The sequence below is a fragment of the Channa argus genome, chromosome 6, assembly GCF_033026475.1.
Source record: "Channa argus isolate prfri chromosome 6, Channa argus male v1.0, whole genome shotgun sequence".
Classification (NCBI taxonomy): Eukaryota; Metazoa; Chordata; class Actinopteri; order Anabantiformes; family Channidae; genus Channa; species Channa argus.
This window is the reverse complement of record NC_090202.1, coordinates 8,644,691-9,088,544: the sequence shown is the minus strand read 5'-3', so window position 1 is coordinate 9,088,544 and position 443,854 is coordinate 8,644,691. Positions and strand designations below refer to the sequence as shown.

General features: G+C 39.8%; 21 protein-coding genes and 2 long non-coding RNA genes across 43 annotated transcripts in view; 12 read left to right on the top strand and 11 right to left on the bottom strand.

Moving 5' to 3' along the window:
• Window positions 1-2,129: 2,129 nt before the first annotated feature.
• Window positions 2,130-7,556, top strand: LOC137128340 (uncharacterized). The gene is made up of 3 exons (XR_010914550.1): window positions 2,130-4,541; window positions 4,977-5,062; window positions 6,027-7,556. It is a non-coding gene; the product is annotated as an uncharacterized lncRNA (long non-coding RNA).
• Window positions 7,557-11,318: 3,762 nt separating this feature from the next.
• On the top strand, window positions 11,319-31,996 carry LOC137128856 (SH2B adapter protein 2). 2 transcript variants are annotated; one of them, XM_067507479.1, is made up of 9 exons: window positions 11,319-11,541; window positions 19,527-20,451; window positions 24,466-24,567; window positions 24,773-24,864; window positions 25,231-25,331; window positions 25,437-25,598; window positions 25,707-25,909; window positions 26,454-26,628; window positions 29,428-31,996. In XM_067507479.1, exons 2-9 carry the CDS (start codon window positions 19,558-19,560, stop codon window positions 29,760-29,762), a joined length of 2,064 nt encoding a protein of 687 aa, XP_067363580.1. In that variant the 5' UTR covers window positions 11,319-11,541; window positions 19,527-19,557; the 3' UTR covers window positions 29,763-31,996. The 2 variants fall into 2 exon arrangements, with proteins under 2 accessions (XP_067363580.1, XP_067363581.1); XM_067507480.1 differs by lacking the exon at window positions 11,319-11,541 and adding an exon at window positions 14,679-14,791.
• A 221-nt stretch (window positions 31,997-32,217) lies between these two features.
• Window positions 32,218-36,305, bottom strand: LOC137128857 (dnaJ homolog subfamily C member 30, mitochondrial-like). Its single transcript, XM_067507481.1, has one exon. It carries the CDS (start codon window positions 35,937-35,939, stop codon window positions 35,136-35,138), a length of 804 nt encoding a protein of 267 aa, XP_067363582.1. The 5' UTR covers window positions 35,940-36,305; the 3' UTR covers window positions 32,218-35,135.
• A 1,070-nt stretch (window positions 36,306-37,375) lies between these two features.
• Window positions 37,376-42,868, top strand: bud23 (BUD23 rRNA methyltransferase and ribosome maturation factor). The gene is made up of 12 exons (XM_067507433.1): window positions 37,376-37,557; window positions 37,852-37,889; window positions 38,161-38,256; window positions 38,689-38,771; window positions 39,348-39,444; window positions 39,551-39,647; window positions 39,752-39,802; window positions 39,887-39,972; window positions 40,191-40,236; window positions 40,826-40,887; window positions 41,848-41,937; window positions 42,075-42,868. The coding sequence occupies exons 1-12, from the start codon at window positions 37,510-37,512 to the stop codon at window positions 42,127-42,129; spliced, it is 849 nt and encodes a 282-aa protein (XP_067363534.1). The 5' UTR covers window positions 37,376-37,509; the 3' UTR covers window positions 42,130-42,868.
• Window positions 42,869-43,052: 184 nt separating this feature from the next.
• On the top strand, window positions 43,053-101,156 carry stx1a (syntaxin 1A (brain)). Of its 8 annotated transcripts, XM_067507432.1 has the most exons (11): window positions 43,063-43,508; window positions 59,483-59,560; window positions 68,810-68,909; window positions 82,506-82,580; window positions 86,692-86,765; window positions 87,116-87,224; window positions 95,431-95,504; window positions 95,603-95,737; window positions 97,473-97,583; window positions 97,808-97,918; window positions 99,828-101,156. In XM_067507432.1, the coding sequence occupies exons 1-11, from the start codon at window positions 43,479-43,481 to the stop codon at window positions 99,903-99,905; spliced, it is 975 nt and encodes a 324-aa protein (XP_067363533.1). In that variant the 5' UTR covers window positions 43,063-43,478; the 3' UTR covers window positions 99,906-101,156. The 8 variants fall into 8 exon arrangements, with proteins under 8 accessions (XP_067363532.1, XP_067363527.1, XP_067363528.1 ...); XM_067507429.1 differs by lacking the exon at window positions 97,808-97,918 and having other exon boundaries at window positions 43,062-43,508; window positions 99,099-101,156; XM_067507430.1 differs by lacking the exon at window positions 97,808-97,918.
• A 1,605-nt stretch (window positions 101,157-102,761) lies between these two features.
• On the bottom strand, window positions 102,762-106,056 carry LOC137128596 (caspase a-like). The gene is made up of 8 exons (XM_067506876.1): window positions 105,575-106,056; window positions 105,164-105,439; window positions 104,751-104,815; window positions 104,307-104,483; window positions 103,970-104,210; window positions 103,691-103,849; window positions 103,431-103,540; window positions 102,762-103,285 (listed from the first exon to the last, which is right to left on the bottom strand). Exons 1-8 carry the CDS (start codon window positions 105,579-105,581, stop codon window positions 103,184-103,186), a joined length of 1,137 nt encoding a protein of 378 aa, XP_067362977.1. The 5' UTR covers window positions 105,582-106,056; the 3' UTR covers window positions 102,762-103,183.
• A 2,374-nt stretch (window positions 106,057-108,430) lies between these two features.
• Window positions 108,431-112,380, bottom strand: LOC137128595 (caspase a-like). Of its 2 annotated transcripts, none has more exons than XM_067506874.1 (8): window positions 112,215-112,380; window positions 110,369-110,653; window positions 110,170-110,246; window positions 109,845-110,021; window positions 109,513-109,753; window positions 109,235-109,399; window positions 109,003-109,112; window positions 108,431-108,915 (listed from the first exon to the last, which is right to left on the bottom strand). In XM_067506874.1, the coding sequence occupies exons 1-8, from the start codon at window positions 112,219-112,221 to the stop codon at window positions 108,871-108,873; spliced, it is 1,107 nt and encodes a 368-aa protein (XP_067362975.1). In that variant the 5' UTR covers window positions 112,222-112,380; the 3' UTR covers window positions 108,431-108,870. The 2 variants fall into 2 exon arrangements, with proteins under 2 accessions (XP_067362975.1, XP_067362974.1); XM_067506873.1 differs by having other exon boundaries at window positions 108,431-108,901; window positions 112,215-112,379.
• Window positions 112,381-114,915: 2,535 nt separating this feature from the next.
• Window positions 114,916-118,884, bottom strand: LOC137128597 (uncharacterized). The gene is made up of 3 exons (XR_010914599.1): window positions 118,797-118,884; window positions 118,468-118,664; window positions 114,916-115,028 (listed from the first exon to the last, which is right to left on the bottom strand). It is a non-coding gene; the product is annotated as an uncharacterized lncRNA (long non-coding RNA).
• On the top strand, window positions 118,558-125,047 carry LOC137128593 (rab5 GDP/GTP exchange factor-like). 2 transcript variants are annotated; one of them, XM_067506870.1, is made up of 8 exons: window positions 118,558-118,730; window positions 118,876-119,048; window positions 119,310-119,488; window positions 120,248-120,329; window positions 120,440-120,572; window positions 120,724-120,815; window positions 120,922-121,178; window positions 122,079-125,047. In XM_067506870.1, the coding sequence occupies exons 1-8, from the start codon at window positions 118,558-118,560 to the stop codon at window positions 122,508-122,510; spliced, it is 1,521 nt and encodes a 506-aa protein (XP_067362971.1). In that variant the 3' UTR covers window positions 122,511-125,047. The 2 variants fall into 2 exon arrangements, with proteins under 2 accessions (XP_067362971.1, XP_067362972.1); XM_067506871.1 differs by lacking the exon at window positions 119,310-119,488 and having other exon boundaries at window positions 118,597-118,730.
• A 1,045-nt stretch (window positions 125,048-126,092) lies between these two features.
• On the top strand, window positions 126,093-129,801 carry LOC137128594 (high affinity immunoglobulin gamma Fc receptor I-like). The gene is made up of 6 exons (XM_067506872.1): window positions 126,093-126,185; window positions 126,282-126,317; window positions 126,542-126,835; window positions 127,061-127,333; window positions 127,787-128,056; window positions 128,149-129,801. The coding sequence occupies exons 1-6, from the start codon at window positions 126,119-126,121 to the stop codon at window positions 128,475-128,477; spliced, it is 1,269 nt and encodes a 422-aa protein (XP_067362973.1). The 5' UTR covers window positions 126,093-126,118; the 3' UTR covers window positions 128,478-129,801.
• A 2,923-nt stretch (window positions 129,802-132,724) lies between these two features.
• Window positions 132,725-135,946, bottom strand: otol1b (otolin 1b). The gene is made up of 5 exons (XM_067508846.1): window positions 135,747-135,946; window positions 134,855-135,270; window positions 134,651-134,740; window positions 133,851-133,922; window positions 132,725-133,773 (listed from the first exon to the last, which is right to left on the bottom strand). The coding sequence occupies exons 2-5, from the start codon at window positions 135,255-135,257 to the stop codon at window positions 132,875-132,877; spliced, it is 1,464 nt and encodes a 487-aa protein (XP_067364947.1). The 5' UTR covers window positions 135,258-135,270; window positions 135,747-135,946; the 3' UTR covers window positions 132,725-132,874.
• A 7,518-nt stretch (window positions 135,947-143,464) lies between these two features.
• Window positions 143,465-147,499, bottom strand: sptssb (serine palmitoyltransferase, small subunit B). Of its 2 annotated transcripts, XM_067508686.1 has the most exons (3): window positions 146,990-147,498; window positions 146,798-146,893; window positions 143,465-145,354 (listed from the first exon to the last, which is right to left on the bottom strand). In XM_067508686.1, exon 3 carries the CDS (start codon window positions 145,311-145,313, stop codon window positions 145,071-145,073), a length of 243 nt encoding a protein of 80 aa, XP_067364787.1. In that variant the 5' UTR covers window positions 145,314-145,354; window positions 146,798-146,893; window positions 146,990-147,498; the 3' UTR covers window positions 143,465-145,070. The 2 variants fall into 2 exon arrangements, with proteins under 2 accessions (XP_067364787.1, XP_067364788.1); XM_067508687.1 differs by lacking the exon at window positions 146,798-146,893 and having other exon boundaries at window positions 146,990-147,499.
• A 2,141-nt stretch (window positions 147,500-149,640) lies between these two features.
• Window positions 149,641-158,757, bottom strand: nmd3 (NMD3 ribosome export adaptor). Of its 2 annotated transcripts, none has more exons than XM_067507265.1 (16): window positions 158,614-158,757; window positions 158,139-158,240; window positions 157,650-157,784; window positions 157,413-157,509; window positions 156,567-156,647; window positions 155,984-156,112; window positions 155,560-155,650; window positions 154,765-154,843; window positions 154,305-154,401; window positions 153,752-153,869; window positions 152,213-152,358; window positions 151,789-151,901; window positions 151,620-151,692; window positions 150,934-151,037; window positions 150,088-150,158; window positions 149,641-149,908 (listed from the first exon to the last, which is right to left on the bottom strand). In XM_067507265.1, exons 2-16 carry the CDS (start codon window positions 158,180-158,182, stop codon window positions 149,775-149,777), a joined length of 1,512 nt encoding a protein of 503 aa, XP_067363366.1. In that variant the 5' UTR covers window positions 158,183-158,240; window positions 158,614-158,757; the 3' UTR covers window positions 149,641-149,774. The 2 variants fall into 2 exon arrangements, with proteins under 2 accessions (XP_067363366.1, XP_067363367.1); XM_067507266.1 differs by lacking the exon at window positions 158,614-158,757 and adding an exon at window positions 158,374-158,509.
• Window positions 158,758-160,257: 1,500 nt separating this feature from the next.
• On the top strand, window positions 160,258-199,273 carry ppm1lb (protein phosphatase, Mg2+/Mn2+ dependent, 1Lb). Its single transcript, XM_067507268.1, has 4 exons — window positions 160,258-161,217; window positions 189,293-189,503; window positions 195,360-195,521; window positions 196,931-199,273. The coding sequence occupies exons 1-4, from the start codon at window positions 160,819-160,821 to the stop codon at window positions 197,269-197,271; spliced, it is 1,113 nt and encodes a 370-aa protein (XP_067363369.1). The 5' UTR covers window positions 160,258-160,818; the 3' UTR covers window positions 197,272-199,273.
• Window positions 199,274-201,142: 1,869 nt separating this feature from the next.
• LOC137128765 (ADP-ribosylation factor-like protein 14) lies at window positions 201,143-203,396 on the top strand. The gene is made up of 2 exons (XM_067507269.1): window positions 201,143-201,724; window positions 202,800-203,396. The coding sequence occupies exons 1-2, from the start codon at window positions 201,410-201,412 to the stop codon at window positions 203,106-203,108; spliced, it is 624 nt and encodes a 207-aa protein (XP_067363370.1). The 5' UTR covers window positions 201,143-201,409; the 3' UTR covers window positions 203,109-203,396.
• A 5,150-nt stretch (window positions 203,397-208,546) lies between these two features.
• On the top strand, window positions 208,547-222,488 carry kpna4 (karyopherin alpha 4 (importin alpha 3)). The gene is made up of 17 exons (XM_067507846.1): window positions 208,547-208,771; window positions 210,233-210,277; window positions 210,443-210,532; window positions 212,419-212,448; window positions 212,644-212,696; window positions 213,726-213,821; window positions 214,098-214,183; window positions 215,808-215,894; window positions 215,994-216,163; window positions 216,811-216,855; window positions 216,992-217,123; window positions 217,271-217,399; window positions 218,015-218,119; window positions 218,202-218,273; window positions 219,568-219,730; window positions 219,854-219,948; window positions 220,172-222,488. The coding sequence occupies exons 1-17, from the start codon at window positions 208,703-208,705 to the stop codon at window positions 220,265-220,267; spliced, it is 1,563 nt and encodes a 520-aa protein (XP_067363947.1). The 5' UTR covers window positions 208,547-208,702; the 3' UTR covers window positions 220,268-222,488.
• A 190-nt stretch (window positions 222,489-222,678) lies between these two features.
• trim59 (tripartite motif containing 59) lies at window positions 222,679-227,990 on the top strand. 3 transcript variants are annotated; one of them, XM_067507849.1, is made up of 5 exons: window positions 222,679-223,066; window positions 225,297-225,602; window positions 225,746-225,967; window positions 226,108-226,317; window positions 226,941-227,990. In XM_067507849.1, the coding sequence occupies exons 2-5, from the start codon at window positions 225,348-225,350 to the stop codon at window positions 227,550-227,552; spliced, it is 1,299 nt and encodes a 432-aa protein (XP_067363950.1). In that variant the 5' UTR covers window positions 222,679-223,066; window positions 225,297-225,347; the 3' UTR covers window positions 227,553-227,990. The 3 variants fall into 3 exon arrangements, with proteins under 3 accessions (XP_067363950.1, XP_067363949.1, XP_067363948.1); XM_067507848.1 differs by having other exon boundaries at window positions 225,256-225,602; XM_067507847.1 differs by having other exon boundaries at window positions 222,679-225,602.
• A 928-nt stretch (window positions 227,991-228,918) lies between these two features.
• On the bottom strand, window positions 228,919-249,747 carry smc4 (structural maintenance of chromosomes 4). 2 transcript variants are annotated; one of them, XM_067507843.1, is made up of 24 exons: window positions 249,549-249,747; window positions 247,985-248,142; window positions 246,814-247,004; window positions 246,059-246,250; window positions 244,930-245,106; window positions 242,985-243,149; window positions 242,279-242,406; window positions 241,864-242,004; window positions 241,326-241,476; window positions 239,644-239,808; window positions 239,292-239,525; window positions 238,933-239,118; window positions 237,630-237,791; window positions 237,203-237,428; window positions 236,994-237,070; window positions 235,443-235,595; window positions 235,140-235,266; window positions 234,754-234,943; window positions 233,542-233,686; window positions 231,584-231,757; window positions 230,749-230,931; window positions 229,960-230,192; window positions 229,667-229,850; window positions 228,919-229,203 (listed from the first exon to the last, which is right to left on the bottom strand). In XM_067507843.1, the coding sequence occupies exons 2-24, from the start codon at window positions 248,130-248,132 to the stop codon at window positions 229,039-229,041; spliced, it is 3,897 nt and encodes a 1,298-aa protein (XP_067363944.1). In that variant the 5' UTR covers window positions 248,133-248,142; window positions 249,549-249,747; the 3' UTR covers window positions 228,919-229,038. The 2 variants fall into 2 exon arrangements, with proteins under 2 accessions (XP_067363944.1, XP_067363945.1); XM_067507844.1 differs by lacking the exons at window positions 247,985-248,142; window positions 249,549-249,747 and adding an exon at window positions 247,723-247,917.
• Window positions 249,748-250,188: 441 nt separating this feature from the next.
• ift80 (intraflagellar transport 80 homolog (Chlamydomonas)) lies at window positions 250,189-286,994 on the top strand. The gene is made up of 20 exons (XM_067507845.1): window positions 250,189-250,475; window positions 250,670-250,733; window positions 250,999-251,217; window positions 253,175-253,285; window positions 253,415-253,483; window positions 256,349-256,458; window positions 259,475-259,564; window positions 259,658-259,795; window positions 275,110-275,289; window positions 277,220-277,338; window positions 277,924-277,998; window positions 278,540-278,703; window positions 278,798-278,862; window positions 281,282-281,417; window positions 281,528-281,675; window positions 282,783-282,954; window positions 284,152-284,241; window positions 284,430-284,602; window positions 284,792-284,915; window positions 286,239-286,994. The coding sequence occupies exons 2-20, from the start codon at window positions 250,694-250,696 to the stop codon at window positions 286,341-286,343; spliced, it is 2,328 nt and encodes a 775-aa protein (XP_067363946.1). The 5' UTR covers window positions 250,189-250,475; window positions 250,670-250,693; the 3' UTR covers window positions 286,344-286,994.
• Window positions 286,995-289,823: 2,829 nt separating this feature from the next.
• On the bottom strand, window positions 289,824-291,784 carry LOC137129049 (uncharacterized membrane protein C3orf80). Its single transcript, XM_067507852.1, has one exon. It carries the CDS (start codon window positions 291,284-291,286, stop codon window positions 290,639-290,641), a length of 648 nt encoding a protein of 215 aa, XP_067363953.1. The 5' UTR covers window positions 291,287-291,784; the 3' UTR covers window positions 289,824-290,638.
• A 10,909-nt stretch (window positions 291,785-302,693) lies between these two features.
• Window positions 302,694-317,067, top strand: si:dkeyp-97b10.3 (uncharacterized). 3 transcript variants are annotated; one of them, XM_067507838.1, is made up of 17 exons: window positions 302,694-303,122; window positions 305,465-305,496; window positions 309,096-309,128; window positions 309,345-309,404; window positions 309,906-309,938; window positions 310,057-310,089; window positions 310,460-310,501; window positions 310,585-310,634; window positions 310,852-310,904; window positions 310,990-311,216; window positions 311,581-311,834; window positions 313,300-313,425; window positions 313,550-313,685; window positions 313,932-313,979; window positions 314,077-314,148; window positions 314,287-314,577; window positions 315,836-317,067. In XM_067507838.1, exons 1-17 carry the CDS (start codon window positions 303,073-303,075, stop codon window positions 315,859-315,861), a joined length of 1,566 nt encoding a protein of 521 aa, XP_067363939.1. In that variant the 5' UTR covers window positions 302,694-303,072; the 3' UTR covers window positions 315,862-317,067. The 3 variants fall into 3 exon arrangements, with proteins under 3 accessions (XP_067363939.1, XP_067363938.1, XP_067363940.1); XM_067507837.1 differs by having other exon boundaries at window positions 302,695-303,122; window positions 309,903-309,938; XM_067507839.1 differs by lacking the exon at window positions 302,694-303,122 and adding an exon at window positions 303,136-303,484 and having other exon boundaries at window positions 309,903-309,938.
• On the bottom strand, window positions 316,793-319,370 carry il12a (interleukin 12a). Its single transcript, XM_067507840.1, has 7 exons — window positions 319,169-319,370; window positions 318,900-319,051; window positions 318,681-318,761; window positions 318,370-318,411; window positions 318,056-318,199; window positions 317,890-317,928; window positions 316,793-317,738 (listed from the first exon to the last, which is right to left on the bottom strand). Exons 1-7 carry the CDS (start codon window positions 319,185-319,187, stop codon window positions 317,598-317,600), a joined length of 618 nt encoding a protein of 205 aa, XP_067363941.1. The 5' UTR covers window positions 319,188-319,370; the 3' UTR covers window positions 316,793-317,597.
• Window positions 319,371-322,174: 2,804 nt separating this feature from the next.
• The window catches only part of schip1 (schwannomin interacting protein 1), a 199,827-nt gene continuing 78,147 nt past the window's right edge, over window positions 322,175-443,854 (bottom strand). The window contains exons 1-8 of one of the 4 annotated variants that reach the window (XM_067506911.1): window positions 361,453-361,970; window positions 357,850-358,635; window positions 333,018-333,136; window positions 331,612-331,729; window positions 330,765-330,962; window positions 326,070-326,193; window positions 325,446-325,539; window positions 322,175-323,091 (exon numbers count right to left, since the gene is read on the bottom strand). In XM_067506911.1, the coding sequence (XP_067363012.1) occupies window positions 323,040-323,091; window positions 325,446-325,539; window positions 326,070-326,193; window positions 330,765-330,962; window positions 331,612-331,729; window positions 333,018-333,136; window positions 357,850-358,635; window positions 361,453-361,461 (1,500 nt within the window). In that variant the 5' untranslated portion in view covers window positions 361,462-361,970 and the 3' untranslated portion in view covers window positions 322,175-323,039. Of the gene's footprint in view, window positions 323,092-325,445; window positions 325,540-326,069; window positions 326,194-330,764; window positions 330,963-331,611; window positions 331,730-333,017; window positions 333,137-345,085; window positions 345,522-357,849; window positions 358,636-360,383; window positions 361,076-361,452; window positions 361,971-443,854 lie in introns of those variants that run through there. The other 3 variants (XM_067506910.1, XM_067506909.1, XM_067506913.1) reach the window with 3 other exon arrangements.

Genomic DNA, 443,854 nt, shown 5'->3' with positions numbered 1-443,854 from the left:
TTTCTGCCCTTTAAACCAGTTTTTCATTAATATTGTTTATTCTGATATGAAGATGTCATTTCTTCCCCAAGTGTCAGCTAGCTCCAGTTGGGGAACCTGCAGCCACATCTACCATAATATTGTTACGACATTTGAATTATATTATGTTATATTATACCCACTTTGACCTCAATAATAAACACATGGTAGAATTATCACCTTTCTGGCAGTTTCAACCTTAAAACAGAGAAATTATATCCTTGTAAAAGTAGAATTCACGGCAGAGCCACTGTGTTGGATTTCATTAAATTTCACAAGTGGTCACAGTGTTAAAGCCAATCGGTGTATATGCCTGGTTGCTGAAAGTTACGGCCTTCATTGTTGTCCAAAAACACAGGTACACATACATTAAGCGATTAAACATGCACATGAATACTGCTGTTTATTTTGATCCAATCCCAAACACTCTGTGCTGCTGAAAATAGATTCACAACAGTCCCCTATAAACCTACTGTTTATTGCTCTGTGAGTAATGTTAGTAATTGTTAGAAACTACAGTACTCAGATTTTCTAGGATATTAAAGATGAAAGTAGATCATATTTTTAGTACTTTTTTTAAGTTTTATGAATCGATGGGCTTAGTGCGGACTAAGACAGACACACAGATTGTGTCTGAGTCATAGTTAAAGTACTGTTCATTTTGTCTTTTCACCCAAGTTCTGATGCGAGGTGATAGTGCACACTCTGTTTAACAGCTGACCCAAAAAGAAGACTGGCTGATGTGTGCGCTGAAACACACACAGTGATGAAGAGAATGAATGTGAGTGATTCAGGTCTCAGCACGTCCCACTGATAGCTCCTTGCATCTGAGTGTGACTCAATTTAGATTACATTATTTATGAGAAGTCTCCTCTCAAAGAGCACCTCAGCTCACTGTCATTAAAGACTAACAACACACACACACCTCGTTCACCGCCACCTTTCCCTTTATCTTAAGCTCCTTTTTGCTTATCAATCAGAGCAGAGCCTGAGCCATCTCAGCATGGTTAAAGCCTTATTGTGCCCTTCAAAGCGCCATTCACCTTTAACCCGAAGCTTGCCCTCCTTTTACTTCTCTGCTCTTGTCACCATTTTCCATGTCTACATCTTTTTTTCAAGTCCTTCATCTCAGCTTCTGCAGCAGCCTATCGAGGGCTCCATGAATATTAACAATGTCCGTCTGTGGAATAACAAAGGTCTTAAGTTAAGCCTAATGGCCTAGTGATGTTTTTAGTCCTGTGGACATTTCACATCGAGCTTTGGTTGGAGAGCTTCCTTTAATGACCACACACTGATGGGTCAACATTTAACTTTTTTTTTTTTTTTAGACTGCCAGGTAGCAGATCTTACAATGAGAACACTCTAGGTGGGCAAAAAAGAAGAATGTTAGATTATTTAATCTGTCTCTCTGTCCAGATTTTTATTTTCAACATGGGTTCAACAGAGGGCAGTAAAGTTATGTTTTACTATGGATATGAATTATTTAGCTGACTCTTCTGACTGTAGTTGATCTTGTCTTTATTTTATTGCAGTTTCTTCCTACATCTGTTTCCCCACTATGTCCTCTTAATGCTCTTAATGGGTCATTTGTGAAAACATAATGTTTTCTGTCTTCCTCTGACATCGACTGTGAAACCAATGACCCCAGTGGCGTTACTGATAGTGCAGGAAGGATGACGGTGGCGGTGCAGGCTAGGGAGGAGTGATCCAAAGGCCTTACTCAGCCTGAAAAAAGGAGGACAGGAGTTGGGATACTGAGCTTTAATTCTCAGAGAGATTATGGGGAACTAATTCACAAAATTCTTTTTAATAATTTGGCTTTGTGTTATTGATATGGCAAAAAGATGATGGTGATGGTCTGGGGTAGAGGGAGGAGTAGTACAAGTGCCTTTTTGTAAGCATGCAACAAAGTTTGTCAATTGAGTTATTGTTCTTATCTCCAATCTAAACCCGTGTCCTATGTCCAATTTTCCTCATGCATCAAGGTGAAAGTTCTTGTTTTGTATGGAGTCACTTCACAATCATCATGACCCCAAAGACAGAGAAACACATCTCATAATTGAAAGACTGGAACTAGATCCAGTTTGGCATTTAACATTTCTAAACAGCCTTAGTTTTTGGTTAATTTCCTATCAATCTGTGATTTATATTGTAATGGCAGCTTGTTTAGGTTAAACCTTTGTGTGCTGTATGTCTGAACACTTGCTGTACACATTTGATTTCATGGCCTAATGAACACTGCACAGTCCAGCTGAGGGTTTTATGAGCTTATCTTCGCTCTGATATTGTGTCTTGAATGAATGAAGTGTTCTCAGTTTCCAGGGCAGATCAGCCTTGGTGAGAGAAGAATTATGTAAACGCTCCTCATGACTCCTTCTTTTGCTTGGCAGGTAAGATTGTTTTCCTCCCAGACGTGCTTCCCATTCAGCAGCCTCACCATTCATTTCCCTGTGGCTGTGAAAATCTCATTCCATGCATTCAATGAACTAACACACCATTCAGGATTTTTCTCCTGTGTGCCACTAAGTAGCTCAGACCATAAACTGCCGAAGACTGTTGCATGGAAACAAAGAGTGTGTGGGAGTGTGTGTATGAAGAACAAGGATTGCTAAGGGAGGTTGGTGCCTGTTTGTGTGTGTTTGGGAAGTGTCATTCATTGTATTTTGCATAAATCATTCAGTAACATTTCAGTCTTGTATAATCCCCTTTGGAAATGTCTCTGCCCCCTTTTATGCTTTCTTCCTTTTCCTCTGTTTGCATGCAGTCAGTTTACCCCCCGTATCACACCTCCCTCCCCTGCCCTTCTACCCCTTGGGTGTTTCCATGGTAACAGACCTCCTCTGTCAGGTGGCTCCCCCTGCGCTCTGATTTGCTCTGACATTGTCTGGCTGAATCACCCGGCCACGTGATCCTGGATCAGCCAGTCCACTTGCTGAATATCGAGTTGGCCTCTACTATGACCCCGAGGCCCCACCTCCGCATTCCCCTCCCCACACGGTCATCCTCTCACCTCAGATGAGGAAGGGACAGATGGATTTAGATCATGTTCACCAAAATATACTCTGCCGGGCAAAAAAGTCACCACCAAGTTACCAAACAGGTAGGAGCCTGTTATTCAGTATTCAATCCTAGCGGATGCAATGAGTAGCTTCACATATTTTGATCAGAAAACATCCCTAGGAAAAAGATGTAATTCTGTATCATAGCAATCAAACTGTGGGGCTAAATCAAGCAAAGAAAACCACCAAATTTATAAACTGTGTTTAAAATTGACAGTAACATTACTTCTTCATGCACAATGAGAAGAGAACTCAAGGGACTGAAGAAGAACCAGTATTGTCATTGAGCACATATTGCACATACATGTTAGAATGAAATTGCTAGCATTGAGTGGTAGGCTGGGATTTGATCCCACAACTTTTACCCATCCTTCTGCTTTAAGAAAACCACTTATCAGCGAGGTTAATTGGTGTTAATTTCTTAGGGATCATAAAAATTCGACTCTATGAAAGAAGGTCATATGGTCTGATGAGTCCAGAGCTACCCTGTTCCAGAGCACATCAATCAGGGTAAGAAGAGATGCAGATGTAGTGATACACTCATAATGCATGCATATGGTCTGGTGTTGCTTCAGTTGTAGGATCCTAAAAACTTAGGTCAGCTGACTAGCTGAATATACTGAATGATTTTTTTTGTCCTTTCCTGATGGCACAGGCATATTTCAAGATGGCAATGCCGGGATTCATCTAGCTCAAATTGTGAAAGAGTGGTTCGGTGAGCATGAGACATAATTTTCATAAATGGATTGGCCACCTAAACCCCACTGAGAATCTTTGGGATTTGCTGAAGAAGACTTAATGCTGTGGTTTGAATCTCCCATCATCAGTACAAGATTATCAATACATAAGCTCTGGACAGAAGTAAATATTGTGACAAAGTGTGTGACTTTTGTTTTGGCCAAGCAGTGATATAAGTTTGAGAAGCGCACATATGAGCAGGAATTGGTCTTTAATTTAGCAGCTGGATACAACTTCCACAGGTTTGATGTGGAATCTTGAATCCTTCAGTGAACACAGAGAGAACTGACTTTGAAATGAAATATGGAAACTTCTTTCCAGCAGTTAAATGTTTGGAGGGAATTTATTAGTATAAATTGACAGAGTCTGGATTTTTCAATGAAGGTGAAGGTGTTCAAAGCAGAAAACACTTGTCTTCCTTCAATGTCCAAACGGAAATCTTCACATCTTGTCTGAAAAAAATTTCATTATCAGTGGTAGAGGACATATTTGGATTCTCTACTTAAGTAAATGTTTGGTATTGTAGTATGATGGTGCACCACAGCAGAACATGTTCCACACATTTATTTGACATGACTTTTTATGCCGAATGGCCTTCCTGTGGCTGGGCGGGGCCACACTTGTTGGGGTGAACCCGCAGCCTTCTGCATTCCAACCCAATGCTCTACCACTGACCCACCAGGCCTGCGGTGCATTATCCATCTATTTTAACAGAGTGTACTTAAAGTATGAAAAGTAAAAGTACTCATGCAAATGCAGGAAGAAGTGACTTATAGCTGCTTTAGGTATATATAGACAAATACTCATGTAGTAATGTGTAAACTGCATTTAAATGATGGTGGACCTGAATGTAAAAACCTTCTCTACTGTTTACTGTGGTAAATCTATAATAATGCATTTAGATGCAGTTTGTCATCATGTTTACATTGTTGTTTTATATAAAAACCTTATTAGTAAGTGACAAATTAGAAAACAAAATTCCTGTGAATAATACATTTCCTGCTTTCCACCATTGTACATCATGAATCCTGGAGCAAGTTTGATTAAGGTAAACAGCAAGACTTTCCAGCACCTGACTAACAAACATGCTGACGCTCCTGGCATTGTTTTCTTGTGTTGTTGACAGTGTCACTGATTGTATGGTTTACTGTGCTATCTTAGGCTGAGCTCCAGAATGGCTCAGATGACATCACTGCACACATCATGCATCATCTCCTGCCAGCGCAGCAGGAGAGATGCAAGCTCAGGTACAGGGTGACACAGTAAATACACACACACCTACGTTTTCCCAGCAGGTTATCTGAGGATCAGTGCTGCTAATTTCTTACAGTTGCAAATTGAATTTGGTGTGACTCAGCTATGTGACTGTCACTTCTCACACTCTGAGATGAGATGTGACACCAGTCAGTACCTCACACATATAGAGGAAAGACATGATGTTATTCACTTAGAAATTTTTTTTTGTCCAGCTTCTGCACTAAACCATGACAGACTTACACAGACTGAGATGCTTTACTGATTAGTTTTGACCCATTACTGATAACACTTGGTGGGTCAGGTTGCAGAAAAGTTTAAAGGTATATGATTTCTAAATGTTTTCCACAAGTTGTTTTTTATGAATAGCTTATAAATGATCTAAAAAGTAAATATGGTGTAGCTTATTAACCCTTTATAGTGTTACCATATTATAGTAAAGTTCAGCTTTGGACAAATATAAGAATTTGGGCAAGATTGAAAACCGAACAAAGAGCAGCAACAGATGAAAGAGATGCATTTTATTTGCTGGTATCAATCAGTCAAGAAAGTAGAATCTGGCTGTGTTTAGTTTACAATCCAGTCTGTGAGAAATACAAACTATTGCCTAGCGTTTTCACATCTGGTAACTCTTCAAATGCTTTAATCTCTAATTAAAATTTTCAAACAGATCACTAAAGTTGTTTTAAACAGGGCAGAGTTCTGCCTGAGTCACTATCTTCAGAAATAGAGTATGAGATAGATATATAGATAAATAGATAGACAGAGAACAGTGTGTTGAATATACTTCATTTTGTTGTTTAGGACACAGAGAGGAACAGTTTCTTATTAAAGCTTGCTGACATATTGATCACATTGAAACAGCCCCAGGAGGCCAATCTCTATCTAAACCACTTTAGATGCTTTCACAGGAAATCTAATCAAAAGCATCTTTCTTCTTTCCCTTTTGTTTTTCAGATCCCCCACCCACCTCTGCCTCGCCCCTCTGAAGTCTAAATGTGGTATGTATTTGAACTCTTGATCAATGATGCCCACTGAGGAGGCAGTGCTGTTGGTGTGGGTTCCTGGGCCATTGAACTGTACTGTATGTTTGAGCAGAGAAATAAATGAATAAGTTTGTCTAAAGGACTGAAAACAGTGGCCGTTTGTGGGGGGAGGGGAGAGATGAAGAAGAAATATGATGAGTTTAAGGACATAAGATCTGAGGCGTGGAAAAAAGGAATAAAACACAGATAAGTGAGAGACATTAACTGGTCCGAGGATGAGGAGGAGGTTGATGGGTCCCCTGCCCCCTTGCAGCTCCCGTCGATTCATCCTTCCGGCAGGAAGTGTGTGAGGATCAATAAGAACCGAGGGTCTCTGGAGAGAGAGAGACAGAGCCTCTCCCACCTCAGGTCTTTTTGTTTCATTAGGCGGCTCCCTGTTCTATTCTGGGTTTAAATTGAAGATTTCTCTGTCGTCATCACTGTCATCAGCCATTATAAAAACAAAGATGGTGACTCCTCCTTAGATATTTTTGACCTTCCTGTTCAAATAGAACGTTTTTGAGATGTAATCCTCATATTCAATTACTATTATTTTATGAGTTTAAAAGTATGAAATGACATGTAATTTGTATCACACAGGTTTGTGTTAGTTTAAGTTTCCTATCCACCCATTTATTATGTTTAATTCCATATCCTGTTTCTGGCCGCGGGGCACTGGAGCCTATGCCAGCTGTAATAGGATGAGAGGTGGGTACACCCTGGACAGGTCACCAGTCTATACTAAGGCCAACACAGACAGAGATACTCAGACAGACAACCATTCACACATCTATGGGCAATTTAACCTAACATGCATGTCTTTGGACTGTGAGAGACAACCAGATTACCCGGAGGAAACCCACAGAACAAGCAAACTCTACACAGAAAGGCCGTAGGTGGCTGATGATTCAAACCGGGTAAATTTTAGCTGCGAGGCAGCAGCGCTAACCGCCGTACCACCATACTGCCCCTGTTTGAAGTCTTCCTCAATTCAAAAATCTTTCTCTTCCTTCACTTTCAGAGGCTTTCTTACCACTGAAAGAAACACATAATGACTATAGAGAGATGCAAGCCAACTACAGAGACTGAAAATGACTAAAAATAGAGTGAAAGCAGAATGTAGTATTGTGTATGCACAGTAGTTTATAATCCCCAGTAGTCCAAAAAACACCACGTACTGTTTAGAAGGTCATCAGAGAGGCTACCAGGAAAAAAGTTAATAACAGGAAGTAAAAGTTAATCATTGTAAATGATTTATGATTTTACGAGAGTATGCTAATAATCTATCAATTCTATCAGCCTAAATCTTCTAAATCCTCAAATTGCTGTGACTGGGAAGCTGTTTATCACGTTTTTCATTGTGCGCAGTTGACCACAGTACAAGGAAGTGCCATTTCCAAGCATGTGGGATGTTTGCAACGTTTATTAAAAAATACTTTATTTACCCACAACTTTTTGAATGAAGAACATATGACACAGAAAACCAAACTAATCCAGGCAGCAGGTTGACAAGCAACCAAAAATGAATCAACTGATAGTAATATCGTCAGATTTTCAGCTGTATGTCTGGGTAAAGTAAAAAGCAGATCTGTCCATTCCTTACCACCTGGTGGTGAGTTGGATCAGATGGCAGGGAAGACTGCTGGATAAACCTGGCAGAGCCAAGTATGTACTAAGGGTGAACTGGGTATGTCTGGCTCAGAGCCTCGTTCGTTGTTGTTACATGTTCTGTAACACCTGCCTCTGGAAGACTTTCTCCTGCATTCTCAGGGAGGCTGGAGACATAGAATCTAAATGGATCATGTCCAAAACCTCCACTTTTGAAGCAACTTCTTCGAGTTATGGTTGCTGAGACCTCTCATGGCAGAATCTGAGAACCTGCTAATAGACACCGGTAGTGAAGGAAGCTGTCAAGCTCTAGAAGCAGCAGAGGGGTACCATAAGGCCAAAAGAGCTTCTTGTCAGGGTTTTGGTTGAGGATTCAGACAGAGTCTGAAGACTCAGGGGAAACATTATTTATTTCTCTGCCAGATGTCTCTGAGCTAGCTCCTCTGTGGGAAGGTGCCAGGTGTGGATAGAGTCACCCTTTTGGCTGCCAAAAGTCACCACATTGCTGGGCTTCTTGGTTGACATGGATCTTAAATGTTGAATGGAGGATGGGGACAGTACCTGTGGACTGGCAGACTTAGGTGGTGGTTCCTATATATTTTAAAAAGTTATCACAGTAGTCATCCTCCCTGGGAAAGATAATGCCATGGTGCTAGAAAAAAAAAGTTCAGGCTGCCTGTGGAACCTTGGATTTAGAAGAAACAATGTAGATTCCATCCAGATTCCACACACAGACTACTGGAGAGGTCGTGGGAGTCTACATGTGTTCTGTGGAACTGGATAAGGCTTATCACTGTGTCGCTCGGGATGACTTGTGTGAAGTACTGTGGGAGTATGGGGTGCTGGGACCAGTGGACCATCTGGTCTCTGTATAACCAGAGTGAGAGTTGTGTGTACATGCTTGGCAACAAGGAAACACTTTCTAAGTTTGTATTGGCCTCCAACAGGTTTGAGGATGTCAGGATTGCTTCTCTGCTTTTTGCAGATGATGTGGTGTTGCTAGCTTCATAGGACCAAAACCTGACTCCAAAACTGAGTCAGCATCTCTTAATCTGAGGCCATTGAGGGTAAAATGGAGCATGAGACTAACAGGCAGATTGGTGCAGCATCAGCAGTAATGCAAATGTACCAAACCAGTTTAGAGAACAGGAAGCTGAGCAAAAAAGGAAAGGTCTCAATTTACGAGTCAGTCTAAGCTGTAACCCTCATCTACGGTCACAAGCTTTGGGTAGTGACCAGAAGAAGCCTGCTGCCACCTTGACCCAACTTCGATTAAGCGGTAGAAAATGATGACAATGATGATGATGCATGGTGATTTTTGACAATGTAATTCATTTAGACAATGGCATAATTTTTTAAGCTTAAATACAAACCTACAATCGTCACTTATGTGCTCAGTGGTGGTTTAATCATTTGTATCCTGCTCATTAATGGATGTATTCTTAGAGTTGTGAGTTGTGAGAATAAGATTACAGGCTGATCTCTCATCAAGGGCATACTACAGGCAGAGCGGGCCCCTGCTTGTAACTGACTAGGTACAGTATAATCATCATCATCATCATGATGACTACTTTATATGTAACATCGCAGAGCATCAGTACTATCCCGCATTATTCTGCTGAGTAATGAAGAAAGGGAGCATTTGAACCAGTTCTGCATGACAGAATCTGACTCACATGGATGGTAGGAAATGTCAGTTTTTTTCCCTTTAGTCAGCTTAGGCAGGTATAAGTCAAATCCCTGATATAATTACTGATGAAATGTTTTATAGGGTTAAAAGCTGGCAAATAAAAGGGCCACAAAAAAAGACATGTTGTGTTTTTATATGTGCTGTGTATTGTGAAAGGGTTTACATTTCTATCATATTCTCCAAATTAAAAGTGGAATTCGTTTTTTGTTAGTATATGTAGATGGAATTATGTTCCCATGGAAGACCACCATCTTTCTATTATCTGGAACTGCTTATCCTGTTAAGGTCACCGGGGGCTGGAGACTATCCTAGCTGTCATTGGGAAAGAGGCAAGATACAGCCTGGACATTTCTTCAGTCTGTCTCGGGGCCAACACAGACAGACTCACATTAAAAACTCACATTAACACCAACAGGCAATTTACCAATTACATGCTCTTGCCACACAAGCATGGGGATAACATGCAAACTACACACAAAATGGCTGCAGCCAGCAGGTGGATTTGAACCAGGGATCTTTGTGAGGCTGTGGGGCAGCAATGCTAACCACTTCACTAGTGTGCTTCTTACACATGGAAGTCTGCCCAATAAAGATTTTTTGGCATATACAAAGTGCATATAGTTTCTGTGTAGTTTTTTTTCCATGGTGCCATGTCCACCTTTTTTATATCATTTTTTTATCAAGTCCTGTGTTGATTTTACTGTTTTTGTCCTCAGAGGAGCCTCATTAGGACACCCGTGTGTTCAATATGTTGGCATGATTATAAGGTTATGCCAACCCTTCATCAGTCAGACACCATGTGTTGGATCAGAAATCAGAAATCCATTGAAATTTCTCCAGCCTGACTGTCTGAAAGAACAATATTAATGTGAAAACACAAGAAATGGAGTCACAATGGTTGATTCATTCAGTCAGTGCAGTGAAATGTCCCCTTTTTGTAGTGTAATTGATTCCTTCAAACACACACACATACACACACACACACACACACAGGACCTATTGCATTGTGTCAGTGGGGTGTTTTAGCAACAATAACAGGGCGTGGCTACTTTAAGGGCAGTCATGGTTAGCTGTTGAATAGATCAGTGAAACCCCCACCCCCGATTTGCACCCCCCACTCCAAGAGGCAGTCAATTAACCCAAAACCACACAGAATATATCAGTACTTGAATTTACTTTCAAATTAAAAGTGTTTAGAGCCTAATTAAAAGTGTGTGCATATATGTTTGGGGCAACATATTTTTTTTTTTTTATCTGAACCCACAAACTCAGTCCTCAATTCAGTATATCCACATGGGCTTGAGATGATTTCAAATGCTAATTTCAAAAGCTCTACACAGTTTTTGGCTTTTTGTCACATTCTGACATTAAATTAGAACAGGTCAATCTGCTTGTTCAGAGTTGATATAAATATTCCCATAGCATATTCAAACAAGTGATCAATAACTGCTGTTTTTCTTGGCCACTGTGTCCTGTGTGTCCGAACTTAACTTCAGAAATATGAGCAGTAAAACGTGTTTTTCAGTTGAGTATGTCCATTAAATCAAATTAAAATCAAGTACATATTCATTGCGTCTACACAATATTTTTTCTGAAATCAGTATTGAATGACTCTCTTTAAAAGAGCCTTTCTAAAATTTATGTTTTATGTCTTATCATTTGCTTTTTAATGACATTATGGGGAACTGTGGGACCAGCAGCCTTTTTAAAAATAATCCACAAAAGCAACAAAAACCAAAAGTCTTGTGTGTTGCATAATTATTGCTAAAAATATATTTCTAAATAACCAGAAACTGCAGTCATAATACCAACCCTCTTATCATACAATGATGTAATCCAGTGTCGGTGGGATTGATTAGCGCCATAAGCTTGACTTTATTCTGAAGGTATCAGGCGGAAGTGTGACGCCATGTGAGTCTTTCCGACTTGTCAGCGGTCTGTGGACAGCAGAGCCAAAGGTGCAGCAGCACAGTGCGTCGAACAGAGAGATGGAGGGAGAGTCGACGGGCTGAGCTTGTTTAGACCGGAGAGGAGCGCACCAGATGATGAGGGAATAAACCATGTTTGACTCCTGAAACGTGAACCTCTTCCCGGCTAAATCAGAATCGTCTGACAGACACCAGCGCCATGAGACCAGTCCTGTATTGAGGTGAGAGCCGCTGCTGCGTTTTAGTTCTTATTTAGCACGTCCGGACCACGCTGACGTTTATGATTAGACATTTTTATGTGATGGGGATATGAAGAGAAATGCATCAGCTTCGGTGTGTTGTTGTTGTTGTTGTTGTTGGTGGTGGTGGTGGTAATGATTATAACTAGAAACCTCCAGATGCTGAGGAGGTTTCGGTGTTAAACCTGTTTCATCCCCAATCAGTTTTCGAGATGAATCCTGCGTTAGGAGTCGGGTTTGATGGCAGAGAACAAGTGCAGTCGCTCTTTGATTGCGGCTTGTTGTAGGCGCTGAACACAGACTGGAGGAGGCTTCCTTCACTGGAGGGGTCGCTGTGCAAAGGGGCTTTTCCCTTAATCCATTTAATAGCCACGGGGGGGGGGGGGGGGGGGGGGAGTAGAGTCTGGTCAGTCACAGGACGGCTTATCGGCCCGATGTGATGTGTTGGGATGCGTGGATGTATGAGGCGGCTCGAGATGATCCAAAACCAGTGCATCAACTCGTGATTCCGCACGCAGGATCCCATTCACCGCCTTCTTTCTGGACTTGGATCTGTGAGCCATTCAGCAAAAGGCTGCTGCCGAGTCCCATTCATGAAGTCCAGTTCGCATCCTGGCTCTCTGGGCCTGCAGTAGGCCTGCTTTGGGCCTGCTATTGACTTTGTCTCATGTGTCTTTTTCTTGGCTACACGAGACAGTCGGTTAATATGAAGCTTAATAAGCCAGATTTTAACAGGCCTTCAGGAATACAGGCCTTTACATCACTGTGATGCTCTGGTAATACTCCCATGTGTCCCTGATCCTGTTTTGTGGTTTTATGGTTACTTCATAGAGGAAATATTTCTCTTCCCACTGTATGTGTGAGTTTTATATTAATCCAATGGCACTGTTATGTTGTTGTTGTTGTTTTGTTGTATGATTGAAGCAGAATCCCTCTGAAATTAAAGTTTGCTGCAGAAGCAAAAATGTAAATATTATTTTACTAAGAAAGAACCAATGTGAGCTCATATAAGTAAATAGGGCTGGACAAATAACAACACCTGCAGTCTAATGAAATCTAATGCATCACCTCAAACATATACTATATATTAAATAGCCTGTAGGTCTTTACATCACTGTAATATGCTGATAATACTATACTTTTGTTGTGTTTTTTGTACTGTTGAAATCTCTTTTGGCTCTTGGAAATTGTAGCAAACATTCTTCACAATTTTGAGCTTTTCAACTACTGCACTTACTTTGCCCAAAGGCAATTTTTTGTATCAAACATATCGGTAGACTGAATATTTAAGTTAATCAACAGACAATCAACTACACTAATAATTCATAATAAAAGCATCTGAAATGAGTTTCCAGGGATTTTGGCTAATGCAAACTACAGTAACACAAGTTTCAAAATGTTATTAACTGAGAAAAATTGAAAAGGTCTGTTCACACCTGAATAAAAGCGCACAATTGGAATAAAGTTGTAAAAAATCTTCTACAAATTGTCTAGATACAACAATTGACCAAATAATGATAGAATTAATAAGAAACATTGATTTTGCAGCCCTACGATGAAGCGAAGCATACACGATGTTGTGTTCAGCCTCTGTTTACCAGACTGATATTTTTATATCACTTTTACTCTGAAACCAAATTAAAAACCCATCTCTTCCTGTAAGGGACACATTTGCTGCTCACACAGGTTGTATCATTTTTCTCCTCTCGTGTACATCTCTGTGAGAAACCTGTGGTCATCTGTGAAATTAGTTAGAGCTTGTGGGTGAGAGACAGGAAATGGAAGTCAGTGGCGGTATGCGCATCTCCCACGCGCTCCGTTCTTTATTGCTGGCTGCCATATGGATGCCTGAGCTCACTCAATATTTACATTGTCACTACTTGCCAGAGAAACCATGAGAGCAAGAGGGAGAGAGCGAGGAGAACCTGCTGGTCGAGGATGCGCTAATTAACGTGTTTAATATCTGTGCGATGCAGCCCTGCTACCTACACCATCTCACACACCAGTCGGGTTGGGTGCAGTTACAGCTTGGTGATCAGGAATGCCCATCCTCTATCTTCACACCGTGTCTGGTTTCTTATGACTGCTTCCATCTGTTTATGTCTGCACAGAGAGCTCTTTGCAGCTGGTTGTATCAGTGTCTGGATCAGGACTGTTTTCATAATGTCTGTTGGTGTGCACACCACCCCCAGTCTCAAAACTGATATAGACGTTCTCTTATCTGGTGGTGCCTTGTCATGTTGGGTTTGACAGAAACTCTCCAGACAACATTCATTCACATCAGAGAGAGATGAGGTTATCAGTGCACAGGTTAAAGGTCACTGTGTTGCTGCTCTGAAGTGGACAGATCTTAAAACAGGTCGGGGGGGTCTATTACTTTTGACCCCTATTTCAGCTCTCTCTCATAGTACAATAACCAAATCCTCCTTCCCTCAGCCTACCTCTCTATCTCGGAACTCTCCCTCGTGGGGTTTTTAATCTTGTGTCTACATCTTCTCTGCTTCTCTTCTCTTTATTTTTATTCATTGATAAAGCTGGTTTACATAGTTTACATTCTCTTGCCTTCACATACACCTACACACACCTGGATGTCTAATGTAATAATGTTTTTTTTTTTTACCTGTTCATGCGAGTCAGTTTTTATCAGGGTGACTTCTCTCCTGTGTCAGCTACTGCTTTTGTTTTAGTCCTCCATCAGCAGAGAAACCAAACAAAAAAGACATTGTGTTAATGGTGAAATCTGCATCACTGTCACTTACATCTGTGCTGCAAGTAAGCATCCTTTTTTTGGTTAGAGTGTTTGTAATTAATTAGAGACAATCTTGATTTCTGGCATGATATAACTAAAAGATTTCTGGCAGTTTTAATACTTATGTTTAATGGGTAAAACTCAATTAACAAATCATCATATCTGACTAATTGTTTCAGCTGTAGTAACAGTTTAAATTAAAATGTGTAAATTCATGGACAGTATGTACAAACAGTTGTATCCAATACTTTGAGTAATTTGTGGGGGAAAAAAATCCATATTTTGTTTATTGTTAAAACTTGTTTAAATAAAAACATCTGGCAAATAACTAATTGTAAATGTTAGGGCTTGCTAGATGACTAATAATTGTTATTTTCAGCAAAAGTCAGTGACGGAGGCTTGTAAAGCAACATCTGGATAATCCAGGGTCATTCTGGAAACAAGAGCTGAAGAAAGATGAAGTTGAAATCGATTGATCCTAAGGTGCGTTTGGAGATGAATGGAGCCGCATTGAATAAAAAGCCAGATTTTTCGTCATGGGGGTTAAAATAGTTATATATGCTTTAGGGTTGTGTTGCAGCAAGCGACATTAGAAACACTGCAGAGAGGTTGAAGAATGGATTTCATTCAATTCAGGGTCAACAAAGGGTTGACAGGCTTTTGTACATCCAACAGTTAATTAAAGTTTTTAATTTTACTGCATTCATAAAGTAAAATAACTGGTGCACACACACATATATATACATAAAGTTGCCCATACAGTTGGAATAATTTTGTTTTCAGACAAATTCTGCAAACCTCACTAAACTGCACCAAGTATATCTTGTATAGGAAGACATAATGATAATGATTTCAGGTAGAGTGGTATTGCATATGTGTAGCTCTGTTCCACACTCTCAGTTTGCTGCCAGCTTGTGCTGGGCTGGGCTGTGGGGCAGACTAATCATAGAAAACATGGCTGGGCTTAACCTCCCTGGGATGGGAGCACAACATCACCAATCGTACTCATCAGTCAATCACTGAGGGTGTGCTGCTGGCATGAAACCGCTCACAGCAGCGTGTGTGTTTGGATATCGGAGTCTGTTAAACTACATGTACTGTGTTTATCTTCGTATACGGAGGTATGTGTACACACAGCTTTAAACACACAAGTCCTTGAACATCCGTTATGCTTGGCTAGAATATAATTTCCTCAGCAGCTCTATGTTACTACTCACAACACCCCAGTAATAATCAGGCATATGTAATTTCTTGGCTCTGCTGAGTTCAGTCCTGCAGGGCTCCGCAGAGGACATGAAGTGAACGGATCCTGTCCGATGTGTTTTGCAGACTGTAGTTAATCACTACACAGTAATGTCTCTTTCTTCTCCTCCCCACTCAGTTTACTGTTACAGACAGAACTTCCAACCATCTGACAGAGATATCAGCCCTGTTCCCCTGGGCAAAGAAGCAGCAGGAGAGGGGCGGGGGGCACAGCAGTGTTAGATTTTTACAACAGATAGGGAAGAAATACAGGAAGGAAAAAGGCTTCTGAGAGTTGAAGATGGTGGTTAACATTTTTAGATTTTCCTCGACTCCTTTCCTTTTTTTTTTATAATAGAGCCCTGGGGATGTGAAAATCTACATGGTCCCGCTGTTTCCCCTTGTCCTGAACCATGTCTGCCTGTCTTTATGCTCCTCTTGTCTCCTCCACCTCCACACACTCACTGATTGTTTTAGCAGCTGGCCCATGAAGTAAAAACATGCCCCCCCCTCCAGTGGTGGATAAAGTACTCAGACCCTTACCTCAGTAAAAGTACCTGGAACAATGTAAATAAGGCCCATTTTAAATGCCTTCATTCAAAATCTTCTTTTTACTAATATTCATAGCTGCAGGTGTTTGGGCTTAGTAGACTCTGCGTTCATAAATCAAAATAAGTAACTCAAGCTTTTTTGTATTTTATTGACTTGGAACTGATTTATTGTATAAATCTTAACAACAGTTAAAAAACAGACAGTATAGTTACAGTATTGCATTTGTAAATATTACCTATTACTAAAACTTTGCTGTTGCAGATCACTTAATGTAGAGTTCAACAAGACACATCTCATTTAATCCTTAACTGTGTGTGCGTTTAATAAGCTAGATTTTTCTTAAGATCAACGCCTTTCGGCTCATCCCTTCAGGGTTCGCCACACCAGAGAGTGTTCTGCACCTGGTGGGGTGGGATATATTCCCAACCCGATGCTTTACCCATTGAGCCACCAGGCCCCTTAAGCTAATTAGATATTTTTAATCTCAAAAATGAGATGTTTGTATAAAATTTTAAACTTAAGAGTAGCTACCAATGAAAGTAGTCAAGCAATCTGAATTCTTATACAAGTACTAAACTACTACTTCTTTAGTGCTTTGAGTAAAGGTACTTAGTTACTTTGCACCACTTCCCCTCTCTATTCTTCCATGATGTATCACCGTCCTCCTCCACCGTCTCTTTTGTCACTTTCTCTTTCATTCTTAACGTTTGTCTTCTTTGTCATATGTGCTTTGTAGCAACATGTGGTCAGCTTCTCTCCGCCTGAGGCTGAGAAAACCATGACACTGTGCCTTTCAGGCTCACATGGCTTAATTTTGACTCATGGAATGAGTGTCTATGTGTGCATGTGCGCACGTGTGTGTGTGTCGCAGCATACAGTGCTTGAAAGAGGCACGTTGTCATCTTTGCAGCAGGGCAGCAGTTTGAGAAATGCATCTCACTGTGTGTTGTTGTTTCTCTGCTGAATGAGTGCAAAGTTGGCCTAGTGCAGATTCTTAAATAGCTGAATGGGTATTGACTTTCTTGTAGCCAGCAGCACACATACCTTTACTTAGTCACACACACATGCACACACACACACAAACACAGGAGGCACACCAGTCGTTGGCGATTAACGGTTTAGATTGTAATTCTTGTCTGGCTTAAAGGAATAAATGGAAAGATGTTTGGATGAATGAAGTGATGGATTCATTAATGAAAATGGCTGCTGTAATTTGACCTTTAGTTCTATTCATGAATCCAGTCAGTACCACTTTTTAATATGGCACCATTTCTAAAAGTTTCCTACATTGACTGACAGCTTTTTTATGGCTATTAATTGTTTTATTTTAAGACATTATAAGTCAAAAGGGTTTTTCTTTTTGTTTGATAATCAAGTAGTTATTAACTTGTTAAGCCATTTGTGAAAGTTTTATAGTGTTTTATACACTATAAGTGTTTTATACAACAAAGGGTTCTTTTTTCATTTTTGTTAATTTAGTCTTTTATTATAAATGCTCACCAGTTATTAGTAAATGGCTCTACATGCTCCCCTCTCCAGAAGTAAGTGGTTTATGGAAGCCAAAATTTGCCATAACAATTTTATTTCCTAAGCAGCTAATTGTGTCATTTAACATACACTGATTATTAAGTGTAGCATGCATTTGTACGAAATGTTGTACTTGTACTCGACACAATTTTTACCTGAAAAATATGAAACCACATAAATTCTGATCAAAGGCTTCTTTCTTTTTTCTTTTTTTCCCTACCTTCATCATCAAATCAGACCTCCCTGTCCCCTTTCTGTGCTGTTTGTGTTAAGTTGTATTTTTTGTCACTTGGTGACACGTTACGAAAAAGCTCCCATCTCAGGAACTTTGCTTGTGATTAGACAATGGGAGGAAACAATGACAGAACAGAGCTGCTCTTTCACATTCCTCCAGTCTTCAGCTAATTTCAGCGGAGACATTCTCAGAAACATCACGTCTTCAATCAAAACAGCTTAATTTGAGCTCCTCGATCATCCATATCTCCACTGCACTGAAGTAAAGGAGTAATAAAGAAACTGCAATTACTGCAATATTGGCACTTGTGAATCCTCTTTGAAATCTACACAGACAAGGCAGACATTTCCTGTAATTCTTTTATTTACTTATTATTCTCTCTTTTCTTTAGTTTGCAGTGTCTTTATCATCACATTTTTCTGAAAGTTTGACATCAAGCCTCAGCATTTAAGAGTTTCTCTGCTTGATGAGCTAACAGATGATCCTTCAAAGAGCTGGCACTCCTCTGTGCTTTCTGTTATCGCAGCCTCTGTCTGATCTGATTTATTGTTTGTTTTAGATCTATGGGATCTGTGGGAGCTTTTTTTTGTTTGTTTTTTTTGCACTAATCTTTCAAGATAAGACAACCCATCCCGATGCCTTTTGAAAATGACAGGAATTCCAGTAAGGTCTGTAGAGCAACTGCATGAATGATTTGGTTTAGCAGTGTAATTTTCAGAAAGCAAACATTTCAGTGCATATTGTGAGTGAACTGCCAAGCGAAGCCCAGCAGTACTGAGAATAAGCTTTCACAGCTTGGGGGGGGGGGGGGGGATGGATTGGCTGTCCATGTGCATATGCTGCTCAGCCTGCCCACTTTGACGATATCTTCTTATCTGCATGATTTACAGATCAATCAAACCAGAATGTGTTTCATTGTTCAATGTTATTCAGTGACTCTGTATAAATGATGGGCAAATAGAGAGGCGAGGAGAAGAGAGGGTTATAAACTGTCTTTGGATGATGCTACTGACACAACGGTGGTATGTGTTAGATCCCCACCACAGACCAGACTGTAAAGAGTTTTATCAGTGATGTGATGTGGGTTGGCACTGCTCCCCCTCTGCAAGAGAGGGAGAGCAGCGTGAAGGACTGAATCATCCAAACACACTCATGATGGGGAGGCGAGGAATATAAGGATGAGTGAACACGAGCATCTGTGGTCTTAAAAATACTCAAAATAATCATAATTTAGAGAAATACAAATGAGTGAGATAGACAGGACGTAAAGAGGAGCTATATAAGTAATATGTGTGGAATCCAAGTTGCTCTGATGGAGCACACATTTAGACAGTCCAGATAAATAAGGTGCAGAAATCTTAAATGTGGAAGTGATGGAGACCTTAGCTTTCTGGATGATCTGTCTGATGTGCGGTCACATTGAATCTGTTTATAAGTTATTGTCTAACTATGCATAATCATGTCTGTCATAGCCTATGGACTGGACTGAACAAACCCCAACAACATGACTGTGACATTTTAAATGATGGAGATGGGCGTTTCAGTGCAAAACACACATTTTATTTATTGCACCATCACAATTACAAGTATTTGTAGTTACACACAAGATATTGTAGTTGTTTTGTTGCACTGACCAACACTCTCCTCCTCTCTCTTCTGCAGCCTCTCCTCTGTGGGTTGGCATGGCCCAGTGATGAACGGAGCGGTGGTGCCTGGTAGCCCGGAGCTCTCCTCTTCGTGCCCACTGCCCGACTGGCGAGAGTTCTGTGAGCTCCATGCTCGAGCCTCCGCTGCAGACTTTGCTGACAAGTTCCAGCGCTTCCTGTCAGAAAACCCATGCTACGACTCGCCTGGTGCTGATGCCAGTTTCTCACAGCACTTTGCCCACCACTTCCTAGAGTGTTTTTCTGCAGCTCTGACCCAGGCCCGGGAGAGCCAGGCGTCCTTATCGGGGGAGGACGGCTCCAACACAGCCCCCAAGTACAGCATTGTTCCTTTCCTGGGAATCCAGGGCTGCCCACTTTCCTACGGTCACGACTTCTATCAGAGACGCAAGGACGCCGGAGCTTCAAGTGAATCCCTGGACAGTATGGACAGTGGAGGGGGAGGGATAGATGGCACCACCTCGTCCCGAGGCCCCCAGCCGGCCCACAAGGTGTCTGCTCTGGGACAGTCCCGCAGCTCAGAAGATGTGTCAGTCAGTCACCCAAAGGCTCGATTTAAGAAGGGCTTCTCTCTTAGGAACATGAGTCTTTGTGTGGTGGATGGGGTGAAGGAGATGTGGCACCGGCGGGCCTCTCCAGAGCCTGACGCACCCTCCGGAACCAGAAAGGCAAACGGGGGAGGAGGAGGGGATGCTGCAGGGGGGGAGAAATGGTCCCAAAAGCTACGGCTTCCCAGGGGTTCCCAGGGTCACAAGGCTGAGCTGCTGGAAATCCAAAGAGAGGGAGCGCTGAGGTACATGGTGGCAGATGACACAAACTGTATGGGTGCTGCACAGTGGCAGAAATGTCGACTGCTGCTGAGAAAGCAGAAGAGGGACGAAGGAGGGGAGAAATTCCTGCTGGAGTTTTACGTACCACCCAAGGTACATAAACATACACAGACGCATGAGACATTTAGACAAAGCAACATGAATAAACTTCTCAATGGGCCATTTATTTTCGCTTTTGTCTATAACAGACTAAAGTGAAAATGCACACTTTAATACCTTAGATCACAGGGATTCCAAATTCAGAGTGCTTAAAGAAAATGATTTAAGATGAAGGAAAGCAGTTTATTATATATAGACTGACAAAAAGTCTCTTTATTTGATTTAATTAAATGTACAGCATCATTAAGTGTGATAAAAAGTGAACGGGGGTCGCTTTTTTCAAGCGGCTGTAAATTTTACATGTTTTTTTTTCTTTTGTCTAGCCACTGTTTAACACAAGTTAATTTCCATTTGCTCAAGACAAGTCTAATTAAAGATTATGCTGATTAGTTGAGAAAACAATTGGCAAATTAATTAATATTGAAAAAAATCATTAGCAGCAGTTGGTCATGAATCAGATAAATTTACACTGATAATCCAGCCCCTCTAGGTACATAGTGATGTCAAGCTTTACTCACATCACTTTTGTCTACACAGAATTTCCAGATCAGTGTGACTGTGCAGCTGAGTGTGTGTTAATCTGCTACTGTCGTATGAATACGGCTAATGTAAGTGTGTGGACAAGGTTGCAGAGAAGGGAACAAGGGTAAGGACAGGTGGGAGGCAGGTGCGGGAGGGGGTGAAGGAGCTGGTAGAGAGACTGAGAAACACATTGTCACATTGATTTCTTTATAGGTAAGGAATAGGAAAGTTTCCCTTTTACTAAAAAATATTTGGCAATATTTGGCTTCTCATCTCTGACAAACTAGCTGCAACAAACTTTTTCGTTAGTCACTTGGAAAATCTTGCAAACCCAATGAAATTCACAAGGGGAACACGTAAAATGAAACTTTATAATTGCTCTTCAGCAGTTTCATTTGTTATGTTCACATGTGGGAAAACTAGTATTAGCCATAAACTAGGCTGAGATGAAGACAAGCTTTAGAGAAGTGGTTACAGCATTGACGACACCTTAATTAAACACACACATCTCGGGCCCGCCCCGAAGAATCAATCTGAGTAATTTTATTACTGGAAACCTACTCAGGTCTTACAAATAATAACAAATATATAAGTGCAGAGTCAACAATGTCAGAAAGATAAACTGACTCAAAGAATTTCACTTCTGCCTGCTGCTGGCTGTCTGGCTCCGTCCCTGTGAGGCCCAACAATATGCCGGCTGCTCCATGTTGTGGAGACAGCACATTGCAGATCACTAACTGCCTGTATAAGGACACAGCAACAGGCCCTGAGATGACCTCTAATGACACATCAGAGGATTGCTTGTTATCCTAACATAAGCCATAGTTTACCCTGAATTAATATATATATGAGTAGAAAGACACCAGGTTAATGATTTCTGTCCCAGCCCACACTCACTTCATGAATGTTGTTACTTTATTGAGCCATTCAGAAATTTTTTTTCCAGTTTGTCTTTTTAAAATTGGCCTAGTCACTTGGTTAGTTGCTGGCTTTATTTATTAAGGGTTAGATTTGCCCAAATGGCAAAGATCAATTTTTCTTGCTTACATCTAGTGGTAGCTAATAGGTTTGGATTTACGTGCTGAAGCTTTGTGGTGACACTGGATATGTGCTTCCTACAGTAGGGAGGTACAGGAAATGGTCAAATGGTTCAAAACAGGAAGTGAAGTTTGACATCTGATCCAGAGAGAAACACTGTGGGCGTGGAAGGAAGGCTGCTGCACAGGCAGATCAAGATGAGAGCAGTGTTACTCCAGACAGACGAGCTGATAAGCGTCTGCCAGACCATCACTCAGTCTATCACTCTCCTCAGGTGCACAAACAGAGTCGTATGATCTGTCACAATTATTGTGTGGATCAAACTCTGACAAGGGTAAACTGAGGCCAGGCGGTTTTCTGTGATCATCCTCTTGTAAATTAAATAAAGTTTGTTGTTAAGTCAGCAGAAATAACAGAAATAAGAGACTGCATAAACTGGAGCTGTGTAATAGTTTTTAAAAACTGTTTAATCTCAGGAAAGAAGGAGATTAAATGTAATTTATGTTAGTGCCATACCAACTGTCAAAATGTAAATAAAAATGCAATGATTTGCAAATCTCATCAGCGCATATTTTAATCACAATAGAACGTAAACAACTTATCAGATGTTGAAACTCATATTGAATTTGATGGCAGCAACTTAAAAAAGTTGAAAGAAGGGCAAGAAAAGGCTGGAAAAGTAATTGCCACAAATCAAAAACAAATGGAGGAGATTTGAGAACTAATTAGGTTCATTGGCAACAGGTCAGTAACATTACTGGGCATAAAAGGAGCATTTCAAAGAGATAGAGCCTATGGAACGTAAAGATGGACAGAGGTTCACCAATCTGTGACAACGTGCACCAAAATATTGTGGAACAGTTTCAGAAAAATTTTCCTCCACATAAAATTGCGATGACTTTGAAGATCTCAACATTTACAGTATATAATATCATAAGATTCAGAGAATCAGGAGGAATCTCTGTGCACAAGGGACAAGGCCAAAGGTCAAGACAGGATGCATGTGAGCTTTGGGCCTTCAGGCGGCACTCCATTAAAAACAGGCACGATTCTTTACTGGACATCACTGCATGGGCTCAGGAACACTTCCAGAAATCACTGTCTGTGAACACAGTTCACTGTGAAATCCACAAATGTTAGTTAAAGCTGTATTATGCAAAGAAAAAGAAGCCATATGTGAACACAAACCAGAAACGCAGCCATGTTCTCTGGGCCAAAGCTCATTTAAATGGTCTGTGGTCAGATAAATCAAAATTAAAAATTCTTTGTAGAACCATGGATGTCGTGTCCTGTAGACTAAGGAGGAGATGGACACTCCAGCTTGTAATCAGAGAACAGTTCAAAAGCCTGCATCTCTGATAGTATGTGGGTGCGTTAGTGCATTTGGTGTGGGCAGCTTACACATCTGGAAACATCAGCACTTACCATCAGTGCTGAAAAGTACATAGAGGTTTTAGAGCAACGTATGCTCCCATCCAGACAACATCTGTTTCAGGGAAGGTCCCATCCAGACCTTACATATTTCAGCAAGACAATGCTAAACCACATATTGCATCCATCACAACCGCATGGCTTCACAGGAGAAGAGTCCAGGTGCTGAACTGGACTGTCTGCAGTCCAGATCTTCACCAATACTGTAGAAAACATTTTTTAAAAATACAAGCAACAAAATTTAAAAAATCCAGCAAACAAAACCCCAGGACTGTTGAGCAGTTAGAATCCGGCATCAGACAAGAATAGAACAACATTCCTCTCCTAAACTCCACCATCTGCTCTCCTTACTTCCCAGAAATTTACAGACAGTTAAAGAGGGGATGCTACACAATGGTAAACATCGCCCTTTTCCAACTTTTTGAGATGTGTTTCTGCCATCGAATTCAAAATGAAATAATTTTTCTGAAATGCTAACATTTCTCAGTTTCGACATCTGTTATATGGTTTATGTTCTATTGTGAATAAAATATGTGTTGATGAGATTTGCAAATCATTGAATTCTGATTTTTTTTTTTTTTTTTACAGTTTTTCACACAGTCCCAACTATTTTTGAATTAGAGTTGTAATTATCATTGGTGAAGGAGACAGTGAAGCATTGGGGGAAGTTGGGTGTTGCTCCGCACTTATTTCAAGCTCAGTATAGTGCTTTATCATTGTAAAATGTAAGCTATTTTTACAAGGATTGCAGTTGCTTCCTGAAGGATTTTATTTAATTTTGAACACATCAAAATAGCTTAGTCTGCTATTGTGGTGATAGAAAATAGGCAAAGAAGTGTACTGCCAGACAGAGGGTGATGCTTTTTGGTTTTCTAGAGCAGAAATGATTAAGAATCTGCAGCAGGCACTAATTAATTTGTTTCCCACCCTGGTAATAACCTTGTGACAGTCCACAAAGTTGAAGAAAAACAAATTATGAGCTTTTACTGTATATGTGTGTTTGTATTTTGGTTCTAGTCGTCAAAGCCTAAAGTGAGCATCCCTCTGTCAGCCATTGTGGAGGTGAGGACCACCATGCCACTGGAGATGCCTGACAAGGACAACACATTTGTTCTTAAGGTAGGACAAGAAGACACTTACAACTACATTCACACAATCACAAACAGCCCCACTTTATTTGAGTTTAGTGAAAAAAGAGGTTGTCAGGAAATGAGGCAGCCCATGCCCTTTCTGAGTTTACACTGGATGTGCACTGTTCTTTACCCTGAAGCTCTGCTTCGAACAGAGCTTAGTGTGTGATCATGGTGTTTGGCTGCTTCTACAGGTGGAAAACGGGGGAGAGTACATCCTGGAAACCATTGACTCGCTGCAGAAAAACTCGTGGGTTGCTGACATCCAGGACTGCATAGACCCCGGGTAAACCAACAGATAAATATTTGCTGCTTGCTGAAGATGGAGAGAAGAGAGGAGCGGAGGGATGGAGAGAGGACTGTAGGGTGGATGGGAGCGGGAAAGGAGGAGTAACCCACAAAGTCATTAATCATCAAATTAGTGGAGTTTTTGACAGGTTGCTTGTGCACAAACACGGGCGAGCTTGCATTCCTCCTCAGTTTCCTGGGTTGGTGGATGTTAGTCAGTGCAGTCCAGGATGTAAACAGAAGATGTATTTGTGTTCCATGTTTGTAGGATGAGTGTGTGGAGGACTCTGTGATGTTTGTTTGCATGTGTCTGTGCATTTGTATACATTCTTGCGGTTCTCCTGACCTACCTGCTTGTGTACAGTGACAGTGGCGATGACATCGAGCTGGCGTCATGTCCACATGGTCAGGCCTCCAAAGACTGCTCCATGGTGGCCTCTTGCAGCTGTGAGCTGCTGTCTGAAGGTGAGACAAGATTCTTTCTGTCTTTTTTTTTTTTTTTTTTGCATGAGCCACTGTTGCAAATCTTTTGATCCATACAAATGTGGTAATATATAAAAACATGTTTAGGAGTGTATCGCGCACCAGAGAGGGCGTGTCCTGCAGCAGCAGAGCATTATAGCGCCCCCTCGGTCCGTTGCAGAGAACCCCCTTTCACACAGCACCCATCCCACATGCCTTTAGAGCGCTTCCTCCAGTCCCCAGAGGCCCAGGGCTCCAACTCTTCTTCAGGTAATAACACATATAGTGGCTGTCCTCTCGAGATAATAAATATCGAAACACAAAAGGAGTTAGATAATAAATGAAAATAAATCTGGAGTTGTGTGTGATTGTGCGCAGGTGGCAGTGAAGGAGCAAAGGATTCAGATGGCGATGCCAGCCTTGCAGGTTACCCATGGTTCCATGGTACGCTATCTCGCGTCCGGGCAGCTCAGCTGGTGCTTGCAGGCGGAGCCAGGAGCCACGGGCTCTTTGTAATACGTCAGAGTGAGACGCGGCCCGGCGAGTACGTGCTCACCTTCAACTTTCAGGGCAAAGCCAAGGTAAGATCATTTTCAACTTTCTGCTTAAGGCTGATATGAAATAAAAGGAGGATGTCCTGACAACCAAGAATCTAGTTTTGTGTGATTACAGACTTAAAGCAATTAATCACTACTGTCAATGGTCACTGATTACTTTGTTGTTTCTACATTCGAATACATTAATCGTTAATCATTAGAATGCCTTGTTCTGCAGCAGTGTTAAATTCACTCCAGCTCCTTCTCTTGACACAGCAAACAAACCGGGCCCTGGAAAAGATGCAGAAATGTCATAATTTCGTGTTTTCTTACGTAACATGATCCTTGCACATAACATCCTGCCAGCCAGCAGTGATGGGGAAGTGTCAACTACTGTCTCTTCCTCTGGTGTCAGCTGTAGCCCTCTGCTGTCAGTGAGAAGCCTCTTAGATTATGTCCTGACCTCTGTCTTGGTCTGTCTGATGTGCCTCACTCAGCAATTCTCTGTCCTTCTACATGTGTGTCTTTTTCTTTCCTTACCTTCTCTCTCCACTTCATTTTTCCACTTTTCCTGTCTTTTTCCTCTCAGCATTTACGTTTGTCGGTGAATGAGAGTGGTCAGTGCCACGTCCACCACTTGTGGTTCCACACCGTGTCGGACATGTTGAGACACTTCCACGCCCACCCCATCCCCCTCGAATCCGGAGGCTCAGCTGACATCACATTACGCTCCTATGTGCAAGTGCAGCGAAGCTCCACCACAGGTACAGACCCTAAAACTTTTCAGACAAAGTTAACTCTCCCACCCACAGGTGATAAATAACTACTTGTACTTGTACTTTACTGAAGTATTTCTCATTTAGGTAACATTTACTTTTACTCCACTACCATTCATAGGAAAGTTATGTAATTTTATTGAACAACATCTATTTAAACATTTAGTTACTAATCACTTTTTACAAGAAGACTCTTAATATAAAATCGTTCCATTCATCCATTTTAACATTATTTTAAAAGCTTATCCTGTTTAGGTTCATTCCAATACATAATCGAATTAACTAAAAATGACGATGTATTATTTTGAATTAATCGCCTGTTATACTTAAAATCAATTTAAATATTACCACCTGTGCTGACTTGTTTCTAAACCAATTTGGAAAGTAACAGTGGCCCTTATTTTGTGTTATTCATACAGTAATTGTTACCAAAATGCATAATTGATACCTCGGTGTTGTATAACCTCAGGTGACTCTGTTTAAACCTATTCCTTATGAGTCCAGTTTGAGCCTTAAAAATGTACTGTTGAACATAAACACATTTTTATTGGGGAAGTCTGTAGCTCAAACTTGTCAATGATCTCTGATGAAGTTATATAATGGAGACAATGTTGCTAAATCAAGGTATTCACAGACACATCATGGTAGCGGTGAGATAATGTAGGCTGATATATCTCTGTCAGCCCCTTTTCACAACATTTGAAAGAAGAATAAACCCTTCTACAAAATGATGAATTCATTAGATATAAAACATACAATGGTTTTGGTGTAGCAGCCATGTTAATGTATGTTAGTACTGAGAAATTCAGTGGAATCTCACTATGTGAAAAAACTTAAGCAATGGGTCAGCGGTTTAACTGCTGCAACCCTTACTTGGTCTGGTGGCTAGTGATTGCACACTTAAGACTTAAGCGTGATATTATTGGCTCTGTTATACATTATTATTATGCTGTATAGCTTTTCCTGTTATTGTGAAACTGCCTCAGTTAACTTTATTAGGTAACTCTACAACCCCCCCACCCCCCGAACAAAGCTAAGTGGGTGCTGACTTGCAACTCTTAAAAAAGGTTTGCAAGTGATAAAATTAAAAGTCTTGACTTGACAAGTGCTCCCATTACCAAATAATAATGGAGGGGGATTAGAATGAGACATGTTGATGGATAGTAGAAGTTTGGATAGCAAAGGGAGCAAAGCTAAAACTCACTGACCTTGCTCTCCACCTCCCCTTCTGCTCCATATTCACTGTGCTCCTGCCCTCCACTCTCCTGGCATTGGATGAATGCCCTCCTGTACAGGAGAGTGAGGGGGTGATTATACCGCAGAGGTTTTGCATGCAGGCCGAGACTTCAGCCCCAACCCACCGGAGTGGCCACAAAGAGAGCCTCTGTTTCTCCAAATGCTGGACCCACATATACTCATGGACTCACTCACACGGACACAGAGTGAGGGTTTGATTCAGGGCGTAAAAGGCTTTATTGATACACTGGTCAGGCGTGTCTTTGGCAGCAGTGTTGTTGGTTTGATTGCCCACCAAGAAAAAGAATAATAAAGGAGGCCCACACTCCCTGTGTTTACATGCTGCTCTATGAAGGATCCTTTTGCTAGCACATCTCTTTTAAGCAAAAGAAAAATTATAATCCGCAACACAGATTAATCTGTTTGTTTATTTTTACCACATTTAGTCCCACTTTTGCTCAAACCGCTTTTAAGCTGCTCTTGTTCAACCACTTTTAGCTAAGGTTTAAAAATGGTGATCTTTATTGCTTACTATGGCAAATCATGACACTGTAACTGTACTATAACTTTATTTTTTTATCTTTTATTGCTTTCTTTGTATATGTTTGGCACTTTGAATGCCTCTGGGCTTAATATTTACTATATAAATAAAGCTGGCTTGTCTTGCTTTTTTTTTCTGAGCCCATCTTATACACACTGTACAACACAATCAGTTCCCGTTTTTAAACTGATGATACTCATATCTCTAAAATGTGAACCTGCAAATATTATTAACCTTCATAACTGCCTTCAAGACATATTAATAAGTGAATGTCACAAAATGTCCTTCATCTAAATGCTGAAATGGTAACCATTAGTGGAAATACCCAAATTATTAAAACAGCTATAATTGTCCCTCACAGTAACTCAGCACTGCAGGAAGCTTGGTGTCACAATTTGACCTTAGCTTTGATAGAAATCGTAAATCAAATTGTGCTTTCTATAGTTTCTAAGATGTTTAAATTATTAAATTATTTCTGTCTTTTTAAAATCTGGAAATAATCATCCACACATCAATAAAAATATATATTACTCCTGCTTACGGCTCATCCAAAACTTTGCTCCCAGGGTCACAACTTTTGCAAATAAACATTGCGTGTTCCCGATTATCTCCCACCTGTTGCTCTGTGAATTCACTACAGAATTCTCACTACTACCTTTTAAAGACCACTGAGAACTGGCTGCAGGGTATATTTCTGACATTTTGTTGTCATATTATTCTCCCCCAGATGCCTCTCTTTTCATTGTTGCAAGGTCTAGACTTATTTCTGATGGAGCACGATTTATAATCTCTATCTATTGAAAAACTCAAAAAATCTATTGAAAAACATCTGTAGAGTTCTTTTTCTGAATTATTTCTTAATGTGTTAATGTATTCAGTTGGGTTTATGTTTATGTTGTTTGTATTTTTATCTCTATTTGTATTATTTAAAACGTTGATTATTATTATAGTATCATTACAATGTGTATTTTTTATTAAAATGACTTTTTTCTTTACAAATTTTGACACAGACATAACTGTGCCTCCAGTCCTCACCCCACCCAGGGACACTGGCTGCCGGACAGATTCAGCCCAGCCAGCACTCCACCCTCCTGGCATCACGGTGCCCACAGGGCCCAGTCCTGATATGCCACTCTCCTCAAGCACCACCTCCTCACCCACTGCTCGTCCTTCCCTCTCCCGCAGTGACCCGGGGACTGGAGGAGGAGTAGGAGGAGGGTTACAGAGCCGGAGCAACAGCTCTGAACGCCTGCTGGAGGCCTCCACCGGTTCATCTGAGGACTATCACGATGCTGATGGGACCCGCAGGGCCCGAGCTGTAGAAAACCAGTACTCTTTCTACTAAATGACCAAGTGCAGGGTTCAGTTATGTATTCTCTGGACTAGATGAGAAGCAGAATGTTGACGTTGACACTCTAATCTGTCCAGGTCCCTGGATCACCCATTATTCTTAGTTTTTGCAGGAGAAATATAGATACAGCAGGAGATTAAACCTAGACTTGGTGGAGAAAGCAAGAGCAGTCATGTGGCTTTTATTCAACTCTTCTGACCACATCCTGTTCACCCTTACTCACAGTTCCCTGATAGCAAAGCCTGTTCCACCAACCTGCTGAAGTACTAAGAGTTTGAAATGACCCTGAAGAAACAGTCCCTCCCCTCACTGCCCCTCAGCCCTCGAGAGCATCCTGTTAATGTTTGTGAAGCTGCTTTGAGTCTGTCCCAGATATCCCCACTGTCCCTGAAGGGTTCTCTCTACAAAGTCCAGCTCTGGTTCTCTGCTCAACACTAACATCAGTACAGCAGTCACGGGCCTGTTGCTGTAGTGTTAGCTTTGAAATGTTTTTCTTAAAAGTGTACAGCCTAAAGGGTCTTAGTGCCTGTCAGTTACCTTGGACTTTTACCGCCTGTTGCTCATTGAGATGAGGGCGATGATGTTCACATTTTGCATAATTACAACAGCCCAAAAATGAAATCCAGGTGATGATTTTACTGCTTAAAACAAACTGAATCTTTGCATACTGAAATACGTTTGTTTTTATAGTTTTATTGATGGCTGCAACGTGCACGCAGGTGGTCTAATGTTGTGTTACAAATCCGTTTCAAAATGTTGCGGTAAAAGATAAACAACTCAAGTTCAGCCCGTTCTATTACAGCAGTGTGGCTCCCATTTTGCTGTCATCCTGGGTTGTTTGTATAAGTGTGGTGGTGGTGAACTAAAGAATTCAAATATTTTTCAACAACTGGTGTGCTACGTAAGTAACGAGGTCCCTCCGTCTGGTGCTGGTTCTGTACTCCACCTTATCATACTGATAACCTATAGATTAGACGTTCTGTTAATATGTAGGAGTTTACTTTAAATTATTGCCTTGAAGATATTATTAGACCAAATCCAGCATTTCTCGGAGGGACTTGGGAATTGTTTTTTTAAAATGATGGCAGTATTGTGTACGGTTTTTTTGTGACCTGGGGGGCGTAACTTGTTAGTGTGATCTTGAGTGGTCCAGTTAGTAAAATAAAGTGGCTAGATGGCTATGCTTGAATGGAAAGATGTGATGTTGTTGCCTTACTTTATCTGAATACGGTAGTGGGCTTCTGCTTTTAATGGTATTAGTCAAACAAACAGCTGAAAATAACACTACAAAACATTTTTATTACATTACGAATTGATGCCTTAACATTTATTGTAATGGAAAATATCCCTTTGACAGCTTAGGAAATGTGGTTATTTGTTGAAATGGGAAAACTGATACCAAAAACAAAGCTATACAATAAAGCTAAGCACTGTAACTCAAATTAGCATAAAGACTGGAAACCGGTATAAGCTTACCTGGCCTGTCCATATGTAACTACCTTCCAGCACCTCTTAAACTCACTGAGACATATTTTGTTAGTTTAAAAACCACATATAGTGTAAACTACTGAATAAGATCGAATGTGTGCTAGACCAGTGGCCTGACAAACAGTGTAGACTTCAGTCTGCTCACAAAACCCCCTCCTCAAGATTTGTTATATTAAAGCAACACCTGAAAACACCTTTGAAATCATTCCAATTTGCCAGCAAGCAGCTAAGCTAACTACTGTATTGCCTATAATGATACATTTACAGCATATGCAACACTTTTGTTCAGCTGGAATAAACATATCAACATTCATCATCATCTGTTTTTTGTTTTTTGTTTTTCTCAAGCATGGCCATTTAGCTTCAAGGATGAAATTTGGATTTCAGTCGATGAGTGGACGGAGGAGTTCATGTGCCAATTTGAATCCTATTTTTGAAACATATTTATTCATCAGCCATTGTAAATTACATTTTTCCTATTAAGTCTTATTTATGTACAACCAATTGATTCTCCTTGATGAACCATCCTCAGTGCAGCCTGCCTGTTGAGACAGTCCTTCTCACATATCACAGATTGCTTGTCTTTTATTTTAACACTTCTTAAAGCTGTTTTTTTTTTGTTGTTTTTTGTTTTTTTGTCTGACTGAGTTTTGAAGAGTCTGTGCAATTTTGTACAAAGTGATGTACTTGACATACTACTTTATATTTCTGTGAATAAAATGTGAACAAATGCACATTTACTGCAGTTCCTCACAAATGTCACATGTCTGGGGTGTTTAGAATGAAATGTTGGAGATTAAAGGCTCAGAAAAGTCAAAAGCTTCAGGGTAACAAACATAATCTGATAAAGTATTTAAAGTGATGGGGAATCACTCTCTGGACAAAATTGTTTCCTCTATTCATTCATATGTATTAACAATAGAAGGGGAACCATGTGGTTTTCTTTTGTTTCGTTTTATATGAAATGAACCACAGTTGACCTGTGCACCAGTGCAATGCAGCTTGATGTGTATGGGGCTGTGTAACTGCAGACCAGCCAGAGTTCCCATGCTGACCCGTCCAGCACAACATTTACACCAACAGTTTGTATTAATGTTGTGACTGATGAGTTTTACGTTCAGTCCTGGTCGTGCATTTAAATTAGAGCTAGTGAACAAGATTCAAAGCTCACATTTGAAAGTGTTTGATGATTTATTGTGTAGTGGTTTTAGGGAAACTGGGCAAAATGAACAGACATACTGACAAGAGCAGCAGTAGCAGCAGCAGCAGCAGGAGCAGCTTTGTACAGCCTAAGACCTTCACAACATGCATCCTCCCACACAGTTCAAACTCGCTGAGGCCAGCAAGCCTCCAGCTGCAAACCAGAGATTGTTTTGATGTATTCAGATACCCTCTAGAGGTCAAAGCTTACGGCATATCAGGGACATAAACAAAAATGCAGGATAGTTGCAGCTGCGTATTTAACCATTCATAAACGGAATTTGCTTAAAACAAAACAAACTGTTAAAATGTTAACAGTTTTAATATATTTGCTAAAATACAGTTCACAGAAAAAAATATTTTTTGATTCAAAATTAATTGAATAAAAATGCATTCAGAAAGTTTTTAGATCCCCTTCACTTTTTCCAGTTTTGTTGTGTTGCTGCCTGATACTAGTTGTAAAAAAACAGAATTTGAGAAATTTTTGCACATGTATGAAAAAGGAAAAAAGTAAATATATAAGTAATATACTTATATTACTTATATATTTTTTTCATTCAGACCCTTTGCAACAAGAATTGAAATTTAGCTCAGGTGACTCCCATTTCTCTTGATCGTCGCTGAGATGATGAGACCAAGATTAAACGTTTTGGTCTCAATTCCAATTCCAAACATTATGTCTGGAGGAAACCAAGCCCTGATCATCATCTGCCCAATACCATCCATACAGTGAAGCTTGTGGCAGCATCATGCTGTGTGGGTGTTTTTCAGCATATTCAACTAAAGTATAGATATATACTCAATGAAAACCTGTTCCACATTGCTCAGGACCTCAGGCTGGGCTTGAAGGTTCAGTTCACCTTCCAACATGACAGCAATACTAAGCACACAGCCAAGACAACACAGGAGGGGCCTAGGGACAATGCTGTGAATGTCCTAGAGTGGCTCACACAGTAGAGCTGTGACTTGAACCCTACTGAAGATCTCTGGAAAGACTTAAAATGTCTGTCCACCAATGGTTCGCATTCAACCTGACTGAGCTTGAGAGGATGTGCACAGAAGAATGGCAAAAAAAAAAAAAACCCAGTCCACATGTGCAAAGCTTGACGCGTCACACCCAAAAAGACTCTCAGTTGTAACTGCTGCCAAAGGTGCTTCAACAAAGTACTGAGCAACGGGTCTGAAAACTTAGGCCAATGTCATATTTCAGTTTTTTTTTTTCCTTTGTTATAAATTTCTAAGATTATTTTCACTTTGTCATTTTAAGGTACTGAGTGGCGAATAATTAAAAATAAAAAGATTAATTTAAACAGCTGTAATATCAGGTTGCAACATAACAAATTTGACTTCACTTTTTGCAAATTTCAAATATACTATATATTGTAGCATTCTGTTTGTAGCCTCTAGTAGAGGAATTGTCCAGTGTTCAGCATGAAACAACCTGCACAGTATACAAGGCCCACATTGGTTGTCTGGCTTCGGGCTTTTTTTCAATAAACTCTTTAAATTACTGTGTTTACACAGAAACGTTGCAGCTAGTTGAACAACAGTTGATGTTCTGCATGTACACTTTACACCACATTCTTTCAGATTCTTAGGAACAAACCTGGTCTAAAGTAACGTCTGATGGATAGATTGCTTACTTGGTGCTTGGTGAGATTCTGTTCTGCTCGAAGGGATTGTTCTTGTACCAATGCCCAATTTCTAGGTAAGTGTATGTGTCTTTAGTGCAATTAAGCCTTTTAGATCAAACACTCGAAATTAAGTTCATGTAAGTTCAGTGGCAGGTATGATTCCTAATTTTTCTGTCCTGTCTTAAAACATGACCTGTGCTGTAGCTTTGCTTAATGTAATCGTTCAACTCTTATACCACAGCCCTGCTTCTATTCAAAACCATATTACAAAGTTTTTATGAAATTTCTACGAGTTAAAAGTTACAGGCTGTGTTGAATAAAATTCTCCTAAACTCTTTCTGCTGCTCCAGTGCAGTGTTTGCATGTTGTACAACAGTAGAGAGAAGGATTTATTAACACCAACACTGAAAAAGCAAGAAGATGAATCTATTTAAAACCAGCATAACAGCCCATTCCCCTCCCCAGCTCTGCATTGGCGGTCCAAGCCCGGTAGAAATTGGGGTGGGTTGCATCAGGAAGGGCATCCGGCCTAAAAACTGTGCCAAATCAACATGCGGACAATGATCTGCTGTGGTGACCCTGAACTCAAGGGATAAGCCAAAAGGACAAAACAAATAAATAATAAAAATGTACCATTAAACCATGCATGACCTGTTTTAATGTTGATGAAGGCACCTGGCTATTGTTTTTATGAAAAAGAGACTTGAAATTTTCAAGACCATCCTTTATTATAAGCAGCTTGCAAGATAATACAATTTGAGAATTAAAAAGTGCTGCTAAATTTATTGCTGCAACACAATATAAATAATAAATGAAACTTTGCAACACTCTTGATATAGTGTTTACTGTACCAGCTAGTCTGAGGCATTACCCCCCTCCCTCCCCCAAACATAATATAAATAATCAATGGTAAATGTCAGCAACTGTGCAACACTCTTGATACAGTGTTTACTGTACCAACTAGGGAGAACCCTGCCCCCCCACCACCACCTGAGAGTCATAGCATGCAACCCTGGAAAGGATGCGTCTATTTGCTGCATCTATTTCAAGACTTGCTGATATTGATAAAAAGCAGCCCTGCAATGGCCAGCAGCATCACCGCAGTCACCTCTATCATTTTCCTTTTCTTCCACCTGGCCAGCTTGTGCTTCTGCTGCTCCTGCATGTGCTCCTTCATGGCTCTCTTTTGGCTCTCCCTCCGCAGCTGCTCCCCATAGTGACCCTGGTAAAAGGCATCAAAATCAAACATTGACTTCCCTCCAGCTTGGGAGAATTGCCTGGCTCTCTGCTGCTGCTGTGGGGTGCCTGTGTTTGTGCTTGGGGTCTCTTTGGAGGATGGTCTCTCTGCATTTTGTATGTCAAGCTGATTCAGAATGCCTCGGTCATACTTCCTCCTCAGGTTGATGTTGCCCAAGATGGTGTATGCCTCATTGATGTCACAAAAACGCCACATGGCTTCCTTGTTCCCTGGGTTCCTGTCAGGGTGGTAAATAAGGGACTGCTTATAGTAGGCCATCTTGATCTGGGACGGTGTGGCACTGGGGGAGACTTTGAGGATGTCATAATATGTTGTCCTGTTTTTGTAGAAGAGAGGAGGATTTTCTGAGCTGTCGTCCCCCCTCCAGCTGTAGTTTTTAAATGTGGTAGATGAATCAAGATGTATATTCAGACACTTCAGTCTCTGTCCAAAACTTGGTCTCTTTGACCGAAGATCTGCAAGAATTAGGATGCAGAATGCTCGGGGCTGTTGAGCGGAACTGAAGGTGATGGCTGCTTTAGTCCAGGGTGTCATTCGATAGGGCAGCAGCTTCTTCTGCTGGAGGTAGAAAGTTGCTTTATGGGTTGCCATTGTTACAACAAACCCAACAAAATGTGATGAATTCAGCTCCAGAGATGTGGCACAAAACAAAGTCCAATCTTCCTGTTGATTGTTAGTTTTTCTTACTCTGCACCGTTTCACTGATTTGAATTGTATTGCTCTGCTTTTTGGGACTTGCTGAACTTCACGTGGATCCGGTGCGGATTCCTCTTTAACCCGTCTTTCACTGAGGTGCAATTTTCCGGCAGATATCCGGAGCTTTCTCCGCTACCCACCTATCGACTTTAGCTGTTCCTGATGACGAACAGTCGACAAACTCCACTCTGAAGCTTCCAGCTGAAGTGTGCCATTTTAACGAGGACGGTTCAGTAACTGGCCCGGAAAACAACAGCCACTTCCTGCTGTGTCACACAACGAAGAACCAATGGGACCTACTGTTTATAGGACGTATGTCAATCCGACCAATCATTTTGCAGGAGTGCACTTGCAGGATTACTTTCTTGGATAACAAACATTAAAATTGCTCATTATATTGACAAAGATGGCAATACGTTAAAACATCGAGTTAAAAAAATCAAATTCCATATAAAGATATATAATATCTATATATATAAATCTATATAAAGAAATGCACCATCAAATTCCTTAAAAATATTTTGTCAATCATCTGCTACCCAAATCCTATCAAAACAAAACCTATACTGAAGGAAATAGAATTTTCTGAAACTTCAGAAAATAAAGAAACACTATATTTTATTTCCTCCTCCACTCAAGGTAAAAGATCAAAATCTTAAATGAAATTGAAATCTTAACCGAACAAATACACTTTTTAAGAATGAAATGTAATTTTTATTTAAATCATTGTATTTTCTGTGAAAGCGACAGGCCTATTGAAGATTTAGATCATTTGTTTTTCCACTGTGAATCGGTGAATTCCTTTTTGGAGAGACATGCTAGACATCAGAGCTGGCTGCAGATGAATGGGATTAATATACTATTCCTTAGTTTGGAAATAGTGAAGTTTGGTGATAAAAACTCGAACATTGTTATTAATAACTTATTGTTACTGGGTAAATTCTTTACATAAATGTAGATACCTTAATTTAAAGCCCTTAAACCACTTTGAACTTGTACAAGTCATTGGAATATATAGTACCAAAAAAGTACTGAGATCGTTGTCCTTGCAAAATGACTTATGTTTGATTCTTGGAATGTGCCTTATATGTTGTATCTATTTTTCAATAGAGCCTAAAAAAGCATTAAAATGTATATTTACGCTTATATTACTTATTATCAATTTTCATGACATAATCTTAATGATATATACAGGTCCAAAAGTGGAGTCTGTAACATCTTTTAAATCAAAACGTTTTAATTATCCTAAAAATATTTTTTTAATCAAAGTAAGACATTCCAGTAGATGGCGACAAAGGTTTTTAAAACTCGGCGAAGAAGAACCTTCGCTGTCACCGATGAATGACGTCACTTGGGTCCGCATGTGGTTTATCAGCTCTTGCTTACTTCATCTTTTAGCTGGTTTATGAACTGAAATTGCAGACTAGTTGTTTGTTTTTAGATACCGACAGAGCCAGAGAGAACCATGACCTCCAGCTGTCGACGGCCTGAACACACAGCTCCTCCAGATGTGGTCAGCGACTTGGTTTATTCTGTTGGTTTAGCCGCTAAGCTAACATACGCTTGGCTTCAGCTGCAGGAGTTTGGATCTTTAAAGATCTTTTTAATGGCTTTCAGTTGAAATGTATGCTCATATTATATAATCGCTATTTGGGTGTTTACTGAATATTTAACTAACAAGTTAATTTTTATTTTATCACAGAAATGAATACCAGTGTATATAAGTTACATACTACAAGTCAGCTACATGGTAGCTTTGTTATTATTGTGCGCTGTATTGAGGTGCTAATCTGATTTATCTCCCCAGTTCTACAACGAAGACGAAGCAAAGAAATACTCTCAGAAGTGAGTCTGTTATCTGTGTGTTTTGACCTGTTTACCGTGTGTGTGTTTGTGTGTGTGTGTTCTTAAGCATGACTTCAAGACTTAAAATATCCACTTCTTCAAATGGAGCAGTATCATATATTGATTCAATGAATGAAATTTCACATCAAAATATATCTGACAAACATTACAAAGTACTCATTATTCGAGTAGCCGTTTAAGGTTGAGGTTGTTTTGTTTTAGAAAGTATCTCCATCACCACTAGTCTCACATTACGTTTTCTCCTTCACAGCTCTCGAATGATTGAGATCCAGACGCAGATGTCGGAGAGAGCTGTAGAGCTTCTGAACCTGCCTGAGGGAGAACCCTGCTTCCTCCTAGATGTAGGGTGAGTCAGTTTATGTCAGAGCTAGGAATTGAGCAACTTTGTGGTTAAATTTAATATTAATAAAATAATGTCTTGTATATAAGGTTTTTTTAACAGTGGCTGCATCATTAATGAGGAAGGTCTAGCTAATGGACTAGTTTGTTTTTAAATGTATTATCTTTAATAACATCTCTATATATAATGGTTTTGCACCCAACATAAACCTAACCCACTGCAGCAAAATGACAGGAACACAGAATTTGAATAATGACACTATGGGGAGACAGTGGTTTTTGTGTTGTTTAAGTTGTTTATGAAACACCTATGTTTGAAGTGAGTATAGTACATGTCAGGCAATGTTTGCAAATCACATCAGCTGAATGTCATCTAGGACATTTTTAACATTGTGTCCTTGGGATGCAAAATAATCAGTGACTGTCTTCTGTCTCTCAGGTGTGGCTCTGGTCTCAGTGGAGACTACTTGTCAGAGGAGGGACACTACTGGGTTGGAATCGACATCAGCACTGCAATGCTGGGTAAGTCTGACAATGTTACATTTAAACAAGATGCTAAGGTTGGATGATTTACCAAAATAAAATATATTATTCTAAATACCATTTGGAGTTAAATCAAATCAGTTTTAAAATTGGATAGACTGAGAGATAAGGATTTCTCACAATCCTTCATGTGAACATTACAGTAGCAAACTATTGTACTGGAACTAGAGAGTATTTGCAGAGTGCCAAAGCTGCTCAGTGAACACATACTTTTAAGAGGCAGAAAACTGCATACTCATACAAACATGTGCATTTTCTCTCTCTAAGTGTTTGCATATGTGTGGCAGCATAAAGGTGTTTATCATTTTATTGTTTATGAAGGTGGCAGGCTTTGGTTACCTTTTATATAATCTAATAAGTCATGTGACATACATATATATCTGTGTATCTATGATATTTTTGCTTGTAAAACCCTAAATTAGAGGTATCTGTCATATTTGCGAGTGACATTTTAATTAAATAACTTTAAAATTTCATATTTCTGGGGTTTGTTCATTTAAATATACCTTCAGTTTAAATAATGTAAAAAAAGATGTTCCTGACATTCTGTGACAGATGTGGCACTGGACAGAGAAGTAGGGGGAGACCTTTTACATGGGGACATGGGCCAGGGGATGCCTTTCCGACCCGGCACCTTTGACGGTTGCATTAGGTGAAAAACAATACATGCTTTTGTTGAAAACAAATGATTTTATTTCTGGCTTAATCACAAATTATGTTTCTGTTTCTCATTTAAGTTATGCTTTATTCCCTGTCAGTATATCTGCCTTGCAGTGGCTCTGTAATGCTGACAAAAGGACACATAGTCCCCCAAAGAGACTCTATACCTTCTTTAGTACTCTGTATTCTTCTTTGGTAAGTTTTACTGTTTATTAACTTCTTCGACAACAATACAAATATCCAGATACCATATTTTGTGATGACAAAATTATTGACTTATCCTTGCTCTTATCTTTCAGTCTAGAGGCTCACGAGCAGTTTTTCAGCTTTATCCAGAGAACTCAGAACAGGTAAAAAATAAACACTGTGCATCATGGATGTAACATTTTTCCTCAATTTCCTTTTTCACCTTTAGTTTCCTTCCCGCTATAAAGGTTGAGCTCATAACGACACAGGCCATGAGGGCAGGTTTCAGTGGAGGAATGGTTGTGGATTACCCCAACAGCAGCAAGGCAAAAAAGTCAGTATCCCTACGCACCGGGGCTTTTATTTTGACATTTTTTAGTTGCAATTGATTCTTTAACAGCCTGTTAAATGAGTTACCTGTGTAATCGCAACACAACACTAATGAGAGCTGGTCACATCCATATTTTCTCGCTAATCTCATGATGAACCATTACACATTAAAACGATTTGTCTGATTAACCTTTTCTCGCACACATACACGTTTGTTTCCAGGTTCTTCCTGTGTCTGTTTGCTGGAGTAACAGGAGTCCTTCCCAAAGTAAGAAAAACATGCCTTTACTGTGGAGGCTGTGGGTTGTTTGATTTAGCTTTGCTACATTATAATGAAGTCATGAAGTTCGTACCCCTTATTTTGAAATGGCAATAATTATTTATATTTAATGCACATTTATGTATTACAAATATTTCTTCATCAGAAATTAAAGTCAATGGGGGGGAACAAAATTAAAGTATTTTACTAATACTTTTTTATATACACCCGTTGACCATTTTTGTTACTTCTACTTCAAAGAACATTTTTACCAGCTGAATGTAAATGTGCAAAGTTTGCAACCCTTACACTAAAACTGCATGTAGGGGGATACAAACTTAACCCTTAACCTATTACAATACCAATGTATATTCAGTTAGTACAAATGTTCATCATCACAAGTAACAAAAATGATCAAGGATTATATGTTAAGAAGTTATAGTAAAATAATACAACTAGATTAGTGCAAAAGTTTGCATCCCCCTTGATAAAAATTTATTTTAATTAATTTCAGATGAAGAAACATTTGAAACATCTCTGTTTTATTCTTTGCCGTTATAAAAATCATAAATCATAGTAACTTTTCTTTTTTGTTCAGGGGTTAGGATCAGAAACTGCAGACCAAAGTGTTGCAAACCAGGTCCAGTTCTCAGGACAAAGGTAAGGATGGTCACACAAAGGGAACAACATCCCATTGCAGTATAAGCCTATAACCAGGTTACTTCAAGTGAACAGATTGTTCTGATAGTATAAATATTCTGTTTACCTGTGTAGTAAAATTCACTAAAATGTTTGAGTGTGTGCCCAGATGAGATGTGTTTCTGATAAACTAGTGATAACTATAGCATGTCCTTCATTGCAGTTTGGTATAATGGGCTGGTGTGTGAACAAATAATTATGTACATTCTGTAATCTATCTTATCTGTAGAGTCTGTGTTCTTTATCCAGAAAATTAATACTCTCAACTAAGGCATTTCAGACTGACTTACCAGTATTTTTCTTTTTTAAATCACCATTGTTGGAAATAATACAGTGTGATTCAGTCATTCAGTTTGTTGCTGTATTTTATTCTGAAAGATGCAGTGTATTGAAAAGCAGTATAGAGCCATTGGAGATTATATATATTTTTACTTTCGTGATTTCATATTTTGCTTTTCACAGTGCTTACATCTGACTACAAATTACTAAACCCCCATTGGACAATTGGGTGTTTTGGCAAAGTGGACAAACCGAAAATAACGGGCTCTGTGCTGCTTCCCTCTCTGATTACAATAATCTTTCGGTTAAACAAGCTTATTTCCTGACATTAAGACAGAAAGGTCATGGTGTTGTTTAGTGCAGGCACACTCATACCTGTATTAATGAAGCCAAATGACCAAGAGCAATCTAACCAAAGGTTGTCGTCCTGCCTGGCTTAAAACTTTGTCAGGCAGGTTTTCCACCCTTTCACATCATGATGTTCAAGATGCTTTTTCTAGTTAACAAAAAGTTTGGGTTTGTGAAACATTGTGAGCCAGAGCCTGAATTTAGGGTTGTGTTTGCTAAACAAGGAACAAATAAGCGTATTTTAATAAGTGTATTTTAAATAAGCTAATCCTCTGCACCTTGTCTTTGTAAAAGATCCCGTTTCAAAAACATGAAGGGAAAATCCGTGAAGAAGGGACGGGACTGGATCTTGGAGAAGAAGGAGAGAAGGAGACGACAGGGACGGTATGTACATGATGAGTTTTCACAATCTGAGAACCGCAAAATGCTTAAGTTTAGATTTAACTTAATCACAGCTGTTTAGATGTGTTTTGTATTTCTTACCGATGCCTCCTCTCTGTGTTGTGTTTGGTGGCCTGCAGGGAGGTTCGAGCCGACACAAAATACACCGGACGTCAGAGAAGGCCTCATTTCTAGCTCGGACTCATGCAGCTGTGCCTTCATTAGGTCTTATTTGTACCACCCTGAACCTCTAGAGCTGCAGACTGTTTGGACTTGTGTCTCTACACTGTGTCTTAAGTGGATGACATGCAACAGCGAGATGCTCTTACGGTCGATTGCTTTTATATTTCAGTGGTTGTCAATTTGCTTTACACAAATGGTGGTAAGATTACACCCTCAAGGCTCATGTTGGCTGTGAGAGTAGGCTTGCACTGTCCACTGATGACATAAACACAGTGAGGATGGAGTTGGCTGTGATGACACCAACAGTGTCCCAGAATTTAAAGTAATTTTGTAAAATGATACACTATTTGCAGTATTATCTCAGTTAAAACTAAACCCACGTTATCTTTCAAATCTGCAGTTTTTTAACATATAGAAGAAATTGAGCAATTTACATGTATTTCTGAAAACATTCGTAAGTTCCTAAAACTGGCATGTAAAGAAGAGATTTAAAATAACAGCACATAGTATATGAAAATATTTCTGACGTCTTTGAAGGTCCTTGCACCTAAGGGGAAAAATGGAACAAAGGAAAATTAAATAAAACAACACATTGCTGCAGCTGTTTCTAACCCATTTCTGGAAATGTACTTTTTGTTCTATTCAGTGGTTTATGTAGAGGATTCTCATGAATAAAACAATACATAAAACATCAATGATATAATAAAACTGATAACTATTGTTTTAGGTTCTCAATAAAAATGTAACCTTTTCTGCCTTTGCTTTTATTAATTAATTCACACTGATTTAAAATCCAGATGTAGCTCTCGATTTCGGATTAATTTCGAGGACTTTTCCTATAGCACGCTGCACCCACGCTTTCCGACAGAGGTCGCTGTTCGCTTCGGCATAATACGAACTATGGGCGTTATCTCGGAACCTGGTCAATCGATAGCCAAATGTAGATTCACTCGGGTAATAACTCTGGCATTGTCACTTCTGGGTTAAACCACCCAGTCAATCTGATAGACTACTAATAACGGATTTAAAAAAAAAAACTAAACTTAGAAATTAGGCTCGTGTTCATAAAAAGGTCAATTAGTGCGGATTGAGGACGAAGTTGTGGGTGCGTAATGGGTTAACGGCGGAAGGCCTCGCCTCACCTTTTGTGCGCGTCACCCGGCTCTGTGGTCCCACCACCATCCCAGCATCCAAACCTAAAGGGTCAAATCAACGCCTCCCTTCGCCGCCAGACGCGCCTTCTCGCCTCGGTCCGTCTCGCATCATCCTGTCGGTCTCCGCCCCTCCGCTCCATCTCCACACAGCCAGAACGCAACGGGAGCTGAGGGAATAAGAGTGATTTACCGGCACATCAGGGAGCCATGAAGGACCGAATGCAAGAACTTAGACATGTAAGATACAGTTTGATTCCTTCAAATGGTCAATGTCCACTTCTATTCAATAATGCTTTGTAAAGTCGTGTATTGATTATATAAAATATTGGAAAAGCGCAGCTCCTCGGGTCAGGGTGCGCGGATGGAGCAACAGTTGTGACTCTCGGGGGTCTGACGGAGGCTGAAATGTTGTTTTATTGCTGACAACAGGCTCAAATAGACACCAAGCTTTACAGAGTGTGTAAAGCTGGATACACATCGTGATTTCAGATGGAAATTCAAAGTACAAGTCATTTCCTCATTGTAAATCCCATTTGATTTTTTTCCACTTATGTTCTTTAACCAGTTTGTCTATTACACGTTGCTCATAAGTTACAATAATTAATTGTCGATAGGATCGTTCTTTTAATATTCAGTGTTAAATTGTTGCCATTTTTAAAATATCTTAATAACAGAGAAAGACGCGTTGCTGTCTTTGAATTACGGAGCTGCCAGGAATAGTAGAAATCTCACGAGAGACCCAGGGACCACATAAAGTAACATGATTCCAAGTTTGAGGGGTCTTAAAAAACTGACATTTAGAATTTTATGCACAAAAGTCAAAGGGTCTAATTGTAGTGTCCGGATGTCCACAAATTAGGCCCCATACTGTTTGCACGCAACTGTGACCTGGTCAGTGCACCTGACTTTATCTTCTGTCAATAATGCGTGTGACGTGATTGGTCTGGGCATGTGCCTTTTTTAAAGTGTATCATGACCCCTGGCTTGTTTATGACTTTGTGCGCCTGTGCGTAAATGTTATGTGCAGTTGATGTCAGACTGGCAAAGAGCAGATTGCTGGAGCGCACATCCTTCAGCCGCCATTCTTGTTATTTCAAGAGACAAGCTCCAAAGCCATAGTATAGTTCTAGCATTGTATGTGTGTGTGTGGTTGTATCGATCTAACCAACTGTGATTGGGGTGGGAAATTGGTCCCAGCTCGCCATTTCACCCGTCAAATCTCGGCCCCCGTTACGTCACAGTCGGCCTCATCCAAAAACATTTTCCCACCCACATTAAGCACAATGTTTTGTCCATTTGTTTTCCATTGTCCTGGTGCTCCCTGCACGTGGAGAGAGAAGTCATTTTGACAAACTGATCAAAATGAGAGAAATCGTTTTGACAAACTGATCAAAATGAGAGACATTGTTTTGACAAACTGATCATAGTTTTAGTTTCCGCATCTTGTGCTGAGAAGGGAACCACAGACCACAGGAGCTTTTATCTTTATGTTATGTCCTTAAAATGTTTCTTGGCAAACTGCAAACAGGTTGTGGCTTTGGTCTAACCACTTTACTACAAAGCTCCAATTGATAGAAGTGTTATAGATACAGTATGTTTGGCCTCCTATTACATTCTCCCATCTCTCCAGAAAACGTTGGAAGCTCTGTATGAGTGACTGCTGGGGTTTTGGTCATCTACCTGACCAAGGTCCTTATTGTCTTATTGTAAGTTTGGCCAAATGGCCAACTTTAGGAAGAGTCCTACGGGTTCCAGACTTCTTCTATTTCACAATTGAGGACGGTGTCATAGAGTCTTACAACTGGATTTTTGCCCCTCCCCTTTTCAATTCCTCAATACTAAATGTTAATGTGGAGGTCTACAGAGAGCTCTTTGGACTTCATGGCTTGGTTTATATCCTAGCATCCACTATGTGGGACCTTATACAATATATAGAAAGACACACACCTGGTGTGTCTTTCCAAAATACGTCCAGTGAGTTCCTTTGCCTCAGGTGGACTCAATCAAGTCAAACAAAAAGGATGCACCAGACAAGATTTTGGACTATTACAGCAAAAGGGCTTGTAAATAGTTTTGTAAATGAGAGAATTCTGTTTTTTAATTTTTTAATTACTATTTTTAATCAATACATTTTCATTTTGCCCTAATAATGTTTATATAGATGAGTCAAAATGCTTTGTGAAGTCACTGTAGGCTATTGTGTGTATGTGTGCAAGAGAGAGTGTGAGACTGTGTGTTTGGTACTATAGTGGCCATGGATGGATCTGGCTAATTAGCAGTTATGCTGAGGAGAGAGGAGGGAGGAAACAATTTAAGGCTCCTCAGTTTTCTCTGAAGAAGTAGTTATGAATTGGCCTGCAGGGAGATGACCCAGCCCTGCCCAATGTGTGTCTGTGTGTGTGTGTGTGTGTGTGTGTGAGTGTTGAAGAGAGGCGTGTCTCCAGCCTGCCATGCTGCCTTCTCACTATGCTCGTTGGATGCAGTTTTACAGTCCAGAGAGACAGAGAAATACCTAAAGTTTTACTCTTCAGCTTCAGTAAAAAAATTTCAAGCAATATTCAGCCCAACTGTTTAAGATTCACAGAAATGATGCATCATCTGCTGATTTCATTTGGTTTTATTATTCTGATCATATTGTTCATGTCTGAGATGTAGCAGCTGGAGCAACTATAGACAAACCAATTTCAGCCAATTCGAACCAAATAAAATTGGACCAAATTGAAAGTCACAGGCTGTTATTTTCCATCAGCACTATATTAATATTGTTTTCCATTTACAGCCTACAGTTAATGCCCTTGTTTAAATCCCAGTTGTCTGTGCAGTACAAAGCATGACATCAGCACAGTGAAGGATATAGTATACAAACCCCCCCCAAAGGTATTAAATAAGAAAACCTCATTCATATGTTGTTGCCGTACACTGAACACATTTATATTTAGGATGAAATTGCATAATTTGGGCTTTTATTTGATGTATTTACATCTCAGTTTTTACACCTCAGAACATTTGACCCAAATGTTATTTTTTCTAAATGTTCCAAAACTGCATCAAGCCTCTGACTCTGTGTCATCCAACATCAGCTCCTTCTGATTAGTTTTAATGAAAAATGTTTTTACACACCTCTGAATTCAACATGACCTATATCATAAGTAAAGATCCGTGAAACTGTTCCAGAAGGAGCTATGCAGCCACAAACCATGACACTTCTTCCACTGGGTGTCACAGAGGAGCTTGTATGGTTTGGATAATGAGCAGATAATTTCTTTTTCCACACTTTGGCCTCTACATCAGTTTGGTAGAGGTTAATTTTAGTCCATAGAACTTTGTTCCAGAACATTTTGTGACTTAACTCCAGCCTGGCTTTCTGATTCTTCCGGTTGAGGGTTTTGTTTTTACACCAGTGTGGTCTCTTTAATTCTGCTGATTAAGTTTTCTTCAAATGGTGGATTGTGATCCCTTCACCCCTGAGGAGAGATGATGGTATTGGTGATACTCTTGGTTTTTCTTCACAGCTCTCACAAACCTTCTGTCATCAGCTGTTGTTTTCATTTGCTCACCTGTTCTGTGTATGTTGCTCTGTACACCAGTGGTTTCTTTCTTTTTCAGGACATTTCAAATTGGTGTATTGGTTATATCCAATGTTTGTGAATTTGTCTCTGCCTTCAAAATGACTTGCTTTTCAACTATAGATAGCTCCATAAAGGTTCCTATAAAAACCCTATTTAGTTTGAACAATAATTGACACAGAACATCATTTACATGTTTCAATACTTTGCATTCTTAAAATTCACTTCATCTAACACAAAATGTGCTATATTGATGTGTAATCAGGTAAGGGCATGGAGGGGTTTGTGTGTTTCTGTGATGTTGGGAGCTGTGTTGTCAGGGGCAACAGCTCCTGGAAGGGTCTCCCACAGCAAAGTGGTCCCAGAGGCGGGGCCAGACTAAGTGCAATTCACAGATTCCCTGATGTGGTACCTTACCCAGTATAGGGAGAACAGGGCACTCTTCTGGAGCCAGACCTAGGAGGAGAGCTTGTCGGCGATTGTCTGGTGGTTGGAACTTTTTCGATGTGGCCAGGTCGGGCACAGTTGAATAAGCAACATGGAGCCCAAGTTGCTGAGGGGAAGGCTGCAGCTGTTGTTTGTGCTTATGCACCAAACACCTTTACAGAATATTCAGCTATTTTAGAGACCTTGGGTGGGCCCCTTGAGAATATACCACTTGGGAACTCCATAGTTGTGTCAGGTGGTCAGAGAGATTGCCAACAGACCTGGTAAACCCAAAAGGTTGAGGCTCCTATCCGTCAGATACTCACTACCACCTCCGGAAGAATTTCTGCCACATTCCGGGGGAATGGATGGAATCCAAGTGGACCATACTTAACTCGTTGCCCTTTGCAACACAATTGGAGGGAATATGCCCATCCAGTCTGTGGACTTACAGAAGGCTTGACCATGTTCCTCAGGGGGTTTGTGGGTGGTCCTTTTATACTAGAGTGAGAGTTGTGTCTGTATTTTCTGTAAGAAGCCAAACACATTCCCAGTATATAGGCATAGCCAGGTTGACCAGAGTGTCTGGTTTTGGGAACTCAGAATCTCTTTTCTGCTTTTTGCTTATGATGTGTTTATGTCAACTTCATCACATCGTGACCTTCAGCACACACTGGGACAGTTTACAGCTGTGTAGTGGCTGGGATGCAGGTCAGGAAGACTGAGGCCGTGGTTCCAGAAATGGTGGATTGCCCCCTTCAGTTGAGGAATGAGTCACTGCCTCAAGCATAGGAATATGTTTCGGTTTTGTTCACAAGTGAACGGGGAAAAGACAGTAATGAGTAATGCGTTGGGACGTTGTACCCAACCATTGTGGTGAAAAGGGAGCTAATCCACAAGGCAATGCTCTCAATTTACCATTCTATTAATGTACTGTATGTTCCAACCCCTCACCTATGGTCATGAACCCTGCATAATGGCTGAAAGAATAAGATTGTGAATACAAATAGCTGAAATGTGTTTTCATACCTAGCATGGCCGAGTTATGCCTTAGAGACAGGGTGCGAAGCATAGACATCCAAAGGGAGCTTAGAGCAGAGCTGCTGCTCCTTCACGATGAAAAGGGCCAGTTGAGGTGCTTCGAGCATCTAATAAAAATGCCGCCTGGTCATGCTGAGTCTTTAGGTCTCTATGACTAGATGAATAAGATTGATAGTAGTAATTGATCACAGAGCACTGAAATCTACGATACTAACTTTTTGTGAATCCTGATACAAAAGCTTAAATTGTGTTTTCTAGACGTACCCTGGTCAATGTTGTATTTGTCTTTTTGGACTCGTAAAATGTTTTTTTGCTCCACTTAGCTATTTAAAAAAGATTGGCATAATATTTCAACTACAATCAACAAAGTGCAAACCTTTTCATGCACATCACACATGAAATAACTGAGCTTTAGAGATTATGATGCTCTATTTATTTATTACATTTTCTGGAGGAGTCATGCTGCAAGTTTACTCACCCATGTGCTTGCGTGTCATTTTGGCAGGAAATTGAGTTTTGCTCATATTTGTGTGAGGGTGCAAGTTCTGCTCCAGCATCGCCCGTATGCACATAAAGCTACTTTATGAGCTGAACACCTGCCTACGATCCTGCTCTTCCAATAGCTTGTTAGCCTGCTGCCTATAGCTGCCAGTCTCAATAACTAAAACGGCCGTACAGCCTCTCTCTTCAGCTCACTTCTTCCCATGGCACCCAGGTGGCCCTGCAGTGATTTAGTGACAGATGGCACAGATATGATGTATTTGTCAGCCTTATTTGAGCTCTGAAACCTAAGGGGAAACACGCTGATGAGGGTATCGTGGATTGCACACACCACAGGGACTGTTATCAATCAAATGTGATTGTTTATCATTTTGAAACTATGAGTTATTTATTTAGCCTGCACCTGTAACAGGTCATTTTGCCTTCATATCTCCTCATATTCTCCTGACATTTTATCAGCTCCATCTTTTTCATCTGTTGAATCATTTGATTGCCCATATCTGCCTCTTTTCTCATCTCCCTGTCCTAAACAATGATCCTTTGTTTTCTTTGATCCTCTCATCCTCACAGTGAGTTCCTTCATCGTTGCTGTTTGATCTTTTGCTATCATTGATTTATCAAATGGCTTCCTTTCCTCCTTTTTCCTGTCTTTTCTCCCTCCCCTCTTCTCCATGAAGCCTTGTTAGTCAGTGTCAGTGCTAGTATTGGTTTAAGCAGCTCTTTGTGTGTGTGTCTGGGTTGCTCACTGTCACTGCCTGTTTGGTGTTAGAGTGACACATTAACTAATAGGATGGATGTGGAGCACCATCAGAGGCTCTGCATGTCTTTTTGACTTTCTTGTTTTTCCCTTTTTTTAAGCATCCTTTCTCTTTTTTTTCCCTCTGTTCACATCAATCTTCCCTTTATTCCACACCTTTTTCATTTGTCCTTGCTCCAATCTTGCCTTCAGTGATATAATCAACTGTGGGAAAAACAGACTGACTACCTTTTGAATTGAACCTTGATCCGAGAGCGTCACAGGTTTTATTTGTCATTGCTCAAGGCTTCAGGCCTCTGTAAACTCTCACAATAATGTGGCAATAAAATGCAATGTCATTGTTCTATATTAACCATGAGAAGGGCACACATGTTCACACTCACAAACGCAGTATTCATCAACACATAGAGGCTGCATAATTCCATTAATGAGCCATGAAATGAGTGTGACCGATCTGGCATTTCACCAGGGACTTGTCTGTCTTTCTAATGAGGTGACACTTGCAATGATATCCAATATTTGTTGGCTGCTAATAGTTATTTTTTAATGTGTGAATCGGCAGTCTATTGAACCGTACACTAGACCATCCTTATCCACACCAGAAAAGCATGAAATAAAAACTGATATTCATGAGAGATGGATTTGTTCGAAATGCTTTATACCTGTGTGCTTATTCCAAATCAGTGTCTTGTTGGGACATCAATGTAGTTTTTATGATGTACTGATTGGGTTTGTAGTGTTTGTGGTTGTGTGTTCTCATACACTCATATCATTTATAATTTGCCCACCTTCCCTCATCATAATTATCTCATAATCAACGGCAGCAGAGAGGTTCTATAGCAGTACAGGTAATTCCTATTAGCACATATACTTGATGGAGATTAAGGCCTTTAAACATAATTTACCACCATGTGAATGGTTGTTAGCCTCATTTGGACATAAGAAGCTCTGTCTTCAGTTTGATGTCCTGATGACCCATTCATTGACCTCTAATGTTTAATGTTCTTCATAAATTGAAAATTTAAAAAGGATGTAAACTAAAATTACACCCTTTAGGATGTAAATGTACATTAATACTTTCAAACGTCCCTCTGACTTCCCTAGATTAAAATATTTCTCTACTACTAGCTGAAAAGTTCCTCCAGATGACATCACCCGGAGTTTGTCATCATAAGGAGTTTAGATGATGTCATCTGGAGGAGCTCTGGAAAAGCAAGATGAACATAATTACAAACCTCTATACTGTGTGTGACAAGATGACATAATCTGAAGTGAAGGTTCCTCCAAGTGATGTCATCTAGAGGCGTTTTTCAGCTAGTAGTAGTGAGATATTTTAATATAGGGAAGTCACAGGGAAGTTTAATGGTATTCATTTACATGTACTACTCAAACTAAAACCATAAGAAGCAATATCAATATCAATGAAGGCATCTTTTAAGTTCCATCTGGAGAGAATAACAGAAAGTGATTGTTTAAACAAATACAGAGACATTGGTGGCATTGGTTAAAGGGTGAAGATCTGAATGGATGTGAGTCGGAGCAGGACTTGTGGTGACAGCAGCAGGGAAAGGACCACAAAGATACTGTATTTGTCTGAGAGAGGCCATGAAAATCTGATCTGAAACCAAAAGAGAGCCAAGTTGGCACACTGAGTAGAACTGAGAAGGAGAGAAAGAAAATAAAGTCTTAATTTCTCTTCTCTGAAAAGACTTGTGATGTGAATCACTACAAAGATTCTGGGGCTGAAACAATCAGTTGATTGATTGATGAACTGAATGACCTACATTTATCTACAGTTTTCACAGTGTCTAGCTTCTCAAGAGCAAGGACATGTCTGCTTCACTTTTTCTTATACAACATATATCTTTGTGTTTGTGCCAACAGAAAACAAGCAATTTGAAAACATCACTTTGCACTTAAAAAGGATATTTTCCTTTACAATTTTCTTATGGTCGTAAGACTAAAAATTAATAAAAATATCTTGGAAATAGACCCAGATTTATTTATTTTTTGTCCTTTTGTCTTATCCCGTGAGTTCAGGGTCGCCACAGCGGAGCATTGCCCCCATGTTGATTTGGCACAGTTTTTACGCCGGATGCCCTTCCTGACACAACCCTCCCCAATTTCTACTGGGGAGAGACACTGCACAGCTTGGGATCGGAAAGGGCTGTTGGGGGTTCAGTGTCTTGCCCAGAGTCACTTCGACATATAGCCAGGACCGGGGATCGAGCCACTAACCCTGCGGTCCGTGGACGACTGCCTTACCAACTGAGCTACAGCTGCCCCAACAAATAGACCCAGATAATACAGTACGGAAAATTCTCTTTAGTATGATCGACTACATTTTCTGCCACTTTCCACCTTTATTTTTTCTTTGACATACTTTCTCATCTTTTCCCTGCACATCCAGTCCTGCACCTCTTTCATCTCTTGTTCATGCTGCAGTGATTATTTACCTACACAACTATGCCATTCAATGACATCCCCCTTTCTGTTACATTATCCCCATATCTACAACATAATTGTGTTAATGCCGCGTTGGTGCTGTCACAGTCCTTGATGGTCAGTGAATTCCAATATGTTCCACAGGGAAGAAGGAGTAGGCACTGGGGATGGGAACAACCATGGTGTAAGCGAAGACAGTAGATCTTTTTCCGTGCCTGTGATCTGTCGTTAAAGTTCACTTGAAGCGCTATGACATTTTCTCACCCACCCCTGCATTGCTGAACACTGGTCGACAACCCGCAGCTGCCTACACACATGTCCAGGGCAGACGAGTTCATGTATGAGCATCTGCAACAGCATGTCATTTGTAGATTCATAGCCACATATCCATCAGCCAGTCAAATGCTAACAAGCCAAAATGGAAGAAAGCATTCACTATTTAGCCTAAAAGGGTCATCTCATCTGAGTAGCATGCAGCAGAGAGTGTTATCTCTTGGCAGCTGCAGACATTTGGATTCCAGGACTGAAATAGCTTAACATTGATTTCTGGAAAAACATAAAATGATTGCATTATATGTTATTATTTAACACGTTATTGTGTAATTTGTATTTAGGTGTGCTGTTTAAATAACATCACTTCGGTGATTACTCTGTTAAAGGTCAGAAAGATGTGAGGGAGGCAGAGGGGAGAGGGGGATGAAAGCCTGAAAGGGTGGGGGACATGCACGACGAACACTGAAATCAAGTTGAAGCTATTTTTTTTTTCCAACCATGAAAAAATACACCTAGAGTGACATGTTTTTTATAAGACAGCCAAAATAATGTTTTTTGCTTATTTTGATAAATGAAGGCTGCGATAGGGAGATGGCTTAAAAAAGAAATGACAAACACAAAGTAAAGGTGTAAAATGGAGAGAACGACAAAGGTAACAGGGTCCATGTTGTGTGGGCCAGCTGCTGCCATGTTACTGTAGTGAAGCTGAAATCTAGAGGAAGAAGAGTGAGAGAGAAGGAGGCGAGAGAATGATGGACAGGGAGACTGAGAAAGAGAACGGAGGATGATTAAAGGGGGAGGACATTGAGGAGGATTGTTAGGAAAAGGAAATTGTTGCACGGGAACACTTTGACTCTGTGGCGCTTTGACGGCAGTCCTTCATCTCTTCTTCTCCTACCTACGTGATTCTTCATTATATACTTGCTGAACCATGCTCTCTGCAGGAAGAGCTTATAAAACCATCTTGTTAACCTTGGTCAGATCCACTTTTCCACTGGAATGCAACGCATGTGCACATGACATACTACTGAAGACACATTTATTTTGACAAAATAAAATACAAAATACCATTTACAAAAATTATAACGGGTACAAATACAGGGGAACATGTTACAGCAGATGTGGCCAATGCAGTCATAGAGAATTATTACTGTACGTAACCCCCACAGAGTAATGACTTTAGGATTCTCAGGAGCAGAATAACTTGAGGCAGTCATGCCATTATCTGTGAAAACCGTTGTTCTGTTTTCCTTGGACACTAGCAATTATCTACGGGTGGACAATATAATGTCATCAGTCTTAAAGACATCCAGCTGGCTCACACAACATGGACCCGTTATCTGTGTCTTGTTTGCAAGCTTCACACCACCCAGTCAGCAATGGAGCAAATAGGTTAACACAAAAAGCTGATTGTTACAACATTGATACAGTTGTGTTGTATCAACCTAAGGCATGTTTACTGAAACATTAACACTCATATTCACACCTAGAGGCAATTTAGGGAAGGAAGCAGTGAGACCCACTCAAGAACATAAACAGGCAAACTCCACAAAGTTGTGAGGCAGTGGTACTAATTACTCTCAGTTTTGCTGTACTCCAGGACATAAATATGTACACACAACAGTAAAGCTTGTCTAGAAAGTACTACGGCACATACATATGTTAGATTCAAATACTGATCTGTTTTGGCATTAGTATGTTATCATCACGTTTCCGACTGCTTCTGCTGTTGCTGCCAGGGAAGAGAGAGGAAAGACATCTGAAAAGAACTGAATGAATTTTGGCTTGGTGTCTTTTGGCTTCCTGTGTCCTCTCATCACCCACACTGATCCCTGATTGTGTAATTATCCTGTCTCAATGGCCCTACACTGTGTCCTCCTCTTCCATTCACTGTGACAGTCATTCAGGCAGCCAGTTGACCAGCAGGGCAATCAGTCAGTGACGTTGGTTTTTTAGGTTTTGCTGTGTCAGCATCACCATGTTGCTTTTGTCAGGTTTTTCTGACAGACAGAATCGATGAAGAATGAATTTTTTATTATTATTCTACTGTGTAATCAACATCGTAATTTGTACTCTTAGTACGTGTTCTGCTTGTTCTGATGACCTTTAAATTCAACCCCTGTAAATTCACTGTGTGTGAGTCTCCACCTTATGCTCAAAGTTTAAGTGAAAATGAGTTTCCCTGTGTGATTTGACTGTTGGCTGTTTCCTGCTTGCTAGACTGCAGGTGTGTGGGTGGTGAACGTCCTAGGGGCTTGAGCATGGGAGCAGGTGAAAGAATGGCCATGGCTATTTTTATTAGTGAGTTTGTATGTGTCTGTGTGTGGTATAGTGTGCGGTTTTATATATACTTTATTGATCCCCAATGGAGAAATTGTTGTTGGACAGCTGCACATGTTTGATGGCATTACTACAGGGGTCTCAGTTTCTTGGTCAAGTACACGTGGATGTATGTCCAAGAGTAGCAGGAATTTAACCCCCAACCCTGGGGTTCATAGACAGCAGCTCTACCAACTAAGCCACTTTTAGCCCTAGTGTGAAAACAGGGATGTTGATGGGTGCACTGCACCTCTATTCACCATCACTATATTGTTGAAAGTGTGTGCACCTGCGATTTTCAATGAAGGCTACTTACATCAACAAGGTTAATGTGTGAACAGCCCAACTTTCGAAATTGTAGGCTTTGTTTAGCTCGTTCTCAGTCCCGAGGTGTCAAAAAGCGCTGCTTTGTCCAGCCCCTTTGCATTACATGCTGTCAACATTTGACGGCTAAAGCAATGAACAATAGTCGTAATTAAAGTGATAAAATCTCGAATGTAGTTAGACGGGTGGGGGGGGGTCTAATGCAACGTGGCACCACACGGTGAGGGATTGTCTGACCAGCCACCAAGTTAAACAGGTTAACAAGCACTTTCCCAGGCATGGGCCTAAGTAGCTAAATGCTGTTTATGTCTGTACTGGTGTTATGCTGGACCCATCTGAAACAACCGTGAGCTGTGATGCACTGTTTAAGGGTCTTAGATCTTGTGAGAATTAAAAACAATGCAGCTAAATTTTAGTGCCGTCGTGTGAGAAAACTTGTCAAGACATGTGGTTTACACATGTCTTACAAAATAACTTTTACCTAATAACTTTACTATATGCTTTGTATTAGTGTACATTTACATAGTTTTTAAGTGTATGCACTAAAATGTAGGCGCATGTTGCAGGGTTAAGTTAGAAATATAAGTGTTCAATACAAATATGACATTGATATTAATGTTAATGTTATTTACACGTTGGAAAATGGTAATTACTGTAATTACTGAAAATGTTAACGTGGGATAATAATGTGATCAGATGTTAGGGCTACTAAATGCATTACATCAGCATAAGTACACACTCTAAACCTGAGTGAATACTGGGCCTATGACCTGAGCTTGACTTCACAGTCCTCTCTTCATCAAACCCAGAACTATAAGCAAATATCCGTATTGTAACATAAATAAATAATCCAAGATATATGAGCGCTTGTGTGAGAGTGAACACACATCCATAATGAATCTTACCTTAGCTGCATTATGATGATAAATCTGGTTATGTGCTCAGTGTTTCTCTGTGCAGCTGACACAGTTTTTATGAGTCATTTCTAATGGGACTGCAGGAAGCTGCTCGAATTGGCTGTAATACAAAGATGTGGGAAACAGATCTGCTGTAATATGGAAAAACAAAAGGACAATAAAGTACTGCCCACGTGGGTTTTCATCCCAACTTGAACTGTCTGTCACTGCTCGTCTCACCTGCATTCTCACGTAAAACATTGAAAAGGGTCTGAGTGTGCACAGACCTGCAAAGTATGTTTTATACCGTCCATCTCCATTGAACCTGACTGCTTATAGATCAACACACGCACACACACAGTTTGCATCCCCTTTTTGCTCTGCTGTTACACTTTGGCAGCTTTTATTAATTGTTGAGTTGCACTGTTTCTCCTCTGCTGTTTGTGTCAGCAGCCTGCTCACTAAATCTCTGGTTTATCTCTCGCTCCCTCTCTCTTGGACTGTACTTCCTCTTCCTCCTGTTTACAGTGTATGTGCATGCGCTGCCTTTTGTCTAAACGGAGTGACTCCCTGCTGGCATGGTGCCGAGAACAACTCTCTAATCTAATACTAAGCCATAATAAGGCCACTACTCCTGCTGGGGTCTTTCACCCGGGTGTGAGCCCCAGAGGCAGAGCACATCGAAGGGTTATGGTCTGATGGGGACCAGCTTGTGCAGGTCTTGCTCTCTCTCTCTCTCTGTGTTTCCCATCTGTTGTACAGTATACTGTTTTATCAGCTCTTGTGTGCATGTGTGTTTGCATGTGTGACCCTGCAACCCCCTCCCCCCCAGTCTTTTTGTACCTCAGCAGGAGCTTCAGATCATGATGGCAGTAGGAGCACCACTCAGTGATCTCACCTTCTGGACACTCAAAGTAACTAAAAGCAAAACCTCTCTCTGCAGGAGATTCAGTATCTCTGAGCTGAACTGGTTCTCATTCTGATGCTGGGCTTCTCCTCCTCCTCCTCTGCCTCCTGTTGCTGCTGCCTTTCTTAGTGTAGAGCTCCTCAGCTGCCCCTTATTCCCATACCAACACCAAACTTGTATTAATAAGGCCGTGTGAGGCGTTTTGTTCCAAAATAAGACACCCACCATGTTGACTGTTTTCATGACACTTGAACACATTAAATGAAACCTCTCAAATTAGGAATTTGTTGATGAGGACATCATTATTCGACTTTTGCAAGTATTTGAAGAATTGTATTTTTTTAGAAATTTTAGTAGTTTAAAATAGGATTAAAGTAGGAATAAATATAAATTGAGTGGGTTCAGATAATATTAGCGTGATCATAGCATCTTTGCATTCCTCTCGCTTAGATTTGTGCCAGTTGCCTTGCAGTGTGTCCTCTCAGACAGTTTTTTCTCAAGAACTGGTTTCTCTCCCACTGTTCTTCTTCCCCCCATTTTGGTACATCTCCTCCCTGCCACCCACACTGTATCAGCGCATCACAGTTTAACTCTTCACAGAATGACTTAGTGCCTGAGAAAACAGCAACATCTTCAATAGCTTTGTTTGTTAAATACCAGACAATAATCCCAAACAACCGAAAAACGAGACATTCTGCAAGATTCAGAGTTTTTTCTACAGTCAGGTCCATTAATATTTCAACAGTGACACAGTTTTCACAATTCACTCTCGTTCCAACACCAAAAGTAATTTGAAACCATTAGGCTGTGGTCAAAGTGCAGACTGTCAGCTTATTTCTCAATGAACATTGTAGGTAGCACACAGATTATGTATACTATATTTAAGCGGCTCAAAAGTAATTGGCCAAACTAACAAAAGTTATTCATGTCTTTTTTAGCCTTGGATACTTTGCAGAGATATCACCAGGTTTTTCCATTGGTAATGCTCTCTGCCAGACCTCATGTACTGTATATTGCAGATGTCTTAATTTCCTGCTTGTTCTTCCTTGTAATTGTTCCATATCTCTTTGACTATGTGTGTCGCTCCTGTGCATGAGCACTTAGAAAAGATTTTACATGTCATGATCGTGGATATACAATCAAACTATGGAACCACCATTGATGGATTACATAGTTGAAGAGGAATTTAAACATGGCGGCCAATGACCATTGCTCACCTGTTTTTCCTGCTCCCTGGCTCCTGGGGCTTGGTGCCTATAATGAAGGCACATTGGTGTCTCTGTTTGGATGATGTTGGTGGACTGCCTGTACATAAGGATGGAAATAATACCTTGATACAAGTCTTATTTTATTGGACCTAATGGTTGGTGGAGTTGTTTTAACATATGCGGGCCACTCAGGAAAGTGTCTTCTTATTTCTAAAAAATTCCTTCTGCAAATATTGTATTTTTTATTTTTCATGAATTTAGGATAAGCTGGATATTTGAGACACCAGCTCCCTGTTCAGAAGAATCATATACAAATCATAAAATGTATGTATTAAAATCTCTTGTGTATATGACTTAAAAATCCTTGATGTTGGGAAATCTTAACAAACTATTTTAGTCAGGAAACTACAGCTTCTTTTCACAGGGTTGTTAAGCAAATGGATCTCATAGACCACTAATGGGGAATTGAATTAGTTTGACACTGGCGAGACGGATGAGATGAGGCCACATGAGATCCCTGCTAGGGAAGTGCAATGACTCATAGGTGATTAGAAGTGTAAATGTATTTCATAAGCATTCACTGGTAAGTTTGATCTTTTTAGGTTTTTAAACTTTATTTTGGGGCTTTTGATATCAAACAACTAATTAGTATTTTGGTACTGCAGCAGCAGTAATCAACTGCAAACCGCTTTTTTAGTTTAGTGCTGCTTTTAGCACTTAGGCTTGAGCTACCCTTTTATTTGCTTGCCATAGCGTGCTTTTAAAGCAACAAGAACAATTTCATATGTGCTCCCCTCGCTTTTTTGTTGAAAGTTAGATGAGACGATTGACCACTTTTGTAGCTCAGTGGTATCAGGCTGAGATGCAGACGTCTGCAGGATCAAATCTGCGAAACTGCAATTTAGCCTACACTTTTAAAAGCATTTAACAAACAAGACAAACACTGATATGATCATTGGAGAACAATATGTAGGTACATTACAAGTGCCAACTTGTCCTTTTCTCTGGGTTTTCAGTCTTAATACTAAGCTAAGCTGCTGCTGGCTGTAACATATTTACCATACCAACCAGAGAGTGATATTGATCTGGTAAACTACTACATTTGTCTGTCTGCAGGAAAGCACATAAGTGTGTTTCCCAAATTTATTGAACTATTTATTCAAGCTGAAGTGTTTACATGCATCTTGTGTGTGTTTGGAGGCAGAAGTCAGTAAAAATGTGTCTCCAACTCAAGGTTTTCTCTGCCAACAAGTCCTAATTCAATAATAACTTGCTAATCAGTTAACATGTGTTTCTAATTACAAATGTCATTAAATGCTCCTTGTTTCTAATCAGCTGATGGGTGAAGAGGTGGAGAGTGTGTTAAAACTGGTCCATTTTTTAACCTTTAATTAAGCAAAAAAAAAAACAACCTTACAAACCCCAATCTAGTTGTGACCAATGTCATCAAAATGCATACATTTTACACTTCATATTCAGTGAGTTTTCTTTAATCTTTTAGCTGTTTCACATTACTTCCTATTGTTTGTTTGTGTGTGTGTTGTCCAGGGGAAGGAGACGACAGAGGAGGAGGATGAAGTCGCTGTGGGAATGGAGAAAGGATTTATGGATGAATTCTTTGAACAGGTTTGTTTCGCTCACAGCCCTGATTTTTCTATCTCTGTCAGTCACTATTACTCCCATTCACCGATTAAGAGATTATTAATTTGCCATCTTGAATTAAAGTAAATACAGTGATCTTCCTGGGCATCCTGTCTCTCTTAATACTGAATCTACTGTAATTGTGTTGTTTGTTTCAGAGCCCTTTAATCAATTTCACAACACTTCTCTTCTCTGGGGAACATTGATATGATTTATAGCTGTTGATGTTGCTGTTGGTGTGTTGTTTTTGATTTATTGATACAAAAAACACAATGCTCATCTTTAGATAAGAGCTTATTTCTTTCCATTCTTTCAGCTCATTGTCTGACAGATAACATGCTCCAAGCCTGTGTAAAACAGTATCTGTGCATTTTGGGAGTGTATTTTGCTGTGCACATGTGCCCGGTACAGAAACTGAACATGGAGTCCGTCTCTCAGCATAGCAGCAGTTGACGTCTCCTCCCCAGAGAGATGGAGACCTGCTGTAATTCATCAGTCATATGGAGCCAGGCTGACTTTACTCTGTGACATCTTTCTTTCTGAGAAAGAGGCCCCTGTAATGCCTTTTTAATGGCCCTGCTACACACTCCCACAGTGAGTAGTTTAGTAAAAAGCAGGATCATTCAGCTCAAATAAAAAGAAGGCTGAGGGAAACTGTATATCTTTAAATCACTAGTCCATATTTGTCTTTTTTCATGTCTGTCAAAGTCTGTCATTACTACTGTATTATCCTTCATTTTGTGAGGCAGCCCCTTCTCAACCCCAACCCCAGATTGTATCAATTCTCTGGTCAAGCGGATTGAGAATGCGTTTTAACTTTGAAGTATTTAAATTATAATTGCAAATGTTGCGACAAACGTGGGTCTTCTGAGGTTGAATGTCATATGACAATGTTAGTGAGTTATAAAAGAGGTCTGAGGACAATCAGCACTTTGATATACGAGTATTTAAAGCTACATGAGACAACAAACACATCACCAAAGGTGGTTAAATCATCTGTGTCCAAGCTGCAGGTGGATAAAGACAAAAGCCTGTAAAGACATTTAATGTATCGACACAATGTGGACGTTATGTGGAAAAAACAGACAAACAATATCAACATTGAGAATCGGGCATCATTTTATGTTGGGAATACTGTATATTCAATAACACAGAAGTTTGACAGTCACCGCTTGATGGAACTACAGTAAATGGCAGCTGAGGCAGTTTCAATCAAATATAACCATGACCACTTATTTGAGCGTGTGAGCAGCACATAAATAGAAGTGGCACTCACTCATTCTGCTCAGCGCTGCTTTCATGCCGCTGTAACCGTTGCCTACTTCTCAGCAGCTCGGCCCCCTTCACCACCACCCCACCTCCTTCCACATTAGCATTTAGATTTCTCCGTTCTGTATGAGTTCATGTAAATTTAACTGTTGTGTATTTCACAATGTGGCCTGTGTTTGTGAGCTTAGAGATGAGTCTGTGTTACACCTGTGCAGATATCCTTTGGAGCATCACGGTAGCAGAGCCATGCACCACTAAACCAGCAGCCAAATCATGTGCCAAATAGTGGTAATAAACATTACAATGATTTGTAATAAATAGTGCAACTTAATACAGCCCCTTTTATAGACACATCTTGTCCATGTATCCATCCATTTACAAGTCACTTCCCACTTGATTACCTGGATCAGGTGTGTTCAGTCAGCCAGTAGCTGAAGGGTTCAAGTTGATATGAATTTGGTGTGAGTCAAGGATATTTCGAAAACAAGAAGGGCAGTGGCTGTCGAGCACCTTAGTTAGCTACTCCTGGTATACAGTGCGCTCAGTCCACCTGTGAATGTTCTCCCAGTTAGTTTCGTCTTTAAAGGTCCACACAAAGATAACCAGGAAGCATTGTTAGTAGATGCACAAAGTGTCTGAACTGTAGCTTGATACAGGAAGCATGAGTAGATAGAAAGAGTTAAAAAAACAAAACAGATAAAGCACATCAAATATTTTCAACTGGAAACTAAAAAGTTACCAAGACGTATCCAGTGACTATTGGTAAAACAGGTGTCTAGGGACACTTGTGTCTTTAACACATCTGCCTTTTGACTGGCTGCAGTTATTTCTTTGCCATAAACTAGAATACAGCATTTAGCAGTACCAGAACAAGGAAGTGGAAAGACTTGATTTTTGAGATTTTCCTCACCTGGAAGAAGTATAATTTAATGACTTTTGTGACTTGATTGTCAAAAGAGAGGTCACCAGTGTTTTTTTTTTTTTTTTGTTTTTTTTTTATACGCCTCAATATATGAATACAGCTTAAAATCTGCTGTAAAACGCTCAAAACCTGAGAAGGAAAATATTTAATTTCTCAAAAAATGGTTAAAGCACTAATTGTTGTTGTCAGATGAACAGTGCTGGCTTCGTCATACATGAGAGGCCGAAGTCTCACGATCTAAGCTCTAAAAGGAGAACTTGTCTAACAGGTTTGTTTTTCTGCCCATAGGACTAAATCTCCTGAACTTGGGGTTGGACAATGAACACATGTATAATATAGAATATAACTGCAAAGATACAACTAAATTACTATAATTACAGGATGATTTAGTTTTGAGGGAAGAGTTGCTGCCTGCAGTCAAATGTCTTAACATTTGTCTCCTCTCATATTGGTTCTGCTGTTGCTTCTCGGCTCTGACAATCTGTCTGTATCCATTGTAGATATCAAAGTATCTCTTTATGTCTGGAATTTCAGTCTGGCACATCCGTCTCCAGTGTGAATGTAAAGAAAGAGATAGTTTGAGTGAATTATAGAGACTGAGAGAGAACAGTTTGAGATGGAGCTAGAAGCTGGTGGGATAGTGAGAGAGACAGATTTTGAATTGAGCATAATGTGGAGGAAGACAGCGAGACAAGGGAGGAGGCTCGGGTAATAACTTGTCACAGAGGGAGATGTAGATAGTGAGGGGAGCAGATTAAGGGAGCAGAGGGAGAAAAAGGCGTAATCAGACTCTCACCCTGACTGGGTGCATTAATTAAGCTTTCAGTGGGGATCTGGAGGGGGATAGCAGGCAGACCACCACAGCCCGCACTCCTTCTCTCGCAACATAACCACGTCCCTCACAATGTGGATATTGATTTTATATTGTGCCTGTGGCATTTTCCTGATCGTGTACATGGCTCTGTCTGTCTGAGTTTTTGCTGCTTGTTTCCAGTGTGTCTGTGCATGTGTTTATGTGTATGGAATTGCTTATGTAGTGTGCGAATGAGACTGCATTTCGTTCAAAGGTTGCATAAAAAAACCCGACACCAACAGGTTCAGGTTCCCACACATAAGCTTGATATACAGCTGGGGGGGGCGAACCAATCCAGCATGAAAAGCCAAAGAAAAGCCACCCCATGCTACTGCACAGAACTACACAACACATGCCCACATACAAACAGCGACTGTGACTTATAGGCTTAATAACATTATACATATCCAACAGTTCTTCATCTCTTGTTTTCCACAATGCTGCCTGGCAGCTCCAACCTCAGCATCCTTCTACCAATATACTCACATTCTCTCCTGTGCAGACCACCTCAATCTGGCCTCTTTAATTTCTTTATTTCCAAAACATCTAACATGAGCTGTCCCTTTTATGTCCTCATTCCTGATCCCATCCAACCTCAACATCTTAAGCTCTGCTACCTCCAGCTCTGCCTCCTGTCTTTTCTTCAGTGGCACTGTCTCTAAGCCGAACAACATCTCTGGTCTCACCACCGTCTTGAACACCTTTCCTTTCATTCTCGCTGATACTCTTTTATCTAACAACACACCTGACACTTTTCTCCACCCGTTCCAACCTGCTTGCACTCGCGTCTTCACCTCTTTTACACACTCTCCGTTGCTCTGAACTGTTGACCCTAAGTACTTAAAGTCCTGCACCTTCTTCACCTCTGCTCCCTGTAACCTCACCGTTCCCCCTGGGTCCCTCTCATTGACACTCATGTATTCTGTCTTGCTGTGGCTAAGCTTCATTCCTCTGATTTCCAGAGCAGACCTCCACCTCTCTAGATTTTCCTCCACCTGCTCTATGCTCTCACTACAAATCACAATATCATCTGCAAACACCTCCACCTTGAACTCCTCTGTCACAACTACAGCACACCTCACCACGGTCTTACAGCTCTCATACATGTCCTGCATCACTCTAACATACTTCTCTGCCACTGCAGACGTCCTCATACAATACCACCTCCTGAAGACCAAACCTGCCCATCACATTACCTTCACTTACATGCTCTGAATCACTTCATCTAACTAACTTACAGAGTTTATCCTTCTCTTCTAACTCACATCCTACCTGTGGGGCATAACCACTAACAACATTGAAGATCACTCCTTTAATTTCCAGTTTTCCGACTCATCAACCTGTCTGATACTCTTTTCACCTCCAGAACATTCCTCACAATCTCCTCTTTCAGGATAACTCCTACTCTTATTTCTTTTCCTAGCTGGTAGAACAACTTGAACCCTGCTCCTAAGCTTCTAGCCTTGCTGCCTTTCCACCTGGTCTCCGGGACACACAGTATATCCACCTTCCTTCTCTGAATCACATCAACCAACTCTCTATCCTTCTCTGTCATAGTCCCAACATTCAAAGTCCCTACCTTCAGTCATACCATCTTGGTTTTCCTCTTCTCTCTCTGCCTACGAGGCAGTCGTAGTTAACCCGGGCACTGACTGATCCAGTAGGGAAGTAATATTCGGTGAGGAAGTCATGATTCGCATGTTTAATTTGGCATATTTTTTACGCCAGATGCCCTTCCTGACACAACCCTCTTCATTTATCCAGAATTGGGAATTGCTCAAGAAGACACTGGCTTGTGCCCCCTTGTGGTTGCACTGAATTCCATGTGATATCCAACAAGGGGTTTCATAATTATTTTGCCTTCCAACTCATGAACCTGGGAATATTTGTAAGTTTAGTACAATAATTTAAAAACCATCTTTATAAAACACACTTCATCATCCATTATCTGTAAGCGCTTATCCTGTTTATGGTTACGGGGTGGCTGGAGAATATCCCAGTTTTCTAAGGGCTTCAGAGTCAAATTCACACCTACAGGCAATTGAGAGTCACCAATTAACCTAACATGCATTTCATTGAACTGTGGGAGGAAATCAGAGTTCTTTGAAGTAAATGTACACAAGCACAGAGAGAACATGTATCTTCACAAAGAAAGGCCACAGATGTCTGGGGATGCAAACCCACAACCCTCTGGCTGTGAGGCAGCAGCACTAACCACTTCACCACTGTGCTGCCCACACTTTAACATTTAGGTGACATTTTCTGCACAATGGAAATGACTATAGTAGTTATGTATCACTTGCAATACCAGCGTGGAATCCAGACAATGGACATAATGATAAATTTGCATGATTCTTTAAAAGGTTTGTCCTAAATCAGGCCTGGTAAATCAAAGCCTGTATATTGCAAAAGATGTGCAAAAGACAGATTATGAATTTTCTGTACAAACAGTACATAACTACAAAATATTATTATTATTAGTAGTAGTAGTAGTTGAACAGTTGAAGGTGCTATTAAGACAGACATCACCCATAAAACAAAGTAAAAATGTTTTTTTTTGCCTTACCTTTATATATTTATCACACTTTAAGATGCATGTAAGCATCCCTACGATTGTCAGTATTCATCTTACATCATGTACCAAGGCTCATTTTATGCTCCCAAAATTCTTCAACTAATGATGCAAGAATGAAGTGAGCAAAAGCAAGACAGACTCACTGTGGCCTCAAGCCTTTAATCATTGTCGTTACTAGATTAAAAAAATGGCTTTTATACAAGAATAACTAAAATTAGATGAAAAAGTAGGAAAACAGCTAACATCTGATTTTAGTGGTTAACAGGAAGCACCAACAAATGACATGGTCTCCTCAGGCATCTCAAGTTCATAAGGAGACGTTTGTGAAGTTATAAAATTGGTGAAGTGGTAATAAGCGTGTGTGTGGGTGTGGTTATTTATCTGTGCATGAATGTGAGCTTTTCAGCACACAAGTGTCTGATATTGTTATTTCTCCTATACCAGTACAATTTGCCTGATGTCTTATGAGATGTGGGATGTGCTCTGGTCTCTAAACTGAGTCAGCGCTGTCTTCTGCTCACTTTCCATCTTGTTCTCCCTCTCTTACTTCTTTGTGAGCTCTCTCCGCATGTCTGTCATACATTTATTACCTCTGCACTCACCTGAGTTGCATTCTGTAGTGCCTGGTCTATCCCTAGTGGTTTTTAAGTCACTTATGCTGTTATTAAAAAACAGATCCAATCTGCAGCTAATTAAAGAGATAATGGGAGAATAATGACCCAAGATGAGAGAAGGGACACTCAGGCACTAAAGATGGAAAAATGAGTGGAGATTATAGCTGTGGGATGTGATATAAACTGTGCAATGTGGATGTGTGCAAATGGAAAAGTCAAACAGGGATAATAGACATATTGAAGAGAAGAATGGATGGAGATGGAGGCTGGACTGTAGCACAGGAGGTGTAGAGAAAGTGATCAGTAGTGGATGACAGACTTAGATGAAAGTAGAGTCTGATAAAGTCACTGACAGATGTGACCTGCTACTCTTCCAGCTGTTAGTTGAGCCAGAGGCAGCACAGCTGGTGACACGACAGCAGGGAGGAGGAGGGAGGTGATTGGTTAGAATGTCAAACTTAGATGTTGGTGGAAGATGATGCTGTGAAACACAGCTTTCAAAAGAGCGTACGCATGTGCTGCACTTCCAGGGTCATTATATTGAATATAATGATGTGCTTAAATGGATTGTGCTTTTTTTTTTTTTTTAATTGCAAATGTGATATCTAAATTGATAGATAGGAACCTCCAGTCAGCTGCCATTTAGTGTAGATTACTGTATCTTAGCTTAGCTTAGCTTTTAGTTAGGTTCTATTAACATACAGTGCATTCAGAAAGGTTTCAGACCCCATTCACTTCAATCAAGAGAAATGGGAGAAGCCTGAACTAAAATTTAACTGTCAGGTGTCAAAGGGTCTGAATACTTATGCAAATGTGATATTTTAGTTTTTAATTTTCATTCATTTGCAAACATTTCTAAAATTCGGTTTTCACTTTGCCATTAAGGGCTACTATGCAAAGATGAATGAGAACATATATCAAATTATATGATTGTACATAACAAAAATGCGAAAAGTGAGGGGGGGTCTGAATAACCTCTAATCCTAAAGCACACAGTCCCTCTTGTTTCAGTATGTTGGTTTGCGTCTAGTGGGGAAAATCTTGCCCTGCAAAGCCGTGATCTCAAACTCAATCAGCACGTTTGGGAGTTCCTGCTGTTAGACTTTTGTGGAAAGCATTTTTAAAAAGTGGAGACCGTCACAACAGCAACTTGTGGTTTTGTAATGAGATATTCAACAATTACAGCCCAGGCTATATGTCGAAGTGTCTCTGGGCAAGATACTGAACCCCTAACAGCCCATTCCCCTCCCCAGCTGTGCAGTGCCGGTCCAAGACCAAGTAGAAATTGGGGAGGGTTGCGTCAGGAAGGGCATCCGGCGTAAAAACTGTGCCAAATCATCACGCGGACAATGATCCATAGTGAACTCACGGGATAAGCCGAATGGACAAAACAAAAAAAAAGAATGAGGCCATTTTGTATGTGGCCCTCGTGTGTTTTGGTAAGGTTTGGACCACACAACAGAGAACTATAGTGTCATATGTGAAGGTGCAAACCACCCCAGTGTGTGCGGAAGGTCAGAGTCTGATCAAGCCAGCACAACCACATCATGACCCAAAGGCAGAGAAATGATTCTGTGGTCCCACCCGGCTTAAGAGAATCACAAACAGGTTCAGTGACATAGGACGACGCCTTGAGTTCTTGTGCATAATCTGTTAATACAACGACCACATGCCTCATGTACCTCATGACCACATGTAAAAAACATGGTTTCTGTGGGTCCTAAAAAAGTCTGAATTTTAGGCCTTAAAATGTTTTCAAGATAATGTTGTTATTCCATAGAATTTACTGACTATATATTTAGGTTAAATAGATTTTTTTTTAAATTTATGTTACCTAATAGTGCATCAACTTAACCTAAGTCATGCTTTTTTCACTCGTGTGTTTTACTCTCAACAACATTGTGCTGCCTAGAGCGCTGGTCAATGGTTTGCACTTCCAGATCATTTTTCTACTCTACCACACAAAGATTTACAATGTGGCTTTTCATTTACACACACACACACACTCACAAACCAATGAAGCTGAGCTGTCATGCATGGGCCAGCCTAACTCACCAATCCAAAAGGGATTTTTATAAATATTCAACATAATTGTTAAATTCTAATTTTTCTTCACTTTATCACTTTTTTTCCAGTGTAAAATCGGTACTAATTTTTTCTTGTAGTCTTAGAAAGTGTTTGTATAGATTTGTATCCCCCAAGGGATCCTGTCCTATATAAGACATGTACACTCTGGTCTGCAAGATTTTATAATTGGTCAGATCATCGTAGTCTGCAAAAAGCTTTTGCAGGTAAGATGAGTATTGTCACACCCAACAATGGGACCACACGCTCAGGTCCCCCTGTTTATCCTTCTAGAGTTCAAGCTGCTTAACTACCTCAGAGACCTCAGTCCCAGTGATTATTAATTAGGTTTCCCCAATATTTTAGACTCTGCCTCCTCCGCAGGCGACCTGTTAGCTGAGTCTAGAGGTTCCTCAAAATAATCCTTTCACCACTTGACGATATGCTCAGTCAGAATGAGCAGTTTTCCTCTCCTGCTAACACCACCTGCTTTCTCTCTTTGAGTCATCTGGCACCAACAGCCTTCTGAGCATAACTCAGAATTTAGGATTTGAACATGGTCCATTCAGATGCCCAATCCCCAACCCTCCCCTGAGACACCGATTCTTGGTATTTTAATGTATTTTAGTCTGAATAGAGCTCTGTGTGCTGCGAATTTAGTCCCCACATAACACACATTAATAAGAGATTGCTCTGGTGTTGTAACGTGACAGAAATGATAAGTAAGGCGTTAAACATGAAACATGTTTTATATCTGTGTTCTTCCAGATAATCCAGCTTCAATCTGCCTCTAATATGATAATGACAACTTGAGTTCCGTTTCTATAAAACATCAGTCAGGTTAATCACTGATGCCTCCTGCCTCATCAGACTGAACAGATCAAAACCTCCTTTTGTCTCACTCTCTTTCCCTTTCTCCCTTTCTTTCTCATGATAGGTGGAAGAGATCCGGGGTTATATCGAATCTCTGGGAGAGAAAGTTGAAGAGGTGAAGAGGAAGCACAGCGCCATCCTCGCTTCACCTAACCCCGATGAGAGTAAGGCTGTTTTGTCTTTTATGTATTATTCTCTTGGGATTAAAAGTTCAACACAACTGAATCTTCACAACTCTTGCTGCTCTAAAAAGATTGTGTTTTCATTACGACTAATCTTGAGTGTCTGAGGAAGTTGGTGCAATTTATCACTGGTTCAGGTAGAGTTTGCTATAATAAAAGACTCATCTGATTGTTTAGTTTGGAGACAGGTGCTCCAGTTCCTAGTGCCCATTTATACCTCTGCATTTGGTCTCTGTTACATCTAGCGGAAACAGTAGAGTTGTGCCAATGCGCCAATGTGTGGCGCCTGCTGGCCAGACAAACCTAATGAAGATAAAACACACTTTTCTTTTAATTTGTCAATCATATATATTTCCCAAATAGGTGACTCGTCATTAATTGATACGGTGAATCAGCCAGAGGTTATTGGGTTGTCCAAACCAGAAGTGACCTTTTTGCGCACAGTAATATTCTATTGCTCTTTAATGAGAACATTAATACTGCAAATGACTCGGTAATGAGTCAGAGAAGCTGTTAAGGAAGGAAGAAAGAGAATAAAGCCAAAAGTCGCTGTTTTATATGCCGTTTAAAGCACGATGACAGCCAAAAGCCTGATAATGGTGGCTGATACCCCTGAAAAAACGCAAAATAAATGGCTTCCTCTCTAAAAGGAAATTAAGGAAATTAAGAACAATTTGTCAGAAGAGCAAAATGTGTGCCAGTTGACAGAGACTGTGGTAAAAATGGTGGAACCTTGAAGGTATTCGGAGCTGTCCCCTCTATCAATCAGTAGTTTCTGTCCTTTTGAGCATTTATGCTATCACAGTGAAATATCTTACACTCTTGTTTTTTCTCCACTTTTCTGTTCCCCTTCCATTACTTTTTAATCCTGTCTTTACCTCTTCACCAGCTGATAACACTGTCTGACTCTTACCTTCACCCATTGTAGACACTCTGGTCTTTGCTTTTGTTCAGTCTGTACTGGATACTATAATCCGTCTCCTCTCACTTTACTCCACCCTCGCTGTATTCTTGCACCTCTTATGTCAGGGCATTGATCTAGGCTGCTGCTCTCCTAAGGTCTTACTCAAACTAGTAACACCTCCCAATCCATTTTCTCCTCCCTAACTCCCTACATCCTAGCTACCTGAAAATGAAAGTGAGTCCTTTAACCAGCCAGGGTGTGCAGATTTCCCAGATTGGAGCAATGAGGCGAGGGTGTTGCATTTAAGATATGGTTTTTACTTTATGACAGAAACCAATGTTGTATGTGTGTGTGTGTGTGTGTGTGTGTGTGTGCGTGTGTGTGTGCGTGAATGCGTGTGTGGCTGATAAATGCATCGGACCTAATGTTAGGGTGATCCATTACATGGAGGTCAGTGCGTTCTTCGCTGTCAGTCTGTAGCATTGTGGGGTCTGATGGGGGCTTGAATCTAATAAATGCTGTTCTCCAGGAAGCTGCTCTTTATCCTGAGCAGCTTTTTGTAGCAGCCTGTGTGTCTGTGCAATTCTTCCTCCTGTGAATCAAATTCACACACAAGTAATTTGCTTTGACTGGTGCATTTACTTTGAAAGCACAACGCTGCCCAGTTTTATCAAAACAACCACAAAACAAGCAGTAAAGTAGAGAAGTAGCACATTGTGAATTTGGACTTCTGAACTTTAAGAAAGATGTTTTTTAAAAAGCACAACAGTAAAATATCACATATTAAACATGTAAATGTCAGCATCCGTATTTCTCATTGCTATTCGTGACAACATCCACTCCTGATGATGTGATTTTGTGATTCAGTTTAGGCAACTCAAAGCACTTGGGTACAGCTCGTAAGACACTTTGACTTTGTTTAAATAATTTGTGCCATGTTCATGCCAGCACCACGACTGTAGGGATAGAAGTGTCACCTGGTCACACAGTCCACAAGCAATATTTCTCGAGTACTCGACATGTTCCCATGAAACTTTCCCCTGACGTTTCTTCTTGCTTCACCATGAGGTTTTCATGTGACTTGTCTCAGAGATCATTGGATAAACTGCCATGAAAATTGGTGAAAATATCCATCTCATCCTTTTTTGGTCTTCATGTGTCAGCATTATGATGTTAAAATCTAAACTTTTGACTTTCTTTCAATAAATACCTGCAAAACTAATTGTAGCCACAGCTATACTTAATCTTCTGTGTGAGCTCACAGTGCATGTATTAAAAACACTGACAATACCTGAAATAAATATTGAATGAAATAAAAATAATGCAGTGGAAACACATTTTCACTCCCATTCCAGTGAAGTTATAAATTATCTCTAATGGAACAACAGTCAAAGTAAAGGACTTTGTATGTCGAACAAAGACGAAGCCTTTGATTTTGGTCCACTGTAAGAACAACACGCTCCTTTGAATAGAATGAAACCTTGCTACTAAATATAAATTACTAATGCTTCCTACATAATTTCTGAGAGTTGTTTTTATATGTGGAAATAATTTGGAGAAAATAGAGATGTGTTGATTACACATGTGTGTTTGGTGATGGTCTGTGGTGAAGTGTATCATCAAAACTAATTGCACAATGACGTTTTAATGAGAAATGTAATGCACAGTACTTTTAGATCTATACTGATACGCTACTGTTGCATTGAAAGTATTGCAGACATGAAAGGCCAGTTTGGTCTTTAATAATTTATACACATATTTGCTTTTATAGATTTCTTCCTTGCTCATATTCTGTCATATAGATTTCAATTGTTAGTGAAGCACAAAGTCTGTACTGGCTTTTATTTTCTCCCCGTAGACTCTGTTCTGCGTATGTTATAACTTCGGAGCCTTTTCCTCCTCGCAAATCAAACCTCATCTCCTTCCTGACGAGAATTACAGTTTCATCTTCTCTCCCTGAAGTATTTTTTCACAGTACTTACTTATATAAATCAATCACTCTTCACTTTTTCTGTTCCCGGCATAAAAACTGGTATCATGGATTTTACTGAAATAGGCGCTGAGTGAGATATTGTGAGATCAGGTGATCACAGAACAATTTATTTCCATTTATTTTTCCTCCCATCTGCTGATAAACAGGATAATGGAAGAGAAGTAGGGAATGACACGCACACACAATTTGTGTTTTTTTATGTATGTATTTATTTTTAGTGATGGACTTTCACAACAACAAAGTGTGACATTGTCAGGTGTTTTTGCTACAGTTTAATACTTTCATAATCACATAACATCTCCCTAGCCAACACCCACCTGACCATCTTCACAGCACGACTCCCTGTCCCACCCCCTCTTTACCTTCTACTTGGGGACACTACTGACACACAGAGAATCTATGTGTTATACTACCATCGCCCTTGGATTATCCCTTATCCTGCATCACACCCACTCCCCCTATATGATATAGAACCACTTTCCACTAGGGAATTGTTTGTGTGGAGGGTTGTCTATTTATTTTTTTTATTTATTTTGTTTGATTTTAAGGCTCTTAGTTTTGTGTGGGATGTGCTCAACAGCACCCTACAGTACAATATTAGGTTCAAAAATGATGATGGATTAGATAATAGCATCAGATCATAATGAGTATTGAACATGAGCACATTCCTCTAATGCAGGAAGGGTACGCACAAATGTGTTCTATATTTAGAAACATGATTGAATTCCCATTTTCCAAGGCATTTTTTGTTTTATTTTGCAGCATTGCTTGTTGTCCTTGTGCAGCAGTGCTTCTCAATATTTTGATTGATGAGAGCGTAGTTGTTGGATTATATAACGAAAAGCAAAAGTCTGTAAAGTTCTGTCATTTGTCTTCTCGCAGAGTGCGAGAATGATATAAAATAAAGCTTAGTGAATGTTTGTGAAAATTTGTTGTTTTCTCATTTTTCAATTTTTTTCTCTGCTGCCCTCTTTACCTCAGTGACTGATGAGGTGTATCAGATATTAGCTTTCAGAGATAAGACCATTTACAGTGTTAGAACTCTGTCTTTCTGTTGTCTGGTAACTGTTTTAGCTACGGGTTATCTCTTCCAAACTGTGGTTTCCCCTGTCTTTAGGTATAGGTCAGATAGCTATCATCATAGCTCTTACTGGTGGAAATGATTGGAATCTGTTTTGTAGCACTGCATTACCTTCGGCTGTGATAGCTGGACGCTCTAATGATGGTGATCTGGACTTAAAAGCACCGAGCGGTCATAAAGGATGACAGGTCAGAGTGTTACTTCGAAAGTCCAAGGACATTATATTCCGGTGTCCATTTTATTAGTATCTTCAGGTTAAGCTTTCGTTGAAAATATCTACATATGAGTTTGATTTATCTCTGTTTTTGTTGAGGAGTTTTATATTGTTTTATTGTGGTTTGCTATGATTTGACACATACTGTATGCATACAGAACTTTTCTTCTCTCCTGCCTCAAAATTTATTGTGAGTGTAGTTTCTTGTATACCCATGTGAGCTGGAGGTATTTTTTTTTAGGATCTACTTGATAAAAATATCAGGGAGTAAAAAATAATGTATACAGTTTAAATAAGTTAAAAAATGTTACATTAATTATCTTAAATTAATGATTTGAGTGTAAAGAATAACTGGAAGAATGTGTCTGAAACTGACATGACAACACCACTTATCAAGCTCTCATCAGTCCACTCAGACACTCTGCCGCCAGACACTTCATTAACCAACAATTTCCTCACAGAATTAATGTTTATTAAGAAAGCTGAAACCCTGTTTGTCAGTTTCACCATTAAATGCAACTTCACAACTGGTTAAAAATGAGAAGCATCTAGCTGAATATTTCCCAAACTGACCTTTGTGAAATATGCTCTTCATCATTCTGCTGTTCCAGTTTGAACAAAAGCAGGCCACCAGCAGAGATGGATTCAGGGATGTCACACACTCAGAGGATTCATTTGCCCAAATTCCTGCCAATAAAACTGAATACAGATTGGAAGTGGGGTCCATTCCTGAACGGTATCTGACACATATTATATATATGTGTATTATATATAGTCAACAATTCACACTTACAGTCACGTCTACATGCAGTTTTAAAGTATCCAATTCTGGACTGTAGAAAGGAAACTTCAGCAGTGACTGTGCACTGGGATCATAAAAGATTGATCCCAGTCGACTTAATATGTCTTCCTGCCCTGTTTATAAAACCATTTGAAAGAAGCAGCCTGGGGTGATACATTGTAGTCTACTTAGCGGATGTAAAATTTGACATTTAACTAACAGAAAACAAGTAGAGGGGCTTTAAATGTGTGTTTTCTCTCAGCACTTCTGGCAACAGAATATTACGCCAGTCGTATCGCCAAACTCCACCCGCTGCCGCCTGCCAGAAACTTAGTCTGCAGATAAACATAAACAGACTAAGCCCATCTGGGTGTGTCACGCTGGAAGACTTGAAATTAAATGTTCAATTCCTTTTGTTTGTGCATTCAAACCGGACAAACTTTTGTGACTTGGTTTAAACTTAAACTGGCACTCTGGTCTTGTAGAGACTACTTTTTGAGAAAAAGCATGAGACCCATGTACAGAGGGTCTCTTGTAGGTGGACCAGCTGCCACCCATTGGTCAGGAGCATGTGACTGGTCTGGGCTTTCTAAAACAGTTAGTGACCAGATACACAGAGGGGGCACACAAGAAGACCATTCAGGAAGTGTCACCAAATCACAAAAACTGGAGGAAATGCTAACATGGTGAAATCAAATGTGAGTAGTGCAGTCAGTCACACTTCAGAATTATTTGGAATTATAAAATCCTCAGTTTTCATTTTGTTGGACTACCACCATGCCACTGTGGAATGTATTTAGATGTTTGGTTAATTACATGCAGAGACTCTGCTCCTTAACACTGATACTTGAGAGTGTATTTAACAACATTTCTCAGTCTGTTTTTGCAACCACTTAATGTTTTCACTCCCTGACATCTCAGCTTCCAGTTTCCAAAGAGCATCTTTCCTGTGACTCTTAAAAGTCCTCAGCTCACAGCTCTGGCGATGCTTGTTTTAATTGCAGCCTCTGAGTGTTACTATTTCTAGTGTCAGTTTTTGGCTGAGTGCGCTTCCACCCTCAGAGTGCTGTTTGCCAATGCTCCTCCACCCTCAACCAAAATTTGCAAGTGTTGTGTAAGTTTCCCAGCTCTGTATTCTCTTTGTTCTTCCCCGACAATCTTTTTTCTTTGTGTCTCTCTGCTTTATCTCCCTCTACTTCCTTTTCTCTTACATCTCCCTAATAATGTCTGAGCTAATTTAGTGTTACAACCGTTGAATACGGGGCTTTATACTGTGGAATAATGATATCCATCTTAAAGTGAAGTTAATATGATGTGGATGGGCATGTCCAAGGATAAGGACACACACACACACACACACACACATACACACATACACTTATGCATCCAATGGAGGTCAACGCCAGCAAGATAACCGAGGAATACATTTGTTTAACTGCCCTCTGTCCTCTCGGCAGTGTGGCCGCTCCGATCGAGATTGAAATGTCAAATCCTGGGAGGCACGGGGAGCTTTGAAAGTGACAGCAATACCGCTGTGTGTTAACTCACAGCGACCCTATTATTCTGTGTTAGAAGATGTTGCAGGACAACAAAAAGGAGAGGTTTGTAAATTGTTACTGATTCAGGTACTGTAGTTCTCATGTCTATCTCAGGGCCAACAGTGAGAGACATACACAGACAGAAAACCGTTTACACTCACATTCACACCTACGGGCAATTTTAGAGTCACCAATTAACCTAACATGCATGTCTTTGGACTGTGGGGGGAAACCTGCAAACTCCACATAGAAAGATCATAGCTGGCAGCTGAAATAAAAAAATTTAAATTTTTATTTCAAATATCTGCCAGGACCATCAAACACAAGGTTCTGTAGTGGTCTGAAACACATTTATCAGACTTCTTCGCTTTCTGTGGAGCTGAAAGTAACGTGCTTAACCTTCACGGATGCTCTTTTTTTGAAATCTGTAAAAACAAACACACACATTTGCGTGACAGTGTCCCAAGATTGTGTACTGTGTACTTTATGTGGATCAAGGTTGTCATGGTTTTGACAATAAGAGAAAGTGATTAGTTATTTAATATAATATAATTAATGCAAGGTCTTTTACATGGTGCATTCAGGTGCTCAATCAAGAAAAAGTCTATAACTAGGATTTAAAATAGCAATACTTTATATTTATCAAAATTAAATCTGTGCACATACTGAAACAAGGGAAAGGTAAAAAACGACGCTCTTGAGTATCTACAGTAAATACATGTCTGTTTGGTACAATATAGGAGACTTCACCTGTCAGTTTGTTATTACCTTAGTAATGTTTGGGGGATGAGGTCACCTGGACTCTAGACAATCAATAAGCTGAGCAAACACACAAAAGACCGGCAACGTACTGTATTTACACAGAGAGAGCAAAGGGAGCATGAGAGAGAGAGGTGGAGAAAATGATAAATGGATGCAAAGTCAGAGGCTGGAATGGCAGCAAATGACTTTGAAAGGAGGAAAGAATATCTGACAGGTGTCCGAATCGTGGTGCACGTGCTTTGTGTTGATACAATAACAGACCCTGTTTGTAGAGGGCAGATTGTGACGGTCGAGAAGAAACAGAAGGTGGTTTTTTTTTAAGTGGAAAAAACAGGGAGCATTGCACTGTGGGATTGTTGCCATGCATACTACTTTTAGTGTTGCATTGTGGGATGCTCTGAGTCCACTATGGAGCAGATAGATTTGCACACTCAACATTCAGACACTACTACAAAATGCTGAACACACTAGGTAGTGACTACATAGTGAGTGGGAGATTATTTTAGTCATGGCCTTTGTCTTGTTGTCTTTATTTCACACTAGGTGGTAAAATCAAAAAGGCCACACATATAATCAATTAGAAAAAGACTTTTTTCATTTTCATAAACTGTATTTCGACTTTAGCATTTACCTTATCATCTGTGCTTTACTTCCTCTTGCCTTTTCTCTATCTCCCATATTTCCTCAATTTTTTCCTGCCTCTTGGTGTTTCTCTGGCTCTCCCTATCTCTCTTTCAAACAATCTGAAGCTGGCGAGAAGACCGACTGCACACATCTCCATAGCAACACACTCTTAATGATGGCAACAAGCGTGACCTAAAGATTCCATTTGAGAGCGTCTGGGAGAGGGATGGAGTGTGAAGCCACAGCTCAATTGACTCCTCAGTTTTGCCCTCTAATTTGCTTCCCTCACACTTCTCCCTCTACTTATTCATCAGTGTCTGCACTCTTCCTCTTTTTAGACAGGCATTAATGAGGCTGAATAGACACTTGATCGAGCAGGTTGGCCTCCTCTGTTTGGTAACCACAAGGGGAAAATCTAATCTAACTCCTTAACACACACACACTCCAGACACACACTCCATACCCAGTTTTGTATCCACCGATACCAGTGAAGATGACCTCATACAACAGGCTACCAGAAGTTGCTATGGTTACGCAGACATGAGAGAGTTACTTGTCCGTAACATTAGAGATCTCAAGAGTTTCTGAAGTTGTGAAAACGTGCACAAGTGGACAAAAAGGCATAGAAGAGGAAAAAATCGAGAATGTGAGTGATCAGATTAGCTTACCTGCATTTTTTGATTCTTAATTAATTCAAATTATGTACCAACCTTTGCTCTGCACACACAGAAAACATACACCACAGAATCTGTTTATTCATTTTCCCTTTAGGGTCTCAGTCCACCAGCTCAATACAGTCTCTGACCCTGACAAACTTACATTTTTCCATTGGTAGCAAAATTAGTAACAAAAGATACATTTTATTCAAATGTGTATGCTAATGTGCCCGTGTTTTGATTTTAGAATAAGTTGCAGGAAATTATATTTTGCATATTAAATTTTTTCCTCAGAATATTACCGTGTTTCTGTACTTGATTTAATTATTGTTCAATCCCTCAGTACTTACTCAGATGAGATTGGCTTCTCTGTAAATCCTCCACAAGCCTGGTGTCATTTTACCATAATAATTAATTTCTAACCCTTATGCTTGTCGTCAACCACCTCTCTTTTCTAGGTATTTATGGTAATTTATGTTTGTCTGTGATGATTCCTATTCAGTCAATAGTAAATATGTAGCTAATGCATGTGTATCAAACTCCTAAGAACCCTTTGGTGTTTATTATAAAGTTATCTTTACTTTCGCTCCTTCACATCGAAAAGCTTTGTGTATATCCTTGAAGTCCAACGAATGTGTTAAATGGCTTTCCCTCCTGATGCAATATTTGTAAAGCTGCTTTCTGTTTAGTATTTTAAATTGGGCATTGCCAGCCTCCATGTTTGTTGGCTCACAGTCTGCTACCTTTATTTGCATGTTGCAAGCACCAACTGTCAATAAGCAAATAATGTGGAACCTTTGGCAGAAACCCATCACATTTCCTGCATGCATACACAGGGATTTACGCATAAAAAGCAAAGATCCAAAGCTCCTCAGGGCGCCACTAAGAACACCTGCATGGGTGGATGGATTACCCAACAGGCACAGGCCCAGGGGCCCAGTGTATTGAGTGTTAACATTTGTTGTTTGCAATTTGCAGGGCTCAGTTGAAGACACCAAATGTGACCAAACATCCCCAAATGTCTCTCTTTCATTCAGGGTGGTCCTATGCATAGAAGGCCTTTTATCTGTCTCTGCCTAGAGGCCCATTTCTCATTCTCCATCCAAAAAAAATAAAAAAACACCTAGTGTGCAGTACACTTTAGCCATATTTCTCACAATGGACCCGTTGTTTTCATTTGGATCCAACACAGTGTGTCTCAGTCTAGTTATAAGTGCTATGTATGTCCACTGCGTTGTCCCACTGAGCTGTATGTACCACAGTCTGATGTCTGCTGATATTGGAAAACATCTGTAAAGCAGATTACCAGCTTGTAGTGCTTTGTTGATTAGTGGATAATAGGTTCACCATCTCCTCGGAGCTGGTGTAGTTTTATGTTTTGAGACAGGTTGGTTTTTAGGATTTATGCTACAGTCAGCGTTTGTGTCAATAAGATGCTGACTAGTATTCATAGAACATAAAGTATAATATTGAGTGTGAATAAAATCATTGCATATCATCATTGTGGTGGGCCCTTGACATTTCATTGTTTAGGAGTTTTCATCACACTGGGCTAGTGTGATATCTCAAACTGTCATGTGAAGCATTCATATAGTGTGTAATGTAGATTTACTATGCAGCTGTAGAGATGGAGATTTTATAATAATGTAATAATCATTTTTTGGCTTCTTTCTTATCACAAAATCAATGCAAATGTTATGCTTTAATAATTGAACATCTAGTAGTTATTGAATCACTGTGTAATCAAAATATGCACTGAATCTGTAGCTGGGTGCAGATTTTCTATGGTTTTTCAGTCTGATTCATCTTTGTGATTTACATGTAGCTTTAAAAAAGCAGGTAGCATGCAAAAACAAAGTTATTAGAGAAAAGTCCTGCAGGCAATTTGGTTTGATGGAATAGTTTGGTCTTAAGGACTATCTTTTATGTCGGCTGGCTTCCTGGGGCTTGTTAACATATGGAGATTTGGTTCTCTTATGTCATTAAGATGATAAATGTCTTTCTCAGTTCTTTGCAATGTGCTAAAAATGGCGATTAATGCTCCAGGGAGAATGAGAGAATCTGTGTGAAAATCATTCTCCTTTTCCCTCCTGTTTATTCTCTATTTTCAGCCTCTCATTTATTTCTCTCTGAAAATTAAACAAGTAGAAAACACATTTTACCATTTAAACAAATTATAAACATTTAATTCATGCTTTATTACAGCAATATAACCATAAGCACATTTTCATTTATTAATAGTGTATTTGCCAGAAACTGTAACTTCTCCATAATGTGGGTGGTTAAACAGATAATGAATAAAAATATTGTAGAACACCATTGCAATAATATAAAACATGTTTTCCTTGTTGATGCCAATGTGCTTATACTGTATGTGATTAGAATAGCATTTGAAAGCATTTATTAACCATTATTAACTATTATAAATGCATAATAGGGCTAGTTAAAGTACAACATTAACAGATGTGCAAAAATGTAACAGGTAAATCTGTCATCATAAAGAGTGAGCAGTAGTATGTCTGTCTGGCTGTTTTTGTTTTCTAATAGTATTTTCCTTTACAATAACACTGGGATATTAGGTATTACATCTTCTTCCGGATGTAGCTCAGTTGGTAAGGCAGTCGTCTACGGACCACAGTGGTTAATGGTTTGATACCCAGCTACGGCTCTATGTCAAAGGGTCTCGGGGCAAGACACTGTACCCCCAACAGCCCATTGCCCTCCCCAGCTGTGCAGTGCCGGTCCAAGCCTGGTAGAAATTGTGGAGTGTTGCGTCAGGAAGAGCATCCAGCGTAAAAACTGTGACAAATCCTCATGCGGACAATGATCCACTGTGGCGACCCTGAACTCACAGGTCTGCAAATTATGAATACAGTTTTAACAAGCTAACACAAAAATGTTAGTTTTGTTATTAATGTGTGCTCATATGGTAAAAAACTGTTTGTTCATCTTTAGTAATGCATTTTGCTGCGGGCATTACATCTGCTCTGCTACACTCTAATCTCTGCTACTCTTCATCACACTCTGTTCAGCCATTCAGGTATCAGTCACTATCAAAATATAATAAATAAGAACGCTACAAAATCATGGACAGCACCTCTCCACATTAAGATACATTTGGAACATACTCGATCAAACAAAATATTAAAACATTTTCATCAAAGGTAAAGACAGGCAAACTACTATAGCTGGTTCCATGCACCTTCTTTTTAAGAAAAGCTGGATATGTTAGAGTAATATACAGATTTTTGAGTTCCAATTTTGACTAAAATTACTCATGAAAATATTATTTGACCAGATTAATCAAATAAACAGTTTAAATGCAAATAATCCCCCATTATCTCTCACAAACTCTGTCTATTTAAAATGACACCATTATCATGATAACCTGACCTACCACGTTGGACAAAATGTTTTCAGACAGTAGTCAGTGTCTGTAAAACGTGGTTATCAAACTGGCGTTGTGATTATAGCTTTAAAGAGTGACACAAAAAAGAAAAGATTAAAATGAAAGATCGATTCTTCTTCCGGATGACATGACGATCACTGCAGCATCCTTCAGTGCTACTGCCTTTTGGAGTTTGCATGGATGAGTAACACTCATATTTTTCTGTTTCGCTACTAATGCAAATAGAATAATGTGTTTTTCTCTTGATCAGTGACAAAAAATAACCCGTGTGTATGTGACCACCTGATACGTCTCTTTTTTTACTCTACTTCTGGAAACAACATGCTTTTTTCAGCAGCACAGCAAAGAAGCTAAATCACGGAGCAGAAGTTTCTAATTAAATAAAGTGCACATCGAAACAAATCCTCCTCCTCCACACCTTTGACCAAAAATGTCACTGTTTCTGAAATCAACAATACGAAGCACCTCACACCCACTTAGTGCAATGATGGTGCAGCTACTTCTTTCATTCTTTACACAATATGTGACTCCTACACCATAACTCCCTTTGTTATTCTTCTTTTTGTGCTGCTCCCTGTAAAACAAATTGCCCCTTGGGGATAATAAAGTTACCTTGACCTTTGTGTGGAATCTATAAACATAGGATTTGCATTATTCATGAGCACCTTCTCTGATTATCTGGAGGTGTGGCCTCCATGTTCTCCCACAGCCAATAGCAACGTGACCCACTGAATAATGCATTTTCTCTTACCCTGTGGCCGATAAACTGGACAATGATCTCAGTTCTAAACTAAGATTTCAACAGGAGGTTTTAGAGCAGTGGAACTATGTCTAAGATTCCTTTTGACAAGTAGCTTAGCGTTAGCAGAGATTCCACTTTGTGTTCCTCTTGCTGAGTAACAGAAATCCTCCCGTATCCCTGGTGTGATGTCCCAGTGGGAGCCACTTTTACTTAATTTGCTCTTTGGCAGAAGATTGAAATTTTTTAATAACTTAAAACATTAGAGATAGAGTTCAGTACTTTGCCAGCACAGCAGGGTCCCCACCATCACCTTATTAATTTTTATGCCTATAGTGTTTGTAAACAGCTCTAACCACTTGTGTATTGAGACATGTTTGGATGACACAATATGCTGTCTAGTTTGTTGCAAACCCTGGTTATAATTCATTCATCCTGTTGTAGACTAGATTGTGTTGCATTCCAATGTGATTTTGCATGTTCCTGTGGTCACCCAAATAGCTTAGCTATCCACACCCACATGTACTCATCTACCCACATGAGGTTCAGCTTTCTGTCTCTACAGACACAATAGAATGTATGTTTGCAGGTATAAGCCAGAATAGAAAGAGGACAGTAGGACTACAGAAAGATGGGAAGGGTGCTGGTACAAAAGACAAAGCATGAAGAGGGACGGTTTGTGCTGCTACACACTGAAACAGATGAATTGTTTCTCCTTTCTGGGACTGACACTTAGAGGGGTTTCTTGTATGTCAGTATTGATTCTGTCAGGTTTCTGTGGGTGAGTTAGTATATACAAGTGTGTTGTTTCACATAAGCCCACTAATCTCTCCTCCTGGCCTCCTCTACTCTCCTCTTCTCGCTTCTCCTTCTTCAGAAACTAAGGATGAACTAGAGGATCTCATGGCAGACATCAAAAAGTTGGCCAACAAAGTGCGCTCCAAATTGAAGAGTGAGTACACGTCTTGTCTTATCTCCTGCTAGAGCTGCTACTTATGATCATTTTTGGTAACAGTTTAACCTTTTGGCTGTTTTTATTCAACTTGTGTTCAGATAAATACCTGTTACATTGCAAATGTTAGATGCTTTATTTCTTTTTTAGTCTGATCAGCAGACAAGTAATATTATCAGTTTTAGGATACCTAACGCAAGAAACTCTTTGTCTTTAAAGTAGCAGCTCAAAAAAGGTTGGTATTTATATCTAATTATGGTCCAAAACAATAAATCACTTTATTCTCTGTTGGCTCCAGTATGAAGGATTTTCTCCGCAACCATAAGCAGAAATGATCAGTCAAGCAAAGCAAGCAGAAATACAAAATATGTGAAGGTTCCAGCTTATCAGTTGTGAGGCTTTGCTACTTTTCTTTGTCTTACAAGACAGTGAACTAAATAATTGAGGAGCTCTGGGCACACAAAACAATTTGAAGATGTTATCTTGGAATCTGCCCTGAGATAGTTTGGCAGCCTGTCCAGAGTGTACCCTGCTGTATGGCCAATAACAGCTGGGATTGGCTCCAGCACCCCCAGGACCCCTAACAGGATCAGTGGTTAAGATAATGGATGATTGGAGGGAATCCATCAATGAAAAATGAATAGTATATGCAATCATTAGTCGCTCCTAAAACCTGTGTTGCAATATTGAAACTATATCCCTAATCAGTGTGTGCAGCTTTTCATATTTAGCCTGTAGAGAGGAGAACAACTGAGATCTAATGAGACAATGAACTGTGGAACATTTGGCAGCTAACAGACAACTCAGTTTACACATGGAATCTGTGCTGCAGTGAGCAGAGTGATTAGTGTCACTCACAGCACACACTGAGTTTTACTCGTGATTGTGCACACAAACTGACTAATGTCATAGTAACATACTGTGTGCGGGCACAATCTATGTGAAGCTGCTCCTGGATCACACCCTCAGCATCTATTAAGAGTCTTTATTGGAGAGAGAGAGAGAGTGTGTGTGTGTGTGTGTGTGTGTGTGTGTGTGTGTGTGTGTGTGTGTGTGTGTGTGTGTGTGTGTGTGTGTGTGTGTGTGTGTCCGTGCGTGTGCGTGCACGCGTGCACGTGTGTGTGTTTGAGACACCTAAAATTTTCTTAATCTGTAGTTTCACTGTTTATTTTTATTTTCCTTTAACGTCTACAACATTTTTGCCCTTCCTGAAATCCTGTGCTGTGAAAACAAACAGTATATAAAGTTCTGTATGTCTCCCTGCAAGGCTCAGCTGTCGAAGAATAGAGGTTACAGATAAAAAATCCATGTAGAGTGTCTTTCAGAAAAGAGAAAAGTAGAACACAACTTCTGTTCAGAGAGCTAGAAGAACACTCCTTTGTGTTTTTGCAGCCTACACACTCACACATAAATGCAGAATTGTGTCCACATACATGTACTGTACAGTACAGTGACACACACACTTGACACAAGTACAAATAATAGAATAGGCTCTGCATCCCATGTTTCTTATTGTGTCTAGTCTATTAAGTTGTTGCCATAGGATACCTTTGTGTTCCTCCTGGCTGTGTGTGTGTGTGTGTATATGTGTGGTTATGTGTGTGTGTGTGTGTGTGTGTGTCTGCGTGGTGTTGATAATGCAGTCTGACTAATAAGATAAATTAAAGGATGTTTCTTTAGGAAGAAACATTGTTTGTTCCAGTTGACTGATTGATTCTCTGATTGATTCTCAATCAGTCAAATGGAAGAAGATGGATGACACACAAGTGATCTTGGTAGATTTCTGAATCTGTTTTTAGCAGCTACTGGAATTTTTTGAGAGAAACACTTGCCAATAAAAGACACTTGTAAATTGCAAGATAAAATTGTGGTATTCATGGAAAAACATTTTTATAATTAAGCCTCTTTCTATAAGACATTTATGTGTTTCTCCGTACTGTATTTAAAGAGTCGTACAGCTGAGAAAACAAATCGTTAGTACACTGTTGCCCATAAAGATGGAATACATTTTTTTTCCTCTTCTCAGGAAATTATTTTACATTTCCAAACATATCACGATGAAAATTTAAATACAATTGACCTTTGCTAAAAATAGGAATGTGTCTGAAAACAAAATGATTCCAACTTCATGGGCAGCAGTGTATAATCCACACTGTAGACAAAATGTTTTTCTACTTAATTTGTGACAGCATTTCAATCACAAATAAAAAAATCTTAAGCCAAGATTTTTTTACTTCTGGACAGAGACAAGTTTTAGTTTTTGTACAAAAAAAAAAAAATAACCTAACAAAAAAATTGGTAATTGCAACCAATTTTCTTAACAAACATGTGTCAGTTCAGGTTCCTGACTAATTTTATGCTCAGTGGATGTTAAACACATTTAGGTTGTCAGCAAAGAAGCCTTAATCAGGAATGACACAGATTAAGCAAAACCCAAGCGGTGCATGTAATCATCTGCACAAAAGTTTTGCAATCATGACCACATTATCTTAGAATTATTAATATTACAGAATACATTAAAGCCAATTCAAACCATTCCTATTTGGAACTTAAGTATAATGTCTGCTTTGAAAAAAGGATAATTATTGCGGAAGACAAAGTCTAGACTGTAGCTATATTGGGGGTGGCCCTTGGCTTTTGTGTGTCATTCAAACAATACTCAGTTGTTGCTGAAGAGCTAAAGAAATGGGTGCTGAAAATCACCTCCGTGAAACAGTTGCGTGCCTAAACTGATGTTAGTGTTTCAGAGTTTTCAGAAGTTTTAACATGTACATGTTCATCAACATGTTCATTGTTTGCCTGACTCATCAGCTGGGATGTTCTATTGTACAGTAGCATAGCTAGTTTACTCATATTAAGCTGTGTGTGTGTACAGTCTGTGCTGTACATTATATACAGTACGGGCAGGTACAGGTGTAGACATGTTACACAGTGGTGCTAAACGTGCAGGAGCTGAGCCAAAGAGCTGGCATAGCCGTGTCATCTACGTTTAAATGACAGACAAATGGGAATGTAAGTGAGCAGGTTCCTACATGTCTGTGTAATTCAGTAATTGATTGATACTTTACATGGCGTCACACTTGACAATCACTTTCATTTACGTTATTATGCTTGGCAGTCACTCCTTTACAATGACTTGCTGAGGTTTGACTGTGAAGACAGAGTCAGGAAAGTGCTTATTACACAAAATCCTCTAAAGGAGAGAGAAGAGCAGTCAACCCAGCCATTTGTAAATTGTCATGTCATTACCACATTTCCTGTACTTGCCTTTCCAGCTTAGTGACTGATTTGAGGTGTGATTCTTTAAAATTTGTGTCGTGCACATATATACTGTCGCTGTGATATTTAAAACTATCTAAACATATTATGTACCATTTATATGATAATATTATTACCCACTTTGTGTGCAAATGTAGTTTTGTGCTGTATATAGCTCTGTGGTTGACCCTGTTGCTACAGTGTTTGTTAGAGGTGACTCTTGTGTGAATGTACAATAAAATGTGCATCACTACACAGGAGTTTGACATATTGTACCCGGCAATTAAGTGATGGTCATAAAATCAGCATTTAATGATTTGCACCGCATGCTCTGAATTACTATTACTTTCTACAGCAATGTAGAGTTTCAGAGCATTTGGGGGAATTGTTTTTTTTTTTTTTTTTAAATATCTTGGGTATGCGTTTTGCAATAAAGAAACATCTCACCGGTGGTGTGTGGCTGATATTAATAGCTTTTGGACAACAATAGAGGTCAAGAGGACAGTCAAATAAGTTAAACCAGACTGCAGACTGACCCGTGAGTAGAAACAATTTATTGTTGGGTTTATTTGCAGGCATTGCAGACAAAAACTTTAATTTAGAAAATGTGTTGTTTTGTAAATACAGCCCAAATTCCACTTTATTGCACTTTATTGCAGGTGAAATTCATTTAGTTTTTAATCTCTAAGGGTGATATTTCTTTGTGCCTGCAATCCAATAACATTTTTATTTTGTGTTTTTGTTTTTTTGTTTCTGTTTTTTTGTATGGGGGGGGGGGGTAGGATTTTTGAGAGGAGCACTCCCTCAGGGATTAAATCTTTATTCTTTACTGCACATGTGTTTATCTGTCCAGGTATCCAGCAAACCATTGAACAAGAAGAAGGACAGAACAGGTCATCAGCTGACCTGAGGATACGTAAAACACAGGTAGATATCAGTTGAGAAAGCAGCTGTGTCCCACTTGCATACTGCATAGTGGGACAATGTTGTCCATCAACAGCATCCTCAAATATATTTATTTAGTATGTGTACTAATATCCTTTGAATGATGTTGCTGATGTTGTTACAGATTGAAGAGTCTATATAGTCAATACTTGCTTAGAATTAGTGTGTAATACATATATATATATATATATATATATATATATGTATATTTAAAAATATGTTGTATGTTTTGCAGTTCAGTTGGATTTTAGCATTCTTAATATCAATTTGGTGTCTATTGCAGGCATGAAGCAGTTGTAAGTGAAATCTGTTGTTATTCCTTATATCTCCAGCACTCCACATTGTCCCGTAAGTTTGTTGAGGTGATGTCAGAATACAACACCACCCAGTCGGACTACAGGGAACGGTGCAAGGGACGCATTCAGAGGCAGCTGGAGATCAGTGAGTAATCCCCACACCACCCTCGTACAAACTGCACGGACAGTGGGTATAGACAAAAAACCTTTATCTTTTGTTCCAGGTGAAAATATAAATGTAAAGGATCAAACAACTTTTGAAAATGAATACAAAAAAATATATAAAATAGAATTACTTGAATAGAAAAACTGGATTTTGGAACGATAGCCCCCCTGTGGAAGCTTGTGGGACGGACCCACAAGTCCAGTTGAGTACTTGAGTACCAACCAAACACATTTCCAATAGCAATCAAGTCTGGACTCTGACTAGGCCATGTGAGGACATTCACTTTTTCTGCTTCAGCCACTGCATGCTTATTGTGGCTGTGTGCTTCTGGTCACAGCCACATTGAAGAGTGAACCTTCTTCTTTCCACATTTTCCTCAAGAATTTGACAGCACTTTTTCCATCCATTTTCTTTTCTATCCTGACATGTGTTCCAGCTGAGGAGAAACATGTCCACAAAAGGACGCTTCTATGGAGCTATGGTGTTTTCTGGATGGTGACTTGTGTTGTCTTTGGCCAGATGTACCATTTGGCATTAAGACGGAAGAGTTCAAATTTAGTCTATGAATCTGGTCTCGAATCATTTTATTATTTGGCCTCCGAATCTGTCAGATAATCTTTGTCAAAGCTCAAACGAGACTTTCCTGATGAGTTTTGTTTTTTTCTTGCAACCCTTTCTAAGAGCCAGACTTTTGCACTTGAGAAAAAGTGAGACTGCAGCAAAACACACTTTTTTCCTCAGGTTCCAGGAGTGTAGAGCACTTGTGATGTTGTGGTCAAGTGCGCAAAGTGACCACTCTTTGCCATCAAGTCTCTTGGTAGCCTCTCTCACTGGTTTGATCCTCACTGTGTCTGACCCGGGCAGAGTCATGGAAGTACTAAACTTAACTGTGCTTCTGGATGGATTGAAATTCTCTTGTACCAGTCAGTACCAGGCTTGTGCCTTTTCGCCACTTAGTCCCTGAGATCTTTTAAAAGTGCCTGTCAATCATAGTGTGTGCAGGGATCCTGGTCCAAATCAAGGTATTTGCTTTTTTATTAATTTTCAGAGTTGGTAGTATTTTTTCTTTCACTTGAATGTTGTAACCTGCTTTGAGTTTGTTTTCATTTCAAGCTGGAAAACAACAAAAAGTGACTGTTTTAAACTGGGTTATTTTTTCTATGCCAGCTGTATGTTAATGTATCTAAAAGTCACATGTTTTTTTTACATTTGCAAAGACTTTTGAACATTGGCTTTGCATTGATAACCATGAGCACATTTGCTCAGATTGCAGGAGCTAATGCTAAAAACAGTGTATTTTTACTTTATTAGGAAAAAACAAGAGAGTGTAAAAGATTGAGACACCGTCAAAGTTACATTCATTATTCATTAAAAATGGTCTTTAACTTGGGAATAACATAAAAGCTAGAGTACATCAAACCAATATCCTCCCACCCAAATCACAACAACAAAAGCAAACTGTTCTTTATTTGTTTTGTTTAGAGAGAAATTTCAGTTCATCTCATCCATATTTTATTTTGAATTTGTCTGCTGTAGTGTACCAAAACAACCACTCTCACACTTTCCAAAACACATACATCACCAACACCCACACCCATATGCATGCACATGCCAGGGTTCTGCAGCTTCGATCTGAGCTCCTCTTGCTCGTGTCAGACTGTGTGCATGATTTGATTGGACAGGTATTAGCTGCGGGCCCCAGGCTGCTGGACCAGGCAGCTGACATGGCCTCTGCCTCGCTATCCTGGCAGGCCTCGCCATGCCAGCTGCCCCTAAACGTCATTGAGTCACATTATACACAAAGACACCCAAGCATGCATAAAGAAAAGAATGATTCATGTAGTGGTAATGGCAGAGGAGAGCAGGGGCAGTTATGTCGCAGGGCACTTGGATTATGTGTGATTTCCTCTGTACATCTGACAGTTTAGAGAGACCACATGCAGTCAGGTCAGTCGTGTAGTGTATGTGTGAGGTGCACTCGGTACATCTACACTAAACACAGTCAGATCAAAAGACCTCCAGTGACAACACACCCTACTTTCTTGGGGGTTATTGAAAGACTAGCAGAGCCTCTTCGTGGAGTTTGAACACACTTCCTGATCCATTTGGATTTGATTTGTCAGCTGATGGAGTCACAGGAGGCGTTTTCTGATCTGAGTTATCAAGGAAGTAATCAGACACACCGAGCACAGATAAGCAATGTGAGCACAAAGAAGATGACACATTATTAGATTTAGGCAAAAAAGAAACGCAGTTTTTGGTTTTGATAAAAACAGGTTTTCTGTCATTTTCAGTAAAGCTTCTCCCTTCTGTTACCATTTGCTCTATATTTCGATGTAACATAATTTGTTCATTCAGGGTTATACAGTAAGTGAGCTGTACTTGAGTTTTGTCAAGTCCTTTGATTTGGCTTGTGTCTAAATCAATAAATGTGCCACACACAACAGGAAAACCAGTCTGGTCTGTCAGATTGAGTATCGATGTTTCTGTTGCGTTCCTCTCTTGTTTGCCTCCGTTTAGACCTGCAGAAGAGTAACGGTAAGACATGTCAGTGCAAACACAACAGCATCTTTGATCCTATTTTTTTGACCAACATTGCCTCCAAATCCAACCTGTTGGCGTCAATCGCCAAAGCTTTTTACATATAGTTGTTCTGTTTAATTCTGATTGAAATGGTTGCACTAGTTCCAAGCAGTTTGCACGATGCTACTGCTATTTCTGATCTGACTCTATTTCTGCAGTATTCACCCATTATTTAGCAGGTTTGCTAACTTTAAGGTGTGCAAAAAAAAGAAACAACATTACAGACTAACATCTATGCAGACATTCCGTTTGGCTCAAGCCAAATGATAACTTCAGACTACAAGCTCCAATGTTTCAAGTACTAACATACCCTGGAGTCCATTTTGACATCACTGCAATGAGGTCAGAGCTGAAATCGTTGACAGTCAACTTTCAGCTGCTGTAACATTGCTCTTTATAAATAAGTAAATGTAGTCCAGAGGCAGCATGACACTGTTAACCTCTTCTGTTTCTAAAAAAAACAGCTTTTTTATACTGCCATTATTAAACTGACCAGTGTTAATGTTTTTTGAATATAACAGCGTTGATTGAGCTCGGAATAAAATCTATTCACTGCACATTTTTCTATTAAAGTGTAACTGTGGATATTAGAACAGTTCACTGCATTTGAACATGTGCTATCACGATAACCACTGTAAATAAAAAAATATCTGGGTGAAGCTGAAATCATGTAAGACTGAAATAATTCGATTTTTTTTTTAAGCAGTGACCTGCGATTAGTCACACTGTTGGAACATTTCTATAATAGTTATAGTCATCATATTGGAAATGATGACTGGAAAGTATGACTGAGAATGATTATGGTGAGGCTGAACTTTTAGTATTAAAAAATGAATTAACCACGAGACTCCTGCATTGTCACCTACTTGTTTTACACTGCATCATGAAGCTGCTGCTGTTCAGATTCACCTCTGTTTCTCTTCCCTTATGAGCTGTCTGCAGATACTGTCAGCCTATAATGGAACTTGACTGAATCTGAAGCCAACTTTAAGTTAGTCTCTGTGAATGTAATAGTCTTTGAATGCTTTTGAACAATATTATTAAATGTCTAAAATGTTCTATCACTTTTAAAGCCAGAATCCAGGTCTGCTATAAATTGAATGAATGGACATATATGGCATCAAATGTAACAGTGTTGATTTATTGACTTATTTCTCTGACTTTCACTGCTGCAGGTGGGTTTTAAAGATAAATCTGCATTTATATCACACATTAACCTTTCTGTCTCCACTGGAATAACATCGAGGCTCTGCTCATTATTTACCCGTTGCCATGGTGAATCGTAGTTTCTTAGTGCGACTGATGATGGATTTTTACAGTCATCATTGCTCAGAGTGAACAAACTCAGAATTGGTTAAATTAACCTCAATCTGCTTTTCTGGGAGTGAAAATGTAAGAGTTTCCAATCTCTGGTTAATCTCAAAGTTCAGGGTTAAGTTCATAGTTTGTCAAAGCGGCTTTCTGGAATACCGCCGAGTTAGGCGAATTTTGTTTGTTTGGTCTTTGAACAGAACATGGACAACTGTTTCCTCATGCTTTCACTATATGTGCTAAGCTAAGCTAACTTAACTACGCCGTCTCTTACTTTATGGAGATTAACCTTCCCACTGTATCTAGGAAAGTAAGTCATCTTTAGAAGTCACACAGGGTCTATATTTAATTGAAACACAATAACACTGTTGTACTTTAAGCCAGTCTAATGGCAATCCCTTTTTCTTTATCTTTTATTTAATTTTTGGTCCTTTCTGCTTATCCCGTGAGTTCAGGGTCGCCACAGCAAATCCTCTGTTGGCATGTTGATTTGGCACAGTGTTTTACTCCAGATTATTTGACACTTTGACACGTGGTCGGGAGGAGCGGGGCACGAACCTCCGACCCTATGGTCAGCAACTCTACCAACTGAGCTGACCCCCAACTGAGCCGCTGCCGACCCTAATGGCAATCCTGTACCATTCATCTCTGTTATTAATTGAGAATGCATGTTATCACACATTTAATTGCTGAATGCAGGATGAAGAGGATGTTGGTCACTGCTTTCACACATCACATTTGATTATCATGATTTATCGTTTTCTCCTATGCCTTTCAGAGAAACACTTAAAATACCAGGAAAAGGACAGATCTGTACACTAACACGTATTACAAACCTCTCGACATACTGTGTGTGCCGATAACATACATGCTTTTGTCATTTCTGTGCAGGTGAAATTGCAGTAAACTGAGGCATGAAAATTACTTGCTTCTTTTCACTCTGCGTGCGTGAAAATTTGTGTGGTTTGCCTTTCACTCTGTTCCTTGGGGGTCTCACTTCATTTGTGTTACATAACAATGGAAATGACATAATACTGTTACTGGTAGCAACATAGTATGAATGATTTAATAGTCCATAAACACAACGGGTGAAGTGAGACTCCTTGGCTTTATATTAGGTTTCTCAGGGTTTGGGTCTCTATGGCAACAAATAAGAGCCTCCCTCGTATCCTGTCAGGGCTCTAAAAAAGCCAACGAGGTGTGTATGTGTATGTGTTGTGGTGGTGGTGGGGGGGGGGTGTAGAGGGGTAGGGGGTGGGGGTGTGATAAATGGGGTAGGGTAGACCAGTGCCATTTTTTTTTCACAGTTATTCATGACTCATTGTGGCCTCTGTCCTTCAACTCCAACTCTGACCCTCTTTAATGTTGTAGTTTTAGCCTTAATGATAGAGACATGATTTTCTGAGAGGCTGGGCGAATAGGGAATTGATTACAGTGATGTGGTGAATGTGGTTACTCACTCCTATTCATGTGCTGACGTCACTCTCTTATTCGTCATTCGTGGAATTGAACAGCATTTTTATTCATAAGTGGCATGTAACCGCAAACACAATTAAGCACAACTAAAATCATAGTTGATGTGGATATAAAGTTTGGATTAGACAGAATATGCCAAATGTATTATCAGAGAAAGGTGCACCCTGAAACACACATGAACACGTGTTCATGCACTGGTAAATGTGGGAGCGAAGCTTCATCAGTGTTGTATTCATGAAAGGGCAATCATTAGCTGTGACTCCTGACCTACATCACTCACCATCGAATCACCTGATCTGCTACCAGTGGTCCTCACACATACACATATGCACACACACAAACACACACACTGATTAGGTTAGGAATAGATGTTTGGTTCTTGCCTCTATGGGTTTTATCTGGCAGAGGTATCTGTGTAAATCAATTCAATTAAATTACATGATGAAAACTTATAAGCTTGTGTATTTTAACGAATGCTTTGACATTTTGTGAAATATTTAGATAATCTGTATCTTTAGAGTGAATATGAAGCTACAAACAGCAACAGTACAGCTGCAAATACAAGTTTTATTTATTTTATTTATTTAGTTTTATTTATTTACTTTCTGATTTTTTTTTTATTGATTTCTGATTTCTTAAACCCCCTTACACCTTTAAAATGTTTTAACTGAAACAATCTGTGGTATAAAATTACTGTACTCTTGGCTATACTGCACTGAAGTGTGAATCCTAGGTTCTTGTACTAAAGTTTTCATACAGTATTTCCACAGGGTACATTAACTTTACATAATTCAATTGCATTTTGCTGACAGAGACTGTGTTTAGATACAGTTAACTAATATCAGTTACTATCAACTTTCTCATGTAAACTGATTTCTTGACCGACACATAAACGAGAAATGTAGGTACTGTAATCGTGATAGGGGACTGAATAAACCTAATTTCCCCATGTAGATTTCTCCAGGGAAAGTAGGAGCTGTATAAAAAGAGAGAGACCATCATTAAAACAATCTGCTCTACTTTTCCATTGGTACAAAATCTAAATAATTCTTTCCTGCCATAACAATCCATATTCCATCTGAGGTTCTTTATGATCCCAAACCAATAAGGTTGGTATCTGGAGGTTAAGATATGCTCACATGCAAGTAACATTCTTTCAAGTATTGAAACACAAAGATCAAATGTAAAATGTGACAATGTTGTGATCTCTGAACTCTCCTGTAGAATATTTAATTTTTGCTGGTTGGACTTGTTGTTTGTGACTTGTTGCAGTGACCCCTGGTCTTTAATATGTGAACTAGAAGATTTTTTTTGAAGTTTTTGTATTGTTCTGGCTGTAATTACAATATGTCCACAAGGTCATGTGTTTATTATTAATATAACATGACAAATAACAGCTGATAGAAGTGATGCCAATAGCTCGGCTGGCTCTGTACGCCAGGTAACTGTTCCTGGGAAGGCAGGGTGTTATTGTGTGGAAGAGATGTACAAACTGCATATATCTAGCTCCACAGAGAATTTAAGATGTGCAAATGAAAGACTGGATGTGATGCTGCCTGAGTGACTGTGGGTTACTGTATCAGGGAGGCAGAAATGGAGCCCAAGAGAAGCAGCTCTGCAGGCAATCTTCATACGCAGGGATGTTGATGTAGGTGTAGGGGAATGTTGTGAAATAGGACAAGCCTGTTGGGGAAAATAGAGATTGATGAGGAGCAAAGAGCAAGAACACATGATATCAGCAGGATGACATGATATCGTACAGGCAGGGTCAGTAGATAGAGAGCTAGAAAGTTTGCTATAAGTAGCTGTGGGGATTTGAAGAAAATGTATTAAGGTACTGAATAAGTAGGTGAAGACTGAAGCTTTCCTTTGGTCTTTACATTCAAAATGAAACTACACACCTTAGATTTGTGAGGCTTGTTTAGTCAAGCTTTGCTGAGATGGAATGGAAATGTCAAAGGATTATCTGCAAGTATGAAACTCCGTTTTCCACAGTGTTCTGATATTATCAGAACATGACGGATATGTCCATGTCCTTTCCTTCTGAAAGGGCAAGACAGCGAACTCTTAGGTTTTTCAGACTTGAGAAGCAGAGATCGGAAGTGTTCTAAATAACTTCTAAACGTGTAAAGCATGTAGTTCTTTCTTCTAATCGTAATCTAGAAGACTATGTTTGAGTAGGAAAAGAAGGAAAGTTGCAATGTGCCTGACCGTCCTGAAAATATGATATGATGAAAAAGATACAATAAGATCACAAAGTACGGCTTAGAAGGCTTTTTCTGGTTAATGTATATTTAGTAGAAAATAAACTGTAGGTCTACAGGTGTGAACAGGCAACATTCAGATCAGCTGAGATGGATGCTGCTTCTGTCTCTCTTTCTTTCTTTATTTGTAGATATTTACCATTATCAATGGCTGCTCTATAATCCCTGCATTAGATGGCACAAATTATTTTTCCATTCCGTCCACTGTTGTTCACAGACGAAGCGTAGAGTTAAACTCGCAGTATACACAGTCGAGGCAGATGGATAGAAAAGAAAATTACCCTGTGGAAAAGAGGGACGCACCGCTTTCATTTTAATTACCCCTCAGACAGACGCAAAGAAGGAATTGGGATGACTGTTATTATCTAGGGAATTTTCCCAATGCAAGTCCTCATCCACTGTAGTGTTGAGAACCCTTCAAATCCAATATCACTGCACATACACGTGTTAATTCCTGGGCTTAAGACACTGTGTAAATTTCTAACCACCCACGCCATGGTCATACTCTCCTGTGTGTGTGTGTGTGTGTGTGTGTGTGTGTCTTGTTTTAGCTGGGAGAAACACAACAAATGAGGAGCTAGAAAGCATGTTGGAGAGTGACAATCCAGCTATCTTTACCTCTGGGGTAAGCGAAAAAGCAAATGCAATGTGAATGCATGCAAAGCCTGTTTCGAATCTAGCCCTTCACCTCCCTAACCATTTCCTTCAATTATACCATCTTAGATCATTATGGACAACATCACCCAGCAAGCCATGAATGAGATCGAGACGCGGCACAATGAGATTATCAAGCTGGAGAACAGTATCAGAGAGCTTCACGATATGTTCATGGACATGGCCATGCTGGTGGAGAGCCAGGTGAAAACAGCGATCCCTTCTCACTCTCTTAGTACCTACAGCTTGGTTTGATTTTGGCAAACAAACCTGCTAATGCTGCAAAAAAAAAAAAAAAAACACAGCAGTGCCTAATGCCTAGTTTCTAGAGTCAGAGTTGTGGTTAGATAGGGCGGTTGGCTAATACAGCAGTTCGGTAACACACTCCCTTCCCAACTGTAAAATCATTAACCAAGCTAGCCCACTGCAGCAGCTGCTGCTTCTGCCTGTCATGAAAATAACTCCACTTCACTGTGGCAGAAACTGGCAATCTTTTAATTTACATGCAAGTTGTCGAGTGTACTAGTATAAATGTAGGTCTGATGATGCCAGCAGAGTTAGAAGGGGGTTATGTTTTCAGCTCCATCTGGACGTTTATTTACACACTATCTCAGTAAATTCAGACAGAATTTTGGGGAGGATCACTTCGCTAGAATATGGGGATTTCCTGTGTTTGTGATTTCAGCCATCAAACCATTTATGGTAACTATCATTAATGAGCTGAAAGGAAGATGTGGAACTTCCGAATTGGCAACTAACAGTGTTCCTGTTTTGTCAGAGCAATAAATTATATACAACAACTAAATATTATAGGGACTTTGGCTTTGTAAACTGAGAATTGTTTAGAATTTATGTCAGTTAATGTTATCAGCTCCATGTGCTAAAAATGTTATTCATTCACAGAAAACTTCTGTCATCCAAGGAGCAGCAAACATGTTAGCATGTACAAATTTGCAGATTATTCTCAGTATGTGTGTGGGGACCGAGCCCCCACAGAGATGAACTCAGACTGACTTATGCAAAAGCAAAATTGAGTGAGATGACACATGAATAGGAAAATGTGCTCAGTGACAAAAATGAGAGTAAATTGTTGCATGTAGCAGGAATTGTCCTCATGATTTGGGTGTGGGAGTAATACAGTAATTGTTTCTAAGAATCTAGTAATTCAGTAATATTGTGCATGATTGTTTTACTCACTTGTCATGTGTATGAATGCTCTAAATGTAAATATTTAATTCAACTAACACTTCTTTTATAAACTGGGGACGGCATCATTTAAGATTATTCTTGAGTCTGTTTGTTTTTCTCTTTCTCAGCTTTGCTCTCTCTTCTCCCCAACTCTCTCTCTCTTTTTTGTCTTTGTCTTTTTTCCTTTACAACACCTTACTGTCATCACAACAATGACTCTAAGCCCTAGTGAACAGAGAACAGCACTCGCCTTCTAATACCACAAGGTAATTTACCCGTGATTTCTCAGCTTTTCTCTTACTGTGTTGTTGCAGTGCATACATGAAGAGCTCTACATTAGATTACCTCCATATTCACTCAAATGCAAAAGGACTGCTTTTGTAACAATCCTGGATCAATGCTAAATGTGCCACTAGAGGCATTCTTTGGTGATGAAGGATGATTTAAACATTGCCAATGGCTCTTGCTGCTCGGTTTTATCTGTTCGTATCTTTTCCAAAGCCTTCACATTACACCAGTCTCCTCTTCACAACACGATTCTCATGTAATGTGTTAGGTATCTACAGTAGTATAGTCATCATTGGAAAAACATAAAAGAGCACTGAAGCTAAAGAAACTGGATCAGATTTGTGTTACTAATTAAAACCCTTAAACACACAGAGGAGGTCTGATTAGAGGTGGTACAGAATATGAGTTCAGGCAGATTTCTACTCTCAACACCGTAACAATGACATTTCTTTTTTCTGTGCAGGGCGAGCTGGTGAACAATATTGAGCGGAGTGTTCTGCAGGCTCAGGAGTATGTGGAGCAGGCAAAGGAGAGCATACCAAAATGCAAAAAGTTCAAAAAGACCGGCAGACGGGTGAGATCCAAAATATTCACAGTCTACAAACTGACTCTCACGTCATTTTTTTTTTCTTTCCCTCTATCCTTTCTCCTTTCCATCCTCTTCTCATTCACCCATTGTTCCACCCCTACATCCACTCCTCCTCCTATTTCTCCTCCTCCTGCCTACACATCTACCTCCCTCTTTCTTCTTCCTGTCTACATGCCTTCTACATCTCCTCTGTAACTAACATCTCCCAGGGGGAAATGATAGACCGCATAGAGTACAATGTGGACCATTCAGTAGACTATGTGGAGAGAGCAGTATCAGACACTAAGAAGGCGGTTAAATACCAGAGTAAAGCACGGAGGGTGAGTCACACATACAAAAAAAACTAAAAAAAAACAATGCATGTGAACAAACATGCTATCTTAAAAAAATTTGGGATCAGAAGCCTTGCATGTAGTGGTACCTAATGTAGTGCAGTGCTTGTCATCGGTGTATGTGCATGCTCGTGTGTCATGTACTCTGCATGTGCCGTGAGTGTATTTGACATATTGTACAGCAATTATTCTAGATGTACATGTACTTCTAGAGTTACTTCTGCAGTCGATGTCCTTTAGTGTACCCACTGACACAATAATCAATAGAACCCCATCAATATATGATGGGTGGACTGCACAGGACGCCAGCGTGAGTCAATTCTAACACCTGACCACCACCTGAGACTGTGAAATCCAGTTAGCAAGTGAGCTGAGAAGTTGAACTTCACCCAACAACTAAAAGATAAAATAAGAAATGGTGGAAATGTTTAACAAATTTATTTATTAAACCAGTCTGAAAACAACCTTTCTCCAGTGCAATACACTTTATTAACCATACGTTTCAGGGCCTCATCAGGGTCAACAACCCCTCGTGGTTTTGTTTCAATTTTGAAAATGCAAACTTCTGCATACTTGTTTACTGAGAAAAGCAAAACGAAAAACATGACCAGCACATATAAGGAGTAATTCCAATGCAATCACATCTGTAAAAGCACTATAGTATCAATACCCAGTTCATGAGCTCAGTTGCGTTAACCAACATGCACTTTAAATGTCATCCAGTAGATCACATGTGGGATGTGATGGCTGTAGTGTTTGTGTGGTTACATAAGACAAAATCCACTGGAAACAGCTGGCTGACAGTTCACAAAGAGGGTGATTTAATGGTGTACCTCCACTTAAGAAACATTTTATTATTGATCATGTCTTTTCTATGATTATCAACGTCCACCATAGTGGAACAACACTGCCACCTCTTGGTTAATGTCTATACTGACACTCGGAGGTAGAGGGTTTTAAAACGTCACACACCAATGAATAAGTCACCACAAGGATCATCTATGTGATTATTTCCCCACAAAAAAATCAAAGTGTGGAATTGTGCAACAATTACTTTTCTTTTATCTTCCCCTTTTTCCTTTTGATTTTCTTTCTAATTTATTCTCTCCTATTCACACTGAATCATTATCTGATACTTTGTCTCTCCTCCCGTTTCCCCCCTGTCCAGAAGGTGATGCTGACAGGAGGTTGTATTGCAGTATGTCTCACCATCCTCATTATTTCCCTTGCAATTGGACTCAGTTAGGACCCTATGAAATCCCCACAGAGCTGAGCATGGTGCCTACAACTAGGAGTGGCAAAAGGGGAAAAGTACTGCTTAGTGAGCGCTGTAACGGTCCATCACTAACTGCCCGTGAACTGGGAACCAGCTTATGGTACTGGTCTAAAAGCAGTTAAATCTACCTACATTTTGCATACTACATGTTCCCACAGAACAAACAAAGCAAATTCAGTGGACCTCTTGCTTTCAGCTTATTTCAGGAAGGACCCATGTACACTGCTGTCTGTTTTATTATCTTCTTTGATAATACCACTAGATGGCACCAGAATGAGTGATTCCTCCCATGTGAACAAAGTGGCTTTAAACATGAAAGTGATTGTGGCATGTGCTGTATTTTGTTTAATGTGGAATGAACAAAATTCAGGAAAGACGTATGCAGTTAAAAAATGTAGAATGTGGAAATGCAACATTCTCACTCCAAGAGCATGAACACATGAACAAAACAAACTGCACTGCATCTTCATGCTTTTCTTTAAAACTGTATGTTGTTTTGATTACTCTAAATACTGTAATATGTGTCAGGCAAAGTACAAGTCACATTTCTAACACATTTTCCTCTTCTCCCCATCTGCTGCTTTGGATGACTGCTTATATGTTCTTGTTGACACCATGCAGAAGAAAATAATGATTCTTATATGCTGTGTGGTTCTGGGAATTGTCATTGCTTCCATTGTTGGGGGAACGCTGGCCTAAACCTCAGGCAGCCACAGTGGCACTAAAAACACACAAACACATATTTTCAGTCCCTGCTTTAATGAATGCAATCTATTACATTTAGCACAAGGTGAGTTACATACTGTACCGTAACATTTACACATGTACACACAGTGTACAGGGCCAGAAGTGTTTTCGCATGAGTTACTGTTTTGTAAATGTGTGGTGCTGCAAAATGTTTATCTGAGTGTTGAGTGTTGTCAAAGATATGATGCTCCCAAAAGTGAATTCTTGAATGAAAAGATTACTAAATGGTAACACTATACTACTACATTCCAATTTCCAACTTATGACAATTATTCAGTTGTAATGTCTATTTTGTGTTGTACAGGCAAAGTAAACAGGCCACTTACCTGCAGTGGTTGGAGAGCAACCTTATCTCTGTTGTGTAAATGTTTAGTTACTTTATATTTACTGGTCTTTTTGCTTATTTCCCACTGTCTGATTCCCTCTACTTCCCTCCAATAGCCCTGCATGGTTTAGTTTACTGTAAAGTGGTGTTTTCTATACTCTTGCATAAAGGAAAGAAGACAGCTGTTCTGATGTGTGGGATATTTTGCCTGTCAAACTTTTTTCTAATGCCATCTCATGTAGTTCACCTGTAATTTCATCTGGCCTTACCAGTTGTGCAGCATTTTTGATCGTGGCTCCAGTGTTTCTGTCTGAGTGAGTGCATGCATGCATGAAGTACAGTTGCCAGAGGATGTGTGCGTGTTCATTTGTAGCTACATGTATGAACTTGGTGAGTACGAGTGATAAAATGAGTGCTCATTCCTAGCCACCCGTGTCTTTGTTTTTTATGAATTGTAAACTGATATAAAGCTCTATAACACTGCCAGTATGTTCAAATAAGCTGTTAAAATTGGGCCTAGTCTGGTTGGATTTCATTTTTTCTGGTCTTTAAGTGACAAACTTTTTTTGTTTGATGCCATTTTATAAAATCCAAGCTTTAAACAGAACATATTCTTCTGTCAAGCTACATATGTGTTTATTTTTGTTAGTGAAGTTGACAGTAAAAGTGTCAGCATGAATTTGAAGTAGCCCCATAAAAGACTCTAATATCTGTTTTCTGGCGACACATCAGACATGCACAAACTGCAACCATGTTACCATGTTGCCTACTCAACTTGTTGCCTTTGTGTTGTATCGTGATGATATTGTTTTGTTTGTTTGTTTGGTTTTTTTGGGAGGGGGGGTTTTTTGCAAGTAAAGTTTGTCTGCTAAATCACACAGAGTTTGTGCTGTTCTTTTCACACATGCATTCACAAAGGCAGGATATGTGTGTTTTTAAACCTTCTGTTAGTCTTGCTCTTATGATTTTGGCAGTTTTGATAATGTTCATTTTGCGCTCGCCTCCACTGCTGTAGAGATGCCGCATGGCAGATCAAAATGACCTGTACAGACATTTACAGTTTTAAAGTGGCAAAGTATGTGCAAAGATTAGATTAATCTTCTGTGGCATTAATTTATAATATGATAGCCTTTTGCTGACAGAAATTTTTATTTATAATAATTTCTAATTAAATTTTTTTCAAATCTTGTCCATCTGATGAACTCAGTGTTTTAAAGTCATCTTTAAATAACACTCTTGCTTTCTGCATGTATCAAAGGGATTTACTTCCCAGTTTTACAGGGCACCTTTGTCCTTTTGGAAACTTTTTCAACTTTCATCTGAACTCTGAAGTTCCCTTTTCCCTAAAGTTACTAAAGATCAAACACCATTTGCTTCCTAATTTAGACTCGAGCCTACTAGAAACAGCCATCACAAGTAAATAAATATATTCATACACAGCATTTGTAAAGAACCCTTTTAGGGTTACAGCACACAGCATGAACAGATCTACTCCTATCAAAGGTATCTGGAAGCACCACTTCCAGGTAAGTTGTAAACTAGTAAAACCAGTAACGACATGCACATGTGGCATGTGGCAAAAAACAAGAAGACCACTGCACACCAAATAATCTTGTGATTTCTGCTCCTGGTGCTACAGGATGTCTCTTTTTGAGGTGACCTTGAGTCAGAAACATAACCTGCTTCATAGCCCTCATGAATCGGTCTAATGAGGCTCACAGCTTTTCTGCAGCAGACCTGAGTCAGTGTCTGAGTCTCAACTTGTCAAAAAGAAAAAAAAAGGAACGGGGTATAGGTTGAAAAACAGAACTCAGATACACATGGAATTTTGACGGTTGACAGTCTCTGCTGAAAGAAAAAAGCAACACAACCACACTGACCTGTACTATTGTGAATTAGACATATAATTTTTATAATATATATAGGCTAAATAAAACAAAAGCATTTTACTATAATACAGTACAACAACAGCACAAATTAAGTTATCATACAGCTGAAACTAACTATTGGCATCCATTTATTTCTTTATTTATAACATTAAACTGATTTGACTGCATTAGTTTTAACTAGGTATATCCAAGTATACAGGATGTACCAGGATGAATAGAAATTAACATCTGAATAGGTCAATTTTCTCATATGAATGTTTTTATTTTGTTTTGGCTTGCTTTATATTTAAGAGTTTGAATATCCTTCATAATTGTCGGCTCTAGATCATTATAAATACATTTTCATATTGTCAGTCTGTACAGACTAGTGGCCTCTGAGAGGAGGCTACTGAGTGCAATTTGATTCTCCTGTGTACTTAAAATATAAATGGCCTCTACATATCTTTGTTTTACACCTCTTTGATACAAAAGATATGAGCCCATATTAGTTTTACATAAGATTCTACAGTGTATTTAATAAACGGAAACACCCATAACAACATGCATTAAATGCTAAAATACACTGTTATACCGAAGAAATTAAAAAAAAAGAGAAACACATAAAGTACTTTATTTTCTTACAATCGTAAACTAAACAAATGAAAAATCTCTCCAAAACTGAAAATATTAAATTTGGGGGTTCAACAATTAAAATGGACCAAAGAAAAACAGTCATAATAAAGACTCAAACATTACTCATAATTCATACCAACTAATCACCATTGTTCTTACTTTAAGAAAGTGTTAATCGTCTTACCAACATGAATATATATTGATTATTTCATGTAAATGCACTTAACTTTCGACTAAACAAAAGCTCATCAGCTATCAAAACTAGTGACTGTAGTAAACGGCTAGAATATAGATATTCAGAACCATAAAAAGATGAAGTTGGGGTGTATGGATTTGTCAACAAAGCACATGTACATGTTGTGTTACAAAGTTTAATGCTAGAGCTTTAGCCACTTGGTCCTGTCTCATTGACTTGGAAAGAGGTAGAAGTGTTTTGTTAAAGTGCATCGGTCTTTGGTTGGCATCTGTCTTACATTGTTGGAAAACTCTTCAAAGCGTTGCATGACCTGGGTGGTTGAAACAAACGGTACAGCAAGCATCGGTAAGACAAATGTGAGAAAGCATCATTACCAAACATTCAAGCTATTCCAACAATAAGCATTCAGTTATTAGACATTCACACCAAAAGACAAAAAAGTCAACAAAACATACTTTTCTGAATAGTTCTTCAATGTCGTCCTGTCGAGAGGAACTGTTGAATACGTCAACAATAAACTGGATGAGAAAAGATCCGTGTTCCTTATGTCTGTAAGCGACAGTATCTGGAGGGACATTATAAAAAGATAATATATTCATTATTCATTATTATAAGGTCATTATTGATAGCTGTTTAAATGCTAGAGGTGTAATGGAGTTTTCTTCACAACGTTCTCTTGATGTTGTGAAGAAAATGCTAATGTCGTTAGACTAACCAGGGGTGCTAGAAAGAAGTGAAATGAAGTCTTTTTCTTTGTGCACACTTCGCACCATGTCATCCTCTATGTCCAGTTCACTAGCAGACGGGACTGGTTGTGGTGGTCGAACATCGTCCGTGACCACCGAGTCGCTAACCAACACAGATCCGTCCTCCTCTGAAACGTGTTCATCAGAACATCATTTAGTTAAATCTAGCAAACAGGAAATTCATTCAGCAGGCGTCTAATGAATCTGAATTATGTGCGGTATAAAGTCAAGGCTCAGATGGGAATCACCTCCTCTGCAGGCCTGGATGATGATGATCTTGGGTTTGTTCAGCAGTGCTGGACATTTCTGGGAACCTAAGTGTGTGTAAATGTTGTTGACGGGGAACTCATCTGGTTTCTCATCGCCATCTTTCCAGTTGATACCAAGGACAGCTCCCAGTTTACCATGGGACATGATAACCACAAACACACTGTCTGTCCCTTTGAGTTTAGGGTGTTGGGAGAATTTCATTAGTGCATCATTGATTTCCTGCGAGAACACAACAAGTCAGGTGTTATTTATGGTTGTAACTCAACTCTTCTGATTTAACTAAACTGAAATGCTATTTTCCTCTTTTACAAGTACCTCTGCTGTAAGGTTTTCATATTTCACCACCTCGTATCCCAGAGTTGTGAGCTGCTTCTCCATGTTCACCTCATCTTTTTCAGCTCCACTCCTGTTTAATTTCTCATTAGTAAATACTTTGTTACATATTAGCAGGGCCACACGGTTCCTGAAGGATATATCTGTCACGGGATAAATCTAAAAAACAAAACAGTAAAAATTATTTTCTCAACAGACATACTAACTTCTTATTAGCATAAAACATATTTATGACACATTGTAGATTTTCATTTGAAATCAAGGTAAATAAAGAGGGATTTTTACTTTCCCCTGATAAACAATTTCACTGAGGTAAGAAGAATCATATTTGTACTTTTTGGTTAAATATTTTAACAATGTGTAAACCTGACAGTTAGACAAACGGACAAGACACATTTAAATAATGACTATTTATGAATGACTAACGCTGTTCTCGTTCCGTTTCACTCTGGGTGGGGATGACTTGCTCTCCTTTGAGGGCTCGGCAAAATCTGCAGCAAAACACAACATCACTGTCACATATCATTCAAAGTGTCATTAAACTTCTCTTTGAATTCCCTATATTAAAATATTTCTCTACTTCTAGCTGAAAAATGCCTCCAGATAACATAACTTGGAGGAACCTTCATCTTCCAATCTTGTTCCTCACACTATTAAACAACTGAAAGATAGTATATAAAAAGTACGATCCTACATACTGTATATTAATAAATATAATCTCAGTTTCAGTGTATCATTAATATAATTATATCACACTTAGTTAATAAATTAATAAAGTATGAGGTTTTTTTGTCAATGCTCACACGCTTATACGACCATAAATAGGCCAATCAGCTCACCTGGAAGAACAGGCTGATTGGTAAACAGCTCCGAATGAAGTTCAGCATCTCTGCGTTTAATGTGAGTGATCATCTTCGTGCTGGCTCTGTCCCCTTTCTTCTTTATGATGTCGAGGAGGCAGCGTGCCCTGTCTGCTCTGCTGCTGTTGTCCTCCAGTACAGAGTCCTTCTCCCCATCATTCAAAACACCATCCTCTAAAAGATCGTCCAGGAGCTGTTTGACTACTTCTTTGGAAACCCGATCCACAAACTTAGTCCTTGCTTTGTTAAGCTCACCTAGAAATAGAAATAGGAAGCATTTGGGAAATTTCAGAAGGAAGCTTTAAAAATGAATACGCCCATTTTAAACCAATACAAACTATGTCTACATACTTGTGAAGTGTATTTTAATCAAAAACGATTAAATCTCACCTGCCATTTCTCATAACACTTGTCTCACCGAGTAAAGGTAATATTGGATCTGAGAAGTTTTGTCCTCACATTTAATCTTCCCAACTCGCAAGGCAAAGTGTGCACACTTAATGTATGAGGTGAAGCTGTTTCCTAGGAATTTACTCCCCTGTTCCATGTAAGCTGCAATCACATGCAGGGTGTGGCACAAACTTTAACACCACTGAACACAATCGAAAGAAAGTTTCAACTTTTCAGTTCCATCAGAACAACCTGCAATGGGTACAGAAACTTGTTTCTCCTGTCACCCCTGTCCTTTTATACCCTGCTCTCCGCACTGTTCTCTGCCAGTTCGTTGTGTATTCTGTACCCTGTGTTCAGCATTGTGCATCCCGTATCCTGCCAGATCCCTGTTTTGGTTTTGCTCTGTGGTTTGATTAATCCTTGTTACCTTTTGCATTAGTTTATCCTCTGCCTGTTTGTTTTATCCTGCTCCTTGTGTTAATTTCTCCTATTTAGGTCTGTTCTTTTGTCCCTGTTAATTTATCCCTTTACCAGTGTGGTAACGTTAGTTACGGTCTTGCCTGGTCCCTTAGTTTACCTTACATTGGTTCTGTCTTGTCTGGATTCTGTCTGTCCTGTATGTGTACACCCAGGACAGCTATTGTTTGAATAGCTGTCCTGTGTGTCATATACCCTGTACGTGTATAGTCCGTTGTTTTTACTTTTAGTTCTGTAAGTTTATTACCCTCCTCGTGGAGTGATTTTCAGTTGTGTTAACCCCTCAAGTTTCTTTATAAATAAATACCCCTTTTCTTTGTAGCTCCTTGCCGTCTCCTTACTTGGGTCCCTGCTAAGTTACTTTACTAGCCGTAACAGCAGTGTACTGTAACTCATCATAACTTCCATTCTGCAGCAACAGACCTACAGATGTGACGGACGTTCAGCTTGTCAAAGGTACAAGCTCAAATTTAGTCACAAATCAAATACATTTCTCATTTCTCAGGATAGGTTGAACTTCTACACTCACAGAAAATGATATTAGGCTTTTGCAGTTACTAAGACCCTCCTCTTAATCCACTTAAGGCAGACACAAGTAACAACAATTTGTAAAAAAAAAAAAAAAAAAAAAAAAGATAAAGTACATTACAAGATAATTAAATATTTGAGAAATACATAACATAAGCTGTCTTTACAATTACATTACAAGTACTCATTTGTGTGATTTTATTCATAGCAAAATATAAGTAAGGTATGAAGCAACAAAAGATCTAAGCCAGGAAGAAAACCTCAAACCAAAGTGTGATGCCGTGCATAACCCATTTCTAAATGTTTCTGGAACAAACTGACTGATACCTGAGCTTTTTTTGGCATCTTGTGGTGGTCTTGTTTTGCTGTGTGGGGAATCAACAACTAGACACTGCACGCTGGTTTTCTTCTTACTAATGTCCCTTGGGTTGCATGGTAGCTAACCAGCAGTAACCTCCACAGAGTGGCTCTGACACCCTGGAATGAGAAGTGAAAGACACCATTGTGGATTTGAATGCAGAAAGGACACGTCAGTGAAACAGAGAAATACAACCACTTTTCATCCACAAAACACACTTAACCCACAGACATACAACATATTTAAAGTCTGCTTGTGCAGCGAATAATCACCTTTAATGTTTAAAAAACTGTACTGTGAAATAGGAAGTCATCATTAGTAATATTTAATTATTGAATTAATATTTAATGCACATAAAACCTTTATACTAACTCCGCAGATTGGAGTTTGCTTCAGGGAATAGAATCTTATAAAATGCAACAACATGGTTAAAAGAACTTAGATTGTGTGTACTCTGAACTATCATTGAATTATCTCCATTCAGACAGAGTCGAGGTGGCCTGAATAATCTGCAATCACTAATTTCACTAACTTCTCACCTTTTTTATGAGAGAATTATTCACATTGCCTCAGCTGACTCACAAATATGAGAATCACCTCCTCTGCAGGTCTCAATGATGATCTGGGGTTTGTTAAACAGAGTTTGTTGTTTGCCTCTTTAAGTTAAGGATGTTTGGAAAAATATAGAGTAAAAAAAATGTACTTCAACTACATAGAAAGTTAGGTGTCATTTATAGTGGGTAATAAATTTATCAGATTTAATAAGAATTGCACTTTTACAACTATTCTGGTTTGTGTGTTTCACCACCTTGTATCCCAGAGATATGAGCTGCTTCACCATGTTCTTCTCCCCTTTGTCAGCTCCTGTTTCCCATTAGTAAAAAACCTTTTTAGATATTAAATAAAGGGTTTAGATTCGGAGACTTGTAGCTATGACAACTGCAGTTTTTTTTTTATATAATCAAGAATCAAATCATTAACAACATAATATGGATAACCTGGTTATCTGTGTATGAAGGATGGGGCCCAGAAACAATTTGTCCACAACATCAAAGACCATTCATACAATTCATACAAGTAAAAACCCTCCCAATCAGAGTTTCTGTAGGTAAATAATGGCGCTGATTTCTGACTTCTGATGTAAAACAAAATAGTTTTATAACACAACATGACACGTGTGAGATGCACTGCAGAAGGTTTCAGTGATGTTGGTAAAACACGTGGAAACTAAAAAACTTCATCAGATACAATAAAAGAAAATGTCTTAATGCTGCTATTTTTGCTTTTGCTTCTAAAATATATGCTTTTATTTTAACATGTACTGCACAGGTCAGCGTTGAGGAACTATTTCTAATATGTTTTCCTCTATGGTGCCATTTACATCTGTGATTCTTGTTTATGCAATGTGAGTATGACCCTTAACAAGAAAATGTAAAAAGGAAACCAGAGACGTAACACACTTCAGGCATCAACTGCTGAGCTAGTCTCTCTTAACATGCATTACATTTATTGGGTTTAAATCTTTGTCGTATACAAAATATGAATACAATACATAGATGTAATAAGAATCTTATATTGAGCATAATGATCGTTTGTTAGTTCAATTGTTTAAAATGTTACCACCCAACTAAATGGCCATTGTCGGTTGTTAACATGTCCATAATGTTGCTTCAGCAGGGTCAAACTGCGAAGTCGAGGTTGGATGATATAACATAGAGTCAGACACAACCAACACACTTTTACACTCCCGATAACAATCAGATAATGTAATGTAACCATTTAATAGGGTGAAATCATTGAAAATGTCATTATAAATGCGGTTACAAAGTCTGTGTTAAACTACACTAAGTCTCTTCTCAAAGACCTGGAAAGAAGTAGAAGCGTTTGGGTAGTGTGCATCTATCCTTGGTTGGCATCTGTCGTCTGTTGCTCACTGAAAAATCTTCAAAGCGTTGCATGACCTGTATAGGTTAAACTGGGGTGTGAAGTTAAGCAAGTCCAATAAAACAAGAGTATCATCTTTACACTATATGGTTGTAATGAGGCTCAATTAAAAACTTACTTTTCTAAAAAGCTCCTCGATATCATCCTTATAAGCAAAACTGTTGAAAACCTCAACAATATACTGGATAAGAAACGACCCACGATCCCGTCTTCTATATGAGACAGTGTCTGCAGGATCAAATACAGAAACAAAACATCGATTTGGGTTTTACTATGTGTAACAAATTATGTGAAGATTGATGTTTATCTCCTTTTGTTGGCATTAAGTGATGACATATGAGTTAACTGACCAGGGGTGCAGGAAAGAAGAGAAATAAAATCCTTTTCTTTGTGCACACATTGCAGAGTATCGTTCTCTATGTCATCCTCATCAGCAGATGCAGATGCACCTGGCTGTGGTGCTTCATCACAGGCGACAGCACTGTCTGTGCTAACCAGCACAGATCCTCTCTCCTCTGAAACGTAAAAAAATGTAAATACATTTCGTGAGAGTCACGCTCACTTAAAGACAGCAAGAAAGACATTTCTAAATATTTCAGACTGAATCCTAATGTAGGGATGGAATCACCTCCTCTGCAGGCCTGGATGATGATGATCTTGGGTTTGTTCAGCAGCGCTGGACATTTCTGGGAACCTAAGTATTTGTAAATGTTGTTGATGGGGAACTCATCGGGTTTCTCATCGCCATGTTTCCAGTTAACACCAAGGACAGCTCCCAGTTTACCATGAGACATAATAATAACCAGCACACTGTCTGTCTCTGTTAGCTTACGGTGTTTGGAGAAATCAATAAGAGCTTGATCAATTTGCTAGAGGAAAAAAAAAAGGTCAGACGTCAGATACTGCGTCATTATAACAACAATAGAAAAAATATGTTTTTCTGTCATTTTTCACATGTACCTCTGCTGTGAGGTTTGTATGTTCCACCACCTCATATCCCAGATCAGTGAGAAGTTTCTCCATGTTCTCCTTATCTTTCTCGGCTCCACTTCTGTTTAGTTCCTCATTGGTGAACTTTATATTAGTGATCAGCAACGCCACACGACTCCTCATATTGTTTTTGGTCACTGTGTAAATCTAAAAAATTTAAACTTCTAACATATCTTATCATGATTATAAACAACATTACAGAGTAATGATAAATGTAGTTAAGCTCAAAGAAAACATGCTGCATGATGAACAGCACCACATCCCATCTTCAGTTTGAAGTTTATTCATGACTTACACTTTTATCATTTTCTTTCTCCCTCCAAAACGCCTCAGTGGTAGGGATGAGGGTGGCTGACCAATCCGGGGGATTTTCTAGAAATTACAAAACATTACAACTCAGAATAAAGTATATCCAGTTATGAATACATGTGCGGTCATTGCAGTGTAAAAGTATAAAATCAATTATAATAAAAACTTGGTGACATTTATCTCACCTGGTGGTGCAGGCTGAACGGAAGCCAGACCCAGTGCACTGAAAAGGGTTTGATCTCTCTTTTGAAGGTGAGCGATCATCTTCCTGGAGGCTTCATTTCCTTTCCTCTTCGTGATGTCGATGAGACAGCGTGCCCTGTCTGATTTAGTAGGATTATCCTCAAGTACGGAGTCTTTCTCCCCATCATTCAAAACACCATCTTCTAGAAGGTCATCCAGGAGCTGTTTGAGAACCGCTAGAGAAACCGCATCCACAAATTTGCCCCTTATCCTGGCAAGCTCTTTGTCTGTAAAGAAAAAATAGGAGCCATTGGAAATACACTGCTTTCTTAGCTCAGGTTAGGAAAGTATACTAGTGCCCCCATACTAGTGCAAACTCAATAAAGTTGTGCATTGCTGTTCTCTGCTGATATCAGGTGTCCTTTAGATTGTTTCACCCCTGCCCATAAACATCCATAGTCCACTACTGATAATAATGATTTTTAAATGTTTTTTTTTTTTTTTTTTTACAGTGATTTATACTTAATTTTATCTGAACATTTAAACACCATTAATTTTGGACACATGGTAAACAATAAAAAACATGTTAGAAAAGTTACACTTGAAAAAAATCATATGAACTCTATTTGGGATTCAGGTCAACAGAAGCACAAACTACGGCCACAAACACCTGTAACTGAGTCAGCGCATCTCTAAAACTGTTCATGTAGAAACTAAACAGCATCATCTTCATGTAAATAAGAGAAAGCTTTGTTTTATATTTTATACATAAATCACTGTGTCTGTTTTGGTTAAATGTACGCGATCAACTGGCAATTGAGTGTAAAGATTGTGGATAAAAACCCATTGAAGCAGGTCACACAAATAAATGTAAATGAAGCAACTGTTAGTTAAACCATTGACTGATGATGCATTAAGCATTGAATAATAATCTGATATATCCCATTTAAGCTTATGTGTACACCGTTATTGTAAAGTTTTTATTATATTTGGAGATTTTGTAGTATATGCGTATAGTTTCTATTTGAGGATATAATAGCAAATTAAAGGCTATTCTTCAAATCCTAAAACTCAAATAATAATGTTTCACTTATGAGTATACGGTATATGCCTTTTCCTTTAATGCGGGGGTTGGTTGATTGATAGACTGACACAGAGGATCGATACAGCAAACTAGAAGCTTCCTCCCCTGCTGTTAAAGAAAGTACATTACATTACATTTAACAGGCAGAACGGCTATAAGCGAGGTCCAGAGCAAGCGCAAATATGCTAATGACGACTTTAAAAACAATTTTCAGTATTTTGAGACGTACAGCCAGACAAAAGAAAATGATGATAATAAGAAGAATGAATATAATATATATAATAAGCTGGAACTTCGGTCAGGTTTTCATAGCCAGAGTTTGGTAGCTCGTCACATAGTCATGAAACCTCCTCCGCTGTGTCGGTTGTTTTCTCATGGTTACTTGAGCTGCTGAAAGTTTCCCATCCAAGTACAAATGATCTGCATCGAACAGATGCTTCCATTTCAATCAATCGATCGCATTTGGAACATTTTCGCTGCACAAACTCGCGTTTATTGTTGAACTTATACTCCGAACAAACAAGTTTAAGTAACAACCACTGATTTGGCCATAAACATAATGATAAACATTGTGTATCGTAAGATGTTGTTTTAATCAAGTTTTATCCGATACAAAAAGTTTATAAAGCAAAATGAACAACTTAAAAAAGCTGTTGTCTATCATTTCCCTCAGTCGAAGCCCGTAGTGGAAGTGAAAGTAGACGCCATTCACCGGAAAATTCACCAAAAAAAAAGTCTTGGTTCTCTGCCAAACGCATACTTGCCTGACATCCCTTAAATGTCGTCCCACGTCAGTTTGAACAGAAAGCCTGCACGTTTTGTCTGAAAACGTCCAAATCGTGTCGAAGGGCGGGTGCGTAACGCTCGCTGGTCGGGATGTTTTCTCCGTCTTTACGCGCGGCAACTCGATTACTAGTGCAGCGGTTACTGTACATCCCATCTATCATTAAACCAGGACCTTATGAATAATTAATATGGGCTACAGTGATAGATGGCTTCTGGTAGACAGGCTTAATCAGACAAATAACATTAACTTACGACAGAAATGTTATCGCAAAGGGGTTGTAAAAGAAAGAAAAGAATGCACGCGAATAAAAACAGAATAAACAAGTTTAATAAACTATGTCACACAATGCTTTTACTACAAGTGGCTTTATTTGATATAAAAGTTAGTAATAGTGCAGAATCCATTATGCGTATAAAATTCCAGCTGACAATAACCTTTAGAGTAACTCACATACAAGCCTTACATTATTTAACGTAGAATGCTGCCTAATATTATAAAATAACGCTTAAAACCTGTTAAATATAAACATGTCAGTATTAGATAAAACGTGTCCCACGAGGAAGCCATGCTCCCCCAGGCCTGCAGCACTGCTTGTTTTCCAGCCATCCCTACCCGAGCCAGAAGCTGGAGGAGAAACTCATACATCAGGGACGATTGGAAAACAAGCAGGGCTGAGGCCATCAAGGACCCTGGGTTCCTGAACTAGTGATACATTTATAGTCTTATTAGAAACTAAGTTAAGGTTTAAATGGCAAAATGAGGGGAAAAATGCCAGATGCACTGATTAAGATCGGGAACAAGTCCCAACTTTCCCTGTTTTTTCCAGTTTTTCTCTTTCATATAATATTCCTACCACTAACATATCAGCAAATGATTAAGTGCAAATGTAGTTTGAACAGATATCAACTATATGCGTTTCTTTTATCAAAACAGATTTGTTGCTTCTTGGTCATACACTCCAAAACATCCAAGAATTACACCATTCACCTCATCCCATGCAAAATAGTTCAGGGAACTGTCAAAACATGCCAAGCTATCTACTGTCAACACATGCATAAATACAGTATCTTCAGGCAGTATCCACACCACACGTGAATTATGTGGGACCATGCACTCTGATGTCATCGGGCAACGGTTTGGTGCCCACCCAAAGATGCTGAGAGGACGTATACCACCATACAGCCCAGTGTTGAATTTGTTTCTGCATGAAAGTAAAAGATTGGTGCACACCATCTGAGTAAATGACATTCCTTGATGCCACGAATGGCAGGACACAGAGGATGGATACAGTACACTACACAGTTCTTAATAAAAGCAAAAATAAAAACAAAGTCCTATTACAGACTTAAAGCCAGATAGAAATAAACAAATGAGAAAAAATAATAATAATTTGGAAGCTGCACATGAGTTTGGTCTTCAACACTTTTTTTGCTCTGTGGCATCAGGACCACCGGACTGCATTCATTGACAGACCACAGTGAGCTAGAACCAGGCTGAGCGTCTTCAGGTAAGAAGGTCTGATGTCACATATCCGATGGGTTGTGGATGAAGATCTGTGGCCAAACAAACAAGAACAACACGACGTTCTGATTATTTAACACTTTAATTTTGTATAGTGTGATTTTGTTGTTTTTGTTGTTGTTGGTATAATATAATTTTCTATTTAATGTATATATTTTGTTTCCACAGTACATACTTATTTTTACTTTGTTGAATTTACATGGGGGCCTGGTGAATTACAATTACAATTACAAAACGTGGTATGTGGTGATATTGTAGCATTATTTTGTCATCTGAACCTGATCCAATCCAGGTAAACACAGTATATGGTCGCCCGTAATCTCGACCTGTGTTAATCAGTCATATTAATTTCTGAAGAGAACAGAAACCTCTCTCCCATGCTTCTCAGCGCAGCAACACGAAGAACTTGCTTTCCGCAGCTTTTTCACTCCCTCTCTCTGCCCGCATGGCACACAGGAAAGGACAGCGAGGTCATTATCAGCATCAGAAAGCTTTTGGAGCCCTGCTTTTAATATTATTTGGTCGTGGCACAGATCATTTCAAGGGGAATTAAATGATCCCCCTTTAATGCCACATTTTACCACGAATTCCCCAGGCTTTGTGTCTGAAAATAGACCATTACTCCGGGGGGGGGTTCGCTTTGGCTATGTGAGCTCCTGCCAGCCCCCTGTGAGATGTGTCGGTTCTGCAATGAGGAACATTTTGCGTAACGGTCCACTTTCTCACTGATAATATGTCTTTTAATTCGGACAATGGAAGGAAATGCCAACAGCTGCGCCTGGTTTAGTGAAGTAATTCCTTTACTCGCTAATCATTCGTTTTCATAACAATGTGAGTGAAACGTATTTGGACTCGGTTACTTTCTACCACCGACTGAAGAAAACCTACACACTCACGGGGACGCAGAATAACACTAAAATAGAAAAAAACTCAAAGTCCAATTAAGGGTTATCTCACTGTCAGGATTAAATGTCTCCCTGACTCAGCTCACCTGTTTAAATGGCTGAAGACAAACCCAGTTCAGAAAACAAAGTTGGATCTCTGTCTTGCAGGTGAGTGATCATGTTCCTGCTGGCTCTGTCCCCTTTCTTCCTCAAAGTGTCAATGAGCTGGCGAGCCTTGTCTGCTCTGTTGTTGTTTTCCTCAAGTATTGAGTCCTTCTCCCCATCATTCAAGACACCGTCCTCTAAAAGGTCATCCAGGAGCTGTTTGAGAACTACTAGAGAAGTCTTTTCAACGAACCTGCCCCTTATCCTCCCAAGCTCCGAGTCTGTAGAGAAAAAGTAGGAACACAGGAAATACACAGCTTGTTTGAATGTAGGTTTTTCAAGGGGAGAGAGTAAATTGACAGCCTAAAAATAATATGCACAACCCACAGTTTGACTTCTTGGGGTAATTTAGGGTCCTTGAGATGATTTCATAGCACATTCCATGGCCTATACAAAGGTTCTGCGTTAGGAAGACTACACAGTTTCTGGGCTTTTACTGTAAGGAAATTATTTTCTATGAATTCCAGTTCAACATCACGGAAAACTACAACCCCAGTAATAATAGTTAGCGTAATACCTCTTTGACTGTGAAACTCGTAACTGAACTGACATAGACTTAGACTGGACTTTACACACAGTGTATATAATAAAGAGGTGTATAATTTACAAAAAAAAAAAAAACATCTGAATGTAAAACTTAAATTCATAACTACAGGAAGCTTACTAGTATTCAAAGTAAAGACCGTTATGCAGAACACACTTTTTCGGAGTTATTACTATGACATCAGAGCGAATAAAGTGTTGCATGGTTATAAACCACTTCCTGTTTTGCAAATAAAACCCATATGTTCTAAACTCTCTGAACTCTGGGTTTTTTTTTTATTTCAGTACGGAGACATAACACAATAAAACCCTGCTTCATTTAACCTGTAACTATATAGCCTAACTTTTAACCTGTGTTCGATATTAATTATCTTTCGATATGCTTGTTCGGCTGATTTAACGACGCCATTCAATATTCTGAACAGTTTATTTCCTGGTCGTTGAGTTTTGACGCTGCCAGCTGCCCTGAGCCCCGCGCAACGTGGCTTTCTGTTCAGCAACCACATCCCAAGAGTTTGACAGTAAGCACACCCACTGATGACTTTCCCAAAACTCGAAACTTGTTGCTTAATAACTGCATTTAGATCACTCTTACCTGCCATAGCTCACAAACCTCGTGTCACCGAAACGTGTAACATCCAAAGAGTTTCACATTCAAAGCAGCAGTGTGGAAAACTGCACTAATTGATGATAAGCTGCCAGTTTGTAAGTTATTGTTATAGGATGCAAATAAACCGATTCAAACGAAACGTAAACCTCTGAGATGTGTGGCCATATGACACTAAGATGAGTACGTGGAGTCGATGCCTAGCGTTTCTGTACCATGATTTTTCCCCTTCCTTCTTTTTTTGCAGAGCCGGGAGGGGTCAGCGAGGAGACAAAAAAAAAATGTCGTGCTAGGAAATATTTCATTCTCTCGATTTATCGTCTTCTGTTTTTTAGCGCCAGACAGGAGCTTTCGGGCCTTGTATCTCTCCCTCCCTTGCAGCACAATGCCACTACTTAAATAACAGTAAACTGCTGCTTCAACACACACGACGGCGTCTGAACGTCAGCCTTTTTTGCCCCAACTCCATTACTCCATCTCGAGATCAGTGCACAAACATCAGCTTTCTGTGAGCGTAAACGTCACAATCAGTGTGCTATGGCTCAGATCTCACCCAATGTATGTAGACCTCAGTCTATTTAGCGTTGCTGATCTATAGGTTTAGGCCTACGGAACAATCCATTTAGTTTTAAAATAAAATCTCTTCAGCCATCATGCAGCATGTATAAGGTTTGTTTTATGATTAGGCTATTAATTATGGAATGTATTGGTAAATTACAATAATTGTCAATTTGTCTTATCTCTGAATCGAGTATGAGCAAACAAAACGTCAGGGATGTGTGCACAGTCAGTGAGTGCGCGGCGCACATGCTGCGTACATGCACACATTTGTCTGGATGGTTTTAAGTCAAGAAGGATTGGATGATAAAGTTTCATGCTTAGCAGGCTATAAAATCTTCTGAGTGTAATTTAGTTTTTTTTTATTATTTAATTTAATATTCCCAGTGAAGTTCTTCTGCTACCAGCTTGTGCTGGGTCTAGTAGATCTTTAAATACGTTAGGAAGAGTACACAGTTTCTGTGCTTTTACTGTATGGAAATACTTTTCTATGAATTCCAGGCAAACTACAACCCCAGTAATAATAGTTACAGTAATACCTCGTTGACTGAGACACTCTAACTGAATTGACATAGACTTAGATTTGACTTTACAAGTGTATATAATAAAGAGGCCGCTTTGTGTATAATTTAGAAAAAAAAATAAAACATTTGAATGTAAAACTTCATAAAAAACTTCATGAAAAAATTCATAATATTAAAGTAACATAAAGCGACATAAATGTATTATGTCGGGATATTGAGTGGATCCTTCTATTAGATACTGACCAAATTTTCCCCACGACAGGAACGGATTTGGTTCCTCATGCTGTGTGATGGTTAAAGGGTTTAATAGTAATAAAAAAATGATTCTGTGACACGTGAAGATGGATTCAGAAAAATGAAAGAGGCTAAATTCTACATATATGAATGTGTGATCTGTAATAATCTATTACCAAAACCACAATAACGAAGATTTCTACGCTTTCTGTAAACTTTACGAACTGATGTCGAGATGGAGTCGGGGGTTAAAGCCTGACGTTCAGACCTCGTCCAGTGTGTTGAAGCAGCATTACATTTACAAGGCTATATTTTTACTTAGCTTTTACTTTGTTTGAGTGTCAAGAGATGGTAAGACAGAGCTATTTGTTGCACCCCGGCCTTGTTTCTCCTCTCTGATCCTTCCCGAGCTTCGTAGCGTCTGAACGAAACTGATGCAGTGTGAAAACGACAACCACCAGGTGGCGATAGACCATCGCAGCCTCTGCTAAAGACTTGAGAGAAGAAGACAAATAGAGAAAATGGCTGTGGGACGAGGGTAGCTGGCTGGCTAATGTAAACATCCACCAACATTAAATTGGAACTGGAGCGACGACAGCGTTGTTTAATAGTATTTTGACACTGCGAATGAAAGTGTATGTTGACACAAATCCACAATGTAGATCAGCTTCAACAACATAATGTTATAATGGCGAGTTAGCGCAGCTCTCTTTGTTAGCTCAATAATTAGCCTAGGTAGTTTAACACTGATAGCTAGCTTAGCAGTATAGTAACGTTAGCAGTTTGATTTTGCGTTTTGAGTTTGAGAAGTTTCATAATACACAACTTCAGTAACTAATTGAGCTAAGTGATAACACTGTTTTGAGAGTATATTCTTATTTAGCGTTATCCTTCATCCATGTAAGTTGAGGTCGGTGAGAAGTAGCTGCTGGCTTTTAGCTAGATTATGCTAACATGTTGACAGGTCAAAGCTGGAGACATTTATTTGGTCTTATTGCCCCGAAAAATAAACGTTGTTAGTGCCACCGTGGCTTTGCATCGATCAGTGTATAATAAACTAGTCGCTTTAAGACAAATTAGCAAAGTCTGATCACATAGATGTGGCGCGATTTAGACTAAGATAGGAGATAAAAATAGCAATCTGATTTATTTGATCGAACACGAAACGTGACAATGTTTTCTGTTTGTATTTACTGCGTTGCTTTATGTGCTGGCTGACGTGGTTTCAAAGTTTTCTGTTTGCTCCTATGGCCATCCTAGCAGATTCCCTGACTTTGTTCGAGAATGATGAGCCAGCGGCGTGGGATCCATCTGGACCAATCAGAGCTGCTTTGCAGTAAAGGATGTGGTTTTTATGGCAACACTGCTTGGCAGGGCCTGTGCTCGAAATGCTGGCGAGAGGAAAATCAGCGTGAAAAGCAAAAACAGATTCAAGAAGACTGGGCACTTGCTGAAAGGTTTGTTTATTTATATCGTGCCCTTTTTTTCCTAAATGGCAACAGCTGTGTTATTTGTTTTCTTACCTCCTCACTTTGTAGGCTTGATCCCCTGTCTGCTGGTCCATTGGACAACAACTGAAGTTGTATTTTCTTTTCCCCTCAGGCTGCAGAGAGAGGAAGAGGAAGCTTATGCAAGCAGACACCAGAGGGCCCAATCACAACCTACCATCACACCCTTTAGCAAATTCGAAGAAAGAAAAACCAAGGAGAAGTCCAGCAAAGTTAACACCGTCACAAAGTTTTTCACTCCTTCCACAAAAACACCACCAAAAAAAGGTAAACAATTGAATCTGCTGGAAATGCAAATTATTAAATGAACATTTCTTTTTAAAGTAATTACAGTTAAGCTTAAATGCCAGCTCAATAAAATGTTATATTTTTCAGTTTAGAGATTTCCTTAAATGTCGAGTATGACAAAATATTCAGAACTAAATTAAACTAAGACCAAGACAGCCACACATAACATAACTACTGTCATATTCAGAGAAAATGCTTTAGATAACTTTTATCACAGCAACATTATGTGTCATGCCCCAGATGCTACCAATGTTGAAGTGCAGTCCAGCTCAAGCCCCAGCTCCTCAACAAGTCGACATTCCTCTTTGGACAGCGACCACGCAACGCGAGAGTTCATTGATTTTCTCAGGCCTCTAAAGCCTGGCAAGGAGATTTTTAAGCAGTGTCGGGCCTTCACTGAGGGCATGGTGTATAAGAGGGTGAGAACCAGTAGATTACTCTTTATGTTTTTGTAGGTAAAATGAGTTTGTAGTAACAGCAATGTTGTTCGGCTTAGAGACAGTGGCACTGAAGAAAAGACAGGAGGCAGAGCTCATGTTAGATGTGTTGGAGATAAAGTCAGAGAGGCCAGATTGAGGTGGTTTGGACATGTGTAGAGGAGAGACTGTGTTTCGGTAGAAGGATGCTGAGGTCTAGAGGAAGAACAAAGAGAAGATTTATGGATAAAGTGAGAGAGGACATGAAGTTAGTTGGTGTGAGAGAAGAGGATGCAGAGGACAGGGTTAGATGGAGGCAGATGATTCGCTGTGACGACCCCTGAAAACTGAGTTTTAATTTCATGGTGTTTTATTACCTAACCTCTTAATTTATTACTGAACAATTCTCGGTTTCTAGTATTGCAGTCACTGAATTAAATGATCTTGGAAACATCTTTAACTTAAATGCTACAAAAACACCAAGCCTTATTTTTTATGGCAAAGATTTGTTTACCAGCTTGTGAATTCTTGACTGTTCGGATACAAATTTTTTTAATAACTTTTTTTGTTAGGAATTAAAGCACAGTCATTGCAGAAGCTTTTAGAAACTGTTCGTTATTCATACATTTTAAATTGTTTTGTAATTTGTAATAGCCACAGATGATTTGTAAATCATACGTTGATTTGATTTACACATCAGTTCCTAAATGATGTTTTCAGGCAGAAATTGATTTAAATTGTTAATCTTTATTCATTGAGCAGGATATGAGTGCCGATGAGCTGTCAGAGTGTGTGCAGGACTTCTACCAGAACCTCTCAGAACGCCTGCATTCCCAGTTCAAAGGTACTGGTTAGCCCTTTTCATTAAAGTTACGTTGTAACACTTTCTGTAGCTGATTCTCCTTCTTAATCCTCATTGCCTTTCCCTGTAAATATCTGTGCTACTGATCTTAGGTTCGACAGATCATGTAGAGAGCATCATGGATGAAGTAGAGAAGTACATGATGACTCACCTCTACAAGGAAGTTTTCTGTCCTGAAACTACAGATGATGAGAAGAAAGACTTGACCATTCAGAAGAGAATCAGGTTAGCAAGCACAAACTGTGGTAATGCATAAATTAGCTATTCTTGTAGCCGTAGACTTCCTTGCATTCTTTGTGTGCACAAAGAAACACCATTGGTGATCAAATGATGAAGTGAAGGAAACTTGACATCAATTTTATCTTTTTTGTTACAGAGCATTGCACTGGGTCACCATTGAGATGCTCTGTGTTCCTGTAGATGAGGAGATCCCTGAAGTATCAGACAGTGTAGTCAAAGCCATCACAGGTAAGTAACACTGGTAGAATGGTAGAAAATTTACCTCATTATCTTAATAGTAGATTTATAATGAAGTTCAGATTAACAATCTTCTCAACTCTCTGCATCAATCCAGATGTGATTGAAATGGATTCTAAGCGCGTTCCCAAGGAAAAGCTGGCATGCATCACTCGTTGCAGTAAACACATCTTCAATGCTATCAAAGTCAGCAAGAAAGAGGCTGCGTCCGCTGACGACTTCCTCCCAACACTCATCTACATCGTGCTAAAAGCAAACCCCCCACGACTGCAGTCCAACATTCAGTACATCACTCGTTTCTGCAACCCCAGCAGACTCATGACCGGAGAGGATGGTTATTACTTCACTAATCTGGTGAGAAGACAACTAAATCCTATTTAGACAAGTTACGGTGGCGTTTAATTTTTGATGACATACCTGTCTCTATGTATCATTGAACAAAAATACAAAATTATCACCACCATAAAGGAAGAATTAACAGCTAAATTAGACTACACCTAATAGACTTTAGTTACGTGTCTGCATGGTATCAAGTTAGCCAAGTTACAAGTCTGGAGTCTTAATGTGGTAAATAAGCCACAGGTTGTGTTACAATTTTATGCAATATATTGCAGTTTCATTTTACAACCCCTTGCTTCACTCTATGCTGGTGTGGTAAGGTGGAAAAAGGCAGAGTTAGAGTTAAAAGTCACTGATTACATCCTGGAACATCAAAGTCAATAGAAAAGTCATAAACAAGGTTAAAATGATCTTGTGTATAGTCACATTATTTTTGGAACTTCTTTCCTGCAAAGCAGCTTTTGGTTCTTTTATTCCTGTATTGCGACATGATAAAGTGGTGACATGGGGTTGGAAATACGGGAACTAAGAGGCAGCATTGGGTTTACAGAAATATGAAGGTTCGGAGTCAGCGCCTTAATCCAAAGCATCCGGCTAGTGTTCATCTTATAAAATCTTTTTTCAACTTTTTTTGCTCGCTGTTTCCTGTCTTCTGATTTCACTTTCATATTTTGGGGATGTTCAACACTCTAGTCAGCTTTAAAAGGTTAAATCTTATTGAATGTAGGTCATCCTGATGATTGAGTGCTTAAACTAAATATGTCATATCAAGTCGCTCTCCTTGGTTTGAGTTTGTCCATTAATAATTAACAAAATGGGAACATTTTTTAAATAAGTAAACTTTAATATTTTTAGTAAAGTAACATCCAGATATGAGGCTATTTTTAATAATATCCTCTAAATCCCTTTTTCCAGTGCTGTGCAGTAGCCTTTATTGAGAAGCTGGATGGTCAGTCTCTGAACCTGAGCTCCGAAGAGTTTGAGCTCTACATGTCGGGCCAGGTGTCCCCACAGTGGCCACAGGCCACTGGAGCCTTCTCCTGTTCCTCAAGCAGCACAGCTCTCAGTCAAGTGCACAAACGGCTGGACCTGCTAACAGGGCTTGGGGAGAGGCAGGAGCGAGTCATGGAGAAGGCTCGCAAGCTGGAGAGTGACCTCATTGACTGGACCGATGAAGTAGAGCAGAAGGTGCAGAGCGTTTTGGAAAGTTTTCCAGCAGAGAACCAAAGCCCAACTGCAGGAACAGCTAGTGGGACAGCATCTGCAGCAGCATCAGCAATCGACTCTGATAACGTGGAGAATGAGCTCCTGCCCCCACCCCTGCAACCACAAGTGTTTGCTGGTTGATGTGAACTTTTCTGGTCTTAAAGAAACCTCTAGAGGCTTTACTCCAACCTCACCCTTTTCCCTGCGGCCAAACCTTGCTGTCGATATGATCATAGAGCTCTCGTCTGGTATGGATCCCATTTTCATTCCAGCAATTTCTATTTTGTCCATCCATTGCCCTACTGAAAAGTAAGGGAACTGTTGATCTAAAGGAATAGTTTTTCATTGTTTGGCGCACACTCTACCGTCTTTTAATAAGTCACTTAGATGACAATTGCATATACATTGTTACATAAGAACCTGTGGTTGGTTAGTTTAGTTCAGTTTAGCATAAAGACTGGAAACAGCTAGCCTGGTTCTGCTCAACAGTGAACCAGCACCAGCGCCTCCAAATCTCAGTTACTAACATATTATATCCAGATTGTTTAGTATGTACCCAAATTGAAGCCAGATTTGCTCTTTGCTTTTTATACAGATCCATGAGTTTAAGAGGTGCTGTCAGGCAGGCAACATGAGGTAGAATCTCCTAGACCAAGTACACTCCGAGCGTTTTGTCCCAGTTGCAGACATCTGTGGTAAAAGTCCAGATAATCTGCTGCTATTGCAGTTTCAGAATAAGCTGACTTGTACTGGTATCCTTGGACCAGACTTGACCTTTTGTGTTCCAAAGCTATTTTGGCAATATAGCTCCCCCATCCCACCATCCTCTGACTTCCATTGAGTGACATCCAGGAGGCACTCTGTCCTTTTTAATACAGAGGAGCAGACCACTCAAGCTCTTCCCAAACATCTCAGTTGTTCACCTACAATGGACCCTTCCGCATCTCAGTAGATCTTCATCCTTGTTATTGTTGTTACGTTTGATTTTTAAAAGCTTCTGTTATTATTCACAACTTTTCTAAAAAGTTGTTAATAATGTCGTGCTTTTTAGTGATACTTCTAGGTGTGTTTCGAAAGTGGGGGCTCACATTAACATGTAGAGCCTTGCTCTCCAAAAAACATCTAATATTTTATATCAAACGTGTTTGGGGGAAAGGATATAAAATGTAAATGTTACTTGCCCTTCCTAAGATAACACTCTCGGTATGCTTGTTATTTCTGCTATATTAACTGTATTACCTAATCCTGAGAAAAAACTCCAGAAAGTGGCTGTTGAGCATGCAGAAATGTGTGCGTGGCAGTGTTTGTTGCATTAAGGTGTCGACGAATCATCAAGTCCCCCGGCTGTGTGTAGCTGTGCATATGAAGTTATTATCAGTAGTCCAATTTTCATGCCAGACCTCTCACTTCAGACATAAGCGTGATGTACAGAAGTGATTTTATTTTTCTATATAGAGGCAGTTATCAGTTCTCCTGGATGCAATAGGAGACAGTAATCCTGTAATATTTACAGTAGTACTATCATTAAAGAAATTCAGCTTGAAGATGTTACATGATTTGTAATGGTCAAATAGTTTTCATTTATTCATTTGTCTTGTCAAGAGTGTGTAATAAGCATGTCCTATCAAAAACAGATTGCGGGTTGATTGATTTAATTCCTGTTGGATTATACACTGATCAGCCACAACATTAATACTGGTGGGCGACACGGCCAATTTTATGCAGGCTGCAAGTACACGGCAAAATGTGATATACTGTGTTCAGAGGTGGTAGACGTACACAAACTCAATACTCAAATAAAAGTCCTAGTTTTGGCCCATAAATATTCTCCCCTACAAGTACTTTTTCAAATCTTTCACTCAAGTACTAATTGTAATCTAAATATAATCATTCTCAACAATTTTCCTAAAGTTAAGAAGAAACAGTACTAATTACCAGTAAACCATAGTGATTAAGGTAATTATGGCAAAACATACAGCAATTAATAAAAAAGAAGGGTCAAAGGTCACTGCTGCTAAAGACGGAGCTGATTTATTTAACCACCCGTCAGGTTAACCCATAATGATACACCAGATGGTATTTATGTTGTGGCTGATTGGTGTAGGTATAAGTCATAGATGTTGATGATGTTCACTTGTAAAACCAGATGATTTACTAGTGTAGAAAAATAAACATAAGAAGAACCAGTGTAATTTACAGTATTTTTTAAATCCTTCTGTTTGTTATCAAGGCTCTTAATTCATAAGCAGATTTATTAAAGGAAGTAAGTGCTATTTTGAGTTGAAGTGATAACTAGTAAAAACAGCATTGTGGTCTGTGAGAGACCTATTTCCACCCAAGATTTCACAATCTTGGGTGGAATTGCACTTTTTTTTCCTCCTTTATGTTGTTGAATTTGAAAGTGTTGTGAAATTTATATTTCCAACAACATAGCCAGTGTGAGGTTTCTTTCCCTCTACGTTTTTAATGCAAAGAACAGCTTACATAAGGTCATATTACACTGTATGCAAAAGCCATGTATCAGGTATTTTGGGGATTTGTTATTGTGTCACATGTGTGGGAAGTAACCTAATACTGTCTTTTATTTAAAAGTAACTTATTGGGGCAGTGTTGGTATATTTACATCGATGGATGTGTGGTCATGATGATGACGATGATTAATAAAAATTGGAAATGCATGTGTGCTAGTGTGTAGTTCCTATGAAGCTAGGATTAAATAAAGAGTTTACACAAAGACATTTCCCATTTAGATTTGTCTGTATTCTAATGGAGAAATGAAAATAATGGTTACAAACATTTCTGAGAATGTATTATCTGTGGAATTCATTAACCTTTTTCTTCAGTCTGCTTATATTGTAGTAGGCTCTAGACTCAGAGCCCTGAAAATGTATTGTATCATTTCAGATTGGCTTTGTATTTAGGAATGAAAAATAAATACAATGGGGCTGTTAAAAGGAAATTCAAATGTTACATCAGCACAAGCACAATAAAAATGTAGGAAACAACAAAACAAATAAAACAACAACAATCTAAAGCAAGGCAATAAGAAGCTTTGTACTTAGGTACAGTGTAGTGGAGGCCATGTATATGTTTGCTTATATGTGCAAAAATGATTATTAGACATAGAAGTCTGACTCCAAAACTCTTTCAGCCATACAAAGCATAAATATTGCATAGAATATATTGTGAAAATAATAATAATAATGTTTTACTGGTTGCTTTTGAATTAAGTATTAATGCTGAAAGTAAAAAAAATGCTTCAAACTCAAGTGATACATCCTTTGTTCTGTACTTAAAATTTGATGATTGAGATGATTCAACAACGAAAAAATTCCAACTTTAGGGGGAAATTTAAACTAGGCTTTCGGTTCATCTTTTCTACACTGTAAAAATTTTATTTTCCATTATTCTTAGCATATTTCTCTCTTGGTGGGTGTTGGCATGTTTCAACTGCATCCTGAATTCGGAAAAAAAGGCATGCTACCTTTAGTTCCCCTTTCTTTTTCACTGCATTCAGAAATGTTAGTTTTAATAATGAGTAACGGGGCTGCTTGTTAATGGTCATTTTCCTGTCACAAGTAGAAATCCCTATCAAAGTTCATGGTAAAAAGAAAACTTTGAATAAGACAGCATTTTCGGAAAAGAGGATATGTGTGTGTGTGGGGGTGTGTGTGGGTGTGTGTGTAAGAGAGAGAGTGAGATGTGTTAATTCTTAAAAAAAATGTTACTTCCCTCCTCATAAGATATAAATGAAACCTCCTCCTTGTTTCTTACAAACTGTATCAGTCACGATGGACATGTTGATTTCCTTTCTTGGTGAGTCTTTCCTCAGTTCGTTTGAAAATTTTATTTGGAACTTTTAAAAATATTCTTACCTACTGTAACTAATCCTGACTTATCTTCTATTTCTAGGGCTTTTAACACTACCACAGCTTGTAGTGCCTCAGGGTATGTATCAAAAAAATCCTGATTTATTTCTATGTCACCTAAACATATACTGTATAAAATTAAACTGTCACCTGAATTGTTTTAATTTCATATTTCTGCTGAAGAAATGATATGTCATTTTAAGTACATTGAAGTTGAACAATAACATTTATAATTACATGTATTTTGATTAGTTTGGGATATTCTTCCATTATTAAATCCCTTACGTTTTTGTCTCCATACAGTAGTTCCTTATTTGACTACATTACAGGCTGAGGTGGAGATTGTATCAGGGGAATCAAGGATCTTCACTGGAGAGAGTGTCCATCTGAGATGTAGCATAACTGATAAGCACAGATCCACCTGGAGATACCTGTGGTTCAAGGGATCTGAGGAGTTAAATACATCTGGGGAGAACTATAGATTGGAGAGGGCCAGAGTTAAGGACAGTGGGAAATTCTATTGCCAGGGAGTGAGGGACTCTTTGGTAGGAGACATACACACCAGCAAAAGTCTGCCTGTGGAGATCACCGTTGATGGTAAAATGGGGTTTATTACTATCACAATCAGATGAATTCACTTTTTTTGCCCACTTCCTTTTTGCTTAAAAAATTGGGAAACACTGAAGTCTTGATCCTTTAAATGTTGTCTAAGCATGTTACTGTTGTGCCGTTTCCTGTGTGTTCTACTTTGTACTTCGGATCTTACAACATATCTAAGAACATGCCTGTTGAATTGCTTTTGTTCGCTGTAATCCTTTTTAGGAGGGTGGGCTATTCTGCAAATCCCAAATCATCCCACTCTTGTTGGAAATAACTTGAATGTCAGGTGTCATGTCCGTGGCAACCCCGCCCTCCATGAAGTGGTTCTGTACAAAGATGGTGTGGAAGTCATGACACAAACGGTCCGCAAACCAGACTTGTACCTGACCAACTTGTCTGTTGAAGATCAAGGAATGTATTCTTGCAGGGCTTCCTGGGACATAGAAAGACGTACACGCTCTGTAATTTCAGCTGAAGTTCCAGTGCAGGTCTTAGGTAAGTTTATATACAGACGTGTGCATGTTGAGTTTGGTTCTGATGTAAGAGAATAGTAGTGATTTTGGAAGGCGCATGTTCTTAATTTCTTAAGAAAAAATGGTTCCTTATAATTTAACTGCCTGTAAAAACAGAAATTGTTGGTTTTAAAATTACAGTGTAGCAAATCCTCTGCTACCACTCAGTTAGCTTTGTTGCTTTTTGAAGGTTTGTATTGCGCATAGACAGGAGAGTGATGAACTGTAGAGATATAGATATAAATGTACTGTACTTTACATCTCACTCTCATCTCACAAGTGCATTTCTCAAAATGGTAAATTAGTAGGTTTTAGTTCAGTTGTTGTTAAGCTAACTGATTATCAGAATTTACAATAGGGAATATTTTGTTCTCCAGACATTTATTTCAAGTATTCTAATGTCAGCACTATTTTCTCTTCTGTGGGTCTATGCCAGAGGTTCTATCGAAGCCAATTCTGGAGATAGCTACCAGCATAAATCTTCTTAACAAAATGAAACTCATCTGCCACGTCCAATACAACGCTCCTGCCCCTGCCCATCCAATAAACTACTACTTCTACAAGAATAACATTCGACTGGGAGTAGCAACCTCTGAGAACCATGATCTGGTCAATCAGATTCCAGGCCAGTACAGCTGCAAGGCCAAGGTGCCTATGTTGAATCTCTCCAGGTCGAGTGAGCCCAAAAGCTTTGGAATAGTGAAAGGTACTTAAGTAAACATTTAAACCTTAATTGTCTTTGTCAAAAGTGTAAAGCAGAGCGCAGCTTGTGAGGTCACATTGTCTTTGACCCAACAGGAGGACAACGTCAAGATTCCAGATTCCTATGGACTCCTCCAGTCTCATCCCCAGACCTGTCTCCACCTGCTGCAACTGAACCCACTGCAGCCCAACACTCCCCTGACCAATCCATGGCAGCTCCTTCTTTTATTCAGTCTACAGAAGTGAGCATACAGCCTTCCGATCCTTTCCTGAATCCTTCAAAGCCAGAACCAAGCCCTTTGTTATCTACTGTCCTGTCTCACAACCAAATTTCAATCAATGTACCTCAGGAATCTGGTGATATGTCTGGTGATATGTCTAGTGATTTGGCCTTCACTGAGCAGTCTGTTGGCACCTCAGAGTAATATCCAGCCACTGTCTGATATTGAGACCTTATCATAAAATACACACCACTGAAGATTTGTGCTATACATTATGTTGGCAATGACATGTTACTTTCACATCTTTAGTAATCACACACAAATAATTCTGAGTCATTTAACTGTTAATATGCAGTTCACTGTGTAATATTCATTTTAAACATTACAAAGTACTGTGTCAACGTGATGATTTATTCTGTAGAGAACTAACTGGATTAGTAATGTTTGCTTGAACTTGTTGAAGCAAATAAAGCAAATAAACTGCTGGACTTTATTTTGGTGTACACACTGTCTTTACACAAGACTAATGTACAGCAATACTGATTACATATGAAAAGTATTGGTATAACATGACAGTGGTTATTTTGAAATAATGGTAAAGCTATAGGTCACAGTGACATTCTCTGTATACCCAACACATACATATTTATGTGTCTAAAAGGAAAGCACTGGTCAAAGCATGAGAAAGGCTGATGAAACTGATGAAAACAGGAAAAGCTTCAACAGAACAGTGACATAAAATAACTTTTCTGGTGTAAGAAAATGACTTCGTCTTATTGTCAGTAGTTCAAATATCAGATGATAAAACTGAGAAACTTCTTTGTTTTATGACTGTTTTATGAAATATATATGCTCATTTTGACTTTATTGCAATATGTTTCAAAAAAAAGTTGGCACAAGGCCATCATTACCTGGGTTACATGGCTTCTTTTTTTAATAACATGCTGAGGAGACCAATGGCTTGATTCATTTTTTTATATAGGGTTTCAGGAGCTCAACATTTTGGGGCCTACTTTGTTGTATTCTTTGCTCAAAATGCACCAAACTGTTTTAAAGAGTGACAGGTTTGGGCTGTAGGACCATAGGACCTGAGCTCTCTATATAGATCTCAGTATTTTTGCTCCAAAATATGTATATTATATGGTTTAGCATTAATGGAGCACAAAAATGTGCAAGTTACACATGCCATGTGCAGTAATGCTCCCCCACATCATTTCTTTTGAACGGTGAGCTTGCAACAAGTCAGATGGTCTCTCTCCTCTTTAGCATGCAGAACATAGCGTTCCAGATTTCCAAAAAAGAATTTAGCATTTTCATCATCGGCCCACAGGACAGTTTTCCACTTCACCTGAGCCCATTTTAAATCAGTGTGGCTCAGAGAAGATAACGTTGTTTGTAGATCTTGTTTATATATATGTTTTTTCTTTCCACGGCAGTTTAATTTGATTTAATTTAAATGTAAATTTAATGAGTCCTGATTTGCATTTGTGGACGCAACAATAAACATAGACGGTGGCTTTAAGAGGTGGTCTGGTCTTCCTGTCATGTCTGTTTTTATTGCAGTACTCCTTGAGTGCCCAAAGTTCGCAACCTTTCAGTATTGGTTTTTGGCTTTTTCCACACGGCAAAAAAATATTCCTTCGATAAATCAAAAAATAAATAATACCAGAAAGCTAAGTTCAGAAAATGTTGTTGTTATTATTTAAGTTAGCAATAAGACATTTCACATCCAAAGAAATAAAATCAAACACACGATTGTAGAGGTGGAAATTGGGCTACTGTTGGTCGAAGAAGAAGAGGAGGAACGCGTGTTCTTAGGCAGAGGGAGAAGAGAAAAGCCAGGAATCCATGACTGACAGTAGGGACTTTGAATGATGGCAGGGAAGGCTAGAGAGTTGGTAGACAAGATGCTGAGAAGGAAGGTGGATATACTTCCTTTCTGCTCTTTCTTGCACTTGCATCTTCTGAAATATAAACACTTTTCTGATAGGACTTTGACGTTTTCTCCTTGACTTGGATTTTTGCTTGCCTTGTACCTCACTTGTAGTTCGCTCTGGATAAAAGCATCTGCTAAATGACTAAATGTAAATGTAATGTAAAGTAAATGTAGTAGGATCAGGAAGACGGGAGGGTCCTCGGTGTATCATCGGGAAAGAGGAAAAGGATACTTGGTGGTAGAACAAGGAAGTTCAGGACTGTATACAGGGCAACAGGTTAGTTAAAAAGAAGAGGGACACTGAGAGAACTGAAGAGAGTAGACCGGAGTACAAGGAGATGCAGCGTAAGGTGCTACTGTTCTGCCATCTGCAAGATTTGTGCGTAAAGCGATTTGTCTGTATTACAAAGTTTTCCTTGCCCCCAGCTCAGGCTCCCAGGCTCACCCTTAAAGGCCAAGTACGGTTCAGCTCACATTGTGCCTTACAGTCCACGCTCAGGCAGCAGTGAAAAAGACTGAAGCTCCGAGGCCGGTCAGTAAAGCCAGTCCTGGACGGAGGAGCGCAGAGCCGCTGCTACAGTCCCTCAGGTGAGTCTCACCTTTACCTGTCTTTGAGTTGGCCGTTTTGCTCTTGACTTTCTCCTGCTCAGCCAAACAGTGTTTCTAGTGTTTCTGTTCCCGACAGCAGAGCTAACTGTTAGCTACAGCAGATAACGTTAGCCGATATCTGCTAACTGTACTGTGTGTCTTCTAACCTGTTGCCAGTTTTATCCTGGTTGGTTATCACTAGTTTATGAGGTGCAGTTGTGCGCAGCATTAGTAATTCATCATCCACTATGATGATGTCAGGGTGAGCAAGTTTTTGCATCAGCTCTCCCACGATGGAAACGCCTACAAACAGGACACAAATCACTTGTTACATAAACATTTATTTTGGTGAACAATCTGCTCCACAACAGCTGTTGAGAACTGAAATGATCAACACTTTTGCTTTGTTTTTTGCCGTTTCCACAAACTTTACTGATATAAACTCGCTAAATGAGCAGAGTTTTACTGTTTGCCTCTGTTTTACAATATCTGTCACTTATTTTATAGTTGGTTCCATGTCAGCCTGCAACCTGTAGTTTTTACTCTGAAATCTGAAAAGTCTCTGTTTTAATCGACGTTATATGACAGAGCATGAAGCAGCAGCAGTCACTTTTGTTACCGGAACGCTCATAGACTGTATCACAACAAGCTAGTTTTAGCTTTAGCCATTAGCTAACACAATTAACACGCCAAAGCTAAGCTAAAGTTGCTAGCATGCTCACGCATAATTAGCATTATAGCCGTCAAATGCTGCAAGGAATTAGTTCGATAATAAAATTCGATAATACTTACAATACTACAATACTTACACCTGGGAAGTAGAGGATAATTCCCTGAAGACTCCAGTAAATCTGGCCTCAGCAAAGAAACTGGTTGTCTAAGAGCTTCTTTCTAAACCAAGTGACCAAGTTTTTATTGAGATTTGTAAACTCACCTTCTTGGCAAGTTTCACAAATACAATTTTAACAAAGAGAAATATTGCATAAATATAGATTCCTGGTAATGTCAATAAATAAATAAAAATATTTTGTCATATTACATATGACATATTAAATGCAAGTAGTACGTGCTTCACCAATGAAGGGCTTTTTGCAATGCCTACATATATTTCTCCAGATTTAATGAATATTTAATAATATAATTTTCAAATTTTGGGATCATGCATATTTAATGGTATCATATAAAATTCAAACTTAGAAAATATTTCAGTTTCAAATATTTCATATTTCAGTCAAACTAAACTTTTTTATCTGTAACCCTTGCAATCTCATTTTACAGAATAACATTTTTAATTTTTTTTTAGATAATGTCCCAATTTCCCTTGGATTTTAAAATGCTTCAGAGATGTTGACTGGAAAGAGGACAGTCTAAACACCTATACTGTGTAGGAGAACGTAATGCACATAAAAAAAAAAAACTCTCTTGTTTAGTGTTGGTATATTTATTATAAACACTTCAATCTACAAATATGTATAAACAAAAGCATCACAATAGGTTCACAAATGTGTGCTGATGTTTAAATTATCCAATACCCATCATAGTGTATAATCAATTGTTTCAATTTTTACTTAAATACAGCACTATTGTTTTCACTGTTTGTCTTTTTTCTTTAGTTTTTATTCTTTCAATTTGTTGCCCATAGTGAGCTTTACTAAACACATACATTGAGGCTGTTATGTGTGTATTTAGTAAAGCTCTGTGTTTGACTTTGCATTTATGTTGAATATTGGCAATTTTTCCCTCAATCACATTTTTTAATGCCTTCTCATCATATCTATGTGACATTGTGTGTTTTTGTGTGCACATTGCTGAAGGCCATTACAAAATACTGTAAATACGTATACCAGCAGTAAGCAATTTTAGCAGGTATGAAAAGAAGATATTGCTAAGGTGATAAAGCTAGGAACTTAATCTTGTTACTGCCAGTCCTCAGACATTCAGCGGAGTGTACAGTACAGCTTTGGAGCAGTTTATAACTGATGAGTATTGTGGGATAGCACCAACAGTATTTGGCCTTTTCTTGGATATGATCAAGTTAAAACAGTACAGTAGAAGAAGTCTGTAGCACAAGTGAGTATCAGGCATTATCTGAGTAAAGCAGAAAACCAGAGAAGATGCTGTCATCCTCACTGCTGGCATAAGCCCCATTCCAGTCTCTAAGTGTCTCCATCCACACCTGGTCACCTACTGCCAGACGAAGCACCACCAGACTGGACGCCTGGTCGATTTCTTGACCGTACAGAGAGTCACGTGTCCTTACCCGTCGTGACCCGTTGACCACCAATGTGGCTCGCAGTGGCTGATTGCGTACGGTGATGTGGAAGGAGAAGATGTAAACCCCAGCGTGGACACAAGTAAAACTGTTGGAAGTGACATTGAAGTGATTCTCTTCGTTGTAGAAGACTTTGTCGAAGCGGATTGGGAAGCCAGAAGGAGGGAAGGACTTTCTTGGAGAGATGCCTACACTGAAGGCTGAGCGTTTCTGGGGGACCCCTGTTCCCTTAGCTCCTTTTAATCCACGAATGCCCCTTTCTCCTCTCATCCCATGGTACCCTCTGTCCCCTTTTGGCCCAGGCATCCCTCTAATGCCTTGTGGTCCCTGAGGCCCACTCACACCTTGTTCTCCTCGTGTTCCAGGATGTCCTGGATCCCCTCTGGCACCTACAGGACCTGGGGATCCATGCTTACCATTTATTCCTGGAATGCCCATGCCTCCTGGGGTGCCAGGAGGCCCAGGATCCCCTCTGTCACCTTTCGGTCCTCTCTCCCCGAACAGACCACATTCACCTTTATCCCCTTTATCACCCTTAGGACCTAGCTCAAGAACTGGTCCTGGAGGTCCAGCGGGTCCCTCTTTTCCAGGTTCTCCCTTCTCACCAACAGTCCCATTCAGGCCAGGTTCACCTTTCTCCCCTTTCTCACCCTTGGTACCTTGCAACCCTACTTCACCTTTCTCCCCTTTTGAGCCAACATCACCTGTAAAAGTACAAGAAGCTGTTTCAGAACAACTGAAGTCTGACGACAAAATAAAAAAAAACTAAACAAGTTTGTACCTTTTTGTCCAGGTTTCCCTGTTATTCCCGGTGGCCCAGTAGTCCCACTCTTTCCTGTATCACCTTTATCCCCTAAGGTATTGACAAAAATAAAGCTTTTTAACAATGTCAATTGTAAGAACATACATTTCTTTAACAGTGAAACTGTAGTGAAGAAAAATATTTAGCAGCACTTTCAGGGCACTGAAAGTCACAAAAATAATTTTATAAAAATATAAGGCTTTGCTAAAAGATTATTCTCTTTTTCTCAAAAATACGAACTAAATACCATTGCTCTGGGTCTGTTTTCATAGAACATATTAATTGAAGGAGGTTAATATGCAAAGTATCTAGGACAAAGATGCTAGTGTGGTGTTGGCTGTTGTCATCTCAGTGTAGATGAAAGCACCTCTTGAGTAGACTCAAGTCTATACAAGGTGCCCCACACTAATGGATAACTGGAAGGGCTGACCTTTTCTGATTGATTTGAAGGGTGGGCCTCACTCAAAAGGTAAGAAATTATCTCAGCATTGTGTTGGTAAGAGGCTTGACCTGCTCCACAATAAGATGGCGCATAGCTTCAAAGTTAAGTAAAGTGGTAAAAAGGTTTCATATATATAGATTGAAATCTGCATTGCATTTAGCTTTGTCCATGTTCTGCTGGGTCAATGATTTTAATACTGGTTCCTCATAGCCACATGCTGAAGTGTCCTTGAACAAGACACACAATTCCGAACCCTGAATGCCTTAAATGTAGCAGTCTGTCCACATCAATTTCTCCTTGGGAATGAATTAAAATCAAAAAGAAAAATTGCACTCACCCTTGTTTCCTTTTAACCCCATAGGACCACTCACACCAGGTGGTCCCGGTAAACCAGCGGCTCCTGCCAGGCCTCTTTCCCCCAGTGGACCTAGTTAAATATACATAATACAATATATCATAACATTGATTTTTGCAAACAAACACATAAACAAATTCATACATGAATACGATTGAACATTTGTTTTATCAGTGAGTTTTATACCTTCCATGCCTCTGTCTCCCTTTGGTCCCATGGGGCCTCTTTCAGGTGGACAGCACTCACAGAAATTGAAGTAGCACTCATTGTAATCCAAGGTGTAGTTTTCAGGGCCAACACCAGGGGGCTCTGTGCTCTCAGTGTAGTGCTGAGGATAGACATGGCTTGGATAGGTTGTCCTCTCTGTTGGGGGCAGTGGACGGAGCTCCACAGGCTTTGCAGTTAGCACTACCTTGAGAGTCTTGGGTGGGCTTGTGGTCACAGGGCTGAGCACGGTGATCTGAGGGACAGGCTTCTTGGTGTACTGGTACTTTGGCTTCTGCGTAGTCTTAGCTTCAGCGTAGGACATCACAGTGAGTGTAACTGCAACTACAGCTACGAGGGTCAACTGACAGGAGATAATCCTCATGGTTGACTGGGATCTGAGAACAGATGAATTCAATACATTTTTCTTCCCCTTATTCATTTTCCATCTGCTTTAGTTTCAAACAACAATAAGTTTCAAAATAAACATCAGAGTGATGATCTTTTTGCTCCCAACATTTTTGTCATTTATATATCTATGTTTTCTAGATTTACAGTTTATTATTTTTTATACTTAGATCTTTTCTGTGATGTCAATCTCAGGTTGGAGCTACATTGTTTCTCAGTTGCATTTTTTAATTCTGCAGTCTGCCCTTTAATCAAAACTGACTGCATAGGTCATTTTCTCCTAGTAGTTTAACAGTAAACTGAGCAGCTCAAGTATGTAACTAGAATCAAAACCTGCAGCTTCACATAGTTAAAGTCAATCATTTATATGACAATTACACATAAACAAGTAGTTTTACCAGGGAATTAGTCATGCTGATGTGCAACTTTCTGAGAATATGTGTTCAGCAAAGCGCATGAGACTCACCCAGTTTTGCATAAGTAGTATGGTCATTTATTCTCTCTAGCGATGTCTTGAAGGCAGCACCAGGAGCTCTAGGTCTCTCTGTTATCTCTGCCAGGCTTGGGTAAAAGAACATCCCCACCAATGGGGGTGTTTGCTGGAGGCACAGGGGGAGGTCTGAAATCCAACTAATGCAGACTGGAGCTGACCCAAGGAGAACCACTGTGCTGTGGCCCATTCTCTGTACCCCTGTTGTGTAGAAAGGTGCTTTTGTGACACGGGATACAGCATCCACCAGGAGCATTCCCTCGCTGCGAGCTAGGTGAGGAGCAAAGGCCGTGGGGCAATGGGTCACCTGATATGGGAGGCATTCCTCCAACTTCTAACCTACTACTCAGGCTCTTAAGGTGGGACAAAGCCAAGCAAAGAGGGTTCTGTGACAGAGGCCAGGGCACTACAACAGGCTTTTTTTCAAGTGTATGTTTGGACAACACTCTGCATGTAGCTGGAAGCAGAAAGATGCAAAGCATTTTTATTTGAGGTTTTTTATTTTATGGTCCTATGCAAAACCTTGTAAGCTGACTTAGATGACAATATTTGTAACAGGTAATTTAAAATGGCTCACTACTTGATCTGCAAATTGGCACTTAGCACACAGAGCTCTGTTTTACAACCTATTGGCTTTTGGTGAACATCCAGTAGAAAGCTTTAGCCTTAAGAGCACCGATAATCTCCTCACTCAACAGTTGCTAAATTTGAGCTCTTTGTCAAAGGAACCAGCTTATCTCCCGTAAATCATTACAGTTGCAATGCTTGCCTGATCACTGTGGCCAACTTACTGCACAAAAGCCCCACAGACTGTTGGCAGCTACATTTGCTAACTATGATTCATACTGTGGGGCTGGACAATGATTCATTCTTAGGTTGTAACAAGATAGCATCTGGTTTTTGTAGAAAAGTAACTTTCTAGTAGCTGTCTGGTCGAAACTCTCCACTTGCCATTGACAATGAATGTTTGAGCCGGGGACACGCCTCAGTTGTCAAAGACCTCATGTCCTTTAGAGGGATCTATAGCAGGAATAAGGGAAATGAATTTTGGGAAACAGAGAGGGGTGATGGTGAGAAAGAGCTACTGAAGTTTATCTAAACAATCCTACATACAGTTTTCTTTGTCTCCTCACCCCCATTTACATACTCATGTTCTTCCTTCTTCCAAGCAGCTCATATGAAATGTCCTTACCTGCCCCTCCATAAAAACAAATAGATGGAGTATAAAGATATGTAGCTGATTCCTGGGAAGGAAAGCGGTTCCTCTGGGGTTCTCCAAGCTTGACCTCAGCCCCATCGCCACTCAGCTCCATTCAGACCTACATATAAGAGCAGCGGTCAGCTTACAGTGCCCAACTCGCCACAGAGGACCCGGGTACCGCTTACCTGTCCATTCATTCATACACTAGTAGTATCCTTGCCCACAGCTCCCCTTCACACACAAACACACTATAGAGGTAAGGGGTAAGGAAGAGTTAACTTACACAGTGTGTGCAGCCGAGCAGAAAGAGAACCAAAGATGACTTGGATGGATGGAGCTGTATTGCTTTACATTTACCCCATTCGTGTAGAGTTGTTTGGTTTCCAACACAGCAACCACATATGTTCTGTATGATTATGTATGATCACAGGTGAAAATTAAAACATTTTTTTTTTTGTTCTGAAAATCTAGATCCTGTAGAATTAGCTGTTATTGAGTTTGGCAAGAGTTCTGCTGGTGATAAAGACACATCTCAAGTAGTCAGAGTACAAAAACACTTTCTCCTGCCACGCTTTCTCTAACAAACGTCTGATGGCAGGGATTTGTTTCGAATGCACTCAAAAGTGGTCATGCAAACATGGTGGCAGCTTGTTGATAATAACAGCTGCATTTCCAGTCTTTACTATTTGTTATTTGGAGCTTTCATACTCCCAGCTCAACCGTTATCACTAACAGAAACAGATTGATGTATTTTTGGAAGATGTAAAGATGTGAACTGATGTAATGGTGTTTGTTGTTTGTTTTTTATTAATGAAAGAAAATGTGCCAGTAGACATCATCTGTTTGAAGGAAATCAGTGGAAATAACTTTCTCATTGAAAGCCATTGTTAGTACTGTTTGAGCTGCTCACAGGCAGCTTAAACAGAGTCATTCTAGCTGTTGTTTGTCACTACCCTCTCATCCAACACATAGCAGCATCTCTAGCATCCATGTGGCAGCAGGTATGTGTTGAAATGAGAACTTCCTGTAAATTATTGTTGCCTTGTTTCCACTCTCTATGCTAAGCTGGCTGTAACCTTTAAAGGGCATTCGAACTCCAGCTGAAAATACAGTTTTTGCTTGCTTCCATTATTTTAACTTAAACTTTGTAACAAGGCAGACTTCTGTCAAGTAGCAGAGGATGATCTGAGCTCAAACTTCCAAAGAAAGAAGGGCAGCAAACACATTTGCTCCTGGTAGTAAAATTTACCAGTAGTAGTAATTCTTAAATACCAATATAAAAAATTAGGTTGCAATAAGTTTAAAGCTTCCTTTTTCTGTAAACATGCACAGGGGACTGACTATCGGCGCATTGGTTCACTTTGTTGAAAGAAGAATTTATCGGAAAAAAGTCTTGGCCGAGTTAAAGAATATGTGGGTAACATTAAATGTCCTGCACTAATGGTTGACTCACCCTCCTGTTAGCCCCCTTCTTCTTCATTTATCTTAACTTGTGCTTTAACTTCAAAGAACTATAATACTTATACTGTGTACCATCACACTGCAGCCTCTTTGTGGGTTTCTTAGTTTATTCCTAACAAAGGTCCCATAGACAGCACATGAAACTCCTTTCTATGCTCTTTTATCACCAAATGCCACCAAAAGGACATATTAAAAAACGAACTAATTTTCTTTTACCTCCATACCACTCAGTTTCGATCAACTGCCTCCATGACCCTGTGAACATAGGACAGGTTTGGTATCCACTGAAAAGCCAAATTACAAAACTCTGTTTCCCTCCCTCCCTTGTGTGTTTCACACCAAAATTCTTGGTACACCATCAAACATTCCTTCACAGCCCCTTGCACATGGTGGGAAACATTTCCATGAATGTACTACAACTTACTTTGACATATGCAAGAAGAAGAATCAGAGGTAGTACTACTATATTGTTTTCAGTTTTTTTTTTTTTGCAAAGAATTAAGTGATTGTTGATGTACCTTCTTCACTGAGCAAAAGATTATTTCTCTTTTTAGCCACTTGGTGGCAAACTTGTATTTTAGGTCACAGATAATTTAGTAAATCCCTGAATTAAAGATCCCTGAAAAGACCCAAATACAAATGCATGTATTCAAAATCATGTACTGATAATACATAGTTTGCAGAAACTTTCATACTGAAAAAAATGGGAAAGTCTAAGAGTAGTACTGCATGTATAACTGTCAGCTATAAAGTTTTTCACAGTGTTGTTTACAAACTAAAACTTAAACCTGAAACATCTCTAAACCAGGTCTGTAAAACTGCAAGCACAAATTCTGCTTCGTACTCACTTTTCAATTCACACATTGCAAAGGTTTCTTTACCAATGAGGAACACCCACTCCTCACAGGTATCAACAATAGTTGCTTGGTTGATCATTTAGAAATTAGAGCTTTGGAGTTGTAGCCATAGACAAGCGTTTCTGTTTCAGACAACAAAGGAAAAGCAAGAGCAACAGATCAGAGAGTGAAATTAAGATGAGGAGGAGGGACAGATATTGGCCACTGTGCCATTGTGACTGTCCGTGGATAGTGTAGAGGGAAAATCAAGATGTGTTCAGCCATTAGCCGACAACACTTCCTTCATCACGACTCCTCATTTATATAGGGCAGTGGTGACCTAAAGGTTAGAAATGTGAGGCTTTTTGTATTTAAAAAGGTTTTTTAAAATATGCTGCTTTTATTTGAATTGTTATATATATTTTTTAGTTTTTCTGAAAAACCCTTTATGTTATTGAATGTTTTGGGTATAAAATAACTTGCTTAAAACAAGTATTTTGATTAAAATAAAGATAATTTTTATAGGAAAATGGATGTGAATCAGAAATGGCTCACATCTGGTTTAGATTGATGGCTCTTATGTTTATCCACCTGTCAGCACATAAGGTGGTTAAAATCAGCTGCAGCTTTTATTTATTACTGTACATATTTTATCATAATTTCCACAATCAATACTGTTTATATTGTTTTCTTAGTTTCTTAGTTTGCTTTTGCACTTTAAGTAAAACGTAAATAATTTTCTTACTACTTCTAATTGATTGAAATATTTAATGTGGTGAAAAATCTTTAATACGTGACCTTTAACCTGTGTATTGAGGTTGTGTGCTTCAAACACCTCTGCACACAGTGTATTACATTTTGCTGTGTATAGGGCTGTGTAGCTGCAGACTGATCAGAGTGACTATGCTGACCCTTGGCCTCCTTGACTTTATTAAGACCAGTATTAATGTTGTGGCTGATTGGTTTACAATGATGTGTACCTTTTAAAATCATTCAATTCTGCAATTAACAGACACAAAAGAATAAACTCAATATAGTTTTTAATATTTTTATCACATTTAAGTCGTCTTTAACAGAAAACACTCTATTTCATGTTGACATTTTTCATGAGTTCCAATAGGTAGAAAAGCATTTACCATTTCCATGGCTACTACTATGATAAAACAACAGGAGCACATGGCCATGTCCCTTCCTGTCCAGACAATAAACAGCAGCTGCGACTCTGGCTGCAAGTGACGCTAAACGTGAGCTAAGTTCATAAATAAGCAGCAATACTACATTGATTCAAAGACTGTGGTTTTTGTGCTGGTGCTTTGGTTGGAAGACCAGGAGAGAAGTTTGGAGGTGCGCTGCCCAGCACCACTGTACATCTACACCAGTTCATAGGTAGAAAACAACTCAGAATATTAGAATATTAGTTTTTAACTTTACTGCACCACTGCGTCTCCCCTGCCCATCAATTCAAGGATTTAATATATGTGGTTTTTTTTGTGTGTGTATGTGTGTGTGCTTGCATGTGTGTGTGTGTGTAGAGACAGCAAGAGATACTGTACTTATTAAGTCTTTTTTTTTCCATTTTACAATATTGTTTCTCATCCACCCATTCAAACACACACTCACAGACCAATGATGTGCAAGGTGTTCACCGGACTGCCTGAACCCACCAGAAGAAACTTGGGGTTCTGTGTCTCATCCAAGGACACTTCAATACCTAGCCAAGAGGGACCAGGAGTGAAACCACTGACCCTGCGGTCTGTGGACGACTGCCTTACCGACTAATCTACAGCAGTTCCTGTGTGATGCTGCTCTCTCAAGTATTCTGTATTTATAAGCACAAACTATGCTGCTTTTTTACCTACTATGACCCTAAACAGAGCACAGCATGTCCTCAGTTGTGGTGAAAGCTCAACCAGGGTCAGTGACAGGGTTGGCTGCAGCTGGGGCATCACACCCTGCCGGGCTCAGGCTTTTATCAGACCAGCCACACCTAGATTTATATTGACTGATTCAGTGTTCAGATATAATGTAGAGCTAGGAGATGCGTCATTAGGTGAATTCCTTCCCAATCTATGATCAACAAAGAATGGCTATAATTTCACAATCATACTGTATGACCCTGCATAAACCTTAATGGTAGAGATAACAGTCTAAAAGGATGCTGGTGCTGACAGACTTGAATTTATGCATAAACCAAAATAATGAGATCCCGTACGTGTTCCTGATCTCTGTATTGGATATGATTGTATTACCAAATCATGTTACCGCACTAACCCTTGTTTTTAATCAGAAACAATATAGAATATGCCTTTTATTTACTCTGCTGAGCCTTTGTTTTTCTCAGTGTATGAAAGAATTTAAGTTCAAACAAGAAACATTTACTGTAAATAATGAAACATTATGGCAGAAAATGTTTAAGTATAGACTCTGGCTGGTTAACAAACTTTTCCTGGAGTTTGGTTGAAAAAGTAAAGTGACATTTATTCACAAAAACATCAGTAACAGTGACACTTTTTTACCTAAGAAAATATACAGTGAAAAGTGTGTTTAACCTGGAGAATTTAGTAACACAGGCGCACACACCTAGCAGAGCAAACAGTGTCCCATCAAAATAAGCCTGTTAAATGACTCTATAACATATCGTTAGGGCATTGTTCTGTACTTTTATGTGTTTGTGTGGGTTTGTGTGTGTGTCTGTAAAGTAGTTATTTTCTGTTTCACTATGAATCAGACTGACAAACTTACAAAAAGTTAAGTGGTAATGGTTAATATTCAACAATAAAAGATTCAGTGACATTGACATTCACAGATTTTTTAAATGATATATATTAGTATGACGAGTACAGGAAAATTGAGACCAATTGGATTTTAAAGCAGTTTATGTTGAAAGAACAAAGATATTCAGAGAATCTTCACAGACATGCTTTGTTTTTAGTTTTCAAAAGAGAGTGTTAAGTATTGTAACCAGTCATCTCTATAAAGGTAATTTAACTTGCAAGCAAGCTATAATACCATGTCTGTTTCTGTTCATGTGTGACAACTCAGAGATTGTGCCTTAACAGTAGATTATTACCACGGGGACCGGTAGGAGATGCAGTAGGTGTTATTGCCACAGGCTATGTAGTTGCAGCATGTGTGTGTCTGAGGCTGTAAGACTTGAACCAAAGTGGAAGATGTTATCAAATGCTGGCAATGATGTTATCTGGGCTTTTCTTGTAAACCAAAGCCAGGTGAGAGTGCTAGTGTGCACACGTCTGTTTTTTTCTGTGTCATGTACCTGTCTGTCTGTGGACCCAGCCGTTGCTATGAGGTCCACTTGATTTAATGGAGAGTAACTGTCACAAGTGACATGAGCAAGAGTCTGCATAAAAGTTTGTTTGCAGCATGTCATCATGGAGATAACCTCTAGCTACTTTCATCATTGGATACAGAATCACATGGAAGTGCAAACAGAAGTGAGCTCTTTAAAGAGCCCGAGGCAAACATTTAAAAAGAACGAGCGTTATTTTGGATGTTTGACTAAATGTGGCAAGAGACAAGAAGAAGTCATACACATAAAAGATGAGGGATAATGAAATAAAGTGAAAGGGGAGAAAAGGTGCACCACAAACAAGTAGAAGAGATAATATGAAGATAGTAATAGGAAAGAAGATAGGAGGGTGAGATAAAGGGGAGAATAGAAGAGGGAGTGTTCATGTTGGACTAAAAAAACAAAATGGAGTTTAAGTTACAAAGCATTAACGTACTGTAGAGACCTGGCCAGTAGCTGCACCTATGCTAGCAACCAAAGATGTTCCATGCTCCCTCATTCACCATCTGCAACGAACAAGCAGCACATTTGGGCTGATCCTACTTCTCACAATAAGCCTTTAAAAACAGGTGCAGTCATTATCCTTCACACTGGTGTCAACTGTGACTATTCCAACAATGGATGGACGCTGTTCTCTTCAGGTCAACAGACCATTGTAGGCATGGACAAGTTACCTAGTGTCTACATAGGGGTGATGGAAGCAAAGCCCCAGTGCTTTCATTTTTGGCAGGCTAGGTAGAACTGGTTTGGTGGCTCTGCCCCTCATTGTTTAAATTCACTTTATGTGGTACAGTCTCTTGTGTCCGGATTGTCCTACCTTAATGCTTTTGTTTTGCTTGCTCTTCCATTTCAAAGACACTGAAGAAAAAACAGACTAGGATGAGAACAGTTGGCCAAGCATCTTCAGATCTTTATTTTCTGAATATTGCAGTGATCAGTTACTATCATATATAAATAAAACATTCGTTTGGTGAAAGGTGAAAACAGCTTCTCAGAGAGCTCTACATTCTTGAGACTATTGCAAACCTTCGATAAAACTGAAATAAACAATACAGAATCACAAACAGGTGAAAATACACAGTAAAGAAATTATATAAATAAAAAACTTGGTATTTGACATTGTAACCAGCCAAGCATTTACCAGTGTGTATAAATATAAATCTGCATACAAATAAATCAACATAAAGTTCATGTTTAGACTTTAATTAGAAAGCCCTTGACCTCGAGCACAAACAATGAAAGATGATCTTGGGCACTAAACTAAATGCGATGCCCATCACTAATGCCAACACACAATGAATCATTTTCTCTTCGGCTCATTCTCAGTAAGGAAGACTGTTTCTGATCAGACAGACAAGCTTTGCTTTTTGTTCAGGCAAATCTGACTGTATTTTGCATTTTAAAGCAAACAGTTCATAGGCTGCTGATTGAGAAAAGCTACAGCATTAACAAAGCCAAGCCTAAAACACAAAGGTGCGTTTTATCAATATTTGTTCATGCTCATTACTGAACATGCCTTCCTGACAAAGCTGCAGTGAAAAACACAGAGCGAAGGCTTGGTACACATCTAAGCCGGTATTTCATTTTAGCATTCGTTTTTGACCAATAAATTAGTAAATGTGGGCTTGGGCCAAAGCATACAAGGGTGCAACACGTCCCTGATCATTGCTCTTTTAGATTCATTGCATAGCTTGGGCTTTTCGGTTTGTGTCCTGCCAGTTAGAATTACACTGCACGGAGTAAACAGTGAGTTCACATCAAAACATTTTAAGATGAGTTCCATTAGTGAGCTGTGAGCACAAAGGACATCATCATTGTCTGATGTCCTCTGTGGCTATGAAGGGAGCTCTAGGAAAACCTTTTTAAGTTGTTTTATAGAAGATGTAAGGCCGAGTGGTTTGAGTTTGACTTGAGACTGCTCAGCATGTCTTGATTTCTGCTGCTTTCATTATAGTTACTCTGTTTGACTCTATCTCTAACAAGTCAACAAATATTTTGCGAGTTTCAGACTTAAACACTGTAATGCCCATTTTATGACGGGGGCTTAGAAGTCCTGGCGGAAAAAGAGGGTGTTGCGGTGATTTGTAGTGAGAAAAGCATGCAAATCTAATACTAATGTATGGCCCTATCATGCAAAACCCAGAGGTGGTATGCACTCACACAGGACATGATGTATTTTGTTAAGAAAAATAGAAACAAATAGGACAAACAACATTTAACAAGATGTTTAACAGCAAGGGTGTGAAAATAATGTAAAGTCTTGTGTTTAATGCCATGAGGTAAGGCCAGAGGACTTGCAATGTAAAGATTAAAGTAAGGCCCTCGCTTTCAGATTGTTCCATTAAGAGCACTGTGTTTTAAGTCATTCTTAGCTGATAAAGGTGGAGTTAAGAGGGGTTCAAGGTGCTCCAGGGAGTGGAGTTGTATGAAATGATTTGGAGACTCATTCTAATCCACTCAGTCTCTGCCTCTTTCCCCCATATTCTCTCCTCCTTTTAGTTTATTAGTGTCATGGTGCTCTCGGGCTGGCCACCAAAGATCCCAAAGAAAAACTCCAGCGCCAAGCGCACATGGATGGGCACAAACACATATGAGGTGTAGATCACCATGGCGATCGCAGAGAAGAGGATGGAGTTGAAGATGGACTTTTCCCAGGGCTCCAGGACATAGATGCCAGTGATGAGCAGGTACTGGTAGTACAGCCAGGCAAGGTAGTCCCTGAAGTTTTTGAAGTTCATCCTACAGGCTGGATGACGAGAAAAGGAGGTGGAGCTTCAAGCTGTAAGAAATGAGGAAAATGAGGAAGTGGGCAGAGAAGGGAAAGATTTAAAGGGTATATTGCATAACAAAAAAACAACAACACATGTTTATGATCATACAGAGGACTCAGGAGCAGTATATCAAAGTGAAAACACACCACTACCACTACCACTAAGTCCTGCATTCAAAAGTTTACTTTAGGAGCAGTACAGAAGAACAAACAGACAAATGTACTCAAAATATTAGAAATACTTATAAGAACAGCCTGTGTCGGAATTATTTTTATTGTATGTCATTACTGTATTTAATGTTTTATAGATACTTTATTTAATGTAAAACAATGCACATGACACTGATTGTCAAAGAAACTAAAACTGGCAAATAAATAGTAAAGAAAAAAATATTTAAATAAAAATAATATTCTGTTGAACTACACGGGAAAGCAGTATAACATAGTATTAATCACAGAACTTCAAAGTTGTACACCCATACAGTACTTTGGTAAATCATGTTACTTTCTACAACTTCACTTCTTAGACACAAGATTTTAACAAACACTTGGAGCAAGATCACTTTACACTCTGTTAGAAGAAATAACTGTACAACTGTACAACAGTGTAATTTTGTAATACTCCAATTAATGCATCATTACTTGCTAATAATAGAGATCAATCAATCATTACTGCTAAAACATGTGTTCTGCTCTGTGTTCAACTATATCCTGGGGACAATTGTGCGACCACAATGGAAAAATTATCTTGGAATAGTCTTGCAACTGTGTTTACTAATTAGAGGGTGTTCAGGGGAATTAACATCCCCTCTAATCCATAGCAGTGCCCCGAGGGAGCAATCAAGCACAGCGCATTGGAGCTATAATATAATACTTGTGTATTATCTTGGTAAACTTAATTACAGATACACATACACGTGTTATAGTTGATGCTATGTGAGGATCGTAGCTTAATCAGCAACGGGTTTCAACCACCACCATGAAAACATACAGCACAGATTAAACATGAAGACTCAGCAGGCTAGTTTTAAAAGCCTTTTTTTAATTTCTAAATAATGACTGTCGTTTAAAAGGGTATAGCACACGTGCTTATTTCAAGTAAGGTAAATATTTTTTGCAGAGGCGGGGCCGATATGTGTATAGGTATTCACCTGCCTTTGTGTAATATGATTTAATTAGTGAGGTGAGGAGTACACATCTGCCGATCAAATGCTACAGTTGGACTGAAGTATCTCAATTAATAACACATTTCTAACACACACAAAAAAAAAAACGAAAAACTGCACAATAACTCCGGCTAAAGTTCTAATTGCAGTACATGGTATTATGATTAGCACGCGGAGCAATTTCAAAGTTCATCGCTATTCCTCAGTTTAAGCTTTCAACACACAAATTAAAGAGCATCTTTCTGTTGGGCGCCTGATGCAGCCGCCACTGTGCACGTGTACTCACCGTAGCAGCCGACGTAAGACCCCCTGGATACCCACTAATGGCTAATACAGGACAAGCCGCAGACAGCAGTTGGCGTCCCGGTGCTGCTCCGCTGCCCTAAGTAAACCAAAGCTGCCTTAACTGTTTGCCTTTGGCATATATGTTGTACTCCTAGATTAGGAGAACGACACCACGCCCTCTGCTCATGCTCACCTGGCTCCCGAATCATCCAGGTGAAGTGACCGTGGACTTAAACGAACAGGCCGGTGCGTGTTTACGCAGCCAAAAGAAAATAGTCCCAACATCACAGGCACAAATAAGGCGAAATCTTGGTGACGGCTCTATTTCAGCCGTGCAAAGTAGCCTGCGTTGTGTAGCATCTTTAAACTTTCTTCAGCCCGTGTCGCATCCTTGTGGGCATTTGCCCCACCATGCTGCAGCCCGACGCTGCGCTGCAGTACCACCTCTGACGTAGACAGCAGCAGGATGGAAAAAACAAGCCGAGACAGCAAAAGCATCACGCTGAGATGCACCTGCAACGCAGTCTCGGTATGTTGGGGGTGTGAGAGCAAATATTAACATACACGAGTCACACACTTTACTAGAAACAATTTCAGACATGCTCTGAATATTCATCTGCAGTCTCTGCACGGTCCATTAGTGTGATGCGTAGCAGCAAACATCCAGGAACACTCCTGCTTCTCGTTATCCATCCCCCCGTAACAGAAATAGTTCCACACTGCAACAGCTGGACTGAATGTTTTGCAGGTGTTCATAACATGCCGTGCATCTTTTTTTTTGAAGACTACCAATAGAAAAGAAGAATATTGTTCTTATAAATTTTAGGGGTTAAGGGCTTGACATATTGGTAGCGATTACATAAAACGATAATGATTAATGATGGTTCTACACTAAATATGGAAATTTGAAGCAATGACATGTCAGGTGTGAGACTGACATGTCCACCAAAGGCCAACAATGCACACTCAGATTCAACAGTATTTATAAAATCATTCAACTTTTTATTTCATGTGAACTGAAAAAATATCGAATATGAATTATATTTTTTTTAAAGCAAGTGGAAAAAAAAAAAAAAAAGGTTCCATCTTTCCAGTTTCTGCTGACTGAGCTCAGTTACACTGATGACATTGATGTGTAAACACGGGCAGCACAGGTCACGCACGGGTCACGCACGGATACACTGCGATTTTGAAAGAATCATAAAAATGCCAGACACTTAGTGTGAGTGAATACATTTTCACCATGCTCATACTGCACAGCGCTGTAGATATTAATTGGCCCAGCCAGTTCTTTATGAGACCTGTCCTGAACTGCACAGCTACAGCTTTGGAAACCATTATTTAAATCAGAGGATTAGCCTAATTATCCTTTAATAGCTCTGGACAACATGTCATTGGTTTACTGATATCTGAAAAGTGATTCTGTCATGTTAGCCATCACAGTCAAAAGTATTTGGGCGAAGGCTCAGATTGTGCACATGCGAAAGTGATGAGAAAATCCTTTCAGCAGAGGGGTGATCATTGAAAAAGGTGAACCCCCTCACTGCACAAACACACACCCAGAGGGATCCACTTCATTCACTTTCCCAAGTAGATCTGATTACTATTAACCAGCTCAGCATTATGAGAAACAAGACTGGTCCTCCTCCTGCATGTCACCGACTAATTCACTCTGTGATAAAACACATTCCTCTGGTGTCTTAGATTACACAAGGCTTTACAGAAGATCTGCCATCAACAAAGCTGGCGACAAAAACAAGTTCAGTTATGGTTTGGAGTAATGCTGATGAAAAGGTTTTCACCACATTTCATCAAGGATAAGGAAAGTTTTTAACATTTTGATGAAACTTTTACAGTCTCACATAATACACCTCCCACTTTATTTGACATCTTCCTTCCTGTAAAGTTGATCCATTTAACTGCAGCCCTTTGCCTACAGGCACACACATCAGATGCACAAGTGCCTATATTAGCTGCCTCCTGTAGAAATTGAGATAAACAAAAAAGCTAACAAACTGATATTTTTCAATTACTAAAGACATTTACAGGCTTACAACATTTGAAAGCATTGTTTTGTTTTTCTCTTTCAATAAGCACAAACTATCAAAGAGCTAAGGTGACAGACTACCTGAATATCAGATTACATAAAATCTATAAACACTAATGTAACAACCTGCTTGTGAGGTTGTTCATCTCTTGAACTGCATTTCTGGGTGCAAAATCTTTAATGTAAACATGTCAAGAGTCATTTTGCAAATAGAGTGGAATCTATAGCGCTGACTAAGCATATGCATGTGTATACTTATCCTCTGCAGAAATGGAAACCGGTTGGAGAACTGTTTCTACACAACCTGAGCTCCTAATCTGCAGTCCCAGTTTTAACATTTCTACATATTCTGCCCACATCTGATTACAAACACCTCTGTCTGGTAAATATTTGAATATTTCACACATCAGCCAAATGATGGAAATGATGGAAGTCTGGCCTGATTTGCTTCATGTGTGGCTATTTAAAAGCATTACTTTCTTTCTTTCAAGCCCAAAGCTCCCTCTGGTGGACAAAAAGCCTACACAAAGCCAAGCATAAAATGCAAACATGAAAACTCTGCATGAGGACAAATATTAGTTTTTGATGCAGTTTTATTAACTCCATTACCACATCACCTAGAACATTTTAAATGTGGCTGTAGGCCAAAGTGGGGATAGAAATCCACTGAAAAACAAGGGATAAAGTGATCAATCGCACACCTTCCTTGGTGGCATCCTTACAGCCACCATTTATGGGTTTTAGGTGCAATTACTAATCACACCACAGTCAGAGAAATTCAAGATAAGAAGAATACATAATTTTCAAATGGTTTAATAAGTCCTCATTCTCCCATTAGTTCAAATCAGATCTGTAACTGTATCGCTGTATCAGCAATACAGCAGCCATGATAGTTAAGCAGTCGACACCACACGGGAAGGACAGCGACTGATTAGTCTGTCATCATGTCAGCACCCTCTGCTCCTGTGGCATCTGTTAGGCTGAGGTCCTCCAACATCTCCATCAAGGAGATACGTGGTGCGCCGTCATCGTCAGTGTCGCTTTCCACCGGGATCTTTGATGCATCTTAAAGGAGAAGTTTCAAAAATATATATCAAAATTCAGACTGTTTATTTTTTTTATCTTATAATAAAGTCAGTGACGTCACTTCTGCCAGTAGGTGAAAAAACTAAAGTAAGTAAATGAACCCGACAGCTACATAATATATTTAAAAAAAGAGGGGCAGCAGTGTCTAAGTTGCTCACCTCTGTAGATGTTGACATTCTTCCTCAGAGCTTCGTCCTCCTCCAGGTCCTCTAGGAAGTCCTGGTATTGTCTGAAGACCAAAAAGCAAGTTAAAGGAAAAGTCATGTGGCACAGCAATAAAGGGGAAAAAAATATAATAAAAATATATCAACAGGATACCTGGCACTATTCACCAACAAAACCGAAACAATGTCAGATATTTAGTGGCTGTTTCTGGTTGCTTAAATGTGTTTCCATATGCAGAAAGCAAAATTTCCCATAACCTCAAAATGCACTTCAGGATAGAACTTTCGTTTGAAAGGTACCTTATAAAAGATTGATTTTCTAACTGTATTTACCAGACATTTCAGAACAGCTATGAAAGAAAATATTTAATATGCTACATGCAGCTACATCCAGGAAACCTTCAAGCACTTTTACATGAAAGGAATCACCTGCTGATATTCTGTGTTATTGTGTAGCCAAAGTTTTACTTATTCCTCTGTGCCATGGAGCTCCATTGCTCCAAAAGCTATTAAAAACCAATCACCAATGTTTCAATGGCTTCCACATACTGTATATCAATATATTACTAATACTTACTGGAGAAGCAAATGCTTATTAATCCTCGACTTAAACCAGTACCTGACAGAAGCATTATTTACTCCTAACTGGTTAGTTAGTGCTTTTGGAAAGATATCAGTAGAGAAAAAAAGTTGGGTGGCGGGACAGCAGGAACAGAGAAGTGCTTCATCAAATACCAAAGATGGATGTTTATACAATGCTTTAGAAAATGACAGGATGTGAATCAGATGAAACATATGTGGAGCTTTTTTTTTGTCGGGTCTAGAAAATTATTGTGTTACCTCTCATCATCTGTGTCCACGTCACGATCTTTGGCCATTTCCTGCAGCTTCCAGTTTCTGCGCTTCGCCCTCCTGTTGCGGTCGTAGCTTTTTTTGATCAGCACCTTACAGGTTTCACAGATTATAACACTTAAAACAGACTGTTTGTGTTTCTATACAGCAATGTGGTATTTCTCTCAAGAATGTTACCAAATCCACAACGTTAAAAGATGTGTTCAATGCTTTTGAACTTGCTTCTATTGGGTCTAGTTTGGGTAGTACGTGTACATAAATGCCATTAAACTTCCCCTTAACTTCTCTATATCAACATATCTCTCTACTACTAGCTGAAAAAGGCCTCCAGATGACATCACTTGGTGAACTTTCAGTTCAGATCATGTTATCTTGTTGCTCATACAATGGAGTTTGTAATCATGGTCAACCTGCTTTTCCAGATCCTCCCCTAGATGACATCATTTGAACTCCTATTTATATAGAAAACACTCCACAGGGTGATGTCACCTGAGTTTTTCAGCTAGTGACAGAGAAATATCTTAATATAGTGAAGTCAGAGGAAAATTTAAAAGCATTAATGTACATTTAGACCCTAAACTAAAGCCATAGAAAGCAAGTTGAAAATCAGTGAAGTCCCCCTTTAAACCAACAAGAAATACTAAGGCCTTATCTGACACCTATTTGAGTCTTACCACATCAGGGACATGGTGAGGGTTCATCTTATTCAGGTGCTCATCATTGATGTTTGAATTGGCAAAGTCAAACCTGTGAGTGAGAAGTAAATGTGCCATCAAGCGTAAAGATCACAGTCGATCAGTGTTTTCCCAACATCAGAACTGTTTGTCAATCCATTATACTCACCCCAGTACCAGGTCTCCAATGTTGAGCAGGTGGCCCAGGAAAGTACGGCAGTGGTACTGCTGACTGGTGTCCATCTCTGATGTCTTCTGAACCCACACTTCAGCCAGGGTGTGCTAAAATATACACGCACACACCGAGGGTAGATTTAAATGTACTTTTTAGCCCGTTAAACAACTCTAATCTCATTCTTTAGCTCCGATTTGGTCCAACTGTTGCATCGATAATAATCCAACATTTAAGCCATGTTCCTACAAATCTCATTCCCTGTGCCATCACAACAAACACTTTTGTGTACTGCTGTTGTGTTGGCTCAAATCCTACATACAGGTTCAGGAGACAATGTAATGGTTCCCAATTGATTTAGCATCCAACAGAAAAGCAATGTTCCCCCATAATGCAATCTCTTCTGCACACAAACACTTACCTTATTGGACCTCAAGCCAGCTCCAGCACCCAGTTTCTGGTCTCTGATGATGTCAATGTCCATAACGATGAACTCCTCCAGTTGCCGTGGGTTACACAGACTGTTGAAGGGGTTACGCCAGTATGTGTTCCCATCCACCTCAGCAACTAGTGTGTAATTTATATATTTATTAGTGACCACTAACATTAGACATTGGATCAGGCAGCTTAAATATGATGAGAAAATTATATCATGAGTTCTTGTTTTTACTTGGCATTTGAAGTAACATGACAAACTGCCAGGTTTCAAAAGGGCTGTGATATTCCCAGTTGTTTTAGATATTTGTCAGAACTACACTTTAACATATTCTAAGTTCTTTTATCTAGAAGCCACGTGGGTACAACAAATAATACAAAGTTGATTTGTCTGCCAATGTGAGTTTTCTAACTGTACATATTTCAAACAACCCAGACATAAACGATGTGCAAAAAAGTGAACAAACAAAGACAAGCACATATTTCTTACTACAGCCTAAATCTGTTCCAGAGCTCTGACTCCACACTGCTATTCAGCCTGTTCTAAAACTTTCTGCGGCAAAAATAGCCTGCACTTTCAAAAGTAATTGGAAACTTGTGTGCTGCTTCCACAGTGTCTGAATTATGTAAAGATGTGTCTTAGCCTCTCACATAATGAATGATTGCACCAGATACTGAGGAAATGCATCATCACTAATTGTCACCATACTTGAACTAATTATGAATCCAGCTGAATGAGCTGACTTGGCTTTGACAACAGAATATAATGTCTTGTGCTGTGTATTTACTGGGAGCAGAGGGGAGCCGCTGCGTGAACATGTGGTCAGCTTAGTTAGAAATGATAAAGAAAATGCTGACAAAGACAAACAAGACTTAAGGGCATAGGTATGCTAAATCTGTAGCAGTAATTGGTCAAAAGGTAGTAGTATACCCTATGGAGAAATAAATAAATCAACTTACCACATTAGAGAAGCGTGAACCAAAGAGTGATGCACATAATAATTCCTACATATCAAATCTTAACTGGAATTTATTTTTCCTTGTAAGAAACAGCAATATTTTGTGTTTAGGAGCACTATACACTACACAAACATGAATTTCTACTGCCCCCAGTGTCCTAAATCAAAATCTAAAACTTTATCAATGTACTAAATCATGGGCTAGAGTATGGAAACTACTGGGAACTTTTGACCAAAATACTTTTGAGCAGATCTCAAGACTCCAGGACAACCTGGCCCTAGGACATAAGGCTGGCTAATCTCCTTTTAAAGACAACTTTATAGAATGAGAACGTTTCTAATTTTAAATGGACTTGATTTTATCCTAACTGTCTCTTCATTTCTCCAATGTTGTATTAATTAGGTTTCTCTGCTCTATCTTGGTCTTTTACAAATCTATACAAAGAATTATTTTAAAATCACACTGACTAACTTCTCCAGACTGCAGTTAAATTTAACTACAAAAGGGTAAATTATTGTTAAACTGCCTTATGTGTTTTGAGAATTGGGGCAGCTAACATACTCACTCTGCAGGGTGTTAGGATCGATGAGGTGGATGGAGCTGGTGACACGGATGCACACACACACTTGACCCATGTTCCCCAGGCTCTGAGCCAGACGAGGTGAAAGACACACTACGTTGTCCTGGAAACCAGACACAACATAGGGGTCAAACGGTTACAGGTAGAGTAAAACACTTAAGACTCACTACAGATGTGTACAACAGCTGGTTTCCCAAGCTTCATGTTAACTACTGGAAACGTCAAAGTCCTGCCCAGAATCTTCATCTCTACCTTTGTTTTAATGTTAAACGATATTCATTTTCTCTAACTGCAGAAAAAGTTTTAGTTATCATCATAGTCATTTTTATAAATAGACAATATTGCTGCAGGTTTCAATCTCAATATCAGAAAACATCTGACAGCTTTCTAGAACAAGTTCATACTAAACTAACTTCAGAGTTGACGTGTAAAGAAAAATGACAGTTTTTGCCTAAAGCACTAAGCAGATGCGTGTGACTCAGCTCCAATAGAGGATCAACGAAAAATGAAAAGCAAATAAAAACCTATTACTGTATACCTTACAGACAGGTACAATCTCCACAGAGAAGGTGCTTTTGTAGTTATAGGTGTTTGAATGGATGTCGTGAGAGATAAGACGCTGGGATGTCTTTGACCTTAAAAAAACAAAAAAAAAAAGGTTTATTACAATCGTCATGTGGGGTGGGAATCACTTATCTCATCATACAATCACGATATTTTGTCCAAGATATTGATATATCATATCACCAGTGATTTTGTGAGATAAAATGTATGACAAGAAAATCATTAATTATTATATATTATAACCTTATATTATATTATAATCAAGATATCTGTAGATATGAGAGAGAGAGAGAGAGAGAGAGCTCGCGCTACCAAATCAGCTCCAGATTTGCCACATTAGGGTTGTGTTCAACATGCCAAAATGTGTATATAAATGTGACTGTGGTCTAAACACTGAGCATCATTGGGTTAATGTTTTCAGACTCACTGCTCACCTGCAGGGGGAGGTGCACTGGAGGAATTCAACCATCTTCTGAGCATGCTGCTTGGAGCCATAGTAGAAATCAATCCCCTCTGATGGAGAATAGAAATACAATTATATGAGCCAGCTCTAAATTTATCACACTTTGAGGGTCGTCACTGTTGCAGAGCAAAAATGCAAGCAAGCAAAAAAAACACACACACACACACACACACACACACACAAAGTGAGCAGATGGGGTTGAAAGAGAATGTGGCAGCCACATGTTGTGACCTTCATAAAGCTTTTAAGTTCGAGACACGGAGATGAGCTGTAGTTCAGTCCTGTCCAACAGCACAGAGCTATTCCTGAGCTGTCGGTGCATAGCATGTGTGCCCCGTTTATGAGTGCATCCAGAGTGTTAGTTAACATCTCTAAACAGGGTAAGCTTGCATCACAGGAATCTGGTAAAAAAAAATTACTGCCCTCAATACAGCACACCAATTACTGTAGATGCACAATGCTTGCCCGTCCAAGGCCCACACAAGTACGACTGTATGAAGTGATGGCGCCAGTGATATCCATGCATGACTTGCTGTCTGGTACAGGAAGAGGTAATTAACACTCATTCCATCATTATGCATTATCTGCTTAGTTCTGATTCATATTAGCTACCCTGGTGACAAATGAGGCAAGGTTCCCCCTTTTCAGTCTAATTCAGTAAGAGGAAAAATAATAGGCAACTCCCTTAAAACACAAATTAAATAAAAAATTAGGAAAACGAGGATATAATAAATACATAAAATGAAATACAGAGCCTTTGACCTACCATGTATGTCCTTGATGTTGAGGGCATTCTGGTGGAGTTTGTGCTTGAGGATCAACTGTTCTAGATAGTAGAATGTCTTCTTATGAACAGTCTGTAGTTAAAAAAAGAAAAGTCTTGATTTTTGATGTGATCTTCAAGTTTTAAATCATACTGTCTGGCATACCTGCACATAAGGTTCAAACTCATTTTCTTATACCTTAAGTCCTTCTGTCTCACTGCTGCACAATCAATCTATATAATTACCAATGTGGACCACTACTGATGCTTCAACTAATAAAAAAATACTTCATTAAGTTAAGCACTGCAAAGCACACGTATATATTAAAGTATTTTAATGAAGTGAAATTATGAGTTTAGTTTTGGTTAAAGAAAGAGAAGTAAATAAAAAAAATAGAATGTTTATGAATATTTAGATTACACCAACCTTCTGCCTAACTTGAACCACAGCCTTCCAGAAGTCCTTGGCTTCCACACGGTGGCAGTCGTCACACATCTGGGACTGGATGACAAACTCAACCACGAACACCTGCTGTAGGATCGCACCATTCATCACCTGGAGAGGCAAACACAGTAACAAGTTACACCATTTGCTAAAGTGCATGGCAAACAAAACCAAAAACTCTTCACTTCATTACATTTAAAAAAAAAAACAACACATTTTCTTTTCGTCTTTCTTTCTGGCCTCTTTGCATATGTCAGTGTGATATTGAGTAGCCATTACACAGACTTTCCAATAACAAAAAGAAAAGAACTGGCCCTAAGTACAGGGCTCATGTTCTCATTAAAGGTCAAAGAGATGAGATGACAGCCACTGGCAACAATCACTAGTCTCAAACACAAACACACTATTTGAAACACACTCCATTTGAAGAGTTTATCTATGCAAGTCTGCTATGTAAGTGATTAAACCAATGTCAAAGAATGTCATAATTGGTTTGTGGGTTACCCCTCAACCTTCAGATGAAAACATGTTTATCTCAGGTTTTACTTCTCTTTTGTTCTCTTACCTCTTTCTGAATGGTTAGTTTAATTTTAATCCTTTTAGAATGTGGCTCTGTCCACAGGAAGCCAGCATCAATAAGACGAACCTGTGACGAGAAAGGAACTTTTGTGAATATAGTGCAAATTATTTTGATGAGTCAGATACATGCAGGGTTTTATAAATAGCTTTTTATAAATAACTCAATTAAATATGAGACCAAACTGACCATGTACACCAACTTTTTTTGGCGTACATGGACGCCGGACGCCATTCCTGACGCATCCCACCCAAATTTCTACTAGGCTTGGACTGGCACTGCACAGCTGGGGAGGGGAATGGGCTGTTAGGGGTTCAGTGTCTTGCCCAGAGACACTTCGACATACAGCCACTGACCCTGTGGTCCGTGGATGACTGCCTTTGTGAAAATATTCTTTTTCCACATTTGAACTTTGATTTCAGTTCAAAATGAACAGTAAACAAGTAGTTTTATGTGTGATTTCACCACTGTGGTCCCATTAGTCTCAGACATAAATGCACTTTTGCTTTGCAAGCATTTCCAAGCACAGGCTTTACCCATGCTAAGCTATTTTATGAATCAATTAATCAAAATAACCAACAGCCTCCTATTCCAACTCCTCCAATCATGATGATTTTCTACTTTTTTTTTTTTTTTTTTAATCATCGTACATTGAAAATCATTCAGTTGTGGACTGCTGGTTCAATAAAAAAAAAAAAAAACCTAATAATCAGTTGCAGCTCTAGGTTATTTTTGAGGGCAGAATTACTTACATTGTATTACTTCTATTAATTGTATTATCGGAGTGCAAACACGCTAGTGTCGTTTAGGAAGTTTAGTATGAATGATACTCACTTTGGTCATTGAGCTCTTAAGTTTTTTCAAGCAAAGTGCCAGCAGCTCCCTGGACTCCAGGGCACACTGCATCCAGGTGGCTGGAGGCTGCAAGTACCTGCATGAAAGAGAAAGATGTAAATTCAAACATCAACTTTCCCAATAAATATTCAAAAAAACATTATAGAACTGTAAATGCTTTCCATGGCAAAATAACTTAACATTGTGTGTACCAAATTTTCACTGCTTTTAACAAACCTTTCACACTGCTTGCAGAAATGCACTGTGACTTGCTTGGGGATTCCTGCTGAGATGTCCACTTTAGTACGCAGGCAGGCTACACACATGTTAGCTGGGTTGGGAGGAATAGGAGTGCCACAGGTACAGCACAGGCTAGATCGGAAAGATGTACAGGTAAAACATATTTAAATACAAAAAACAAAATGAAATTTTATAGATCAGATTTGCTAAAAATAATACAGTTCTGGATTTAGATTATTTTATAATTATACAATGCTGATAATCTCCTACAGCATTTTGAAGGCTCTCTGAATCGTAGTAAAAGCTTCCCTCAGCAGCAAGATCAAACCGTTAACAGGGAACATTTGGTGCAATTTAGAGAAAATATTGCTTCAGTTTGTTAGTGCACTGCTGTCTAGCAATGATGTGTGAAAATGCATTTCTTGAAATTGTAATCATAACACAAAACAGACTGGAGAACATTAAAACACTTTTTTTTCCACTTACATATTTCCCTGGCTGCTTGTGGCAGGAGCTTGCATGTACTCCATTCTCGTCTATTTGACAGGTCTGAGTATGTCTGTGGATCTGTGTGTAGCCCAACAATGTCTGAGAATAGAAACATGACACATTTATTTCCCTCTGTCGAAGCTAAACAACGTTGACAGCATACTGGAACAGACTGGAATACAGCTAATAAAAACTAACCTTTTTAAAAACGGCAGGCAAATAAATTACTTACCCTTATTTCTGACTGTAAACTCAGAAACCTTCAAATATAAAGAATGAAAATATGCAGTGTGTGACACTGAAGTTAACGTTAACTCTGCTAGCTGATGCTCTCCAGACAGTTAGCATTCATGGCTAAATTGCAAGTTAAGATGAGTGATTCTAAGAGATATTCGCAAAGAAACAAGCACAGAATGCCAGTCAAAATTAATCTATTACTAAAACTCAGCAAAACACCGATGACAAAACTTACTTAAGTTAATCTAATGTGAAATCCACCACACTCTTCAAATTAAAGTCCACCACGTTTTCCCAATCGAGGACAGAGGGAGGCTGGGTGACGTCACGCATGCCTAAAGGACCCCGATGCTCTCTTTGTTTGCCTGAATAAAATTTCTTTGACCAAACTCAGATTACATTGAAAGTGCAAAATACGACACTTCTGGTAATTATTCATTCTTGAATAAGCTAATCAACAGCTCAGAGTAACAGAACAGGTTGTATTTGTATATATTTTGCATATATCAAAACTGTTCAATACAAATGAAGTAGAATTCTGCCTATTTTTTTGTTTCTGAACCTAACTGCATATAATGTTAGCAATAAATAACAATAATAAGGACACTCTTGCATTTATTTTAATAAAGTAGGTAAATGAGGAAGTGTTGTTAGTATTATAATTGTTCTTCAGTATAGACCCTTATTTGATCTAATCCTTCCCCTCAAATCAAATCCAGGTTAATTTGTTCCAGGGCCTTGGGTAAAAGTAGCTGCTGGCAGGATGTTAAGACTTTATTTTTGCACAAATATCTTCAAGACAAGGTCTCAAGGTAATAATGCAGTCACCTCCTTAATTTTCTTTACGTGTCATCTAATACTGGGGTTTAGTCGGACAGATTCCTATACAGTATATCTTATCATGATCAGTATTAGTTTTACCCAACACACTGGGCTTGTGGGACCCCTGCATGTCTATATTCCCAGGGCAGCTGAACATGTTGTACAGGGCCGTTAATAAGACAGGTCTCAATTGTGGGGTTATTTATCCGATTTCGCCAGTTGTTAAAATTAAATTGTCAAAGTTAGGCGCCTGGAGTTTATAATTTCAAATCTTGCGCACCTGTGGCGTTCCAACTCGATATGCATTCACGTGCCGTCGGAAACATCTAAAGTCAGAAGGACTTCACATGTAAAAGTAGCTTAGTTAATTCGCTGATCCAGGGAAGATGGGTTTGCTACTTTGTGGTAGATGGAACTTTATGGGAAGAATTGGCGGGGAATTCAATGTTATTGTTCATTAAATTTCTGTAGAAACAGGCAAAAACATTTTTGAATATTATTCATGCATTGCAGGCATACCATTTATTTTTGTATTTCTCATTTCTGTGTGCTTTTTAACTGCATTTCTAACACAGTCTGCAAATCATTTTGTGTTAGTTTAAAGGTGCTATTTAATCTAGTGAAACTAAAGAATGTGTTACTGCCAGAATATTTTCAGTTGCTCTACTTTAAAACTCTTATTTATCTCATGACCCAGTATTTAAGTGACGGTAGATGAAGCACTATACTTATTACATAACTGTAAAAATTGCCTTGTTCAAAATAGTACAGCAGCTAAATGCTGCTTATTCATTGATGCATTTGTATTAACAATGTGGCAGATAGGCATTTTGCCCCAAATCAGTAGCCTATCTTTACTTTGCTACTTTAAGTGGTCTATTTAATTGCACTTTTATGTGCTACTTTGCTTCCTAAATTAAGTAGTTTTCACTGCAGGACTTTCACTTACTTTGGAATATATGTATGTACTGACATGCTACTTTTACCTACGCAAACGGTTTTATTACTTTTTCCGTCACTTTAATTACCCAGCAGCCTCCTGTGCTCAGCACACTGACTCGTAGGAGGGACAATGCCAGCTGCACCTGAAGGCAGCAGCAGCAGCAGCGGCGGAGGAGGCGGCGGCTCGCAGCTAATGTGGCAGCTGGGAATGTGAGCGTTTCAACACAGACCGCTATTTTGAGGACTGGGGACAGTAGAAGGGCTGACCAAGGAGAGACTCTGGCCACAGCTTGGCTGCAGCTAACACTTTGGCTTTGAAGTCGCAGCGGTAGACCTGCGCTGTCTGTCCGGCGGTTTCGGTGCCGTCGGACCGCATCAGATGAGCGGACAGCCGTTGGTGGCTCACTGCGGGGCTGCTTGCTAGAGTGAAGAAGCCGGAGCAACCCTGTCTGTTTCCCCCGGTGTGTGTACGTATGCCAGCACCTTACTTCTGGTTCTAAGTGAAGTGTCCCCGGCTGAATCAGAATAATCTTAATGTTCCCCCGTGTGAAAGGTTCGGTTAAATGCGTCTCTTTAGCAGCTGCCAAACCACTCAAGCCGACGACGATGGAATGAAATCTGCGGCGGGGGCGACCGACACACAACCTGCCGCGGTTTCCTGCGAGTAAATAAATAAATGATAGAGGATACAATGACCCTGCTGTCTCTGCTAGGTCGGATCATGCGTTACTTTCTGCTCAGACCCGAGACCTTGTTCCTGCTGTGCCTCAGCCTGGCTCTGTGGAGTTACTTCTTCCATACGGACGAAGTGAAGACCATCGTGAAGTCCAGCCGGGATGCGGTTAAGATGGTCAAGGGGAAAGTGGCGGAGATGATGCAGAACGAGCGGTTCGGCGGGCTGGACGTCCTGGACGCGGAATTCTCCAAGACCTGGGAGTTCAAGAGCAACAACGTGGCCGTGTACTCCATCCAAGGCCGGCGAGACCACATGGAGGATAGGTTCGAGGTGCTCACAGACATCGTCAACAAGACTCATCCGTCTATATTTGGGATTTTTGACGGCCACGGAGGAGAGGTGAGAAGTACAGGGAAGGCATTTCTTGTTAGGTATTTGTGTACTAAAACCACTTTTAGTCCACACATACCCTCTGATTCCAACTCAAGTAACCCAAAAGGAGCTTTTAATGAATTGCAAGTGAACATTTATCAGTTAGTTACTAATATATTCTGTGTGGTCTGGCTGAAATGTCACAGCAGCAGTCAGATGTTTATTAAAAACATGAGTGAGGATATAAGTTTGGCTGCAGATCCTAAGTTGACCTCTCTAGGCTTTTAGCGGGGAAACTTACTATGAAGACATCTTTATTAGGACAGCAAACGACTGTTATTTTGTTTTAGATGATAAGATGAATAATTGAATTTATCCCTGCCTAGTATATGAATGCACATTTTAAATTTTTTCATTAAATTCGAAAAAACTGGTGACACATAATGAGCGTGGTGCTATCAGGGCCCCTGAAGCAGTTGGTAATCCACCCATTCGCAATTATCACGGATTACTGGTGGATATGGAGCCTATAATTTCTTGCAGCAGCCGTGCTTGCGCACACACACTCCACACAAACACTTGCTCGTCCACGCAAACCTTTTACTTCCAAGTGGCAAGGGCACTGCATCTTGTCTACAGTATTTTAATCCTTAAAATTATGCCAAAAATATAAATATCCATCTTTCACTGTTACACATTTGGGATGCAGACTAGCAAGATCAAAGATGAAAGGAAGAGGATGAACTCAGATTGGTGTGCCTCCGAGGTGTACATGTAACCAGATGAGCTCAATAGCATGAGCAAAGCTTTACTGAAGTGGGTCATTGATCACTGATCTTCTCATCACCAGCCACCATCCAACCTGAGTTGATACTGTCTTGTTGGCAAGTTCTTGGTGCTAACTAATGTTGTTGTTCGTGATTATGGTAGCGGCAGCAACTCACCAGGTGCCCCTTGAAGAAGTTGTCGGTTAGAGCATTTGAGATGACCCCATGGTAAGATAATGATAATAACAAATATTTCTTATGAAGTTATGGCATGCTTGAACCTTCAACAGTGACCTCAGCTGACAGTACACTACTGATGCAACAACATTCTTCCTCCTCATTATTTCCCTGCTCTCATCTTCTTCTGCATTAAACATTAGTTACCTCTTGATCGTCTAGTTGTCATAGCTGAGAAGCTTCATGCTGTTTTGAGCCTGACAGCAACTGTCTTTATTTTGAATTTGACTCCGATTGAGACTGAATGATAACATGCTAAAAATAGGCAGCTAAAGGCATAGAGAATAGCTGCTCTTTTGGGGGAAATGTAATTCTGGGCAGCCGCGCTCACTGCGGCAGCTTTTGACCAAAAGTGGTCATTGGATTGTTTTTCTTTGCAGACTGTCTCTCCCCTGTTCTTCTTCCCTCTGTGGAGTTCCTTTTTTGAGACCAGTGACCTAACCCTTGGGCCCTGCTGCAATATATCTACCACACATGTGTTTAAGAGACTTAGATATACTGTATGTGGCAGGAAAAATGAGAAAATAAGTGGGAGAGCATCAGTGGTGAGAGCAAGAAGAGAAGCTTCAGATTTACCCACATGAGGACGAGTCTGTTTTATCACTGCATGTCCATGGGCAACAATTTTGGTCTGTTTTCAATCCCACGTTCTCTTTTGAAGTGTGTGAAATGCTTGCCAGACAGAAGCATTGAGAAACAACTTCCCTGGTTTAGAGAATTTAGATTTTTTTTTTTTTTTATTTGCCAGAGGGCACTGAATAAAAAAGAGGGATGCTATGTGGCCCAAGGCGACACCAGGAATACTGGCTGTCTCAGCTAGCTGCTTGGTGAGATGTCAATCACTTTCATTTGTTTTCCCACACTCTGCTCATCCAAACCACATGTCATACAGTCCTTTAAAGCAATTTGGGTCTTGTGTCAACATCTACAGCTATCCAGCATGCAAGTCATTGTACTAATATGAGCAGGTTGTGAACGCTTATGATGCCTATAATGAATAGAAATGTAAAATACATTTTCACTGTGGTGTGAATGTGTTTGCTAATTAGAGCTGTGATTCAACATAAGCAGTAGCTTATCTAAATGCAATTAGAACTGCAACTATTTCTGACCAAAAGTCTCAAATCTAAAAATATCCGTGTTGCAAAGGCAAAGAAAAATGATAAATTCTGATAGATGGGAGGCTGGGAATAGGGAATGTTTGCTATTGTTTTTTTACTTTTAAAAATTACTTGATTAATAATCAACGTCTTTAAAAGTGTAGCTGTTAACCAACACAATAACATTTTTCACCTTTTTATAATATGGATCACCACCTTCTGTCATTGAAGGAGGCTGTAAATTGAGCTTTTAGAAGCTAGAAACCACAACATCTAATGACATAATCACTGTACCTCTGTTACCGAGCAGCAAAGCAATCAAAGCCATGAGTTTGATGTAAGTATTGGATACTTTTTTGGATACTATGTGATGCATTACCGGCATTTTATACATCTTTAATATGAAATAATAGGTTAGGGACAATTTTACATATAGACATTCAAGAAATAATGCTATTTGCTTTCTTGCCAAGAAACAGATGAAAATATGGATATCAATTTCCTGTCTGGGAAGTAACAACAGAGCTGGCAGTTAGGTAATCCATGGAAACATGCACAGGTAGTCTGGCTGTCAACAATAGTTTATATGTTCTCGGTTTATTGTTTACAAAAATACTTAAACAACAGTTTGCAGTTCTGGAGATTGTTTAATAGTGTAACTGTTGTTTTTTTTTTATTTCCACATACAACAGTTTAATGTGCAGCACCTCTACACTGTTTAGTGACCTAACAGTAGTGACAAGGCTCTGTTGCAAAGTTTTTAGAAGTTAGACAGAGATGGTTGTCAAACAGTCATTTTTTTTTTTCATTTCTGTTTGTCTACAGATTAAACAAACAAATGAGTCAACTGTACACTGTTGAGTTCTCCTTCTCCCTGCTCCGCTATGCTTTGCACAATTACAACAAATAACACATGTCAAAACCAGTCAAGCAGAAATAATTTGACTTCTCTGGGTGGTTAGAAGAGCGGGCCCCTCTGAAAATCATTTAGATCTGCACTGCTCCCAGTGGTGTTGAATGAGACTCGGTTACAGCACCTCTCCACATCACGAAAAGGTTTGAAGCATAATTTTTCAAACCAAAATGGAAAACATTGGATATTGAAGCTTTAACTAGCAAGTAGTAGGTTTAAATGTTTTCTATGTTTTGTATAACTATGGCAGACGAGCAATTTCTACCTTCAATCGTTAAGCTCATCTCTACCTGGCTATAGCTACATACTTGGTGTAAGTGTTAAAACCTTTTGGGCAATTCCCACGTATATGATCCCAGAATGTGACTCCAGTAAGTTACAGGATGGAAAATCCTGAAAATAATATAGTCCTTCAGTAATTTTGATTTCTACCACCTCAGTGGATCCAATTAATTTACTAGCAAAGAAATCATTAGTCAGTGCTACACGACACCTGTAAACGTTTCCTCTTCTCTCTGCAACACTCACACACCACACACATTCAGTGTACAGAGTGTGGAAAACCAGTGTTTAATGAACATATCCATCGGTATTCTCAGTCATATTAGATGTTGCCTCAGTTATGGGGTTTATCTGTTAAATGGATATTGATTTTTAGCTGACACATGGCAATCAGCTGCAGCAGAGTGATAGCCCCTGGGCTCTTCATCCATATAATGGCAACATGAGCCAGTTGTTCCTTCCTAGCTACATGTAGGTAGTGGTCATACTCTGCTTCTCCCTGCCTCTCAGTCAGGTTGTGGCTTCAGGTCTTACAAAATTACCTTGGTTGTAGGGTGCAGAGAAGATGTTCACTTTGAGTCTGTTTAAGTCGAGTTCAAGGGCTCCCTTCTGTTTTGCTGTCGTTTTAGCTTTTTGTTCTGCTCACAGAATGAGGTTTTCTATCAGCTCTCACTCTGATGTAGTTTTGATCAGTGGCATTTGTTTATGAGTGGGTTGGTAATAGAAATGGTATCTGAACTGTTAAAGGGAAAAGTAAAAAAAGGGAGCAAAAAAACCACCACAGTGACACTGACCATTGTCTAATGATCCTCTCTGTCTTTATCCAACTCTTAACATGCTCCTTTCGTTTCAGATTCCAGCTGAACATTTATTACATTTTCCTATTCATCATGTATTCTTTGAATTGCAGAGCAGAGAGGACTTTCGATAGTGCTTGAAGCCGGCATGTGGCATAGTTCCTATTTAAAAAAAAAAAAAAAATATATATATATAAATATATATAAATATATATATATATATATATATATATATATATATATATATATATATATATATATATATATATATATATATATATATATATATATATATAAAAAATCAGAAAGGCAGGAGTTTAATGTGATTGTCTGCATGTTTGTGGGGGGATGGGGGTGCTAGTTTAAATACCAAGCAGTTTGAATTCCTCCTGTGCTTGCTCTCACTGGAAAGATGAAAGAAAGAGCTGGCATGTGACTAATTGCTCTGTTGGCATTACAGGATTAGAGAGAGAGCAAATGAAGAGAGGGAGTGTGGGAAGACCAAGGACAGCGGTGTGTGTGTGTGTGTGTGTGTGTGTGTGTGTGTGTGTGTGTGTGTGTGTGTGTGTGTGTGTGTGTGTGTGTGTGTCGCAGTCCTGCACAAAAAGGTACACTGCTTCTCCTTTTATGGAGGTTGTGGATTCGTGTGGCAATGACAGAGGCAGGGATACACGTCTTTATTGTGAGAGACTGAAGCACCAAAGACCAGACACCTGTTACATACGGTTTAACATCACATCTTAAATCAGTGCCCTCAGGTTGGTGAAATGGACATACATTTGAACTAATTTTGCTAGAAATTAAGTATCTGAATAAATGAAGTATTGAAAATAATTAATTATAACCAATAATTAATAATAACCAATACATTATTGACTCAGAGAATGATCAGTCATTACCAGGTCTTTGCCTTGTACATGAAACCATGTACAGGGCAAAGAGAAGAATTAATCTGATGGATATTAGTAAAATTCATTAGTCACTTCTGTCACAAATGGCAAAAGCCAACTTTAATATTTTAACCTTTTCTTGTAGCAGTCATGTTCAGCTGGAAAATAAGCAGAAAAAAGACCAGAGACCTGGAGGGCTCTGCTGAAAGGTCTTCTGACCTTGTAGTAGTTTGTCCCTGGTGGTGACAGACTGTCACCACCAGGCACAAAATCCCCTCACTCCTTGTAGTTAAAGGACTGTCAAAGGGAGCCTGAGGTGGGACAAACATAGTGGAATAAATGAGGTTTTAGCCTTGCAACCTACATGTTTAGCCATGGAGTAAACATTTTTAATAATTTTCTTGTCATAAAACAAATGTGAGACTTCCCTAACTGTAATAATGTGATAATGTGTCTTAACATGTTAAAAGTCTCCGGGGGCGACAGTGGCTGTAGGATTGATTAAGGAAAGACATCTGGAGTAAATAATTTGCCAAATCAACATGTGGACGAATGATGCGCTGTGGTGACCCTGAACTTACGGGATAATATTAAAGACGGAAAAAGTAAAAGTCTGCCCTCTGTAAAAGCTAAGAACATTTGGTAAATTTAATAAGAATGTGCACTTTTCTCATTTGGTGTGTGTGTGTGTGACCCTGTGACAGGATTGTGTGAGAGTTTGCCAACAGCATGTAGCAACAGATAAGAGTGCCTTCTTCAGCCTTAGTGTGCCATTCCTCCCTGCTTGCAGTAGTAATTTAACAGGTGCCTCGATGCATAGAGCATGCGTACAGAAGGCCACAGGATCAAATCCCACCCCACCAGTTGTGGCCCCGTCCAGCCACCAAGGGCAACCATGGTGCTTGTACCGAGCCTGGATGCAGCCAGTGTAAAAACTTAAGCCAAATCAATGTGTGGAACGTGTTCCGCTCTGCCGACCCCTGAAGGGAAGCCATTGATCTGTCAAACTCTAATGTTAAAACTCCCCGACTATGTATAAACCCACCTTCAAGCAGGACGAAACCACAAGGTCATTGTTCTCTCTCTCTCTCACACACACAGAGTCTTGGAAGGAACTCTCCATTGACGTATGTTAATTTCCTTAAACGTACCGTAACCTAAGCCTAACTTTTAACCAAATCATTAACCCAAATTCTAATGATTTACATGGTGGGGACAGGCATTTGAGGCAAGTCCTCACAAGTGAGAGTGCAAACAGATGTTGGGCTCCACCATCGCATAACACTGTATATGTGGACTTTAGCTGGAGGAGGTCTTGTCTTAAAAGTGGTTTGCGGAGATGGACCTTGGTGGCATTTAGCTTTATTCTGCCTCCTACAATTCAGCTACTCTGAGCTGACATGGGGGCTGAGGTTGGCCTTGGTAATGGGGCTGTTGCCTTTGACTGCCAATCCCCCCCACACACTCCAGTAGCTCTGTTTGTCACCCTCCTCTCCCTGTTTTCCCTTTTCATCTATTTTTCTATCCTCCCCCCAGCTCACCCATTCTCTTAGAGGGCTTGGCAGTATATAAATGGGCCACGAAAACTCCCATCTCCAAGGCCATGTCAACCTGATGCCCATGTAATATAGCATCCGCTGCTTGCCACACAAAGTTACTTCATGTGGTGCAACACACTTCCTCATGTGATGTGTTTTGTATTTTAACGGAAAACAGTAAATTGCCGATTGTGTTGAAAATGTAGGTTTAAAATCCAATACTAGCTTTTGCAAAGCTACAATAGTTAGTGGTTGCCTACTGCATTAGTACATTTGTTTAACGTCAATTGTAAAATCCTACGGGGGTGGTGTTTTTTTGGGGGGTGGCTCTGTAGCTGATTAACAGCCTCTAAATCTAATCACATGGCTGGAATTTACTGGGCTGCTCAGTCCAATCTACACTTTGTTTTGCCATTTCATGTGACATGTCGGTCATAAAATGCTGAAATGAAATAATACTCTTCCATTAAAATCCAGCTACAGAATTCTAAGTCAGTGCCTGCTCCACAATTGTTTGTTTGTCTGCGAGTGATTGAGAAAATGGATGAGTCAGTTGGAGTTTGCCTGCTCGCTGACTTGGCATTGCAGGACTGCGGGAGAAGAATGTTGGCTGAGAGAAGGGTAGCAAGTCGCAGCTGTTCAGAGTTAGTGACATTGGTGTGATTGTCTGAGCAAAGAGAGTCGGCCGTGATTTTTGTAACATTTGCAGTTGTGGCTCTTCCTCTTTTCGCACAGTCCAGATGGGCCTGTGGCTACAGGGCAGGTGCATTCTTGTAAATAGAAACAGTCTCCCTGGTTGTGTTGCTGCACCTGTCTGTTATCAGCTTATACGACCAGAAGCTGGATGTGCTCATGTAAAAAAAAAAAAATAAATAAATAAAAAAAATTTAATGGCTTATTTTTCAAATTGTAGAAAGTTTTCAATCTATAACTTTGCACATGTGTGTCTGGTTCATGCCTTTCTGCTGCACACGTGCTTAGCAGTCTTTCATACATTGATCCAGATAGGAAGAATGCGTTTGATACAAATGTTCAATATTTGCACATGGTTCTATTTACTGGAAGAGCTGTAAGTAATAATACTTCAAATGCACTCTGCTGTGAACCAGCGCTGAACTAGGTTGTCTTTAATTTACCCTGTAACAAAGGCTCATGGGATAAACAAGAGGATCAGACTCTACTGTGTGTCCAATAAGTTGTGCTTGTGATTAAAATTGGAAGGAAAAGGGATCGTGTGCATTCTCAGGCAGAGTATGTGTGATGGTTTGTATAGCAGGGTCATGCTGGATCTTAGCCATGTACTTTTGATTATGGCCTTTTGAGATTTATTAGTCTGGGGTTTGCCCTCTTGTTTTCTTCTGTGGTTGCCTTGTTTTTGTTTTTTGTTCAAGCCACTTACAGAGAAGGCTGGTACAGGGGCTTTCTAACACTAGTGAGCCTTTCTGATGAATCTTCTCCTGTGTAAGGGCTAGAAGAAGGTGTTAATCCTAAGGATAAAATGTATGAGATTAAAGAAAACAATAGAAAGAAATGAATGGAATTTTAGGAAATGAAGTTATTTTCATGCAAAATAAATAGAGAGCCCATGTTCACCAGAGTAGCAGCAATAAAGAAAGTAAATCTTCCAATGGGATTTAAAATTGTGTCTAATCTGAATCTCTCAGAACTTTTGTTTGTAATGCTGAAGCAGGTCAACAATGGCTAAAGGCCACAAAGCAAGCGGAGTATAAACCCTTCACTTATCCATGTTCCAGTCAGTGAGAGAGGCAGTCTACTTGCTGCCAGCGTTTCAGGTTTCAGGCCTCCGGAGGTATTGTTGGCCTTGTTCAGAAAATCAGAAATGGGCTTGCTCTGACTCCAGTGACACAAGTGCTCTTGCACACATTATTCCTGTTCACATCCAAGCTTTTTCACCCCAATCCAATTATCACGTTTAGAAGATAATTTTATTCTGTCACAGTTCATACCTGTATGTAATGCTAAAATTAAGTTAGAACATACTGTAGAGTACATACAGTATACACAGCACAAGAGATTAGAACAATATGTACTTTAAAATTTTTTATTTTTTATTTCACAACATGACATTTTTAACACAGTAATTAGAAAATTAAATATTACATTAAACACAGGGTTCTCTAGTAATCATACTAAAAGAGTCCATACAGTATATTCCTTATGATGAAGGAATTCGGTCAGCATTGTATCTGATATTAGGACTGTTGCTAAAGATGATTTTCATAACTGAATCTGCCAATATATTTTTTTAATAATTTACCTGTTTTAATAATTTACCTGTTTGCTTATAAAATGTCTGATATTGAAAAATGCCAGTACAAAGGTGGAATCCACAACAGTCCATAACCTGAAAATAAAAATTTTAATAAAACAGAGAAAAACAGCACATCCTGATTCTAGGAGAGTTTCAGCATGTTTAGGGTTTCAGTTAATAGTAAACTGATTATCATACATCTAAATTTATGTTTTTCTCATATTGCAGTGACAGTTTATTGGATTATGGTTATTGGAATAATGCCAACTAAACTAAGTGGATGTGAATATTGTATAAACAAAGGAAAAAAGATACACAGGCAGATTAGAAGTAGGTAAATGCAAGTAAAAGTACAGGTAACTGACTAGACAAAACACACCACTACTCCATAAAGTACCACTTTATATTATTTACTGTAGTTGAACAACTTCAAATGCTTTAATTATAGTACCAAATTACTTACATTTACTTAAAGTACCAAAGTAGAACAATACTAAATTTGACTTTCAGAAATAAAATCTGTAATCTGGAACAAAAACCGGTGAGGTGGGTGGAACAGAGTTGTTGACCTATAATAATATTATATTATACGAGTTGATTATATTTTTAGGAATCGTGTGTGTGTGTGTGTCTGTCTGTCTCGCATGCAGTCAGAGGAGGTTGTGGCTCAGAGTGGATGCTAAGAGAAGTAATTGATTAGCGTGGTGTAGAGGAAGTTCACATTGATATGAGCTACTGCTAACAGCTCAGGGCTCTTAGGATCCCTGCTCTCTTCCTGAGAGCATTTCTAACCCCATGCTAAAAGGGGAAGAAGCACTGGGGCAGATTAGATTTACACTAATCCCACTGGGGGGGATTGGGACTATACGTTTTCTCCATGGAGTCAATTTTTTTTTCCATCATCCCTTTCTTACTTTTACTTTTCTTTACTTTTTTTTTGGTCCCAATGGACTTTTTGTTTACACAGTCAGTACCTGCATGTGTTTGATTCTCTTCCTGAGTTGTTTTTAATGAGCTTATCCATTTAACAGAACTGGCAAGTATACTTATTAACAATGCTCAGAGAAGGAGAAAGGCTTCTTTGAGGTTGATGGCAGAGAAAAATGATGGCAGATGAAAAGTGCCCTTGGTTGGGACAGTAGCAAAGAGGACATGGGGAGAAATGAGAAGAGGAGAGGAAATGACAAGGCAACTGAGAAATAAAAATTCTACAAGCTTACAGAAATAATGGTGAAGAAAATGGAAGAGACGGCTAAAAGCTGATGTCTGGAGGCAGGGAACGGGTGGGGAAGAAGTTATTCCTTTAAGAGGAGAGGAGGTTAAAAACATGGATGCTGAGATGCAATAGCTTGCTCATAGCCTGCAGATTTTCCAGGCCTGCAGTAAAACTCCTTCTAGTCAGAAAGCACTATTTTAAAGAGTCTTAAAGGTTTAAAGAGTTTTTGTGAAGAGCTGACGGATACAAGAAGCTAATCACACTGTAACTGCACAACACACTAGTGAGTTGGTGTAAAAAGTGCCAGTGGAGCTTATTTTTTCATCTTTTGATCATAAGTCTGTCAAACTGAAGGCCATGGCACCATGGGGCAGCAGGACGAGAAAACGTGACATACTTTTCAACCTCTGCTTTTCATGTTTTCTTCTCTTCTCTCACACTTGCTCTCTGTCTCTATTGACCTTTTCCCACGCTAAATGTCTCTGTTTTCTCTCCCTCTCTTCTCCTCCCTCCATCTCCTTCACTTCCTCCCCTGCCCTTCTTCTCTTACCTACTCATCTCCTCTTTCTTTATTCTGGTCTTCAGTGTTTTCAGGTTCGTATCATAGAGGTGGTACAGTTGGAGGTGGGTGTGTAAAGACGTAAGTGCTGTGAAGGACAGCGATTCCTCCTTTGGAGCAGATCTAATTGGTTTATTGAGCTACACTGTTTTTATAGGTTTTAGGTTGTTGTTTGACATTTCTGGCTCTTCCTAGCAGGGTCAAATGTTTATAGTAAGATTACTATCCACATAAACCACAGCAGATGTTCTCTTTTTTTTTTTTTTTCTACAGGTGAATTTGGCTGTAGTGCCTTTTTTATAGTGTGGGAAGGCTTTTCTGTTTTCCCTCTTTCCTTTCTTTATGTCTTCTGTGACCTTTTGCTCTCTTATTACTTTTATATATATCTTCACCTTGCTATATCCATTTCCCATTTCTCCTTTTTTGCCCATCTCCCTCCGCTTCCCCCTACCTCCACTTCCTCACCCACACCCACAGAGTCACCTTATCTCTCTGCAGTCTGTCTGACTTATTTATCACTGCTCTGAAATATTAAAGAGTCTGTTGCCTCTGGTCCTGAGGGAAGTTCACAACTTTTACTTACAGCACACACACGCATGCCAACACGTACATGTACAGCCTAAATCAAAATATGTTCTGAAGATGCCACACACTAGGCAGTGTTCAGTACTACACTGTGCACAAACTACCCACCTTTTGTATAGTCTCTTCCTGGCTTTGAGACTGAAGGATAAATAAATTCTGCTGGGATACACGTTCACCATAAGGATGACTGTTGACATATATACCTGAGTGATGGTCAGTATGTCAGTTAACAGTACTTGATCTTACTAGGGGCCTTTTCAGGGAATTGGTGCTGGAACTGTGGCTATCTGTATCTTACATATCTTGCATACAACTTGATCTTGGTGTTTTTTGCCACCTTCTGATCCATAAATTCAACCTATTTCCAAAGATGAGTTATTTAGATTTAAGTCCAACCCCCACCATGGTTGTTGCTGAATTGTTTGCCATTTCAGCTGGATTTGCATTTCATTTCAATTAGTAAAAGTGACATTTGTGACTTCTGTCAATGCCGTACATTCAATGCAATGAACACATTTAAATATTAATATTCACAATGATCTTAAATTGTCAATTTCACTCCTAGGTCTTAGCGTTGAGTGAGAATTGATTTATGGAATAGGTCATGATTAAAAAAAAAAATCTAAATTACTAGTTTTTGAATTTTTTTTGTTCAAAAACTTGCATACCAAAGAGTGAGTGACTATATTTGACATGTTAAAATGTGAGATTGCTTCTTTTTAAACTGTATTTAATTGTATATTTTAACATTTTTCTGTGTATTTAATTTTTTGTTTGTTTTTAACTTTGAGATTGCTGGCTCCAAACTACAGGAACAATATTGCAGAACTGTAAAGTTAGCTGTAAGGTTCAGATCTATCATTACTTCAGAAATGTATGAATGATGTCATAGTTGCTGCAGTCCAGACCTTATACAGGTTATGGTACACACACACAGAGCCTGATGGGTGTGCGTTGTTTGTACACTCCCACAAACTTTTACTTAAGAAGCACCAAGGTTTTATTCTTAGCAAGCAGTACTTTGCTGGGGGAGTGGTGTCTAAGGCTGGAAATGGTGAGCAGGAGGGGTCTGCTCTATGATGGTAGTGCACCTGCTGTGGAAAGTGGGCTGCCTGGGAGTCTCATGGCCTCATGCCTGCTGGCTCTGCCCTCCGTCACCACCCATGCACGTCGGAAAATGTACAAGCTGTCAGGAGCTTGCAAACCAAAAGTGAACAAAAATGATTAGAAGCATTTTTAATACAAGCTTATTCAGCATATAAGCTTTGATTCAATTCATTATCAGGACCATACTGAACAGAGAGTTGTTGGACGCTTTCCACTGAAAGTTATTGAAAGTTCAGATGCCCACAATGTAGTTTTGGTCTGTAGTGGACAGCGTTGGGATTGTTTTGGAAAGTGGGCACAGGGTTTGGTCTTTGGGTATACATGCTGTCATTATGTTGTATGGGAACTTGGCTCTACTGGTTTTGAGCCATCGTGGAGCAGCATGTGTCATCAACACTTCTTCTGCTGCTGTTTTTCACTTAAATCAATTGGATCAGAGACAAAAATGTGAAGTTTAGGGGATACATAAAGGAAAATTAACATCAGTACTGTCAATTTGTCAGTATGAATTTTATTGTTTCTTTCAGACAGTAACTAAGTTACGTTTTGTCAGTTTCTTATTTTCCTTAGAAGACCCAAGATGTGTACACAGTGATCCTGGATCAGCTTTTTATTTCCTTTAGACATCCTTTATTTTCAGCCAGTACCTCCTGCGCCAGAGTGTGGGAAAGGATGGCTCAATCTCCCTCTGTGCCTGTCACACACACTGATGAGATGTGGGATCTCTGTCCATGTAACTTGCATGACTCACATGCTGAAGGTAGCTACTTCTCTTTAGTTTACTCATACCTTCCAATTCTAGTCTTTTTCCTGTTTTTGTATTTTCATCAAGTAAAGCATTGTCCTCACATTTCTCTTCATATCCAGCCCATTGAATGTAGTCAATCTTCTGACTCAGAGATCTCTACAGCCCACAAAATGTCTCTGTCTCTCTCTCTCGTGTGTGTGCGTATATGTATTAATTTTTAGTAATATTGCTTCTGCTTTGTATTTTCAGAGTCAGCGAGCTTTCAGGATGCCATTGTTTAAAGTAGTCAAGGAAAGTTTGTTTTGGTTTTTTTCAGCATTGCATATCACTAAATTATCGGGAGGGCAGGACTGGTGATGAACAACCATAAAGCTCTTGGTGCTGATATTTTTCTCTCTTTGATTGTACACAGCCCCCCCACCCCGCCCCAAATCTTACTAACAGATGAGAGAGCAAGAAAAGGCAGGCACTTTATAATAAATGTGATAAATGTAGCATCTGCCTTCACAGTGACAGCGAAAGAAAATCTGTGAAGAGCAATATATAGATGGTACCACTCAAATGATCAGTCAATGGGTGCGGTTGTGTGTGGCATGAGGGGGGTGTTCATGACCAAACATGAGAGAGAGACGATAAAGGAAAGAAGGTAGTTGTGTTACTGTTACAGAAGAACTATGTAAAGGTGTGAGAAGGAGGGAGTAATCCTCTACCAGCAGAATGCGGCATTATTAAATGAAATGTTATCAATTTATGCATACATGCATCTCCTGCACAACAAATCAGCAGAAATCCAGCCTCTGTTCCTTATTTATGGGTGTCCCAATTACAAGTCTGCCGCTCGCTGCTGCTCAACACACCGCATGTGCATATGGAAATTAGGTGCATGTGAAATATGGAATGGTTACTATTCGCCATATGCCCACTGTTGGCTTATTTTTCATGTGTGCAATGTTGTTGAATTGTAAACGTTGTTGTGCAAAGGAAGGCAGCTGTATGGAGATGAGGGTGATCATGAATGGATGGACACAGGAAGGGATGAATGGAGTCCAGGAAGCTGTTGACTGGGGATGACAAAAGCAGCACTTGGCACCAGTAGCATACCGTGATTTGCCTTGTGATGCAAAAAGTCTTTCAGAATGAAGACTGTGACACATCTGCATCTCAGTATCATCAAGTGAAGTTATAAGATGATTTGCCAGTTGGTTCATATACAGAAAATTATTTGGAAACACTTAATGTTATAAGCCTGCAATATTGGGATGTTATATATTTTGTTTATATTTTCTTATTAAACTAAAACTGATTGGGCCTGGTTTTAATGCCCAAATTGGTCTAGGCCATAAATACAATCACAATGCATTCACACTAGCCTGGAACAGTCATTGGAAATACAACAAAGTCACTCAGTACACACTGCTGTGTGAGACAGACATGCTGTAAGGACCCCAGCAAGGCGGCAGTAAAAAGTTCAGCAAAACTTAATCTAATGCAAATATGATGAGTTCAGTGACAGCAGGGATGCAGGCAATCATGGCTGTCTTGATTCTAGCAGAAACGGAGACAGTTTACCACATAATTGATTCTTAATGTGAACCGAGGGAAAGCTGATTTGTAAGGTCTCAGTTTATTGATTTATTGTAACTACAGGGGTTTAACCTGTAACGCTTGATACCAGGAAATTGTAGGTGTGTTTGCTGGTGGCTGATGCATCAAAAACATTGTTTTTTTGCATTATAAGAAGAAGTGGTTCTAATGTTGTGGCCAGCCCAATAAAATTAATGAGGGGGGCAAAACATTAGAACCACCTCTTCTTATAATGCACTCCAGTACACTTTGGCTTCGATAATAAATGGAGAGTAGAATTATTACCTTTCTGACAGCTTAAACCTAAAACCTGAGAAATTATAACCTTAAAAGTAGAATTCATGGCAGAGCCACTTCATTGGATTTCATTAAATTGCTAAGGTGGTCATAAAGTTGTGTCTGACCGCTGTAAGGACATAGGTAACGAAACAGGCTACTTTATTAACATCTGTCTGCCCAGCTTGATGTCAAAGTTGTATGTTGTATGACAGTTCACTTTTTCATGTCCAGAAGAAGTAATAGCAGTGAAAGGAGGAACATGGAGAAATTTTGACCAGTGTATGTTTCTGCTTTTTGTAAACGGCTCCATTCTTCCTTTCTACCTTGTTGTTTCCCTGTTGTCCACAGTGGAGAAACTGTTGTGTGCTTAAAATACTCACACAACACGGGTGTTAATCGGTAAACAAAAAAACTTGCCTTGGCTTTTATCTAAAACTGCAACACCAAAATTATATTTTGGTGTTGGTGTTTATATTATACCAAAGAAAAGTCTTATTTCTCTCTCCTTTCATCTCTAAATCTTGCTCTTTCCTCTGTATATAACTGGAAGTGTAAGATTTGTTCTCGGTCTGTATTTATTTCACTTTCATTTTCTTGCCATGACTACATCGCCTTTCTTGCTCCGATAAGAACATGTACCCACAGACAGAGGTGGGGAGGCTGAGAGTTTTAAGTTGATATTCTGCTGGGTTGTTTTGGCCACATGCAGTAAAAAATCACCACTTCAATCGAAGCTGAAGAAAGTGTGAAAGGGAAGAACAAGGACAAGTGCCATTGGGAGTGAGTGATGCTGCTGCATTTATGTGCATTGTGCTTTTTATGAAGAGACATACAAATTTATATTTCAGATTAGAAAAGCTGCTGTAACATACAGTATGTGGGAAAGGAGAGATGCAAAGTACAAGAGCAATGAGCCGTGAAGACCCAGGAAAAAAGTTGGCGAACAGAGATGATGAATGCACAAAGAAATGCTTGTGTTGGAGAATTGTCTCTACCGCCAGCACCTTAATATCTTTCTAACAAGAGTGAGGGAGATGCGTTGTCCTACTATAATGAAGTTGACAACATCAACATCCAACCAAATCCAAGTCCACTAGTGTGGGGTCTTCTAAATTATATAATGATTTCTTAATGGAGTTTTCTTTAGATGCTAATGTCTGTATATAATGGCTGAACTAGGACATCTAAGGACTGACTGTGTGTGTGTGTGTGTGTCTGTGTGTGTGTGTGTGTGACGATGCTCAAATATAAAGATGTTTAGACAGATGTGATTAATACCACCAGGAGAGATCCGCTGTACCGACTAATCAACCAGGAAATGATTGATAAGTGGCTTCAATCACAGCAGGAAAGAGACTGAAATGCACTTCTCAGACAACTATCGTGTGTGTGTGTGTGCGTGGGATGACAAACACACATTTACATTGTTTGTTAGCCTGTGATAAAAAGCCCTGTTATGGTAGCTCTCTCTCTGTGGTTCCCACTGTATGTGCATGTGGAAGGTTAGTAGTGTTTATGAATGCATCACTGTAATTTGAGTGAGGGGTGTTTGTGTGTGTACATATGTGTGCAATCATGAGAAGCGATGGAGCTAGTAGAGCTTGCCACCCTGACTAGCTTATTAATATTCATGCAATTGATGTATCAGTGTCTGCCAGGGAACGCAGGCTCCAAATTGCAGGAATACAAATAACAACACTTGCCGATAGTGTGTGTGTGTGTGTGTATCTGTGTGGGCACAGAGGGAGAATATAGGCCCCGAAGTGCTTGAGCAATTGGGAGGGAGTAAGCTTGAGATAGAGGTGTGTGTGTGTGTGTGTGTGTTAGTGAAAGAGAATGAGAAAGCCATAGCTGACATTTACTTAACTCTTCTCCTCTAGGCCTTCTCTGCCCCACATTCAAAAGAGGGGGAGGAACATGCATTCATGTTATTGAAACTTTTGTCTGCTGTGTTTACAACTCCATCTCTGTTAACTGCTGCTTTTTGTGACAAGCAGATGGATAAAGCTTAGCGTGTGATGGTAAAGTAAAAAAAACACGTAGTAAAACATCACCTATGTGATAACATATGAACCAGCTGTTCAGTGAAGGGACAAAGCCCAACACATTGGCCTGATCATGTCAGTGCCATCAATAAGAATCGTGTGATTTGAATGAGACTCACATGCACAATACTAACAAGTACATACACTGAAAGAACCAGTTGTTCTCTATAAATCATTTCAAGGTGCCCAATGGAAGACATGAATACAGTCATTTTTCATAAAAAATTACTTCGACAGTTTAGCTGAAGCAAAACGAGGATTCAGCAGTGAGTCAGACACGTCAAATAGTTCCCCTCTCTCTCTCTGTAAGGAAACAAACAAAAAAACTATAAATTTGGCGGATACCTACTTAATTTGAGTAATTGTAGTTGCTAAAGTCTCATTTAACCTTAATATATCATATTATATATCATTACCGTAATATAAATAAACTCCTCCCGGTTTTCATATCGTGCAAAGCAAAAGGTAGTCTGAAGCCGTGTGAACGTCAGCAGTATACAGTATCCACACACACACAAATTATGCCGGGGTGTGTGTGTTTATAAATAGACCAGAGGTAGGTGTTGGGGTCTGAAGGACAAGTGAAATTCTAATAGATGCCAAAGGACAAGCCCACAGAGATGCCAAGCATCTATATTTGATTAGCTCCTCTCTTCTCCTCTCTTCAACAGCGATTTCTTACATTGTATTATAGACATAAGAAGTAAATGTGTAGCCCTAAGAAGTCTGTATGAACCTTTTGTAAAAATGTATTTCAGAAACTTTTCATACTGCCTCTGTCCTTATTGCAAGGACATCTGTGAGCTGATAAATATCTGGGAAGTACTCATCCAAACCCTCTGTGTCCTGTATCTAGGAGTCATCATTCTATCTTTACATCTATTCATTTCAGAAAATTGCAAATGCCCATAAATTTAAGTGGGGTTCCTGTTATAATCCTGTCTGAAGACCATCAAACTAAACTGTCTTTTGTGCTATTTAATGTTCAAAGTCCAAACTATTTAAAATGGCAAATACATTTTTTTTTTTACAAACTAGACCCAGCAGTGTAACTATTGAATATTTGGAATATTGATTTGTCTAATCATTATTTTCTTGGTGTATGAAATGTCAGTAAACTGTGAACAATTATCTTAATAATTTTATAAACCCAAGTCAAAAAAGTCATCAGAATTGATCAACTGGAATTTTTTTTGTCGTTTTTATAGATGACTTGCCTTCTGAAGACCAACTAATCAATTACTTGAATATTTCAACACAAATGTTATAATTGTAACAAATTTAAAAAAAACAACAACATTTTGCTGAATTTTTTTTTTTCATGTCAACCATGAAAACAGCAAAGTAGCATTTTGTAAGAGCTACACCATCTGATCAGCATTTTGTAAAACAATTACTTGATTGTGAAAATATCTGATTTGTTTTCTGTTAACTGACTCATCAGTTAACAGACTCATATTGTCAGCTCTACACCAATCAATAAACAAATGTCACATAATGCAATCAGAACCATTCTCTTGTATTAGTATGAGAGATTGGACCATCACTCTTTATATATAACATCTTAGCTTGAGCTAAATAATCAATAATGCATTTTCCCTACCTGTGAGACAGAGGCTCATCTATGCAATGTTCACTCTGCAATTTTTTTGACATTGTTTTTGCAACCACCTTCTTCCCTTTTCCACTGAATATGATCAAAGTTTGTCATTTTCTATGGGGAATTGTGTGGAGCCCTCTTTGCTCAGTAATAGAATAGGAAATATTTAATATTTATCCAGAATTATTATTTGATTTCTTGCAGCAGTAGTAAAGACGTGGGATTATGCACTGTTGTTGTTAATAATAGACTTACTGTAGGCATAGGATGAAAAAAGACTTACAGCAGTGTTACTGCTGAGAGTGCTGAAAACTTTGGTCTCACAGTAATAGCATTTGTGTTTTTTTTGTTCTTTCGGCTTATCCTGTGAGTGCAGGGTCGCCACAGCGGATCATTTGGCACAGTTTTTACGCCGGATGCCCTGCACAGCTGGGGATGGGAATGGGCTGTTAAGGGAATGGGGTGTTCAGTGTCTTGCCCAGAGACACTTCAACCTATAGTCTGGACCGAAGATCAAACCACTGACTCAGTGGTCTGTGGACAACTGCCTTACCAACTGAGCTACACGGTAACTCTCTACTCTGTCACGGTAACAGCATGTAGCCTAATCGTGGCTGAAGTGGACCTTCAAGAAGGAGCCATCCAAAGTAACACTTGGGGGAAAAAAATTAGGTTGTAGTCCTCCCAAAAGCTTTACAAAATCCCCAGTGCTTTTTGTTTCTGTAACCATTATCAGTTCCAACAAAATCGAAGTAATGAAAGGAAAAAATTCATTCCACACAAAGCACACAGATACATGAAGCTTACAGAATAAGCTTGAAGGCACCAGTAAGGGTAATCAGCGCGTGTGCATGTTTTTAATCAGTCCCTGTCCCACCTGCATGAAATTTGGAAGCAGATCTGAGGTGGAAGTGATTATTTATTCACATTCTTTCTGTCTCTCATTTTTTTTCTTCCCATTTCATTCATTTTCTGACTTTAGTGCAAACCCAAAATGATTTTATCACCGTGCTCTTTACCTCTGCCCTCTTCATTTCAGTTTTTTACTTCCATCACACTTTCTCCTTTTACTCTGGTGTTTATGGCCGATTCTGATTTATGCCAGCTGGAGTTATTCGAATTTGTGAGACGAGCATGTGACATGTGCAGCACCATGGCCAAAAGTAATAACAGTTTGTGTCTCTCTGTCTGTGACATACATAAGTATTGGCACATGCACACACAGCATAGAGCTGTGCCCCTAAAAATGCTGCTGCTTAGCACTTAGATTCATGATTCAGATTGTTCCACAAAAAATTACAGGGCTGTAGTGCTTAACAGCTTAACATTTATGTGTATGTGTGTGCGCGAGCAAGCAATCTGAACAATATTTGTCACGATGAAGATGTGAGCATCAGCAATTCTGCACATTTCTACTTAACATTTGTACTGATCCCTATTTTTCATAATAACGAAGAAAGAAAGACATCCTGGCTGATTGTAGTTAATCACGGGTGTATTTAAATATACAGCACAAAGTTAATGTTTGTTTAAGATAATTAGGAAAAAAGCCTTGCCGTACATGTTTTGTCCAAATATAATCACTGTTGTTGGCAGCACATCCATTTACGTAAGCTGGCCCAAGATCTAACAGCCAAAGGTAGAAATGACGGTGTTGAGTGACTGTGGCTTTTAAGTGCTCATTTTATGGTAAGGTGCTCATTTGCTTATAAGATGTATTTATTGTACAACAAGAGCTGACAAACATTTAAATGAATGAAAGAAAAGATGACATGCAACAAAGTTCTTCAGCTGGATAAATTGACAGTCGACATTTGTTACCTAGTGACTAGAAAGTAAATGAACAAGCATCATAAACATTCACACAATTGTCAATATACCACTGCAAAATGTTTTGTTGACAAAATGTGAGAGTGGTCATCAGAGTTAAATCCAGCATTTATGAAGTTCTTTAGAGGTAATTTCATAATATCGGAATACATTGTGTGTCGCGGTAAAGCCTGAAAACATAGGCCATATGGGCCAGTTCTACCGTTGAGTGAAAAAGCTAAAGTAGACCTTGACTAATGATAAATTTAAACACCTGCTTCTCAGTGGGGAAATTGCCGGTTCTTCCAACATTTAAAGCTAATCTACAGAACCACTGCTAAATTCCTAAGCTTTTTAAGGGATTTCTCAAAACGAATCAAACTTTTATTCAGTAAATGTATACTACATGTCTCACTCATCACCCACTTCAAGTATCCAATATAGGACAGGCTGTAACAACTCAGATCCTTGCAAACTTCAGCAGTTATATCAATCATGTCCTGCGATTACTGAGCCGTAGAGGTGATGCCGAGCCTCCTTGCAGTCTATTATTGAGTCTGTGTCCAGACACTGATGGGGTGTTCTTACTTCAAGCTTAGGCTATAGGAAGCTATGGATCAACCAGACAGCCTGCTTCTAACAGACTGTTTAGGTTTAATATGAGTTCTCACCTCTTCTAATGGACCCGGCTGTCTCAGGAAGGACACACGGTCAGATCTTACTTCAAGTAAGAGACGCAGACTGATGGCTGGGAGTCTGCTCCCTGCCTGACTGCAAATCAACTCTGTAATAGCTACCTTCACTTTATGAGTAAAGAGCAAGATGTGGCTCTGTTTGTGAGACTGAGTGTGAGTGTGTACTTTGTCTGTATATGTGTAAGTGCTAGATTTAGATTTGCTAGACGGTCACCTTTGCGGTAAAATCTGTTTTATTGACAACTGAATTAGCCGACAACCCGTGGTCTGCTGTCCTCCGGGGCAGCCCTTTGTGTATTAAGTTATGAGATGTCTGATGAGGTGGTACAGATGTTGTGCCATTTGGATGCTTTGGCAGGGTAGGTATGGTTACCAGAAACTCTTATCAAACGAGTTTCACAACTCCTCATTCTTTTACAGTCAGAGAGAGAAAAGAAGGGGGGGGGGGGCGCTGGCTCTGTTTAGCCAAAAGATAGTATTTCATGTTGAGTTCTCTCTCTATTGCTCTCTTTCTCTGAAGTCTGAAGGCACTGAAGCATTTCCTGGTACATTTAATGGACTTCTATTCAACTTTCGAGTCCTGATCCACTTTTTATAGCTCTGCCTCTAGCTTCTGACTTTACTTTCACAAGATATTTCTGTCTTCTTTACACTGTAAGCCATGCAGCACAGTGTTGGCCATACTCTCTGAGATATGACTGGTTTTTGAATATTTATGTTTACGCTCAGAGTGGTTTATTAAAAAAAAATCCTGAGCTGATGTAATGATGAAGTATATTGAACATTTTATATGTGTGACTTCTGGTGCTCATAATGATAGAAGACATAATGTTCACAGTAGTAGTACCTCCACTACCACGCTGCCCCAGTCCTCCATCTCTGAGCCCATCTGTTCTTAGACTGTTTGTTGTGGTTTTGAGTGAGATTAAATTGCTAGTCGAGTGAAACTGTTTTTGGATATCCTGGTAAAATCTGTGTGTTCAAAGCAGAGGAGTGTTTTCGAGGCCACGTAAACAGCTCTAATCTGATTCCAGTCTTATGCAGCACAGAAAGCAGAATGTTAAAGGACACCTTCACTGATTTTTGAACTGGTTTCTTTGGTTTCTAGCTTGGCAGTACATGTACCTAAATGCCATTAAACACACCTTCATTTCGCTAAAATAAAATATCTCTTCTACTCAAATTTGAACAATTTGAAACAACTTCTAGGCAAACGAAACAAAAGGCACGCATCTAACCTATAGTAACCCCTGGTAGCAGACACAGGTAAATATAGCATGTGCTTCAAAAGATAACACCTGCAACTCTCAACAAACAGCACAGCGTGAAATGTCTTCACGTTCTCTAGAATAAAATCAAAAAAATCTTAATTAGGGAACTGGACTGAAAAAGCTTAACTCAAGTTTCACATACAGGGTTTTTCCTGTGTTCATGTGCAAGTAAGTCTGCTCAGCTTTGTATTATAATTTTGGTTGATCATGTTTTAGATTATCATTCATACAAAAAAAAGTCATAAATCATCACTGTAATTGGCCCCGGTTAGCTTTCACGCTTTTTTTTTTTTTTTACCATTACTGTTTTTTTCTAGTATGGGAAAATGTTTGGTCCAAAGCTGCTGAAATTATTTGGCAAAAAAAAAAAAAATAGTTTAGTTACAGTAGAATTTAGCTAGAGCAAACTATAGACAGAGATACTTCCACGACTGTGTTAAATCTGAATGAAGAGCAAACTCTACATTATTGTTTAGATTTTATTAGCTCCAAGGTCAAAACCTTTCTTTCATGCTTCATGCATATTAAAGTGCAGACTACATTTTGGTTTATTTCTTCCTCAGCAGATTGTGTTTATCTGGTTGTCCCTTAAATATAAATGTTCACATTTACGTTTTTCTGAGTACTTCAAGGACTCTGTTGACTTAGCTGCTGCATGACCTTGGGGTGAAATTGTTTTGCTCAGTCTCAAACCTTTTTCAAATGATAACAGTGTGTGCTTGCATGTTGTATATACTTGACCTCAGCGCTGTTTTTCTGCATTCCACATTCCTCGTAAGTATAAGTGAGAGGTCTTTTATTTATGATGGTGACAACATCCTACCAACCTAACACACAGTCCTATTCACAGTCTGTACTTATCATAGCCTTGACACATACAAAGCCTATGTGTAAGATAATGGAATTTGGGCTCTATGTCCTATGGACAGATTGAGCTGCAATGTCATTCTGAGGATAAACATATTACATGCCTACAGTTGAACGTGTGTGTGTTTGTGTATGATATACATTAAAAGCTCTCTACTCTTCCTCTGTTTACATGTTTCCTGGTTAATTTATATTAAAGATGAGCAGTATCTTTTCTGCTGCTTTTAGAATTAAGCACAGAGCATTTTCTTTGCATGCTATACTTGGATTGAAAACTGGCAAATGTAGTTTCCCAGTGGATTTTCTAATTTAAAACTTGGAATTGGGAATCAAAAGAACAGAGGGTATATTTTAAAATGCTGCAGCAGTAGCAATGCTCTTCCTCTCCTTCTCCATGCTTGCTTTCTGTCACTTATCTACTTATCTCAGGCTCTGTCTTTAAACTGGATTCCCTCTTTTGCAATCTTTCTTTAATGATGTGCTTGAGTGATGCTAATGAATGGTTCTTACACTCTTCCTCAGTCTCTCCCTCTTTATTCCTTTTTTTACTCAGTCTCTCTATCTGCCTGCTTGATCTGTCAGAGAGGCCGCAGAGAGAGATTTTTCTGCTTCGGTTATGAAACTCCCTCAGGATGATTCTAAAGGAAAACTCGGATGACTTTCCTCATTTCTGCCGGCTTGGCGATGTGATGGATGGAAATGTTTAAAAGGCCTGACTATTTCTGTTGGACTGTGCGTCTGAGTGGCTCACAGTGAGCAGTCAGGAGGGAGTGTTTGTGTAACAGGGTAGATGAGGCTAGGGTGTGTGTGTGTGTGTGTGTGTGTGTGTGTGTGTGTGTGTGTGTGTGTGAATCTGTTTTTGTATGTGTGTGTGTGTGTATATTAGCCATTATGCTTGCATGTGTGGTGCAAGTGAAGTCTGGTGTGAAGGAGAACAACAGTAAATGTAAATATGTCCCTGCTCTCCTGTTTGGTGATTGGGAGTCATACTAATAATTTTACCCCTGCAAACTGTTTTTTATAAGCTCTGAAACTATTAAGACATTGATGAAGATTTGGATATTTAGATATTGAAGTCGTTAGAAAAGTATAAATATGACTGTCTTGTTCTTGTTTTAGATTCTTTTTTTTGTTGTTTGTTTTAGGTTTTGGAATATTAGACTAACAAAACTGGCGATGTGTAGAGTTTTATTATTTTCACAGTTTACCAACATTACAAACTAAACCAATAGTTATAAGATTACTCTAATAAATGAATACATTTGGGAGAATTAAAAATAACTTGCAGGACTATCAGGATGCATTAATCAGTCCTTCCAGGAAGTCACAATCACAACAATTAATTTAACCAATCTACCAAGAATTCTGCATGACCTTGCATTTTAAAATATAACAAAATTAAGTTATTTACAAGTTATTTTTCATTTTCTGAGCTTTACAGGGCATTTTAGCGTTGTTCAGCACATTGTTTTGGATTTGCCATCCAATGGCAGGTTTCGCAAGATTGATGTTACAGTCTGACTACCAGTAGATTAAGACATAAAACATTTGGTAATCAAAGGGATTTAAAACTGATCTCTACCAGCACTATACAGCTATATTTTTAGAATTCATTGTTGTTTGTCCCAGGTGTGTCCAAAGATGCAGATTCAGGTGTGTGGGCAGCTCTAACAACAACAAAAATTGAATGCCATAATACCTTTTTGTTTTTTAGTGCAAAAAGAATTGTATTAGAGTATTTTTCAGTGACTTTTCTGTCCAGACGTACATGACTTATAAAAGCAAGAAAGTATTCAGGTATACTTATGCTACCTGCCTAACTAGTGAGCAGCTACCTAGCATGCCATACTGCAGTAAAATTAAAAAACTTACAGCTATTGCTTTTACCGTTTTTTTATGTGGCACAAATTGTTGTGTGCCATGTTGTTTTGCCATGTTCAAGTAAATAAGCTGTAGGTAGTTGTGTTATAAACTTAAGAGTTATAAATTCATACAATCATGAGTGAGAAGGACAGGCAACTCAATAATTTTCTCCTCTCCACACAAGTTTATCAGGACTCTAAAACACCTCTAGTAGTGAATAACATAATGCAATTTGTTACAGAATCATTACAAATGTTTGTTTGATTTATGTAATGGTATGTGGCAGTATATGAAAAATGTGTCTATAGAATTACAACCAGTATACAGATGATCCATTATGCCCACCAGCTCCACAGTTTATCTTTAACCCTGCCTTATTGCGCATTATCTGAACTTTTCTTTCTCAAACAGACCTTCATACGTTTTCCACAGAAATGTTTCTCTTTCCTTTCCCCAATATAGACATTCTCTTAATCACCTATGCATCTCAGTTTCAGCACATTTTTACTTTCTCTCCTGCTATGTGTTGAACAGTATAGAGTTTTTGTTCTTTGCCCCTGATGCTTATACTCCTCTCTTTGTCAGCTTGAATACCTCTCCCATTTAAAACCGGCCTCTGTACTTTACTTATTCTGATTCCACCTGCCTGCTTGCCTGCCTTCTCATCATCTTTCTTCGAATGTTCCTAAATTTTGCTCACATGGAAACCACTAATCTCAATTTCTGTTTCGTTCCATCTTGCATTACCATCCTTTATTTTTGTCATCTTGTCTTCATCCCGAAACCATCTCAGCTATCCCTCCCTCGTCCTCCCCTCCCTTCATACATTCTGTTAGCTGGTGCAGCTGCTGCAGCAAGGTGTTCCATGTGTCAGTCTGTTTAGCTAGCTAGTTAGGTCAGATAATCAAGATCCTACTTGTATCCTCCACTTCCCATTATGTCAAGGCTGTCTCCTGTTCTAAGCTTGGACACACATGCGCCATGCTGTCAGAATGATACTGATACAATCGTAGATACTCATGCATTTACAGACAAGTAGTTAGAAGAAATTTGGCTGGTAAAAGTGCTTTAAAGGGCCAACAAGTGGATAACATAAGAGCTTGGCAATTGGCATAGTGCAACCCAAGCAGACAAAACCTCCCGTTCTATTTTTGACCTTTAAACTTAGTCTATGACACCTGATGTCCTCACAGTAACCACAGGATAATGGTGTGTCAGTAATGATTCCCTTCATACATGAGACAGTGTCAGTGTTCTTTTTGGAAGCAGAGACACAGGACTGTGGGATATGGGGAAAAGAAAGGATAATACATAACAATACTCTGTTTTTCTAATATGGTTATCAGTGTATATGATAAAGGAAGATTGATTGAGGTTGCAGAGGAAGGCTTAAACAACTCTAACGAAATACAACAAGAGGAGTAAATTAAATGTTTGCATGTGTTAGGAGAATAAGCAGAGGGGACAGGGTCATCTGACTCCTTGAAAGCAATTTCCCAGAACAGAATGACAGAGAGCTGGAGAGAAAAGAAGAGGGAGGTATAGATAGGAGAGCACGGAATGGGATGACGGTGTATGTGCACTTGAGACACAGGGTTCATCTATAAGTCTGTCATATGACCTCTAATCATTACACCCAGTGTCTGGAAATTGCAAACTTTTGTTTCTCCTGCATCCTTAAATGTCTCATGGTGCTTTCTTAATCTACTGCTTTTTAATAATTATGTTTGACTCTCAGTGAAAATCTTTATATGAATCCAGGACGCTGGGGATCGGACATGTCAGTAATACTTTATCTGATGTTAGTACTTGGAACTTTTTGAACTTCTTGACCTTGGGCTGGCTTGTCTTCCCAACTTGGCACTAAGCCAGAGCAGGAAGGCATTATTTGCTCTGAAGCAGCAGTGGGTGTGTGTGAGGAAAAGTTTAGTTGATGTTATCCTTGGCGTAAAATGGATAGAGGTGAGGATACAGTTTCTCTAGCTCAGCTCTTTCCCACAGCGGGGTGCTTGTGTGAGTTTGATTGGTGATGCATTTTTTCTTTCGCTATCTCTGTCTGTTTATCGGCTTCAGCAGGGCAGAAAGGACAAGTAAAGGTACTGCCACTGTAACCCTCTGTATCTGCCACTTGCCAAAGACTGCATGTGTGCATTATAGATCAATGGCTTTTGGCTTGTCCCTTCAGGGGTGGCCACAGTGGAACATGTTCTTTTATATTTTATTTTTTTTATTTAATCCAGGCTCCGGACCACCCTGACCATAGCCATAGCCGGATCGAGTATAATGTCAGTTTGTCGTTCTGTACATCCTATACTTGTGAATGTGATTCCTCAGAAATGCCTTGAGGGAACTGTTTCAAGTTTTAGCAGAGACATCTACTTGGATTCTTGGAAAAACTGATTAGATTTTAATAAGCAAAGATCAAGTGATCAAGATCAATATCATTACATCTGGCACAAAGGTCCAATTGACCTTATGGATGTACTTGGGAGTTTGCATTTATGTAAACTGCAACTTGACTGGCTCATGCTGGCATACAGCTATAAGGCAGTAATTCTGGTTTAACTAAAAAAAAGGCCAGGTTAGCTTTTCTCACCTTGATTCTGGTATTTTTCCTAAGCCTAGCTACCTGCCTGCTTATCTAACCCACTGCAAGAAGAGTATTTCCTCTATGGCAAATTTTTTGTAAATGTGTGAGATATTGAAAAATACCTTTTTTAAAGTTACGTAAAAGCTAAGATGTAGGCTTCAGATGTCTCGCTTTCAGCCCCAAATTTAAAGGCCTGATGTTTGCAGTGTTGTGAATTCACAATTGAAAAGCTGTAATCACGAATGGTTGGACACTTTTTATCTAAAAACAATTTCAAGTAATCAAATGTCAAACAATGTACATACATTTTCTGTAAATTGGGTAATAAATTGATCAACTAATATTTTTGGTCCTACTTCACAAAATGTATTGTTTCAGTATTTAGAAGGAGTCTGAGCATATTGTTTCTAATGGTGTTTTGGAGCAGACGCATTTATACCTGCAGTCATGTAATTCTTCTTTTGTGTCCCTCCACTCTCCATTATCAGGCTGCTGCTGACTTTGCCAAGGCCCACCTGCCCAAGGCTCTCCGCCAGCAGCTACTGGCCTATGAGCGGGAGAAAGAGCGAGAAAAAGACAAGGAGAAAGATGAAAAAAGGGAGAAGGGTGGCCTCGCCTATCCTTCCATCTTGGAACAGCAGATCCTGACACTGGACAGAGAGATGCTGGACAAGTTGTCTGCCACTTACAATGAAGCAGGTTTGTGTGTGTTGTTAATTAAAACCCTCAGTCTCCAAGAAAGTAGCCACTGTCAAAACACGGAACCGTGTGTTCATGCTAAATTGTATGTGTGCTTGCATGCTTGGCCATTGCCAATGCCTTAATTAGCAATGATCTAAATGTGTGTATGCAGTATATTAGGTGGACTGTATGACCACAAAACTAGACAACAAAGGCCACATCAGCTTTCACCCATGGATATTGCTAATTATTGGAACCACAATAAGAAATCGTTTGTTTGTTTGTGGCAGCATTTTTAACTGACCCTTGTAAAGCTGCCTGCAAACTATTATTTTCTACTTCACTGTTTCCCGTGACTTTTGTTGAATAGTGACTGTCAGCAGCCCCAGGCCTTGCCTATTCAGCTGTTTAAATACAAGCTGATCTTCACAGGGCTTGTAGTAATTATCTCTGGAAGAAGGCAGGGAGGGAGGGGTAATGCAAGAGAAAGTGATGGATTGAAAGAGGTAGGCGAGGGGTCATAGGGAAGGATTCATGAGGACATTTTTCCAGTAGGTGCTATACAGTAGAGAGGAACAGGAGGCCTGCACAACTGACAAAATTAGGATAGAACAGCAAAACAGAAGGGCTGAGAGAACGGGGGTAGGAAACGCAAGAAAGGGACACAGAGCAGCACATTCTAAGGATTAGAAGAGTGAGAACATGAATACAAAGGGTGATTAAAAAGGCCGGTCTGCATGAACCAAAACAAAGGGTGATGAGAGACGGCAAAGGGACAAATCTTGAGAGAGAGAGAGACACACAGAGAGAGAGAGAGAGAGAGAGAGAAGAGAACAAAGAGTCCCATGAGAGAACATACGGGTTTCATTCACAAACCTGTTTGACTTTGTTCTAGATTCTATCGCAACCTTGTTTTTACGATTATGACCTGGGTATGTTTATTATGGGCTCTGTAGATTTCAGATAGGCAGTAACTCTAAAGCAGTGGTGCAGCAAGTAATGAGCTTCATATCGTTTTTCGTCCACCTATGTTAATTCAACAACTACGCCATAGGGATAAAATGCAGCATAATGCTCATTTTGAATGTTAGCGGCTGTAACTCAGTTGGTAAAGGCAGTGGTTCGATCCCCGCTCCCAGCTATATGTCGAAGTGTCTTTGGGTAAGACACTGAACCCCCAACAGCCCCTTCCCCTCCCCAGCTGAGCAGTGCCGGTCCAGGCCCAGTAGAAATTGGGGAGGGTTGCGTCATGAAGGGGCATCTGGTTTAAAAACTGTGCCAAATCAACATGCGGACAATGACGTAATCGCTGTAGCGACCCTGAACTCACGGGATAAGCCGAAAGTATTGACCATGTCTACATCGCTAAATGCACTGAGGTATTACCATGTCATTGTCTGACTAGATATTTGCCGTAAGGAGCAGTCAAACAGGTATACTTAATAAATGGGCCAATGAGTGGAAGTTTGAAAAGTGTGCAGCCTGAAATAAAAATCTGCACAGACAGCTGACATGTGACCCACATATAAACCCGTCAGAGGATCGCTGGTATAAATGGGCTATTTAGAAGGTCTCACATGCTCATGGGACTGAAGTGGCATAAGATACATCGATTGTCAGGAATAAGAATTCTGCAGACTTGGAGGACCCAGTCTGGTGGAGACAGAGGATTGTTACGTCTTGGAGAAAGTTGATCTGTGGCAGTATTCTTACATTCTGTTACACTCACCTGACATTGACTCCTGCCCCCTCCGTTATCTTTATCCTTTTCTCCTTTGCCGCTTTCCCAGTTGCATGCAAACTTTAGTTTTCTGGTCAGTGTTGCTCTCAAAACAGCTGCCAAGTTATCTCCCCTGGTGATCCCTCTGTCTGCTTCTAAACTTAAGCTGCATCCAGGCCCCAAAGACTCCATCACCATCCCTCCATAAGTCTTATCACTTTATCATCATCTTTAATTAAGACAGCAGATCTTATAGATAAACTTACAGTCAAGCTCCATTGTAATGATAAAGCTGTTGTTGCCCAGTCCTCTGCATTAGACAGTCTAGGATGAATTTTCTGCAGTGTTTGTTCCAGCTTTCTAATCAGCGTCTCAGGGGGGATCTTCTGATCAAGTATTTCCTGTGCATTGTTGTCTCTGTATCAGATTCAGCAATCACATCATTTAGGGTGCACAGCTCCCTGCTTTCTTCTGTAATCTGGGCCTAAATTGAGCTGGGAAGAAAGAGAAAATAGAAAGAAATTGAGAGATGCACTCTCAATTGAGTCCATGGAAACAATCAGCATATCAGATGTATCCCTCTGCTCTGCTTATCAATGAACAAAAGCACTTGTAGGAAAGATAGGAGAGATGCACAGGAGCTTAGAGACTGTTATGGAAATACACTCTTAATGTGGCACAGTTTTCTGCTTGTTTTGACCTCAGAGTAGCTGTGTGACATGTCTTTTCACACATGCTTGCACCCATGCAAGGATACAAACGTGTCCAGTAGCCAATTAAGTCATTTTTTTCAAGTAGCAATAGAGAGACCAAGAGAAGAGTTATGTCTTACCAACGGTCAGATATGATTAGTATAGGACACTTTTGGGATAAGCTCTTTTCCAGAAGTTAAAATATACTTTTCTTTTTCTTTTTTTTCTTTTTTTTTTCTTTTACAAAGTAGAAATTTTGTTTACAGAATTGTTACACGCATGGCATCATTTGAATGTCAAACTGGTTAAAGGATGACTTGCCAGAACTTTGTGTTTTAGTAATCACATATATGCAGGAAGAAATAAAATATTCTGCCACAGTAATGCAGTAAAATAATTTTATTACCAGTGCCAGACTATTGATGTTGTCCAGCAGGAACATTTCTCAATATATAATAAGCATATCACTATAGCTAGTTCATCTCACTTTCCTGAACAACCAGAGACAATATCAATATTCTAATAACACAATATATTCAGATTTCATCCGGGGCATTTCTGAAGTCTTGTGAATCGACAAAACACAACTTCCTCTGTCTCTAAAGTGATGGTGAATTTAGTGATACAGTGACTTTTTCCGTACCCTAAAGTGGATCCACTTGCTGTCAGTGTGGATTTTCATAAACTAAAGCCGATGACTGTTTGTTTATTTTTGAATGTCACTCTCTGGTTAATAATTAGGTTCCAATAAGCTATTTTAGGCAGCTAGTGTACCCAGCTGTCAAATAAAGAAAGTGAGTGTATAGCAGTTGTTTTTGATCATACTGATACTAATCCTCACATCAGACCAGGGCATAGTATATTTTAGGTCCTTGGCAAGACCTAAACAAACTGTGAATCTACAGATACAACATTAAATGTATCTGCAGGATCCAAAAAATGTAAAATGCCTCCTGCAATTAGGCTCAGTTACATTAATCAAAAGATTAAAATAATACAATTTAATATAAATGTATTAATTTAGTATAGATAATGGTGGACTGGGAAATTTGCAGCAGGAGTTTGTATTATCTAAGCTCCACATGAAAAATTGAATGATGGTCAAGATATGTGTCTTTAACAATGCTGAGCTGCATAAAGACTGTCTGAACTGAGGTTTTTGTTTGGCTGCCGCAGTTGATTGTGTGAAAACCAAGGACACTGGGTGAAATTATTTATTAGTCAAATAATGTGCTTTGCCCAGATATGACCAGAATGTCACTACTTTTATGATAAATGATTACCTGTGCTCGAATTTTGCATATTAAAAATGAAAACCAGGATCAAGTAACACCCTGGAGAATGGATTGAGTGGTTAAAATATACAATAGAGCTCCAAGCAAAATCTTATTTAGGGCTGCAAAAAGGTGGGAGCTTTCCCCGTATCAGCTAGTTATTTAGAATGAAAACTGAATGTTTGGAATAAACACTTTTTTTTTTATTATTATGGAAAGCAATGGTTGTTCAAAGCTTTGTAGAGACATAGCATTGCCAACTGTGACATGCACAGACTTTATAAAACAGTTGAAAATTACAAACATGCTAAAAATAATATCACTGTAATTGTGAAGAGTCCAATGAAGGCCAGTAAGAGAGGATGGCAGCATTTAGGCAGGAAACAGAAAATCAACATTGTGGGTGGACTAATAAGCAGGTAGTGTTTCTTAGGAAAAGTTTGAAGCAGACAATGAGCTGGGATGAGCTGTGTGGTGACAGTTCTGCCCTCACATTGTTCACCTAAATGCCAAGAAGCTCGGTTAAGAACATACATACATTACTCTTATGTGGCGCTATATGAACACTGTTACTCCACAATTATGTTCCTCGTCCCAGAGTTAGACTCTGGGAGAGGCAATCAGAAGAATTACCTGAATGGGCTTAAGATGTATATCTTATTGGAGTGTTGTTAGGCCAATTCAACGATTAGCATAAGCAAAAGATGCATGCAGACTGAGAGGCCACTTTTATAGGGAATGCTGAACATGCACATGGCATGGCTGGGCTAATTGGGGAAGGGTGTGCTAGCAAGACACCTCAGTCCATTATCTCAATCTCCAAGGGGACTCGGTAGGGATAATTAGCTGGAAAGCATGGCACAGTGCAGCAGCAGCTACAATCTAGGCGTGAGATGCAGGGCTGCAAAAATGATGAAACTAATGAAAATTGATTTTATTTTTATTTTTTTTTAACAAATTTTCTAAAAGATTTAGTAAGTCATTAAGAATTAGCTGCATTAATGTTCACTCCATTTATCTTAGTCCTCCTTCCCCTTGGCACTCTTGCTCATAGTTATTTCTTTAACCTGTTTTCTGGCATTTTCTGTTTATCGCTTTACTCACTCAAAGCTATAAAAGAGAATAATAAAATCAATGTCTTGCTGAGAGGTAATCTTTTTCTTTCTTTTCAAATGTCTTTCCCCTTCCACCCCCTCCTGTACTTTCACTCCTTCACTCCTTTTATCTGCATTCATTGCCGTCTGTGTTACCTCACTCTCCCATTTCATCAATCACATGCTCACTGTGAACAACACTCTGAACTAAATGGAAGGACACATCATTGGGAGATGGATTTATTTCATTCAGCTCACTACCAAACACATGTGGAACTTTCAAGGAGAGTCTCAAAAGTTAGTATGTCATCCACATTCTTACAATGGCATTTTAACTGGCTTTGTTTTAGTCTTTGCCTCATGGAGCATCTTTATGTCAAAGTCCGGAGTTTATCTACTGTATTGTACTGTCTACTTTATGTCCCTTTTTCCTGTCTCCCTTTCTGTTCTATCCAGTCTTCCTCTGTCTGGGTGGCCCAAGCCAGTAGGACCCCCCCAACTTTTTTTTCCTAATTATTCTCAGTTCCCCTCTCTCCAGTTTTGTCTCTGCTCTGTATGAACAGATGGTCAAACAGATAGATCTGTTCTTTCTTCACAGGGCTTTGGATCTCACACAATAGGTCTCAGAACAGAATCTGGACTCTTTTTCTGAGGCCTGTTGGCTGAGAGGCTAAACAAAGAGAGGAAAGGGAAGAAGACGTGAAGAAGGGACTTCAATGTGATAACACCAAGAGAATCTACTTCAAACAGTTTTGTGCTGTTTGCACACAGCTTCATGTGTTTAACTTTGGGGCGGGGGGGGGGGGGGGTCTTGGAGGAAGTGTGCCTTTACTCAGGTTGTGCATCATAAAACAAATATTTTTCTGAATAATCTTGCTATGATTTTAGGGTTGGGGGAAATTACATTACAAAGCGTTATATTAAATAAATTTGTCATCTTTCATATAGTTATTCTGCAGGCAACACTAGATTTTTGCACAACATGCTAGGACTGTGCTGCTGTGGATGGAAATAAGTGGGTCCACAACTTTGGTTCAGATTAAAATTAAACACACAGCCTTTTATCCAGTTATGATTATCTTCCTCTTTTTCAGGTACTACATGTCTGGTGGCCCTCCTGTCTGATAAGGAGTTGACAGTTGCCAATGTTGGAGACTCGCGTGGAGTTCTTTGTGATAAAGATGGCAATGCCATTCCTCTATCGCATGACCATAAACCTTACCAGCTCAAAGAACGCAAGAGAATCAAGAAAGCCGGTGAGAAAAAAGCTACAGTCCAGACCTTTAGACTTTTCTCAGCTGCTTGTGAATGACAGAAGAAGGCTTTAAAACTTAAGGGAACATCAGAACAGAGATTGTTGTCATGAAAGTATAAAATAATTCCTCTTATGATGAAAGCTAAGTATCATTATCCTTTCTTCTCGGCATCTGTGTGTGCGTGTGCACACGCACTCAGGCTGACATCAAAACCAAGGGACTGATAACAGTCTCTTTCTAAAGCATTATGTTATCAAATGCAGCCAGACAGAGCACATTATTTAAGGTGTATTTGTAGGCCCAATTCCTCCATATCTGCGTACTCTCTTTGCTGAGGGGAGTTTGGTGGCTGGTTGCCAGATTAATCAGTCAGTGTGGCCACTGTCAAGATAGCCCACCATCTCCATCTAATGGTCTGAGTGGGTAGTAAACAGCTTACACATTTAGTTTGCGTTATTGTTGCTGTTGAATTCCTATTCATGCAACATGTCGAAGTGACACCTCACGTTTGAATTATCATATACATATATAAGAGACAATGTTTGTGTAATGTCAGAGGAAGCCTCATGCATTTGTAGTTCGATACCTTTTGATTGGTTGTTGCAGCATGTGGCTCGAGCATAAAGTTAGATTTTGAATAAACAAAACTGGTAGTGTATTAAAAAAGAAACTCATGAATACTGTAATAAAATGTTGCAACTGGTTGTGTCTAATAAGATCAAGGCAGATATTTTTGCAAATTATCAGTCTAATTAATTCCCCCAGCAGCTAGCTTCCTCATTAGTTGTCATTACATTTTATATAAAATGTTTTCCTGCCTATTTTGTCAAAGTACTTAGTTAAACTGGCTGTAGCTGCTAAAGTAGTTGTTGTTGATGCCATGAAGGTCACATCCTCTGCTTGAATGTGTGGGAGTTTAACAACCTAAGTGCAGTTTCCAATTAAACATTTTTTGACATAATGGGATTTATTTTGGGGTTGACAGCCATATTTAATAGCCGTCTGACCTCTCAACATCAGTGTTTTTTTAAATACTAGGAACTCAGAAGGCGTCCTGACTTGTAGTATGGAAGTATTAACAGCTGTACTTACAGGGTGGAACATGAACCGAAAATGTGTCAAAAATAAACCACTTGTTTTATGAGCATGAGCAGTGAGTGAAAACATGTTATTGATCCATGTTGTTTGCATTTTAATGTAAACACAACAATGTCGTAGTGGACAGAAAGAGTGGACATAGAGGGATAAAAACATAATGTTTCACTCACGTATTATTATAAATAACACAACATACATTTGTTTCTCTTATCCTCTACTCAATTTTGTCATTCTCTCTCCTTTTTGTCCTTCTCATTTTTTCATTGCACACCCTCAATTTTCAACCATTTTCCCCCTGGCTTTCTTCTTAGGTGGTTTTATCAGTTTCAATGGCTCATGGCGTGTTCAGGGCATCTTGGCCATGTCTCGTTCTCTGGGCGATTACCCTCTGAAGAACCTCAATGTGGTTATTCCTGATCCCGATATCATGTCCTTTGACCTGAACAAGCTGCAGCCAGAGTTCATGATCCTGGCATCTGATGGCCTGTGGGACACCTTTAGCAACGAGGAGGCTGTTCGCTTTATCAGGGAACGTCTGGATGAGCCTCATTTTGGGGCCAAGAGTATCGTCCTCCAGTCCTTCTATCGTGGTTGTCCTGACAACATCACGGTCATGGTGGTCAAGTTTAAAGCCAAGACCAGTGAGCAGTAGGCAACCTGTGTACAACAAACAGTATCTAGATTATGTTTGAAGATAAGTAACAATAGGCTTAAGGTGAAAGGTTTAACACCCGAGCCTGCCACTGTCTGAGTGAGAACTATTAATGCATCAAACCACACCTCGTCCCTCCTCCTTTGCTTTTACTTCTGTAAAACTGATACTTGTAAGAAAATGTCTTTCATTAATGCTTAGCCATGTCACTGCAAGGTGGGTCGCTGTTATGCAAAGAAACAGATTTAGCAGCTGTGGGTACAACCTGAAGAGTGTGTGTGTGTGTGTGTGTGTGTGTGTGTACGTGTACTTGAAAGAAGAAACAGTTGTAGATGTTTGTCTGTTTCATACACTTACACATAAGTAAGTGCATGGACATGAATAACATGGACATGGATAACATGGACAATCAGTTCGTTGTCTAGCCAGTAGTGACAAATTAAGACATACATAATAGCATGGCTTGTCTTTTTAACATTATTTCAAACCTGATGTCTTTCACTCTGTGACCACTAATTCTATATTTGTCGCTTCACCACTATGATTCCACAGTCTAATTGTATTGACGTCTACCAAGTGACTGCGCTGACAATTCGTTGGCAGGTTCCTTTATTCCAGGATCAAACACATCACTGGTGCAAATCATCATAATGACTTTATTCCCTTTAACCATGAACAACACCACTGATTATGTGTCTATGCTTGTTCAAATATTGCCAACTCTATTGCACAAGCAACACAACTGATTACACTTGCTGAATGTGAGCGTTCCTGCTGAATGAAGGTTTTGTCTTGAGTTGCCCCATTTGATCAGTTTATAGTTGCTTATAGCCTCCGTTCCTTGCTGTTAGTTTCTGTGATGAGAAAGTTCCATGTCTGTTTGATTTTTGACAATGTTTAAGACATTTTAAAATAGACACTGAGATTCTGTTTTGAACTTTTCTGTTCCAGTTTGGCCCAAACGTACGCGCTTACTAACATACTAGTAACTAGTGATAATGTAAATACCTGTTGGATAATTTTGTAGCTTGTCAAAATATAATGAAATGTCACTTCAAATGGGCATGAAATATGATACGATCATTAATGCACTGACTTTCCTCATAATGTATTGACTTTCTTGTAAAATTACATGACACAAACTGGTAATTTAGTTTTTTGATTGTATATAATAACATTGACTGTTGTAAAATATCATTAAATTATATAAGAAGTAATCTACATTAATTATAATTTTATTAGTACATTAGATTATACATTGGCAGGTTTGCAGCCCTTTGAAGTAGACTTTAATATATTGCCATGCTATTCTGTTATTTGACTTTTCTTACATTATCATTTATTACAGTCCATGTCAGAGAAATATATACTGTATTTAACAAATTACTGTTAATGTCCTGTATTAATGCCTGATCCAGATCATTACTGATTTATTTCCCTTTTACTGAACCATAAGGAACAAGCGTTTGAATGAAACACATTATCGTTGCCTTATTTTTTTAAACTTTATTTCCCGTTATGATGCCTGCTGCCAAAACTACTTCCTGTTTTTTAGTGAAACAGCAGTCCATCATACCATGCACACTACACATTCTTAGTGTCCTACTTTGTTAATTACCAAATGTACAATAGCATAATTGAAAGAATGTTTCCAAGAGACATCAAATTGTAAGATGAATGTACATACTATCCTCACGTTAGTACCACCCCTGCCCTGTTTATACATCCATGAAAAAAAGCAATGCGTCTGCCATATACAGCGATCAGCCCCAACATTAGAACCACCTGCTCTTTTATTTTTGGGGCCGATTGGCATATGGACATGAGATAAAGCTAATTGTTTGTGCTTTTTTTGGTTTACATATTTCCTTGATAATGTATGTTACTGAATGTTTATGTGGCATTTGTACTTTTTTCTTTTGACTTTACTAAGCTGTAAAAATAAAGAAATTTTAAGATGTAAATCAAAATGGTAACATTAAAACGAAAACTGATCATATCATTTTCTGTTGTTTTTCTTACAAATCCACATAAGAGAAAAAGCATTCAGAACATGAATATAATTATAATGAGCGCTCTTTCAAAAAGAGCTCTTTTATAGTTTTGTTTTCATAGGAGACTACAGCGAAAGACATTAAAAACCTTCATTTCACAGGAGGGTAAAATAACGGATATTAAAAAGGTGGGAACAAAGGGAAAGTTTAATATCTCAGACAAAGTCTGTGAAAGGCTTTGTAAATCACAATGTAAAATGAGCTCATCACCAGAGTTTTGCTGGAAAACCCTTAAATTCTTAATAAATCTCTATCGCTTGATGCACAACAAACACACCTAGCTAGAAGTCCAGGTTGACAGAGAAAATGTGCCAGTCAGGTACCTGAATAATCTCATCTGTTTTGGGAGCGCCCGTTGATTAAGAAAGTCGCTGTGAAATACAAAAAGTAGCTGAACTAAAAAAAAAATCCTATTCAAGTGGAACATACTGTATGTGGGAGCAACACGGTACCTTCAAAAAGCATGAGCTGAATTTCGTTAGGCTTTTTCAGGAATCTCATTTCTGTTGCCAAGCAAGAGATTACTAGAACGTGGTTGAGATGTGATATTTGTATAATGAAAAGGATAACTTTCTCCAGGAGACTATGGCCTCTGAGACAAACTAGCAAAATGGGATTAACATTTATTCTGTTTTATTTGAAGATTATCCAGTTTTTCAAGTCTTATTTCCCTAACTTTTTAATATCTCAACATTCAAGAAAACACCATGTTCCTTTACCAATTATGGTTCTGTTTTGAAAATTTACAGTAAATGTGCCTTTTTTCTTTCCTCCTTCATAACTTTTTTTTATTACTAAACATGTTGTCTGAATGTGGAGTCGATGATTGTATAGGATATAGACATTCTTTAATAAAATAAGTATGTTTTAAATTAAATTACATTTAAAAATGTAAACACCATGTGATTCGAAATGGTAAAAGTAAATTGTTTACACACTGCATAGAAGCAGAAATTTTAAAAATCATTTCAAAAGTTAAATTTTATTTGTCTGTGCTGCCTGTTGGGTGATTTAAAGAACTTCATTAAAGCAGTCCACATTCACTTTAATGTTTGATCTGTGCTAAACTGAAGTCTTTTGCCACTAACATATTGATTATCTGATCCAGTTTAATTCATTTTATTTAATAAAATGCTAAACCATGTCACACTAGTTGATAAAATAAATGATCTGAATGGCATACAATTAAACTGAGACATGGTGGTTAGTTTTATATAAATTTAAATGAGCGATCAGCCCACAGTCCAGTCAAAACATGTACTACGAACTGTACACAATGCGCCCATTTGATACTCTAAATACTCTGACTGCACAAGTCTTACTAAACTTATTTACATTTTTAAAAAGACCTTATATTTTTTTATTTTAATTAATGCGTTTTTTGCCTTATTCCCTTAAGTTGTGGAGATGCTGGAATTTATGCATTTCCCATTGGTATGACTACCTACCTGCCTCCCTCTGGTTTAACTTGATCATATAGGACCTACTGTGGCAAACAAATGAGTAGCAATGCTTATATGCCCATTCATTTGATATAAATAGCAAAAGTTGTTTCTGGGGAGGTTAAGAGGTTTCTGGAAGCCTCACCTTCAGCCTACTTATTGGTCTAAAATCTAAAGACTTCATACAGCCATGGCCATCTAACTCTCTATTGATATCATTGTTTGGGACATCCAGCAAGAAAGAAACACAATCTCGCTATTAAACCATACATGGACTTCCTAGTTGCTGGTGCGTGTGATGATCTGAGGCAGGTGTGATGTGACTCGTAACTGTGCTGTGGTAACCAGAGAACTGCATTTCGCCGTCACTTATTGGAACAGTCATGTTAGATATAAATAGCTTTACTGAAAGCTGTGCAGGAACTGAAGGAATCTCATCTCAACAGCAGGGAGGGATCAGTCTGCCTTTGTGTGCCTAAAGTGCACTGATTGCAGACCGTCTCCACAGAAGACCGGACACATTAAGCCCGCAGATCGACTGCCCAGAGAGAGCCATTGGATAGAGACAGCGTAGTATACCCAGTTAAACTAGGAGAATGAGTTGTATCTTTTAAATATAAACACAAGCTACACTTTTAGGATATGGGTATAATTGCATCCAAGCCTGGGAAACAAGCACAGGTCCTGCTTCTGGGTCTAGACGGATCAGGAAAGACCACCTTGTTGTACAAACTAAAGTACAATGAGAGCGTGGTAACTGTGCCAACTGTGGGCTTCAACGTGGAGATGCTGGAGACGGACAGGAGCAGCCCAAACCTGACAGTGTGGGATGTGGGGGGGCAGAAGAGGATGAGGCCTCACTGGAGGCATTACTATGCTGATACAGCTGGACTGGTGTTTGTGGTGGACAGCTGGGATCAGAAGAGGCTAGATGAGGCCCGCAGGGAACTTCATCGGGTAATTAAGTCAAATAATTCTGTATAAAAGACTCTTTAATTTTTTATCAGGATATAAACATTTACAGTCTGCTTTAATGCATAAATATGTTATTTAGTTATTGTCACCTCAGTTTTATTTTTACTGCAGAATAATGTATGTGAAGTCTGCAGTGTGTTTGGGATAAAGCGAATTGAGACTAGAAGACATCTTTTCACTCATTATTTGGCTACACAATCATGGTACAGTGAATGTTGTACTGCATATGCAACCACTAAGATCTATAAAGTAAATGTCCCATTTTTGCACTCATCTTTCATCCAGTTTAGCATTATGTAGCCACTGCCGTGCTCCTGGCTTCTTTTCATGTTCTTTGCCAAAAGGTACATTTGTAGCTTTGTGCAGTTGAGTAATGATGGCATCTTCATGGATGCCAGCTGGAGTTTGACTTCATGCAATGTCCTTCACAGTATGTGGTCATCGACTTTAACACAAATTTACATATTAGATAGATATATAAAGCAAATACCCTGTTTAATTCAAAGTGGGGTACATTTTGAGTAGCTACTGCTGGAGCTTTTGTAATTGGAAGTATAGTTCATTCTATGCCTCCCCCTACGTGACATATTTAGAGTAGCCTACTGATGCTTTTCTCTAATCTCTATTATTTTGAAACCGGTCCTTACATATTATTTTGAAATTTTTTTGTCTGGTTTCTTACTTGTTCAAACAATTCCTAACCATGTTGCATTAGACTCAAAGGCCAAAACTGAGAAAACGGTGATGTCCGTTTTATAACCTTGTCTGGACAATTAAGAAATCTAATTGGCAGTCATCTTTGTTGTTGTTGTACTTTGGGTCGTGTATTTTCAATGTAGGCTATGTAACCTGTTTGCATTTAATTACAACATAATACATTTGTTGTAAGAGGATTATGATTCAGATGAGCACATCATTTTTATTGATATTACATTTTAGCAATTTTGCAAAGGAATGCACTTAGGTTTGTTGTGGTCTTTATTTTAATCTTCACACTACCAACAGTTTCACAATATAGTGATTACATTTTACTTCTGTGCTTTTCATCATTTACTAGGTCCTGAGGTACAAGAGTCTCAAAGAAGTTCCTCTTGTGGTATTTGCCAACAAACAGGACCTTCCTGGAGCTGTAGGCCCAGACACTCTTTCTCTAAGACTTAACTTGGAAAGAATGTGTGAGGGCAGAGCCTGGTTCATCCAGCCCTGTTCAGCCACCACGGGGATGGGACTAGAGGAAGGTTTCAGGAGGATAGTCTATCTGATGAAGACTCCACTAAAACAGGCTCAAGAAGACATTAAGGTTAAAATGAGGTCAAAGTGCTTCAGTTTCACAGCAGTGAAACAAGTCTTACCCTGCAGCAGATGATGGAAGATCCTTTTTGAAGTTTCCATTAACATTTATAAGACATAAGCCATACAATTGTATTACTTATCAGCATATGAAATACAAAATACAAATACAAAAAATACAAAAAAGAAGCAATTAGAAGCATGATATTAACACAATGGTTATTGTTAATATGGGTGAAAGAATCAGCTTTTGCTTAATTATGAAGACAAGAAAGTAATCTTGGATGGTTTTGAGAAACAGTAAAAATTAAATCTTATGCATTTTTTATTAAGTGTATCACATTATTAAAATGTTTCAAACATATTATTTTATACATGATTTATTTATTATTTGGACATGACACTGGTGGTGTTAACTAACAATATGTGAAATAACCTATATACCTATATTTTGCATCTAATTTATGTTTGTGTCATTTAAGGGAGACAAACATACCATGATTCATGTGCTGAATACTTTATTATGGTTAATTCTAATTATAGCTCCAAGAAAAAAAGGCAAATATAACTTTTTTTCTAATTTTGTCATTTTATTTATTTATTTATTTATTTATTTATTTATTTATTTATTTATTTATTTATTTGGAGAAATCATAAAGATGCCTAGAAATCTTTCTGTATTGGTTGCTTTGACACAACATATTACTTATGTTGTTATGTATATTACTTAATAGTTTATAAAAACAGTAATGCCATATTAAGCATTAAGTATCTCTCAATAAATGGATCTTGTTAAAATCTTTTCAAATTAAGGTCCTTAGTTACATTAGTAAATGCTTGATGTTTATTAACATGTATGTAATCAACTTCACAGCTAAGCTAGTTTTTTAAGGGTAATGAATATCAACTTATTTGACCAGCTCCAAACAAAAGGTTTAGATTAATGGACGCACTTTATGTACAGGTTTTGTTTTTTCATGTATCTTCATGTAGCCTTAGCAATACGTTATTGTGAATGTTATACTCAATAAGCATTTATTAATCCTCTTTATGACCCTGCTTGCAAAAATGTATTCCCTAAATAGTTATAAATAAATAAGTACTACTTAACCATTTTTTTTTTTTTTTGTCCTTTCGGCTTATCCTGTGAGTTCAGGGTTGGCACAGCGGATCATTGTCCGCATGTTGATTTGGCACAGTTTTTACGCCGGATGCCCTTCCTGACGCATCCCTCCCCAATTTCTACTGGGCTCAGACTGGCACTGCACAGCTGGGGAGGGGAAGGGGCTGAAGGGGGTGAAGGGGGTTCAGTGTCTTGCCCAGAGACACTTCGACATAGAGCTGGGACCGGGGGTCGAATAGTTAACCATTTATTAATTTTTTTATTTATTTGTGGCCATTAGTGTAAAGTTGAAATCATGTGTTCATTAAATAACACTTTCTAAATGCATAAGGACAATAAAGACACATTTTGATTAACCTTGTAAATGACCCCACACATATTATAATGTTGACTAATGGTTCACAAACTGTACATTAAAACAGTACAAAACATATTTAGTGTCTGTCATTCCTAATAAAACACTGTAAATAGTAGGCTAATAAATTCCTTTGTATACAGTTCAAAATACACCTTGTAAAATGTTTTGTTTTCCTGTTTTTTACACAATCATCATTGACACATTATATTTACCATGTTAATTAAGACACAAACGAATTTATGGATTTACCTCTAATCCTTTTATATAAACAGTGGTAAGGGTTTTGTAATGATGAGCAGATGGGACATCAGCTGACTCAGGAATAGACTGAGTGTCAGCTCAGACACAGACATGGTGCCAGCTTAATTTAAGGATATGTGGACCGACCCATGAACACTCGACCGACTTGAGCGACCACAGCTGACGTGGCCAACTAAGGACAAACCTAGCCAACTCAGGAAAATGTGGCTGGTTAAAAAAACAGATGGCCAAATTGAGAACAGTTAGCTTGTTGACTTCCCTTAGAACAGTAGTAGTCAGTCAACTCAAAGGGCAGATGTAGTGTTGGCATTACCTGACGAAGGAACAGGTGTCATTCAACTCAAGATTTGGTTGCTCTCTCAAGAACACCTGACGTTTTGGCTGAAGTCGGCCAATCCAAGAACAGATAGGATGTCAGCAGAATGAGGACCAGACAGCTTATCCACTGAGTCAGAAACACGCAGGCAATTCAGGAAAAATGTCTGAGTCAGGGGCACATGGCGGACTCGGGAACACATAGCAAACCCATTAACACCTTTCCAATTCAGACACAAAGGGACATGCGGCAGACTTATGAACATTCGGCTAGCTCAGGTGGCTGAACCAGCAACACATGGGGGCGACTCAGGAAAAGGCAGCTGACTCAACAAGTGGATAACTCAGGTACAAGTGGTCTACGTAAGAACAGGTGTTGGCTGACTCAGGAACAGCCTCGGAAGAATACAGAAACAGCAAACGACAGGGTGTCGACTGACTGACAGGAAATGACAGCAACAGAGAAGCCAATGATCGATGGGGCCGCCATTACCTGTCTAAGGAACAGGTGTCTCTGGACAACACGAGACAGACCAGCCCACTCACTCAGGATCACATGGCCAACTCAAGGACACACATCTGACTCAGGAACACCTGGTCAACTCCGTTAGTTAAGTCAGGAAAACCCAGTCAACTCAGAAACTCAAGGACAGGTATTTATTGAGCTAACAACATACTCAAGACAAGACAGAAACAGGACGTTACGGGTCTGAAACGAAACAAGGTGTTGGCTATTGCTGATTCAGGAACAGGAATAGATAGGTGTCGATAAACTCAGGAGCAGATGGATTGTAAGCCAAATGACAGAGGACTCATATGACACAGGACCAACTACGTCAGCCTACTTTCAGCTAGAAACAGCTTATAAAGGACATTATTGCTTGTATATGGCTTTTTAAATATCTTTTATACTGATGACATCAATGACATCATATCATTGCCTTTGAAGGTTTTAAGGTTCACTGACTATGAATTTGCCTAACTAGTATATAAGGAAGTGAAGTCTTAATTTGTCATAGAAACTTCATTCAACTTCCTAAGCGTAGGCCACTTTTAGGAGATGGCCGCTATTATTTTTTACTTTAGTAACATTGATCTATTTTACTTTTTGTCACATTTTTCTCCCCATGTAAGTCAATGACAGACACGTGAAATTTACCTTCAACTTGCTTCTTTTGATCAGTTGCGTGTATCATCATACTTTTGCGTAGAAACTTCATTTGAGTCTAAACACTTTCAACTTTTTGTCTGTCGATCAGCTTCTTTGTATCTTTTATACTTTTTGAATAATCGCAGTTTTAATTCGAGGTACTTTTTGGTGATTTTAAAACTTCTTTAGTGTGTATTGCAGAATGTTGGCCCAGGTAGATTGAGTGACATCACACGTACTCTAATTTCTCAGCTTCCACTTTTATCAACTCTTTTCCTCCTTTCCTTCTTTTCTTCAGTCAACTCTCATCTTTCATTAAGTATTTTTGTCTTCTTTTGGGAAATGTAACTCTCATAGTGACAGGACTTGTGGTTCTTTCTGCAAGTGGAGACAGTGCCGTCTGACACTCACAAACTCGATTCAGAAACTGAGTCATCAAAACTTGATGACATCACATAATTGCCTCTGAAGTTTTTAAGGCTAACTGGCTTTGATGTTTGATTAACCAGTATATAAGGAAGCAACATTTTCTTTCAGCTATTTCAGCAAAAACAGTTCAGCTTTTTCCAGTTTTCCTTGGAAAATCCTTTCAGTGCCAAAGCATTCACGGAGCGTTTTCTTTTGGAAATCCTTTTTCTAGTTTAGTTAAGGTTTTCAAAGCAATCAGGATTTCAGAGCCTACTTGGGACCACCCAGTTCTCCAGTTTGGGACTACTGGTCCTTCTTTTTTGTTCATATGTTGTAGTTTGATGATTTTCATTTTAACCCTAATGTAAGCAATCGCATTTGGAATACAATTACGTATCATCTGCAATAAATATAATGAGTCAGAATGCATTTTCAGGTTACAAAATGTGAGACATCTTAAGAAACACGTTAGTGGGGTAGTTATTTTATTGTTGGTGTGCATTTGAAAGAGATGGCGAAGTCTTTGGGTCAAGATTCCTTCCTACCAGTGAGCCAATCACCAACTAGCACATGTTCACTATCATGACACAGAGTTTCCTGAAATGACAAGACACATGCCAGGCCCACAAGGGCCCTTGTGCAGGCTACAGTAAAGTAATTGTAGAGCTCCTTTTGTAACTCCTTCTGTAGCGAGAATGAATTTGACTTAAAGCTGAAGTAGCCTAGTATTTGTGCAGTATATTTGTAAATGTTAGTGGTAAAATACCAGATCTCAACTAGGCACACAGATCTTTTAATTTGTAATAAATTATGGCCAACATAATTTCAGCAACATGATTTCGGCATCGTATTGTGTGTACATAAATGCATGTTTCGCTGAAATGTGTTAATGACTGTCTATCATGAGCATGCTTGAGGTTTGTCAGCAAAAATCCCAGTGCTTCAAACATCAACTCTGTTTACACCCTGAATATGTATTCAAATTTAGACTCTGTCCCAAAGTTTTCAGACTCTAAGGATCCCTCTGTTCCTCACTTTGGAAAACTAGTATACAAGATTTATAGTATACAATGTTTATCAGACATTGTTGTCTGGCAATGTCTCTAAATTTCTCTCCCAATTTTGTTTAAGTTAATTTTTGTAATAGGTGAGACAGGTACACATGTTCGATTTCCCTTTCATAAAACCAAAATTTGTAAGTTTTACCTAAGATATCATGAGAGGCAGATAAAGATGGCAGGTATTATTAAAGGTTTACTGCGTTTAGATCAATGTGTTAAAAATAAACTGTTATCATGTGACATTATTATGATTATTATGAGTTTTTCTTCTCTTTTCTTTTAAATATGTAGTTTTCCAAATATGTTTGGCAGTTTTATTTAAATATGGATGCAAATAAAATAAAATAAAATAAATATGTATTTGATTAGGATGATTCTATACATATGTACAAACTGTAGACATATGACAAACGTGCAATGTACAGAAGCAACAATACATTTTACCAATAACAATACTCATCAAGTAAATCAATAGATTTAACTCAGTTGCTAGATTATTGATTGCACCCACTATCACCTCAATAAACATACCTTCATAGAGTCTAATATTAATTTTTCTATGGAGATTGTTTTAGGTGAAATTTTGTGATTTGCAGACTATAGTTTCTGCTGCTGTTGTTCTATTATATATTAAGATGTAAGGATTTTTTTTTTATATGGGCAGAATAAATGTTACAAACACAAACAGGTGCCATTATAATGTAAAAAAAAACGTATAGTCATGATCAAATCAAAGTTTGTATGTACTGTAGTTATGTGGCGCGCCCTGCAGATAGATGCTAACAGTGCCACCAATGAGAGCACAGGGGGTTTCCCCACCCTTCCTCTACGCCAGAGCGAGGCTGCCCTCCACCACCGGCATTCCCAGTATGCACCGCGGACAGAGCAGCAAAAAATAGTCCGCTAACGAAGGCTGAGAAAAGGGAACTAGAAAGGGTAGCTCACATCTAAATCCAAGGGTTTAGCTGTACTTAACGCAACCAGAACTGCTAACATGGCCGACAACGAGAAACTAGACAACCAGCGACTGAAGAATTTCAAGAATAAGGGCCGTGATTTGGAGGTAAAAGTTATGCATATTGGTGTCGAGAGTCTCTTCTTTTCCTGGGCTTCGCCGCCGCTCTGTTCGCGGCCAGCTTTGCGTCTTGGCTTCCCTGTGACGTCGTTTCTAATTTTCAACATCGTGAACTTTGTACTGAGAGTCTTAGCCAGGGCCTTCGCAGAATAACAGATTTAGATTGCTGGCGTTGGCTAAACGATTTCCGTCTGACTTTTACGGGTTTCTTTGCGCCGTGAGACTGCGTTGGTTATAAAACATTTCAGACAGCAAGCTAGTGTTGTTGCATCCGCTGGATATGCTCTGCTAGCTTACCAACTCCTGCCAGGCCCACGGGGAGCATGCTATCTTAACTAAAGATACACATCACCCTTTTGGACAGGTTTAGGTCGACGTATTAGCTGCTGAAAGTGCAAGCACATGCAACGAAGTTTCAAGTTGTTTTTTGAGGAGGTTTTTGCTTTATTTATAATGCCAATACGACGGCAGATTAACGTTACCTTCACACTGCAGTTAACATTAGCTAAATTGCGTGCTAACGCTAGCGTAGTCGCTAGCTTGCTAACGTTAAGCTCGATGGCTGGGCTTGGTGCTGTTGGTGGCTGCAGTTCCACCCATCCCCCGTCTTTACCACCAAAAACAATGGCGGTAACCAGTTAGCCCCTCACTCGGCCAGTTACTAGTCTCCGCGTTTTGTTATTTTTTTTCATCAGTCGTCTATCATAATTACACACAAGGTTACCACGACCAGCTAGTCGACTCCCTTCACATGACGGAGATCAAAGCTACATGCTAGCTAACGTGGACCCACACGCTAGCAGTTGATTAACAATCAGCTCAAACTGCTAAATTAATATTAGCAAGTAGTGCTTGTGTTTTCAGGCGGGTTGGCTTTAAGATACATATGAGCTGGATATACCCATATATCCTATTTGACGAGTAGTTCCTATAGAAATGTTGGCCACCGAACTTGAATTCTGTTGCCTAACAACCTGTTAATAACGTAAGTCGTATATCATCTATGTAATGTATTATATCTGCAGGTAAACAGTACTTTTGCTAATAAACAATATGGTAACCCATATACTCAGTCAGCTAATATTGTTCAAATATCTACAATACATCATCCTCCATCCAGGACATAATGTTAAAGGTTTTCTTTCAGCGTATAATTGTTTTATATTACAGACTATGGGGATTAGCAGACTTGTTAGGGTGAATAAAATGGTATTGTAATTTTAAGATGAGTCATAGTGACTCAAACCAATGTGTTTGGGTGCTGTCATATGCAGCATGTGGCTTGCTGATTTTATGTTTTATGTATTACTAAAGCTCTGATCATTAATTGGATGCAGATCTCACATAGTGTCCAAATATAATGTCTTACTTGGTACTACACGTATGGATGACACAGTTTGGGAGTAAAGCTCCTTGTTTTATAAATTTGTTATGCTATCTATCCCACAGACTATGAGAAGACAGAGAACAGAGGTAGTGGTGGAACTCAGAAAGGTAATTACATTGTTATTTTGTGCTATTAACTCCAAACACCCAAATTAAAATCTTTCCTTTTTATTGCAGTTTATCTTTGAAATAATGTACTGAAAGAATTTTACTTATCACTCTGAGTTTCCATGAGAATATGCATGAAGTGTTATTTCTGTTCTACCACCACAGAATAAAAGAGATGAGCACCTTTTGAAGAGGCGAAACGTGCCCCATGAGGACATATGTGAGGACTCTGATGTCGACGGAGATTTCAAATCGGTACAGTTGTGTGTTTGTGTGTGTGTGTTTGTCAGTGTGTGTGTGTGTATTCCTTTGGAAGGTGTCTGCTACCACCAGAGTATCAGGCCAAGGTTTTGTGTTTTAAGGTTAGTAGTTTCTAGTTTTTGTAAGGTACCACTGAAGTAGCTGGAATGGCACATAGTATATTCTAGTTTATTTTTTTTACCTCAGGTTTTGCTCACTGGTTAAGTACTTCAGAGGTTTAGGACCAGCTCACACCCAATGGTGCCTGAATCGTGCTCCTAGCTCAGTGTTAGTTGGATGAGGTGCAAGTGTGAACAAACTCTATTTTTTCTGTGCAGCTTGAATTTTCCTGACATAAGAGCCAATTTAATTTAACTTCCTTGGCAGACAAGATACAAAGCACCTCGAAATTAAGGTTGCCTTAGTATGTAATCTCCATAGTAAACACGTGGAGTTTTAAGTTTGTGTTGGAAAATCAAGTATGATTAAATTTTATTGCTTGTGTTTTAAATAATTTTCCTGGTGAAAAAAGGTGGGTATAAAGAAACAGGGATTGAAACTAGTATAACCCCCTTTATTGCAATACTTATTTGAAATTCACATATCAGACAGAAAATGAGCCCCCACTGCTGCTCTTTTTGGATCAATAGCTGTGACATACTAAAAACCTATGTAATCATTAAAGTGATTAATTATTGTGTATGTACATGCAGTTTGAGCATTCACATTGAGATACATTTTTGAGCTTCAGACACCCCAGAAGCTTGAAGCTCGAAAGTAAAGGTCTCAGTAGTCATCCCTTTTTTTTGATGCAGTGTTGACTTACATGGGACCTACATGTTTTATAATAACTTTGCTACAGACAATGGATCAATCAGAAGTCTCTGGGTCTGTTGCCATTACTGTATTGAAATGGGTTCTCAGGAGTTCAGAAATTCAATCTCACTAACTGCCTGTTGGTATTAGGGGGGCTGACTTGAAATGGGCTGCCTAGCAATATATCAACAATGACGTACTTCTCTGACTCACTAACACATTCAAGAGGCTTTTGTTGAGAGTGTGCTAGTTGAAATATTCAAATCAGTAACCACTGTGGGACTGCTTTCATTTGGTCTAAAATAACTAAAAAAAATTTCAGCATTTTGTGGTTGATTCTTTTAATAAGCTTATGTTGACTCAGGATCTTTTTTTTAAGTGTTTCTTCAAGGTCCTTTAACTTGTTTTTAAAATATTTTTTTCTATCTATTGTCACCATTGTCTGTTTAATTCACAGCCATAGACTGTAAATACACAAATTGTTTTAACTTTTGTTTTAAGTTCATCATTATTTGAAATCACACTGGCAATCAGCTGCAATATTGAAATTACTGTATTTAAATAAAGTGATACTCGGAGGCAGGCTACTCTGGCCTCTGAGCACCCTGTAGACGGCCATCAATTGAGTTTGCCAATTGGCCAGTGATCATGTTGAATACTGGCCTGCATGTCCAGCCTGCTGACTATTACACCAAAACATCAAATTTGTGTTAGAGAGAATGCAAGTCACTGCTTTGTCCTGATGGCATTTCTCATCCTCCTCTCCCCTCACTGTTTTCAGTGGTGTTTTGGTGCCCTTTCCTCCTGCTTTTTCAATTACAAAAGCAATTTTAGGAGTCACTATTTTTAATGCAAAGCTAACAGATGCTTACTCAGTTTCATTTGGTGCTGCCAGGGTACGCATTCTTCAGGGTATTCGGATGGCTTACGTTGGAGGGGGAACTGCTGTGTTTCACAATATTGAGCTGTTTTCTGCCAAACCATGTGTTTAACCTGTTACTGACCATTGTTTAACTCTTCGCATTAGGCACAAATGTGTCAAAGCGTTATTATAGAATGATGACTTTCCAATATGTTTATTTCAGCAAAACACCTCCCTTGAAGCAATAGTACAAGTAAGTATTGTTTTATTTAATCACATATCTAGGGAACAATGTAGTTTATCTGTCAGAATGTATGCATTAAATTAGAAAACAGGCTAATCTTCTTTTTGTTGTTGTTGGTTTTTTTTTTTTGTTTATTTCTTGCATTTGTTTCACAGCATACTGCTTAAAGGACCAAAATTTATTTCTTAAAATGTTGTGTTGTAGAATGCCACCAGTGATAACCAGGGTGTCCAGCTGAGTGCTGTGCAAGCTGCCAGGTAGGAAGACACATCCTTAAATGCTTTGGGTTTACAGAGTACTACATGAGTTTACACAAGTAGTTTGGCCAGTAATTGGATATTAAAAGTCTATGACCATTTGATGACATGTGTATCATAAACTTGACATTTCTTAATGTCGGTCTGGGCACAACAGAGTTTGTTTGTGCTTTTACACAAACAAGTGCTGTTGTGCCCAGATTGACATGTGGGTGCAGTGTGTTTGTGGTGTAAAAGCAAAGCGTAACAACCACCAGATCATATGATAGTGACTTTAGTGTGAGTTCAGAAGAAAAGCAGCTACTTAATCTGTTGCGCTTAACAGAGTAGTCGAGCTGCAGTGTGAACAAAATAAACGTACATGTGAAAATGATGCAAATGACACGACATGAGGTTTTCAATACTTCTTATATTTAGAGATTTTATTTTTGCATTTCTCCTTAAAAACTACAGAACCCAGTATTTTTTTTCAATCAGTAAATATATTACATTTGTCAAGTGAAATAGTTTAAATATTGTTACAGATTACTGTCAAGAAAATGTGATGACTATCATACTTTCACTGCCCATGACACAGGTGTATTTGTGAGTGTATTCTGTGTATTCTGTCCGAAGAGGCTTTCAGCTTAACACAGAGAAACAATATATTTACAATATAGAAAATATATTTCCTTTGCACTTTTAGGAGCTGCATATATTTTCCAGCTTGATTAGACAGGAGTGATTCAAAGTAAATCAGTCCCATCTGATTAATGGACACTGTAAAACATGCTGCAGCTCACTACTGCAGCCTTCTGGAGGTGGAATTAGGTGTTGCATGAAACATGTGTACATTCCAAGACTTTTTGGGTTTAATCTTTGTTTGTAGGCCTTTTTAAAGTCTGCTGCTTTTTATTCACATGCAGATACATCACATTGTACTTTATGTTATGTAATGATTTTCTTCATAAATGCACTGTGGAGGAGATGATTTACATCATTTGTGTCTGATTTATTTAACTAACTGGTTTCGCTTTTGTTTTTTTGTAGGAAATTGTTGTCCAGTGACCGTAACCCTCCCATAGATGACCTGATTAAATCTGGGATCCTTCCTATACTGGTCCACTGCCTGGACAGAGATGACAAGTAGGCAAACTGTAATTCTGTTTGTATCCATATAGTAAAGAGTCGTGTCTTTCATTTGCGATAATTATAGTACAAGTTAGCCCTTTTTCCAGGTATGTTGAGTTTATGTACACTTCAAAGTTATGCAAATAAACCATCAGGGTTTAGGCCAGCCTCTGTCTCAATTGTGAGAGAGATAGATCTAAATAGATAAATAAATATATAAGCATGCGCTTACTGTTCACTTTTTTTGTGTTTGGTACCTTCATACATTTCTCCATTGTCACCTCTTTATAGCCCATCTCTCCAGTTTGAGGCAGCCTGGGCTTTAACCAACATAGCATCAGGAACTTCAGAGCAGACCCAAGCAGTGGTCCAGTCCAGTAAGTGCAAATGCATCAAAATATAGCTTTTTTTGAGGGGGGGTTGTTTTCTTTGTCTTGATTTAGTTGTGGCATCTTTTTATTTTGATGAAAATTTCTTGTCTATCCAATCTTTAACGAACAATTTGCTGTTGCAGTATTTCCAAATTGATAACAAATATATTCAAATTTTCATTACATAATCAGTAGATGGTCTGATTTTAACTTTTTCAGAAAGGTGACTAATAGAATCATGTGCGGTATAAGTATCTACATGAATGATGGAGATGGGATAACTAGTTTTTATTCAGCAAGCATACATTTTATAAATGATGTTTATTTTGCAAGTGGCATCGTAAAATTACAAAAACTATGGAGCATGTCCAATGTCCCAATACCACTTTTTCTCAGATTGAGTACAAGTAGCAAAGAAGTGACTGTGACGCAGGAGGTAGAGTGGTCGTCCACCAATCCAACAGTTGTTGGTTTGATCCCCCCTCCTCCTGTCACATAGATGTCCTCTAGCAAGACACTGAATCCCAACTTAGTTGCTCCCTTTAAGTGTAGGCTCTCCCATCTGAGTGTGTGAATCTGAGTCTGAATGGGTTAAAGCAGTGTACAGCACTTTAGAGTACCAATACGTAGAAAAGGGCTATATAAGTGCAGACCATTTACTTACATTTGAGTATTTGCTGATACTAAGTACTGATATGAGTACTAAACTATAATTTATTGGGCAGTAAAGTCCTAATCAATCCTCTGCACAGTTAATCTGATGAGACCATGGCAGATAGTGCTGGTCCAAAAACTAGTGAAGACATACCTGAAGACTTTTAAAGACTGGACAGTTCACACTTAAACACTGTTTCCTCAGACTGACACAGCTTTCTAGTCTCTGACCAGTCTGGAATAAACACAGACCAGACAGCTGAATGTTCTAAGGTGTACAAACATCCAAATACAGCGCGACAGAAATACTCAAGTTTTAATCTGCCAAAAGAAATATGACGGGTACTAAGGTTTTATAAACGGAGCGAAGTTCGCAGAAAATCACAAAAAAAAGAAACAACAATGAAAACAACAATGAATAAAGTACTGATTTGGAGTGAGATCCTAGATGGAGAGGCACAGACAACACAGGCTATGGAGGTAAACTAATTTTGTAAAACAAGGTGAGCTTGTGATAAAGTTTTAGTTTAGTAGATCTCCCTCTGTTTGCCCATGTCAGTTGTAAACAATAAAATATTAAATAATCTTGAGAAACATGAGATTGTTAGTAACTGGATCTCACGTTTTAGCAGAGCTTGCATTTACTCCTTACTTTTGTTGTTGGGAGCTCTAAACCACAGATGTATTTGATGTTGTATTGGCTACAATATGAGAAGTTTTACAAGTACATAAGGGCAGTATCACACATCCCTACTTGCAAATATGTAGAATGCCAATAAATTTTAATTAACAAATGCAATGAACTAATATTCCAAGATCTGGCATTGTTTGGAAATTGCCTTATGTTTTAATAAAGAAACATAAAACGAAACTGGTGGTTTACTGCTTGCACTCATCTTTTTTTTTTTTTTTTTTGCATTGTCTTGCACGGTTACACACACATGCACTTTGACACCTCTTTGTTTCCTTTGTGTAGATGCTGTACCACTGTTCCTAAGGCTGCTTCACTCTCCTCACCAGAATGTGTGTGAACAGGCCGTCTGGGCCCTGGGCAACATTATAGGTGAGTCACTGTTGGTGTAAACATGGGTTTGTTAGACATAGTCAGTTCCAAGGTGACATCCCCTGCATCTGTGTGTGTCTGTATGTTTCTCTTCTCCAGGTGATGGTCCGCAATGTAGAGACTACGTGATCAGCTTGGGTGTGGTCAAGCCTCTGCTCTCTTTCATCAGTCCCTCCATTCCCATCACCTTCCTCCGCAATGTCACCTGGGTCATGGTCAATCTCTGTCGCCACAAGGACCCTCCACCACCCATGGAGACGATCCAAGAGGTATGTATGGGAAAATAAGTGTCTGTAGAGCTTAATCATTTATCAAAAGTATGGGTGTTTTAAGTATTAGCAACCAATCCTTTTGCAGTGTCATTTCCTAATGATTTTTTGAGTTTCCTGTAAGGAGGAACCATATAGTTTGTTACAAATATTAAAATGGAGACAAAAGTCTGTTTTACTTTATTTAGTTGTATTGATTTTATTACTGACTTCCAGTTAAAATCCTATTTATAAAACTGCCAGGGTTACATCCTACATAATAATTTATTACTCCTTTATTTATTACTGGATAATTTATTCCCATTTGTGGTTTCCACCACAATCTAAAAGTCTTCTAATTTTACCCTTATAGTGAAATCCTAAAAGCACGTTATAATATTATGGTGTAACCAGGACAAATCTGCCTAAACTGTTTTATGTTTGACAGAGAGAGGCAGAGAGAATTAGAACTTCACCGGGGACCTACCAAACTAGTAAAATGTGGGCAAATGTGTTGCATTGCTGTCTGGTGCAGAAATAATTAGGGTGAGATGAGGTGTTAATGCAGCTATAAAGAAACCTTTATGGATCACACATAGGGACGATGATAGTGTTTTCATCCACCATAATTTTTTCCACCCTCTGACTCTTCTCAATTGTTTTCTCAGATTCTGCCAGCTCTCTGTGTGCTAATCCACCACACTGATGTCAGCGTGAGTACTTGGAATTTTAAGAAGGCTATGGTGCTGTTGCTCTGTTATATACACTGCTAAATCATCACTGTCTACTGAAGTTTAAAATAAAGCGAGACATGTTCATTTGAATCTCTTGGCCTTTTGCTGCTTTCAGATCTTGGTAGACACCGTGTGGGCTCTGTCCTACCTGACGGATGCTGGGAATGAGCAGATCCAAATGGTCATTGATTCGGGCATTGTCCCTCATCTGGTGCCTCTGCTTAGCCACCAGGAGGTCAAAGTTCAGGTATGGAGCAGAGATAACTGCAGTTTAGGATTACATAAAAAACCCATTGTCTTAACAACTGATTTCAGTAATATTACATATTTGAATGTGAATATAAATAAATATGTTATCATCATCAAAACAATCACACTTCCCTTTGATGTCCAGACTGCTGCCCTGAGGGCTGTTGGGAACATAGTGACTGGCACTGATGAACAGACTCAGGTGGTGCTCAACTGTGATGCCCTCAGCCACTTCCCTGCCCTCCTTACCCACCCGAAGGAGAAAATCAACAAGGTGATGAATTCTCTCCCTCTTCTCCCGCACACACACACTGATCGTTTCCAACGGCTACATCAGTTGTCTGGAAGTGATGAAATCAGAGACTCAGTGCAAGTGTGAATGCTGTGTGGACAGATAAGTAATAGAAATTCACAACACAAGAGAATTGCAAAGAAGACGACAACGAAGAGGTCATCAGCAGGTGGCTAGTTTTAGTTGGGAGGGGTGGGGAAGAGGGTGTGTGCATGAGATTGAGTGTGTGATGTCATGGGTTGGTGGCGATGGGTACGGAGACCATGTGTCTTTGCTGATATCTGAGTGCATCTGAGACCAGTCACCTGAAAAATGAGGCCTCCTGTGACCTGGACGATGATTAGAGCCTCAAAGATGCCCTCGCCCCACCTAGAGCACTGTGTCTCTGCCAGAGGTCCAACTCTCAGAGTAGACCTCTGGATTCTGATCCATTTTATACACAAAAGCTCAATTGTTTCAAGACCTCATTAAGAGGAATAAAACTGCGTATGTGGTTTTCTTTGCTAATATCATCTATTTGGTTGGAGATAAAATTACTTGTTTTTTTAGGTTAAAACATGTACACTTAGTACTAACTAATGCTTTTCTCTTCTGTAGGAGGCAGTGTGGTTCCTGTCCAACATCACAGCAGGCAACCAGCAGCAGGTGCAGGCTGTCATTGATGCCAAGCTAGTTCCCATGATCATTCATTTGCTTGACAAGGTTGGTATACATCTCCTGTTCATACACAATATCCAGTGCAAAGGAGTGATGTATTGCTTACTTTAAATGCATACATTTCTAGGGTGACTTTGGCACACAGAAAGAGGCAGCCTGGGCCATCAGCAACCTGACCATAAGTGGGAGGAAAGATCAGGTAGGTATCTATAGTATTACACCCTTTGCTCACCAAAATGTGTCATGTGTGCTTTTTAAAAAATACATATTTTCTTGCCCCCCACTGCTGACTACTTGCACCAGGGGGTGTTTAGTCAACCAGATGCTGGAAGGGCAGTGGGTAGAACAGGGAAACAGGAATTGTTAGAAAACAAGCAATTCCCACCCGTTTTACAGTTCCTTTAGAATACTTTTTAAGTGCTTTAGCCTACTCACAATGAAAATTTAAAACATTTTATTCATGACCTGTTTGGTATGTTAACACTATTGGAAGTATAAATATTTAATTTCAACTATTGCAAAACATGAATTGCCAACCAAACCAAGCCAACTATAAACTCCAATTTTGAAAAAACAATTCACAATTTTATTATAAAGCTCTGACTTGTATTATGAGTATGAGCCAGTGTGTGGGTGAGATTGTCCTACTGAGGGACAATCTGGGAGGGAGTCCTGTAACTCTTTGTCTGCAAAATACAGTACATAATGACACAATTATCTGCATTTCTACTGTTCATAAACTTGTGACAGTATTTAATGATCAATATCCATAAGTGAAAACTGTAAATAACTTCCCGTTCGTTTTGCCATTATCATTAAGGGTCAACATAAGCAGCAATTAGTATCATTACCCTGTCTTCACACCGCTTTGCTAAAACACCGGTGCCGACGTTGTCACAGCCTGTCAATGACGTTGATTAGCTGAGTAAATACGTATGTGAATTCCATCATTGGCTGAAGCGCCCAGTCCCTTACTGAATCACATCGCAAAATAGCACAGAATAAATTAAGTGTTTATTTTATTTTCAAATCAGGTTGGATTTTTTATTTATTTTTTTGGTACGCCAAGCAGATTTTCTGTGCGAGCAGACAGTGTCAGCAGTGCACAATTGCACACGCGTGCAGCTTAGAGGGAACAGTGCCAGACAGTATGTTGATATTTGTATTTATACCTAAACACTTTCAGAACCAGTGAATATATTGAACAAGTGATGATAAATATTAACTTAAGAAAATCTCTAATTAAAAATTCTCAGGCAGCGTTTAGTTTCCATGATAAGCTGAGCCATGATTGTTTTGACTTGTTTAAATTGCCCGACCTCTATAATCATTTATTATTTGTTGGTGAGTAAAACCTTTATATCAAAACAAAACATCAACAATATTCGTAATTGTGAAATGGGAAGTGAACATCCATTTATTTTGCATGGTTTTTGTTCTCTAACATGTGAGAGTGTTGATACACAGTACACTTGTCTCTGTGCTGTCTGCAGGTGGCACACCTCATTGAGAAGCAGGTGATCCCTCCATTCTGCAACCTACTGACAGTGAAGGATGCTCAAGTAGTGCAGGTTGTTCTTGATGGCCTCAGCAATATTCTCAAGATGGCTGATGATGAAGCTGAAACAATTGCTAACCTCATTGAGGAATGTGGAGGTAAGTTCACCAAGTTCCATCATGGTGTTATTGTGTTTGTTTGTTTCTTTTAACTACTCCACATCAACTCTGTGTGTGCTTGTGTCTGTTCAAATGCACTGCAATTTGCTCTTCTTCACACAGGTTTGGAAAAGGTGGAGCAACTGCAGAACCATGAAAATGAGGATATCTACAAATTGGCATATGAAATCATTGATCAGTTCTTCTCATCTGATGACGTAAGTTGCAGTTACAGGTGTACACTGATGCCACTTTGCTGCATAACATTGTGAAACTGAGAAACAGGCTGTGGTGTGATAATCAGTTTTCTGATCTTTTTTTTTGACACTGGGTTTCCATTCTGTTAGTACAGGCCCCGTATAATGAACACCAATAGTTTTTGATCTACTGTCATGTCTGCTGCATGTTAACACTCCGTTACATTATGTCATTGTCATTCAGATTGATGAAGACACCAGCCTGGTCCCAGAGGCCATCCAGGGAGGAACATATGGCTTTAACTCGGCCAACGTGCCAGCTGAGGGATTCCAGTTCTAGACGAAATCTGGGGTATTCTGGAGTTTTGTTCACGATGCAGCATTCTGTTCAACATAAAAAAAAATTAGGAGAGAGAGAGCGAGAGTGTGAGAAATTTGATCCATTGTGCTTGGCTCGTGGGATCCATGGCTGCATCTTATCTGAGAGAAAAATGTGTGGATTTCATTTGGCATTCCAGGGGAACCAGCCCAAATGAAGTTTGAGATGGCGAGTGGGTGCGAGTGAGAATGAGTGGCTACATGTTGCAAAAAAGCAAAACATCTACATCGAATGCGTTGAGAGACATGCCGACATAACTTCTGTGTTATTGGAGCTGTCGTCTTTGGAAAACTACTTCAAATGACAACAACAACAAAAAATAAGTAAAAAACTTGATGTCTGCCCGGGGAAAACCAAGGACATCCAAAAATAAGAAACAAAGATCTTAAAGCAAAAATACAGAAATGAATCTAACTTTAATTATGAACTGAGATGAACCATCACAATTCTGCGGTCCTCCGACTAGAAGAGGGCGCCACCCTCAATGTGCCCCTCCCCCAATCGGCCACGGTATCAGACGCGTGTGAATGGACCCATTGTGTATGAATGTCTGGACTCAGTGCTGAGGAGCCAGGTTCATCTCCTCCAACGAGATGCCCCGATGGGGCACCATCCTCTCCCCCTGGTGGGCAAGGCCAGGAGTCCGGCTGCGCGTGTCGCATGTGCGAGAGAATGGACGGATGAGTTGTGTGTGTGCTTGGCTGCGTGCGTGACTGGGAGTGTGCGAGGCTAAGTGAAAACGCATGCAGAGATTGGGAAACGATACAAATACAACATTTGAAGAGAAACAAAATTAAGAAACGCAACAATGAGGTTAGCAAAGATTTCAGGAAAGAAATTCTGCCTTTTGAAAGAGGCTGATCCTCAAATCACTGAAAGGAAGAACTTTGCATATTAAAAAATCATTACAAGGATTCTTCTTTTGTTTTGTATTGTTAAGTTAGTATTAATTGACACTGGACAATGCTATTGGCACGTGTGGAGCAGCAGTGCATTGTAATAAGATGCATTTGGTGGCTTTTGGGCTTTTCTTTTTGCCTCCAGTGTGTTCATTTTTATGATATATATATATATTATTTTTTATTTTCAGCTTTTAGTTTAATTTGTTTCTGTAAAGGTGATTGATGAGGATCGTATTCCACCCTCACACCAGAATCCTAACATACGCACCAGACATGGGCTTAATGTGAAATTCTGACACCATCACTATAATCAACTAAATGACCTGTTCCCCTTGTGATAATTAATTTTTTTCAATTTCAATTTACAGCAAAATCACTGCTTTGCAGTATTGTTGCCATAGCTTTGATTTATCACCAAGGGAGAAATGAACAATGGCCATTTCACGTAGGATTGTGAATCGTAACCTTTGCATGTACTAAACTAAGCACAGTTATTTTTAGGGTATTTTAGTTTACTTAGGCTGTGGATACAGTGTAATTTTCATTTTAAGTAAAACTGTGCTTAAATGTTACACGTGTCCCCCTTCCCTTACTCCTCACTAGTGTCCAATTTGCTAAATAATCTGTGTGGTTTTGCACATGTACTGCAAAGTGAGGCCTGAAGTATTTCTTGAAGTTGGTTGGTTTCCTAGGTTTTGACCTTCCAACAACCTCTACAATATGCATCACTCAACCACAATCTTTGTTGTCTTTCTAGAGTAATCCAATTATACTTTTTAGTGATACTTATGAAAATAATGACTTTATTTCAGGAGCAGCAGTAATGAATCTGCTGATTTATCTCAGCTAGACTAAGAAGGGTTTAACCTTCCTTCTCTAAAAGTCAAAGGAGTCCCCACGTAAGACGAGTTGTGAAGTGGGTTCTCCTGAATAATAAATAAACCCATGAACAAGTTTGCTGTACTTTTTTTTTTTTTTTAGTACTTTGCAGAGTCCTTTAGTCTCATGCTTCTTTTCTTATACCAGCTAGGTGTACAAGCTTACCCTTTTTCATTTTTTTGTGTTAACTTCAAACACTGTAGTAAAATGATTACACTTTGTGCTCATAAACCTTCTGTTGAACATAGGGGTATGTTATGCAGCATTCCTTGTTAGCAGACATGTGGTTTCAAGTCTAAAATTATGAAATGGAAGATGAAAAGGTGGTTTACCCAAAAAGCATTTTGGGAGATAGGCTACAGAATAGGATGTCTTCGAGAAAATAAATAGTGAAACCTAAATCGAGAGACTGCGTGTGTGTGTGTGTGTGGTCTGTTGTGAATAAGTAGTGTGATTCTTACACCCGCGTTTATGCTTTTATTTTTTCCGTATTGAAAAGGGAAGCAAGATGCCTCCGTTTCTGCCAACGGCTTCGCTTGTATTGAAATCGAGAAAACAGATCCTGATTCGGCAGGGAAGCCGTTTTTACGCATGCGTACTGTGGGAAATAATTGTGGCGCATTTGGAGATTTTCGGAAAATAACGCCAGTTATATATGTCATAGCTCTTTTCGTTATAAGGAAAACTAAGAGTGGCGTTATAAATATGTTAAAATCGTTATATTTTTATTTGCAAATATCAAAAGTGGAATATTTTACTAAGCGAAATCTAAACAAAACCTGTTTTGTGTTATCGTATTTGCTACATCAGCGTTTGAACGTGCTCTCAAAGTTTGATATGTGTAATATGTCTGAAATGTCATTATGTCCACTTCCGCTGCTCTGAGGATTAGGAATTTACTGAGAGCACTTGAAGGCAGCACAGTGAAGGAACAGGAAATGAAAACTGTTTTGGACATAGACGCTTTGCGGAGCAGACGGTGAGTTTCAGCGGAATAGTTGTCGCTTAATATAACTTTTCAAATTGTGTATAGCGTGTCCGTAAGAATACAGACGTTAAAACGGAGACCAAATGGTAGATGAGAGTGGCCGCTATAACAAAGTAGCGGTCGTAGCATTTGGGAGTGCCAAGTTGGAATTTACTATCCTACATTTCGTTATAGTGGAATTTAGTGAACTGTTCCCCTCCAAAAGCCAATAAATACTGTTTGAAAGAAAAGCCAAATAATGTTGCACTTTAAACCGATTCACCAGTTAACGTTAACTATTGCCAAATGGAGCTCTGCCTATTAGGACGCGAAAAACGTATTTGCCAGTGCACAGTGTCCGTTTTAACTATGCTTATTCCACGCGTGAACACTTTAACGTTGGCTCATTATCGCACCGCCGAAGGACACCTGGTATGTTTGAATCTGGGCGCCACATCGGCTGCAGTCTGCCACTGTAAATGGCTCAGGTTTGGGGGACGGTTACACAGATGCACAGCCTGAGCGCGACACTAATAAAGTGTGTGCGTGTGTGTGCGCGCGCGATGGGACAGGGTGGGTGCTGGCAGAAGGCCTCCTATTGTTGCTGCGACACACAAACACACACCTAAATAATCCTGTAATAGGAGATGAGCCGCTTTTTCAGTACAGAATCAGCTCCTCACAAACTGGCTGAAGGGGGAAATTCCTATTAGTTCAGCCTCTATTAATAGTGAAGCACTAATAACACACGGGGCACCTGTGCAGTCTAACGCCACCCACCGCAAATGTTGAGCCAAAAAGTCCCCGTCGTTTATTAGGCATCTTTTAACATCCTGCTCTTCTCATCCTGTGTAAAATCCAAAACTTTAGAAACACCTCTTAACTTAAAAAAAAAAAAAAGGTAAACCTTTAATATAAAAATGTAAACAAACTGGAAAAAATAGGAAAAAAGCAGAACTGAAGGGTCACAGAATTTATAAACCACTATGACCATTTCAAAACATCATGTTAAAGTTGAAATCTCAGTAGGTCAAAGTATCAGATATAAGCTGATAAAAGTTGAACTGTTTCCTTATATACTGGTCAGGCCAAATGAAAAGCCAGTTAAGCCTGAAAAACTTCAAAGGCAATTATTTGATGTCATTAAAGCAATACTTTATAAGTATAATCTTAAAAGTATAAAAGATATTTAAAAAGCCATTAATGTCCTTTTTATAAGCTAAACGTTTTGATGTTTGAACGGTGTTTCTAGCTGAAAGTATGCCGAAGTAGTTAGGCGCCAAAAATGTCAGAACAACAATAATAAAGATTAGCATATAATCATTCACAGTAGATAAAAGCATATGTGTTAAGGTTTCTTCTAAAAAGCGCCTCAAACGTTTTTCAAGTTTGAAAAATGACCTCAAACGTTTGAAAAATGACCTCTTTTTGTTCCAAGCTTCTTGTGTGGACTGTGAGCTGGAAAATGTTACTGTACGATATTTGTTGTAAATATTGGCTGGAAAAGACCTCTGACCATATGCAAAATGAATATTTGGGCCTTTTCTACTGCTTATATAGGTTCTTGTAGAATTTAAAGATTAATTATATTAGCAGGAATGATGGTTACATATAGTCCCAAGTAACTGAAAATGTGATAAAAAAGTAAGAAAACTAAAATCATGGAATTTGGTTGCCTAAATAATTTAAAGCCATGATGTCCCTTCTGGTTTTCATTTATAAGTTTTATACTTATACTGGGTTTTTTTCTGTGTAAACAATGAACTTGGGGATGCTCAGAAATGTGGTCTAGTACAAAGTTAAGCTAAAATTTATGACTGACAGTTGTTTTAAATTGCAATAGACTGTACGGGTGTACCTAATGTAGTGGCCACTAAAACAAGTTTATGACACTAGTGCAGTCCCAGGCTGAAGGGGTTGTGATCCCCCCCAATTCCATAACCCAACGAGGGCTGCAACTAAATATTACTTGCTTATTGATTAATGTTTTTTCTTGGTCAGTTTGTCTATAAAAGCTATGTTTGGTTACAAATGTTCAAATCACCACAGATGTTTATTCTACTGTCATATGGCAAAGTAAATGTCGAATTATTGCTCATGACAGAAGTTGTCTCAGCCTTTCTGTGCCTTTTTATTTTTAAGTAGTCACCAGGTTATATTCACTTTACGGTTTTAGCAAGTTAATGTATTTTGCTGAACAGGTGCAACACACAGGTTTTCATCCATCCTGCTGTCCTGCCAGATCGTCTTCTTGCTAAACCGTCAATCCTGATCCTGCACTCTAGTCTCCACTATGGACAACCTAGAGGAGGACCTGACATGCTCTGTGTGCTACTCTCTGTTCTCCGACCCTCGAGTGCTGCCGTGCTCACACACCTTCTGTAAGACTTGCCTGGACAACTTGCTCCAAGTGTCTACCAACTATTCCATCTGGCGACCGATCCGCCTGCCGCTAAAATGCCCTAACTGTCGCAGTGTGGTGGAGCTGCCTCCCTTAGGCATAGAGGCACTGCCTACCAACGTATCTCTGCGGGCCATCATTGAGAAAGTAGGAGAGAAACACAACTTCAAGTGAAATATTTACCTATTGACGACCTATTAGCCTGCAGTTGCCTTGTTGGCTTACAGGTAACTTTTCTGCTCTTTGACCTTGTCCTCATCTTTCATTTGTGTTTGCTTACGTTATGCCAGTACCAGATGGTCAGTGAACCGCGACCCCCCTCCTGTCAGGACCACCACGGGCAGCCTCTGAACATATATTGCATCCAAGATCGAAAATTGATCTGTGGGTTGTGTCTGACTGTCGGGCAACACCAGGGCCATCCCATAGACGACCTCCAGGCAGCTTTTATCAGAGAGAAACAGACCCCAGCGCAACTGCTGGCCAGACTCTCTGAGCACAGATGGGCACAGGTGGGGTGTTCTCTCATCATGGCCAGTGCCTGAGTTGGAGGAAATTTCATGTGGAAAGATACTATGTAAATGATGTCTGTCTCATTTTTAATCAGTTAAACTTAATATAGTAATAAAAACACATGATGCCCCTTTGTTAGGTGTGTGAGCTGGGGGAGCAGCTGGAGCAAGAGAAGACCCGCTGTGAGGGGATGGTGAGACAAGACCGACAAGATGTAATTGAGTTTTTTCAGATGCTGAAGTTTGTGGTCGACAGGAAGAGACAAGCCTACCTGGAGGCTCTTGACAAAGCAGGTGCAGAGGTGTTGCAGGCCTATGACCCGCTCATCCACAGGGTGAAGGAGCTGCAGGTGTGTTTCAGGCTGTGATGAGGTTTTTCTTGCGAGTGTTGGAGTTGAGCACACAGACAAGATGTGTTAGCATGGACAGGAAATTTAGAGTTCTAACAGATTTAAGATTGTTCTGGAACAAGTGACAACATAAAATCAAAGTTGGACCATTTATTACACGTGTCTGTTGAAATTAAACTTGTCATAGCGCATGGAGGATGGTGATATCATAGATTTGTGTTTATAACTCAAGACGGAACAGTTATTTGATCATCAGATTGTATATTTATTTTTTGGCAGTGGTCCCATTATGGTGGAACAAGCCACCTAACTGCACACTCAACAGTCAAAAATGGTTGACATAAGTCTCTTCACTAAAACTAAGAAAAAAATCATTTTCCTATCTTCATCTCCTTGAACTCACAGGATGAGCCGAAAGGACAAAAAGAAAAAATCTCTTGAAATGAAAACATTTCTTCTCTTAGCACTTTGCTTTAATGTTTCCTCTTTGACTTAGAGTCTTTACTTTCACTTGTAAGTTGCTTTGGTTAAAAGCGTTTGCTAATTGACTAAATGTAAATAACTGTTATTGTTTTAGCTCCATTCTTGTATCTTAGCCCTGATCGAAATCTTGATTCCTTCAGGAAGAACAGTTGGATCTGGTGTCCCTTGGCTCATCAATCGAGGAGGAGGCCTCACCGCTGGTCTTTTTAGAAAAGGCGCATCTGTTCAGAGAGAGGGTGGAGGAGTTTATTAAAACCCCTCTACCCTCAGTGATAAAACTCTCCATGACCCCACGGGCAGCAGAGTACCTTCTGCAACACTGGCCCACTGTGACCATTGGGAGCATAGAGGAAGCGCCTGTTCCTAAGGTGTGCTGCTGTACCAGATGTGGCGCCGTGGAGGCCCAGGCCAGAAGGGAGGAATCCGTCAGCTGGTTCAAAAAGCTGTGGCAGAAATTGCAGCTTACTTCGCCTATGGTGCTATTACTGCGGCTGCTGCTGCTGGTGGTACTGGTGCTGCTGTGGGTGAACCCGGGTGGAGGGGCCTCTCTTGGCTTCTCTTTACTGTTTCGGTTCATACAGTCGGTCGATGGTCTGGGTAGCGAACTCTTCACATCTATCTGTGACACGGCGGAGTTGGCATATTCAGTCATGGAGGCCACTGCGGAAAAATGGAGCACGCAGCTCTCCTCAGCCGGGGAAAAGGCTGTCCAGCAGCTGACAGCCATATTTAAAATTGTGATTTCCCACTAAAACACTGAAAAAAAGTGGAACCTTAAACCCTTCACTTTTATTTGATGCGCAAAGTCTCACTCTCCTTGTACTGCAGTGAAAGACATTTTTTTAAATTCTTTTTAATACACAATGAAAAATTAGTAAACTAGTAACTAAATAGGGAAAATTGATGCAACAAAGAAATCACAATAAAACTGATAGCAAATTTAATAAAGTACAACTAAAAACATTGAATAGAAAAATGTCATTTAGTTTCATGTTTACGTAATATAAATGTGAGGGTGGATTCTTTTTTTCCTGGTCTCTACCAAGATTCCACATGGTCTCATGCAGACCTGGGTAAAGATGGGGTAGGACTTTTTCTATGCTTGAGAACTATACAGACACTTTAAATGATCATGTTTCCATTTGATGCATATTACTTTAAAAGTTTTCTAAAGTAAAGCTTAAATGTTACCTTGTGCATAAACTATTGTCACTATTCCCATCATGCAGTGGGGCATTTCAGCTACATGTGTATCTCCTTACACACAATTCTTTAGTGAGTGGAGGAGCATGTGAAATTTAGAGCCTGCTAAGATGATCCAGATACACAGTGGACCTGACTTAAAAGCTTCCAGAGATCGTGTTGCAGTGATGCTGAGTTCCTGCCTTCTGCCTTACTTTGCCTTTAACACACCCACATTTAACAACCTGCAGTGAACTGGTTATTCCATCAACACAGAGATGGATGCTTTATTGTGCTCTTCCTAACTAAAATGGCAAACTGATATACAGTTTGGGTTTTCGTGGCTTTTGGGAAAGTTTTATCAGTTCTGTTAACCTAATAGACGGAAACACCAGCTCAAGTTTTTTTCAGTTACCCAGACCTTTTGTAGTTGTTGGTATTTCATAAACTCTTAATTCCAATGTTTTCAAATGTGAAGGCTTTGTTGTACTTTTATTTTACAATGTACAGCAGTGTGAGGTGCAAATCACTTAATTTTGTAAGGACTTCAATTTACTGGTGGCTGCTACAGTTGTCGTGTCTAAGCAGAGTCTGACCCATGTGCATATATTACATGGACCAAAAAAAAGTTATATATACATTATTTATGTGGGTATGTTTTATCATAGAAAAGTTAGTATTTTTCCCGGTTTGATTTATCATTAAGATATTTAGGTTTATGCACTTCACCTAAGGAATCTACAGCCTCCAGGTTAAGATTTGATCACATTTTCAAACTAAGCAAAATGCAAGAAAGTTTTAGTGTTTCAGACTCAGTTTAGTTTCACTTATTTATTTGAAATTGTTGCAAAGCCTTAAATACAAATGTATTTGAACCCTTGTGGTTATCGTTTATTTACATATGAATGGCAATGAGAGTACAGTAAGAAAAAGATCTCACCAAAAATCCTTTTATTGGTTTAGAAAGTAAAAAGAATAGCAGCTGTTCATTGTAAAGAACAAGAATAAAAAGATAATATTTACATCGTAAGAGAAAGAGCAAACAATTCTTAAGATTTAAGCAGTGACCGCTTCATGCTCCTTGAACACAATGGTTTTGGGGTTGATTCCCACACTCTTGGTGGTGTTGTGAGTTTTGTAGATGCCAATGAGACGATCAGCGATCTCAAACATGTTGTTTCTCAGGGAGATGATAATGAACTGAGCGTTCTTTGTTTGCTCCTGCAGAGATGGGAAAAGCAGTAAAAATAAATGACTGCTCTGAGGAGACACATTTTAATTTTAATTAAATATTAAAACAGCAAACAACAGCAGAGGTGCCGTCAAATTTGAATTTGAAAGGAGCCTTTGTCCAAAAGCTCATAAAAACAATGGCACACTGGAGGCAAACAGTTAAAGGCTTAGCAGCTCATATTCCTGAAGTTCTCCATTATTCCAATGTTACACACAACACAGACTCTGCTTTCACCAGTCACTTGTTACGGCACAGATTAGCTCCACAGTTCTGAAAATGTGCTAATGCAATTTAGCACGTCAAAATCATCAACTGAATTCGTCATCTTACACGAAATTTTATCTTTGGTTGCTACTAAAATAAACTCTGAACCTGAGAGATCTTGAAGCCACAGCTTTAACACTTGACCACAGAGCTGCCTTGTCACATGAAACACAGGTCCATACTCACATAGATGTAACAGGCCACAATTGAGACGTTCTTGAAGTCGAGAGCAGCATCAATCTCATCCATGAAGTAAAGGGGTGTGGGTTTATAATGGTGCAGAGCAAACACAAGAGCCAAAGAGCTGAGGGTCTTTTCTCCTCCAGACAAATTAAAAATCTTTTTCCAGCTCTTCTTTGGAGGTCGGACACTGGAAAACAAGGAGCAAAATCCGATGATATAAATCTACAATATATGGGTCTAACGGGAACAAAAAATGTCAGGGAAGCTGTAGTTGTGTTTTTTTCTTTTTCAATTACCTGAACATGATGCCCTCAGAGAAAGGGTCTAAACTGTCCACAAGCTCCAGCTCTGCATCACCGCCCAGCGTGAGCATCTGGTAGTTTTCCTTCAGCTTGTTCGTGATCATGTTAAATCCAGTCATGAACTCGTTGAGGCGCTGTTTGCGCAGGTCCTCATAGGCACGTTTGAATTTGTCTCTCTCTGTAGTGATCTCATCCAGCTGAGCCACACGCTGGAGGTAGAGCTCCTCCTGAAAACTCACACAATAACTTGTTTAAAAAAAAAAAAAAAGTGTTCCTCACTTTAACCCTTTAGATTAAAGCATAATAACAAAAACAAAACAACACCTTTTCTCTCTTTTTGAGTCATTTTCTAAACTATAATTATCAACAACACTAACAAAAGCAGTAAAACCAGCAATGAACTGCCTCTATTCAAAGGCAGCCTGGATTAGCTTATTTGTGCTTATTGTTCACCTCTGAACAGATTTTGCCCCACGTGGTCTGAATCACCATAATTACATCTTAAATGATGAACAGTTGACTTGGTTGCTTTAGTGCACTTTACTAAATTAAAGTCAATTAGGTTACAGACTGAAACATTATTGTGAGCAGAGATAAATAGGAGGTCTAGTTTTAATTGGAATCATTAAAATATTAATTATTAAATGACCAAAGTCATCCTTTAAACATGAGTATTCTATTCAATTGAAATAGAAAGTTTGTATGTAAAGAAACAATTCCTGTTTAAAATTTATTAGTGTATGAACCTCAGGCAAGTGAAGCAAATTGGAAGCATGTTAATACCTTCTTCTTGTACTCAGCGATAGCCCCCAGGTTGGGCTTCATCTGAGCGCACTGGGTCTCTAACGTGATCATCTTGTTGATAATTATGTTGGGATCAGCGATTTCTTCAAGTTCAGCTGCTGTGAATGCAGGAAGTTCCTCTGCAGGCTTGTCATCAATGGTGTGAAGGGACAGTTTTGTGGCCTGAGGATCAGAAACAATATTTAACAGTGACAGGAGAAAAAAAAAAAATACAACTATCTACTCACACATTTACTGCAGATTATCAGTATAAAACAGTACTGTTAAAAAAAAAAGGGAAGACCAATTTAAGTAACATATATATAGCTTTGAGAGAGGTAAGTAGAAAAGTACTTCAAAACAATTAAAACAGGTCTTTTAATTAGGTAACTTCGTTACTACAGATACTAACTTTAAAGCCCATTAATTATCAATTAGGAGTTAAACAACGGTGTTTATGTTGTGTACTTAAGTTGTGTATGTTGTGTGAGGGCGACTGTGGTGCAGGAAGGTAGAGCGGTTGTCCACCAATCTCACAATTGTTGGTTCAATCCCCGGCTCCTCCGGTCACATGTCGAAGTGTCCTTGAGCAAGACACTGAACCCCAACTTAGTTGCTCCCGGTGAGTGTTGGCCAGCTGCATAGCAGCTCCCCCATCGGTGCGCGAGTGTGTGTGTGAGATTGTGAGTGTGAATGGGTAAATAAGAAGCAGTGTAAAGCGCTTTGAGTGAATAGGTATAGGTAGAAAAGCGCTATATAAGTGCAGACCATTTACTAAATAAAGTACACAACATAAACACCGTTGTTTAACTCTGACATACACACATGTTCACACCTCCTTCTGCCAGTGTTTGATTTTGTTATTCTGCTCAGTAATGGTGGTCTCTATCTGCTCAATGCGGAGCCGCACACTGAGGGACTCCTCCTGCAGCGCATGTTCCTGCTTCTGCAGGACCTTTATCTCCTTCAGCACCCCCTGATACTGCTCCTGCACCTCAGGAAGGGCAGCCTAAACAGGAATAGGGAGAAGGGGGAGGACACAGCTGGTCAGAGACTATTCTTCAACAGCAAAACTGTTAAATACCTTACATTAACCACAAGTGGTCAAAATGATTAGCCCTCATGCAACCTTTTGCTTTCAAACTTTACCTGCGCAAACAATCAGCACTAAACATTACTTCTATGGCTTCAATGAACAGGGCTAGTGGCACTTGAACACTTCATTGAGTATAACTGCTCTTAAAGTTTTAGAAAACATTTCACAGTATGTTGCATGATTGCAGGGCACAATGAGACAAAGTTTGTTAGAAACAAACCATTGCATGATTGAAAGTACAAGATCTTAAAAACTTTGGAGATGAAAATAGTCAGAGATGTCAGCAAGAATCCCCAGATCTCTGCACCATGGGCTTCGACGTCGTCCATTGCACATCAAAAGCACACCAAAGTTTTTCCATTTACTTTTGAAACATGGGGTTGAGTTTTTCAAGTCTGTACTTTGAGCCCAAACATAAGCTGTTTGGGAACAAGGATGCGGCTTTAGTTTGGTGAAGGAAAGGGAGATTACTTCAACGCTAAAAACACAAGTTCTGCAGTTAAATGTGGTAGGGGGAGCATTCTGCTGTGGGGCTGCTTGCTGCTTTAGGCTCCTTGTTTGCATGACTGGGATCATTAAGAAAGATTATACTGAGATTCTTAAGAATAATGTAAATAAATCTGCTTGAATATGCAAATCTTTTTTACTTGCAGAAAAAAAAAGTGGCAAAGCCTGCAGCCTTTGTTCTCCAGGAGCGTGACCACCCTGTGTCCACAGCACACACCAACACCACTACAACCTCTGCCAGAATCACGTCACACAGTAGAAAGATAAGACATAAATCACGTATGCTGTACATTTTTGACGTTAAATCAAAATTCTAAGCAAATAAACAAATATACTAAGTAACCAAAAAAAAAAAAAATTATGAACTCACGGGATAAGCCGAAAGGACAAAAAAATACATTAAGTACATTTTCATCATTTATGTAATTCAAATTGTGGTAATAGAACTTCCCAAGTGGTACTTTCATTGAACCTCTAGAAAATATGCTCTATTGTGGTATATGACATTATCAGCATTTTAAATTAACTGTACTTGGATATGACATTTTTGTCATAACGCACAGCCCTGCAGGCAGCTAGGGCGCCTGGTGGATGGTAGAGTACGGGGTTGGGATGCAGAAGGCTGCAGGTTCAAATCTCCCGCCAACCAGGTGTGGCCCCACCCAGCCACCAAGGGCCATTTTGGTCCCGAGCCCAGATAAAACGGGACGGTTGTGGCAGGAAGGGCATCCCGTGTAAAACTTGTGCCAAATCAACGTGCGGAACGTGCTGTGGAGACCCCTGAAGGGACGAGCCGAAGGCCATTGACCTACATGCAATTTAAATGAGGTGGAATCTATTTGCCAACCTATTTAGCAACTACCACAAGAGGCTGTTGTCAGTTGTGAGTCAGGAAGTTTACACCAATGACCAAAAACTGTAAATGTTATGTTTTGTTTCGATTTAGTGCATCAGTGAATTACCACAATCAAGTATATATTTAGCCTTTGTTCTTATGGAAGCAAAACAAAAACACTTTTGGTTACATAGTTATTTACATAGAAAACTTAAGAGTTTTGTTTGAGTTCACAAAAGGGGCTTATTATTTTGACCTTGACCACAAGAAGAGCAGATTGACAAAGTGCTTCCTTGGAGCCGGAAACCGTTGGTACTATAGGCAAATACAGTTGTATGTGTAGAAAAGTGCCAACCTCAGCCTCCTGACAGGCCTTCATGATCTCTCCAGCCTCATCTTCCAGTTTCTTCAGTTGCTCTGTGAGCTCAGCTATCAACTTTTCATTCTCCTGCAGCTCACTCTGCACACGACTAACACTCTCCTCACACTTCTTTAGGTTCCTGTACACAAGAGACGAACAGAAAACATTTACCCAATTCTGCCAAAATAATTTCTGAGAATGTACCCCCCAAAAAATTAAATAAATTAAATAAAGTAATTAGACATAGGAAGATCTGAACTGGCCAAAAAAAGTTTGGAAACACATTCATAATCACAAAAGAAAACACCCACCATTTAAATCAAATGGTTGTCAAATCTAATGGCTACATTATTTTTACTCTTATAACCAGCATCACTCACTTGTTGCACCATGAAAAGTGAAAACAAATGTATAAGGCAGCTTATTAACTTTTTACAAAGTTAATAACTAACTTATGACTTTGTTGTAACTAAACATGTTTAGACAATTCTGAATAATTAGCTGAAACAGCATGCATGTCCTTTTTTTAAATAACAAGTTCTTTCAACACTACAGGTAAAGGTTTTATTGCCTTTACAGTCATTTTATTTTTACAATAATCTAATGACTTCAGAATCATTTTCCCAACAAATGGCATCTGCTCTCTCCCCACAGAGGGTCTGAATCAGCACTTACAGTACAACTGCTAATGGAACTTTGGTCACTGAGACCTTATGCCAGATTGATTTATGTCACTGCATATCTTGGTATTCTCATAAATGCATCCATGGCTGAACATGGCCAAATGCAGCATCTCACTCATTTCACATTTTAGATTTGTAATGAATTGACACTGGGCACCACGGTGGTGGAGTGGTTAGCGCTGCTGCCCGACACTGGCTGTGACCTTTCTGTGTGGAGTTCTCCCCGTGTTTGTGTGGGTTTGCAGTGGGTACTCCTGTGTCCTCCCAAGGTTCAAAGACATGCATGTTAGGTTAATGACTCTAAATTGCCCGTAGGTGTGAATGTGAGTGTGAATGATTGTCTCTCTGTGTTGGCCCTGAGATAGACTGGTCAGCTGTCCAGTTTGTACCCCACCTCTGACTCTAAGACAACTGGGATAGTCTCCAGCACCCTCTGTGGCCCAAATAGAATAAATGGTTACAGATAATTACTTGACATCGCTTTTTAGAGAGAATTACAGACCTTAAACATGCATTTCCTCACCTGTCGGCTGTCTTTATTGCCACTTGGGCCTTTGTTATGGTGGACGAGCAGTCATCTAGCTCCTTGTTGACCTTGTCAAGCCTGTCTTGCTGAGCTTTTAGCTTGTGGCTATTGATGTCAACAATAAGGTTGTGGAGCCTTTTCACCTCATTTTCCACCTTCCCAGCCTTGCTGGATGCTGCTTCATAATCTGCCAAAACAAGAGCACACGAAACAATAACCACAAGAAAAATAATAAGGAGTATAATAATAATGAATATGAATTTACAGGAATGCAATTTTAACAATTTCTAACTCATTCTAACACACACACACACACACACACACACACACACTTGACAATGAGCATCATTTTTTTTTTTATAATTAAATTTTTGGAATTGTACCTTTCTTAAAGGCCTCCAGGCTCTTCTCCATCTGTTTCTGTTTGGTCTTGTCTGGGGCAGCCGCCAGCACATTGGCCTCAAGTTCCTTGATCTGAAGTTTCAAATGAGCCTCCTGGTCAGCTAGACTCTGAGGGGAAAAAGATGGAAAATACTCACAAACTTGATCACACAGATTTTTTTAATCAGTTAAAACTGTCACATTGTATCTTTAGCTATGAGGGTAGAGATTATTGTTTGGACCACAAATATGCCCAAATGAGTGGGACACAATAACAACTGAATAAATAGGAGCATTTGCTGTACAGTCATGCTGTTGGAATATTTTTCCAGGGTGTTCTTCATGTCCCGCAGTTGTGGTCGTAGGCGCTGGATGTTCTCCTCCAGATGCAGCTTTTTCTCTTGGCAGCCCTGCAACTTCGACACCCTCTCATTCAGCTTGCTCTCCATATGGTCAAGCTGTGGATAACACATTTAAGTCATCATCACTTGTATACTAAAAGCCTGCTGTGGTCATGAGCAGATGAGAAGTTCTGTAGATATCTCAAAAACACTTATAATCACACAAAAAAATAGACTTACGCAATCTAGCTTAAAATTGGATTTAGAAATCATTTAGGGAGATTGCTTTACTAGAGCCTGTTTCAGACATGAACTATAGAGAATGTCAGGAGGATCGGGTCCTGACATTGTTAGGGGTTTCACTTTCAGACATGTAGCCAACATTGGGAGATAGTCCATGCGAGATGCGTTCTAACTTGTGAAGAAACACTCAGTGTAACTGGACATGGGGATGTGTTTGGGCACTTAAACCAGAGGGTAGAACATGACGCAACAACAAAGCATCAGAAGTGACAGTGTTTTTCTTTGTAATCTGGTCGTTCACCACAGAATCTCATGCTGTTTCTTGAATTTTGAACAATTTCCAGGTCTGTTCAGGAATTTTGTTGTACTTCCAGTTCAAAGTTGTTGTGTTTGTATGAATGAATGAGTTCTTCACCTTCGGGTGTTTGCATTTGCCCGTTTCGTGGCAGTCGCATAAAATGGACGTCCTCAACACGCCCACTTACTCATGGCGAATTCTCCGGAGCATTAGCTCCTCTTTACACAAATGAGCTCGGTTGGAGATAATCCGGACTTTGCACTAGGGAGCTGGCTGGGTAAAATCTGAGTAATGTCAGGACCAAGAGACTTGTGCGTTTGCGTTCACACAGACACCCCCTCTAGATAAAGTCTGGATAATGTCTGAATTCCAGTGCATGTCTGAAAGGGGCTTTAGGGAAAAGAGTAAAATGTTTCCTTTGACAGTGACTAACATCAGCAGTATTTTAAATAGTAAGAATTTAACAATGATGTCTAAGAGTTTCTCTATGTAGTTCTGGTGGTTTAGGTTGTAATTTATATTTAAAATTACAATAATTAAGTGCTGAAAACAGAGATACAAGCTAGTTGCACAAACACAAATCAGAAAATAATTCAACATATTTTGGCCCCTTCTGGTGCCTATATGTTATAATACATCCTATTAATCATGAGCAGGTTTTATTATAAATATTAAATGACATGCTCTAGCACTTAACATTTTGTTTTCATGTTTCAGCTGCTTGTTTGGGTCATACATATCTAATGCCTCTTGGATTTTTTTTGGGTTACAGTTGAAATGGTGGAAATATTACTGTGCATACAGTACATTCATTAGGAGCATAGTTCTCAGACTGTTGTTGTTTTTTTTCTACATTTCATAGAAAAAAAATGTTTTTTCTTTTTTTTAAATTGAAATCAGTGATTCAGTTCCCCCAGGAATTCACAACATTGTGAAGCCCTTAAACACCAGCCTTTGTGTGTTTTAACACTCACCTCATCTTGGGAGACCTCAGTACCAATAGAGGAACCCATCCTGCCCTTCAGTACTCTCCCTCCCCCAGTCATGGTTCCTGTAAAAGGAGAGAAAAATAAAAACAGAACATATGTTTATATCATCTTTATTGAGAAACCCCAAAGTATAGGAGCCAGCAAATGGAGAGAGGAAAAAAAAAAAAAGAAAATGTGAAAATTGGATGACCCACCAGCCATCTCAATTATCTGTCCCTTCAGGGTGACCACTCTCCATCGCTTGTCTTTCTGGAAGGCCATCCTTGTGGCCTGCTCCATGTCCTGTGCCACCAGGGTATCCCTAAGGGCAAAGTAGAAAGCTGGTCGCACTCTCTCGTCTTTCACTCGCACCATGTCAAAGAGACGAGGGCTGTCTTCTGGAGTGCGAACAGGAGCCACGTTCTTTTCCCATACCTTCATCTGAGCAAAGGAAGTGAGAATTGAGACTAAAAAGGAATTTATTGAAGCTATTTGCTACATAGGAAGAAACCAACAAAGAGACAAACAAAAACTTAAAAACAATTAGTGTAAGAGGTTAAAGAGACTGAGGCATTGCACAATGTAGATGGAAACAAAAAACACACAGTTATCAGGTTATTGTTTTACACCAAAAAGCTTTACCTTGTCAAGGCCAATGAAGGTGGCAACACCAATGTTTTGTTCTTTGAGGAATGTGACACATCTCTGAGCCGTGTCAATGGTGTCCACAACTATGTTATCAAGAGCACCACAACAGGAGGAAATGGCCACATCATACTTCTCGTCTATAGCTCCAAGGTCCCCCTAGAGCAAGTACACAAATAAACAGTGATTAAATTATAGGGCTAATATGCCTTGTTTTTATTACAGACAATGAATGCTTTTTAATAACGCACAATCACAATTGCTGTTTCAGCCTTTGCAATTAAATAACCACGAAAGGCTGTCACTCAATGACAAATACATGTACTTATATGAATGTAACAACCGATTCAGGGTTTCTCTAACGTCACATTATAAAGTCTTAGGCACAGGTCCCAAGTGTTTTAGCATCATCATCATCTTAAGCTGAATGAAAGTAAAAAAGGTATCAAGGCAGCATATTTGAATAGATGTAAAAAACAGCATTAAGAGTCTCATGTGCTGCTAGAAAAATCTTAATCTCAAGCAGAAAAGTAAGCAGGCAAAATTAAAAATAATTTTTTGGGCAAACTGTATGAATTGTGTGTGAAGGGTGCTAATCACCAAGCAAATAAAACAGCTGATTAGATATTTCTCTTTACCATCAACTCACACCAACTTGTAATTGGTAGGTAAGCGTTTGCTTTTGTATATCAAACGTACCATTATGAGCAGCATTCAGTGAAAATACAAAGTGTAGGTCATTAGTGTTTCGTCAAATAAACAAAATAAAATAAAGATTTTTAAAGACTGTGTTGGTAACAGCCTATTACTCAAGTCAAGTCAAAAGTAAAATTAACAATTTTGCCTCCCTTTTTTTTTAATACACAGACACTAAAACCAACAATGACTTTTCTCAACTCCCACGGTATGTCTGTCACTCCACAACCTGGATTATCTTATTTGTCTGCGCTATACGCCTATGTTGTTGAATAGCACCACTGGGTGATATTCCAAAAACATTTTTTTGTTAACAATCAAGATATTTTCAATACAGATCTCACACATGCCCATTTGACTAGCTTATGTCAAACTCCTGTTCAAAGTTATGGCGATTTATTGACCCAGACGAGTGGAGTCTTCATCATAGACGAATATGATAATACAAGTTGGAGACTGACAGACTCCAGTCATGAATAGAGGCAATTTATGATTGGTTTTATTTTAAATTATGAAACTCAAGTATCTGTGCATGCCGTAGCTGGTTGGCCACACTTTAAATTGCTGCAGAGTAGCCTTGCACATTAATATAACAGCTTTTTACCAATCTTCCAAAGATGCCAGGGATTCTACCACTCTTCTTCTGTTGCATGAGAGCATCCAGAACCTTTCCTCGACTGCGATTAGAAGACAGAGAGCTCTTGGCTTCATCCACTTTCTGCCTCATTTCCCTTACAACTTCCCTGGTCTCACTGTCCATTTTCATTAGCTGCTGCATCTCTTCCTCATCCTGCAGAAAAAAAGCAAAGGAGCAGTTCAAGAAATGGCTCACATAAATAGCACCACCTACTGGGCAGATTGAAGATATATGAAGCACAGCTCAGTAAGTAGTTGGAAACAAGTTTTGGTATGTGTCAAATTTCAACATAACAACATCAAAACACAGTGGAAGTTCAGTTGTACCTTCTTGAGCTCTTGTTCCTTCTGGGGTATTTTGATTCCCAGGTCTTTGATGGCAGTGCGACGCTCCCGCAATGTGTCCGAAGTGGTCTGAAGAGTCTGCTTGCATGTATTGAGCTGCGTCAGAGCTGTATTGTGACGGCTAAGGTAGATGTCAAGCTCTGACTGAGCCAGGTCCATACGAGAACGGGTCTCATTTACAGCTTTACTGAGCTCCATCAGCTCTTTCTCTTTGGTCTGGAGAACGACAGAGGAAAGGTAGGGTTTTGAAATCAAAGGTGATACTTTACAGAAACAATAAAAAGATGACTATTGAAAGTTAAATGAAGCATGGAACAAACACAGAGACACAAACCTCTTTGTCCTGTTGTAAGCCACTGGTTTCTTCCTTTAGACTCTCCATCACCTCCTTAAGCTTTTCCTCTTCTTTCACCTTGTCCTTCTCCAGCTTTTCCTTTCGAGCTGTTGCCTCAGAGATGGCCTTTTCACTGCTGGCTGGTACACCGCGGATTTCCTCCAACTGAAAGTCGAGCCAGTCAGGAGAATGTACACACATACACAAAAAATGGATGACAAAAGTACCAATCTGGACTCTAAGCAACAATGGCATCACCCATCTAGTTTCGACTTAATCGACATAAATTATTTATACACAAGCTCATCAACCACCACTCCCTTCATTCTTAAAAAAATAAATAAATAAATGATGATCGAATGAGACTTCAAGACATGAGGTATAAAGTAACCAGGTTAAATAAGATCTTTGCCACTTTGTTACAAGAAACTACAATACACATTAGGAAATAGGCCAAAACACACAACTGTAATCAAGTATAAACATATTATCAAGGCTGAGACAGCCCTTGCTAAGACTGGGGGGGTGCCGTGTGTGTAGTCTATGTTTTGTAGGGTTAACTGTGGGTGAAATGTGAATGCGGCTGCTGGGAGTGTTACACAAGCCAGGCCATAGTTGACTACCACACAGCAGAACACTGCTCCCCAGAGGACTGCCTGACTCTGCCCAGCTCCCCCTCAAGTCGTTTCCACACAGCACAGCCATTGTATTTGGAGAAGACAATATTATAAATTTGAAAGAGCGACGAGAAGATATAACTACACTTATAAAGGAACTCTAGGTGTTATTGAAAAAACTGTTCAGTAAGTACCTTTGTTAAAGAAACATTAGTCTAAGAGCTAAGAACATCTCAACAACACACACAAAAAAAATCCTCATGTTACTTCACAGCCCCCTAGTGGCTACTTAAAGACAGATAGCCCTTCTTGCAATGAAATCTAATTTATATTTTGTTTTTTTGTTTTTTTACAAGTAAATTTGTATCTACGTTTAGTAAATTAAAAAATACAAGGTAAGTAGTAAAAGGAAAACTATTCACTTTTTGGTTTAAAATAGTCTATTTTCAGAACAGTTTCTACACAAATTTATATTATCTTTACATTGCCTGAATTTCATAAAAGAAATACCAGGCCAGGAACATTTTAGCTAGCAAGTTGCATATTGCTAACTAATTTATGATTGTAAAGTGTACAAATAAACTGGTAATACACTGGTTAGTACGTTTCTAGATTGTATAAAAATTATCAAAATAACCCAATATACTTTCACAAACATTATAATATAGTTGGTTCTCCAAACTATCAGATTCATGCCTTCACAAATGTTGTTTACTAGGCCTCAAAATAACAGTGCTTGTGCCTTCTATAAGCAACGGAAATTGTATTTTTAGTGCCCATTTTACTTTCTTGGCCACAGGACAAAATAAACAGTAACGCTGGATTGTCATACCAGTGGTGCTTGCTTGTCTTAATGTAATGCAACCTCGTAGTTGTTAATGAGTATTCATTGAAATTATATTTTAAAAAATTGGCTACAGTTTTACAATTTTTCGGACACATTTCATGTCTGTGTTTCAGTGAGAGTATCTACTGTGATACTGTTGAAAGAATCAAACAGTAATATTAAGCTAAATAATGTTGGAATGTGTGTAACAGTGGACCACCATTTAAAGACCAACACACCTTTTCTTTGTCCTTTTCCAGCTGCTTCTGCAGTTTCTTGTTCTTACTTTTGGAGTGTTTAATCTTCTCACGCACTTCAACATCCTGCAGGTCCAGCTGAGTGAACGTCTCCTTCTGGGTCTCAATGTACTTGTTGAGCTTATTTTGTTTCCTGGTGGAGGAAACACACATTTTTTTAGCTACATTCAAGACAGTAAAGTAAATAAATAAATCTTATGAAATATAAGAAATTAGAATCTCATAAATACTCAAAACATATATAAAGTGTAATATGTTTTCAGACTACATATTTTTTCATTTTTATATTTAGAAAATGCAAGTATTTGAGGACAAATTAGATTTTTAGACACAGAAGACTACTGGTACCTCTACACTTGACTTATACTGTACTTGATTCTGAAATTTGTCTCTATACAAAAATGTTCAGGGCACGACAAACCCTGACATCAACAAGAATTATGTTATAGAAGTAGAAAACATAGTAACTTACTAACATTTTACATTGTTAAACAAAAGTGAAGGAAAAAAAAAGCATTACTTCTCCACATTTTTGAGCTCTTGGTTCATTTTGTCCATCTCCTTTGATATTTTAGCATTTTTCTCTGTGAGTTCCTTGGTATCCTCCAAGATCTTCTCTTTCTCCTGCTCTTTATCCACCACACGCTTCTGAAGATCATGTCTAATAGCAAAGAGATAACAGGCAATCCCAATCGAGATAAAACTCAAAACTTTACACATTCAACTGAGAGCTATGGGGTCAAAGACCAGACAAGAAACATGCTGCCCTTGTGAAGATACTTTTTTTTTTTTTTTTTTTTTACATAATAAATAAATAAATAAATATAAATAAAAAGAGAGCATTGGTTCAGCTTTACAATCAAATCTAATGAGGATATATTATTTTTTAATTTAATGATCAGGAACAAAGAGAGAGATGGTGCTATTGTACTCACACATAATATTGGCAAAGCTGACTCTTGTGTTTGAAGATGTCATTCTCCAGGTTGAGGAACTCCACAGCTTTGTTCTTTTCTCCCTCCAAAGCATTCTTCTCCTTTTCAACTAGCTTTACTCTGTTAAGCTAGGGTAGCGAACATACTCCAGTATTTATTTGCACTTCAGGTGACATAACTTGAATAGTTTTTCTTGTTTCTAATCTTGGCAATAGTACACACACACACAAAATTAGTAATATGTCAATAATATAAAATAGCACAATCTTCAAAATAGATAGATGTCCCATACCAACTTATCTTACATACTTCAGCTAAACAAAAATAAAATTTTATTAAAACTTACATATTTCAAACAGTTAGATTTTATGTATGAGTGTGCTAACTGTTTGCATTGCTTTAATGGTTGTTTTAACAGAGAGACAAAATTTCAGCTGTGGTGATGTCTTATTGTCTTATAATCAACACATTTGTTCTGCAAGTTACTCATATTACATGTCACTTGGTCATCAGCAGAAAATTAAAGTTATATTCTATGTACCCTAGATCCATGCAAAAAAACAAAAGAAAAACATCTAAAATAATGTGCACACAAGATGTCTTCAATGTCTAAACTATTCTGCACAAATGCATAGCAAATGAAGCCAGGACACAGGAAGTAAAGTTGGTTAGCTGTCTGTGTGAGCAGATAATGAGTGTATGTCACCTTTTCTCCCCTCTGCTCATTAAGTAGCTCAATGCGGCGGGACAGAGTCTGGATGGGCTCCTTGAGGCGGCATGACCCAATAATGTCCTCCAGGTACTCCAACATGCCCTCATCATGTTCTGTCTGACCTTTAGGCTTCATCATAGCAATCTGCTCCACCTCACCCTAGGTACAGTCCAGAACAGTACAATGACAAACGCATGTATACAGTTATTCTCAGTTAAAATTTTTATATTTTTTAAATATATATCTACATATGTAGAAAAAACATGTAAAACACTCTATAAAAAGGTATATGATGATAGTGAATTTATAATGATGATTCCATAATGCCAGTCTGCAAATACACACAAAATGCACTAAAAATTTCAAAAAGGTCCTGGGCGGGGAAATAGAACTTTCCTACCTACCAAAGAAAAATCAGAACAAGAGAACTTAAAATTAAACCACTAAACAAGTACTAAAATAATTTACTAAAGTAAACTGTTGAATCATCAATTAAATATGCTTAAGAACACTTTAGAAATATCAATGATGTAATTAACCATTATCACCTCATCCCACCAGAAATCAGTACTCATTAAAGAACTTTTGAAAAAAGTTGTACTTTAACATGCACATTGTAACTCATCCTGGATACACTTTGGTTGAATTTCTAAATACTACACAAATGAATGCCACTTGGCCCAAAGTTGAGCACAACTAATTAATGTAATTAATTTAATTAATTAATTAATGTATTTATGGTTGGTTTGACACAACAATTAGGCTACATTTTAAGCATCAAGTTAAACACAAATGCAAAACACATACACTAAGAACTAAGTCTATTTTATTGTTATTTATATTTAGGGGAAAATTGCAACTTGCATATTACTGTTATGTGTGAAAGAAATGAGAAGTAAAAAATAATAATTTTTTATTTTTATTTTTTTAAATCCAACGTTATCCTTGGCTCTGTCCAGTGCACAAAATAGACAGCTTTCCCTTAGCTAAAGGCCTGGAAAAGTGACCTTGGAGAATAAGCTAAAGACTCTTCCTATAGTCATGTAGCCAAACTGAAAATCTTGCATCCAAGGAGTGTAAGAATGGACATGAACATTGATTAAAACAAAACAAAATAAAGGGGTTAGGGGGGTGGGGGCTGGACATATGTAATTAACTAACTAATCACACAAGTACCAAGAACAGACCTGAAACTACTACATACCCAAACAATAAAACACAAACTAATAGCAACAATGATTTAATCAGCCATTTAAATAAAATAACCCACCACCCAAAAAATATATTTTTTAAAGTTATACAGAAACACATTACAATGAAGGTTTTAAAAATAAAAATATAAAAAGCAAACTAAATGCTTACAGTATTAAAGCCATGGTAATGAAAAGGTGTTTGATCCAGCCACACTGAAGCAGCACTGCTAATATTGGGGTTGGGGTCTGTTCTCACACGCCAATATTTACGTGCTGCTAAAGCGTGGCAGGCACATGGGAAAGGAAGGGGAAGGGAGATCCAACCTGTCCCCACTGGTGGGTCAATCCCATTAAATTGTACAGCAGTACAAAATATGTTCATTGGGTTTAACAATAGCCAGTGACATCCAGGTCCATTTAATAGTAATGTATTTTTCCTTAAAATTCTAAAGCAGCAAATAATGGTTCGCACCTTGTTCACATTGTTTCAAACCATGATGCGCTGCTATAGCAGTCTAAGGGCTGGCAGAGGGCACATCCTCTCCTTTTCCAATTCCAGTGCAACAGGTTATTCTCAAACAGGCATGGCTTTAAGGTAGCCATGAAATTTTACTCAAAGAGGACGGGGGAATGGGTAGAAAACGAAGAGCAGGATATCGGACAGAATGGGATGGTCACAGCAAGTAATAAAAAAGGCAGAGATAGAATTGCAAAAAGAAGGTTCATTAAAAACAAATTACAAATACCTGTAAGATTAGAAATCTGTTGTGGTCTAAGTCAATACCATGACTTCGGAGCAAAGCCCCCACTTCTTTAAATGTGGCTTTCTTGCCATTGATACAGTAAGCTGAAGAATTGTCTTTGTTGGCAGTCCTGGAAACATAGAACTTGCTGTTGGGGATGACTTCGTAGTCATCTCCTTCCTGGCTCAGAGGGGGAGGGGCAGAGGACACAGCAGCTTAGAGTGCAACAGTTTAGGTAAAACAGCTTTACACATCAAATGGTAATGCTCATAAAAGTGACAAATCTATAGAGGGTGGTTAGGACAAAATCCCACATTAATAACAATTAGAAAAATGACTTGCTTAAAAAGCATAGATCCAGGCTGGCTACAGTAACATGTAAATAGTCCCAATTAATATTGAAGTGTATTATATATATAATTTTACATTTACTAAATTTAATCATTTATGATGATGAACTTATAAATATGCAAAAAGGCAGGTCATTGGCCTAAATTCAAGCTTAACAGTTTAAGCTCTGAACACCATTTATTTTTAAAAATGCAAGTTTTTGAAATATCAGATTGTAAATGTTGCCTTTCATAGAATGATGGCAATCTTATATATTAGACTTATATATGTACAGGTGTGCAAAGCAAAACTTACTCACACCCCCTTTGACAGAACAACTATTAAGCCATTTTTTATACTAAGGTCAGTTTTCAAATGATTTTGTTATGTTATGTAAAATTATACTTAAAATTATATTATAATTGCCACAATACAACTATTAACTAACTTTGAAATTAGAATCAAATAAGTAGAGCGTAGTCATTTAATAAATAAAAATTGTTCAAAATATGACCGATCTATTCCAGCACAATATGAATTAACTAATGTGGGGGTGTTATAACTTCCATGACTGATTTTAATCTTTGCTTAGTCACTAATGTGATCACTGCATAGCAGTATTTTCTCTTGGGGACTGAGGGAAAAAAACTGAAACTGAAGAAAAATATCTATCCCCCAGAAATTATTTAAAAACAAACAAACAAAAAAAAACAAACTTTGCAATTCAGCCTTTTTTTAGTAGAGACTAGAATGTGTGTAGTGTGTATCATTGTGACAGGAATAGACAGATAGAAATATATACCTTATCAATAATCTTTTGAAAATGCACCTCCACAGTACAGCTTTGCACATCTTTGTGTTTATCAGAGCTGTGAATCAGCACAGAAAGCTTTTTTGATCTGATCTTCTGAGCTCTGTATCCAAACACAAAGAGCATTGAATCTATCACATTGGACTTCCCACTCCCATTTGGACCAATGATGCAGGAAAAGCGCTGAGAAAAAGTTTGGACAGGAGGAAAAAACAAAACAAAAACGTTAAAAACCCCAAAAAACAAACAAACAAAAAAACAAAAAATAAAATCAACAAATAAGTAAAACAAATGATGCATAAAAAATACAGTAAATGTCTATATACCTATATTTCAGCATAATGGCATGATTGTGACTGATCTGTATTCTGAGTGGGTGTAGTTAAGATTTATTTTAATACACCAATATTTGCATGGCAAAGGGGGTGAAAATAAATCCCAAAGAAAGTCATAATGTAAAGAAGTCAGCATACCCTTGTGATATACCTCACTAAATCTACATCGATGAGTGTGACTTTTTCCTGTTTCAATTTTTAGGTTCAATAAATGTTAGAATATAGAAATGTTCATAATGTTGTAGCATTTGTTTTTTTGTCTACATCTACAAGCCGACAGCTGCATAGTATGAAACTGAAAACAATGAAAGTGAGAAAACATGGCAAATAACGGTAAATCTGTGACCTTAATTAAACATATTGAAGTGGTTCCCACACAGGTCGTACATTTGTAACCATGTTTGGTCGTACCTTGTGAAAAGGCCCCAGAATCTGCTCGCCTGCATAAGATTTAAAGTTGCGATTAACTAAATGTGTTATCATCAGGCGGGGAGCGCCCGGTTCATTGGTCATTGCTGGGGGCGGGGGTGGAGGGATGCTACCGAGAATCTCTTCCAAACTTCGATTATCAACCACCTCGGCAGCTTCCCCCTGAGACGGATCTGTGGCACAAAGAAGTACAACTTTTTTTATTCCTCTGTGCGAGTCGTTTCAGGTGGGGGGGGATAGTGGTGTATGGGGGAGGGGTAGAGGAGCACAAAAAACAAAACAAACAAACACACACAGGCAGCAAGTTACAAGAGCAGTGAAACAACAACTCCCGAGAAAGTTAACAGGCGTTATTTTCCTTTGTTCTAAAAACATATCGCAAAACAGAAAGACTACGGCTTCTAATGGACGAAGCCGCATTATTATACAAACGCTCCCTGCAAGAAGCGTTGATACGTGAGAGTGGATGCGCCACATTCATTTCGTCGATAATAAATAGCTCAAGTGTAAATTTCGATCACCAACGTCACATTTTCATTCATGCTGAACTGCACCCGAAACACGGGGATATAAATTCTTGTTTAGTGGTAATGATATGCAACGTAAACCCGACTATGTTCCCATCACATCAAGCCAAAAGGACCTGTCCAAAATCTATTGTGCTCACATGAGCATAAACAAGCTAAAGGGTCGTTTTTGTAAATTACAATTCTTGCAGCCCGACAAAAAAGTGAATCATTTCAACATATTCTAAAGAATACAAACATCAATCAATGCCAAACTGCATCTTAAGCTTAGCATAGAAATTATTTAATGCCAAGTTATAAGTATAAAGCTAAACACCCGTTTGATCTACTACATAAAAACACTTAATTATCAGATAGGAGTTACCTTGTTTGCTGAGAAGATCCGGGAAAGAAATAAACTCGACGATACAAGAACATCTTAAAATTCCTAATGCATTTATTGATGACTGGCACTTGAGAAAAAAAAAACAAATCAGCCATTCTAACTACGTGTTGAGATTTAAGTAAGAAAAAAAGCTTCACAGCTGTGCCAATTGGCCACTGCCGTTGCAGCGATACACGCAACGCTATTGAGTGAGCGCAACTTATTTAGATTCACAGACACCAAAACACCCTTTGTTACTTGCCAGTTGTCGGCGGTGCCTCCTCTTGGCCATTGGAGTTGGTTTCTTGAGGGGATACATCCAGCTCGTCTTCGGAGTCATCCCGAGGCTGCGACCCTTTCCCTCTTGACTTGGCGGAGACAGATTTGGTCTTTGCAGTTTTAGATGGCATTATTTGAAATCTGAAGGAGTCATTGGTAAAAAGGAATATCCATGAGTCTTTTTTGCGCCTGTCAATCTCTCAGCTCCACTTTCAGTCGCTCACAGGCTACCCTGTCAGGTTTTAATCATTACCACAGTCGGATCTCACTGCCGCCTATCTAACTGGTAGTCGCTATATTTTTCCTATACCATAGCTGTTATGGTCAACAATGGATAAAGTAACAACATGCATTATTGATCTGACAAAGATATGCCAAAAAGCTGTGTCCTTTATCGTGAGATGAGATAGCTGCCAATCTGGGGATGATTAGAGAGAATAGTGTTGCTATTCTAGTGTAAAACCCAGCTAATTTTTAAAAAAAAAATGCAATCCTCTGAAAGAATCATTTTAGTTGACCTGCACCTTTAGTTGCCATTTTATTTGTCCGTAGCATTTTTGATTGCTAATAATCCTTTGCTATATGGGACGGAGGAAAACAAAGTTAACGTAACGTCAACTCAATTCAGTTATTATGCAAATAGCTAAGTTCTCTTTCCACAGCTTTTAGTCTAGCCTAAGGTTAGGTTACTTGTCCATTACTGAACAGACGCAGCTAAATAGGTTGTCTGGTCGGTTACGAAGATACAACTTCCTAAATTGATAGGTCTTCAAGTGACACTAATATTAACTTGCATCCCCCAACTTTTATGTTGGGGGCGGGGGTGTAGACGGGGCAGTCTAACACACTAACGTTAGCTAATGGGAAAGGACATCCTCTGCTCTGTTAGTTAATAGCAACGCTATCGTACATTCGCCAAATACGCAACGTTAAACAAGGCTGACTTGGCGTAACGGTGGCATTTACTTTACCACGTTACTTAGCTCACGTTAACGTTAGCTGCCATAGCTAAGTGGCCTAACGCTAAGCAACCAAGCAAAACTAGCTTAAGCTAGCACAATGGCTAATTGTGACCATCACACTTAGTAGCTTCGAATACGTGTGACGTTAAAACTACGCTGTACTGTTAGTCCACGTTATCTGAATTGAAATGGGTACTAGCGTTAACTATTTGAGCATATATCTGTTGTTGGCCAAGGCCAAAGTAGCCTGCGTTTACTAGACAAAGATACTGCAGTTCAACGTTTAGTTGGCAACAATTTTAAAGTTAACAGTAGCTTGTACAATCGGAGACATTGCATGGTATTAAGAATCTATGTGGGTGCGTCATCGAGAAGGCAAATGTTAAGGCAACTCATTACAATACGAAGTACTTTAATGTTAACACTGGCCGATACGATTTGCAGTGTAACTAACAGTTAAGGGTAAAAACCGACGTTAACGTGTTGTTTGTGTAAACTATTTTTTTTTCCAACGGACATTAACGTTTACATCTCAGCAAATAGACGGAACCCAGTCATTACTCTCAGCTAAAGTATTTTTTATACCTTCAAAAATGCGCGTGCGGTCTGTCAAGAGTCTTCCTTTATGGACCAAAGAACGATTTCAAAAAAGCGTTCGTCAATCCAAAGTTTGGCAAATATATTCCACAAGTTCAGTCCCGTGTCATTCCGAGTCTCTCTCTAAATTGAAATCCCTAACTTGTAAATGGCGCCTAAACTGTGCTGTCGAACCAAATTCGTTACAAACTGACGCAAGGCACCATGGAACGTTCAAAGGGCAGGGGGAAAAAAAACACAAAATTCAAAAAAGGGGACGAGGCCAACTCCGCCTCGCTCCAAACACACCATAATCATATGACCAAAACATATTTAGCAGCAAACACACAAAAAAGATTAAAAAATCTTTACACAGTTGTACATAATCTGGAATTATGTCAGATTCAAAGGCCAATGTTCTTCCTGTTAATTCAAACGTTTGACTGGTTACTAGTGTACATTACATGTTATGTTGTTCAATGTTAAATGTCAGCGTATTTTTATTTTAACTAGCCATATTAAGTGTATTAATTTAACAAATTTGCTGAACTCAAGGGATAACCCGAAAGAACAAAAAAATGCACTGTATGTGCAAAAAAACCCTCAAAATATCCGTTGTCAAGAAAGCGAGATTTGCAACTCTCGCGATAACATACTTTTCAAGCTGTTTGTGACCCAGATTAAATGGTGACTCAAAGTTATCCCTCTTAACGTTAGCTTACAATTGCTAAATGTGGTCGGTTTGCTCGCTGTGACTATTCGTGCGTCTTTTGCTGGTGTAAATGACGCGAATAGATAGATATTTGTCTCACAGTAAAGTCGGTAACGATAAAATGATGCCTGTTTTATCGTCCCAAACCAAGTTTGTGGCGTTAGCATAAAAACCAGAGGCGTGTCTCGAGCACATTTGAAGATTGATGTTAGCAACGGTGAAAGGTAACGTAGCAACTACAGACGCTTGTTTCTTTCATCCATAACAGCATGCTAAGAGCTACTGCGTCTTATTAACCGTTAACGGAGTGCGGTTGATAGTTGCATAGTTTTAGTCTTCTGAATGTTTCATTTTGTATATTGGCTTGAGATTCGTCTCATAGAAGGACCTTGTCATTTTCCCCATTTTTGTTGTTTAGGGATCAACAGAGCAAACCTTCGCCATGAGATTAAAAACGTCGCTGTTAAAGGAACCCAAACATATCCTTTTTATGATGTGTTATGATGTCTAGTCCCCTGTTTATGATTCTGTTCAGTTCTGCTAACACAATACGGAACCTCTTTAGAAGTAGTGGATTACTTTTTGCTCGGTTTTATCTATATCACAACATGAACCATACATGGAGTCTGTTCACTGTTTTTTATTTATTTTTTCAAAAGAACGTGATTATTACAAATGTCCAGTGATATGCATATGATCAGTTAAACTCGTAGCCGTGATTTATTTTTCTTAATAGCAAATCACATAAGGAACTTTTGAGTTGTGTTGGCTGGACCACAGCGGATGAGTTGTACTCATGCAGTGAGGACCACCAGATCCTTAAATGGAACCTGCTGACCAGTGAGACCAGTTTGGTTGTCAAACTGCCGGAGGACATTTACCCAATTGACCTACAATGGTTCCCCAAAACTATTGGTGGCAAGAAACAGACCCAGGCGGAGATCTTTGTTCTTACCAGCACCGATGGCAAGTCTCTTTATTCTCCACAATTTGACCAGTGGACTTCAAGGTTTTGTTACTAAGTTGACACACAAATTCAATTGGTCAGTTTTGTTTGGCAAGTTGTTAAGTCAATGATACAGCAAATGACAGAGAATATTGATCATAGATCTTTGTCACCATATGCAGGAAGATAAAATTACTTAAGGAAGGGTAATATTGACGTGCGTAGTTGTATCTTATGCTAAATGAATTATTTAAGCGTAATAACTGGTAAAATAGTTTTCACTACACTGTTGTTTGTCTCAGTTTTATTCCCTGATTCTGGTTTTAAATTGACTATTATGTTTTGCTCATTTATTAAAATAATCAGGCAGCAACCCAGCATTTATTTTTTTAGTTGAAGGAAATGATTTCCACCAGTCAAAATGTGGGTTTTGTATCTGTATGTTTGTAATACAAAACATGGCAACACAGTCTGTGTGATGTGCATGCACATGGCTTCTTATGTATTCTCTTCAGCCTATATTAGATATAAACACAGAGAAGTGGATGTACTGTTATGGCAGGCACTGTGTGGTCACAACACTAATGGCAGTGTAGGGTTGCATAAACACACCCACAAACTGAAGCAGCAATTTTCTCTGGCACAGCAGAGAGTAATGAAAACTCTGTTACGATTCATTTTTCCATCTTTCTTCTGCTTCTTGCCTCGTTTCAGTTAAAGATATTTGAATATTGCTGTAATTACTGCTTAAGTTTTTGTTTTATATTGAAAACAATCGCTACGTTTTATTTTTATCTTAGGTTTGCACTGAAATATTTAGTGCAGATTTTAATATTCGGATGTGCACGACATTTGTATGATATAGTTGAAAAGAAATGAGCTGAACAGTCAGGGTTTTATTAGATGGGAAGACTCTAAATTAACATTGTGGCTTTTCCTAACCTTTTTTTTTTCTTTTTTAAATAATGACTTTCCACTTCTGTCAGAATATTAAATTATTTCTTTATTTTTTTAGCTTCGGTAGGATGTACCTTAAATGAAATTTTGTTTTTTGAGTAATATTTCATTCTGAAGTTTTCTGCCTTTGCTTTTAAAAAGGAATATCGAACATAAGTATATGCCATTGTTTAGGCGTTATTGCAAGATTAGATGCATCATTTCTCATTCTGCCAAAGATAATACTGTAATCAACAAAAGTAGACTTATATAAGAGCAAATTAGGCGTGAAGGATATTAGCAGTTTTTTTATTTTTATTTTTTAGCTTGTGGAATTACAATATGTCACAATCACATTAACACAGTTGTATCATAAGCAATTTCACAATAAACCACCCACCAAAAAAAATGGTTAAAATGTTGTCATAGTAAGAGATAATTAAAAAAAACACCTATGACATAACAAGAACACAAAAAAATCAGCATACAAATATGTTGCACATATGCTATTAGCAGAACAGATTGACTGTTGATATGAGTGCGTAATAGAACTAGAACTAGAAATAAATATACATACATTTTTGAAAGAGTTCTTCAGTACAGCTATACCAACCATTTTTATTCCCTACCTGCTGGACCAGTAATATCCTCTCGTCTTAGAATGGTCAAATTTAGAAGTGGGAGGGAGTGGCAGCATGCTGATTTGCAGTTTTAGATCACCAGGAAATATATAGAACTCTCAGAATGTTTTAATACACACTGCCACTAAGTATATGTCAGGCTAGCATCTTATATTTCTGAGCACCCTTCATGTGTAGCAAATAAAAATTGCTTTATGCTAGTATGTAATTCAGCAAAAAGGAAATAAAGTATTAAATAAAGAGAATTGCTATTGCTATTCTGGTGTTTTTGGTATAAGAACCAATTTGCCTCATGCTTAGAACTACAGCAGACACTAGTGTTCCCGAATTACAGACTGTAAAAACACAGCTCAGCCAGGGAGTACAAATGTTCTATGCAATTCTTTGTATCTCTTCACAGGGAAGTTCCACCTGACCTCCAAGATGGGGCGGATTGAAAAGAGTGTTGAAGCACACAAAGGAGCTGTTTTGGCAGGAAGATGGAATTATGATGGGACTGCTCTTATCACAGGTAAAGATGACACAGTCACAGGAGCCTAAACAATTTTATCAGCATTCAATAAGTATTTAATAATTGCATCATCCTAAAATAAAATTCCTCAAGGTCCATACCGTATGTTCTGTTTCTGTGATTACTTAGCTGGAGAAGATGGACAAATAAAGATCTGGTCAAAAAGTGGAATGCTACGCTCAACATTAGCTAACCAGGGTAGGTCTAAAACCCTTGCTTCACTGAATTTATTAAGCTGCATATACTTTATTTGTGATATCAGTTGTTTTAAATTACCTGCAATGCCACAGATAAACGACTTTTGGCTGGTCCCTTCAAGGGTCGCCACAGTGGAACGTGTTCCGCACATTGACTTGGCATGAGTTTTTACACCAGATGCTGTCGCAACCCTGCCATTTATTTTATCAGGGCTCGGGACCGGGACCAGGGTGGCGCTAGTTGGTCAGGGCTGCACCCGGTGAGGTGGGATTCCCACGGTCTTATGCATTCTAACCTAGAACCACCAGGGCCCCTAAATGACCAGCAGTGTATAGCTTATGTATTTGTTGTGCAGACATTCTCATCACTTTGTGAATTTTACAGTATTGGCACATGAACCCAAATTGTTTGCAGTATTTGATCTGACTGAAAACTAAAAGTAGGGAACATCTATCCATCCATCCATTATTTTAACTACTTATCATCCTCTGGTTTGAGGATGGCTGGAGTCTATCTCAGCTGTCAGTGGGCGAGACGCAGGGTATGCCCTGGACGGGTCAACACTCTATCTTAGGACCAACACAGAGTGGCCCAGACAGACAGAAAACCATTCGTGCTCACATTCACACCTATGTGCAATTTAGAATCACCAGTTATCCTTGCACAATGTCTTTTGATTGCGGGAGAAAACCGGAATACCCAGAGGAGACCCACGCAAGAGTGGGAAGAACATGCACACTTCAGAACAGAGAGGCCACAGCCAAAAAGTGTATTTGAACCTGGGACCTTCTGGCTGTGAGGCAGCAGCCCTAGCCACTTCACCCTCATGCTGCAGAAGTGTTAGTAATCTGTAATTAGTATATTTTTTTTATTCTGGAAAATAGTTCTAAAACTGCAACTGAGATTTGTAATAGTAGAGGTAAAAGGAAGCACAGACACTATAGCTAAGAAACGAATCATGGCTAAATGTGACTTTACAAAATGGACCTTTTTGCACAAAAAAAAAGTACAGCAATGTATTGAACACTATATTTAAGATACTGCTCTTGATGTTATAAAACACCCAATTTACTTAATTTTCACACGAGTTGCAGCTAGTTAGGTACAATTGTAAAATGTAACTAACAGGCAAAAAGCACAAAGTAAAACAAACCAAATACCTATAATTTTAACAGATCATTGTTTTATTCATCATTTGTAGAATAAGAAAAAATGTTAATCGACTTCTAAATTATTAGCTGAACCTGAACTGTAACTATTAAGACGATCAGTGGGAATACCTTGAACCCTCATTGTGTTCCTCTTTATAGATTTTGGTTCACATAATTTGAACTGCAGCCATATTAGCTGCCAGCCAGCAGCAGGGGCCATGTGAATTAATTCCATAACCAACCAGCTGCAGGCACTTAGTAAAAAAAAAAAAACACATCACAACCACTTAAATCCTCTCCGTGTCTGTCTGTCTCACATACTCACAATTACACACACATGCAGATTGCTTTTGGACCTGTGGGCTTAAAGAGTGCCTCAGGTCAGAGAGAAAAAGCACAAGAATCTGAGATTTTACTGTTATTCCTGCACATGTTCACCCTTCATCTGGCTCCTGTTTATCATCAGGCCTAGAATAAACACACCTGCAATTGGGTCTTGTCAGTTTGCCCTTGCACATGATCTCAGATGGCAAAACAATTGCCACCTTAAGTGTATGATTTGACTCTTCAAAGTTTCATTCTACTGTGTTTGTCTGAGTGTGTGAGCATGTGAGTGTATGAGTGTGCATGCATGTGGTTGTTGAACAAGATTTAAGATTAGCTTGTGTGTTGAAGCTACCTTTTATCTGAGCCAGATATTTTTAAATGACAATCTTATAGGAAATGTTTTTTTTTCTCCTCACCTTGGTTGTATGATTGTAAGAATGTTTGTGTACTCAAACCAAATGGACAGTTTATCGCCAGTGTTTTTTTAAGTTCCATATAGTTTAAAAGCTTTATAGGAGTGGAGGTCTATTAAAAGCTATACAAATACTTAGAATGATACGTTTCTCAGTCCACATCCACATTCACATTACCAATGGCTTCCTTATTAATTGATTCATCGTGCTGTTTAGTTTATGAAATGTTTCTAACTTCTGGGGTAATGGATGGTACACTCCTCCTCAATGATGGGTGCTGTGGAAAAACTGGCTGGGAAACAGCAATTCAGCCCCAGCATGTAGAAGCTTTTTTTTCTTAGCTGGCCAGAGTAAAGTAGTAACACTGTACATATATGCACCATCAGCGCCTACAACTCCATACACACAAACATGGACACTGCAAGAGTGGGCTGGTTCTTGTTTTTTACTATGACCCATTTCAAGGGAGAAAGAGCTCTAGGAAGAGGTTGGAAGTGAGTGAGCATGTGATTGAGAGGAGAAAGGAACTTATCTCAACCCCTCTCATCGCCTTTGTCAGATTTAGATCATGTGACTAGTTGGCATTTGTGAGAAACCACATGCACCTGGAGTGGGGTTAAATGTCAGGCCCCCTCCCCTCCATACATGCGTAGCCACAACCCAACTCATACACAGTTTTTCCCTCACATGTAAGCATACACACACTTATGCTCATACAACTGAGGTTAGGCAGGTTTTCTCAGCTGGTGTGCCTACAAGCAAAGTGGTGTTCTAAAGTAGGTAAGATCTGTAAGGGTATGTGATACCTTCTGAGAGAAGGTGTTGACACTTCTTTGTTTTAACTTTTGCCTATACCAACTCCTAGGTTGTGTAAGGCACAGTGATTCAAATTCAGATCTTTATAATTATGCATCAAGTTAGTGTTGAAGTTTTTACACGTTGAACCCCAATCCAGTTTCTGCATAACTTTCCAGGGTCTCCTGTGTATTCTGTGGCGTGGGGTCCTGATTCAGACAGAATCCTTTATACATCAGGAAGACAGCTAGTCATCAAGCCTCTGCAACCCAGTGCCAAGGTTACACAGGTAAATTAACTTGATGTTAGCTACAAGGTACGGGTTTTGAAGTTTTTACCCTGTAAAACTTCAAAACATACTGTGAAGGCTGAAAGATTCACAGTATGTTTTTCTAATCTTTAAAATTGTTATAGTCATTATTATTTTTCTGATTTCAGCCTACTTTCAACACCATTCAAACTTGAAAACGTTCAGATTATTAAGGACGTATGGAAAATGTTTATATGTTTTATACTTTGTAAAATTCAGCTTTTTTCAGCTATTTGTTCTCATTCAAATGAATGGAGAGACTCTTCAGTTTCTCTTTAGCTTTGTCCTCTTTAAGCTGTGAATAATCGCAGTTTTAGTTTGAGGTACTCTTTGGTGAATTTTCAGTTTCTAAATTAGTGTGTATTGCAGAGTGTTGGCCCAGCTAGAGTGGGTGACATCACATTCACTTTTAACTGCAAGCTTCACCTTTTTTCTTTTTCTTATTTTCTTTTGTCAAATTTCATCTTTCCCTAAACAAATTATAACATTAAAACATACGTATATTTCGTTCCTTTCAGGAGATATAACTATCATAGTGACAGGACTTACAGTTCTTTAAGTATTTGGCCAGAAGCAGATGGAGTGAAACTCCCATTGGACCCCATGGGACTCCATGGGAAATTCTCCTCAAATGACAAATGGGGTTTTAAAATCGCTGCCCTGCCTTCATTTTATTGAGTACCTTCCATTTACATATACGTGTCACCATGTTTGGTGAAGCCTTCTGCTGCTCACAGTTTTTGAGTTTTTTTTAATAGGACTAATACTATTTTAGATTTTGCACATTTTGCAAGGCAAAGTCTGAGCAGTTTATAACCTGTCTTCAACAAATGTGAGCAACTCAGCAGATTGAAAGCCGAAAGTGCTGACATGGTGACGGACACAGCTGAATCCAGTCATGTGATCAGCGTCAGCGCTGTGTCCAAGCAAGCTGTGTCTTTCTCTCACATGATGCACAGTGGACACACACACAAACACACAGACATAAAAACACTTTCAATATAAAAGCCATTTTGATACTTAAAATGAGTTTGTGGAAGCATAGTTAGGATACACACAGACATGAAATAGCCTTTTGATACTTTTCATTTTTGTTTTGCATTCAAAAATAGTTTGTGGTTTTAGTCTACCTGCAGCAATAGTTCCAGGTTTACTGATTGGACAATCGTTACAATCTCGTCAACTTTTTTACATTGAGATGTAATTGGTTCTTCATACTTTGACCTATTGAATTTTAATCTTTTAACATGATGTTTTGACATGATCACAGTAGTTTATAAATTCTACTTTTCATCAGGCGTTTGACTTAAACTTCAGCTATTTTAGTAAAAGCCAAACTTTGAGCTATTTTTAAGTAGTTCAGCTTTCAGCAAAAGAAAACATTTCAGCTCTCACCAAAAACAACCTTTTGCAGCTTTGGTTGGAAAATGCTTTCAGTGCTGAAGCATTCACAGTGCATTTTCTTTTTTTTTTCTAGTTAAACCTGTTATTAACTGAAGAAGTTACAGAAATACAAGTAAAAATTTGTCAAAAACTCCTACTTGGATCACTTGGGTTGCAGCTTGTCATGGTCCACACTGGTTATTTTTTTCTGTTTAACAAGAATAAATGGTTAGTGGAAACAAATAAGATTGAATTTTTTTTTTCCTAATTAAATTTTAGAAGAAAAAAGCTCTTTAGTTAATTTAGTTAGCAACTTTTATTATATTTGCTGCCATATGTAATACCATAACCTTTACATGAACTTTTAATATTTAAGTAGATGTTACTTTAGATGTTGATTTAACTAAAAGGCTTCTGCGTCACTTGATCTAGTCAAAAAGTTTTTGGGCAATTAATCACTTTAAATTATAATGACAAATGGGGGGCAAAAGGTAGTATTCCTCTTTAAAATGTTGATATTCTGCTCTCAGTGGTACTTTATTGGTCATATGGCTGGTAATGTACTGAACGATACCATAATCTTTGACTACTAACATTAGCTTGAACTGTGAAAGCTTAATGACAATCGTGTTTGGATAGCCTAACAAGCAATATCAAACAGTATATGGTATGCTGAGGTTTTCATTTAGCTTGTTGCTGATAGTGTGGATATTACTTTTCCACGTGCCAAACAGTATGTCAAAGCCAACTGGATCTGGACAGGAGCTGTTGAAAGGTCTTGGTTAAAAGATTTCTCTTTCTTCTTGGGGCTGTTTCAGCTTCCTAATGGATCTGTTAATTAAAACTGTACAGTCCTCTCTGTTTACACTTTCGTTTAGCTTGTCGGGTTTTTGGACTGTACATAAATGTATTATAGCCTGTATTAGGGTCATCATCAATAATTGGCTTTGATATATACGAAGTGAAGAAAAGACATAAAATGCAGAAAGTCTGTACGTCTTTGAAGGGCTCTGCTTTAAGTGGGGGCGCAGCACTGAGGTCCTTGAACACCAGTGAGTATTTTTCTTGTTCATGTATACATTTGTTTATTATTCTTCTTGAAGCTGAATAGCGCCTGGGACCTTAGATAAACAGTGGAGTGTTTAATGTGCCCCTTTTCAACACTTTGCTGTCTCACAGCTATTACCATCAGACATAGTTCAGCCAACCAAGGTTAAGCTGAAACATTGTTTGGACTATGCCTTGTGTGGGTACCCAAAATGAAAGGGGTGTGATAGGTAGTTAAATGTAAAAGACCCCCAAAGGATCCTCTTGGACTGCTGCAATCCATTACACAGATCTATGTGATAAAATGTATATTTAGGTGCATTTTCTTTGTGTGGCGTGAACACACGTGGTATAAATTGAAGAAGGCATGCAGTGGCAGCTGAGACAATATATGAATACATATCTTGAGAAAACTCTCATTTAAACTGTTAGAAGAATAAGTGCCACTGCTTCTGTAGCTTGTCCTGCTCATCTTTATTTTTAATTTCTTTGCAAAAGGGGGGAGCTATTTAAGGATCAAATCAACATGTTGCGTTGACATAAAATGGTCTCTCCCTCTCTCTAGTGGAAGGCTCATGATGGGATCATACTGAAAGTGGACTGGAATTCAGTCAATGACCTCATACTTTCAGGTGGTGAAGACTGTAAATATAAGGTAAGCAGTCTTTTTGTATAATTTTAGACATACTGGGATGTCTGTAAATCAGGTGTTTATTTTTACTATTTTAGCCATGTCCACCCCCAACAGGTGTGGGACAGCTTTGGCCGTCTGCTTTACTCCTCTTCGTCTCATGACTACCCAGTCACCTCTTTGTCCTGGGCTCCAGATGGAGAAGTGTTTGCCGTGGGGTCCTTCAACACACTGCGGCTCTGTGACAAGATTGGAGTAAGAAAAACCCTATTATTATATATCAGCAATTCAAAAGCTTTCAGATTGGAAGAGGGAGGTTATTGCTAAACAAGATTGTGTTAAAAAGAAGAAAAACATAATAATATCAATGGGACAAACTATAATATGTTTTGGCCGATAAAAGAATTGAGATGTTTTAGATTTTAAATATCTGGCACCACTTAGACTTGGTGAGTTTGTTAGACTTTTTTTTGATTCATGTATAATAGCTTTTGTTTGATGCAAGGAGACTGTGCAATATGTTTTGTTCACCCATTACCAAGGAGTGTTAAAATGATGATGGCAATCGTTATGTTATAGTCTGCAAAAGGTATTGGATTTTTTTTTTTCAGAATGTTAGGCCAGAAACAATATTTCGGGTAGTTAGTTCAGCTGCTCTGCCCTCATGGGATCTTTAGGGGTTCTGGGAGTTTATGTGGAGATGTCAGTGTATTGCTGTATCAGACCTGTTGTAATGAAAACAAACACAGGGGGAGAGGGTTTTTTTGTGTGTGTGTTGATCATCAAGCATTTCACGCTCCATTTTGATTTCATTAGGATCAAATGGCTTTTTTCTTTTTTTTTCTAGAGCATAAAACAAATGAGCTGCAGAAAGGTCTGAGCAGACACGTGTCTTTTCCAGAGGTTTAAGTTTGTTTGGATGCATTTCGTAGACGTTACAAATAATATAATGTGTAGAGTATGAAAATCCCAAGGGAGATGTACACTTATTGTCTGTTTGTTTGAACGAGGGATTTCAGTAGATTTGGAAAAATTGCCATATGAGCTGAAGCAAGTTTGTATTTATTGTCTCAGTGTTAGAAAAAAATATAAATGTATAAATGCTATTAACACTAAAAGGGGGAAATCATTAGAACTTTCTCCTTTTATTTTTGTTGTGATCTGGTTCACCCTACGTGCTAGGATTGTTTACTTAGTTTGTTCTATTGTTTCATCATTACCCCACTTGCTTTGCTGTTGTGTTTCTTGGTTAAACAGTGTGATGATTATAATTATAGTGATTATGGTTCTGACCTGCTCTAACTAGGGACAGGGTATGCGTTACCTTCTCCTCCCCAAGCCCCTTAGAGACAGACAGTTGTGAACTGTAGCATGGCGTGGGAGGCTTGTTTAAAAAGGGGATGGGGGAGAGAAACAGAAAAAGAGAGTTTCAAAAAAGAAAATCCCCCTCAAAGGTCGTTGCTTTCTATTTGTGTGTATTCAGACATGCACTGCTCTCATAATTTTACAGTGCTGTAATTACTGTAATTTGAGTTTACATACAAACACACTTTCAGAAGTCATTAACCAATTACAAGGGCTTTACCTATGTTGTTGCTGTGGTTTGTTTGCGGTGCAGTAAGGGTTAAGCAGCACGAGGAGTCTTTTCAGTTACTAGCGTGACTAATGGGAAGGAGTTTCATTCTGTATCTGCTACAATGAAACCTTGCACTTCAACGTATTGCTGCTGGCTCAGCAGTATCAGTCCCGTGCATTTAACCCCTTCACCTCCCGTCCTGCTCGGGACTCCTATCACCCTAAAAAAAAAAACTATATCCTAATCTTGTACTTTTTTTTTTTTTTTTCTTTTCCTTCAGGTTTCCCCTCTTTATGCACCACAGGGCAGATGTAGTGCCTCATTATCATCATGACACACACACAAATACACACAAAGTGTGCATTGACGTAGAAAGACTGGGAAAGACTAATCTTGTACGTTCAACAAAGTTTGTTCTGGTTATTTTTTTCCCCATGAAGCCCCAACATAGTTATTTCTAAATACAAAATAAAATTAATAATATGTTGATCATTATTTTTGTTGCAGAATTGTAGAGCTTGGAATTGAGTGTGAAGTGTTTTTTCTATTCACAAGAGCTTTAACAGGACACAAGACACAAAGAGGCTCACTGTCCCTTTTACAAGATTTGGGTGAGACAATAAGTCAGTGTCTGTCTGTGTGCCTGCCATAGTATACGCATGTGCCCACATGCCTGTGTGTGTGTCAGTGTGCAACCATTGCTGTGCAAATGTGCCTGTGAGACAGCAGTCTATTTACAAGGCCCTGCAGCTGGTGTCTATCGTCTGGACCCTGTCACGATCCCTGACACTGTCACTGGCTAACAAGTAGGACTCATTGTGCCAGGCCAGCACCCTCTCGTTTCTTTCTCTCTGCCCCTTCTCCACCTCCCTCTTCTCTTCCCTGCACTTGTGTTTTTTTCTCTCTCTCCACTGTACATACATAGATGTAATAGCTGCTTGGTTTTGCATTTCAAAAGATATCCCCCCTTTTTCACAGACTTTGGCGGGTTATATCAGAAATTATGTCACTTATGGAATTGTAGTGTTTCAGAAACTTTATTGATAAAGAGACAAATCCACTTTTGATAAGGAATACTCAGACTGTCTAACGTTGTTTCAAGAGTTGATAGAAATGTATTGTTTTGTCCAAGGGCACATAAACAGGACCCAATTTTGCTATTAAAAGGACTTAAAAATCAACATTAAGACCAGATTTTTTCCCCCACCTTGCTTGGTTTGATGCTTACTTGAGATTTATTTAAAAAAAAAAAAGTTGGAACAACCTACACAACCACAACACCTTCTTGTAAGTCACCTCATCGAGCCTGGTTCCGTTTTATTTTTATTTTTTTTTTGCAGGACGGTTCTGCATTTGCCAGACTGGTCTCATTCAGATGAATGAGCAGCCTGCGTATTTCCTTTGTTTCATGCAGCCAGATAAGCCAGTGTAGATCTTCTCTATTCTTTTCTTTTCTCCACGCGCATCTGTCTACTCCCTTATTTGTAGGTTATACATTACCACAGGCAGCCTAGTTAAGTTCATCAGATGGTTTTAAAGTTAGCCTCAAGCTGGGCCCCATTTCTTGCTGACATCCTTGTCATGTGTAATAACAAAAAATTCTCCTTCCTAGGGGTATACATGCTTGCAGTTTTCCCTTCCACACTATGGTAACAGCTGTCACCCTCACAAAGTCTTCAGAGATATGTAGTTATAAATCATGTGTTAAAGTTATGGCCATAAGAGCACTGTTGTTTTTAAGAGTAGAACTTGTAAAAGTGTAAAACCACTGGTATCTACTTGTGGTCACTCCCTGTTATTTCATACAGTGGCCAAATGGCCCTCAATCATGGCAGATTGTTATCTCTAGCTGTGCTATTTTTTTTTCTAGATTTTCTGCCAACTCCACTGTCTATGGAACTAAATGCTCCTTCCCTTATCTGTCCATCTATCCTGTGTACTTTCTGAGCTAGAATGAATTTAGGAGTAGGAGATTGCACTACATCATTTTCTTCTTATTGTCTTTTTGGTTTGTGAGACGCAACAGCTTTTTCCTTTTCCAAAGGGTATTTGCCTAGTGCAACTAGCTCCCTATCTGTCTGTCTTCTTTTTTCTGTTCATGCCTCCCCCCTCCCTGTGTCAGGGTGTGTTTGACTGCCTCATGTTTTATCAGTGCTCCCCCTTTGGCTCCCTTTCCCTCCTGCCTACCCCATGGCCCTCTTTAACTCCTTTTTTTTTCCTGGCTGAGTCCAAGGGGGTTCCCTTAGGGTCATTATGAGCCTTGCTCAGCATTGCCACACTGGGAATGGGTCCATGTCCAGCTGGAATCACCATAGCTCCTGTCTTTCTCAGTTTTTTTCTTCTTCCTTATCTATTTAATGTGCAGCTTCATTCTCTATAGGATCTTTGTCTGCCATCCTTAAAGCTACCAACCATTATTTTCTTTGGGAGTCTATTGCTCTTCACTGTCTGTTTGACTGCCAGTATTCTTTTGTTCTTTTTTTTTTTTATCCGTCATCACCTAAGACATGCCAACTTTTTCCTAATTGCCAAACTTCAGCTTTTTCCCTGAGTCTTAATGGTTTTCCCTGTTGCTATTGAGGAGCATATACCTGCGTTTGTGCTGGTAGTTTGTTGCCAACCACTGGCTGGCCAACATCTGGAAATTGCCACATCTGGAAAAGAATGAAACGACACAGAGTTCTGATCCTGATCGTGAACCACTGTTAGAAGAGCATGGAAAGGCAAAATAAAATAAAAACACTGCAGATTTATTAGTCTGTAAATTAGCATTTATCGGTTTTCATCACACAAAAAAGGCACATTTAGTTCAGTATTGTTCAGATGTCACTAGAAAAAACTGAAAGGCAGCATAATTAGATGAGACAGATATGCATAGACGGAGGGAAAAATAACGGAGTTACACAAGAGAAAAGATTAAATTGTAAATCTGACAAAGAAAGCATGTGCACATTAGAAACGATGGTGAATAATAAAAAAAAACACCTAACTTTGAGAGAGAGAGGGAGAGAGAGAGCAAGAGAGCAAGAGTGGAGGAGCATTGTCAAACAAAGAGAGTCCTGAGTCAGCAGCACAGCAGTTTCTTCCTAGGCAACTGGGCAGGGCGACTTGTCTCTCTCTATCTCTCTCCCTTGCTTTACACTTTACCCCTCCCTCCACATACAAATTTGTGCTCTTGCGTGCCTTTTCTTGCTCCCTGCACTTTTCCTTTCTGTTCTCTCACTGTAGTAAGACTGCTCCCTCTATACACTGTGGACTGACTAAATGAGAGCATAAAAAGTACTGCATCCCACTCTTCTCAGCTCTCCTCCATTTTCTTTCTTTTTGGCACTTTTTGATTTGTTTGGCATAGGGTTAGAGTGTATGAACAGGGCTTCAAGACTATAAGATGCAGTAAGCACATGTAGACTTAGTTTGTAATACAAAAGAGCCCATGTCCCTAATAGAAAGTGAGGGTCATGGTTTCTCCTTCATATTCTAGCTCCTTTGTGCTGAGCAGTCTTTGGTTATCTGTGTTACTAAAGTAATTTTGGCACAGTCTTTGGGACAGTGTATTCTTAGGTCCTTCTTGCAGATGATTGACCTAATTTTTTGTCTCTGTCTGTGAACTGGTGCTTATGTTTGTAAGTCTGTTCGAGGAAAAGGCACTTGTTGACATGGTATTACTTTTACACCTCTCTAGAGTTCGGCTAAAGGCTTGCCGTGTTGGAAACAAAAAAGGAGGGCAGTATGAAAAAGAGCTGAGAAATGAGAGCAGTTGGAGGTGTGGGGTAGTGTAGAACTGTCCAATATATCCTGTAAAGTTGGCCTAGGCAGTGAGGCTTGGAGGATTGGTCTCCATAAAAGACGGTGGTTTCTCTTTTCCCTCAAGTCTCTCTCTCTCTCTCTCTTGCTCTCTACTGCTCTTGTCCCTTTGACTTTTTTCTTTACTTCTGTACCCCTCCATCTCCCCCTTTTATCACAAACACACACACACACACACACGGCAGGAGTAAGAAGCCTATGACAGCGAGACAGTACCCTGCCAGCCCCTCTGGCGGAGTCATCATTCTTAGTAGCACTAAATCACTACCTCCACTAGCTAGACAAACATTGCACACTCACAGGGAGAAAGAGGGAGAAAGAGAGGAAAAAGGAACAAAATGATATAAGGAGCAAGAGTGATACTGGGTGAGGAAGGCAAGGAGCAAATAAAGGGCTTCAGCTGTGCACACAAATAAGCAAAAGCAAAGCGTGTGTGGAACTGGGGTATCACTTCAAGCTTTACTGCCAAACCAGAGTTCATTAAGGGCTGTTATTGAGGATGAGGGCTGGACTGGAGGCAGCAGACCAAAGTCCAGAAAAGGATGATTTGAAAGGGTTTAATTTTGGCTGCACCTCGGGGTTCGACCCCTTTTTCTGGCTTCCAAATAGATCAGAATGGTACTATATTTGGACGTTGGCAAATTTATTGACTGGCTTGATTTAGTATATTGAGTTGTAAATGCATGCCACCATAGACATGTGTGTATGTATGCACTTAGCTTATTGTTTATGTTTGTATAACTTTGTGAATACCTGCATTTGGTTAAGTTCTATAAAACCAGAGCTATGTTGTAAAGATTAATTTTAATCTAGCTCCTGTCAACAGGCGGTATTAAACCTATTAAAGAACAGTTCACAGATGAGCCTGTCAGTGCTTTTCAAAAGAATGTCTTTGTGCTTTTAGGGACCTTAATCTCATAGAATTGTGTCTTTGGTCATTGTCAAAATGTCTTAAATCCTTTCTTAGACCCTTCAACAAGTGTGTTGACTTTTAGATGAAGTAAGAGATCCAATGTATTCTAGCCATCAGTGCTAGAGTGGGTCCTTTGGAAGGTGTTTTGCAGTATGTGCTGTAACTTTTTTAGCATACTGAAAGACTGTGTGTGTGTGTGTGTGTGTGTGTGTGTGTGTGTGCGCATAACTGGTGCTAATAGAATTCTGATGCCCAGCTCACAGCTGTGTCCTGCTGATGAGTCCCAGGAGGCCCCAGCATGTGTCTGTGGTTACCATGTAGAGGCTTCAGCATGAAACCTTGTTCTCTCTCTGTCTCTCTCTCTGTCTGTCTCTCTGTCTCTCTCTCTCTTCCACTGGCCTATGTTTAGAAATTGGCTTGTACAATAGCTATAGTTATTGAGTGTTGTTGCAGACTCAGGAAATGTAAATTGTTTATTGTGCAGCAGAGAAAATACTCTAAGTGCTGGCAGGTTCACTTGGTATATTGGGTAATTTAACAGTTTGACATGTATATTGTGCAAGCGTATAGGCCATACCAGTATAATACTACAAACACAATTGATTAATTTCTAGCGTCTTTTGCCCTGGACCCAGTAGATGTCTAATAAACATACAAACTGTTTGTGAAACATATTTACAGTGTTTTCTTGCAAGACCAGGTTGAAGACAAAACCAAAACGGGTTGGTTCAGAAGCTGGATCAGAAGACAACTTAGGACAGAGTCATACAGTTTGTTAATCCTTTTGAGGCACGTTTAATTGTTATATTGGTTTAGAAAAACATGTTGACTTAAATGAAATATGGACTTCAAAGTCCAAAGATATATACAGTGTTATTGTTGTTGAAATTATGGATTGGTTTTATAAAAAAATAACTTTTATAGTCATTCTGGAAATTACAACCACACAGCATTACTTATTAAAGAAAGTCATTTTTAAAGTTTTTTCCTAATGTCATTATAAACTTGCTCAGTGTAATGTACAACAGTTTAAAGTTTCAGTTAAAATTTGCATCTCATATTACTATTCGTTACATTTATTCCAAAACAGTGTGTGTAGGTGGTCAGCGCTGCCAGGGTAAATTGTTAGGGTAGATTGCAGGTGTGTGTGTGTGTTTGTTTGGTAATGCCAGTGTGATTATAGAAGCATAAACTATGCATATTTATGGAACATTTGAAAACATCTCTTTAGGGGCTTGAATCCTTGTTCTCTCTGATAGTATGTAATGTGATACAGAGGGTTAAGCTGTATAATAAAGCACAGTGCATTTGATGCTCTTCATTTTCCTCTGCATGTTGATCATTTTGTAACTGCAAAAATATCTCCACAAAATGACAATTAACTGACAGGTAGTTTTAGTTTGTAGTAACTGTAATGTTTAAAAATTAAGTGGTGATTTGGACTGTAAAGTCAGAGCAGTTCCACACACAGATTGGACCAGTCCTAAACATAGGCAATGTTTATCCTTTTCCTAATAGTCAGCCCTTCCCCCACCGAGGGGTCACTGCAAGCTGACATTTACGAGGCCTATTAATCTGTTGAGAGATTAATGAAACCTCATCTAAAACACCTCCTCTTTTCCTCAAAACAAATTACTCTGTTTTTCTCTTTCTTCACTTCTGAACACTTTTTTCACCTCACATAATTGGTTCACAAAAAGTAGATTTGTCAGTATTTTCATACATTCACACATCCTATGTCTGTTTATAACTAGATAGTTGCTTGTATATGTCTATTGTCAATTACACTCTGACATGTGTGCTGTGTTTATTATGTGCAGGGAGTTACACTCTGTACCTGCACTGCCAGGTCCTGTCCTGCACACAGACACACAGGCAAACTGAAGCCAGCTGGCTTTGCAGAGTCTGCCATCTGTTCTGATTTATGTAAGACTATTAACCCTGGACTAGGTTTGCTCCCACTAGCTTGATAGTAGAGTGACTAACAGAGAAGATATCTCCAACCTATGTGCACCAGTGTACAACATGTATGCAGGTTTGAACAATATAGGCTCTTAAATATGTAATATTGAAGAAAACCAGTACTATTATAACTTTAAGAATCATTGTTTTAAACTGCTGTGTAACTAAGTAGGAGATGTAGAACAATAACAGATGGTCAATTGTAGGTCTGAGCAATGTTTTTGAAAATTATTTTAGTAGTTTGCCTGCAAAATACATTAAGACTTAAAAAAGGTTTTAAAACTTTAACCGGATATCAAGGTTTGATCATTAGTTCTTTTTAAGCTGCTGATATTCCTGCTTTTAAAGGGTGACTTCACTGATTTTCAACTTGTTCCTTATAGTTCTAAGTTAAAGAGTTCTGCATTCCATATAATAAAATGCCCCTCGCTATAGCTGCAAGAGTCCTCCAAATGTTGTCATCTGCAAGAGCAGGTCGTCACAGACTACACTACAACTTCCAAATCTTGATTATGTGGCGTTAACACTCAGTACATAACTGGTGCCATTTGTTTCTGAAATAGTCTTAACCTCAACAGGGTTGTTTCTGTTTAAAAGTGAAATGTTATTATCAAGATATTTAAGTTTTTGGCAATAAAAATTAGGCTTAGGCTATAATCTGCCCTCTAGTGAACAAACTTGCATGTATGCAAGTATGTGAACAGTGGCTCTGGTTTATGGTTGTTGTCTGTTTGGATGCATTATTGTAGTGTGGGGGCAGCTTACAAATCAGTTTTTCTAAGCTTTTTTTGTTTCAGTTCTTTTCATGTCCCATATTATTAAAGTTGAATCGCACAGTGTTCATGCTACACTGCAGATTCACTCTGTACATAACAGCATGTAACTTCATGCAACATGTTATGCTTTACAATCATGTTCAGACATAATGGAACTCCTTATAGCAAAGGGCAGCAGTGTTGTAGCTGCATGTTTTAACAGCACAAACTCCGGTTGACTTAGCACTACTGGCAGGCACAAGTTTTTGTCAGTCCTTGCTTCAGTGTGACTGGAGTGTCAAAAATGAAGTGCTAGAAAGGCACAGAAAGTCTGGAAACCTCATGCCCCCTTTATGTTAGCATGTTGTTGACTTGCATTATGGCTGGGGGGAAGCAGAGAGCTGTCAGGGGAGACGTATTTAATGCTTGTGAAGTAATGGGGCTGAATCAGCAGATAGCTCCACTGGGAGCTATTAGTCCCGACATGTGTCATTAACCCTTTCCCTAGGCCGAGTGCCACCCCCACAAACCCCCCATTACATTATTAATGTTGGATTCAACCTGGGCCATGGAGACCAGAGCGCTGTTTCAGGTAGCACAGATAAAGAGAGGGGGAAGGTGTAAATCGGTTACAAAGATACACTCTTGTTACTCTTATTCTTATTTTTCACTGCTTTGTTTTCAACGTATCTTTAGCTTATTCTCTGAGTGCGGTTTCAGTCAGCCATTTTTAACCAGGAAAGATTCTGTAGTCTTCTCCAGCGTGTGTTTAAATCAATGTGTTTTGATATAGTTAAAGTTGTGCTCCACAAAAAGTGTGTGTGTGTGTAATGTGCTTAAACAGTTCAGATAGCTGGGAATCACTTTGGACCATTCACAGAAATTCTTTAATAATACCATATTGTTTGGGTGTCTTTCTTGAGTCAGTGATTCCAAAGAATCTGTTAGGTTTGCCTGCAAGGTTTAATCTATACCCAGGCTTCTCTGAAAGACACATTTTGTTAGAATTCTATTGTACAATTATTTTGATTTGTAGCTTTATCATCCTTCTGCATCACTCACTTTTTACTCTTCAGATGGAGGACAGCACCCGACATTATCCAACAAGATGCATGGAATTAAACCAAACCCCTTGAAAGTTTAACATTGAATCATGTTTAATTTAGGTTTTTTGTTTTGTTTTTGTTTTTTTCAAAAAATTTTCAGAAAGAGAAGGTTTTTTTTATTAATGTCAAAGTGAAAATAAATCTCAGCAAAATAATGCAAATTAATAAAAATATAAAATGAAAATACTTTTCACCCTCTGTAAAGTAACTCATCTCATTTATCACTAGTGCAGTCAGTTGGTTACAAAAGTACCACAGTTGGTTAAATGGAGATCACCTGAGTGCACTGAAGGTTGTTAAAGGTCTGTAGTATAAATACCTCTGCATCTGAAAGTTAACTGGTGAATCAGTATCCTAGCTACAGCTACACAGACAAAGAACACTGACAAGATTATTTAAAAGCAGAAGTCACAGGATAGATGCAAGAAAATTTCCAAGTCATTGAATAGCCCTTGGAGTACAGTTAAATTCATCTTTAAGAAATCAAAGAAATAAAATACAAGCATAAATCTGCCTAGAGCAAAGCCAAGGCTATACTTGCTGTCTCTTCCATCTCAGCCAAAGAAGCAAGTTGCTCCTTCACTGGAGTCATTGGTGTCTCGGTGGCCTCTCTCATTAGCCCTCTTTTTGCACAGTGATTCAGTTTTTAAGGATGGTCTGCTCTTGGCAGGTTTATACCTGTGTCGTGTTCCTTTGATTTATTATTGATAGATTTAACGGTAGTCTGTATTCAGTGAGAGAGAGAAATTTTATAGTGGAAGTGCAAGAGGGGTTAGCACTGTCTCCTCTCGGCTAGAATGTCCCTGGTTCGTATCTTAGCTGGTCGATAGAGGCTTTTCTGTGTGGATTTTGCATGTTCTGCCTTGTGTCTTATTTTTTTTTTCTTCTTCTTCTGGTATTCCATTTCCTTCCTGTCACAGTTCGGGTATTGGTGACTCAGATTTGCTCATAGGTACGAGGTCTGTCTCTGTGTCAGAGATAAACTGGCAACCTGTTTGAATTGACAGCGGGAGGAAAGAAATTGTTTCAAATACCTTTTTACAGTCTTTTTTCTTTTTTTTTTTTCTGTTCACGGTGTTCTTGGCAAGAAAAGTGATTCATCAGTGACTGGATCTCCCACATACAGTTGTATGCAGTCAGGTGATATCCATTTAACAAAGCATATGACTTTTGAAACCAATTGGCTGTACCTTCTAGGATTTATGTGAAGGATTTTAAAGGGGGTGAAAACTTATGCAATCTTTTATATTCAGTTTTTTGTATTTTATACATAAATCCATCCATCTATCCATCTTTCAAGTGATTTAAAAGCTATTGCAAGAAACAACCAAAAAAGTAAGAGAGGACCATATAGAAAAAGAGAGCCAGATGGTGTATTTAGTAAAAAAGTTGAGGTTATTATTTGTTGGGTTCTTGGAGTAAAATGGTCCTTTTTTTATTCCAACCTTTTTTCAGGCCTCCCCATGTTGGCTCTGGCAGCAGGGCAACAATAGAGAGAAGGGGCAGGCCCACACCACCTGCTAGTCCTAATGGTAAACATATGTCAAAAAATGCAGAAAGCAAGGAGGAAGAAAGTAGGAGGAACAGGGCAACCACCTCCTCCAATAGGTTCTAAAAAGGCTGCATGTTCTTCGATTATTTGTGTTTTTTAAATTCACTTGATGTGTAAATGTGCAGTTGAATGAAAAACAGTAGGTTGAATAATGAAAACCAGAGACTGTTAGTGCTTAGGTCTGCCCCTGAACCAAAAAATGGAGTGTGGAGAACTGTTATCATATTGTTCTTTGTGCTACAAAGACATCCCAGAGTCATTTTACCATTTCAGCACAGCAGGGTTTGACACCTACATGCAACTAACGTCTGTGTGTCTGAGTCACATTAACACATACATGTCAGCACACTCAGGATGCATGTGTGGGTGTTTTGCTTGGTGCTCAAAGTGATCATCACAAGTATAAGACTACCAGCCTTGGTCTCCTGCCGTGACACAAGTACATGTGTGGGCGTGTCTGTTTCTGTCTGCATCACAGTTTGTACCTAGAACTAGGAATGCACAACCATGCATTGCTACTTTATGTGTAGTCTGTGTCTACTGTATAAGCTCATTGTAAGTTTGAGGGGTCTCCCCCTCTTTCCTCAAGGCTTCACCTTAGAACTACACGTCACGTCTGTCACCTTCTCTCTGGACCCAAAGCTGCCCATAATAGACAGACCTGGTTCAGTGACCAGAGAGAGAGAGTGGACTTGAACTAGTTGACCCCCTTTCTCCTTCTAAAATCTTTAATTTGGCCTTTACAGATTCTATCTGCATGCACTTGCTCTTTCTTCTTGTTTCTTCACAAATCTTGAGTTTAGTTCCAGCCTGGTCCAGCAGAACTGCTTTTGGCTATAATAAAAACAGTTTCCAAATAAACAGCCACCGACTGATTCTGTTTTCCTATTTCTCAATTTCTTCTGTTTTTCCTGTCCTCATAATAGTTCATCCTGCCCCCAAGCACCTCTTTTTACAAACCTCACATCTTTTTTAAGATCTGAAAACACCAGTCTGGCTTTGTCATATGAAAAAGAAAAAGTTTTTTTGCTGTATGATGACATGCATACAGTTCCTTCCAAAACTGTTAGATTGACAATGATAATGTATTTGTATTTGGCTGTACACTAAAACCATTTGAGTTTAGGGTCAAAAGATGGCTATGAGATGAAACTTCAGAGAAGTATTAGCTAACAGATAGATGCAATACTTTCAGAATGGATGCATTTAAATGTGTTTCCTAGTTTGCAATAACTGCATCAAGCTTGTGACTTACTGACATCACCACCACATTGTTGTTTTTTTTCTTTTGATTTCGTATTCCAGGCTTTTTACTGCAGCCTCTTTGGGGGGGTGTTGTTTGTTTTCCGGGGGGTTCTCCCTTCAGCCTATTCTTCAGCAGGTGAAGAGCATATTCAAATGATCGTGATTGACATGACCAATTTAAAAGCTTACACCGTTTCTCTTTTTAAGTCCTTTGTTGAGTTGGCAGCATCATTGTCTTGCTGGATGATGAAGCTCCTCCCAGTTACTTATGATGCATTTCTCTTAACTTGAAATGTAAAATGTAAATGTAGTTATTTAAGATTCAAACAGCTTTATTGATCCCATAGTGAAATCGTGTTGCCTTGTGACAGCTGCTCTCCATGTGAAAAGAAAGGGGGGGGGGGGACGTCCACCAAACCAAGACACCAACAAGTACTAGTACAAACTACTGATCAATAAGTAAGCAAAAACCCAGCTAGAGGAGTATAAATAAATAAATTACAAATAATAAATGAAAAAAAACAATACTATTTGTCCATTTTGACCATTTAGTCCCCCTCCTATTTACAGAAGGGGGATGAGTTAAAGAGTTTAATGGCCACTGGGAGAAAGGATCTCCTGTGTTGTTCTGTGGAGCCCTTGACTGTGATCAGTTTCTGGCTGAAAGTGCTCCTCTGTGCAGCCAGCACGCAGTGGAGTGGGTGGGAGGGATTGTCGATGATCGAGAGGAGTTTGGATAACATTCGCCTCTCAGCCACAACATGCAGAGGGTCCAGCTTCTCCACTAGAACAGAACCAACCCTCCCTATTAGTTTGTCCAGTTTGTTACTGTCTGCCACTTTCATATTGCTGCTCCAGCAAACCACAGCATAGAAGATGGAGCTGGCTACCACGGACTCATAAAACATCTGCAGCATGGTGCTGCAGATGTTGAAGGACCTTAGTCCCCGCAGAAAAACTGCTCTATTTTATCCTGTATATTGATGGTGCATTAACTGAGCGAGTCCAGTTTATTGTCCAGGTGGAAACCCAGGTATTTGTACTCCAAAACTACTTCAACCCCCTCTTCCCCATATAGAAACAGGATTGACAGGAGTTCTGGACTTCCTGAAGTCCACCACCAGGCTTATATTGGCATTGGCCAGTCTTTGTGCAATGTCTTGTTTCGTCCTCTTTTCTAGGATTTAAAAAACCCTTTTTCTTAATATTCTTTTCTAATTTAAATAAATACAGTCTTTAGAGGTGAAACCCCAAGGCTAAAAATTGGTCAAACAGGACCTTTTTATATGTGCTGTCCTCTATGTTGTATATCATATTGAGTTGTAAATATCATCTAATGAAGGCTGAAATTCTCTACTTTAATCTCGCATCCATTTGCTGTTCTGGTTATTCTTTTAAAGAGGAGAAAAAAAACACCACACCTCACATCCCACAGCTGTATGTGTGTACAAGGTAGCAAACATCCTGAGGCCTTTTCCCCAAGATTCATTACAGCACCTGGCCCAGCATTACCCTTATGTCTCCATTGTAGGCAAATAAGCAGTGCTACAATAACAATACTTCTCTAAATTTATGAACAGTTTACAGTATGAATGCCTGTATTGGTAAGAATGATCACAGCTGACAATCTAGTGAATCCTGAAAAGCCAGCCACTTTCAATGAAGGCAAGAGGGAGATGAAATGGGGGATGATGATGGTTGTGGATGGTGCTTAAATAAGGTATAGTGTCAAAAACTCTGCCTTTCTGTCTTTAACAGAAGGATGTCATGTTTGCACTGCAAGCAACAATAAATGATATTTGGATGAGATAAAATCTCAGTGTTCTTTACACTGTAAATCTAGGTGCTGCCTTACCTTGTGAGTGATCGTCTTGGATAACAACACATTGGAAAACTTCTAGCTGCTCATGTACCCAGGCTGTCTCAACTGATTCATTTTTGAATCGAAGCAAAAGAGTGACTTTTTGTCATGATACTCCACTTCAGGGACAGGAGTGTGGAAAGACAATAGTTGGAGAAGGGGGAAAAAGTTCTGGAAGCAAACAAAAAAAGCATTATGCAGAGAAAGGGGAAAACCTCCAGGAAACGGGCTGCATATCTCTGTTATGTCTTTTGCCGTGACTGACTGAGACAATTGCTTATTTTATTTTTCAACTTTTTATTCTTTGGCTCTACCTTTTTTCTTTTTAAACCCCTTTTCCCCTTTAATAATAAAAAAAAAAAAAGGCAGAATCTTGTTAGCCATTTTTGGCTTCAGTTTCAGCGTTCATATACAAGCCTTCGTTTTCCTCCCTATACCTCTGCCTTCTGTGTATGTAATAGATGAGGATAGCAGAGAGTATGTTTACGAGCACGAGTGCAGGACTTGGCAGGGCCGAGCACTCCTTCAGTGTCTCACAGTTCATCACAGCTCAATGACTGATTGCTAGAAAGACAGAGGCCTAGTCAGAGTTTACATTATTTGCACACACACACATATATACGCACTCACTCGTACACTCTCACCACTTCTCTTCTCTAAGCTTCCCGTTGTTTCTAGTTCCTAAGCTGACCTCCAGGTAATTGTTTAAGATTGTAGATAAATATCTGTAGCCATTAACCACATTGTTTTCTTGCTCTTCCATCTCTGTCTCACTTCCTTGCCCCCTCCTGTCAGTGGTCCTATGCATTAGAGAAGCCCAACACAGGCAGCGTGCTCAGCTTGGCTTGGTCTGCAGATGGCACCCAGCTGGCCGGGGCCTGCAGTAATGGGCACGTCATCTTTGCTCATGTGGTGGAGCAGCACTGGGAATGGAAGAACTTTGTGATCACCCTTACTAAGAGAAGAACCATGCAGGTACAAAAAGAGCCACACACACACATATCCATTTTTAAGGTTGTTTTTTTTTTTAAAAAAAAAGACTTTAAATCTATTCAGCTTTCTGTTAGAATGACCAGCATGTTTTTGGTCTGCTCTTTCCCAGTTTCTCAATCACATTCGGGTTTACTGTCATTTCTACACATATGCATGGAATACTACACACTAAATGTTGTTAAGCAATGGCCCCAGTCTAACATAGAACTGCCGTTAAGTTCAAAACAATACATGGCTGCAAAGAACAAAATAGTTGGGACAAAAACTGTGGTGACTAAAACTAAAAATAAAAAAAGTGAACATTCTTACAGAAGCGGCAAAAATTTGAATAGGAAAAAGTACCTGTTTATTTTCTGACTATGCATCAACAATGACATGCTACTCAAATGTGGGCAAAACTGTCAATTTGCATGACTGAAATTGCCACCAAGGATGAAAAATCCATCCAGGCTTGCTCTTTTTCATCACCAATGCTCCCGTGTGTCCCTCACATTGCCTCTGTCTCCTTAACACTCAGGGAAGACATAGCAGGTCTTCATTTCACACTAGGTATTGTCCATCCTAGTCCCTCTACCAATCTTCAGAAGATCCTGGCAGCTGTAGCTGAGCTATGCCACATAAAAGCTGCTCACTTTTACAGAAGATGAATAACATGACAAAAGTATTGAAACGTTTGCTTTTTGAGAGCCAACTGTGTCTGCACACACTTCCTGAATTTGGCCAACTTTACTAGGAAGATTCCTGCTGGTTCTGAACTTCCATCTAACATTTATTGAGAGCACTGTGCTCCTGGGAACACTCAAAGCTCTCGAAATTGTTTTGTAATCTTTCCCCAATGTGTGTTTACAGGATGATTCTGAATACAATTTAGAATGCCACAGCAACGAGTGACAATAATTTTGTGAATGAGTTTTTGATTTCCAATACTGTTGCAAACCGAAGAGCCTAAAGAGATGTTTTAACTTTGTCATCCTGAGATGTTGAATGTAGATTGAACAAAACTAAAAATGTAATTAAAGAAGGAGTCTAAAACAAAATAAAGAAGTGGTGTAAATACCTCCGGAAGCATAAGAAGAAAAGAACTGCAGTACCACAAGACGAGCTGAATAAATGCTATATGGAGAAGTACCTGTCATGCCATAGCTAGATGTGGCCATATATTATAGTAGGACCCTCCTAGTGTGCCAGTGTGCAGCCCTGCAGTGACAATGTCCAGCCTGTCTAGCCGCCTCCCTCGCTACACATTCTTTACTGTTTGAGCTCTATGCTAACCACAAAGTTACCCACCCAAATGTACACACAAAATATCATACAAGGTCATACATGCGGCAACATATGTGCACTCATTTGCTATAGACATCTTTAACGAAGTGCAGTTTGTGTAAACCAAACAAAGTCATCAGCCATTTATTTTTAGCTTTGCAGGCACTTTCCTGCCTCTCTCCACCCCCTCTGCTTCTCGCAGTCCATTTTAAAAGCGCACATCTGCCAGTGGTTTGTGAATCAGCCAGCTAAATTTACCACCTTGCGGTCAAATGTTTTTTATTCCTGGTTGTGTTGCATGTAAATTTGGCTTGCTGACGGGAGTAGAGGAGAAAGATTTGTAAAGCTGTAAAAATAACCCCACCTTTCACCTGGTGCTGGAAAAGGCCTTTTCATTCATTCACAGAGAGAGCTAGAGGGAAGTATTTATTCTTGCAGGTAAAAAAATGACTACCAACCACTGGTTGCACATACTTAAAACAGTAAAAACTGCTTTCTCTGACCACAGTTGCCCTACGTAGACTTGGATACACTGTAGACAGTTTCCTGTGTATATTAAAAATAAATACACTCCACTGTGTAAGCAACTGTGTTCAAACCTCTGTTAGTAAAGCCAATGTTTCCCCCCCATTTCCTTCTGTTTTCTAAGGTAAGGAACATGATGAACGATGCAATGGATGTATTGGAGTTTAGAGATCGAGTCATCAAAACCTCTCTGGCATACGGGCACCTAGTGGTCGCCACTTCTCTCCAGTGCTATGTGTACAAGTCAGTAGGTCACGTCTCCTCTTCCCGTCCTCTTCTTTCCCTCTTCAGGATAATCTTTTAATCCAGTTGAAATACAGTAAAACAGCATTCCATGCCATGTTGCTAGATAGCCTCCAAAACTTGGTTACAAAAAATATTGTCAAATGATGTAAAAAGGAAAAAGCATTAGAGCTAAAAATGCCTGGTGGACAAGTACAAACTATTAAGGTCAGTTGCCGAGTCCTGTTAAACTGATTTTATCAAAGGATTATACGTTTTTGAATATGGTCAGTCATTTTAGAAGCCATTGCAATTTTTACACATGAATGACATTGCAAGGACTCAAACTCTGCAGTCTCAGAAACGGCATGAATATTTTTTACTCCACACAATCAGTTGGTTTTGACATTGTCTATCACTCCACTCTTTGAAGATTTAGCTCACATTTGTTGCCATTTATATTGCTTAATGTCATTTATAATTTTTGACTCTCTGTTCTTCCATTTGTCTGTGTGATATTTTCACCATTCCACACGTAGCACTATGTTACAAGATGCTGATGTTTCATAAATTCTGCTGTGTGTTCGTGCTGTTCAATTGTGGCAGCTCCAGAAACTGGAATACTCCTCTCATCTTTGACCTTAAGGAGGGAACAGTCAGCTTCATCCTGCAAGCTGAGAAGTAAGTCTCTCTATTCCAAAGCAGTGCAACAAGGGGGAAAACAAGCTGTTGGATCATCTATCAGCTTCTCTAATGCTTCATTACTCTGTACTGACCACTCCTCCAGCATCCAACCAAGCACAAACACTCATGCACGCACACACACATACAGGGCTGTGCTCTAGCTTAGCCCATCCTGTCATACAATAAGGCTGAGAGTGAGGGAACCACTGGGGGAAATTAGATTAATATGGAGTAGCTCTTGTGTAATACTCCAGTGTAGAGTCCCTGACACTCAGCATAGAGCTAAATACATTACTAGCCACTCACAATTGATTTGATGACTTTGCTGAGCAATTTAATACTTTGTTAATGTTTAAATTACCTGCTTATGTTAGTTCTTTAAATTTGATCATCTCTTGATTGTCATTGTTTTTTTTTTTTAAATCTATTTCATCTCCCACTTAGCTGTTCTTTTACCCTCCCCATGGTACATTCTCACATACACACTCTACACATACTCCTCTCTTATTCGCTGTATCCTCTTGTCTCTCTCCCTCAGGCATTTTTTGTTGGTGGATGGAGCAGGACTGTATACATTCTCCTATGAGGGTCGATTGATATCCTCTCCCAAGTTCCCCGGTATGCGAGCCGACATCCTAAATTACCAGTGTGTCTCACTTAGTAATGACACCATTGCCATCCGAGACAAAAGTGATGAAAAAGGTAAGGCAACCACAGTTCCAGCAAAAATGTCACAGATGGGATCGACTGCACTTTTACTACTGTATGTTATGTTTTTTTTTTTTTTCCTCATCAGTCATTCTTCTTTTTGATGCCCTGACTGGGAAACCCCTTAGCGATGGGAAACCCCTGACACACAAGGTAGGTAATATTTTTTTTATTTTTTTTTATTTTATAAAGCAGAGATCGTTCGTTCATGATGCAGCTCTTAATCCTCTGGGCAGCATGGTGTTGTGGTTAACACTGCCTCCTCACAGCTAGAAGGTCCCTGGTTCAAATTCCTGGCCCGGTGTGGCCCTTTCTGTGTGGCGATTGTATGTTCTACCATGCTTGCGGGGGTTTACTCCTTGTATTTCAATTTCATCCCACGGTCCAAAGACATTCATGTTAAATTAACTGGAGACTCTAAACTGCCCTTGGTGTGAATGTGAGTGTGAATGCTTGTCTGTCTGTGTGCGTGTTGGCCGTGAGATAGACAGGTGACATGTCCAGGGTGTAACTTGGCTCTCACCCAGGAATCTTGGGATAGGCTCCAGCCCTTGCAACCCTGAACAGTGGTTACAGATAATGGATGGATGGCTGTATTCTCCTATTATAGCATCAACAGAGTGCAGGACACAGATAATTAGCCACTGTAACTACTAACTTGTGTTATCTAAGCATGCTATTAGTTTATGGTGTTTCTTAACAACAAACTCCAATCTGCTATTTCAAAAACGTATTACATCATAACGTCTCTGCAAACCGTCACTCATTCTCATAGTAGTTTTTATTTATGCCTAATGAGACAATTACTTGGGACTCACTCTGCTTAACCAACATCTCTCTCACTGTTCTGTGTTGCTACAGCTGTCAGCGCAGAACACTGTACATCTTGATTACTTTTAGAATTTCATGAGTTTTGCAGATCTTAAACAGAAGAAACACATTTTCTGGTCCAGGGCATTAACAGCATTTTTAGCTGCTTTTGTAACAACATTTAAAGTATTGCTGTGTTCATGAGAGAGTAGAAAGTACCTAGTTAAACCAAAACAGGGGGCACAGTGAAATCAGTTTGTGTTAGGTGGTTCTGGCAGCTAAAAGTGAAATCTAAAGCACTTTGCAGATTTACTTTACCTCTGCTTTCAATTCTACTGATAATGGTGACTCCACTGAATCGATTTAGTTTGCGGTAAATTTTCTTTGATCCATCAAATGTTATGACGATAGAAAAAGTCATAGTGTAGTAGTTTCAAACCAGTATTTACAGCTTAATGTCAAAATCGGTTAAGCTACTTTCAACAGTGGTTGTGAATGGAGTTCAACTTTTGGTAACTTTGATTCAAATGTGCCCATTTTAGTTTACTACATGATACCATTTATGTTGTTCCATACTTTTGATGACTTTAATTTTATTTCCATTTGGTGAAATAACAAAAATTGGACCCAAATTTTGCCAGAAATAGAGTACTATAATACTTCAGACATCTAATCCCGGACTGCACTATAAGATCGAGACTGCTCCTCAGTGTCTTTGGTATGAGTCAGTTGTTGAGGATGCTGTTGTTGCCTGGAACCTTTGAGCTTTAGCTCAAGGTAGTGGCTATTTTTGCCCTGAGGACTCAACAGGCTAAGTTTCATGTAAACAGACATAGATGTGAGGGGCAGTCCTTTTAAAAGAGGTGTCTGTGCTAAAAATATACTAACACATACACTATATTGCCAAAAGTATTCACTCACCCATCCAAATAAATGAATTCAGGTGCACAAAGCAAGGTCCATAAAGACATGGATGAGTGAGTTTGGTGTGGAAGAACTTGACTGACCTCAACCCGATGGAACACCTTTGGGATGAATTAGAGCGAAGACTGCAAGCCAGGCCTTCTCTTCCAACATCAGTGTCTGACCTTACAAATGCACTTCTGGAAGAATGGCCAAAATTTCCCATAAACACACTCCTAAACCTCGTGGAAAGCCTTCCCAGATGAGTTGAAGCTGTTATGGCTGCAAAGGGTGGGCCGACATCATATTATACCCTATTGATTAAGAATGGGATGTCACTAAAGTTCATATGGGTCTAAAGGCAGGTGAGCGAATACTTTTGGCAATATAGTGTATAGTGTATCAAGAATGGGGAGAGACAATAAGGGCAGAGCAAGGGGGGTGGGGGAAGGGCTTTGGAGTCAAGCTAAGAGGACAAAAAGAAGGAAAGAATTAGAAGAGAAGGAAAAGAAGTGGAGGTAGCAGCAGTTACTGTTTGTCAGCATGGTTTTGTCTGCCAGTACTCCACAGCCCCAAGACTCTGTACCAAAGCCAAGGGGCTCTGGCCAAAAACACACACAGGTTCACACACAGACACACACACACTCAAATACCCACTCAATATCTCTCTCTCTCTCTTTCTCGTACACACACACACACACTTGGCAGTAATGCTGCTAGGTCACAGTACAAACCACTCTCCCCCTTGTTTCTTTTAGAGTTAGTCTTCCATCATTCACTGCTTTGTTCCTTCTTAAATTTGTGCTTTTGTTTGTGTGTGTGTGTGTGTGTGTGCACGCGCTTTCGTATTTATATGTAGATGGAAGTGGTGGAGATCGCACTGGACCAGTGTGGCCCGTCCACGGAAAGAAGAATTGCTCTGATAGACAAGAACCATGACCTTTACTTGACTTCTGTGCGTCATCTTGGCCGAGAACCCAAAATCTGCAAAATTGGTGGGACATGGAGGAGGGAACTACCTATCACAGTAACTGCAGTGACTCTCTTCAATACACAATTTAGTACTAACACTAGATGAGAGGTATCTGTGTGCTCTTTCCTGTAGGTAGCATGGTTCACAGTATTGCATGGAATGATGCTGCTAACATCCTGTGTGGAATCCAAGACAACCAGTTCACAGTGTGGTACTACCCAAGTGTTGTCTTCATTGACAAGGAGCTGCTGCCAAAAACACTGTACATAAAGGATGGCAGGTATACACTCACAGTCGTTTGTTGTCGCTTATATTCTGGTGTTTTAGCATAAATGTAATGAGTGAGTTACTATTACAGAAGCATTAAATCAAATTAAAATAAGAAGCATCCAGTGTCTGAGAATTTTCATGTGTGCTTTAAATGGACATGGAGACAAAGTTGTAGAAAAAGATTAGAAGAGGGATGGAAGATGATGTTTTTTTTGTATCTTCCAGCTCATCCCCTAGGGTACACACAGTTCTTTAGACAATTCTTTTCGCTAGCAGCTGTCTTACTGTACACTGCTTGTTGCCCAAAAGCTCTCAGCTGCAGCCAGCACAGGAGGTGCTAAGGCAGAGTGCGTGCTCCTTCTATACAGCCAGTGCTGGACTGCTCCTGCATGTTTCTGCTACTCTAATCTGAACATGTGGCTGCACCAGTTGAATTCTTGTACTAGCTGTATGTTTTTTTTTTTTGTTTTTTGTTCTCAATTTACAGTGGTTTTATGGTTACTGTCATTAATTTTTAAACTTCTTATCCCAAATCGTACTTCTCAGACATCATACATACACATTTTGCAATTGTAGATTTCTTATGTCAACACAAGATCAATTTCTTTTGTCAACATAAACAACAATTTTTTTGTTTGGTACTATTTCTGTGCTCGTGCTGACAGATTTTATCATCATTTTACCACACACCTAGTGGTCTCCACTTCCAAAAGTGTGTCTAGTTTTTAAAGACATTTATGATGGAAAGCAGGTTGAACCACATACTGTGTAAGTTACAAAAGCAGCACTGTCAGTATGTTTTTTTTTCATCAATTCAGCAAAATTGTATGTGTGTTGTGCTCATGCACATTACTCTTTGTGTTTGTCCAATCCATCATCCTGTAGATTTTATCATGTTAAATCAGCTTCACTTAGTTACAACATATTAAACAGGTTATTGAATACAATCTATAGTTGCAAAAAAGCAAACTTTGAAAGTGTTCCATTCTGGCTTTTCTGTGATAAAAAAAAAAAAAAAAACTGTCAGGATGTGGTTAAATGTGTTTGTTCTAACTGGTGTGCGTGTGTGTGTGTGTGTGTGGGGGGGGGGTGGTGGTGGGATTTGTCACTTTCAAAGTGAGTTCAGCCGTGCACCCCACATTCTGAACTATGTTGGCACCAAGGTGACACTACGTCAAGGAGACGGCTCACTGGTGTACAGCAGTGTACTTCCCTACCCAGGCCTCCTTCACGAATACTGCACGTCTGCTCGTTGGGAGGATGCACTGCGCTTGTGTCGCTTTGCCAAGGTAAGTTGCACTATACACCACCATCATATCACACTTATCTCATTACCTGCCCTTTTTATTTACTTATTTATTAATTTATTAGACAGACACAAAGACACAGACAGACAGACACAAAGACACAGACAGACAGAACCATCGACCCACCGACCCACAGGCAGTGCCTGGGGAGTTAGAGTTGAGTTTTACACTTAAAAACAGACCTGATGTCCAAGCTGGGATTTTTTAACCTTCTGCATCCCAGCCTGATGTTCTACCCATTTATCCATCAGGCCACTCATGAAGCATGTTAAATTAAATGCTGAGAAACAAGCTGCCACTTATGGAACTGGTATCTGCCACATGACTCTGTGTGTCTATGTGTATGTAGGTATGAATGAAAGTGAGACGGAATCCCAAATAAGAAGGTAGTAGACAGGTTTATGGGACTGGACCAGCAGGCTTTAATTAGCCTTCAATTAGCCTGGTGACACCATTTACCGGATTTAACCCCCCCCAAAGAACTTGCTCATAAATACACAGGCCACTGCATGCATGTGTAAACTCTCCACATGTAGACTGAACGCAGTGTGGGACTGTGCCTTTGCTTGGGGGATGATGCAATAACCACAGTCCCAGAGAAATGGCCGCTAGTAGCAAAAGGGGGGACAAAAGCGATGGACTGGGTTTAAGTGCTTTTTCCTATACGTCACCTCCCCCCCACCCCCCCTACTTCTCGTAAGAGTTTGATGGAATTGTGGCTTTTCCCAGAATCACAGTTGTCATTGTCAGTAAGCCCTCACCTGATATGAGTTAATACATGAAATATCTTTTAGAGCCCACAAACATGGATATAATACATATTTGTATTGTAACATACATGACATTTATATATTAGGATTTTACAAGCACCCCAAAGAGAGATTTTTCTTAAATTGTCAAAAGTTGTAAAGTTTTAAGTAATGAAGTTTGATCAATTGTTAGCCAATTGGTGGTTAAGGCCTCATTTTAGGAATGCAGCTGCGTGGAATAAATTAATGACACATTTGTTTACATCCATAGATGTGTACAGCAAATGTCTATGTTTTTGCTAGGAGTTTGTGGGAAAAAGAAACTGAAAAATGTGTTAACATATTTAAAAGGGTAGCCTCTATGTCACTGTGCCAGATGGTGATACTGACATTTAATGATGCTCTCACCCTCTGATCCCCTTCTTTGTAGAACCAGGCTTTATGGGCATGTCTGGCTGGTATGGCAATGGCATACAGGGAGTTGACTGCAGCAGAGATGGCGTATGCTGCCATTGGGGAGGTAAGAGCTTTAATCAGAGTCTAATTCAGTGTTCTTGTTCGGCTACATCTTAAAACACAAGTACACACACAATTAAATTCACTTAAACTTCAATCATTGTAACAGAAGTCGAAGAGACTTTATAGTTTATTTTGTTCACAATTTTCTTTTTTCCACTTTATGCTTATCGTCTTACTTTGTTCTTTCAGTTACCTAGGGTGCAGTACATCAACTTTATAAAGGACCAGCCATCCAAGGACTCATGTTTGGCCCACATGCTGTTGTTCAGTGGTCAGGTCCAGGAGGCTGAGGCCACTCTGTTGCAAACTGGTCTAATCTACCAGGCCATACAAATGAACATGGACCTTTTCAGCTGGGAAAGGTACATATTAGTGTTTGTCTGTACATCTAGAACGAAAGGGACTGTGTATCATTTGGGAGGATGCATTTTCTAAGCCTTGTAAGAGTTATTTGTTTTAAGAGAAGGCCAAAATTAAGTTTCAGTAAGTGGCGGGGGTGAAGCACATTTGACCATAAAGAATTGATGTCTATATTGTTGTCTTGTGTCCAGGGCACTGGAGCTGGCAGTCAAGCACAAAACCCATGTAGACACCGTGCTGGCCTATAGGCTGAAGTTCCTACAGAAATTTGGTCGGAAAGAAAAGAATAAGAGATTCCTGCAGTATGCTGAGGGGGTAAGTTTGGGCAGCCTGTTAGCTGCACTTCATGAAGTCACTTGGATAACCATCACTATGGATAAATTTTTAGCAGTACAGGTTGTCTTTTAATGATTGTTTCCCATGGATCATCAGCTTTTAAAGGTGGTTTTAGTCTTTAAAGTTTTACACCTCATCTTCTGTCCCATTCATGTGTGGTGTCCCCCAGGGGTCTTTTCTTGGCCCTATTCTGTTGTCTTGGTTCCATTTTAAGAAAATATGGCATTTCTTCAATTTCTATGTTGACGACTTTCAGATGTATGTTCCTTTTGAAAAAGGATCATGGGAGCTCTTTTAAAATAGTTTTAGATTGTTTCAATTATATTAAAACCCGGTTGGCTTTAAAAATGTTAAACTCTGAGAGCAAAACAGAGTTAATAGTTTTTAACACGTTCCCTGTCTCTCATTTGTACCTGGGCCCATTGAAGACATATCCTAAACCTGTGGTAACATATCTTGGTGTGAAAATGCACCCTGATTTTATGCCTGATAAGAAAAATTATTAATATTGTAAAAACTGGGTTTTACCATTTGTGACTTTTGTCAAAAGTTTTTTTTTTGTTGTTGTTGTTGTTTGTTTTTTTTATCCTCTAATTTTCAAATCATGCTTTTATCACTGCACAGCTTGACTATGCTCTGTATGCACGAGTCAGGCATCACTCTCTCGGTCACAGCTGGTACAAAATGCTGCAGCCCGAATGCTTACTGGCACTCATAAGTGAGAGCATATCACTCCAATACTAGCGTACCCTTTCTGGCTTCCGCTCCATTTTACAGTCGAGTTTAAGATTTTATTGTTTGTTTTTAAGACTCTTAATTGTCTTGCTCCCTCTTACATTTTAGAACTTCTCCATCCTTATACTCCCATTTGACCCCTTAGGTCTACTGATCAGCTGTTCCTTAAGGTCCCTAAGACCAGGCTCAAGAGCAGAGGTGATCGTGCCCATAGGGCCCAGGTTATGGAATAAACGTCCTCTCCATGCAAGGCAGGCCCCAAGTATGGACGTTTTTAAATCACGTCTTCAAACCCATTTTTATTCCCTGGGTTTTAACTCAGGCTGAGAGTTGTTTTGCTTCTTTTTTTTTTTTTATTGCTTTATTTTTATTGTTTTATTTGTTTTTTGTTTATTTTCTATATTTATTTATTGCGTGGTTTTATAGGTTTTTCTTAATTGTACAATGTAAAGCACTTTGCTCAACCCAGTTGTTTTTAAATGTGTTTTATAAGTAAAGTGGATTGGGTTGGAAAATAAAATGCTATGTGTTGTTTGATTTCACCTTGTCCTTTTTTCTTTCTGCCAGGTCGAGGTGGACTGGGAGAAAATCCAAGCCAAGATAGAGATGGAGTTGTCTAAAGAGAGAGAGAAAGCTGCTAACGCGTCTGTAAGGAGCAGCGTGGCCATCTGACGTTAAAGTTCACAAGGCTGTTCTCCATTTCCAAGTGTATTTGACATTTTGGAAATATTAGGTTGTTTATAGGAATTTCTATAGTTTGGGTATGTCGAGGTGCAGAAGCAGAGTTCAAAGAATGCATTTGGTCCCCATAAACAGTTTGTTTTTTTTAGGAGAATTTCTCTCACGGGGTACAGCTTCCACCTGTAGTTTGCAGTAATTATAATCATTTACTGCAAGTAAAAACAAAAGGGAAAATTTGGAAGTGTGAAATGTAGTAGCCCATAAAGAATATGACACTTTGACTTACACTACCGTTCTGTGGCATATGCTGTGTAATATGAAACATTTGCACACATTGTGCATGGCATTCTGTCACTGTGGGTGGATGATTAAACTTCTGATAATAGTATCTGTATTGTTCAGCAACACCAATATGGCCTTTCTGTGGTATCAGTGTCTCAGTGATTTTATTGTGTCAAGTTTAGAGTTGATTGTTATCTTTTTCCATTTGTCAGAATGAACTTGGCATAACCGTGCCACGTCATGTATGTGTTGCATTGCTGCTGCTTGTTTTTTTGTCAGTGATATTTGACATTGTGTGTCAAAATGTTGCCTTCTGTAAACACTGAAGAATGTCAGTTAATAAAACAGATGGAAACCACATATATTGGGCCAAAATGTCTCACTTTCCCCATGTGTTTGTTTTAATGAGTTGATGCTTCACTGGTTTTACATAAACATTACAGTGTATCTTTACATTTTAAAGCTTTACACATTTACCCCAAAAGGTTGTTCATTTTGCTCTTTTTTTCTGGAGGGGGGGGTTAGTGGTCCAATATATCTACAATATGTGCTTCCTTTTGAGTTGTTATTGCGTTTCCTTTTCTGCTGAGGTGTGAAACAAACTGCTTGCTATGCAGCTTGTTGGCAGAAGGCCAGTACATCAGCGGCCCATTACAGCCTATCCATCTCCTGTAGTGGTGGTCCAGGAAGGATGAATGAGGGAGAAGATCTGTCTCTGGGTGCTGAGCAACAGCTGCTAAACCATATCTCGAAGAGTTTGACTGATATGGTGGAAAGCGATCAGTATTGTTCCCTGACATTGCGATTGGCCGTAGAACCTAGAACACGGGAGAAAATAATATCTACGGGGCTCATTTTGGCTTGTTTTCTTTCTCAGCACCCATGTGCTTTTAGCCACCTCTAACCTCACTCTCTCACTGACCGTCTCCTATTGTACTGTTCCATCTGCTTTCTTTTCAGGCCTACTCACTGTGTGATGGACTACAGTCATCCAGAACAAACACCATTAATCTATGAAAAGACTTATCAGAGAAGGGTCAGGTTTCACATGCATTACCACTGAGAGTGGCCACACACACTGAAAATGAGAATAAGAATAGAAAAGTCAAGACTGCAAGTATTTCTGGTCTTAACTAACTTCAGAAATACCAAATGATACTATGCTTTCATCTAACCACAGAACTATATACCCGTATTCAATGACCAGCATGTTCTCATATAATAAATTAATGGTCAAACACTGCAGCTTCTGCCAAAAATACACTTCCTGGATACAATGTAGAATTTATGAGCAGCATAATGCTCATCGATTTGACCTTTATAGCTGATCTATGAAGTAATAGAATAACTGGATCACTGGCACAGATTCTAATGTTGCTTACACCAAATCTATTTTGTCGTGTGTGTGTGTGTGGGAACTTTGTATTTCCCTGTGTGCATATCTACTGTGTTCTGTCTGTGTCTCTGTATATAATTGTGTACATTTAAAATTATTCTTCTTTCTTTGCACTGTACTGTAATTTGTAATGTGTGGATTTGAAGAAAAGAAAACCAACTATATCACGGTTCCCTCTCTCCTGCCAGTTGTACGTTATCTGATTAAAGTTTAATGCTGAGAACTGTAGAAGGCTGGTCATGCCATCTGCTCCCAAACTCACTGTTGTATGGTTTCGCAATATACTGCAATTGCTATGAAAAAAAAAGACCTCTTTTGCCCTGAGAAGCTCTCATACACAGCTCCTTCCACCTTAGGGTCACATACTCCACCTCAACTACTCATCAGTGGGTTTTGAGCATGGATTTAATGCTTTTAAGTGCAAACTCCATCCACCCACAAAGTTCCCACTGGAAAGGAAAGCCATCAGTGTTGACTATTGGCTTTGCCATCATGGTCTGGCAGTATTGAATTACATAAGCCACCACAATCACACTGAGAGTTTTAGTGTCAGGAGCATTAGAAGAGATCACAGTCTCTAATTGTAAAGTCTAGTTCTGCGGATACAAATGCTTTAGCAGCAACTTCTTATTGTGTATCTGAATAACTAAATATCCGACAGAAATTGAAGTTTTATTATTGTGGCGAATGAGAATGGTTTGATATGCAGCCTGTTATTACACTGTCCTAATGAGTGTGCATTGATTTTCTGATTACATTTAACCACTCTGGAGCCTCTGATGAATGAGTGTAGGTGATTTGAAAAGGTGAGAGTCACCACTTGCAACAACATTGCCCTATTCAGAACAAGTAATCACATTCGTCTATTTAGTGCTATGGCTAAAGAGATGAGTCTGATATAATGCTAATTAGAGCTAAAACTATTAATTAGTTAAATTGCAGGAAATTGGCCAACATTATGATTATAGATTAATTATTTGGATAATTTAGAAGTGAAATTTTAAAAAAAACCTCACTTGGCACACTTGGTCTCTCAGATGTGAATATTTGCAAGTCTTCTGAGCCATCTGTGATAGTAAACTGAATATTCTGATATATAATAAAATAATAATTATCAAATGTTATGTTGTTATAACAGAACAATTTGTCATCTTGGACTAAGTTGGGCATTTTCCACTACAGTACATGACATTTTGAAAGCCAAATCACAATTAATGATGCAGATAATCGTTTCTTACAGACCCTAAGGGAGTTTATCTTTGCATTTTACTCCGCTTCTTCTCTCCCTGGGCTGCAAGTGTGGCCGTTTGCCACCAGCCTAGTTAATGTCAAAGTATTGTTTATTGACACATGAGCCTTTCATTGTTATAACACAATGAGACATTTTAATGGACCGTTAATGGCAAATGTACCTATAGCTTTAGTCCAGGTAAACAGGCCATTAAGTCCGATGTAATGAGATGTGCATAGAATCAGTTTGTTTTTCAATTTGTAGCAGCAAACTCGACTCTTCTAGTCAGATATTCACATTAGGACAGTTATTGTCAACACACAAGTAGATGTGATGGTATTCTCAGTCTGCATCTTGAGACCACTTTGCCCGATCCTGGTCTCTGTATCATGCAGGTTTCCTGTCAGATGTCCCTTTTTTTGTCTTTGCATCTTGTGAGCTGCACAACATTAGTTCTGCTTGGAACAGCACCTGTGAACTTGTCTGACATCTTATCATCAAAAAACAACTTTGTTTCTTGGCAGCTTCCACCACATCAGTATGCCAGCAGTAATCTCTGCCATTCTTTCTCTGAATTTAGAGCCTGGGAGGCACTGATACATGTAGCCTCAGGCAGCAGGGCTCCGAGGATCAGCTTTTGTAAAAATTGCACTTCTGTGCCAGTGTCTTTTAGCTTTTGCAGTATACATATCAGACATGGCTCAGGTCACTGATAAAACGCTCGTCCATCAGCTCCTGGTGAGGTGTGTGTGTGTGTGTGTGTGAATGCGCCAGTTCCAGCCCATGTTGCTTTCATGCTGATAAGGTACTAATTATATGGCTTTAAAGTTGGCAGATAAAAATATGTGCCTCACAGAGTATTAGCATTGATATTCGACCGTTCACTCCATGTTCCAGCCCACATTTCAGATTACTATTCTTCCTTTTTGAATGCAAATCGAAAGAAGAACACATAAAAGAATAGGAGGTCTTTCGGGTCCAGCAGAATATTTAGCATTAGGAATAAGAAAGGACGAGAATTTGACAGAAGAAAAACTGTTTCACGGTGCCACTGAAAATTGGGATGCTGAAGAAAAACTTAATGCGATTGTGCCAGAGCCTAATTAGCTGTCCCCGACACAAAGAGCGTCAATTTCAGCCGCCTGCGCTTCCTTTATAATCTCCTTTACTTAAACCAAGCAGCCATTTGCATACAAAAGGCGAGTAATCCTCTATAGTCTTACAAAACACGTACATTTTCTCAGCCTCCGTTTTTATTCGTAACATTCAGGATTATAATTGCACTTGAGTTTCTACCTCTGCAAGATAATTACCCTGATGATAATAAACTCTTATCAGAATCATGTCTCTGTAACTTTGCCCAATTTCCCCTTTTTTTCAGACAGAGTTCCGAGATGTCCTTGGGCTGTGGTGCGGTCCTGACACCTCCAGGACGTCCGCTCTCTGCTCTCCAGCTCTCGGTCCTGCTCTCACTCCGCCCGCCTCGTTTTCCGACAGCAAGTTCTCATCGGACCGGTCTCTGTGCATCTCCTGCATGCTCTCCTCATACGTGGGCAAATATTTGACCTCGTCGTAGGCTGGCAGGTTGGGAGACGTGAAGCCGCCGAGGCTGTACTCAGGGTACCGGTCCAGCAGGGAGTCCTGGGACGCAGATGCGTGCCCGTGAAAGAGGGAGGGCTCCTCGCTGCGGTCGTGGTGCTGGTGCCGGCGGGGCCGCGGGCAGATGACCCGCTGGATGAAGTAGCCCATGGCAAAGAGCAGTAACAGGATAAGGATGCCCGATAGCTTCCGCGTAAACCAGCCTACGTTGTCGAAGAATATGTGGATGGGGAGCTTGCAGCAGCGCACCGTGGAGCTGGCACTGCCATTGCCGGTGAGGGTGGGCGGACAACACTGCTGGCCATCGCCGCACTGGACCTCCCCGCAGCTCCGCAGGGCTTGACAAGCGGAGAGCAGACATGCCGAGAAAAAGGTACCGGTGGTCCTGTATGTTGTCCTGTCGCCGCCCAGTAAGAGGGGGATCATTTCTGGATTTCTCCCAGGATGGAGAGAAATGTGCGTGGCGTCTTCCGGGCGCGCGATTTTGTAATAAAGTCGGCGATGTTACAGGTCTGCCTTTCTTTCCAGCTGTGCACTAATCATGTGCTCTCACAGCCACTGCAGCGCAGAGCGGGACAGCAGGTGCCCCCCCCCCCCCCTCTGAGGACGACCTGTCTGCTGTGGAGTGGGCGACTGGAGTCGAGCAACATCTGTGTCAAGAGGGAGCAGTGATGAGAATCACGGAGAGTCTTACATCACTGTTACGACATTTGATTATTTTCCTATGTTTGTGTGCCAGTGCAACCCTCACATGTCTCCATCAAATGACACTGTCATATTCAACCTCACCTGACCTGTCCTGCCCCAGTGGTTCGTAACACCAGATAGATTTTGTAGATTATAATAGAGGTAGGAAGAGAAGTGACAGCCACAGATAGGACAGAGACATCCTCTCCATCCATCTCTGATACTGTGAAAATAAACAAATTCTCAACCTGCAGTGTTTTTATTCAGGTAAAAGTGAGAATACTGTCATTTACTATAAACTTTTAATAGAAAAACCTCCAACTTGAAAATGTCACTTAAGAAGCGACTTCATGGATTTGCTTCTTATGGTTTCAAGTTTGGGGAATGAAATCAAAGATGGCTCTTCCTTTCCTTCAGCATTTCTCCAGATGACTTCATCTGGAGGTTTTTTTAGTTCAGATGATGTCATGTGGTTGCTCACTCTACGGCGGTTGTATTTTTGATTGACTTGTTGCTCAAGACCTCTGTTGGATGACATTATAGAAACTTTAATTTCTGTCACAGACACATATTTCGATATAAGGTTGATCAAAGGGATGCTTGATACCCATCATATGCATGTTCTCCGAAGTACCATAGGAAGCTGTTTGAAAGTCAGCGAAGTTTCCCTCCTAAGTAAAAGAAAGAAATTATTTTTTACCTCAATGTAATCTGGAACCTGCAAGTCCTTAGACAGAATTCTCTAAACCTGTTCCCTCTCTGAGTCCTGGATACAATGCTAGCTGTAACCAGTAAGTCCCCTAATATAAGTCGCCACAGAGCTACCAGTCTCATAAAAAATGAATAGACCTAGTTCTTGCATTATGGGTTGTAATGGCCCTCTATTAGAAGAGTGTCTGGATTCACATTAGTCCACCATTACACCAGAGAACCACGTGTCTGCTGCTTTGAAGAACATGACCATAAAACAAAATCTCCCGTTTAAACGATCGCTTCTTTTTCCAACGTGTTAATTTACACTAAAGTTGTCCCTTTGGAAAGCATCCAAGAATGACAGACAGCTCGGTAAGCTGCTCTACAAGTGCGCAGTATCAATTGATTAATTAAACCAGTCTCCATAATTTGTCGCTTTGCAGTGAACACATAACCATAAAAATAATTTACTGTGTTACATGGTTGCATTGGCCTGGGTCACTCTTCAAAGTCATATGTCCTCACTGGATGTGAAAGGATTATGACTTTTTCCCTCCGAGAATAGGATTTATGATATTAAGACAGAACAGAGAACACTACAGCATGTTACTATATATTAAATCAGGGGTTAGTAGGCCTTTTTTAGATGAGATATGGCTTCAGCAGTCTTTATCAGCCCGTTGTAGTGTAAATCACATGTCAAATCCTCTTAAATTACAGGAACATTCACCTCCTTCTATCTTCATGTTACTCTTTGTCACTGAGAGCCAGTCTGTATTCCTTTTCTTTCCTAAACAAGGCCTAATGCACAACACACCAAATGTAATTACTGGAGTATGATGACGTGAAATTCAGTAGAAGAGTACCATCATGCAGTCTAATTTATGCAGCATCATATTTCTTTCTGTAATCTCTCTCGATTAGGGAAACATGATCACAGGGCGCTACACTAACCGAATAAACAAATACACAATCAATAGCCTGTGGCTCTGAGCGTTGGGTTCGGAAACCCTTTTCAGTCCATTGTTTCGAGGGTTTTCCCATCACTCTTTCTCTTTTGCTCAGTGGGCCCTTTATTGACATGTGCAGGGAACAAGTGCTATTTTTGATCACGGCTTTCATTCTCTGCAGTATCTGGAAAGCAGAAAAAAGCCGAGCTCTCCACAGCACAGAGGAAAAAAATGAGCCAGTCAGGCTTTTTAATCACAACCGTAAGCAATTACAGAGATAAGAACATTACCAATCTTAAAATATTCTAAAGTGTAAAATGACATTCAGTAACTTTTACTTTATTTTTTGTTTGTTTGTCATTTTTATGTTCTGTTCTCCCACTACACCCTGACTCCTTTTTCCCTCTTTCCATGAAATACACCCCAGTGTGTTGTTCTTGTATGAGTAAGATTCATTGAATAGATTCTCTCTTTATACCTCTTCCCTCATCTCTCTTGTTCTCCATCCATCTAGGAGCAGCCTTCGGCAAACACATCAAACTAATTGGAGACCAACTACATCCCAAAGGAAACAAAACAGGACACGTGTTAATTTCTGTTTCAAATTTGTGGGTAACTAGGGTCAGTGGTTTGGTTTTTCCTCCTGGATGTTGACGTGTCCTTGGGAACAATCCAGTTCCCCCTGGCTTGCTAGTTATTTGTAAATTGCTTTGAATAAAATTGTTGCTAAATGACTAGTTGTAACATCATAGGAGTGAGTCTGTGATGTTCCCCTGCAAACGTATAGGCCCAATTAGTTTGTCTGTGCTCTAAACTGAAGAAATATAATATGAAAAAAAAATTAAATGATATAAAAATTATGAATTTTAGCTGTATCGAACCTATAACTCAGTGATAAGATGCAATTGCTGTTTTCTTGTTTTAATTAGGCAATTTATTTCTAGGGGGGTGGGGGTCTCTTTAATGTCTTTGTCAGCAGGTGAAATCCATGTTCAACTTTAGCCCTTTTTAGTCACACTACTTGAAGATTTTTTTTACTTTTGATGATGAATTTGCTCCACCTAAGTTTGTATGTCCTTGCGTGTCCAAACTACATGTAGGTGGTTGCAAATTTTAGCCTAAACCCAGTACAATAAAATATACATTTAAATCTATATAAATACAAAATACAAACACCAAAAGTAACAAAAATAATCAATTTGTGTAAATAAAAAAAATATTTCTTAAAAATAAACCAACACCAGGTGTGGCCCCGCTCAGCCACTAAGGGCCACCCTGGTGGCGGTCCTGAGCCTGGATACAATGGGAGGGTTGTGACAGGAAGGGCATTCGGCGTAAAAACTGATGCCAAATCAGTGAGCAGAACACATTCCACTGTGGCCACCCCTGAAGGGGCAAAAGCTGTTGATCACTCTTTTTTCCTAGTAGACGTGGGAATCCAAAACCTCTTCAGTCTGAGTTCACAGACTGTTGAGGTTCTGTTAATCACTTCCATGACATAACCAGAGACCAAAACCTGGACTTGTCATTCAACATTTCACTCTAACGTTTCTTTGACTCAAACAACTTATTAGTCCCACACACAAACTCCAAGTTTTGGGCCCCTTGACTATGTGTTTGATTTACACCCATGTTACAAAACATCGCAGAAAGCACAATATGGTCTTTTTAATGTATTGAGGTGTAAATGAGATCAAATGAAAGATTCAATTCTGAACCTACATCTGATTTCCATCAGAGGTCAATGACAAATTCCTTAACCCAAATGTCTTCGGTGAATAGTAGAAACAAACAAATTGGGTCAGCTGTTGGAACACTTTTGGTAGGGAGTGTACTGTAGACCGATGTGGAATGAGATGAACCAGTGAGCCATTTTTACACAGGTCTGTTAACACCAGCACCCAAAGGCAACTTTGTTCACTTAACTCAATAATTTGAAGTTGTAGCCTTTCGTATGGCTAACAAATAAAGTGATAACACACTGAATATACAATATCACAGAAATAAATGCGCTGTGGTGTATGCTTCCATTAATCTCACACAAAGGCCTCTTGTGTTGGGCTTAATAATTCAGTCTTATGGGGTCCATTAGTCCTGTGTAATAATGAATGGCAGCATTCATTTTCATGTGTCAAGAGACGTTGATGTACGGACCGCTCAACGGTCAATGTCACGGTTATCACATTTGCATTAATTATGAAACAAAGAAAGCCTTGTCAGGCCTTGGGCTTTGTTAATAGACCCACTGATGGTTCTGGGTTTCACTTTGTTTGCACCAGAGCAGAAGTCACAACCTCAGGGTTGCTGCTCTGAGAGCAGCCTGTGCTGTTTCTTTACTTGCTGTATTTAAGGAAACACTCTGATCTTTACATGCTGTGATACATTTTCAGGACATATAATCAAGACCACAGTGTCACAGCAGTGTGGAGGGTCCACACATACATTATATAACAATCATGCCGTGTAGGCATGTGTAAAAATAGATTTGTCTGAGTTTACAGACTGTGAAGGACAAGGCCTTGTTTAATCCGTGTGTAAATACTGTATCTGTGCAGATTCAGGCCCAGAATTGTGGCATATGTTTATGTGTGGGCGTGATCAGCGTCTGTATATTCCCATCAGCTTGAACTCTAATAAAAAGCAGGGCCTGCAGTCAGTGTAGATTGTGTGAATCCAAAAAGTCCCACACCACAGCTATTTCACACCCACATACTTCCTCAAATCTTATCGCTGGGCTGGCCCAGAGGTCCTTAAGTGCACAGGACTGTGTGTGTGTGTGTGGGTGTGTGTGTGTGTTGTTTGTGTGTATTCAGACTATAGGGCAAGTGTATTTATGTTTTAGGTTGTTTGTGTGGGTGTCTTTGTGAAGTTGAAAGCAAAATTGATGCATTACTTGACAAATAGGGATGAATCTAGGAAGTTTTTACTGGGGTGGCCCATGCTCAAAAGAAGTTGACACATTTGGAAAATGATTTAAACGTTTTTATGCTATAATATAAAAATATATTTTATTCGGATTTAATAAACTCTAAGTTGATAATGTATTTATTGAGTGTTCAGTGTAAGAAATGCCCAACATCAGAAAGCATCCAGACCACCTTCACTTTTTTCAGTTTTGTTATGTTGCAGCCTGTGACTGGGTCATTCTAGGACATTCACAGAGTTGTCCCTTAGCCAGTCCTGTGTTGTCTTGGCTGTGTGCTTAGCATTGTTGTCCTGTTGGAAGGTGAACCTCTCGCCTAGCCTGAGTTCCTGAGCACTGTGGAACAGGTTTTCAGTGAGGATATCTCTGTACTTCTCCCATTCTCCCACTCTCTGCCGCTGAAAAAGAACCCGGCAGCAGGATGCTGCCACCACGATGCTTCACTGTAGTGATGGGTTTGTGCGGGTGATGAGCGATGCCTGGTTTCCTCCAGACATAACATTTAAAATGAGTATAATCTTGATTTCATCAGACCAGAGAATCTTTTTCCTCACAGTCAGAGAGTCCTTCAGGTGCTGCCATGGGTTTTGCACTGAGGTAAAGCCTAGCGACTCTGCCACAAAGCCTAGATTGATGGAGGGCTGCAGTAATGGCTGTCCTTCTTGAACATTGTCCCATCTCCGCACAGGATCTCGGGAGCTCAGGGGGGGGCAATCAGATTCTGGGTGTGGCCAATACCCCCCCATGGTCACCCCACTGGCACTGCCCCTGTTGACAAATTGTAGTAGAGTGTATGTTGAAAAATCCAAGCAGTAAGGAATTAGATGATTACACAGGTTATGAGACAGACTATTTTTAAATGACTGTGGGCTATAAACTTTGCTCTCTTCCTCCAAGCGAACGTGAGGTTGTGATCACTTGTAACAAATATGTCTGACTGTTACCTTTATGTGGCTTCTTCTTTCAGCCTTGCATCATTTATGGCTTAGAGATGAATCAGAATCCAGTCTTCTCTATGAGACCAATAAATAAATAAATAAATAAATACAAGTAAAATAAAAAAAATCAGGGGAGAGAGGGGAAAAAAATCCCTTTTCACTGTCTCTGGAGAATCACTTTCAGTGCTCTTAATAAATCTGATGTGTTGGGAGGTTTATGCTGAGCTGGGCTTTTTGACTTCACCATGAATAACCATGTAAGGTTGTTGGGATCTCAGGCCATAATTCACTGCTCTCATTCGGACAGGTTTGACGGGTAATAGCACTAAGTGATTTGACTCAGCATTGTTGCTTTCCCTTCAAATGGGAACATCATGTTGCCAGGAAAGATTTATGTAGATATATATCAGCCACAGTCTCTATACCTTCTACACTGCCACAGACACAACCATCCCGAGTACACAACTTTGTGTAAGGAATTATGTATCAATTGTTAATTCAGCAAGAACAGTTTACTCTTAAAAATGGTGAGCGGTTTTTCTGTTGCATTAAACTGAAACACACACACACACACACACACACACACAGATGTATGAGGAAAGTTTGCATCATGAGGATGTGAGTGTGGACCATTAGGACACAGAGACAGTTTTCCTCCCCCAGCAATTCCAAAGAACAGGGGGCAACCTAATTTTTCCCTATAAGATAACCCGTCTACAAACACACAGCTGCAGATGACTCAGATTCTAGGTCTCTCTCTTATACACACACACACACATACACACATACGTTCAGACACCTGGAGGTTAAATATAGGATAACATTTTCCCATTCCCACATGTTTTGAGTGGAGGTGGAGGGCAGGGGATTTTTGACCCCCTGCCTCCACACTACTGCGCTGATTCACTCTTAATGATGGGGCGGGTCTGTGTCTCAGAAGGTGACTAGACTATGGTCTTCAGTTGTGTTCCTCCCACTAAACACCCACATCTAATCCCAGGACTCACCCTTCTGCAGCCCCTGAATGCAAGGGCCTGAAGGCTTCGGTATAAGGAATCAACAACACAACGATATAGCTTGAAAGATTAAAAAAAAGAGAGGCCATGACACCACACACATTATTTAGACATGCTGACAGGCTTAGTATATTATACAGCAATGTGTGTGGGGGTTTCGTGTATAAGATAGGAAGGTGTAGAAAAATGTGAGTGGGGGAAAGAAGCGAGGAGTCAACTCAATAACTAGCATCCCAGTTCCTCAGGGACCGTGCAGACACTAAAGTGTCTTTATTTCCCCCCTTGTTGCATAAATTATGGCATCCATTCCTCTGTTACTTTGCCACATCCGACCATCCAGTTTTATGGATGTCCAGAGACAGGAAATCTGTTAATATGTCCAAATGCACAACGATTAAAGTCAGTCCCCCTGGTAAAAGGGGAAACAATAAAAGAATGCCAAGACCTTCTTAGTAGGACTGTGTCGGTGTCAAATCCCCAAGTTATCATGAGCAGATGTGCCATTTCAGAAAACAATTTACACAGGATAAACTTTTGTCTCACGTCTAACTCTGTCATTCACAAAGCGCCAATATCACAACCTTAACCCATGGGACATCTAATATTGGCCTGTAAAGATTTCCATCTTTATCTTTACACCTAAAAACCTTTACTTTAAATTCTCATCAATATGTCAGATGGCCAAATTGCATGGGAGTGTATCTAAAAACACGAATAATTTGTACTTTACACTACAATTTGACAAGAAAAAAATTATTTGAAATGTACCATTATTGGATGAGCCGCATTCAGCTCGGTTTTTGTCAAATCATTTTGGTTCTAGTCATCATTTGGAATTGTTTGCATTGATTTCAGAGTCACTAGTACGGCTGAAGATTCTTCAATATGTATAACCCTGTATTTGTTTAAAAAAGGGATCAGCTTTTCAGACAGCAGAGGAATCTCTGTTGCACATCTTGAGAATTATGACAAAAACATTTCAGGGGAGGACTTGTGTTTATTTTTGCATCTAATTCACAGCGCGGTGGAAACAGAGAACAAAAGAAGCGTAAACTGTGTGGGTGAAACAAAGAAAGCTCAAGGGACTCATAAAACATTTCAACCCATGATTGAAAAAAACAAGTTGATGGCAACAGAAAGGTGAATGCTGAAAACCAGAAAATGGAAAAAAAAAAAACATACAGAGCAAACCTCAGATTTAAAAAACAAGCTCAAAGGAAATGTGGGTGTGTGGTTTAGTGAGTGAAGTCACAGGTTCAGTCACAAGTCATTAACGTTGGATTCCATGTCCAGGAGTGTGCTATTAAATCTACTTACACTTTGTAAAAGATTATTCCCTTGTTGATCAAAAACCTTGTATGTAATAACAATTACAATGCTTTCTTATGTAATGATGTGTTTTATTATAGGGTTATTTTATCGATGACACAAGAATCTTGCTAGCTCTTGCTAGCCATCACATGTAATCTGTTGTAAGGCTTTGAATGGGGTTGAAATCTCTTGTGGCTGGACCATCTCTAGAGCCTTTCTCCCATTTCCTCTGTGCAGAGGTGCTGCTCTTTGTCCCTGTTCACCTTGCTCCAGCTTCTTTATGCTGGGCTACAGCAGGCACGGCTCTTTTATTACAAAGGATCTTTGCGGTGATAACAGGCCGCATGGCAAAACGGGCCAGTGATAGTAAAAGGATATGGAGCCTCCTCACCTCTGGAGTAAGAGGAGCTCTTTTGTGCACGTGTGTGTATAAATACATGCATGTTATAAATGAAATGTTTGAGCATGAGGTACAGGTTTCAACCTCCCTCACTTCGTGTGTGTAGTTGTGCGTTATTCTGAGTGTGTCTGTGTGATGTCTAATGAGTCTGCACAATGAGAGCTCATATTAACCCTCTAGGGAGTGTGACATCATCGTTTCCAACCAGGTCGGGTGATCTGTGAAAAAAAACAACAAAAAAAAACACCCAGTCATCACCCGCACACAATGACACAAAATGAAAGACACAGCAGTCATTTGTTTTATTTGACAAATAGTGAGCAGTTTTAAAAAAGAAAATAAATAGATATATCTCTGCTCAGCTTTTTGGAATTACATCACAGTGGAAGTAAATATAATTTAAAACATGGCTTTTTTGGATGAAGTCCCAATAAAATAGGGCGGCCAAAACATTAGAACTAACACCCACTATGACCGACATAGTTGAATTATCACCTGTTTTATAAAAAAACAAGAAATTATAACCTTGTAAAAGTAGGATTCATGGCAGAGCTGCTGTATTGGATTGGATTAGTATGTGCAGCTGTACTTAATGAAATGGCCAATAAGCATAGTTGACAATGTCCACCATTTTGGTTCAAATCAAAATGTCCCAACCACTACTAATTGGGGTCAGATCAAAGTGGGGACTTCCTCCCAAGTAAATAAATCCTACTGACTTTGCTGATGTCTTTGCTTTTCCCATGGCACTTTAAGGTCAGAATGTTCACAGTAAAATATACATTACTAGATTGATTTACTGACAGTAAGTTTAACAGTCATGGTTTCCAGAGGATGAATCCAAATGGCTTTGACGACTTCTTGGCTGTTTTTTGAATGTCGAGTTTTGAGTAAAATGTCTTAACATGTGTTGGGTAGATTGTCAGGATGTTTTATCCAAACATTCCTGTATCTTCGGGATGTAACTTTGGTGATCGTCTGACTTTTACTCAGGGGTGGAGCCAAAATATGATTGGCTACACCAGGTGCCACGCCTGCTAGGGAGAGATGGCGCTATTAGGTACCTCCCACAAAATTTCCAGCACAAGAAGAACTAACCAAATCTGAGAATGAAATAAATCACTATTGCCATAAATAAATACAAATAAAAAAAAAAACGATCATTTCTTTTGTACATTGAATGTTTTTCATGTATTTTGTCATATTAGAATTTCGTAGTAGTTGCAACCAGGCACATGGTCATTAATATTTTTCATTACTATTCTGAGTTAAAAATAGTACAATACCTACAATAAAAAAAAGTATTTGCCATTTCTTACACTGAACAAGCACTTTATAAACACATTGTTTTGAATACATGGGTTTTTAGATCGGAAAAGGTTTTTAAACATGAGTTTTACAACTGTTTTTTAAAACTACCTTCCAAATATGCCACCCTATTTTGAGCATGTGCCCTACTATGGCCACCCGAGTAAAAAGAATTCTAGATCCACTCCTGCTTTTACTGTAGTGGCATAACCAGGCCAGTGCTTGAATTTGTGCACAGTTGTTGGCATTCAGCTCAAAGCTCGGATGTAGCTAAGGCCTACATGGCTGCTAGCATGTTTCTATAGTGAACAGTAATATTGTTAAATATTTAATGACCTGAGGTCAAGTCTGCCATGACGCCTCAAGACTGAGGAGTTCACTTTGAGTCAGAAGTCATCATATTTGCTACTAATATCTACAGTGAGTCCAGGTTTCAAGTGTTCAGCCCTGAGCGACTTGAACGACCCCTTGCCTTCTTCCTCTCCCTTTTCATGTATCCCCTAATCTTTCCCCTCACTTCCTGTCCTCTCTTTCCACCCTCTCCTTTCCCCTTCTCTCTACCTTTCCCCTCCTCCTCCTCACTTTATCTACTCTCATTTCCTGAAGTATTGGGGGGGTATCATCTCTCCAAGGAGTCTGATGTTGCCTGTCTCTTCCTCAACCAAAGAACTGATCTCTCCCTTTAGACTCTGATAATGTCCCTGTTTCTCTCTCTCTCTCTCTCTCTCTCTCTCTCTTCACTCGTTCTCCTGTAAACCACACATCCATCTGTGAAAGTTAGACAGGTGGAATGAGAGAGGAGAAAGGGAAAAGATCAATGGGTGGAAGATCAATAGAAAAGCCCTTGATCCTCCACTCATCCCTCCCATTGGAGAGAAACTCAGACAGAGCTCTCCTTCCCTTTTTTTAGACCACGAGCTCATGCCCTAGATTGATATTGGTTTTCTTTGATTCCTAAAGGTTTCATTTGAACATTTGGACACACTGATCAGTCCACATGTCAAACACATTCATGTAGTTTGAACGTGCCTTTCACATGTGTTGTGAAGACATGGGTTTTGCTGCTGACTGACTTGAGAGATGTTTTTGTTGTCTGATGTGACATCTGGTGGTGTCTTGCTTGTAACGCAACCTAATAATCTGCCGTGCATCGTTTCCCGCTCAAAGTGACGTAGGTGCACTGTGGTGTGTGAGGGAATAATGAGCTGAACTAAACAGGTATCTCTCAGGTTGATGCTCACAGCTTACGTGGTCAAAAGAACTCGTTTGCTCTTTGGTTTTGCTCCATATGCTCGATGGAAAAGTGATTTTTAAGATAAATTCTTGAACATTTGAATTGGTTTCACTTTGTTCTCTGCCATGAGTTCAAACAGCAGGCCCAGCGTTTACCTTTTGTAAACAGCACACGTCTCCTTCTTACCGAACTTGTTCCATCCTATGTGTCTCAAAACCATAAAACTCTTGACTGTAGATGATCACAGTAATAAAGCCATGTTCATGGCGCTTGCATCCCGCCCACATGCGCCAGCCGTTGGCGCGCTTTCTTGCACTGCGCCGCATCTGCGCAGCACCGCCGATCGTGAAAGCTGCACTCTACGGGTGGAATTGCGCAGTGTTGCGCAACATGACGTTGAGATCTGTTCTTGATCTCACGGTTGCACACAAACACACCATTTATGAAAGGAAACAATACACCCACGGTGCATAAAGCCTGGCTGTTCTCCTGTGGGATTTTGGAAACGGTGAATTTTGCAGACCACATCCAGATGTTTTGTTTTGCGGAAGTAGGGATATTACGTCTATTAAGGGACAAGAGACGTGAGGAGATTGTTCATCCTTCAAAGCCGATGAGCATTTCAGTACCAGTTACTGTTTAGCGCTTTAACCTCGATAGCCGATGGTAGGATCATATTGCATTTCAGGTGCTTTCCGCGCAGCCGCTGCACGCTGTGGGACAGTATAACGGGGTTTGATTACGCAGAGAGGATGGTGGCGGAGATGGCGAACTGCGGAGCGGCTTGTCACCTGGAAAGCGGGTAAGGCTTTTGATTATGTCACGTTGAAGCAGAGCAAGTGCTGACCTCTCGCTTTTTATTTTTTTTAACCAGTGTCCCTGATTTTGCGTACAACCCGATGATGCAGTGGATGTAGCGCGAAAGTCGCCTCGCGTCAACAAAGGAAGTGGCTTCTTGCGGTGTCATGTTTTCATGATGCAGTCGTTTTAGTATATGGGCTCATCTGTGTGTGCGCGTTTTAAGTAAACATCATGAAATTCTTGCTTCTACGTTACCAATGCGCTGAAGTGAAGGTGGAGGTAAAGAGCGGGTGGCGTCTCTGCGCTGCACGCTGGCTTCGGGATGACTCAGTGACAACAACGTAACATCATGTTGTTGGGAGAGTGAGTATCGTGTTTGAAAACGAAAGATGGCGATTTGAAGCAGACTTTCCATGCATGTAAATAAGTTCAAACGTTCTGATAGGAAAGAAAGCACATGTGTAAAGATCAATGCTATTGGCCTCTATTAAGCGCTTAATATGATTCATTTAACTTTTTTCCAGTAAGGATCATGATGCTATAAAACACATGTAACACGTGTTTGTTGACATGCTGTCCCATTTCAAGTATTTTTCTTATTTAAAAAAAAAAAAATTAAAGGTAATCCTCCATCTTTAATATTTACACTACAATTACTAGCAGTTGTATTGTAAACCGCAGACAGGTGAGCTGATACTGATGACACACTGTGTTGTAGCCTAGGTGTTGTGTTCATCTGAAGATGAGGGCTGGAAAGGCCCCTGACTTAGCAATGCCATACATAAACATTGTAAAACAATCTGGGAGCATGCTCAGTGAAGCTAAAACTTCATGGTCTTTTGGGTTATATTAGTAGTTTATTGCAAAGCATAACATACAATCTGTCGAAATCACTTTAGATGCAGTGGGGTAAAATAATATTAGTGAGTGTAGGTATCAAAGGTCGGCCAGTTTTATGTCTGTGTAATAGATTAAGAACAACTGACAGTTGTTTATCTGCATTGTGTACATGGTAAAGGAGCTGCCTTTATCTTTTAACCAGACACAAACTGAGACGCTCACAGAACATTCTGTTGCCAAAAAGCAAGTGGGAATAGAAAAAGTGTGATAATTTATGTGTTTCTTTATTGTCTGAAAATATTTGAGCAATGACAAAAAAAAAAAAACTTGCACAAAGGAAAAGATGATTACCATGGCGACTGGCAGAGCTGCGAATGGGCTGACCTTGGGGAAGAAGAAAACAGTGTTTCCTGGACAGATGTTTTAAAACAAAGGAAGCCACTGTGACTTATCACAGTTAACAGATGGTAAATCAAAGAATACAATTTGGCCAGCCTTAATAATAAAATTGCCTGACGCAATTTTGTTTTTGATCATCAGGTTTCGCGTTTTTACAACCGAGGGGGAGGAACAGGAAGAGATGTGACCTACTTATTTTTGCGAGTGTTGGTGATTAACTCGTTGCGCTTGTGGGCTTGGCTCTCTGTCTTTCCATCCTGAAGGATCTCAGGCGTGTCCTATCTTGTTGAGGCCCAAACTGGTTGCTCCAGTCCTCTACTCAGACACAACATTTGAACTGTTGCACTTGGATTGGGCTCATTTTTTGTTTGATATGCTACATTCCTTAATAGTCAGTCATGAAACAACAACAAAAACAGTTGATAAGCCAGGAGGACTTTGTGTTTTCGCTCTGCAGGGCTGAGCAATATGATCAAAATTACTACTATCACAACATTAATACAAATGTAAATTTTTACTAATACCATATCACAGCTGTTGGCAAAATAAAATGAAAAGGATCTGTGCAATGAAAATTGTTCTTCTGTAGTGCTTTACAATATATCAAAACTTCTAATTCATTATTTTAATTGCAATGTGCTTATTATTAATACAACCAATAATTTACACACCAAACTTTGTACAATGACCACATGTTTCAGATGATAACAACTATAAGATGCATATCAAAAAGCAACAAAAAAGATATGAAAGCAGCAGACGCTTTGTTTGTATGGTTTGTTTTGTTTGCAACGCCAGTATCTTTCCATGGCTCCTCCCCTGTTCAGAAAGTGGATGTGAGAGTGAGCTTGAGTGTGAAGGTGAATCTATAATTCTACAGCAAGTGGTTGGTGTCACAGGCGTGAGAAAGTGAGATTCGGGCAGCTTGTACACATTTCCTGTTTTTCAATCAAAAGCAGAAGTTGTGTACTCTGACAGCCTGCAGCTGCACAATTACAACCTAGAATTTCTTCTGTAAATGTCATCACAACACGCAGACAACCCTTGCATGACTGCTTAATGTAATTCCTAGCTGGCTGACAGTTAATCTCTTTTCCCCCACAGAGACGGAGACATCCCTGCACCTGAAAACAAAGGTAACATCAACCAACATATTTCCTTTTCTCTGTTGTCGTTACTTTCTCCTTTTACTTTGTCATAGCGCACACAAGGAGCTACATGTCTATGCTGTTGTGCTATGTCTTTTCCTAATATTATCATTTGCATTTACTCTTGCTTTCCTTGCTTTATTTATCCCTTCTTAACTTCGTCTCTTCTCACTGTTTTCACTTTGATTTCCATATCATTTCCCTTAAAGGGCCAAACACAGTCATATGATCACGCTGTCCCTTGTTTTGTATTTGCAATTGAACAGCAGAACACAAAATTCTATGTATTTTATCAAGATTCCTCTAGTAATCGCTTATCCCCCCATATGAGTTAATATATAATCTTACCTTGTTTCCTGGTTGTGTTGAATGACCCAAATTGAAAGTTGGCAAAAGTACTGAAACATGTGACTGACAAGAGTTTCTGTGAGATTGATTGTTCAAACAATAAATAGCTTTAAATAGTGTAAATACCTGCACTTTGTTTGAGCCCCAGGTTTTACATGTGAAAGAATGTATTTGATTTTAAAAAGGATAGATCAACATAAGAACAAAATAAGCAGTCCATCGTAGAAAGGGAAGACATTGTGAAACCTGAAAAAAGGGGAAATCAATCAAAGGCATTGCACAAACGTTAATTATGAACAATTTGAAATGTCCTAAAAAAGAAAGAAACCATCTAGCAACATGCACAGAACAGGCCAACAACAGCTGATTGCAGAAACAGTGTGAGAGATGTAAAGAAAAACACAAAAACCACAATCAGTAACATCACCAACAACCTCCACTGAGCAAGGGTGAAGGTATCACAATCTGACATTTGAAGAAAAAAATCATGAGCAGAAATACAGGGCCCACACAACAAGATGCAAACCCCCCGTCAGCAGAAAGAATCAGAAAGCCAGAGTTTTATGAACTAATGAGACCAAGATTGTGCTCTATCAAAGATGATGGAAAGGCCAAAGTGTGGAGGAAGAAATGATCTGCACAGGCTCATCTGTGAAGCACAGTGGAGGTCGTGTCATGGTTTATGGCCGCATAGCTGCTTCTGGAACAGTTTCACTGATCTTTATTGATGATATAAGTCATGATGTTAACCGCAGAATGAATTGAGGGGTGTATAAAAGCATTTTGTCTGCCAGTTTACCGAGAAAAGCAGCTAAAATGTATCTAATTTACTAAAGAGAAAACATCATAGTATTTTAGGAACCACAACAAGAAAAAAGGAAACAGAACCTTTTTGATTGCAAAAAAGGTAGAGACAGCATTGCTGGCTTTTGATTGCACAGAACCAAAGTCAGTCAGCATCAGCATCAGTATAAGACAGTCATGTTTTCCCTACTAACACTGCTATAATGGGACTTGATTATGCTTAAGGCCACATAACACAGCATCCTGGGTTCGAGTCCAGCTGGGGACCTTTGCATGTCATACCCCTTCTTTCCCTTTTACGTTTCTTGTTTCCTTTTTGTACTTGAATCTATTTAATAAAGGTAAAACTGGTCCTATACACACTGTATATTGAACATGTTGAATATGTGGTCATTATCCAAATTTTCACTTAACATCTATTTGGAAATTTGCTCAGAGGTTTGTGGTGATGTGAGGATGTGCACACAGCCTGCAGTCTCAGCAGCTCCAGCCAGAGCACTGTTGTGGAAATGTTGTGCTTTATGAAATGTGAACGTGTTTTCTAAAGTGTTGTTGTGTTTCCTGTAATGCAGTCATGTTTTTTTTCTTTTGTACTTGTGTTTTGAAATGTTTGTTGGCCTGTTTTTTGAAATGCCAATGTGCTGAAATGTTGTTGCGTTTTCCCATTTGTACATTTTGTGAAATGTCACTGTGTTTACAAAAACCCAATGACATTGTTGTTGTATTGGCTCTTCTGCTGTTGTGTTTTATAAAATGTATTGTGCTTTGTGAAATCTATTGGCCGTTATAAAAAAAGGATATCCAACCAAATATTACATTTTATTTATTTACATTCAAACATTACACATTTAAAAATTGTTTACTTTCAAACTAGCAGTTCCGATACCTTTTCTCACTTAAGATGTGAGTGATCCAACTCAAAAGGTGCTAACTTTCATCCCATAATAATCATTTGTTCCTAAACCAGATGTGTTTTAAAAGAATTAAAAGGCAAAAAGGCAACAGGTCACACTTGCCTTAATACAGCATCAGACCAGTAGATGGCATGCAACACCCATGAAACAGACCTGTCAAGCTGTACACAAGTGTGTGCATTTGTCTGTGTGTGTGTGTGTGTGTGTGTTTGTGTGTTTGTGCATGCTCTTGCATGTCTGTGTGGGTGTTTGCTCTCCCCCTTGTTTGTCAGTCTGATGAGGGAAAGCGGCCATGCCAAAGTGAAGAGGGATGCCTGCTGGCTCTGCTGTGAGGTAGCAGTATAAGAAAAGGAGATTGACCATAGGAGGCATATGAGGACATGGGGAGAGAAATGGGGGAGAGCGAGTGCATTGAGCGGTGAAGCAGACAGATTGAGCAGAGTGAAAGAGAGAGATGGATGAGGGAGGCGCTGCGTGCAGAGCAGCGATGGCAGCATCTGGTTGTTAGTCTAAGATAAAACTCTGTGGGCCAGAGAGGACGGGCGCCATCCATTAGCCAGCCAGGCACTCAGCCAGATGGCCCGGTCTGCAGACATTCACCACCGCTGGGAAGAGACGAACAGCAGCAGCAGTAGCAGCAGCTCTTTTGGATGCATTTTTAAAAATGTGCCAGAATGTTAATGAATGGCACTTATCACGGGCTTCTCTACAGGGTGCCACAGTTCAGCTGCTAAGCAATGATGTATATGCAAAAGCTCCTGGTGTAAGTCAGATATGCTGAGTGCTTCTTAGAGGACTTAGATGAACTGAAGATTTTAAAAAAACAACAAAAACAAAAAAAAAAAACCCACATCGTACACAAACAGAGAAGTAAAATAAAAGTGGAGCACTCTCACTGGGGGCTTTACCTGTTAAAGCAAGAAGTTCAGTGACAAAGCCCTGTACTTCCTTTTTAGTCACCTGTTATTGCTGTCCTTACTGTATGGAAGGAACAGTGCAACAGTGCAAGTGTGAAGTTAAGTACAGGTTTAAAAACAGGGCATGTGGCTACACCTTAGGTTTTCTCTGCTTTATATAAACTCTGTTGTGTGACAAAGTGATGGGTTTCCCCTATATGATGCATACTGTGGGTTTGCAGAAAATGACAATGATGCATACGAGCTTTACATGTCATTTACTATTGTTGTTTTGTTTTTACGGCAGAGTTACCGTTCAGGTTAAATTTAGACACACTTAAACATAGCTTTCCTCTTTTTTACATGTGTACCTGGCAATAGAACAGCTTCTGGGCAATGAAACCACCACAAAAAATGGGTTGATGATGTGTCCAACCTTTAAACGAAGTTCCCCTAATGAAATAAGAATTAATGCAATGGTTAACTAACTTAACATAACAATGGTTTAGCTAATGTTGTGGTGCTTGCGACTTAACAAGGTGGAAATGTATTGATGTATGAGTATTGAATCTGTTTTTACAGAACAAGCAGCACAAACCTCACACCAATTATCTATTTGTTGCAGATAATCTGACTGAAAGTGATAGCAGCAGTTCAGGTAAACCCAAATGCCAATTGTGAAACTGTAAAGGATTTTGTTCTTTCCACACAGCTCAAACCAAAACCATCATCTGAACAGAATATGTAGTGATATTTAATTCCTTTGTTTTATCCGTTTTATTCTTTTATCCTCATTTAACCTTTGCAGCATGAATCTCTTACTGATCATTCACTGAAAATTCATTGCAAATCTTTACGCTCCCTTTGCAAAAAGAGAACCCAGGAACGTCCACAGAGGGAAGCTCAGAGGAGGAAGAGGAGGATGAGGATTCTGGTGAGAAATGTGCTTTTATCTAAGGATGGGCATGTAGACGTGTATAAAATAAGAAGATGTTAGCTTGGCTTAAAAAAGTGGAAATGCCAGCACATTTAAAACTCAGTCAATTAACACGTTATATGTTGTTTAATTTTAACAATCAGTGTAGTTTCTTGGTCCAGGAGCAACGAGATCCTAGAGTCTTGTCAGGCAGTGACTTTGTGATATATTGTTGAATAAATTAGTTTAAATTGTGGTGTTAAATATTATCTGGAGATAACCTCAACCTTCTCGTGGGACATCATGCTGTTAGATGGATTTTGTTGCCTTTGGACAAACTGAATCTAGCTGTTTTCACCTGTTTCCAGTCTTAATGCTAAGCTAAAGTAACTGGCTGCTGGAGGTAACCTCATATTTAGTGTAGACACATGAAACTTATACTGTTCTTCTCACCCAAGTCTTGTCAAGAATTTAATTAAACATCTTTCCTGATTTGTTGTGTATTTGGACTTTCAGCAGAAGGCTGTGCAGAGAGAGACGGGGCAGAAAAAGGTACAGAACCCACATTCTATAATAAATAATCTTCATTTAAGAATTTAATAACATGCAGCAGAGTAAACATTTAAAATAAAGCAGCTCACTAAGTTTATCTCTGTCATGTTCCCTGCAGACACTGAAGAAGCTGATGCAGATTTAAACAGCGGTAAGACATTTTATTTAACATCTACAAATATTATTTCCTTCCTTGTCAAACAGAGAACCTTGTTCAACTAGTCTGGTTTGTAGTGTGCATACATAGACTGCTGTGTCAGCTTTTTGTCATGGTTGCCTTCGTGATAACTAACTTGAGTATAGCCACAACCGCATCTCAGTGGCAGCAAAGCAACAGAATTATGTTGCAAAATGTCTGAGCTTCTCCCCTTTACTGTTACACAGAATTCAATTTGACTTATAACTCAGTGGGCCCCACCTGCACTCACAGGCAAAAAACAGTGTTGTCCAGGGCGTCTTTCAGAAACTTAAAACAGGACGGTCTGATTTTTCATGTGATAATGCTGGACTTTCTCCTTCAGACTCATTCCTTGGACAGGCAGCAGAGGTTTTCAATGGGAAAGGTAAACACATAATTTTACAGCAGATGCATTGTATGGAGGTTAGGCTCACATGTCTTATAACAGCGGATCATTCTTTCCGACAGGTGAAAGCAGTTTCAAATTTTGCTGTGAAAAATGCAAAGCCACCCAACAGGTGAGCTCAGAAATTGCACGCTTTTCCTTTCTGCTTGATGCTTTTGATCAGATGTGTATAGACGCATTTGCCATTCTTTTAACACTGAGAGAAATGGGCTTCCTTCTAATTTGTGATTAGCCATAGTTTTGTTTTAGTTTCTTCACTCTGAGGGTTTTTGACTATGGTGCTATAATTGCACAAACAAACAATCAAGCTGTGTTGGTGTGTTTGACAGAGCCACGGCAATGAGCTTGTTAACCCCAGGAGAATCTCCAAGGGACGATTACAGTGAGTGTCTGTGTGAGTAGTGTCTCTGCAGTACTTTCCTACTGATTCTATACAGTACCACCGACTGTGTATTTGTGTGTTTCAGGGTCCAGCTGGAAGCAGAGGGTACATATGAGTGTTCGGTCACTGGCCTGGTGTTTGAAGCATCGGAGCGGGTTCTCGTGCGCTACTCAGTCTTGTCCTGGTCCAAGTTTGGCTCATTTCTCCAGGACTCCTGGAAGTTTGCAGGACCCATCTTTAATGTGGACACGGTCAACAAGGACGCGTCGGTCCTCAGGTCCATCCAGTTCCCTCACTCCATCTGCCTAGCTGGTGAGAGCACTAATGCTTTCTCAGACCTGCATGTCCTGCATGTTCAGCACATCTGTCTTCTTGCGATGACTTTGTTAGGCAATGTTATTAAGATCAATTATTTTCAACAAGTTATCACTTAGCGACTGTCATGACTTCAATAATACATTTTAATTGCTAGATAAGTTTCCATAATTTAAAATGAAAATTATTAATTAACTAATTTGAATATGACTCGCTTAAAAGCCTTTGCACACAGATTTTTGCTTTGAATTTTAGACTCTAATTATCTTTTTTGAGAGGTTGACATTGACTTTGAAGCAAAACCAAATAGCAAAATTTAGTTTAAAGCAAAATATTAAATCTTTTGATTAATTTTGGACAGATCCAGATAATGAGATGACATTTAGTGTCCTACACATAAAGGACAACCGTCCACTCATCGAGCCAACGGTGGACCACTCAGGTAGCCATGTCAAGTGGAATGTTACCTCCCTGTCTCCCGTGGGCCCCATCATCCAGATGAACCAGCATGCAGAGCACCATGGGGTGGTCCTGGTCTATAAGCAGCAGGGCAGTGACAACAACAGCTACAGCTTCCACGTCTACTTGGCCACCAACAGCTCTTCTGACATAAGCGTAAGTCTTTGCAAACACTGTACCTATCTTAGTAGCTCGTAGGCACGGAGGACATGGATTCCTTTAAAGAGAATGTCATTTCACTTAGACACTTAGAAATCAGTGACTGCGGGTTTTCCTGCTTCTCATCTGATAAGTGCACCACTGTCTGGGTTGGTTTTTACTAGTGTTTTTAAAACAGATGAAAAGGTTGTTACACCTTTTGTGCTTGTCAGATCTTGTTTCACTTTCACACCTAAGTAGTGGAAGCTCCTTTCAAACAGCGACTTTTATCTGTAGATGTTCTGGCGGTTTTACGCGTCAGTGTTTTGACTCTGGTTACTGCCACTGGTCCAGTCAGTAACATTTTGGTATCTGTTCCTGTGCAGCGACGATGCTGCAGTCACAAAAGTGGATGCAATGCACACGAGTTGCAGTTTGAATGTCTAAATACATCCACAGATGTATGAAATGCACATTTTAAGCTTTTAGAATTTACATGTAGTTACAATTTTTATGCTTAATGAAATAACACTAATAACTGTTTGGCAAAGTGACACTTTTGTCACGATTTTACACTTCGGATCAGCACATTTTGTGTTTTAATTTGGGAACTTTACATTGAGGAGTAAGCCAAAAAACAAGAACACAACAAACAAAAATAAGCTTCCTTATGTGCGTTGCTAACTAATATTCCATTCATCAAAGAGAGACTCATCAGCTGAGTCTGCCCCAATTATCTGATCATCACATGCTTAGGATAAAAGTCCAGCAAAAGGCCTTACCTATGTAAGTGTGTGTTAAATGTAAGAACAAATTTAGAGCCAACACTTCAGTTTCACTTCTTGTGAACTGATGCCACCTTATATTATTAAAAAGCAGAAATTTCAGAGAGTCCTGAAGTAATCACAGAGTCACATGTATTAATGATGTCATCAACCCTTCTCTAGAATATGTTATAGTAAATTAGTGCAACAAGACAGCGAATGTTTTTTTGAAAACGGCCTTTGGGGTCTAGACAAAAATGTCAGTGGCTTGCACTTGTAGATATGCTAATAATATGTGTATTATTGTAAGTCTGCTGCATAATTCTGACAGCTGTATGAACATAATGCGTGTTTAACAGCATAACTCACTCAGGAAGTGTGTTTGTGGTTGCATGATGTATGTTTTGGAGGTGGCATGTGGTGAATAATGTTTCTGCAATATTGTAACCCAGAAATATATTTACTTCAACTATGAATGTAGAAACTTGTATTTTCCCTATTGACGAGTGTTTCCATCAGTGTTTACATTACGTGGTTGTCTCAACCATCACTGACCTGAACTCTTGAGTGGCTTGTTCGTGTGAGACGCCCTCAGTTTTTCCACTCCGACTCTGGAAAATGTGTTTGAATATTTGAATCACAGTTCATCTTGACTAACTAACTGATGGTGATGGTTCTGTTGCCGTCACATTGTCTTCCTGATGTCCCTATGTAACTAGGATGTACGCAAACAAGTGAGGGCCTACAAAAATCGTTACATGCAGATCGAGAAGCCTCCCACATGTAAACTAGATGAGGGGACGTATCGTCTCCTGAGTGAGCCCGAGGGAGACATCAAACCTCAGGTTTGTGTTTCTGATATGTTGATTTCAACAGATGTATTGAAACACAAATAATAAACTGTGTCGTTTCTGCTCTGCTTTTGTCACGACATGATAAAATTATGTTTACGCATGTGTCTTCGTGCAGGATTTGAAATTCACGCTAGCGGTGACTAAGATGAAGGGCTACTTTGAAGCCTTCTTTGAGCAGCCTCCTCCCTTTAAACTCTCTGTTATAGAAATTAACACAGAGGAGACTGTTTGGTCTGCGACCATCAGAGAAGGTACGGGTGCATTTTGGTCTGAACGCTTGTGCTGAATTATTGTTGAAAAGGAAAACATGTGGGCACTGGGACTCCAGTTGTTTCACATGACTTTTTTTTATGTTTCTATGACAGCAACAGCAAAATCAATGTTTTTATTTGCAAATAAACCAAGACGTTTCCCCTGGGCTTCACATATTTTTGTGTACAAGCACATATTTTGAGCAATTTGGTTTCAACTACAAATCATATGTCTTACTCCAATAGGCGACTGTGTGGACAACAGAGAGAAGAAGCCAAGGAAGAGGACGAACAGTGAGTGTCTTGTTTTTCCGATTTAGGTTTTTCCACCACGACCTGTTTTAGTGGCTACGGGTTGACTTATATCATATGCTGAACATCTCTTTCATAGGCAGGCAGAGAAGCAGCAGCCCGTCAGAAGAAGAAACTACCTGTAAAAGACCTCGATGGGAGGACGAGTCAGGTGATTTTCCCGCTAGCGGTTTTAAAAGAACTTCAGTATCTTGCCCGCCGTCAACTCAACACAAACCTGAACTATTTCCAGCCCAGTGTCTGTCTGTATAACATTATACTGAAATAACCTGTGTGTATCGTGTGTTAGATGGAGTGAAAACAGCGATGACTCGGGGCCAGGACATGTCAGAAAAGCAGCTACTGCAGTTGGCCAAGCAGCTCGGGAAGGAGTGGAAACAGGTTGCCATCTATCTAGAATTGAAGTCCAAGGAGCTGGATGACATCCAGGCAACAGAAAAAGATGTGACCATGCAGAAGCTGAAGATGCTGGTGGAGTGGAAGAAGAGAAGAGGCCCAGGGGAGGCCACTGCGAGCGACCTGCTGGAAAGCTTAACGGACCTTGATGACTTGCCAAATGAAGTCCGTCAGACACTGCAAGGTAATAGCCCACAGACTTACCTGATGAAGCTCCACCTGATACGATAATGATGAAGGATAAAAAATCAGGGTTGTAAAATAATACTTGACTAAACTTTAGGTTAAATAGTGAACTTCTGATTGCTCATAAAACCGATGTTTTTAGTTTTACTTTTGACCGACTGTCTCCAGAAACACTTTTCAGCCACACACTGATTAATAGGCTTTGTTACAGCGCAAATCCCGATGGCCCCAAAACCATTGTTGTCAAAATCATCAGCAAAAAACATAAAGCAAAATAAAAACTACATGAGGTGGCTGGAAGGTATGAAAAGCATGATACTGTATATTCCCTCAGATAATGGCCTCTTGCATTTAGGGGATACTACAGAGAAAAGTCAGGAAAAACAAAATAAATGTCTCAGCTTCAATAGATCCCAACTTACGCCGTATCCGTTAAAGTTTGTATGATTAAAATGGTTCAACAATGTATATAGGCCATTTGTTTTTTGGGGCGTGATTGTGTTCTTGTTTTACTATAGTGTTACTAATGAGATAAGGAGCTTTCTGCTCACCTCCTAATCTTTCCCACACGACTGCGATACTGCTGAACGTGCAGCATCGATATGTTCACATTAGGAACAAATCGACGTGTGCAGGACACTGGCTCCGTCCACAGGCTGTGGAGGCAGATTGTGAACTGTCTATTGGATGGTCGTGTTTCAGGAGTTGAGATTAATAAAACAAATGAAAAATGACACGACTGAGAGCAAGTGGGTGTTTAGTCTCTTTGAAATGTGAGTCGAGGACCAGGGGATCAAACCGACAACGCAGGGATTGATGAACAACTGCTCTCCCCCCTGAATCACAGTTGCCCACACACAGTCACGTGGGAAGCCCAACCAGTCTATTGAAACATTACCACAGTCATGTGGAACATCACATAGACTGTACTGACTAATTTTTATCACACAAACTTTAAAGGACAAAGTAATATTTGTGATCTACGGAAGTGGATACATTCATTTGGATTTTGATCACGAGAAAACAAAGTTTTTTTTCCGGACACAATGAGGGAATTATCCCATTATCATGAGGTAATGATGGTAATTAAAAACCATACCTGCATCCATGGCCGTTCTCGGCTTCAGTAATTGACATCTCTCCACATTAACATAAGTTATGGTCTCTGCTGAATATTGTTTTAATATATATTGTTAAGAGATGCAAACTATTAAAAGTCATTTTGTAAATATATGTTTTTGGTTGTGTGTTTTCAGATATGATAAACAAGCATTTGCCTTAAATGGGCTGCTGAATACCAGGGGTTTCAGCACAAAGAAGAGAAGAAGATCTCAGGAATACAGCAAAGCAGAACTGACCTCTGGACCAAACATCAGGTCCTCCCTGAGTTTAACTTTCTCTTTTGAACATTCTTTTCACATGTTTTATTTCTGCATTTCATGAATAGGACCAATGTCTGAACTTTGAAAGGGCACTTTTACCAAACTTAATTCAAATGTTTTTTTTTTTTCTGTAATGAATGCAGAAAAGAAGAACTGTACCTGTGTGTGAACAGATGTTGATATGTTTAGCATCATCAGGTGTAAAAATGACCAATTGAGGTAGAGCGTTAGTGGGTCATTGGGATATTTAGTAGCTAATTATGTAGCCAGTAATAGATGTAAATGTTGGTGCTGCAGTGCTGAAACTGCAAGAATCAGGAAAACTCCAACTGGTTTATCTTGTTTCACTTTGAAGCGTTTATGGGACTTTTTATTAGACAATTAAACATTACATCACATTCACATGCATGTGACTGTCCAAAGCAATATGGACTGAATTTTTGAACTGTTTTGTGTCTCATACATTTTTATTTTTGTAAACATGTTTTGTACATTTCTTTTTTTTTTACCAGCTTTTTCAAACTTTTATTTTTCTATGTTTGTTTTTTGGTGTTTGACTCTGAACTTGTAAGGAGTGAGGAGTAGCTCCAGGCTGATTCTTCTGTCATATTTTGTAACTTGAATCGTGAAACTCGTCTGGCCTTCTGAGACTGGAACGCACATCTTGTGTTTAAATGTAAATCCTGTGTTTCATCATTATGTACAATACTGAGCCTGACAGGCAACGAGCAGCTAATCATCTTTTCAAGACAATTGTTCATAGCTGTGGAACTTCTAGAAACAAACCATAATGTACGCTGTCTATGGAAATATTTACATTTTCTGAAGATCTGTATCATTTAAACATTTGTCAGAGTTTTGTTTCTGTTCTACCACTTTTCGAATGACACTTTCCAGACAAGTCAATGCTATTTGGGGAATGCTGCACAAAGAGCATCTGGAACATCAAATCATTTTAGGGTCTTCCAGCGTGTTATAATGCAGTGAGCTTTAGACTTGCTTCCTTGAACACATTACCACCAACGGTCCAGTCTGTCCTTTTTGCACTTGTTTGTTTTATTCCAAAGACGATTGGAATAAAGGTGGAGCAGCAAATGTTGACTGAAGCTCTTCTGGATGTTTCGTTTTGTGTGTTTTTTTTTTTTTTCGGTTGTGTTAAAAGTAAACTCAATTGTCTGTCATGTAGTCAGTTCATTAAAAACACTTTCACTTCAGCATTTGATACCAAAAATACTTTATTATAAATAACAATAAATAGCAACACAGACCATCATATAAATAATTTAATAAATAGATCCTTAAGAATAGATACATTCCCCAAAATGTTAGAATACATTCATGTAAATAGGCCAACATGGCCGCCATTGCTCTGACCTTAGCAGTAGTTCGACTGTGATTCAGCTCTCTCTCATTCAGCTCTGAGTGAGGCTAAAGTCGAGCCAGCTAGCTTATGTTTTATCATTAATCATGCAGACATTTGTGCTGCATGTGCAGTGTAAACAACAACTTGGTCAGTAGTTGTAAGTGGTGGTAGTGGATTATCAAGAAGGCGTGCTGAGTTGTGATACATCAGTAGAAAGTTAAATATCATGGTGCTGCTTGGGATGATGGACATAATGACGAGGTTGCTGGATGTTTACTTCCTGTGGTCTCCTGAGGAGATGTAGCCCATAGCTCGGTTGATGGTGATGGTTCTGGTATAGAAGCCTTTCATTATCTTACACATCTCCTGTCTGTTAGTGAAGCTGTTTTTGCCCCACTGCTGAGCAGATTTCTCCTGAAAGCCAACACAAAGGGACATAACATGAATGTATTTTCAATAGCTTCAGGGATCCAACCATTTTTTTTTTTTTCAAAATATCAGTTTCCCTATTAAGACTGAAAGGTTAATAAAGAGGAAATAAAAAAAAGGAGGAATAGAAAAATACCTTTGAGTTCTCTCCATTCTCTCCATTCAGGGAGCAGTTCTGCATAAACCAAAGGAAATTCATCAGGTAAATTTAAATGTTATTTCCCAAGAGATTCTCTTTACTAATTCTGTCTTTTTAAATCATGACTGTTTCCCTGTGACCCAACACATGCATGCAAACCTACCGTCCTCAGGCTCTTGATTGTTTCCTGAGTTGGCATCAGAAGGGTGACTTCTCTGACTTGATCTCTGAGTGGGCTTTCCAGGTAAGATGTAATAGTAGCTTCATAGTAAGCCAAATCCTTCATAATGTTCATCAGACACTCACTCTGCCAGGGCAAAAAACAAAAAACAATTATTAAAAATGTTAATTCGTTAATCGCAAAGGGTTTTTAATTGGTGGATAGTGTTTTTATTGAATTAAATACATGCTGAACTTTAGATTCACAAACGATATTAGAACAACAATATTAAAAAAGAAATGGTAATAACAACATACCTCACTGAAGGATGATTGTCTCTGATTGACGCAGCCTGATGTCTGTCGGAAAAAACATATTAAACATGAGCCGTTTGTTGGCGTTTGTGTCACCGTCTAAATGCATCCTTGGACATCAGCTGAAACTTATAAGGCTTCCGAAGAAAAATGTTTTCATTCATTCTCCTAAAAATATATATAAATAAAAAAAAATCTGTAGCACAGCATATCTATGATTAATAATTTACAAAGTAAAGTGAACTCATATTTTTCTTCTAGTGGCTACTTGAAAAATGAATCATTTGCATTAGCAATAAATCAACAAATGCCACCTGAGTGGGGGCGCAGGCCAGCAGCGTGTCTTGGTTGCGTATCGCCACTGCTTCAGATGCGATGCCATAACACAATTCCGTCTGTGATACAAGATAAAGATATGAATGAACAAACTACAAAAGAAAAGAAAAACAATTCCAGTATATGACAAAAGTACAGAGGGTAATCGCTTTGTTTTGGGTCCAAACAATTCCCATGCTACAATCAAGTCTACTCACACTATTATTGAGGAGCTCTGTGATTTTCAGCAGCAGGTCCTTGTAGCGATGTGAGGACTGTGTGCAGCTCTCCGGGCTCGGACTGGGAGACACCGGCGCTCCCGTGGATGCGCGCCAGCTCAAGGCCAGCAGCATCAAGCAGCAGGTGAAGTCTGCATGGCAAGAGAATAATAACCATCAACACACGCGTCTCATGGCTCAAAAACGCACGATAAAAACCCCCCAACAGACCCACAATGCAGCATCTGAGTGCGCGTGCTCTGACTTACATGTTTTAAAGTTTGCCATCTTTCTGATCAGATAGATATCTTTGGTCGATCCTGGTAAATCAGTAACACTGTCTTGCTGCCTTCTTATCTGATGGATTTATAAGCCTCACACGGGGGTTTCCCTCTCTTGTACAGGAGCAACAGCAAAAAGAAAACTAAAACGTCATACGTAATTTCCTCATCTTCCAGCACACGTTAGTTGTAAGAGGGGAGTCACGATGTTTGTTTCATGTCTCAAGAGAAAGCAACTACGGGGAAACAAAAAAAAAGTAATCTCAAAGGGTGATGTAATTAATAAAATTAGAAAAAGGTTGCATGTCCGGGGTCATTTTAAATGCATTCCCAAACAATGGCCTGAACAAATGCGTCTGGGCTCCTACTGCAAACTCACTATTGAGTCGTTTGCATTTGTCCAAATAAACAAGTTGACTGCTAAAATGAAAGAATAGTGCAGAGTACAATGCAAAACAGCCGCAGCATCAATGAAACCCAGGGAGCAAAAACTTTATTCTGGATGTCAACTCGCACCGTGGAATCGTTACACCTGGTCCCCGTCTGCAGCAGCAGCGGCCGGGAAGCGGCAAGCGTTTATATACAGCCCCTAAATAGCGACAACGCCTCATCACAATGTATTGGATCTATACCCTCTGTCGGTGTAGCGTCTGCAAAACACATCACATAATGACAACAATCAAACAATAGAATATCTTAATAAAACATGTCCAAACAAGGTGCGCTTGTACATGACAATGATTTCTTTATTTGTTCTTATTTATATAACAAAATTATGTAATTGCATCAGCATCAGTCATCCAATGGAATTTTTTTTTCCTGTTAGTCATGTGCAGCAGTTGATATCCATGTTGTCACTGCTGTGTAAGTAAAAGATGGTCAAGACTGCTTATGCAATTCATTTCTACGCTGGCAAATTAATCTTAAAGAAACGCAGCTGCACTTGGGGTGTTATGGTAAATAAAAATGGCAGGTAAACCCTGCCTAGTCTGCATCATCATGGCAACCAGCAACTGGACTATATGCTGACCCCCCTACTCATTCACAAGATGATTATGGTTTGATTCAGCATGTTTCAGACTAAAACTGACCATATTGTCTGACTACCTATGTCTCATCTGTGTGGGCCATAGATTAAGGTCTAGTCAGTGCTTCTGGTAAAGGAAAGAGGTCTATGTTTTTCCATAAACCTAGCACAAGTGGGCCGTGGCTTTGTGACTTCCCTGTTGGCACATCAAGACATGAAAGTTCGGCAGTGAGTGTCCAGCACTTTTGAAAGAAAATATCTGAAAAAAGGTACTGAGCTACTTTATGCTCTGCTACATTTCAGGGATAAATATTACACTTTTTACATGACACCCATCATTGTTCCTCCTTTCAATTAACATTTCATGATGAAAAAGTTTACAATTAGCCACCAAGTTGTTGTGAGCTTTGTTCCGAAAGCTCAGTTGATAAATCTCACCTGTCACACACCGGGTTTTCATTAGCTGTTGTTTCTGTGACATACATATATCTTCCTCAAGGTGGTTTTGAAATCAGTTTCCAAAAATAATATGCAGCTTATTGCTTTATAATAAAACACACCTGTGGAGCGGGAGGCAGAGAGGTTATCCACCAATATTGTTGGATCAATTCCCGTCTCCTCCAGTCACATGTCAAAGTGTCCTTGAGAAAGACACCAAACCCCAACTTTTTTGATCCTGGTGAGCGTTGGCCAGCTGCATAGCAGCTCCCCCATCGGTTTGTGAGTGTGTGTGTGATTGTGAGTGTGAATGAATGAATATGATGAAGCGTAAAACGCTTTGAGTGCCAATAGTTAAAAAAGCACTATATAAGTACAGACCATTATACTTTACCATTATAATTAAGTAATAACACACCACCTGGCTTAATTTACTTAATGACAAAATTGACTTGATGGAGAACGTGAGGAAGTAATACTAACACTAGTTCTATTTTAAATTGATTTTGAGGGGTAATTGTTGATCTTATATACAGTTTTTTGTTTTTACATTTGAATGGAAAAGTTTTGCTACAGTTGCTAAAGATTGTAGGTACAGTACATGAAAAGAAAGGAGATAAATAATAAGGATGCTACATTATTTACATAAATGCAAGTTTAACCATCTACATTTTCATCATGACTGGGCAAATTCTTTTGCTAAAATAAGACACGAAGGCTTTATTTTCAGGTACAGTCTTTTCCTGCCGTTAGAGTATGTCAGAAATATGTAGTGCTTTGTGAGAAATTCAAAAAGCTCAAATTTAGAATATTGTGAAACTATTACTTATACTTGTAGCATAAAGTCATCCTCACTTTTCATCCACAAGGATCTGTAATCCTATTGTGTTTTACAACCTTTTGAAAAGAAGTGCATTCTATGAAACTACAGTGGTCAGTGTGTGTTCACAGGAGTTTCCTGGCCTTTTTGCTGGCCACGCACAAGGACTATTGAATACAGAAACTTACCCACAACTCTCTAAAAAAAGTATATACTCAGAGAGATGCACCACGGGGGGGAGGGGGGACTTCTTCAGAGAAAAATCATATTTTACATGAAAAGCAACACTGCAATCATTACCAAAGCATCAAGTCATTCAAAATAATTCCTCAGCATTTGTACCTTTAACCACAAGTGACCATTCTTAAGATATTTTACAGGTCCACAAGGTGTCATTTTTTTCAAGTGACAGAAAAAATTCCTAATTGACATTAAAGGGGTTGCCCAAATAAAAACTGAGTCCCTTAAAGAGCAGCTCAACAACCCAAGATGAGAGAGTGAGAGACAAACATTGTCACAATTAGGCAAGACCGAAACAGAAGGCATTGAGTCATACTACATGAAATGCGGTTGTTAAGATTCTCACTGCAGTTATGACCAGTAATTACACTTTACACAAGTTCATTAGAAAGAGGAAGAGTACATTTATCCAGGGCTCATGGCAACAATGCTGCAGCACAAAAAATTAAATGCACCCCACAAACCAACATATATGAAACAAAGTTTATTCTTTATTTTACATATCTGTACATAAACATTTCTTCCCTCAAATAAAGTTTCTGAATACAATAGGATGAAAACAATATTAACACACTTATTCATTTAAAATGACTCGTGTCAGAAAATCAACATTCACAAAATGTTGAAGAGCAATTAGAGTGAACGTATTACCAAAAGCTACGACTCCACTACAAGGCAGGCATGTTTCCTTTACACTCTTTTAGCACCTTCAAATAAACATTTCTCAGTTGAAAACTACCATTTGTGCAGAATAAAAACAGGTCGACTTTAAAATACTTTAAAATTACTGTCCAACTTAAAATGGTCTGAAGAAGTTAGTTTTCCACCGTTTTTTATACAATGTTTCTTTTTTTTTCTCAAGACTGACTTTCTACTAAATTTTTCACTATTGTTTTATTTTTTCCGACAATTTTTGCATTTGAACAGTTATAATTTAGTGGCGAATGTAGAAAGTTAAAAAGAAACCATAGCAAAGCGAGGCCGATCACTGCACAGGAAGCTGGGGACAGAATCCATGACAACACACAATCAGTTTCCTCTTCTCCCAGGAAGCAGGAAGTGCTCCTCTGTCCATAGCACTGGGAGAAAATCACAGAAGCAAATTAATGAGGGTGTCCTTCTTCTGTGCTGCTGCTACCACTGCAGTCAGTGGCTTGGACAGGAACGTGGACAGGGTGAGTAAGGGAAGCAGCGAGGAGCAAAATACTTGGGGCAAAGCGGGCAGAATTTGGATTGGTGCGAAGCTGAGGTGGGATTGCTGAAGGGGAAAAGTCTGGTTTGGAGTGGGGGCTAAGCTTGGCAGAGGAGGGCAGGGTGGAGCGAGGACAGGAATCTTATTTGGACAGGGCCTTCTCAGCCAAATGTTTCTGCTGGCTCTCGGCATGCCTGGAAAGAGAAAGTGAACATATGGTCACTTAAAGAATAAATCAGTCAATCAATCAATCTTTACTTTCCCCAGGAGGTGGATGTTGTTGGGTTTCACAACTACACAATCAGTCACACAACAGCAGCGTAACAACACAGACCACTCGTCTCCACTGGGAGGGGAGGAGGGGGGGATTGTTGGGTTCTCTCTATACATCTTTATAGTCTTGACTTTATTCTGTAAAGTGCCTTGAGATGACTTTGTTGTGAATTGGCGCTAGATAAATAAAGTTGAATCGAATTGAATTGAATTCAAGTCAGAATAGTCTCAGCCTTCATACGCACACGATTTTTCATATGTCATAATGGATTCACAGATATTAAAGACACACAATGCTTTATTACGTAAAGTGCCTTGAGATGACTTTGTTGTGAATTGGCGCAATATAAATAAAGTTGAATTGAATTGAATGTTCTAATAATAATAATTGTTAATACTGCGTCATCACAAAAGTTTATGATGTGCTGATTTTGGTGCATGTACTGTACAGTAAAGTATAAAATTAGAGGGGACAGCCTTTTGGACACCCAGGAGAAAAGCGTCTCACTTAAGAACGAAGACCATTTACATTAACAAACTGTGTCCTACTAGTTAAAAAGTTCACTAGCCAGCCAATCACATTTAGATCAAGATTAAAAAGAGAATTAAAAGAGAAGCCTTTTTCCTAGAAGATATATCTGGTTGGTATTAAAGACGAAAAATCCAAAAATAAAAGCCTAGCCAAGATGTTTTGACAAAAAATAATAAGACAAGCATTTTCTGTTGACATTTTATGTTTTGTCCTACTATCAACAAACCTTAAGAAAATAAAGTGACATTATATGGATCCTAGCACACTGTGAATCGTCATACATAAAAAGAATTTTAATTAACTTACAATTCAGTAAACATCTTAGTTTTAGATTTTCCAGCAATTTCATGCCATAAATTCTTTATTATTAGAACTTGTACCAATACAGGGTGGTTAAGTGACAGTGAAGGAGTAACACAACAGATGATGTCAGCAAATGCGTCTATTTTGTTTGTTAATGTACGATCTCCTGAAATCGTTAGAACCAGTCCCTCCAAAGTCAAGCCTGTGTCATCATGATTACAAGGGAGGCTGAGGATGTGGCTTAACTAAGCTTTAAAAAAACTGAGAGGAACTGATCAATTTGACAAACAACCACAATAACTACTCAGACCAACCAATCAACCAATCAACCAACCAACCAACCAACAGAAACAAACAAACAAACAAAACAAGTCATTTTAAACACAATATGAAAAACATCACGTGACAAGAAAACATATGGAATTATGTGTTCAGTAAGAAAGATAAAAAGAATTTCAGGATTTAGTATAAAAGCTCTAAACTGACTTTTGTTTCTATTAGTTAATGTGTTTCATCCATAAATGTTAAGATCTTGGTTGTTCATTTGATAATACTGAAAAATATGCTAATCATGATGAAGGTTAGTGTTGAATTCAGTTTCTACCCCCAAATAGTTAAATCATTACAAGATGTCTTTTAAATTGTACACAACTACCAAGGGTGTCCAATAATTTTACAAATTGAAATCACAGAAACAAGAATAAATATTACACAACAGACTATTTGGATTAAGCTAAAAGTCAAGCAACTGCTCAAACAGGTCTCATTACATTAACAAATCCAACAAATTACACATTTTACAATTTAATTGAATCATGACACCATTTGGTTGTGTCAGAAGATCAAATAGCACTTCTTGACTTGTGAAAAATTTTTAGGGTAGCCCCTTCTTTATTAACCTCCTTGTTATCCAAAAGCTGAACATGATGTGACACTTTGCTGCCCCAAGAGCTCACTAACACTGAAAAACAGTCCCTAAACTGTTTACACTTGTTTGACTAATTTTTAAAAAAAGGGGAAATCCACATAAAAGTTTGTTTTCAGGCCCTTTGGGAGTAGCCTGATAGTGTATGTATGGAGAGGGAAAGGGGTGTGTACACAAATAGTTTAGTGACTTCAAAGGGAGCTGCAGGAAATTTACTAAATGAAGTGAAGTACATTTAGTGATGAAGGCTGGGGTTGTGGCGCTACCACATTACTGTAGCCCCTGTCTTAATATCTGCTTGAGGGTGGTGGTTGCAAACCCAAAACCGTCAGTACCTGAGTGGCTGATGGGAATAAAAACAATATCTATGTTTCTATATACTTCTAGGAAACATCTAAGCCTGTAAAAAATTAAATATATATTGCAATTTCAATTTCACAGACTGTGTGAAATGTTGTTTTTTTAATTTTCTCTATTACACCAGTAATTCTGACAAACAACCCGTATGCAGTCACCTGGTGAGATCCTCTATGTCAACCAGCATGGCATCCTGCTCCATGTGTAGCTCATCTCGGATCAGCAGCAACTGCACAAGCTCCTCATTCAGACCTGCAGTGACGAGAAAGCAAACGTGCAGCCCGTGTATCAGAACAACCAAGAAGGAATTTGGCCACATTTAACCAGCACAATCAGCACACGAAGCCCTCAAAAGCATTGGGGTTATTGACAGTCAGACCACAGTGGCTGTGGCTGTTTTCACATCACATGAGCTGGCTCTTGTTCCTTTAGCTTTGCCAGAAAATCTAAACCACCCACAAAAGACATTTTAAGGGGAAAGTAAAAACAAGCTCATCACTTTGCTCTGGTGGGGATTTTGGAGCTGTTTTGTGTAACATGAGAGATTATTCATCACAGAGTACCAGAGTCAATGATCTGTACAGAATGCTAACAGTAAGTGCTGAGGGGAAGCTTTTACTCTACAGTTCTATGAACTAACATATATTAAGTACTTTCACATCCACTAGGGTAGGGGTCAGTATGCATGTGCATGTTTTTCCCCATTTGCTCTCTTGCTCATTTCTGCGATTGAAAACAGTGGTCAGTGTGCTGTACTGTATGTTTGCCTGAGGTCGACTCACTCTCAATCTGGGAGTGCAGGTCGTTGACTATAACCTGGAGCTGTCCCAGCGTCATGTCTCTCAAGTCGGTGGGCTTCAGGCTTCTTTTCATTAGACACTCGCTGATGTGAGGCATGTGTGGAAGCTGCCAAAAAACACACACACACAGCGACAGGGGGACATGAGAAAAACGGAAAGCGCATCGGACACAGTGTCCACTGTCAGCAGGCTGAAACCACATGGGACGGATAGATATGAGGTTGAACGAGGGAAAAAAATATATCCAGTTTTACAGAACGTTGTGTAAAAGCATTTGTATAAAACAATTTAAGACCCTTACCAAACAAATACCCTACATATGAATTAATAATCATGTCAAATTCTAAAACAAAGTCTTTCATTACATAGTATACAAAGTCATTACCAGCAGGGAAAGATCAGCCACATTAGAATTAAATTGGTAAATGAAAGTCTGAGAGAAAACGCGATTAGTTGCTTTGCCATTTGTCGTGTTTCTTGTCAACATGAACAACAACCTTAGTAACATCCGCGTTTCAGTCTCTTGGCCTCTTCTGCTAATGTCCCTGATGAAAGAAAAGGGAATATTACTTTGAGGAGGTCAGCACTCTGCAGGGAGACGGTAAAGTTCGGGGATTTCATGCAGGTGCTAGTGCTTGCTCAAAAACACGACAACAGGGTTAAACCCTGACACTTGTGTCATAAACTCGCTGACTCTGTGATGTCGTAACACTCCAGTCAGTAGACACCTGTTGTGTCACAGTTTCTTTTTGTTTATTACCCAGCAGTGTAGGTTGTAGCGTGGAAAAATCTATTTCATTTTGCTTCATATGTCATCTTTCATTTCCTGTTTATAGTTTCCTTTAAGACAGTTGGAGTCACAATAAATGGCGAGAAATTATTCTTTTACTCTCTCCACTGTAGCTTTGTTATTGCTCCTTGCCAGTAACACTTGCTCTGTGTTGTCAGTCCAATTGTGGGCAGCACCAAAGTCGACACACAGCAAACATTGTGTGTATTTTCTCAGACACCCATGGGCAGATCATTTGCTTTTTCGTTTAGCACACTCATCCTCTGCCGTCTCTCCTGTCCAACCAGACAGCATTCTTTCTCTTTCTCTCCAGCACCTGTTTTCTCCGTCCCTCCCAGTTTTACCTAGAGTCTTGACAAACAACAGAGGAGGAAATTCGTGCTTTCTCTCTCTTGCCGTAGCTGTTGCATGGGCGTTCGTCTGGCTCATATTGCTAGTCTCTCCTCCCCTTTCACTTTCACTGCCAAAGATGCAGCTGTAGACTACTGGAAGCCTTGTGTCAGTTTCAGTTTTGACTGACTTGACATACAAAAGGCAAGTGACTAAATTTTGACAGAAAGTTAGAATGAATGTCAAGACAACATGAGTAGGTGATGGGAAAAGTTGTAGATTGGTGTTTGATCTGACTCAGCATGGTAGCCTGCTGACCGCAGTGTTAGTTTCTGTGGCAGATTGATCATACTACTAATTCCAATATCTGCACAACAACCTCCAGCTATGAGTTGACATCAGACTGAGGAGCTACACACTCCTCTCTGAATGAAGCTGAAACAGAAAACTCAGGGTTTTAACATGTTGAATCTCAATTGCTTCTGCTTTTGTCTTCTGCTCTCGTTGATTTTCTTGGTACAGATTTAGGAAAACCCACAGTCTTGGTACACACACAGAGACATTTGGGTACATGCTCACAGTGCTGGAAATTTCTTGTTCGTTAGTTGGAAGTGAATTTCAAACTTACTGGCCCAGTTCAGTTCCCCAACATTATTTGTCCATTTACTCCCAATGGTCATAATCTAAAAGTGTTCATGTCAGCTGATTTTAAAGTACATGTTAGGGAAAACTGTTTGGTGACAATCATTTTTCATACAAATGAACTGTTAATATTTTTCTTTTACTTACATTTAATTATTTAAGTTATTATTATATATAATAGAAATTATTAAATAATTTTTTGTATTAAGATTAAACACTTTATCTACTAATTTCATAAAGGTAATAAGTGTTAACTATTTATTTACCACTATTGGTTAATTTTTTCATCCTTTCGACTTATCCCGTTAGTTCAGGGTCACCGCAGTGCAGCGATTTTAACTGATCAATTACTTTCAGCTCAGTATTATTATTTTCATCTGTTAATCCAAAATAATAGTATATTATTATTATTATTATTATTTCCATTACTTTTACCATCATTATTAAAAATTTTATTTTTTTTATTATTAAAATCTATTTAAACCATTAATCCTTTAAGTACTAAGTAAAAAAAATGTTGACTTCTCACTTGGTAGCTAGCAAGTTTTAAACGACAACTTCATCAAGTTTTAACTAGCTTTCTGTGCCTTTAGTTTAGGTTGTAAATGTACATTAATGAGTTGTGGATTTTAAGCTTCCCTCTGATATCCCTATAATTAACCGGAGGAGTTCGTCGTCATTAGGAGTTCATATGATATCATCCGAGGGAGCTCTGGAAAAGCAAGCTAATCATAATTACAAACTCCATAGTGTGAGCCAAGAGATGACATAATCTGAAGGGACGTCAATGGGAAGTTTAATTGCATTTATGGACATGCACTATCCAAACTCTAAACAAAGTACGCAAGTTCAAAATCAGCGAAGGACGTCCTTTAATGCAAATGGATTTATGGTATTTTATAACTGACTGAGGTTTGTGTCAGCCTTTCATAGTTTATTGGTTACTGTGAGACTAATACCTACATTTACTTGAGATAAGCACCACACCAGTTTGTAATCACATGTGGGAAGTGGTATTTTAATAAACAATTAATGATTTGACTTTTACACAAGTAGTTTAGCTAATCCACAGTTTCTGCGCATAGTCCCAGACAGCTACTAAAGACCTTCCAAAGAACTCTTCCTAGCATTTAGCACATGTACCATCAGATCTCTGGTGTTTTGGATGTTGCAAGTGGCTCTAACCTTAATACATCTTAATATTCACTGTGTGTTCAGTGACAGTGATGTCTTCTGACTGCTGAGCACTGCTACATCCCTAAACACAGAAGTCAATGCTTTCCGGGGTATGAATTATAGATGGGCCCGGCCAAGCTGCCCTTCTCTTCTCTGAATAAGTAAAGTGGTTCTGCCTGCAGTTCAGGGAGGAAATATAGTGTGTGTATGTCTGCCACGGTGGATGTCTCAGTGTGTTGGTGTGTGTGCTCATGAAGCGGCAGTGAGGCAGATGAAAAATGATGAAAGAATGATGAGCAGGGTCTTCATCACCTTTTTTCGTCTAAATGGAGGCAGAGCGAGAGTGTGAAAAGATGAATGACATCATGATCAACATGTACCATAGATATTACCGTCAACCAACACTTTACTAAAACAACAATCCACCCATCTGCTCTGACTCACATTGACTAACTGACCATTGACGGTATGAATCTCATGAAAATGAGCAGCAGCATCCTGCATCAGAGAAGAAAGGGACAACCATCCTCTCCTAGAACTCCAGCAACTGCTCTCCTTACTTCCCAGACGTCTACAGACAGTTGTTAAAAGAAGAGAGGATGCTAAACAATGGTGAGCATCGAGTTGCTGCCATCAAATTCAAAATAAACTAACATTTGCCATGAAATGTTAGAATTTCTCGGTTTCATCATGTGATATAACTTTCTTTGGAATTGAGGTTGTACATGTATCAGTCTGCAACACATAGGCTGATGACAATACAGTAATGTCGTTACAGCAACACTGAAATGATTGATCAGTGAAGATAAAAATTTGCTTTTGTCATGAGCTGATGCTGTATGCTGTAAACCATCTCTGGCCTGAAGGCAGCAGAGGAATGAAGTATCTTTCATGACACTGACTGCATGGGGTGTTGATACATGTATACTGACACATACACTGACAGGCTGTCTTCCAAACTGTGTAGGCCTATGGCATCATTAGTGTCACTGATGCAACCGAGCAAACAACTGACACACCTGATATACTGTAGTTGATGATAGTTTTCAACCTGTTTTTTTTTTTTGGCCCTCGCAGTCAGTGCAAAAAGGCCATAAACACAACACGACACAACATGTTATCATTCTTCCATTAAACTGTTTTTAAATCAGCTACTGATTTACACTTCCAGCACATATGGAGCAACATTAGCATTTATTAAAAGTCACGTTTCTGCCCACTGGATGGATGTAAGTGCAATGGCCAACTCCTTAGAGAAATATCTGGCTTTTTATGCTGCCAGATGTCCTGATTTCTTAACTTTATCGGGCATCTGCTGTTTGGTGCTTAGCAGGTAGCATGGAGCAGGCTATAAAACTGTAAAATCCAAGAAATTTGTTCGTTCACCACCACAAGCTACTGTGTGTCTTTCAAGTAATTCATTGTTAATATGGAAACATTAAGCGGTTTTAAAGTAAAATCGAAAGCTTGAAACAGCACATGTACTTTCTCTTTTTACTTTTTACATATCAGTTGATCTCATGGTTCCTGTTTGACAATGCTGTGCTGAACTTGCATTCTAAACCCTGTTGTAAAAAGCTACAGAACCAACACAATGGTCTAGCGCTCATCCAAAATTATCTTTGAAATGACAAAACACAATCATGACATACAAACTTTGTATCTCATGATATACAAAGATGATATAGTATTTTTGATTTGTTGTTAGGCGACGGCAGCATCAGAACTGTGGTACTAACCAGGTCGGCCACTGGTGACTTCTTGCGATTCTGTTTCTCCACCTCCACCTGCATCTTGGCCATGGGTTTGGCCATAGCGAGGGCTAGCTTTGCCTCCGCCTGCAGCTTCTTCTGTCGACTCAGGAAATCCATGTCCTCCAGAGACTCTGAGTCGTCCTCTGTGGTGTCCCTGTCCGAGTAGGAAGAACTCTGCTTGGACTGCAAGGAGGTTGGTGGTAGAAGCAGGAGGAAGTATGAACACAGTTGAAAAGGTAAAAGTGGTAAAAGAAAGGAAGGTATCAATGAGGGTAATAGAGTAAGAGGAAAAGATGAGAGATCACGTTTTAGGGTTAGTGTTTATGAAGTATATAGATTTTACACTTTGACATGAACAACATAGTGCATCAGCTGGGATGTGAGGAGAGCAAGGATGAACATGCAAAAAAATGATAATTCTCTCTTTCTCGTTCTGTCTCTGTTAAATGTTAAATATCTCAGGCTGCCTCAAGGGTAATGTGGCCAGTCATCCATGGACATGATGACATGTTCCAAATCAGAGACATTTGCTGCCTGTGTACTTGTTACCAGCCCCACAAAGGTGCACAAAGACATTCATAAAGCAACTACACCACAAGTTATTTCTCTAATTCATAATGAATATCTTCACCTTTTTCCCTTCTTTCACTCTTGTTCTGTGTCAATCTCGGTTTAACACCTTTTCTTTTTCACACAGTCAGTCCTGCATATCTTAATTCACTTTTGGTAGTGATTTCAATACGTCATTTTTTCTCCTTTCATTCTTGAACTGCAGGGAAATACTATAATAATGCGGGGGTTTCAGAGTGCACAGGTGGACATCAGTGCCTACCATAGGGGACAGAGGTGTGTCCAGGCTGGTCTCTGTTTTGCTGTCATCTGCATCACTGTCCTTGTCGCTGCCACTGTCATTGACAAAACAGATTTGTAGGTTCATTCCACTCTGCAGCCTACAGGGAGAGACAGATATAGACAGACATAGATTGAATCGAGGGAGAGAAGTTAATATTAGCATAAATGTCGGTTCAGTCTCAGCTTGCGCTGCAGTAACTGACTCCGATCAAAATGACAACACAGACCACAGCACTGCTGCAAATACATCTGACCTTTGATGAGTTCAACAAAGTGCCTCAGTAAAGGATTTAGAGCGCTGTGAACCTGCACACTGTACTAAAATGTGTTAAAGAAAGTGGAAAAAGGAGAGAAAAAATGAAGAACTGCTTCTAGTAGCAGTGCAAAGCGTTCAATGAGGAAAAAATTAAGGAGGCTTTGTGTTTTTAATCATTTCCCCTCTTGTCTTCAATATCGATCCAGGAAGGTCTGGTAGGTCTGATCCAATCTGCCTGGGAACCAGTGGGGGGAGTTTTTGTGTCACGGAGGAACAGAATGTCACTGGGTGTAGATCCAGCCCACTGTGGATCAATAACCTGCTTATTCAAGGCAGTAATTACAAACAGGGCCGATTGATTACACAGCAGAGATCCAATCAGTCCCAATTTAAATAGGACCTGAGTGGTCAATAGTTTTTTCATAAAGGGACTCAAATTTAATATTGATTTTAGACAACATAGAAGTTGGTTACAAATCTTCAAAACAGTCTTTTTGCGATCTTTATGACATTCTGTCTGAATTTAAAGGTCAAACACTGGCAACATAATCCACCTCACATTTCCAGTCCTACTATGTAGATATATTGTCACGCATTTCAGTCATATGACTATTTATACAACAACCACCAACGATGCATCAAGAGTCATAGTCATGAATATTTCGCTGTTTTGCGAAATCCACGTGATTGAATCACAGGGTTACAAAGAGCACTCAAATCTTTATACAACATCCAGTTCCTGTAAGGTAGCGTGTAGGAGGTGGTAGTATACTGTGTGTCTTTGGGGAAGTGTCAAGATATGATTGCATTCTGTCTCATTCTGTTTGCACAAATATTATTTACTTGTTGTCAGTCTTTCTGCCCATGTGTCTCTCTCTTTTATTACCAGGTAGACATGACTACTTCCGTAAATCTGGACTTACCCTACTCTCTGTTTGTAATTTTAGTATACAGATAAAATGTGGGTTCTCTGGACATTAGGCTACAGCTCAGAACTTTGTGAAGGATCCCCTTTCAGTCCATCCTTCTTTAGGGAATAATGAAACCAGAAAAAAACTAAACTAAAACTTTCCCTAATGCTGGTCACATGTCTACCAGTTAACAAAGAAGAAATACGACAGAGGTCTTACCGTGAGGACAAGCTGGGTTTGCCACTCTTGCTGCAGCTAGTGTAGATGCCCGGCCCATCATCAAAGAAACTGCCCAGAGCCAACTTCTGCCTGATGGACTCCCTCTCATTCTTTTGGGCCTGCAACAAGAGAAGACCAAGGTAAAGTTACTGTTTATGCTCTTTTTGATGTTGTAGTTTTACAGAGAACTAAGACATGAAGCTTCTCTTCCTCAGAGATACTTGAGAATGTGGATGCTGGTTGACACGGCACAGTAGACACAGGTACTTACAGTTACAGTTTCCTGACATGCTACGTCACCATGAAGTATAAATACTCTTACTTACTGAAAGTTTAATCATGGGGGGAAGTATATTAATAATATACTAATAATAATAATAATAATAATAATAATAATCTGCCTTCCCATCAGTTTCCAAAAAGAGTTTCAGTGTCTTCTTAACTAGCACTGATACAAAGTGCAGCTGAAGCATGTGTCATTACAAGCTGACAATATCAGTATTCACAAGAAGATGGCACTGTTGTCTTCTTGTTGTCCAGCACAACACACACACACACACACACACACACACACACACACACACACACACATGTAAACACTTACACATACACGCGCACACACACACACACACATGTAAACACATACACACACACACACACAAACACACACACACACACACACACACACACACACACCATGTGTGTGCCATTTCCATACGGTAAACTCCAGAGAAAAAGCAGTAACAAGCGCTTAATACTTGGTTAAATGTGCACTACACACTTCCAGGGTTGCTCTCATTTGGCCTCGTCCCAATCTGAAATTCCTAACTCAGTGCAGCTTCAGCTTTGGCAGCACTTCACAAACATGCTAACACATACCAATTCCCAAAGGATGTTTTGTCTGCGCTGGTAGCAGGTAAACACATCTGACTGCACTGCAAATAACTAATGAGTGACTCAGACTGTTTCTGATCAAACGAGAAGAGGTAAATTCTCTGAGGCACTTTGTGCACATGTTACTGATGCACAATTAGAGCCCTGATTTTTGGCTCTTTCACTCTTCTGGTCTTTCAGGTCCATGGTCTTTCAAACTGTCTGTGAAGAAAGTCATACTTACCCTAAATAACTGGTTTCCAAACTTTTTCCTGGCTTAGGAAGGCAAACATAATAATTTTCTGTTCATCATATTCCCCTGCTTTGTCTATCTGCCTGATTCAGCCTTGTCAGTTGTTTCGTCTTGGGCTCTCTTCCTATTATGGCAAATTCCTCTCATCTCCTTCCATCGCCACTTGTCTGCTTCAACCTCAGGCCTCTATGATCCTTCCATCAAACCACCTCTCTCTGCAGTTCATTCTGTTCTTCCCATCTCCAAATCGCTCATCACACCTTCACCTCGCTCCCACTCATTTTCTCAACTCCTTTGCTCGCTCCTTTCCTCTCTCACCGTCTCTCTCCTGACAGTTATGTGCAGGCGTTGGTGAAAGTGCCTTCACCAAGGACAAATTAACATAATTCCACTCCACACAAGGGCCTGCAAGACACATTTGGAGCTTCCAGCACAACACACACTGGCATGCAGAGAAGCAGACCTGGCAATGCTCCTTTGTGTGCGTGTGCACAATTGAAAGATAAACTTGGGGAGTCAAACTGAACACACTTGTTTCAGTTCCTTACTCTAACGGCCCAACGGCATCCTGTGTGGTACAGTCCAGGTCAAACACATTTAGGTACATGTGCATCGCTCACACAAGCATTACTACAGCACAGCTGCAACCCTGTCACTTAGATTACTCCAAAGAACAGCTGCAACTCTCTTTGCTAGAAGGCTGTATGTTGGTGTTAAGATGTACAAATAAAAAAAACCCAAAAACCTCTCTTGGAAAAAAAAAATCAATTCTCACAGTGGTAGAACATCAGGTCACTTCACCTACGGTTTAACCTGGACATATTCAGGGTTATGTCTTCAGCTAGTGATCAACATCTTCAGCTAGATGAATGTTATTCAACTATCTTCACCACAGCAGTTAAAACTCCTTTTCTTCTTATTCACCTCTCAATTTATGTCATGATTTTAGTGATCAGAGTCACATGAGGTAGAACCCGTGTTTCTGCAAGGATTTAAAATGAAAAAAGCATTTCACACATTGTTGCCTATAAGCTTAATATGCTGAGTGTTTTCTCCATTAACTGACTCATTATTTTGTTTTCACAATGCCAGAACCAGTTTATCATCCCAAAGTGACATCTTCAAACATCTTATTTATGTGGAAAAGGTTTCCCTCAAAAATCACTGAAGCTATTATCGAAATGGATGCTAATTACCTTTCTGTTAAATCAACTAATTGATTATTAAAATACATGTTTTGGCTCCCACTTACACCCTTTATAAACCTAAAGTAAGAGACCTACTAGTTAACAGTGATCACTGGTTTAGCCTGCAAGACACTATCTGTGCATCTCACACATGCCTGACCAACAGAGTTTCCTGTCTTTGTATAAATGCCATTTGTTATACGGCATGTGTGTGTGTGTGTGTGTGGGTGGGCTGTGTGTGATAAAACAGTAATCATGGCAGCTCCATAAAACATTTACAAAAGGTGAGGAATACACCACTGAGAGGTGGAGGAGCAAATTGGACAATAAATACAAGGCCCTGCCTCTCTTTGCCTCTCTAATCCTGTCTTTTATCATCCCTACTAACAGCTCATCTTTACATTATCTTCTTCATGTTTCATGTGCTGGATGGAACAGTAGGGGATTTTTCTGATTGTCTTTAATACAGGAAATAATCTAATTCGGTCATTGCTGATTTCAATTTGGTGCTTTAGTTTTGGGTGAGTGAAATGCAAATCTATCCATATTATTCCAAACATTGTGCTCTTTTCATTGGCTCACTCACTGAGATTGTCATGACTAAGAAGTAATTGCAACTTATTTTGTTTTACTGGATAATTTCCTATTAGAGCTTCATATAAAATCTTATAAATTTATGTCGTGAAAAATCATCTGAATGGCCATTTCCACATGATGATGAAACGGAAAATAGCATTAGTTTAAAATTTTTCAGGAGGGAGAGAGAACGAAAGAGAGAGAGAGAGAGAGAGAGAGAGAGAGTGAGAGACAGCAGAAGAGAGCGAATGAGTGACAGTCCTAACCACCTCCTTCATTTCCTGGCCTTGAGCACCACAACCTCACTGTTCAAATTAGATTGGAAGAAACACAATTGGGCTAATTTGTGTTTTTCCTCAAATTCACTGAGCAATTTCCTCCGCTGAAAAACCCTCATTGACAAAGACATTTTCCCCTCCACTCTGCACTACAACCATTTATCCCCAGGCCTAGAGGGTCATTTAGCGTTGGCCATGGACGACAGGGTGCTTGTTTTGAGCCCCCAAATCTTTCCTGGAAATCTATATTAGGGGAGGGAGATGAAATTTAATTATCTGTGCTAACAAAGGGCATCCTCCTTTTTTCCTCCCTCAAATTGCTTGTAAGCAACACACACACACACACATGCATGCACACACAAATTGTTGAGTGGTTAAGATCTAAGATGTGTATTAAAGTGAAACGTGGATTTGTGTGTGTGCGTGACTATCTCTGCATGCCCACAGATCCTTTGCTTTTCTCTGATTCCTGTCTCCCTCTCTAGCTTTCTTACTGCAAACTAAATTATAAAAATATGCTAAAAGAAAAATCTTTTCACAGCTTCATTCATTAATATCTTTTTTCTCTTTCCCCTCATTCCTCACTAAGTACTCACGCTCCTTTTGCACAATGAAGGCTTTTCACCGAACAAGACCTCACTTGCTGGCTACAGACAAGAACCCACTGTTCACGCACAAGCGCACACAGAGACAAAACAGCAGGTCTTGTGAACACAGGCTATATATGTATTTATAAGTACGGCAAGAGTGAACATGTGAAGTTACAGTGCACCTGTAAATGGAGTGTGCTTGGAAAAAGTGCATTTCAGATTTTTTTTTTAAAGCTACTCACTGTGCATCTGTTTAGGTTATCTGAGTGGGACATCTTCACTGTGATATGCTTTCCAGGCTTGACAGTGAGCTGCTGCCGAGCTCACAGCTCAACAAACACATCCAAGGTCACTCTGTCTTGTGTATGTGTGTTTTGACTACACTGTAATCTTCACAGTTCACACACGAGCCATAGTTTTCTTAACTAAGATTACACCTGCTTCCAAAAGGTTTTGAAAATATCAGGAAAATTCTTTTTATTTACAAAAAACAGGTTCAAGATAATGGCTGTTGGCTCAGTTAACTTTTATTGTTTGTCAAACCTATTCCTTTAAAGCATACAGACATCAAGATTTTGTCTTTGATCGCCAAAGAAATATATATATTTGGTGTAAGATCATCTTCTTGTGATATCTGAGAACCAGGCAGTGCAACATTCCAATCCAGATAAGAGACATGACCTTTGACCCATCATACAGTTCAGCAACAGGTCAGTGCAAGGCTGCTCCTGTCACTCAGATTGGAAGAGAACGACTCAGTGAGTGGTGGAAAAGTCTACACGAGGGTGTCCGTGTTGTGTAGAGGGGGAGGGTTATGATGGGATAAAGGGGAGAAAAGGAGGGGGGGGATGACAATGGGAGCGAGGAGATATGTGGAGCATGAAGTAGGTTTAGTCAGGACAATAGGTCTCCAAGTGACATTTGAGCTTTCGTCTGCAAAAAGGCCAGACTATGGATTTGTGGCAAAAGATTAAGAAGAGGAATCTGTTTTTCTCTCCAAAGAATGAAGCAGGCTAAGGGATAAGAGCCTGGTTACACACACCATTATGTCATAGCTTTTGCCCTAAATATCTAAGCACATTAAAACCCAAACTTCAAGCATTACGTCAGCCTCAGTCTTTGGCCGCTACCACAGCGTACACAAAAGGAAAACAATCAGGGAAAATATGCTCATTTGACTTCTTGCTTTCAAGATTTCAATGAGAAGATCGATAGCACTCTCACACCTGTCTGTTTAAAATGAAGCTGGAGCCAAGAGCAGGACAGTTGGCAGCTAGTCTTAGCATAAAGAGTAGAAACAGGAAGCATGAAACTAAATTTGCCTACTGGCTAATTTGAAACCCAGTCGTTTTCAGCCTATATTTTGTTTGTTTAAGCTGAATGTCAAAATGACACTCAACAATGCTGGACTATTTCCTGGCTGGGTGCAGTGACATCTTGAAGAATTATATTTTCTTTGAGGCTGCTAGTCATTACTTCTGGCCACGAAAAAGCCCAGCGCATATTTTTACACTTTGGAAGGGAATAAATAAAGCATATAACATGTTAATGAGTGATATGTTATGTCAAAGTATTCCTTTAAAAGACACAGCAAAAGAACATGTGCTCACTTTGATACAACCATCACTGTAAACATCATGTGTGTCCCTTCTGTGAGCGATCCCTAGTTTTCCAATGCAGCAAAAATTAGTTAAAATTAATTGTAAAAAATCCGATTGGAATACAGCACTTACAAACGAGACATGACCCTTTACCTCTTTGTAGTCGTCACTGAAGTACTGGCCGGCCGCTTGCCTGATGACACCATCCGCTCCACCACATCCATCCATACTATCCAGTGTCTCCTTCATCCTTTCCTTACTCCTGTCTTTTCCTTTCTATTCCCCAGTGAATAGTCTGGACTGACTGTTGAGATTCAGCAGTAAATTCGCATTATATTCCCTGCTAGGGTCTGACACGGTATCAACAGTCTTCTCCTATACCTGCTTGTCTTTTTCTGCCATGGTGAGACACTTCTTTGCACTTTTTGGCCTCTCCACTCACTCCCCCTATAGGTTTCCTGTCTCTCCCACAGGACTGTGAAAGCACAATGGCCAGAGGTAAGGCCCCTTTAGACCCTCCCTAACTTCCAGCCTGTGGTCACAGTGGCCTCTCACAGCCAGACAGAGCTAAAGAGAAGAGGGAGAAATTCACACTTGTGTTTTTTATTTTCCGTGTTCACGCCCTGATGTGAGGACAGCATCTGCTCACCGACAACTTGGAAGGAGACACCTCAGCGATGGGATAGCGGCGGTGTAGGTGTGTTTGAGTGTAACTGTGCTTGCTGTGAGTGAGCCCATGTGTGTGCGTTTAGGGGACTCCTGGCATGTCTGGAGCCTCTCCCGAACACCATCTCTCACTAGTTCTAATCATTCTTCCTACAGTTGGATTCCTTTCAGATTTTACATTTTCAGCCTTCTGACCCTCTTATACTGAAAAGCGCACAATTGTTTGTGCGTTTGTAACATGAAATGTTCATTAGCCTAGATGTTGAAGGCAAAATTAATGTGGAAATCTGTGTGTTTATGTAACAGAGGAGGTAGTGTGCTGCCTTTTCTGCCAAGGTAAAAATAATGCCCAGTCTGGCCTCCAAAGCCAGCAGCCCCACAGCCCCAGCCAGCTAAACAAACTCTGACAGAGCACAATGGGCCATTCGTCTGACATGCACACACACACACAGACACACAGACACACACACACACACACACACACACACATTTTGCCTGTGCCAGTTAGTTACATTTTCAATCTGAGCTCTCCATGGTGTGTAATGATCTCATCTTTGCGAGACGTTATCGACCCGTGACTCATATATTTGTCATACCTGCCCAGACAGAAAATTATATCCACATATGGCTGCAGAATTACACTGCAGGGGAACATGACTTTATTCACACACACACACACACACACACACAAAGTGTTTAAACGGAAAAATGGCAGGCATGACAAGGAATTGAAAAACCATTACCATGTTCAAGCAGAAACTAATTCATCATGCAAGCAACAAATACAAGAGATTAGATGTATTTTTTAGGATAATGATTCAAAAGAACAGGATGTAATTAATGTAGGACTTGCAACTTTTTTTCTCGATTAATCATCCATCCATTATCTGTAACCACTTATTCTGTTCAAGGTCACAGGGAGCTGGAGCCTATTCTAGCTTTAATAGGGTGAGAGGCGGGATAAGACCTGGACAGAGACATATACAGACAGACGACTATTCACATTCACATTGACACCTACAGGCAATTTAAAGTCACCAGTTAGTCTAACATACATGTCTTTGGACTGTGACAGGAAACCAGAACACCAGGAGAAACACTCGATATACAGTAATAGTAATACAAAATCTCTTTCAGTTATTAGTATACTGTGAATACTAAACAAAAAAAATATGATCCCTAAAAGTCTTGGATCAATACGCCATAGTAAAGGGTGGTAAGACTTTACTGCATACAGTATTTTTTTTTCTTTAAACCATTGAACTTCCACCTGTAGAAAGATTCTGAGGATGAATCACACTAAATTGTCAGGGATCTAACGGGAAGACGGGGATATCAGATAAGAAATAAAATAGCCGGCCAAGGACAAAGGGATACAAGACGAATGAGGGAGAAAGATGAGAGGGAAGAGGAAACCAAATGATACTGATGAATGTGAGTCATATTCATCTGCTAGAGTGAGAGAGAGATAAAAGGAGGGAGACAGAGGGATGGTGAAGATGAGCAAAAGAAATCACAGAAGAAGTAGTGGGGGAATAATGCATTTGCATGATAACATCAAAGAGCATTTGAGCACATATACACACGCACACGCGCACACACACAAACACACACACACACACACACACACAGGGTTAAATACAAAAATAGGAAGAGGGGTCTATTCAGTGTTGATCCCTGAGGATTATGGGTGGAATACAGTGAATTGTCTGGCTGTCTCCTGAATCCACCCACACTGGACTGTTGCTGAGGACGAAACAGACAACACACACACACACACTAACTGGAGTTAGTTGCGAGTGAGACCATCCGATTTAGGGCTGAAGGTTGGAGCAGAGTCATCCCTGCTGCTTCATTAGCGAGGCTGACTTCATACTCTAAGTGAAGTCACTGCTGGTTCAAATGGGATAGGAGGTTGGGGGGGAAGGGTTACCTGGGTGACCTACACACAAGAAGTGGGCCTCTAATATAAAAACACCCGCAAACACACTCGCATATGAGATGGTGAACATTGCCTGAATCACAGGTTAAATCCTCTGTTGTAAATGATGGCTTGACTGTCAGGTCAGCTGAGAGAGCGAGCAAGTCTGTGAGAGAGAAACACACGCACACACAAACACAGAATAGCCAATTGTTCCATGTGAACAGAGGGTGACTGTGGGAGACAGAGCTCCTGGCACCTCCTGTAAGCCTGGAATCCAAGGCCAATGGCGCAGTGTGTGTTTGTGTGTCAATGTGTGTGTAAGTGTACATGTGTGGGTGATGCACACGCTCCTTTTATCTCTCTGCCCTCCACATTTGTTTCAAAGCTCTGTATCAGAAAACAAGTACACTGTTCCTTAAAGTGAATGTCTCTACTTGTGTGATACTGTCACTTTTACAGACACGTATAAAAGGAACACAAGAGAGTCAGATCTGATCTTATTTTGGAAACAGGAGGACAAGAACGGGGGCTGCTACCATAGCAACGTGGCGAGAACTTCTCCATGGTGATTCTCTGTGTTCCAAACAAATTGGACTGCGAAAAGGAGCACGGGGCGGCCCATCAGGGCGTCCGCTAACTCACACACACAGGCAAGTGTTTTAGAGAGCTGAAGTTTTGACAAATTTGTATTACATTAGGACAAAGCACACTCCTGTCCAAAGCGACAAAGAGACTTGCAGCACATTAAAGCTGTGACCCAGATCATGTGATCCCAAGCTCCACATTTAATCAATGCATCAAAAAATCTAAATGACAACACAAACATACTCCTGCGTGTAACACTGCATTTAAAACACAAACATCCAAACTCCACTTGTATTTTCTTTTATCTCTGTGTGTGTGTGCAAAGGCAACAATGCTCTTATTTTCTTAACCTTGTGTTGCTGTTTACATAGGTCAACAGCATCAGACAATTTCACCAGGAACTATTTCATGTGATTTCTTTTCTTTTTCAATTTTTTTTTTTGCTGGATGGCATGATTTCTAAAGGTTACAAGAATAGTTTCTTAACATTGTATCTTTAATTTGTATAATAATGAGACAAGAATACTGATAAACAAAAGAAAGGGAAACAGCTACTGGATCTTGGCTGTGGCCAAAGTAAAAGATGCCTTTTCGATGATGCAATAATAAACTGCAAACTTGTGGTTCTAGAGGAAGGTATGTGCTGTTTTCTGGCAAGCTACACTAATGTATATTGTCTGTAATCCCATAAAGCAAGGTTAGCTGTCCACTCGCATCGATCCTTTCTGTCATTCCAACATGATCCATCAGTCGTGTCTACTGTACCGCCACTGCTCATTTATAATGCATTAGGCCACACCTTGTATACTGTTACACTGACACTGGAGCTCCCCTTCATCTTTCTTCAGTCAAATGCACCAAACTATATGAGCTTGCAGACCCATAGGAAAAACAAAAGAACACACTTCCTTGCATACATAAGGCGTGTAATAGGATTTTAGTCTCAAGCTTCTGAGACTTTGGCATTTCTTCACTTATTTCCGTGGCCAATCCAATAGATCCCACCTTCAACCCGTCCTCATTTGCCTTGGACTGCTGCTGATAGCAATACAGCACAGCGAGGTTTATAGATTGACACGGGCATAGGAAAACAGGATGACATATTGAGACCTCAGCTTTGAGTAAACACACTGATCAACAGCATGCTTCTAGCCCACTGAAGCACTTAACAGAATAAAGTGCAGCATGGAGATAAAGGAGCTGCAATAGATGATTAGGCTCTTTTGCTGTTTATGGCCTTATAGGGTTATTTACAAATTTGCCATGGCTTAAATTTATAGATGGTTTTGGTTGACTACGGGTCAAATGGCTCCTTTATTAGTTCTCCCAGGGTCAGCCTGCGACTCAATTGGCTAATGGTCTCTGACATTTAGTGGGCGCTTGCCTCAAACATTCAGAGGTAAACAAAGAGGGGAGCATGGAGACTTTTGCATGTCCCCCCCCCCCCCCCCGTCTTCAGTCTTTTCTCTTCTCCTTTGCCCTAATGTATCAACATCAAAAGGAAAGAGGGACCACACCTTAATTAAGACAGAGGAAAACAGAAAACCCCAAAGACATGGACTGTCTCAGGAGATAAGCAAAGACAAGACACTTTTTCCACTTTATCTGTTTAATCCTTGCCCATTTTATTCCCTCAATAAACCGCCCCACATGTTCCCTCTTCTCTATTCTTCCCCCCATTGCCCTTTGCTTCTTTCCATCTCATGGTGCGTGCATGCGTGCGTTATATGTGTGTGAGGGGCGCTGTCTGCTGGCTGGTTGCCAGGTTACCGGTCTAATTGAGGGGCCTCTGGAGAGTTGGTGTTATCAGAGCCTGAGCCCCTGTTCCGCTTAGTGCACTCATTCGTTCTCTTAAATCCATCTCTCTTTTCTACAACATTCCAAATTATAAAGCCATCTTACACTTTAACTAAGCAATTGTATAAATTCTTTAGTTCATTAACTTCTTTTTTTTTTTACAATTTTGCCAAAATTTTCATCTAAATTCTGAACATTTTTCCCATTCTCCACATCACCTATTATCACCTAGCTGCCTCAGAAAGATGAACACTGTTCACAGTGCTCTCTTTCTACCCTTATCTCCCTCTGCTTTGCTTGGCCCGTATATTGTCAATACATCTCCTGCTACTGTTTATTCTCTTCCTTTCATCTGCCATCTGCACTATCCCTTTGGCATCACTTTTCTCTCCTTATCTGCTGCTCTTTCCTGCCATCCAGCCATCTCTGTCACTCCATCTCTTGTTTATCTACCACCAAACATGGCAGGAAATCCTTATCCTGTTATGCAACTAGTCACTCACCCACACAAGCACAAATCCAGCCTCCTGACATGCAAATGCAAATACAATACAAATTTGTGGTCAAATGGTTTGTGTATTTTTGAGGTTTGTCAACAGGTGAAATCTCAAACAAGAGCTGACCCAAGGAAAGTACAAATCTGTGTGTGCAGGGAAAAAACAGATCAGATTTTCTACATATATATATATTAATGCCAGAGAAATGAGCGCTAACAACAGTTAGCAACAGCTCATCCTGAAACCCAGCTGATCAATTCAGGTGAAGACTACATAAAAAACAGCATACACCAAAAAGTCCACTCCATTACACCCAAAGGAACATGTTGTAGTTGGAGAACAGAATTCACATTTCTCAAGTCTCAAGTTTCACGTTGCACACTGGAAAATCACTTTAAGTACATTTGTGAAGCCCATCCAACTCTCTAGGACCCTCATGTTTCTTACTCATCTGCAGCTTTTTGCACATTACTCCCATCGCTTTTACACTTGCTACCCCGATCAAAGAAACCCCATCTTCCCTCCTCAGTGCTTTCCCCAGCCTATTCTGCTCATCTCTTTTGCTTTCATCTTCACCAAGCACCATTGCATTGCGGACTTTCCTCCAGAGCAGAGCTGGTTATAGAAAAGCAGATGTACAGCTGCAACGCTTTCCTGTAATCACAACTATTTCATTCCTGTCAGGTTAGATAAAGGGAGACGGTAAAACATGAAAGCACACGTGTAAGCAACTGCACATATTTAACTAATCTTTATCACTATGTTGTCTGCAAAATACACTGAATTACAGAAATCTTCTATATCAAACTCCAAGCTTAGAAAGCATTTGCATCCATACAGAGTTCAGTCGTGACACTAAAAACTTGCACACCTAATGCCTCCCTGACATGGATTGATGAGGCTGGATAAGGAGGGGGTGGAAGGAGGAATGACATTATTCCCTTGAGTCAAGTGTTGTCTTAGTAACCATCCAGCGTTCAGATTTACAACACTATCATGTAACCACAAAAGACAGAGCAATACTCCTACACTGGTCTGAATCTTTGCAATGACACACACAAGACCCACGCATATGCAACAATTTTCCAGTTTCAACCTGACAGAGATTTACTATGAATCAATCAGAGATAAAACATCAGACAAGCAGCAAAGCTACCAACAACAAAATGAATACGAGCTTGTGCCTGTCAGTTTAATTTAATTACAGCAGTCTGTTAAGTCACTTAGCTCTGAGAAACTACCTGGTAAGAACAGTTTTCCTGGTGGACCATCCTTCACAGCATCCTAGATTGGAGTTGAGCTGAGCTTGGGGAAGAGAAGCAGGACTGGGATACAATTCCCAGCCCTGCAGTGGTATTCCTGGGATGATGAGTCAAAAGCTGAGGAGGGATCCCGCACAGTACTTGATCCAAACTAAAAATCAATTCCTGCTTGGCTCTCCTTTTCAGTTAGCTCGCCCTTCTGCGCCCTCTCCCACTTTTTGCAGCTCGTTTTCTGGTTTGTCTGTTTGTCAAGAGAGAAGGGCAGGGTCTGATCACTGCTTCCCTATAACTGATTGAGGGAGGGGAGTGAGAGACTGGAGGAGGGGTGTGAGAACGCAAGAGAGACAGAGAGAGAGCGAGAGAGAAACGGAGAAGGAGGGGAGGGGAGCAGTGAAAAGCACAGTATGTTCGTAGTTGGCTTTCCCTGTCTGGTTTGCACTGAAATGGGGGAGGAGCTGCTGGGCTGAGTGTATGCAGAGTTGGCCATTGGGGAGAGAGGGGATGGTGGAGAAGGGAGGGAGGGAGAGCGGATGCATGAGGGTGCTGTTCATCAGGGTAGGGGTGTCATTCTGCTGTTTCATATGGAGTCATGTCAGACAGGGAGACAGGAGGGACTCTCCTTCCTTATCATTCCTGCAGTACTGTTAATCTCTCAGCACAATGTGGATGTGTACTGAACCTTAAAGGTGTGTTTATATTATTTATAACAGTTTCTGACTTGAGCCAAAATGTAGCCTGTTTTAGCTGCTGTTAAAGTGCCTCTCATTCATGTCCCACTTCGTGTTGTTACGGCCTCATTGCGTAAAAGTATACTTAGTATGTTGCCAATGCGTGACACAGCTTCCCCACGTTCTCTCTGTCTGTCTCTTTGCAGGATTATAATCACACAGTGGCAGATGGCCGGTCTATAATCCACTCGCAGGTCAACATACTCAGATAATCTCTGCCTTCTCCGGCTCTCTATCATTCCTTCATCCTGGCATCTACTCACCACTGTTCTAAATCGCTTTGTTTTCTAGCTTTTCTATTTGAATTTATCTAACTAAAATGTAAACATGTAATATGATGCATTCTGCACTGACGTTGGCAACCACGGAACACAGGGTCAGTGGTTCAATCCCCGGTCCCGGCTATATGTTGTTATAAGTGTCTCTGGGCAAGACACTGAACTCCAACAGCCCCTTCCCCTCCCCAGCTGTGCAGTGCCGGTCCAAGCCCGGTAGAAATTGGGGAGGGTTGTGTCAGGAAGGGCATCCTGTGCCAAATCAACATGCGGACAATGATCCGCTGTGGTGACCCTGAACTCACGGGATAAGCCGAAAGGACAAAAAAACAAAAAACAAAAAACAACTATCAGGAAATAATCCGTAAAATATCACGTATCATAGTTTATTTTATCTGGAAGTTATCAGTTATACTTATTACTATTAGAGCAGCTCAACAGCTTTGCACAACAAAGTGACATCCTGATGCAATTAACTTATACATCTGTTTCAGCTTATGTCTTTGTCCTTTTTTATGGCAATATAGCAAGCTACATACATCTCCTGTTATCTCACCCATCCTTGTAGGCCAGACTTCTCTATCCGATATTGATCTCTGTCGGGTGACGCTGCTTTTCCCGATAAAACCACTCTTGGGTTTAATGACCTAGAAGTAGATCGATGGGCTCCCTGCTCTGATCCCTCTGCTCAACCCACTGCCTCCCTTTACCAGTGATATGGTTTGGATTTCTGTGTGGTCCCAAGCTGGGACAGACTGGAACAGTGCCCATCCTGTCACACCAACCTTGTATATATAATAAATCTGCACATGACATTGACGTGTCATAAACTTGTTTTTCTTACAGTGGAAGATGCCAAATAGCCTTGTAAATGGATTTCTAAGTGTAAATGGAAGATGGAAGTTCTGAATATTTTCTTCCTTTTTCTTCTTCTTTTTTTCTTTTGAACTTTGGTTGTTTTGGAGATTATGGAGAAGGTAATGTAGGTTGTTTTTGCTCATTAAACTAAGCTAACCAACATTTTTTTTTTATCACACAGACATAAATCCAAAGATTTACTTACATTTCAACAGAAAGTTTTTTTTTTAACAATATCTAGCCTTTAAGACCTTCATCTATCCATCCTTTATCTGTAACCACTTATTCTGCTCAGGGTCACTAGGGGCTGGAGTCTATCCCAGCTGTCACTGGGCGGAGGAGATGGAAGCACATCCTGGACAGATCTCAAGTCTATCTCAAGGCCAACACAGAGAGACACCCACAGACAGACAACCATTCACATGCATGCCTTTGGAGGAAACCCACACGAGCATGGGGAGAAGGAGTAGATTCATACCCCGGACCTTTTAGCTTTGAGGTGGTAGTGCTTACCACTCCATCAATGTGCTGCCCACCTTCAAGGCTTGTTGTGTTAAATTCACATTGGTTTAATATCTAAATGAGCCAGTTGGTAGCAGCACTGTGTCTGTGGGTGGATATTTAAAAAGGGACATGGATGCTTTAAATTTTGAATAAAACAAAATTGCTTCTAATGAGCTTTGGGGTGTAGGCTAATCAGTGAACAAAAAGGAAGCCAATGCACTTTAGTAAGTCAATGAGCTCAACACCTATTCCCATTGTTAAGGTCTTTGTGCCTTCAGATGCATTAAATCATGATGCTTTTCTCTTTTGAATACAAATCTACACTCACCGATCCCTTCATTAAGTACACCTGTACAATCTAATCCAATCCAATCCAACAGCTCTGCCCTGAAGTCTGCTTTTAGAAGCTTATAATTTCTCACCTTTTCAGTTGAAACTGTCAGAATGTGTTTGCTATTGGGTTCATAATGGGCTGTGGAGTTCATATTGAAGTGCATTACAAGAAGAGATGGTTCCGATGTTCCGGCCCTGCTATGGGACCTCTTAAAATACACACCCATATACACACGTACACAAGAGCAAAAAACTTTGATGTGCAACATCTGTGAGCCATGCCTCGACAGGAGAAACCACATTAACCCCCTTTCTCTCCTCTGTCACCATGGCAGCAGTCAGTCTGACGACACCTCCCGCTGACCTTCACACTGTTGTCAAGGTTACAATCTGAGTCGCAGCACAGGTGGAGACCGAAGCAGCACGTCTTCGTGCACATCAGAAATAGAAACGCCATCTGTACACTGTACAGTGCGCCAGCTAACACAGCACAAAATAAACTCTGAACAAAATCCAGTGGCCTAAATCTTAAAGAAAATTCCGAACAAACATTATTAACTGGAGTCAAACAGGCAGACAGACTGCGCTTTAGCCTCCCACACGCTGGCCGCATTATAAGACTTCCTCTGAGCTGAGTGGTGTAAATTTAAGACAAGTGGTGTTTTTGCTGAAATGCGGCAGTATCCTGATAATTCAGAGCCATATTCCATCAGTTGTAAGTAATTTATGTCTGAATATAGAGCAGGGGAAAGTGCTGTTATGTGTGTCACACTTTCTGTGAGGGGGTGCTGGTGTGTACTCTGAGCACAGGAGCAGCCCCTCTCATGCTCACTTTCCTCATCTCATCCCACACATCAAAACAGCACTCATGTGGGGCTCTGTGTATTTAGCGGTGCTATGTGGGGATATTTATAGATGCAAAAAGAAATAATGAATACCTAATCATAAGTCACTGATCGCTCCGTGATGGTGGATCATTCTTCTGTAACTAGTGGGACACAGACGGCTTGAAATCATACTGTGGGTGATAAATAAAGCCCATAACACGCAGCAAGCTCATGGAAAATACATGATTCTCAGTCATGCTGTGATGCCTCCTTCCTTTCACTGACAAACAGCTTGCCCTCTCTGTTTCTTGCCTCTGTGCCATCCACTCTCCCCCCCCCCCCCCCCCACTCTCTCTCTCTCTCTGGCCTTTCAGTGTAACTACATTTACTTTCTTTTCATCACTTTTCCCCCATCTTCCTCCTCCTCCCCTCTCCTTCCCTTTTACTGCCTCCCTCTTTGTCTCAGTGGGAGAAAGGGAGCACAGATGCTTTTAGCGCGCTGACATTTTGTGCCAGTGTAAAAACACTGCATAGCAAAGCAGGTTGGCTCAGTGTGAGGGCCAGATTCTGGCGGTAATGAGCTCGCTCTGACAGAGAGGAACTGATGTGGAAGGCCAGTGAGTGCATGTGTGTGTATGTGTGTGTGCGCCCTCTTTAGGATCAGCCACAAGAGGCTGTTCTGATGATGACTGTGTCTCTACAGTTGTTGGTGGAGAGACTGAGCATGCTGTGACCACCGGGCTGTAATAATATTTGTTTTACATGTTTTAGATGTCTCACAACAAATGTGTGGACCAACTGAGTAAATGACTAACTGACACAGTCAATAATAAAAGGAATTCTGAGTCACAGTGACTAAGTACCTAAGGCAGACTAGATGTTTTAAATTTTACTTGGTATTTTGACTACAAATAAATTGGGGAACAGAAAAAAGGAAGGAAGCTGGTTGACATAAACGTAATAATCTTTCAAGCACTGGTAAATAATCTCAAAAATAAATAATTTCTGTTTTTATTTTGAAAACTAAATAATTTAGTTGACCACAATGACTAATTAAAACCGTTTAATTGATGAAAAAAAGGCAATTGCAGCCCGACATCAACCTTAATTATATGGTTTAAATAATAATAATTTAAAAAAACGTGTTTATTTGTTTAGATCTAAATAGGAATCATGACTAATTTGCTGCTTCTTTTGTCTCATCTGATACTAATTTAAATGTTTTTGGGATTTGGTCTAATCTAGTTTCACACATTTTACACTGATAAGTAAAATAATCATCATTTGCAGCCCTGGTTTATCTGATGGAATGGCTATTGTTGTGTTCTGTCTGTGCGAGGAGATAAAAAGTGCTCTGCAGCAACAGATGAAGCTCTCTGCATGACCTGGCACAAAGTCTCTGACATGCTCTGTCTCTCACACATGCAGGCGTACACACACACACATGCAGGCGCGCACACACACACACGCACACACGTAACCACAGTCTCATGAATGCACTAACAGCTTAGATTACAGAGTCTGAAACATGGAGACAAAATTATTACCCTCAGGTTTGTTGGGGTCTGTGTATAGACGTGATTTAAACATTCTCTTGTATTTTTAGCCTGGTGTAAACACACCGAGTTTCTACCTCTCACGTACACACTGTACACACTAACACCCACACTTGAGAACACATGCTCTATAATTAGGTGCAGAGAAGAAGTGTTGCATGTTGCAGCTTCACCCAAATGAACTGACAGTTCACACACGCAGCACAAGGCGACTGTGTGTCTCACTCAACCCCTTATTTTTTCGGAGAGGAGACAGGAAAGGTGATGGAAAAGAGTTTTAAATCCTTCACTACTTGGAAAACTTAAAGGCCTCTCTCTCTCTCCTTCTTAGCCTCCAGCCTTCTTTTTGTTACCTCCTCACCGATTTTTATCACCCTCTGCCTGATTCTGTCATATAAAGCAGGCCTGTATGCAAATGTGTGTTTGTATGTGTGTAGTTGCCTCTGCTCTATAGCGACTGTGCAGCATGAAGACTGACATGAAGCTATAAAAGTAGAGGCCACCTCCTCGCTGTTACACAAATCCCCATTTCCTCCACAGCACGTTCTGCCACTCATAGCCTGCCCTCTGTGATAGGCTTTATAGGCTGGGGTGGGGGTGGCAGGCAAAGGGGGGGGGGGGGGGGGGGGAATTGTCTCCTGCTGTATTTTGGCTGTGAGATAACATTAGGCTATCATCATGCCTGACATTAGGCTGACAGCTTAGAGAAAAGGACAATTAGCAGGAAACATGAGCATGAGGAGTATAGTGAAGGACATGGGGTGTGTGGAAGAAAAGGAATAAAGAGAGAAGAAGAAAAAGAAAGTGGAGATTCAGGTGAATCATAGGAGAAGTACTAAGAGTTAGGGTGTGTTTGTGCGACATCACTGGATCATCATTGATGGTGGTGAAATCCTCAAAAGCCTCCACCCTTAGATACCCTTAGATCCACCCTGCAGATAAAAACTTCTCCCTCCCAGTTTATCAACACTACAACGTCATTATTACTGGTTGATTTTAGTGAGGTTACCAGGCCGTTTATTAAGCTGTACTTTGACACCAGATAAGAGCAACTGTACCACTCCTGTTTTCACTGTCTGTCAACACTGTATTTTCTAATGTTTTGGCACCACCCACAGAAGTTCAATTTTACATGTGTATATGCATGTGTGTATCTTATTCATATAATCATAATAAAGCAGACCCTCTCAAATGTGAACTTACTCTTTGTAACTTTTCAGCTTTTAACTATTTTAAAGGCCATGGGATCAATGCTAGGATGCAAACACATATGGGTCCCGTCACTGTCTGACTCCTCACTCCTGTTTATCACTGATTATACACATTTAAAATAGTTCTTTCCAATATTTTGGCTCTGCCTAATATTTAGCTCTTCCAGCTCACTGGTTGCCAATGCCAGAGAATAGAAAGTCCATACAGTGCCAGCTGACGAGACTACATCTAAATAAAGCTTCATGTTCTGAAACGCCCGCACCAATAAACATCCACCTCAGATTGTTTCTCATTTACCTCTTTCCATATTCAAATCTCCTCATACTTAATCTGCGTGGAGGACTGACAATCAAGCCAGCCTCAGGAAACAAGCGAAGAAGATACGGAGTAGTATGTCCAGTACTGTGCATTGTTTAGTATGTGGAGCAGAATTTTGGTTATGACTTTGTCTCAGGTCAAGCAAAGAACAGCATCAAGAACTGTCTTTGTCCATCAAGACAAAGAAGTCCACCTGCTTTAAAGAGTAAAAAGCCATATTACAGCCGCCACCTATTTGCCTTACCACCAGCATGTTCTACCTTTGTTTTTCCCTCACACACAACGTGTATTTACAGATTCAATTGGCTCCATGTAGATGTGGTCTTATTCTCAAATTGTATTCCAAGTATAAAAAGACATCTAAACAGGTTAGGTTTGTACTGTTTGTCTTTGCATGATATGTTTTGTGTGTCTGCGTGTCTGTTATTTAAAGACTTTCCTGCTGGTACATGTGCAGTCGGTTGCCACTCAGTTATAGTGTTTGTGGTGTGTGTAAATGCTAATTTAAACAGGACATGAGTTACCCAGCGGCTACACAAGACTCATTAGTTTGTCTGTGTCATACTCAGATCTCAGAGCTTGGCTTTGTGTATCACACAAACTCTCTCTGTGCACCTCAAGGTAAAGAAACATTCAAAACAGGTGTGCAGCAAAAAGCTTTGCTTATTTAAAACAGGATTCAAATAAACGTGCACTGCATATTTGAGGATATTTGTTCTTTGCCAGAAAAAAGGAAACAAAGGGTCTATAAGCAGTGACCTCCATATGGTCAGGGTCTTGGCCGAAGATGCAGCAGAGGAATGTACTGCCCTGGGTTATAATTATATTTGGCAACTTCTGCCAAACAATATATCTTTTACTTTGATCCTGGTCTTTCTGAAGTTTTCTATGATTTGTCTACAGCAACATCACATGTGAAATACAAGAATTGTTAAAAGGTGAGACAAACTGGACAGCAAGAACAGACTTGACTAGTGGACATATTCAACTTTACCTGGGTTAAGTGCCCAACTTGCTGTGAGATATCCAAGGTTAAGCTGAGATGGAAAAACAGTCCACAGAAAAAGGAAAAACAACACTACCACCACTGGCCGACTGTCAGGACACCATGAGAAGAAAAAAAGATATCCTTTGGTTTAGTGAGTTGAATGTGTGCATGTGTGTGTCTCTATGTCTACGTACTAGCAGGAGAATTCTTGACTAGGAGGCAGTGCAGTCAGTAAGGAGGGTGTGTGTGTGTGTGTGTGTGTGTGTGTGTGTGTGTGTGTGTGTGTGTGAGCTTTGGTGTGCAAAGGGCCGAGCGTGTTTGAACTCGTGTGGGCACATACATGCCAACACACATATGTATTAAGAGCTGTGGTTAAGTGTAGGGGGCTGAACCAGACACCAAAACCTCAGCAGGAACTCTACACACCTGGTTAAAGCCCTGCCCCCATCACTAAGACCTCCTCCCATGTCCTACTAATATATATGCTGTTATGTATATGTTGCTCATGTACTCTTCCAGTTCCCCACCTCTTCTGGCTCACCGAGCTCTTCATTCAAACCGTAAGTTCGACCCCACATTCCTCGTGTCTCCTCCCTTCTATTCCCCGGTTTCTTTTTCCACCCAATCAATCTCTCTGCTCAAGCTTCCCCCCATTCAGGACCTAACTCTAGTGTGGCTACTTGACATTCAGCGTTTGTAGCTATTTTTAACCACTATAGCCACGCAACAGACTTCACAAACCCTGCAATTTCTCCTGTTTCCTGCCCTTGCCCTCTCTCCCTCTACGTGGCACAGTCTGAGCACTGGGCGAAGGTAGTAGTTAGGTTGTTAGTGGAGGGTTGCAAGCTCTGTTCAACTCCTGAACTTGTACATAATCACAGAGCAAAGGGTGGAGCGGGAGAAAGGGAGAAACTGCCTTTAGTCTTCTCTCTTACTCCTCTCTGCTTCTTACTTCTTACTTTTTTTTCCCCACAGCCCCTGAGTGATTTTCTAGGCCAGAGCGCTACACACTTGCACACTTCTGCTTGGCTCTTGGCCTTTTCACTGTTAACATAGCATGCTTGAGCATCACCTACCTATTAAGTACATATTCATAAACCTGTTATTATCTTTGACAGCTGGAAAAGGATAAAGGTAACTGGTCAGCGGACATTTTTCCGTCCTAACAGTGCAGAGATTCCACATTTAAAAGTTGTGCAGCCAATGCAGTAATTTGTACTTGTAACTTAAAGTATCGAGTAACTTATTATTTGTCATTTCTAACTGTGTTATTACTTACTGAGACAATGCTTTACTATTTTTATAGCACTTATGTACAGATTAACAAAGATTCTACCTAATATGATTCAAGCTCCAAATCTATGTCCCAGAATGCAACTTTTCATTAGATCTTTACAACTTCTGTGGGTTTTGACACAGGCTTTTGGTTAAATTATTTCCATTATTAGATGTTGTTTCTCAAATTTGACAAAGCTTGTTGAAAGGTAGAGAAGACATTTTCACAATGAACCGATCCAGATATGTTAAAGTAAAGTAAAGCAGCGTTGGGTTTTTTAGTGGTAATATGTTTAATCACTGTCAGAATCTCCTTAATTAGCTATGTTTCACAGCACACAAAGATTCTGTCTTGCTGGAATCTTTTTACAAAAGTTTTTGAATCTGTTTTGGGATTTCACGCTGGCCAGGAGGTATTAGTGAGTCAGTATGTGAAGTGAACTTTTACCTCACCGGTTTAAATGTGTTTGAGCCTACCTGCTGTTTAACAAATTCAATTCAATTCAATTCAACTTTATTTATATAGCGCCAATTCACAACAAAGTCATTTCAGGGCACTTTACAGAATAAAGTCAAGATTATAAAGATATATAAAGAGAACCCAACAATTCCCAATGGAGCAAGCCATAGGCAACAGTGGAGAGGAAAAACTCCCTTTAACGGAAGAAACCTCCAGCAGAACCAGGCTCAGGGTGGACGGCTATCTGCCTCGACCGGTTGGCGTGAGTGGAAAAGGGAGAGAGAAAAGAACAGAGCAACAAAAGCAACAACAAAACATCGGGCAGATTGGTAGGATCACTAGCTTCACGCTGGAAGACACACAGCTTCAAAGCCGGCAAATCAGCTTGACAAACTCACATGTGCACTAAATGCTCTGGTATGATGAGGAGCAGTTGTGATTAAGAGTGTGTGTGTGGTTGTGTGAGCTCTTCTCTGCACCTTCAAAGTAGGTCTTGCAGGTTTCAGCAAAGGCCCTATCTTTACAACCGCAGTTTGCCCACAGGGTGTTTATAAATTGTGTGAGTAAGCCTGGGTGTGTGCACTTTGAGATCAAAAAAGAAGTAGCCTGCAGGCACAGAGCAGCAGTGAAATGCACCTTAGAAAACACACAGGTACATTTCTGAGTGTGGATGGCCATACACACAGACTGACCCTATGGCTGCCTTTTTCACCTCCACACCGGCTCAGAAAAATAATATTATTGTTTACCTTTCAGGGCTGCACAGCTAAATGGAGGGTTAGCAATACTGGTCCCTCTGGTGTGTTTGAGGTCCCCACGGGCCTTTCTCTGCCACGTGCCTCCAGAGTTCATTAGAAACAAATTACAAAGAGGTCACCGTGCCCCTCGTACTCATGAATCCTTTTGACCCCGTGGCCGCAGCCTGCAGGTGCTGAGATTACAGCAGCCTGAAACCACACCCTAACTAAACACACCTGCACGCCACCGACTGAGCTGCAGATAAAACCACATACTGTTTAAATAAAGTTTTTCATGGCACAGGACACAGTGCAATCTCACAATGCAGTTTCCTGGAGGGCCTACAATGCAAAAATCAATAGCTCCATTAAGTCCGTTTAAATCAATTCAAAGCCAAAAAATATAATTAATATAACTTTACAAAGACCTGCAAACTCTCCTGCACTGTAATTTATCCCTTTCCTGTAGCAGGCAATGCAAAGGGGGACTGTTGCCATGGAGATTAGTGTAGGAAAACCAGTATGCAGAGTGTTGGTGTGTCCTGTTGGAAAATAATGAGTGAGGCTGGACAACAATTGATTTTACTGATACCATTTTTTTAATCTAGGCTATGCAGTACATTATGTTCTTATACAAGTATCTATAGCTACTGAAGACCAGTTCAAACTGTCTCCAGGCACTTAGCAACAGTTTCAGATAACTAGCTTTGAGCTTCACTGTGTCTCGTCTTTCCGAAAGCACAGAAGCTTTTGAAGCTCTACTGAAGCATGAATATCATTGTCCCACTGGAGCCCAGTAAAATCCCAGACAGACCTGTCCATACACAAAAAGCATGCGCCATCTCGCTGGTGGGCCTCGCCTGAGTGGATGTCTAAATATTTAACAACATTTTAAAAGCACTGACCCCCCTTTCCTCTTGGGTGTCTGCTAAGTCCTGCAAAATTGAGAATTAAGAAATCCACATACCGCCCTGAAGCAGACAAGAGACTGCTTGTCTTGTGGGAATGTCTCAGTTCCTAAATTGCCATATTACTGCTTTTCTGTTCTTGTTAGCAGAGACCCAATACTGACACAGAAGCCCTGGGAAAGAACTAAATTATCAAAAGGTCAAAATATCTACCAGAAGTCGAGAAATGGATTGTATTGATAACATCCATTTAATCTGAATTTGTATACAAAAGTAGCAACAGCACCTGATGATTTTGAGAATGGGATTGTCCTGCATATGAGCTTGTGGCTCCCATCTTTTCTGGTGTATCTCTCATAATCTTTACACAGGTGACGTTACACAGCTACACCAACGTCTGCAAAGGACTATTGAAATCTGAGACTTGGTGTTCCTTGTAATGGCAAAGGCAGCTGGAAACTGTGGTACCTAATCTTGATCAGGGCCAGGCTATCTCTATCTACTGCACCAGGCGCAGTCTGCCTTGATGCACACACATGTATCACAACACAGGGACCAATGGCAACAAGCATATGTTTGTGTTTTTGTGTGCGTGCATTCAAAAGATATTGGCTGCATGTAGAGACAGAGGGTCTCTTTTGAAAGATTTTCCACACAGGTCAATTATATAGGGAGAGAGAGAAAAAGAGAGACAGAGTGAGAGAGAGAGAGAGAGAGAGAGAGAGAGAGAGAGAGAGAGAGCGCAGACTTTCCACAGATTGACAGCAGGTAATGAACACTGACACAAACACATGGCCCTGAACTGCCTGATCCTAGAGATACCATCTTCCTGTCCTTTATCCTTTCCTTCCTTCCTCTCATCCCCCGCTTCTCCCACCGCATTCCTCAAATGCCTCAGGGAGACAGGGGGTAGGGGGCTCCAGGACAGACAAACAAAGACACAAAACATACTCATAATGGCACTGGCTGTAGCCATTGTCTGCATGGTGCATTGAAGAAAAGGTCTTATAGGGCTTGTGTTAGCAAGAGAGACGACCAATCAGCCTTTCTCAAACACACAGTTGCTCTCGCTTAGTTCTTTGAGACATAAAAAAAGGTTTTTAAGCTAGACCTTAACTCTGGCTTGGACTCTGATTTAAACCGCGTGATGCCATGAGACTGCAAGTGTATCATAACAACCTGAAGTTCTGGTGTTACTGGTGTGGTATCAAAAAACCTGCAGCTGCTCTCTGCAGAATATCGATGCAACACTGACCTCTACTGGTAGACACACCACATGGCCACATCAAAAAATGTAGATTTTAAGATAATGGCTACAGATACACAAGTAAAAAAAGACATTTTTTTTGCAATAAACATTGTGTCCACAACTGTCAAATAACACCTACGTGCAGAAATGCCTACTATACCACGGACAAGATACTCGTGCATTCACAAGAGTTACTGTGTCTGGTGCACAAATCTACATGTTTGATCTTTATTTTCTGCCCCTTTCAGCCTCCACTTCCCTCCAGCTGTGCAGACTTCCAGGATGTTCACAATAATAGCTGGTCCAAATAGCTTTGAGCTCCATTAATCCCTCTTCCTTAACAACAGCTACCCTAACCTCGTGCTTCCACAGACCATCTGACACAGTGACACAGATTACAGCAGCCCACAGGTGCATGAAAAAGCACAATGTGTAAGATAAACTTTGACAAGAAGAAAAGTCAACATTAAATGAATAAACAGGACCACACATACATCTAAACCTTGCACACTCACTGAGGTGTAGTTGGTCTTGCCCACGTTGTGGTTCTGGTTGTGGTTGAGATTTTGGTTCTCCTGCTCTCTGCTCTGCAGCCCAGCCAAGTGCCTCTCCAGGGCTGCCCAGTCCATGGTGGGCAGAGGCTCTTCCTCTACACCTTCTTCCTCTCTGTATCCTCCCATTCGTCCACCGCTCCCTCCACTGCCTCCTCCTCCGCCGCCTCCACCACCACATCCGCCACTGCTGCGGCTCCCCCTGCCTTGGCTGGGGTTGCGGTGGATGGGCTTGGAAGTCTCTGTGCCCCCCTGTGGTGTAACGGGGGAGTGGAGCTGGTTGCTCCTGGGCAAAATCAGATTTCCATTCTGTTTGAGTTCCTCTGGTACGGCTGCGACTGACGTAGCAGTGCGTCCAGTGGGTGCAGGGAGGGGCGGGACGGTCTTTACATCCTGGAATTCTTCAGCAAGGCTGCGACTGTTCACTGACTTCCTGTAGCCTTCGCCGAGGCCGTCAACCCCCACAACACCTCCTCCTCCTTGTTCCCGACTAGGAGGCCGTGGAGACGTGTAGTCCTCTCCATATTCACTTTCCCATTCCTCTATCACCTTCTTCTTATACTCTTGGTAGTCCTCGTCCTCCTCGTAGTCCTCTAAGGTGACCAGGTCCAGAGAGGGGGAGGATTTGTAGTCCTCCAATGTGGCCAGGTCAAGAGAAGGTGAGCAAGGTGTGACCTTGTTGGAGTTGGACTCTGAGCTGGAGCGACTGGATGCGTCACTCCCCAGGTCCATGCCATCCTCCCGGTAATCCTGCAACGACAGAGCAACAAAGAAAAGGATTGAGACAATAGAACAAGAGTTTGAACAAACACACTGGAAGTTGTAAAGAGCAACAGAGAAGAAGGGGAAGGAGGAAGGAAAAGAGGAAAATTAAAAATGAATTTAGGGAAGTGTGTAAAGTTAGATTAGTCACACCAGTGATGTGGTGTGAGACCGGCAACCACAAAGCACTTCCTGTCCCGCAGGCACTTCCTTTCTGCACAGAATTTTGCAGTCACTGTCTCCTAAGGAACCGTTTCCACTCTTCTCCCATACAGCTGCTCGGCTACAGAGCTTCCTCGTCATGCCTCACTGTACTAACCCATAAGTTCATTCCTTACACATTCCTCTCTATTGCTAAACGTACATGTGTTTGGGCTTGTGCAACACTTGACACTCACAGCCAAGGCGGAGCTTGTGGGGCTGGATTTGTGAGAATAACGTCCCACCACCCGCTGCTACATCTGCACAGCACCACAGGGACAAAATGGGGTGTTAGGAGGGCTGCGAGTGAGTGACGCTGACATGTCAATACACAACACACCAAACTGTGACACGGACAGATGAGTCCACAGTTGTTTTCTAACCTTGACTGTGTTGCTCCCATGGTGAGCGACCTGACTGATTAGTTCACAGCTAATGAAAATGTCTGCGTTGTTTACAACCCTCCACAATGCTCCACCTGACCCGAGTCTTCACTTGCAGAATTATCCGTCTGCGCTCCATGGGAGTGCATTATCATAGAGCCTCACAACACTTTTAAAAGTTAATGAAAAGCAAGGAGCAGCCAAATTTCTCTCAGGGAAAAATGAAATTAACGACACATTCCTACGTGATCTGCATTATGAGCTTTCTCTGGTAAAATAAATTAATTATGAAGACTGCTGAGTACTGGTTAAGACCCCAAGACTTTACAGCAGCTTTGCCTCTTACAGAAGACCGAAAAGCAAGACCTGTAAAAATAAACCTTATTATCCGAATGATAGAAAGCCCCCCTTGGAAGTTATGGCTACCAGGCCACACCTGTGCAGATACTGGCTGTTGACGTCAAAGGACAAAGCTGAAAATATCTATGTTGGGCAAAGCAATGTGACTCAGCATCTTGGGGACTAGATGAGCAAATTGCTGATGTGGTTTAGAGACATAATAAGCCACTCTCTGCTGAGAGACTCACATTGCCCCGTGAAATACTCACAGGTTTAAAAGCAAACAAAAGGGAAGCTTCTGCAGGGATGACACTGGCTGCTCAAATGGGGGAACCAAAACCACCAACGCATTGAGATCATGGCAAGTTGTCATTAGAAAGTTGAAACTATTTTATTAAAACAGCCCTGGTGAGTCATTGTGTTCCCACTGGGCTGCAATCTTGAGTTTGTTCACATAGAGACTTAAATCCTAGTATTACTTTACTTACTCATGGGTTATAACCCAGTGCCAAAATGTATGAGTAGTGCTTTGCTTGTTTCCCCCCCAGTCTCTACAGTAATTCGACATGAAACCGATGCAGTTTTCCAACAGAGGGGAGAGGACTTAAGGACACACAACATTAACAGACTTACTTGTGGCCTAATTCCCATTAAAGCACGCAGTCTATGTATTTCACAGCGCAACGACTGGGGTCACGACTATGAGCAATAGTAAAAGAAATAGTCACATTTCGCCTCAAAACAATCCGCCTCGTTTCTCACAATCTTATCGGGAGATGTATTCATTTTGCAAAAGAGCAGAGAACAACCTACCGACGTGCTCATCAAACGCGCTACACGGTCACCAGTCCCTATCGTGTGTGAAGCAGCCGGTCATCCTGGCTTTGTCGCCTCTCTGGTGCTATAAAAAGCCCGGATTCAGGAACCGGGTGGGTATTCCTCTTCCCAAAGTAGGAGGAAGATCGCTAAGTCGAAGCAGAGTATCCAAGCTGCGATCGCGTTTCAAATCTCGGTCACGGGTCCTTTTCTTGAAGCGGTATTCCGACCGGCGAAGCCTTCCTACAAACGCTGCTTTCAAGATACGGCGGCGTCAGTACACGATCGCCACATCAGCCCGATGAAAATAAAATTGTCATTGAAAGTGTGCGTGTGTGTAGGAGAGAGAAAGACCGAGGGAGAGTGGAAGGTGCTGCAAGACGGCGGACTGGAGCGGTACAGCTGATCCGCTGTAGGATTAACCGGAGCGCAGGCTGGATTTGGCCAACAAAATACATGCAAATTGACAGCTGCACCGAACCTCGCTCCGCAGCCGGGCGGGTGTTTGGGGTGGGGGGGGGCTTTTTGATTTATGTCAGAGTCTACCCTCACAACTCTGCCCGTCGTTCTCTGGGTTGTTGGCGAAGGGCATCAGCGCATACGCCCAGTGCTTGCGTGCATCGAGCGCACTCCAAATGGCATATGTGTACGCATGACAGTTGCATAATTACATCTGTCAGCATCTAGGCTACGATTCGTTTTAATGTAGACTTTGGGTTGGGAAAAAAAAAACATTATTAGGGTTAAAAGTATGTGGATAACGCGCGTGTTTTCTTCAATTTGCAGAGTCATTGAGAGGAAACTCAAATGATGTAATGTTCCCAAAAAAGTCCCAGGAGGAACCTGATTTCCACTCGGCAACAGCGGTGACAGAAACGCCCATAACCACACCAACACACGGCGGATGAAACCCACTACAGCCGAGACCAGACTGACCCCCACTCGACACGCTATTATCGGTCAAAATGAAAAAGTCACAGCTTGCATGAATAAAACCTGACCTGGGAGACGAGCTAAAAGTAGCCTGGGTGCAACATCGGTGCCAGTTAAACGAGCCCATACTCACTGTCATCATCTTTGTAGCTTTCCCTCCTGTCTCAAGACATGGTAAAGTGTAAATCCCGGCTCTTAGACAAACAACGGTGATGGTGCTGACTTGTTTGACAGCAGGCTTATTCTAGGGGCGGGTGGTGGTGGTGGTGGTGGGGCTGGCTTCGCCGGAGAAATTACAGAGAGCCGGTGGATAATTCAGTACAGTCATCGCTGTGAGTAGCCTGTCCACAGTCTGGAGTCTAGAAAAAAATAACATGGATGGCTTTAAAATCCCAGCAGGTCACCGCCGCTTGTCTCCTTTCCTCCCGCACACACTGAGATGCCCAACCAACAGTTGGCAACGTCAGCTGGAAAATGATTAGACTCTGAATAAAGTGCGTCCTCATATATTTTGGGCTTGCGCACGTTTCAGAGCTTCCACTCAACTAGGCGGCCTCTAATCACACAGCTCCTACCCAGAAACAAGACTTCAGACTAAGCGCAAACAAAACACGCTGCCGCTCCAACACTGGCACACGTCTTGTGTTTGTGTCGACTCTCTGTATATAAGCCGGCTCTCTGTCGCAGCCTGCAGCTCCGGGGGAGAAAGTGACGACGACAGAACACAACCAGAGCCCAACCTTCTGCACCCGCTGACCTTGCAAATGGCTGAGAGGGAGAGAGGAAACTGTTCCAGTGAATTATTAAAGATACTTGTGCTGCTCTCAATTTAGAATGTATCCAAAGCCCGTTTTCAATCACACATTTAGAAACGTCAGGGATGTCAAGGAGCTCCTGTCGCCACATCTAATAGGTGGTTTCCCGTGCCTGCCATCTTACACCTGTACACCTGTACCATCTAATGCAACCCAAAGCAACAGACCTGCAACAAGCCAGTCCTGTTTGATGACTACAGAATTCAGTTTGTGTTGACATTGAGCCTAACGCAGATTCCAAATTCTATTAAAAGTAATAATAATAATGATAACATAAATCTGTTTTTCTGTTAAAGCTGCTATAGGCAAAAGCCAAGATGATAACAGATGAGAAAACTTCCACATTATACTAACAGAACGGTACCAGTCTCCAACAGCATTGTGTAAAAGGAGCTAACATTTTTTCCAACTATCTATACCCCATTAAAGACCATCAGCACCACTGACATACTGCCTGGAAGCATTTAGTTTATATGAGGGGATGGAATATTAACCCTCTAATGGGGCACGTACAACACCACCTCAAAAATGACCACAATCGACACTTTCATGACACAATGTCAACAAAAAAATGAACACTATAAACATTACCGTTCTAATATTGGTTTTTATACTGTTTGATTTTGAACCTTTATAGTTACACGGACAGATGAGCCCAATGCTCAAACTATTACTTGGGTAATTGATCGGTCAACTGGCAGAAAATACTAAAACACTGCTGGTCCCAGCTTCTCAAACGTGCAGATTTACTGCTATGATAGTCAATTAAACATTTTTGTGGTCTTGGTCAACATCAGCAACATCAACAACAACATCGACAGCAGATATTTGAGATTTAACGAGCTAAACAATTAAATAAATGCAGGCCCTTTATATATTCCACGCTTTCTTTGACAAAGTGCTAGTGTCGTTTGTATTTATTTAACTGTATTATGCCTATATGCACACGGAAACTGTTTTATTCATAGCACGCACGTGGAGATGGCAGCTGTGGCGGCAGAGCTGAAGTGGGGTTAACACCAACATGGCATGATTTCTTCATGTTGCATTCTGTTTCCTGCAGCAGCAGCTGGTAATTTACATCCTCGGCAATGGAGCAAGTAAAATGCCAGTGATAAACCATTCTCATCCACAGCAGGAGTAAAAGAATTTGTATGATCAGAGTCATGATTCGGGAATCGGATCGGTGTTTCCTGAGTGCTACGCCAAACATTTTGAAACCACGTTGTACTCCAGCAGTGTGGCTTGGAATCTCTCATGGAGTCACAACTTTCTCTGCTATGTACGACCAGCTGGGTGCAACCTAGATTTGTTGAGCTGTAGTGTTTGAAAAGACGGGAGCTGTCTTCAGATATGGCGAGTTAAATGTATAATAGCAGCACAAAGGAGCTCGTCCATGCAATAACAGAGCAGCACTTCAAAAACCCCTGACTAAGCCTCGCCTCACACTACAGCAGGGACAGCACTAGTGGGCATCTCCCCAAAGAGGAGCCAGCAGGAGTCCAGCATATTTCTACCCCTCCCTCTACTGCTTTCAACTCTCTTATCAGTGCTTCCACTCCTCCCTCCCGCCTTTGCTCCACAATTCCCCAAACATTAATAGGTCATAGTGAAGCAAAGCGAGGAGTTGTAGAGTTAACTGAATGACTTTAAAGAGGATAAGCTACGTCTGGAGGGTTTATCTTGGAGAAAATGTGAGCACTATAAGTTCATATGCTCACCAGGTAATTACCATATCATTAACTTGTCGACAGGAGGACAAATTTGTTTAGGTCACTCTTGCACGCAAACTGGCGCGCACTCACTTTAGATTTCTTTGAAGTTTCCATTCCTGGCAGCGTGAAAGATTTTCAAAACAGTTTTGATCTGGCATCCTTCCCTTCAGTGAGTAGCTTGACAAAACAATAAAAGCAACAACACGCTCAGAATCAAGAGGGCCAGATGAAGATGTCTACGATCTGTCACATCAAAGCACACCTACGTCTTCATCACACCTAGAAGAAGTGATTTGTAGCGTACTTCTGATTGAGCGGGTGGTCAACCAAAGTTCACCCTGCAACATGAAGGGGTTGTTCCCCCCACTCTACTAAGAAGCAGGGGTGCGGTGCCTGTCAAACTGCCATTCGCGCAGGATTTACCAATCACCAAGAGGCACAAGCATGTAGAAAAACAGCCCGGTCTAGATCTACAGTATCTGGGAAAGCTTTGCTCTATCTGTCCGCCTAACAGTCAATCCACAGCAGCTATCTTGCAGGAATCACTGAAGGCCCATTACTGACGGAGAGATAAGGCCGGGGAGAAGAATGCCCCTCAGATAATGCCAAAAAGTTGGGGAATATCTTCCTCTGCTTATGTGTCTCACAGGCGTTTAAAAAAACAGGGAGATCCTGACAGTTGGTGAGAAATTGAAACTGTCTCTGCCTTGTCAGGAACTCACCAACTCGAACGGAGAGACACCGAAAGTGACCTTGGAGGATTCTCTCCCTTTTCTTTTTAACACACTCCCACTCTTTTCAGGGACCGTGGGGAGGAGCTCACCTTGAAACAAGACTGGGCCCGAACCAGATGACAGAAAATGAAGCATTAGAAACCTGACTATGGTACAAGGCCAGACCTACAGATGGGAGATGTCCTGCCTGGTTATGATAGAAACACAAGGCCACAGGAGGCCAGAGAATAGACTCAACACCAAGGTCTGTCACTGTGTTGAGCCTTTTTCAGATAAAGAGGACCCAATTCTGGCTGTCATATAGGAAATTTTTCCACTTTGCCGCCACTTTGCTTTAATGTATCCTCATCAACACTTGCACCAAATAAATGACTATTACCTAATGTCAAGAAAAACCCTGTGGACTAAGCCCCGAGGAAGTGATGCCTTCATGTGATGGTAGATGGACAATTGTAAACCTTCACCAAACTATTATTGTATTTATATTTATGTTACTCTGAGGAAAACAATTGCATTTTCTAAGATAAATGTACACTTTTTAGTGTTTTAGATTTGTTTTGGAAAATCAACAACAAATACTGTCTCTGCATATGGCCCTGCCACAGACTGGCAATCTGTACAGGGTGTACCAGCAGTATCAGCTCCTGCCCCTATGTGACTCGAAATCAGAATAAGCAGTTCATAAGCAAAGTTCCTATGAAAATCCAATATTTTTCAGCTATCCAATATAGTATGCTCATGGATTTGCAGCTTTGCCCTAATTGAGCTAATAGACCCAAAGTTGTTGTAGAAGAGAATCCACAGAGTAAGCATCTAAATTTTGACAAATGCATATTGTCTGTCATGAAAGCCTAACCCTTGGACATATACACTTTTAAACCTTTACCCACAATTGCTGTATACAAAGTGCCACACAAAGCAGTTTGTGCTTTAAGAGAGCAGCAGCGGCGGCAGCAGCAGCAGCAGCAGGTTATAGACTGGGTGATGATAAATAGAGATGTCAGATGGCCACAATAGAAGTCGAATCCCTAACTGGCCGACTGACCTGCCGCTCTAAATAGAATGGGTGACCAAACTCTTGAGACGGCCCATCAATCTACTTCCCAAACACAATGATGATTTACTCTAGTCAAATCACGTGCTGAGTGAAGAGGAGGAACAAAGAGAAGCGTGCGCGAATTTCTGGGTTTTCTTTATTTCCTGGGCAACTACAAGCACGTTTGTGTGTGTGTGTTTGTACACAACGATCATGTGTGTGCACATTCATGTTTTAATGTGCTACAATGCTCAGCTGTGTGCCATCGTATTTTTTGTTATAGTGTTTATACAATCCGATGAACCCCAACACCTGTATCGGATTGTGCCAGTAATACCTGGCTCTAATATTGATTTATCTTCCATTTCATACTGTATGCCCCGCCAACAATTTCACATGCTAACCAAGTGTGAAATGAATTGTGAGAGCAACATCTTGTCCAATGTATGTATACAAGCACTCGCAACTATTAGATTCATTTGAATGGGAAGCACGTCGGGTTCCCGTGGGGTGTGCTTTTTGCCCAACAAGGACGGAATCAGAATTATCAAATTTGTTTAATCTGGCTCGGTTTATAGAGGAGCACATAGAGAGCAGCATTTCAGCTTAGCATTCATCAGGAAGTCTTAACTCTAAACTAGCAATTATAGAAACGACCAGAATCTGTACATATGGCCATAACCATAAAGAAAGTGAGGGTGGGAAACAAAATGCAATGAATGTGATAAAGGAGGACGCAGTAGTATTACTGAGGGGGAGGAGAAAGAGAATTACAGTGATGTAGAAGTTGAGGAAGATGAGAATGTTGCTAATGATAATGTTGACAATCACAGCAGAAATTGGAATGATTGCTGCCATGCTTGTACTGATGAAAATAATGATGGTTCCTGAGATGATGGATACAAGTGAGGGGATGATCGTGTTGACAGGCATAATTATTCAAAATCAATATAACATAGTCTGGCTTCATCTAAACAAATCGCTCAACACAGAAATGAAAAAGCATTTTTCTGAAACAGTTAGGAGCTGAGAAACCTGTAAGAAAAAAGTTAAATCCAATCAAAGACCTCTATGCCACAGGGGGATGAGGGGAGGCCAGGCTGGAACCAGCAGAGTTGTTAAAAGTTATGGCCTCAGCGACTGGCAGGAGATCTTAATCGCCTGCAAGAGTGGAGGGCTGAGACCAACTCCAGACCATTTAGTGCACGGCACACTAATGCTAGAGAGGGAAAAAAAAAAGGCGAAGCTTTGTAATCTGTTCAATTAGGCCAGTCTGGAGAGGCATCCTGTGGGGCTGAGGACACATTCAGGACCGTGTGCTGTGTCTGACCATTTTCATCAATCTCAAGAGAGTCACCTAAAGGTTTCTATGATGGTCATGGTGCAACATTTTCTAATGTTTGTCCATTTTGTTTTTAAATTTCCACATCTCTAACGCACAAGATCAATTTTAGGTCAGACATTGTTTTTCTCCTACTTTCATTTGTGTCTGTATCTCCTCTTTTGCTCTTTCTGCAACGCGGCAGAAAACCTCAGCAGCTGTTAAAGACTCATATATAGAGACGGAGACTTTCGGAGTGTGTCAGGTCCCAATCCCCAGCCTCTCCCTCTCTACCGCCTGCCTGGCTTCCCTCCACGATTGTTCCTGTGCCCTGTCAGCAGTACAGCCAGGCAGAGATATGCATCCACCCTGCCCTGTGCTTAGCTCTGTGCCGTGCAGTGCGCAGATGTCCACACAATTTACTGCCCACACCAAATTGGATCACTTCTCTGGTGTTTTGTGCAGGCCTCGCACCTGCTGTCTCTCATAAATGACTAAACATCAAGAGATTGGGGTGGAAGAGTGAGGGGAGGCAGCACGAGTTGATTTAGAGAGCAAATTAAACCAGGAAGGAATGAATGAGATAGAAAAAGAAAAGGAAAAGGTTGATGGCTGATATGAAAAAGCTAGACGGCAAAGAGTATCCCTCAGCGCACGTGGTTGTTAGTAGAAAATAGGGCATTGAAATCACGCTGCAATCTGCAGGTTTCAGAATCCGTGCAGGAACAACAAGGCCACAGATGACCTACGGTTGGCACAGTCTCACCTCGGAGGCCGCCATGAAGTTCCCTGGGTCACCGGAGTGAGTGAGTGACAGCGTCATTTTATACCTGAGCTGATGATGCATTGCAATAACAGGAGAAAATAATGTGTGGGTCCGTGTTTTATTGTAACACGTGCGCATGTGGACCCTAACAGACCACTGCAAGAGGTGGCACATGGTCTAGATCAATTATTGATCCTTCCTGGACTGCCAGGTGTGGACTACTACAGCATCGCACTCAGATGTGCTCTCGTAATTTATCATGGCAGAAGAGGGAAGAGTGGAAGCCTAAGCAGCAACAGTGTGACTGTAGCTGGCGTATTGTGTCGTGAGGTCGAAGCAGAGCAGTCTGTCACGGTCAAAGTCTCTTGGTAGTTCTGCAAGACCCCGAATCTTTTTTCAGACCTTCTGCAAGGGTACTACAAATTCTAATCTCTAGCTTGAAAGCTGGATCAACAAAAAGCCAAACACGCCATCCTGATCTCTCTGGCACTGGACTTAAAAGAATATACGCTATTAACAGCGTTGTTTCCAGGGATACTGCTGCTGTAAATACTGTGAGCATCAGTGTACATAATCTTCATATTGCATATAATACAAACTTTAGCCTTTACATTCAGCATAACACACGTGAATGTGTACATTTACACACATCTATTAAATACCGGTGAACACATGCACATTACAAAGGTCCACGAAATCGTTCCTTTTGTTACCTAAACCATGAACTTTTAACCATTTGAGTTAAAAATCTCCATGTTAACGTGGATCTTTGGTTTACCGTCTGTTGTCTTTATCGAATATGTATTTGATTTGACTCAGTTATGCTGTGTATGGTAAAACTCATGAGCAGTCTGTAACTTAGCAACATTTACATTCAGGTGGGTGTTTGGACTGTATGTGTACAATCTGCTCTGCAGTCTCTTTGTTTATCGGTGTTTCCCACTGACTGACAGCTGAATGTTCATCAACAGCCAGTTTTAGCTCAATTTCACATGTAAACTCATTACTGCATGGGTGTATTGCTGTACTTACATTTTCTCAGTAGTTCTTTGCTGTTGTTTTCTTATTATTAATATTATTTATTTTTTTATTTTAGTAACCCGAATCCTTAAAGGAGGGAATTGTCATTATGACAATGTTACTTTGGAAATTACTCTTTAATAATATTCCTGACTTGTTTTTGTCATTTTCTTTTTACTTTTGCTGTAGCAATATCTGTCTCTAACAGAGGTGAAGTTTAATTTTCCTCTTATCTTTTCAATTGCATTGCTTTTCCTCTTCCACTATGGAAGTTTTCTATGGTGAGTATCAGTGCTGTTTATATATTTTCAGTGAATAGCCTATTTAATTGTTTCTTCAGTTCCTAAAAGCATGCAAATCAAAATAATTACCCCCGGTCTAATAATGTGCACAAACCCATTTACTGTTCCCCTGTTCTTTGTCCCCAAATGCAGAACTAACTATACAGTAATTTCCTTTCCAACTACCACTTTTGCTGCCATACAGTAGAACTAGACCAATTTTCTTCCTGTTACACCCTATTCTGAAAATCGTCCATGGTTAGGTCATTTGCTCTCCAACAAGTGCAGTCCCCCACAAGATGAAGGTTCAGCTTTATATATCTTTACTGACGTTATAAGTTCTACATTCCTGCATCTTTGATATACAGTCCCCACAATCTTGAGTTCAAATAAAAAGTCCAATTTTATTTGCTGCTCTTCATATCACTTATGTAGTCCATTACTCTGTAAATTATGACCGTCACAGGCTTTCAGATTTTAGCATTTAACAACCTTTTTTTTTCCTACAGAGGGTCATAAAGAATAAAGACACCACCCCATAGTCAATGGTCCCTGCCACCATTACATAGCTATCATGCAGCATTCAACATTGCCGCACATTCAGTTAATGTTGTTTCCTCAAATGTTTGTCTCTGTATATGATCAGCTGAATTTCTTTGCTTGCAGGAGTCTGTGAGTGATAAAAACCTAACTGATTGACCCGAACTTTATTGCAGCATGTTTCCACTTCCCATTTCAGTGTAGATAGAAGACACATCCAGTAGAGATTAGCTAAATAATGAAGCAAACGAGGAGACAGTAGAGGAAATGAGATCAGATTATAACAGTTTAAATCATAATAGCCTACTTTTTCAAGTGGATTATAAAATACAACAGTGATGATTAGAGCTAATCCATGACCACTGAACATAGATAATGAAGGAATCAGAAGATAAAGCAGTGGGTTTGTATGAAATAATGCTTTGGAGATGCTTTGGTTTCCGTAATTACAGCTGTCATGTGTTAATAAAACTATTCTGAGGAGACCAGGGTAAACATCAGACACGCCAGCACTGGCTTGGTCATAACAGGTCTGCCTTGTTAAATAATGTCATAATATAATAATTTCCAGGGCGAATCATCAGAGAGCCCCCGTGATTAAGCACATCTGAAATATTTGGGATTCTAATGGTGCCGGCCAGAGCAGTGTCCAGGTTTTTATTCCTTTGAAATAAAACAAATTGATACAATGCACCTGCAGAAAAACGTACTCGGGAGGCTCGAACCTTTTCTCCACTGAAAAGCCATTACTATATGTACAAAAGGCAATCGAGTCCGAACCACGGAGAGAGCCATAATGGTAAGCAGCCGCTCTAGCAGAGATCCATGCCCTGTCAGAGCCAGAGCCAAAAGGCCCTGGATCTGAAGAGAGAGGATGTTACCGCAGCCATTCTGGCACAGAATAAACCTGGAGGGGGCCTTATCACCTTTATTGTGATGAGCTCTACCGCTCTCCAAACTACTCACGTGCGCCCTTTCATTTGTCACATCCATCCGTCATCAGAACTTCTCAATAAAGCACTTGTGTGTCTTGTTTTTTTCATCCTCACTGGCCTGAATCGTCTCTCTTTCTACTCTTTTGTATTCTACATTCACCATTTCTCATCATCTCTCTCCTCCAGGCTCTATGCACCATCTCTGATGCTCTATGCAGCATCACAAATGGTCGGTGAAGAGCCTGGGAGGTTAAATAGACATGAGGGCATCAAGCCCACAGCTCCCTGGCAGGGAAAGAGCGATAGAGAGCGAGAAGAAGAGGGAGGGAGACGGGGATCATCAGCACAATATTGAGAAAACCACTCTGACAAAAGAAACCAGACAACAAATGGACCTTGCAATAAAGTGTGTTGAATCATTCAGAAGCTAAAGAACAGGGCAGCAAGTCAATACAGAAGCGGATATGCGAATAGCAGGACTGCACTTGTCTTTGTGTGTGTATCATGCTACACTTACCTCATTTGTTTGCCAGCTCAGAAAAATAAATGCAACGAATGCAAAAGCGTTTGCAGCAATTAAATGGATTCTGGTTGTTCTACTTTGCTGAGGAGAAAAAGCAGGTCACTGAGAGTTTACGTGCAGTGTCACCTGAAGGGAGGATTAAACTGTGAGTTTATTTACATTTGAAAGCAGCGATTGTTCATCACTGAATAAACTGAGGTATATATATTTGCATTTGTGTATGTATGTAGGAGGGTGAGATTAGGTAGGAGGTGAGGACAGCACAAGGATGAGTTGGTTTTATGTAAACATAGTCCAGTTTTAATGTCCACTAAACTTTTTAGTAGCCCCCCCCCCCTTGTGGAACAGGATTTTCAGACCACTTTGATCCTTTGAATGTGTCAATTTTCCCTGCTTACCGTATCCTATACCTCTCTCCTCATCTTCCCATCTTCTTTCACCTGAGGTCTACTCATCCATGTTATCGCAGAGCTGGCAGCAGTGGGAGGCTGCAGAAGAACTGTTATGCCCAAAATGCTCCCCCAGTGCCATCCAACACTCCATCTCCATTTTTACTGCCATCGCTCCACAGCTGTCCTCCTCCCTCTTTACTGTAACCATTATGCCATTATCTCTTCCCTGCATCCAATATGTGTGTGCTAAGACAAATGATTTCCTCTCCTGTCCTCTCTGCATATAGTGAGAGGCTGTGGCTGTGTTCTGTGAGTTGGAGAATCTCAGTGTTAAGAAGAAAGGACTTCAAACAGGTGTGACGAGTTTGCATTTCTCCTACAACCAACTGGCTCCTTCCTCTCCAGCAGAACCAGAAATGCTGCAACTAAATCCAAAAAACCTGCATTCTCACCCACTGTTGACTCCTCACTACATTTCAGGCCAAATCCCATAAATGCATGTGTGCCAACCACCCAGTTTTTCAATCCTATTCAACACTTAGACAAGTATCTGCGACTTGGTACGAGTTGACATGCCATCACAAGAAATCCGTTTGAGTGACCATGAACAAACAAGCTTGCAGATTTGTGCAGATAGTTTGTATTTAAGAGCTTTCTATGTTCATTCGTGTAAATTCAACAGGTGTAAAGCTTTTAGGAGAGTAAAATGCAAATCTAAGTGTATGGTAATCAATGATTATCCTCTTAATCAGTCATACTACTAAAGCAGCTGTGATAACCTTTCACCTGTTTTTGGCACTTTTTCCATTTGCAGAGAAAATGCTCAAATATTGAAATGTTTTTTATGCTTGGCAGAGGTGGAAAAAATCTCATATTTATAAAAGCAAAATGGGACAAAAGTGTAATGGAAATAAGCTTGGTGAATAAATCATGGGATACATGAAGCATATCAAGCAATTCCACAGAAACTTCCCCTTCAGTGGACAAAAACATTGAGGCACATGAAAAACACCAGGTCTGTGTGCATTAATGATAATAAATGAAACAAATATCTCTTTCAACATGTTTTAATGTAATTATCTCATTGAGCCTTTGTATTCTGCAGTGGTCTGATGGACCCACTGAGAATTGTAGTGGATGAACATTATGTTGCATTTTCTTTTTGTCTGAAAATTAGTTTAGCTTTTCCTACATTTAAGTACCAAAAGGAACCTGTGGCTAGTTTATTGATAACTGTGAATCATAAGCTGTGTTGTAAAGTGTTTCACTAATTTGCAGTAAACACGGATCAAAAAAGTGCACAGTTCGCTGTGAGAGCAGTACATTTGGGATTTTTCACACTGTAAAGCGATTTAGTCTTCTGCAGGTTCAGAGATGTGTGCTACAAACAGATGGCAAAACAACTATGGTGCCAAAGGCAAATGATTGAGCTTTTAAAGTTGAATTTATTACCTTTTCAATGCAAGAAAGTGAGCTGCACAATAACCACTTGCTGAGTTATTTAATCTGTGGTAAAATAAAATGAAAGAAATAAAAGTTGAACTAAAGATGTAAGCGTGATTATAGGGAGGAACAAAGGGAATAGAGAGGAGTCCAAATGAAAAACGAAATATGCAGCACTGTCTCAAATGCATGTTCATAAACTCTATCTAAAGTTCATGAACTTTTGTGTGTGTGTGTCTCTGGATGTATTTGGAGATTATCTCATAGTGAGAAAATAACAGCACATTGACTTTTTGAAAAAAAAAATACAGCTGTGTGTATGTGTGTATGTTGTAACCCCATAATGTGTAGACATGTGTAGACAAACACATGCATAGTTCTGCACAAAAGCTGAGTTCTGTAAGTGAAACTGCAAATTTTGTGATACATAATCCTGCGATGACAACTCAGTGAGAGTAAGAAGAATATATAGAAGCTTTAGTAACAGTTAAAGATGGATGTAGCAAAAATGTAAAAGCAAGATGCAGCCATGCATGCAGAAAATAGAAAGAGGTTGACAAAGTGAAAAAAAAAAGTACATTAGAAAAGAAAAATGCAAGCGGAGGGTGTTTTAGAAGTGTACAGCAGAGGTGGGGTAGAGGGAGGCAGAGGGTGGAGAAGAGGAATGAGTTTTGAACTATCTCCAGCATCCCGGCGGAGTGTGAACAAGGTGAAGTCATCTCTTGGGGATATGGGCCTGAATTCTAATCACAACAAAAAGGTCAACAGAGTAATCCCTGTCCGCTGAAATGTCACCGTTGCCCTGCTCTGACTGGGTTCCCCACTCACAGCATCACAACAACGAGCTATCGATCACACGCTAATTAGGAATGGATGAGGCCTCCTGTATGGTGCACTGGATGAAAGAGACATGTGGACAAAACTGCACACACGTAAACAACAGAGTTTAAATGTACACATGCTTGTTTGTCTTACATGCACTTTTCTGGGACAGGGAGGCAGGCGAGTAATTGAGCATGACATAAGAGGAAAAGGAAATGGGCTTGCAAGACAAATGGACTGCCGAACGCAGCTCCATTAGAATGTCCCCCTGTCCACACGTACAAACGTAGTAGACAGTGGAGGAACATCACAGCCTTTTATTTGGATCAGTGGTGCTCCTGGGAAAGATAAGTGTGTAACAAACTAATTTACAGAAGTGAGAAATGGTGATTATGGAATTTCATCAGACTTTGATTAGACAAGGAACGTGAGAGTGCAATCTGCCGACCTCAGCTCGACATGCTCGTTGGAAACTGTAAACTACAGGAAAGGAAATTTTTATGTATAAATTTGTGACCAGTATCTTCTTACATGAGCCTCATCTGCAGCGACTCTGAAGAAGAAATCATTCAGAGCTGTGGCAAATTTAAAACATCTTGTTAGTGCAGTTGTAGAATTTTAAGCTCTATGAGGTGACGCTTTCACGAAATGCACCCTGTAGTGAATGTTTTACAGGCTTGTAGTTAAAAAAAAAAACCACACATTTATTGTGACACAGAACGTTTCAGGAAATTCAAATCGGAAACTATTTATAGTAAAATAACTATAAGGGACCACCCTAGTAATTAACTGCAATGACCTAATACATCCTGGAAAATATGAAGTACAACTGCCCAGATATAAACACACACACACACACACACACAGTCACACAAACCAACAGTAAAAAGGGCCAGAGAAACAAATTATGTTGTGCCATCTTGGTTCAACCAATCCATAAATTACATCTACACAGAAGTGACAGCCACAGTAACCTTAACCCTTACTAACAAAGGCTGGGACTGCATCATCCCTGCCGGTATGTGTGTGTGTGTGTGCTCGTGTGTACTGTAACCTGTGTGGAAAAACACGTGAAACACTCTGCTCAGGAGGTCTTGACAGATAGACAAGAACTGAAGAAGGAAATGACAGCAAGTCGGAGGAAATGCCTGGAGAGAAGGAGCACATTCAAAAGAGGCAGGCAGGAAAGGAGAAGTCAGAAGAGAAGAACGGATTTTGAAAGGAAAGAATGAAAGGAAGTAAGTAAAAATTATAGAAGAACGTTATGTTGTATACACAGACATAAATTAACATAAGAACGAGCCGCAGCACTTTTAAAGCAAGGGGCATAATGAGTCTTAATTTGCACTGAGGCTATATTCACGTCAGCATTATAGTATTCCATATGAAGCCGTGATTGATGAGCCCGGCTGTGGTGACATTATTAAACTCATTAGAATTTTAACTACTTGCTTTGGTCAGAAGTGCAAAGGGAAGGAAAAAGATGCTAATGTAATGCAAAGGTGTTACACAGTCGTAAGTTTGATTCACTCGGGCGACACATTTTCATCGAGGAAAGCGAGTTAAAATGTAAACTCATACTGACACTGGGTAGAAACACAATGTGCTAGATTTTGATTGTATCATCGATGTTTACGTTATTCCCAATACGGCTTCATCTTTCACCTCTATTCTTCTGTCTCTCCTATTTTCAGTCAATTACTCTGAGCACGGCTTTATTATATACTGTGTACCGTACAGGCTACCTGTCTGCTGACTAAGCCACGCATTATCTAGGCATCCACAGAGGATCACAAACAGCAGCTTATTGCTCATAAAATGCAGCCAGGATTTAACCCCCCCCCCCACCACACACACACACACACACACACACACACACATACAGACACGCACACACACATGCACACCTACCTACGCAGGACCTGATTTTCATTCAATTATCGGCACGTCTTTGCAATCTAAAACAGCTTAGAGATAGACGGAGCCCTGTAAAAATGAGCTGTGAAATCTGGCTCGCCTTAACCGTGAGAAACAAAAAAAGCGGTGGCAATCCTCCTAACACTGAGCACAATTACACCACCTCTGCCTGCCTCTGCTGCTCTCAGACAAATGGATAGGTAGATTAGTTTCGCACTTGACTGGTTTTGTCTGACAGCTCCAGCCCGTCCCCATGTCAAATGCCGGCGACAAGGCCACCACCTCCCCAGGTCTGGTCACAGCCAGACACACTCATGTGCTCTGCTGCAGGGTCTCTAACTGTCATCCTGCCTTCTGCTCGCTGCAAACTGGCAGACCCATAGATGGATCCATGAGGGAAACATAGATGGCACAAAGGCACTATGAAGACATAAGGGATGAGAAGAAGGTTATTTGTCAGGGAGCATGCAGTGATGGATGAGAAGATGGATTGGTGGTGTGTGGAGATAGGGACCGGCAAATTCAAGGGAGCAGTAGGAGATGTGGATAAAATGTTTTGTTCAAAGTATATGCATAACAAAGAGAGGGAGTGAGGGATTCTGTCAAATGTTGTGAGATCATCTAACACATCTTGGCATCAATAGCCAGCAGCAAAATGTTGTGATGATTTATTGTTGCAAAATAATTTGCTAAAGATTGTGTGCAGTCTACCTGGTTTAAACAATTTGCAGCCCATTTCACCACATTGACTGCAGTGGTTTGGAGAAGCTTTAAATGCGCAACCACTTCAAAAACACCAAAAAGACAATATGAGAAAATACAGACAGGTAATTAAATTAGGAAACAAAGAAAAAAAGGGACTTCACTTTCATACACAGCCTGAAGGCTCACTGAGGAGCTCATCACTGCCATCATCACCAAAACCTTATTTCTGATTTGCTGCACCATCTTAACACTAAGACAACCAATTCCATCCTTTAATACTCTTAAATCACAACATTGATTTATTTATTTTCGTATACACAGGTTGAGGTGCAATAATGACAAAGGAAATTGAAGACACCTGCGTGGATGTATGGAAAGAGAAATATAGCAAGGCACTGATTTCAGGCAGAATAAAGGGGTTGATGGCTGCATAGCAGAAAGGGCTCGAGATTAGATGACTACAATAGAGCCAGTGAAAGGAACGACAGTGAACCTCATGACCTAAAAACTATGCAATTTAAAAGCATACACTGTGTGCCATGGGTATTTATGTTGGTGTGTCTGCCTCAGCCCCAGTGCAGACAGGTGTAGCTGCAGCCCGATAAAGCCCACTGGCTAGAGTTTCAGGGTCTCGTCTCCATGGCTAAGAATAGTCAGCCATGTGTCTGAAGCAGCAACTCGCAGAGTCTTTCAGCTCACACATGCTAGATGACCTCAGCTTATGCAGGAGGATCTTGTGGCATTAGCTATGTGTAAACAAGGCTTTGTTTATATGCACCTCACACACAGATGCGTCACATGTCGAAGTCGTCTTTGGCCATTCTACAGCTAGATCTCTTCCCAGCTCCCATTTTACTCTTTAGGCCTATACTGTATGTACCTCTCCTCTTGCTCCTACAGCAGGATCCACAGCTCCCCGCCCCCCTGGGGACAACAGGCTGCTGGGTTGTCAGGCTGCACAGCCCTCAGAGATGGGAGGGATGACAACGTATGTCCCCTTGGGAATCGGCGAGAAACAGAACAAGAGATAAGAGAGCAGAATGGAGGGATGGAGAAGAAGAGAAAGAGACAAGAGAGAGCAGAGAGTTACAGTGTGTGAAGTGATTTAACCCTACAAAGTAATACAGAATGTGAGTGGAGACAGAAAGGAAGAGTCCTAAACCTATCTCCCCCTGCCGTAATTCCCCTTTTCTCAAAGTGATATATTCTCTGCCTGTCCCTGTGGATATGCAGCACACACAAGTTATATCGTTCACTTTAATACTATCTCTACTACAATTCCCAGATGAGAAAAAGGACAATGAAACTTCATAGAGTGAAGAGAAAAGAGTTTCTCTCTGCCATGTTGTCATAGGCTAAATGTATTGTATAGGGCCTAAAGGCTCAGTTAAATATACAGAGACAGATGCCACAGGGAAACACAATGGGGCACATTTTGGAGAAAAAGCTACAATCAGAATATAAATGAAACAGCTCAATCACATCTCAGAATTGTTCCCAATGTTCAGTTAAATGAAATCATTTTGCAGAGGAAATCTCAAAAATGAAAACAACCCAGTACCAACATCCAAAAGCCGGGTCACAAGGTCCACATTTCAAAATCCAACTCAACATCAGAGGCAGTGAAGAAATCCAAATTAAAGACTGAACGCAAAAGATAATTGTGCATAATCATATACTAACACGCACCCTCTCACTCAGAAATTCTACTAATTTAACAGCAAATAAGGGGAACACAAGCATGTTCCAGAAATCATGTGAATATTTACAGTGTGTGTCAGTTCATCCGTGTTGCGTGTGTGTGTCATTAGCCTCCAGCTTCAATGCTGGCCGGCCTCGCTCTGGGGCCCATCTGTGTAACCATAGTGATTGAGCAGTCTCCATCTCTGTGTGTTAATCTACTCTTCCCTGTGGACTGCAATGTGTGTGTCTATGTGTGTGTGACTTTCCATAGGCAACAGCACACAGGTTGGTGGTGCATTCATTATAGGAGCTCATTAATTTCTCTTAAGCTGCTGCCGGCTAACACCCACAGTCTGGAGGATACGTTAGAAAAGTGGTGTGTGTACAGTATGTTGGTCTGTGTGAGTCCGTGTGCGGTTATCGGTAGGTCACACGTCGGAGGTGTGTGAAGAGAGCAGGATGACTAGGTAAACTGAGTCTGAGCGACATGACATGTAAACATAAGCACATACACAAACACACACACACACATATGCATACACTCATTCTCTTTTAGTCACTTTGAGTGTCAGTCAGCCCCTTTCTAAATGTATGTGTGTGTGTGTCCATATGCATATGCTAGATAAGGTTGTGAAATAATTATAACTATTTGCCATTTCTTGGGTAGCTTATGCACAATGGCACATCAGGAAAATTGCTTTAGATGTGTGTTACTACATATACACTAAATGTATACATACACACACATACACACACACACACGCACATACACACACACACCCTGTGTGTGTGCATGCTCTCAGTCTCTGCCCTCTGCCAACAAGGCTCCTCTATCAGTGTCGTGTAATTTCAGATTGACTCTTCTCTGCAGTGTAACTATCTGATCAGCAGCACTGTGAAGACTCCACTCAAAAGTATTTCCTCTGTGTTACAGTGCAAGACGGTGGAGGCGTCTGCGTGAAACCTGATGGTGTCAGTCTGTGACAGTACATTTGAGGATGAAATAAAAGAGGTAGAAGAGAAGGAAGAAGGACAATACACCGTGTGTCATGCTTAATGAGCAGGTGCATTTTTCGTTTTCCTACCTGAAGACTGTCTTTAACTGTGAGGATGACAGCCAGTGTTAGTCTTCTAACACACACTCTAGTCCACTACTTAACTATGATTCAGAAAGGGTAGCCCACCTGCAGAGCACCTTCAACAGTAAAGACAATGAGCACAGACTCTTGTACGGATTCTACTTGCTAATCCCTGCATTTCTCTTCAACCAATTGCAAGCTTCCTTCCTTGTCTATGTCCTCATTATTTGCAGTTCTTCCAGAACAATGTCTCTACTTCACTTCCCACACGCCATTCCGAGAAGTCCCACCCCTTTACTCCTCCATAGAGGTCTGTAACTGGAAAATGATGGACGGATCTGCAAGTCTCTAGGTACTATGCCTGGAGATTGGTATGCCAGAGATACCTGTCAGGCAAAACACATTCTGCCCATCCATTCCTCATTTACATCCAATTACACATGCACATGAATGTTTGTGCACGTACATGCTGAAATGTGCCTGCATGTATGTGCACAGCTTGACATACAGCCCGACGTACAAGAAAGAACATGATGTCTCTCTCACTCTCACACAAACGCAAGCTGATGCAGTATAAAAAGCCCCTGTGTGTGTTAATGTCTGTGGATAAGTTTCTTTGACAGGTTGCAGAACTAGCAACTATGTCTGAGACAAATCATAACTCTGCATGCCAGGTCTTTCAGTCAAAAACTAATAAGAGATTCTGAGATGGAGGTGGCTCGGGAGAGAGGCAGACAGAGGAGAGAGAAATCAAGGCAATAAAAAGGGGAGGCAAAGAAAAAGATATAAAACAGAAAGAAAACATAGAGAATATATAGCATTTATCAACCGTACAATGAAAGATGACATACAGCCCAACAGAAATTCTGTTCAACTGTTCACATGAGGCCCAGGAAGCTGAGAAAAGCAGGCTGCTGGAACTGCCTGACAAATCAGTCATCCTTAGACCACAGGGATGGGACCTCAGTGGTGTAACCCTGAGAGGTGGCCAACAAACTGCCTGACGTATCAGTCATCCAAGTCCTATGGGACATGAGCTGTACAGGACGAAGCAGGTGGCTGAAAGGCATAAACTGGCAGGTTCAGTACATGTGGAGAAGTCACCAGAAAACGCCTAAACCTCTGCAGAAAAGGGAGGCTCGACCCTTAACTTTAACCCAAAAACACAGAGACGCAGACACAGAAAACAGAGACAGTTATCCTTCTATTCATCCATGTAAAATTTAAGAAACACACTCAAACGTATATACAGTCTAAAGGCAAACAAATTCTCACTGGTCCACATAAGGACATATAAAATGTGTGCAGGCAGATGGCCATATGCTTCTGGGCTCTTCTAAGACAGAGGACTCATGGGAAATTAAATATCAGTAATCTCTCTACTTGTTCACATCAAACTCCCGTGGCACAAGTTTTAATATGGTTGTGCATTTATGAGTGTGAAAAAAAAACAAATTGAAGAGAAGGACAAAAAGAAAAAGAAACTATCTGAGGATGCATGTATACTGTGTGAGTGCACATGAATATGTATTGTACTAACAGATGGGCTGGATGCAGTGTCAGTGGGTGCACACTGTGATTTGACAATGAGAAGCACACATTTAAGGGAATATGAATTTGCATACCACTGACACATCCAGACCAATGTACGAGTTTGTCTCAAGCTCAGAGGCAAAACATCCGTTTGAAAAGCTGAACAGATAAAAAGAACCGCAGTAGCTTTAAGTGTTCTTCCCTCCCTCCCTCCTTCCTTTCTTTCACGGGTCACAAACTTGAACTATTCAAACAGTTGGAGTTGTAGAGTTATGCTCCACAATAGCAGGTTTCTTGCTCGAAGGTTTCTGGAGAGGTACTTACCATGAAATAAAACTGATGAATAAAGCTGGCTGAAAGAGAGAGAGCATGAGTATCTGATTTTCAGCTACACCTGTTGAAAGGTTCTTCTTCGTACAAGCGTACTGCCCCATTAACTGATTTGCCTTTTTCCTTTTTTAATATGGAAAAATGATAGTGTGAGGGGATTACACCTCTACAACACGCTGGCACTATGGCTCCCTGTCCTCCACCCACACAGGGATTAGCTAGGAGGGGAGAGCCCCACATTAGTGCTGTAGCCTAATAAAAAAGCCATCATATAGAGAGACATTTAGGACTAATGAATACCAATGAGTGACTACAGAACACATTCGGCAAATGGGTAAATGAAAGCCATGCATCACAGTGACAGAGTATAATCCATCTGTTGGTTGACTGGAGCTCAGCTGGAGCTCAGCATGTTGGCTTCCTCGCAGTGAGGCAGGTCTCACTCAGTGGATTTTAGAGGAAGATTTTTTTGGTTTCCAATGCAAAAGAGGGAAGTCGAAGGTGAATGCTTTTGCACCGCAAGTACAAACAACATAAAAGGTCCAAAAAAGTGGTGTTTGTGTGCAGCCTTGGCTCTGGAAATGGGAAAAAACAAAGTGGCTCGGGGAGTGAGGGGACTGCCGGTGTCTGGCATGCGAGAGTCACAACATTATTGCTCGGCAAGGAGGGAGAGAGCGTGGCACCGCTTCTGGCTGCTTATAACAGCCGAAGAAGCAAAACAAGAAGGTCAGAAGAACAAAAAATGGAAAAGAAGATCTATGAGACAGAAGCTAGGACCTGTGTGAACACTAGTGCAGCTTTGAAAAGATGGAGAGACCCTGTGGAGTTGTAGGAAGGACACAAAAGCCAGGACTGGTAAATTGTCTGCTTATATAGCTCTGTTATCCAAAGCGCTTTACAATGCTGCTTCTTCTTCACACACGCACACACACTCACACACCGCGGTGAAAGCAGATGCCATGCAAAGTGCTCACCTGACCCACTGAGGGAAACTCAGGGTTCAGTGTCTTGCCCAAGGACAATGTACTGACGGTAGATTTGTTGTTGAGCACAAACAGAAGATTAAATTTTTGGGTGGGTGCAAACTTTCGGCCACTGTAATTACTGCAGCAAACCCTGCGAGCTCTTTTTCGTACACAATTAACTGCCATCACTTCTTACTCAGCCATGTTTCTTCCTCAAGTAGATACATTTTGCTTGCCTTGGTAATGATGTTTCACGATCCGGCCTAGCTCCAGTAGCTAGCATCGTTACCATGGCGACCCATACGTATGAATTCCAGGGGGTGTAGTTCCTGATGGAGCACTGATTTAGGGGTTGTGTTGTTCGACTGTTGCGTTCAAACATCAACAATATTTCACCCGCATCAAACTAAATTTAGAAATTTTGAAATCGCAGCGAATCAGTTCTGTGGTTTAAATAATTGATTAAAACTAACAAACAACAAATCTAACGTTGTAGATTGATGTCAAATACACTTCATAATATATGGGTGAGTTCTTAGAGCGGTTTGTTTTAACACTGGCAGTGTTTCTGTTCGAAAATGAACGAACAGCCCACTTTATACAGTGTCAGGTGTGCAGAGTTTTGGTACTTCATTTAAACATATTTTAAATCATTTATGATGTATACAAAGTAATGCAACTCTATGAACACTTTCAAAAAAAGATTGTTCCCCATAATCCCCCTATCTATAGATAATTGATAATATTAAAAGTTTGTCATATTTGATTCATCACAGCTTTTACCAATTGCTAAGATGTGTTTAATGAAACTGGGTTCAACTCAATCTGTATCAAATGTGTGAGCATTTTTCTACTGGTTTCACGCATTTTCACACCATTTCTCAAAACCATTAACACACACATCAGTCAGTGACGACCCAGATATTTACTAAATTAACCGTGTTAAAACAAAAGAAAAGCACATTGTCCCAGCTGTTAAAAATAACTTGTAAAATTATGAATCCCTAATGTATATGTCTGCGACCACCTACACAAAATTCTCCTCATCCATCTACTGTATAAAAGACACTCCTCATTGTTGCTATTTGCAAGTCTGGATCAAAGACATAGAAACATTTACAGTTTTTCTTATTTGCTTAGACACTTCTGTACAATCTGAAGTCACATTTTCAAAACCGTTAACCCCAGAACAGAAGCCCAAAATGACACATTTTGTTTGCAAAATGTTCTTACACTAACAAATTAGAAATATGCAACAAAACATTTTTTCCCCCTTCAATCAACAAAAGTGCTTCCAGCCAGTAATTCCATAACACACAACCATACAAAATGTTGTATATTTATCGGGCCATCTAAAAAAAGGTGCACTTGCAGAGTGCGGCAGGGTTTGGTTTTTTTGTATGTTTGCTGTCTATCGTGTAATGAAAAAACAACTTTCGTTGCAAATTTGCAATAATTTGTTGCTGTACACTTTCCACAGAAAATGTGTCATTCTAGGCAGTGATTTTCTGTTGTGGCCTGTGTGTAAACTGTTTTGAAAATGTAACTTGGACAGAAATGTCTAAACATACGAGAAAAACTGTAAACGTACTGACAATACATGATTAATCACGTCGAAACTAAATGAAAAAGCAAAAAAAGAGAGTAGACAGAGGAACAGCCAGGGAACATTGGTGTCTGTTACACAGAAATTAACCGGAAATTGCAGTGATTAATCTGCCCATTAATCTGTTGATTGACTAAAAATGATGTTAATAGTTGATGGGCACAACTCTCTGCTTTTGTTTTCCAGGACAAAACAGGGGGACGTCAGAGTGGGAGTGAGGGACAGAGATATAAGAGAAAGAGAGGGGGACAATGATGAGTGTGGTTGGGCTGTGTTAATAGTTCTGGCCTGGCTGGCCGTCTCTCCCCGCCAAGACAAGCCTCAATGATTTATGGGCTATTTGAAGATAGCTGGGCTACTGAATGTACACAATCCCTCACACACAGCTGAGAGGGAGGGAGAAGGAGTTGAGGTATATGGAGGAGATAGCTGGGGCGTGGACCATTCCTCAGCCCCATGAGAGAAAAGAGAGGTAATTCAGGGTTGGAAAGGAGGGCGTGCAGAGGGAAGAAGTGACCAGACGAAAAGGGGAAGGGAGGGGGACAGGGGTGGGGATGAATACAAGGATACTGATGAAACAGATGGCTGGATAAGAGAAAAAGTCAGTGAGAAAGTAGAGGGGAAGGACACAGTGAGTGAAGGGAGGGAACAGAGAAGGAGAGTGGAGATGAACAGGAGGATAAGAGGAGGCCAGCACTTTGATGTGGACCACAGAGCATTGGTATTCACCTTCAACATGGCAGAGAGAATCTCTCCTCCTCCCTTTACTTCCCTCCTGTCCTGATCACTTGATTTTACCTTTTCAGTTTCCAGCCAACACCCACTATATCAGTAGGACACAACACGTTTCTTTCTCATCTGCTTTTTCTGACCACAGCCTGCTTTAATTGTGAACTGCAATGATAGAAACTCATGGTCCTCGAATAAATTATACAAAAGAAAAAAAAAAAAAAAATCAAAATTTTTACATCAAACACAAATATGCAAATGGGTTTTAGAAAATCCGGCTACAATAAACCAATTACACATAATAGATGATGACCTGGTGCTGAAGTAGCACGATGGTGGAGTGGTCCACTGTCTGTGTATGTCTCTCTGTGTTGGCCCTAAGATAGACTGGTGAACTGTCCAGCATGTTGTCCAGGTGTACCCCACCTCTTGTCCGGTGACAGCAGTGATAAGCTCCAGCAAGTCTGACCCTAAGCAGTAAAAAGCAGAACATGGTGCTGATTCTGCTGAAGAGAACAATGGGCGCATCCCATACTGCGGAGAAGTACATGGAGATTTCCTTGCAAAGCCATTGTCTTAAAAAGATCACGTAATGGTTACTCGTGTAACGTTAGTATTTCACACTTTTGTCATGCATGACTTTTACTTTGGTCACATTCTCCTCAGTCATGGTTTGAAATAAATGAATGTGCATTATTATTGTAACAATACTACACTATACCCCAATATAATACTATTACATATTTTATTACCAAGGTAGATAGACCCCCACCCTCCCAGCTGCTCCATCTTACAATGCTTCTTTCATCAATTAGCTGTAATTATCTAGTGATCACATCAGTCCCACCATGTTCTAAAATATTCTTCACACTTAAATATATTTTACCTGCAGCAAAGCACTTTTTAAACTTTTCATCCTTCCTCCATCCATAGAAAATGTCAGTTAATGGTTAGTTGCACTGGGTTAATGAATTGCACCAGGATGCTTTGACCCACATTAATGCTCACCTTTATTAACTTGTTAATACCTGGCTTAAAGTTTTCCCAGCAGTCTAAAGCCACTTTTTGTGAATTGATGCCTCCCACTGGTTAAGAAGTGTCATTGCCTCATTGGTTGCTACTGTACTTGGTTGTTTTAAGTTAGGTCCACTCAAAAACAGTGAGTAAAGAAGTTTTACCTTTAACTTGATGAAAACTATTAAGAAGAATAAGAAGATATTGTTGAGTGAGTAAAGTAAATTGATCTCACAGGTGCATTAGTGCACATTTACTGTACCAACAATGTGAAATGACTTTACCCCCAAAGGTCAGACCAAATTGAATGTGTTTGTGGCGACAAGTTGGAAAAATGTACCTGAAGGCCAAAAAGAGAATGCAACTTTTCTGTGCAGCATAATCCATTGTTGATGTTAAAGAACTCGGTGACGGACAAAACATTTTGTCAAGTGAGATAGTTCTTGAAGAAATGTCCTTCTAGTGTGTACAGACTTTTAGGCATGGACATGTATTGATTGTCATGATAATGAGAAGTTATCAGTCATTATCAACCCAGAGTTATGGCTTGGTAGGTCACCTACTACAGACTGGCATAAATATTATACATATTACAGGTGCTAGGGAGTAGCTGGGCGGGTGACAAAAGGCGAAACTTTGACAAGAAACACAAGTTTGTGTCGAATATTAATATTGTTGATCAGTGCTGTTTCTGCTTTTAACCCACCCCACAATCTGCACCTCACACTAACCTGCTTGTTTTTTGCCTAACCCAAACCATCAGGTTATGTTATTCGTGCCACAACCAAACAACACTGTGTGGCATAAAATCTCATGACGACCTAACCTACCGGCGAATGAAGAACCTACCGGCACCTTTAGTGTGGGTAATAACGGTAATGGCCACTGAATTTGAGGCGGGGGGTTTTAGAGGAATAGAAGAAGCTAAGCAAAGGCCTGTTGTATCTGACACTGTATCTAAAAATGTTTTAGGAAATTGCTGCTTTTGGCTGTGATTAAATGATAATCGAATGACTCGACTTCTTTATGGGGATGTTTTTAACTCTTAAACTTTTAAACAAGTGGATGGGACATATTTTACATGTTAAATAAAACATTCCCGTTCTATGTTTACAGCATGTAAATATCTTTCTAAGGTTTGCTCTGAAAAAACGCACTTTCTTACCTTTTTTTTCCTCACTCATTCTAAGTGTGTGTGTGTGTGTGTGTGTGTGTGTGTGTGTGTGTGTTACTTTCTGGATGTTATCTAGACTATGTTATCTGTGGCAATTACATGAACAATTTAAGTCGTCATGGTTTTTTGCCACAGTTATCTTTCATCCTCCATTTCCCTTTTAAGCAACACTTCCACCCGAGCTCCGGCTCACCTAAATACACCTTCAACTCTTGTCACTTCTTGATACAGTAAGACTTCCTCATTATTACCTCAACTTCTTCTCCTCTTTGTCCTCTGCCCTGTCCTCTGTCACTTTGTTAATGCACAGAGCACACAAATGTTTAAATGTATACAGTGCTTTTTATGTATTTAAAGGTGGGATTCAAATGTCTTTCATTCTGGTTAAACAATTCCTCTCAGCCCTCTCCCTCTGCTCTATCATCTTGTCCAGCTGCCTGCAAACAGTCCATTAAATACACTGGATGAAAAGCGCTGCTGACTCTTCTCCAGCCAGTAGTCTGACAAAAACAACACCGACAACAAAGATCCAGAATAAACAAAGAACCCTGACAGTGAGCAGAGACAGATTTGCCACCGAATATTCTCCCATAAATGAAGCAGGTTTTCCCTTTCATGGTCACCTGGCTGCCACTTCCTGGCTTTTCCTCTGCCAGATTCCCCTCCAAACAGCCAAAGAGTAATGGCACATAATGAGAGAGCCACTAATCTGCTCCTAACCTTACATGGGGAGCCACCAAGGTGGAACACCTGCCATTTATGTGTGTACTGTATGTGTACGTGGGCTGGTATGAGACTGAAAATGGATTTAAAACATCTTTGTTTACCACAGTATACACACATGCATGTGCACATACTATATCATCAGCACACACACCAGATAATGGGATTTTACTTATCTGATAAGAGTCAATTAACATGCTAGATTAACATCATGTAGCATTAGGAGCTCATGTACCGTATATTAGAAGATTCCCATCTACAAATTTCAAGGTTTTGACAGTGACACAAGCTAAAAGGTAAAAGTGGACGTGCAACGTACCAGATTTATACTGTGTCTAACTTAATATGTGACCTCTTGTTTCAACTCCTGCACACTCGTTGACTGAATGCTAAATGCCCGACCAATCAAAGAACCCATCGCTATTTTGTTATCGTTTTTATATTTTCTACAAGTCACTTTCTCTTGAGAGATTGAGAATATTTTTTTCTCAAACAAATATCTGTAAATATTTTTACCGTATTTGCCCAATCCATGTAAATTTCAGGCAACACATCGATATCTAAGTTGTGGACTGGAGCATTTATGTTGCCTCGATCGGACAAATCAAAATTCGGCCACAATCGAACAAGAACGCTTGTTTCAATCAAATATTCATCAAAGTAATTAAGAGAAAACCGTAAGACCCGAATCTTTGTCTTCCCAAGTACAACAGGGACTAGATAACCTTCTTACGAAACCTGAAATACTTGTAATGTAACAGGAAACATTGTTCTGATGTTAAAGCGGTTTGGTTATTCGAGTCACAGCAGAGTTGGTAACTAGCACTTTTGTTATCAATGGGCTGCACTGCTCTCCAACAGCTAGAAGATGCTCCTAACCCAGCAGTAGTTCTACAGTTTGTCCTGTATGTAGTTATTCTGTGTCCGTCTGTCTTTCTCCAAAAATACCAAGTTAAAGTTAAATTGCTGAAAGAAATTTGATATGTGGGTGGCGATTTAGACATCTGGAAGCGGCCCAGATCATTAGATAAAAATCTGCACAATCTGTCAGACATGTAATTGATTGAATCAAGCTGACTGGTTTAGAGGCACTACAGTGTTTGAGAGTTGTAACTCAGCAGCTGTAGAAGTGTGGGATGTGTGGATAACTTGGTGTCAAATCCTGTAAAAAAAAAAAAAAAAATACACACACACACACACACACACACACACACATATATATATATATATATATATATATATATATATTTTTTTTTTTTTTAAATGTACTACTACAATAAAAACTATTTGTTTCCTCTTCTCGTCGTTGCTCTTTTCTCATACTGCATGCCAGTGGGGCTTATGTGCATGCTTATGTTTCATGTTACAGAGATTGATGGAGCTGAAGGCCAGTGGGTAGCACAGTTGTGTGGGTGTAAAGCCAGCAGCCCTCTGTCAGCCTGTCAGAAAGCTGAAGCATGCCAGCCGTTGTATGTGTGTCACCTTCTGTGTGTGTGTGTATATTAGTGAGTGTATATTTCGGTGCAAACATAGTGTGTGCGTGCTTGTGTGTGTTTGTGTGTGTCTGACATGGGGACAGCCTGGCCCATCGCCAGCAGCTCGGCGTGAGCTACGTTTCCTCTCGATGTGACACCTGCTGGCCACAGGCAATAACAGGGCGCTCTGGGAACGGCCCTGATGGATGTTGGCAACTCGGCGACTGTGTGTGTACGTTGCTGTTTAGGTGCGATATTTGTGTGAAGACAAATCTATCACAAATATGCAGCTTCACTGTCCATTTATAATTGGTTTAGCAGCCATAAACATGCATACATGCATAAGAAGGACCTTATGGGCTTTAACTGGTGAACCTACATCTCCTTTCTCCGGTCTTTTGCTCTGTTCATTCATCTCCCCCTACACACACGTTCTGGTTGCTAAACATCTATTTAAACCTCAACCTGCATTCCTCATAAATATCTTAGCTTCTTGAGTTTCCTCATTCCATTTTCAAATCTCACCAAACCTTTCCTAACCTCATTTACTCGGTGCTGAGAAGTACCTTCTTTTCATTCCTTTCATTTCCATTTAATACCACCCATCTCCTATTCATCTAGCCATTTCCTAATATCAGTCAATATTTACCCTTCCTCCTTCATCATTTCTCCATTTTCCTCTGTTCTTTCAAGTCTATTTTTTATTTTTTTTTTATTTTTTTGCTTCTCTTGTCTCAAAGCTGGGTCATTATTTTCATTCTTCGTGCTAATCTGCCAACAGCAGACATTGCTGCACAGAGACATCGACATACAAATGCACATTTGCACATCCACACAAAAGAATTCAAAGTGCACATAATTATACACACACAGAGACACACAAAGAGCACAGAGTTCAGCAGCCCCAGACATAAGGGCTTAAACAGCGGTTAATCCTGTAGCACAGTGTTTCTGTCTTCCACAGGGCAACATTGGGCCTGGTGCCATCCATCCAGATCAGCGTGTATTCACCTCCCATCCACTCCCATTCCACACAGACACACACTGCAGAAACAATAAAACACCACTCCAAATGTGAGCCAATCAGAGGTGACAGAAGGGCAAATGTGAAAGACAAAAAAGCATTGATAACTGTAAGTGGCATTTGCTTTAGCATATGAACAATGAAGGCGGTGTGAACGGTTCATTTTGAAGCAGATTTGATGAAGGAGTGAAGTTACAAACAGGACAACAATGAAACCATGAAGTTGATGGGATTATGAGGAACCAGATGAAAACCTTGTGTCTACATTGAGAACGGGGGGCTTAAAGTAGCTCTTGACAAGAGGAGAGGAGGACTGAAAACTGGAGAGAGAGAAGAGAGGGGAGTAAATATGGGTCTTTTGAGTTTAGGCCAGGCAGACAGATTGGCTCTGCATCAGAAACACAGCACATGAAAAGAGGAAATCTGGACGATTTCTCTATTTGCCACGGTGGAAGCCGGCACAAATGAAACTATCATCCATGTGCTCAACCACCAGCCTCTCTGTCTATCGCTTTTCAGGAATCCTACAGTACATCCCTCACTCCGTCTCGCTTTCATTTCAGCTCCTCATGTCTCCGTCTTTATGCTCCATCTTTAACTCTGCTGCCTGTCTCGCCCGCAGTTCCCCCGTCACACCTTTTCTCTGCTCCATGAGTTAATCTGTTCCTCTTTTTCCTCTCTATTTCATTACCACTATCTCCGTTTTTCTCTCTCCCTCTAGCACACACTCCTTCTCTCGGCCAGTTTGGTGGGAGAATGAGGTTCTTTAATGAGTCTGTTCTTTTGCCCTCATTAGTGGGTGGACAATGATTGATGCAGGGAGGAGGTGGGAGCACGCACATATGCAAACACACCTTGACTAGATTTGTTGTGTGGGTTTGTGTGTGTGCATGTGTTTTTATGGAGACTTTCGTGGAGATGCCTGCCTGCCTACATCTGAGAGATATGGCCACTTGTGTGTGTATGCAAGTGTGTATGTGTGCATATAAGTAATAAGCAGTAGTTGTGAAGGCAGTAGAGCTTTGTCTAGCTGCTTTGGACCCTCCTGATATTTTAGATTGTTTAAGGAGGAAGTGTGGCCCTGTGTCAAATAGACCTGCACCAATCTCTACTGTAAATGCAGTGAAGCGGATGACACAATGAAACAAATGGACCAAAATTCAAAGAGTGTCCTAATCAGTGAGAAAGTTCACATTATCTTCATATGCACACACATCTTTGATTAGCCAATCAGCATCAGGCCTCTCTGGGTGATGAGGTAATTACAAAGTGCTAATTGGATGTCATTATTATTAGCCCCGATGAAAGGGAACATGAGGAACTAAGGAGGGCAAATGACAAAATCCCAGACCTCAGCCCATAGATGTTCAGAACAGGGAGGACTGAGTAAATAAGCCACCGTGAGATGAAAGCAGAATAGTTAAAGATATTTCAGAATAGGGAACAATATCATATCAATACAGGATAGAGTATCATGACGATATACTCTTTTTCAACTTCTAACCATGTATATCCTAAAAATATGAATGTCGAGGTTTATTCTTGACCTGGAAAACAGCACGTTCTTATTTTACTATTTTGGACATTTTATGTCTTTATGATATAATAGTGGCAGCAGCAGCAGCAGCGTTGAATTGAGGTTTTTCGTTCTTTTTGTCAAAATACAGCAAACACATAGTGGGAAAGTTTTCTAATACTGATATAAAATGAAATAAATAAAACTGAGGGCAGAGTGCTGCTTCCAAGCCCGGTAGAAATTGGGGAGTGTTACGTCAGGAAGGGCATCCAGCATAAAAACTGTGCCAAGGCAACAGGCGGACAAAAGGATCCGTTGTGGCGACTCTTAACTCACAGGATAAGCCGAAAGGACAAAAAAGCAGTTTTTAGGTAAAATAGGGCGTGTTTTTAAAACTATTTACATACTAAAGTTTAACAGTTGAATACAAATTAAAGTAAAGGGTAAAAATATAATAAGACACTTGTTTTATTTTTCCTTACATGGGGAACCACCAAGGTGGAACACCTGTCATTTATGTGTGTACTGTATGTGGGTTGGCATGAGACTGAGACTGAAAATCCTTTCAGCTTATCCCGTGAGTTCAGGGTCGCCGCAGCGGATCACTGTCCACATGTTGATTTGGCACAGTTTTTAACTCCAGATGCCCTTCCTGACACACTCCTCCCCAATATCTACTGGGCTTGGACCGGCACTGCACAGCTGGGGAGGGGAATGGGCCGTTAAGGTTCAGTGTCTTCCCCAGAGACACTTCGATATATAGGGATCGAACCAGTGGTTCGACCAGGGATCGAACCACTGACCCTGTGGTCCGTGGACAACTGAGTTACAGCCGCCCCGAATACTACAACAATATAATATGGCGATTATTTTTTAACGGTAGTACTAACATTTATCGTAATGGACAAATGAGAAAAAAAATTGAAGAATAGAATGAAGATAAGGCAGGCATGTAGGCAAAGCAATCATAAATATAGATGGCACAGGAACAACAGGATTATTTTGCATTTGACCTTGAAATTCATAAATAACCTTGCATTAACTTTTTATCTGTTTGAGCATGAGATATCAGGAGGAAGTCCTATTAATAACCCGCACTCTGTGGCAGCCAGGCAGACACAGGCAGATGGACATAAGAGAACTACTGGAAGTATGAACAGAGAGAAAGACAGGAGAGAAAGGTGTGGTGACAAGAGTTGTTGGATGAGATCAGGTCCTAGGTGGCCTGGAGTCAGGGAGTGATTGTTGGAAAAAAGGCTGAAAGGTCAATATTGATTGACAAGGCAGCTTTGTAAATGAAGGATCCTACTTTTGTGTATCCAGGGGGCAGCTATCTTTGCATAAAATCATTAACAAAGCATTACAAATTTGTTTTCAAACCCTAAACAAGGTCTTTTTGTTAAAATAAATGAAAAGTGATTATAACCCTGACCTACACTGTGAATTCTGAATCAAAAATATCACAGAGTTGGTTTGACCACATTTTATTTAATCCCTATTATCTCTTCCTGCTGAAGCCACAGAATAACAACATTTGATAAAGAGACACAACAGCATTTGTTCTTCTTTTATTGCATGTCTTTATTCATATACTTATTTATTGCACTTCTGAGCAAAGGCGAGAGGAGAGGTGTGGTAGGTGTGTGTGTGTGTGTGTGTGTGTGTGTGTGTAAATGAGGGCATGTCCTGCAGGTAAAGCGTGAGAAGATGACAGAAAGCAGCTGAATTAAAAGAGAGTGGAAAGAGAAGGTTAAATGAATGGGATTACAGTGAGATGTGACTTCCATAACGGACGATGGGTTTGGCCTCTCTAGCTCCATGGAGCTGCAGCATGTGACACGCAGATGATGGTCTCCAAAAAAAAAAAAAAAAAGCTGATGACCACGATGATGATGCAGATTTTCATCTAGCTTTGAAAAGATTTACTGATAAATAGTCACATCTGAAGCATGTGAGGAAAACCACCTCCCATTCATTCTCCTTTTTTCTTTTTGTGCTCTGCCCTTTCTTTTCTAAGCTAGAGTCCCAACACACGCCCATAACTTTTCTGAATTTATTTCAAAATGACCATATATTAAGCTATCAATTTAAAGTGAATTGCATATGATTGTTCCTAGTGTGCCTGTTGGACAGTCACATACAACAGAATGCATACTGCAGCTGCATTCACACTAAATCCCTCCTGCAGGGTGGTGCAGAGGTGTGACCATGTTTATTGGTACTTTGGAACATAACGCTGTAAGACAATCAGAAAATAAATGTTTTTTTTCTGTGGTTCAGTGCTTTGTTCTTGCTAACTCTGCTCCCTCTCTCTTCATTCACTAACCCACTTGATCACCATTGTTGTCCCACAAATCCTGCTCCTAAATTGCATTTTAACTAGTCATAGTATATATTGTACATATCTTTACATCTCAATAATAGGAGAGTAATAGCATGGTAATAGTAGAACTCGTCATAACAAGGCATTAAGGGTGTAGTATTTTTACAATACAAAGGCAATAGGTGATTAATATACCTGTAAAAACATTGTAGCAGGGTCATGTTGATAATAATAATGACGTAATGTCAATCCCCTCTGGGGAGATGTCATGTCGTCCATCTTTATCAATACAGATGTTACCATGAAACAGAGTTATGCATGTTAAAGCTCTCATTCATGGTTATTAAATAAAAACTACAAGGTGGATTTCGAGGTAATTACTGCATCTCGTGGTGTTTAGTTTCCACTGGTCACCTGGTTTTTACCTTAGTAATCCATACCCATCCCATTATCTGGTTATTACTAAATATTTTATCCTTATTACCCTCTATATTAATTGGTATTACTAAGAGTTTAACCTCACTGTAAATGTGCTATAACCTGTATCCTGTTATTTTTGGATAAATACACCACTATTACCTTGTTATTTCAGACAATGTATTTTGAATTTTAAAAATGATAGAATTTATCTCAAGTCTACTGTTAAAGTGACATTGCAGATTCATTTGTCCGGCGAACGATCATATGCAGCCCATAGTTATTGTCATTTAAAATTAAAATTATAGCAAAAATTTTAATAGTTTTGTAGCACAGTTTTGTTTATCCTGTCTCCTGTAAATATAAAATTATTCAGTAGTTAACGCATGAGTAATTTTCAAGTTTCCAGGTTTTCCTTTCCACATTCTTCTAAATTTCCACCTTGTTACCATATACCCACGAGTTTCTATTTATATGTACAGTAAAAGTACACAATTTTTACCACTGAAGGTAGCCTGCAAATACAAGTTATTAGTATTACATGAGACACTTACTTCACTGCTTAACTACATCAACAACCCTGCAAATCTTAAAAGTCCTCAAAGAATAAGATCATGGAGAAAAATGTTGCTTTTCCACCCTTATGGGGATAGGGAATAAAAAAAATAATAAAAAATCTTCGGACAAGAATTCCAGAGATGGTTTGTAATATCCCCACAGATATGATTAAGAGAATAAACCATGTTAAGGTCAGGACATGCATGTGGGAAGAAGCACAGGTTAGGGGTCTTGTTAGATAGAAAGCTCAGTGAAGTACATGGATTAGAAGGATTGTGTGGAAAAATGGCTCCAGGCCTTCTGCAAGTGACTGAACTCATCCTCTGTAGAAAATTACAGTCCACCCTTCAATACTAGAAAATAAACTGCTGAGGACAATGAGTTGTCTAACCCATACACACACAATGGGAAAATGAAGGAGTATGTGCTTCAGAAATGTCTGAGAAAGACATAACCTATGAACCAATGACCTGCATTAAGTCCAGGAATAGATCCAGTACTGGTTTAGCAAGACAGTCACTGTGGTGCATCGGGTGGCATGGGGTGACTATATAAATGCTGTATTGATCTTTCACTGGATGTTTTCCCACTGCAGTCAGTCAGGTGTGAAATGTACAATACTGTGTGAGAATATAAGACACAACAGTGTAAACAGGCTAAAGCAGAGGAGAAAATGAGCACAATTAAATAGAATGAGTGTATTTAAGTGCAGCGTAGGCTCCTGGGCTGACCTGCCTCTGCTCTTAGTGTTGTAACAATAATAAGCTCCGAAACTATTTGTTGATTAAAAAATATTGTGTGGAGCCCATTAACAGCCGTAGAACAAAGACCAGTCAAGGTTTTCGATCATGGGAGTCAACAAAATTATAAGAGACACATGACTGTCCAGTGATGTCCAGTTTGGTAAATGTTTGAACTGTGATATAAGCTGTTTATATTATGTTTATTTGTGGTTTATCGGGCAACTCGGCGGTCTGAGCTCTGCATGGGGATTTTAGTTTCTAGTCCACAATTTAACTTTTTGGATTCCATCCTACAGATCTCATCAACCGGAATTTCAGCTGTGTTCAGCAGAAACACACAGATAAACCCACTGCAGCTACTTTACCACCACCAAATGGTAACAAAACAAAGTGAACTACTAACCATTTATGTATCAGCTAAACTGCGTCATGCATGTATTGAACTTTCACTGGGTGTCCACAAACACAACATCAAACCAATGCTAATGTTGGTTTGCATGTACTGCGTCTACAGTTCAAACACGTATGCATAGACAGTAAACCATCCACATAACAATATGTCATCGGTCTTAAAAATCAGCCAATGCTGCTTTAATTACCAAAAAATCATGGTAAAACTCCACAAAACTGACCTGGAAGTAATAATGTATAGTACAATGGCAGAAGTTCAGAAAAAGCAACAAAGTGGTTTGGGTTTTCTTAAATGTAACCAAATGGTAATTGAACCTGTGGCAAAAAATGCCCTAACAAATTCATTTTGTAATGATCCAGTGCATTTTGAAAGGGAGAAGGTGCATTGAAACATCTCTGTGGCACAGACACCAGAACATTCTCCCATGGATTCAGTGACAAACATGAGGACTTGCTGACTGAATGATTACAGGTTTTGATTTCAAGACCCAACAAATTGTGCAAAACACAGTTTGACAGGCAAGCAACGATATTAAGATTCTTATTGGTGAGTCGTGTTGGTGATTTAAGGATGGCCCTCGGAGGAATGAGTCAGTGGTAATTTTAGCAGTCAAGACAGAACACGTTTTCATAGCCCAACTTTCGTGGCCTGCTATTCTATCTGTGGAAGGCACAACCAGTATCGATCTGGCTTCTATAGGCTCTGACACATCACAGATGACTCACTGAGAGGTAAAGACAGGGATTTTGTGTATCTGTGTGTGTGTGTGTGTGTGTGTGTGAGAGAGAGAGAGAGAGGTGGATGGTACGGGAATGGGGGTCTATGCAGTGATCCCTGCAATCCTATGATGTCCTTCAAAGAGTATAGTCAGCAGAGATGATTTCTCTAGTGCTTTTTCTTTCCTTCATGGTACAAATTGAAGTTAACAGCATGTTCAAACCAATGACCATGTAGAATGACAAGTAGACATAGGACAGATAAGCATGTGCACATGTGCCCACTGTCTAGACAGCGAAAAATCTCCTTCAACTTATTGTCTCCTTCCTTTGTTTTTCAGATAGTTGTCTTCATCTTGTGATCAACACTGATCACCTCTTATTCCTCGACCTTTTGCCCTTGTTCTCTCAGTCTGAGCGCAGATCAGAGGAGTCGTAAAAAGGTTGTTGTGATTGCTGACATTAAAGAGAAACAGCTGATTTGTTTTGCATGGACTTTTTAAAGAAGTTGAAATTAATTGGCATAGATGTCTTTTTTTTTTAAATAAAACTGAGAAACTGTAAGTCATTTCTTTAAAATAGTCATGAGCCTATGCAGTTGTTGGGATCTAAAAGCTTTTAGCAGGACAAGAGAAACAGAGAGGGAGGAGGAATTAGGAAAAAAAAAGAAATGAATGGAGCAAAGGAATTGAAAATGAGAAAAAAAGCAAGCAGTATAAAGGACGGCGATGTAATGTGGACAGAGAAGGGAGGGAGCGGGACACACAGAATGAGAGAAAACAACTGCAGCAGAAATGATTCTCTTGGTTTAACAGAGCAAGGTAGTGTTTGCCAGGAAATCACATGCAGCCTGTGCATACTAATAAATTAATACTCCAGTCATTACTGCTACCATCATCATAAAGGTAAATATTCCCCTAATTATATTTCACAGATTACAACACTACAGCATTATGTTGCCTATGTGTGTGTTTGCGTGGGAATGTTTGTGTATTTATCTAGATTTGTGTAAGTGTGAGCGCGGGAATATATAAAGTTAATTGGCTGCCACAGATAACAAAGCAGTGTCACATTTCATTGCTTTGCACTCTGCTGCATTAGAGCATGTTCTAAATGAAGTTTAAAACAATGATAAATAAATTAGCACGATGACTGTAAATACATCATTTGGATGAATGCTCTATTTGGAAATGATTAGCGAAGCCATCGGTTAATCAGATGACACAATATTAATTGCTTTTAGCCTGTTCTAGTTTCGGAAATGGAAAGATTTAGGATTTTAAATGGAAAAATCTTTAGATGATAGATAATTGGGAAAAAAAAATAAAAGACCCAAGGCCAGTGCCGTCTTCCAAATGTGGTTCTCCGATCCTCTTTTTGGTAGCATATTATTAGTGGGAGAGCTGTAAGCACAGCTCTCACACTTATGAGATCCTTTTCTTTATTAGTGGGAGAGCTGTAAGCACAGCTCTCACACTTATGAGATCCTTTTCTTTATTAGTGGGAGAGCTGTAAGCACAGCTCTCACACTTATGAGATCCTTTTCTTTATTATTATTATTATTTCGCCGTTTTTCGGTCACTATCTCCTCCTAGACGGTTTGTCGTAGAAACTTCGTTCCACTTCCTAAACGTAGGTCTCTTTTAGGAGATCTATGCTATTACTTTTCTTATTAATAACTTTTATACTTTTTATTATATTTCACTTTTTATCAACTTTTTTTCCCATTGAAAATGAATGGAAGCCACTTAAAACTTCCCTTCAACTTGCCACTTTTCATCTGCCTCTTGTGTCATCATACTTTGGAGTAGAAACTTCATTTAAACTTTATACGGGTCTAGATCCTTTCAACTTTTTCTGGGTGGATCAGCTTCTTTGTATCTTTTATACTTTTTGAATAATCGCAGTTTTAGTTTTAGGCAACTTTTGGAGCTTTTTCAACTTTTCCATTAGTGTGTATTGCGGAATGTTGGAGCAGCTAGAGTGGGTGACATCACACGCACTCTAACTTTTCAGCTTCCACTTTTAGCAACTTTTTTCCTTCTTTTCCTTCTTTCCTTCAATCAACTTTAATCTTACATAAACAAACTATACATCAGAATGTAGGTATTTTTGTCTTCTTTCAGTAAATATAACTCTCATAGTGACAGGACTGACGGTTCTTTCTCCAAGAGTCCAGAAGCGGAGAGAGTGCCGTCTGAAACTCCCATTGGAGCCCATTATAACAGAGGTTCTTAAATTCTCCTCAAATCACAAACGGGGGGCTGTTTTCAAATTGCCACCACGCCTTCATTTTATGGAGTATATTCAAATAAAGTACATCAGTGTGTTCATTGAAGCCTTTTGTCACTCACAGTTTTTGAATTGTTTCGATAGGACTAATACTTTTTCATATTTTGAGCATTTTGCGAGGCATAGTCTCAGTACTTTTCCAGCCTGCCTTTGCATTTGGCTCACATGACTCAGCAGGCAGGCAGCAGTCATTGTCATGGTAACGGACACAGCTGCATGACGTCATGTAATCAGCCTCAGAGCTGTGTCCACACACTTTACCTGAGTTTTTCTCCCTCAACATACACAGTGGAGACACACACAGACACACACCCTCACAGACAGGAAATACCCTTTCAAAATAAAAGCCTTTCATAATATTTTATCCACTTTTTAGCATTTAAATGCTAAAATGACTTTGTGGTGAAGTTTCCCTACACACACACCCTCACAGATAGGAAACACACTTTCAAAATAAAAGCCTTTCATAATATTTTATCCACTTTTTAGCATTTAAATGCTAAAATGACTTTGTGGTGAAGTTTCCCTACACACACACACCCTCACAGACAGGAAACACACTTTCAAAATAAAAGCCTTTTATCATTCTTATTTTAATTATTTAGCATTTAAATGCTAAAATGAGTTTGTTTTGAAGTCTCCCTACAGTGGACACACAAACTACCACACAGACACAGACAGGAAACACACTTTCAAATTAAAAGCTCTTTTCAACTTTTTTTTCTCAACAGTTTTTCAGCATTACAATGGTTCCTTCATTTCTAAGTAGTTACTTCTAGGTTTTTTCTTTACACTTTAATAGCAACTTTTTTACTTTGCTTCTTTTTTTGTTTCTTTTAACTTTGGGAATATTTACCTTTTCCTTTGTTTCTTACTACTTCTTTCCACTTTTGTTAATCAAGTTGTTGCTTTTTCACTTCTTCCTTTACACTTTTAATAGCAACTTTTTTACTTTGCTTCTTTCTTTGTTTCTTTTAACTTTGGGAATATTTACCTTTTCCTTTGTTTCTTACTACTTCTTTCAACTTTTGTTAATCAAGTTGTTGCTTTTTCACTTCTTACTTTTTTCTTTACACTTTCAATAGCAACTTTTTACTTTGCTTCTTTTTCTGTTTCGTTACACTTTAAATATCAACTTTTTACTTATTTACTTCCTCCATTGTTACTTTCTACTTTTTTTTTCTTTTCTGAATTCAACTTTTCTTGGGATTTTGGATTTTTTCCTTTTATTGTCATCTTCTTTCTTTCTCTTTTTGTTCGTATTTATCTCTCTTCAGCGTTTGCGGCTTTGAACGTGCAAACGCCTCTGCTCTCAGCAGCTTCTGAGCGGTCGGCTTCTACCGGGCGACTTAACAGCTCTCCCACGTAATTTCCTTGGAAATTGCCTTTTCTAGTTATTATTATTATTTCGCCGTTTTTCGGTCACTATCTCCTCCTAGACGGTTTGTCGTAGAAACTTCGTTCCATTTCCTAAACGTAGGTCTCTTTTAGGAGATCTATGCTATTACTTTTCTCATTAATAACTTTTATACTTTTTATTATATTTCACTTTTTATGGACTTTTTTTCCCATAGAAAATGAATGGAAGGCACTTAAAATTTCCCTTCAACTTGCCACTTTTCATCTGCCTCTTGTGTCGTCATACTTTGGAGTAGAAACTTCATTTAAACTTTATACGGGTCTAGTCCCTTTCAACTTTTTCTGGGTGGATCAGCTTCTTTCTATCTTTTATACTTTTTGAATAATCGCAGTTTTAGTTTTAGGCAACTTTTGGAGCTTTTTCAACTTTTCCATTAGTGTGTATTGCGGAATGTTGGAGCAGCTAGAGTGGGTGACATCACACGCACTCTAACTTTTCAGCTTCCACTTTTAGCAACTTTTTTCCTTCTTTTCCTTCTTTCCTTCAGTCAACTTTAATCTTACATAAACAAACTATACATCAGAATGTAGGTATTTTTGTCTTCTTTCAGTAAATGTAACTCTCATAGTGACAGGACTGACGGTTCTTTCTCCAAGTGTCCAGAAGCAGAGAGAGTGCCGTCAAAACTCCCATTGGAGCCCATTATAACAGAGGTTCTTAAATTCTAATCAAATCACAAACGGGGGGCTGTTTTAAAATCGCCACCACGCCTTCATTTTATGGAGTATCTTCAAATAAAGTACATCAGTGTGTTCATTGAAGCCTTTTGTCACTCACAGTTTTTGAATTGTTTCGATAGGACTAATACTTTTTCATATTTTGAGCATTTTGCGAGGCATAGTCTCAGCACTTTTCCAGCCTGCCTTTGCATTTGGCTCACATGACTCAGCAGGCGGGCAGCGGGCAGCAGTCATTGTCATGGTAACGGACACAGCTGCATGACATCATGTAATCAGCCTCAGAGCTGTGTCCACACACTTTACCTGAGTTTTTCTCCCTCAACAGACACAGTGGAGACACACACAGACACACACCCTCACAGACAGGAAATACCCTTTCAAAATAAAAGCCTTTCATAATACTTTATCCACTTTTTAGCATTTAAATGCTAAAATGACTTTGTGGTGAAGTTTCCCTACACACACACCCTCACAGATAGGAAAAACACTTTCAAAATAAAAGCCTTTCATAATATTTTATCCACTTTTTAGCATTTAAATGCTAAAATGACTTTGTGGTGAAGTTTCCCTACACACACACCCTCACAGACAGGAAACACACTTTCAAAATAAAAGCCTTTTATCATTCTTATTTTAATTATTTAGCATTTAAATGCTAAAATGAGTTTGATTTGAAGTCTCCCTACAGTGGACACACAAACTACCACACAGACACAGACAGGAAACACACTTTCAAATTAAAAGCTCTTTTCAACTTTTTTTTTTCAACAGTTTCTCAGCATTAAAATGGTTCCTTCATTTCTAAGTAGTTACTTCTAGCTTTTTTCTTTACACTTTAATAGCAACTTTTTTACTTTGCTTCTTTTTTTGTTTCTTTTAACTTTGGGAATATTAACCTTTTCCTTTGTTTCTTACTACTTCTTTCCACTTTTGTTAATCAAGTTGTTGCTTTTTCACTTCTTCCTTTACACTTTTAATAGCAACTTTTTTACTTTGCTTCTTTCTTTGTTTCTTTTAACTTTGGGAATATTAACCTTTTCCTTTGTTTCTTACTACTTCTTTCCACTTTTGTTAATCAAGTTGTTGCTTTTTCACTTCTTACTTTTTTCTTTACACTTTCAATAGCAACTTTTTACTTTGCTTCTTTTTCTGTTTCTTTACACTTTAAATATCACCTTTTTAGCTATTTACTTCCATTGTTACTTTCTACTTTTTTTCTTTTCTTAATTCAACTTTTCTTGGTATTTTGGATTTTTTCTTTTATTGTCATCTTCTTTCTTTCTCTTTTTGTTTGTATTTATCTCTCTTCAGCGTTTGCGGCTTTGAACGTACAAACGCCTCTGCTCTCAGCAGCTTCTGAGCGGTCGGCCTCTACCGGGCGACTTAACAGCTCTCCCACGTAATTTCCTTGGAAATTGCCTTTTCTAGTTATTATTATTATTTCGCCGTTTTTCGGTCACTATCTCCTCCTAGACGGTTTGTCGTAGAAACTTCGTTCCACTTCCTAAACGTAGGTCTCTTTTAGGAGATCTATGCTATTACTTTTCTTATTAATAACTTTTATACTTTTTATTATATTTCACTTTTTATCAACTTTTTTTCCCATTGAAAATGAATGGAAGCCACTTAAAACTTCCCTTCAACTTGCCACTTTTCATCTGCCTCTTGTGTCATCATACTTTGGAGTAGAAACTTCATTTAAACTTTATACGGGTCTAGATCCTTTCAACTTTTTCTGGGTGGATCAGCTTCTTTGTATCTTTTATACTTTTTGAATAATCGCAGTTTTAGTTTTAGGCAACTTTTGGAGCTTTTTCAACTTTTCCATTAGTGTGTATTGCGGAATGTTGGAGCAGCTAGAGTGGGTGACATCACACGCACTCTAACTTTTCAGCTTCCACTTTTAGCAACTTTTTTCCTTCTTTTCCTTCTTTCCTTCAATCAACTTTAATCTTACATAAACAAACTATACATCAGAATGTAGGTATTTTTGTCTTCTTTCAGTAAATATAACTCTCATAGTGACAGGACTGACGGTTCTTTCTCCAAGAGTCCAGAAGCGGAGAGAGTGCCGTCTGAAACTCCCATTGGAGCCCATTATAACAGAGGTTCTTAAATTCTCCTCAAATCACAAACGGGGGGCTGTTTTCAAATTGCCACCACGCCTTCATTTTATGGAGTATATTCAAATAAAGTACATCAGTGTGTTCATTGAAGCCTTTTGTCACTCACAGTTTTTGAATTGTTTCGATAGGACTAATACTTTTTCATATTTTGAGCATTTTGCGAGGCATAGTCTCAGTACTTTTCCAGCCTGCCTTTGCATTTGGCTCACATGACTCAGCAGGCAGGCAGCAGTCATTGTCATGGTAACGGACACAGCTGCATGACGTCATGTAATCAGCCTCAGAGCTGTGTCCACACACTTTACCTGAGTTTTTCTCCCTCAACATACACAGTGGAGACACACACAGACACACACCCTCACAGACAGGAAATACCCTTTCAAAATAAAAGCCTTTCATAATATTTTATCCACTTTTTAGCATTTAAATGCTAAAATGACTTTGTGGTGAAGTTTCCCTACACACACACCCTCACAGATAGGAAACACACTTTCAAAATAAAAGCCTTTCATAATATTTTATCCACTTTTTAGCATTTAAATGCTAAAATGACTTTGTGGTGAAGTTTCCCTACACACACACACCCTCACAGACAGGAAACACACTTTCAAAATAAAAGCCTTTTATCATTCTTATTTTAATTATTTAGCATTTAAATGCTAAAATGAGTTTGTTTTGAAGTCTCCCTACAGTGGACACACAAACTACCACACAGACACAGACAGGAAACACACTTTCAAATTAAAAGCTCTTTTCAACTTTTTTTTCTCAACAGTTTTTCAGCATTACAATGGTTCCTTCATTTCTAAGTAGTTACTTCTAGGTTTTTTCTTTACACTTTAATAGCAACTTTTTTACTTTGCTTCTTTTTTTGTTTCTTTTAACTTTGGGAATATTTACCTTTTCCTTTGTTTCTTACTACTTCTTTCCACTTTTGTTAATCAAGTTGTTGCTTTTTCACTTCTTCCTTTACACTTTTAATAGCAACTTTTTTACTTTGCTTCTTTCTTTGTTTCTTTTAACTTTGGGAATATTTACCTTTTCCTTTGTTTCTTACTACTTCTTTCAACTTTTGTTAATCAAGTTGTTGCTTTTTCACTTCTTACTTTTTTCTTTACACTTTCAATAGCAACTTTTTACTTTGCTTCTTTTTCTGTTTCGTTACACTTTAAATATCAACTTTTTACTTATTTACTTCCTCCATTGTTACTTTCTACTTTTTTTTTCTTTTCTGAATTCAACTTTTCTTGGGATTTTGGATTTTTTCCTTTTATTGTCATCTTCTTTCTTTCTCTTTTTGTTCGTATTTATCTCTCTTCAGCGTTTGCGGCTTTGAACGTGCAAACGCCTCTGCTCTCAGCAGCTTCTGAGCGGTCGGCCTCTACCGGGCGACTTAACAGCTCTCCCACGTAATTTCCTTGGAAATTGCCTTTTCTAGTTATTATTTGTAATGCAATTATGTTTAGGCTTATGTTAAGTTTTAGCACCTTCATCAACATACTGGTCACTTTATTAGGTACACCTGTACAATCCAGTAAAACAGCTCTGCCATGAATTCTACGTTCCCAGTGTTATATTTTTCTGTTCTTGAGTTGAATCTGTCAGAAAGGTGATGATTCTATTCTCTGTTTATTATTGAGGTCATAATAGGTTCTGGAGTTGTACTGAAAGTGCATTAAAAGAAGAGGTGGTTCTAAAGCTTTTGCTCCTCATTCAGTCTTTGCCAAAACATTTTAAAACTGAGAAAATTATAACATTGTATAAGTAGAATTTATGACAGAGCAGCTTTATTGGATTGCATTAGATTGTACAGGTGTTAGCTTATAAAGTGGCCAGTGAGTGTATATCTATATCTATATTTGTGTCACTTTCTGTTTTTCACTGACTTGCTGCAAGATGTAGCCTACTGCATGCTTGTGTTGCTGCAATACATTACATCTGGCATAAAAAAAATATGACTTTTTTCCAAGAATTTCGTCAGAAAAAGCGCTAGAATTCTGAATGTAAAGAACAGAAAATAAGATATTTGTAGTTTCCCAATTCACACGCCAATTCTTGTTTCATCCTTGAAGACCCAGCCTGATTTGATGACTGCATCCACCTTTTTTGGTCACACTTTACAGACCACTGAGCACTACTTCATTGTGGTCTGAGCTGATGCTGGGGTGGCAGAACACACCAAAAATGTGGGAACAATGCCCTGAATCAGAGACACAACCACAATGTGTCTGTTCCACCTCACTAAACACTTTGCTCAACCATCCAGCCTTGCTTTCATTCATGAATATTGTATTGCTTGTAATTGGCTGCCAGATCATTACACTGGTGAGAGAGAGCAGGCCATCTGGTGGTGGTGAGAGGGTTATCACGACTCACTACAACTAAGCAGCCCACACTTGTGAACAGATTTGCTAAGAGTATAATGTGTGTGTGTGTGTGTGTGCATGTGTGTGTGTGCAGCTGTGTCTGAACATGTATGAAAGTACAGCAGAGAAGAGAAAAAGTCTCCATATTTCCTAAACACAGCCCCACCCCCCCCTTCCACCCCCAGAAACGCAGTGTCTGGGGTAGCTCCGGCTCTCCAGATGGGAGGCAGGCATGCAGGCTGTGTGAGGTAGACGCATAGTGGGAGAGAACTCGTGACCGGCTGCCTGCGACAGCATCCTGGCCCCTTTTCCTGGAACTCACTACTCACACAGGTGTTGGGCTCAGGTGGGCGAGAGAAGTAGAAACTTGGCATGCAGGTAGAGCAGAAGCAGGATTGTGGGTAGCAGAGAAAGAAAAAAGGAGGAGGGGAAGAAAAGGGAAGAATCGGGTACAGTTAGATGAATCTCGTTAGTCAGCTAAGAAGCTGAAGATTTACAAGGCTTCATTTTTCTGCTTACGTAACTCACCTGACACTGAAGGGTTAAAACAAAACCCTTGCTTTCTTCAGCTACCTTACTAGCCCTCGCCTTTTTTCCACGCTCTAAAACAGGCCTATATGCATCTCAGGGGAAAACAAGGGAATGAGGAGAGCTGAGAGGTACTCAGTGCCTATCCTGCTTTTACATCCAATACACACACACACACACACACGCAGAGAGACACACATGCAGTATATACGCACATTTCTCTTGTAGGTTCTTGACTTGGAGTTGCTATACCATTACTTAATTTGCTAACCCTAAGTCTACACTAAAACTAAATCTAAGTACACACACACACAAATGGAAATGATGGTAGTGCCCAGACTTTACTCCTTTAAAGCAATTATGTAAAAAAAATCTTCATTGCACAGCAACAGTACTAGAAACTCCTTTTATTGAAAGCCACTAAGTGGGAAACGCAATAATCATATCCCCTCTGTGATAATTTACCCCATGGGCCCCTTCAGACCCATTAAATGAGGAGTAATCAGTCAAATGATCAGTGGAGACATACGTTTGTTAACTACACAGCACTATACATAGCTGAGCCTCAAAACACGGCTAAACAGTTTCTATCAGAGCGTCAGTGCTGATTGAATATGAGGTGGACTCACTGCCCGGATCCAACTGGGGGCCGCCGTTAATGACTCTGTCAGTCTAACAACTTTCCAGTGTTTTAAAACCGTTATTACTCGAGTTCATGATAGTGTCATTAAATCCCCAGTTAAGGCAGTCTGAGCCATAAGGGGGGCACCTAATCTACAAAGCCTCAGCACTCATCCACATGGATCAATGGATAACCAGGCAAATATTAGCACATATCCCCCCTCAGTACGCTGCCTGTCAGACTATCACTGAGTCTGTCGGTAATGAGAAATTTAATCTGCTCACAAACTATGTCCGTGTCGAGCACCACGCCAGTTAACCCTGACAGGCTGTCGAAACTAAATTCTGTTTCACAAGGACAATAATTCAGACTGAACATTGTCATAGACTGTTTAAGTCTTTGAAAGGTAAAACCATGTTTTTTGGTTACAATACCAGTTGGCGGAACCTTTGTTGTCATGGCTACAATAATAAACATCTTGTCACTATAGCAAAGCCACCATCGTCATTCTCATTGAAAATGTATCATTGCTGTATCGTTGCCCAGTCGTTCGTTGACCCATCTCTACATCACCCAACTCGGACTTGGTCTGATCATGATTACTATGGCCAAAAGAGTCACTTGAAGGGAAACAGGTTTCTCATAGGTACAGTACATCCAGGGTAAAACTTACATCTTGTAGCTTTAACAGACAAGCCATGAGATTGGTATTGATGTTCCTGAATAATATCTCAGCTAGAAATTGATTATACATGGTTTATCACTGAAAAAAAACTAACAGCAATATGATGATATTGATTTCATCCATATTTCTTGGTCCTTTCTGAAAGCAAAAGAATGTTTTTTCTGAAATCATGATTCAACCAGGGGAGTTGCCACTGCACGCCCAGATCTTACAAGATTACAAATATGTATCAACACAGATGGTCCAAATATTGTATATCTGTCTTCACTTCCCAGCCCTGTTGGTTTGGTAATTGAAGCATAGCTTGGGGAGAACAGTGCGAGTGTCTAGAAATCTGAGCGATTCTGTAGGATGTATATTGGGGAATGAGGAAGATATATTTCTTTGTTAGTTCGTGTGAATATGTTTGCGTGGGGTATGTTTTATAGGCTATAGGGGGTGTTGCAAATATGGGAAGAGGAAGATAAATGAGTTTATTCTGCACTGATAGTTCCGCGGCATTTCTCCTCACATCCCCCCTCGTCTCACTTTCCCTCTCTCGTTGCATTGTTAGGGTTGTTGTCTGGGTTGTGAGGCCCTGTGGTGCGATATTGAACATGTTGTAAAAGACTCACACCCTGCGCATTAGTGCTGATAACACGCACAGACACACACGGAGAGAGAGAGAGAGGACAGCGGTGGCATAAAGATGGTGCACGTGTCAAAGTTCAGAATTACTGCAGGGCTGTCTGGGGCAGCGGTGCAGAGAGGACAACAAATGAAACGGAGAGGAAGGGAGGTAAAAGCTCGGCTATCCTGCTTAAATTTTCCTGTGGGATACGAGGGGAGGGAAGGCATTCTGCAGATCAATAGCAGAGTTTGTCTCTGTCAATGTTGAGTTTGGCTTGGAATAGGAGAGTAACAGACACAGCAATAGCATGCTAATAATTCCTCTGCACAATGATAAAAAAGAAATCTGGCTTTTCACCCAAACGTTGTGAAGTGACCTGAACAGACTACAGCACTGATGCTGACAGGATGTGACGACAGTAATCGCTTAACCAATCAGAAAGCATCTTCAAGATGAGACATTTCTCTTTTGCATATGTTCACCTTGATCTGTGGCTCTTCATTTATAGCATGAGATGCTTGATGGCACCATGGGCCAACTATTGTCAACTCCTCATGAAAAATAATACGTCAGCCTTCTAAATGTTTTCCCAGCACATGACGGCACCCACATGTGGTAACGTTATTGGGTTTTGCAAAGGGTAATGGCGCATGTCCGTCTACTTGTTGCTGATTAATTTTGCCAAACCATTTGGATTTTGGCTCAGAATTAGGCAGGGTAACCAGCGGCCATTCATACGAGGGGTGGGCGAAACAGTGAAACACACGAAAGACAAAAGGCAAACAAGAAAACTGATGACTTTCTGAGGTAGTGAACAGATTTCGATTATACATACTCACAGAATGCTGCATTTGATTATAGGCACAAAAAAATGAAACGAAAGCTGACAAACAACACAGTGCTGCTTAGATTAAATTTACGATTCTTTGGTTTGGTTTGTACATAACATGTCAACAGATGAAAAAGATGATTTGAAAAGTCAAGGACTGTTCCCTGGGAAACTATCCCTGTTCCCTTTTCTTCAGGATGTAAGACCGAATTAAACCAACTTAACTTGAAGGCACAGGTACTTTTTCTATTATTATCTGCACATTTTGCATTTATTGCCCAGGAATACATGTCATTATTTCAGCTCAAGGATTTACATAGGTTCAGACTTAGCAACAATGTTGAAAGGCTAATAATATCCATTCAGACATCCCTGTCACCAGAGAACTACATTATGTGACTCAGGAGAAAAAAATCCCTTTGATTAAGGTTAGAGAAATATAGCGACTGGATGTTTTAATGTAAGATCAGATGTTTTGATGACAAAACTGTCAATATAACCTAAGTGTGCTCGGTTTGATAACAGAGGACATAATCTAGTTGTGAGAACATTTTCATCTCCTCTGTGCAGCTCTTTTTTTTTCTTTTATAAGTATCCTCGTGTTTTATCTGTATCTGAATGTGAAATTAAGCTACTTACTCTGCCAAAAGAAGGAGCACAGACTAAACTGCCTTTCTTGGTTTCGAAATGCCGCCACGCTGTTTTGACTGAACTCCTCTCCCTTTGTATGTTCCGCCACCCACCAAACAGCCTGAAGACTTGATTTGAACTCTGGCATGAGTGCAGCTCATTATTGTAATGTCACAGAGGTGGGGAAAGAATCAGATGATATTAAATTCAATTTACATAAAGCAACCTTGAGGTGAAATATAGCAGCTGATGGTATTAGTCAGTGAATTACAATGACACCCTCTGTGTTCTTTTCTTTTCTTTCTTTTTATTCTATTCATCTCTGACTTACTTAATCCTGCGAAGTCAAGGGTTTTAGCAAAGAGAGATCTCTGACACGACATTTATTTCATCCTTTGCAGTCTGACCCCCCCCCCCCCACTCCTCTTTCATTTTCCTTTCCTTTCCTTCTTCTCGCCTGTCTGCAAGAAAAGAGAAATCAATACACCCAGCGTCAACATTATAACAACATTATATCAGTTCTGTCAGTGTAAAGGCGTGCCGATCGTTACTGCAGAGATGAGCGCTTGCTGTATCTGTTTGGAGCTGAAGCAGCACTCTGATTGGCAGCGAGCGCAGCATTGATTTATCTATTACCGAGAGGAGACAGCATTAGTGTTTATCACACAGAGTTGACGTCCTGCCAGAACGAAGTTAGGGAGACGATTCCTGTGGTTGTGAGTGTTTACAGTAGCGTCAGCGTACGTGTGAATGGAGGCATGTTTTTGTGCACTGTGCAGATGAACACTGCTTTTAATTAAAAGGCATCTGGCAGGTTAAAATGGAAATGGGATGTCCTGCCTCTGGCACGATTAAAGGTCAGACTAGAATTAATGTGTTCTGGTGTTCTTGTGCTGATGGGACTGGACGGATATGTCGTAGAAGTAAATGACTTTAATGATTTAGTGGGTAATGACCTAAAATTGGACTAACTGCTTCCAAAACCTGAATATCCTTTCTACTGTATAATAATATGAAGCTCCAAGCAACTGAATATTCAATGTCTTTTATTCTTTAACCCACAAGAACGTTCCGTAAGTCTCAGCTAATAGATGAAGACAGCGAGCTTCTTTACATGTTACAGGTGTCAAGGTGTGTTTTCTCTTACAATGTATTTGCTAAATCTGAAAGTGCAAAGCCATTTGTACGTCCTGTGTGTGTGCAGTATTGCTTCTTTTTTAGAGAAATAAAGAAATAAAAATAAAAACAAAGGCTGACAGAAGCCAGAAAAAGCTAAACTTTACAATGATGGTTGCTGGGAAACCGTTTTTATTCTGGTTGCCACTGTTGACAACCACCTATTCTATGCTAAAAAAAAAAACCCAAAAACTATCACTTGTCTTTGTCGGGGAATCTTCTGCCAAGACAAATCCGAGTGCTGGTGTCACATCAACTCACTCCTTCTGACTTGTTGAAACAAGTGAAATTGAGTGTGGGGAAAAAAAGTTAAACAATTACCTGTCAGCATCACAGGACAACACCAGTCCAGCCGAAAAAATGGATGAAACCGAACTAGAAACGTCATCACAGTTTAGAGGAGAGAGCACCTAGAAAATGTGAGGACGAGTGCACTGAAGTTGCAGCTCAGTGGACACTTGGAGGAGAAGAGCAGAGCAAACAGGCTGTTCTGGTAAAACATTTCAGGAATGTACAACACTCTCACAAAAAATAAATGTGTTTTCTGCATGGCTAGATAGCTTTGCTATCAATGAGGGAGTTTTTAATTAAAAAATACACTATATTATAATGGTGACCTTTGCCTTTCAAGAACAAATCTGGTGGTTCTGACAAACCATCATGTTACAGTATTTTTGCAAGCTAAACAATTAATCTTTCTTTCGACAGTTTTTTCCTAAACTCCCCCAAAAGACACCATCTCCATCTCTCCCTGTTCCTCTCCGGCTTTACTCTGTTCAATCAACTCACTGAGTGCATTACAAAAACTGCAGTAAGTGCCTGTCCATGATCACACGAGAGGACAAATGCAATTTGTTAAAAAGCTGGAAGTGAGCTCCAGAGCCATTCAGCCAGCAATGCAGCACTTGACCCAAATTGCCCCGTTACACTGGTGGAGGCCTTTAGTTTTTGGGAAGAGGAGGGGGAAGGGCCAACGAGCGTTTTGTCTCGCGCATATGTGTGTGTTTTTTAAGCAGGGGTTATTTTAGTCTGAAGGTGCCAAGGTGCTAATGAATGAGCTTATGCTTGTCCTTTTATTCATTGCACAGGCTGTCAGTGCATGCCCCGTATTAAAGTCCACACGCTGTATGCATCCACTTGAGCCAGTGCTTAGCTGAGACCTTTGCAACAAGAGAGCACCACATCAATGAGCCATTAGATTACTGAGGCATAATTATGGTTTCATGGCCTGCAACAGATTTGGAGTAATGGACATCATTGCCCTACATTCGCATAGCACGGCCTAAATATTTTGGTTTTATAGCTTAACATACAGCTAACAACAGATGCAAACACTTGTAAGCCACTAAAATGAGGAGTTTGGAATTTATCATACCCCCGCTGCGAATGTAAAAATACATGAAATTGGCGTGTGCTGAATTAACCTCGCAGAAATCGTGAGATAACAACAAAGGAAATTCAGTGCATCTGACTGAAAAAGCCACAGGTGTAAATATTTTTAGGAGAAAATCAGTGTTGATGCTAAGACAGAAAGGGTGAGGGGCAAGTGATGATGAAGAAAAGTCACGGTGACTAAGACAAGAAGACAAGTGTTGTCGTGATGGAGTTCGCACTTCAATCGTTCAATCATATGAGATGCAAAGCTGTTTCTGAGGACTCTCTAAAAGTGTGAGTGCTTTAACACCATTAAAACAAAGGGGATGAGAAGAGAGAGTTTGTGCAGGAAGTAGGTGTGTAGCAATGGAGCAAAGGAATCCAACACTCCTTGCTGTCAATGTTTTCGTTTTTAAAAACTTCAGCTTTCTCATTCCTCATTGCTGCCCTCTGTCTCTCTCTCTCCATGTACAGGTTTCTCTTCCTCTCTTAAGCTATCGTGTTGGTCCCTGCATAAACACATTTTTGTTTCCGCATCATCTCCCTCTCTCTCTCTCTCTCCCTCCACACTCTCATTTCTTTCTATATTTTCACCAGATAAAAGTGTTGCCGCTTTTTGACAAGACACACTCAGTAGCTTCCTCCTCAGAGGGGTGAAAGAAAGTTGCTAACTGAGTGACAGAAAGAGGAGTGGGCTGATATATGCAGGTACAAGAGTTCACTGCGTTTATGCAGCCTTTGATCAGCTGAGCACCTGTCTGCAGCCCCAAGGGCCACCACAGTTCACAAGGTCAGCCATGCTATGATCTGCCACTCAGTTCTAGCACATATGAATCATTGGAGCTGCATGATCTGCAGCAGAGAAACTGGTATTAGGCACCAGCAAAAGGGAATAACAGGCTAAAAATGGTTAAATGTCTTTGCCAAACAGGGGCAGTGTGACCCTAATCTTCAAATTACTACGTATCTATGTAAAGTTTCATGTGGTTGACCCCGCCTCCAACCGTTTATATGAAGCTGTATTTCGCCCTAATTTGGTGGCATGCCAGAGGGGTTTCAAAGGCCCCAGTCTAGGAGTAGCTGACACATTGAATGGACGTCTTCTATCAAAAGGTAAAGCAAAAGTGCAGCGGAGCCAGTGAGAGCACATGAATGGAGACCACAGGATTCAGGTTGGTGGAGGGGGTCGTGGCGCAGCAGGCATTCCATGACACAGAGCTGCAATCTGTTTGGATTTCATCACATCCATCTTTTACACCCATTACCACTCTGACCGGGAAGAAGGGAGGAGGTGGTGGCAGAGGTAAGGAATTGAGGGACAGAGACAGAGAGCTGGAGGTTGAAAAAAAAAAGATATAGTGGCTGCGAATAGAGAGGCAGGGATAGAGAAAGATATACACCAGCTAGAGAAGGAGAAGGAGAGACAAGAGAGTAGAGGCAAGTAGGGCGATGTGGCAGAGCACAATTTGTTATGGTTCCCTTTCCCTCGGAGAGAGCCCAGGAGCGAGTGGCAGCGTGAAATATTCAGAGAGGGACCAGGAACAGAAACACTGGCTCTCTGTGACGTAACGCAGCTGCAATGCTGGAACTACATCCACAGAGCCGTGTTTTTTTGCATCCAGCTTACATATTCATTTAGAACATCATGAAACAAAGAGACAAATTTAGAGCTAACAGAGAAGTTTCCTGAGAAACGGATTCCAAAAATATCTCATTTTGCACATCTCATTAGATTGTTTGATGCATTCGTGATGCAAATCCCACGTTGTGATTTAATGCCTGTTTCAAACAAAGCATCAAAATGAATATGCATGACAACCTTAAAAGTAAGTTTGTTCCTCTAGGTGCAGAAAAGTCCTAAGAGGCATCTCCATGCTCCGCTTTCAACCTTGATCTCATCATTGCTCTTTCACAAAATCTCAATCTTGTCCTCCTGCCGAAGGACTTTTTTTCATTACCTCTGCCACTCTTCTCCCCCCTGCCAAAGCCAAGCCTGTCTGTCTTTCACCTTCCCACAACCTTTAATCAAACTCTACCTTCCTGTCGCATGTTGCTGTTACCATTCCAAGGTCATTCATTTAATCATTTCCTCTCTTATCCAGCCAAATTTACCTTTCTACTTCCATGTCCCAATGGCCTCTGCTTTGAATATGTCCTGGGGCAAACAGAGGAGAATGTGTGCTTCCGTGTGCATGTGTGAGTGCATTTATGTTAGTGTGTGACAAGGTTGTAACATTATGGATGACTTTATTTAGGGGCACTATTAACAGAAAATGTCTCTGGGCTGTGGACCTTTCATAAGAGTCCTCCGCGGGGAGACAACGGATCTAGAAAATAGAAAGGAAAGCATTTGAGGGCACGCAGAGGAAAGTAGATGTCACCGAGTGTGTGATGTGCGTTTGTATACCATTTAAAATTCAGATTTGAAACCATGCCCTGAATAATGGCCGTTATTTCCCAAGTCAGAAAAAAAAAAATCCGCTGTAAAAAGGCTCAGGACTCTGAATTGCAGTGGTGTTACAGAATACATGATCAGGTCCAGGGCTAATATATGTATTTAGTATCCTGCCATATAACCCTGCAGGTGCACATGTGCATAAAAAGAGCACACCCAGTACAGGACCTCCATACAGGACCCTGAAGCTTTTTTTACTGTCGGTTGTCCTGCATGAGCGATGATACTCATAATATCATACCGATGTTGGGCGACCGTCAATCATGATCCTTGATCAAAAACATAAAACATAAAATTTTTATGCTTTTTTCTACTTAAGTTTCACTCGATGTTGCAGCTGTTATTTGAACATTATGGACAACTCTGCTTCTATTATTTGCTGTTCTGTATCCCTACTGACAAATAAGGCGAGAGCCACCACAGGAAAACTTAATGAAAATTTTAAAAAAATTACACCTAAATCTGCGGTACTTTCGCTGGCACGACTGGCTCAGATCAGAGGTCTTTGTTCTGAGGAAGATTGAGGTGTTGTTCAACAAAGCAGGCGGCTGTAAAACATGTCACATATAATATACCAGGAGACAAGTTAAAGGCCCAAGCTCCTGCCCACGCTCTTAATCGCTGCACCTCACAGTATTTTATACCAACACCTCCAAAATGGTCGAAGAGAGAGAGAGAGAGAATTGGATGGAGGTAATGAAAAAGGTTTCACTTCTGAGACTGTCTGATATTTGTTTGATAAATGAAAGGGAAACAGAAGTGTAGAAATGTGTCCTTTTATTCCCACGTTTATAGCAAATAGCAATGCAGAACTGCTGTAGACATGCTACAGTATATAACACAGCTTGGTAGAGGAGCTGGGGGACGAACAAACATGGAGCACAGAATAGATCAAGAGGGTGGCTTGAGGCAAAACGTGTTACATACTTTCACCTTCTGCTTCCTCATTTCCTGCTCTGTGGCAGACAGAGAGTGGGTTATGTGTGAGAAAACAGGCAGTGAGCAGGAGCAGGTGTTATGATTGAGTTTAAACTCAGCAAGAAATACAACCTAAAGAATTACCAACATAAATAATATATCATACGATGCAAAATACAAAAACGCTTCCACATGGACTTAATGTATGTCTGTGTGCAGGTGGATGTGTGCTTGCAAAGTCCACAAGTTTACCGCCAGCCGCTGTGTGCAGGCGCCTCCTTATGAGCAGTGGCAGTGTGAGGTGGGTGGAGGGGTGGCGGTAAATGAGAATCGATAGAGTTAAAGGAAAAGAAGGACGCTTCTCTCCCACTGCATTTCTTCTCGGCTCCTCGGGGTAATGATCTTAATGTGTGGGCACTGACCTCACACACCACACACACCCACGCACACACTCCGGCTTTAATTAAAAGAAAAAGGATCCTGCAGCCCACCAGCCATTTTTAAGCAATACACAAAAAGAATCACCTAATCCCAAATTTCTCTGCAATGACTATGCAGCAATGGCTCAACATGGTGCCAGCTGTTGAAATGGGTTCTCACACACAGATTTACATCATCCCCTTAGTCTAGATGGCTTTATGTAAATACAAAACACATTCAAAACTGATTTTATGCAACTTCAATTCAACCTCTCACCTAGCTCAAAGCTCTTTAATCTTTATCTCTCTGAATATATATTTAGAAATCAAATATAGATGAGAAATGTAAACCTATATGGGAACAATATTTTGTAGGTGTTTTGTCAATTGCCCTATTTTTAAATCTACACATTTTGATCAATTTTGCATTTACAGGGTTCATTAGTGGTGGACTTGATCTCTTTATTTACATGCACTGTTTTCTTGTCAGGCCAACTTAACTGATAACTGATCATCTTTCAGATGTCCTCAGTCGTTGTCCTTTTTTCACATGGAAAGGTTTTATGAGTAACAGAGCAGGCACGAGCATCGATGTGCAAAGTTATGTTGAAGGTCATGTCTACTTTCACTACTGTGCAAGTGGAAATAAGGATTGTGCATATGCCCTTATTGTTTTGCGCCATCAGCTTATCTTGTTGTTTGAGTCGGCAATTTGTATTTAAATTATATAATGTGTCTCAAACATTACATAAATGTATTGAAAATTTGTTTTCTACGATAATAAATTCTACCATACAACAGACACTGACTATATTTTAATACCTATATTTGTTTGGTAATTACACCTACTGTTATTGTGTTAAACAGCACCGGGACATAACGTTGACATTATCTCAGAATCACCATGTTGAGCAAAGCTTTTGTAGTAAGGAGGAGATCATTCACTCCATCTGTGGTAAAGTAACAAGGATACTAAGGAGACAGCTGCCTTTCCAATACAGTATCTTTGTGGCACCAAAGCAGAGTTATTTTCAGGCTACTTTATTACATGCACCTACAGAAGGACGTCTGGACCTTGGAGTCCGGCTGGGTTCATGTCCCTGGATACACTGAATGGCCCGATACACTGAACCCCCGAACTGCTCAACCCTAGCTGCTGAGGTTGCACAAGCCGGAGCCCTCCTGACAAAATTCCTACAATCCTTATCTTGAGTTTTCTTTTAGTTTTGATTGTCCATACTGAAGATCGAGATTTGTTTTCCCGTACCTTTCCGGCCATGTTGTTGTTTGGCAGTAAAAGCAGATAATTGCTTTACTTGTGAAGTGATGGATTGTTTCACTGCAGCAGCTAAGCTCTGACTCTGCCAACTTCACCTAACATTATGTTATTATTACCAGAGAGGCAATAATATGGTATGCTAAGGTGCCGAGAGGTGCTCAGAGACTTACCGTGGTGGGATCGAAGAAAGGGAGACGAAATTAGGAGCATCTGGCGCGAGGAAAGCCACTGACCTCTCAGACTGGCAATCTAACACACATACACTGCTTTCCACCCATTTTTTTGGGCCCAGCTCAACTAAAGACAGCTTCGCTTTAGGTCAGCGGCAGGAAATGTCAAACCAATTAACAATATGGCAGGAGGAGAGGAGAGGCAAAGGTAGACAACAAGGATGGAAATTTGCTTTAAACGGCAGCTCCTCTACAAGAATATACATGAATGTTTCTGAGTGCTTTCCAATGGAGTCATTCAGTAAGCACGCATATTTTCCACGAAGCGGGTTTTTGTTTCACACAGTTGTCCTAACGTTAAAAATGGAGCTCACGGCACAGCGACTGCGGTGAGAGGAATGAATGGAACCGAAGAGAGCCATAAAAGAAGACAAACTAATGTTGACACTGGGGTGTAATGATTCAAATTTGCTCTCTCTCTGTGCTTCTATACACTCTCACCCACACAATAAATGTTTGGAAAATGAGAGGCAATAAAAGGATGAGATGAAATCATTTTCAAAGGCACTATATTTATTTTCCTCGTTAAGTGCCTGTTGATGACGGCCACACACAAACACGCATGTGGCGCACGTGGTCAGAGGCCGTACACACTTACACACACAGGCATTCAGAGACAAATAAGCACACAAACACAAACAGATAAATACTACACAGGCAATACCATATGCATACAGAGATGTAGAGAGCGATACCATAAATTAGACAGAAAACCTTCCCTCTTCAAAGACACACGGGCCAGACTTTTAATGGTTTCCCTACAGGTGATTAGAGGGAGCTGAAACATTGACATCTTGACTCATGGTGGATGCTGCTGGTAATATTAAGCAGCATGAGGTGCCCCCTGGCCCTGCCCTTGCTGCAAATAGACCCATTTACATACAAACTTTTCCCTGTTGCCTTTAAATAGGCTTCCATGACCCAAAGTGGCCCTGGCCATTAGCTGAGGATGTGTATGTTAGGTGTACGTTTTTGGTCTTACATGTCTGATATGCCACCACTAAGCATCTCTATCCATCTCACTCTATGACGCCAATCCAACGATGCTGTGAAACTGGTGCTACCTGTCACTCTCCCGGGAGGAGAGACAAGACAGTTGATAATGAGACACTTTGTCACTCTTTCTTTTCAGCCTGTTTTCACTCCTCTCTCAATGTCACAGAATGAATGGCTGCATAAACAAGTTCATATTTAACATAAACGCCTGTTATGCAATGATCCAGGTCATTTCTTCTAGTAGCAGCAGATTAGCAATAAAAATGCGAAGGACAGAAAATGACACCAGTGACACAGGCTTCGAAAAATGTAGCTTTAATTCTCATTTGTTTACTCTGAGGGTGGGGTTTTTTGTTTTTTTTTAGGGCGGCAAAAGTCACTCCGGCAAATTGTCAACGAGCACAAGTTTGTGGAGGTATCCAGGCTCCATCATGATGAATGATTGTCAGTTGTGTATGTGTCAGGGGATCTAGGAGGCGTCCTGCTACTGAGTGATTTATAGGACCGAACTCAGAAAGAGAGACACCCCTCTCACAGTTGACAGCTCTGCCACTGTCATTTGGTCAAGGGTGGACAGAAAGGCAGCCCGTCTATCAGTCTATCTGTCTTTTAGCTGTATTGTGTGTGTGTAGTATGTGTGTGTAAGTGTGTGTGTGTGTGTGTGTGGGTGGGAGCATGGATATGAAAAGAGGTGTGCATTATTCAGGCTTACTAATATCTGAAAATTAAAGCTTACATGTGTTGGTTGTACAATAATGTAGGTGTGTGCGAATGTGTGTGAAGTGGCTAAAATGACAGTGAGTGAATTAATTTATCGCGAACACATTCTCCAATGACAACGCGGGCAAGTGTAAAGTTGTTACCTTTCTTATTAACCCTCCTAAATATCATCCTGAGGTTTAACAAAAACAAATAATCGACTCAATCCCTGAGTTATTGTCATTATAATTAGTTGTTAATTAGGATTTAATTGAAAGGCAGGAAATGTGCTGTTATTCGCCGCGCATCACAATGAGCCCTCCGTGATGTGAACGCTGCTTCTCTCCAGGTGGACGTGTTCAGGGTACCTTGGTTTTATGAGGATTACAATATCACTGTTCTCAGTTGTGAAATCCTTCAAGTGCAAATAACACAAATGCCATCCCACTCAAGTGCCCCTTTAGGAAAATGACGAGAGCAAACACAAGAAAATCCAGAGACTAGGAGTTTAGCAAGCGGTACACTCAGGGAATCTTAAGGTGCTCCCAGAGATCATCAATACAACAGAAATAAACATGATTCATCTCATTATGACGTCATTAAAAGCAGCCAACAACACCTTAAAGGCAGAGAACAAAAATAAATAAATAAATAAAAAAATCCCAGAAGGTGCAAATCCTCATGGAGTGTCGCTCATACTCATACGCTTCAAATTAAACACTAAAATTACTGCTCCCAGGGAGAAATGAGTATCACTGCTAACTGTTGGGAATGAGGAACAACTGTTTCTCTTGTGCAATGAGCCAAACACTGTGTCCACTGGGCTCTGAAATGAGACACTGTAAAGGAAGTAGAGAGGATCAGGTGTGTGTGTGTGTGTGTGTGTGTGTGTGTGTGTGTGTTTGCAGGGGGACAAGTGTTTGCATAAATTACAACACAGAGTTTTCCTCGTCTCCTAATTCATTTCCTCCTCCCTTCCATCCTTTCACACACCACTGCCCTCTTGCACCCCATCATGAATACTGTTGGATGACATGCAACACACACACACACAAACACACACACACGGACACACACACATTCACACATATAATTACACTGTATCATATAATGACTCCTTTAATAGTTTTATACTGTAATTAGCGCTGGAGGAGGAAATTATGTCAGAGTTTACTTTCCATGTGAGATGAAATGTCAGAGAGGGCACCAGGAACACCTCAGTCATCACAATTCACAGATTGCAACACACAAACACACACACACACACATAAAGACGGTAATCTCTCACCTCATTTACTTATGTATATGTACGTGCGTTTTATGTGTAGGCTTTTACTTGTATAGACAATATATTTTATAACAATTTAGTACTTGACATAATGTCCAATATGGTAAATTGGAGTTGCATTGATACAGTAGTCAATACTTGCCATGTGCACGGGGCTTGCTGGGCAGCCTTTGCTTAACAAGGAACATCTGCTGGAGGCTTTATTGGGATCATTGATCTCGGTGGGGTAATATCTGGTTTGTTCAGGCTTTAATATCTTCATTGTTTTTAGTTTCATTTCCACTATCTCTCCTGTTTCAGCTCGGCACAGCTCTTATCTTCTCAAAATCAGTCTCTTATTGTTCCTCTTTTGTCTTCTTCTGTTCTCTCTTTTCTTCAGGCGTTTTATTTCAGTATGCAAGACATCCTCTCGGGTGGCAAAGATTCCGTGTTTTGTTTTTTCCTCTCCTCTTCGTAATTAAGGTTGGCGCATGCTCTCGCCTATTACACACCTGCCAGGATCCTTCTCTCCTACTGTAACTGATTCTTTCTTGCTCTTTCTTCTGCTCACAATGTCTCACACATTTCTCAAAACCCTGGAGCTCTCTAAGCGGCAAATTAACTTTGTCTGTCAGGTGTGTAAAGAGAAACACACACTTAACTCTACCCTCTCATACAAGTGGTTTTTGACATACTGCATTTCCTCACTCTGCAGGTAATGTTATTACAAACTGACTATACACACACAGGATGGACTGTCACGAATTAATGTGACAACAGCTTCATGGAAGGCAAGTAAAGCACTCTGTGTGTTTATTACTGGTCCAACTATTCAAATGTGCAAACAAACTTCCACACACTCATGCAGCTGCAGTTAGCTGGTGTCTTATGGAAAACCTGGAGGTTTTGCTCCAAGAGAAGTTAAGACAGGATGGAAGTTTAATGATTCCCTGGAGAAACTGGGTCAGTGCAGCAGCAGTGAGTATGAAATATATGCAATGAAGGACAACAGAACAAATTGAATAATGATAGTGTTTTTGTTATGCTAATGCAGGGTTCATTTTAGTAATCCATACTGGGCTCCTGACAAATTGCTGAGATTCTGCTTACAAATCATTTTAAGATGAATGCCAACTTGTCAGTGAAATAGAGCTAATTTAAATATATGTAAATACAAACACACATATAGGTGCAATTCAAATAATTAGAATATCTTCACAAAGTTGATGTATTTCACTAATTACATTCAAGAAGTCAAACTTGTATAATGTATACATTCATTCCACACACACACTGATATATTTCAAGTGTTTATTTCTTTTAATTTTGATGATTCTAACTGACAACTAATGAAAACCCCAATTTCAGTATCTCAGAAAATTAATTGTCTCCAGGGTGCGGTTATCACTATTGCTTGTACACTTTTATCTACCACATCTTTTAATTCCCTTTGCCTCTCTATTAATGTGATGGGACACAGAGCTCTGTGAACAGCCGGCTTCTTTTGCAATGACCCTTTGTGTCCTGCCCTCCTTGTGCAAGGTGTCAATGGTTGTCTTTTGGACAACTGTCAACTGAGCAGTCTTCCCCATGATTGTGTAGCCTACAGAACTAGACTGAGAGACCATTTAAAGGCCTTTGCAGGTGTTTTGAGATAATTAGCTGATTAGAGTGTGGAAAAATCCTTTCTTTGTATTGGTCTTGAGTAATATTTAAATTTTCCGAGATACCGAATTTGGGGTTTTCATTAGTTGTCGGTTATAATCATCAAAATTAAAAGAAATAAACACTTGAAATATATCGGTCTGTGTGGAATCATTGTATACATTATACATTGAATGGAATTAGTGAAATATATCAACTTTGTGAAGATATTCTAATTATTTGACCAGCACCTGTATACATGCAAAAAAAACTAACAAAAAAAAACTGCATGTGTAGAATTACTGTAGTACATAAGAGCTAAAATCCTAAAAAGCACATTAAAACATATTAATATTCATATAGTACTGTAGAGCTTGGGTTATTTCTTCTTCTACGTATTTCTTCTTAAAGACTAAAAAATTGTTTGAACTGTAAATGTTCACTGTATGAACACACACACAACCACATGCCCCTGAAGCAATGACTAAATTGATGTGGACACCTGCCATTTGAGGAGCTATCAGAGTTCCAGCATCTTCTCCAAGGCCACTTCAAATTCAGCGGCAACTGGCTGCATATAAAAAGTCATAATAACAGTTGGTAGTTCAACCTCCAGCTTCGTATATATAACTGCTGCTGCAAGACTGAAGCTGTTTGATAAGACTATAAAGCAGGTCTACTCTAAACCCTTTATGCCCTCAGCCGGTGGAAGGAGCATTGTGTGTCACTCTCCTTATACTGGATTAACAAACTGACACAGGTTGTAACGCAGTATTACTACTGTTCCTACACGACAAACGATGCTGCCCTTATTGAAGAACAAGATTTCGAAACGAAGCAACATCAATAAATAGCAGATGACAAAGTCATGAAATGAAGTATTGATTTCTGTTACTTTATGGTTAAAAATCATGAAATGTAAATCGTTTGTAAGTAATGTAAGTAGTGGGATACTGTAAAACTGTATCTATGCAAGGTCGAAGTCAGGGTTCTTGAGCGCATGATAAATCAATAGGAGAATGGGGGTGTGGGCACGTGGGGAGGGGTTGGGTGGTGTGGGAGATGGCAGGACACTGATGAAGTGCGACAGCAGTCATGTGTCAAACCAGTGCTTTATTCTCCTCCGCTCTGTGGTGCCACTGTTGAGGAACCTAAAAACAAGGCAGACAGGTACGGCCAGACAATTCGCTTCTCCGCCCCCCTTCTCCATGCAGCGCTCAGGGAAACTCTCTGACACATGGAGTGGTTTGGTGAAATGCTCATAAAATAGACTTCCTTACATCTGTCCTTCTCCACTGCTTCATCCCTCTGAACAACTGCCAGGCTAATTTCACTGCTACAAAGCCAAGTCTAATTTGAATAATGAGACAGATTTTTTCTTATTGCAAAGAAGAACACTTTCTTCCTCATTAATTTCCATTTGTCAACACATTCGCACACCTGCCTCCCTCTGTGTGCGGGTGTAACTGCACATGCTCTGGTGCCCAGAAGGGTGCAGCATAAAGGAGAAGCGGTGGCAAACCGACTAATACAGCAGAGCTACTGTAGCTTGTGAAAGTTAGAAAATGTAAAGGAGGCAGAGGGAGGAGAAGAAACAAGTGGGACAAAGGGAGAAATAGGTCAAGCGCAGTACAGTAGACGGTGGACTATTACTTCTTAAAGTTGCGGACAGCAGTGCAGAGGGAGTAGATGTGATTGTGTGTGCGTTTGTTAAATGTGTGTATCTGTAGTTTTTTTTTTGTGCATATGTGCACTTTCTGTATTCGGGGGTCTGTGAGAATAATGAAAAGTATAGAGAATCCTCTTCAGGCATTTCAAACACACACTCCTTATTTCTTCTTCATTTCTCTACCTTATTGTTGCCATTACTTATCCAGGGGTATATTCTTTTTTAAACTTGCTTGCAGCCCTTCATCATTTTAATGACCTGTAAAAGCAAATGGGCTTCATGGGCCACTAACAAGGGGAGGGGGCTCCGCATTAATTAATTGATTACATGATCAATTATGTGTGTCTCCGGGCAAGTGTAATTAAGGCTTGCCATATGTGCCTGGCTGATGTGAGTGAATCCCTCACCAAGATGGCTTGTCACCGCTGCACACACTGCCATTTGTTTCCAAGTGAAAATGATGCGTGCGAGAACTCATTCTAGACAGACTTCTCCTTGTGTGTCTCATTCTAATTTTTTGGCACTATTTGCGAGAGAGTGTGTTTATCGCATGCCAGACAGATCTGAATTACATTTGTGTATGATGTGAGGACATATATGTGTGTGTGTGTGTCTGTGTGTGTGCTTCTGTGTCATCCCCTTCAGGCCTGCGGGCTGATAAAAGACTTAAAGGTCAGGTGTTCCCTCTCATTTCTCTGCCTCTCCAGGTAATTACTCCCGAACACACTTCAAGGCACACAGAGAGACAGGAGGCAGGTACACACTCACCAGGGGGATCAGACAGTGAGAGGGAGCGGGAGATAAAGTCGCTTCTCCTCTTGTAGTCTAACCAGAGAATTAAAGAAAGACGCCTAGATAAAAGATAAAAGCCAAGCCAAGAGACCAAAAAGAAAAAAAAAATCAAAAAAAGCTTGAATAAAAGATGGTTTATGTGAGTTGTATTTCACAGGCATGTGTACCCAGCTCATCGCCAAAAAAAAAAAACTATATATATTTTTTCTTTTTTGGTTACTACACAAGGCTGTAACAAATTATTCAATTCTGCCGGTGCACAGAGCTTTATGGAGCGTCTGGCCTCCAGGGAAGTACAATGCAGAGAGCTTCAGGCTGTCCTGATCAATACGTCACACAGAGGGGCGAGGCAGGGCACTGCAGTAAGGGCAGACACACATAGCTAAGAGTGGATGTTAAAGTGGAGACACATATAGAAAAAGATCGAGGACAGTGTTTAAAGGGCAACTGGACTGAAATTGCAAGAAAGAGCTCACAGCTTGTGTCAAATTTATTATAACGTATGTCAGAGAGGTTCAAAGATGCCAAAACACTGTACAAAATACTTTCTTCTCTCTTCTCTTTTTTTTTCACGCTGTTCTATAATTTCTTTCCCTCTGGCAACAATCTACGCTCACCCTGTGGGTGGTATATGATGTTTTTTTTCCTTTTCTTTTTTCAAGAATCTCTTAAATAGTTGCCTGTAATCCGCCCTAATAATCCTCTTCCCTGAATAGCAGCAGTGATAGCAACAGTGCCGATTACGGTCTCATACAAAATGCATATGGAGAAAAATCCTCTTAAGGCCAAAAACATGCTGATCTAATTCAATCAAGGATCTGATGCGGTGGATAAGGAGTCAAACATGATTTGCCTTCGGAAACATGTCTGCCTCAGTATGGGTGTGTGTGTGTGTGTCTAATCAGAGAGTTTGACAGTATCAAGAGACCTCTAAAAGTTTGTGACACATATTTTAGGTCTGAACACACACACGCATCCTTGCAGGAGCACATGCAGTAGTATCATGATGACAAGCTTAGCGCTGCTGTCAGCGCACACGAGGGAAGGAATCTCAGAACATCCCTGTGTTACCACAGTGAAAAAAAAAACTCCTTCCCACCACTCCCCTCCCCTCCTTTATCCCATTTCTTACAACATCCATGATCCGATCACTAGGCTTCTTCTGAGCTTCAAAGCGTGCAGTGAAGAAGGAGGAATCCCTAATTCAAATAGCTCTCACTTTCTTTGTCTTTGCCCTTGTGTTTATCATGGGCTGCCTACAGAGGGATTTGGTCCGTCTGAAAATCAGTCAAGGCACCACAGAGATCCGATTACAAAGGCAAAGGACACAGGCACGCTGACACACAAAAGCATGCACACACATACACAGAGGAGCATTCAAGGGAAGATGTTCTTCTAATAATCTTGCCTTCTGAGAGCGCTGTCCCTGTGCTTTAGAAGGGAACATGATGAATAACCTCAGACTTTTACATGAATTCCACATCCAACACACAGACTGGACCAGTTGTTTAACAAATGATACTCTATGCTAAATGAAAGGATTTCAAATGAATTATTTGTGCTTTCATTTTATTGAAATGCCAGTTGCTAAATAAAGATTGTTATTGTACGAGGTGTAGGGTTAGATGTGCATCCCCCCACATTCAGCTAGTACAAATGTTCTTTCACTTCAGAACTTACAAAAATGGTGGAGGAGTGCATATAAAAGTGCCAATGTTTGCATTCCCTTGACTTATTTTTTAAAATGTATACAAGATTTGTGATAGCAAAATTTGATTTAAATATTACAGCGTGTTGATGACGTTTTACTCTTTTTGCCAGTTCAAAATAAGAATAATAACTAACTTTTGCACATGTCTGTAACTGAACTACAGCATACAGAGCGTGTGGGTGGTGATATAGCATTGGTGTGCGGTTTGCTACAACATCTGGTTGTATCTCCAACTTACTGTGGGACAGTGCGCATGAAGAAAGGTCTATCGTTTCAGATCTACCACTCAACAGATGAGGTGATGCTGAAAGATGCACAAAAGCAATGTTCGTCTGAAGATCTGTGTCTCGTCCTGACTGGATCTGCTGGGATTTGCAGGGACAGAAGTCAGGCAACATGACGTGCCGACGGCTGTGACAGCTTTCCAGCAGCTCCGTGTCATCCTGCAGAATAATCAGAGCCTCACTGTACTCAATTAACCCTGTTGATCATTGTTATGGCTGATGAATGCACAAACATTACACACACCTAGCACCGAGCCTCAGGATGTCAGCCTGTCAGTAGCAGCTGCCAATGTTAAAAGCGGAGGGAAGTAACTATCCATAAAGGATAAGGTGTATTAGCTAGCACATGTGTGTCTGTGGATTAACTGTGTAAAGACGGCACGGTGATAAGAAGTCTTATGAGCTGGCATGAAATTGCAACTATTGACTGTTGTGGCAGACTGACAAGATGAAATTCAGTGCTCCACTTTCATCACTGGGTAGGAGCAAGAGCCTGAACCTCCTGGAAAACTCCGGTGGGACCTGGACTGATGGACACACACTGTAATCCATCACTTTACTGTTCATGCATTAGAGTTGTGGCCACAGCAGAGCAGACCAATAGACCATTAGCCCTGTAATTAGCTAGGCACAAGCACAGAGAGGAAGGCAGCGTACAGGAACACTATCTCAGCCACAATTGGCCAGTAAACTTTAATTAGCATCATGATTAAAGACAGAGAGGCAGAAAATCCTTCAGCAAATTCCTCAGCCTCCCACTCCTTACCAACTCTGACAAGAGTGTCCAAGTTGAGCTGCGTCTGCGTTTTTCTAAACAAATATGTGTGCAGGCCTGTGGCCTATCTGGGCTTAAACTAACACAACTCAGCACTTAGCACACACCAAGGATGAGGACACAGCAGCTGACGAAACAGCAAACAGGGAGCAGGGAGGGTTGTGTTGCAAAACAAGAGCACAAATATGGTAGAGACTTGAAGAAGTATCAGTATCACAGTATCACTGAACACATGTGCTACTCAACACCCATCTAAAATTCAGACTCTTAACTATCATTTTTTATGGCCAGCTTCACATTAAAAACATTACTCTCTTAGATTTTAAAGTGAACCATCAAGTTAAAATTGCTAAAATGTACAAGTACTATGCTAAACGTGTTTGCAGATGTTTTTAATTTTCTGTCAACTTTGTGTTGCAGAGAACTGGGAAAACACTGACCCCTGTACACATGCAGGTACAAAACCTAATTGACGTTTAATACCTAAGCATCATTTTAAGATTGTGGCATGCCGGCATAAAGAAATTTGGGAACATTTTAGATTACAGCCTGCATCTTAAGTAGGGTATTGTCAGCAATCTGACCATGTACTTATAACGTGTACCTCCACAGTACGAGGACATATCACATGATAGGTGCGGGTTAGAGCTGCCACCTCTTTTTTTTCTAAACCCCTTTATTATCTGTTGTTATACAATAGGTAGTAACAAATGAGGGCTGTCATATAAAGTGGAGCCTCATACACTTTTCCTATCTGTAGTTACAACATAGTTACACTGTAAGTATTTGCAGTTATCATGTAATTATTTAACAAGTACCCCTTTACTACAAAACACTTTTTCTTATTCTCAGCGTGTTACCCTGTTATTCCCCAAACTTTGCTTATTATTATCAAGTAACAAAAAATATGTATTCATAGGTAGTGTGGAAGTACACCATTGCTACTAATAAGTACACAGTAAGGCTGCATTAAGTCGCGGGCTGTAATCTAAAGCCAGATATTTTAATTTGAGATAAGCATCACACACAAGCCCACAGTTGTCAAAAACTGAATGTAAATCCAATATGATCAGTGAATGTGAGGCTGGAGTTGGAGTTGATATTGTATTTTACAGCAAGGAAGGACTAAGCACAAGAATAACCTTTTTTTCAATGCACCATTTATAGTACGGAAGATGGGGAAGACTATTGTCAGTGCTGGACACTAATGACTAATAGTTCAGTGGTGAAGTGTCTGCTGAGCTGCCAAGCTGCCTTTTACTTTAACTCCGGTCCATATCTTCATCATCAGCGAGCTTGCTGTGTGTCAGGTAGACCGAATTTACTCTGGCAAGAAGTCACTGACAGAATAGACAAAAACCTAATAAACAAAATCACACAGGGCTAAACAAAAGGACCAACCGGTGACACAGCCCAGTCTGCCATTGCAGGTGCAATGATTAATGGGATAATTCATCTAGGGATGAGCTATCGTGCTATAAATCACCGCCACTGCAAGACATCTGTACGCGCCAAAACAATCTTTCTGTGAATGTTTGCTGAAGTTTATGAGTGCCTGCGTGCACACGAAGGGGCGTGGTTGTGCATGTATCTGTGTGTGTGTGTGTGTGTGTAAATGCTGTAGATCATTATTTAAATCTCTACCACAGGATCCCTTCTGTTGACTCTGCTACAGCTTAGCCCATTGATTTGTGACGGAGCAGTGATGCATACTTAAAACATGAATTGACAGAACGCTATTTCCCCCCCTCTCTCGCTCTCCCACTCACCCACTCTCTACTTGTCTGTCATGCATCACGGTAGGTATGCGCCATTAGAGCAGAGCTTGGTTAAAACTAAGTTTGTCCGTGCATCTATCCGTCTCACGCTGTTTCATTTTACCAAGCTGCACTCTGTCTGCCTTCTCTACCTCTCCGCACTGCGGACTGTCCCTCAGCAGTGAGCTGGTCTTTAAAGCAACATATTTATCTCTGCATCAATGACATCACCATTGAACAGAGAGGCGAGGCGAAAAAGAGGGAGAAAGTGAGGCAAGAGGAAAAAAAGGATTAAAAAAAGACGTGTGGCATCTGTCTGATGCCCGTCTGGTAGAGCTAAATGTCTTGGGGGGGGGAAGTTTAAGCACAGAAGAAGAAAAGGACAACGTAAGGTTCACCCACATGTGACAGTCCCTCAGGCCACTGGGCCTGGCCTGAGGGACAATACAGGTGTTTCCATTCTAACCCGAGTGCCTCTTACTGCCACAGAGGGATGGAAAAAATGCAGAGAAAGGCCGGTGGATAAAAACAGGAGCAGAAAACCAGGTGGATAGAAGATCAAGCTCTGTTCTTTCAAACAGACAAGCTGACCTTTTTGCTTTTTAGTTCCATACGACTGGCTTTGGTTTTACTCACACAGCTCACTTTCATTGTATGTTTGTCTCCCTCTGTGTCTTTTCTTTTGTCACCTATGCCTCTTATCTATTTCACTTTTCTTCTCTCTGATTTCCAGTATCTCCCTCTACCCAATTCAATGCAATTTATGGTCCCGTGGCAGGGGGGTATATACAGGGGGTACCACAGAGTGTGAATGCACACATAGAAAGATAAACAGCCTTCCAAGTATGAGCTGCATCACCAACACATATGACTGACAATTTAGAGTATTTAGAATTAACATAAGCTCAATATTTAGTTAATTATATCAAGAGCTAATGCCAACAAAGTCTGCAACATAACCAAAGGCCAACATAGGGATAATATATTATACTGCTCATCAGCTCAAAACAATTAAATTTTTCCTCTGTCAACACATGACCTACACTATTAACCCCTTTAGTTGATTGCATGAAAAGCTGGATCCCTAGACGTTAGGTAAAACTAAAAATATAACTGTAATTGTATGCAGTAGATACTGTAGGTTAGTAGTCCATTCTCAAAATCTGCATATTCCATTTCTTTAAACAAATCTTTTAAGCTTTTAAACATAAATGACTTACAGTCGTAGCTGTTGGAAACATTTTGCACCAAAATCAGTACCAAGACAGTAAATGTCTGTAGCATTTCTCTTAATAATGTAAAAGAAACTTTTCAATAGTTACTACGTAACATGAGCTGATTGAACTCGAAGAATTTTGTTCTTTCAATTTTTTAATTTAAGTTAAAGACTTGAGGTCAGTTGAGGCAACTAGTGTTTATAACTTGTGAAAGTAACAAGTAAGTTTAGCTTGAAAATAATAAAATGTAGATATTTATGTTAATGAAGAAATATTAATTGAGAACACAAAATTCCCATATGAGGGTTAGAGTGTATATTGGGAAACCCCATTAAAAATTTGTTATTTTCAATCACAAAGTTTGAGGATTAAGATAAAACAGAAAGTTATGATATGTAGCGATTTAGCACTAATCAAATATTAGCTACTGACAAAAATAACTCCTCTGAGAGGGCGTAAGTACACCACCTCAGTACTCACGTAAGGTAAACTATCCCACTTTATGTAGAAGTAGAACTTTAAATTCTTTGCATACAGTAAGCCGGAGTACTAAGTACTCTAAAACATGGATTTAATTTTCTTTCAAAAACTGACCCTTTAGTAATCAAAAAGTAAATGTTGAGTAAAACAAGCAAGAAACTAATGAGGTTTCAGAAGGAGTAAATATGCTCTTATTATCTCATTTCACATTTGTGCTCTGAATTGCAAACAAACTTTTAAAGGTGAACGGTATGTCACAAAAATGTTTTAGATTTGTTTTTGCCGGTTTATCCTGTAAGTTCAGGCTCATCACAATTAAATAACATAAACATTATTTTAATATTAAATAATAAGGGCTAAAGATTGTCATTACCTGGAAATTTGGTTTGGAAGTTTGCGTGAATTTTGACCACTGTTAACTATGTATTCTATGTACTTACAGCTGGTTAGTCCACAGTCGTGGACTTTACTTTATACTTTATAACTCTCTTGTTTTTTGTATAACGAATCAGACTATGAAAATAAAGGGGTTAAATACATTAAGTGGATGTAAAAGTACAATATTTCCCTCGGAACTGTAGTATATTAAAAATAAAAGTAATATACAACTATTTCGGTTCATTCCAATTGTACTTACAGTGAGTACAGTACTTAGTTAATGTACATAGTTACTTACTTTCACTGTTTGCATTCAACCTCTGAGAGCAGTACTGGACAGCCTTAACTGTACCTTGGTTGACTGGAGACTTTTGGTCTCTCTGTCATGTTGTGGTCACTTTTGAATTAGATTTCTCAAAAATGTTTGGCTGGTAACTTGAGGCACAGCCATATTCATTAAAGGTGTAAATAAAATACACATCAGAAACATAATTAAAAATTGGCACATATTTTAATATTGTTCCTCTTCTAAATTCTTAATTCTCAAATATTTTAAATAATTTACTGTTGATTAAAAAAATATCAGGTTTCTATCCCTTTGTGTAGTACAGTCAGCAAACCCTTGCTTACATTGCAGGACATACAGTAAATATCTTGTAGCCATGTTGACTGTAGTGGATGTACAGTATCGAAAGAAATGTACTGTATATCACACACCAATATAATGTTTATACACTAAACATGTTGCCCTATCCTGGTGCATGGATGGTACAGGAAACCATAGTTTCAGTGTCTTTTGGCGAGTGAGTCAATGTCTGCACATTATATTTTCAAGATGAAGCTTTTTCATTGCTGTTAAAATAGTTCAAGTGTCAACACCTTCTAAGAGGAGACTGAAGATTTTTCACATCTTCTGGCTTTTTGCAGAAACAAAGACTAGAGTGAAAGTGAGCTTGAATCGTCAAATTGGGGAGAAAAAAAAAAAAAGAAAAAAGAATGAAACAATGGCCTCTAGTCAAATGGTGCACAAGCAGTGTACAAGTGTAGGATGGAATAAGAGAACAATGATTACTCCCCTGGTTGTTATGGTTACAGTACATTGGTAAGTGGACCGGAGAATATGTTCATGTTCCTTAATAAAATATGACTCGAAGAGATGAAGAAGCTGAAGAGGAGAATGTGGACATGGAAGCGAGGTGTGAAATTAACAGATTCAGTCTGACTTTGTACAAGCTGTAACAGTTATGACCCCTTGTTCTCCACCATTGCTCTCCTCTTTTCTCACACTCTCATCCTGTCATCTTCCTGCGTGCAGTCAGGGACATATTGGCTACTTCTCTGTTTCTGGAAACAGCCAAGATTTTCCTCTGCTGGCCTTTATTTCCACACCGTATCAGCTCTTCCTTCCTTTCTATCTCTGCCCCTTCCACTTATCCATTGAGTCTGATCCAGTTATTCACAGCTTGATCCAATGGCTCTTATCAGCCTGAATGTTTATCTGTTTGTATTTTGCTGTCTTATCTGCTGAGGTGTTGTCCATCTGTCCGAATCGAAAAAACACTGGCGCTCTGTTTATTTCAGACCATTATTTACCCAGGGAAAGTTGGCTAAGAATTTATCTCGTTTTCCAGCATTGCACATAACATTCATGTAGTCATATGTATTTGCACCCAAGGCAACCACAACTGTTCACTCTCAGCCAGTAAGCAGGTCCACTGAGAGTTTAAAATACCCTGTGGGATATTTAACATCTAGTAGAGTAACAGTATGGAGCAATGATTTGCATGTTATGCATTACTCATACAACCCCAATTCCAAAAAAAGTTAGAAAGATGTTGTCCCATTCTTGTCTGTTGAAGGACTGAAGCTGCTCAACAGTTTTTGGGTTTTTGTTGCCAGATTTTATGATTTATAATATGCCAAATGTTTTCTATTGGTGAAATGTCTGGACTGCACGCAGGCCAGTTCAGCACCATGACTCTTCTCCTGCGAAGCCATGCTGTTGTGATGGATGCAGAGACGTTGTCTGGATGGGAGCATATGTTGCTCTAAAACCTCTATGTACTTTTCAGCATTTCCAGATGTGTAAGATGCCCACAGCAAAGGCACTAATGCACCCTCAGCCTATCAGAGATGCAGGCTTTTGAACTGTCCACTGATAACAAGCTGGACGGTCCCTCTCCTCTTTAGTCAGCAGACCATGGCATCCATGGTATCCAAATGTAATTCAATTTTGATTTATTTGACCACAGAACAGTTTTCCATTTTGCCTCACACAGTGCACTGTGTTCACAGACAGTGATTTCTGGAAATGTTCCTGAGCCCATGCAGTGATGTCCAGTAGAGAATTATGCCGGTTAGTAATGCAGTGCTGCCTGAGGCGCAAAAGATCACGCACATCCAGTTTCGACCTTTTGACTTGTCCCGTGTGCACAGAGATTCTTCCTTATTCTCTGAATCTTTTGATGATAGTATATAGTGTTGATGGTGGGATCTTTGCAATTTTACATTGAGAAACATTTTTCTGAAAATGTTGCACAATTTTATGTCTCAGTTTGGTAAATCTCTGCCCAGCTTTACATTTGAAAGTCTCTGCCTCTCTAAGATGCTTTTTTTATGCCCAGTCATGTCACTGACCTATTGCTGAGGCCTAATTAGTTGACAAATGCTCCTCCATTTGTTTTTCCTTTAGCAGCAATTACTTTTCCTGCCTTTTGTTGCACCTAATTTTTTTGGGATGTGTTGCTGCCATCAAAATTGAGAAAAGTGCTGCAAAAAGCCAACAACACAACCAAATGACTAAACGCACTGCAAAAAGAGAAAAGCACTGCAAAAGCTACAGCTCAACCAAAATGGCTCTGGAAGCAACTACAAATACATGAAAAAATCTAAATGTTCATCACTTTTTAATGTCCCCTGGAAACATTGCTATGACAGTCATCAACAACAGTTCCGGAGGACACTAAACAGTGATGGACATTTAGAATTGTAAATCTATTTTTAGTTGCTCCCGGAGCCATTTCCCTTTTGTTGTGGCTTTTGCAGCGCTTTTCTCTTTTTGCAGGACAATTTGCTGGGGTTTTGTGTATTTGCACTCTTGGAACCTGGATCAGTTTTCTTACTTCTGGTGACGAAAAGAACTATACTAGCTGATGGTACATTTTTATTATGGTAAGTTTAAGGGGCAAGTTTCCATCCACCTCATTGTAATTTAGCACATTCATCTGGTACAGTGCATATGTTCTTTCATCATCAAAAGTAAAAGAAAAAAAAAGTCAAGGAGTTTGAATAAAAGTTTAGTAAAATTAGGAAAATTATAAAAGTGCAAAATGAGGCGTTCCCCATGATACGTTAATAAAAATTAATTGAACTTGAAGTAATAAATAAATAAATTAGCTCTTTCCAAAACCAATAAATACAAACTTTTTCACCTAATTTTCAACTATAGTTAACAACAATGGAGTTTGTTGATCTTTTATTTTGATGATACATAAAATTTAATTATAATTATAATAATTATATAATAATAATTATAATAATTTTAAATGTATGGGGTATGGACACATGCATTTACACTGATTTATGTCTCCGGAGATAAATATAATAAGTCAGCTTGTTGGTCTAACTTGTTTGTTGGTATGGAAACTCCAGGGTACCTTTAAGTGCCTTACTAAAGGACATTTAAGGACTAAAGGAACTGTGCTGTGGGAGAGAAGGTTTTTTTTGTCATCCAGTTTAGTCCACCTGGAATTATAAAGCATACATACCCACCTCTCAAGTCTTTACTCTTTTACTCTTTTACTGCCCAGTTTGCGGAAGGTTTATGTCCCCTGAGCTGTTCTCTGTCTGTCCTGTCCAAAAATATACTGACTACTGATTCTCATGCCATGTTTAGGTTTAATCATGGACTGTAGACAGCACCATGTACTTGATACACATCTAATGGGCAACTCTAGTCTAGATGCGAGAGCTTATTTGGGCTAAATAGCAAACATAAGACATCTGTAGGGCACCATCCATTCAGTCTCCATTACCCCACATATAGACTTTCTCAGTCCCACACTAGCCATCATCATCAGTCAGTAACCAGCCTAAGCACCCATATAGACCCAGTGTTCTGTCTCCCAGCCAATTAAGTAGCAGTTATGAGGCCAGCAACACAGCTCTGATGGGACAAATGACAAATAATCAGACATGTTCAGTCCAAAATGAGCCTGGGCCTAATTGGTGGACATTAAGCACACTGAGAGTAAGTTGCACCAGACGGAACGCTTGAGCCTGTAACAGTGTGAGTGTGTGGCAATGAGATTGGATGGAGGTGTGATGGCAAGCATTTAGAATTTACTGAGCTGCCATATTGCTCTCTATTTCCCTCTACCATCATCAGTTTCCACTGTGCTCCTCCCTCCTATGTCCTCTCTCTGTCTTTCATACATGCGTTCTCCCGTCCACACACAAACTGTCTGCCTGAAGCATGTCCAGGTGCTAGATGGCACACATTCTCTTGGGGTAAGATTTTGTAAAGAAGAAGAAAAAGAAGGAAAGAGGAGATAGAAGAAGAAGAAAAAGAAGAAGAAGAAGAAGTGGTGAGCCACACTTGAGAGAGTGAGTAAAAGAAGGAACACCAAAAAGATGAGCTGAGAAATTCAGAGCATAGGGGAATGAACAGACTGCAACATTTCATCATCAAAACTCCAACAAGCAGCTATTGAGGAAAAGAAAAAGGCCCTGAACCGTGTCGATTTGTTTTGCAGGGTGAAAAGCCAGCGGTGAGATCAAACAGGCCTTTGATATTTCTGTCATGTATAAAGGGAACCTGACTCTTGGGGAAGATACGCTGGAGAACAAGCTCTTCTTATATTCATTGTTTATCTTGTGCTCTCTGCCAATGTACTGTACACATAAACCTCGGTGAAATCCCATCCAAAATACACTATACAGGCGTCTCTTCTACATTGGATATGGATAGAAAGCCCTTTTGCTTTGGTGTTATTATGTCTGTCAGTGCTTGTCAGGAGAATTACAGCACCCCGTTTCTTTGAGGTTGTCGTAAGCCCCCAAAAGCAGCAACCAGTGGTTCAATACAGTAAATCTACATTTGTGCCCACCCTTACTTATTCGGTCTCTGTGTAGGATCATTGGCCAGACTGATATCCTGTGTGCGCAAGAGGCACCAAGAGTCAAACTACAGATGAAGAAGAATGGCTGCAGATTTAATGTAATACACTGTGGGCAAGGTATTGAATGGGATCAAGCTAAAAGAGAACAGAGGAGTAAATCATTTGCTATGAAAATAATTAATGCTGTAGTGAAATTGATGGGTTCTGTCTCATGTTTATGCCAGGCTCTCTCATCTTGCCTGTCTCTTCTCAATCTTGCCCACTTTGAAAGAAAAAAAAACCCCAGAGTACTATCATCTTGCTGTCTTCGTACCTTGGGAATCAATTCAGCAATGAAGAAAAAGGAGACTGTAGCTAAAAGTATGCAATGATAAATCAAATTACCTGGCTGAGAAATCATTATATATAAGCCACTAGAGCTGTCTGCCTTTCAGATTCATTCTGTTTTGAGGTTCAATAAGGCCAATAACTAACTGCATAAACTCAGTGCTAATTGTGTTACTGTGTGGGTGTTCTCTCCTGCAATCCAGTGCCTGATAACTGTATGCAGTTTTTCTACTTTGACGATGCACCTGTATATGAATGTACATAGATACACACATACTTCCACACACACCCCTTCAGAAATATTCCGTAATAAAGGTCGTAGGTATGAATGGAAACTGTTAAATTGTTGTATCCACTCTCAGCTACCTTGCTGCACAAAGGACAGTTGGAAATAGTGTGATATCATAGCTATATATCTGGGTGTGTGCTGGCATACGTGCGTGAGTGTGCATGACTCTGTCCTGACATGATGGAGGATTAATTGATTGCTGCTGTGCCGTCATCCAGATTTCATTTCCTTCTGGGGGAGAGGTGCATCCTAGCAACAATCGTACTGTGTCCACACCCACACATACACACACGCACACACACACACACACACACGTACATGCACACACACACACACACACACACACACACACACACACGTACATGCACACACACACACACACATACTACACTCCCATTTTTCAACCAGTAAAGCTCAGCACATAAAGTGAAACTTAAATCAGCTGCGTATTTGCTGATCAAATCCATCTGCACCTGATTCATTTTGAGATTTAAGGAGAGAGAAAAAAATGTTGTCCTGTTAGGACCGAATGATTAGTATATTATGAAAATGCAGTGCCTATAATTTATGGGAACAGCCTGCTGATGAAAAAAAAGGTTGGGCAGAGGGGTTTGATTAGGATGAGTCACCAACAAATGGTCATGCTCAACTTTCCCTTACACCTTTAAAGACTTTAATATGATGCAAGACAAGGAAATGCTTGATATTATGCAGCTAGTGTGCGGTGAGTACAGTTTTATACTATTTATACAAATGTATGGTATTTATCTCAGAATGTAAAGAAACAGAGGATAATGTATATGAACTTTTTATGTGCACTACAGAGAAACAGGTTTCTGTGTACATGTGTTTGTGTGACTATGTGACAGACAAAGGACACGACGGTGCTGGGTCTCTTGCGATGTGAGGCCTGATTATATCAGAAAACCATTTGGCCTGTGCTGAAAGTGCCTGCTATAAATCCACAACTCTTGTTCTCTCCAGGCGAGCTCATTTTATTCTGGTAAAGGATGCGTCCTCAGTTCCTTATAGCATCGGAACAGCTGGAGCTTCCTCAACTTGACAAAGCAGGTCCCACTATCACAAACACAGCAGCACTGCAGTCGCTCTGATCCACTGCTTATCCAGGGAAACGGGACCAGTGGGAGACATTGAGGGTCTTAGTTGAGTGCCTTCCTCCTGTCTGCAGAGATTTGTTTTTGGAGGGCTTAATTGGAAGCGGGAGAATGATGTCCAAGGCAGGTACTCCGTGGTGAAACATAATGATCCTGTTCACCCCTTCTCCTCAGCAACCTTTTCTCTTTTACTTTTCTTTGTTGTTGTCATGTTACTTCCCTTTTCTCAACTCTGTAATGCTCTGCCATTGTCTGGTTTTAGCGGTTTTCTAGTTTGTTTGTCAGGAAAAACCCATGTGTTGTGCTCGTACTGAGTTTTCTTTTCTCTGTGTGAACTGGCAACCTTGGTGAAAGAAAATACTGGATGCTAAAGGATGAGATGGTCCAGCCGCAAACAATCACTTCATTCTACCGGATGACCTGACAAACACAGCTGAAGGAGTGCATTTCAACACAAACGAGACCAACTGGTATCAGAAGGAAGAAAAATAAGCATAGGAATACACAACGGAGCTTATTATGTGGAAGCAACACAGTGTGTATAGTGTTAATTGCTCAAGGCTCAAAGCCAACAGGACTGCAGCTGGATAAAGAATATATTGCCTGAAATTTTGCCAAACTACCATATTATTTACATCAGTCTAAATCTGAAATGAATCTTAAATACATACTGCCCCTCGGCGGCTGCAACAAAGTAAATTAATGGATATGGGCACATTAAATATTGAAATAAATAAATAAAAAGGCATAATTACCTGTGGATTATCTCTAGCAATTACACAGCATTGGCATATGCCTGACAGTGATATGCCTGTAGAGCTTTATGAATTTTGCTGATGGCAGCCATTGTTTTGTTTTAGGCTGTCTCTGATATAGGCCAGATAACACATTGAGGTACAGTTGCCTTATACGTACAGCGCTGTGTGACAGGAAAATGAGAGGTGTAATGATCTTCTCATCAACAGCAACTCTCGGTATTAAAAGCAAATAAAGTGAATAAGGGTAAATCCACATTGATCTCCTGGAAGAAGAGAATTTAAAGAAATTAGCTTTATTTTTAAAAACAACAAAGCTGGAATTTAAACCATCCTTTTCTATTTTATTCTTCTAGCCGTTAAATGTCAGGGCTAAAACCTGGTGCACTTTGAATGTGATTCAACACTACGACGTCGCTAAGCTTCTTTATTACTGCTGCCATTCCAGAAGATGTACGGCCGACCTATTGTATAATCATCTTTGTGTAATTACGCCCACGACTCATTAAATATGGTGCCATACAGTCACGAAACAAGAGGCGAGTGCTATTGGCAAACCAGCCAGTAATGACACTGGGCGGTGCCAATGAGTCTGAATAGTCATAAGTCACTGCAAGTCAATGCTGGAACCCACGGCCTATGCTGTTGCACTGAAAGTACACATGAAAATATGTTATTAATTAAAATGGAGTAAAAATAAGGATCTACTCTCAGTGCCCTTCAGCTGTTCAGGGACAGGCACGTATAGTCATGCCTGCTCAAACAAACAGAGGGAGTCAGTGAGAAGGACAGACAGAGCGGGACGTGTCTCTGCTCTGTGGTTCCCTGAGCGGGTGTCCATCAGGCTAAATGAGAGATGAGAGGTTCAGCTTGGCGCGACTTGGATACAATCCTAATGACGGAAACCTGGCTGACGGACAGACCAACCGCATTCAAGCATATGGATCAGCAAAGGCAGACATGCATAAAAACACACACACACACACACACACACCAATATACGATACACACACACTCACATTACCAAACAAATGGAGAAAATCCATGACTATTAGCATCTGTCACCTTCAATCAAAGTATTTTCCTCCAGACCTGAGGCAGTGCTCACCAGAGACATGAGGCAAGGACAGATATGGGTGACCGCCTCAAAAACACCTGTCATTTCTTCTCTACAACAAAACAAGAAACCCAGAAAGAAAGAGAACCAAAGAGCCACGTCTTTTGCTTGATTAAAGCCATGGACTTTCACACAAGAGAAGTCCCTTCAGGAGGTATTTATAAGGTTAGCTCTGTGATTAATGGCTGCACATCTGCTAGGTGTATGCAGACTGCATAGTGTGACCTAGCTGTCCCACTATTCACACTAAGGCATCAAACAAGCGTGCACACACACACCCGCCCGCTACCGTGAGCAAACACACATTTGCGACCATGGACATGACAGTTGGAGTCACGCAGGCAGAGCTGATCTACCTTTGCTTTAGCTAATGGAATGGAAGGCTCCCTGCTGGGTGTTGTTCAGCTTGATTTCCCCCAGCACCACAGTCAGCCGGGGCCAACACTGGACGATTATTTATGTCCGCGGGCACACACACACTGTATCACTAAGTAAGACTATAGCAATGTTTATCTCTAAAGAGCAGAATATGTCGTATCGTCTCTGTGCTCAAAAAACATGTAGCTTTTTAACAAGTCACATGTTCTGACAATGACGTATTACTAGTATTTTTCTATATATCTTCATGAGTATTTGTATATTTGAATCTTTGAGTCCATGTGTATTTATATGAACATGCTCTGCACATATACACATGCTTGTATTCTAAGCTAGTTTGTGTGTGCCGTATCATTATGTGTGTGCGCTGACCTCTCCTTGACTCAATTATTTTTCTGTGTGTAGCAAAGGATTAGAAAAAAAAAAACACTCCTCAATTCATTTACTGGAAACATAACAATAAAAAATGAAATTGGTTTTCTTTGGCTAAGGAGATAGAAAAATCTGAAAATAATTTTCCGCCCCTAGATGACATTTTTCGGTTTAGAAAAGCTTTTTAGTTTTTATTTTGCTGAGAATATCACTTCACGTAAATGGCCTGGAGATTACAGAGAGGCTGTGCATATGACTATCTACACAGCTAGCGTACTGAGGGCAGAGGACCTTACAACAAGGCTGGTTAATATGGAACACACAAAGTAAAGCTAACTGAAGCCTGAGAACAGTTTAGATGTCGTTTCATCAGCCCAGACCACATCTGTGCACTTGACTTGACAGCTGTTAGACTTTGGCACCTGAGCTGAAGACCACAGAGCAGAAGGCCAAAGGTGACAGTGGTGGTTATATTGTGTTTTTGGAGACTTAACAGGCCTACTCCATATTCCTATTTCTTGTCTGCTGAAAGATGATTGGAGTCACAAATGCCACTGGAATAGGGAATGAATACCTTTGTCCCCCTGCTGAGCAAGTAAATGGCTTGTGGGGGTCTGACTGCGTGCTAGAGCTTCCAAATGACTTCAGCTTTTGTATATGCAAAAAGCATCAAAGACAAGACAGCACAAGGTTTTGATTTTGAAAGCTTTGCGTAAAATGCATTTTCTGTGTGTGCGCGCGTTGTACATCTACACAAGCACAAAGTTATGCATCTCTGTAAAAACATCACAGACACTGATTGAAGCTTTTGATTTTACTAGAGTTTTTGCTTACTGAACGATATATCACTTAATATGTGTGTGTGAATGTGTGTAACATGAAACAATTTCTCTTTCAAACAGGGTTTTATGGTTAAAATTTAATAAGAAATTGGGGAGCAGACACTGTCACATCTATTGTTAAACTTCACTCCACGTCTCCTCTTCTCTGTATATCGCCAGCTATAACTGACTGCACGCTGTCAGCCATTTCTCTATCTCACTTTCTCCTTTACAAATAAACAAACTCATTCCATTTACTGTCTGACTGATTTCCCTGCTCTGTTTTTACATTTATCTTGGGGTTAATGCATTTAAGTTAATGTGTTGTCATCACCAGCATGATAGAGGAGTGGAGTTCCTCAGCTTGGCAAGTAAGTTGAGTTGTGTGTCCAGAATCTCTCTGGACACTCAATATTAAGCTAAATTACACTGCACCGATTTGCTGATGTGCCACACTAGAGGACTGTGCAACACATCTGAAACACCTCAGCGAATGTCAGTTAAGTAAAAGGCAATTTACACAGTTGCACCGATAACATTGTTATGCTAAAGTCTAATGACATTGCAAATACAAGTTTTGGGTCCAAGTTACAAGAAACACATTTTTGTGGTGTAACCAAGAGTGTAAATCTAGGCATTTTCACATGTTTGTAACCGATTTTACTAATTATTCATATAAATATATCCGAGGTTCATAGGCAGACTGTGGAGTTTTCTGTGGGCACTCTGGTTTCCACTCACACTTAAATTACACAGTGACTCTAAAATTGCCTTTAGGTGTGAATGTGAGCGTGAATGGTTTTCTGTCTCTATAGATGAAGTTGTGTGATAGGCTGGTGACCTGGTAAGGATGTGCCCCATCTCTCGCCCAACAACCCCCACACCTGCAACCCTTAACAGGTGAGCTGTTAAGTTAATGGATGAAAGGTTGAAGCTTCACATGATGATTTCAGAAGGTACATTTTTGCTATTTTGTGCCCTGGGGACAGTTAGATTTAAACTGACCATTTGGTTAAATTTCTAACACACTTCAAAATAGCTATTTCATTTCATATTATGTGCATCCAGAAAGTATGACCAGCGCTTAACTTTTTACACTTTTTGTTATGTTACAGCCTTGTTTCAAAATGGATTCAATTAATTAATTTCCTCAAAATTCTACAAACAATACCCCATAATGACAATATGAGAAGAAGAAGTTTGTTTGAAATCTTTGCAAATTTATTAAAAATAAAAAAATTAAAAATGTACATAAGCATTCACCGCCTATGCCATGACACTCGAAATTGAACTGCATCCTGTTTCCACTGATCGTCCTTAAGATGTTTTTACTTCTTGATTGGAGTCCACCTGTGGGAACGTCAGTTGATACCCGTCTATATAAGGTCCCACAGATAACGGTGGATTTCAAAACATAAACCAAGCCAGTAAGTCCAAGGAATAGTCTGTAGATCTCCGAAACAGGATTGTATCGAGGAGCAGATCGGGTGAAGGGTACAAAACAATTTCTGCAGCAGTGATTAATAAATGTTGATGGCATAATAGCAATAAAATGTATTTTGCTCTGAGGCCAGATTCAATCATATTTTTCTAGGTTATAAAATTCAGAAATCTCAAACCAGTTGGGAAAAGCAGGGCAGTGAGTTTGAATGATAAGCCTTCCCACTTAACCACGTCTGCCATCAGCAGTGAAAAGTGAGCACATTTACTCAACAATTGTACTTGAATCTTTCCACTTTTTGCTACTTTACATTCTAAAGCCACTACATTTTATAGGGCAATATTGTATCTTTTCCTAGAATAAAGGGAATTGACACAGCTATAGTTACTTATGTTCAAAAAATGTCCACTTTAAATGTATGAGCTTACAAAATATGAATATACTGCGTCAGTAATAATCAAATGTTATATATATAATGTACTATGCAAGTATAACCCATTGCATGGGCCATTCTTTGTGTTTTTTTTATAAAGGTATTGATACTTTTGGAAAGGGTCTGAAAGCTTTTCCATTACTGCCCACTGTGAAAGAAAGCACAGCCTATTGTACAGCCTTGAGGTACAATGGGCACAGCAAGGCTGGTTTGTGATATAAAAATGTGTTTCTACCATTGTTTGTTTCATTTAACAAAACATATTGATGCAGCAGTAAGAAAACTGGCAAAACCATGACTTAAATTAAGGAATGTCTGATAAAACATGGCTTAACAAATCATTTGATTCAAACTCAAGAGAAACACAAAATTGTTAATTTGGGATTATCAGATTTTTAAATTTTGGAACACCAGAAGTGCATTTGACCCACAGGGTGCCGCTGGAAATTAGGCTGTTGTTGGTCGAATAAGGAGAGGAGTTAGGCGTGTTCGTAGGCAGAGAGAGAAGAGGAAAGCTAAGAGTGCAGGACTGACAGTAGGGACTTTGAAGCTTAGAAGCTTAGGAGCAGGGTTCAAGTTTTTTAACCATGGGTCAGATAGGAAGAGAAATGGAGTAGGAGTTATCCTGAAAGAGGAGATTGTGACGAATGTTTTAGAGGTGAAAAGAGTATCAGACAGGTTGATGAGTCTGGTGCTGGAAATTGAAGGAGTGATGTTCAATGTTGTTAGTGATTATGTCCCACAGGTAGGATGTTAGTTAGAAGAGAAGGAGAAATTCTGGAGTGAGTTAGATGAAGTGATTCAGAGCATCCCCAGAGGTGAGAGAGTGGTGATTGGTGCAGATTTTAATGGACATGTTGGTGAAGGGAACAGAGGTGATGAGAATGTGATGGGCAGGTTTGGTCTTCAGGACAGGAACACAGAAGGACAGATGGTGGTAGACTTTGCAAAGAGGATGGAAATGGCTGCAGTGAATACTTTCTTCCAGAAGAGGGCAGAACATAAGGTGAAGTATAAGAGTGGAGGTAGAAGCACTCAGTTGGTCTACATCTTGTGTCGATATTGTAATCTGAA

Excerpts from the sequence above, each read along its gene's own strand:
- LOC137128856 (XM_067507479.1), top strand. The coding sequence starts at position 19,558 with ATGAACGGAGCGGTGGTGCCTGGTAGCCCGGAGCTCTCCTCTTCGTGC. Across the intron at positions 25,332-25,436 it reads CTGTGAGCTGCTGTCTGAAG|GAGTGTATCGCGCACCAGAG; the intron begins GTGAGACAAGAT and ends AAACATGTTTAG. Across the intron at positions 26,629-29,427 it reads GCAGCGAAGCTCCACCACAG|ACATAACTGTGCCTCCAGTC; the intron begins GTACAGACCCTA and ends ATTTTGACACAG.
- LOC137128857 (XM_067507481.1), bottom strand. The coding sequence starts at position 35,939 with ATGGCAACCCATAAAGCAACTTTCTACCTCCAGCAGAAGAAGCTGCTG.
- bud23 (XM_067507433.1), top strand. The coding sequence starts at position 37,510 with ATGACCTCCAGCTGTCGACGGCCTGAACACACAGCTCCTCCAGATGTG. Across the intron at positions 38,772-39,347 it reads CATCAGCACTGCAATGCTGG|ATGTGGCACTGGACAGAGAA; the intron begins GTAAGTCTGACA and ends ATTCTGTGACAG. Across the intron at positions 39,973-40,190 it reads AACAGCAGCAAGGCAAAAAA|GTTCTTCCTGTGTCTGTTTG; the intron begins GTCAGTATCCCT and ends GTTTGTTTCCAG.
- stx1a (XM_067507424.1), top strand. The coding sequence starts at position 43,479 with ATGAAGGACCGAATGCAAGAACTTAGACAT. Across the intron at positions 68,910-82,505 it reads TTCACCTAACCCCGATGAGA|AAACTAAGGATGAACTAGAG; the intron begins GTAAGGCTGTTT and ends CTCCTTCTTCAG. Across the intron at positions 82,581-86,691 it reads AGTGCGCTCCAAATTGAAGA|GTATCCAGCAAACCATTGAA; the intron begins GTGAGTACACGT and ends TTATCTGTCCAG.
- LOC137128596 (XM_067506876.1), bottom strand. Across the intron at positions 104,816-105,163 it reads CAATCAGCCTGTTCTTCCAG|ATTTTGCCGAGCCCTCAAAG; the intron begins GTGAGCTGATTG and ends GTTTTGCTGCAG. Across the intron at positions 103,850-103,969 it reads CATCCAGGCCTGCAGAGGAG|AGGAGGACGGATCTGTGTTG; the intron begins GTGATTCCCATC and ends AACACGTTTCAG.
- LOC137128595 (XM_067506873.1), bottom strand. Across the intron at positions 110,247-110,368 it reads CGTTCAGCCTGCACCACCAG|AAAATCCCCCGGATTGGTCA; the intron begins GTGAGATAAATG and ends TGTAATTTCTAG. Across the intron at positions 109,113-109,234 it reads TCTTCTTTCCTGCACCCCTG|ACACTGTCTCATATAGAAGA; the intron begins GTCAGTTAACTC and ends TTGATCCTGCAG.
- LOC137128593 (XM_067506870.1), top strand. The coding sequence starts at position 118,558 with ATGATGAGCCAGCGGCGTGGGATCCATCTGGACCAATCAGAGCTGCTT. Across the intron at positions 120,816-120,921 it reads TGTAGTCAAAGCCATCACAG|ATGTGATTGAAATGGATTCT; the intron begins GTAAGTAACACT and ends GCATCAATCCAG. Across the intron at positions 121,179-122,078 it reads GTTATTACTTCACTAATCTG|TGCTGTGCAGTAGCCTTTAT; the intron begins GTGAGAAGACAA and ends CCCTTTTTCCAG.
- LOC137128594 (XM_067506872.1), top strand. The coding sequence starts at position 126,119 with ATGAAACCTCCTCCTTGTTTCTTACAAACTGTATCAGTCACGATGGAC. Across the intron at positions 126,186-126,281 it reads CATGTTGATTTCCTTTCTTG|GGCTTTTAACACTACCACAG; the intron begins GTGAGTCTTTCC and ends TTCTATTTCTAG. Across the intron at positions 127,334-127,786 it reads AGTTCCAGTGCAGGTCTTAG|AGGTTCTATCGAAGCCAATT; the intron begins GTAAGTTTATAT and ends GGTCTATGCCAG.
- otol1b (XM_067508846.1), bottom strand. The coding sequence starts at position 135,257 with ATGAGGATTATCTCCTGTCAGTTGACCCTCGTAGCTGTAGTTGCAGTT. Across the intron at positions 134,741-134,854 it reads GGGAGACAGAGGCATGGAAG|GTCCACTGGGGGAAAGAGGC; the intron begins GTATAAAACTCA and ends ATATTTAACTAG. Across the intron at positions 133,774-133,850 it reads AGGGAAACCTGGACAAAAAG|GTGATGTTGGCTCAAAAGGG; the intron begins GTACAAACTTGT and ends GTACTTTTACAG.
- sptssb (XM_067508687.1), bottom strand. The coding sequence starts at position 145,313 with ATGAACTTCAAAAACTTCAGGGACTACCTTGCCTGGCTGTACTACCAG.
- nmd3 (XM_067507265.1), bottom strand. The coding sequence starts at position 158,182 with ATGGAGTACATGCAAGCTCCTGCCACAAGCAGCCAGGGAAATAT. Across the intron at positions 155,651-155,983 it reads TGGTTCAAGTTAGGCAGAAG|ACTGTTCATAAGAAGACATT; the intron begins GTTGGTGTAATC and ends TTTTAACTACAG. Across the intron at positions 151,902-152,212 it reads CTGGCTTGAGGTCCAATAAG|CACACCCTGGCTGAAGTGTG; the intron begins GTAAGTGTTTGT and ends TGTATATTTTAG.
- ppm1lb (XM_067507268.1), top strand. The coding sequence starts at position 160,819 with ATGATAGAGGATACAATGACCCTGCTGTCTCTGCTAGGTCGGATCATG. Across the intron at positions 161,218-189,292 it reads TTGACGGCCACGGAGGAGAG|GCTGCTGCTGACTTTGCCAA; the intron begins GTGAGAAGTACA and ends CTCCATTATCAG. Across the intron at positions 195,522-196,930 it reads CAAGAGAATCAAGAAAGCCG|GTGGTTTTATCAGTTTCAAT; the intron begins GTGAGAAAAAAG and ends CTTTCTTCTTAG.
- LOC137128765 (XM_067507269.1), top strand. The coding sequence starts at position 201,410 with ATGGGTATAATTGCATCCAAGCCTGGGAAACAAGCACAGGTCCTGCTT. Across the intron at positions 201,725-202,799 it reads CCCGCAGGGAACTTCATCGG|GTCCTGAGGTACAAGAGTCT; the intron begins GTAATTAAGTCA and ends ATCATTTACTAG.
- kpna4 (XM_067507846.1), top strand. The coding sequence starts at position 208,703 with ATGGCCGACAACGAGAAACTAGACAACCAGCGACTGAAGAATTTCAAG. Across the intron at positions 208,772-210,232 it reads ATAAGGGCCGTGATTTGGAG|ACTATGAGAAGACAGAGAAC; the intron begins GTAAAAGTTATG and ends TCTATCCCACAG. Across the intron at positions 216,164-216,810 it reads CCATGGAGACGATCCAAGAG|ATTCTGCCAGCTCTCTGTGT; the intron begins GTATGTATGGGA and ends TTGTTTTCTCAG.
- trim59 (XM_067507849.1), top strand. The coding sequence starts at position 225,348 with ATGGACAACCTAGAGGAGGACCTGACATGCTCTGTGTGCTACTCTCTG. Across the intron at positions 225,603-225,745 it reads TGCGGGCCATCATTGAGAAA|TACCAGATGGTCAGTGAACC; the intron begins GTAGGAGAGAAA and ends ACGTTATGCCAG. Across the intron at positions 225,968-226,107 it reads CTGAGCACAGATGGGCACAG|GTGTGTGAGCTGGGGGAGCA; the intron begins GTGGGGTGTTCT and ends CCCCTTTGTTAG.
- smc4 (XM_067507843.1), bottom strand. The coding sequence starts at position 248,132 with ATGCCATCTAAAACTGCAAAGACCAAATCTGTCTCCGCCAAGTCAAGA. Across the intron at positions 242,005-242,278 it reads CAGCTTTGCCAATATTATGT|ACATGATCTTCAGAAGCGTG; the intron begins GTGAGTACAATA and ends CTTTGCTATTAG. Across the intron at positions 237,429-237,629 it reads CCTTCATTGGCCTTGACAAG|ATGAAGGTATGGGAAAAGAA; the intron begins GTAAAGCTTTTT and ends TCCTTTGCTCAG.
- ift80 (XM_067507845.1), top strand. The coding sequence starts at position 250,694 with ATGAGATTAAAAACGTCGCTGTTAAAGGAACCCAAACATA. Across the intron at positions 250,734-250,998 it reads GTTAAAGGAACCCAAACATA|AGGAACTTTTGAGTTGTGTT; the intron begins TCCTTTTTATGA and ends GCAAATCACATA. Across the intron at positions 278,704-278,797 it reads AGACAAAAGTGATGAAAAAG|TCATTCTTCTTTTTGATGCC; the intron begins GTAAGGCAACCA and ends TTTCCTCATCAG.
- LOC137129049 (XM_067507852.1), bottom strand. The coding sequence starts at position 291,286 with ATGATCCCCCTCTTACTGGGCGGCGACAGGACAACATACAGGACCACC.
- si:dkeyp-97b10.3 (XM_067507837.1), top strand. The coding sequence starts at position 303,073 with ATGGTGGCGGAGATGGCGAACTGCGGAGCGGCTTGTCACCTGGAAAGC. Across the intron at positions 311,217-311,580 it reads TCACTCCATCTGCCTAGCTG|ATCCAGATAATGAGATGACA; the intron begins GTGAGAGCACTA and ends AATTTTGGACAG. Across the intron at positions 313,426-313,549 it reads AGGGAGACATCAAACCTCAG|GATTTGAAATTCACGCTAGC; the intron begins GTTTGTGTTTCT and ends GTCTTCGTGCAG.
- il12a (XM_067507840.1), bottom strand. Across the intron at positions 318,200-318,369 it reads GACAATCATCCTTCAGTGAG|AGTGAGTGTCTGATGAACAT; the intron begins GTATGTTGTTAT and ends TTGCCCTGGCAG. Across the intron at positions 317,739-317,889 it reads AGAATGGAGAGAACTCAAAG|GAGAAATCTGCTCAGCAGTG; the intron begins GTATTTTTCTAT and ends GTTGGCTTTCAG.